The 491,598-nt window shown below is 40.0% G+C and overlaps 3 protein-coding genes and 1 long non-coding RNA gene across 13 annotated transcripts; 1 reads left to right on the top strand and 3 right to left on the bottom strand.

Moving 5' to 3' along the window:
• Positions 1-24,980: 24,980 nt before the first annotated feature.
• On the bottom strand, positions 24,981-25,920 carry LOC147313332 (uncharacterized). Its single transcript, XM_086262934.1, has 2 exons — positions 25,368-25,920; positions 24,981-25,132 (listed from the first exon to the last, which is right to left on the bottom strand). Exons 1-2 carry the CDS (start codon positions 25,918-25,920, stop codon positions 24,981-24,983), a joined length of 705 nt encoding a protein of 234 aa, XP_086119060.1.
• A 33,714-nt stretch (positions 25,921-59,634) lies between these two features.
• On the top strand, positions 59,635-303,410 carry tnfrsf21 (tumor necrosis factor receptor superfamily, member 21). 2 transcript variants are annotated; one of them, XM_086265431.1, is made up of 6 exons: positions 59,635-59,989; positions 104,198-104,888; positions 113,330-113,896; positions 156,249-156,514; positions 210,629-210,881; positions 301,183-303,410. In XM_086265431.1, the coding sequence occupies exons 1-6, from the start codon at positions 59,954-59,956 to the stop codon at positions 301,410-301,412; spliced, it is 2,043 nt and encodes a 680-aa protein (XP_086121557.1). In that variant the 5' UTR covers positions 59,635-59,953; the 3' UTR covers positions 301,413-303,410. The 2 variants fall into 2 exon arrangements, with proteins under 2 accessions (XP_086121557.1, XP_086121558.1); XM_086265432.1 differs by lacking the exon at positions 210,629-210,881.
• On the bottom strand, positions 189,810-202,511 carry LOC147313331 (uncharacterized). The gene is made up of 2 exons (XM_086264370.1): positions 202,302-202,511; positions 189,810-190,454 (listed from the first exon to the last, which is right to left on the bottom strand). The coding sequence occupies exons 1-2, from the start codon at positions 202,509-202,511 to the stop codon at positions 189,810-189,812; spliced, it is 855 nt and encodes a 284-aa protein (XP_086120496.1).
• A 147,326-nt stretch (positions 303,411-450,736) lies between the features above and the next one.
• On the bottom strand, positions 450,737-460,789 carry LOC147313329 (uncharacterized). 9 transcript variants are annotated; one of them, XR_015125207.1, is made up of 11 exons: positions 460,706-460,780; positions 460,435-460,500; positions 459,058-459,218; positions 458,357-458,518; positions 457,996-458,104; positions 457,771-457,890; positions 457,467-457,628; positions 453,473-453,586; positions 452,598-452,755; positions 452,113-452,170; positions 450,747-451,158 (listed from the first exon to the last, which is right to left on the bottom strand). It is a non-coding gene; the product is annotated as an uncharacterized LOC147313329 (long non-coding RNA). The 9 variants fall into 9 exon arrangements; XR_015125203.1 differs by having other exon boundaries at positions 450,737-451,158; positions 459,058-460,500; positions 460,706-460,789; XR_015125206.1 differs by having other exon boundaries at positions 450,751-451,158; positions 460,435-460,789.
• Positions 460,790-491,598: the final 30,809 nt, after the last annotated feature.

Here is a 491,598-nt window from a genome sequence, read left to right as displayed (position 1 = left end):
GCTGGTAGATTTACTTGTAGTGTAGCACTTTGTTAATGTCTGTTGTATTTAAATTTGCTGTGACTTGTCACAATGTAACAGCACTGTTGTTAGAGGGCAGGTCAAACAAACAGGCTGCCACTGTAATGTATAAAGAGCAAAAAGCTAGCACAGGAAGTAAGTAATGAGGGCAGCAATTAACACCAGCAATTAAAGACATGTGCAAAGCCGTAATGTAATGTAAGCACTGGGATAAAATGGAAAAATTAGAATGACATTAAAAACAGTATAATATACTATGTGTAGCCTATGTGTGAACACTACTTCACAAGCCTGTTAAAGGAAAAAACAGGTTATTATATTGTGTTGTGTAATGAAGTCTGAGACATAGGTCAGTATGAGCATCTGTGGTGGTCTGTAGGTCAGAGTGAAACTCAGAGTTGTTATTTTAGTAACCAGCACTAACCAGCTTGTGTTTGCTGAAACTTGGACATAACTGCTCCACACCTACTACAGTTGGGAAGGACTATTTACTTCCTTCCACTATTTCAACACATTGTTTCTTTACACATGCACGACAACGACTCATCAATGCTTCTGACGTTGATCCCATGTGTTGCAGGAGTTTTGTAAATATCACGGTTTGGCATTTGAGGATGCAATGTGAAAGATTCACACCACAACCCAAACCATGCAGTGAAGGAAATGAAGGAAACATTCTTGGCACAAAGTATCAGTGCGGAATCATTTTACCTTCAGTATGTGCGGGAAGGACAGGAATGTTTACCGCAGAGACTGGGAAATGGGAAACACTTTAGTTTCATATCTGCAGTTTCTGATCATATGATTTTGTTTTTACCTTTCTTTTTTAAACTCTGAAGACAAAACTGTTTGCCCTACTCTGCAGTCATTGCCTTTGCCATTCTGAGCCGAGCTGTTGCTCCGCAGCTGTGGCTGCAGTGGGACAGTGGCTTTTGCGGCTTACTGTGATCCCAGAGAATGAACTGTTAGGAGAGGAAGTATTTGAGGGTAAATTCATCCTGACTGGAGCCATTTAAGCAAAATGTCAACAAGTTTTCAAAAGGCAGCACAAAACACAAATGCTATGCAAATGTGTCTGACCGCAGAAGCACAACACACACACACACACACACACACACACACACACACACACACACACACACACACACACACACACAGAGCATATCTCACTGTTGGCTGCAGTTGAATGGGATTATGAGAGCCATAGCCGTCCTCTTTTGTGATCACTGATGTAAATAATTTATCATTTTGGTTTTATTTTCCACATTAATGGAAAACACTTTCTCAGAATAGGAAAACACTTTTATCAAGCTTAAGATATAAATGTATGCATGCTTCTCAACACATTTTAACGAGTACTTACTCACTGTGATTTTTACTTTCTACAATAACACAATAAGAGCACACTTTTCAGTTTTTCTGTGCAACTTGAGACTGTTGTTTTTTTGCAGAGCTGGAATGGAAATGTGCCTCTCTTTAAAGCACTTTGGATCCTCCTCTGTTTTTTAAATGGACTGTAGGAAAATATAGACATAACAGTCCACACACTAAGCTTCAGACACTTCTCATAGTGCATATTTGAAGGTATATTTTTCCATTTCCAAAACAACTAATTAACACAAATCATTGGGCTAAATACTGCACTTGGAAAAACAAAAAGTAACAATGTATCTAGCATCTAGTATTACTCTGAACTACTTATACTAGTGCTGGTATTGACACTTTAAAGATGGAGGGCAGAAATGTCAGGTGGCCTCCACCTGTAAAACCATTTCTGTTTTGGGGGTTGTCTCATTGTTGCCCCTCTACTGCACCTGTTCAGTTCAGTTTATTTAAAGTGAGGTTATTAATAAAAAAACACAAAAGCGGAGACTACTGCTCCAGGAAGGAAGGGAGTCCAAACATCCAGTTATTCACAACTAACACTCTCTTTCCAGCAACACACCAGGGAAGGGAATTCAGGAATCCTAACAGAAGAAGCACATGGTGAGTATCCAGGGAGCGCAGAAACAGTGTGGCTACATAGCAACAATGCAACCAGGGTTTCACTGACAGTAGCTCAACCTTCTAGAAAAGACTGGCTGCCAGCCATTGCCTGACGAAGTGGCCTTGATGAGATCATCGGAGACAGGTGTGTGATTACTGCAGGTCTATCGGGCCAGAGGTGGAAATCCAGGATGAATCCCGCCCACAAGCACAGACAATAACAACTGACATAGGAGAGAGAAAGAAAACCAAAGCAGAGAGACGGATGGAGGCGAAACCTGTTATTCATGTCAGTAACACTAAAGCAGTAGAAACTGACTAACAACGCCCTCTGATACTTAACTGACCACATCAATATACTTTTCATGTTTGAACAACATAAAATCACGTTATTACAATATACATAATTATCACATTCGTACAATATAATATTTAATATTTATTTACTTACTATGTAAGAACGTGAAAGGTTTTTTGTTATAACGTGATAATTATGTATATTGTAAAGTGATTTTATGTTGTTCAAATGTGAAAAGTATATCGTACCAACATGACTGTATATTGTTCAAATGTGAAAGTATATTGTTAGAACAATAAACTTTTAATGTTATAACATAATATATCTCTATTTTTCTTTTGCCTGGATAGCAGCTCTACGCTACTGTAGTTTCCTGTGTCAAATGTTAACAAGTTCTCATTCCTGAGAAAAGGCACCTTGTCCAAACTGTTGTAGTGAAGCTGATCAGTGCCCAGCATGAGTGCAGTGCAGCTAGCAGGTGCTAGGTGTCACGCTGTTGGCCACAAACAAAGCCAAATCAGCTTAAAAATGCATTCTCCTGTAACAATGAGGTTAAAAACCTGTTGCATGACATAGTTTGGCTACACTACTGGGAGATTAGAGCCACCGTGTGGTTAGAATGTATAATTCCACTATTCTTAGACCATAACGTTTTCCGTAGGGGGGATGCCTCTGTACACCACTGCAGCACATTTGAAATCAGCCTATCAAGCTGAGACTGAAGTGCAGACTTACAATTTTAAGAAAAGTACCACATTAACTATTCAGGAATTACAGACACATTTATACATATATATTTATCTCTGAGTGGCTGAACAGTTAATGCAGTACTTTTCTGTGGTAAAAAATGAACAGCTTGGTGGCTCACAGTTTGTGTTCAGGAGACAGACACCCTCTCTACTTTCAAGATTAGAGTTCAACTTTCCCTTTTGATAAAGCATATAGTTAGGGCTGGATCAGGTGACCCTGAACCAAGACCCATTGAATGGAAGAGTTACGTCATTTCTAGCCGCCTTTTAAGTTTGGCGTCAGTTCCCAAAATTCAAACAAATCCCTGAGAATTAAAACCATCTACATTCTTTCATAAATAAAAACAAAATGATCAGTGTGGCTGCTCTACCAGATGTAATAATAAAGTTTAACATTCAGGCATCTATGAAAAACAGGATTTATGAAGTTAGCTCTTTAGTTCTCTAGTTAGCTCTCTGAAGATGATACACCATGTTCTGACTGAGGGACTTCTGAAAACTTTAAATGTACAGCTCTGGTATCAGTTCTGACATAAAGAAAGGCAGACAAAATAAACAGCAGCAACATTTAGGGTTACTGAAGTTGAGCTAGCTGGTATATGATAGCGTACTGTGTAATGGCTAGCTAAAGAGCTATGATTAGGAAAAATATAAACACAGCAGATTCACTGAAATGGACAATCTTTTTTTTTTTTTTTACAGCAATGGCAGATACAGAGTCTGAATTCAGAAATAGAGAATAAAAGTTTTAGTTGTGTTTATGCAGAAAGTTGAAGTTAAAGCTCGATAATTCATTTTACTGAACGGCTCTGGGTAACAGTAACTGTTCAGACAAATCCTCTCATATTTTACTGTTAAAATGCATGTATATTTGTAACTGTATAAACAATTGTATGTGGTATGTAAATATTGAAAATGAATACATTTATAGATTAATAATTCCTATTTGCTGAAGGGCTCTGCCTGAACCGTCCCTCAGTTAGGCTGCCAAAGGCTCAGCCTGGTTCCACCTGACGTTTCTTCCTGTTAAAAGTGAGTTCTTTCTTCCCATCATCAGCAAGTCTTGCTCATAGTGGATCTTCTGATTCTTGGTTAAAGTTACCATCATAATCTGCTCTCATTGGACTTATTGCTCTTTGCACTTCTGATCAGATACAAACTACTCTGTATTTGGGAGCCTATCTCCCCCTACCACATTCCCTGATGGTAGCCTGGCACCTGTGGCTCGGTCTTTCTTTCTTTCTTTCTTTCTTTCTTTCTTTCTTTCTTTCTTTCTTTCTTTGTAGCTATGTGCGGATGCTCTTCGTGGATTACTGCTCAGCTTTTAACACCATCCTTCCACACAAACTGGTAGCCAAGCTACAAGACCTGGGGCTTCCATACAGCACCTGCATGTGGATCAATAGCTTCCTCTCGGGCCGTAGACAGAGAGTCAGAGTTGGCCATCACACATCCTCAGCCCTGAGTCTCAGCACTGGCTCACCCCAGGGCTGTGTGCTCAGTCCACTGCTCTACTCTCTCTACACACACGACTGCACTCCTCGCCACCACAGCAACATCTTTGTGAAATTTGCAGATGACACCACAGTGATGGGGCTCATTTCCAAGGGAGACGAGTCTACGTACAGAGACGAGGTGGAGCAGCTGACGTCATGGTGTAAGGCCAATAACCTCCTCCTCAACACTTCAAAAACCAAAGAACTCATAATAGACTTCAGAAGGAAAAAGGCAGAGATCCAACCACTATTCATAAATGGGGACTGTGTAGAAAGGGTGGCAAGCTTCCGCTTCCTGGGAGTCAATATAGAGGAGAACCTTTCCTGGAGTGTGAACACCTCCGAGCTGCTGAAAAAGGCCCAACAGAGACTGTACTTCCTGAGAATTCTCAGGAGGAATAACATCACACAGAGACTGCTGGTGTCCTTCTACAGAGCCACCATTGAGAGTGTTCTAACTTACTGCATATGCATCTGGTACACTAGCTGCACAGGGGCTCAGAGGAAAGCACTCCAAGGGATCATTAACACCGCCCAAAAGATCACTGGCTGCCCTCTCCCCACACTGGAAGTTCTACACAACGCCCACTGTTTTAAAAAGGCCCAAAACATCATAAAAGACACCTCACATCCTGGCCACTCCCTGTTCGAACTGTTGCCCTCAGGCAGACGGTACAGGGCAATCAGAGCAAGGACTAATAGACTCAAACACAGCTGTTATCCAACTGCAATAACACATCTGAATACTACAAAAAAATGTCCATCACGCCACTCTTGTGTTAATCTATGCACGGTCTGAAGCATGTGTGTGGGAATGTATGTGAATGTTTTACTGTTATATCTTATTAGTATTTTAAGTATTCTATCTATTTTATTTATTGAATTTTATTGTTTTATTTATATTTTGATATTGCTAGGGATGATGCAATGATCGGGGACCATTCTTAATTTCGTTGTTCTCATGACAATGACAATAAAGTTTCTGATTCTGATTCTGATTTCTCCTTTTCCTATCCCCCAGTCATGTCAGTAGTAAGTAGTAGTTAGGCATTTTTCTTGGCCTTCAGACCAAAATTCCGATTGCTAGAGAACCAAATGGGACAGATAATAATAATAATAATAATAATAATAATAATAATAATAATAATAATAATAATAATAATAATAATAATAATAAATTGTAAAATTGCACTTTTGAAAATGATAGTCGGGATATTTGAATTGCAATGACAATTTCTGTCCAGTAGATGTCAGGCAATTGTCAGGCTACTGGAATTTTCAAGGTTCAAGGTTCTTTATTTGTCACATGCATAGTTATACAAGTATAACACACAGTGAAATGTAGCCTGACACACTCCTCGACATGTGCAAAAATTGGGGGGGGGCTGTAGAGGAAGAACATTATATATATATATATATATATATATATATATATATATATATATATATATATATATATATATATATATATAGTATATACATTGGGTGAATGTGCAGTAGTAGCAGCAAGCAGGTGAATTCTGTACATTAATATGAATAGACATCTGACTATTTTACAGGATAGACAATATAAACATGTTTAAAATTAAAGGAATTTGAAATGTACATTGTTCCTTGGTTTAGTGTCTGGAAGAGAGTCCTGTCTCAGTTAATTATAGATGATGTGAGATAATGTGAGATGATGTGAGCGGGCGGGTGTGTGTGTTTAGGGCACGGATGGCTTGGGGATAGAAGCTCCTCTTGAGTCTCTCTGTCCTTGCCCGGAAGATGCGGAACCTTCTACCAGATTGCAGAAGTTGGAACAGTTTGTTGCCAGGATGGGACGGGTCCTTCAGTATCTCCTGCAATTTGCCATTGCAGGAGATCCTGAGCAGGAGAGCAGAGCAGGAGATGAAGGAAAGCTGCTGATGACAGTTAACAGGAAAACGGGAACACAGAATCTCAAGTGACAAGTTTGGTCTTGCAGTTACCCTGACACATTGTTTTGTACTAAATGCTAAACTCCTCGTTTAGTCTGCAGTGTGTTTATTACAGTGTAGGAAGACTGTCATGTTGTCGATTTAAGTCATCAAAGGAGTTTATTTTTTTATTTAAATGCTGTTTCTGTATCACTTCACACTAACAAATGACTTACTGTGCTCATTAAAAAATCCACTGCCACTTGCTGAAGGAACTAACATTTCAAATGCCACATTATATCACAGTATTGACCATAGGCAGCGTGTCTGGCCTTTTACTGGGTGCATCCTTTTTTTTTTTTTAACAATATTTTTATTGTTTTTGCAACAGCATACAAAGATTTGTTTTCACAGTAATATGCAGCAGTAGTAACAAAAAATGTCCCACAGGCTTCTCCACATTTAAAACATGTATCTGGAATTCTGATGTTTTAATTGTTCAATTTCACCAGTGTTACATAAGTTTGCAGGATCCAGTTGTATTGTAATAGCTTTAGGTTGCTATTAATCGATTGTTTTTGTAATTTTAAACAAACTGACTTCCATGTATCCTCAGAAATGTTGATATTTAAGTAATTTCACCAAGATTCTAACTTAGAAGCTGATGTTTCTGGAAAGGCAGTGACAATCCTGTTATAGAATGTTGAAATTAAGCCTTTGTTACAACATTTTTTCAACATGAACTCCTCTAGATGAGTTAACCGTTTTTTTTTCTTCTCCAATTCACCACATCTGTAAAGTTCAGTATGACGTTGTACATGATACAAAAGAATAAATACAGAAGAATAAAAACTTTATGTGAATATCTTTACTCTTCTTAAAAAAAACTCATAAAACAAGTAAAAGTACAAATGTGTACAAGTTACAGACTTCCTCAGTAAGTTTAAACTCTTTTGGAGAGATTTTAATTGTGTGTTAAAGGAGAAAGAGATACAGTAGAGGATGCAGAGTCCATCATCAATGAGGCTGTCTCTCCTGCATGACGTCCAGGTGCTGGTTTTCCAGTGTGTGCATCTGATGGCCCAAAGCTGACTCAGAGCTGTAACACCATCTATGGCTGCAGTATGGAATAGAGATGGACCAATCCGATATTACGTATCAGTCCGTTACTGACCTAAATTACTGGGTTGGATATCGGAGAGAAATAAGAAATGTAATCCGATCCATTAAATATCACGAAAGCACCTCACAAAACTTGCGACATGCCGTAACTCGCCTCATAACCTTAGCACGTTGGAGCAGTAGTGATGGTAAATTTGATTCTTTTTACTGAATCGAGTTTTAATGAGTCATTCACCAAAGTGAATCGGGTTTTTTGAGTCACTGTTTATTGTTGATTCACTGAGTCAGTGGCCCAGAGAGTGCAAAAAATTTACATTTTCACTCAAACTTAATTTGTTTCTCTTTTCATGTAAATCCTACTGCTAAGATGAATGATTCTATAAAAAAAACAACTATTTTATAGAGCAAAAAAAGAGCAAAAACATTTCTAAAATTAAGCAATTTCCTATCAAAATTGCTTAATAAACATTTATTTGGTTTATTTTTATTTTATTAGTATTTTCCTTAGATGTTAAATATATATTTTCTCATCTAAATGTCCACTGAAATGTGAGCCAGAGGGCGGTAATGCGCCTTAACATTGGTTGCCAACCAAAAAGAAGAAGAAGCTGTGAGCCAGGAGGGAGGGGGTGAGTGATTGAGTGATTGGCTTACGCTTACGATTCAGCACAGGAGGGAGGGGGTAAGGCTACGTTCACACTGCAGGTCTTAATGCTCAATTCCGATTTTTTGATCAAATCCGATTTTCTTGTCTGCTTGTTCACACTACAAATAAAATGTGACTGCAAACGCTCTCTAGTGTGAACGCTCAAAGCGGCCCGCATGCGCAAAAGAAGATGTCACACACAACGCGCTCTGTTTAGACTCAGAGCAAACAATATTGTTTGACTGATGGCCCTTAATATAAAGACTTCGGACTTTACGTTTCCCAATTTTTGCTTTAAGTTATTTTCTTATTTACATAATAATGTAGATAACCTAATAATTATCCTTATTGCTGTTTTAGAGGAGCGGTGCTTCAAAGGATAGTTGCAGATTTCTGTCAGAATCTGCAGATTATACAGTACAAATAAAATGTTCACGTTTCTCCAACGTTGTCTTCCCAACAGTTTCACTGACATCTACACTGGATGGCCAGGAAGCGTTCGCGATGTGTTATCGGGCGCTTTTCCGGTGCTGATAATTGGCGTCTGTCTTGTGTCAGTGACGTAAAAGATGGATTTAATGCGACTTGACCGTTCAAACAGCAGTCGCTTTCTAAAACATCGGATATGTATCGGATTCAGTACCACATACGAAAGTGACCCAGATCGGATTTGAAAATATTGGATTTGCACCATTCACACTGTCATACCATACGATTCAACACGGGAGGGGGTTAGTGAGTGATTCGTTCGCTCTATGATTCAGTACAGGCGGGAGGGGGTGAGCGAGTCCTGAGTGATTCGCTTATGCTTACGATTCAGCACAGGAAGGGAGGGGGTGAGTAGCTCAAATGTGCTGTTAGCATGTTAGCAGAGTGATGCTACAGTGAACCGAGGAGCTATTTTCTTGATGTGAGCTTCTACTCAGGGTTTTTTCTTCCAGTTCAGAGCAGAATTTTTTTTGTTAAGATACTGGATGTTGTGTTTTTCTCCACAATTTTAATTATAAGCTAGATACATTGCTGCTAACAGCAACAGGGATGAGTCAGTGAGTCAGTTGGGCTTGTGAATCATGATTCATGAGTCAGTAAACTCAGCGGTGCCCAACCCCCGGGCCTCGGCAGGGCTGGACTGGGACTGTCACTACCCGATCCGTACCGGAAACCCGATCGGTACCCCGCATGCGCAAATCTTACGTCACTTCCTCTCTTTGCGACATTCAATATATTTGAATGATGCGGTTAGCGCCCAGTTAGCTCCTAGCATTTCTCAACAGCTCTGCCTCCTTTTCGACTGCCCGGGACATTTAAACAATGGATAATCCGTATACAAAGAAATTCATGCTTTTCTCCTCAACAGAGAGCGTCCCCTGATTGAGCAACAGCGCCGTAAAATAAGAAGAATGGCGCCTAATTACAGAGTTAATAATGCAGACTTTGTAATATCTCACGTGTAGATTCATCAGCCAGATGAAGTGTTTACTGACAATTGACAGTGATAGCGCACATCATCATCACTATTCCAACAATCCTCTCCTCACAGACAAGCATAAAGACACTCGACTATCGCTAAATCAAATTTAACACACGTTTGTAATGACGCTAATTCAGTTTATAATAGGGTTTATTCGCTCGGTCAGCAGGTGGCGGTATCCTCGTACACTGGGGAGTACACTGCCATTAAACGAACAGAAGAAGAAGAAAACATCTGCACATGCGCAGTACGGATCGGGTAGACCCGATTTGTTATTCTTAACATCTTAACAGATACTCTGACCTGTAACTATCGTAAAACACTACGACTGGAAGTAGAAACCTTTCGCGCATGCGGGGTACCGATCGGGTTTCCGGTACGGATCGGGTAGTGACAGGGACAAAAAATCGGCCCGGGCATTTTGACTAAAGACCGGCCCACCAAAAATGTGACGTCATTCAGGGATAAAACCGCAAAGGATTCTGGGAACTTGTGGCAAGAGGTACTAGCGCATGCAGGCTTTCAATTGAACTCAGTTACACAGCGATAAAAAGAAACACAAAAAATGCCAAGAAGCTGTTGTATTATTAACTGCAAAAACTGTTGTGCCAAAAAGTGATTTCCGGTATATGCCAAAAAATGATTCCTCGTATTTAAATTGCTATAAGTAACTTGTTGGGCTATAATATGTGAAACATATGTCAAATGCATCCCTCATGGATGACATAAAGTCATCTCTCCATCTCTCTCTCCTGCTCTTTTATTTCTCTCTCTTGCTCCATCTCTCTCTGCTGCTCTTCTGTCTCCTCTGTCACAGACTTCTCCACTTTTGATGATAAATCAGCCTGGTGCAACATGTAAGGATTGGCACAATTTGTTAAGATTTTGAGGAGTTTGAGAAACTAACCTTAAGCATAAAATAAAATTTACTATCAGTAACTTCATAGCACCCGACCAGCAGTATATAAACTCCGTCATGCTAGCTAGTACGCAGTACCAGTTATTCTAAGTGACTGTAAAAAGTCAGCACAACGAAAATAAACTCCACCTAAACTTGGTTTATATCTGACACAGATAGACAGCAGGTCATAACTTCTTACCTGAAGTTCAGTTCCTCTGCCACTATGACCAGCGGCCGCCTCGGGTCTCTCCTCCTCTTGCCTCCCCTTTCCCTTATCCACCTGCTGGCCTCCACCACTTGCTGAGGTTGCTAAATCTGTGGAAGCTATGCCATAGCTACCGCCAAACAATTCAGTTATTTTTGCACATTTGGCAGCGTCTGCCTGAAGGGCTTGTTTCTTTTTGGCCCTAATTTTTTCTGCACCTCCTTTCCTTTTTTTGTTCTTCATTTTCTTTAGTTCATCTATAAGATTGCTAAACAAGGGGGAGGGTGCAACCGACCTCCTCGGCTGTAATTGGTCCAGCCCAGAGTCGATCATGACCAATTGGCCAATCCAACACCTTTCATTATTTATACCCTTCCAAAAAAAAAAAAAAAAAAAATCGATCAGCCCATAAAAACAAAAAATCGCCAGCGGCCCACCAGGCAAATGCCCGGCATGCCCGATGCCCAGTCCAGCTATGGGCCTCGGACCAGTACCTGTCCGTGAGTCGTTTGGTACCGGGCCGCAAGAGTTGAGGCTCAGGTGTGAAATGTATGGTTTTCAGGGTTGTTATTGTTTTTATCGTTAACTCGGTTTTCCTGGGTCTTTTCAAGTGTGTTATGAATAAATCTTCTTTTTTCGGTACCGGTACTAGTTTTATTTTGTTGTATTTATCCGTGACACCTTAAAGGCCGTTCCGTGAAAATATTGTTGGGCATAAACTGGTTCGTGGCGCAAAAAAGGTTGGGGACTGCTGAGTAAAGTGATTCTCGAGTATTGAACGATTCATTCATGATTCGCGCATCACTACAGAGCAGTATGCATCACGTGATAGAGCAGCTGTGGCGTGCGAGACCTGTCGGTGGTCTGGTTCAGCATTTGGAGCTTCGCTACCAACCCAGCATTTCATCTCCGAAAAAGTTATCCCCGAGAGAAGTAAAGCAAGTGTGTGTGTTTGTAAAGCATTCCCACGTTAAGCTTAACAACTGATTTATGGAGCGACTGCCTCTTCTCTCTCTCTCTCCCTCTCCTGCTGCTACTTCAATTATGAAACTGCTTAATGATCTTTTTTCTGTCGCGACTCCATCTCTCTTGTTTGTTTTTGGCCCACTTTGCACCAGAAAGAGAGAACCAGCAGATAAACAACAGCAGCACGTTTAAGCTTGATAAGCTGTTGTTAGAATTTATTTAATATTACTTTCTACACCAGGATCCTTTTCTATGTAGCTGACGGCTGGTAACTGTGCAGGGGCGGATCTAGCAAAGTTTAGCCAGGGGGGCAGGTAGGGCATTAACAGGGAAAAGGGGGGCACAAAGAAATACTTTCTTTCTTATTCTCATTTAAAATGTCTAGCTTTTATTAAATAATTATCTGACACCCAAAGTTTTAATTTGATATAAAATGAATAGAAGTCCATTACTGTATATAGTAACTATTAAGTCTAATATATATACCCTAGTAAGCTATAGTACATTTTCCTTTGGGAAGGCACCATCTGTGCAGTCTGCAATTCTGTTAAAGAAAGATGTTGAATCTATTTAATATTTCTTGAAAAATAATTGATTTCTGTGTATTTTCTTTTCACGCTGCATCAAATTAAGGTTGATTATGTCGATTAAGCATCTTGAGGTGGAGCATAAGGAGTTGTTCTCTATTTTTCTTTTTTGCTGGGAGTTAGGTTGCTTAATATTTACGCTAAGTACTCTTTAAAATACCAGAATAGGGAGGATGGTGTAGGTTTATGTTTATTAGATTGATCAGTATTGCTGAACTATGAAATATTTTTTTTGCATACAGGTATAACAGAATAGCTTTAGTGTTGTTGTTTTTTAAACTTGAGTATGAACTTATACAAAATGCAGCAAGACATTAAAGAAAACAGTTTTATTGATTAAAAAAAAACACTATATCGGATTCATATCGGTATCGGCAGATATCCAAATTTATGATATCGGTATCGGACATAAAAAAGTGGTATCGTGCCATCTCTAGTATGGAACAGATGTGGGTGTGTCCTCATCTCCCAGAGGAGTTCAAATCGTCATCAAACAGCCCTACAGACACAAAAACATGTGAAAATATAAACCACCAGACTAGCCGCAGTGATTTAAGCACTTTAAGACCTCTGTGAAAATCATTAACTGTATATATCACAGAATTTAAGGCCTTTATAATCACAGAGCATACAGAGAAAAGTAATAAACTGAATCAATTTCAGCTTTCATTTTTCATGATGTATATTGTATTAATAATTACATTTCACTATCTGTATCTTTACCACACATTTGCCACACAGGTGTAGATACTGTAGGTTCAGTGAATGCTTAAATTGCACTGATTAGAATATACTGGACATTCAAAGCTAAGATTCAGCGCACTGTGTTAGAGGCTGGGATTTGATGAATTCATCATATATACAACCTTTGATCATCATTTACGTCCAGTTGAGAATGAATCTGTGCACTCACATATTAAATGAACTAAAATCAGTAGTGTGATCTTCAGTCTTTATATAAGGAATGAGAGAACTAACAGCTGTTATTTTAATCAGCCTGTCTCAGTTGTTTTAACTCTAAGTATCACAAAGTAATGTGGTAACATCTGGACTGACGAGTTTACTGTCAGCATTTTAATCGCTAGTTTAAAGGCTGTAGGTTGCAGCCACTGCTCTAACTCTGTATAAACGAAACAGGGCCCAGTGCTGGTTCTAATAGTCTGAGCTGCTTCAAGCTTTATTTGTGAAGAGCACAGCGGTTTACAAAACACGTAGCTAGCTCGTACAGTTGCGATGTAAGATTTTCTCAATGCTAAGATGACCTTAAGAGATAGCAAAATGGCGACTGAGCGTGTCGGACAATCGGAGAGTGGGTTGTTGGGCTCCACCTTAACGCTCTTTATTCTGACATTCTCTTTATCGCTATTTTATGCTCTGATTTACATATTACAGCAAACTTTCAGCACTTCTCAGGATGATTTTAAAACCCCTGGAGGGTCTTAGGTCGATTTGTGGCTTTTTTCAAATTTTGATTACATGCCATTTGCACAGTGTTGAATGGACTATAGCCAAATTCTCCAAAAAAAGTTTGATATGATTTTATTTCAAAATTCAAGTCTGACTTCCTTCAATTAGCTTCAGTGGCTAAGCTACAAATAAACTTACACTATTGGGCTTAGTGGTCGATTTGTGCCCCATTGAAACCCATTATAAACTCTATTTTTCACTGCAAATTAATTACGGTCAAAGGGATCGTCGATGTTTAAGTTTCATTTTCATTTTGCAGTAGGGGCCTTAGAGTTGTAATTTTTTTATTTGTCCACCGGGTGGCGCCCTTGCTCCACATTTGACCCCGGGCTGGAAAACAGCGGGCTGCTTAGACAGACCTGCGGGAAATGAAGCCTCCTTTCCGGCGTGCAGCAGCAGCTTCGCCCGCTGATTGGGCGGGACCATTTTCGGTCCCTAGGGCTGTGAGAGGGTGCATTTTTTTTTTAGTCAACAGGAAATGACGTATTTGTTGTCACGTGGTATCGGACGTGTGTGCTGGAAAAAGGAGTCCGACGCAACATGCCCCGGTCATCGTCGCGACTTACCCCGGCAAGATGCACTTCTTTCGGCCTAGAGTAGCATTTGCCGCCTGGAGACCATTTTCTGGTCCTGAAAAAAAAAAAAAAGGCGATCGAAATGAATGTTGGTGCCAATCTTTAGTCCATCTAAAGGCCTAATTATAATAACAATTGAATATTACCTCAAATGTTTTTTTTGGAAAATATTCAAGTTTTTTGTTTTTTGGGGCAAAAAAAGCAGTGCGCTCATGTGACGAAACCGGGATATAAAGGGTTAAAATCCGCGAAATGTAATTAAAACTTGACATGAATATTTCAAGGAGAAGTAGGTCTAAAAGATTGGCTAATTTAAAGTGGAATAAAATATTAATATATAAATTTTTTATAGCACTTTTTTGGCGTGGTCGATTTGTGGCTCTAAGCCCAATAGTGTATGCATTTTTCTAGGACCCTCCAGGGGTGATTTTAAGCAAAGAAAACCAGTCCGCAAGAAGTCGCTAGTTCAACAAAAGGCCGGTATGTTTTTATTTTGCTGTCTGCTGTAATTTTTTCCCAGTGGATCATGGTTAAAATCAGCAGAGGACATGGCTACATCAACGTTTGAAGGTTCAATGGGCCCAACCACTGATAACCAGATAAAATGACATTTGTTTGGTCATGGATATTTGGCGTTGTATTCCATCTTTACTCCGATGAGAAGGAGTAAAAATGAAAAAGTGAAGAATACTTCGCAATCCTCAAAACACCATCACAAGGGGCGTGTGCTGCAAACTTTGTTGACTGTATATTATTACTATTAGCTGGGGATATACATTTAAATCCCGGACCATCAGTGTTTGAACAGAGAGGAGACCTTGCCTCGACACGGGTGTTTGGGGCTCGGCCAGGGTGTGTTCCGGAGACGCCAGTGGTTGGAACGCGGCCGGTGTGTGTTCCGGAGATGCAGGAGTCCGCAGCTGTGATCGGCGCATTTGGGAAGGAACTACAACACCCGTCCGAAGGGCAAGATCTGAGCCAGAAACAAGCAGCGTTTTCTACTGATTATCTGTTACGTTCCCCCCGAAGGGGTCTAGGCATGCGAGTGAGGGGACCAGTAACAAATGAGTCCAGAACAGAATGAAAGGAAAACAGGTGTTCTTAGTAAATAAAATGGTCTTTATTATAGACAATCTTAACCTAAAGAGCCGGCAACGCCGTTTTACCAATAACACTTGGAAACGGGAAAAAAAGGTTGCAACAACAAAGAACACAACAACCAAACAAAAACTCCACACCACGAGGAGGCACTTCCAGGGGCCCACAAGCTCACCCTGTCACTAACAGCAGCTGGCTTTACTGCTGCCAAGGCCCACAAGCCCACACTACTCACGTAAAGCAGCTATACTGTTTCCACAACTCCACCCTTCAGGCAGGCTAACTACACACCAAGAACACAAAGCAGAAGACACCAGAGAAACACCCCACCCTGCTCACAGCTCATCCCCAGCTTATATGACCTCAGAGAGGTGATTGCTGACTCGGCCCAGGTGGTAAATGAGTCCAACGAGCAGCAGCTGTGTCCTGGGGAGAGAGAAGAGCACGAGAGAGACAGGGGGTGGAGCAAGAGAGGAGGAGGCGGAGAAAAACACCACACCCACACAAGGGCAGTATCAGGAGGCCCAGCTAGGGCCGTAACACCCCCTCCCATAAATACAAACCAGTGGTTTGTCACAGAACGTCCTACCCAGCTTTTAAACATATCACCTACCATGCACCATAATAACGGTTAGGCTTCAGACAAAGTACAATCTCCCTACAAGTCATTTTTTTCGGTACTTACAAATTAGGAATTATGTCAAGCAAGCATTCTCAAATTTAGATACCATCCCCATACAGCATGTCTTTTACAATATGATGAACGAACCTCCCACCTCAAAACACTTAATTTCTCGGCTTGTCAATCTTTTTTCTTCGGCAGCCCCCTCTTGCCATATTAAAGAGGCTTCGACAAGGGACACTGGTTTGGTTATCTCTGACGATCTACAGTGGGGCAAAAAAGTATTTAGTCAGCCACCGATTGTGCAAGTTCCCCCACTTAAAATGATGACAGAGGTCAGTAATTTGCACCAGAGGTACACTTCAACTGTGAGAGACAGAATGTGAAAAAAAAAATCCATGAACTCACATGGTAGGATTTGTAAAGAATTTATTCGTAAATTAGGGTGGAAAATAAGTATTTGGTCACCTCAAAGAAGGAAAATCTCTGGCTCTCACAGACCTGTAACGTCTTCTGTAAGAAGCTTTTCTGTCCCCCACTCGTTACCTGTATGAATGGCACCTGTTTGAACTCATCATCTGTATAAAAGACACCTGTCCACAGCCGCAAACAGTCAGACTCCAAACTCCGCCATGGCCAAGACCAAAGAGCTTTCGAAGGACACCAGGAAAAGTATTGTAGACCTGCACCAGACTGGGAAGAGTGAATCTACAATAGGCAAGCAGCTTGGTGTGAAAAAATCAACTGTGGGAGCAATCATCAGAAAATGGAAGACATACAAGACCACTGATAATCTCCCTCGATCTGGGGCTCCACGCAAGATCTCATCCTGTAGGGTCAAAATGATCATGAGAACGGTGAGCAAAGATCCCAGAACCACACGGGGGGACCTGGTGAATGACCTGCAGAGAGCTGGGACCAAAGTAACAAAGGTCACCATCAGTAACACACTACAACGGCAGGGAATCAAATCCCGCAGTGCCAGACGTGTTCCGCTGCTGAAGCCAGTGCATGTCCAGGCCCGTCTGAAGTTTGCCAGAGAGCACATGGATGATACAGCAGAGGATTGGGAGAATGTCATGTGGTCAGATGAAACCAAAGTAGAACTTTTTGGTATAAACTCAACCCGTCGTGTTTGGAGGAAGAAGAATACTGAGTTGCATCCCAAGAACACCATACCTACTGTGAAGCATGGGGGTGGAAACATCATGCTATGGGGCTGTTTTTCTGCCAAGGGGACAGGACGACTGATCCGTGTTAAGGACAGAATGAATGGGGCCATGTATCGTGAGATTTTGAGCCAAAACCTCCTTCCATCAGTGAGAACTTTGAAGATGAAACGAGGCTGGGTCTTCCAACATGACAATGATCCAAAACACACCGCCCGGTGCCCCGGATGGGGGAGGGGGACGACCCCCAGGTTTTCTTGGAAACTTTCCGTGCCACGGCAGAGGCTTGCCAATGGCCGCAGGAGGAGTGGGCTCCGCGGCTGCTCCCCCTGCTGTCTGGGGAGGCCCAAACGGCGGCCCTGAGTCTGCCGCCGGCTTCGAGGAGCTGTTTCCGGGACGTGAGCCGAGCGGTGGTGGACCGGCTGGGGCTCACCGCCGAAGATCATCGCCGGCGGTTCCGAGCCTGCCGGCTGGCCGCGGCGGATCGTCCGTTCGCCTGGGCCCGACAGCTACGCGATGCAGCGGTGCGCTGGCTGCAGCCGGGATCGTCAGAGGGCGAGACGCTGCTGGTGGACAAGGTGGTGCTGGAGCAGTTCGTGGAGGGGCTGCTGGCGGAAACGGCGAGATGGGTCCGGTGCCACCGGCCCGCGAGTCTGGAGGTGGTGGTGACGTTGGCGGAGGACCACCTTGCCGTGAGAGCAGGGGAGCCCGGGGACGGCAGCCGGAGGCCAAGTAGACAGGCCCCAGTACCGGCCCCGAGGCGCCGGGTACCTGCGCCAGGGCAGGCAGAGCGGGCGCCGGCGCTGAGCCCCACGAATCCCTTTGCTACATTTGTGCCGTCCCGGGGAGCCGAGACGAGCGGTACCGCCCCTGAGCCACGGAGAGCCGCACAGACGTCGGGGCAGGAGTGCTGGAAGTGCGGGCAACTGGGACACCTGAGGAGGGACTGTCCACTTATGGAAGTGGGGCAGGTGTTCCGTGTTGCCGGTACCCCAGCGCCCTCTCCCGGCCCAGGAGGGACATACAGCATTCCGGTAAGGACTCGAGGGGGTATACGCCATGCGTTGGTGGACATGGGCTGCACGCAGACGCTCGTCCACCAAGGCTTGGTTCGCCCCGGGGCATTGTTGGAGGCGGAATGGGTGGAGGTGAGGTGTGTTCATGGTGATGTTCACAGGTATCCCGTAGTGCCGCTGCTGTTAAAATATAGGGGAAAAACGCATAGATTAACGGCGGCGGTTAGCCCGCGCCGGTCGCACCCCCTGATTCTGGGCACGAATTGGCCGGGGTTTCATCGCCTGTTAGATCAGTACGCGGGGGTGCGATCACGACCAGGGGCAGTGTGTAGTGTTTGCGCGACGTTCAGTGGTGACGCGGGGTCGTCTGACGCTGACTCCGGGGAGGGAGAGCCAGCGGGTCCTTCACGGGAGGCCCCGCCGGCTCTGGTGGTTCCCCCCATGGGTGATTTCCCACTGGAGCAGTCTTGTGATGACACCCTACGCTCAGCCTTCGACCAGGTCATGGCGATAGATGGTTACGTGGTGCGCCCTGAGGCCGCGCGGACCTACCCGCGCTTCATTCTATTGAATGACTGGTTGTATCGAGTGAGTCATGACACTCGGACGGAGGAGACACTCGCACAGTTGTTAGTGCCGCAGGGCCGTCGGGAAACGATTTTCCAGGCGGCTCATTATAACCCCATGGCAGGGCATATGGGCTACGAAAAAACTCTGGAGTGAATAACGGCCCGGTTCTATTGGCCGGGCATCCGAGCGGATGTGTGCCGCTGGTGCGCGTCCTGCCCGGAGTGCCAGCTCGTTAACCTGCCGGCCATACCGAAAGCGCCTTTGCGTCCGCTTCCACTCATAGAGGTCCCGTTTGAGCGCATTGGCATGGACCTCATCGGGCCGTTTCACCGGAGTGCACGCGGCAACCGCTTTGTGTTAGTCCTGGTGGATTATGCAACGCGGTACCCGGAAGCAGTCCCGCTGCGCACCATCTCTGCAAAGAGTGTGGTGCAGGCACTGTTTCAGGTCATCTCCCGAGTCGGAATCCCGAAAGAGATACTGACTGACCAGGGCACGTCGTTTATGTCTCGTACACTGCGGGAACTGTACGAATTACTGGGCATTAAATCTATTCGGACCAGCGTCTACCACCCTCAGACCGACGGGCTGGTGGAGCGGCTGAATAAGACTTTGAAGTCCATGATTCGTAAGTTCATTAACGAGGATGAACGCAATTGGGATCACTGGCTAGACCCTCTGTTATTCGCAGTGCGGGAGGTGCCCCAGGCCTCCACGGGATTTTCTCCTTTTGAACTGCTGTTCGGCAGGAGGCCACGTGGGGTGCTCGACCTGATTAAAGAAAGCTGGGAGGACGGTCCGAGCCCCGCCAAGAATGAGATTCAGTACGTGTTGGACCTGAGAGCAAAACTCCACACTTTGGGGAGGTTGTCACGGGAGAATTTGCTCCAGGCTCAGCAGCGTCAGCAACGCCTGTATGACAGAGGGGCTAGACTCAGGCAATTTTCACCGGGAGACAAAGTGCTTGTATTACTCCCTTCTTCCAGCTCGAAGTTGCTCGCCAAGTGGCAAGGACCCTTTGTGGTCACACGGCGAGTCGGGGACGTTGACTATGAGGTCGCTCGGTCGGACAGGGGAGGGGCCACGCAGATTTATCACCTCAATCTCCTTAAAGCGTGGAGAGAGGTTGAAACCGCTTCTCTGGTAAGCCTGGTTAAGGAGAGAGATGAGTTGGGGCCGGAGGTGCCAAAGTCCATCATCCCCGCCTCCCTCCCTTGTGATGACCATCTCACACAGGCCCAGAGAGCGGACGTTGTCGCGTTACAACAGCATTTTGCTTATGTGCTCTCCCCCCTGCCCGGCCGGGCGTCTCTCATTGAGCATCATTTTGTAACGCAGCCTGGCGTGACGGTGCGTTCACGGCCCTACAGGCTTCCTGAGCATAAACGGCAAATCGTGCAGAGGGAATTGGCTGAAATGCTGAGAATGGGAGTGATAGAAGAGTCGCACAGCGCCTGGTGTAGCCCCATCGTTCTGGTGGTGAAGAAGGATGGGTCTATACGGTTCTGTGTCGACTATCGCAAGGTGAATGAAGTGTCACGTTTTGATGCTTATCCCATGCCCCGGGTCGACGAGCTCCTGGATCGGCTGGGCACGGCCCGTTTTTTCACGACACTGGATTTAACCAGGGGCTACTGGCAGATTCCCTTGTCTGCCGAGTCCAAGGAGAAAACAGCCTTCTCCACTCCGTTCGGTTTGTACCAATTCGTTACGCTTCCGTTCGGCTTGTTCGGGGCCCCTGCCACCTTCCAGCGCCTCATGGACCGGGTGCTGCGCCCACACGCTGCGTATGCTGCTGCCTACTTGGATGACGTGATCATCCACAGCGACACCTGGGCAGAGCATGTGCAGCGGGTGGCTGTGGTCCTGGAGTCCCTGAGGGGGGCGGGGCTCACGGCCAACCCGAAGAAGTGCGCGGTTGGACGGAGGGAGGTGCAGTATCTGGGGTACCACCTGGGGGGCGGGCAGGTGCGTCAGGTGGAGAAGACGGCGGCCATCGCATCCTGCCCGCGCCCCGGGACAAAAAAGGAGGTGAGACGGTTCCTGGGGCTGGCGGGTTACTATCACCGCTTTGTGCCGGGGTTTGCGCAGCTGACCAGCCCCCTGACCGATCTCACTCGGAAGGGTGCCCCGGATCTGGTCCAGTGGACGGGGCCGTGCCAGGCGGCGTTTGTGCAGGTGAAAAAGGCTCTCTGTGGGGAGCCACTGCTTCACACGCCTAACTTCTCCCTCCCTTTTGTCCTGCAGACCGACGCCTCGGACAGGGGGCTGGGGGCCGTTTTGTCCCAGCAGGTGAGGGGGGCTGACCGTCCCGTCCTTTACATCAGCCGGAAGCTGGCGGAGCGCGAGAGACGGTACAGTACCGTGGAGAAGGAGTGCTTGGCTATCCGGTGGGCGGTCGACTTCCTTCGCTATTACCTCCTGGGGCGCTCTTTCACCCTCTGTTCAGACCACGCCCCGCTGCAGTGGCTCCACCGCATGAAGGATGCCAACGCCCGGATCACCCGGTGGTATCTGGCTCTGCAGCCGTTTAAGTTCAAGGTGGTCCATAGGCCGGGGGCGCAGATGGCGGTGGCCGATTTCCTCTCTCGCTCGCGGGGGGGGGGGAGTTGGCTTGGCCGGACGGCTCCCCGGCCTCAGTCGGGCGGTGGGGGTGTGTGGCGGAGGCGGGGCCCCAGGCGCGGGTGCAGGGGAGGAGTGGTGCAGTGGGCTCAACGGGGCGGTACGGGAGACGCCGGTAAGAACAGCTGATGGTGATTATGGACTGACGATGGTTTTCCCTCCCCTGTTTTATAGTGAGACGGAGAGCGGTGGCGGGATGAAAAAACGACACACGTCAGCTGGGAACGAGCTGTCAGTCTATGTGAAAAGCATAAACCTGTGAAACGTGTGAATAAATGTGGAACTTGGCAATAACAACCTGCGTGTGCGTGTACCTGTGCCTCGTATATTCCACAGTCTGATTCCATGGAGAAGTTCAGGAAGATATGGGGGCCCTTTATAGACCACATTAAGAAGGACAGTCCACGCCCTGGGTCCTGACCACGTTGTTTTAACTGCTTTCATTCTTAGCTGTTGCCCATAACTGTTTTTGCATGATTGTTATCAGCTCCTCCTAGCGATCTTTGGATTTGATCTTGTGGATTGGACTCACTAGATTGTGAGTTGTTTGACATGTATACCAGTTGCTTTGTTTGCTTCTCTGCTGTTTTTAATAAGTGCTGGCCGTGTACCCTGTTGTGTGGTTTGTTGCTCTGTTTTGTTTTGTTTTTGTTTTGTTTGGTTGTTTTTCTTGGTTGTTATTGTCTTTATTGTCTGTGTTCTTCTGTCCCGCTGTTTGTGAATGTCACGGCTGCCGGCGTGAGCCGTGTGGTGTAGGAGGAAAAGGACCCAAAATGCAGGCAGTTGACTGGTGATGAGAATGAAGTTTTATTTGCAGAAGTGGAGCGACTGAACAGGTAGTGAGACAAGACGAATGACTGAAAAAACCTAGACTGGGAAAACTAAATAACAAACCTAAGCATGAAACGGGGAGCGGAGAATGCAGAGAGACGTAGTTACACCAAGAAACACAGACGATCCGACGATGAACAGAAGCCAACACACACTATAAATACACACTAGGTAATGAGGAGATGACATGCAGGGGTGGACACAGCTGACACTAATGGACATGATGAGAGGCAGACCTACAAAGTAAAACCGGAAACACCCAGACTGTTTTGCAACAAAAACACAGGGACCTGAACGGAGCACAGAGGGGAGACACAGGTAGGGATAATAAACACGACAACCAACCCAAAGAATTAATACAGAATCAGAATAAACACCAAACACAAGATGAACCCAAAAAGAAACACAAAACGCTGGGTCAACGACCCAGGATCACAACAGTACCCCCCCCCCCCCCTCAAGGGCGGGCCCCAGACTGCCCAACAGAAGCACAAAAAACGGCCAAAAACAGAAAACAACCCAACCAGGGCGGGCGGCGGGGGACCAGGAAGGAGGGACAGAGCCCAGAAAGACCCAGAAGGTCAAGTTCAGGGGGCCGACCCGGAGGCCGACAGCGCAGGAGGCCAAAACAGTTTGGTTCTGGGGGCCGACCGTGTGGACGGCAACTGCGGCGACGGGCAAACAGTTCTGGGGGCCGGCCACGCGGAAGGCAGTGGCGGCGACAGAGCAGATCCGGGGGCCGGCCACTCGGAAGGCAGTGGCGGCGTTCAGGAGGGTGCTCAGGAGGGCGTCCACGGTGGCGGAGATGCCCAACAAGCGGCCTGGCAGATGACCGACGATGTGGAGGCGGTAGTAGGGGACCTGAAGGCTGCGTGGCCCCTGCAGCCCCAGGCAAAGCGGAGGCTGGACCAGACGAGGCGGAAGCGGAGGCTGGACCAGACGACGTTGATGAGGATGATGAGGATGCGGAAGTTGGACCAGGCGACGCTGATGAGGATGATGAGGATGCGGAGGCTGGACCAGGCGAGGCTGAAGCAGAAGCAGGACCAGGCGAGGCTGAAGCAGAAGCAGGACCAGGCGAGGCTGAAGCAGAAGCAGAAGCAGGACCAGGCGAGGCTGAAGCTGAAGCTGAGGCTGGACCAGGCGAGGCTGAAGCAGAAGCTGAGGCTGGACCAGGCGAGGCAGCAGCTGATGAGGAGGCTGAAGCTGGACCAGGTGAAGCAGCTGATGAGGATACTGAAGCAGAGGCCGGACCAGGCGAAGCTGAAGCAGAAGCCGGACCAGGCGATGCTGATGAGGGTGCTGGAGCCGGACCAGGCGATGCTGATGAGGATGCTGGAGCCGGACCAGGCGATGCTGAAGACATGGAGGCTGGACCAGACGAGGATGAAGCGGAGGCTGGACCAGACGAGGATGAAGCAGTGGCTGGACCAGACGAGGATGAAGCAGTGGCTGGACCAGGCGAAGCGGATGAAGCCAAAGCAGACGCTGGACCAGGCGAGGAGGATGCTGAAGCAGATGCCGGACCAGGCGAAGCTGATGACACTGATGAGGAGGCCGGACCAGGCGACGGCGAAGCTGATGAAGCTGAAGCTGGACCAGGCGACGGCGAAGCTGATGAAGCTGAAGCTGGACCAGGCGACGGTGTGGGTGAAGACAGGGAGGCTGGACCAGGCGACGGTGTGGGTGAAGACAGGGAGGCTGCAGCTGGCGAGGATGATGAGGCTGCAGCAGGCGACGGCGTGGAAGCCGGAGACTGTAGCGCTGCAGGCGTGGAAGAAGCTGCTGCTGCCCGCGGCGTGGATGAAGCTGCAGCTGGCGAGGATGATGAGGCTGCAGCTGGCGGCTGGACGGGCTCCTCGGGCCCTCCAGCTGACGAGGCAGGACGCTGGACGGGCCCCTCGGGCCCCCCAGCTGACGAGTCTTGGGGCTGGACGGGCTCCTCGGGCCCCCCAGCTGACGAGGCAGGACGCTGGACGGGCTCCTTGGGCCCCCCAGCTGACGAGGCAGGACGCTGGACGGGCTCCTCCGGCCCCCCAGAAAAAACAGTCTCAGAACCAGTGGGCACTGGAGCCCCTGGCACACACAGAACAGAACCAGCAGGTGCGGAGACCTCTGGCAGAGACGGAACAGAACCAGCAGGCCCACGGGACTCTGGCAGGAACGCAACAGAACTAGCAGGCACACGGGCCTCTGGCAGGGACGCAACAGAACCAGCAGGCGCACGGGCCTCTGGCAGGGACGCAACAGAACCAGCAGGCACACGGGCCTCTGGCAAACATAAAGCAGACTGCAGCTGCACTGAGCAGTGACTCAGCTCAGGCAGCGACAGTCCGGTGCAGTCCTCAGCTGGCTTCTTAACCTCCAGGGGTCCAGAGTCAGCTGGGGGTCGAAACCCAGCCTCTGGGGAGGCCCTGGAGTGTGTCTCAGTCTCAGAACTGGCCAGCTCTTGAGGAATGTTTCCATTGTTATTGGGTTTGTCTCTCTGCTTAGAGTAAGAAGTTGTTGAACTGTCCGTTATGGGTTGGCTTGCATGTACAGGAGGAGTAGGTGAAGGTGATGGCTGAACAGGTGGTGGAACTAATAGCTGACCTGCAACCTGAGCTGGTAACTGAGCTAAGGGCAAGTGAGCAGCTGATGCTGGAGACTGAGCTAACGGCTGTGCTAACAGTGGGAAAGGCGACTGCTCCTGAACGACCTGCCCTGGCTCCTTAACCTCCAGGGGTCCAGAATCAGCTGAGGAAGGTGGCTCAGCTTCTGGGGAGGCCCCGGAGGGGGTCGCAGTCCCTTGAAAAACAGGGCTAGCATCTCCAATCCTGGAGTCAGTATTAACCGTACCCTTTAAAGCATCCCTGGATTCAGAGGGTGCATGAAGAGAGCCCCTTAAATCCCTGGGACTGGAAAAAATGGTCTCTGAAACCACAGTCTTTAATTTTGCCGCTTCAGCATTAACTGAGACAGAGATATCTGATCCTGAGCCCATAGAAACTTTGGATTCAGTCTCTGGGGTAACACTTTGCAGTTCGGAGAAAGCAGAAAGACAGTCTTTACCACTCACCACAGCTGGCTGTGTCATAATCTCAGAGTCCAGCTGAGGAGAGGAGCGCTGGCGGCGCATACGCCGTTTCTTGCGGGAGGAGGAGGCGGAGAAGACGACAGAGGAGGCTAGTGGTGATGGGGAAAAGGAAGCTGGCTCCTCATCGTCTGACCACATAGCCGCGAGGAAAGAGGCAGGTGTGTAGTGATCAGAGCGGGACGCGGAGGCTGAAGAATTCCTTGGCACCGGCACGGAAACAGCTCTCCGCGGTAAAGTCTGCTGCTGCGTTGCAGAGATCTCCATCGGCTGCGACTGCAGCGAGGCCTTCCGGGAATCGACGCGCTCTGACTGCTCCCGAGCCCGCCACGCCTCCTGGCCTCGGCTTAATTCTCCCATAAAATCTCCATAGCAGGAAAGCTCACGAAGGAAAGGATTTCCTTCGACGATCGCCTTAATAGCGTTTAGTCCAACAGAAATTGTCCGTGGGTCCGTGGCACGGGTTATTCGGCTCATCAGACACTGTACGCGGAGAATATCTTCCTCACGGGCGGAGCCTGCGGGGTCCATAGTATGGTCGGATCGTGCTGTCACGGCTGCCGGCGTGAGCCGTGTGGTGTAGGAGGAAAAGGACCCAAAATGCAGGCAGTTGACTGGTGATGAGAATGAAGTTTTATTTGCAGAAGTGGAGCGACTGAACAGGTAGTGAGACAAGACGAATGACTGAAAAAACCTAGACTGGGAAAACTAAATAACAAACCTAAGCATGAAACGGGGAGCGGAGAATGCAGAGAGACGTAGTTACACCGAGAAACACAGACGATCCGACGATGAACAGAAGCCAACACACACTATAAATACACACTAGGTAATGAGGAGATGACATGCAGGGGTGGACACAGCTGACACTAATGGACATGATGAGAGGCAGACCTACAAAGTAAAACCGGAAACACCCAGACTGTTTTGCAACAAAAACACAGGGACCTGAACGGAGCACAGAGGGGAGACACAGGTAGGGATAATAAACACGACAACCAACCCAAAGAATTAATACAGAATCAGAATAAACACCAAACACAAGATGAACCCAAAAAGAAACACAAAACGCTGGGTCAACGACCCAGGATCACGACAGTGAATGTGTAAAAAAATTTGAAACTTGCATAAATAAATACATAAAAAAAAAAAAAGATAGCTGCTCTGCTCTATGCTGATACAGGGCATTGAAGATGATAACAGTGGGTGGATTATATTCTTAAACTTAGTTACAGCGCTTTCAGAAAGACATCTACTTTGATAAAGTCTACTCTCCACTGCTGTGTAATCAATTATTGTAAATGTAAATGTTATCAAGAAATGATCAGACAGGAGAGGGTTTTTAGGAAACATTGTTAAATGTTCAGTTTCTATATGTTAAAACAAGATCTAGAGCAGTGGTTCCCAAGCTTTTTTCGCTGGGCCCCCCTTTGTTTTACAGAAAAATGTTCGCGCCCCCCCCCCCCCCCCTTCGCGCGCGCGCACACACGCAAGCACTAACACATCCTCCAACAACACACACCCATATTTTGCTCAATTGAGGTTTATTTCACACGTCAAACATTTAGTAAACTATTGAGCAAATACAAGTAATCTGCAGGTAGTAAGAAAATAAACTACTAACTCTTTCACGCTACGTCTGCACCTACACGGGTATTTTTGAAAACGCAGGTGTTTCATCCACACGTAAACGGCGTTTCAAATCACAGAAAACTGAGATTTTTTAAAACTCTTTTTTTGCGTTTACGTGTGGACAAGGAATACAGAGTTCTCCATGCAACGTCAAACGTATGTGCCTTTTTTCACGTCACGTTGTGCGCCACATTATTGCTTACAGGAGATGAATTGCAGAATGGCAAATAGTCAGATTAACAGTATTTTGTCTCTATCTTCAGGTTTTACACGCTTACATATAAACATGCAGTTACTGTCCATCCATTTAGAAAGGCAGAGGCGTCACGGTGTAATTATTTTACATGTAGTTGTTTTTTCCCTGTGTAATAATATTCAACATTGCTATCAATAAATTTTTCAAAAAAATGCCTCTGTCCAAAATGGGTTTAAAAACATAAACAGCTGTGGGATACTATTTGTCCGTGATTTAGACAGGGGGAACAAATCGTGGCAGGATCAGCCTAATATTATTTGTATCCCACTGTAACTTTACTGTATAAAGAGCTAACATCTCCAAAATGTCAGGAGTAGTTAGTCATTACAACAAGTGTTTGTGAACTAAAAATCAAGAATGTGGGATACTGTTTGTCTGTTATTTGGAGAGCCCAGCGTGTGCTCCCGATGTAGGGAAAACCAATTCTGCAGGGGAGAGTTACCTCGACACTTGTGCAGGTGAAGCCAAAGGGCAGATATGCTTCACCATATTTTCTAGTCTTTGGCTTAGAATGAAGTTGGTTTGGAAACATATTCAGCAATGCTTCATCTCCTGCTTTGCGTTTGTGTGGGCGCCCCCGTGCTAGCAGTGTCCAAGTGTTGTTTTTTTTTGGTTTTTTTTGGTTCCCTTTTCATGCCGCGCCCCCCCTGCAATGGCTCCCCCTAGGGGGGGGGGGCGGGCCCCACACTGGGAAGGTCTGATCTAGAGTGTGATTAAAGTGGTTGGTGGGTTCTTTTACATTTTGAGAGAAGCCAATTGAGTCTAATAACAGATTAAATGCCATGTTGAGGCTGTCATTTTTAGCATCTACATGGATGTTAAAATCACCCACAATAATTATTTTATTTGAGCTGAGAACTAAATCAGATAAAAAGTCTGAGAAATCAGACAGAAACTCTGTGTAAGGCCCAGGTGGACGATAGATAATAACAAGTAAAACTGGTTTCTGAGTTTTACAGCTGGGGTGGACAAGGCTAAGCATCAGGCTTTCAAATGAATTAAAAGTCTGTCTTGGTCTTTCGTCAATTAATAGGCTGGTGTGAAAAATTGCTGCCACACCACCACCTCGGCCTGTGCTTCGAGATTTCTGGTAGTTAGAATGACTCGGGGGTGTTGATTCATTTAAACCAACATAATCATCCTGCTGCAACCAGGTTTCTGTAAGGCAGAGTAAATTGATTTGTTGATCAATTATTAAGTCATGTACTAACAGAGACTTGGAGGAGAGAGACCTAATATTTAATAATTCACATTTCACTGTTTTACTCTTTGGTTCAGATGTGGATATTGTATTGTTCTTTCTTTGTGATTGTTTATGTTTAAGTTGTTTATTGCTGGTTTTTAGTTTGTTTTTTGTCTTTTTGGGAGCTGACACAGTCTCTATGGAGATGGGTTTTTGGGGGGATAGCAGGAGGAGAGAAGCTGCAGAGAGGCGTGTAAGACTGCAATTCTGCTTCCTGGTCCCAACTCTGGATAGTCATATTTTGGGGGGTTTAATAAATTTGTCCATATTTCTAGAAATGAGAGTTGCTCCATCCAAAGTGGGGTGGATGCCGTCTTTCCTAACAAGTCCAGGTTTCCTCCAGAAGGTTTGCCAATTATCTATGAAGCCCACATCGTTTCTGGGACACCACTCAGACAGCCAGCAATTTAAGGAGAGCATGAGGCTAAACATGTCACTCCTGGTATGATTGGGGAGGGGACCAGAGAAAACTACAGAGTCCGACATTATTTTGGCAAAGTTGCACACCGCTTCAATATTGATTTTAGTGACCTCCGATTGGCGTAACCGGGTGTCATTACTGCCACGAATTATGATTTTACTGAATTTACGTTTACCCTTAGCCAGCAGTTTTAAATTTCCTTCAATGTCGCCTGCTCTGGCCCCTGGAAGACAATTGACTATGGTTGCCGGTGTCTCTAGCTTCACATGTCTGAGAACAGAATCACCAATTACCAGAGTTTGACCCCCAGCGGGTGTGTCGCTGAGTGGGGAAAAACGGTTAGACACATGAACAGGTTGGTAGTGTACCTGGGGCTTCTGTTTAGGACTATGCTTCCTCCTCACTGTCACCCAGCCGCCCTCTTTACCCAGCTGCAGGGGGTCTGCCGGGGAACAGCTAGCGGGGCCTAGGCTATCTTCGGCTGCACCAGCTACAGGGGCCTGGCTAGCTACAGGTGGATGAAGGGTGCGAAGCCGAGTCTCCAATTCAGTAATCCTGGCCTCCAGAGCTGCAAATATGCTACATTTGTTAGAGATATTACTGCTAAAGGAGGCCGAGGAGTAACTAAACATCTGACACAATGAGCAAGAAAGTGCAGGAGGGACAGGCGAAGTAGCCATGGTGCTAACGAGTCGGCTACGAGCTAAGCTAAGCTAGCGAAACAGTACAGCGACAGTGAGTGAATACTTTAGCTATAAATTAGGTAGTGAGTACACAGAAAGTGTGCTTCGGATGAAGCACGTGAAGATTATACTATGAAAAAAGAATGTATTTAAAAGTTTTTAATTAAATTGCTAAGCAGATAAGCTACTCAGAAACACCACTGTGTTTGAGCAGGAACAGGAAGTGATACTCTACCACAGAGCGAGCGAACACCAAGTGACAGCGCCACCAAGAGAGGTTACCCAGTCCAGCCAGGACTTCCAGGTTTAGGATGCAGTATTATCAAGGACTCCCTCAATATGGCAGTAAGATTACCAGTATTAAAGCATTCTATATACATATCTAAGAGGGGCTGTGCTAATCTATCTTTAAAGTATCGGTAAAGGTCAATTGGCTGTCCGTCTTGGCCAGCTGTTTTGCCAGCATTTGGAGAGTTTATAGCATCAATAATTTCTTGTATATTCATTTGCCTGTCAACATTTTCTTTGACTTCGACTAGAATTGCATTCAAGTTGCATTGTTGTATTCATAATTATATATTGTTTCATAAAACATTTTAAATGCACTGTTTATCTCTAATGGGTCTACTGTAATGTTTCCATTTGAAATTTCAAGGTTTGTAATTGCCTTTTCAGATTCCTGCTGTTTTATACACCAAGCCAGGAGCTTGCCGGGTGTTTCACCTTGATCATAGAATTGTTGCTTTAATCTCAATAAATTTGCAGTTGCTTTTTCGCTTGTCATTTCGTTATATTGTGTTCTCAGTATTTCGTTGAAGACTCTTTTTTCAGCCTCGTCAGTTCGCCCTCCACAATTATGTATATCAGCTTGAACAGCTCCAAATACTGACACAATGCCACCCATTTCAGTATGTGAGTTGCTTTTCTTGTTCGTGTCCGTGCATGGCGTCCGTCTGCCCGTCCTCCACGCCGCTTTCGTCTTGTGTCTCATTTGTAGTTTTTTTGTTTGTCCTTGCTCGGAAATTAGGCATTTTAACTTTCTCATATATTCACCAGACAAACTGTGTCAAAACTGAAGTTCTTTTGTGGATTTACAAAGAGTATCTAATGAAAAAACAACTGAGCATGCGAAGCACGCTTCTGCTCACGGTGCTGTCATTACCGGAAGTCCTCGGTACATCCTTTAGCTGAATTTGCCGTTTAAAAAAAACGTTATTGTTATTAAACATGTACAGGGAAACTGCTTTGCTATGGTGTTTGCCGAAGTGATGAGGAGGTCTATTCTCACCCTAAAAGCAACCAGACAGGAAACCCTTAATCCAAAGGCAAATGGGTCTATCAGGTCTGTCAGTTTGGTCATCAGTTGGTCAAACAGGAGCCAAGCAGAGACCCGCTGAATCACTTAAATTGAGCTTGCCTGACGAAGTGAAGTTGACTAAAGGATCTCCAAAAGCAGCGCCTTAAGCCACAATCTACTGAAGAACACATGCGAAACAGTCATATCAGTCTGGAATAGCTTACAAAGCATTTCTAAGGGTTTGGGATTCCAGTGCATCACGGTCAGAGAATTATCCACAAATGGAGAAAACCTAGAACAGCGGTGAACATTCTCAGGAGCAGCTGGGCTACCAAAATTACTCAGAGACCGCTTAGACTAATCCAGGAGGTCATAAAAGAAACCAGAACAACATTTCAAGAACTTTCAAGAATCACTTGTCTCAGACAAGAATCACTTGTCTCAGTTCAGGTCAGAGTTCATGATTCAACAACAGGAAAAAAAAAGTTGACAAAAATGGCATCCATGCGAGAGTTCCAGGGTGAAAGCCACTGCTGATCAAAAGGAACACAAATCTGGTGTATTTTGATGGTTCTCAAAACTTTTAGGAAAATTAGGTTTAACAAGACAAAAGTTAATAATAATGGATTGGATTTATATAGCGCTTTTCAAGGCACCCAAAGCACTTTACAATGCCATTATTCATTCACTCTCACATTCATACACTGGTGGAGGCAGCTACGGTTGTAGCCACAGCTGCCCTGGGGCAGACTGACAGAAGCAAGGCTGCCGGACCGTGGCGGCACCGGACCCTCCGACCACCACCAGTAGGCAACGGGTGAAGTGTCTTGCCCAAGGACACAACAACTGAGTCTGTCGGAGCCGGGGCTCAAACCGGCAACCTGATGAACTGCCAACTCTTGGGCCACGATCGACATCATACCAACAGTCAAACATGGTGGTGGTAGTTGGATGTCTATGGCTGCTTTAAGGGGGTGGCGTGTGTAATAATGTGAATTATTGTTTGCAAGACGATTTGTTCCACAATGGATTTTGTTGCTGCACGAACGTTTTAGAGTGTCACACAAGTAAGGAGTGTTGGGCCAGATTGTTAGGCTGTATGTTGTTGTACATGGCAGAGGACCAATCAGAGTCGCATGGCTTGTTAATAAACCTTACTATCCCGTTGGGTAGGAAATAGATATTCTGGAGTCTGTCGTGAATAAGACCAGGATATAACATGGTGGCAGCAGAGCGGACAGCGAGCAGGCAGCAGAGTAAGCTGCACGGACCTCCGGGAGACGCCTGTCGGAGCGGTGAGCAACTAGCGGCTAATCGAGTTAGCACCGCCGCGAGGCATGGAGGGCCTTAAAGCGCCGCCGACGCTGGTACTGGACTCCAGTAACCTATCACGGACATGGAAGACCTGGAGGGACGAGTTTATGCTCTATGTGGAGCTGACCATGGACTCAGAAGGCGAACAGAAAAAAGTAAGCCTGTTTAGTTATCTCGTTGGTGAGAGCGGCAGGGAGCTGCTAGACATGATAATGGGCGACACGGTGAGAGATCGGTGGACAATTAAGGACATTATTGAGAAGTTTGATAATCATTGCAATCCTGTAGTTAATGAAACTGTGGAGCGTTATCGGTTGTTCACGAGAAACCAAGGCGCCAGTGAGACAATCGATAGCTATGTGACGGAGTTAAGGCTGCTGACAAAAACGTGCAATTTTGGAGTAATAAGGGACTCACTGATTCGTGACAGGATTGTATGTGGACTTAACAACCCGAGTTTGAGGGAGAGACTGCTGCGTGAGAAAAACATGACACTGGATGCAAGCATACGGCACTGCAGAGCCGCAGAGCTGTCGCGGGAAAACAGCAAAACCATTTTGGGAGCTGCAGTGGAGGAGGTGCATGCTGCGCGTGGAGCTGTGCGCCAGAAACGGATCGGCGACGCAGTGCACTGTAAGTTTTGTGGCAGAACACATGAAAAAAAGAAAGAAAAATGTCCAGCATACAGGAAGAAATGTAAAAAGTGTGGCAGAGAAAACCACTTTGCAGTTAAATGCACGGCACATTCAGAGCAGAAAAGAAGGACGAATGTACACAACGTGACAGCATGTGAGAGTGATGAGTATGAGGACATTCTCTGTGTTACAGAGGCAGACACATATGATTCAACTACAAAGAACGCTGACAAAGTGAGAGGCACTCAACTCTTTGCAGGCATGCTGATGAGCAAAGAGATTTTTCAGATTGACTGTGGTGCCAGTTGGAATGTAATGCCAATCCACATGCTAAGCCCGAACACACAGTTGGAGGACACACAGACAGTCTTGATTATGTACAACAAAAGTAAGATAAAGCCGTTGGGAAAATGCAAAGTTAAGCTATGTAACCCGAGAAATCAGAAACGGTATCGGTTGGAGTTTCAAGTGGTTGACAAAGACTGTAAAGTACCACTGATGGGCAAGAGAGCCAGCGAAGCGATGAAACTCTTTTATAAGTGCACTATGAAAACTTTTATAACTCTTTTATAAGTGCACTATGAAAACCTCTTGAAACTGGACAGCATCGTTAGTCAAAGGAGCTTGCAAAGAAAAGCGTCTGGACTTCTTTAAGTTGCTTGAAGACGTTTCACCTCTCATCCGAGAAGCTTCTTCAGTTCTTAGGTCAAATGGTGGGGAGTCCCAGATATAAACCTAGTGGGAGTGTCCCCCCACAGAGGGACAAAAGGACCCCCTGATGATCCTCTAATCGCCTGAGCCAAGGACCTTCACAGACAGACAACATCGTTACTTCAGCGCACCCAACAGCCAATGAGTGGAACATGGATCAGATTAAAGCAGAGTATGCCGATGTCTTCACAGGAGATGGCTGTTTGGAGGGAGAGTTAAGGCTCGAGGTGGATGAAACTGTGAAACCAGTGCAGTTACGAAAACAGCGTGTCCCTATTGCAATGATAAAGCCGTTAAAAAAAGAGTTCAAGATCTTCAGCGCAGAGGGATCATTGCACCAGTAGAATGCAGCACAGACTGGATCAGTGGGATGGTTGTGGTCCAAAAGCAGAGTGAGGACTTAAGGGTGTGCATAGATCCAAAACCCTTAAACAAAGCCCTACAACGGAGCCACTTCCCATTGCCCACCATTGAGGACATTTTGCCAGATCTGTCAAAGGCTAAAGTGTTCTCTGTCTGCGACGCAAAGAGTGGATTCTGGTACGTGAAACTTGAAGAGGAGTCGAGCTACCTGACAACATTTTCGACTCTGTTTGGACGCTACAGATGGCTGAGGATGCCAATGGGGATAAGTCCAGCTCCGGAAGTGTTCCAGAGGAAAGCTCACACAAGCTTTGGATGTACTGGCAAGGATCTACAGTGGGGCAAAAAAGTATTTAGTCAGCCACCGATTGTGCAAGTTCCCCCACTTAAAAATGATGACAGAGGTCAGTAATTTGCACCAGAGGTACACTTCAACTGTGAGAGACAGAATGTGAAAAAAAAAATCCATGAATTCACATGGTAGGATTTGTAAAGAATTTATTCGTAAATTAGGGTGGAAAATAAATATATGGTCACCTCAAACAAGGAAAATCTCTGGCTCTCACAGACCTGTAACGTCTTCTGTAAGAAGCTTTTCTGTCCCCCACTCGTTACCTGTATGAATGGCACCTGTTTGAACTCATCATCTGTATAAAAGACACCTGTCCACAGCCGCAAACAGTCAGACTCCAAACTCCGCCATGGCCAAGACCAAAGAGCTTTCGAAGGACACCAGGAAAAGTATTGTAGACCTGCACCAGACTGGGAAGAGTGAATCTACAATAGGCAAGCAGCTTGGTGTGAAAAAATCAACTGTGGGAGCAATCATCAGAAAATGGAAGACATACAAGACCACTGATAATCTCCCTCGATCTGGGGCTCCACGCAAGATCTCATCCCGTGGGGTCAAAATGATCATGAGAACGGTGAGCAAAGATCCCAGAACCACACGGGGGGACCTGGTGAATGACCTGCAGAGAGCTGGGACCAAAGTAACAAAGGTCACCATCAGTAACACACTACAATGGCAGGGAATCAAATCCCGCAGTGCCAGACGGGTTCCGCTGCTGAAGCCAGTGCATGTCCAGGCCCGTCTGAAGTTTGCCAGAGAGCACATGGATGATACAGCAGAGGATTGGGAGAATGTCATGTGGTCAGATGAAACCAAAGTAGAACTTTTTGGTATAAACTCAACTCGTCGTGTTTGGAGGAAGAAGAATACGGAGTTGCATCCCAAGAACACTATACCTACTGTGAAGCATGGGGGTGGAAACATCATGCTATGGGACTGTTTTTCTGCCAAGGGGACAGGACGACTGATCCGTGTTAAGGACAGAATGAATGGGGCCATGTATCGTGAGATTTTGAGCCAAAACCTCCTTCCATCAGTGAGAACTTTGAAGATGAAACGAGGCTGGGTCTTCCAACATGACAATGATCCAAAACACACCGCCCGGGCAACAAAGGAGTGGCTCCGTAAGAAGCATTTGAAAGTCCTGGAGAGGCCTAGCCAGTCTCCAGACCTCAACCCCATAGAAAATCTGTGGCGGGAGTTGAAAGTCCGTGTTGCTCGGCGACAGCCCCAAAACATCACTGCTCTCGAGAAGATCTGCATGGAGGAATGGGCCAAAATACCAGCTACTGTGTGTGCAAACCTGGTAAAGACCTATAGTAAACGTTTGACCTCTGTTATTGCCAACAAAGGTTATGTTACAAAGTATTGAGTTGTATTTTTGTTATTGACCAAATACTTATTTTCCACCCTGATTTACGAATAAATTCTTTACAAATCCTACCATGAGGATTCATGGATTTTTTTTTCACATTCTGTTACTCACAGTTGAAGTGTACCTCTGGTGCAAATTACTGACCTCTGTCATCATTTTAGGTGGGGGAACTTGCACAATCGGTGGCTGACTAAATACTTTTTTGCCCCACTGTACATCATTGCAGATGATGTGCTGATCACGGGTCAGGGGGACACAGATGCAGTACGTGACCATGAGGAGAAGCTGAGACAGTTTTTGACTCGTTGCAGGCAGAAAAACATTAAGTTAAACACAGACAAGTTTAAACTTAAACAGAAGGAGACTACGTACATTGGACATCAGCTGACATGCAACGGTCTGAAAATAGACCCAGAGAAGGTTAGGGCTATAGAACAAATGCCCAGACCTACAGGCGTGAAGGCAATACAGAGACTGTTAGGTATGGTGAACTACTTAGCAAAGTTTTGCCCACATCTGTCTGACCACTGCTACATACTGAGACAACTGACACACAAAGACAGTGAGTAGAACAGGACGACTCGACATGAAGACGCATTCCAGAGACTGAAAGAGACTATAGCAGAGGCTCCAGTCCTGAAATACTACTGCCCAGCTGACAGTACAATGCGACACTTCTGACAAAGAGTTAGGTGCAGCACTCATGCAGAAGGGTAAGCCTATGGCCTTTGTGAGTAGAGCACTTACACATACAGAGCAAGGTTATGCCCAGATGGAAAAGGAGCTTTTGGCTGTAGTTTTCAGTATGGAGAAGTTTCATCAGTACATATATGGTCGTAAAGTGGTAGTACACAGTGAACAGTGATCACAAACCATTAGAGACCATTGTAAGAAAACCGCTGTTGAGTGCACCCAAACGGTTGCAAAGGATGCTTATGCGCATTCAGAAATATGACTTTGATGTGATGTATGTGCCAGGCAAAGACATGTTATTAGCAGACACGTTGAGTAGGGCATATCTTCCAGAGTGCTCACCACAAGGCTCCATAGAGGAGGAAATAGAGAGCATTAACATGGTCACTCATGCACCCATCTCACCTGACAGACTACACAGCATAAGGACTGCTACACAAGAGGACAAAGCACTACAGATTCTCATAGATACAATTCACAGAGGTTGGCCGACTGACAAAAGAGACATTGACGATGACATCAGACCATACTTCTCATTCCAGGATGAACTGAGTAGTCAGGATGGACTTGTGTTTAGAGGTGAACGTGTTGTTGTCCCGACTACCATGAGACAGGAGATCATAGCTAGACTATACTTGACACACCTAGGTGTAGAAGGTTGTCTAAGGAGAGCCAGAGAGTGTATGTATTGGCCAGGCATGAACAAACAAATTAAGACTTATGTGAGTAAGTGTGACATCTGCAGATCAGTTGACTACAGACAGCAGAAAGAGACTTTGGTCCCACATGAGATCATGGGCTAAGGTGGGCTCAGACCTGTTTATGTTTGACAACAAGGACTACCTTATCACAGTGGACTACTATTTAAACTTCTGGGAAATTGACTATCTCCCGGACACTAAGTCCACCACAGTGATTAGAAAGTTGAAGGCTCACTTTGCCAGACAGGGCATCCCGGACATTGTTGTTTCAGATAATGGACCACAGTACACTGTTAGATTTATATTGTTGATTGTCATTTATGCTTAGAAATATTTAATCATATATGCTTAGAGGTGTATAATCGATTGTGTAGTGATAGGATGTCTGATCCTTAGTAGTCTGCAAAGACTTTGTGTGCATTCCAAAGTGTTCTGGCAGACACACTCAGATCCTAGGGTCATGGCAAGAGGTTATATCTTGTCTTACTGATATATGGTATAGCAAACACATCTATATCTGTTTTAGTCTAAGTGCCTTTTGTTTAGATGAACTGCTGGACGGTACTCTTTGTTCACATATGTACCTATGTTAATGAACCTATGCATATTCATGTAACCTCAATAAAGGAGCAGTGTTACGAGGGAGTAGACGAGAGCAACCGGGGTCAAGCAATGGAATGGCGCTCGTCCAGTCCTCTCCCTCATGCATGAGTTACACAAAGAACTTTTCCTACCTGGTGTTCAATGCTTTTGCTGTGTAGTTAAATTGTTTCGTTCCAGCGGTGGGCCTGTGCTAGACAGACCCATCATATACGTCTGGCGAGTTTCTGAGATTTAGTCGACTGTGGGATTTCCAGCACAAAACATCTTCACCAGGTTACCCTCAGAGTAATGGGAAGGCTGAATCAGCAGTGAAGACCACAAAGAGGCTGCTGCTAAAGGCAAAAATGGTGGGGCAGGGCCTGTATCTTGAGATTCTGGACCATCGCAACACACCATCACAAGGCCTGGAGACCAGCCCAGCTCAGAGGCTGCTCAGCAGGAGGACACAGATGCTTTTGCCAACCAGGACGAGCCTGCTAAGGCCAAAAGTCATTCCAGCCCTGCGGGAGTTGGAAGCGCCAAAAAGTGTGCTATGACCGATCAGCATGAGACACGGACTCTTTGAAGCTGGGGGACAGCGTCAGAGTTCAGCCTTTTGACCGCCATTCCACTTGGAGCAGGGGAGTGGTGATTGGGACTGTTGACCCGAGGTCCTGTGAGGTTCAGTTGGACTCTGGAAGTGTCCTGAGGAGGAATTGGAGGCACCTGAGACATGCAGGCGTGATAGATCAAGAAAATGCCATGACAGACACTGGGGCACTGAGCAGCTCAGTGACAGCTCAGTCAGACACTCGTGAGCAAATCAAGACTGACGAGGTTTCAGGGGGTGTCAGGACAAGGTCAGGCCGCAATGTGGTTCCACCACTTCGGTACAAGGACTATGTTACATAATGAGGACTTGACAGCCTTTAGTGTTTGAAGGGAAGAGTTGTGTATTCTGTGGAAATTGATGTTCACTACAGCTTGCAGAAATGTACATGTTTGAATAGTGGAATGCTTTTGTACTCTTTGAGTGTTTCATATTGTTTTCTCCCTCAGTAAGAAGAAGGACAAATCAAAACAAAAAAGGACTTGTTTTTCCAAAAAAAAAAGAAAAAAGAAAAAGGGATGTAATAATGTGAATTATTGTTTGCAAGATGATTTGTTCCACAATGGATTGTGTTGCTGCACAGACGTTTTAGAGTATCACACATGTAAGGAGTGTTGGGCCAGATTGTTAGGCTGTATGTTGCTGTTGTACATGGCAGAGGACCAATAAGAGTCGCATGGCTTGTTAATAAACTTTACTACCCCGTTGGGTAGGAAATAGATATTCTGGAGTCTGTCGTGAATGAGATCAGAATATAACAGCGTGAATGAATTAGTTGTATAAAGTGCTTTAGAATAGAATAGAATGGAATAGAATAGAATAATCCTTTAATTGTCCCACAAGGGGAAATTTGGTTGTAACAGCAGCCAAAAAGACACATATACAAACAAACAGTACACAGGACACGGAACAGAAACATACACAATTTTTCTTACATATTTACATTAAGGACAGTGGTTACTATATACAGAGAGTACTGTACAGTTATTAAATTAAATAAAAATAACTACAGATAAGAGGCAAAGCAGGTTGTAGTGCGAATCGGTTAATTAACTTATTGCAGTTACAGCACAGATGTAAACATCTATGTTTGTTGGGAGCAGTTCTGATTGTACAGTCTGACAGCTGCAGGGAGGAAGGCCCTGCGGAAACGCTCCTTCATGCATCTAGGATGCAGCAGTCTGTCACTGAAGGAGCTTGTCAGGGTTCCTGGGTCGTTGACCCAGTGATTTCAGTTTGTTCATGTTCAGTTTGGTTCGCCACATTAATGTTCTCACTTCCTGTTTTTTCCCGTGTCAGCTTGTCTCCCGTGTCATTAGTCAGATTATGTTCAGCCCTGTACTCACCTGTTTCCAATCATTGTCATCATTCACCTGTGTATTTAAGTTCCTCGGTTTCACCAGTTCTCTGTCGTGTCATTGATGTTGATGTTCATGTGATGTTCTGTTGTCGTTTCCGCCTGCGTTCAGCCAGCCAGCCATTCAGCCTTCCAGTCAGTTGTCCAGCCAGCCAGCCATTTTCTCCCTTTGTTCTGTTCATCCACTCCTCATAATAAATCTGCACCTACCTGCGAGTCCTGCGTCTGGGTTCCTTCTTCCTCGCCTCCACACGACGCCTGACAGAATGACACGACCCGTGCCACGAAGACACGATTGGAACCCAGCAGACTCGGACCTCTACGAGCGGCAGGAGGCAGCGCTTTCCCATTGGGCAAAGGAGCTCAGGGGAAAACAGCGGCTCTTCGCGGAGCGAGAGCACGTCTTCGAGGGCACTCGCTTGGCTCTGGGCGGGCCTCGGAGACGCCGCGTTCCCCCACCTGCTGCCTCACCTGTACCGGAGCATTTGCCGTGGAGAGTGGACGTTCCACGCCGCGCTTCGGCCACTCCCTCTCTCGCCACTCCGCTCCTCGCTCCCACACCCGCCGCCTCATCTGCCGGACCTCCACCATCGCCGCGGCACAACGGCTACGCCTCCCACCTCAGCTCGACGGAGGCTACCGCGCCAGAGGCTCAGCTGTTTATCCCGGCCGCTTCCTCTTCCCGGAGAAAGCGGCGCACACGCCGCCATAAAATGGACTATTTTCAGCAATTCCCGGTGGTGAGTTCCAGCGACTGTTTTCCACCCTCGTTTGACTCTCCACTTCAACCCAATAATAAACCCGTCTTTGATTCATGGGACGTTTCCCTCCTAGAGGAGGAAGTGGACTGGGAAGAGTTTTTTTGCTCTGCTCCTCCAAAGACTGTAGATAGTGGTGGCAGGAAAACCCGAACATTCTCCCATACACCTGCCAGTAACACACACACCGTCACTATTTCCACACCCATTATTGAGCCATTGCCCACCAGCATGGGGGCCCAGTCTACGCCCACACCAGTGCCAGCTCCCAGGAGGAGGGCAGCTGCGACCCGGTCTAACTCCACACCCGCTTCTGTTTCTCAGGTGGGGGTGACTGGTGTCCAGCCGCCTTCCGTGCCCGTCCCAGCGCCCAGGCTGAGGGCAGCCAGAACCCAGCCTGACCTCCCTAGAGACTTGGAAGAGCTAACCGGTTCACCTGCTGCGTCACCACTTCATCCACCTCCTGACCCAGCCTTTCATGCCCTCGCACTATCCCTAGTTAGGTTAGCTGAACTGTCCCCTGCCCAGGCACCAGCCTTACTAGCCCAAGCCGTAATTTTATCTCCGTCACTAGCTCAATCTGTAGCTCAGCCAGCAGCCTCACCTACCCCTGTTCATCCCTTAGCATCTCCACTCCAGTCAGTTCTCTCACCTGCTGTTCAGCCTCCACTCCAGTCAGTTCCCTCACCTGCTGTTCAGCTTTCCCTCCAGTCAGTTCACTCTCCTGCTGTCCAGTCTCCTGCTGTCCTCCAGTCACCTCCTGTAGCTCAGTCTCCTCCTGTCCTCCAGTCACCTCCTGTAGCTCGGTCCCCTGTCCAGTCTGCTCCTGTTTCCCAGTCACCTGTCCACCATCCCGTCCAGTTCCCGGACCTGCAGCCACAGCACCCAGAGCCAGCTGTGAGCCGTCCTGCTTCTCAGCCAGGGGTCTCCGCACCCGCGGGCCCGGCCGCTCCTCAGCCAGGGGTTTCCGCACCCGCTGGCCCGGCCGCTCCTCAGCCAGGGGCCTCCGCGCCTATTGGCCCTGCCTGTCTCCGGCCAGAGGCCTCCGCGCCTGCATCGCCTGGTCAGGCCTCTGCCTCAGCTGCACCCACGCCCGGCCCGGCCTCTGCCTCAGCTGCACCCACGCCCGGCCCGGCCTCTGCCTCAGCTGCACCCACGCCCGGCCCGGCCTCAGCCTCAGAGCCTTCGTCTGCTGCAGCCTCAGAGCCTTCGTCTGCTGCAGCCTCAGAGCCTTCAGCCTCGCCTGGCCCAGCCTCAGTGCCTTCAGCCTCGCCTGGCCCAGCCTCCGTGCCTTCAGCCTCGCCTGGCCCAGCCTCGTTTGGGTCTGGAGCTAAACGGCCATTTTCTAGACCGCTGGCTAGGCCACTGGCCGGGCGCCATCGCCGTCATGGGCGGCCCACAGACCCCCTTCGCCTGAGTGGCCGCCGTCGCCTTCCGCACGGCCGGCCCCCGGACCGCCTTCGCCTGAGTGGCCGCCGTCGCCTTCCGCACGGCCGGCCCCCGGACCGCCTTCGCCTGAGTGGCCGCCGTCGCCTTCCGCACGGCCGGCCCCCCGAACTGTGTCCACGTCGCCGCCGTTGCCTTCCGCGCGGTCGGCCCCCGGACCAGTGCTGTCGCCGTTGCCGTCCGCACGGTCGGCCCCCTGAACTGTCTCGTCTCGGCCACGGGCCGCGTGGACGCCCACCTGAACTGTCTCGTCTCGGCCACGGGCCACGGGGGCGCCCACCTGAACTGTCTTGGTGTGGACTCCGTCCCTCCGTCCTGGGCCCCCTCCGCCCGCCCTGTTCTGGTTTTTTTTCTTTCTCTTTTGGCCGTCGGGTGCCGGCCTTTGGAGGGGGGGGTACTGTCAGGGTTCCTGGGTCGTTGACCCAGTGATTTCAGTTTGTTCATGTTCAGTTTGGTTCGCCACATTAATGTTCTCACTTCCTGTTTTTTCCCGTGTCAGCTTGTCTCCCGTGTCATTAGTCAGATTAGGTTCAGCCCTGTACTCACCTGTTTCCAATCATTGTCATCATTCACCTGTGTATTTAAGTTCCTCGGTTTCACCAGTTCTCTGTCGTGTCATTGATGTTGATGTTCATGTGATGTTCTGTTGTCGTTTCCGCCTGCGTTCAGCCAGCCAGCCATTCAGCCTTCCAGTCAGTTGTCCAGCCAGCCAGCCATTTTCTCCCTTTGTTCTGTTCAGCCACTCCTCATAATAAATCTGCACCTACCTGCGAGTCCTGCGTCTGGGTTCCGTCTTCCTCGCCTCCACACGACGCCTGACAGAGCTCTGCAGTTCAGCAACATTTACATGCATGGGGTGGGAGACTCTGTCCATCAGAGATGTTATTTTGGCCAGAGTCCTTCTGTCTCCCACCACCTGCACTGGGTCCAGGGTGCATCCCAGAACAGAGCTGGCCTTCCTGATGAGTTGATCCAACCTTTTCCCCTCAGCTGCCGATAAACCGCTGCTCCAACATACAACACTGTAAAAAATGACAGATGCCACCACAGAGTCATAGAAGGTCTTTAAAAGCGCTCCCTGGACTCCAAATGACCTCAGCCGCCTCAGCAGGTAGAGTCTGCTCTGAACCTTCCTGTAAAGTGCTTTGAGTGCTCAGATAGAGTAGAAAAGCGCTATATAAGAACAAGTCCATTTACCATTACTTTAGCCACTTGTGATAACTGATGGAAACATAAGCTCTGCACTCTACCAGAAAATCCTGAAGGAGAATGTCTGGCCATCAGTTCACTTCGATTGTGCAGCAGGACGATGATAAAAAGAAACAAACAAACACCAGTCCACCTATGAATGGCTAAAAAAATCCCCAAAATAAAATAAAGGTTCTGGAATAACCTAGTCAGAGTCTGGACTTGAATTTAATTGTGATGCTTTTGCATTCCAATTTGTCTGAATTCATGCAATTTAGCAAAGAAAAGTGTGCCAAAATTCCTCCACCGTCACGTTAAAGACTCATAGCCACAACCAGTTATTACGTTTTGGGGGCATTTACCTTTTCATACAGGCCGGGGTAGGTTTAGACAACTTTTTTACCTACCTCCATTACAAATCTTTCTCATGGTTTTTCTGAGTGTCAGGGTCAGACATCAATGGCAACAGAATCGACAGTGAGAGCTGCTTATTCTAATTGAACTTGTTGAACTGCAGCCAGACACTGGGGCTGCTATCTGTGAAATCCTATTAAATCACCAGGATCCCACTGAAAAAAATGTTAAACTCACCACTTGTGCGCTGTGATGGTGTAAAACATGTTACACAGGCAACAATTCACTCTTACATTTATTGTCTTTTTCTATTCAGTTTTCTTTCAAAGTCCAAAAGTTGGTAGGTCATTTCAGTAAACAGACCAGGATTTATCTCTGTCCAGGTGTGGGATTTGGATTAAAGAGGGTAACACACAGTGGATGATCCCTCCAAAGGAAAGCAGAAAGCAAAGCTCAAAGATCTGTCATCAGCAGAAGCGGTTTCCCTACTGTGACAAGCAGGAATATGCTGTAGAGGACTATTTATACTTCCAGAAAGTTGAACAAATATCTGCATATTGGAACCTCCTTGATGACGTGTTGCGTTTTTTCTGTTGCATGTTGTGTCATGGTCCTGGCAGGTTAGGTTATTTTTTTTGTGTCTTTCCTCTCTGTCTCTTTCCCTCTGAAGCTTATTTGGACAGAGCTCCTCCATTCTTGCACTTGCTCAAATGTAATTTATGGTCCTGCAAACACGTCCGTCTGTGTAAGGGTTTCCCTTCAGACAATGTATGGACAGCAGTACTGATGCACTGCAGATGTGCTCCAACGCCCTCCTTAAGAATCCCAACTGCAGATGACCTGTATCCTGGCTGAATGTTGATTGGCAGAGACGTGGGCAAACTCAATCACAAAAAACAATAATCCAAAACTGAAAACCAGATCCAGGGACCATAACACAACTACTGTGTCCCCAACAGCAAAGAACACAACATGAGGCTGAAAATATGGAGCTAATTATTCACTGTCATTGAGATTAAAATATTCCCTTATGTTTAACATCTTACAGAATCCTCACAAGTATTGTTTGCTGATAAGGACTTAGAAAAACCAGACATTTGAAGTAACCTCCTTTAATCAGGATGGAAAATCTGTCCTGCCCACTGACTAACACGCATGTTTCTGTCTACAGCTACTGACTGCTCTGCAGATGGAGGGGAAGTTGTCATTTGTTTAAGTTGTCATTTAGCAGTAAACTAGCTTGGTGAACACAGTGGTGCAGCAGTGTACTTCCTGTGGATGTTAAGTATATGCAGAGGACTCTCCATTTAGATGTATTATGCCTTCTGTGTAGTCTGTTACCAGGAGACTCAATTGTTCAGGACCTAAAACTCCAAAATATGGTCTCTGGCAGACACCACTTACACAATACAGTGAAAAAAACACCACAAACATGTAGTCTGAGAAGGAGTGGGGCATCAAAAACAAGTCACTGAAAACATTTAGTTTTCAGTCAGACCTTTAAATAAAAGTACAGGGACAGAAAGAACAAACAGTTGTCTGTAACACAGATGATGGACAGGCACCACACAATGATGTCCCACCAAGATACAAAAATGCAGCTGGTGATAGGTAAATTAAAGGTACAGCAAGTCATTTTTTAGGTTATATAAACCCCAAAAGAGAACGTTCAATTTTATTGAATGCACTTTGGCAACAGTAGGAAGGAAAAAGTCCCCTTTAACAGCAAGAAACCTCTGGCAGAACCAGTTTCAGGGAGAGGCGGCCATCTGCTACAACTGGTTGGGGGTGAGTAGATGAAAACAAAACAAAGATGTGCTTTGGAAAAGAGCTAGGGATTAATAATAATAATACATAATTAAATAGCTTTTTCATGCTACATATGACCATTTAACATTTGCATATTTTCATAATCTCTTTTCATGATGTCTTCGATAACATTCTCACATTGCATGAGAGTTTATTCACTAAGTGTTCAAGTCTAACAATTTTAAATCTGCTTCAAAAGTTTCACTAATCCTAGCTAACTAAGGCTAACAACAGCCAACAGGCAAAAAAAGACAAAACAGTGCTTAAAGTTGAAGCAACAAAGCACCCCAGCATCGCTGTCAATAGACAAAAGTGAGCTTCACTGACACATCACTTGTATCGGACAGCTGAGGTAAACAGTGGACTGACACCCTACACTCACTCTCAGAATTATTTGTCCTACAGCAGCCACTGGAGCTAGGGTTAGCACTTGAATTGGGAGGGGTAGGGAATGAGAATTCGGTTGACTGCAATCTACTGAAATCTAGTAGTGAGATTTTACATGCTGTAACTTTAAATATTAATATACATATTCAAAAAATATGTTTTTATGATCTAAGTAATGACTTGCGGAGTGAGCAAGACAAATTATATAACTCTATACCAGGGGTGCCCAATCCCGGTCCTCGAGAGCTACCGTCCTGCAGCTTTTAGATGCATCCTTGTTCCCACACACCCGAATCAAATGAATGGCTTGTTATCAGGCCTTTGCCAAACATGATGGCATGCTGAAGAGGTAATCAAACCATTTGATTCAGCTGTGTTGGAGTAGGGATGCATCTAAAAGCTGCAGGATAGTAGCTCTCGAGGACTGGGATTGGGCAGCCCTGCTCTATACTGTCTGCTTTGCTCCACTGTAACCCATCTGTAATGAATAAGCTGTGTGATTATAACAAACACAATACAGACGACTATTTCTGGCCTAAGTACAAAGTATTGCTCAGACATATCCTTAAACCCTCACTGACGAGTAGGATGAAAACAAAACTGTCATCACTGTCTAAAAATGAGCGTATTAAGGGGAAATTTAGGCATCCATATTAAAACCCTTCTGTCGTGGTCCCCGTGTCTCGCCGGCTGACTCCGTCAGGCAATATGCTTTTTTGTTTTGCTTTCTCTCTCTCTCTCTCTCTCTCTCTCTCCCTCTTTCCCTTTTCGCCGCAGCGGCACTCATTGTGGGCTCCCACTGCTGGCCCACAAACCTGCTCTCATCACCACACCTGTTGCTGATTCAGGCGGATTGCGGCACTACTTAAGATGGCGGACTTGCGCTAGTCTTCGTTGGATCGCTCAATGAACCTGCTTAATCTGAATTCATAAGTTTTGTGTGACTTTTGCCAACTGGACTCTCTGTGTGCTTAGATCATCCCCGAAGCTGTTTTGGCTTTATTTGGACAGATGAACAAGAGGAGTGGCTGTGGAGAGAAATTGGACTTTGTAACAAGAGAGTGAAACTTTTCTCTGAAACAAGTGTAGTAGTGCACACAGTATCAGTGAAAACAGGTGGGACAAGACTTTTAGGAAACAGGACAAGTCATTCTGGCACAACATGGAAATCTTTTGAATACTTTAGTTGAAACAGTGTCAAATTTGTAATTTTGGCGAAGATGACTTATTCACTGACAACAAAACTTCATTCAGTCACATGATTTAAAGGTGCTCAGTTTGTTACGGACTTCTGCATTTTCACTATAGTGTTTTGCCGGATGCATGAGGTCTTGTGAATAATAGACTTTTCTGCATGTGATTCCAATGAAATATTTTCATCAGTGTCCTGAAACATTTGCAATCGATAACATCTGACAAGAAATAATTTGCTTTCAAGGATTTTACGTCCAGTTTTGAAAACACAGTGTCTTTTGGGAAACCAGAAAAAACTAAAAGCGTGCTCAGCCATTCTCTCTGTCTCTCTGTGCATGTGTCCGTGCATGTGAATGTGAATGAACCACACCTTGTGTTTCAGGGGCGGGTCCTTCTTTTGCTTCCCGCCCTTCAGTCCTGCACACCTGGGTTGATGAACTCACCTGTTGGTATTGATGTGATTTTCTGCTCCCTGTTTAAGAAGAAGGAAGACCTTAATTCGATGCCTGTCTGAACTGGAGCCTCAGAATGACTAACTGGGAATCCTCTTGCTGTCACACCTTGCTTTTGTTTTGCCACTTTGTAAATAAATGTGTTAACCTTTATTCCTCTGAGTCAGATTTCTGCTCAAATCTGGCTTAAATGTCCCTGTCCCTCATAATCAGATGACTTTGTGACCCTTAAAGAGGAAAAATCTGGAAATGCATCAGTGTAAAACTGAAACATTCAGGTGAATAAACAAGGAACAAAACCCATGCTTTACAGCGCTATCTAATGGGGAACTCTAGCCACAGTGCATACTGTAAAAGCCAAGTTTGAAAGATAATTGGCAGCTCGGCCTTCATTTCTCTCATACTTTATAAAACTGTCTTTACGAAAGTTGTTGCTGGGTTCTAGAAACAAACCCACATCAAAGCCAGAAACAGAGATAGTCAGATGATCGAGTCAGCACCACCTTTGTTTGGGTGTGTGTGTGTTTAATTCCACAACTTTGCTTTATGCCTTTGTTTTCATTTAGGAATAAGCATGTCTAACCACAGGGTGTGTTTGCGACCTGTGTGGTCGTCTGACTGCTCGTGTTCCTCGCCCTGCCTCACTTCTTTTTACAGATGTTGCTCTAACTACCAAAATAATAGACCCAAGTTGTAATAAAGCGGAACTACCCTTTAAAAGGAATTACGACAGCCATGATTAAAATGTTTGCCAGGCTGTGTGTGCTTGCGGCTATAGTAGATGCTTGTGTGTGTCTGCTGTTGAAGCATATGTGATTTAACAAACAAACAAACAAACACGTGCATCTGGTAACGGCTTTGCACACCTATACACAGTCTCTCTCTCTCTCACACACACACACGCACACACGCGCGCACGCACACACACACACACACACACACACACACACACACACACACACACACACACATGAATCTCCTCACCACCGTAGTGGCCTGTTTATAACTTCACTTCTATATAAGGCAGCTTCACCTAGTAACTGCTGTTTGAGAATATGTGTGGCCCTGTGGCAACACAGGCTGTTTGGCCCACTGAATGTTAGCTCTGCATTGCAGCATGACTGAGCAGCTGCGTAGGTCAAGGCAAGCGCTATGTGTAACATGCTCTCCGGCTTTGCTCATTCGTGTCTTCGCATTAATCGCTTCCAGGCTGAGGTCCTATATAAGAAGGATTGAATCAAAATCTTGATTTTACATTGATTTTCCCTTCATTCCGAGTGAGTCACTGACCCGCTTACACTCTCTTCTTCCCCCACCAGCAAAAAGCAAAGCGGCATGTTTCATCCCTTTATCTCCCCCCCTTTCCTCCCTGTCCACTGTCTTCCTCTCCACGTGCAGGGCAGATGGAGCTCCGCTCTCATATCGGCTGCTATTTCCAGAAAAGTCTGTGGCTATAAGTGTGCCAGTTTGCGTGCGTATGCAGACTGCTCACTAACAGCTTGCCTGACAGGCCACAGAGCTGGGCGTATTGTGTCTGGGTAGCTCGACAGCAGGACGGTAAATGGGTGGGTGAGGGGTTGAGAACAGATGACTGAGTGGCTAGCTCAAGGAGCCATGTTTGCTCCACTGACACACATGGGACAGTTGCTGTCCCTCTCTTGGAGCCGGATACCACAATGAAAGATTAAACCAGTGGAACCCAGGACTAGGGATGGGTACCGGTATCCGGTGCCATGATGGTACCGGTATCCGGTGCCATCTGACATAAACGGTAGTAACCAGACCGAAAAGCAGCGCACATTATATACATAAGTCACTCATTAATAAATAGCTGGAAAAGAAACGTGTAGTTGTAGCAGTAACCAGTGTGTTAAGTGGATGCGTTGTACAGGGAGATGGCCACAGGCAGGAAAGATTTCCTGTGTCGTTCAGTGGTGCTTTTCGGTAATCTCAGTCTCTCACTGAACGTGCTCCTGTGACTGACCAGCATGCCATGGAGTGAGTGGGAGGTGTTATCCAATATTGTCTTTATCTTGGACAGCATCCGCCTCTCCGACACCACCTTGAGGGAGTCCAGCTCCATCCCCACAACATTACTGGCCTTATGGATTAGTTTATTAAGTCTGTTGGCATCTGCTACCCTCAGCCTGCTCCCCCAGCATGCAACAGCATAGACGATTGCACTGGCCACAACAGAATCATAGAAAATCCTGAGCATTTTCTGGCAGATGTTGAAGGACCTCAGTCGCCTCAAAAAATAGAGACGACTCTGGCCCTTGCGGTAAAGTGCTGTGGTGCTTTTAGCCCAGTCCAGTTTATTGTCAATGTGTACTCCAAGGTATTTATAGTCCTCAATGGAATACATGGAACACATAATAATGGAATACATGTACCGGTGTTATGTATTTAAAATACAAAATATGAGTAACTCTATTCCTCTACAGTTACTGTTTAAAAAGGTGGTATTCAGAATACAGTTACTTTGTTGAATATATATATATATATATATATATATATATATATATATATATATATATATATATATATATATATATATATAATTGGCAACATTGCAGACATAGAGGACAGTTACAAGTACCTGGGGATCCCGCAGGCGAATGGGAACCATGAAGGGGCCGCTAGAAAAGCTGCAACCACCAAGTACCTGCAGAGATTCAGGCAAGTCCTGAGGAGTCAGCTGAATGGTAAGAACAAGATCCGGGCCATCAACACGTGATCAGGTACCCTGCTGGGGTAATAGGCTGGCCAAAGGAGGAGATAGAAGCCACTGACATAAAGACAAGAAAGCTCCTTACCATGCATGGAGGGTTTCACCCCAAGTCCAGCACCCTGAGGCTGTACGCTAAGCGGAAGGAAGGGGGCCGGGGACTGGTGAGTGTCAGCACCACAGTCCAGGATGAGACAACGAACATCCAAGAATACATTGGGAAGATGGCCCCAACTGACCGAGTGCTCAGTGAGGCATACATGGAACACCATAACCAAGTGGCGTTCCATGCAATACGTACCAGTGGCCAGAAGAGCGCAGTCCTGGGAACAGCTAAGATACTGCGCAGGACCCTCAAGCTCCCAGACCTCTGGTAGAGGACCCGAGCTTGAAGGATAAACCGCCCGCAGGGGCGTGCTGGGTGTTGTGTATATATATATATATATATATATACACACACATGGATGCTAGCAGGCAAGGCATACATGGAACGCCATAACCAAGTGGCTGGCATAGTGTACAGGAACATCTGTGCCGAGTATAACCTGGAAGTCCCAAGGTCAAAATGGGAGATGCCCCCAAGGGTGGTGGAGAATGACCGAGCTAAGATCCTGTGGGACTTCCAGATACAGACGGACAAAATGGTGGTGGCTAACCAACCGGACATAGTGGTGGTAGACAAACAGAAGAAGACGGCCGTAGTGATCGATGTAGGGGTTCCGAATGACAGCAATATCAGGAAGAAGGAACATGAGAAGCTGGAGAAATACCAAGGGCTCAGAGAAGAGCTCGAGAGAATGTGGAGGGTGAAGGTAACAGTGGTCCCCATGGTAATCGGAGCACTAGGTGCGGTGACTCCCAAGCTAGGTGAGTGGCTCCAGCAGATCCCGGGAACAACATCGGAGATCTCTGTCCAGAAGAGCGCAGTCCTGGGAACAGCTAAGATACTGCGCAGCAGGCACGTGCAGAGGGGGGGGGCTAGAGGGGCTTGAGGGCGGGTGCTCATCCTTTCCTGATGGGTGCCCAAAGTGCCCTTTTGTTGAGGCAACTTTTAATTTTTTTTAATTTATTTATTTATTTTTTATGTGTGTGGGCGTGCGGAGTCCTGTCTGTGCCCCTCAACAATAATATTTAACTATTAATCACAGTTTTGCTTGTAGGAGAAACACAAGTTAACTCAGAGACACAGACTGATGCGACAAAACCAGTAAGTAGGTGTGCAGCGCACACTGTAGTGTGTAGCACCCAGGAGTATTAGCTTATTACGTACACGTTGGTAAGTTGTCTTGTGGCAACTGACGAACTGAAACAAACGAGCGTGCTGTGTGTGCAACAGCGCGACAAACATTACCTGTCCTTTTATTAACTGCACAAGTAGTGCTGGTCACAGCTGCTGGCTACCTGTGTAAGGCTGTCATGGGTCTGTAGCTCTGTCACCGTTTTAGGGAACATATTTAGTTTTAAAGTATGTTAAGGTTCAAAGTTGAGGAAGGAGAGTACACACCACCCATGGTCCAGTAGGTCTTTGGTCAAACAATGATTTTAATGAACACACGTGTGGGAAGACAACTCTGTACGCAGACAGGAAGTAGTCTTCGACTTAATCAAAGCATGAACAGATATTTTATAGCATCAGGGTTTATTTACTGACGCCCCTTCATGCGTCACCGGTACATTTTATACATAGATCAGATCAACATCATCATGACTTTTCACCCAGAAAATCATCTTCTATTTTCATGGCTTGGTACTTTCCGTTCTTATCTTAAAATGAATTGTTCCTCTTTCTTGCCGAGACAACAAGGACGGTTCCTCTAAATAAATTTAACTCTATGTGTGTGTGTCACGACCTCACATGCTCTTTGTGTCACCTCTTCACCTACTGTCTGTGTCTCGTCCTCAAATGCTCTTTCTCAATTCACCTGTTGCACTTCTGACCTTTTACCAGACCAGAAGCTCACTGAGACTATGTGTATGTCTTCTACTAAATAAATGTTTTAACCAAGAACCTCTACTAAAACCTTAATATAAAATGATCTGATATATAAGTGTTTTGTAAGCATGTATTGCAATTCCTTCTATGGCTCCAAGTCACTTGCACAATAGATTGTCCGAACATCGCGCCGAACAAAGCTTCCGACCCCCAATTAATTGACCGAGCTCCAACTCTTTAATAAGCACAGATATGCATTGTGTATAAAATAGTCATAACTGCTTAAGGCCTTCTTAAAGCTATCTGTTACATTGTTAAAGCCTCGTCTTAGCCTGCGGCTCAAAATAACTATCTGCTTTCACTTTTGCATACAACTTCCTGTCAGCCTGCAACTCAGTCTTTCTGAAAGAGACACTGTTTAACCCCTGAATACAATATAAACTCCAGATTTTATTATTAATGCAATGGTAATGATGACAATTATTTAACAATAGCAGTAAAATAATTTCCCTGCTCCACAAGTATTTAGAAACATTTAGTTTTAAAGTATTTAGAAACATATTTAGTTTTAAAGTAAGTTTCCGGGCTTTTCCTGCCTTTCTGGAGGGATTATATTTCACTAAAAAACGATCTAATATGCATGTCCACATAATTATGCATTATTATAATATTTTAAAAAACACACGCTGTATTTTAAAGAACATACATTAAGAAGCAGATTATATTAGATTTATATTTTAAATAAGACAAAATTTGGAATTTACAGCAGTAAAATTATTGTATCTCTACAGTTTAAAAATGTAATAAGCTTTGCCCCTGCACAGAGTGGATAGTGAAACAAATGGAATCATCATAATGACATTATTTCATATTTATTACTTCCCCCTCCTCATTGCTTTATTATTGTAACTCTAGTAATAAATAATAATGTAAGGATTCTGGATCAGCACCATGATGCCCATAGTATATACAGTATTCTGAAGAAGGTCTAAAATGTCCCTGTGTGTGCGTGCATGTGTTTGTTTTATTTAGATGGATTAAAAAAAAATATTACTCATGATATAACATTGTCCAGACATGGCTGGTAAGGACATGAGGAAGAAACAGTAGGAGCTGTGTGAGGCTACTAAAGGCAGTGCTATAACATTTTTCTGTCATCATTTTATTTTAGATTAAGTGCAAGAGTTGTTAGGTGTGGATAATTAGATTATAGTTTATTGCAATAGCAAGTTGTGCCTTGTTCTCAGATAGACAGCAAGTGGAGAGTGATATATGAAAAGATGGGATGGAAGGAAGAAGAGAAGCGAGCGATCAGAGTGATTCACAGGCAGAGCCTAAATTATTTCTCACAGTTTTTTGTGTCCTTATGGTTCCAAGCGCTGTCACCAATCTTTGCATTTTGTTATTATCTCATGACACTTGTTTAATCTGCTACCATCTCTCCTATGGACTTTTTAATGTCTACAGTCTCAGATCAACACAGCCCTGCCCTTCCCATATTAGATTCTTGATGAATGTATGTTGTTGTTATTCAGCCTGGTTCAATGTGCCCCTTTTTAACTTTGAGCACCCGCCCCTTTAAACCTCTCTGCACGGCCCTGCTGCGCAGGACCCTCAACCTCCCAGGCCTCTGGTAGAGGACCCGAGCTTGAAGGTTAAACCGCCCGCAGGGGCGTGCTGGGTGTGTGTATATACATATACAGTGGGGCAAAAAAGTATTTAGTCAGCCACCGATTGTGCAGGTTCCCCCACCTAAAATGATGACAGATGTCAGTAATTTGCACCAGAGGTACACTTCAACTGTGAGAGACAGAATGTGAAAAAAAAATCCATGAATCCACATGGTAGGATTTGTAAAGAATTTATTCATAAATCAGGGTGGAAAATAAGTATTTGGTCACCTCAAACAAGGAAAATCTCTGGCTCTCACAGACCTGTAACGTCTTCTGTAAGAAGCTTTTCTGTCCCCCACTCGTTACCTGTATGAATGGCACCTGTATGTGTATTAGGTTATGCCCTAGGTTCTAATGCTTGTGTCGCAGCCCATGTCATCTCTACTTGCGCCCGCATAATGACGTGAAGAAATTTTTTTTTTTATTATTATTCAAAAAAATGACCGACCTAAAACGGGAGATTTAAGTATGTAAATATAATAATAACCACTGCAGACAAAACGAGTGCCTGACGAGCCCAGTTGTAATTAAGCTATTAAGACTCGACTGTATACTGTGTTCATGTTTTCCTCCGAAACAATAAGTTCCGTTGGAGCAGCCTTTCAACACCTCTCTCTGTCTCTCGTTAGCAAAGTTGACCCAGACAACAAAGCAAAGCTACACTGAACAAAAATATAAACGCAACACTTTTGTTTTTGCTCCCATTCCCCATGGGATGGACGTAGAGACCTAAAATTCATTCCAGATACACAATATAACCATCCCTCCCAAACAGTGGTCACAAATCAGTCCAAATGTGTGGTAGTGGGCACATCTGCTATATTGAGATAATCCATCCCACCTCACAGGTGTGCCACATCAGGATGCTGATCTGACATCATGAGTAGTGCACAGGTGTACCTCAGACTGCCCACAACAAAAGGCCACCCTGGAATGTGCAGTTTTTTGCGCTATTGGGGGTCTGGGGACCCAGAACCGGTCAGTATCTGGTGTGACCACCATTTGCCTCATGCAGTGCAACACATCGTCGCATGGAGTCTATCAGATTGTCAATTGTGGCCTGTGGAATGTTGGTCCACTCCACTTCAATGGCTGTGCGAGGTTGTTGGATATTCGTGGGAACTGGTACACGCTGTCGTATACGCCGGTCAAGCACATCCCGAACATGCTCAATGGGTGACATGTCCGGTGAGTATGCTGGCCATGCAAGAACTGGGACATTCTCAGCTGCCATCTGCCCTGAACAATGTGAACCATGATTCATCCGTGAAGCGCACACCTCTCCAACGTGCCAGATGCCATCGAATGTGAGCATTTGCCCACACAAGTCTGTTACGGCGACGAGCTGGAGTCAGGTCAAGACCCCGATGAGGACGACGGGCATGCAGTTGAGCGTCCCTGAGACGGTTTCTGACAGTTTGTGCAGAAATTGTTTGGTTGTGCAAACCAATTGTTCCAGCAGCTGTCTGGGTGGCTGGTCTCAGACGATCTTGGAGGTGAACCTGCTGGATGTGGAGGTCCTGGGCTGGTGTGGTTACACGAGGTCTGCGGTTGTGAGGCCGGTTGGATGTGCTGCCATATTCTCTGAAATGCCTGTGGAGACGGCTTATGGTTGAGAAATGAACATTCAATGCACGGGCGACAGATCTGGTTGACATTCCTGCTGTCAGCATGCCAATTGCACGCTCCCTCATTGCTTGTGGCATCTGTGGTATTTTGCTGTGAGACAAAACTGCACATTCCAGGGTGGCCTTTTGTTGTGGGCAGTCTGAGGTACACCTGTGCACTACTCATGATGTCAGATCAGCATCCTGATGTGGCACACCTGTGAGGTGGGATGGATTATCTCAATATAGCAGATGTGCCCACTACCACACATTTGAACTGATTTGTGACCACTGTTTGGGAGGGATGGTTATATTGTGTATCTGGAATGAATTTTAGGTCTCTACGTCCATCCCATGGGGAATGGGAGCAAAAACAAAAGTGTTGCGTTTATATTTTTGTTCAGTGTACTTTTCGGCTACGAACCCGAAACAGAACCCGTCGTATTAACCAGAGGTCCCTTTACTATGGTTTGGAGTTGCGGACCTGTTTTATATATGGGCGGAAAACGAGAGAATGCAGAACTGAAAAGGCTGATAAATGATTCATATGCTGGGCTCCAAGACTAAGCAATTTCTAAAAATAGCAAAATACATTCAGAATACCCCAGTGCTGTTTTGGGAGAAATGGAGTAACCATCTAGTATAATGTAAACCAGAAAATAGAACAAAAATATCGCCTGGTCTGACAAGTCTTGGTTTCTATTGCAAGATTCAGATGGTAGAGTTACAATTAGGAACAAATGAGACAAATGACTAAGGCCTCTGGAGCTATGTGTAAAAAGCTGAATGTGTGGTGTGTATTAGAGATGGACCGATCCGATATTACGTATCGGTATCGGTCCGATACTGACCTAAATTACTGGATCGGATATAGGAGAAAAATAAAAAATGTAATCCGATCCATTAAATATCACGAAAGCACCTCACAAAACTTGCAACACGCCGTAACTCACCTCAGAACGTTAGCACGTCGGAGCAGTATGCATCACGTGCGGCTGTGGCATGCGGGACCTGTCGTGGTCTGGATAGCATGTGGAGCTTCGCTAGCAACCCGGCATTTCATCTCCGACAAAGTTATCCCCGAGAGAAGTAAAGCAAGTGTGTAAGTCCATCTCTGAATGTTTGTAAAGCATTCCTGCGTTAAGCTTAACAAACAATATATGGAGCGACTGCCTCTTCTTGCTGCTACTTCAATCATGAAACTGTTTAATGATCAGCTGATCGGCTTTTCTGTCGCGAGTCCGTCTCTCTTGTTTGTTTTTGGCCCACTTTGCACCAGAAAGAGGAAACCAGCAGCTGAACAACAGCAGCACGTTTAAGCTTGATATGCTGTTGTTAGAATTTATTTAATATTACTTTCTACACCAGGATCTTTTTCTACGTAGCTGACGGCTGGTAACTGTACAGGGGCGGATCTAGCAAAGTTTAGCCAGGGGGGCCGATAGGGCATTAACAGGGAAAAGGGGGCACAAAGACATACTTTTCTTTCTTATTCTCATTTAAAATGTCTAGCTTTTAATAAATAATTATCTGACACCCAAAGTTTTAATTTGATGTAAAATGAATAGAAGTCCATTACTGTATATAGTAACCATTAAGTCTAATATATATATACCTAACTAATATATAAGCTATAGTACTAATATGTAAGCTATAGTACTTTTTCCTTTGGGAAGGTACCATCTGTGCAGTGTGCAATTTTGTTGAAGAAGGATGTTGAATCTATTTAATATTTCTTGAAAAATAATTGATTTCTGTGCATTTTTTTTTCACACTGCATCAAATTAAGGTTGATTACGTCGATTAAGCATCATGAGGTGGAGGGTGGTTCCCTATTTTTTATTTATTTATTTTTGTTGTTGCTGGGAATTTGCAACCCTATTAGTTAGGTTGCTTAATATTTACGCTAAGTACTCTTTAAAATACCAGAATAGGGAGGATGGTGTAGGTTTAAGTTTATTAGATTGATCAGTATTGCTGAACTATGAAATATTTTTTTTTTGCATACAGGTATAACAGAATAGCTTTAGTGTAGTTGTTGTTTTAAACTTGAGTATGAACTTATACAAAATGCAGCAAGATATTTAAAAAAACAGTTTTGTTGATTAAAACACACTATATCGGATTCATATCGGTATCGGCAGATATCCAAATTGACTGACAGAGATTTCGGAAAAATGAAAAGGTAGAGCTCTGATATCACTTTGGACATAAATGAAGACAGAAAATCAAACTGCAGCAACATTTGAAGGATTACTGAAGTTGGGTGGGCTAGCTGGAATGTAATGGTGTGCTATGTGGTGGATAGCTACTAGAGATGGCACAATACCACTTTTTCATATTTTCAGTTCTTACCCTCTCCGACTAAATCGGTTTCAGTTATGTACTGAAATATAAGAATGGACATTAGACGGTTCTTTCAAAGAAAAAACTCAGGTAAATGTTATTTTATATATTATGCTTTGGATGTTGTTCAGTATATTTCTATGCAAAACAAGAGGGATTTCAGTACACAGCAGGATATTCACATTTGTAACCAGATATTTACATACACTTTAGGGAGAAAACATAAAACATTTTTACTGTACAACATCAATTTAGAGTAAACTTTTGTTTTAGATAAATATCGAAATATCTTTTGAATTAGTTAAATGTCAGAATAAAGAGAGACAGAGCTGTCTATTTTTTATCACTTTGATCAAATTTAGGAGTACATATACACTAAGTTTGTTAATGTCATGGTCCTGCGACCATGACTCAGTGACTTTATGTTTATGTACTTATTGTTATTACTTTCATTATTATTCATGGCTGTTTTGGGATGGTTTGTGTTTGGGATTTTAGACACTGGGTTCTGGGTTTGTGCTCCCTCTGTTGGTCCCTGGTGTTAGTGTTCCCCTGTCTCGTCAGGTTAATCAGGTCCAGCTGTTTCCCCCATCTGTGTGTGATTTCCCAGTGTCTCTTTGTGTATTTATAGCGTGTGATTTCCTCTGCTCCTCGTCGCGTCGTCTGTATTCCTACCTGTGTTCCTACCTGGTGTAATCCTCTGCGTGTTCTCCCTGCTGTTCTCCCTTGATGTTCAGGTTTGCCACTCCTCTGTGTAGTTTATCCCAGTTTAGTTTCGTCCTTAGTTCTGTTTGCCATCTCCACTTTGTGTTTGTTATTAACAATAAATCACCCTCACATCTGAATAAGTGCTGCATTTTGGGTCCTCCTTCCACTTTCCACACGGCCGCTGCCCCGGACCGTGACAGTTAATTAATAAGAAAACTCCAGACGATTCCATTCTGAGCTGAAGAAGCTTCTGATAGGTTAGTAGAGTCCATGTGAGTAAATTGGTGGCACACCTGTGGATGCATATAAGGCAAAACACAGAGCCTGTTTCTTTGACATGGGGAAATCAAGAGATTTCAACCAAAACACCAGGAAAAGAACTGTGGAGCTCCATAAGTGTGGCTCAATTTTGAATACAATTTGGTACTATTTGCAATTAAGAAATACAGATAGTTTCTCTCTTTACTCTTAAAGTTAACAAATGTTTTTTATATTTATCAATCTAAAAAAATAAACATTTAGTCTGATTTGATGTTACAATTAAAAAAGTGTTTGTGTTTTGATCTGAAGAGTACATAAATATGTGGTTTCAACTGTATATTTGATGATTGTCAGCACAAAGAGGGAGAGAGAGTAACAGAGAGGGAGATGGAGAATGAGGACAGAACAGAGCAGGTGAGACATACATGTTAGTCAAATGGTTCTTTACCAAAAGTATCACCGTATCATAGGTCCTCATGTATCTCGTACCTAGTGTTTCTTTTTAGGTTTGCTATTTTTCAAATTCTATATTTATTAAGTTATGCAGGCTTGTATGCACAACAAGGCTAAATAATTATACAAACTTTTCTCAATCTAAATAGTGTACTTTGGTAGAATTAAAAAAACAAGTGTAGTGCAGGTCTATGATGATTTTTAGTGCTACTATCATCTAGTTCTGATTCTGATTCTGTCTTGGTTAAATCCTAAGTAGTCCTGATTTTGAACTGTTGTAGTCCTGTTTTAATTCCGGATCAGTTTAGGGGTCTGGTTGAATTGGGGTTTAGTCCTCGTGTCTTGATACAGCCCCGATTTTGTTCTGCCTTGCTGCTTAATTAAAAAACTAGTTTAAGGTGTCCTGCACATGTGATATATATTTTTCCCTATAAGAAGTCATTCTTTTTTGAACCAAACTCAAAACAGAGCCTATTAATCTTTCAGTCATTTCTAAAAAAAAAAAAAAAAAAAAAAAATCCCACATGCATACTACCCTTTAGGGCTAAACCCCGGGTGTTTCAAATGTCTTCCACTGCAACCCCTGTTTTCCTAACCAGAAGCGGGGTTCAATACACGTGCACGACTCATTCGTGACTGGGATTGGCCGACAGCCCTTCGCTAAGTCCCGCCTCTCGCTTTACGTCAGCAGTGTCTGTGGAGGACTGCAAGAGCGGACGGAGAGCCGCACTGCACGCTGACAAGCCAGGACAGGGCGAGGCGGCGGTCCCGGTGTATGCCCCCATCCATCATCGCTATGGGAATTACCACAGCGTTGTCTGTGAAGCGGACCCTCACCTCGCATCTAAAACCGGTTCACCTGGAGACACAGACTATAAAACACTGCAGTGGAGACTGTCGCTGCTCAGAGCCGGGCTCAGCTTCTCTCCTCCGGTAAACTGAGGAGGACGATGATGATGATGATGACTAACATCTATAGATGAGAAGTCTTTCTCAGGCCGTCACCTTGGACCTCTGCTCGACCTTCATCTGTATACTCTAAATGAGGACCATGCCTGCCATGTGTGTATCCGCAGTGGTGAGTACATCCCATTTCAATTCACCTCCGTGCATGTTTTTCTTTCTTTCTAAGTACTGCTCTAGCAGGTTCTTCATTTAAAGGGCCAGTGCCTGTTTTTTTTGCCCCCTGCTCTGATTCAACTTAAAATGAATTATCCAAATTTCTTTAAGAGTTGACACGTGAAGAATTTATTTCGTTATTTTTTCACTCATTTATTATTTTTTCAGTTCAACGTTTGAAAACTGTGTCACGAGTCTCAGTCAGTGGAAAGATGGAGAAAGAAATGCCACTCAACAGTCTGTTGTTTAGCCCTGTTGCACTGCGAACAATTAAAACGTCAGTCAGCGGAGTTTAAACTGATAGGTTTTTGTCACAGCTGATAAAGAATATGGCTCTAGATATTTAAACACACAAACAAATAATTAAATAATTTAAAACTGTAAAAAAAAAGTAATGGTTGTTTTACAAATGTTTTACAATTCCACTTGATTTTCATTTTAAAAAGTCAAAGTATTATTATTATTATTATTATTATTATTATTATTATTATTATGGCCATCACTCAAGTTTTAGGGATGGGTGAGCTGATGTTTTCATGCATTTTAATATAGTTAGTGTCATCATTCCAGCCTTCGGGCAGATGAGACTGTGCCTTTGTCTCCTCCCAGTCATGTTGACATGTGCTAAAAAAGAGTGAAGTGTTTCCCTCAGTAGACATCATACTTATTTCATCAGGGCAATTTTATGGAGTTCATAGCTTCGTGCTTGGTGTATTTCTAGCGTTTAAAAAAATAATTTATTTGAAAAAAAAAGCTTTTGCCATGATTATATATTATATTTGATTTTTATTTTCAAACGATTTAAAGCTTTAAACCCCTGCTTTACTGCAGTGGTTAATGCATGTGACTAAGGGGTAATAACAATTTAACATCTCCACTAGGAGTTTCAAACAAGCAATTAAAAAGTACCATCTGCTATGATCTACTGCAATGCAATATAAAAGGTTTGGAGCATGCTGGCAGGACTAACACACAATTTATACTTAACACTACTGCATGGCTACACCTCTTTGCAAGGGTCTGTCTGTGTGATGTTAATGGTGTCATCTAATTATCTCCATAAGAACTGATTTGTGTGGACCTTACACGTGTTAGGCTACAAACACTGTCAGCTGCATTCTGTCTATTATATATCTATTTATGCATTTTTTTAAAAAAAGTGTCCCAACAAAAGTGAGATCAGGTTTAGTTCGAGTTGTTGCATGAAACTTTAGTTGTTGCTTTGAATTTGCCAGTTGCCTGTGTCATGTCATGTTGCCTGTTGGAAAACAGACAGACAACTGCTAGGGTAATGGCATGTTTTACAATGTATTGCATTAGACTAGTCTGCAATGGATGATGTAAAGTACAGATACAACTTCAAATCCTGGGTTTGGTCATTAATAAACATGCTCAGGTTTTGGGTTTCACTTTTAAGCTTTTATGCTTTTTTTTCTTCTTTACAACATATTTTAAAATAAGACCACAGCCAATGTAAAAGTAAAATCTCTAAAATGTATAAAAAGTAAAGCCAATGCAAAGTGCCTTAAACACGTTTTCTGTTTATTGGCCACCAAGGTTTGATGCTTAGCAAAAAACTTGCAATGGAATCTTATAGAAGTCTATAGGAAAATGGCTTTCTGCCTTTATCCATGGAAACACTTTCCTACTTAACTTATGGGCTCAGTAAATTGTGCATTTATGACACGCCCCTTTCTCATCACATCTAGTTTCAAAAGACCAGGATGTGAAAACTGTGAAAACACTCAGCCTGATGCTTCAAAACATGAGATTATAAATCATTGTCCAATAGTGAATGATATCACAAGAAATTCACCTTGTATGATACCAGAGACAGTTTAAGAGAGAGGCATGGCATGTGAAAAGTCAGACATTAGCAAAGATGGCAGTGACATACAAAAAAATAAATAAACACTTTTAATTATGTAATTTTCCATTTTGTTCTGCGGTGATGTTAAATGGAATCCAGCCATTAATAATATCATGACAACTAATTAACTTCCTTGAGCAGTTATTTTGAAGCATTTTCTAAATTAACTAGTGGCCATCCACCAGCTCCCAGAGAAGAGTTGTGTAAACAAGTCGTGTGTGAATATTATTCACACTCACCTTTTTTTAATGCAGTACAGACTGCGTGTTTTCACAGGATGAATTTGTGGAATTAATGTTTTTGGATCATACTTGATTTTTCAGATTGTTTGGACGCAAAAAACAGATCTGACCAATGAGAACATTTGGTGCGCTCGTAGTTCAAACGTACATTGGTACTGAACATACAACGATATATAAATAGTTAAATATTACTATTTTACATCAGACCCGAGATCAGATAGAATCAGTTAGAACCTGTTGTGGTCCCAACTCTGTCACGAAAAGCTTAAACTGACCCACTGACATCCTAAAATATGCACAAAAGTGTTATAGCTTTAACTCATGGATCAAACCATGAACTTCTCCCTGGTGCTGCCTTCTTGTGAGAATTGGATGAACCATGAATCTCTGTTTTTTTCTTTTTCAGGACCGGCTCATCATCACTTTACATTTTTTCACAGTGCATTTTTCGAGGACAAATTTTTCTAAACACTCAATGCTGCTGATGTTTCTATATGTTACCCAACAAATTTGCATCCAAAATTTCGGGATTCTGTGACATTTTTTCACTAGGTGGCCTTTAGGGTTCAGCTTTAGTAGGGTTAGGGATAGATTGAGAAACGAGAACAAATTCTGTTTGTGTATGCCAACTAAAAAATCCATACTTCAATTGGCATTAATAGCATCCCCAGGCTTCTACCTTTCTACCTATAAAACCCGGAGAGCAGTCAAATGGTGGAAGTGGAAGCTAAATTGGCTAGTCATTCATATGTATATTAGGTCGTTACCTAGGAATTCTGGAGGGAGGGGAGTGGGGGTGAGTGATTGAGGGGGTGGGGGAGTGGAGTGTTTCAGTTTGCCATCTTAGGGAGAAATCAACACATGTCCTTTGTATGTCCTTTGTTGCTGACATTTATTGATGAAAACTGTACAAAAAACCAACCATTTGTACACATATTTACAAATAATGATAAAAAGTGAGTGAGTACATTTCAACATTTTCAGCAATCACTCACAATCCTGGCACTGCCACGGTATCTGTCGTCTGCATTTACCACATGTGTACCTGTAGCAGTGAACACATCGCACAGTGGCCTGATTTTTTTTGCATCTGTGTACTTGGATTTTAGGTCGCAAGCCACCCAAAACTTGATCCCAAACTTGTCAGGTTTACTTGCAATATACTGCAGGAAACAGCACCGAGTCTTTGATGGGAAAAGCTGTTCATCAACGGTGATATGTAGACCAGGGTTGTAGCACGTGATGCAGTTGGTGACAAATGATCCCCACACACTGGAAATTCCAGCGAACTTATCAGTCTTTGCTCGATCACTGCGGGTGGACTTGTCATCAAAGCGTAGGTGTTGCATGATGTCTTGGAAGCGGTTTCGTGCCATAGTTCCAATTATCTGTGGGTTTCCCAGGTTTGCTGACCAGCAGTCATTTACCGATGGAACCCTGTAAACCCCCCGCAAGATGACAATTGCAATAAATGCCATTAGTTCAGGGAGGTCCATGAACCAATGAACATGCACTGCACTTAGCCTAATCCTTCATTGAAGAATCTTCATTGAAGAATCCTCTCCAAGGAAAGAAAATTCATCGCCCTGAAGAATCCTCTGGTGTACGGACCTCCTCTCCAAGGAAAGAAAATGCAGAGAAGACTCACTACTCAGCAGGCGTTGGAAATGATCCTGACGGAAGTCGACCCTTGTGACTCGGATGGAGAAGACCTAGCAGTTCAGCCGGATTCGGACTCAGAGCTGTCTGATCAGTCTTCCGGTTAGTTTCATTTCATGTTATTTCCTTTTTCATTTCAAACAAGTAAGTGGATGTAGTTAGTAAGTAAGATATTTCAGACATTATTCTGATACAGAGGAGGAGATACTGGAATTATAATTAGTATCTATGCATGCATTTGTGATTTTGTTTGACCTTCCCATTTTGCTCACAATTTGAATTTGTTCACACTGCAGATGAGGAGACTGCTTCTCCACCGAAAAAGAGAGCTTGTTTGGGGACTGAGACAGCGAAAGATGGCACAGTGTGGCGTGAAGAACATGTGGGGACCCGTCTCCCTTTCACCCCAATAGAACCGTACGCTGCAGATGGAGAGCCAACGGCTAAGGCCAGGAGAAGTATCTCGAGTCGCCTTCAGAGCTTCCTGTGTTTCGTCACTCTTGACATGCTTTGTAGCATTCAAGAATGGACTATTCAACATGCACAGCAAACGGAGCATGTTCATTGGTTCATGGACCTCCCTGAACTAATGGCATTTATTGCAATTGTGATCTTGCGGGGGGTTTGCAGGCTTCCATCTGTAAATGACTGCTGGTCAGCAAACCTGGGAAACCCACAGATAATTGGAATTATGGCACGAAACCGCTTCCAAAACATCATGCAACACCTACGCTTTGATGACAAGTCCACCCGCTGTGATCGAGCAAAGACTGACAAGTTTGCTGCAATTTCCAGTGTGTGGGGATCATTTGTCACCAACTGCATCACGTGCTACAACCCTGGTCTACATATCACCATTGATGAACAGCTTTTCCCATCAAAGACTCGGTGCTGTTTCCTGCAGTATATTGCAAGTAAACCTGACAAGTTTGGGATCAAGTTTTGGGTGGCTTGCGACCTAAAATCCAAGTACATTTGCAATGTCTTCCCATATCTTGGCAAGGACCCCAGTCGTCCCACTGGGGAGAGACTTTCTGAAAATGTAGTAATGAGGCTGATGGAACCATTCCTAGACAAGGGCAGAAATGTTACCACGGACAATTTCTTCACATCGCTTTCACTTGCGCAAAAACTTCTTGGACGGAAAACCACCATCCTCGGCACAGTCAACAAGATTCGCAGGGAAATTCCTCAATCCACTAGACAGACAGATCGCAATGAATTCACCACTCAGGTATGCCACTCCACACCGAGCCCTGGAAAAAGGGCCACGTGTCAGGTCAAACACAGATGCAAAAAAAATCAGGCCACTGTGCGATGTGTTCACTGCTACAGGTACACATGTGGTAAATGCAGACGACAGATACCGTGGCAGTGCCAGGATTGTGAGTGATTGCTGAAAATGTTGAAATGTACTCACTCACTTTTTATCATTATTTGTAAATATGTGTACAAATGGTTGGTTTTTTGTACTGTTTTCATCAATAAATGTCAGCAACAAAGGACATACAAAGGACGTGTTGATTTCTCCCTAAGATGGCAAACTGAAACACTCCACTCACAGTTGGTGACAAATGATCCCCACACACTGGAAATTGCAGCAAACTTGTCAGTCTTTGCTCGATCACAGCGGGTGGACTTGTCATCAAAGCGTAGGTGTTGCATGATGTTTTGGAAGCGGTTTCGTGCCATAATTCCAATTATCTGTGGGTTTCCCAGGTTTGCTGACCAGCAGTCATTTAGAGATGGAACCCTGGTAACCCCCCGCAAGATGACAATTGCAATAAATGCCATTAGTTCAGGGAGGTCCATGAACCAATGAACATGCTCCATGCACCACTCAGCAGGCCATTTGTAAATATGTGTACAAATGGTTGTTTTTTTGTACTGTTTTTATCAATAAATCTCAGCAACAAAGGACATACACCCATGTGTGTTGATTTCTCCCTAAGATGGCAAACTGAAACACTCCAAGTTGGTGACTTTTGGAGATTTGTTTCCCTGGATGATTGAGAATGCATCAAGATGAAACACAAAAGGAAGCTCACCGCTTTTAGCAGCTCCCCCACCCCCTCAATCACTCACCCCCACTCCCCTCCCTCCAGAATTCCTAGGTAACGACCTAATATACATATGAATGACTCCAGCATTTGACTGACTGCTCTCCGGCTTTTAAAGGTAGAAACGCAAAATGATGACTCCGCGGGGGTCTAAGGTAGAAAACCAAAATGACTGCTCTCCGGGGGTCTAAGTGTTAAAATATGAAATGACAGATGGCCATCTTTCCCTGAGCTTGCCTAGTTCTGTCGGCGGTTTCTTCCTGTTAAAAGGGAGTTTTTCTTTCCCACTGTTGAAAAGTGCTTGCTCATAGGGGATTGTATGATTGTTGGGAGTCTTTACCCTACAATATAAAACGCTTTGAGGCAAGTGTTGCTGTGATTTGGCACTATTTGAATGTCTAAAAGAGTAACCCATTTTATTAATTTAATAAGACAGACTACAGTCAATCAATAGCAACATAAAAAAACTACATCACTTAATTTATTGACTGCATCCATCAATTTTTTATTTAAATTATTAGATTAGTGCTTACTGATTAGTGCTAATGACATAAAATCATCGGTACTGCTGAATGGCGACCCCAGCTAATGGCATATTTCAGTACTGTTTAACCTCAAACACTCTAAAAAACCCCAAATATTCTTGCAACACTTGAAAACAAACACAATGAGCTCATCAGGCAGTCCTGCCATTATTCACTCATTAGCAATAAACTCAATAAGCATCTACAGGAATAATCATTGCTGCCTATTGTGAGTGATATGTTCAGCGCGACTGAATCCAAACAGAGTCTCTTTCTTCCAGTGAGCAGTGACACGAGGATATGCAGCAACAGGTGCTGGGTAAATGTGTGTGTGTGTTCGCTGGTTAATAAGACCATGTGCAGGTGCAAGCATGTGTGTTTGTGCTCACTGTTTGTTTGCTAGTGTGTGTCTATCCATGCATGTTTGCTTATGTGCATTACTTAAATTTGGATAGTAGTTACAGTCTAATGTTGTCTGCCACAAACATCCTACCCATGTAGTGTATGCACGCACCTTGTTACATAACAGTTTCAAGCACACACACACAAAACACGCACAACATCCTAAACAGTAACTGATTGTTTCTGTCATGACCGACTGTGTGCAGTTAATGAAGTCATTTATTAAAATGAGTCATGTATTTCTATTATGTAAAAAAAATGCGAGGTTGATGCATGGAAAACTTCTCACCGACAGTCTACTTCCTGTTCTGTGGTAATCCTTGTAAGCACTAATCATAAGTCTTGTCACAGGATGTGTTCACGTTGTGTAGCACAGCTGCAGTAGCTTCAGATCACAAGTCTCGAAGACAGTCACTATGCCTCTGACGGGGTGAAAGCGGTCACACGTTGCATATTTTACCTGCATGTTTTTGACCATTGGTGGGATGTGTAAAAGCATTTAAATGTGCTTCTGTCTGTCTGGGGTGGCTGTAGCTCAGGTGGTAGAGCAGGTCAGCTATTAACTGGAAGGTTGGGAGTTCAATTCTTGAGCAAGATACTAACCCCATGTTGCCCTCCGATGCATCCATTGGAGTACGAGTGTTAGATAGTGAGCACTTACAGCTTAGAAAAAGTGAATGAATTAGTTGTATTGAGTGCTCAGACAGAGTAGAAAAGCGCTATATAAGAACCAGTCCATTTTGAACATATTTCAGGTCAGTGGGTTCATTTGGAATTTGTGTAATTTGGAATTTGCCATATTTATTTCAGCATAAATATTTAAGCCTTAATTTAAAGTCTTGCATAGAGCATTGCAAAGTCCAGTACTGTATTGATTTTGGGAAATACATTAGAATGAATAGCTATGACTCAACAGTTTTGCCTCAGCATCCACAAAAGCATTTACTCACAAAGCACTTCTAGTATCCAGTAAATCTTTGAACTTGAACTAGTGCAGCACTCACGGTTAATGGAAACCTTATATGGGATTGTTTTTTCAATAAACCTAAGTTAGGAACCACTGGTTACTAAAAGTAACCAACTGTCAATTTCTAGGGATAAAAAATGTAACTATCGCAGGGACAAAAAATGCAGTTTCTCTACTGGCGAGGAAGTGAGTCAGTCCCTATAGACTCCTATGCTAAAATGCCTGGCTTTTTAGAACAGTGATTAACAGTGATTAGCCTGGTACAAACAATTGTCTTGAGGGCTTTACATATCAAGAACATCACCTTTCAGATGCAAACGTCTTGTGTAACAGATCAAACACCACACCAAAAGCCTTGTGTTTTTGGAAAAATTCATCTTTGTTGAGCATGTTAAGGCAAGGCAAGTTTATTTGTATAGCACAATTCAACAACAAGGTGATTCAAAGTGCTTTACAGAGACATTAGAAACAAAAACAAATAAAAAGCATGATTTAAAATTGATTAAAACAAGCAAACAAACAAACTAATTAACAAACAAACAAAACAGTATATAAAATCAAAACAGATAAAATCAGAACAATAGATAAAATCAGTAGTTAAATGTAAGTTTTGAAATTTAAGCTTAAAAGTGTGGATTTGGTGCTTTATTCAAATGCAGCTGAGAATAGGTGAGTCTTCAACCTGGATTTAAATAAACTGAGTGTTTCAGCTGATCTGAGGCTTTCTGGGAGTTTGTTCCAGATATAAGGAGCATAAAAGCTGAATGCAGCTTCTCCGTGTCTGGTTCTGACTCTGGGAACTGACAGATCCAGACGACCTGAGGGATCTGGAAGGTTCATACTGGGTCAGGAGGTCACTGATGTATTTTGGTCCTAAACCATTCAGAGCTTTATAGACCAGCATCAGAACTTTAAAGTCCATCCTCTGACGGACAGGCAGCCAGTGTAAAGACCTCAGAGCTGGACTGATGTGGTCCACTTTTTTGGTCTTAGTGAGGACGCGAGCAGCAGAGTTCTGAATGAGCTGTAGTTGTCTGACTGATTTTTTTTAGGTAGACCTGTAAAGATGCTGTTACAGTAGTCAAGCCTACTAAAGATGAATGCATGGACTAGTTTTTCCAGGTCCTGTTGGGACATCAGATCTTTTATCCTTGAAATATTCTTGAGGTGATAGTAAGCTGACTTTGTTATTGTCTTAATGTGTTTTTCTAAGTTTAGGTCTGCATCCATCACTACACCCAAATTTCTCGCCTGGTTTGTGGTTTTTAGGTGTATAGATTGAAGTTCTCTGGTGACCTGTAATCGTTTTTCTTTGGCGCCAAAGACTATTACCTCAGTTTTGTTTTTGTTTAGCTGGAGAAAATTGTGGCACAGCCAGTCATTAATTTCCTCAATGCATTTACCAAGAGCCTGTACAGGGCCTTGGTCTCCTGGTGACATTGTGATATATATTTGTGTGTCATCTGCATAGCTGTGGTAGTTTATTTTGTTGTTCTTTATAATCTGTGCCAGTGGGAGCATGTAAATGTTAAACAGAAGGGGTCCCAAGATGGAACCTTAGGGAACTCCACATGTGATACTTGTCTGCTCAGATGTGAAGTTACCTATTGATACAAAGTATTTCCTGTTTTCTAAGTATGTTTTGAACCAGTTTAGTACAGTTCCTGAAAGACCTGCCCAGTTCTCCAGTCGTTTGAGTAATATGTTGTGGTCAACTGTATCAAATACTGCACTGAGATCCAGTAAAACTAGGACTGACATTTTTCCACTGTCTGTATTCAGACATATGTCATTAAACACTTTGGTCAGAGCGGTTTCAGTGCTGTGATTCTGTCTAAAACCTGACTGGAAGGCATCATAGCAGTTATTCTGTTTTAAGAAGTAATTGAGCTGTTGAGAAACTGCTTTTTCAATGATCTTACTTAAAAATGGGAGATTTGAGATCGGCCTGTAGTTGTTCATTTGTGTCTTGTCAAGATTGTCCTTTTTCAGTATAGGTTTTATTACAGCAGTTTTTAGTGGTTCTGGAAACACGCCTGATATTAATTAAAGAAAAGTTGGCGATCTGTAACAGGTCTGACTCCAAAGTCTTTGAGACCTTTTTGAAAAAACTTGTTGGCAGGACATCTAAACAGCAGGAGGAGGAGTTCAGTTGACCTAAGATGTCCTCCAGGTCTTTGCTGTTAATAGGGTGAAACTGTTTCATGGTGTTTAAACAGTTTTTCGGTGGACACAGTACATATTCTGGATCTGCTGTTGATGTACCAATTGCTTGTCTAATTTTTTGGATTTTTTCTGTGAAGAATTTGGCAAAGTCATTGCAGGCCATGGTCAAATGAAGTTCAGCTGCCACTGACACAGGAGGGTTTGTTAGCCTGTCAACTGTAGAAAATAAGACCCGAGCATTATGGCTGTTTTTAGTGATGATGTCAGAGAAGTAGGACCTCCTTGCACTCCTCAGTTGTAAATTATAATTGTGAAGTTTCTCTTTATAGATGTCATAATGAACCTGGAGGTTTGTTTTTCTCCATCTGTGCTCAGCTTTCCTACACTCTCTTTTTTCATTTTTTACCAGTGTGGAGTTTCTCCATGGAGACTTTTTCCTTCCAGAGATAACCTTCACCTTAATGGGAGCAATAGTGTCCATTACATTTAACATTTTAGCATTGAAGCTATTGATGAGCTCATTGACTGACCCTCTGGACAGGTCAGGTGTTAATGGGAAGACCTGGTTAAAAATTGCACTACTGTGTTCAGTTATACACCGTTTTGTGATCACTGTTGTTGATATATTTATGTGGGCTGAGATTTTACTTTCAAAGAAAACACAGTAATGATCAGACACGCCCACATCAGACACAGTAACCTTTGAAATGCTCAGGTCCTTGGATATCAGTAGGTCAAGAGTGTGTCCTCTATTATGTGTGGCCTCTGTTACATGCTGAGTCAGCCCAAAGTTGCCCAGAGTGTTACTCAGGTCTTTAGTCCCTTTGTCCTGAGGGTTGTCCACATGGATGTTAAAATCCCCAACAATAATTACACAGTCGAAATCAACACAGATCACAGACAGCAGTTCACTGAGGTCATTAAAAAAGTCTGTGCAGTATTTGGGAGGCCTGTAAACATTAAGAAACACAACTTTGGATGGGGCCTTCAGCTGTAAAGCCACATATTCAAAAGACTGAAAACTTCCAGGAGATAGCTGCTTACATTGAAATGATTCATTAAATAAGACAGCGATCCCCCCTCCTCTCCTGCTCACCCTGGCCTCACTGATAAAACTGTAGTTAGGAGGGGTCGTCTCGATGAGAACAGCTCCACTGTTACTTTGGTCCAACCAAGTTTCAGTTAAAAACATAAAATCAAGGCTGTGCTCAGTGATTAAATCATTAATTAAAAATGTTTTCCCAGCTACAGATCTAACGTTTAATAAAGCCAACTTAAGTGTTTTAGAGGTATTACTTGTCCCTCGTGTTTGGGAACAGTCTGTGGCACACAAGGTATGTTTACTATGTTTAAAGATCTTTTAGAGTGCAGCTCTCTGTGTTTTGACCAGGCCACATGTCTCCTTCTGTCACCTAAAAGTACAGAGATTTTAAAACCTTCTAGTAAACAGGGTCCCAGCTTCTCCTGGGAAAAGTCACCACTGCCATAATCCTCGCAGCCCGGACCCTCCACACATCACACATCAGACTTCGGAGACAGAGCATGAAGGTGGTAAGGAGGAACTAAGGGGGGCGAGGCTGAGCAATGTGACTTCGATTGCTCTGTTGACGGTGGGGCTCGATGGCGAACCTTTGGCCGCTCTGGTGGGGGGTTTATAGGGGACAAAAAGGGATTGGGCCGGGGGGTAGATCTGAGCCCAGCATTGACCCACTCCATCATCTCCTCAGTGAATTTCAGGTGTGGGGAGGAGGGAGAAAGGGAGGGGGAGGAGGGTGATGGGGGTGATGGCCTGTCAGGGGTTTGGGGGACTGGGGAAGATCGTGGTCCCTGGTCCTGGTCCTGGTCGTTGGTGTTGTTGAGAGAGTTGGAGGCAAATAGGGACCCCTCTTCTTGCCTCAGATGTCTCTCCTTTCTGAGGCTCTTCCCGGGTGGGGGCAGATGGAGCTCCTCCTCAAGGTTTCTGCTGGGCTTTGTCTGTTCTTGGAGTACTGTTTGTTCCTCTTTATGAGATAACTCCTCGTTTATCTCAGCCTTGGCACCAAGCACAGATGGATGACGTATGGAATAAAACAAGTTGGAGGTGAACAGTTTCACCCCTGACTTGTTAAAATTAAATCCATTTGCTTTAAACAGATGCCTGCGTTCCCAAAAAATAAAGTTGTTGATGAGAGTGGTCAGTACATGCTGATATAAGCCATTTATTCAGTGTAAATAACCTGCTGAATCTCTCGTCTCCTCCTCTGATGGGTGGTACAGGTCCACTGATGAATACAGCTGCATTCAGAGAGTTTACAGTATTTAGTAATCCAGTAAAGTCCCGTTTCAGAACCTCCGACTGTTGTTTGGACACATCGTTTGACCCTGTATGCAGAACAATGTTTGTCACAGTTGGATATTCATCTGCAATTTGAAGAATTCTCTCCTTCAGGTTGTTGACCATATCGTTAGGAAAGCAGAGGACTTTAGTGTTCTTACCGCACATCCTTTGTACATCTTTACGGCAGAGTCACCCACAATCAGAGTTTCAGGCCTAGCCTTTAGCTTTCCCTGTGGTCTTTTACTTTTCAACAGATTTTCGGACCTTACTTTGCTGCTTTTAGATGGATGGTTGTCCGATATAGATCCAGGGTCCTTTGATAGTGGAGCAAATCTGTTCTGCAGTTTCACATTCAGTTGTTTTGGAGGTTTGTTGTTAACCTTCCTATTCACGGTTGTCCAGTCCTGTTTCCTCTCGTATACAGGGGTAGAAGAGCTTCTCTGTCTCGTAGGAAGTGAAGGCCCGTCGGTTTCAGAGATTTCAGCTCGCTGTGCTCTGCCCGTGATACGTCCTCCCCCTTCCAGGAGACATGATTTATGTCTTGGTTTTGCACCAAGACAGTCCAAGGGGGGATTATCACTTGAGGATTTATAATAATGCACAGAGTCTACTTTCTTGGTCATGTTATCTGTGCTCCTTAGCTGTGTACTAGCTTGCTCATCGCCATTGTTTTGAATCAAAGGCAAGGTTGTTTCATTTCCACACAGTCCATTTACCTCCACGTTTACTTCTAAGTGATGAATTTTTGTCTCCAGGGCCCTATTTCAGGAAGCCGGTTTAGTGCAAACTCTCAGTAAGTATACCCTGAGTTAACGAAAACTCTGGGTTTTCAGTTTCACAAAGCGAGTTTAGATTAATTCTGAGTGAGTTACTATGACGACACACTCCGTGAAGCTAACCTGCTCCCTAGCAGGTTTACTTCAACTAACCCTGACCTTCTCCGCCTCTTTGTCGGAAACCTGACTGTAGGAAGTGTCAGACATGGCGTGTCCCTTCCTTGAAGAGCCAGTAGATGGTGAAGCCCAAATTCTCCGCAGAGCTCTCCGCCGGGAGAGAGTGATTAGAGCGCGTTTGGACATTTTATCATTTCCTGATGATTTCCTGTGTGAACGTTACCGTTTTTCAGCACAATCTATAATTTATTTGAATAACATCCTCAGGCCTAATATTGCTCATGTGACACATCGCGGACATTCTCTCAGTTCTGTACATATTATTTGTATTGCACTTCGTTTGTGGTGTTCCCCGGTCATAGACCCACAAGATTTATCAAAGAGGGATGCCACAAAATTGCAGGTATCAGGATGAACGAAACTTAATTCATGATGTGGTGATACTTGAACTACTACTTAAATTTTACATTTATTTTCAGGGTTCCCAGGCGTGATTGGCTGTACAGATGGCACTCACATTCCAATCATTGCTCCTTCAGTAAATGAAGGAGACTATGTGAACAGGTAGTCTTTCCACAGCATTAATGTACAGGTACATAGTTCCCTGTAGCATTTCAAACTAACAAATTATTTCATTATAGTAATGGATGCTAATTTGTGTTCTCTGCACTGTGAAGAACATATGTGATGCTGCCAACATTATCACAAATGTGGAAGCCAACTGCTCAGCCTCTGTGAGTGGTGGTGGTGGAGGACCCCCACCTGTTTTTCGGGCCTCCGCTTTTTTTTCTGTTGGCTATAACGGGTCACATTTGAGCATACAGAGTAAGCAAATATGTACTTGTAATGTGCTCAGATAATTTCAGTAAGTGCTTACAGAGGGGAAATTAATGTAGCCTCTAACTGCAATTGATTTACATAGGACAAACATATGAGGTGCCGTAAGGGACATTATTACTGAAACGCTCTCACACACACAACTGAAACGCTCTCACACACACTACTGAAACGCTCTCACGCACACTACTGAAACGCTCTCACGCACACTACTGAAATGCTCTCACGCATACAACTGAAACGCTCTCACACACACAACTGAAACGCTCTCACACACACTACTGAAACGCTCTCACACACACTACTGAAATTTTAGCTCTCACACTACTGAAACGCTCTCACACACACTACTGAAACGCTCTCACACACACTACTGAAACGCTCTCACACACACTACTGAAATTTTAGCTCTCACACACACAACTGAAACGCTCTCACACACACTATTGAAACGCTCTCACACACACTACTGAAATTTTAGCTCTCACACACACTGCTGAAACGCTCTCACACACACAGCTGAAACGCTCTCACACACACTACTGAAACGCTCTCACACACACTACTGAAACGCTCTCACACACACTACTGAAATTTTAGCTCTCACACACACAACTGAAATTTTAGCTCTCACACACACAACTGAAACGCTCTCACACACACAACTGAAACGCTCTCACACACACAACTGAAACGCTCTCACACACACTACTGAAATTTTAGCTCTCACACACACAACTGAAACGCTCTCTCACACACAACTGAAATGCTCTCACACACACAACTGAAACGCTCTCACACACACTACTGAAACGCTCTCACACACACTACTGAAATTTTAGCTCTCACACACACAACTGAAACGCTCTCACACACACAACTGAAACGCTCTCACACACACTACTGAAACGCTCTCACACACACTACTGAAACGCTCTCACACACACTACTGAAATTTTAGCTCTCACACACACTACTGAAACGCTCTCACACACACTACTGAAACGCTCTCACACACACTACTGAAATTTTAGCTCTCACACACACTACTGAAACGCTCTCTCACACACACAACTGAAACGCTCTCACACACACAACTGAAACGCTCTCACACACACAACTGAAACGCTCTCACACACACTACTGAAACGCTCTCACACACACTACTGAAATTTTAGCTCTCTCACACACAACTGAAACGCTCTCACACACACTACTGAAACGCTCACACACACTACTGAAATTTTAGCTCTCTCACACACAACTGAAACGCTCTCACACACACAACTGAAACGCTCTCACACACACACTACTGAAACGCTCTCACACACACTACTGAAACGCTCTCACACACACTACTGAAATTTTAGCTCTCACACACACAACTGAAACGCTCTCACACACACTACTGAAATTTTAGCTCTCACACACACAACTGAAACGCTCTCACACACACTACTGAAACGCTCTCACACACACTACTGAAATTTTAGCTCTCACACACACTACTGAAACGCTCTCACACACACAACTGAAACGCTCTCACACACACAACTGAAACGCTCTCACACACACTACTGAAACGCTCTCACACACACTACTGAAACGCTCTCACACACACTACTGAAATTTTAGCTCTCACACACACAACTGAAACGCTCTCACACACACAACTGAAACGCTCTCACACACACTACTGAAACGCTCTCACACACACTACTGAAACGCTCTCACACACACTACTGAAATTTTAGCTCTCACACACACTACTGAAACGCTCTCACACACACTACTGACAAACCAAGTCATTTCAGTTGAACAGGAAGGCATTTCAGTTGAACAGGAAGGTGTTTCAGTTGAACAGGAAGGCATTTCAGTTGAACAGGAAGGCATTTCAGTTAAACAGGAAGGCGTTTCAGTTAAACAGGAAGGCGTTTCAGTTGAACAGGAAGGCATTTTAGTTAAACAGGAAGTTAATTCTTGACAAGGAAACTGAAGGAAAAAGTGTTAGATTTCAAACAAACCACTACACAGATGTCTACTCAGCAACCTGTTAGTTAGGGGTGGGTTTTTATAATCGATTTATTGATTAAAATCGATTCTGGCTTGGATAACGTGAAATCGATTCATTAAAATCCTGAATCGATTCTTTTTTTCTTTTTTTTTTTTTCCGCCTGTCCCATTTGGTTCTTTAGCCATCAGAATTGTTGTCTGAAGACCAACAAGGATACCCAATGGATTTACTTTGCCAAATGGATCATCGTGGCATTGCCGTATTGGTCCATTTGGTCGATCTTTGTTTTTATTATTTATTATATTTTATTTCCAGATGTTACAGACGGGACAGACATGAGTGAGAGATAGGAAAGGGAGAAAGAAAGAGGAAGGAAAGGAAAAACAGAAGGGGAGAGGGACAGTGAGAAAGGGGGGGAGAAAAAAAAATAAAAATCTCCTGGATCACCTGTTGAGAGAAGAATAGAAAACAAGCAAAAAAAGACAACAAAAAAAAAGAAACAAAGCAACATACTAAACACAACACCATCGCATTAATCTAGCTAAGTGTAAACAGCAGTAAATACTAAATATTCAATGTTGTTGTGCAGCACGCAGGACAGATGTGCTTCGAAGTAGCAGCCAAGAAAGGTGTAATTTGGGTCTACGAGCAGTGAACACCCGTGTGCATACCTGTGTGGATCAGCGCGCTTGTATTCCAAAGGTTTCTCCATGTAACGATCTGCTAGGGAGTGTGGGGGGGCCACAGCCCCGTCCTCCAGGGTGTGAAGCAGGTATGGAGGAGATCAAAACTCCAGACATCCAGAGGCCCCCAGAACACAAGAAACCATGGAAGACCAACAGAGGGGCAGCCGCGCCACTGTTCCAGTAAGAGCTGAGGAGAGTCCCAGATGAGGGTTCACTCAGCAGCCGCGGAGCAGAAGCCAGGGGGAGTTGCAGTGACGCGTCCGTGAGCTCCGCCGGCCGCCAGCTGTGCCTGAGTGACCGAGCCCCAGGCCGAGAGGCCGGGGGCACCCCACCCCCGAAGGGGCCCGAGCGAGCCCCAGGCTCCAGGCCCCGATAAGCGGCCGCCAAGGAGTGAGCCGGTGTGTACCTGGACGCCCACCCCCAGACACAAAGAACCACCAACGCACCGACACCTGAGGGAGTCCGCCACCGGCAGGGGAAGTGGTGGTAGGTGGAGATAGGCCTCCAAACCTTGGAGGGCCTGAGGTGTCCCCAGAGAGGTGGCGTCTGATACCCAACCTGACATATAGACACAGACATACAGGCACACACAGACACAAACATCCATTCCCCCCCTCATGCTCTCATATGCACTCACTCCACACTCAACCAACGTGGAGACAGACATAAAGAGACGCTGTACACACGATCACACTCCCCAAGCGTACTCTACAAACCGGGTCTAGGTACCCTTGCCCCTGGAGGGGGGAACTGCACCCAGACCCAGGTGGTGTTACCCTTTTCCCTGCGGTGGGGAGAGGCAGACCACCCCGACTCCGTAGCAGCAGGGAGGCCCCACACCCCAGACCGCAGTCGGACGGCCAACTCCACCTAGCCCTCCCGCTCCAGCAGGCCGCAGAGAATGGGGGTGGGAGAAGACTCCAAACCTCCCTCCACCCGCTCATTGTAGTGTTGATGCATGTGTGTTCTAAGGTGCAATTAAAACCCAGGAGGGCACGGAGCTACCTGCCAAGGAGCAGCAGGTAAGCGCATAGTCCCTCCTGATAGCCCTCAATGTCTAAGTGTATTTAAAATTGAGAGGTGGGCAACGACGCCAGGGGTGAGGTGTACACCCTGATGGTAATTTGGACTCCGTGATTGTGCCCACCCCCAAGATCCTATATGTATGTGTAATGAGAGTGTGAATAATGTGAATGTCTAAGTTGTGGGATAAAATTGAGGCAGAGGCAGCCAGCAGGGGACGGGGGGGGGTAGCCTCCTCTGCACCCTGGTGACATACCCCTACTCCAAGGCCCTGCATGTGTGGGTGGTTGTGGTGGAGCGGGAAGAGAGAGGCAGCTGGAGATGGGGAGGGAAGGAAGGGAGGGGCAGGTAACCCCTCCCTGGGGCCAGCTCCCCCGCTGACCCCAGTAGGCACTCCCACACTCCGCGACCCGCCAGGGAAAGAGGGCCCAGGCCCATCCAGACCGGGGCCCAGTGCAGCAGCGCCTCCCGGCCCCACACAGCCCGGGACAGTCCACCCAACCCCACCACAGAGAAAACTGCACCCACCCCACCATCCACTCATCTTCCAGACTACATAAGACAGTAAACGCCCAGGCTGAGATCTTCCTCCACCTCTCCTGTATCTCCCCCTCATGCAGAGAGAGTTCCTGAAGAGAGGAAAGCTCCTGCAAGATGTGACCATCTCCCCCACCAGTTGAAGAGCCCCCCAGGTGGTTCGACGCACCGGCGGCACCCTGCTCCAGGGCCGGGCCCCCATGCACCCACCCGCCCACAACCCCGGCAACACACCAACCAGGATCCAAGCCCCCGGGCCCGGCCCGGGCCCCAGCCCAGAGACGGAGCGCCCCCAGAACCTCACGCCCATCCCGGACCCACCCAGGGCCAGCCAGGCTACCAGGTCAGTAACCCACGTCCGTCAGCGCAGACCCTCCCCTAGCCCCACTGCACGCAGCTGCGAGGAAACAGTCACCTGAGAGCCAACAGAGCCCCCAACCGGACATGACCGCTACCCCGGGTTGAGCCCCCCAAGGAAGATGCCTCCGGGGAACCCCCCGACGCCCTAAGCCTGTCCCTACCCCCACACCAATCACAACAGTGAAAGTGGGACCAAATTATGACCCCCCACCCCCACTAGGTGATGGAGCTGATAAAAGGAGTCCAGAGCAGTTGATCTGATGTGGTGGCAGAGGCTGTATCAAGACTAATGTAATCTAATAGATAATTTCTATATTGGTTAGAATTAAGATTATTTTTATTTTTCCAGTTCATGAGGACTGTTTTCTTGGCTATGCATAGGGCAGTGAAAATCATATGGGCTATATTCTTTTCTGAAGTGACATTATCTAAGCTGCCCAGTAAACACACTAAGGGGGAGGTTGGAATGTTACATTTCAGACACTTTGATAAGTCTTCACATATCTCGCGCCAAAACTTTTGCACTGGTGGACAGAACCAAAGAGCGTGGATGTAATTGTCTGGTGTATTGCCTTGACAGTGTGAGCAGTTGTTGGAAGATGTAAAGCCCATCTTGAACATCCGATGACCTGTATAGTGCACTCTATGTAGTATTTTGTATTGTATTAATTGCAGACTGGGATTTTTAATTAATTTAAAGGTTTTTAAGCAAATCTGAGACCAGAAGTTTTGGTCTAAGCTGACTGATAAATCTGCTTCCCACTTTGCAATAGGAAGGGATATTGATTCATCTAATTTAGAAAGTGTTCTGTATATTTTAGATAATAATTTGGGGGATTTAAGAGTAAGAAAATGTGCCGCACTTAGTGGTGTTTGTAATTCAACTTGACTGAGGTTAAATTTCTTTTTTACTATGGATTTAATTTGTTGATATTCTAAAAATCTTGTCTTGTTGATCCCATATTGTGCAACTAGTCTGTCAAATGGAATAAATTCTGTTCCCTCTAATATATGTTCTAAGTATTTAATTCCTTTACAACTCCATTCTGGGAAATTAATCATATTATTGTTTTGTAATATGTCAGGGTTATTCCAGATAGGTGTACGTTTGCATGGGATTAATGAAGACTCCGTTATTTTTAGAAACTCCCACCATGCTGTCAGAGAAAAGCTGATGTTGATACTTTTAAAGCATTCATGTCTTTTGATGTTTGAGCTAATAAATGGTAGGTCTGAAATCTCTAGATCCTTGCATAGTGCCTGTTCAACATCTAGCCAGGGCTCAACTAAGAAGGTATGTTTTGACCATTCTGAGATGAACTGAAGCCTGTTGGCTAAGAAGTATTGGTGAAAATTAGGCAGATCTAATCCTCCTCTATCCTTGGTTCTTTGTAGCGTTTTTAAGCTGATACGCGGGGGTTTATCTTTCCAAAGGAATTTGCAAATATATGAATCCAGAGATCTGAACCAATCTTGTGATGGTTTGTTAGGGATCATCAAAAATAAGTAATTTATTTTTGGCAAGATCATCATTTTTATAGTGGCGACCCTTCCCATGAGTGATATGGGTAAAGATTTCCATCTAGTCAGATCGCCTTCTACTTTCTTTAGAAGTGGGATGTGGTTTAATTTAGTTAAGTCTGAAAGCTTAGGAGAGACATTAATACCTAAATATTTAATATTTCCGGATTGCAGTGGGGCAGAGGAAGAATTATGGAAGGAGCAGTTAATGGTGAGAACTGTAGATTTTGGCCAGTTAATTGAATAATCTGAAACTCTTGAAAACCAGTTTATTAAAGTAATTACCTCAGAGAGGTTGGTTTGTGTGTTTTGCAGAAAAAGCAACACATCATCCGCATAGAGACTGATTTTATGTTCTATGTTCTTACATTTTATGCCCTTAATTGTTGTAGCCTGTCTAAATGCTGCTGCTAGAGGTTCGATAAAAATTGCAAAAAGTGAAGGGGAGAGTGGGCATCCCTGTCTGGTGCCCCTCAGGAGATAGAAGCTGGAGGATGTCTGGTCATTTGTTCTGATACGAGCTTTTGGGGAATCGTATAGTATTCTTATCCAGTTTATGAAAGAGTTTCCAAAACCAAATTTGTGTAAAGTTGCGAATAAAAATTTCCAGTTAACTCTGTCAAATGCTTTTTCTGCATCTAGAGATAATATTATGGTTTCGATGTTTTTATCGTATGAGTAGTCTATTAAATTAAGTAATCTACGAGTGTTTGTTGAGGAGTGCCGACCTTTTATGAAACCAGTTTGGTCAGGATGAATTAAGAGGGGGGTCATTTTCTCTAATCTCTTTGAGAGAGCTTTGCAGATTATTTTAAGGTCTACATTTAAAAGAGAAATTGGACGATAGCTTGAGGGAAATAAAGGGTCTTTGCCTGGTTTTAGCAGGAGACTAATGTTGGCAGAATTCATATTTGGTGGTAGTCTGCCATTTTCCTCGATTTCCTGCAACATGCCGTGGAATACTGGTGCCAAAATTATCCAGAATTCTTTGTAGAATTCTGCAGGGAAGCCGTCTGGACCTGGAGCCTTATTATTGGGAATACTTATCAGGGCTTCCTGGAGTTCACTTGGCGTCAGTGGCGAATCCAGTTCCATTGCTTGACTATCTAGTAATTTTGGAAGAGTTACGTTGTCAAGAAACAGATCAATTTCATTTTTAGATGGGTTTATTTGTGGTGAGTATAAAGTTTCATAGAAATCCCTAAAAATGTTGTTTATTCTTCCAGGATCATATATTATGTTCCCCGATAAATCTTTAGCAGCACATATAGTTGTTTTTTCTTTATTTATTTTTAGCTGGTTAGCTAGAAATCGACCTGATTTGTTACTGTGTTCAAAATTCTGCAAGCGAAGTCTTTGTATAAGGAATTGTGTTTTTTTATTAATAATTTCATTTAATTCTAGTTTTGTTTTGCATATTTTGTTCAATGTTTCCTGATCTTGGTCGCACGCGTAGGCTTCTTCTAGTGATTTGATGTTTTTTTCTAATTCCTGTATATTTTTGTTTTCTTCTTTCTTTTTGTGTGATGAGAAAGAAATTATTTTACCTCTCATCACAGCTTTCCCTGCTTCCCATAGAACAGAAGCAGATATTCCGGGAGTGTCATTAAAGTCTAAATATGAAGTCCATTCCTTTTTAAAATATTTAATAAAGTCTTCATCTTTAAGTAGTGATATATTAAATCTCCAGTTTTTTCTTGGCGTAGTGTTATTCTTGTGCATTAGTGTTAAAGATACAGGAGCATGATCGCTGACAGCTATAGGATGAATCTCAGTGTCTGAAATGTCACACAGCAGTGAGCTGCTGACCAAAAAATAATCCAGACGAGAGTAAGAGTGATGAACATGCGAGAAAAAAGTATATTCCTTACTGGTGGGGTGAAGAGAGCGCCATGCATCGCAAAGACCAAAGTCGCTCATATACTGTTTGATTATATTTGTGGACTGCCAATTGCGCTGAGTTCCTGTTGTGTTGAGCCTATCCATGTCTTCATTTAGTCCAAGGTTGAGGTCACCGCCAAGAATGAGTGTGCAATCAAGGTGTTCAGAGAGTGCACTAAAAAATCCGTGGAAGAATGAGGGTTCATCAACATTTGGACCGTATATACTTACAATACATAGTTTTTTGTTCAATATTGATAGTTTAATAATTAGAAATCTACCCTCTGGATCTATAACTGTATCGAGTACTGTAAAATTAACATTTTTATGTATTAAAATTGCTACTCCCCGTTGTCTAGAATTATAACTGCAAACACGTTAGGAAACTCAGGTGTTTTAAGTTCGTTTAAACCTGTGACAGGTCTGTGAGTTTCTTGTAATAAAACAACATCTGCCTGTAGTTTTTTAAGCTGGTTAAATATCTTTAACCTCTTTCCTCTGGAGCCAGCTCCATTTACATTCCATGTGACAAACCTCAGCATGCCCATAATTGTGTGTGTATGTCTAATGAAGTATGCTGGGTGTTTCGTTTAGACAGGTGGAGAGAATGTGGAAACATCCCTTGTTTGTAAATAGAAAGAGAAAAAGAAGTGTGGTGAGAGGCTCCATAAGTCTGACTATGTGTGTGAATATTCACTAATATGAACAAGCGTGGCTTGCTTATGTGTCCTGCAAGTCTGTGCGTGCTGTGAGGCTGTTGTGAATGTGCTGCCGTTGAGCTGATGTGTTTGCGTGATCGTGGTGTGAAAATATGGAGAAATAGAGGGTGTTGTTTGTAGGTGAGTGGGGAAGTAGGTGATCACAGCAGTGAAAGACAAGAGAAAGAAAGAAACCACATGAACTGTGAGCAACAACAACAAAAAAGAAACGAAACGGAAACATTCCAATTAAAGCAATGACGGAGGGTGATGGTGTTATATCTGCTATGACATCATATTGATATTACTAGGTTAAACCCATGTTAAAAGAGAAAGTGTGAATGAATAAGAAAAGAGTGTAGCGGGTTCTTATCTGGAGTGCAGTCAATATAACCACGGTGTGGTGCCGGGGTCGCGGTAGAGCTGTCCGTCCACGTAGAGCCGGTCCACGGCGATGACAGCACGGGAGCCTTTCTGGATGAAGCTACGTCGAACTGGGAACAGGACCTTGCGTCGTTCCAGGATCTCTTTGGGGAACTGGTCGTTCACGCTGAAGTCTGTTCCTTTCAGCTCTCTGCCGCGACTCTTCACCTGTTCCTTCTGTTTGAATTGACCGAATTTGGCCACAATAGGCCGTGGTCTCCCGGTCCGCGACCGCACGCCCCCCAAGCGATGTACTCTATCGAAGTTGATGTTCTTTACGGTGTCCTCCGGCAGCTTCAGGTGGATTTTAATGAAGCTTTTCACCGTTGCCTCTGCGTCCTCTCCGGCAGTTTCTGGAATACCAGAAAACACAAGATTATCTCTCATGCTACGGGCTTGTAGATCGATAACGGACTCTTTTATTTTTTTATTTTCAATGTTTAGCTGGGTCACGTTATCGGTGAGAGATTTGACCGACTCCCGTAGCGTGGCATTTTCAGCGGCAAGCGTTTCCACCTGCTGCTGGCTGAATTCCAGGGATTCTCTCAGAGATTTAAATTCCCGGTGTAAAATCTCCACCAGGGACAGCCTCGCATCGAAACTGGACAATCGCTTGTTGATTGACTCCAGGATGTCTGCGATGTCTTTGCCGGCAGGCGATGTTGTACCGGGGGAGTCTGCCGGGCGACATCTCTTCGATGACGGCGTCTCAATTTTGGCCGGGGAAGATGCACTCTGGGCCTTATTCATTACTAAATCTTGAAAACAGCGGTCGATGTAATCTTGGAGAGCGTCTAAACTCTCCCTGTTGTCCTCCAGGGTGTTAGAGATGATAAAACAGATGTTGTTAGTTATATGACAGTTGATTAGTATATTTGGTAATACTGAAGCTTGAAAAACCTTTGTTAAACTCTATGCTACCATTTGCTTTTTCTCCGCCAAAATCTCCGGCGTCTGACGTCACCTACAACATGGGTCGCTTACCTTGTCCGTCACTTCCGTCACTTACCTTCTTCCGTCGAATCGATTTTTTAATATAAATTTATTTTACCCGAAATGCCAGAATCTCTGGTGAAACCTCACAAAATTTCAACAACCACCAAACAGCTAAGACAGTAAATGAGAGCAGGTACACGGCTTCTGCACAAAGACGTAAACACACAGCGCGGACCTGCGGATCAGAATCAGTGAGATGTCGCCTTTCTCACCCGACAGCACGGACACGGTCGGGGCTGAAAGCCGACAGCTCGCTGACTCTGATCTGTCGGCAGGTCCGCGCTTTGTTTTCACGCCGTTTTTGCGCCGATTCTAAAGCTGTTAGTTTTATCTCTCTCCAAACAATATTGACTGAACCAGCAGCAAAAGAAGATCCAAACTGCGCTTCACATAAACATCGTCATGAATTCACTCACTGTTTTGCTTCCACCACGATAAAATCGCACGTCATGCACAGCCCTCTCTTTCTCTCTCTCTGTACTTCAAGAACAGTTTCCCGTCTAAAAATCTGTTTTCTGTATTATTCGCTTGCTTGTTTATGCACAAGTCTACTGTTGTTTACAGCGCAGTCGGCCGCTGTTTTTTTTTTTTTTTCATTTTACATACTTCCGAAAAGAAAACCTAATTTCTGCCGTTCAATACTGAATAAATTTAAACTTTTTAAAATTATGCAAAATGCAAAACGTTAGCCGTGTCTCTAATAAAACCGCTGTAACGTCAGAGGTAATGTTCATATGTTGATTAATGGTTTTCTTTCGTTTTTGATGTACTGCAGAATATTTTTTATAAAATCCCAGGCCAGGAAAACCACCTTCATGTTTTTATGTGTTTTATCTTCAGCTACTTTGACACAAAGGCATCTGCTGTGATGCTCACACCTTTGATAAAGTCTTGCGTGTGTCAGCTTCCTTTTTTTAAATACAAAAATATGTAAATGTACTGATCTGAATTATAATATTTCTGACTGTCAAAATTCCCCATAATCAAATCGAATTGAATTGAATCGAATCGTGGAACAAATCGATTCTGGACCTTAGTGAGACAGCTGCATTACTTAACAATATATTAGCCTCAGCATAAGTCAAAATCTAGAATAGCGGGAGACGTACATTATCCTGGTTATTTTTTTGGCATATGTGCTTTTTGTCTTTTTTAGCAAAGAAAAATATCTTAAAATCATCAATAAAACCAGGGAGAGAAGGCTTAGCATTCCTCCATTTAGCACAATGGATATGATATTTCAACCCGTTCTCACTCCCAAAGCGTAACATTTTACGCTAGGTGACAAATCGTCACCATATTACGTTTTCGGCTACCCACCACGTTCCTAAATGACGACCTCGGAAAAAGAGGAAATATGAGAACCGTCTGGACTGAACCTACACATGTTCGCTCTTATTCTTCAAATCGCTTAGAAACACGCTATTTAACATCATTAAAGTCCTGGTTAAGGTCAGGAATAAGGTTATGGTCAGGGCTAGGGATAAGGTTAGGTTTAGGGCTGGAATACAGGGCTGGAACGTCTACTCCCGCGGGAGCGTCATTGCACTGGATTCCAGCCATAACCCGCCGCGTACCATAAGAACTCCGAAGGTGTCCTTTCGCGTTCCTCAGGAACGCCGCGGGACGTGACAAAACGTCGACATGTTACGCCTCGGGAGTGAGAACGCTCTGGATATTTACTCAAAAGTATGATGATGCACAGCAAATTCAAAAGTGTTAAATGTTTTGGTGTTAATAGTCTTCTTGCAAAAGTATAGTTAATTTTACTCTAAGCAGAGTCACATTCTTTTAATGTAACTCTGAGGTGTAAAATGATAGTAGTTAAAATCGAGTGTTAAAAATGAGTGTTTCTCTGTCAAATCTGGAGGTGTTACAATGGAAACATTAACTCTTGACCTCTTAACTCTGAACTCCTACAGGGGCTATGACACCAATAGTGTAAATTCACAGACTCCGCCCCCAGCACGGCTCCAATCGAAGCTGAAGTGAAGCCGTTTCAGAACATTTTGCTCTACATATTTGAGTTGTTTGCCATGCTTGGTAAGTCATTTTTTCAAAGATTGTTTCAATTATTATTATGAGCTTTTACTTCTGTGGCTCTTTGGAGTTGAGACAAAGCTGTGTGAAAGACATTAGCCATGTTGCTCGGTGATAGCATAATATTCTGTCTTAGCTAGCTGAAAGGTATTGTTTGCGGGCAAATACCACAGCCTTGAAAAAAAGCTTGCATGTGAATTTTCAGTCAAACTTTTGGTCAAATACACCTAAAACAATGTCTGGAATGTGAAATGTTGGTATAATGGTGCTACTTGAAGCCTGAAAACGATCGCCCATAAAAAAAAACAAAAAAAAAACACGAGCAAACAGCAGTAGCAGGCGTCCTGACTCGATTCTACGTTAGCATAGATCCCTCCAGAGTTTTGTGCACACGGTTTAGGTAAAAATGAAAAAGGTTGAGGTTTTACATTTAGTTCAGTATTACCTGTTGCCTGTGTCTTTGTCTTTTGGGAAAATACTTTACACAAGTAATGGCTCAAAGAGGATTCCTTTTTTTTTTTTTTTTTTTTTTTACTGTGCTGCAATTGTTTACTGGATTATTTGTGCCATTAATTAGTGTCAACTAATTTTTATTCAATCTCCGCACAGGATATGCTTGTGAAGATGGAATATGGGGGAGAGCAGAAGTGCGTTGAAGTTCCACAAAGGGATGAATGAAGGACATGCATATTGTATTGAAGAAATAAGTGATGAGAATGCTGTTATTTGCATTTACTATGTCAGACCTTTTGATAAACAAAATTCTAATGAAAGTGAGAACATGTATACTGTTACATCTTTCAGAAATGTTTTGAAATTGTGGTGCACAGTTCAGAATAAATGTTTTTCAAAAACCATTGCATCTTTTTAGTAAATGTTTATTTCCAAAAGAAATTTCTAGACGTTCAGAACAGTAAAATTCCCGCTTTTTAGAATGAATTAGAAGATAACTCTTACGTAGTTAAACTAAAATACTCTTTGAGAGTTAATATATAAACTCTTAACACCAAGTGTTAAATTATCAACTCCAGACAGATTTGGTGTTTAACACTAAATCAGAGTTAAATTAACACTCTCTGGTGTGGACCCATATAGACACTTTAATAGTGTTGAAATCAAATCCGACAGTGTTAATTTGGACATGCTGGATTTGCTGTGTGTTAATAATGTCTGAGACATCCAATGCTAGATGATCCATAGAAAAAAAATTATGATGTAATTCAAACAGTGGCACATCATTAATATTTAGGGAAATCCAATTTTTTAAGTTGCACCAAATACATTGTGTGATAGGGCATAGGAAAAAAAAAGATGTTCTAGGGTTTCATTTTCATCAGTACAAAAAGAACACTGATCCACCTCAAAGCCAAATCTCTTTTTTTAGAAATTCTGCCACAGTATTAGTTTTGTTTAAAGTGTGTTTCTTTAACTTTAGGTAGAATAGGCTATTTCATAAATTTTTAGTATGCTTTATCCAGTGTATATGAAATAACTAAATTAGAACCATGCCATGTAACCATTCTGTTGTAACTATGAAATATTTTGTCTTTGAAGAAACTACTAACAAATTTCTTATTGCATTTTTATCAAACAGCTGACATTGCCCTAGCAATAAATTTGGGAGCACTGATGAGAAATTATTGTATATCATAAAAATTTTAATCAAATGAAGCAGAGGCAGTGGGACCAGTTCACAAAATTTGTTATATTCTCTTTGAGAACAGTTTAGACAATATTTTTCTGAAAAGTCTGTGTAACTTAGAATGACACCGTTATCATCCAACAAATCTGTTATGAATATAATATTTTTGTTCAAACCAGTCACTCTTGAAAATTGATTTTTGATTAAGTGTTATTACCCTATTATTCCATAAGGTTGAATTATGGGGAGAAGTTGTGGGTAAATCTCATTTTCCCAAAAATGCAACGTCTGTTTTGGAAAGTTTGATATCTTTATGGGGATTTTATTTGCCGCAAAATCACATTTCAAAATAAAGTCTAATCCTGTATACTATTTTATTAAACAAGAATCATGGGATGTGGAGCTAAGTAGAGTCTGGCTGTGACAGACAAGATTTTAACCATTTAATTCTAAGGGTGCCAACCATAAATTCCAATTCTGGAGTTTTGATACCACCTTTATTGTATCCCTTCACAAGCTGAGATCTTTCTATGTAATGGGTTTTATTCCTCCACAAAAATTCGAACACATTTCTATTTATGGTTTTCATGGTATTTATCGTTTTTTCATTTTTATATCGTTTACGTGGCGCAAAAAAGGTTGGGGACTGCTGTACTAGCAGATTGCTGAGTAGAAATCCTTGTAGTGTTTTGAAATATACCACTTTTTCCATCAGTTTCCTTGTCAGGAAACAACTTCCTGTTCAGCAGAAATGCCTCTGGTTTCAGTGGTGTGTGTGAGAGCGTTTCAGTTGTGTGTGTGAGCGTTTCAGTAGTGTGCGTGAGAGCTAAAATTTCAGTAGTGTGCGTGAGAGCTAAAATTTCAGTAGTGTGTGTGAGAGCGTTTCAGTAGTGTGTGTGAGAGCGTTTCAGTAGTGTGTGTGAGAGCGTTTCAGTAGTGTGTGAGAGCTAAAATTTCAGTAGTGTGTGTGAGAGCTAAAATTTCAGTAGTGTGTGTGAGAGCGTTTCAGTTGTGTGTGTGAGAGCTAAAATTTCAGTAGTGTGTGTGAGAGCGTTTCAGTAGTGTGTGTGAGAGCGTTTCAGTAGTGTGTGTGAGAGCGTTTCAGTAGTGTGTGTGAGAGCGTTTCAGTAGTGTGTGTGAGAGCGTTTCAGTTGTGTGTGTGAGAGCGTTTCAGTAATAATGTCCCTTACGGCACCTCATACAAACAGACCAAGCACTATGGCTCATAATACAATTACACCTTACCTGTTTGGACTATATTTTTATATTTCATTTTTACTTGCTGCCAGGAACGTTTGGGGCCTGTTGGGTTGCACCTGCGCTCAAATCACATCACAAAATCAAATGTATAAAATAAAAAATAAAATAAAATATAATAAAATAACGTGTTAAATGGGTGGAAATCCCTAGATCAATGTTTAAATTAACACTCACGCATTGACTCTGTCGGCTTTGTTTTGCCATGCATGCTCCCTTTGTTTTGCAGCTGAGGCTGTGTTACTTTTTTTCCGCGGAATTTGCATGTTATCGGCATATGCTGCCATCAGAATTTCGGCCTCAAGCGCTGTAAGATACATTGACCGCGCCTTCTTTCCCTCCGTCTCCATGGTGACTCGCTTAATCTGTGCTCCACTAATCAGGGCTTTATGTATCCTCGTGCGCGCGCTTAACTTGGGGTTAAAGCAACTCCGCGTTGATTGAACTAATTGTTATCAGCCTTTCTGAAACCGAATATTCCGAGTTGGACAGTTCGGGGTTACTCAACCCTGAGTATCGTTTTTCACTCTGAGTTTTCTAAACCAGCTTCCTGAAATAGGGCCCAGTACTGCAATCTTCTGCAGGAGGCTGTGGTAGTCATCTGTGGAGAGGGAAGGCATCTTGTTGCTAGTTAGCCTAGCGGTTAGCACCTTTCCAGGCTATTGAGGCTGTTCGGTGCCCAGACGCTGTAATCAGGCTTCAGCTGTGTCTAGGCCACAGACACACGGAGCGCTGAGGATAAGGTAACTATAAAAATGTTGCTGTTTCTGTTAAGAACACTTTAGTCCTAATGATCTATAAGTGTCCAGAAGCTATCGCGGGTAAGCTCATACGGAAAAAAGGGAAAAAATCAGCATAAAAATCAATAAAAATCAATAAAAGAAGCAAAGCATTTAAGAGCAAAGAGATGAAGCGTCCACACTCACAAAAGGGGAGGAACAAAAAGCAGTGAAGTGTTCCTGATGTTTCTAAAGAAGAAAATTAAGGAAAGAGATTTGTGGTTCATTATATTCTCAGAAGAAGGCAGCAACAGAGAGAATATCATGGTTTGATCCGGGAAGCCGACGCTGTATCACAGCCGCTTTTATACATATTTGAAGATTTCATTGCAGAAGTCTTAGCAGAACTAGGACCACATCTGTGGAGACAGAGAAATAATTTCAGAGCCGACTGGCCAAGTTTTAAGCTACAAGCATGCTTGTTGTCAAATGAATCTGATCGGTCAGATCTGTTTATTTACATGTGGGAGATCATCAAAAAATCATGATTGATCTGAAAAAAAAAATAGTTGCTGCAAATTTGTGGTATGAATTTGCACTGAACAGCTGTAATAAGAAAATGTCAGCGTGAAAAACAATATTCCATCCATTCGCTTATCCTTTTCAGGGTCGCTGGAGCCTATCCCAGCTGTTATAGGGCGAGAGGCGGGGTACACCCTGGACAGGTCGCCAGTCTGTCGCAGGGCCAACACACAGGGACAAACAACCATTCGCACTCACATTCATTCGCACATTCACACCTATTGACAATTTGGATTATCTAATTAACCTATCCCCACAAGCTGCATGTCTTTGGACGGTGGGAGGAAGCCGGAGTACCCAGAGGGAACCCACGCAAACACGGGGAGAACATGCAAACTCCACACAGAAAGACCCCGGCCTGATGTTGGAATTGAACTCAGGACCTTCTTGCTGTGCGACAACAGTGCTAACCACCGTGCCACCGTGCTGCCTGTAAAACAATATTCTTACAGATTATTGCATCCTGAGTGTAAAAGCTTTTTGTCTCTAGAGCCAAATTTTTACACAGCTGTATAATAAAATTTCAGAGGTGACCAATTTGAGTGACAAGTGGCTGCTGCTTTTCAACTCAACAAGCTAGCTAGTCAGCACTAGTATACAATAAGAACTGCAAGCTCTAAAATCCTATCTGATGGTAGCCATAAAAATATTCAGAGAGGTGAAAAGCTTACTGAATAGCTTTGTTTTGAAAAAATGTTAGCCTTCACTGTTAAAGATGTGTGAGTACCCTCTATCTAATTAACTGCTAAGAAGCTAATACTAGCGATGTGTTATTATACTACTGTAATTAGCTGCACTTGGAAGCATAATACCATTACTCATGGATTTCTGAATCATCCACATTCCACTGGAACAGAAAGAGTTCACTATCAAAATGCTTTAGCTTAACTTAAAGAAATATGTTCTCTGCCTCACATTTTATTTATTGCTGCTTCCTACTCTTACTTTTTAAAAATGTTATTGCTTGAGTTGGAAGTTGCACTTAGTTGCCTTATTATTTCCCAAGATATAATGGGGTGTCAGAATCTTTTAAAAGTGAGATGTGTTGTTGGGACCTATGTGGCTGTGTGTGGATCTTCATAATACAGACTCTATGAAAAAGGGCAAAACTACCTTAAGGGGTAATTGCAGTGGTTCAGTATTGCACTGACATGTTGCTTGATGGCTGAAACCTAGAGCTTAAATAGGAAAAACATTTAAAATAGAGGCAATAGAATTGTTAGCATGACCTGTAATTGACATGCTCATGTGTTCCAAACCTCTAAACACATTTTTTCCCCATGATTTCTTTTTTTGTTTGAGAGCGTAAGTCAGTTAAAATGTTAAATTGACTTTATTGATAGGAAAATACTGTGGTTTAGCTACTCAAAAAATCAAATGTAGTGTCTATGTAATACTGCTAAGCTATGGAATCGGTAAGTATGTTGAAAATGGTCTGACCTATCGGCTCTACTTGGGAGCAGAGTTGGACCCAGGCGTCTATGCAGTAGCTGGAGTTGGAAGTAGAATTACAGGTTTTCTGCTTAGGGAGTCACAAAGTCGGTTGTGTTTTCTGGAAGTGACTGTGTGTGTGTGTGTGTGTGTGTGTGTGTGTGTGTGTGGCGGGTGGGAGTGCTCAGTGCGATCCTGCTCTGCAGTGGTAGTGCAGTGGTGTCACACTGATGCCTCTGTGATGTAAATACAAGCTTCCTGGCTAAAGACTCCACCCTCAGATCTTTCGCTCTATCCTCTGCTCTGTGCTTCACTCTGTGAGTCACAGAGACATCAGCCAAATATCCACTGGGATTCCCTCTACAGTTTCTACCAGCAAAACTTTAACCTTCAAGTTCAGCTAGCACCAGCTAAACATAAATAGATCCTGAATGTCTCAGAAAGTTGATTCTGTTCATTTGGAAGTAACGTTGTCAGTGAGAGAAACATTTCGTCACTCACCCAAGTGACTCCTTCAGGCTCAGCTGACTGCAGGTTTCCCCAACCTTATAAACAGTACCGCTGCATAATAGCGCTGCATAATAGTGCTGCATAATAACATGCACCATGTGCACTATTACCTAACAATGAGTCACAAGCCACAATTTCACGATTGTTAATATACAAATTGTCATGAGCATTAATCAAGTGGCCATGAGTTCTGTTCACGGAAACTTAGGGAGTGACTGTAACATGGTGAACAATGTATTCAGAGGAGGGGGCCAAACGTTTAAAATCTTTCAGCTCAACTTTGAGAACTTGTATCTCTATTTTTATTAATGTGTATTCTCAAAGTTGAGATCATCAGAGTCAAAGCTGTACAATGCTTCTATGGGGGCAGGGAGGACGTTATAAAAAAACATTTAGATGTTTTTTCACACAAGTGTGTGACTGAAGAGGGGAATCAGATCACACAGCATTTTAAGTTTTTTATGCTCTTCTCTGAAAAACAGTCAAAATGAATTTATTTCACCTGCTTTGGTACAAATGTAAATGGCCACAGGTGCATGGGAGGCGAAACAGCAAGACACACCCCCAACAGGTAGTTATTTAGCAAGTTCGAGACTATTGCAGTGAATTAGGTGAAATGGATTCACAGTTTGCTTACATTTTTTGGAGCAGTGCATATGCATCCAAGTTCCCCACTGTTCCAACTGGCTTCAAAGAAGCCCTGCGACTGCTCCTGGTTATGAGTAGTAAACTGGATTTCAGATTGTAAAGTTGGTTTACCTCTACTTTATGAATATGTGAAGTAGCTATAAATGAAGATTTAGGTCAACGGGTCAGGCTGGAAGCTGGTGAGGGTTTCCCTGTATGTTGTTAATGCCTATTAGGTTGAGTAACTTGTGGAGACTGCCAGACAACAGTAATGTTTGCAGAGGCAGGACTACAGAGATGGAACAGAACATACATATGATAGCCCAGGTCTTTTCCAATCCGTTTGTGTCTGACTCTGATTGAAGGTCTGTGCACCAGGCAAATGATGTAGTTGATCAACAGTGTGGACAGAGAGAGAGAGAAGGCTGTTGTAAAAGGAGGAGTGCTGGCAGAGGAAAGACAGAAATTGATTCACACACTAAATCTGCTGAGGTTTTATTGTGGATCTTCAGACAGCGTCTGTCTGTCCTGACAAAGTACCATTACTGCACTTTGCTTCCTCTTCTGCTCCTGTGTGTCTTTGTTGCCAGTTTGTCTTGTATCTAAAATGCAGAAAGAGGGAGGATTAAAAAAAGCAGAGGGCACACAGCCAAATGGGACCATGTGCGGCCATTAGCTTACTCACCACTTCCCCAACATGCTGACTAACAGCCGTTGCAGTAATTACCTTCATTGGCTTAAAAGCATAGATGCAGACAGAAAAGGGTCATGAGGTCAGTCTGCTCCCTGAACAGCTTTACCATGAGAGAAATAGAATACAATAAAATCCTTCCCTTTACCAGGAGATGTTCTGTTTTTTGTTTAAAGGTCCAAATGTTCTGTTAAGTGTGTGTTAAGCAGTGTTCTGCTTAACACACACTCCAGGGCCTGATCAACCCTGGCAGGGCCTCTTTGGATGAGGGTGTCTAGTGATAATGGCCGAAACACCCGATGAATCCAAGGTCCACTACTGACGATGTGTCCCAAACTGGTGAAGTGTCTGGGCTGCCTTTCCTCATAACAGTCATCCCTCAAGATTTTCTCCATTTAAAGCAATGCATTATCAGGGACTGTAACATCTGGTCCTTATTACTGAATCTCCACACCTTTAAGAATTGTTCAACGTTACCAAGCTCCCATAAATCACAAGGGCATATAATAGAATTAAATAGGTATGAATTCAGTTGATGGTTAAGCAAGAAAGTATTCAGAGCACCTCACTTGTTCCACATTTTGCAATGTTACAGCCTTATTCCAAATTGTATTAAATTCATTTTCACTTCAAAACTGCACATTCCAGGGTGGCCTTTTGTTGTGGGCAGTCTGAGGTACACCTGTGCACTACTCATGATGTCAGATCAGCATCCTGATGTGGCACACCTGTGAGGTGGGATGGATTATCTCAATATAGCAGATGTGCCCACTACCACACATTTGGACTGATTTGTGACCACTGTTTGGGAGGGATGGTTATATTGTGTATCTGGAATGAATTTTAGGTCTCTATGTCCATCCCATGGGGAATGGGAGCAAAAACAAAAGTGTTGCGTTTATATTTTTGTTCAGTGTATAATATCAAACAAAAGCCATTTTCGGATCTCTACAGAGATGTTCAGGTTCAATCAGGTTCTGGGAAGAGGGCCATCTTCCCTTACATTCCTATAGAACTGGACGATTTTTGCAATCACACTTGCTGCCCCCTTGTTGCCTTTAAAAAGACTACAAGTTTCAGGCACTTCTGTGTTGAATTTACTTTTAAGACCTGGAAGTCGCTACCATCTGCGGCTGTGTCAGGCTTACAGGGTCACAGACTACTTACCATATTCTATGAAATTAATGGGGAAACATGTATAAGGAGTATATGCTTTATAGTCCAGCATGACGAGAAAGTACAGTCATCTCTTTTACATATAACAAGGATAATCAGTGAACATAAGTGGAGATCTTCGTGTTAAAAAAAACTAAATTAAGTAATAATATTTTCCTATTTAGTTTCATGCTGTATGATTTTATTTGTGAAGAAAAGCTATCGAGAACAGTAGGCAAACAAAATATGTGAGCTAGCTTAATGTTGAACAGCTAGCTTAATGGGATGAAAAGCGGTCCAAGTCAGGTGGTGTTGCTCATGATCCCTTACTGTACCTTAAAGGTGCACAGGGATATATATCAAATGGTAAATTTTTTATTTTTTCTTCCAGCATAACAACATCAGCACCAATGGTAGGGGAATGGGATAGAAAATTTCAGAATCCTCTTGATTAATACCATCACTTGTGGTAATCTCCAAATGCTTACTGTGTCAGTAATCAAATTCTATAAACAAACAGTAGCCCCGTGGTGGGGAAATATCCATTGTGTTCTGTAACAAGCAGAATGTCTCCATTTACTGCTGCGTGTGTTTTCACTTTGAACACTGATGTGAGTGAATGCATTGACATGAGTGACGCAAGTGAGTTATGAGTAGCGCCTCGAGAACATGCTCTAATGTTTATGGATGAGGTTCTTGGAACGAACACAAAGAAGCAAAGGAGTGGTGTGGCAAAGGGCAACAGAGTCCTGAAAGAATGGAAAGCTTTATCCTTTTTAGCACTAATCATAGAAAGAGTTTGGCTTCCATTGACTGTTTAATTGCAAGTAGTCTGTGGTAAGTTCCTTCACATATTCATATAAGTAATTTCCAATGACCAAAACATACATGTGTGGTCCGTTTATACCCACCCATTCCTACCATATTGGTATCACTCTGACCCCCTGCTTCCAAAGCAAAGAATTAGAGTTATCTTTGCTCAGGAGGATCTTATGAGAAACGGTGTCAAATGCCGCACTAAGATCGAGAAGGATGAGAATGGTTAAAAGACCAGAATCAGCTGCCATCAGAAGGTCATTAGTAATCCTTAACAAAGCCGTTTCTGTACTATGATTGGGGCAGAAACTAGGATGAAATTGTTTTTAGAGATTATGGTCATTGAGGTATGAGTGAAGCTGGGAGGCAACAACTTTCTCAAGGATTTTTAAAATAAAGGGCAGGTTTAGAATAGAATAGAATAGAATAATCCTTTAATTGACCCACAAGGGGAAATTTGGTTGTAACAGCAGCCAAAAAGACACATATACAAACAAACAGTACACAGGACACGGAACAGAAACATACACAATTTTTCTTACATATTTACATTAAGGACAGTGGTCACTATAAACAGAATACTGTACAGTTATTAAATTAAATAAAAATAACTACAGATAAGAGGCAAACCAGGTTGTAGTGCAAATCGGTTAATTAACTTATTGCAGTTACAGCGCAGATGTAAACATCTATGTCAAATCAAAATCAAATCAAATCACTTTTTATTGTCACATCACATGTGCAGGTACATTGGTACAGTACATGTGAGTGAAATTCTTGTGTGCGAGCTTCACAAGCAACAGAGTTGTGCAAATACAATAATGTAAACAAGCAAAATACAAGAATGGCTACATCTGAAACTAATAAATATATGTACAATATATAATAGTATATGCATTTCTGGATGTGTATACTAAATATTTTTCTACGTGTGTGTGTGTGTGTGTGTACACATATTTTATAAATTAAATAGAGTAAACAATAAATAAAATATATAAATATATACAGAGTTGGTTGAGACATGTGCAAAACAGTGGCATTACTGTACAGTATGGAGTGCATAATGTTAAAGTTCCAGTAGTGAAGGTGAGGTGTCTATGACGTGTTCAGCAGTCTGATGGCCTGGTGGAAGAAGCTGTCTCTCAGTCTGCTGGTACGGGACCGGATGCTGCAGAACCTCCTTCCTGATGGAAGTAGTCTGAACAGTTTATGGCTGGGGTGACTGGAGTCCTTGATGATCCTCCCCGCTTTCCTCAGGCACCGCTTCCTGTAGATGTCTTGGAGGGAGGGAAGCTCACCTCCAATTATCCGTTCAGAGCACTGCACTACTCTCTGGAGAGCTTTGCAGTTGTAGGCGGTGCTGTTGCCATACCAGGTGGTGATGCATCCAGTGAGGATGCTCTCAATGGCACAGTGATAGAAGGTCCTGAGGATGCGGGGGTTCATGCCAAATCTTTTCAGTCTCCTGAGAAAGAAGAGGTGCTGCTGCGCCTTCTTCACTGTTTTGTTTGTGTGTACTGACCACGTAAGATCCTCAGCCAGATGTACACCAAGGAACCGGAAGCTGCTCACTCTCTCCACAGCAGCGCCGTTGATGGTGATGGGGGTGTGTACTCCTCTGCACCTCCGGAAGTCCACTATCAACTCCTTTGTCTTTGCGACGTTGAGGGTGAGATGGTTGTCTTGACACCAGTGGGTCAGGGCGCTGACCTCCTCCCTGTAAGTCGTCTCATCACCATTGGTGATAAGACCCACCACTGTAGTGTCGTCCGCAAACTTCACAATGATGTTGGAGTTGTTAGTGGCTGTGCAGTCGTAGGTGTAGAGTGAGTATAGGAGAGGGCTCAGTACACACCCCTGTGGAGCACCAGTGTTCAGTGTGATGGGGGATGAGGTGATGCTGCCCAGTCTGACCACTTGGCGTCTGTCAGACAGGTAGCTAAGGATCCAGCTGCAGAGGGAGCTGCTCAGTCCTGTTGTTTGTTGGGAGCAGTTCTGATTGTAAGAGCAGGTTTGATATAGGGCGAAGATTATCAAAATTATTGGGATCTGCACCAGGCTTTTTGAGAATTGGAATGACACAAGCAGGATGAAGGAACAATTCCAGTGTTAAGGGAAGAGTGGATAATACTAGTTATGAGAGGAGCCAATGAGGGAAGACAAGCTTCAGCTAACACAGTGGGAAGAGGGTCAAACTGACAAGTGGATGATTTAGATTTTTGAATAAGATTTGATACATCAACTATGGAGGGAAGAGTAAAACTTGAAAATGACTGACAGTAAGACAGTGAGGAAAACAGAAAGTCTACTTCACAGTTAGAAGCTCCCACAGAGTTAAGGTGTTGGTGGATATCAGTGATTTTATGAGTGAAAAAAAGATATAATAGAGTTGCAAAAGTCAGCAGAGTCCATATGAGAGGGGAATGAGCCAGGAGGTTTTGTAATTTTACGTAACAATGAAAAGAGAGACCTGGAGTTACCTTCACTAGAACTGAATAAACCAGAATAGTATTCGGATTTGGCTGAAGCAATGCAGTCCTTATAAAACAAAATATGATCGTTATACGTTTCTTTGTGTAGGGTAAGTCCGGTTTTCTTGAACAGACGTTCCAGTTGGTGTCCTTTAGCTTTGAGATGGCGCAGGTTAAGAGTAAACCATGGTGCTGAACGGGAAAATGAGCCAGTTCGGTGTTTAAGTGGAGCAAATATGTTAAGAAGGTTATGGAGGTTGACATTATATAGGGAGTGCAGAATTATTAGGCAAGTTGTATTTTTGAGGAATAATTTTATTATTGAACAACAACCATGTTCTCAATTAACCCAAAAAACTCATTAATATCAAAGCTGAATGTTTTTGGAAGTAGTTTTTAGTTTGTTTTTAGTTTTAGCTATTTTAGGGGGATATCTGTGTGTGCAGGTGACTATTACTGTGCATAATTATTAGGCAACTTAACAAAAAACATCACATCACATCACATCACTTTTTATTGTCACATCACATGTGCAGGCACACTGGCACAGCACATGCGAGTGAAATTCTTGTGTGCGAGCCCCACAAGCAACAGAGATGTGCAAACACAACAACACAAACGAGCAAAATACAAGAATGGCCAACCTGAAACTAATAAATATATGTACAATATATAATAGTGTATGCATTTCTGGATGTGTATACTAAATATTTTCCTACGTGTGTGTGTGTGTGTGTGTGTGTGTGTGTATACACATTTTTACAAATTAAATAGTAAAAAAATAAAATAATAATAATAATAATAATAATAATAAAATATATAAAATATACAGAGTTGAATATGTGCAAAACAAGTGGCATTTATATACAGTGTGGAGTGCATAATGTTGAAGTTCCAGTAGTGAAGCTGAGGTGTCTATGACGTGTTCAGCAGTCTGATGGCCTGATGGAAAAAGCTGTCTCTCAGTCTGCTGGTACGGGACCGGATGCTGCAGAACCTCCTTCCTGATGGAAGTAGTCTGAACAGTTTATGGCTGGGGTGACTGGAGTCCTTGATGATCCTCCCCGCTTTCCTCAGGCACCGCTTCCTGTAGATGTCTTGGAGGGAGGGAAGCTCACCTCCAATTATCCGTTCAGAGCACCGCACTACTCGCTGGAGAGCTTTGCAGTTGTAGGCGGTGCTGTTGCCATACCAGGTGGTGATGCATCCAGTGAGGATACTCTCAATGGCACAGCGATAGAAGGTCCTGAGGATGCGGGGGCTCATGCCGAATCTTTTCAGTCTCCTGAGAAAGAAGAGGCGCTGCTGCGCCTTCTTCACTGTTTTGTTTGTGTGTACTGACCACGTAAGATCCTCAGCCAGGTGTACGCCAAGGAACCGGAAGCTGCTCACTCTCTCCACAGCAGCGCCATTGATGGTGATCAGCAAATATATACTAGAGCTGGGCGATAGAACGATAATGATATGTATCGCGATATAACTTTTACTCGATAGAGAAATTAAGCTATCGCGATAGACCTCGCTGCTCTTGTCCTCAAAAAAAAAAAAAAAAAATCCAAATTAAGTAGCGCAGAGCCAAACCAATCACAGCCGCAGCGTCACGTCGCGTGACTTGTTACGTACAGCACAAGTGCCAAGCCGCACGTGTGTTTGTTTGGGAAGCAGCCAGCGGGTAATGGAGCCAGCGCGTAATGGAGGAAATGAGTGTGCCGACTAGAAAAATCAACCGAGCGTGACCGAAGAGAAAACAGATGATGGTTCCAATGCCGGAGAGATTGTCAAACGGAAGAGCCAAAGAAGTTCCGTAGTGTGAAGGTATTTCGGCTATTTCAAGTCTGACAAAAAATAGAGTAGCGTGCACTGTAAATTGTGCCGAAAGCAAGTCTGGAAATACAATAAACTGGTGCATGCGTCACACTGTGCGCCACGTTATTGTTTCGGTGAAATGAATTTCTACAATACTGTTACTGTTAATTCTACTCTCTGCAGTGTTTAAATGCTTACATATACACACAGTTACTGTCCCTCCACACATACGACTCGGTTCTGCTTCTATGCCCCAGCTTTGTTTATTTTTTCCCACCGAGGCTTCTAGACTTCTGATTGGCCAACATTTCGGTACGGTTAGAAATCTAGCGCCACCTGCTGCTTTGGGATGTTCATAGCAGCGTTTTCCTTCATTTCTGCCTTTATGTGTGTACGGGATTATTTTTTAAAACGTAAACGGAAAATCTCCGTTTTCAAAAATACCCGTGTACGTGTGGACGTAGCCTCAGTCTCTGACTGGAAGCGCTAATTCGTCATTCGGCTTTTGTCAGACTAAAGTAACTGTTAAAACTGTTTGAAAAGCTCAGCTATACAACAAGGAGAGATTGAGAATTTCCTTTTAGTTCTCAGTTTATTTGATATTGACAAAAGTTAGTCAGTTTTGTCTGTTCTTCTGTAAAACAATCTAAGATTTATTTTTAGAATTAATATTTTGTTTCTAAGTGGAATTGACAATTTAGTCTGTTTTGTTTGTTCTATTTTGAAACGTAAACGCTTTAGTGGCTGCCTTTTGTGTAGTTTGCAATATTTGCCTTTATTTATCTGAAAAAGTCTCATGTTCCTTAAGTACATCTACCCTGTTGAACTTATTATGGGAAATAAATATTTAAATAAAAACAAGCTGCTGATTATTTCACATTTTACTTGTGAGCAACGGCACATTTAAATCTTACAAATATAGTTATTTGGCTTATATCGTGATAGATATCGTTATCGCCTGAAATGAAAAAAACATATCGTGATATGAAAAAATCTCATATCGCCCAGCTCTAATATATACCCATTTCAATTATTTATTTTTACCAGTGAAACCAATATAACATCTCCACATTCACAAATATACATTTCTGACATTCAAAAACAAAACAAAAACAAATCAGCGACCAATATAGCCACCTTTCTTTGCAAGGACACTCAAAAGCCTGCCATCCATGGATTCTGTCAGTGTTTTGATCTGTTCACCATCAACATTGCGTGCAGCAGCAACCACAGCCTCCCAGACACTGTTCAGAGAGGTGTACTGTTTTCCCTCCTTGTAAATCTCACATTTGATGAAGGACCACAGGTTCTCAATGGGGTTCAGGTCAGGTGAACAAGGTGGCCATGTCATTAGTTTTTCTTCTTTTATACCCTTTCTTACTCACTGTGGAGTACTTGGACGCGTGTGATGGAGCATTGTCCTGCATGAAAATCATGTTTTTCTTGAAGGATGCAGACTTCTTCCTGTACCACTGCTTGAAGAAGGTGTCTTCCAGAGACTGGCAGTAGGACTGGGAGTTGAGCTTGACTCCATCCTCAACCCGAAAAGGCCCCACAAGCTCATCTTTGATGATACCAGCCCAAACCAGTACTCCACCTCCACCTTGCTGGCGTCTGAGTCGGACTGGAGCTCTCTGCCCTTTACCAATCCAGCCACGGGCCCATCCATCTGGCCCATCAAGACTCACTCTCATTTCATCAGTCCATAAAACCTTAGAAAAATCAGTCTTGAGATATTTCTTGGCCCAGTCTTGACGTTTCAGCTTGTGTGTCTTGTTCAGTGGTGGTCGTCTTTCAGCCTTTCTTACCTTGGCCATGTCTCTGAGTATTGCACACCTTGTGCTTTTGGGCACTCCAGTGATGTTGCAGCTCTGAAATATGGCCAAACTGGTGGCAAGTGGCATCTTGGCAGCTGCACGCTTGACTTTTCTCAGTTCATGGGCAGTTATTTTGCGCCTTGGTTTTTCCACACGCTTCATGGGACCCTGTTGACTATTTTGAATGAAACGCTTGATTGTTCGATGATCACGCTTCAGAAGCTTTGCAATTTTGAGACTGCTGCATCCCTCTGCAAGATATCTCACTATTTTTGACTTTTCTGAGCCTGTCAAGTCCTTCTTTTGACCCATTTTGCCAAAGGAAAGGACGTTGCCTAATAATTATGCACACCTGATATAGGGTGTTGATGTCATTAGACCACACCCCTTCTCATTACAGAGATGCACATCACCTAATATGCTTAATTGGTAGTAGGCTTTCGAGCCTATACAGCTTGGAGTAAGACAACATGCATGAAGAGGATGATGTGGACAAAATACTCATTTGCCTAATAATTCTGCACTCCCTGTAGTATGAAACAAGTTCACCAGGGGATAAGAAGCTGTGAATGAATGGAAGGTCATAAATAGCAGATGAACGATCTGCAGGGTTAATACTACTAATTTTCCTAAATGTGATTACACAGGGAGTATCGCTTTTGGAGGCTGTTGTATTTACAATAAAATAAATAAACATGATCAGATTGGGGAAACAAATTGCCTCTACAGTGGTATTACTTAGACTTCACATGAGTAAGAGGTTAATGTTATAGCGTCCCTAAAAATCTTATGATTGGTTGTTTTGAAGTAAATAAGTGTAAAAGACTGCAACTGGTTGTTTAAAAGTATAAAATGGTAAAGCCATGTATGGTCTGTAGCATTTTCTGATAACATCACTCTGACATGACTCAGCTTGGGCCTGTGTAAATGTGTAACCCTAGACATGTGTGGGTTATTCCCCTAAACCCGCTGAGCTGAGGTTCCCAGCAGCAGTGAGAGGGAAGCCTTTGGGAAGAAAAAAGAACAAAGTTCCCCATGATACATCAGTTAAATTCTTAACTGTGGAAATGAATGCACACCATTTGACACTAAAGTTGTGACGAGCATGATGAGTCAGTGTAGTGACTAAGTGATATTAGCGATACCAGATGGAGGTATGAGTGTATCCATGTGGTCATGTCTTTTCTGTCTGGTGAGGGATGTTGAGTACCAAAAAAGGCAATGATAAACCAGAGAATGTTCACAGACTTACTATAATGTATTAATAAATTAATGAATAAGTATAATATGATTTCTCTATTTAGTTCTAATTTGTGACTCTGTAAAAAACCTAATATTAAAGTACATGTAGTATTTTAGGCATAGGAGTTGTGTCATTGTTTGACTGAGAGGGCCTGGACCTTCTGTGCTTCTCCCAAGTCTTGTTATCACGGGACAAGTAATCATTTTAACTGACACACATAAAAATGTATGTTTCTTTCTTCTAAATTTTTTTTGCTTAATTCCAAAGCAGGTTTAAGTTTAGGTTTTAGGGCTAGGGTTGGGACCATCACTGATGACAATTTAGACCTCAGATGGTTAACCTCTTACCATCCACAACGTCACTGGCAACCTGTTGGTTTTGGTTTTGTTAGAGCCACATGCTCAAGAGGCAAATTTTCATAAACTACATGTTAGCTGTCATACATTTTTGCATTGAAGTTTTCATATTAAATTGGAATGCTTCAGTCAGGGCAAAAATTTATAAAAAAGCCATGGACAGCATAAAAAATAGTAGATGGTAAAGGTAAATAAGTACCATAACAGGATATTAGTTAAATGGACTGGTTCTTAAATAGCGCTTTTCTACTTTGTCTGTGCACTCAAAGTGCTTTATACAACTAATTCATTCACCCAATCACATCTTCTAAGCTCTTAAGTGCTAAATATCTTACATTTATACACATTCACACTCAGATGGATGCATCGGAGAGCAACATGGGGCGACCGTGGCTCAGGGGGTTGGGAAGCGCATCTGTAACCGGAAGGTTGCCGGCTCGATCCCCGGGCTCTCTGTCCTGGTCGTTGTGTCCTTGGGCATTGTAAAGCGCTTTGGGTGCCTTGAAAAGTGCTATATAAATCCAATCCATTATTATTAGTATCTTGCCCAAGAATTATTTGGCATTTTGCACAGACTAGAGCAGTCTGGGATCAAACCACCGACCTTCTGGGTAGTGGTTGACCTGCTCTGCCACCTGAGCTACAGCCTTAATGTGGGTGGTTCTTGTAAAATTAAGTTACTTCATACTCCATCTTTCAGTGGACAGTACTGACAAAACCGCCTAATGTGTGAAACTGACATTGTGGATCCCAGTCTTAAGAATTCAGATAGTGTTTGGTTTTTGCTTTAAACACTTACTGCAGTATAATGAATGCAGCATCATTCAGGGGTTGACAATCTGTCCTGTTGCATAAATTTCTACACCAGAACATTTTTCAAAACATTTTTAGTCTTTCGCCTAATAGCTGCCTTCTCTTTTCCCCTCAGCTCTTATGTACAGTTGTGGTTGATATCTCAGCTCGGGTTTTGACCACATCCAGCACAGATGACCAGCCCATTTTTTCTCAACGGCACTATCAGCACACCGACCAAGACACGGGCACCCAGCTGGTCTGTGATAAGTGCCCGGCTGGCACCTATGTCTCCATCCACTGCTCTCCAACTTCTGTGAGGGAATGCAGCCCCTGTCCCAAAGGCACCTTCACACGGGGAGAGAATGGAGTTCAGCAATGCCATCGCTGCAGGAGTCCTTGCCCAGCTGGCTTTATTGAGAAAACGCCTTGCACAGCCACCCAGGATCGAATCTGCACATGCCCACCCAATACATTCCTGTCAGGGGATGGTGCTGCTGTGTGTAAGCCCCACTCTTTGTGCCCCCCAGGCAAGAGGGTGAAAAAGCAGGGCAGTGAGAAAAAGGACGTGGTCTGTAAGCAGTGCTCTGAGGGAACTTTTTCAGATGTGAAATCAAGTGCAACACAGTGCAGAAATCACACAGGCTGCCAGGTTCAGGGGCTGGTGCTGCTCTCACCAGGGACTAGAGAGAAAGATAATATCTGTGGACCCCTTTCTACAGCTCCATCCTCTGCCTCCACCACCGCTTCAGGTGGCTCAGGACTTGTACAGGAACCCATTATTTCTTCAATCTTTCCAGCACCCCTGGCTGGACCTGCACAAAAAGGTGAGGGATGGGAATTCTGTTTAATAATCTTCTATTTGAATTTATATAGTTTTCAACTTTAACTGTTTTTTATTTTAATGTTTCTTTACATTTATAAAAGTTGACCTAATAAAAGTTGCATTTTTCAAACATTTTCCATGTGAATTTCCCTGCGAAATTTCAAAGGTGGCATTTATTGTCTCCTCCATTATTGCCTTGCCTAAAGGCCTCTTTTATGCTTGCTTACATTATCAACAGCAAACAATATTAGCTACCAATAGCTAAAAAAGTGCTAATCATAATAATACTGCCATTGACGTCTATAGCCGTCAATTGCAGTGAATGAGTCAATGGGTTTAACTCATTCACTGCCAATGGCTGGCAGTGAATGAGTTAATAAACAGCTGGAAAGTCAATAAAGCGCGTTTGTGCCACCTCATAGACATTCGGTTGTAATTAAAGTTATAAGCCACCACCTAGTTTTTTTTCACCAACACTTTACCATTACGTAGCTTTAGTTAGTGTACGACGCTCACGCCATGTTATAATGATGCAGTGTGTTAGTGCCAGCCAAAATATCACACTGATTTTGAGGATTTGTCTTGCATAAACAGAAGCCAGTTGCTTCTGTGAGCAGCAGGGTGGTACTGGCTGACACACTGATAATCAATAGTGGTAAATAATGCACTGATATTGATTGATCATTGGTTTGTTCCAGTGTCCACAAAGCACTGCTCCACTTTTATGTCAAACACATTGCTAATTGTTCTACCATTTCAACAGACTGAAAGCAGTTTTTAAGTTGTTCTGTCTGACTAGTTCCCTCTCTTTTTTTGATTTAGCACTGTTCCTCCACCCAGGCTGATTACAATGTCCCTCACTTCTTAATTAATGAACAGACTGTGGAATGAGCAATTTAGAGCTCATCTGCTCTACGATAACAAGATGGAGCACAGCTTTATTTGCAAAGCAGAAGGAGGAGAAGGATATTAGGGGAAAGTTTGTAGTTACATTTTGACGGATGATTTACCTCTTGAGGGATGCAAACATACTGTAGTCACCCAAGTCAGTTGTGTTCACACTAAGTACGACTGAAACAATATTCAGCACCTCATCATCACTTCTGTGCAGTCCCTTTGGAAAGCTGTGCCTTTTCAGGCTTCTGTCTTGGATATTATTATTTCATTTTCTTCACTTGAAACCCACTCCTGCACCTAATGTAAGAACAAAATTAAAAAATTTTCTGTTTGTGCACCAAGCTATGCTAATTGCAGATGCTCAGATTAAGCTCTCTGGTCATTTTTTGTGTGTGTTGTGTACAGCTTCTCCTTGTTCTCCCCAAATGTGGGCATATGTATTAGAGACGGACCGATCCGATATTACGTATCGGTATCGGTCCGATACTGACGTAAATTACTGGATCGGATATCGGAGAGAAATAAAAAATGTAATCCAATCCATTAAATATCAAAAAAGTACCTCACAAAACTTGCCACACGGCGTAACTCGGCTCATAACCGTAGCACGGAGCAGTGTGCTCAAGTGATAGAGCGGCTACGTGTATTTGTAGCCTCAAACCAGCATTTCATCTCTGATGAAGTCATCCCAGAGAGAAGAAAAGCAAGTGTGTAAGTTCATCTCTGAATGTTTGTAAAGCATTCCCACGTTAAGATTAACAACCGATATATGGAGCGACTGCCTCTTCTTGCTGCTACTTCAATCGTGAAACTGCTTAATGATCAGCTGATCGGCTTTTCTGTCGCCTGTCCGTCTCTTGCTTGTTTTTGGCCCACTTTGCACCAGAAAGAGGAAACCAGCGGCTGAACAACAGCAGCACGTTTAAGCTCGATTAACTGTTGTTAGAATTTATTTAATATTACTTTCTAGACCAGGATCCTTTTCTACGCAGCTGACGGCTGGTAACTGTGCAGGGGCGGATCTAGCAAAGTTTAGCCAGGGGGGCCGATAGGGCATGAACAGGGAAAAGGGGGCACAAAGACATACTTTTCTTTCTTATTCTCATTTAAAATGTCTAGCTTTTAATAAATAATTATCTGAATCTTACACCCAAAGTTTTAATCTTATGTAAAATATATAGAAGTCCATTACTGTATATAGTAACTGTTAAGTCTAATATACCCTAGTAAGCTATACTACTTTTTCCTTTGGGAAGGTACCATCTGTGCAGTCTGCAATTCTGTTGAAGAAAGATGTTGAATCTATTTAATTATTCTTGAAAAAGAATTGATTTCTGTGCATTTTTTTCCCACACTGCATCAAATTAAAGTTGATTACGTCGATTAAGCATCTTGAGGTGGAGGGTGGGGGTGGTTCCCTATTTTTTTTGCTGGGAGTTTGCAACCCTATTAGTTAGGTTGCTCAATGTTTCTGCTAAGTAGGCAAGGCAAGGCAAGGCAAGTTTATTTGTATAGCACAATTCAACAACAAGGTGATTCAAAGTGCTTTACAGAGACATTAGAAACAAGAACAAATAAAAAGCATGATTTAAAATTGATTAAAACAAGCAAATAAACTAACTAACTAATTAACAAACAAACAAACAAACAAACAAAACAGTATATAAAATCAAAACAGATAAAATCAGAACAGTAGATAAAATCAGTAGTTAAATGTAAGTTTTGAAATTTAAGCTTAAAGTGTGGATTTGGTGCTTTATTCAAATGCAGCTGAGAACAGGTGAGTCTTCAACCTGGATTTAAATAAACTGAGTGTTTCAGCTGATCTGAGGCTTTCTGGGAGTTTGTTCCAGATATAAGGAGCATAAAAGCTGAATGCAGCTTCTCCGTGTCTGGTTCTGACTCTGGGAACTGATAAAAGACCGGATCCAGATGACCTGAGGGATCTGGATGGTTCATACTGGGTCAGGAGGTCATTGATGTATTTTGGTCCTAAACCATTCAGAGCTTTATAGGCCAGCATCAGAACTTTAAAGTCTATCCTCTGACGGACAGGCAGCCAGTGTAAGGACCTCAGAGCTGGACTGATGTGGTCCACTTTTTTGGTCTTAGTGAGGACTCGAGCAGCAGAGTTCTGAATGAGCTGTAGTTGTCTGACTGATTTTTTAGGTAGACCTGTAAAGATGCTGTTACAGTAATCAAGCCTACTAAAGATGAATGCATGGACTAGTTTTTCCAGGTCCTGTTGAGACATCAGATCTTTTATCCTTGATATATTCTTGAGGTGATAGTAAGCTGACTTTGTTATTGTCTTAATGTGTTTTTCTAAGTTTAGGTCTGCATCCATCACTACACCCAAATTTCTCGCCTGGTTTGTGGTTTTTAGATGTATAGATTGAAGTTCTCTGGTGACCTGTAATCGTTTTTCTTTGGCGCCAAAGACTATTACCTCAGTTTTGTTTTTGTTTAGCTGGAGAAAATTGTGGCACAACCAGTCATTGATTTCCTCAATGCATTTACCAAGAGCCTGTACAGGGCCTCGGTCTCCTGGTGACATTGTGATATATATTTGTGTGTCATCTGCATAGCTGTGATAGTTTATTTTGTTGTTGTTTATAATCTGTGCCAGTGGGAGCATGTAGATGTTAAACAGAAGGGGTCCCAAGATGGAACCTTGGGGAACTCCACATGTGATACTTGTCTGCTCAGATGTGAAGTTACCTATTGATACAAAGTATTTCCTGTTTTCTACGTATGTTTTGAACCAGTTTAGTACAGTTCCTGAAAGACCTGTCCAGTTCTCCAGTCGTTTGAGTAATATGTTGTGGTCAACTGTATCAAATGCTGCACTGAGATCCAGTAAAACTAGGACTGACATTTTTCCACTGTCTGTATTCAGACATATGTCATTAAACACTTTGGTCAGAGCGGTTTCAGTGCTGTGGTTCTGTCTAAAACCTGACTGGAAGGCATCGTAGCAATTATTCTGTTTTAAGAAGTAACTGAGCTGTTGAGAAACTGCTTTTTCAATGATCTTACTTAAAAACGGGAGATTTGAGATTGGCCTGTAGTTGTTCATTTGTGTCTTGTCAAGATTGTCCTTTTTCAGTATAGGTTTGATTACAGCACTTTTTAGTGATTCTGGAAACACACCTGATAATAAAGAAAAGTTGACGATCTGTAACAGGTCTGACTCTAAAGTCTTTGAGACCTTTTTGAAAAAACTTGTTGGCAGGACATCTAAACAGCAGGAGGAGGAGTTCAGTTTACCTAAGATGTCCTCCAGGTCTTTGCTGTTAATAGGTTGAAACTGTTTCATGGTGTTTAAACAGTTTTTTGGTGGACACAGTACATATCCTGGATCTGCTGTTGATGTACCAATTGCTTGTCTAATTTTTTGGATTTTTTCTGTGAAGAATTTGGCAAAGTCATTGCAGGCCATGGTCGAATGAAGTTCAGCTGCCACTGACACAGGAGGGTTTGTTAGCCTGTCAACTGTAGAAAATAAGACCCGAGCATTATGGCTGTTTTTAGTGATGATGTCAGAGAAGTAGGACCTCCTTGCATTCCTCAGTTGTAAATTATAATTGTGAAGTTTCTCTTTATAAATGTCATAATGAACCTGGAGGTTTGTTTTTCTCCATCTGCGCTCAGCTTTCCTACACTCTCTTTTTTCTTTTTTCACCAGTGTGGAGTTTCTCCATGGAGACTTTTTCCTTCCAGAGATAACCTTCACCTTAATGGGAGCAATAGTGTCCATTACATTTAACATTTTAGCATTGAAGCTATTGACGAGCTCATTGACTGACCCTCTGGGCAGGTCAGGTGTTAATGGGAAGACCTGGTTAAAAATTGCACTACTGTGTTCAGTTATACACCGTTTTGTGATCACTGTTGTTGATATATTTGTGTGGGCTGAGATTTTACTTTCAAAGAAAACACAGTAATGATCAGACAGGCCCACATCAGACACAGTAACCTTTGAAATGCTCAGGCCTTTGGAGATCAGTAGGTCAAGAGTGTGTCCTCTATTATGTGTGGCCTCTGTTACATGCTGAGTCAGCCCAAAGTTGCCCAGAGTGTTACTCAGGTCTTTAGTCCCTTTGTCCTGAGGGTTGTCCACATGAATGTTAAAATCCCCAGCAATAATTACACAGTCGAAATCAACACAGATCACAGACAGCAGTTCACTGAGGTCATTAAAAAAGTCTGTGCAGTATTTGGGAGGCCTGTAAACATTAAGAAACACAACTTTGGATGGGGCCTTCAGCTGTAAAGCCACATATTCAAAAGACTGAAAACTTCCAGGAGATAGCTGCTTACATTGAAATGATTCATTAAATAAGACAGCAACCCCTCCTCCTCTCCTGCTCGCCCTGACCTCACTGATAAAACTGTAGTTAGGAGGGGTCGTCTCGATGAGAACAGCTCCACTGTTACTTTGGTCCAACCAAGTTTCAGTTAAAAACATAAAATCAAGGCTGTGCTCAGTGATTAAATCATTAATTAAAAATGTTTTCCCAGCTAGAGATCTAATGTTTAATAAAGCCAACTTAAGTGTTTTAGAGGTATTACTTGTCCCCTCGTGTTTGGGAGCAGTCTGTGGCACACAAGGTATGTTTACTATGTTTAAAGATCTTTTAGAGTGCAGCTCTCTGTGTTTTGACCAGGCCACATGTCTCCTGTCACCTAAAAGTACAGAAATTTTAAAACCTTCTAGTAAACAGGGTCCCAGCTTCTCCTGGGAAAAGTCATCACTGCCATAATCCTCACAGCCCGGACCCTTCACACATCACGCATCAGACTGCGGAGACAGGGCATGAAGAGGAACTAAGGGGGGCGAGGCTGGGCAATGTGACTTCGATTGCTCTGTTGAGGGTGGGGCTCGATGGCGAACCTTTGGCCGCTCTGGTGGGGGGTTTATGGAGGACAAAAAGGGATTGGGACGGGGGGTAGATCTGAGCCCAGCATTGACCCGCTCCATCATCTCCTCAGTGAATTTCAGGTGTGGGGAGGAGGGAGAAAGGGAGGGGGAGGAGGGTGATGGCCTGTCAGGGGTTTGGGGGACTGGGGAAGGTCGTGGTCCCTTGTCCTGGTCGTTGGTGTTGTTGAGAGAGTTGGAGGCAAATAGGGACCCCTCTTCTTGCCTTAGATGTCTCTCCTTTCTGAGGCTCTTCCTCAGATGCCATGGATGTCTCTCCTTTCTGAGGCTCTTCCCGGGTGGGGGCAAATGGAGCTCCTCCTCAAGGTTTCTGCTGGGCTTTGTCTGTTCTTGGAGTAATGTTTGTTCCTCTTTATGAGATAACTCCTCGTTTATCTCAGCCTTGGCACCAAGCACGGATGGATGACGTATGGAATAAAACAAGTTGGAGGTGAACAGTTTCACCCCTGACTTGTTAAAATTAAATCCATTTGCTTTGAACAGATGCCTGCGTTCCCAAAAAATATTAAAGTTGTCGATAAAGTGCACTGAGTGGTCAGCACATGCTGATATAAGCCATTTATTCAGTGTAAATAACCTGCTGAATCTCTCGTCTCCTCCTCTGACCGGCGGTACAGGTCCACTGATGAATACAGCTGCATTCAGAGAGTTTACAGTACTTAATAATCCAGTAAAGTCCCGTTTCAGAACCTCCGACTGTTGTTTGGACACATCGTTTGACCCTGTATGCAGAACAATGTTTGTCACAGTTGGATATTCATCTGCAATTTGAAGAATTCTCTCCTTCAGGTTGTTGACCATATCGTTAGGAAAGCAGAGGACTTTAGTGTTCTTACCGCACATCCTTTGTACATCCTTTACGGCAGAGTCACCCACAATCAGAGTTTCAGGCCTAGCCTTTAGCTTTCCCTGTGGCCTTTCACTTTTCAACAGATTTTCAGACCTTATTTCGCTGCTTTTAGATGGATGGTTGTCCGATATAGATCCAGGGTCCTTTGATAGTGGAGCAAATCTGTTCTGCAGTTTCACATTCAGTTGTTTTGGAGGTTTGTTGTTAACCTTCCTATTCACGGTTGTCCAGTCCTGTTTCCTCCCGTATATAGGGGTAGAAGAGCTTCTCTGTCTCGTAGGAAGTGAAGGCCAGTCGGTTTCAGAGATTTCAGCTCGCTGTGCCCTGCCTGTGATACGTCCTCCCCCTTCCAGGAGACATGATTTATGTCTTGGTTTTGCACCAAGACAGTCCAAGGGGGGATTATCACTTGAGGATTTATAATAATGCACAGAGTCTACTTTCTTGGTCATGTTATCTGTGCTCCTTAGCTGTGTACTAGCTTGCTCATCGCCATTGTTTTGAATCAAAGGCAAGGTTGTTTCATTTCCACACAGTCCATTTACCTCCACGTTTACTTCTAAGCGATGAATTTTTGTCTCCAGTACTGCAATCTTCTGCAGGAGGCTGTGGTAGTCATCTGTGGAGAGGGAAGGCATCTTGTTGCTAGTTAGCCTAGCGGTTAGCACCTTTCCAGGCTATTGAGGCTGCTCGGTGCCCAGACGCTGTAATCAGGCTTCAGCTGTGTCTAGGCCACAGACACACGGAGCGCTGAGGACAAGGTAACCATAAAATGTTGCTGTTTCTGTTAAGAACACTCAAGTCCTAATGATCTACAAGTGTCCAGAAGTAATCGCAGGTAAGCTCACACGGAAAAAAGGGAAAAAATCAGCATAAAAATCAATAAAAATCAATATAAGAAGCAAAGCATTCAAGAGCAAAGAGATGAAGTGTCCACACTCACAAAGGGGAGGAGCTAAAGAGTACTCTGTAAAATACCAGAATAGGAAGGATGGAGAAGGTTTAAGTTTATTAGATTGATCAGTATTGCTGAACTATGAAATATTTTGGGTGCAGTGTATTTTTTACATACAGGTATAACAGAATAGCTTTAGTGTTGTTGTTTATTGAAACTTGAGTATGAACTTATACAAAATGCAGCAATATATTTAAAAAAACAGTTTTATTGAATAAAAAAACACACTAATATTCATATCGGTATCGGCCGATATCCAAATTTATGATTTCGGTATCGGACATAAAAAAGTGGTATCGTGCCATCTCTAATATGTATATAGATTTTGACATCTGTCAGTCATACACTGGTCTGCAATTTCTGCAGAGTATTAGTATTAGTATGCTCAACAATGACTATAATGGCCACTGCCTGGAAAACAAAGTAGATTTTTACCCCTGTGAACATCATCTAAACACTCTTTTCGTTTTCATGAATACTCAGATTGTAATAACAATGTCAAAAAGGTGTACACAGCCCACTCAGTGATGAAGTAAGTCAACAAAGCGTGTCTGTGCCAGATTGCTTGGATGGATTAAGGTGTTAGGATCCTCCGCCCGTGATACCGTCTGTTTTTTTTTTTTTGTCTTAGTTAGACAGAACTCCCAAGTGACTGAGTTTAATTCCCTCTTTCTCTGTGTCACTGTTGTCTCTCATCTGCTACTTCTATACTATCTACTATCTTTGCTTTCCTTGTCTTTCTTATCTCTCTTCTTGCTTGTTCTGTGTCTCCATCAACCTCTCTGCCTCTCAACACAGGTACCCACAGCCAGTCAGCAGCCATTCAGCTGAAGGAACCCCAGGGTGGAAAAAGCCAGCGAGCAGAAGAGCCCCTCCGAAGCCATCCTGGCACTCTCACCCAACCAAATTGGACTCCAGTTCTCCCAGCTCATGAGGAACCAATGGACCATGAGTTGCAGAGGGGGCAACTGAATTCTGAACCAAACCCAGGGCCTAACAAGAGGGCAATGGAAGATCTGGGGACTGAAGAAATAGTCAAGGTTGAAACAAGCATAAGAAAGATTAATGGACAAGATAGCGCAGGTGGAGCCTCCAGCTCCTACAGGCCAACTCGCAGGGGATTCCCAAGACCAAGCGCCCATAATCACTTTGACATAAACGAGCACCTGCCCTGGATGATTGTACTGCTGCTGCTGCTGGTGCTGGTGGTGATCGTAGTGTGTAGTGTGAAGCAGAGCTCTCAGGTGTTGAAGAAGGGCCCAATGCAGGACCCGAGCAGCATCATGGAGAAGGCAATTCAAAAGAAACCCCCTGCACCACTAACTCAAGTCCGAGAGAAGTGGATCTACTATGCCAACGGACAAGGTAAACCTACTGGATCTTTTGGTGTTGGAAACTGCTTTTCAACTGAGGTAGAAACACAGTTAGATCTTCAGAAGAGTCTCTAAGACTTTAAAATTGCACACATTCAATTATTTTGATAACTTGGGGTTTGGTGCTGAAGTTGTGGAACATAAAAATCTATCTCTATCATTTTCTCTCAGTTCGAGGGGTTAGGGTTAGGAGTTAGGGTCATTCAGTTAAAATTCAGCGACATGGATGAATAAAGGGAGAATTAATCATTTGATGTCAAGGTCAAGGTCAAGGTAACTTTATTTATACCCAAAGGCAAGGTAAATTTGCTTTACAGAAAAATGACAGCATTTGGCATCCCTTTAAAAACACACATACCTAGTAAATATATAAAGCTCACTGTGGCACATATATAGTAGTTTTGATATTTCGAATCAAAAACAGTTCTTATTTAATTCAGTGACAGCAACGGGGACAAAGCTATTTTTATAACGCTTGTGAATTTGGGGCTTCAAAGTTAATCTACTCCTAACCTTTAATCAAGTGACTGAAGAAACTACTAACATGACAGGGTCTTACCATGGCCATTGTGTTTTTTGTAAACTCAGCATTGTTTCTACTAAATGCTCTACATCTGCAGCTCACAGGAGGCTGCAGACTCTTAGTTACTCAGTGCATATCTCAGGCTAACGTTATAGCGTGCGTGAGTTCTGCTTGTGAACTGCGTAGATCCCCGTACCGATTCCACCCTCCCCTCCACAGTTTCTTATTGCCACTCTCTGTAGCTACAGATTGAGATGTAGGGTTGAATGTTTTCTACAAGTAGAAAACATTCAACCCTACAGCACAGATCTTGATTTCACACTGACTTAGGACAAGAGACCCAGACTCAGGGAACATATCCTGACAGAGACACTCAAGTCTCAAGTAGAAATCTGTGTATGTGTGCATGTAACCTTGTCTGTGTGTGTGTTCTTTGATCAAGCTGAGACATCCGCTACCCTCTCTCTGCTCCCTCATTGACTGACCACAGAGAACTGGAATAATCTGGTTTCAGCTGCATCAGAGTTGTTGTTTGGTTGGCAAGGAACATTAGTAGGTCAATCTGGTCTCTTACAGAGTGACAAAGAGATATATGGAGAAAAGGAAATGAAGAGGGAACGTGAGATAGTGCTGGGAGTTGTGTGTGTGTGTTGTTTGGAGGGGCTAAGGTTTGACACAGGAAGTGTTATACTGTTGCTGGCTAACCACATTGGGCTTTCCCTGCTGTTGCCTAGCAGCCCTGATACTTAAGATGCCTGTTATAGAAAGGAAAGGTAGGCAGTTAGAGAAACACAAGTACATTTTATGAAGCTATCAATTATCATTCAACTTTACAACTCCCAGCTTTACCAACATGGTAAATGTGATGGTCTTGAGTTGAGTCAAAGCATTTTTGACTTATACAGTTACTTCTTTTTAATACTCTTGATTTTTTAAAATATAAAAATAGCTCTTTCTTTTAGAAGTTCATACATTGAACAAATGAGTAATAGCAACAGTAGACTTAACTTTACAATTGTAGCAAATCCTCTGTGCTTATTTATAGTGGGTGGACCTAAAATAACCATAACGGCAACCGCCTGGCGAAGTTGGAAACAAAATATTTAAATAATGGCCAAAGTTTCAAAGATTGATGTAATCTCACAGCAAATCAAGATTCAGTATACTTTAAAAACTGTTTTCTATAGTTCATTATGAGTGCAGGAAGCCCCACCCAGCTGCTAACCTTGCTTTTTGGGTTTAAGCGGGAGGAGTGAAAAGGCCACCTGAGTGGCTGGGAGTCCCAGTTTGATATAAATAAGGATTATTATGGGTACTATGGATCATGCAGGTCTACTTTAATGTAAAAGAAGTTAAATTATGAGCTCCTGTTTTGGAGCTTGTTTTGTCTCTGTTGAATGTGCAAATAAGCAGTTAATTGCTGAAGTTTGTCATGTTAACTTTATATGGTAATAATAGTTTTGTGTTTACAGCTTGTCCTGATTCTGCCAAGTGACAAAAGAAAATGAAGAAACAAAAAAACCCCCAGTTAATTGTGCCTCATGTTGTTTTGTTTTATTTCAAATGGGTCTAAGATCAGATTATGTTTAACAGGAAATGATCTGGACTGTGTTACCGCCATGTTTCTCATTCCTGGATCTTGTAACCAAAAACCCTACTGGTGCTTAAACCGGACAAAACAAACATTGCCTTGACATGGCAATGTGAGTACATGTTAGTGTTCTTAAAAGAATGCTGACAGATAAACAGCACCTGCTAGAATAGATTGATGTCATAATCTACAACAACAGGTGTCCCCCGAGGATACAGTTCCTAAATGCACGACTATGGGCAAATCATTTGGAAAAAAAAAACTACTTGATGAAACTCATTAAACACATTAAAGTGAATAAAGTCTGGGTTTCAAATGAATCTGTTTAAATGATTCTGTGTTTTTGTGCATTATGTTTGTGTTCTCCTGATTAGATGAGTAATCCACTGCCCATGTGTATGCATTTAGGTGAAGATATACAGTGGGGCAAAAAAGTATTTAGTCAGCCACCGATTGTGCAAGTTCCCCCACCTAAAATGATGACAGAGGTCAGTAATTTGCACCAGAGGTACACTTCAACTGTGAGAGACAGAATGTTAAAACAGACCGTTCAATGGTGACCAGAACACTAAAGTAAGGGAGTTTGGAGTGCACACAACAGGAGGGCTATTAGTCATTATATTTTAAGCTAACAGATGCTTACATATCTAGCAACATTGTAGCCTTTGGCTCAGTGACACACAGCAACTGATCAGTTGGCAACCCCCTGGCAACATCTGGCAACTAGAGAAAAAAATTTATCTTCTAACTAGTTAGTGAGTAGGACTAGGCGATATGGCCCAAAATTCATATCTTGATATTCTTTAGCTGGATGTATGTCTCGAAGAAGATAAATATTGAAGAAGGGATTTTTTGCCATAAAGTAAGAACAAAAAGAGTTCTTAGTCAAAGCTGTGTCTCAGATCTCAAACAGGCACTTTTATTAACATACAACGTAGATGTACATGAAATTACTCAGAAATAAATTATCAGCATTTATTAAATAATAATGCTCCATATATAAAATAAAAAATGTTGTTTTTGTGCATAACAAAAAGCTCACAATTGTGCATTCAAAATGTAAACTAAAAAGACGCTGAGCATAATAACAAAGACTGACAGATTTTGCAGCTGCTCTGTTCCCATGTTCTACTGCATGACTGACAGCCTTGAGTTTGAAATCCACTTCGTAACCATGTCTCTTAACAGGTGCCATTTGTAGTCCTTATACCCACACGATAATAATCCGCGCAATATTACGTTGAAGCACAGCACGTATTACTCCGCGAGGCTCCTGACTATGGCAGCCATATTGCTTTGACAATTAAGTAGTGCAGCTTCGTAGCTTGCCAAAGTCGTAATAAAACCTTTTTTGACAGATTTCTGAGCGCCGTGTACCACATAAAATCAGTTTTCGGTCAGTAAGCATAACCAGAATTCATACATAAGGCTCACTGTCCATTTTTGAGAAAATGAAAGGATTTTAGTGTAAGCTTACAGCCGAAAAATACGGTACACGAGTTTTGTAAGGTGGTTTGTTTCGGTGCAGGAGGCTGTGAGACTTCGCGGTCCAGGATACAGGACGCAGTTTCACACACTCTTCATTTTGCACTTCATGGTGCTGTTGTAAATAGTGAAAATACCAGTAGTGCTCCAACCTTTAGTCGGGACGCTTTCTCAACATTCTCTACAGAATACACTGCTGCTCATCTGACACTCCAAATAATACTAATAATAATTAGTGCTGCCAGCGTTAATCTTGTTAAAATGACATTAAGGCCATAACTGCATTAACACAGTTAATGAGTTATCGCGGATCACCCCTTGCGTGGGGCTGGACTTTGTCAACGCATTAACGACCTAACCGCGCTAATATGGATCTCTAAATTACTAATTTTCAAATGTTTTCTTTTTACCGACCAGCTCCTCTTGTATAGTTGCAGTGTCCATCTTGTTATTGCCTGCAGGTGAAGCGATGGGGGAGGGGTAGTTGTGTTCAGTGAAGGAGAGAGGCGAGGCAGAGTAGCGTTGCTTAGAGACAAAAGTGGACGAAAGAGAGGCAAACTTGCGGGTCCACGAGTATAATCATAATGCAACATAGACTATATCGATATAAACAATATTGTCACATCTCATATAAAAATATATCGATATATACAGTGGGGCAAAAAAGTATTTAGTCAGCCACCGATTGTGCAAGTTTCCCCACCTAAAATGATGGCAGAGGTCAGTAATTTGCACCAGAGGTACACTTCAACTGTGAGAGACAGAATGTGAAAAAAAATCCATGAATTCACATGGTAGGATTTGTAAAGAATTTATTCGTAAATTAGGGTGGAAAATAAATATTTGGTCACCTCAAACAAGGAAAATCTCTGGCTCTCACAGACCTGTAACGTCTTCTGTAAGAAGCTTTTCTGTCCCCCACTCGTTACCTGTATGAATGGCACCTGTTTGAACTCATCATCTGTATAAAAGACACTTGTCCACACCCTCAAACAGTCAGACTCCAAACGCCGCCATGGCCAAGACCAAAGAGCTTTCGAAGGACACCAGGAAAAGTATTGTAGACCTGCACCAGACTGGGAAGAGTGAATCTACAATAGGCAAGCAGCTTGGTGTGAAAAAATCAACTGTGGGAGCAATCATCAGAAAATGGAAGACATACAAGACCACTGATAATCTCCCTCGATCTGGGGCTCCACGTAAGATCTCATCCCGTGGGGTCAAAATGATCATGAGAACGGTGAGCAAAGATCCCAGAACCACACGGGGGGACCTGGTGAATGACCTGCAGAGAGCTGGGACCAAAGTAACAAAGGTCACCATCAGTAACACACTACAACGGCAGGGAATCAAATCCCGCAGTGCCAGACGTGTTCCGCTGCTGAAGCCAGTGCATGTCCAGGCCCATCTGAAGTTTGCCAGAGAGCACATGGATGATACAGCAGAGGATTGGGAGAATGTCATGTGGTCAGGTGAAACCAATGTAGAACTTTTTGGTATAAACTCAACTCGTCGTGTTTGGAGGAAGAAGAATACTGAGTTGCATCCCAAGAACACCATACCTACTGTGAAGCATGGGGGTGGAAACATCATGCTATGGGGCTTTTTTTCTGCCAAGGGGACAGGACGACTGATCCGTGTTAAGGACAGAATGAATGGGGCCATGTATCGTGAGATTTTGAGCCAAAACCTCCTTCCATCAGTGAGAACTTTGAAGATGAAACGAGGCTGGGTCTTCCAACATGACAATGATCCAAAACACACCGCCTGGGCAACAAAGGAGTGGCTCCGTAAGAAGCATTTGAAAGTCCTGGAGTGGCCTAGCCAGTCTCCAGACCTCAACCCCATAGAAAATCTTTGGCGGGAGTTGAAAGTCCGTGTTGCTCGGCGACAGCCCCAAAACATCACTGCTCTCGAGAAGATCTGCATGGAGGAATGGGCCAAAATACCAGCTACTGTGTGTGCAAACCTGGTAAACGTTTGACCTCTGTTATTGCCAACAAAGGTTAAGTATTGAGTTGTATTTTTGTTATTGGCCAAATACTTATTTTCCACCCTGATTTACGAATAAATTCTTTACAAATCCTACCATGTGGATTCATGGATTTTTTTTCACATTCTGTTACTCACAGTTGAAGTGTACCTCTGGTGCAAATTACTGACCTCTGTCATCATTTTAGGTGGGGGAACTTGCACAATCGGTGGCTGACTAAATACTTTTTTGCCCCACTGTATTTAAATGGCAAATGGCCTGTATTTGTATAGCGCTTTACTCGTCCCTAAGGACTCCAAAGCGCTTTACACATTCAGTCATCCACACATTCACACACTGGTGATGGCAAGCTACATTGTAGCCACAGCTGCGCTGGGGCGCACTGACAGAGGCCCACTGGCAACCTTCCGATTTCAAGACAAACTGCCAACTCTTGAGCCACAATCGCCCAATTTACAAACTCGATATATCCCCCAGCCCTATTGGCGAGTGTTGGCTGGAGGCGAGGCTGCCGGACACTGGCACCACCGGGCCCTCTGACCACCACCAATAGGAAACGGGTGAAGTGTCTAGCCCATGGACACAACGACCAAGACTGTCGGAGCCGGGGCTCAAACCGGCAACCTTCTGATTACAAGACGAACTGCCAACTCTTGAGCCATGATGGCCCCACATATTCTGAAATTATATATTCTGTTACACTATCCAATGGGACATAACTTCTTGTACAGGATCACCAGTCAAGTCTGGTAAAAATAACCTCAAAAGTCACAAAATAGCAGTTGTAAAGGTTTTATTCCCAGCACAACAACAGGTTAATATCCTTCCTAATTTTAATAGTTTAATAACTTTTTAGGGACAGGTGGGACAACCCTCATCTCAGCAAATCAGTTAGCAGTTCAGTATGTACGTGGCAATTATTGGGAAATGCATTGATGGAGGAAGAGGGCGTAGACTCTAGAAAGAGTAGGTTGTAGCAGTTTATTTAAGTTGCCTAATATGAGCTCATTCATTTTAACCTGCACAATGCTTGCTACATTGTAGCCTCAGCTGCCCTGGGGCGCACTGACAGAACGAGGCTGCCGGACACTGGCGCCACCGGGCCCTCTGATCACCACCAGTAGGAAACGGGTCAAGTGTCTTGCCCAACGACATAATGAACGAGATTGTCGGAGCCGGGGCTCGCACCGGCAACCTTCCGATTTCAAGACGAACTGCCAACTCTTGAGCCACGATCGTCCCATTTAAAAACTCGATATATCCCCCAGCCCTATTGGCGAGTGTTGGCTGGAGGCCGCTGGCTGTCGCCCAGTGAAATTTTCTACCAAGTGGTAGTGAAACAGCAAAGCTTTTACTTGGGAGGATAACATTTCTAGTTTTTTTCACATTTCTCACTCTTTCACTACAACTTGGCAAGTAGTTTGCAAGTATTTGCAGACAAATTTGTGTTTTCCATGCAAACTACTATTCACTGCAGCAACCTGCTTTTCATTGCAACTCTGAATGCCATGCTAGAGACTGCCAGCAACTACTCACCAACCAGTTGCAGAATCAGCATTTTTCCTAACCAGTTGTTACCAGATAGTTGCCAACTGATCTCTAGGCCTGCATGAACTGGGTTTTAGAAACTTCACAGCAACTAAGAGCAGCTATTGGAAGCTGGTAATCAGTGGTTCCCAGTGGATCACTGACTGATCTCTAGGACTCTGTGACTGAGCCAAAATGCCAAGTCTTTATGTACCTCTCTTTTCCAGATCATTTCAAATAGAGAGGAATCAAGCATAAAATCCATGGAACTGTTAATCAAAATGTATCTTCTTGGTTGGATCTTAGTTCCTTGATCTCAGTCTGTCATTTGTGTCTTAATGGAATAATTAACTCATTCACTGCCAGCCATTGGCAGTGAATGAGTTAAACCCATTGACTCATTCACTGCAATTGACGGCTATAGACGTCAATGGCAGTGAATGAGTTAATACAATGAATGAATGAATCTTTGGGCTATGCCTTACAGGCATTCATATTCTTAGGTGTTCACAAACACTGCCGCGTAGAATGTGTACTAGAAGTTAGACCATAAGCCTTCTTTTTGACTTCTGCACACTTAGCTAATCACTACTTAAATTCAAACCACAATCTGAAAGGTCATTTCAGACACTTCTAGGTGACTTGATGTTGGAATAACACAGCATATTCACTGACCTTAGTTTCATTTTAATTGCTGGCCTTTGTTTCAGAAAATAAATATATTTCTCAGATCCCAATAACACAAATCTAGGCTGCAGCCCTTGAGAGCCCCATTCAACCCCTGCTGTGGAGAAGTAGCACATTTCACTACTTCCTTGCCAGCCCTGACCAAATGCCAAACACTGTATGTGTGTGATCTGTGCTTTGACGTTTCCCTTTCTTGCACAAATGCTTTAACGGCCCCAGTAAAGGGGTGTTACAACCTTGAAGCAAAGCCAGCCACACACCTTGGAAGTATTAAGAAGCTGTTTTGTTGTAAGGTTCCAGAGAGTAAAAAGCAGAGAAAAGTGGCTATTTGGGGGTTGCACGTGTACACATACAGTGGGGCAAAAAACTGTTTAGTCAGCCACCGATTGTGCAAGTTCCCCCACCTAAAATGATGACAGAGGTCAGTAATTTATAGTAATAACAAAAATACAACTCAATACTTTGTAACATAACCTTTGTTGGCAATAACAGAGGTCAAACGTTTACTATAGGTCTTTACCAGGTTTGCACACACAGTAGCTGGTATTTTGGCCCATTCCTCCATGCAGATCTTCTCGAGAGCAGTGATGTTTTGGGGCTGTCGCCGAGCAACACGGACTTTCAACTCCCGCCACAGATTTTCTATGGGGTTGAGGTCTGGAGACTGGCTAGGCCACTCCAGGACTTTCAAATGCTTCTTACGGAGCCACTCCTTTGTTGCCCGGGCGGTGTGTTTTGGATCATTGTCATGTTGGAAGACCCAGCCTCGTTTCATCTTCAAAGTTCTCACTGATGGAAGGAGGTTTTGGCTCAAAATCTCACGATACATGGCCCCATTCATTCTGTCCTTAACACGGATCAGTCGTCCTGTCCCCTTGGCAGAAAAACAGCCCCATAGCATGATGTTTCCACCCCCATGCTTCACAGTAGGTATGGTGTTCTTGGGATGCAACTCAGTATTCTTCTTCCTCCAAACACGACGAGTTGAGTTTATACCAAAAAGTTCTAGATTGGTTTCACCTGACCACATGACATTCTCCCAATCCTCTGCTGTATCATCCATGTGCTCTCTGGCAAACTTCAGACGGGCCTGGACATGCACTGGCTTCAGCAGCGGAACACGTCTGGCACTGCGGGATTTGATTCCCTGCCGTTGTAGTGTGTTACTGATGGTGACCTTTGTTACTTTGGTCCCAGCTCTCTGCAGGTCATTCACCAGGTCCCCCCGTGTGGTTCTGGGATCTTTGCTCACCGTTCTCATGATCATTTTGACCCCACGGGATGAGATCTTACGTGGAGCCCCAGATCGAGGGAGATTATCAGTGGTCTTGTATGTCTTCCATTTTCTGATGATTGCTCCCACAGTTGATTTTTTCACACCAAGCTGCTTGCCTATTGTAGATTCACTCTTCCCAGTCTGGTGCAGGTCTACAATACTTTTCCTGGTGTCCTTCGAAAGCTCTTTGGTCTTGGCCATGGCGGCGTTTGGAGTCTGACTGTTTGAGGCTGTGGACAGGTGTCTTTTATACAGATGATGAGTTCAAACAGGTGCCATTCATACAGGTAACGAGTGGGGGACAGAAAAGCTTCTTACAGAAGACGTTACAGGTCTGTGAGAGCCAGAGATTTTCCTTGTTTGAGGTGACCAAATATTTATTTTCCACCCTAATTTACGAATAAATTCTTTACAAATCCTACCATGTGAATTCATGGATTTTTTTTTTCACATTCTGTCTCTCACAGTTGAAGTGTACCTCTGGTGCAAATTACTGACCTCTGTCATCATTTTAAGTGGGGGAACTTGCACAATCGGTGGCTGACTAAATACTTTTTTGCCCCACTGTATATATCGATATATTTTTATATGAGATGTGACAATATTGTTTATATCGATATAGTCTATGTTGCATTATGATTATACTCGTGGACCTGCAAGTTTGCCTCTCTTTCGTCCACTTTTGTCTCTAAGCAACGCTACTCTGCCTCGCCTCTCTCCTTCACTGAACACAACTACCCCTCCCCCATCGCTTCACCTGCAGGCAATAACAAGATGGACACTGCAACTATACAAGAGGAGCTGGTCGGTAAAAAGAAAACATTTGAAAATTAGTAATTTAGAGATCCACGTTAGCGCGGTTAGGTCGTTAATGCGTTGACAAAGTCCAGCCCCACGCAAGGGGTGATCCGCGATAACTCATTAACTGTGTTAATGCAGTTATGGCCTTAATGTCATTTTAACAAGATTAACGCTGGCAGCACTAATTATTATTAGTATTATTTGGAGTGTCAGATGAGCAGCAGTGTATTCTGTAGAGAATGTTGAGAAAGCGTCCCGACTAAAGGTTGGAGCACTACTGGTATTTTCACTATTTACAACAGCGCCATGAAGTGCAAAATGAAGAGTGTGTGAAACTGCGTCCTGTATCCTGGACCGCGAAGTCTCACAGCCTCCTGCACCGAAACAAACCACCTTACAAAACTCGTGTACCGTATTTTTCGGCTGGAAGCTTACACTAAAATCCTTTCATTTTCTCAAAAATGGACAGTGAGCCTTATGTATGAATTCTGGTTATGCTTACTGACCGAAAACTGATTTTATGTGGTACACGGCGCTCAGAAATCTGTCAAAAAAGGTTTTATTATGACTTTGGCAAGCTACGAAGCTGCACTACTTAATGCATTGTCAAAGCAATATGGCTACCATAGTCAGGAGCCTCGCGGAGTAATACGTGCTGTGCTTCAACGTAATATTGCGCGGATTATTATCGTGTGTGTATAAGGACTACAAATGGCACCTGTTAAGAGACATGGTTACGAAGTGGATTTCAAACTTGAGGCTGTCAGTCATGCAGTAGAACATGGGAACAGAGCAGCTGCAAAATCTGTCAGTCTTTGTTATTATGCTCAGCGTCTTTTTAGTTTACATTTTGAATGCACAATTGTGAGCTTTTTGTTATGCACAAAAACAACATTTTTTATTTTATATATGCAGCATTATTATTTAATAAATGCTGATAATTTATTTCTGAGTAATTTCATGTACATCTACGTTGTATGTTAATAAAAGTACCTGTTTGAGATCTGAGACACAGCTTTGACTAAGAACTCTTTTTGTTCTTACTTTATGGCAAAAAATCCCTTCTTCAATATATATCTTCTTCGAGATATACATCCAGATAAAGAATATCAAGATATGAATTTTGGGCCATATCGCCTAGTCCTACTCACTAACTAGTTAGAAGATAAATTTTTTTCTCTAGTTACCAGATGTTGCCAGGGGGTTGCCAACTGATCAATTGCTGTGTGTCACTGAGCCAAAGGCTACAATGTTGCTAGATATGTAAGCATCTGTTAGCTTTAAATATAATGACTAATAGCCCTCCTGTTGTGTGCACTCCAAACCCCCTTACTTTAGTGTTCTGGTCACCATTGAACGGTCTGTTTTAACAGTTCTCAAATTAAAAATTAAAAAATTCAGAGGCTGGGTCACTGGGTCGTTCAGTCGGTTGTTCAGTGGTCATTCAGTTGGCCATTCAGTGGGTGGTTCAGTAGATCGTAAAGTGGGTCTTTTATTTTGTCATTCAGGGGGTCAGAGGCCAAAGGGGTTGAGGGGTGGATTCCCATTCATTTTCTATGATGGTCGGGAACACCACAGATGTAACAAAGTTGATTAAAACACTCAAAATTCAACGAAAGAGGTGCTCATCACTTTTATATGTTCAAGTGCATAGTGTGGAGGATGTCATAAGGCCTCGAGCCAATGGGACATTTTTTAATTTGTAAATTGGTAAGATTTGACCTGAGCATGACAGGAAAGACAGTGAAGTTCCCACTTTATAAAAATTACAGTGTAATGTTGATGTTTCAAAGAGAAATCTTTGTGTTAGTTCTCAGTTTGGTCTGGAAAGAGCTGTTTCAATACAGCTTCACTGTTCCATCTGTGCCAGGTATAGCATCATAGCATTTCAGCAAGTGGATAGTGCTACAACGTAAAACTGCAATTCCGTTCTTACCACTTGGACAGGTTGCAGTTGCCTGGCTAACAGCTTTCATGGTTGAAACCCTGCCTTTGCAACTGCTTTTTCTCTATTGTCAACAGATTGTCAAGACATCCATCTATTTGTTGTGGTTGTAGATGTTGTTGTGCCAACCAGCAGTTGGCTAATACATGACTTTAGCGTTTCTGTTTGTGATGCAAATGCATACAGAAGATATAGTTCTTGGAAAATTCGACAGTGATCACGTAACCTAGGGGAGTCCCTAGAACTCTTTGGACCGAAAAGTGCTTTTTGACACTGCATAATGAAACTGATATGTGTTCCTTTAATCGCTTGTGTTTGAGTATGTAATAATGTGAAGTGATGTGATTATGTTTCTCATACAAGGTTTGTTGCATTATCAAAACTGCTCTTTCCAATCAGTCCAAAACAGCTGTGACATTTTGTGTATGCAGTTTTTAGTGATGGCTTACAAAGATGGAAAAACACATTGTGTTCCTGTAAGATGACATCAAATAAAGGCAGGCTGCACTTAGTGTGGTTACCAGCCATATTATTTACAACCTATATTTCCAAAGTAAGTTGCACACTGTTGAGGAAAACATGAAGGAAAACAACATTCTAACTACCCACCATCCTTCCTCATTAAACATCCACACCGTTAATAATGCCAGGTTCCACATCCAAGCCCAGTGGGGAGTCGTGTTAGAATATACTTTGTGCTGTAACAGGGTGGGCTGGGGTAGCCTGCTCTCTGTTCAGCCTGGGATTGATTGTGGAGTAGAGTTTGAGGGGTTTGTTGCCTGGTTAGAGGTACACAGTTCCTGTTGCACTCCCACACAGCCACATAAACAATTCACTCATTTATTGTTTTGTGTTCCTAAATTGGAATGAACGTGAGAGGACTATCTGATGTGATTAATTCAACAAAATGGTATTTGTAAAGACGTTGACGCGCAAAGCACCCTGCTTCCCATCATGCTACGGTACAGAGGTGAGACCACCTGTTGGATCTAGTGTTTGTTTTCCCCAATTTCCCAATTCTCAGTTGGGTTTTAAGGAGTTTCCTGGACGATGTTCTGTAGCAATATTATCAGTAATTGGGGCTTACTGCATGCCCATATTACTGAGAACTCTAATATTCTTGAATTCTAAAATTGTAAGTGTTAACTGCTTAGATTATGCGTTTATGCTAATAAGTCTCAGAAGTGGTGTCACTAGCATTGCAATCAGGTCAAGATATTCATTATGTCCAAAATCATGCACAAGTCAAGAATATACTTTTATGTTGTTTCTATGGCTCTCTTGTCGGAGGATTTATTGTGAATGCGACGTTCTGGGAACACCTAGAAGATATTACTCTAAACAAACATTCAGGTAAACTCAAGGATGAACTGATTTGATTTTCTTGGTCAAAAAGTCAGTGTCACGGTTATAAAATAGAATACAGGGTGGGCCATTTATATGGTTACACCGTAATAAAATGGGAATGGTTCGTGATATTAAAGTCCTGTTTGTGGCCATTTAGAAGTCGGCCATCTTGGATACAACTTTTGTTTTTTCAATAGGAAGAGGGCCATGTGACTAGGGCTGGGCGATATGACCCAAAATTCATATCTCGATATTTTTTAGCTGGGTGGCAATATAAGATATATATCTCGATATTTTTTAAAGCCATAAGTTAAGAACAAAAAGAAAGTTCTTAGTCACACTGTGTCCCAGATGTCACACACGCATTTTTATTTACATACAGCATAGATTTACATGAAGAAATTACTCAAAAATAAATTATCAGCATTTATTAAATAATCATGCTCCATAAATAAAAGAAAACAATGTTGTTTTTGTGCATAACAAAAAGCTTATAATTGTGCAGTCAAAATGTAAACTAACAGACGCTGAGCATAATAACAAAGACAGATTTCACAGCTGCTCTGTGTACCACCTAAAATTGGTTCGCAGTCAGTAAGCACAACCAGAATTCATACATAAGGCACGCTGTCAACTTTTGAGAAAATGAAAGGATTTTAGGCCGTGCAGCCATTGTGGGCAGCATGTCGTTAGCGTGGTTAGCTCGTTAGCGCGGTTAGCTCGCTAACACGTTGTCACTACTCGATCCGTACCGGAAACCCGATCCGTACCCCGCATGTGCAAATCTTACGTCACTTCCTCTCTTTGCCAACATTGCGACATTCAATATATTTGAATGATACGGTTAGCGCCCAGTTAGCACCTAGCATTTCTCAACAGCTCTGCCTCCTTTTCGACTACCGGGACATTGAAACAATGGATAATCCGTATCCGCAACAAATTTTTGCTTTTCTCCTCAACAGAGAGCGTTCCCCGATTGAACAACAGCGCCCTAAAATAAGAAGAATGGTGCCTAATGACAGAGTTAATAATTACAGACTTTTTATAATATGTCACGTGAAGATTCAGCAGCCAGATGAAGTGTTTACTGGCAATTGACAGTGATAGCGGACATTATCATCACTTTTCCAACAATCCTCTCCACACAGACAAGCATAAACACACTCGATTATCACTAAATCAAATTTAACACACGTTTGTAATGACGCTAATTCAGTTTACAATAGGGTTCATTCGCTCAGTCAGCAGGTGGCGGTATCCTCGTACACTGGGGAGTAAACTGCCATTAAACGAACAGAAGAAGAAGAAAACCCCTGCACATGCGCGGTATGGATCGGGTAGACCCGATTTGTACGGTCCGGCTATGTACATGCGCAGTAAGGATCCCGATCTGTCACTATCTTTTTATTTTTTTGTTTTTGTCTACATTATGTTAAATGTTTCATTATCGGAAACATTTTAAGAAAGATTGTTATTCTTAACATCTTAACAGATACTCTGACCTGTAACTATCGTAAAATGCTTCGACCGGAAGTAGACCCCTTTCGCGCATGCGGGGTACCGATCGGGTTTCCAGTACGGATCGGGTAGTGACACATGTTGATGCCGTCCAGCCCCACAACTCGCTAACGGAGATTTGCCGTGTCCATCTGGTCGCTGCCTGCAGGTGAAGCTATTGGGGAGGGGGAGTTGTATTCAGTGAAGGAGAGGCGAGGCCGAGTAACGTTGCGTAGAGACAAAAGTGGACGAAAGAGAGGCAAACTTGTGGCTCCACAAGTATAATTATAACGTAACATAGACTATATCGATATAAAGGATATTGTCACGTCTTATATCTCGTATAAAAATATATCGATATTTTTTAAAAACTCGATATATCGCCCAGCCCTACATGTGACACATCAAACCTATTGGTAATGTCACAAGAAAAACAATGGTGTGCTTGGTTTCAACGTACCGTATTTTCACAACCATAAGGCGCACTTAAAAGTCTTAGATTTTCTTCAAAAAGTACGGCGCGCCCTATAGCGCAGTGCGCCCTGTGTGTTGTAATGAGGACGTAGTAGAGAACACCATGAGAACGCTAAAGGGTGAAGTGTGGGCGTTGACTTTATCACACATACGGTACCTGTATAAAAGAACAGGTATGTGCGTTATGCAGGACATCGTTGTTTTAACAACCCTGAAAATGGCAAAGAGACACGCTTACGAAGCACAGTTTAAACTGAAGGCCATCAGCTACGCGGAGGAACATGGAAATCGAGCAGTGGCGAGAGAATTTAAGATTAACGAATCGATGGTTCGCAAATGGAGGAAGCTAGAAAACAAGCTCCGGCAGGTCAAGAAAACGCAGCTAAGTTTCCGTGGACATAAGGCGAGGTGGCCCGAGTTGGAGGAAAGACTCGAGCGGTGGATCATCGAGCAAAGAACGAGTGGGAGAAGCGTTTCGACGGTCACCATTCGGCTAAAAGCAGTTTCACTAGCTGAAGAGATGAACATTGAACATTTCCAAGGAGGCCCGTCTTGGTGCTTTCGTTTTATGAAACGTTGCCATTTTTCCATCCGGACCAGGACTACGGTAGCGCAGCAACTTCCAGCGGATTATAAGGAAAAGCTGGCCATCTTCCGCTCCTACTGCAGCAAACACATCCAGCCCAGCCACATCACAAACATGGACGAGGTCCCGCTCACTTTTGACATCCCGCTGAGTCACACTGTGGAGAAGAAGGGGACCAGCACGTTAGCGATACGCACAACGGGGTATGAAAAGTCTTCTTTTACTGTTGTGCTTGGCTGCCATGCTAATGGACAGAAACTGCCGCCTATGGTGATTTTTAAGCGAAAGACTTTGCCTAAAGAGAAGTTTCCAGCAGGAATCATCATTAAGGCAAATGAAAAGGGCTGGATGGATGAGGAAATGATGAAAGACTGGCTGAGGGAGGTGTATGTAAGGAGACCAGGTGGTTTTTTCCACGCATCACCATCGCTCTTAATCTGTGACTCTATGCGTGCCCATCTCACAGCCGATGTGAAAAAACTAGTGAAACAAATGAACTGTGAGCTTGCTGTCATTCCGGGAGGCCTGACAAAGGAACTCCAACCGCTGGACATCGGTGTGAACCGCCCATTCAAAGTAAGGCTGCGAGTGGCCTGGGAGCGATGGATGACCAATGGAGACCACAGTTTCACCAAGAGTGGAAGGCAGCGCCGGGCGAGTTACGCCACAATTTGCCAATGGATTGTAGATGCTTGGGCTAACATGTCTGCTGGCACTGTTGTTCGAGCTTTCGCAAAAGCCGGCATAATTTCCAAGGAGCCGCACAGCACGGAAAGTGACTCTGACAGGGAAGAAAGTGAACCTGGCATGTTTGATGGAGATTTAGCGCAGCTGTTCAATTCAGACACAGAGGATGAGGACTTCGATGGGTTTGATTGATGATAAAAATGTGAGTACCAAACTTTGTTTTGCTCCTGCTTTATTTTTTAAATACGCACACTTGTATGCTTGTGTGTTGTTGATGATGACGATTACCGGTAATAAAAATGTGAGTACCAAACTCAGTTTTGCTCCTGCTTTATTTTTAAATATGCACACTTGTATGCTTGTGTGTTGTTGATGATGACGATTACCGGTAATAGAAATGTGAGTAAGGTACCGAACTCAGGTTTGCTCCCGCTTTATTTTTAAATACGCATACGGTACTTGTATGCGCCCTATAATCCAGTGCGCCTTATGTGTGTGTTAAATACAGTAATGGCACACATAACTGAGACGGCGCCTTTTAGTACAGTGCGTCTTATGGTCGTGAAAATACGGTAACTTTATTCTTTAATGAGTTATTTACAAGTTTCTGACCACTTATAAAATGTGTTCAATGTGCTGTCCATTGTGTTGGATTGTCAATGCAACCCTCTTCTCCCACTCTTCACACACTGATAGCAACACCGCAGGAGAAATGCCAGCACAGGCATCCAGCATACGTAGTTTCAGGTGCTGCACAGCTCGTATCTTCACACCATAGATAATTGCCTTCAGATGAACCCAAAGATAAAAGTCTAAGGGGGTCAGATTTGGAGACCTTGGGGGCCATTTAACTGGCCCACAATGACCAATCCACTTTCCAGGAAACTATTCATCTAGGAATGCTCGGACCTGGCACCCATAATGTGGTGGTGCACCATCTTGCTGGAAAAACTCAGCGAACGTGCCAGTTTCAGTGCATAAAGAGGGAAACACATCATCATGTAGCAATTTCAAATATCCAGTGGCCTTGAGGTTTCCATTGATGAAGAATGGACCCACTATCGTTGTACCCCATATACCACACCAAACCATCACTTTTGTTATTCCAACAGTCTTGGAGGGATCCATCCAATGTGGGTTAGTGTCAGACCAATAGTGGTGGTTTTGTTTGTTAACTTCACCATTCACATAAAAGTTTGCCTCATCACTGAACAAAATCTTCTTGCGTGAACTGAGGGTCCTGTTCCAATTTTTGTTGTGCCCATTCTGCAAATTCTGTGCGCCGATCTGGGTCATCCTCGTTGAGATGCTGCAGTAGCTGGAGTTTGTAAGAGTGCCATTTGTGAGTAGCTAATATCCACCGAAGGGATGTTCGACTAATGCCACTCTCCAGTGACATGCCGTGAGTGCTACGCTGTGGGCTCTTGCTGAATGAAGCTAGGACAGCCACTGATGTTTCTTCATTAGTGACAGTTTTTCTTGCGCCCACATTTTGGCAAATCCAACACTGAACTTAGCAAGCAGTTTGCTAACTGTAGCATGGGAGATAGGTGGTCTTGTAGGGTGTCTTGCATTGAAATCTGCTGCAATGACCCGGTTACTGCGTTCACCAGATATCAACACAATTTCAATCCGCTCCTCACGTGTTAACCTCTTCGATATGTCAATGGCTGTGAACAAAGAGAAACTTATAAATAACTCATGAAAGAATAAGGTTACGTTGAAACCAAGCACACCGTTGTTTTTCTTGTGACATTACCAATAAGTTTGATGTCACATGGCCCTCTTCCTATTGAAAAAGCGAAAGTTGTATCCAAGATGGTCGACTTCTAAATGGCCACCATGGTCACCACCCATCTTGAGGAGTTTGCCCCCTCACATATGCTAATGTTCCACAAACAGGACTTTAATATCACCAACCATTCCCATTTTATCACGGTGTAGCCATATAAATGGTGCACCCTGTAGAATAGAATAAAATAGAACAGAACGCCTTTATTGTCACTATACAGATGTACAGTGAAATACGGAGCATCTCCTACGCAGTGCAAACGTGTGTGTGTGTGTGTGTGGGGGGGGGTGCACAATTCTGCAGTACTATGTATATATGAACAGTATTTAGACAAAGAAATATATCAACTGTGAACACCATGCTGCCAACTTCAGGACTTCCTCTCTGTAGACTGCCTTGTCCCCCATTTCAGATGAGTCCGACTACCGTAGTGTCATCAGCAAATTTGATGATGTTGTGGGTCGAACTGCATTTGCGGTATTGAGAGAATACAGGAGGGGGATCAGCACACAGGCCTTTGGGGAGCAGGTGCACAGTGAGCATGAGTCTTACAGTCTGGGCCAGTTTGTAAGAAAGTCCTTTATCCAGGCACGTGTGAGAGGGGGGAGGCCAAGAGTGACCAGTTTAGTGATGAGGATGTCCAGGATGATTGTAATGAAAGCTGAGCTGTAGTCCACAAAGAGCATTTGGACATAGCTTTGCCGCTGTTCTAGGTGGCCCAGCACAGAGTGGAGGTCTATGGTGATGGTGTTTTCTGTGGATCTGTTCACGCGGTATGCAAACTGGTAGGGGCCAAAATCTGGGAGGAGGTAGTCCTTGATGTGTTGAAGGACTAGTTTCTCGAAACATTTCATGATTGTGTGTACCCTGGGTGTGAGGGCCACAGGGCAGTAATCGTTCAGGCTAGTGATGGGAGACTTCATCGGCACTGGGATGATTGTGGCTGACTTTAGACAGGATGGGATGGTTGCCTGATCCAGTGAAAGGTTGAAGGGTCTGGTGGGTACATGCTCTTAGCACCTTGCCAGGTACTCCATCTGGACTGGCAGCCTTCCTGGGGTTCACTGCTAGGAACACATGTGTGACATCATGTTCTGTTACAGTGACTGGAGAGCGGTGCAGGAAATAGGTAAGGATGGGAGCAGAGCTGAAGTAGATGAGTGCTGCTGTTGTGGTGTTTCAAAGTGGGGAAAGAAGCCGTTTATTTCCTCTGCCAGCTGGACACTCATATTTTCTGTCTTCGCAGTGCAGCCTTGTGGTTTATGTCTTGTATACCCTGCTACACGTCACATGTGTGTTGTTGCTGGACATGTGGAACACCATGCTTTTTTTGTGGTCTGACTTGGCTTTTTTGATTCCCCTTTTCAGATCAGGTCAGGCAACCCTGTACAGAGCTCTGTACATGTTGTATATGTCTGTATATGTTTTTTATATTTTGTTAAACAGACATTACAGAATGCCTGGAGGGAGTTGAATTATAGTCAGCACAAACACCCATTCAGACTTTAGGATAAAATGACCAAGGTTTAGCTCATGATAAGAGCAGTGTCTTGAGTTAATTTCTTCTGAGTTGGCACTGAAGTTAACTTGGAACTCAAGGATAAATTGAATAGAATTTGTTGTTTAAAGGTCAGTTTCACTGTGACCTCTATGAATTATTCATTAAATTTTATACACATATCCAACAGGATAAAATGGAGAAACGATGATATTTTAATCTTGTTGTATTTCCTGTTCCAGGGTCCTTAAACACTACAGTTGTCATTCACTATAACATGGTTCATCTCATGCCATGTCTCCTGAACAGTACAGAATGCGTTCAGCTTGTCAAATTTACATAAATTTTCGATCGCTAGAAGTGTAACTCTGAAGTGCTGTGCTGTATGTTTGTAAGGTTTCTCCCTAACAAACATAACAATGTTGTGATGAAACTGTTTGCACTACCTTGCCTTTGGCTTGATTCTATAATATTGGACTTATTTTTCTACGAAGGTTTGAACTTTGAAAGTGTTTAAACAAGAGAGAAAAGTATGAAAATGTTCATGCCTATCTGAGAAAAGCGTATAGTGTGTAGTGAGGGGTTTTACAGCCTTAAAACATCTATAATAATTGTAAAAAATGAAGTTGGCTACTGAGGAGATTTCACCTATCCCGAGTTATTTTTGGAACGTAACTCTCGTGACAAATGAGAGACCACTGTACTTCTATTGTCAGTTATCAGTTATTATCAAGTTGGTTTTAACAGTAACTCATTTTTTTTTAAAAATCTGACTCAATAGCAAAGATTTATACATTAGTAAGATTTTGTAATTATGCATACAACAGTTTTGAACTTTCAGTGATTTAGAACACAACATTTAAAGCAAATCTCTCACAACTGTTAATCAGTGCTTTTGACCAATGGAGGAAGAGAAATAGGTAAAACAACCCCTTCCAACCTTCCATCCATTCATGCAAAAGTAAAATACTTACTTAACCCTGTGAAGTCATCAGTGATGACATTAAACTTTAACTCTGTGGTATCAGAATACAAATTCACAAATTTTTCCACCAAGGTCATGATAATTATGGGACAAAGAAAGCAATCATGCCTTTTGCAAAGTGCACTGGCTGTAGCTCAGGAGGTAGAGCAGGTCATCTGCTCATTGGAAAGTTGCTAGTTTGATCCCTGGCTCCTCCAGTCTGCATACCAAATATCTTTGGGCAAAATACTAACCCCAAATTTCTGTCTGATGAGTCCATTAGACTGTGAATGTGTGTGAATGCTAGATAGAAGAGCACCAAGGTCGAAAACGCATAGAAAAAAGTGTTTGTATAAATGGTTGTGAATGAAGAAAATTGCATAAAATCCTCTGAGGGCTCAGGTAGACAAGATAAAATCCTCTATCCAAAATATAGAGTACATGTAAACGCATCTGCCAACTGAAATAGTAAATCACGAGCCCTATGTAGGTCATTTAAATGTGTCCAGCTAGCTTTGGCAGTGAGGCGTGCAGAGCAGGGGGATTTCTTGTCTGTTGTTGTGTTTTATGGCCAGCGACAGTCCAGATGAGAGTCGACAGTCTCCCAGCCCAGAAGGCTGGCACACAAGGTCCTCTGGGTGACTCCAGCATTCGTGTGAGTGTATTAATCTAGAGTGTAATAGGGGATTGAGTGTGTGTATGTATTTATATATGTTTCCATGTGTGCACTCTTTCAGTCATGAGTTGTAAAGCCTTTTGGACTGGGGAAAGCTTGTAAAATGAGGTCAAATGAAACTGATCTGGTCACTTCTTTATTGGGTTAGTTTAGAGTTAGGGCTCCGATTTCAGCTTAGATTTAGCTTCATACGTTTGGGTAAGGAAAGGGTTCAAGATTTCAGATGGAAAATTAGAGTAAAATTTTTCTCTGCAAACGTGTATAGACTTCACATGTCTGTGTATACCTGCTTTTTGGCTTGAGTGTTCTTGCATCTTTACATAATAAAACAACAGATGGCATTTTAATAGCTAATCAACTGTAATTTTTAATCAAATGGATACAAAGGGACAACTATAACAACTTGTAGATAGATGTAGAACAAAATCAACTCAAAACATTTCATTTATAGACCTCCTCTTCCTACTGTCCTTAATTTAAATAAATAAATAAAATGCAGAAAACTACCTGAATGCAGTTATTGTTTCTCTGACAGCCTGGTGCAAAGCAAACAATATTATTAGTATTTACCTTGAGAAAATCAGAATGATTATGTTTGTTGAACTGACTGCAAATAGCAGACCTCATGGTTGCAGTGTGTCTGTAATCTATCTGTACTCATGTAAGACTGCAATTATTTGGAAACTTTTGAGAATCTGCCTGAGAGTGGTTGCGCTCTGTCTTTGGAGATCAATTGTCTCATACCAGGCGACTGGTGTACCTTGCGACCGAAAACAGTCATGCAGATGTTGAGGGTTTTGCATGTCATACCTCTGGGTGTCCAGTTGGTTTCTGCAATAATTTGCAATTAATGCAATTATATAAAGAAATGTTGTTTATTTTAACTGTAAGGTGTGACCATACATGCCAACCCTTTTTCATTGCCCCTCCCGAAAATCTCCCTGAGCCACCATTCTCCCGAATTTCTCCCGATTTTCCACCCGGACAACAAAATTGAAAAACCATATCCCAGAATTCATAGCACGGTCCAGCCAATTCAGGTTTCCAACAATGGCCGCAGCTACTTAGTTTTAATATTACTCTTATTACTCAACGCAAAATTTTTTTTTTTAACATAATTTCAGGTGATAATGTAGCTGTGTAAACTTCAAATTTCTGAACAGCGAACTCCCGGCACATCATTTTTAAACCTCTGCAGCATCAGCATGCCTTTACCATTTTAAGGCCCAGGGAAACGAGCCTGCAAGCGCTCTGTAGCGGTCACTGGTGATAAGGAAAGGCTACTCCTCATAGAGGACTTACGCTCGGGCACACATTTTTTGGTTGACTCCAGCTCCCTTGGGAACCCAGAGTGCCGGCAGGCTAGTTTCCCTGGGCCTTAAAACTGCAAAGACAGCACGGCGCTATCATGCGGCTGATAAAACACAGCCCTTTTCCGCGGTGCTGCCGTGCCGCCATCCCAGCCACCATTGATGAGTTGGAGACCCCAAGGAGGATCGGTGGGGGCGGGGGAGATGCTGTTGGTGGGTCGGGAACTATCGCCTGGACGCCAAAGCTCCTGGTAGCCAGGAGAATGTAATCTGCTTCTTCTGTGAGTGAGCAGTAATCCTTTGTGGCCAGTAGCGGGGGGTTGGCGAGGCCAGCTCGCACCAGCAACTGTTGGAGGAAGTCGGGTGAAGAGTGAAGAGGAATCCATTCCAAGCAAGGACATGAGCTCGAGAGCAGTACCATCACCCAGGCCTAAGAGAGAGGATTTTCTTGGCCCGTTCTGCATCGGAGAGGGAGTAGTGCAGAAGCAGCAGCGCCTTGCAAGTGCTGTATTTCCCTTGGGTGGGGGTATATCGGGGGAGGGTCATCACACGGTTGGTGGACAGCAGATCCAGCGAAGACACCACATGTATGGGCTCAAAATGTGGTCATAAATATTTTGTACTTGTAAAAAAGATTTGTATGTGTAAAAAAGATTTGTATGTGTAAAAAAGATTTGTGTGTGCGTAAAAAAGATTTGTATGTGTAAAAAGAATTTGTGTGTGCGTAAAAAAGATTTGTATGTGTAAAAAAGATTTGTGTGTGCGTAAAAAAAGATTTGTGTGTGCGTGAAAAAGATTTGTATGTGTAAAAGAGATTTGTGTGTGCGTAAAAAAGATTTGTGTGTGGACTTAGAAAAAAAAACCCTGCAAGTTACAAGTACGGATTTTGACCCTGTTTTTCTTCCTTTCATCTGATTGGTCAATGTCATGTCAATCACAAATGTAACAATCCAATCAGAGAACAGATGGGTTTGGCTGCCATGTGATTAAATTTGTTCATAACCTTCGGGAACTCTTGCATCAAATTTTATCGAGTGGAAAAAAGTTAGCATCCATCCTCCAACTTCACTGTGTTTATGTTATGCTACACAGCTATGTTAATAGCTGTGTAGCTAGCCACCATGCAGCACATCATTATATACCAGCTAGCCCAACTTCAGTAACCCTACATACACCACTGCTGTTTAGTTTTCTGTCTTCATTTATGTCTGAAGTGCTAGCAGAGCTGTAAATTTAAATTTTTGCTATGGTTGCTGTGCTGGTTAAGCTGCCAGATTTTTGGATTCACGACCCTCCTTCATGGTTCGTGCACATCGAAGTTCAGGTTGCTCTTTGTGGCATTTCAGCCGACGACATGAAATAGCATCATGTGTATGGGCTCAAAATGTGGTCATAAATATTTTGTACTTGTAAAAAAGATTTGTATGTGTAAAAAGAATTTGTGTGTGCGTAAAAAAGATTTGTATGTGTAAAAAGATTTGTGTGTGCGTAAAAAAGATTTGTGTGTGCGTAAAAAAGATTTGTATGTGTAAAAGAGATTTGTGTGTGCGTAAAAAAGATTTGTATGTGTAAAAAGATTTGTGTGTGCATAAAAAAGATTTGTATGTGTAAAAAGATTTGTGTGTGCATAAAAAAGATTTGTGTGTGCGTAAAAAAGATTTGTATGTGTAAAAGAGATTTGTGTGTGCGTAAAAAAGATTTGTATGTGTAAAAGAGATTTGTGTGTGCGTAAAAAAGATTTGTGTGTGGACTTAGAAAAAAAACCCCTGCAAGTTACAAGTACGGATTTTGACCCTATTTTTCTTCCTTTCATCTGATTGGTCAATGTCATGTCAATCACAAATGTAACAATCCAATCAGAGAACAGATGGGTTTGGCTGTCGGAGGGGCGCTTTTTTGAACTGCAGGTCCTTGAAGGGTGATACAGTTTGAAGCTGGAGGATCGCTATATAAATATCCGATAGCAGCTAGGTCCCCTAACTTTCAGTAGCTGTTGAAAGGAAAAAGTTGTGGTATATCAGTGGTTAGAAATACCATTATTACTTTAGGATTAGTTTAACACAAAGTCAGGGCTGACCCAGGACCATTGGTGTGAGTCACAGTGCGCAGCATAAAAGTCCTTTCACATCGGACGCAGGATGTGCTGCTAATGCTAACTGCTAACTAAAAGCAAAGGATCCAGAATTTGTTGCTGGCTGCTGAGCTCTGTGGGTTTTTGCAGCAGCTCTACCTGTACTAGATGCACCTGCTCCTTGTCTTTTCTATCTCTGACTTTATGTCCTCTACAAGAGTTTTTTTTGCTGGTTCTTCAAATGTTCAATAAAAACATGTATGCTAATTCATAACGAAGAAAGCTTTGTAATGAAGACTGTCATTTCCAAAACACTGCCCGCCCCCACCCCGCGGTCCGCAGCGCTGTTGAAAAGGCTGTGGAAGTCCCTGTATTAAACACGTACTCCTGTGACACAAAAATCACCAAACTCGGATGACCACAGACTGTTTTCCTTCGTGGTGATGAAGGAAAACGCTGGGTTGGCATGTAAAAGGGCATTTATTCCCTTCAAAGACCTGCAGTTCAAAAAAAGCGCCCCTCCGACAGCCAAACCCATCTGTTCTCTGATTGGATTGTTACATTTGTGATTGACATGACATTGACCAATCAGATGAAAGGAAGAAAAATAGGGTCAAAATCCGTACTTGTAACTTGCAGGGGTTTTTTTTCTAAGTCCACACACAAATCTTTTTTACGCACACACAAATCTTTTTTACACATACAAATCTTTTTTACGCACACACAAATCTCTTTTACACATACAAATCTTTTTTACGCACACACAAATCTTTTTTATGCACACACAAATCTTTTTTACACATACAAATCTTTTTTACGCACACACAAATCTTTTTACACATACAAATCTTTTTTACACATACAAATCTTTTTTACAAGTACAAATCTTTTTTACACATACAAATCTTTTTTACAAGTACAAAATATTTATGACCACATTTTGAGCCCATACACATGATGCTATTTCATGTCGTCGGCTGAAATGCCACAAAGAGCAACCTGAACTTCGATGTGCACGAACCATGAAGGAGGGTCGTGAATCCAAAAATCTGGCAGCTTAACCAGCACAGCAACCATAGCAAAAATTTATATTTACAGCTCTGCTATCACTTCAGACATAAATGAAGACAGAAAACTAAACAGCAGTGGTGTATGTAGGGTTACTGAAGTTGGGCTAGCTGGTATATAATGATGTGCTGCATGGTGGCTAGCTACACAGCTATGTTAGCATAACATAAACACAGTGAAGTTGGAGGATGGATGCTAACTTTTTTCCACTCGATAAAATTTGATGCAAGAGTTCCCGAAGGTTATGGACAAATTTAATCACATGGCAGAATGCTGTAAACGAATCAAACTTCAGTCAGGAGAACAACTGAGATAATCCATCCACAATACGAGGTTAGTCATTAATATACTGCTACATGGGCATGTAGTTACAGCATGTGGGTTAAAAAACTGAGCTTTAAAATGAACAGTGGTAATGAAAACCGAGATAGGCCGACAGTTATCACTGACTGTTTTTAGGGGCTTGTTCAGATTAAATAGAACAAAATACAAAGCATTAAAACGTAAAAAACACAACAGCCTTAACAAATGCAGAGTAGTTTGGACCTGGAAGCAGGGTTCATCAGGTCATCACTTAAAGACCGGATATCCCACCTGCTGTGAATGTTTTAATCCAATATACTTGTTATTGTTATCACTTGACACATCCTGTTTTTGACAGTAAAAATAAATAACATTCATATAAGAAATAAAATTGTCTGTGTAAACTATACAGTGGGGCAAAAAAGTATTTAGTCAGCCACCGATTGTGCAAGTTCCCCCACCTAAAATGATGACAGAGGTCAGTAATTTGCACCAGAGGTTCACTTCAACTGTGAGAGACAGAATGTGAAAAAAAAATCCATGAATCCACATGGTAGGATTTGTAAAGAATTTATTCGTAAATCAGGGTGGAAAATAAGTATTTGGTCAATAACAAAAATACAACTCAATACTTTGTAACATAACCTTTGTTGGCAATAACAGAGGTCAAACGTTTACTATAGGTCTTTACCAGGTTTGCACACACAGTAGCTGGTATTTTGGCCCATTCCTCCATGCAGATCTTCTCGAGAGCAGTGATGTTTTGGGGCTGTCGCTGAGCAACACGGACTTTCAACTCCCGCCACAGATTTTCTATGGGGTTGAGGTCTGGAGACTGGCTAGGCCACTCCAGGACTTTCTTACGGAGCCACTCCTTTGTTGCCCGGGCGGTGTGTTTTGGATCATTGTCATGTTGGAAGACCCAGCCTCGTTTCATCTTCAAAGTTCTCACTGATGGAAGGAGGTTTTGGCTCAAAATCTCACGATACATGGCCCCATTCATTCTGTCCTTAACACGGATCAGTCGTCCTGTCCCCTTGGCAGAAAAACAGCCCCATAGCATGATGTTTCCACCCCCATGCTTCACAGTAGGTATGGTGTTCTTGGGATGCAACTCAGTATTCTTCTTCCTCCAAACACGACGAGTTGAGTTTATACCAAAAAGTTCTACTTTGGTTTCATCTGACCACATGACATTCTCCCAATCCTCTGCTGTATCATCCATGTGCTCTCTGGCAAACTTCAGACGGGCCTGGACATGCACTGGCTTCAGCAGCGGAACACGTCTGGCACCGTGGGATTTGATTCCCTGCCGTTGTAGTGTGTTACTGATGGTGACCTTTGTTACTTTGGTCCCAGCTCTCTGCAGGTCATTCACCAGGTCCCCCCGTGTGGTTCTGGGATCTTTGCTCACCGCTCTCATGATCATTTTGACCCCACGGGATGAGATCTTGCGTGGAGCCCCAGATCGAGGGAGATTATCAGTGGTCTTGTATGTCTTCCATTTTCTGATGATTGCTCCCACAGTTGATTTTTTCACACCAAGCTGCTTGCCTATTGTAGATTCACTCTTCCCAGTCTGGTGCAGGTCTACAATACTTTTCCTGGTGTCCTTCGAAAGCTCTTTGGTCTTGGCCATGGCGGAGTTTGGAGTCTGACTGTTTGAGGCTGTGGACAGGTGTCTTTTATACAGATGATGAGTTCAAACAGGTGCCATTCATACAGGTAACGAGTGGGGGACAGAAAAGCTTCTTACAGAAGACGTTACAGGTCTGTGAGAGCCAGAGATTTTCCTTGTTTGAGGTGACCAAATACTTATTTTCCACCCTAATTTACGAATAAATTCTTTACAAATCCTACCATGTGAATTCATGGATTTTTTTTCACATTCTGTCTCTCACAGTTGAAGTGTACCTCTGGTGCAAATTACTGACCTCTGTCATCATTTTAAGTGGGGGAACTTGCACAATCGGTGGCTGACTAAACACTCTTTTGCCCCACTGTATAAACTGAGCAAAATAGCGCCACGGGTGGCAGCCTCTGTACTGCGCTCTCTCGCACTTTTCTTTTTTTTGTTTATTTTCTGCACTTTTGGTCACTCAGACAACATCACTTTCTCCAGAGATCAACTGCTAAACATCAGGCAGTCGTCTCAAAATAGTTCTTATCCATTTTTCATAAACCCATAAAGTTATTTGGAGATTTTAGTCAGAGGCGCAGTGGCTCCCTGTGGCTCCCAGAAGAGACACAGACGGGGGACTCATGCTGGTGAAACTACGTCGGCGAAGATTCCACACGGCACTCCCCAAATGCATCTTGCGAATCTCTGCTCTCTTCCAAACAAAGTCGATGAATTACTGCTTTTAGACCGGACTAACAAGGACTTTGCACGCTATGCTTCCCTCTGCTTCAATGAATCCTGGCTCATTGAGTGAATCCCAGACGCTGTCTTATATCTGCCAGGTTTCCAACTTCACCGGGCGTACCGCGGAATGGAGCTTTCAAGGGAAAAAAAGGGTGGCGGAGTCTGCTTCTGCATTAACAAAGGTTGGAGTACTGATGTCACAGTGTTACAGAAATACTGCAGCCCAAACCTGGAAACTTTTTTTCATCAACTGCAAACCTTTTTATTCACTGCGGGAGATTTCTTAATTCATGCTGGTCGGAGTTTACATCCCTCCTCAGGCTAACGCAAACAACGCACTGTGCGAGCTTGCTGACCAGATTACCACCCTGGAAAGGAAATTCCCGGATTCCTTTACAATTGTCTTAGAGGGTTTTAACAGAGCAAGCCTAAACCATGAACTTCCTAAATACAGACAGCATATAGACTGCCCCACCAGGGACAACATCACACTGAATCACTGTTACACCACTTTAAAAGATGCCTATTGCTCTGTCCTCCGGGCAGCTTTGGGAGATTCTGATCACTGCCTGGTCCATCTTATTCCAGTTTATAGGTAACAACTCAAACGTGCCAAGCCTGTAGTCAAAACTGTGAAGAAGTGGACTAACGCAGCAAAGCAGGAACTGCAGGACTGTTTTGACTGCACTGATTGGACTGCTTTTGAAGCTATGTGTGTGCCAACCAAGACCTTTTGCACGTACAACAACAATAAACCATGGTTCACTCCTAAACTCCTATGTTCCTTTCAACATGGCGGCGCGTGCACACGAAGTGGCTTCTCTCTCTCCCAAACAAACTACTTTTTCGTGTTTTTCGTCCTGTAAGTTGCAGTGTTTTTGTAAGTCTTTGTCGCGTCTATCTGTGTGCAAGCGAGGATATGCCCGAACACTTCTTCTCGACATCGGCAGAAACAAACTTTTTAAGTTAAACTCTGTGGACATCGAGAAGCTGAAAGATCTGGGTCTGCTCTGAAGGCCTACTCAATCACCGACCCCCACTCCTGCACTTCGCCCACAATGGATGCGCCTCAAGCGGTGTGAGAGGAAGCAGAAGAGGGGTAAGCGCGGTGGCATCCGAGCTAGGCTAGCGGCTAGCCCACACAAACCCGCCATCCCCTCTATCGTTTTGGCCAACGTACGCTCGCTAGAAAATAAACTGGACGACATCCGACTGCTACGTTCATCTCAAAGGAACGTAAAGGACTGCTGTGCTTTTGTGTTCACGGAAACATGGCTTAGCGACAGTGTCCCGGACCGCGCCATTCAGCTCGACCAGCTAACATGCTACCGTGCTGACAGAGTCATCGTCGCGGGAGGTAAGACCCGCGGGGGAGGACTTTGTGTTTACATCAATGATGCCTGGTGTCGCGATGCTGCTGCGGTCTGCAAACACTGCTCACCAGTGCTGGAGTTTATGGTTATTAAGTGCCGGCCATTCTATCTACCGAGGGAATATACAGCCATACTACTGTGCGCTGTGTACATCCCTCCCTCCTCCAATGTCAACAACAGGAGTGAGGCACTGAATGAACTGTACCAGCACATCAGTGAGCAACAGACAGCCCATCCTGATGCTTTTCTCATCCTGGCTGGGGATTTCAATCATGCAGACTTAAAGTGCGTGTTTCCAAAAATACAACAACACATATACTTTCCAACAAGGGGAAATAACACACTGGACTTTGTTTACACCACCCAGAGAGGAGCCTACAAAGCTTTTCCCCTCCCCCACCTCGGCGCCTCAGACCATATCACTGTCATGCTAATGCCTGCTTACAGACCGCTCGTTAAAACCACCAAACCAGTTCGTAAGCGGATACAAGTGTGGCCAGAAGGGTCTTCAGAGGCTTTACAGGACTGCTTTAACACCACAGACTGGGACATGTTTAAGCAGGCTGCCACCTATAACAACACCACTGACCTCCAGGAGTACGCAGAGACTGTTACTGCCTACATCAACAAGTGTATTGAGGATGTAACAGTCACGAAAACCATAACTGTCCGGGCAAATCAAAAACCATGGATGACAGGAGAGGTCTACAGGCTGCTGAAAGCTCGGAATGTTGCCTTCAGAGATGGAGACGAGGCGAGCCTGAGGACAGCTAGGGCCAACCTTTCCCGTGGCATCAGAGAGGCTAAGAGACAGTACTCCAGGAAAATATCTCATCACTTCAAAGACAGCAGAGACTCACGGAGCCTGTGGCGGGGCATTCAGACCATCACAGATTACAAGCCCCCACCACAGACCTGTGATAGCACTATCCCCCTGCTGAACGAGCTGAATACTTTCTTTGCTCGCTTTGAAGTCCAAAACAACACCACTGCACAGAAGACCCCACCCCCTCCTGGTGACCAGGTGATGACTCTGTCCCCGGACAGCGTGAGGAGATCCCTCAGCAGGATCAATGCACGAAAAGCTCCGGGTCCTGACAACATTCCTGGTCGTGTACTGAGAGACTGTGCAGTGGAACTCACTGATGTCTTCACAGACATCTTCAACATATCACTCATCCAGGCTGTCGTCCCCACATGTTTTAAAGCCACCACAATCATTCCGGTTCCAAAAAAGTCATCTCCCTCCTGCTTTAATGACTACCGTCCTGTTGCACTTACTCCCATCCTGATGAAGTGCTTCAAACGACTAGTCATGAAACACATCAAGACTGTCCTGCCCCCCTCCCTGGATCCCTTCCAGTTTGCGTATCGGCCCAACCGCTCAACCGATGATGCCATCTCCACTGCACTCCACTCAGCACTCACACACCTGGACAAAAAAGACTCATATGTTCGAATGCTGTTCATAGATTTCAGTTCAGCATTCAACACTATAATCCCCCAACAGCTCACTCAAAAACTGGTCCAGCTGGGGCTCAACACCTCACTGTGCAACTGGCTGTTGGATTTCCTCACCGGAAAACCTCAAGCAGTACGGGTCGGCAGTAATACATCCAGCACCATAATTTTAAACACGGGGGCCCCGCAGGGATGTGTGCTGAGCCCCCTCCTCTTCACTCTGCTGACCCATGACTGCACTCCATCATATAGCTCCAACCTCTTCATCAAGTTTGCGGACGACACAACGGTCGTGGGTCTCATTAGCAACAGGGATGAGACCGACTACAGAAGTGAGGTGAGACGCCTGGCCACGTGGTGTGTTGACAACAATCTCTCTCTGAATGTGGAGAAGACGAAGGAGATTGTTGTGGACTTCAGGAGAATGCACACCCAACATGCTCCTCTGACCATTGACGGAGCGTCTGTGGAGAGAGTGAGCAGCACCAAGTTCTTGGGTGTGCACATCACAGAGGATCTCTCCTGGACGTACAACACCACAGCACTGGCCAAGAAATCACAGCAGCGTCTCTTCTTTCTCCGCAAACTAAGAAGAGCAGGAGCACCAGCCCCCATCATGTACACTTTCTACAGAGGCACCATCGAGAGCATCCTGTCGAGCTGCATCACTGTGTGGTTTGGAGCCTGCAATGCGTCCTGTCATAGAACCCTCCAACGCATAGTGAGAGCTGCAGAGAGGATCATTGGTGTCTCTCTCCCCTCCCTCCAGGACATTTACAGCACCCGTCTCACTAAAAAAGCCCTTTGCATAGCGGCTGATCCCACGCACCCAATGCAAAGCTTCTTCAAGCTGCTGCCGTCAGGGAGGAGACTGCGGAGTCTCCAGGCCAGGACCAGCAGACTGAAGGACAGCTTCATCCATCAGGCTGTCAGGAAGCTTAACTCCCTCCCGATTCTGCCCCCTCTCCCCTCTTCTCCTCCATGGTCTCACTGAACTCTGTCACACACACACACACACACACACTCTGACTCACTCACTGGCCTGCACCAGTTACCAGTCACTTTGTGGAGCATTGGACTGCCACTACCTCATAAGACTTTGTTGTTATACTATCTCTTACTGTACATTACTAAATCTCCATTTGCACTATTTGCCTATTTGCACTACTCTGCCTGGTTTACACTCAATGTCATTTACCCTTACCTGAATACTGTATATTGTATATTGTATAGCTTTCTTGTTCATTTGTATTGTATTTATTTAAATTTTTACTTTTTAATTATTTTATTTGCATTTTTTAATCATTCTCTTATATTTAAATGTTCATTGCTATTTCATCTAGGGTTTGAGAGTAACAAAATTTCTATTCTCTGTATGTCCTGTACATGTGGCAGAATTGACAAATAAAGTTGACTTTGACTTTGACTTTTGACTAAACTCCAACATCTTCATAAGGCTAGGGAGGACGCCTACAGAAGTGGTAATGGGGCCCTGTACAAGCAGGCCAGGAACACACTGATCAAGGAGATTGTTATGGAAAATTTAACAATAACCTGCAACACACCCAGTGAGCTTGATTTGAAGTGGGTTTAATAAACACATTCCAATGTGGAGAGAGCATCCCAGTGAAACCCTAGGACCATCTCTGAATTTTGGCCACCGCCCTTACATCTTAAATACAGAGACACAGACAAAGAACATTCCACAAACTCTTATATGTTGGCCCCTCTTCATAGAGAGAATTATGACCTTGTTTTCTGCTTGGCCATTACCTAAGGATTTACATCCCTGATAAGGAGGAGTCCCACTATCTGTTCAACGTCTCCCATTACAATGGCCTCATTGTGTTAACATTTCACATGCATGCAAGCTGGTGACAGGAGTGCTCTTACTATAGTAAAGTGAGAAAGTGATATTACTATAACTAATGTGATATGATTAAATATGTGATTAATACATGAGAAAAGAAATCTGCCACCACAAAATCAAAGTAGCTAAAAGGATCTACTCCCAGAAGCTCAATGAACAGCTCTCAGCCACCGACCCTGCATCAGTGTGGTAGGGCCTGCGGGAAATCACCAGCTACAGACGCCCCCCACCCACTGTTGAAGCAAACAAAGACCTGGCCAATGGGTTAAATATATTCTACTGCAGAAGAATATATTGGCCACCTCTCCCCCCTCACCCTCCTCAATCCAGACTCAACAAGCTGCTTCAAACGCTCCACCATCATCCCGGTCCCCAAGAAACCCACCATTACAGGACTGAAAGATTACAGACCTGTTGTCTTGACGTCTGTGGTCATGAAATCCTTTGAACGACTGGTGTTAGCTCATTTGAAGGACACCAGTTGGACCCCCTGCAGTTTGCCTACCGGGAAAACAGTGAACATGGGGCTGCATTACATCCTGCACCAATGTGCCTGAACTTTTCTCCTCCAAACTCTCCCAGCTCAGCATGTCACCAGCTACCTGTCAGTGGATCACCAGCTTCCTGACAGACAGGAGGCTGTCAGGAGTGAGGCTGGGGGAGATCACCTCTAAAACTCAGTCCCTCAGTATTAGTGCCCCTCAAGGTTGTGTCCTCTCACCACTGTTGTTCTCCCTCTACACTAAAGACTGCACCTCCAAGAACTCGGCTGTTAAACTCCTAAAGTTTGCAGATGACACCACCATCATTGGCCTCATTCAGGATGGTGATGAGCCTGCATACCGGCAGGAAGTTGAGCGGCTGGTAATCTGGTGCAGTCAGCACAATGTGGAGCTGAACAAGCTTAAGACTGTACCCATATGGAAAAGATATATACAGTGGGGCAAAAAAGTATTTAGTCAGCCACCGATTGTGCAAGTTCCCCCACCTAAAATGATGACAGAGGTCAGTAATTTGCACCAGAGGTACACTTCAACTGTGAGTAACAGAATGTGAAAAAAAAATCCATGAATCCACATGGTAGGATTTGTAAAGAATTTATTCGTAAATCAGGGTGGAAAACAAGTATTTGGCCAATAACAAAAATACAACTCAATACTTTGTAACATAACCTTTGTTGGCAATAACAGAGGTCAAACGTTTACTATAGGTCTTTACCAGGTTTGCACACACAGTAGCTGGTATTTTGGCCCATTCCTCCATGCAGATCTTCTCGAGAGCAGTGATGTTTTGGGGCTGTCGCCGAGCAACACGGACTTTCAACTCCCGCCAAAGATTTTCTATGGGGTTGAGGTCTGGAGACTGGCTAGGCCACTCCAGGACTTTCAAATGCTTCTTACGGAGCCACTCCTTTGTTGCCCAGGCGGTGTGTTTTGGATCATTGTCATGTTGGAAGACCCAGCCTCGTTTCATCTTCAAAGTTCTCACTGATGGAAGGAGGTTTTGGCTCAAAATCTCACGATACATGGCCCCATTCATTCTGTCCTTAACACGGATCAGTCGTCCTGTCCCCTTGGCAGAAAAAAAGCCCCATAGCATGATGTTTCCACCCCCATGCTTCACAGTAGGTATGGTGTTCTTGGGATGCAACTCAGTATTCTTCTTCCTCCAAACACGACGAGTTGAGTTTATACCAAAAAGTTCTACATTGGTTTCACCTGACCACATGACATTCTCCCAATCCTCTGCTGTATCATCCATGTGCTCTCTGGCAAACTTCAGACGGGCCTGGACATGCACTGGCTTCAGCAGCGGAACACGTCTGGCACTGCGGGATTTGATTCCCTGCCGTTGTAGTGTGTTACTGATGGTGACCTTTGTTACTTTGGTCCCAGCTCTCTGCAGGTCATTCACCAGGTCCCCCCGTGTGGTTCTGGGATCTTTGCTCACCGTTCTCATGATCATTTTGACCCCACGGGATGAGATCTTACGTGGAGCCCCAGATCGAGGGAGATTATCAGTGGTCTTGTATGTCTTCCATTTTCTGATGATTGCTCTCACAGTTGATTTTTTCACACCAAGCTGCTTGCCTATTGTAGATTCACTCTTCCCAGTCTGGTGCAGGTCTACAATACTTTTCCTGGTGTCCTTCGAAAGCTCTTTGGTCTTGGCCATGGCGGAGTTTGGAGTCTGACTGTTTGAGGGTGTGGACAAGTGTCTTTTATACAGATGATGAGTTCAAACAGGTGCCATTCATACAGGTAACGAGTGGGGGACAGAAAAGCTTCTTACAGAAGACGTTACAGGTCTGTGAGAGCCAGAGATTTTCCTTGTTTGAGGTGACCAAATATTTATTTTCCACCCTAATTTACGAATAAATTCTTTACAAATCCTACCATGTGAATTCATGGATTTTTTTTCACATTCTGTCTCTCACAGTTGAAGTGTACCTCTGGTGCAAATTACTGACCTCTGCCATCATTTTAGGTGGGGAAACTTGCACAATCGGTGGCTGACTAAATACTTTTTTGCCCCACTGTATAAATCTTATAAAGTTTGTATCTATCTTGTGTGAAACTTGTATGAAAAGCATACAAGAGTGAAAACAGATATAAGATCCCTTGAAAAATTATATAATCAAACTTGTATGTTTTGGATACTTACTAAAACAATATATGAAAGTAATGAGAAAGTGGCCACTTTCATGAGTAAATCATATAAGTTTTTACTATATCTTTTCCATATGGGTAGAGATGACAGTAGACTACAGGAGACATCCCTCAACAATGCTCTCCCTCACTATATCAGACAGCCCGGTGTCGACTGTGGAGATCTTCAAGTTCCTGGGTACCACCATCTCCCAGGACCTGAAGTGGGAGACCAACATCAACTCCATCCTCAAAAAGACCCAGCAGAGGATGTACTTCCTGAGACAACTGGGGAAGTACAGTCTTCCACAGGAGCTGCTAGTCTTCTAGTTCTACACTACAGTCATTGAGTCTGTCCTGTCCTCCTCCATCGCAGTCTGGTATGGAGCAACCACTAAACAGGACAATCGCAGACTGCAGTGGATTGTACGGGCAGCAGAAATGTTCATCGGGGCCCCCTGCCCTCCATCCAGGACCCGTACCTCTCAAGAACCAGGAAATGCGCAGGGAAAATCTTCACAGACCCCTCACATCCTGGACACAGACTTTTTGACCTGCTGCCCTCTGGCAGACGGTATAGAAGCCTGCAGACCAGGACCACCCGACATGGGCACAGTTTCTTTCCTCTCGCCATTTCCCTCCTAAACAGTTGAACTGTCACACTGCTCCCACTGCCAGACTGCAACTGCACCTTATGGACATTCTGTGGTATTCATTTCACATTTAACTAGGTTGTAACTGGAAGGTGTGACATTAAAACTACATCTGGTAAAAACCTGTACAAGTGCACACACACAGACACAAAACAAACACACATGTCAAACAAAACAAGGGAGTTACTGTATATTTACCCTACAAACAGATGAAGCAGTGTTTAAGTTTCACTGAAAAGTCACATAAGAGTCAGTGAAAGTAGAGCAGAGAGAGTCTGAAGAGGCAGCAGTGTGTGTCTGAAGGAGATTGTGAAGTACAATGTGACGCCTAAGGCTATTTGAGAGAATTTACTGATACACACTTATGATTCATGGGAGATTGCTTCAGGAATGACAGCTGTCAGTGCAGCTGTGACTGGTTGATGTATTAGTTGGTATTCGTTGATGACTAAATCTGTCACAGCCATTTCTGTGTCTCTAAAAACTACAGCTGTTATAGGCTGACGAATCAGCACCCATAAATGCAGAGTTTAAACGATTCTATGAGATTTCTATAAAACTGAGCAAGGGGCTGACAGTACTGCTGCAAAGAGATTCGTCGCATTAAAACATCTAAAAAAACACAACAGCCTTACTAAATGCCGAGTAGCCCTTCCCAAATCACATAATGAGGACAAAGAACTGCTTGATGCAGATATATCTGAGATGGAGGTACTCTGCGTCAACTGTTTACAAAATAATAAGACCCCTGGACCAGACGGATTCTTAGTCGATTATTATAAGGTTTTCTCAAATAAATTACTGACCCCAGTCACGAATATGATTATAGAAGCTTTAGAAAATAATAAATTACCAGACTGATTGTGTCATGACCCTGTGCCTTCTCGGCTGACTCTGTATGGCTACAAGTGTTTTTGTTGTGCTGCGTCTCTCTCTCTCCCCTCCTGCGCACTGCGCTTTACCGGGGCGGAGTCATGACGGCTCCAGCCCCTAGCTCGGACACCTGCAAACAATCGTCTCATCTCATTCACTTCTTAAGGCGGCTGCTGAGAGTGCTTCTTCACTGGATTATTGTGTAACACTCATTTCTCGCCAGCCTGAGGACCACCGTTTGGTGAGCTAAAAGCCGGAGTCCGAGCTACCTGAGCTTCAGTGAAGGATTGTGTACATAGCCCGCCCCCTTGCCGTGCCTGTGTTCCCCGGAGACCCTCTTCCTGTGCCCCCTCACCTGTATATATCCGCACCTGGTGTCTGTGTGTAAATAAATTGTGAACTTAAGTGACAGTCTGCCTCCGAGTCTCTCCTGAGCCTGACAGATTGGAAATCACAACATTGGATTGGAAGACATGCCTAAGATAATACACACTGACCAAACAGGCTTCATGAAAAACAGGCATGGAGCAGATAATGTACGACGTTTGCGCCATATATTGAATACTGCTCAAAAAAATCAAAACCCCCTGCTAATAATTTCTATGGATGCAAATAAAGCATTTGACAGGATTGAGCCAAACTTTCTATTTCAAATGTTGGAGGCTATGGGCTTTGGAGAGAAGTTTACCCGGTATAATATCTGCCATGTTCCTGAGTCTGACGACTCAGTGTTTTGTGTTTCCTTATATTATTCTATGTTCTTGCTTATTCTGGTTATGTCTTTTGTTAAGGTTTGCCATTTGTTAGGTTTCTGTTCTGTGCCTGCCTGCTCCCACTGCTGTGTTCCCTCTGTCTGTGCATGGTGTCACAGTGTCTGCTTGTGAATCTGTCTGTTAAGTTCAGTGTCTTGTCTGGTTCTGTGTCTGTGAGTTTCCTGTTTTATTCTGAAGGTCTCTATCTCGTGTGAGTGTTCTCAGCCTTACGTCTGTGTCTCGTCAGCCTTGATTTCTCCCAGGTGTGTTCTCCTCCTGTCTCCCATCCCACGATTACGCCTGTGAGTATTTAAGCCCTGTGTGTTCTCCTGCCTGTTGCTGGTTTGTCTGCGTTATCTCCCTCCGTCACCTCCCTGCTTCATTCTGTGTTGCTTCCCCAAGTCTACCTCTGTTGTCTCTGTTCTGGTTTCAGGTTAGTTTTGTTAGTTTTCCCAGTTTAGGTTCTCTTAGGTTTTGTTTTGTGCCTGCTATATTCCAGTTTGTATGTCCATCCTTTTTAACAAAGCTCACTCGCATCTGAAGCTGCCTGCATCTTGGGTCATCTATTAAAACTCACACGGCTTGCCCTGCTAGCCGTGACAATATCATAACAAATAATGTGATGTCAGGCACTTTTTTTTTCTTTTTTTTTTGCCTGTCCCGTTTGGATCTTTAGCCATCAAAATTGTTGTCTGTAGGCCAAGAAAGATGCCAAGCGGATTTACTTTACCAATTGGATCATCATGGCCTTGCCATATTGGTCCATTTGATTGACCTTTATTATAATTATGTATTTATCTGATTGGATTTTCGGTTGTTACAGACGTCCCGTCAAACAGACATGACTGGAGGATAGGACAGGGAGAAAGAATGACAGAAAGAGAGGGAGAGAACGAAAAATAGAGGGGAGAAGAAATGGCGAGTAAAGGGGGAAGAAAAAGAAAAAAACAAACAAAACACCTGGATCACCTGTATTGAGATAAGAAAAAACAGAAGAGAAAACAAACAAAAAAGAGCAACATAATAAATACAACACCATCACAATCACAAAACTAGCTAACAGTAGATACTGAATATTACATGTTATTATACATGTGATCGACAGCGCACAATGTGCTTTGAGGTAGCAGCCAAGACGGGTGTAGTTTGTGTCTTTGAACACCCGTGTGTACACCTCGGGTGTGCACACAGGTGCACACCTGTGTGGATCAGCACGCTTGTATTCAAAAGGTTTCTCCATGTAACAATCTGCTAGGAAGTATGGGAAGCCATAGCCCCGTCCCCCAGGGCATGAAGCAGGTATGGAGGAGATCATTCCCAGACATCCAGAGGCCCCAGAATACGAGGACCCAAGGAGGATCAGCAGGGGGTCAACCGAACCACCCTCTTAGGAAGAGCTGAGGAGAGCCCTGAATGAGAGGTCACCCAGCAGCCACAGCGCAGAGGCCAGAGGGGGTTGCAGTGACGTGCCTGCGGGCTCTGCCGGCAGACAGCTGTCAGGGCTCTAGACTAACTTTTTGACATGGGCGCACCGGTATGCCTAACTTCAGAAATGTAGGCATACCGGCACAAAAGTTATGTGCACTCAAATTTTTCAACCGCATCGCTTAACACCGCAGTTTTACATGTGCACTTTCTTTGGGGGGGGAGTCCATACAGACAATATTCATTTCTAAATTATTAACTAACAAACTTGTGCTTAAAGTGCTTTGTCAATATTGTAGAAAATGTTAAACTTAATCATCATCTTGGCCTCCTCTGACGACCTGTTTGCTGCTGTCTGTTGCTGAAAGGCAGTGGGGAGAGGGGACACTTGGGCAGTGCATTTATTGCATCATATGTGTTTCCTGGATACACTGTGCTTTTTCAGCATTCAAAGATTGATGGCACCGTGTCAGAGCACTGGCTATGAATTTCAGGCAGATCAGGCCTTAACTTAACAAAAAAGTTATCAATAGTTCTTTTCATCTTTTCTTATTACCCGCAGCTACATCCACTTCTCTCAGGCCTAGGCTGCTCAGTAGGGCTGGGTATCATCGCTGATTTCTATAATCCATTCGATTCCGGTTCTCAAAGTCCTGATTTGATTCAATTTAGCCTCAGACAGTCAGAAATATTATAATTCTGATCATTTATCAGTACTGATACACATGAGATTTCATCAGAATTGTGAAAATCACAGCAGATGCCTTTGTGTGAAAGTAACTGAGAATAAAACACAGAAAAACATGAAGGAGATTTTCCTGGTCTGGCTTTTCATAGCAGATAACCTTGGCCTGGTAAATGGCCTGTATTTATATAGCGCTTTACTAGTCCCTAAGGACCCCAAAGCGCTTTACACATCCAGTCATCCACCCATTCACACATACATTCACACACTGGTGATGGCAAGCTACATTGTAGCCACAGCCACCCTGGGGCGCACTGACAGAGGCGAGGCTGCCGGACACTGGCGCCACCGGGCCCTCTGACCACCACCAGTAGGCAACGGGTGAAGTGTCTTGCCCAAGGACACAACGACCAAGACTGTCCAAGCCGGGGCTCGAACCAGCAACCTTCCGATTACAAGGCAAACTCCCAACTCTTGAGCCACGATCGCCCCGTTAAACCTTAAAAATATTCTGCAATATTCTGCAATTTTGCATAATTTTAAGAAGTTTAAATTTCTTCAGTATTGAACAGCGTTCAATAGTGTTGCTGACTTATAAAATAATGATACATTTATTGACTTTCAACAACTAAAAGAAAAATTTAAACTTCCAAGACAAAGTTTCTTCAAAGAGAAATCCAAAGGGGCATTCCCCGAGATACCAAAACAAACCTCTCTTGAAACCCATCTTTGCACCAAACCGTGCAAGTCAATAAAAGGAATAGCATCTTCTATATATGCTATTATCAGTGAAAAGTTACCTGATCACAACAAAGCATCCATAAAAAGAAAATGGGAAACAGACCTGGGCTATGTTTATGAAGAGGTAGAATGGCACCACTTATTGGAACAGGCACAGACCATGTTAATCTCTATAAGACACAGGCAAATGCAATTTAACATATTTCATAGGATATATTACACCCCTTACAGACTACATAAAATTGAGTAATTATTCCCTCCAGATATACATGCTGTGGAATTGCCCAGTGATAGAACAATTTTGGAGACGCGCCATTGTAATAATCTCAAGGGTAATGGGAATCCCAATTGAACTGTACCCAAAACTATGGATTCTAGGTGACACAGCTTCTATTAATGTGAATTACTAGAAGAAATATTTTATTTTACTTGCGAGTACAGCGTTGAAAAGATGTATTCTGCTATATTGGAAATCTGAAAATCCTCCAACACTGAGACACTGGATTAATGAGCTAGTGTCCTCCTTTGACTACGATGACCTGGATGACTGAGAACCTTCACAGACATAGTGTCCTACTGCACACCTGAGAAGATATCGTAGTGTAAAAGGGAAGTATGAAACCTTTGAAAAAATCTGGGGCCCCTTGTTGGCAGTACTACCGTCTCTGGACTTGACAGATTATAGTGGTGACTCAAAATTCTTAATTGCCCCTGGGTCTGTTTTAAATTGATCCCCGGTTCAGCTTTCCTGGCTTGACTTCCTGATTGATGTGGTTTTACCGTGAAGTGCGTTGATTCCTGAACACAAGAGTTTCTATAAATAAGTGTGAATATAAACTGTCTAGATATAGGAATGTAAGGAGATTGAGAGCCATACAAGGTTAGAGGGATGGGGGGAGGGTGGGAAAAGTTCGTATAATGTGTTCTATACTTTTTGTTTTGCTGATTTTATTTGTTCTCTTTTGTCTTGCATACTGTCTCCTAATTCTTTCTTGTAATTACCAATATTGTTATGTTATTATTATTATTATTATGTTATTACTTTTTGTGTTTGGTTTTCAGATTTTTGGAATTATCCTTGAATGGCATGAAAACAAGAATATACACTTAAGAGTGTTCCTGTAGTCACAATAACTTGCCATGTTGTAGTGAGTTGTAGATATTTGCTTTGTGTCATAATTGTGAGCTTTTTGTTTTTGGTTTTTTTTTTTGTTTGTTTTTCAAATTTAAAAATGAAAATAAATCTTACGAAAAAAAAAAAGATTGGTGATTAGTGCAATCAATTTACCTCTCCCCACTAACTAATAAGGTTTTTCTCTTTGAATAACCCATTAGTTCCTGAACAAATGATCACATGTGTTCTCTAACTGTTTTTTCTCCATCTTTTGGTGTTTTAGGAGTGGATATCCTGAAGCTCGTGGCAGCCCAGGTGGGGACGCAGTGGATCGACATCTATCAGTCGCTGGCTAATGTCACAGAGCGTGAGGTGGCTGCCTTCTCCAACGGCTACTCTTCTGATCATGAGAGGGCGTATGCTGCGCTGCAGCACTGGACGATCCGGGACAGCGATGCCAACCTGGCCAAGCTGATCAACGCCCTGCACCGGCAGCGCCGCATCGACGTGGTGGAAAAGATCCGCTGTGTAATGGAGGACAACCCACAGGTAGGCCTAATTAATGTCGAGGACAGACAGTCTACTGCCCCCCTGCCCTGTTTTCACTGAGGATATCTGTAATGTTGCTGTCTTCACATCTTCACATCCAGAGGTGGGTTGAGTATCCAAAAATTGTACTTAAGTAAAATAAAATAGTAAAATATTATTACTCAAGTAAAAGTGAAAAGTAGTTGTCAAAAAAATTGCCCAAATAAGAGTAAAAAAGTAATTGGTGAAAATGTATTTTTTAAATAAATGCTATCAGACAAACATAAATAAATAAATATACAAATGTTAGTATTTTCAAATAGAATATATGTATATGTACAATTCTAATTTCCAGATTTCAGTTTTTCACAACATAAAGCCTTTTTAACCAATATCTACAGTAAATAATATAAATATATAAACAGTGCAAACCATTTCCAGTGACGAGATATGCTGTGAACTTTATATTCATTTTTGCTCTAAATGGCACAGCAGCCTCAGAGAAAACATTAGAACATAACATGTAACATAAGACTGATATCAAACTAACCAAAGCTAAAAATATATTTAGAGTAAACTTACTGCGACACGTTTCCACAGGTTACATGAGTTGAGTTTTTTCACGCTGAAAAGTCTGTTTGCTTTGGCTCACACTGTAGAAACCAACACTGAAAATATAGCTGTTCTTTTGTACTGCTTTTAAGTGAAACAATCTTTGTATTGTTTTGATACAAAACAATCCAACTCTTCAGTTGGATGGTGTTCATCCAACTGAAGAGGATGAACACCCTTGGTGTTCATCCTCTTCAGTTCTAGCGGAGACAGTTGACTCTGCCATGTTTTCATGTGTTTCTTCTTTCCATGTATCTACACGCTACTTTAAAACACTTGGGTCGCTCTGTCCGCCACAGTTTCAAACTGGTCATGTGACTGCATCTGATTGGTAAAGGAGTTACAAGAAACTCCACTGGCAGAATGATCCATTATTAGCAGTATTATGTAATTGGGGCAGGGATAGCTCAGTAGGTAAAGTGGTCGCCCCATGATCGGAAGGTCGGCGGTTCGAATCCACTTAACGGCTACCCTGAGGTATCCCTGAGCAAGGTACCGTCCCTACACACTGCTCCCCGGGCGCCTGCTTAGTGGGCTGCCCACTGCTTCACTGAGTGAATGGGTCAAATACAGAGAAAAACAAGTAATTTCCCCATGGGGATCAATAAAGTATCCATTATTATTATTAATTATTAAACTGATTATTTAAAACAAAGTAATGAGTCAAATTTTGCCAAATATTGCCGAGTAAAAGTACCTCTCCAAAAGTTGAAATTGTTCATCTGGACGTAGCGTTTTGTGGGAGAAACATTTTGTGGGAGAAACGTTTCGTCACTCATCCAAGTGACTTCTTCAGTCTCAGCTGACTGCAGTTTTCCCCAATCTTATAAACAGTTGAGACGCATTTTTTCTAAACACCAGGTCTCTGTGGCTTTTAAAAACGCTGCGCCAAAAATTGGTCAACCCCAACGATGGGGTCCCCTGACACAAACAGAGTAACATAGTGTACGCTGTTAAGTGCCAAGAGGATTGCCAGGATTTATACATCGGGGAAACCAAACAACCTCTGGCTAAGAGGATGGCACAACACAGAAGAGCTACCTCGTCAGGCCAGGACTCTGCAGTCTATTTACACCTACAGGCCAGCGGACACTCTTTCAAGGATGAGGATGTACATATCTTGGACAGTGAGGAACGCTGGTTTGAGCGCGGAGTCAAGGAGGCCATTTACGTGAAAAGGGAAAGACCATTTTTGAATCGAGGAGGGGGCCTAAGGGTACATCTTTCGCCATCTTACAATGCTGTGATTGCAGCCATTCCTCAACTCTCTGTGAATGGTACTCATGGCCATTGATCAGTGGTCTTTGATCAGTGGGTTTTGGTCAGTGGTTGTTGATCAATGGTAGAGATGGACCAATCCGATATTACGTATCGGTATCGGTCCGATACTGACCTAAATTACTGGATCAGATATCGGAGAGAAATAAAAAATGTAATCCAATCCATTAAATATCACAAAAGCACCTCACAAAACTTGCGACACGCCGTAACTCGCCTCATAACCTTAGCACGTCGGAGCAGTATGCATCACGTGATAGAGCGGCTGTGGTGTGCGAGACCTGTCGGTGGTCTGGTTCAGCATTTGGAGCCGGCATTTCATCTCCGACAAAGTTATCCCCGAGAGAAGTAAAGCAAGTGTGTAAGTTCATTTCTGAATGTTTGTAAAGCATTCCCACGTTAAGCTTAACAACCGATTTATGGAGCGACTGCGTCTTCTCTGTCCCTCCCTCTCCTGCTGCTACTTCAATCATGAAACTGCTTAATGATCAGCTGATCGGCTTTTCTGTCGCGACTCCGTCTCTCTTGTTTGTTTTAAGCTGTTGTTAGAATTTATTTAATATTACTTTCTACACCAGGATCCTTTTCTACGTAGCTGACGGCTGGTAACTGTGCAGGGGCGGATCTAGCAAAGTTTAGCCAGGGGGGCAGGTAAGGCATTAACAGGGAAAAGGGGGGCACAAAGAAATACTTTTCTTTCTTATTCTCATTTAAAAAGTCTAGCTTTTATTAAATAATTATCTGACACCCAAAGTTTTAATTTGATCTAAAATGAATAGAAGTCCATTACTGTATATAGTAACTATTATGTCTAATATATACCCTAGTAAGCTATAGTACTTTTTCCTTTGGGAAGGTACCATCTGTGCAGTCTGCAGTTCTGTTAAAGAAAGATGTTGAATCTATTTAATATTTCTTGAAAAATAATTGATTTCTGTGTATTTTCTTTTCACACTGCATCAAATTAAGGTTGATTATGTCGATTAAGCATCATGAGGTGGCGCGTGAGGAGTGGTTCCCTATTTTTTATTTTTTATTTTTTTTGCTGGAAGTTAGGTTGCTTAATATTTACGCTAAGTACTCTTTAAAATACCAGAATAGGGAGGATGGTGTAGGTTTATGTTTATTAGATTGATCAGTATTGCTGAACTATGAAATATTTTTTTTTGCATACAGGTATAACAGAATAGCTTTAGTGTTGTTGTTTTTTAAACTTGAGTATGAACTTATACAAAATGCAGCAAGATATTTAAAAAACAGTTTTATTGATTAAAAAACACTATATCGGATTCATATCGGTATCGGCAGATACCCAAATTTATGATATCGGTATCGGACATAAAAAAGTGGTATCGTGCCATCTCTATGGTCATGAGAATTTGCATAATTAAGATTAAGGAACTGACCTCCCAGCTCATTGTTCCTTCTCTGGGCTTGTTTCAGTCATTATGCAAATGTACTGTTTATAAGATTGGGGAAAACTGCAGTCAGCTGAGACTGAAGAAGTTATTGGGATGAGTGAGAAAACGTTTCTCCCACAAAACGCTACGTCCAGATGAACAGAATCAACTTTTGGAGATATACTTTAAAAATAAATGTTTTTCAAAAACTTACTCAAGTAAATGTAACGGAGTAAATGTAACTCATTACTACCCACCTCTGTTCACATCACATCGTCAGCTCTGTTCTCTGAATGTCTCTTCTACTGACAGCTAATTTTGGAGAACATCTTTCCAATATGTCCCTCTGAAGCTGATCCCTCTGGGTTACTTCACTTGGACAGATAGAGTTGACATCTAAAAAGCTTTGGATGAGATTTTAGTCTCTTTGAGGGCAAGATGAACACTGTGTAAACTACAGAGTAGGCAGCAGTTCATTGGAGCTTTTCAGTTATTTATTCTTTTTTGGTGACATTTGTAGCCTGTGTCTAAAATACATGACAGTACTTAGTATTTAAAGTCGGATGCTGTATTATGTGATTCAAAACATGTTAGATGTTATTTATCAGAGTATTTACAAAGCTTTGAAAGAATAGCCTGCTAGCGTGCTGTAGCTTAGACATCATCTGGGGTACATTTGGCTTTGAGAAAAATGTTTCTTCAGTGATGTGTTGAACATCTTATGTTATCCAAGCACCTAGTGTTGCATCTTCCTTTGCACCGTTGCTGTTTGGAGAGGATAGTGAAAAGGTCTTGAGACATGCCTTTTTTATGTTTATTAAAGTTCTATAAGTATGTATTTCTTTATATTTTGTTAGGAAAATGGATAATAAATCATTAATCTTTCCAAGCCTTTGGTTTGCTACAAACACTCTCTGCGTTAATGATCTTTGGTTATATACCAGAATACTACTGCATTTGTATGTTAATAATATCTAAGCACGGTGGCACAGCAAGAAGGTCCTGAGCTGTGATACACTTCTAGCCAATCATTTTACGTTTCTGAGGATAGTAGGCGGGTCCAGGTACGTACGTTCTTTTAGAGCAGAGCTACAGATTAAAAATGCCCTAGGCGAAGCGGTCAAAAGTCTGGCTGTACTTCACAGCAAAATATGCAAACTCAGCAGCCTGCAACAAGTGCTTTAAGCTGATACTGTGATACTGTCAAAGGAGGTAACACCTCAAATCCGATGAAACACCTGGCGACGCATAGCGTTTTTTTTTTTTAAAGCCAAGAAATGCGCTGTATTTGATAGCTTGCTGCGAGACCTCACACAGAGTGCATCTACTGCGGGTGTGGTGCCTGTTATCAGACGCGGAGTTAGCAACATCCCCAAAAACACGAAGAGGAGAGTCCTGACCCCTAGCCTTGCTAGTGTAGCAGAAATGATGATGGATGATGATGGCAGCAGCAACCGTTCTTCTCTGCGTGAGTAACGTGAGGCTAACCACGTTATTACATTAATGCATGTAAGGTGAACTAGCAAACATCATCATCATAGCTACATGCGGCTGTCTTCTTGTTTGATGGCAGATGCTCCCTTCACCCTGGCCAAAAAGGCTAAAATGACCAAAGAAAAAGAGGGAAACAGTTAAACGAGAGGTTTTTGGATAAAGTTTGTGTTTTTTCCATTGTTTAAGCACTGCCTCCAGCCAAGAGTGATACCATATATGCCCCATAGCTGCAGAAAAGGCTAACATTGTTATCTTTTTACAAAAACCAGCTGAACATGAGGTTTTTGGACCAATTTTGTGTTCTCCATTCTTTAAGCACCGGTTTGAGCACCGGCACCGTTTCAAAAGTACTGATTTGGCACCGGTATCGGATAAAACCTAAACGATACCCATCCCTAATGATTACACAGATATTTAAATTTGGGCACCAACATATAATGACACAAACACATTTTTCCCATCTTCAGATGAGTATATTTTATTTTTGTGATCCTCACCTGCAGATTTTCTCTCAAAAGAAGGCAGAGTTCAAGAGACAAAACAACGTGGTTGTCAAAGTTGTGAAGCCCATCTGTCCACTCCTGGTATCTGTAGACCATCTGGCACTGAGGACACAATCTATGGTGTGTTGAAACATCTGTTAAAGACAAATCACATTAATGTCATGTAACAGGGCAGCCCTTAGCGGCTGGAAACACAGTGAGACAGACCAAGGCAAGTGTAGTGGAACAAAGTATTTATTTGCTATATGGCTCTCCTTAAAACAATTAACTTGTCGAGCTTCTTCACAGCACAAAAATCCATCCTCTAATGACAACTGGCAGCCTTAAATATGTTCAGCTGTCACAGACTTAACCATTATTCCACTCTCAGGTAAATTCTTAAATCCCAACCTTCCACCACAGTATACAATATATCAATAAGAATAAATAAATACATAAATACATTTTCACATTTACATATTAATAAATACTTCACACTTTAATGTTACACCAAACCCAATATTATAAAAACCCAGAAACCCAAGCACAAAAAGATTCACCACACTCTCTTTACCAATGGTCTCTCCCGGAACCTTTAAATGGTGTCTGGACCCCCGGGGAAACATTTGCCCAAACACCTTGAAGAGGACACAGGCAAGAAAGGTGAGTAATCATTAACTTACAAACACTTATTTGCACCACTTTTATCCCTAGATTTCACACACACATGCATTAGTTTTCCTTATTGGTAAACCTTAATCACAATCTCAATCACCATTCTTCTCTCCTGACAGACAACCACCACATTCCTTGATGAGGAGCAGCTGTGCAGGATCTGAAACAAGGCTACCAACTGATTTTAAAATTCCCAATAAATAGTCAATAAATATTTAAACTTCTTGTGTGCAAATCCATGCTTAAAGTGCAATGCTCATAAAGTACTTGATAAGGTGCTTTTAATAAAGTGAAAGGTGTGCTCTAAAGTGCTATACAGACAATACAATATAAATAAATGCAGTAAGGGAGTCCTCTTCCTTTTTTTTTTTTTTTTTTTTTTTTTTTAAATGACATCAGAAACAGCAGTATGCGACATTACGTGATGGCAGAGCTTCAGTTCATCCTTTGTCATTTTATTTTTTTTATTTTATTTTTTAATAAATAGGACAGGGGGAATGAATGAGAGAAAGAGGGGGAGAGAAAGAAAGAAAACCAAAGGGGAGAAGAGACGGTGAGAAGAGGGGGGAATAGAGAGAAAAAAAAAAAAGAACTCCTGGGTCACCTGTATGGAGAGAAAAAAACAAACAAACAAACAAAAACAAACAAACAGAGGAGACAGCAAACAACAAAGAGCAACATAATAATAGAGAAAACAAAGCACCATCACAATAAACTAGCTAGTCATAGATATCAATATTTACTAAATAATAAACGATATTGTGCAGCACGCAAGATAGACAGCGCACAGTGTGCTTTGAGGCAGCAGCCAAGAAAGCTTTAGTCCGCGTCTGTGAATACCCATGTGTGCATACCTGTGTGGATCAGCATGCTTGCATTCCAAAGGTTTCTCCATGTAATGATCTGCTAGGGAGTGTGGGGGGGCCACAGCCCCGTCCTCCAGGGTGTGAAGCGGGTATGGAGGAGATCAAAACTCTAGACATCCAGAGGCCCCCAGAACACAAGAGACCATGGAAGACCAACAGAGGGGCAGCCGCGCCACTGTTCCAGTAAGAGCTGAGGAGAGTCCCAGATGAGGGCTCGCCCAGCAGCTGCGGAGCAGAAGTCAGGGGGAGTTGCAGTGACGCGCCCGTGAGCTCCGCCGGCCCCCAGCTGTGCCTGAGTGACCGAGCCCCAGGCCGAGAGGCCGGGGGCACCCCACCTCCAAAGGGGCCCGAGCGAGCCCCAGGCCCCAGGCCCCGACAAGCGGCCGCCAAGGAGTGAGCCGGTGTGTACCCGGACGCCCACCCCCAGACACAAAGAACCACCAACACACCGACACCTGAGGGAGTCCGCCACCGGCAGGGGAAGTGGTGGTGGGTGGAGATAGGCCTCCAAACCTTGGAGGGCCTGAGGTGTCCCCAGAGAGGTGGCGTCTGATACCCAACCTGACATATAGACACAGACATACAGGCACACACAGACACAAACATCCATTCCCACCCTCATGCTCTCATATGCACTCACTCCACACTCAACCAACGTGGAGACAGACATAAAGAGACGCTGTACACACAATCACACTCCCCAAGCGTACTCTACAAACCGGGTCTAGGTACCCTTGCCCCTGGAGGGGGGAATTGCACCCAGACCCAGGTGGTGTTACCCTTTTCCCTGCGGTGGGGAGAGGCAGACCACCCCGACTCCGCAGCAGCAGGGAGGCCCCACACCCCAGACCGCAGTCGGACGGCCAACTCCTCCTACTAGCCCTCCCGCTCCAGCAGGCCGCAGAGAATGGGGGTGGGAGAAGACTCCAAACCTCCCTCCACCCGCTCATTGTAGTGTTGATGCATATGTGTTCTAAGGTGCAATTAAAACCCAGGAGGGCATGGAGCTACCTGCCAAGGAGCAGCAGGTAAGCGCATAGTCCCTCCTGCTAGCCCTCAATGACTAAGTGTATTTAAAATTGAGAGGTGGGCAACGACGTCAGGGGTGAGGTATACACCCTGATGGTAATTTGGACTCCGTGATTGTGCCCACCCCCAAGATCCTATATGTATGTGTAATGAGAGTGTGAATAATGTGAATGTCTAAGTTGTGGGATAAAATTGAGGCAGAGGCAGCCAGAAGGGGACAGGGGGGGGGGGGGGGGGGTAGCCTCCTCTGCACCCTGGTGACATACCCCCACTCCAAGGCCCTGCATGTGTGGGTGGTTGTGGAGGAGCGGGAAGAGGGAGGCAGCTGGAGATGGGGAGGGAAGGAAGGGAGGGGCAAGTGACCCCTCCCTGGGGCCAGCTCCCCCGCTGACCCCAGTAGGCACTCCCACCCTTCGCGACCCGCCAGGGAAGGGGGGCCCAGGCCCATCAGACCGGGGCCCAGTGCAGTAGCGCCCTCCGGCTCCACAGAGCCCTGGACAGTCCACCCACCCCACCATCCACACATCTTCCAGACTACATAAGACGGTAAACGCCCAGGCTGAGATCTTCCTCCACCTCTCCTGTATCTCCCCCTCCTGCAAAGAGTTCCTGAAGAGAAGAAAGCTCCTGCAAGATGTGACCATCCCCCCCACCAGTTGAAGAGCCCCCTAGGCGGCTCGACGCACCGGCGGCACCCTGCTCCAGGGCCGGGCCCCCATGCACCCACCCGCCCACAACCCCGCCAACACACCAACCAGGACCCAAGCCCCCGAGGCCCGGCCCGGGCCCCAGCCCAGAGACGGAGCGCCCCCAGAACCTCACGCCCATCCCGGACCCACCCAGGGGCAGCCAGGTTGCCAGGTCAGTAACCCACGTCCGTCAGCACAGACCCTCCCCTAGCCCCGCTGCACGCAGCCGCGAGGAAACAGTCACCTGAGAGCCAACAGAGCCCCCAACCGGACGTGACCGCTTCCTTGAGCCCCCCAAGGAAGATGCCTCCGGGGAACCCCCCGACGCCCTAAGCCTGTCCCTACCCCCTCACCAATCACAACAGTGAAGGCGGGACCAAACTATGACCCCCCACCCCCACTAGGTGATGGAGCTGATAAAAGGGGCCCAGAGCAATTGATCTAATGTGGTGGCAGAGGCTGTGTCAAGACTAATGTAATCTAATAGATAATTTCTGTATTGGTTAGAATTAAGATTATTTTTATTTTTCCAGTTCATGAGGACTGTTTTCTTGGCTATGCATAGGGCAGTGAAGATCATATGGGCTATATTCTTTTCTGAAGTGACATTATCTAAGCTGCCCAGTAGACACACTAAGGGGGAAGTTGGAATGTTACATTTCAGACACTTTGATAAGTATTCACATATCTCGCGCCAAAACTTTTGCACTGGTGGACAGAACCAAAGAGCGTGGATGTAATTGTCTGGTGTATTGCCTTGACAGTGTGAGCAGTTGTTGGAAGATGTAAAGCCCATCTTGAACATCCGATGACCTGTATAGTGCACTCTATGAAGTATTTTGTATTGTATTAATTGCAGACTGGGATTTTTAATTAATTTAAAAGTTTTTAAGCAAATCTGAGACCAGAAGTTTTGGTCTAGGTTGACTGATAAATCTGCTTCCCACTTTGCAGTAGGAAGGGATATTGATTCATCTAATTTAGAGAGTGTTCTGTATATTTTAGATAATAATTTGGGGGATTTAAGAGTAAGAAAATGTGCCGCACTTAGTGGTGTTTGTAATTCAACTTGACTGAGGTTAAATTTCTTTTTTACTATGGATTTAATTTGTTGATATTCTAAAAACCTTGTCTTGTTGATCCCATATTGTTCAACTAGTCTGTCAAATGGAATAAATTCTGTTCCCTCTAATATATGTTCTAAGTATTTAATTCCTTTACAACTCCATTCTGGGAAATTAATCATATTATTGTTTTGTAATATGTCAGGGTTATTCCAGATAGGTGTACGTTTGCATGGGATTAATGAAGACTCCGTTATTTTTAGAAACTCCCACCATGCTGTTAGAGAAAAGCTGATGTTGATACTTTTAAAGCATTCATGTCTTTTGATGTTTGAGCTAATAAATGGTAGGTCTGAAATCTCTAGATCCTTGCATAGTGCCTGTTCAACATCTAGCCAGGGCTCAACTAAGAAGGTATGTTTTAACCATTCTGAGATGAACTGAAGCCTGTTGGCTAAGAAGTATTGGTGAAAATTAGGCAGATCTAATCCTCCTCTATCCTTGGTTCTTTGTAGCGTTTTTAAGCTAATACGCGGGGGTTTATCTTTCCAAAGGAATTTGGAAATATATGAATCCAGAGATCTGAACCAATCTTGTGTGTTTGTTAGGGATCATCAAAAATAAGTAATTTATTTTTGGCAAGATCATCATTTTTATAGTGGCGACCCTTCCCATGAGTGATATGGGTAAAGATTTCCATCTAGTCAGATCGCCTTCTACTTTCTTTAGAAGTGGGATGTGGTTTAGTTTAGTTAAGTCTGAAAGCTTAGGAGAGACATTAATACCTAAATATTTAATATTTCCGGATTGCAGTGGGGCAGAGGAAGAATTATGGAAGGAGCAGTTAATGGGGAGAACTGTAGATTTTGGCCAGTTAATTGAATAATCTGAAACTCTTGAAAACCAGTTTATTAAAGTAATTACCTCAGAGAGGTTGGTTTGTGTGTTTTGCAGAAAAAGCAACACATCATCCGCATAGAGACTGATTTTATGTTCTATGTTCTTACATTTTATGCCCTTAATTGTTGTAGCCTGTCTAAATGCTGCTGCTAGAGGTTCGATAAAAATTGCAAAAAGTGAAGGGGAGAGTGGGCATCCCTGTCTGGTGCCCCTCAGGAGACAGAAGCTGGAGGATGTCTGGTCATTTGTTCTGATACGAGCCGTTGGGGAATTGTATAATATTCTTATCCAGTTTATGAAAGAGTTTCCAAAACCAAATTTGTGTAAAGTTGCGAATAAAAATTTCCAATTAACTCTGTCAAATGCTTTTTCTGCATCTAGAGATAATATTATGGTTTCGATGTTTTTATCGTATGAGTAGTCTATTAAATTAAGTAATCTACGAGTGTTTGTTGAGGAGTGCCGACCTTTTATGAAACCAGTTTGGTCAGGATGAATTAAGAGGGGGGTCATTTTCTCTAATCTCTTTGAGAGAGCTTTGCAGATTATTTTAAGGTCTACATTTAAAAGAGAAATTGGACGATAGCTTGAGGGAAATAAAGGGTCTTTGCCTGGTTTTAGCAGGAGACTAATGTTGGCAGAATTCATATTTGGTGGTAGTCTGCCCTTTTCCTCGATTTCCTGCAACATGCTGTGGAATACTGGTGCCAAAATTGTCCAGAATTCTTTGTAGAATTCTGCAGGGAAGCCGTCTGGACCTGGAGCCTTATTATTGGGCATACTTATCAGGGCTTCCTGGAGTTCACTTGGCGTCAGTGGCGAATCCAGTTCCATTGCTTGACTATCTAGTAATTTTGGAAGAGTTACGTTGTCAAGAAACAGATCAATTTCATTTTTAGATGGGTTTATTTGTGGTGAGTATAAAGTTTCATAGAAATCCCTAAAAATGTTGTTTATTCTTCCAGGATCATATATTGTGTTCCCCGATAAATCTTTAGCAGCACATATAGTTGTTTTTTCTTTATTTATTTTTAGCTGGTTAGCTAGAAATCGACCTGATTTGTTACTGTGTTCAAAATTCTGCAAGCGAAGTCTTTGTATAAGGAATTGTGTTTTTTTATTAATAGTTTCATTTAATTCTAGTTTTGTTTTGCATAGTTTGTTCAATGTTTCCTGATCTTGGTGGGACGCGTAGGCTTCTTCTAGTGATTTGATGTTTTTTTCTAATTCCTGAATATTTTTGTTTTCTTCTTTCTTTTTGTGTGATGAGAAAGAAATTATTTTACCTCTCATCACAGCTTTCCCTGCTTCCCATAGAACAGAAGCAGATATTCCGGGAGTGTCATTAAAGTCTAAATATGAAGTCCATTCCTTTTTAAAGTATTTAATAAAGTCTTCATCTTTAAGTAGTGATATATTAAATCTCCAGTTTTTACTTGGCGTAGTATTATTCTTGTGCATTAGTGTTAAAGATACAGGAGCATGATCGCTGACAGCTATAGGATGAATCTCAGTGTCTGAAATGTCACACAGCAGTGAGCTGCTGACCAAAAAATAATCCAGACGAGAGTAAGAGTGATGAACATGCGAGAAAAAAGTATATTCCTTACTGGTGGGGTGAAGAGAGCGCCATGCATCGCAAAGACCAAAGTCGTTCATATACTGTTTGATTATATTTGTGGACTGCCAATTACGCTGAGTTCCTGTTGTGTTGAGCCTATCCATTTCTTCATTTAGTCCAAGGTTGAGGTCACCGCCAAGAATGAGTGTGCAATCAAGGTGTTCAGAGAGTGCACTAAAAAAACCGTGGAAGAATGAGGGTTCATCAACATTTGGACCATATATACTAACAATACATAGTTTTTTGTTCAATATTGATAGTTTAATAATTAGAAATCTACCCTCTGGATCTATAACTGTATCGAGTACTGTAAAATTAACATTTTTATGTATTAAAATTGCTACTCCCCGTTGTCTAGAATTATAACCGGCTGCAAACACGTTAGGAAACTCAGGTGTTTTAAGTTCATTTAAACCTGTGACAGGTTTGTGAGTTTCTTGTAATAAAACAATATCTGCTTGTAGTTTTTTAAGCTGGTTAAATATTTTTAACCTCTTTCCTCTGGTGCCAGCTCCATTTACATTCCATGTGACAAACCTCAGCATGCCCTTAATTGTGCGTGTATGTCTAATGATGTATGCTGGGTGTTTCGTTTAGACAGGTGGAGAGAATATGGAAACATCCCTTGTTTGTAAATAGAAAGAGAAAAAGAAGTGTGGTGAGAGACTCCATAAGTCTGACTATGTGTGTGAATATACACTAATATGAACAAGCGTGGCTTGCTTATGTGTCCTGCAAGTCTGTGCGTGCTGTGAGGCTGTTGTGAATGTGCTGCCGTTGAGCTGATGTGTTTGCGTGATCGTGTTGTGAAAATATGGAGAAATTGAGGGTGTTGTTTGTAGGTGAGTGGGGAAGTAGGTGACCACAGCAGTGAAAGACAAGAGAAAGAAAGAAACCACATGAACTGTGAGCGACAACAAAAAAAAAAAGAAACGAAACGGAAACATTCCAATTAAAGCAATGACGGAGGGTGACGGTGTTATATCTGCTATGACATCATATTGATATTACTAGCTTAAACTCATGTTAAAGGAGAAAGTGTGAGTGAATAAGAAAAGAGTGTAGCGGGTTCTTATCTGGAGTGCAGTTAATATAACCACGGTGTGGTGCCGAGGTCGCGGTAAAGCTGTCCGTCCACGTAGAGCCGGTCCACGGCGATGACAGCACGGGAGCCTTTCTGGATGAAGCTACGTCGAACTGGGAACAGGACCTTGCGTCGTTCCAGGATCTCTTTGGGGAACTGGTCGTTCACGCTGAAGTCCGTTCCTTTCAGCTCTCTGCCGCGACTCTTCACCTATTCCTTCTGTTTGAATTGACTGAATTTGGCCACAATAGGCCGTGGTCTCCCGGTCCGCGACCGCGCGCCCCCCAAGCGATGTACTCTATCGAAGTCGATGTTCTTTACGGTGTCCTCCGGCAGCTTCAGGTGGATTTTAATGAAGTTTTTCACCGTTGCCTCTGCGTCCTCTCCGGCAGTTTCTGGAATACCAGAAAACACAAGATTATCTCTCATGCTACGGGCTTGTAGATCGATAACGGACTCTTTTATTTTTTTATTTTCAATGTTTAGCTGGGTCACGTTATCGGTGAGAGATTTAACCGACTCCCGTAGCGTGGCATTTTCAGCGGCAAGCGTTTCCACCTGCTGCTGGCTGAATTCCAGGGATTCTCTCAGAGATTTAAATTCCCGGTGTAAAATCTCCACCAGGGACAGCCTCGCATCGAAACTGGACAATCGCTTGTCGATTGACTCCAGGATTTCTGCGATGTCTTTGCCGGCAGGCGATGTTGTACCGGGGGAGTCTGCCGGGCGACTTCTCTTCGATGACGGCGTCTCGATTTTGGCCGGGGAAGATGCACTCTGGGCCTTATGCATTACTAAATCTTGAAAACAGCGGTCGATGTAATCTTGGAGAGCGTCTAAACTCTCCCCGTTGTCCTCCAGGGTGTTAGAGATGATAAAACAGATGTTGTTAGTTATATGACAATTGATTAGTATATTTGGTAATACTGAAGCTTGGAAAACCTTTGTTAAACTCTATGCTACCATTTGCTTTTTCTCCGCCAAAATCTCCGGCGTCTGACGTCACCTACAACATCACTTCCGTCACTTACCGTTCCCTCCGTCACTTACCGTCAACTTCAGCGGGGGAGTCCTCTTCCTTACATTTCCTCCTCCCTCTCTTAAGCGCGAAGTGCTTCAGTCCTCTGTCATCCTAGATAAACAATCAGCAACCACATTTGACTTCCCCAGCCTATACTGGACCGTAAAGTCATAAGGCTGCAGAGACAGGTACCATCCTGCAATGCGGGCATTCGCATCCCTCATGCGGTTCAACCACTGGAGGGCACGATGATCAGTCTCCAGAGTGAAGTGACGTCCCAGAAGATAATACCTCAAGGCCTCAATAGCCCATTTCATGGCCAAGCACTCTTTCTCCACCGTCGAGTACCTCGTCTCCCTGTCGAGTAGTTTCCGACTCAGAAACACCACAGGCCTTCTTTCACCATCCACCTCTTGCTGAAGGACAGCACCAAGGCCAACTCCCGAAGCATCAGTTTGCAAGATGAATGGCTTGTTGAAGTCTGGACTGTGTAGAACTGGATGTGTGGAAACTGCTTCCTTGAGGTCTCTGAATGCTTGCTCACAGTCTTCCGTCCAACGCACTTTGTTAGGGGCTGAGCCTTTTGTGAGGTTATTAAGTACAGTGGATCGCTCTGCAAAAGAAGGTATGAATTTCCAGTACCAGCCTACTAGACCCAGAAAACCTCTCACCTTCCTTTTAGTTGTCGAAACTGGGAAGGACTGAATTGCTTCAATCTTTCCAACCTGCGGCTTTATCTTCCCAGAGCCAACTACAAAGCCCAAGTACTCCACTTCTCTCTTGGCTATGGAGCACTTCTTGGGATTGATAGTCAGTCCAGCCATTCTGATGGAGTGTAGCACCTTCTGTAGGTGAATGACATGCTCTTCCCAGGACTGGCTGTACACCACCACGTCATCCAGATATGCTGCAGAGAATGCTGACACATCTCTCAGTACATGGTCCATTAATCGTTGGAATGTCGCTGGTGCACCTTGAAGACCAAATGGCATGACTTTAAATTGGTACATACCAAACGGAGTTTTGAAGGCTGTCAGCTCTCTTGCTTCTGGTGCCAAAGCCACTTGCCAGTATCCTTTACACAAATCAAGTGTTGTAATGTACGTTGCTGATCCAACTCTCTCCAGCAGGTCATCCACCCTGGGCATTGGGTAGGGATCAAACTTGGATACTGCATTCAAATATCTGAAATCAATACAGAATCTCAGGGTGTCATCTTTCTTTGGTACCAAAACAATCGGGCTGCACCACTCACTACTTGACACCTCAATGATTCCCAGGTCCAACATCAGTTTTATTTCTTTCTGCAGCACTGGCACCAACCGTTCTGGAATTCTGTAGCTCTTTTGTCGAACGGGTGCATCCTCCTTCACCCGTATCTTATGCTGAACCAGTGATGTGAAACCTGGTGTTTCTCGAAAGAGCTGTGGGTCCACGAGTGGTTTTATATCAGCCTGCTCAGTAGGAGACAAATGAGAAAGGTCAACTGAAGCACAAACTTGAATGTTAGTTGGAAAGAACTTCTCAGTCACCTCCTCATCCTTAACTGAACGCACCAGTAACTGATAGACCAGCTCTTGTCGGCTGTGGAATTCCTTCAACAAGTTCACGTGAAATGTCTGATATTTTTTAACTCTTTCTGGCATATTCAGCTCATAAGTGACTTTACTCACTTGTCTGACGATCTCGTATGGTCCATGCCATTTTGTCAGCAACTTGTTATCGCTGGTGGGAAGCAATAACAGTACTTTCTGACCTGGAAGGAAGACCCTATCCCTGGCCTTCTGATCATACCAAGTCTTTTGATGTTTTTGTGCAGCTTTCATGTTGTCTTGCATCAATGATGCCATTTTCTCCAACCTCTCTCTCATGGTGATGACGTAGGCTGCGATGTTTTCGCCCTCTGCTTTGGATTCCTCCCAGCAGTCCTTAAGCAGATCCAGGGGGCCTCTCACTTGGCGACCGTATAAAAGTTCAAAAGGCGAGAAGCCAGTGGAAACCTGCGGGACCTCCCGGTAGGCGAACAGAAGGTATGGCAGCCATTGATCCCAGTCAGCACCTGTGTCAGAGACAAACTTGCGCAGCATACTTTTGAGAGTCTGGTTGTATCTCTCCACTAGCCCGTCCGTTTGGGGGTGATACGGGGTGGTCTTAAGTCCCTTTATCCCTAACAGCTTATAAACCTGCTGCAAAAACTTTGATAGAAAGTTCGTTCCACAATCCGTCAGAATTTCTCTTGGTATGCCTACCCTAGAGAAAAGCTGCAGAAGACAATTAGCAATGTGACGAGCTTTAATTGATCTGAGTGGGAAGGCCTCAGGAAACCGTGTTGCATAGTCACATATGACTAATATGTAGCGATGACCTGTGGAGCTCCTCTCTAAAGGGCCCACGATATCCATGCCTAGCCTCTCAAACGGTGTTTCAATAATTGGCAGCGGTTGCAACTGGGCTCGTGCTACTCCTTTACCTGAGGTCAACTGACATTTTTCACAGGAACGGCAAAACTCAGAAACCTGGACATACATCCCTGGCCAAACAAAACGGCTGCTGATCCTATTCAGTGTTTTGTGAAAAGCCATATGACCTGCCCATGGAATTGAATGACCCAAATCCATAACTTTGTCTCTGAACTGTTGTGGGAGTGCCACAGCTTCGCACTTCCCCTTTCTCTGGTACAAGATGCCTCCTTTAATCAAGTAAACAGTGTCTGCAAGACAGCTTACCTGACCTTGACTAGCCCCCTCTACCTCGGTTACCTTCTCAAACCAGGGTTTTAGAGTAGGGTCGCTTCTTTGGAGTGCACCTAAATCTGAGGGAACATCAAACTCAAGTTGGTTATTTGGCTTAGGGAACAATGCTGTACCTTTTCCCCCTGAGCCTTTGAACTTTTCTTGTCTTTTCTGAGCCCTAGACTTCCTAATCTTCCCTGGCTCCGTTTCGAGAGACTCCTCAAAAAAGGGTAGTTCTTGCATCATTTCCTTTGCACTTTGTGCTCTTGTGACTACATGACAGGATTTAAATGGCTCAACTGTCATATCTAGAGGAAGTGAGCTTCCAGATTCATCACCTAAGCCTTGAATGTCTTTCTCAGCACTCACTTGAGGGTCATAATCCGACTGATGTATTAGATCAAAAAGAGTGGGGATGTCATTACCAAGTATCACTGAATATGGCAAACTGGGAACAACAGCTACCACTAACAAGTAGGTTTGACCTCCTACTGTCAGGTAAACCTCAGCAGTGGGGTACCTGTGTTCGTCTCCATGCACACAACTTATTGTAGCCCCAACCCCACTTAGCTTTTCTCCTGAAATTATGCTAGAGTGTACAAGAGTTTGGAAGCACCCAGAGTCAAGCAAAGCTTCCTCTTTACGCCCATTAATTAAAACAGGGACAGTACAAGCTTTCTTTCCTACTGGCTCTGTGGCTGGTCTTGGAACTGCACATAAAAGAGATGGTTTTGACTTAAGTGCAGGGCAAAATTGTTGTGTATGGCCAAAGTTATGACAGTGATAACATTTAATATCCTGAACTGAAGACTTAAAGGATTTCTTCACATTGTGAGGTCTATGGGAAGGGAGCTGCCTAGAACTAGAAAGATTTCTAGCCTGAACTTGACCAGAACCCTGTTCACCCCCAATGGACTTACTTGGTTGGGCGTAGTGGGTCTCCCGGCTGAAGTAGGTGCTCTTGCTTCCTTTTCTGGCTGAAGTGAAAACCTCTGCGAGGCTAGCTGCTTCCTTTGCAGTCTTCGGGTCATGCTCACGTATCCAAATCTCCAGCTCTGGATTAACCATTCTCAAAAACTGCTCCAGAATTATCTGCTCAGATATTTCTTCTACAGTTGATTTTTCAGGTTTAATCCATCTTGAAAACAGGTCTTTCAATCTTACATAAAGTTCACGTGGTGTCTCACCTGGTTCAACTTTCGAAGATCTGAAGCGGCATCTGTAGGTGTCAGCAGTGATCTCATATTTTACCAGAATTGCCTCTTTCACCTTATCATAATTCTCCGAGTCTGTTAAATCCATAGGAATGTAGGCTGTGCGGGCTCTACCTGTCAACAGGGGAACCAGACGAATAGCCCACTCATCTCTGGGCCATCGACACACGTTTGCCATTCTTTCAAACGTAGTCAGAAAATGTTCAATGTCATCTTCTGGTGACAGAGGAAAAAGTTTTGGTTCAATTAAAGACCTGGACCCACTGGCCACTGGAATGTCTTCACCATTGAATCCAAGTTCTTGTTCTTCAGATGTTGTAGGGGGCGCTGGCGCCTCTGGTGGGTCAGGCTTATCAGTTACAGCGTTAACTTGTAGCTGGATTTGCTGAAATTGATGCTGCATGCCTTTCCACCTTTGCTCCTGACGTGACAAATCCTTCTCCCACTTTTGGTCTCTGGCTGCTTGAGACCGCATAAGAGATTTCACCAACCCTGTCAACTCCTCCAATTTGTTCTCAGGGCTTGTTGCTGCCATGGCCTCTAGCTCAGATGAAGCTCCAACTCCTTCATCAGGCTGCTCCTCTTGGCCTGGCTTTCTTCCACCTCTTGTCATCATCTTCTCACTGTGGCATGAGTGACACACTCCTGACACCACTTGTAACAGGGCAGCCCTTAGCGGCTGGAAACACAGTGAGACAGACCAAGGAAAGTGTAGTGGAACAAAGTATTTATTTGCTATATGGCTCTCCTTAAAACAATTAACTTGTCGAGCTTCTTCACAGCACAAAAATCCATCCTCTAATGACAACTGGCAGCCTTAAATACACTGAACAAAAATATAAACGCAACACTTTTGTTTTTGCTCCCATTCCCCATGGGATGGACGTAGAGACCTAAAATTCATTCCAGATACACAATATAACCATCCCTCCCAAACAGTGGTCACAAATCAGTCCAAATGTGTGGTAGTGGGCACATCTGCTATATTGAGATAATCCATCCCACCTCACAGGTGTGCCACATCAGGATGCTGATCTGACATCATGAGTAGTGCACAGGTGTACCTCAGACTGCCCACAACAAAAGGCCAAACATTTGCCCAAACACCTTGAAGAGGACACAGGCAAGAAAGGTGAGTAATCATTAACTTACAAACACTTATTTGCACCACTTTTATCCCTAGATTTCACACACACATTTGCATTAGTTTTCCTTATTGGTAAACCTTAATCACAATCTCAATCACCATTCTTCTCTCCTGACAGACAACCACCACATTCCTTGATGAGGAGCAGCTGTGCAGGATCTGAAACAAGGCTACCAACTGATTTTAAAATTCCCAATAAATAGTCAATAAATATTTAAACTTCTTGTGTGCAAATCCATGCTTAAAGTGCAATGCTCATAAAGTGCTTGATAAGGTGCTTTTAATAAAGTGAAAGGTGTGCTCTAAAGTGCTATACAGACAATACAATATAAATAAATGCAGTAAGGGAGTCCTCTTCCTTACATGTCAAAACATTAGTATAGGAACAATTATAACTAATTATTTCACACTGATGTTTAATCTTATTCATTAAAACTTACTCTCAATCACTCCCATCATGCTGACAATCCTCGCTTTATTGGTAACTAGAACAGCCTCATCAAGTTTTGGGTGCTCTGGGCACACCTGGCACAACGTTTCACATGGAAAGAGCTGTTTCTGATGATCCATTTTCTGTGAGATGACATTTTCTGGAAGAGATCCAGGAATTTTTTTCTCTTTAAAAATATAGCGTATACTCCTTTCGACGGCAGCATTGTCCTCAAAGGAAGAACTCTCCTGAGTCGTCTGTGATGGGGTGCTTGATGATAGTGGTACAGTTGATTTGAAGATGTCTCTCTGTATCTGGAAGAGATGCCATTTAGCTATGTTTTTATGAGGACATGATATTCTTGGCTTTGTACAAACACAATGCCAGGTGTTCTTCAGAGCATTGTAAGTCACAAATATTCTGCCAAGACGGCAGAAACTGTGTATTTCCGGCTCAATTACAGACAAACAGATCTTTGTTGAGGATCCACCAAAATCCACCCTCACACAAAGTGGAGCATGTGCCATCTGGGCAGCTTTCTGTCTCTTTATGCATGTAGCAGCTTTGGCCTCTCCAAAAAATTGAAGGTCCACCATTTCCATCATGATGTGCTCTTGAAGAAAAACCTCCTTTACAGTTTCTCGGCAGTAATCTAGTGAGTGAAGGTGCTCACATAAACTGAAGCCTAGTCCGCTCCGCTGGGCTAGCAACTGGTATTGCTGACATTCCTCCAGCTTACATCTGATATTGTGAGACATCCCCCATGTTTTCCTCTGAACGTGAACTGGCACAGAAAACCCATGGCCAGTTCTCTGCACAGCAAATAACCCTGTAGTTTCATCTACACAAACACTGCAGATGACTGGCCAGGCAAACATCTATTGATTGGTTGGAGTGCTTCCTCATCATGTGAGCCTTGTAGTTTTTGGTACGAAGAATAAGGCCACAGTGAGGGCATGTCATTTTCATGGACTTTCCATCAGCTGCAATTTTATTGAGCACAGAGGGTAGAGCATATGAATGTTCTAACAAAGATTCAGAAAATGGTTCAGATACCGAAGACAAAACCTTGGGGGGGAGACGGGGCTCCTCGAAGCGTACTGCCGGAGGAATACGGGTCTCCTCGGAGAGTTCAGCAGGGAGCAGTCCTGATAATGATGGCTGACTTGGCATTGAAGAATGCTGACAAGACAATAAATGCCTTGCCATATCCCCACGTCGTATGATTGTAATCTTACAGACAGGGCAGTGAAAGTGTCCTGTTGTCCTACAAGGCAGCCTGCACTGGCATATCATTTTATCTGTAAGAGAAGAAAACAAACAAACAGATGTAATTTAAATGTAGTTGTATAGAATGCAATCAATTTATCTAATAATCAGATTGTACATGTTAACAAAAACATCCAAGCCAACCTCAATAATGAAAGCAAAATGGTATGGATCACAAAAGTTATGTCAAGAAAAGTGGTGAAAAGTAAATAAAAATATATTTTATAAAAACACTATTTTTGTTGCAGATGAATGCACTGAACTGTACAATATCAACAGCAACTTTTAAGTCAACAAAGATACTGCAGAAGTGCTTAAAAAAGTGCATATTTATAACTAGAAAGTATATTTAATACAAACATACCGTTGAAATGCAAAGCATTTTTTATATGCACACTTAGATGCTCCTCAATCTTTGCCCTGACAGTAGGGCTGAAAGTGGGGCACAGAGGGCAGTGAAAGAGTCCTCTGCAACACGTGTTGCATTCCTGCAATTCTGGCTTTAAGCCCGAATTCCACATTGATATGTGCATCTAAAATAGAGAGAAAAACAGATAAACACCATATACACATTTAAGTTAAGGTTTTAGCAGAAATAACAATTTACAGTTGGCATGTAATAGATTTGGGAAGAAAATTCTTGAAAAAACCCCCCAAATATTTTACAAGACACTTTAATTTGTGAGATATGTTTCTATTGACATGTAAAAGTCAATTGAACAGGGGCTAACTAAAATCTGGGCAATAAAAAAGCTGTACAGAATAGAATAACGAATAGAAGTATTGATAAATATATAAATCTGTTTGTGACGAAATTTACAGTGTTGACGCTAACCTAAGGTGTCACAAGTACACACGTTCCTTACTACAGTTTAGGTACCTCTGTTTAAAAATAATCAAATAAAAGTAGAAGCATTGACTCGACTTTTTAGTCAAGTGGAAGTAAGAAGTACAGGGTCTAAAATAATACATTTTGTACATAAGTAATAATTTATGTACAAAATTTTGAAGTAATCTTGCGTCCAAAGCACGCGTGCGGGGGCTGATTTACAAATGTACGGATTACAAAGTACAGATACGCGTGCTAAAATGTGAGAAGTAGAAGTATAAAGAAGTATACAGTAGGCACAAAAAAGTACAGCAATAAAGTAAAGATACCAGAAAATTCTACTTATGTACAGTATTGAAGTATTCGTTATTTTGCATCTCTGACGCCAACAATAAATCATATTCTAATGCAAAATATGTTTTTTTTTTCTTCTTCTCGCCCACAGAAGCCGTTAATCCAGCTCTCTTACTTAAACCAGGCCCAGGAAAAAGCATATCTATGCGTTTCTCTGCCATGGAGCACAATGAAAAAAAAATTAAATAAGAAGGAATGTTGTTGTAATGCAAAAAAAGTGGCAACATGGCTACTGTGGAGGTCACGTGTATCCGGTTACTGTGGAGGTCACGTGTATCCAGTTATTGTGGAGCTCCACAGTGGCTGCAGCCAGACCCTTCTCACTTCCTTACTACACCCCCACCATTTGTCTTACTGTATGGGTGTCAGACATGTTAAAATCCAGTGGCACCAAGGCATTATACAATAAAATAATATTATTAATACATAAGTAAAAGAATTTCCTATACAGTAGTTATCCACATTCAAAGCAAGGGTTGATGACTACAGCTCATAAGTAGTACCTGACCACAAATTGCTAACAATTTTTTATGCTCAGTACCGCATAGCAGCTGGAAAGAACTGAAAACTGCCTGTCCAATTAAATTTTTATGAACTGATTCTATAGGGAGCAACTTTTATGTCACCTTGTGGGTTTCTTTCTCATCTCTCGTTGGTATTCATGAAATAAGATGAATCTCAGTAAACAGCACATGTGTCCAGCCTCAGTGAACAGCCTGTACAGCTCCTGCTGTAGTCAAATGGGGACACATAGAGAACATGCCGGATCCTTCATCACCATTTACTTTTCTCTTCCTTTTCCTTCATCCTTCTCTTCTAAACTCCCAGTGATGTGTATCAAATTAGTGTTCTTTACCATGCTCACCAAGGTCAGCACTAAACACTCAGAGCCTTGTTCTTGTAAAAAAATAAAAATAAATAAATGCACCATCTAATTCTAAATTTGTCTTTCATCACTAAGTAATAATCAGAATATTATTTCCAGTGACAAGATATTAGGGGTAAGATAACAATCAGGGACTCCATACCTCTGACAAGGCTAAATTAACCCGATACCATTGGTAAAGAATGCTTAAAGCAGTTCTTGGATTCAAATTCAAATCTGGATTCAGCTCAAGAGTAACAGTTAATTACACCAACCATTCAATGTATTATTAACAAATCTGTGTCCAACAAACATGGGCCTGCAAATTAATTTTAACTGACATTTCATCAACTGCCTTTAGGCTGAATTGGAGCACTGAGCATGAGCCTGGTTTTACTCAGATTTTGTATTGTGAACTCATAGCCTTTTGACTGAAAGGGAACAAATCCTTTGGGCAAAATCTGAAAAATTTAACAGTTACATGGTTTAATAACTAATAATTTAGTCACCAGAAAAACTCCTAGTCATCAGATTGTGCTTGCAACATCAGACACTCTTTCCCAGGTGACCAATCAGGGCACAACTTGCCTTCCTAATCCAGAGCCATCTTGACCTATCTGCTGTCTGTTAGATGTAGGTTCCCTGCCCTCTTACTCCAGTGATGCCAGATCAGCTCAGAGCTTTGTTGACTCATGAATCCTCTTTACTCTTGATTACCATATTTTTCGGACTATAAAGTGCACTGGATTATAAGACACACTGTCGATGAGCGGGTCTGTTTTCATACATAATGCGCATTGGATTATGAGGCGCATTAAGCAAAAGAAAACAGTCAGATAAGTCAAACTTTACTCAACTCATTCTTCTTGCCTGCTCCACTTCCGGTACAGAAGGTGCATTGATTTAGTAATGTTGAATTCTCTCACAGCTGCTCTAATCCCATGTTGTTGCAGTATACAGTGGCTTGCAAAAGTATTCAGCCCCTTGAACTTTTCTACATTTTGTCACATTACAGCCACAAACATGAATCAATTTTATTGGAATTCCGTGTGAAAGACCAATACAAAGTGGTGAACACTTGAGAAGTGGAACGAAAATCATACATGATTCCAAACATTTTTTACAAAAAAATAACTGAAAAGTATTCAGCCCCCTTTAATCTGAGTGCAGTCAGTTGCCCATAGACATTGCTTGATGAGTGCTAATGACTAAATAGAGTGCACCTGTGTGTAATCTAATGTCAGTACAAATACAGCTGCTCTGTGACGGCCTCAGAGGTTGTCTAAGAGAATGTTGGGAGCAACAACACCATGAAGTCCAAAGAACACACCAGACAGGTCAGGGATAAAGTTATTGAGAAATCTAAAGCAGGCTACAAAAAGATTTCCCAAGCCTTGAACATCCCACCGAGCACTGTTTAAGCGATCATTCAGAAATGGAAGGAGTATGGCACAACTGTAAACCTACCAAGACAAGGCCGTCCACCTAAACTCACAGGCCGAACAAGAAGAGTGCTGATCAGAAATGCAGCCAAGAGGCCCATGGTGACTCTGGACGAGCTGCAGAGATCTACAGTTCAGGTGGGGGAATCTGTCCATAGGACAACTATTAGTTGTGCACTGCACAAAGTTGGCCTTTATGGAAGAGTGGCAAGAAGAAAGCCATTGTTAACAGAAAACCATAAGAAGTCCCGTTTGCAGTTTGCCACAAGCCATGTGGGGAACACAGCAAACATGTGGAAGAAGGTGCTCTGGTCAGATGAGACCAAAATGCAAAACGCTATGTGTGGCAGAAAACTAACACTGCAAATCACTCTGAACTAGAGATGGACCGATCCAATATTACGTATCGGTATCGGTCCGATACTGACCTAAATGACTGGATCGGATATTGGAGAAAAATAAAAAATGTAATCCGATCCATTAAATATCACGAAAGCACCTCACAAAACTTGCAACACGCCGTAACTCACCTCAGAACGTTAGCATGTCGGAGCAGTATGCATCACGTGATAGAGCGGCTGTGGCATGCGGGACCTGTGGTCTGGATAGCATTTGGAGCTTCGCTAGCAACCTGGCATTTCATCTCCGACAAAGTTATCCCCGAGAGAAGTAAAGCAAGTGTGTAAGTCCATCTCTGAATGTTTGTGAATGCGTTAAGCTTAACGAGCGACTGCCTCTCGCTCTCCGGCTGCTACTTCAATCGTGAAACTGCTTAAATGATCAGCTGATCGGCTTTTCTGTCGTGAGTCCGTCTTTGTTTTTGGCCCACTTTGCACCAGAAAGAGGAAACCAGCGGCTGAACAACAGCAGCACGTTTAAGCTTGATAAGCTGTTGTTAGAATTTATTTAATATTACTTTCTACACCAGGATCTTTTTCTACGTAGCTGACGCTGGTAACTGTGCAGGGGCGGATCTAGCAAAGTTTAGCCAGGGGGGCCGATAGGGCATTAACTGGGAAAAGGGGGCACAAAGACATACTTTTCTTTCTTATTCTCATTTAAAATGTCTAGCTTTTAATAAATAATTATCTGACACACAAAGTTTTAATTTGATGTAAAATGAATAGAAGTCAATTACTGTATATAGTGACTATTAAGTCTAATATATATACCCTAGTAAGCTATAGTACTTTTTCCTTTGGGAAGGTACCATCTGTGCAGTCTGCAATTTTGTTGAAGAAAGATGTTGAATCTATTTAATATTTCTTGAAAAATAATTGATTTCTGTGCATTTTTTTTCACACTGCATCAAATTAAGGTTGATTACGTCGATTAAGCATCATGAGGTGGCGCGTGAGGGGTGGTTCCCTTTTTTTTTTTTTTTTTTTTTTTTTTTTTTTGTTGTTGCTGGGAGTTGGAACCCTATTAGTTAGGTTGCTTAATATTTACGCTAAGTACTCTTTAAAATACCAGAATAGGGAGGATGGTGTAGGTTTAAGTTTATTAGATTGATCAGTATTGCTGAACTATGAAATATTTTTTTTGTATACAGGTATAACAGAATAGCTTTAGTGTAGTTGTTGTTTTAAACTTGAGTATGAACTTGCAGACTTGCAAAATGCAGCAAGATATTTAAAAAAACAGTTTTGTTGATTAAAAAACACTATATCGGATTCATATCGGTATCGGCAGATATCCAAATTTATGATATCGGTATCGGTATCGGACATAAAAAAGTGGTATCGTGCCATCTCTACTCTGAACACACCATCCCCACTTTCAAATATGGTGGTGGCAGCATCATGCTCTGGGGGGGCTTCTCTTCAGCAGGGACAGGGAAGCTGGTCAGAGTTGATGGGAAGATGGATGGAGCCAAATACAGGGCAGTCTTGAAAGAAAACCTCTTGGAGTCTGCAAAAGACTTGAGACTGGGGCGGAGGTTCACTTTCCGGCAGGACAACGACCCTAAACATAAAGCCAGGGCAACAATGGAATGGTTTAAAACAAAACATATCCATGTGTTAGAATGGCCCAGTCAAAGTCCAGATCTAAATCCAATCGAGAATCTGTGACTCAAGGGGGCCGAATACTTTTGCAAGCCACTGAATGTTATGCTAATATAGCTGTGTTGCTAGTGATCATGTAGCACTTCATAATATACCAGTTAGAACAATTTCAACCCTACAACTGTGGTGTATTCATAATTGCCCCTGGTATATTTGATGTATGGGCAGTATGTGTTTATTGTTCGACTGTGTCATTACGTGTTACGCATAGGGATGGGTACCGGTATCCGGTGCCATTATGGCACCAGTTCTGACATAAACAATAGTAACCAGACCAAAAAGCAGCGCACATTTCGGTGCTTTATTTCGGTGCTTTTTTTCCCCCTGAGATGTCATACACTTTGGATTCCAGCCAATCATTTTACCTTTGCGAGCGTAGTAGGCGGGCCCAGGTATGTACGTTCTTTTAGAGCAGAGCTACAGATTAAAATTGCCCAAAGCGAAGCGTTCAAAGTCTGGCTGTACTTCACAGCAAAAGATGCAAACTCAGCAGCCTGCAACAAGTGCTTTAAGGCGATACTGTGCAAAGGAGGTAACTCCTCGAATCTAATGAAACACCTGGCGACGTATAGCATTTTGTTAAAAGCCGAGAAATGCGCCATATTTGATAGCTTGCTGCGAGTCCTCACACCGTGCACATCTACTGCGCGTGGGTTGCCTGTTATCTGACCTGGAGTTAGCAACATCCCCCAAAAACCAGAAGAGTAGAGTCCTGGCCCCTAGCCCTGCTAGTGTAGCAGTGTCCACCACGAAAATGAGCTCGATGACGATCTCCCTTGCTGCCCTTTTTATTGAGACACAGTTCACACAAAACACGTCAGAACAAAGCCACGCCCAGACAAGGCATTGTATGTATATGTGTGAACTTCTGTATTTAAGTAATAATGTGTGTGTGTGTGTGTGTGTGTTGTTGATCAAAGGGTCCTATAACATAAAAGCAGAAGGAACATCCTTGGTCATAAAGAGGGTAGTCTCCCCCACACCCTAGATCAGCGGTCCCCAACCCCCGGGCCTCGGACCGGTACCGGTCCGTGAGTCGTTTGGTACCGGGCCGCGAGAGTTGAGGCTCAGGTGTGAAATGTATAGTTTTCAGGGTTTTTATCGGTTTTCAGCGTTATTTTGTTATCATTTTTATCGTTTACTTGGTTTTCCTTGGTCTTTTCACGTGTGTTATGAATAAATTTTCTTTTTTTCGGTACCGGTACTAGTTTTATTTTGTTGTATTTATCCGCGACACCTTAAAGGCCGGTCCATGAAAATATTGTCGGGCATAAACCGGTCCGTGGCACAAAAAAGGTTGGGGACCGCTGCCCTAGATGATTCACCCTAGGCAAGGCAATTTTATTTGTATAGCACACTTTCAGCACAAGGCAATTCAAGGTGCTTTACATGATTAAAATAAAACACAAAAAATAAAACATAAAACACTATAAAAGTAAAATACAAGAAAACATTTACAAAAAAGCATTTACAATAAAACAATAATCAAAACAAGAATTTATATGAAAAAATTAAAACAAACAAGTAGAGAGCCATAATAGGATCAGTTACTCATAAGCAAGTCTAAATAAGTGAGTTTTAATTTTAGACTTAAAAGAGTTCAGTGTCTCTGCAGCTTTGCATTCTCCCGATAATGTGTTCCATATGGGCAGAAATCTGTGCCATCAGAAACTGAATTTGAATAAGTTAAATTTGAATTTGAAATGCTCAGATTGAATCTGAATTGTAACTTGAATAAATGCTTTTGAAAACTGAATTTGAATTAGTCTAATTTGAAATTGAATTTATGGTTTGAAAATGATCATCACTAAATTGAAATTGCATTTTATATTTTGAAAATGAATTCATTTGCTTTGAAACTGCATTTTATCCTTTAAAAATTCAGCTCTCGAATAATTTCAGTTTCACTTCTCACCATTCAGTTTCAGTTCTACAATTCAATTTCAGTTCCAAAATTCAGTTTTTTGGAACTTACATCCGGTTCCGGTTCAAGCGCAGATTAATAGAACTACGTTTTACTAGCGGACCAAAAGTGTTACTGACGGGAATCTACAGCATCTTGAGCTGAATTAAGACTTCAGAAGTCATTCGTCATGTCGAATGACCAGCGGATAAACTCTCAGGTTGGTATTAAATGTATTACATGCATAAGAACAAGCGTCATGTTAACAAATGATAGCCGTAAGGTAACTGTTATGCTTATTGTAGCTGTTAGCTAAAAACGCTAATTTAGCGTAGTTTGCCCTGAATTCAGCTTTGACAAACAAATATGATCGACTGTTTCTAGTAGAATTCCAGAGTTGTCATCTTGGACCCTCTCAGAGCATCTATGCTTGCAGAGACCCCTACAGTAGGGAAACATGCAAAACAGTGCCCAAACTTTTGTATTTTAGCTTTATTTATGTCTTACACAGCATCCCAACTCTTTGGCTAACTTAATAACTTTAGCTAAAGTGAATAGTTAGTCTAATTCATTAGTGCAGCATTACTGGGTCACCTCTGTTTGAAGTGATATAATGTGATATACAACTATCACTGTGTTTAACTACCATAATAATTCCTGGGGTACTGAGTGCATGCTTAATTAGATTTTTTTTTTTTTAAACATACTACTCCACTTAAAGAAGTCCAGACGCTTTTCTTTGCAAGCTCCTTTGAATACTGCTCCATTACTATGTTTGACAGGCTGAAGTTGTCGGGTCACCTCCTAAATCGACCATCTTTTACAGGTGTTTTGTGCCAGAAATGGAGTGTCCACTGAAGACTGAAGATACTGAATCTCTACGCCTTGCCATTGATCCCTCTTGTGCCTTCATCGAGACAAGAGACAAACTTAACCACTCTCATATGCTCTGTACCTACATCACCTTCCCTGACAGTCGTAGCTTGGCTCATCTGAGGGTGAAATTATAAGAATGTGTTATTTTGCAAAGTGCTCTCTAGGGTTCCTAAATAAAATATGGCATTGAGGTCATTTCTTTTGAATTAATCCCTTCTTCTGAAATATAAGAACCTCTCCTGGTTTTAATGGCACTTTGGATTTCCTTACTTTCTGTTCCACTCCCAACCCCAAATAGATGCTGACAAGCTGCCACAGTAACATGGAAGAGGGAAAGACTTTGGAAAGAACTACTACAAATAAACCTAATGCCTAACAATGTATAATAATAATAATAATAATAATAATGATAAAAGATGAAGTAACAAGTTTTTAGTATTTTGTTTATTCCAAATGATCATCCAGATGTCTGTGACATGTGATGACAAACACCATAATGGAAGGCCTTAGTCATCACATGCTTAAACTCATATATTTTTGCATATGCTGAACAGGCAGTCAGACATGCTGTAACTGTGTGGTAGAAAACAGCATGAACACCATACGGCAGGGGTCTCAAACTCCAGTCCTCGAGGGCATGGAAAAGTTGCATGACACTGGCCCTTGAGGACTGGAGTTTGAGACCCCTGCCGTATGGAATATGACAGGTGTGGTTGAACTGCATGAAGACTGAAGTTTCTCTTCTCTTCTGGCAGGACAGGAATGTGGCCTTGTCCTGTGAGCCACTGTAAGGATGTACTTAGAGTAGAACTGGACTGTCACCGGCCTCAGGCTCTTCACCCTTTTCAATATTAGATATTGTTTACCTGTAAATGCACAAAGTAAATTTTGAAATGTAATTCTTGTCAAGAGTGAACAAGCACTGATAGTGTAATCTACAGCTGTGGCCAAACGTTTAAAGAATGAGAAGTGTTGTTTGCTTATTTACAAAGTTTGCTGTTTCAGTGATAGTTGTATATCACATTATATCACTTCAAACAGAGGTGATCCAGTAATGCTGCACTAATGAATTAGACTAACTATTCACTTTAGCTAAAGTTATTAAGTTAGCTAAAGAGTTGGGATGCTGTGTAAGACATAAATAAAGCTAAAATACAAAAGTTTGGGCACTGTTTTGCATGTTTCCCTACTGCAGGGGTCTCTGCAAGCATACAGAGGGGGTGCTCTGAGAGGGTCCAAGATGACAACTCTGGAATTCTACTAGAAACAGTCGATCATATTTGTTTGTCAAAGCTGAATTCAGGGCAAACTACGCTAAATTAGCGTTTTTAGCTAACAGCTACAATAAGCATAAAAGTTACCTTACGGCTATCATTTGTTAACATGACGCTTGTTCTTATACATGTAATACATTTATTACCAACCTGAGAGTTTATCCGCTGGTCATTCGACATGACGAATGACTTCTGAAGTCTTAATTCAGCTCAAGACGCTGTAGATTCCCGTCAGTAACACTTTTGGTCCGCTAGTAAAACGTAGTTCTATTAATCTGCGCTTGAACCGGAACCGGATGTAAGTTCCAAAAAACTGAATTTTGGAACTGAAATTGAATTGTAGAACTGAAACTGAATGGTGAGAAGTGAAACTGAAATTATTCGAGAGCTGAATTTTTAAAGGATAAAATGCAGTTTCAAAGCAAATGAATTCATTTTCAAAATATAAAATGCAATTTCAATTTAGTGATGATCATTTTCAAACCATAAATTCAATTTCAAATTAGACTAATTCAAATTCAGTTTTCAAAAGCATTTATTCAAGTTACAATTCAGATTCAATCTGAGCAATTCAAATTTAACTTATTCAAATTCAGTTTCTGATGGCACAGATTTCTGCCCATAGTTCCAGATGTGGGGAGCATAGAAACTAAAAGCTGCTTCTCCATGTTTAGTTCTGGTTCTAGGGACGGTCAATAAACGAGAGCTGGAGGACCTGACTGATCTACAGGGAGTGCAGAATTATTAGGCAAATGAGTATTTTGTCCACATCATTCTCTTCATGCATGTTGTCTTACTCCAACCTGTATAGGCTCGAAAGCCTACTACCAATTAAGCATATTAGGTGATGTGCATCTCTGTAATGAGAAGGGGTGTGGTCTAATGACATCAACACCCTATATCAGGTGTGCATAATTATTAGGCAACGTCCTTTCCTTTGGCAAAATGGGTCAAAAGAAGGACTTGACAGGCTCAGAAAAGTCAAAAATAGTGAGATATCTTGCAGAGGGATGCAGCAGTCTCAAAATTGCAAAGCTTCTGAAGCGTGATCATCAAACAATCAAGCGTTTCATTCAAAATAGTCAACAGGGTCGCAAGAAGCGTGTGGAAAAACCAAGGCGCAAAATAACTGCCCATGAACTGAGAAAAGTCAAGCGTGCAGCTGCCAAGATGCCACTTGCCACCAGCTTGGCCATATTTCAGAGCTGCAACATCACTGGAGTGCCCAAAAGCACAAGGTGTGCAATCCTCAGAGACATGGCCAAGGTAAGAAAGGCTGAAAGACGACCACCACTGAACAAGACACACAAGCTGAAACGTCAAGACTGGGCCAAGAAATATCTCAAGACTGATTTTTCTAAGGTTTTATGGACTGATGAAATGAGAGTGAGTCTTGATGGGCCAGATGGATGGGCCCGTGATGGGCCAGATGGATGGGCCCGTGGCTGGATTGGTAAAGGGCAGAGAGCTCCAGTCCGACTCAGACGCCAGCAAGGTGGAGGTGGAGTACTGGTTTGGGCTGGTATCATCAAAGATGAGCTTGTGGGGCCTTTTCGGGTTGAGGATGGAGTCAAGCTCAACTCCCAGTCCTACTGCCAGTCTCTGGAAGACACCTTCTTCAAGCAGTGGTACAGGAAGAAGTCTGCATCCTTAAAGAGAAAAATATGATTTTCATGCAGGACAATGCTCCATCACACGCGTCCAAGTACTCCACAGCGTGGCTGGCAAGAAAGGGTATAAAAGAAGAAAAACTAATGACATGGCCACCTTGTTCACCTGATCTGAACCCCATTGAGAACCTGTGGTCCATCATCAAATGTGAGATTTACAAGGAGAGAAAACAGTACACCTCTCTGAACAGTGTCTGGGAGGCTGTGGTTGCTGCTGCACGCAATGTTGATGGTAAAAAGATCAAAACACTGACAGAATCCATGGATGGCAGGCTTTTGAGTGTCCTTGCAAAGAAAGGTGGCTATATTGGTCGCCGATTTTTTTTTTTTTTTTTTTTTTTTTTTTTTTTTTTTGTTTTTGACTGTCAGAAATGTATATTTGTGAATGTGGAGATGTTATATTGGTGTCACTGGTAAAAATAAATAATTGAAATGGGTATATATTTGTTTTTTGTTAAGTTGCCTAATAATTATGCACAGTAATAGTCACCTGCACACACAGATATCCCCCTAAAATAGCTAAAAGTAAAAACAAACTAAAAACTACTTCCAAAAACATTCGGCTTTGATATTAATGAGTCTTTTGGGTTCATTGAGAACATGGTTGTTGTTCAATAATAAAATTATTCCTCAAAAATACAACTTGCCTAATAATTCTGCACTCCCTATAATGAGCTTTAATTTTCTGCTTCTAAGTTCAGATAGAACTGAGGTTATTGTAACGGGGTGTAAAAATCTTAGAAAGACTGTGGCTAACAAGATCCTTACTCTGGATGGCATCGTCTTGAGCCGCCTGTTGTAGTGATTTGGTACATTATAAGTAAAATTGAAACATACAATCCCATAGCACAACATCAACATTTATTTATAAAATAAAAATGCTTTTTCAGAAAAGAATTGTAACTTCACAATTCATCACCGATTACGTAGGTACATTTTTTTTTTAATGTACTAAATGTAGAATACATTGTTTGGTAAAATGCTGGTTACACGTTCTAAGAATGAAAAAATCAGTCTTTCAGAGAAAAAATTAGCAGCCACCTTTGTAACACTCTGCGACCAACCGTAGCTGTCTGATTTTCACCATGTCCAATCCTACCAGTTTGGTGTATGCCTCGGTGATGGCGTCAAAGACTTTCCTTTCCGATTTCAGTTCGTGCAAGAGCGTTTCTGCCACCATGCAGACTTTGACGTCGTCCATTTTGATGTGGCGAGCAATCAGCAGCCGTTGAATGGATGGAATGAAACGAGGGGTGAGGAGTCTTTTTCTGATGCTGTAATAATTTTCAGCGTAAAAGTCATCCTCCAACACTCGCGCACACTCATGCTGTTTCTGGCGGGGTTGATCGGACATACAACTGTTGCATTTGTCAGTGAGGTACTTGTTGATTACTAGGTTGACAAGATGATACACCGCGGTTTTCACGGTATCGATGAACAAAGAAGATGCCCAACCGTCAAGCTCGTCCGCTTGCTGCTGCTTTTCCAAGGGGCGATAGTAACCGGGCGTGTCAGGTAATATTGTGATTGTGCCCTCGTCCGCAGAACTTTCCTCCTCCTCCGCAGGGTGGCGCAGGGCTGTAGAGGCCATACTTCTCTCTGTTTTTGAGCTAAAAAAAAAAAAAGGTTTGAAGGAATGAGGCCCTGCGCCACCCTGCGGAGGAGGAGGAAAGTTCTGCGGACGAGGGCACAATACAGAAGCCTGTGGAGCTTCATAATTAACCTCAGTGTGTGAAGAGGACTCTCCATTTAATAATAGCTGTAATAAAATGTTATGGCCAACGGTGTTAAACGCTGCACTTGGGTTTAGCAGGGAAGATTTCAACTTTTCAATATGAATGAAGGCTGAAAACTGATTAGATTAATGTGTGATGATCTTTTCTGTGCTTCTTCAAGTTCGTAACACCAAACATATTAAAGGATGATATAAGGTTCACAGGAAGAGTTTAATTAGACACACATTTACTATTTTTCATTATACTCTTTCTTTCTTGACATGTTTAATATGCTTACTATCAGAGGAGAAAATGACCCTTGTGTAGTTTAAAAACTTTTTATTTAATCAAACTGTAATCTTGTTGAACTCTGACGGACATGTCTTTTAATCTTGTCAACAAATCCTTAATCACCTAAATCTGCCATTTATCATCTAGTAAAATGTTCCCTCTGCTTCTGTTGCACATCTCCCCGGACACTCTCTGCTTCATCTGTCCTGTGCAGGTGGTCCAACCCCTGCCTGCCTCCTTAAACTGGGGTGTTTAAATCTCTTTACCTCTGTTGTGAACTTCACACAAAGTTTGTGGTAACAAAATCAAACTGACGAGGATCTCGTTTGAAAAACAAACAAACACACAGTCACGAGACAAAATAAAAATGGTAAATGGCCTGTATTTATATAGCGCTTTTCTAGTCCCTAAGGACCCCAAAGCGCTTTACATATCCAGTCATCCACCCATTCACACACACATTCACACACTGGTGATGGCAAGCTACATTGTAGCCACAGCCACCCTGGGGCGCACTGACAGAGGCGAGGCTGCCGGACACTGGCGCCACCGGGCCCTCTGACCACCACCAGTAGGTAACGGGTGAAGTGTCTTGCCCAAGGACACAACGACCGAGACTGTCTGAGCCGGGGCTCGAACCGGCAACCTTCCGATTACAAGGCGAACTCCCAACTCTTGAGCCACGATCGCCCCCGATCAAAAAACAGACTGCTCAAAGCAAAAGCAGAGCCCTCACAGCTGGTAGTACAAAAACACAGTGACAACATGCGTATCAGATACCCTCAGTGCCAAAAGCATGAATATGAAAAAGGTGGGATCACCAAGAATATCCTAAAAATGGCATTGAGGTGGGTGTTACAGTGAAAAAAACAAAAAGCAGCCAAATTTTCATCTGGAAATGTTGAATTTTAGTAAAAACAATGCTCTGTAGTTTGATACTGTCGTTACAGACAAAGCAGATGTTTAAAGCCTTTGGACGCTCATTTGAAATGCACTCATTCTCCTTATCAGCTGGAAACATTAAAGCCGTAAAATGACTTTTTCGAATAGATAAAAACTATTGAACAGCAGCAATGTTGAGCCTGTTCCAAAATTTGAATGTACATGTGTTGAAGGTGCGGGTCTTGTTGAATTATTAAACATACTTTCTTTAATTTTTCGAGCCACAAAAACAACAACTTTTAATTTTCTTCTGCTTGAGTATCGGCCTCGGGTAGCTCTACTTATCATTGCTCAGTCTGTTGTCTGTTTGTGCTACTTTTTCAAGGAGCAGCGGATTATTGGTAAGGGTGACTTTATGTGTTTAGTTACTTAAGTGGTAGTACTGTGGATAGTTTTACCTTACATACATAGATCTACCAGTACAGCTTCTGAGGTAACCGTTTACAAAATGTTATATTCTATCCACAAGTTCTTTGCAATTTTACATTGATAAACATTATCCTTAACACTTTTGGCCCACATAAAGTACTATGGCCATCACACTGTCATTTAGAATTGTTTAAATAACTCGTGTCTTAAGTCATTCCATCAAACAGAAAATAAAAAAAGTCGCATGGTTCACTTTTATATCACAAAATGTTAGAAATATAAGTCGTTCATAACAAACTGAAAGGCTGGGAGTTTAAAATGCAAACCGATGGAAGTAGAAGACTATAATGTCACAGAGCACATGGTGTCTATTATTGTGTAGACATTTATAAATAAGAGCTTAATAAAGATGCTTAATTTCTTAAGAAATAAACAGGTGGAGTGATCTTTATCAAAAGTGGATGTTGCATCTGTGGCTAAACCCCTGTACCCAAAAACTTTAAAAATCAACTGTGTGTGAGGCTGTGTAAGTAAAGCTTGCCCTTCACACCCGCGTGTAACAAACCATTTGTTGGGGGTTGTGGATTTGACACCTCAGCATTGTGAAAGTGGGGAAACATGTTTCTGGCTGTGCATAAGATTTCTGCTTACAACTTAGAATCTCAGTTCTAAATGAAATTCAGATGTTTTTTTTAAGTATGGCTAATGTATTATTTGACTTCTAAGGCACACACACACACACACACACACACACACACACACACACACACACACACACACACACACACACACACACGAACAACACCAACACAGAGAAGAAGAAGAGGGGGTCGTTTTACATCATAAAAACGCAATCATTCATCTTTCAACTGTATCTTTCTGTTCTGGCTTTAGAATCATTGGTTGTTTACTGAGCCGTACTTTGGGAGTCATACTGTTGTGATACTGGGGAAAAAAGGGTAAGGTTTGATAGACTAAACCCTTACACACATAACTTGAAAAACCTAAAGAGTGTGTGAGTGTCATGGTCCTGGGTCGTTGACCCAGCGTTTTGTGTTTTGTGATTATTTCCCTCTGTTCTAGTTATTCTGTGTCTTCCCCCCTTGTGTCCGGTTCGGGTTCTAGATTTCCTGTTTTGTTCTGAAAGTCTGTGTCTGTTGTCATTGTGTTCAGCTTGTGTCCTCCAGTCATCATGTGTATTCAGATCAGCTGTTCTTCCCTCCTGTGTGCGATTACCCGATTACCGTGTGTGTGTGTGTGTGTGTGTGTGTGTGTGTGTGTGTATATAGTGGGTGTCGGTCTGTGTTCGTTGTCGGCTCGTCTGTGTTTCTTGGTATCCTGTTCCTTAGTCTGCGTCTCTCTGCTCCGCTCTCCGTTTTGTAGACTTCAGGTTTGCTCTTTAGTTTCTCCCAGTTTAGGTTTGTCATTACTCATGCTTCATTGCCTGCTTTTGCCACTGCCACCATGTAAATAAACTTCACTCGTATCATCAGTTTGCTGCATTTTGGGTCCTCCTTTTCCTCCACTCCACACGGCTCACTCCGCCAGCCGTGACAGTGAGACTGCTAGCTGTGTTGTTCAGCAATAAACTTATCTACAAATGTGTTAGTAAAGAGTGAATTGTACTTCTGTCCCATTAAGCAATGGTTTAACAAATTTCACTGCAAACTATAAAAGGAATCTGGATTTATATAGAACATAGTAGTGCAGGAAACACTAGTATAAGGTGTCTATGGAAGAAATCTCCTTCAGCGTTCAAATGACCAAGTGAGGACTACAGGCGTTGGTTGGTTGTGTTCAGGGAAAAAGCAGCTAAATACACTGTGACTGCTCCACATTGTTAGTGAGTTAACTCTGGATATCTGTAGGTTTTGTCAAACTTGGAGTGAACAAAAGCAGAAAAACAGTAAAAGATGCAGACAGTGAAAGTCTGGTTTATTTCATGAACACAATGAAACATTTTACAGTCCACAGAGCAAAGTAGCATACATGATAAATAGATACACATAACACGGACAGTGAGAAGTAAAACTCGTCGTCTTACCACATGTTATATTCTGTAAACTTAAAATAAACCACAGAAATTAGAGTTTAGTGTTTTAAAGTCATTATTAAAAACTAGAGATGGACCGATCCGATATTACGTATCGGTATCGGTCCGATACTGACCTAAATTACTGGATCGGATATCGGAGAAAAATAAAAAATGTAATCCGATCCATTAAATATCACGAAAGCACCTCGCAAAACTTGCAACACGCCGTAACTCACCTCAGAACGTTAGCACGTCGGAGCAGTATGCATCACGTGATAGAGTGGCTGTGGCATGCAGGACCTGTTGGTGGTCTGGATAGCATGTGGAGCTTCGCTAGCAACCTGGCATTTCATCTCCGACAAAGTTATCCCCGAGAGAAGTAAAGCAAGTGTGTAAGTCCATCTCTGAATGTAAAGCATTCCTACGTTAAGCTTAACAAGCGACTGCCTCTTCTTGCTGCTACTTCAATCATGAAACTGCTTAATGATCAGTTGATCGGCTTTTCTGTTGCGAGTCCGTCTCTTTTGTTTGTTTTTGGCCCACTTTGCACCAGAAAGAGGAACCCAGCGGCTGAACAACAGCAGCACGTTTAAGCTTGATAAGCTGTTGTTTGAATTTATTTAATATTACTTTCTACTCGAGGATCTTTTTCTACGTAGCTGACGCTGGTCACTGTGCAGGGGCGGATCTAGCAAAGTTTAGCCAGGGGGGCCGATAGGGCATTAACAGGGAAAAGGGGGCACAAAGACATACTTTTCTTTCTTATTCTCATTTAAAATGTCTAGCTTTTAATAAATAATTATCTGACACCCAAAGTTTTAATTTGATGTAAAATGAATAGAAGTCAATTACTGTATATAGTGACTATTAAGTCTAATATATATACCCTAGTAAGCTATAGTACTTTTTCCTTTGGGAAGGTACCATCTGTGCAGTCTGCAATTTTGTTGAAGAAAGATGTTGAATCTATTTAATATTTCTTGAAAAATAATTTATTTCTGTGCATTTTTTTTCACACTGCATCAAATTAAGGTTGATTACATCGATTAAGCATCATGAGGTGGAGCGTGAGGGGTGGTTCCCTATTTTTTATTTATTTATTTTTGTTGCTGGGAGTTGGAACCCTATTAGTTGGGTTGCTTAATATTTACGCTAAGTACTCTTTAAAATACCAGAATAGGGAGGATGGTGTAGGTTTAAATTTATTAGATTGATCAGTATTGCTGAACTATGAAAAAAAAATTTTCCATACAGGTATAACAGAATAGCTTTAGTGTAGTTGTTGTTTTAAACTTGAGTATGAACTTGAGACTAGCAGCAAGATATTTAAAAAAACAGTTTTGTTGATTAAAAAAGACTATATCGGATTCATATCGGTATCGGCAGATATCCAAATTTATGATATCGGTATCGTATCGGACATAAAAAAGTGGTATCGTGCCATCTCTATTAAAAACATGAGTCAACATTACTGAAGTGACACTTTAACGATGCTTCATATCACCGTGTTTATGATGATAAAACATGTTCTCTCATTAGTAGTTGTCTGCGCTGTCACTTGTCATGAAAATGTCCTGAGCCTGGGTTCCTCTTCAATTATCATTGATCATTAATAGGACGCACAAAAGATTTGTTGCATTATCCCCATAAACAACACGCTTTTATAGAAATCATTGTGACACAAATATTTAGATTCTTGCTTCACAATGTGCACGAACTCAAAATCTTTAGTTTCATATTTATAAAGTATCGCAAAGAATACATTTATACCATTGTATGAGCTACACTTCTTGTAAAAAACTGATTGGTAATGCGTTTGAGAAAAGCGCCTGCTGTGACCTTCCTTCTGTGAGGACACACACACACACACACACACACAGAGAGAGAGAGAGGGGGGAGATCATTAATACAAAGGATTGGAGCCGTTTTTGGATTTTCACTTGTTGTTGGCTTTAATATGAAGTCACATAAAATTCATTCCAGTTTTTTTTGCCTTTGCTTCAATTAAGATGTTTCTTTAAATCTACAACAGCTTCCTTTTCAAAAAAGTTTACTGACATAGTAAGGAAGTAGCTAGCGACCTCAGTAAGTATGAGCAACAATAGCTTAGGGACAGTTTCTACAATAAAGAGGATTTCATCATCTGCTGTTCGTCAAAAAGTGCCGTATTAAAAACAATTCAGCAGACCCTCAGAGTACGGATACAAACTGTTTTCAGCTGTAGAGGTAGAGGTACGCTTCATGTACTTATCAACATTCAGTTTAGCGGAGTGGATTAGAGTGCATTGGTGCTTGGGCCTCTTTTATTTAGCACGGTTATACCATTGTGAATTTAGCTATATAAATATGCTAAAGAGTCTATAATATGTTTGACATGCAACTAAAAGTTCGAAAATATATATTTTTTAAATCAGTAACTTTGCAAATTTAGAGGAAATATTTTCGGACAACATATGTGTCACATTTTAAAAAGGGTTTGAATAATCAGCACTGACATACAGACATTTATGCCCTGGGTATAACAGACATGCTTACCTTGTGAAAGGCCCTCAGATTTCTTGGAGCAGAGAAACACTCTGTATTGTTGCTTTTCTCTATTGTATAAGCAGCGCCCGGCTGTCAGAAACGCTCTGTGCGGGTAGCAAAGTCGGCTCCAACGCACATTCAGGTGAAAAAATAAAAAGTTAAAATGATATACCTTGTGGCAGTTGTGAAGTGCTGAGGAAAATACTGTGTGTCTGATGGGGTGTTTTTATATAGGTGGGGCTACTTTCAGTTGACCTCTGCGATGTAGAGATAAGAGTACGTTGTAAGGAAGAAAGGTGGAAAGCCTTTGGAGACTCTGTTGGACAAGGTTTCTGTTGGCCTCTGACATGATAAGATAAGATAATGGAATTAACCGTTTGTTTGTAATTAAAAAATGTGGAATGTATGGAACTACAGTTGAGATGGGTGCTGGGATACTCTTGATAAGGGAGCCTCTTTTGTTTGCTTCATGACTTCTTTTGCAGACTGTTGGGAGCCTAACTGCAACCCCCTCTGTCTAACTGTTACAGAGTGTGGGAATTAACTGTTTGTGAAGAAACACCTTTGGGCTGGGGTGCTCTTGATAAGGGAGCCTCTTTTGTTGCTTCATACCTTTTTACAGACTGTTGGGAGCCTAACTGCACCCCCTCTGTCTAACTGTTACAGAGTGTGACTAGGTGTGAATATGTGTTTTTTAGAAGTATCACAGTTTATTTCTAAAAGAATACATGTTGTTTGCGGTGCTCTATTTAAAACTATTGGCCTGTGAAACTTTTAGAAAAGTGAAATGCCCCTAAAGTAGTTAAATCATCTATGTGTAATCTAACTGTTGCAGACTAGTAGATAACTATAAGACTAGTTGCATTAAAGCCACATTGGGGTTGATATACAGCGCTAGTGTGAATATGTACTTTTAGAAGTATCACACTTTATTTCTAAAGGGATACATGTTGTTTGTGGTGGTCTATTTAAAAAATATTAGCCTGTGAAACTATTAGAAAAGTGAAATCTTCCTAAACTAGCTAAATTAAATGCTGTAAGCTATAGGTATATTACTACTGAGGGATGCGTTAACTATTTGGACCAGATCTTCCCTGATGGCTGGGAGGACCTTTTTAAGAAAACCTGTCGGTAATATATCCAAGCAGCAGGTGGCAGAGCTTAGATTCTCAATAATTTTATCGAGGCTTGATTGATTTATTGTTTGAAAGTGAGTCATTTTCTCTGCATAAGTGGTAATTGGGCTTAACGTCGGTATTGGGGTTGAAACTAATGTGTCAATCGATCTTCTGATTTTCAAGATCTTTTCAATAGAGAAGCTGGCAAATTCATTACAGGCCCTGGTGGAGCTTAATTCAGGGGCTATTTCCACTGGAGGAGTGGTTAATCTCTCGACTGTAGCAAATAATGTCCTAGCATTGTTGTTGTTTCTATGAATAATCTCAGAGAAAAATGACTCCCTTGCATCCTTCAGAGCTAGCTGATACTTATTCAGCCTCTCTTTATATATCTCGCAGTGAACCTGGAGTAGAGTTTTCTGCCATTTTCTCTCAGCATGCCAGCACTCTCTTTTTTCATTACATACCAGTGGATCACTTCTCCACAGAGACTTCTTTTTACTAGAGACAGTTTTAACCTTGAATGGTGCAATCTTATCCATCATGTCTAAGATTTTGGATAGAAAATCATCTGTCAGTTTGTTTACTGAATGTGTGTTGGTGGATGTTGGTGATTTAAACAAGGTGGAAGTGTACATCAGTTTAAAATATTCAGCTGAGTTTTCTCCAAAGAAGCGTTTTTAACAGTGATCTTACTCTGATTAGGTATATTGGCTAAGATGTTGCTATCAAATGAAATGCAGAAATGATCAGATAATGCAATATCAGTAACGGCAATGTTAGAGATATTTAGATCTTCGCTAATAAGTAGGTCCAGAGTGTGTCTTCGATTATGCGTTGGCTCACTAAAGTGCTGGATTAGATCAAAGTTATGGAGGACATAATTTAATGCTTTTGTTCCGCTATCTTGAAGCTTGTCAGTATGAATGTTAAAATCTCCCACAATTGCTATCTGGTCATAGTCTAGACATATTGCAGAGCAAAGGTCATTGAAATCATTAAAAAAGTTTGTATTAGATTTTGGTGGTCTATATATGTTTAAAAATAAAACTTTGTTTGGTTCATTTATTTCAGTAGCTAAATATTCAAAGGTGCTGAACTCACCTAGCGATACCTTTTTAAAGTTTAGTGATTGGTGAAAGATTACAGCAAGACCACCACCTCTTTTTTTTTTTTTTCTGGTCTCACTAATGAAGTGATAATCAGTTGGGCGAGTCTCTATTAATACAGCTTGTTCTGAATTTCCATCTAACCAAGTTTCTGAAAGAAAGAGAACATGTATATCATGTGAAATGATGTAATCATTAATTAGGAGAGACTTCCCTGATAGAGATCTAATATTTAGTGCAGCTGCTTTAATATTTCTTTTAGTGATTGAGAGATTATTGTTGCACAGTATTATATTCAGATTCTGTTCTGTTTGATTATAAGTACTTTTAATGTGTAAGGATCTGTTGCCTATAATAACTGGTATTTTGCTTTTAATATATGAATGAGAGTGACCGGACACATTTTGGTGGAAATGATGCAATCCGGTAACGGCATCCGGTCGGTATCAGATATCAGACTCAGTTAGGTGGAGTGGAGAGCCACATTGTTTATAATTAGTAGGTGGGTGTGGTCCCACTTTTGGTGTCAGATGAATCCCTCTGTTTATTTGGGTTTGAAGGGGTTCGGGAAACGACTTAAATGGTGATATGATCACTGATGAGGATGAGGATGATGAAGGTGTACAGGCATCAGCTGGTGAGTTTCTGCACGGAGTTGAAACTGCATATTTGGCTGGAGTTGCTGTAATCTCTGCTGGAAGTGAAGTTGTTGGGGGCTGGCATAGTAACTCAGCTGTTTGAGCTATGTCAACTGATGTGTTTCTGCACAGCGTTGCTGAAACTCTGTGTTTCTTTCGAGTCGTCAGGTGCCGTTGTTTTTGGGTTGGCTGATACGTCTCTGGCAGGCTTATCACTGAAAGGTGCAAGTACGTCATGGTCTCTGTGTGATACAGCTGGTTGGCGTCCACTGTGTGTCTCAGCTGATACTGACGTCTTTATCTCAATTTGAGAACAGGGCAATGAGTTCACGTGAGACAAGTTCAGAAGATAAAGCCTCTGACCTTTCTTATTAATGTTACGTTCATTTCTTGTAAACAGGTGCTTCCTTCCACAAAAAATCTTAAAATTATTTAGATATCGAATTGACCTTTCAGCACAGACAGTTTTAACAAACCTGCTGAACGATTTCATCTTGCTATATTCTTCACCGTAGGGCGTTGCTGGAATCGGTCCAGATACGTGGAGTTGCACCTTGTGGTTGTCAAAGTTCTGAAGTAAATCCAAAAAGTCTTTCTTTAAAATTTCGGATTTTTTCAAAAGGATGTCAGCAGCTCCAGCATGAACAACAACTTTTTCTAGCTCTGGGTTATTCTCAATAATTGATGGAATCCTCTCAGAAATTTCTTTTACTGTCATTTGTGGACAATTAAAGACACTAGTATTGATGCATAGCTGTTCAATTCCTTTGATTGATCCGTCATGAATAATAGCAAGTGCTCTCCCTCGCTTCCTGATCTCTGTTCTCTTTGCCCATTTCGTGCGGGTTGTTTTATCTTTATTTACATTCCGGTGACCTCGCTCTGCAGCTGACAGTCTTTGCGGGCTGGACGGTAATGAGCTGAGAGGCGCAAATCTATTTTTTAGAGGAATAATCGAAGTTGTTTCTTGTTGGAGTGTCTTTCGATGTTCCTTTATCTTCTTCCTGGGAGTCTCCCGTCTAAGAAGGTCTGATGAATGGGGAGTCCCTCCCGACAAACGTCCTCCACTCGGAGGGGTCCCACTCTGTGTTGATGGTATTGGTCCGCCCGGTTGTTGCTTGCCGTAAGCCACAGGCAGAGTTTTATTGCTTTCGCTTTTGGCGTTCTCCTCAAGGCGTCTGATTTTCATTTCCATGTCGTGGATTCTTTGTAATAGTTCCTGAAAAGTCTCGTCCGAGCAGAGGGCCATCCTCTGATCCTTGATTCCGTGCGCGGCCTCCTCGCTGTCTCCCACACGCACCCACGAACGCCACAGCTAATCGTCAGTAGCCCAGCAGCAGGGCCGGCCCCGCGGCCGAAAACCGCAGAAACAGCCTGATTTCTGTCTGTCAATGAGTAACGTGATTGTTGGTGTCTTCATCTGACTCGGCTGTCTTAGCTCGAGCTCGACCTGCTGAGTGTGACGGGCTCAACAGAGCGGTAAAAAGGCGAGCAAAGCACGTAGTGCGAGCATGTAGCATGAATGTACTAAAAGTACCTGGTTTTGTGGTTGATAACACAGTGAAGCCATACAAAGGGGAGGAAGTTTACCAACATCAAACAGACCTTCACAAGGATGTTCCTGTGATAAAAAAACACTACCGCCCCCCTCCCAGAATCTTAAGAATCTGGGGAGGGAAGGACAGAAAGAATTCCTTAAAACAATGTACAAATGGTAAACATAAAAATGACAAACATTTAACAATTCACTCTAACATTCCCTCCTGTTATGTTATTTTTATGCTTCAAATTATTCCTATGTAGTATATTCTAAGCCATGCACCTCATGCTTGACATTTTCAGCGCTGGCGTCATTTATACACACGCTTCTGTCATGTCAGTAATTTCAGTCATGTCATGTTGTTATAAAAGTACATAATTAACAAATGTATTGGAATCATTTTAGTTAGCATTGATCTTATACACGGTAAAATGCATCCTATACATAAGCAAATCAATATCAACAGTCCAAAAACAGGAATTAATATTTTCAAAAGAAGATGCCACCAAGGACCAGACATTAACCAAGCTATCCAGCCTTGTGGTGCATCTACTCCTGTCGTGCGATTCATTATGTATTTCTGCAAGTAAACAACTGAATGTCAAAAGTCAAAGAAGAAGAATCATCATTCTCAAAAATCATATGTCACTACAATCCAACTGTATACAGACATAGGCATTCAAACGCATCAGTTGACTTTATTGTTTGTCCATGTGGCTCTCAGCTAACTTCAAAGCTGTAGCCTGGTCAACACCCTTCTTTATTGACTCCTATCACCCCCCCCCCCCCCCAAAATCTTCTCACTGTAGGCATCCTGTGGGGGTTAGAGTCAACTGGTGAATTATCTGCATTTACAACTCTTCTCCTGTCCTGTTGTCACCACAGAAAACGATTTGTAAAGGAAATTGGATCAAGCTGTTTTGATCTTCTTGGCTCAAAACCTCAAGTGTTCATGATGTAAATGTAGACAAAAGGTTTCTCTGTTTACATCCTTCTTGCAGAAGACAAAAGAATAGGTGATGTTACCATGTTCCATGGTAAATCTCCAACTTGGACTAATCCATTGTCCTTCATACACATAGGCAATTGGCCTGTTTCCAGTTCGTTTAGCTGTTCAATGTCCTGCAGCAAGTCAGATACTTTGAGACAGACTAGCAGGTCTGTCTTACCACTCATCCCCCTCTGGGCCCACAGGCTCAAGAAGATGCACAGCACATTCCCAGCCATTCTGATGAGTACCTGTGGCTCAGTTGGTTTCATCACCAGATTGAGACGAAGGGCCGTGGAGGCTTTCCCCGCCCCTTTGTACCCGGTCTTCCTGCCACTTACTCCGAGCTGGCCTGGATGTGTGTCACCTTCTTGCAGTGTGCTTGATATATCCAAGTGTTTCTTCCAGCAATCTTCACTGCTGTAGTCGTCATCAGCAGCACCTAATAGGGACCTTTCCATCACAGACTGGATCAGCACTTCCTCTCCATGGCCTTATCAACATCCAATCTCCAGACTTCAGACTCTGCTCCTGCAGAGAAACAGAATCATCTGGCAGATCATTTGTTCTCATGACTTCTTTACTTTTAAACATTTCAAGCATCTAATCTGCTAATATGCTCTCTCTTCTGCTTTTCTATCATCACTACAGAAGACTAGAACTCTAAATGCTCTAACATATGTAATCTCAAAGAGTCAGACCGTTCTCTGTTGGAGTAATCCTCATGTACATCTTAACGAATTCTATACAGTCTAACCATGTCCTGCCCGTCTTCCTAAGTCTTAACTTTACTGTTCTATTAGTTCTCTCTACCTGCAATTTTTTTAAAAGTATTTAATAATCCTAGAGTGAGTATAAACTACTGCTCATCTCCCTCCTGTTGAGACATGGTATAGCCCATGGCTCAAAATAGCAGCAGTCTTATACAAATTCTAAGGCAGTATTGGTTTATCACACAGATAATAAACACCAACCTGCAAGCTCGCTCCTTCTGTAAATCACAACTGTTTTCCTGCTGTAGGTGAGTGGGCCTGCATGTCTGCCAATGTTGTACTGCTAAAATATTAACACCATGTTCTCCTAAAGCTGCAAAAACTTTCCCTAATGCAACTGGATCTTTCCCTCACATATGTGCTGCACATTTACAAACGGCAAGTCTACTGGACAATAACACTGCCTCCAGCAGATTTTGCAAGAGTTTGGCTTGGCTACAGGTTTCCCTGTAGAGGTTGTCACACCTCGTCTCACTCACTGCACTACAAAGAAATGTAATGTAGCAAATGCATACTGCCTATCAGGGTATATTGTCTCTCTGCAGCTTCACACGCTTCCGTTAAAGCTAGAATCTCTGCTGCTTAAGCAAATATGAAACATGTTAGTTGTCCTGCATAGATAACTCTCTCTCACTGTCTGCTACAGTAGAACATGTTTTAGTCTGTCCCTCTGCTGTCGTAAAACTCAAATCATCAACAAACCAAACCTTTCTCTCAACGAGTGGCACATCTGTTAAGTCATCCCTCAGCTTACACTTCTTCCCCACGTGCTACTCGTGAGAAGTGCCCTCTTCTATTTTTGGCAAAAAGGGTTGACAAATTCAGAATTGTACACCACTTTATGGTTATGTATGGTTGTGAGAGTAATAGTAACATTAAAGGCAAGTGTCTTGTAGGTGACAGAAATGTAAGTTTAGTCTGCAGTAGTAAACATCTACCTCGTGTGGAACTAACAATGTCAAAAGGTGAAATAAACTATTTCCTGAAATATTGTACAGCTTAAGCTGCTGCACATACTGATCTCACGCATGGAGGTAAAGCACATGCGTGCCTGTGGTCCCTGGTGTGCCACACCAAGCTACCATAGTTGAGGAGGGCCACAAGAATGGTAAATGGCCTGTATTTATATAGCGCTTTACTAGTCCTTAAGGACCCCAAAGCGCTTTACATATCCAGTCATCCACCCATTCACACACACAAGAATGGTTCTTGTGGGGATGGCGAGGGGAATGAGCGGGGGAAAACGCCACGCACACTTCCTCGCTATGATCCACTCTCCTCTGGGAGTTCAGAAGGCAGAGAAGGAGCTTGGCTGAAAGTGTGGCTGGCACGTCTCCAATTGGAGGCTGAGGAGAAGGCCCAGAACAGGCAGGCTCAGCTAGAGCTTGAAATACGAAGGCTGGAGATAGAGGCAGACAAAGATTGAGCTGGAGTCTCAGCCACAAGCCTCGTCTACCTCTGCTGACAATTCCGGTTCCACCTCCTCGTCTGCTTCTGCTTTTGATATCAGTAAGTGCATTTCTTTAGTGCCCACTTTTAGAGAAACTGAGGTTGACACATTGCAGCATTTGAGCATATCGCTGGTGCGTTGCAGTGGCCTAGTGATATTTGGCCTCTTTTGTTACAGTGCAAACTGTCTGGAAAAGCCCAAGAGGTGGTGGCTTCGCTTTCTTTAAAGGACAGTTTAGACTATGCGTGAGTTAAAACAGCTGTTTCGCAGGCATATGAGTTAGTCCCCGAAGCCAGAGGTTTCGCCAGCAGAAGAAATTGCTGACCCAAACTTATGTAGAGTTTGCTAGAGAAAAGGGTATTCTCTTTGATAAATGGTGCGTTGCTTCAAAAGTGAGTGACCATGATGCTCTGCGAGAGTTAGTTTTGTTAGAGGATTGTGTTTTACCTTTTTCTGCTGAAAGTGAATGTGGTTTTAATTCTGTTCTACTGGGGATAGAGATGGGTTACGCTCCCAAGACCAGTTCACAGAGTTTTTATAAAATCAAAACTTGTTACAGGATTTTTCCCTGTTGCTGTTTGCCCATCCTTGCCAATAGAGGGTGTGGCCATGTTGTTGGGCAATGATATTGCAGGAGGGTTAATGCTCCCTCGTCTTGAGGTTTTAGACAACCCCCTAAATCAGAAAACCTCTGATGTTTCCATGCACCCTGGGCTGTATCCAGCCTGTGCAATTACTCGAGCACAAGCTCGTAAAGATACTGATGTTGCTCTCTCTGATTCGTGTTGATGTCCTCATTTTCCGAGGAGAATGATGTACAAACTAAAAGAAACAATCTTCTGTCACCGCCAGACTCAGTGAAACCTGAGGAGCCCGATCCATTTCCAAAGATCTCTTCGCTGCCCTTGACCAAAGACCAGCTGTCAGCAGCTCAATTAGCTGATAAAACGCTGCAGAGCTGTTTCAAACATACGGTAAGTGCTGAGCAAGTCAATAAAGAGCAACAAGCCTATTTTGTAGAACATGATGTTCTAATGCGTCAGTGGTCTCCACCAGGTGCAGAAGGTGCAGAATGGAGTAATGTTAAGCAGGTTGTCGTGCCCGCTGTGTACCGGCAGAAAATCCAGGCTCTTGCCCATGAATGCCAGTGGTCAGGACACTTGGGCATCACAAAAACATACCAGCTACTATTAAAGCATTTCTTTTGGCCTGGTATGAAGCGTGATGTTTCTAAATTTTGCCGCAGTTGTCATATGTGTCAGATTGCATGTAAACCTAATCAAGTAATACCCCCAGCTCCGTTGTGTCCCATTCCTGTAGTGGATCAGCCATTTGACCATGTCATAGTCGATTGTGTGGGTCCACTACCTAGAACAAAATCAGGAAAGCAATACCTTCTCACGATCATGTGTGTAGCTACCTGTTTCCCAGAGGCTGTCCCGTTACATAAGGTTACAGCGAAATCAGTTGTTAAGGCGTTGACAACATTCTTTTCAGTGTTTGGCCTGCCAAAGGTCATACAGACTGACCAGGGCTCAAACTTTCAATCTAAGTTATTCAAACAAGTGGCTAGCACTCTAGGTGTCAAACATGTTGTGTCCTCTGCTTATCATCCTGAATCGCAAGGTGCATTAGAGCGGTGGCATCAGACCTTAAAGGCGATGCTGCGCAAATACTGCTTACGGTCTGAAAAGAGCTGAGATGAGGGAGTTCCATTTGTGTTATTTGCTGCCCGTGACTCTATTTAGGAGTCACTTGGTTTTAGTCCTTCTGAGCTGGTATTTGGCCATAGGCCACGCGGATCCCTCAAAGCTCTGAAAGAGTTATTTTTGAGCCCACACAGGGTTTCCAAGGTAAATGTAAGGAGGTATGTAAAACACTTCCGTGAGCGTTTGAACCAAGCCAATGCTCTGGCTAAACAGCACCTTGCTGTTTCACAGGGGAAAATGAAACGCCATTACGATAAGGCTTCTGTTAAAAGAACCTTTCAGGTGGGTGACCAGGTTCTTGTGCTGTTGCCTGTTCTGGGCTCAGCCTTGTCTGCTAGGTATAGCAGCCCCTTTGAAGTCTGTGAAAAGAGAGGGGAGACTGATTATGTAATTTGCACTCCCGACCACAGGTGCAAAACACGCGTCTGCCACATAAGCATGTTGAAATTATACCATCCTCGATCAACACCAGGGCCGGCTATCGCCTGTGCTTGTTGTAGCCTCAAGCCACCTAGAGGAAGGAGGGGTGGACGAGGTTGATGGTTTAAAACTAAGTTATCCCACCTGTTCTAGACCCCGTCTGTGTAACTCAGAAATGCTGAAAGCATTACCGAGCTTGCTCGAACATCTGTCTTCTGAGCAGCAAGATGACATAACTGTCTTGATTAGTGAATACACCTGTTTATTGTGTAGTGTGCCAACTCACACTACAGTGCTAGAGCATGATATCGATGTCCAGGGAGCTAAACCTATTAAGCAGCATCCTTGTCGAGCCAGCCCCCATAAGCTCATGAAACAGGACGCTGACTATCTGCTGCAACATGGCTTAGCGAAGCCATGTTGCAGTCAAAGCCCCTGGAGCTCACCTTGTATAGTGGAGTCTAAGCCAGATGGCTCGCCCCATTTCATTACAGACTTATGGAAGGTGAATTCTGTGACTGACTCACATCCTCTCCAAAGAATTGAGGATTGTGTGGACAGTATTGTGACTGCTCAGTATGGCACTAAATTAGATCTTCTTAAAGGTTACTGGCAGGTCCCTTTAACTGAGCATGCCTCTAACATCTCTGCCTTTGTAACACCTGATGATTTTCTACAGTACCTATGTACCTACAGTGGGGCAAAAAAGTATTTAGTCAGCCACCAATTGTGCAAGTTCCCCCACTTAAAATGATGACAGAGGTCAGTAATTTGCACCAGAGGTACACTTCAACTGTGAGAGACAGAATGTGGAAAAAAAAAAATCCATGAATCCACATGGTAGGATTTGTAAAGAATTTATTCGTAAATTAGGGTGGAAAATAAGTATTTGGTCACCTCAAACAAGGAAAATCTCTGGCTCTCACAGACCTCTAACATCTTCTGTAAGAAGCTTTTCTGTCCCCCACTCGTTACCTGTATGAATGGCACCTGTTTGAACTCATCATCTGTATAAAAGACACCTGTCCACAGCCTCAAACAGTCAGACTCCAAACTCCGCCATGGCCAAGACCAAAGAGCTTTCGAAGGACACCAGGAAAAGTATTGTAGACCTGCACCAGACTGGGAAGAGTGAATCTACAATAGGCAAGCAGCTTGGTGTGAAAAAAATCAACTGTGGGAGCAATCATCAGAAAATGGAAGACATACAAGACCACTGATAATCTCCCTCGATCTGGGGCTCCACGCAAGATCTCATCCCGTGGGGTCAAAATGATCATGAGAACGGTGAGCAAAGATCCCAGAACCACACGGGGGGACCTGGTGAATGACCTGCAGAGAGCTGGGACCAAAGTAACAAAGGTCACCATCAGTAACATACTACAACGGCAGGGAATCAAATCCCGCAGTGCCAGACGTATTCCGCTGCTGAAGCCAGTGCATGTCCAGGCCCGTCTGAAGTTTGCCAGAGAGCACATGGATGATACAGCAGAGGATTGGGAGAATGTCATGTGGTCAGATGAAACCAAAGTAGAACTTTTTGGTATAAACTCAACTCGTGGTGTTTGGAGGAAGAAGAATACTTCTTGCATCCCAAGAACACCATACCTACTGTGAAGCATGGGGGTGGAAACATCATGCTATGGGGCTGTTTTTCTGCCAAGGGGACAGGACGACTGATCCGTGTTAAGGACAGAATGAATGGGGCCATGTATTGTGAGATTTTGAGCCAAAACCTCCTTCCATCAGTGAGAACTTTGAAGATGAAACCAGGCTGGGTCTTCCAACATGACAATGATCCAAAACACACCACCCGGGCAACAAAGGAGTGGCTCCGTAAGAAGCATTTGAAAGTCCTGGAGTGGCCTAGCCAGTCTCCAGACCTCAACCCCATAGAAAATCTGTGGCGGGAGTTGAAAGTCCGTGTTGCTCGGCGACAGCCCCAAAACTTCACTGCTCTCGAGAAGATCTGCATGGAGGAATGGGCCAAAATACCAGCTACTGTGTGTGCAAACCTGGTAAAGACCTATAGTAAACGTTTGACCTCTGTTATTGCCAACAAAGGTTATGTTACAAAGTATTGAGTTGTATTTTTGTTATTGACCAAATACTTATTTTCCACCCTGATTTACGAATAAATTCTTTACAAATCCTACCATGTGGATTCATGGATTTTTTTTTTCACATTCTGTCTCTCACAGTTGAAGTGTACCTCTGGTGCAAATTACTGACCTCTGTCATCATTTTAGGTGAAGGAATTTGCACAATCGGTGGCTGACTAAATACTTTTTTGCCCCACTGTATGTACCTATGGCATTCGGCATGTGTAACGCTCCTGCCACCTTCCAGAGGCTGGTAAATAAAGTCCTCCGTGGCCTGTCCAACTGCAGTGCCTACCTAGATGATCTAGTAATTTATACTGAAACATGGAAAGATCATTTGGAAACTCTACGCCAGGTATTTCACCATTTGGCTCAAGCTACTCTAACTCTCAACTTAGCTAAGTGTGAGTTTACCAAAGCTACAGTGACGTACTTGGGCAGGGAGGTGGGACGTGGACAGGTCCGGCCCATTGATGCAAAAGTGGGGCGATCGTGGCTCAAGAGTTGGGAGGTCGCCTTGTTATCGGAAGGTTGCCGGTTCGAGCCCCGGCTTGGACAGTCTCGGTCGTTGTGTCCTTGGGCAAGACACTTCACCCATTGCCTACTGGTGGTGGTCAGAGGGCCCGGTGGCGCCACTGTCCGGCAGCCTCGCCTCTGTCAGTGCGCCCCAGGGTGGCTGTGGCTACAATGTAGCTTGCCATCACCAGTGTGTGAATGTGTGTGTGAATGGGTGGATGACTGGATATGTAAAGCGCTTTGGGGTCCTTAGGGACTAGTAAAGCGCTATATAAATACAGGCCATTTACCATTTACCAGGCCATTTACCAAAAGTGGCAGTGATTAAAGAGTTCCCCACACCTAGCACCAGCCGTGAGTTGTGTAGGTTTCTAGGGATGGTGGGCTACTACAGAAACTTTTGTAAAAATTTCTCCTCTGTAGTCAAGCCACTGACTGACCTACTCAGTCTAAAGGTTCAGTTTCTATGGTCAAGTGAGTGTCAAGATGCTTTTGAAAGTGCAAAAGCCCTCCTCTGCCACACTCCTGTGTGAGCTGCACCTGATTTGACGCGACCATTCAAACTTCAGGTTGATGCCAGTGCTGTCGGGGCTGGGGCAGTGCTGTTGCAAGAAGACTTGCAGGGTTTGGACCACTCCGTTTGTTACTTTTCCCGCAAGTTTAATAAAAATCAGTTAAACTACTCCACCATTGAAAAGGAGACCCTGACTTTGTTGTTGGCTCTTCAGCACTTTCACGTATACCTGGGGTCTAGCATGTTACCTCTTGTTATGTACACTGACCACAACCCACTTGTGTCCTTTGCTCGCATGTTTAATCATAAGCAGCGCCTTATGCGCTGGGCTCTGTTGCTGCAGGAATACAACTTAAGTATTCACCACAAAAAGGGGTCTGAAAATGTTTTGGCTGATGGTCTGTTTTGGTTGTAAACATGTTTTGTGGTGTTTGTTCTTTGTTTTTGTTACAGTTCCTAATATCTGCTTTTGCCCAACATAGTTGGTAATTTAAGGGGAGGGATGTTACGGCCCCCGGCCTCATGTGGCCCTGCCTTCCTCTGTCGAAATCAAAGCGTTCCAGGACTCACGGGTGATTGGCTGGCCAGGGACCTATGCAGTTGTGTTTTAATTTTTCAGAAAATTTAGTGAGAAACTTCAGGCCAGTATATATTCCTTTTACCTTGATGCTTCATTTGTTTCGTTAACATCATGTGTCATGGGGGGGGAGAGAGAGAGAGAGAGAGAGCTCACTAGTATTACCCAAATGTTCAGATCTTGTTAATGGGAGTCAGTCGTAGCCAGGAACTTTTTGGTGTTATCACATTGCATCTTACCGTGAGTTTCTCCGGCAAGTGCATTCAAAGTTTCTTTGTAAAAGCCTGCATGTCAAACTTAACATCTACTTTACATAAATATAATATGTCTCTGCACTTTCAGCGATTCAACTAAAGGTCATTATCTTCTGGACCTTTGTGCCATATATCATCAATCATATTGTCATTAAGAGCCATTTCCACCAATCTCCTAAAATGTTTTTTTCCTCTTGTCAATTCCCCTTCTCATCATCTTCCTCTTCTTTTCCTCACTTTCCACTCCTCCTTCATATTTGCAGTTTGACATCAACCAGCTGATGACCTCAGGGAATGTAAGCAATAGACACAGTCCAATCCAGAAGCCCACAGAGTCTCCTATTAGCATTGCCAGCAACAGTAGCATGGGCCGGGTCAGTGGCATGGGTTTGGAGCAGTCACCAGTGGACCGCACCAAAGGCTTCTTCCCTGATGAATCGGAGCCCCTGCTTCGCTGCGACTCTACCTCCAGCAAAGACTCCGCCCTGAGTAGGAATGGCTCCTTTATTACCAAAGGTGAGACATGACCACAAACAGATCTATTCCAATTAAGTCCCAAGGATGGTTCAATTCATTTGGTGCTTTTGCGGTTCTTGGTGGTCTAGGAACGCCTTTGCAGTTCCCAGCTTCCCTTGGTTAGTGGCACTTCTCGGTGCATTTGCTGGTGCATCCTCCAGAAGTATCCACTTGCACCTCATATTCAACTAAACTAGAAGGACAGATGGTCCCACATGACCTGCCGGCGCTTTGTAATGTGACAGTGTGTAATCACAAAAAGGAAAACCACCCACAGACCACAACAGTCTCACCAAAACAAATCTCGGGTTGTATTTTGCCTACTGAACCTGTCTGCTGTCACCTTGCATGGTCAAAAACTTCACTTGATCAGTTCAGCTTCGACCCCTCCATCAGTGAACAAGCAGATCCTCACTGAAAAAATGTAGTTTTGCCAATAAGTATCAAATTTTTGTCTAGTATGCCTTCCATCCGGTTTGAGCTGATATGGGATCCCAGAATGGAATTATGAGGTTTTATGAGAAATCTGATTGTGGGCAGAACTTGCTGGGATCGGCAAAAATGGGCAAACCATCACACTTCTAGAATCTATACCATTTGTAGACACCACGAGCTATCAGGGCCCGAGCACTGAGAGTGCGAAGGCCCTTTTGTATCTGCTCCGTTTTTAGGGCCCGCGCACCGAGAGTGCGAAGGCCCTATTGTATCTGCTCCGTTTCTTCTTCTTATTATTATTATTAGGGCCCGAGCACTGACAGTGCGAAGGCCCTATTGTAATTGCTCTGTTTATTATTATTATTATTATTATTAGGGCCCGAGCACCGAGAGTGCGAAGACCCTATTGTATCTGCTCCGTTTCTTATTAGGGCCCGAGCACTGAGAGTGCGAAGGCCCTATTGTATCTGCTCCGTTTCTTATTATTATTATTAGGGCCCGAGCACCGAGAGTGCGAAGGCCCTATTGTATCTGCTCCGTTTCTTATTATTATTAGGGCCCGAGCACCGAGAGTGCGAAGGCCCTATTGTATCTGCTCTGTTTCTTATTATTATTATTAGGGCCCGAGCACAGAGAGTGCGAAGGCCCTATTGTATCTGCTCCGTTTCTTATTATTATTAGGGCCCGAGCACCGAGAGTGCGAAGGCCCTATTGTATCTGCTCCGTTTCTTATTATTAGGGCCCGAGCACTGAGAGTGCGAAGGCCCTATTGTATCTGCTCCGTTTCTTATTATTAGGGCCCGAGCACTGAGAGTGCGAAGGCCCTATTGTATCTGCTCCGTTTCTTATTAGGGCCCGAGCACTGAGAGTGCGAAGGCCCTATTGTATCTGCTCCGTTTCTTATTATTATTATTAGGGCCCGAGCACTGAGAGTGCGAAGGCCCTATTGTAATAGCTCTGTTTATTATTATTATTATTATTATTATTATTATTATTATTATTATTATTATTATTATTATTATTATTATTATTATTAGGGGCCGAGCACTGACAGTGCGAAGGCCCTATTGTAATTGCTCTGTTTATTATTATTATTATTATTATTAGGGCCCGAGCACTGATAGTGCGAAGGCCCTATTGTAATTGCTCTGTTTATTATTATTATTATTATTATTATTATTATTAGGGCCCGAGCACTGACAGTGCGAAGGCCCTATTGTAATTGCTCTGTTTATTATTAGGGCCCGAGCACTGAGAGTGCGAAGGCCCTATTGTATCTGCTCCGTTTCTTATTAGGGCCCGAGCACTGATAGTGCGAAGGCCCTATTGTAATAGCTCTGTTTATTATTATTATTATTATTATTATTATTATTATTATTAGGGGCCGAGCACTGACAGTGCGAAGGCCCTATTGTAATTGCTCTGTTTATTATTAGGGCCCGAGCACTGAGAGTGCGAAGGCCCTATTGTATCTGCTCCGTTTCTTATTATTATTATTATTAGGGCCCGAGCACTGAGAGTGCGAAGGCCCTATTGTATCTGCTCCGTTTCTTATTATTATTATTAGGGCCCGAGCACCGAGAGTGCGAAGGCCCTATTGTATCTGCTCCGTTTCTTATTATTATTAGGGCCCGAGCACTGAGAGTGCGAAGGCCCTATTGTATCTGCTCCGTTTCTTATTATTATTATTATTATTATTATTATTATTATTATTATTAGGGCCCGAGCACTGAGAGTGCGAAGGCCCTATTGTATCTGCTCCGTTTCTTATTATTATTATTATTATTATTATTATTATTATTCAGGCGAAACAAGGGCCTTTTTGAGGGCCTAAACATGCTCAAAAACTCATGAAATTTTGCACACATGCCAGGTCTGGTGAAAAATTTTGTATTTTAATGGTTTTACATATGAGCACTGGGAAATGGCTCTAGAGCGCCACCTATGCCTTGTTAAATGCAGCCCTACGACCACATCGTTTGAGCTACATGTATGAAATTTGGCACACATATGTATCATGCCAAGACGAACAAAAAAGTCTGTGGGCCCATTGACGCAAACCCAACAGGAAGTCCGCCATTTGGAAGAGAAGGTGACATTTTGGCTCAAATTTTGCCATTTCCATGCCTCGAACTTTTGCGAACTCCTCCTTGGGGTTTCATTTCATAACCTTCAAATTTGGACAGTGTCAACTACACCCTTGTGCCATGTTAAATTGCGGAGCTTTTGAGTTTTCACAATACGGTGACGCCGTGGCGCCATGGCGAATTTCGATGACTCGCCATGAAAATCTTATTGCCTCTCATTTTGTCATACATTTTCTGACCTTGACCAAAGTGAACACATATGATAAGGCTCCACCCCTGAACATATTTCAACTGCCATATTTGACACCAGGTACAGCGCCACCTAGTGGGAACAGGAAATGTCATGTTTTACACTTTGGGGTACAGTATTGTGATGGGTGACATCTGCAGCCTCAAATTTCTCCAGGAAAGCCTTAAGGAGTTGGTCTTGGGTTACAGTGAAGACTGTGACTTTTCACGAAAGGGTGTGACCCCAGCAGCATGGCGAACTTTGATGTCACGCCATGAAGAAACAAATTAGTATAACTCAATGAAATCCAGTCTGATCAGTACCAGACTTTACAGGCATGATGTCAGACCCGCCCTGAACAGATTGATGTGCCCATTGTCGGAAATATGGACAGCGCCACCTAGTGGCAACAGGAAATGTCATGGCTTTAACTTTGTTGTACTGATTTTCACAGGTTGATCGTGGCCACCTCAAAAGCGGTGAATATCACCATCAGTCCCTCGTGATGCTTCAGTGCAAAAATTGTGACTTTAAAATGAACGGCGCACCCTGGTGGCAACGCGGTTCATCATGAAAGATGAAGTGGCTTTTGAGGGGCTTGGAAAGTTTATAGAGGCTTGAAATTTGGCACACACCTCCAAATGGATGAAGGCATTGTTGTTATGTAACCATTTTCCTTGAATAGCGCAAAATGGCTCCACAGCGCCCCCTACAATATTTCAAAACATCAGCCCCTGCTCTGTGTTTCATCTATGAGTCTGACACTTGGTAAGCTTGTGTAAGATATCAAGATGTACAAAAAAGTCTCTTGGAGCAATATCCCAAATCCAACAGGAAGTCAGCCATTTTAAAATTAATGTGCAATTTTGGCAACATTTTCCCCTCTTTTCAGGCCTCATACTTTGACGAACTCCTCCAAGGGATTTCATCATATTGAAGCATTCTTCAGTGTGTGGAATCCAAAGACCTTTGTGTTGTTAAATTGCGAAGCTTTTTACGTCCAGGGAAACGGGGTGGTTATGGCGGCACTTAGAGTTTGAATCACTCGCCAAAAAGCAGTAATCTGCTGTCACTCAAAAACACAATGTCCAATCTCTCCCAAACGTCTCCGGTGTGATGAGACTCGAGCTTGGAAGTGTTTGTTATGCCATTTGTACATAATGGTTAGAGCGCCACCTAGTGGAACGACTAACTAATCATGAATGAATGAGTTGAAATGTTAGCTGGTGGTTAAATGCATGAATTCCATCAATGTGACATCAGATCGGAGGTGCTGGTTTTAGGTGTTGGGCGTGGCTCGACGCGCCGGGGGTGCGAGGGCCCTCATAACGCTGCTTGCAGCTTTAATTATTATTATTATTATTATTATTATTATTATTCAGGCGAAACAAGGGCCTTTTTGAGGGCCTAAACATGCTCAAAAACTCATGAAATTTTGCACACATGCCAGGTCTGGTGAAAAATTTTGTATTTTAATGGTTTTACATATGAGCACTGGGAAATGGCTCTAGAGCGCCACCTATGCCTTGTTAAATGCAGCCCTACGACCACATCGTTTGAGCTACATGTATGAAATTTGGCACACATGTGTATCATGCCGAGTCGAACAAAAAAGTCTGTGGGCCCATTGATGCAAACCCAACAGGAAGTCCGCCATTTGGAAGAGAAGGTGACATTTTGGCTCTAATTTTGCCATTTCCATGCCTCGAACTTTTGCGAACTCCTCCTTGGGATTTGGTTGTATAAGCTTCATCTTTGGTCAGTGTCAACTACACCCTTGTGCCATGTTAAATTGCGGAGCTTTTGAGTTTTCACAATACTATGAGGCCGTGGCGCCATGGCGAATTTCGATGACTCGCCATGAAAATCTTATTGCCTCTCATTTTGTCATACATTTTCTGACCTTGACCAAAGTGAACACATATGATAAGGCTCCACCCCTGAACATATTTCAACTGCCATATTTGACACCAGTGACAGCGCCACCTAGTGGGAACAGGAAATGTCATGTTTTACACTTTGGGGTACAGTATAGTGATGGGTGACACCTGCAGCCTCAAATTTCTCCAGGAAAGCCTTAAGGAGTTGGTCTTGGGTTACAGTGAAAACTGTGACTTTTCGCAAAAGGGTGTGACCCCAGCAGCATGGCGAACTTTGATGTCACGCCATGAAGAAACAAATTAGTATAACTCAATGAAATCCAGTCTGATCAGTACCAGACTTTACAGGCATGATGTCAGACCCGCCCTGAACAGATTGATGTGCCCATTGTCGGAAATACGGACAGCGCCACCTAGTGGCCACAGGAAATGTCATGGCTTTAATTTTGTTGTACTGATTTTCACAGGTTCATCGTGGCCACCTCAAAAGCGGTGAATATCACCATCAGTCCCTCGTGATGCTTCAGTGCAAAAATTGTGACTTTACACTGAACGGCGCACCCTGGTGGCAACGCGGTTCAACATGAAAGATGAAGTGGCTTTTGAGGGGCTTGGAAAGTTTATAGAGGCTTGAAATTTGGCACACACCCCCAAATGGATGAAGGCTTTGTTGTCATGTGATCATTTTCATTGAATAGCGCGAAATTGCTCCACAGCGCCCCCTACAAAGTTTCAAAATATCAGCCCCTGCTCTGTGTTTTATCTATGAGTCTGAAACTTGGTAAGCTCATGGAAGATATTAAGATGTACAAAAAAGTCTCTTGGAGCAATATCCCAAATCCAACAGGAAGTCAGCCATTTTAAAATTCATGTGTAATTTTGGCGACATTTTCCCCTCTTTTCAGGCTTCATACTTTGACGAACTCCTCCAAGGGATTTCATCAGATTGGACCGATCTGAAGTTTGTGGAATCTAAAGACCTTTGTGATGTTAAATTGCGAAGCTTTTTACGTTCAGGTAAACGGGGTTGTCATGGTGGCACGTGGAGTTTCAATCACTCGCCAAAAAGCAGTAATCTGCTGTCACTCAAAATCTAAATGTCCAAATTCTCCCAAAGTTCGCAGGCGTGATGAGACTCGAGCTTGGAAATGTTTGTTATGCCATTTGTCAGTAATGGTTAGAGCGCCACCTAGTGGGACGACTATAATGATGATTGAATGAGATGAAATGATAGCTGGTGGTTAAATGCATGAATTCCATCAATGTGACATCAGATCGGAGGTGCTGGTTGTAGGTGTTGGGCGTGGCTCGACGCGATGGGGTGCGAGGGCCCTCATAACGCTGCTTGCAGCTTTAATTATTATTATTATTATTATTCACCCCAAACAAGGGCCTTTTTGAGGGCCTAAACATGCTCAAAAACTCATGAAATTTTGCACACATGCCAGGTCTGGTGAAAAATTTTGTATTTTAATGGTTTTACATATGAGCACTGGGAAATGGCTCTACAGCGCCACCTATGCCTTGTTAAATGCAGCCCTACGACCACATCGTTTCAGCTACATGTATGAAATTTGGCACACATGTGTATCATGCCAAGACGAACAAAAAAGTCTGTGGGCCCATTGACGCAAACCCAACAGGAAGTCCGCCATTTGGAAGAGAAGGTGACATTTTGGCTCTAATTTTGCCATTTCCATGCCTCGAACTTTTGCGAACTCCTCCTTGGGGTTTCATTTCTTAACCTTCAAATTTGGACAGTGTCAACTACACCCTTGTGCCATGTTAAATTGCGGAGCTTTTGAGTTTTCACAATACTATGAGGCCGTGGCGCCATGGCGAATTTCGATGACTCGCCATGAAAATCTTATTGCCTCTCATTTTGTCATACATTTTCTGACCTTGACCAAAGTGAACACATATGATAAGGCTCCACCCCTGAACATATTTTAACTGCCATATTTGACATCAAGGACAGCGCCACCTAGTGGGAACAGGAAATGTCATGTTTTACACTTTGGGGTACAGTATAGTGATGGGTGACATCTGCAGCCTCAAATTTCTCCAGGAAAGCCTTAAGGAGTTGGTCTTGGGTTACAGTGAAAACTGTGAGTTTTCGCGAAAGGGTGTGACCCCAGCAGCATGGCGAACTTTGATGTCACGCCATGAAGAAACAAATTAGTATAACTCAATGAAATCCAGTCTGATCAGTACCAGACTTTACAGGCATGATGTCAGACCCGCCCTGAACAGATTGATGTGCCCATTGTCGGAAATACGGACAGCGCCACCTAGTGGCAACAGGAAATGTCATGGCTTTAATTTTGTTGTACTGATTTTCACAGGTTCATCGTGGCAACCTCAAAAGCGGTGAATATCACCATCAGTCCCTCGTGATGCTTCAGTGCAAAAATTGTGACTTTAAACTGAACGGCGCACCCTGGTGGCAACACGGTTCAACATGAAAGATGAAGTGGCTTTTGAGGGGCTTGGAAAGTTTATAGAGGCTTGGAATTTGGCACACACCCCCAAATGGAGGAAAGCTTTGTTGTCATGTGATCATTTTCATTGAATAGCGCGAAATTGCTCCACAGCGCCCCCTACAAAATTTCAAAACCACAGCCCCTGCTCTGTGTTCTATGTATGATTCTGAAACCTGGTAAGCTTATAGGAGATATCAAGATGTACAAAAAAGTCTCTTGGTGCAATATCCAAAATCCAACAGGAAGTCAGCCATTTTAATATTAATGTGTAATTTTGGCAACATTTTCCCCTCTTTCCAGGCACCGTTCTTTGACGAACTCCTCCAAGGGATTTCATCATATTGAACCAATCTCCAGTGTGTGGAATCTAAAGACCTTTGTGATGTTAAATTGCGAAGCTTTTTACGTTCAGTGAAACGGGGTGGTTATGGTGGCACTTAGAGTTTGAATCACTCGCCAAAAAGCAGTAATCTGCTGTCACTCAAAAACACAATGTCCAATCTCTCCCAAACGTCTCAGGTGTGATGAGACTCGAGCTAGGAAATGTTTGTTATGCCATTTGTCAGTAATGGTTAGAGCTCCACCTAGTGGGACGACTATAATCATGATTGAATGAGATGAAATGTTAGCTGTTGGTTAAATGCATGAATTCCATCAATGTGACATCAGATCGGACGTGCTGGTTTTAGGTGTTGGGTGTGGCTCGACACGCCGGGGTGCGAGGGCCCTCATAACGCTGCTTGCAGCTTTAATTATTATTATTATTATTATTCACCCCAAACAAGGGCCTTTTTGAGGGCCTAAACATGCTCAAAAACTCATGAAATTTTGCACACATGCCAGGTCTGGTGAAAAATTTTGTATTTTAATGGTTTTACATATGAGCACTGGGAAATGGCTCTACAGCGCCACCTATGCCTTGTTAAATGCAGCCCTACGACCACATCGTTTCAGCTACATGTATGAAATTTGGCACACATGTGTATCATGCCAAGACGAACAAAAAAGTCTGTGGGCCCATTGACGCAAACCCAAGAGGAAGTCCGCCATTTGGAAGAGAAGGTGACATTTTGGCTCTAATTTTGCCATTTCCATGCCTCGAACTTTTGCGAACTCCTCCTTGGGGTTTCATTTCATAACCTTCAAATTTGGACAGTGTCAACTACACCCTTGTGCCATGTTAAATTGCGGAGCTTTTGAGTTTTCACAATACTATGAGGCCGTGGCGCCATGGCGAATTTCGATGACTCGCCATGAAAATCTTATTGCCTCTCATTTTGTCATACATTTTCTGACCTTGACCAAAGTGAACACATATGATAAGGCTCCACCCCTGAACATATTTCAACTGCCATATTTGACCTCAAGGACAGCGCCACCTAGTGGGAACAGGAAATGTCATGTTTTACACTTTGGGGTACAGTATAGTGATGGGTGACATCTGCAGCCTCAAATTTCTCAAGAAAAGCCTTAAGGAGTTGGTCTTGGGTTACAGTGAAAACTGTGAGTTTTCGCGAAAGGGTGTGACCCCAGCAGCATGGCGAACTTTGATGTCACGCCATGAAGAAACAAATTAGTATAACTCAATGAAATCCAGTCTGATCAGTACCAGACTTTACAGGCATGATGTCAGACCCGCCCTGAACAGATTGATGTGCCCATTGTCGGAAATACGGACAGCGCCACCTAGTGGCAACAGGAAATGTCATGGCTTTAATTTTGTTGTACTGATTTTCACAGGTTCATCGTGGCCACCTCAAAAGCGGTGAATATCCCCATCAGTCCCTCGTGATGCTTCAGTGCAAAAATTGTGACTTTAAACTGAACGGCGCACCCTGGTGGCAACGCGGTTCATCATGAAAGATGAAGTGACTTTTGAGGGGCTTGGAAAGTTTATAGAGGCTTGAAATTTGGCACACACCTCCAAATGGATGAAGGCATTGTTGTTATGTAACCATTTTCCTTGAATAGCGCAAAATGGCTCCACAGCGCCCCCTACAATATTTCAAAACATCAGCCCCTGCTCTGTGTTTCATCTATGAGTCTGACACTTGGTAAGCTTGTGTAAGATATCAAGATGTACAAAAAAGTCTCTTGGAGCAATATCCCAAATCCAACAGGAAGTCAGCCATTTTAAAATTAATGTGTAATTTTGATGACATTTTCCCCCCTTTTCAGGCCTCATACTTTGACGAACTCCTCCAAGGGATTTCATCATATTGAAGCATTCTTCAGTGTGTAGAATCTAAAGACCTTTGTGATGTTAAATTGCGAAGCTTTTTCCGTTCAGGGAAACGGGGTGGTCATGGCGGCACGTAGAGTTTCAATCACTCGCAAAAAGCAGTAATCTGCTGTCACTAAAAAACACAATGTCCAATCTCTCCCAAAGGTCGCAGGTGTGATGAGACTCGAGCTTGGAAATGTTTGTTATGCTATTTGTCAATAATGGTTAGAGCGCCACCTAGTGGCATGACTATAATCCTGGTTGAATAAGATGAAATGTTAGCTGGTGATTAAAAGCATGAAATCCATCAATGTGACATCACATCGGACGTGCCGGTTTGAGGTGTTGGCAGTGGCTCGACGTGCCGGGGGTGCGAGGGCCCTCATAACGCTGCTTGCAGCTTTAATTATTATTATTATTATTATTCAGGCAAAACAAGGGCCTTTTTGAGGGCCTAAACATGCTCAAAAACTCATGAAATTTTGGACACATGCCAGGTCTGGTGAAAAATTTTGTATTTTAATGCATTTACATGTGAGTACTGGAAAATGGCTCTACAGCGCCACCTATGCCTTGTTAAATGCAGCCCTACGACCACATCGTTTGAGCTACATGTATGAAATTTGGCACACATGTGTATCATGCAAAGACGAACAAAAAAGTCTGTGGGCCCATTGACGCAAACCCAACAGGAAGTCCGCCATTTTGGATTGAAGGTGACATTTTGGGTCTGATTTTACCATTTCCATGCCTTGTACTTTAACGAACTCCTCCTTGGGATTTGGTCCTATAAACTTCAAATTTGGACAGTGTCAACTACACCCTTGTGCCATGTTAAATTGCGGAGCTTTTGAGTTTTCACAATACTATGAGGCCGTGGCGCCATGGCGAATTTTGATGACTCGCCATGAAAATCTTATTGCCTCTCATTCTGTCATACATGTTCCGATCTGGACCAAAGAGCACACATATGATAAGGCTCCACCCCTGAACATATTTCAACTGCCATATTTGACATCAAGGACAGCGCCACCTAGTGGGAACAGGAAATGTCATGTTTTACACTTTGGGGTACAGTATAGTGATGGGTGACATCTGCAGCCTCAAATTTCTCCAGGAAAGCCTTAAGGAGTTGGTCTTGGGTTACAGTGAAAACTGTGACTTTTCGCAAAAGGGTGTGACCCCAGCAGCATGGCGAACTTTGATGTCACGCCATGAAGAAACAAATTAGTATAACTCAATGAAATCCAGTCTGATCAGTACCAGACTTTACAGGCATGATGTCAGACCCGCCCTGAACAGATTGATGTGCCCATTGTCGGGAATACGGACAGCGCCACCTAGTGGCAACAGGAAATGTCATGGCTTTAATTTTGTTGTACTGATTTTCACAGGTTCATCGTGGCCACCTCAAAAGCGGTGAATATCACCATCAGTCCCTCGTGATGCTTCAGTGCAAAAATTGTGACTTTAAACTGAACGGCGCACCCTGGTGGCAACGCTGTTCACCATGAAAGATGAAGTGGCTTTTGAGGGTCTTGGCAAGTTTATAGAGGCTTGAAATTTGGCACACACCTCCAAATGGATGAAGGCTTTGTTGGCATGTGATCATTTTCATTGAATAGTGCGAAATTGCTCCACAGCGCCCCCTACAAAATTTCAAAACCACAGCCCCTGCTCTGTGTTTCATCTATGAGTCTGACACTTGGTAAGCTTATGGAAAATATCAAGATGTACAAAAAAGTCTCTTGGAGCAATATCCCAAATCCAACAGGAAGTCAGCCATTTTAAAATGAATGTGTAATTTTGGCGACATTTTCCCCTCTTTTCAGGCTTCATACTTTGACGAACTCCTCCAAGGGATTTCATCATATTGAACCATTCTCCAGTGTGTGGAATCTAAAGACCTTTGTGATGTTAAATTGCGAAGCTTTTTACGTTCAAGGAAACGGGGTGGTCATGGCGGCACGTGGAGTTTCAATCACTGGCCAAAAAGCAGTAATATGCTGTCACTCAAAGACACAAAGTCCAATCTCTCCCAAAGGTCGCAGGCGTGATGAGACTCGAGCTCGGAAATGTTTGTTATGCCCTTTGTCTATAATGGTTAGAGCGCCACCTAGTGGGACGACTATACTCATGGTTGAACCAAATGAAATGTTAACTGGTGGTTAAATGCATGAATTCCATCAATGTGACATCAGATCGGACGTGCTGGTTTCAGGTGTTGGGCATGGCTCGACACGCCGGGGGTGCGAGGGCCCTCATAACGCTGCTTGCAGCTTTAATTATTATTATTATTATTATTATTATTATTTCGGCAAATGAATTGGCCGTTTGAGGGCCTAAACATGCTCGAAAACTCATGAAATTTTGCACACGCGTCAGGTCTGGTGAAAATTTACGTATTTTAATGTTTTCAGACATGGCCAGGGAAAATTAGCTCAGTAGCGCCACCTAGAAAAATGAAAAACGCGAGCCCCCGGTATGGGTATGACCTACATGTTTGAAAATCGGTACACCTATATAATGTTCAGAGTCGAACAAAAAAGTCTATTATGGCAATGTCCTAAACCCAACAGGAAGTCCGCCATTTTGGATTGAAGGTGACATTTTGGCTCTGATTTTACCATTTCCATGCCTCGAACTTTGACGAACTCCTCCTTGGGGTTTGATTTCATAACCTTCATATTTGGTCAGTGCCAACTACACCCTTATGCCATGTTAAATTGCGGAGCTTTTGAGTTTTCACAATACCATGAGGCCGTGGCTCCATGGCGAATTTCGATGACTCGCCATGAAAATCTTATTGCCTCTCATTCTGTCATAGATTTTCTGACCTTGACCAAAGTGAACACATATGATAAGGCTCCATCCCTGAACATATTTCAACTGCCATATTTTACATCAGGGACAGCGCCACCTAGTGGGAACAGGAAATGTCATGTTTTACACTTTGGGGTACAGTATTGTGATGGGTGACATCTGCAGCCTCAAATTTCTCCAGGAAAGCCTTAAGGAGTTGGTCTTGGGTTACAGTGAAAACTGTGACTTTTCGCAAAAGGGTGTGACACCAGCGGCATGGCGAACTTTGATGTCACGCCATGAAGAAACAAATTAGTATAACTCAATGAAATCCAGTCTGATTAGTACCAGACTTTACAGGCATGATGTCAGACCCGCCCTGAACAGATTGATGTGCCCATTGTCGGGAATACGTACAGCGCCACCTAGTGGCAACAGGAAATGTCATGGCTTTAATTTTGTTGTACTGATTTTCACAGGTTCATCGTGGCCACCTCAAAAGCGGTGAATATCACCATCAGTCCCTCATGATGCTTCAGTGCAAAAATTGTGACTTTAAACTGAACGGCGCACCCTGGTGGCAACGCTGTTCACCATGAAAGATGAAGTGGCTTTTGAGGGGCTTGGAAAGTTTATAGAGGCTTGAAATTTGGCACACACCTCCAATGTGACGAAGGCTTTGTTGTCATGTGATCATTTTCATTGAATATCCCAAAATGGCTCCACAGCGCCCCCTACAATATTTCAAAACCACAGCCCCAGCTCTGTGTTTTATGTATGAATCTGAAACCTGGTAGGCTTATAGGAGATATCAAGATGTACAAAAAAGTCTCTTGGTGCAATATCCCAAATCCAACAGGAAGTCAGCCATTTTAAAATTAATGTGTAATTTTGGCAACATTTTCCCCTCTTTCCAGGCACCGTTCTTTGACGAACTCCTCCAAGGGATTTCATCATATTGAACCAATCTCCATTGTGTGGAATCTAAAGACCTTTGTGATGTTAAATTGCGAAGCTTTTTACGTTCAGTGAAACGGGGTGGTTATGGCGGCACTTAGAGTTTGAATCACTCGCCAAAAAGCAGTAATCTGCTGTCACTCAAAAACACAATGTCCAATCTCTCCCAAACGTCTCAGGTGTGATGAGACTCGAGCTTGGAAGTGTTTGTTATGCCATTTGTACATAATGGTTAGAGCGCCACCTAGTGGAACGACTAACTAATCATGAATGAATGAGTTGAAATGTTAGCTGGTGGTTAAATGCATGAATTCCATCAATGTGACATCAGATCGGAGGTGCTGGTTTTAGGTGTTGGGCGTGGCTCGACGCGCCGGGGGTGCGAGGGCCCTCATAACGCTGCTTGCAGCTTTAATTATTATTATTATTATTATTCACCCCAAACAAGGGCCTTTTTGAGGGCCTAAACATGCTCAAAAACTCATGAAATTTTGCACACATGCCAGGTCTGGTGAAAAATTTTGTATTTTAATGGTTTTACTTATGAGCACTGGGAAATGGCTCTAGAGCGCCACCTATGCCTTGTTAAATGCAGCCCTACGACCACATGGTTTGAGCTACATGTATGAAATTTGGCACACATGTGTATCATTCCAAGACGAACAAAAAAGTCTGTGGGCCCATTGACGCAAACCCAACAGGAAGTCCGCCATTTGGAAGAGAAGGTGACATTTTGGCTCTAATTTTGCCATTTCCATGCCTCGAACTTTTGCGAACTCCTCCTTGGGATTTGGTTGTATAAGCTTCATCTTTGGTCAGTGTCAACTACACACCTGGGCCATGTTAAATTGCGGAGCTTTTGAGTTTTCACAATACTATGAGGCCGTGGCGCCATGGCGAATTTCGATGACTCGCCATGAAAATCTTATTGCCTCTCATTTTGTCATACATTTTCTGACCTTGACCAAAGTGAACACATTTGATAAGGCTCCACCCCTGAACATATTTCAACTGCCATATTTGACACCAGGGACAGCGCCACCTAGTGGGAACAGGAAATGTCATGTTTTACACTTTGGGGTACAGTATAGTGATGGGTGACACCTGCAGCCTCAAATTTCTCCAGGAAAGCCTTAAGGAGTTGGTCTTGGGTTACAGTGAAAACTGTGACTTTTCGCAAAAGGGTGTGACCCCAGCAGCATGGCGAACTTTGATGTCACGCCATGAAGAAACAAATTAGTATAACTCAATGAAATCCAGTCTGATCAGTACCAGACTTTACAGGCATGATGTCAGATCCGCCCTGAACAGATTGACGTGCCCATTGTCGGAAATACGGACAGCGCCACCTAGTGGCCACAGGAAATGTCATGGCTTTAATTTTGTTGTACTGATTTTCACAGGTTCATCGTGGCCACCTCAAAAGCGGTGAATATCACCATCAGTCCCTCGTGATGCTTCAGTGCAAAAATTGTGACTTTACACTGAACGGCGCACCCTGGTGGCAACGCGGTTCAACATGAAAGATGAAGTGGCTTTTGAGGGGCTTGGAAAGTTTATAGAGGCTTGAAATTTGGCACACACCCCCAAATGGATGAAGGCTTTGTTGTCATGTGATCATTTTCATTGAATAGCGCGAAATTGCTCCACAGCGCCCCCTACAAAGTTTCAAAATATCAGCCCCTGCTCTGTGTTTTATCTATGAGTCTGAAACTTGGTAAGCTCATGGAAGATATTAAGATGTACAAAAAAGTCTCTTGGAGCAATATCCCAAATCCAACAGGAAGTCAGCCATTTTAAAATTCATGTGTAATTTTGGCGACATTTTCCCCTCTTTTCAGGCTTCATACTTTGACGAACTCCTCCAAGGGATTTCATCAGATTGGACCGATCTGAAGTTTGTGGAATCTAAAGACCTTTGTGATGTTAAATTGCGAAGCTTTTTACGTTCAGGGAAACGGGGTGGTCATGGCGGCACTTAGAGTTTCAATCACTCGCCAAAAAGCAGTAATCTGCTGTCACTCAAAAACACAATATCCAATCTCTCCCAAACGTCGCAGGTGTGATGAGACTCGAGCTCGGAAATGTTTGTTATGCCATTTGTCAGTAATAGTTAGAGCGCCACCTAGTGGGACGACTATAATCATGGTTCAATGAGATGAAATGTTAGCTGGTGGTTAAATGCATGAATTCCATCAATGTGACATCACATTGGACGTGCTGGTTTTAGGTGTTGGGCGTGGCTCGACACGCCAGGGTGCGAGGGCCCTCATAACGCTGCTTGCAGCTTTAATTATTATTATTATTATTCAGGCAAAACAAGGGCCTTTTTGAGGGCCTAAACATGCTGAAAAACTCATGAAATTTTGCACACATGCCAGGTCTGGTGAAAAATTTTGTATTTTAATGGTTTTACATATGAGCACTGGGAAATGGCTCTACAGCGCCACCTATGCCTTGTTAAATGCAGCCCTACGACCACATCGTTTGAGCTACATGTATGAAATTTGGCACACATGTGTATCATGCCAAGACGAACAAAAAAGTCTGTGGGCCCATTGACGCAAACCCAACAGGAAGTCCGCCATTTGGAAGAGAAGGTGACATTTTGGCTCTAATTTTGCCATTTCCATGCCTCGAACTTTTGCGAACTCCTCCTTGGGGTTTGATTTCATAACCTTCATATTTGGTCAGTGTCAACTACACCCTTGTGCCATGTTAAATTGCGGAGCTTTTGAGTTTTCACAATACTATGAGGCCGTGGCGCCATGGCGAATTTCGATGACTCGCCATGAAAATCTTATTGCCTCTCATTTTGTCATACATTTTCTGACCTTGACCAAAGTGAACACATATGATAAGGCTCCACCCCTGAACATATTTCAACTGCCATATTTGACATCAAGGACAGCGCCACCTAGTGGGAACAGGAAATGTCATGTTTTACACTTTGGGGTACAGTATAGTGATGGGTGACACCTGCAGCCTCAAATTTCTCCAGGAAAGCCTTAAGGAGTTGGTCTTGGGTTACAGTGAAAACTGTGACTTTTCGCAAAAGGGTGTGACCCCAGCAGCATGGCGAACTTTGATGTCACGCCATGAAGAAACAAATTAGTATAACTCAATGAAATCCAGTCTGATCAGTACCAGACTTTACAGGCATGATGTCAGACCCGCCCTGAACAGATTGATGTGCCCATTGTCGGGAATACGTACAGCGCCACCTAGTGGCAACAGGAAATGTCATGGCTTTAATTTTGTTGTACTGATTTTCACAGGTTCATCGTGGCCACCTCAAAAGCGGTGAATATCACCATCAGTCCCTCGTGATGCTTCAGTGCAAAAATTGTGACTTTAAACTGAACGGCGCACCCTGGTGGCAACACGGTTCAACATGAAAGATGAAGTGGCTTTTGAGGGGCTTGCAAAGTTTATAGAGGCTTGGAATTTGGCACACACCTCCAAATGGATGAAGGCTTTGTTGTCATGTGATCATTTTCATTGAATATCCCAAAATGGCTCTTCAGCGCCCCCTACAAAATTTCAAAACCACAGCCCCAGCTCTGTGTTTTATGTATGAGTCTGAATCCTGGTAAGCTTATAGGAGATATCAAGATGTACAAAAAAGTCTCTTGGAGCAATATCCCAAATCCAACAGGAAGTCAGCCATTTTAAAATTAATGTGCAATTTTGGCAACATTTTCCCCTCTTTTCAGGCACCGTGCTTTGACGTACTCCTCCAAGGGATTTCATCAGATTGATGCGATCTCCTGTGTGTGGAATCTAAAGACCTTTGTGATGTTAAATTGCGAAGCTTTTTACATTCAGGGAAACGAGGTGCACATGGCGGCACGTAGAGTTTCAATCACTCGCCAAAAAGCAGTAATCTGCTGTCATTCAAAGACACAATGTCCAATCTCTCCCAAACGTCTCAGGTGTGATGAGACTCGAGCTCGGAAGTGTTTGTTATGCCATTTGTACATAATGGTTAGAGCGCCACCTAGTGGAACGACTAACTAATCATGAATGAATGAGTTGAAATGTTAGCTGGTGGTTAAATGCATGAATTCCATCAATGTGACATCAGATCGGACGTGCTGGTTTTAGGTGTTGGGCGTGGCTCGACGCGCCGGGGGTGCGAGGGCCCTCATAACGCTGCTTGCAGCTTTAATTATTATTATTATTGTGTGGATGCTTTAAGCATCCACACTATTGAGTTCCTGTTTCTCTTTATTCTTTATTGTGTGGATGCTTTAAGCATCCACACTATTGAGTTCCTGTTTCTCTTTATTCTTTATTGTGTGGATGCTTTAAGCATCCACACTATTGAGTTCCTGTTTCTCTTTATTCTTTATTATTATTATTCCGGGTGTTTCCGTACACTTTTCGCCGTTTAACTACTTCCACAATTTTTGTGCTATTTTCACCGTTCAAACTTTAAACTATTCAGCTATTTTTGCTAATTCCTGCTACGATTTTTGCTATTTTTAACTATTATACTTTTTAAAATATTAAGCTTTTTTCCTTTAATTTGTCCCATTGAAATGAATGGGAAACTTCTGCAATTCTGCTAAATTTTGCCTGTTTTTGAAACTTAACTACTTCCTCATATTTTCACCTAGAACAACCATTCAAATTTTAAAATGTTCACAAATTATTTGGCTATTCAGGTATGATTCAGCTTTTTCAAATCTTCTACTGTTTTACTTTTATGCCTCTTAAAGGTTTGAGTTGCAAAATTGTGATTTTTCACAAAATACATGTGTTGTTATGGTTGCTATGCTCTTGGCTTCCAGTGTGCCACTGAAGGTTTTGCAATTTTCACTTCATGTCCGAACAACTTCCTGCTACTTGCTCAATTTTCACTCAACTTCCACAAATTATACATCAAAACGTAGGTATTTTTGCTGGCTTTCAGAAAATGTCACCATCATTGTTGTGGGATTTATAGAATTTTTGCAAATCTCCTCAGACTAACACAAGGTCAGAAAACTCTCCATATAAAGTGAATGGAGAGCTTGTTCAAAATCACCGCTGGATTTCTGTAATGAGAGGCATATTCGAATCGTCATATCTCCTTAACGAAGCAAAGTTAAGACATGAGGCTTGTCCCCGAATATCTTCAGACACCCCTGACGCTCACAATTCAAGAATTTCTTTCTCACCTATTACCGTTCTGAAATGAGTTGGACTTGTTTGAGGGTAGGAAATTCGTCCTTCGCTCAGATTTCTTCAGATTTCAAACTGTGGAAATGAACCACTTTTTTCTCTCGTCATAACTTTTTGTTGGATTTCCACAGAGACCTGAAAATTTCCATGATTGTTCACCAAAGCCTGCTGTCTCTTACGGTGAAAGAATGATATCGATACTCCAAATAGATTTCAAGTTACAAAGCGTTGTTTGAGGGCAAGTCAAGGCAGTTTTTGCTTCGCTCTACTCAGTTATGGTGCATTAGAAGTCAAATATCTTTAATAATTCATATTTTAATGATAAATTGTAAACACTGGAAGATTCCCCCATCTCTTCTGAACAAAACGGTGTAAGAATGACCGCTCTAGCCCCTACGGTTTGGAAATTATGGTCATTTGTTTGAGGGTAGTCGTCACTATGAGAAATAGGCTGCAATAATCCTGTGCCTCTCTGTGCTGCGTGTGTAAAAAGAGGCACATGTTTTGGCGGGAAAAAGTACACAGGCTCTCTGATTGGTGGATTCAAATTCAGCAGCTCCCAGGCTGACCTAGAAACGTACTTCTCTCTCCCTGTGCATTTTTTTGCTGATTTTTTTCATTTAACAAGTATATTTGAGGGACCCTCAGCATGTTCAGCATTTTTTCAGCTGTCCATTTTGCTTTTCCAATTTTTCTGTTTAACTTATTACTATTGTGCTAAATAATACTATTTCTGCTATTTTATAAGATTTGTGCCTAATATAGTATTTCTGCTAAATTACAATATTTCTGCTTTTTATACTATTTGTGCTCAAACATAGTATTTCTGCTAAATGTAATGTTTATGCTTAATCATCCTATTTCTGCTTTTTATGGGATTTGTGCTTAATATAGTATTTCTGCTAAATTATAGTATTTCTGCTTTTTATAGTATTTGTGCTAAAACATAGTATTTCTACTAAATGTAGTATTTATGCTTAATCATACTATTTCTGCTTTTTATGGGATTTGTGCCTAATATAGTATTTCTGCTTTTTATAGGATTTTTGCTCAAACATAGTATTTCTACTAAATGTAGTGTTTATGCTTAATCATCCTATTTCTGCTTTTTATAGGATTTGTGCTTAATATAGTATTTCTGCTAAATTATAGTATTTCTGCTTTTTATAGTATTTGTGCTAAAACATAGTATTTCTACTAAATGTAGTATTTATGCTTAATCATAGTATTTCTATATATTTCTGCCAGGTCCCCAGGCAGCCAATCCTCTGTGAGGACTGAGAAATTCAAATTTTCAAATCAGGGCCTGCACGGCTTCCCAGCCAATCATATATGTGTCCTGAGGCATTCAAATTTGCATATTGGGGCCTTCATGGCTTCTAAGCCAGCCAATCATATCTGAGGGCTGAGGAATTCAAATCCACAAATCAGGGCCTGCACAGCTTCCCAGCCAGCCAATCATGTATGTGGGCTCCAGGTATTCAAATTTGCATATTGGGGAATTCGTGGCTTCTAAGTCAACAAGTCATCCATGTCATATATCTCTAAAAATTCATATTTTAATGATAAATTGTCAACACTTGAAGATTCCCCCATCTCTTCTGAACAAAACGGTGTAAGAATGACCGCTCTAGCCCCTATGGTTAGGAAATTATGGTCATTTGTTTGAGGGGAATCCTCACTATGTGAAATAAACTGAAAGAAGCAGGTCTATGTCTCTGTGCTGCGTGTGTAAAACAGATGCACCTGTTTTGGCGGGAAAACGTAAACAGCCTCTCTGATTGGTGGATTCAAATTCAGCAGCTCCCAGGCTGACCTAGAAACTTAGTCCTCTCTCCCTGTGTGTGTGTGTGTGTGTGTGTGTGTGTGTGTGTGTGTGTGTTTAGTGGGAGAGAGAGGACCCTGCCCTTATTTGACAGCATGTCATTGTAGGATTTAAATTGAACATAGTTAGACTGGTTGACTGGATTAGAGCCTGTGTTTGTGTGTCCCTCTGTGCATTTGTGTTTCAATAAGTTATTACTATTCTGCTAAATCATAGTGTTTCTGGTACTTTTCGGTACTTGTGCTAAATACAGTATTTCTGCTAAATCATAGTATTTCTGGTACTTTTCGGTACTTGTGCTAAATACAGTATTTCTGCTTTTCATAGGATTTATGCCTAATATAGTATTTCTGCTAAATTATAGTATTTCTGCTTTTTATAGGATTTGTGCCTAACATAGTATTTCTGCTAAATTATAGTATTTCTGCTTTTTATACTATTTGTTCTAAATTATTGTATTTCTGCTTTTTATAGGATTTGTGCTTAATATAGTATTTCTGCTAAATTATAGTTTTTCTTCTTTTTATAGTATTTGTGCTAAAACATAGTATTTCTACTAAATGTAGTATTTATGCTTAATAATAGTATTTCTATATATTTCTGCCAGGTCCCCAGGCAGCCAATCCTCTGTGAGGACTGAGACATTCAAATTTTCAAATCAGGGCCTGCACAGTTTCCCAGCCAATCAAATAAGTGTCCTGAGGCATTCAAATTTGCATATTGGGGCCTTCGTGGCTTCTAAGCCAGCCAATCATATCTGAGGGCTGAGGAATTCAAATCCACAAATCAGGGCCTGCACGGCTTCCCAGCCAGCCAATCACATATGTGGTCTCAGGCATTCAAATTTGCATATTGGGGAATTCGTGGCTTCTAAGTCAACAAGTCATCCATGTCATATATCTCTAAAAATTCATATTTTAATATTAAATTGTCAACACTTGAAGATTCCCCCATCTCTTCTGAACAAAACGGTGTAAGAATGACCGTTCTAGCCCCTACGGTTAGGAAATTACGGTCATTTGTTTGAGGGGAGTCGTCACTATGAGAAATAGACTGCAAAAATCCTGTGTCTCTCTGTGCTGCTGCGTGTGTAAACAGATGCACCTGTTTTGGTGGGGAAAAGTGCACAGCCTCTCTGATTGGTGGATTCAAATTCACCAGCTCCCAGGCTGACCTAGAAACTTACTTCTCTCTCCCTGTGTGTGTGTGTGTGTGTGTGTGTGTGTGTGTGTGTGTGTGTGTGTGTGTGTGTGTGTGACAGAGAGAGAGAGAGAGAGAGAGAGAGAGAAAGGCTTTTAATGGGATGATCTCATTCTAAGATTTAAATTCAATATATTTAGACTGGTTGACTGAATTGGATCTTGTGTGTGGGTCTCTCTGTGCATGTGTGTTTCCTCATGTGTACATATTTGTGATTGTGTGGCTGTAATAAATTTTTTTGCAGATTTTTGTCATTTAACAAGTATATTTGAGGGACCCTCAGCATGTTCAGCATTTTTTCAGCTGTCCATTTTGCTTTTCCAATTTTTCTGTTTAACTTATTACTATTGTGCTAAATCATACTGTTTCTGCTATTTTATAAGATTTGTGCTTAATATACTATTTCTGCTTTTATAGGATTTGTGCTTAATATAGTATTTCTGCTAAATGTAGTATTTATGCTTAATCATACTATTTCTGCTTTTCATAGTATTTGTGCTTAATATAGTATTTCTGCTAAATTTAGTATTTCTGATTAATTATAGTTTTTCTACTAAATCATAGTACAGTATTTCTGCTTTTTATGGGATTTGTGCTAAAACAAAGTATTTCTACTAAATGTAGTATTTGTGCTTAATCATACCATTTCTGCTTTTTATAGGATTTGTGCTTAATATAGTATTTCTGCTAAATTATAGTATTTCTGCCAAGTATTATGTTTCCTCTAAGATATTGCAGTTCTGCTAAGTTATTCCATTTTAGCAAACTTCTTTTGCTTCTGCAAAGTTTTTACAATTTCTGCAACTTTTCAGCTTTTTCAGCTACTTTTTGCATACAGCTTCAGCTTTAAGCATCCACACTGCATTTTCGCAGGAAATGCAAATTTTTCTAGTTATTATTATTATTCTAGTTGCTTCCGTACACTTTTCGCCGTTAAACTACTTCCACAATTTTCAGCCGATTTTCACCGTTCAAATTTTAAACTATTCAGCTATTTTTGCTAATTCCTGCTACGATTTTTGCTATTTTTAACTATTATACTTTTTAAAATATTAAGCTTTTTTCCTTTAATTTGTCCCATTGAAATGAATGGGAAACTTCAGCAATTCTGCTAAAATTTGCTTGTTTTTGAAACTTAACTACTTCCTCATATTTTCACCTAGAACAACCATTCAAACTTTAAAATGTTCACAAATTATTGGGCTATTCAGGTATGATTCAGCTTTTTCAAATCTTTTACTGTTTTACTTTTATGCCTCTTAAAGTTTTGAGTTGCAAAATTGTGATTTTTCACAAAATACATGTGTTGTTATGGTTGCTATGCTCTTGGCTTCCAGTGTGCCACTGAAGGTTTTGCAATTTTCACTTCATGTCCGAACAACTTCCTGCTACTTGCTCAATTTTCACTCAACTTCCACAAATTATACATCAAAACGTAGGTATTTTTGCTGGCTTTCAGAAAATGTCACCATCATTGTTGTGGGATTTATAGAATTTTTGCAAATCTCCTCAGACTAACACAAGGTCAGAAAACTCTCCATATAAAGTGAATGGAGAGCTTGTTCAAAATCACCGCTGGATTTCTGTAATGAGAGGCATATTCGAATCGTCATATCTCCTTAACGAAGCAAAGTTAAGACATGAGGCTTGTCCCCGAATATCTTCAGACACCCCTGACGCTCACAATTCAAGAATTTCTTTCTCACCTATTACCGTTCTGAAATGAGTTGGACTTGTTTGAGGGTAGGAAATTCGTCCTTCGCTCAGATTTCTTCAGATTTCAAACTGTGGAAATGAACCACTTTTTTCTCTCGTCATAACTTTTTGTTGGATTTCCACAGAGACCTGAAAATTTCCATGATTGTTCACCAAAGCCTGCTGTCTCTTACGGTGAAAGAATGATATCGATACTCCAAATAGATTTCGAGTTAGAAAGCGTTGTTTGAGGGCAAGTCAAGGCAGTTTTTGCTTCGCTCTACTCAGTTATGGTGCATTACAAGTCAAATATCTTTAATAATTCACATTTTAATGATAAATTGTAAACACTGGAAGATTCCCCCATCTCTTCTGAACAAAACGGTGTAAGAATGACCGTTCTAGCCCCTACGGTTTGGAAATTATGGTCATTTGTTTGAGGGGAGTCCTCACTATGAGAAATAGGCTGCAATAATCCTGTGCCTCTCTGTGCTGCGTGTGTAAAAAGAGGCACATGTTTTGGCGGGAAAAAGTACACAGGCTCTCTGATTGGTGGATTCAAATTCAGCAGCTCCCAGGCTGACCTAGAAACTTACTTCTCTCTCCCTGTGCATTTTTTTGCTGATTTTTTCATTTAACAAGTATATTTGAGGGACCCTCAGCATGTTCAGCATTTTTTCAGCTGTCCATTTTGCTTTTCCAATTTTTCTGTTTAACTTATTACTATTTCTGCTATTTTATAAGATTTGTGCCTAATATAGTATTTCTGCTTTTTATAGGATTTGTGCTTAATATAGTATTTCTACTAAATTATAGTATTTCTGCTTTTTATAGTATTTGTGCTAAAACATAGTATTTCTACTAAATGTAGTATTTCTGCTTTTTATACTATTTGTGCTAAATTATAATATTTCTGCTTTTTATACTATTTGTGCTAAATTATAATATTTCTGCTTTTTATACTATTTGTGCTAAAACATAGTATTTCTACTAAATGTAGTATTTATGCTTAATCATACTATTTCTGCTTTTTATAGGATTTGTGCTTAATATAGTATTTCTGCTAAATTATAGTATTTCTGCTTTTTATAGTATTTGTGCTAAAACATAGTATTTCTACTAAATGTAGTATTTATGCTTAATCATAGTATTTCTATATATTTCTGCCAGGTCCCCAGGCAGCCAATCCTCTGTGAGGACTTAGACATTCAAATTTTCAAATCAGGGCCTGCACGGTTTCCCAGCCAATCATATATGTGTCCTGAGGCATTCAAATTTGCATATTGGGGGAATTCGTGGCTTCTAAGTCAACAAGTCATCCATGTCGTATATCTCTAAAAATTCACATTTTAATGATAAATTGTTAACACTGGAAGATTCCCCCATCTCTTCTGAACAAAACGGTGTAAGAATGACCGCTCTAGCCCCTACGGTTAGGAAATTATGGTCATTTGTTTGAGGGGAGTCCTCACTATGAGAAATAGGCTGCAATAATCCTGTGCCTCTCTCTGCTGCGTGTGTAAAAAGATGCACCTGTTTTGGCGGGAAAAAGTACACAGGCTCTCTGATTGGTGGATTCAAATTCAGCAGCTCCCAGGCTGACCTAGAAACTTACTTCTCTCTCCCTGTGCATTTTTTTGCTGATTTTTTCATTTAACAAGTATATTTGAGGGACCCTCAGCATGTTCAGCATTTTTTCAGCTGTCCATTTTGCTTTTCCAATTTTTCTGTTTAACTTATTACTATTGTGCTAAATCATACTGTTTCTGCTATTTCATAAGATTTGTGGTTAATATAGTATTTCTGCTTTTTATAGGATTTGTGCTTAATATAGTATTTCTGCTTTTTATAGAATTTGTGCTTAATATAGTATTTCTGCTTTTTATATGATTTGTGCTTAATATAGTATTTCTGCTTTTTATAGAATTTGTGCCTAATATAGTATTTCTGCTAAATTACAATATTTCTGCTTTTTATAGTATTTGTGCTAAAACATAGTATTTCTACTAAATGTAGTATTTATGCTTAATAATAGTATTTCTATATATTTCTGCCAGGTCCCCAGGCAGCCAATCCTCTGTGAGGACTGAGACATTCAAATTTTCAAATCAGGGCCTGCACAGTTTCCCAGCCAATCAAATAAGTGTCCTGAGGCATTCAAATTTGCATATTGGGGCCTTCGTGGCTTCTAAGCCAGCCAATCATATCTGAGGGCTGAGGAATTCAAATCCACAAATCAGGGCCTGCACGGCTTCCCAGCCAGCCAATCACATATGTGGTCTCAGGCATTCAAATTTGCATATTGGGGAATTCGTGGCTTCTAAGTCAACAAGTCATCCATGTCATATATCTCTAAAAATTCATATTTTAATATTAAATTGTCAACACTTGAAGATTCCCCCATCTCTTCTGAACAAAACGGTGTAAGAATGACCGTTCTAGCCCCTACGGTTAGGAAATTACGGTCATTTGTTTGAGGGGAGTCGTCACTATGAGAAATAGACTGCAAAAATCCTGTGTCTCTCTGTGCTGCTGCGTGTGTAAACAGATGCACCTGTTTTGGTGGGGAAAAGTGCACAGCCTCTCTGATTGGTGGATTCGAATTCACCAGCTCCCAGGCTGACCTAGAAACTTACTTCTCTCTCCCTGTGTGTGTGTGTGTGTGTGTGTGTGTGTGTGTGTGTGTGTGACAGAGAGAGAGAGAGAGAGAGAGAGAGAAAGGCTTTTAATGGGATGATCTCATTCTAAGATTTAAATTCAATATATTTAGACTGGTTGACTGAATTGGATCTTGTGTGTGGGTCTCTCTGTGCATGTGTGTTTCCTCATGTGTACATATTTGTGATTGTGTGGCTGTAATAAATTTTTTTGCAGATTTTTGTCATTTAACAAGTATATTTGAGGGACCCTCAGCATGTTCAGCATTTTTTCAGCTGTCCATTTTGCTTTTCCAATTTTTCTGTTTAACTTATTACTATTGTGCTAAATCATACTATTTCTGCTATTTTATAAGATTTGTGCTTAATATACTATTTCTGCTTTTATAGGATTTGTGCTTAATATAGTATTTCTGCTAAATGTAGTATTTATGCTTTTTATAGTATTTGTGCTTAATATAGTATTTCTGCTAAATTTAGTATTTCTGATTAATTATAGTTTTTCTACTAAATCATAGTACAGTATTTCTGCTTTTTATGGGATTTGTGCTAAAACAAAGTATTTCTACTAAATGTAGTATTTGTGCTTAATCATACCATTTCTGCTTTTTATAGGATTTGTGCTTAATATAGTATTTCTGCTAAATTATAGTATTTCTGCCAAATTATAATATTTGTGCTAAAACATAGTCTCAATTTAAAATTACAATATTCATAGTTCATCACAGTGTCTCTGGTAAATCACAATATTTCTGCTCTGTTGTACTATTTTTCTAAATCATAGTGTTTCTGTAATGTTTAAGTATTTTTGGCTAAATATATTCTTTCTGTTATCTTATACTATTTCTCCTAAATTCTTGTATTTTTGAGAAGTTATCATGTTTCTGGTAAGTTACAATATTTCTGCTAAATTCTGCTATGCTATTGTATTTCTGCCAAGTATTATGTTTCCTCTAAGATATTGCAGTTCTGCTAAGTTATTCCATTTTAGCAAACTTCTTTTGCTTCTGCAAAGTTTTTACAATTTCTGCAACTTTTCAGCTTTTTCAGCTACTTTTTGCATACAGCTTCAGCTTTAAGCATCCACACTGCATTTTCGCAGGAAATGCAAATTTTTCTAGTTATTGTGTGGATGCTTTAAGCATCCACACTATTGAGTTCCTGTTTCTCTTTATTCTTTATTGTGTGGATGCTTTAAGCATCCACACTATTGAGTTCCTGTTTCTCTTTATTCTTTATTATTATTATTCCGGGTGTTTCCGTACACTTTTCGCCGTTTAACTACTTCCACAATTTTTGTGCTATTTTCACCGTTCAAACTTTAAACTATTCAGCTATTTTTGCTAATTCCTGCTACGATTTTTGCTATTTTTAACTATTATACTTTTTAAAATATTAAGCTTTTTTCCTTTAATTTGTCCCATTGAAATGAATGGGAAACTTCTGCAATTCTGCTAAATTTTGCCTGTTTTTGAAACTTAACTACTTCCTCATATTTTCACCTAGAACAACCATTCAAATTTTAAAATGTTCACAAATTATTTGGCTATTCAGGTATGATTCAGCTTTTTCAAATCTTCTACTGTTTTACTTTTATGCCTCTTAAAGTTTTGAGTTGCAAAATTGTGATTTTTCACAAAATACATGTGTTGTTATGGTTGCTATGCTCTTGGCTTCCAGTGTGCCACTGAAGGTTTTGCAATTTTCACTTCATGTCCGAACAACTTCCTGCTACTTGCTCAATTTTCACTCAACTTCCACAAATTATACATCAAAACGTAGGTATTTTTGCTGGCTTTCAGAAAATGTCACCATCATTGTTGTGGGATTTATAGAATTTTTGCAAATCTCCTCAGACTAACACAAGGTCAGAAAACTCTCCATATAAAGTGAATGGAGAGCTTGTTCAAAATCACCGCTGGATTTCTGTAATGAGAGGCATATTCGAATCGTCATATCTCCTTAACGAAGCAAAGTTAAGACATGAGGCTTGTCCCCGAATATCTTCAGACACCCCTGACGCTCACAATTCAAGAATTTCTTTCTCACCTATTACCGTTCTGAAATGAGTTGGACTTGTTTGAGGGTAGGAAATTCGTCCTTCGCTCAGATTTCTTCAGATTTCAAACTGTGGAAATGAACCACTTTTTTCTCTCGTCATAACTTTTTGTTGGATTTCCACAGAGACCTGAAAATTTCCATGATTGTTCACCAAAGCCTGCTGTCTCTTACGGTGAAAGAATGATATCGATACTCCAAATAGATTTCGAGTTAGAAAGCGTTGTTTGAGGGCAAGTCAAGGCAGTTTTTGCTTCGCTCTACTCAGTTATGGTGCATTACAAGTCAAATATCTTTAATAATTCATATTTTAATGATAAATTGTAAACACTGGAAGATTCCCCCATCTCTTCTGAACAAAACGGTGTAAGAATGACCGCTCTAGCCCCTACGGTTTGGAAATTATGGTCATTTGTTTGAGGGGAGTCCTCACTATGAGAAATAGGCTGCAATAATCCTGTGCCTCTCTGTGCTGCGTGTGTAAAAAGAGGCACATGTTTTGGCGGGAAAAAGTACACAGGCTCTCTGATTGGTGGATTCAAATTCAGCAGCTCCCAGGCTGACCTAGAAACTTACTTCTCTCTCCCTGTGCATTTTTTTGCTGATTTTTTCATTTAACAAGTATATTTGAGGGACCCTCAGCATGTTCAGCATTTTTTCAGCTGTCCATTTTGCTTTTCCAATTTTTCTGTTTAACTTATTACTATTGTGCTAAATAATAGTATTTCTGCTATTTTATAAGATTTGTGCCTAATATAGTATTTCTGCTAAATTACAATATTTCTGCTTTTTATACTATTTGTGCTAAAACATAGTATTTCTACTAAATGTAGTATTTATGCTTAATCATCCTATTTCTGCTTTTTATAGGATTTGTGCTTAATATAGTATTTCTGCTAAATTATAGTATTTCTGCTTTTTATAGTATTTGTGCTAAAACATAGTATTTCTACTAAATGTAGTATTTATGCTTAATCATAGTATTTCTATATATTTCTGCCAGGTCCCCAGGCAGCCAATCCTCTGTGAGGACTGAGAAATTCAAATTTTCAAATCAGGGCCTGCACGGCTTCCCAGCCAATCATATATGTGTCCTGAGGCATTCAAATTTGCATATTGGGGCCTTCATGGCTTCTAAGCCAGCCAATCATATCTGAGGGCTGAGGAATTCAAATCCACAAATCAGGGCCTGCACAGCTTCCCAGCCAGCCAATCATGTATGTGGGCTCCAGGTATTCAAATTTGCATATTGGGGAATTCGTGGCTTCTAAGTCAACAAGTCATCCATGTCATATATCTCTAAAAATTCATATTTTAATGATAAATTGTCAACACTTGAAGATTCCCCCATCTCTTCTGAACAAAACGGTGTAAGAATGACCGCTCTAGCCCCTATGGTTAGGAAATTATGGTCATTTGTTTGAGGGGAATCCTCACTATGTGAAATAAACTGAAAGAAGCAGGTCTATGTCTCTGTGCTGCGTGTGTAAAAAGATGCACCTGTTTTGGCGGGAAAACGTAAACAGCCTCTCTGATTGGTGGATTCAAATTCAGCAGCTCCCAGGCTGACCTAGAAACTTAGTCCTCTCTCCCTGTGTGTGTGTGTGTGTGTGTGTGTGTGTGTGTGTGTGTGTGTGTGTGTGTGTTTAGTGGGAGAGAGAGGACCCTGCCCTTATTTGACAGCATGTCATTGTAGGATTTAAATTGAACATAGTTAGACTGGTTGACTGGATTAGAGCCTGTGTTTGTGTGTCACTCTGTGCATTTGTGTTTCAATAAGTTATTACTATTCTGCTAAATCATAGTATTTCTGGTACTTTTCGGTACTTGTGCTAAATACAGTATTTCTGCTAAATTATAGTATTTCTGCTTTTTATAGGATTTGTGCCTAACATAGTATTTCTGCTAAATTATAGTATTTCTGCTTTTTATACTATTTGTTCTAAATTATAGTATTTCTGCTTTTTATAGGATTTGTGCTTAATATAGTATTTCTGCTAAATTATAGTATTTCTGCTTTTTATAGGATTTGTGCCTAACATAGTATTTCTGCTAAATTATAGTATTTCTGCTTTTTATAGGATTTGTGCCTAACATAGTATTTCTGCTAAATTATAGTATTTCTGCTTTTTATACTATTTGTTCTAAATTATAGTATTTCTGCTTTTTATAGGATTTGTGCTTAATATAGTATTTCTGCTAAATTATAGTTTTTCTTCTTTTTATAATATTTGTGCTAAAACATAGTATTTCTACTAAATGTAGTATTTATGCTTAATAATAGTATTTCTATATATTTCTGCCAGGTCCCCAGGCAGCCAATCCTCTGTGAGGACTGAGACATTCAAATTTTCAAATCAGGGCCTGCACAGTTTCCCAGCCAATCAAATAAGTGTCCTGAGGCATTCAAATTTGCATATTGGGGCCTTCGTGGCTTCTAAGCCAGCCAATCATATCTGAGGGCTGAGGAATTCAAATCCACAAATCAGGGCCTGCACGGCTTCCCAGCCAGCCAATCACATATGTGGTCTCAGGCATTCAAATTTGCATATTGGGGAATTCGTGGCTTCTAAGTCAACAAGTCATCCATGTCATATATCTCTAAAAATTCATATTTTAATATTAAATTGTCAACACTTGAAGATTCCCCCATCTCTTCTGAACAAAACGGTGTAAGAATGACCCTTCTAGCCCCTACGGTTAGGAAATTATGGTCATTTGTTTGAGGGGAGTCGTCACTATGAGAAATAGACTGCAAAAATCCTGTGTCTCTCTGTGCTGCTGCGTGTGTAAACAGATGCACCTGTTTTGGTGGGGAAAAGTGCACAGCCTCTCTGATTGGTGGATTCAAATTCACCAGCTCCCAGGCTGACCTAGAAACTTACTTCTCTCTCCCTGTGTGTGTGTGTGTGTGTGTGTGTGTGTGTGTGTGTGTGTGTGTGACAGAGAGATAGAGAGAGAGAGAGAGAGAGAGAGAGAGAGAGAGAGAGAGAGAGAGAGAGAGAGAGAAAGGCTTTTAATGGGATGATCTCATTCTAAGATTTAAATTCAATATATTTAGACTGGTTGACTGAATTGGATCTTGTGTGTGGGTCTCTCTGTGCATGTGTGTTTCCTCATGTGTACATATTTGTGATTGTGTGGCTGTAATAAATTTTTTTGCAGATTTTTGTCATTTAACAAGTATATTTGAGGGACCCTCAGCATGTTCAGCATTTTTTCAGCTGTCCATTTTGCTTTTCCAATTTTTCTGTTTAACTTATTACTATTGTGCTAAATCATACTATTTCTGCTTTTATAGGATTTGTGCTTAATATAGTATTTCTGCTAAATGTAGTATTTATGCTTAATCATACTATTTCTGCTTTTCATAGTATTTGTGCTTAATATAGTATTTCTGCTAAATTTAGTATTTCTGATTAATTATAGTTTTTCTACTAAATCATAGTACAGTATTTCTGCTTTTTATAGGATTTGTGCTTAATATAGTATTTCTGCTAAATTATAGTATTTCTGCCAAATTATAATATTTGTGCTAAAACATAGTCTCAATTTAAAATTACAATATTCATAGTTCATCACAGTGTCTCTGGTAAATCACAATATTTCTGCTCTGTTGTACTATTTTTCTAAATCATAGTGTTTCTGTAATGTTTAAGTATTTTTGGCTAAATATATTCTTTCTGTTATCTTATACTATTTCTCCTAAATTCTTGTATTTTTGAGAAGTTATCATGTTTCTGGTAAGTTACAATATTTCTGCTAAATTCTGCTATGCTATTGTATTTCTGCCAAGTATTATGTTTCCTCTAAGATATTGCAGTTCTGCTAAGTTATTCCATTTTAGCAAACTTCTTTTGCTTCTGCAAAGTTTTTACAATTTCTGCAACTTTTCAGCTTTTTCAGCTACTTTTTGCATACAGCTTCAGCTTTAAAGCATCCACACTGCATTTTCGCAGGAAATGCAAATTTTTCTAGTTATTATTATTATTCCGGGTGTTTCCGTACACTTTTCGCCGTTTAACTACTTCCACAATTTTTGTGCTATTTTCACCGTTCAAACTTTAAACTATTCAGCTATTTTTGCTAATTCCTGCTACGATTTTTGCTATTTTTAACTATTATACTTTTTAAAATATTAAGCTTTTTTCCTTTAATTTGTCCCATTGAAATGAATGGGAAACTTCTGCAATTCTGCTAAATTTTGCCTGTTTTTGAAACTTAACTACTTCCTCATATTTTCACCTAGAACAACCATTCAAATTTTAAAATGTTCACAAATTATTTGGCTATTCAGGTATGATTCAGCTTTTTCAAATCTTCTACTGTTTTACTTTTATGCCTCTTAAAGTTTTGAGTTGCAAAATTGTGATTTTTCACAAAATACATGTGTTGTTATGGTTGCTATGCTCTTGGCTTCCAGTGTGCCACTGAAGGTTTTGCAATTTTCACTTCATGTCCGAACAACTTCCTGCTACTTGCTCAATTTTCACTCAACTTCCACAAATTATACATCAAAACGTAGGTATTTTTGCTGGCTTTCAGAAAATGTCACCATCATTGTTGTGGGATTTATAGAATTTTTGCAAATCTCCTCAGACTAACACAAGGTCAGAAAACTCTCCATATAAAGTGAATGGAGAGCTTGTTCAAAATCACCGCTGGATTTCTGTAATGAGAGGCATATTCGAATCGTCATATCTCCTTAACGAAGCAAAGTTAAGACATGAGGCTTGTCCCCGAATATCTTCAGACACCCCTGACGCTCACAATTCAAGAATTTCTTTCTCACCTATTACCGTTCTGAAATGAGTTGGACTTGTTTGAGGGTAGGAAATTCGTCCTTCGCTCAGATTTCTTCAGATTTCAAACTGTGGAAATGAACCACTTTTTTCTCTCGTCATAACTTTTTGTTGGATTTCCACAGAGACCTGAAAATTTCCATGATTGTTCACCAAAGCCTGCTGTCTCTTACGGTGAAAGAATGATATCGATACTCCAAATAGATTTCGAGTTAGAAAGCGTTGTTTGAGGGCAAGTCAAGGCAGTTTTTGCTTCGCTCTACTCAGTTATGGTGCATTACAAGTCAAATATCTTTAATAATTCATATTTTAATGATAAATTGTAAACACTGGAAGATTCCCCCATCTCTTCTGAACAAAACGGTGTAAGAATGACCGCTCTAGCCCCTACGGTTTGGAAATTATGGTCATTTGTTTGAGGGGAGTCCTCACTATGAGAAATAGGCTGCAATAATCCTGTGCCTCTCTGTGCTGCGTGTGTAAAAAGAGGCACATGTTTTGGCGGGAAAAAGTACACAGGCTCTCTGATTGGTGGATTCAAATTCAGCAGCTCCCAGGCTGACCTAGAAACTTACTTCTCTCTCCCTGTGCATTTTTTTGCTGATTTTTTCATTTAACAAGTATATTTGAGGGACCCTCAGCATGTTCAGCATTTTTTCAGCTGTCCATTTTGCTTTTCCAATTTTTCTGTTTAACTTATTACTATTGTGCTAAATAATACTATTTCTGCTATTTTATAAGATTTGTGCCTAATATAGTATTTCTGCTAAATTACAATATTTCTGCTTTTTATACTATTTGTGCTAAAACATAGTATTTCTACTAAATGTAGTATTTATGCTTAATCATACTATTTCTGCTTTTTATGGGATTTGTGCCTAATATAGTATTTCTGCTTTTTATAGGATTTTTGCTCAAACATAGTATTTCTACTAAATGTAGTGTTTATGCTTAATCATCCTATTTCTGCTTTTTATAGGATTTGTGCTTAATATAGTATTTCTGCTAAATTATAGTATTTCTGCTTTTTATAGTATTTGTGCTAAAACATAGTATTTCTACTAAATGTAGTATTTATGCTTAATCATAGTATTTCTATATATTTCTGCCAGGTCCCCAGGCAGCCAATCCTCTGTGAGGACTGAGAAATTCAAATTTTCAAATCAGGGCCTGCACGGCTTCCCAGCCAATCATATATGTGTCCTGAGGCATTCAAATTTGCATATTGGGGCCTTCATGGCTTCTAAGCCAGCCAATCATATCTGAGGGCTGAGGAATTCAAATCCACAAATCAGGGCCTGCACGGCTTCCCAGCCAGCCAATCATATATGTGGTCTCAGGCATTCATATTTGCATATTGGGGAATTCGTGGCTTCTAAGTCAACAAGTCATCCATGTCATATATCTCTAAAAATTCACATTTTAATGATAAATTGTTAACACTGGAAGATTCCCCCATCTCTTCTGAACCAAACAGTGTAAGAATGACCGCTCTAGCCCCTACGGTTAGGAAATTATGGTCATTTGTTTGAGGGGAGTCCTCACTATGAGAAATAGGCTGCAATAATCCTGTGCCTCTCTGTGCTGCTGCGTGTGTAAAAAGATGCACCTGTTTTGGCGGGAAAACGTAAACAGCCACTCTGATTGGTGGATTTAAATTCGGCAGCTCTCTCCCTCTGTGTCTGTCTGTGTGTGTGTGTGTGTGTGTGTGTGTGTGTGTGTGTGTGTGTGTGTGTGTGTGTGTTTAGTGGGAGAGAGAGGACCCTGCCCTTATTTGGCAGCATGTCATTGTAGGATTTAAATTGAATATAGTTAGACTGATTGACTGGATTAGAGCCTGTGTTTGTGTGTCCCTCTCTGCATTTCTGTTTCAATATGCCTCCATATTTGTAATTTTGTAAGTTATTGCTATTCTGCTAAATCATAGTATTTCTGGTACTTTTTGGTACTTGTGCTAAATACAGTATTTCTGCTAAATTATAGTATTTCTGCTTTATTATACTATTTGTGCTAAAACATAGTATTTCTACTAAATGTAGTATTTCTGCTTTTTATACTATTTGTGCTAAATTATAATATTTCTGCTTTTTATACTATTTGTGCTAAATTATAATATTTCTGCTTTTTATACTATTTGTGCTAAAACATAGTATTTCTACTAAATGTAGTATTTCTGCTTTTTATACTATTTGTGCTAAATTATAATATTTCTGCTTTTTATACTATTTGTGCTAAATTATAATATTTCTGCTTTTTATACTATTTGTGCTAAATTATAATATTTCTGCTTTTTATACTATTTGTGCTAAATTATAATATTTCTGCTTTTTATACTATTTGTGCTAAATTATAATATTTCTGCTTTTTATACTATTTGTGCTAAAACATAGTATTTCTACTAAATGTAGTATTTCTGCTTTTTATACTATTTGTGCTAAATTATAATATTTCTGCTTTTTATACTATTTGTGCTAAATTATAATATTTCTGCTTTTTATACTATTTGTGCTAAAACATAGTATTTCTACTAAATGTAGTATTTCTGCTTTTTATACTATTTGTGCTAAATTATAATATTTCTGCTTTTTATACTATTTGTGCTAAATTATAATATTTCTGCTTTTTATACTATTTGTGCTAAATTATAATATTTCTGCTTTTTATAGTATTTGTGCTAAAACATAGTATTTCTACTAAATGTAGTATTTATGCTTAATCATAGTATTTCTATATATATCTGCCAGGTCCCCAGGCAGCCAATCCTCTGTGAGGACTGAGAAATTCAAATTTTCAAATCAGGGCCTGCACGGCTTCCCAGCCAATCATATATGTGTCCTGAGGCATTCAAATTTGCATATTGGGGCCTTCATGGCTTCTAAGCCAGCCAATCATATCTGAGGGCTGAGGAATTCAAATCCACAAATCAGGGCCTGCACAGCTTCCCAGCCAGCCAATCATGTATGTGGGCTCCAGGCATTTAAATTTGCATATTGGGGAATTCGTGGCTTCTAAGTCAACAAGTCATCCATGTCATATATCTCTAAAAATTCATATTTTAATGATAAATTGTCAACACTTGAAGATTCCCCCATCTCTTCTGAACAAAACGGTGTAAGAATGACCGCTCTAGCCCCTATGGTTAGGAAATTATGGTCATTTGTTTGAGGGGAATCCTCACTATGTGAAATAAACTGAAAGAAGCAGGTCTATGTCTCTGTGCTGCGTGTGTAAAAAGATGCACCTTTTTTGGCGGGAAAACGTAAACAGCCTCTCTGATTGGTGGATTCAAATTCAGCAGCTCCCAGGCTGACCTAGAAACTTAGTCCTCTCTCCCTGTGTGTGTGTGTGTGTGTGTGTGTGTGTGTGTGTGTGTGTGTGTGTGTGTGTGTTTGTGTGTGTGTTTAGTGGGCGAGAGAGGACCCTGCCCTTATTTGACAGCATGTCATTGTAGGATTTAAATTGAACATAGTTAGACTGGTTGACTGGATTAGAGCCTGTGTTTGTGTGTCCCTCTGTGCATTTGTGTTTCAATAAGTTATTACTATTCTGCTAAATCATAGTATTTCTGGTACTTTTCGGTACTTGTGCTAAATACAGTATTTCTGCTAAATCATACTATTTCTGCTTTTCATAGGATTTATGCCTAATATAGTATTTCTGCTAAATTATAGTATTTCTGCTTTTTATAGGATTTGTGCCTAACATAGTATTTCTGCTAAATTATAGTATTTCTGCTTTTTATAGGATTTGTGCTTAACATAGTATTTCTGCTAAATTATAGTATTTCTGCTTTTTATACTATTTGTTCTAAATTATAGTATTTCTGCTTTTTATAGGATTTGTGCTTAATATAGTATTTCTGCTAAATTATAGTTTTTCTTCTTTTTATAATATTTGTGCTAAAACATAGTATTTCTACTAAATGTAGTATTTATGCTTAATAATAGTATTTCTATATATTTCTGCCAGGTCCCCAGGCAGCCAATCCTCTGTGAGGACTGAGACATTCAAATTTTCAAATCAGGGCCTGCACAGTTTCCCAGCCAATCAAATAAGTGTCCTGAGGCATTCAAATTTGCATATTGGGGCCTTCGTGGCTTCTAAGCCAGCCAATCATATCTGAGGGCTGAGGAATTCAAACCCACAAATCAGGGCCTGCACGGCTTCCCAGCCAGCCAATCACATATGTGGTCTCAGGCATTCAAATTTGCATATTGGGGAATTCGTGGCTTCTAAGTCAACAAGTCATCCATGTCATATATCTCTAAAAATTCATATTTTAATATTAAATTGTCAACACTTGAAGATTCCCCCATCTCTTCTGAACAAAACGGTGTAAGAATGACCGTTCTAGCCCCTACGGTTTGGAAATTATGGTCATTTGTTTGAGGGGAGTCCTCACTATGAGAAATAGGCTGCAATAATCCTGTGCCTCTCTCTGCTGCGTGTGTAAAAAGATGCACCTGTTTTGGCGGGAAAAAGTACACAGGCTCTCTGATTGGTGGATTCAAATTCAGCAGCTCCCAGGCTGACCTAGAAACTTACTTCTCTCTCCCTGTGTGTGTGTGTGTGTGTGTGTGTGTGTGTGTGTGTGTGTGTGACAGAGAGAGAGAGAGAGAGAGAAAGGCTTTTAATGGGATGATCTCATTCTAAGATTTAAATTCAATATATTTAGACTGGTTGACTGAATTGGATCTTGTGTGTGGGTCTCTCTGTGCATGTGTGTTTCCTCATGTGTACATATTTGTGATTGTGTGGCTGTAATAAATTTTTTTGCAGATTTTTGTCATTTAACAAGTATATTTGAGGGACCCTCAGCATGTTCAGCATTTTTTCAGCTGTCCATTTTGCTTTTCCAATTTTTCTGTTTAACTTATTACTATTGTGCTAAATCATACTATTTCTGCTATTTTATAAGATTTGTGCTTAATATGCTATTTCTGCTTTTATAGGATTTGTGCTTAATATAGTATTTCTGCTAAATTATAGTATTTCTGCCAAATTATAATATTTGTGCTAAAACATAGTCTCAATTTAAAATTACAATATTCATAGTTCATCACAGTGTCTCTGGTAAATCACAATATTTCTGCTCTGTTGTACTATTTTTCTAAATCATAGTGTTTCTGTAATGTTTAAGTATTTTTGGCTAAATATATTCTTTCTGTTATCTTATACTATTTCTCCTAAATTCTTGTATTTTTGAGAAGTTATCATGTTTCTGGTAAGTTACAATATTTCTGCTAAATTCTGCTATGCTATTGTATTTCTGCCAAGTATTATGTTTCCTCTAAGATATTGCAGTTCTGCTAAGTTATTCCATTTTAGCAAACTTCTTTTGCTTCTGCAAAGTTTTTACAATTTCTGCAACTTTTCAGCTTTTTCAGCTACTTTTTGCATACAGCTTTAGCTTTAAGCATCCACACTGCATTTTCGCAGGAAATGCAAATTTTTCTAGTTGTGTGGATGCTTTAAGCATCCACACTATTGAGTTCCTGTTTCTCTTTATTCTTTATTATTATTATTATTATTGTGTGGATGCTTTAAGCATCCACACTATAGAGTTCCTGTTTCTCTTTATTCTTTATTATTATTATTATTCCGGGTGTTTCCGTACACTTTTCGCCGTTTAACTACTTCCACAATTTTTGTGCTATTTTCACCGTTCAAACTTTAAACTATTCAGCTATTTTTGCTAATTCCTGCTACGATTTTTGCTATTTTTAACTATTATACTTTTTAAAATATTAAGCTTTTTTCCTTTAATTTGTCCCATTGAAATGAATGGGAAACTTCTGCAATTCTGCTAAATTTTGCCTGTTTTTGAAACTTAACTACTTCCTCATATTTTCACCTAGAACAACCATTCAAATTTTAAAATGTTCACAAATTATTTGGCTATTCAGGTATGATTCAGCTTTTTCAAATCTTCTACTGTTTTACTTTTATGCCTCTTAAAGTTTTGAGTTGCAAAATTGTGATTTTTCACAAAATACATGTGTTGTTATGGTTGCTATGCTCTTGGCTTCCAGTGTGCCACTGAAGGTTTTGCAATTTTCACTTCACGTCCGAACAACTTCCTGCTACTTGCTCAATTTTCACTCAACTTCCACAAATTATACATCAAAACGTAGGTATTTTTGCTGGCTTTCAGAAAATGTCACCATCATTGTTGTGGGATTTATAGAATTTTTGCAAATCTCCTCAGACTAACACAAGGTCAGAAAACTCTCCATATAAAGTGAATGGAGAGCTTGTTCAAAATCACCGCTGGATTTCTGTAATGAGAGGCATATTCGAATCGTCATATCTCCTTAACGAAGCAAAGTTAAGACATGAGGCTTGTCCCCGAATATCTTCAGACACCCCTGACGCTCACAATTCAAGAATTTCTTTCTCACCTATTACCGTTCTGAAATGAGTTGGACTTGTTTGAGGGTAGGAAATTCGTCCTTCGCTCAGATTTCTTCAGATTTCAAACTGTGGAAATGAACCACTTTTTTCTCTCGTCATAACTTTTTGTTGGATTTCCACAGAGACCTGAAAATTTCCATGATTGTTCACCAAAGCCTGCTGTCTCTTACGGTGAAAGAATGATATCGATACTCCAAATAGATTTCGAGTTAGAAAGCGTTGTTTGAGGGCAAGTCAAGGCAGTTTTTGCTTCGCTCTACTCCGTTATGGTGCATTACAAGTCAAATATCTTTAATAATTCATATTTTAATGATAAATTGTAAACACTGGAAGATCCCCCCATCTCTTCTGAACAAAACGGTGTAAGAATGACCGCTCTAGCCCCTACGGTTTGGAAATTATGGTCATTTGTTTGAGGGGAGTCCTCACTATGAGAAATAGGCTGCAATAATCCTGTGCCTCTCTGTGCTGCGTGTGTAAAAAGAGGCACATGTTTTGGCGGGAAAAAGTACACAGGCTCTCTGATTGGTGGATTCAAATTCAGCAGCTCCCAGGCTGACCTAGAAACTTACTTCTCTCTCCCTGTGCATTTTTTTGCTGATTTTTTCATTTAACAAGTATATTTGAGGGACCCTCAGCATGTTCAGCATTTTTTCAGCTGTCCATTTTGCTTTTCCAATTTTTCTGTTTAACTTATTACTATTGTGCTAAATAATACTATTTCTGCTATTTTATAAGATTTGTGCCTAATATAGTATTTCTGCTAAATTACAATATTTCTGCTTTTTATACTATTTGTGCTAAAACATAGTATTTCTACTAAATGTAGTATTTATGCTTAATCATACTATTTCTGCTTTTTATGGGATTTGTGCCTAATATAGTATTTCTGCTTTTTATAGGATTTTTGCTCAAACATAGTATTTCTACTAAATGTAGTGTTTATGCTTAATCATCCTATTTCTGCTTTTTATAGGATTTGTGCTAAAACATAGTATTTCTACTAAATGTAGTATTTATGCTTAATCATAGTATTTCTATATATTTCTGCCAGGTCCCCAGGCAGCCAATCCTCTGTGAGGACTGAGAAATTCAAATTTTCAAATCAGGGCCTGCACGGCTTCCCAGCCAATCATATATGTGTCCTGAGGCATTCAAATTTGCATATTGGGGCCTTCATGGCTTCTAAGCCAGCCAATCATATCTGAGGGCTGAGGAATTCAAATCCACAAATCAGGAACTGCACAGCTTCCCAGCCAGCCAATCATGTATGTGGGCTCCAGGTATTCAAATTTGCATATTGGGGAATTCGTGGTTTCTAAGTCAACAAGTCATCCATGTCATATATCTCTAAAAATTCATATTTTAATGATAAATTGTCAACACTTGAAGATTCCCCCATCTCTTCTGAACAAAACGGTGTAAGAATGACCGCTCTAGCCCCTATGGTTAGGAAATTATGGTCATTTGTTTGAGGGGAATCCTCACTATGTGAAATAAACTGAAAGAAGCAGGTCTATGTCTCTGTGCTGCGTGTGTAAAAAGAGGCACCTGTTTTGGCGGGAAAACGTAAACAGCCTCTCTGATTGGTGGATTCAAATTCAGCAGCTCCCAGGCTGACCTAGAAACTTAGTCCTCTCTCCCTGTGTGTGTGTGTGTGTGTGTGTGTGTGTGTGTGTGTGTGTGTGTGTGTGTGTGTGTGTGTGTTTAGTGGGAGAGAGAGGATCCTGCCCTTATTTGACAGCATGTCATTGTAGGATTTAAATTGAACATAGTTAGACTGGTTGACTGGATTAGAGCCTGTGTTTGTGTGTCCCTCTGTGCATTTGTGTTTCAATAAGTTATTACTATTCTGCTAAATCATAGTATTTCTGGTACTTTTCGGTACTTGTGCTAAATACAGTATTTCTGCTAAATCATACTATTTCTGCTTTTCATAGGATTTATGCCTAATATAGTATTTCTGCTAAATTATAGTATTTCTGCTTTTTATAGGATTTGTGCCTAACATAGTATTTCTGCTAAATTATAGTATTTCTGCTTTTTATACTATTTGTTATAAATTATAGTATTTCTGCTTTTTATAGGATTTGTGCTTAATATAGTATTTCTGCTAAATTATAGTTTTTCTTCTTTTTATAATATTTGTGCTAAAACATAGTATTTCTACTAAATGTAGTATTTATGCTTAATAATAGTATTTCTATATATTTCTGCCAGGTCCCCAGGCAGCCAATCCTCTGTGAGGACTGAGACATTCAAATTTTCAAATCAGGGCCTGCACAGTTTCCCAGCCAATCAAATAAGTGTCCTGAGGCATTCAAATTTGCATATTGGGGCCTTCGTGGCTTCTAAGCCAGCCAATCATATCTGAGGGCTGAGGAATTCAAATCCACAAATCAGGGCCTGCACGGCTTCCCAGCCAGCCAATCACATATGTGGTCTCAGGCATTCAAATTTGCATATTGGGGAATTCGTGGCTTCTAAGTCAACAAGTCATCCATGTCATATATCTCTAAAAATTCATATTTTAATATTAAATTGTCAACACTTGAAGATTCCCCCATCTCTTCTGAACAAAACGGTGTAAGAATGACCGTTCTAGCCCCTACGGTTAGGAAATTACGGTCATTTGTTTGAGGGGAGTCGTCACTATGAGAAATAGACTGCAAAAATCCTGTGTCTCTCTGTGCTGCTGCACCTGTTTTGGTGGGGAAAAGTGCACAGCCTCTCTGATTGGTGGATTCAAATTCACCAGCTCCCAGGCTGACCTAGAAACTTACTTCTCTCTCCCTGTGTGTGTGTGTGTGTGTGTGTGTGTGTGTGTGTGTGTGTGTGTGTGTGTGTGTGTGTGACAGAGAGAGAGAGAGAGAGAGAGAGAAAGGCTTTTAATGGGATGATCTCATTCTAAGATTTAAATTCAATATATTTAGACTGGTTGACTGAATTGGATCTTGTGTGTGGGTCTCTCTGTGCATGTGTGTTTCCTCATGTGTACATATTTGTGATTGTGTGGCTGTAATAAATTTTTTTGCAGATTTTTGTCATTTAACAAGTATATTTGAGGGACCCTCAGCATGTTCAGCATTTTTTCAGCTGTCCATTTTGCTTTTCCAATTTTTCTGTTTAACTTATTACTATTGTGCTAAATCATACTATTTCTGCTATTTTATAAGATTTGTGCTTAATATACTATTTCTGCTTTTATAGGATTTGTGCTTAATATAGTATTTCTGCTAAATGTAGTATTTATGCTTAATCATACTATTTCTGCTTTTCATAGTATTTGTGCTTAATATAGTATTTCTGCTAAATTTAGTATTTCTGATTAATTATAGTTTTTCTACTAAATCATAGTACAGTATTTCTGCTTTTTATGGGATTTGTGCTTAATATAGTATTTCTGCTAAATTATAGTATTTCTGCCAAATTATAATATTTGTGCTAAAACATAGTCTCAATTTAAAATTACAATATTCATAGTTCATCACAGTGTCTCTGGTAAATCACAATATTTCTGCTCTGTTGTACTATTTTTCTAAATCATAGTGTTTCTGTAATGTTTAAGTATTTTTGGCTAAATATATTCTTTCTGTTATCTTATACTATTTCTCCTAAATTCTTGTATTTTTGAGAAGTTATCATGTTTCTGGTAAGTTACAATATTTCTGCTAAATTCTGCTATGCTATTGTATTTCTGCCAAGTATTATGTTTCCTCTAAGATATTGCAGTTCTGCTAAGTTATTCCATTTTAGCAAACTTCCTTTGCTTCTGCAAAGTTTTTACAATTTCTGCAACTTTTCAGCTTTTTCAGCTAGTTTTTGCATACAGCTTCAGCTTTAAGCATCCACACTGCATTTTCGCAGGAAATGCAAATTTTTCTAGTTATTATTATTATTCTAGTTGCTTCCGTACACTTTTCGCCGTTTAACTACTTCCACAATTTTCAGCCGATTTTCACCGTTCAAATTTTAAACTATTCAGCTATTTTTGCTCTTTCCTGCTACGATTTTTGCTATTTTTAACTATTATACTTTTTAAAATATTAAGCTTTTTTCCTTTAATTTGTCCCATTGAAATGAATGGGAAACTTCAGCAATTCTGCTAAAATTTGCTTGTTTTTGAAACTTAACTACTTCCTCATATTTTCACCTAGAACAACCATTCAAACTTTAAAATGTTCACAAATTATTGGGCTATTCAGGTATGATTCAGCTTTTTCAAATCTTTTACTGTTTTACTTTTATGCCTCTTAAAGTTTTGAGTTGCAAAATTGTGATTTTTCACAAAATACATGTGTTGTTATGGTTGCTATGCTCTTGGCTTCCAGTGTGCCACTGAAGGTTTTGCAATTTTCACTTCATGTCCGAACAACTTCCTGCTACTTGCTCAATTTTCACTCAACTTCCACAAATTATACATCAAAACGTAGGTATTTTTGCTGGCTTTCAGAAAATGTCACCATCATTGTTGTGGGATTTATAGAATTTTTGCAAATCTCCTCAGACTAACACAAGGTCAGAAAACTCTCCATATAAAGTGAATGGAGAGCTTGTTCAAAATCACCGCTGGATTTCTGTAATGAGAGGCATATTCGAATCGTCATATCTCCTTAACGAAGCAAAGTTAAGACATGAGGCTTGTCCCCGAATATCTTCAGACACCCCTGACGCTCACAATTCAAGAATTTCTTTCTCACCTATTACCGTTCTGAAATGAGTTGGACTTGTTTGAGGGTAGGAAATTCGTCCTTCGCTCAGATTTCTTCAGATTTCAAACTGTGGAAATGAACCACTTTTTTCTCTCGTCATAACTTTTTGTTGGATTTCCACAGAGACCTGAAAATTTCCATGATTGTTCACCAAAGCCTGCTGTCTCTTACGGTGAAAGAATGATATCAATACTCCAAATAGATTTCGAGTTACAAAGCGTTGTTTGAGGGCAAGTCAAGGCAGTTTTTGCTTCGCTCTACTCAGTTATGGTGCATTAGAAGTCAAATATCTTTAATAATTCATATTTTAATGATAAATTGTAAACACTGGAAGATTCCCCCATCTCTTCTGAACAAAACGGTGTAAGAATGACCGCTCTAGCCCCTACGGTTTGGAAATTATGGTCATTTATTTGAGGGGAGTCCTCACTATGTGAAATAGGCTGCAATAATCCTGTGCCTCTCTGTGCTGCGTGTGTAAAAAGAGGCACATGTTTTGGCGGGAAAAAGTACACAGGCTCTCTGATTGGTGGATTCAAATTCAGCAGCTCCCAGGCTGACCTAGAAACTTACTTCTCTCTCCCTGTGCATTTTTTTGCTGATTTTTTCATTTAACAAGTATATTTGAGGGACCCTCAGCATGTTCAGCATTTTTTCAGCTGTCCATTTTGCTTTTCCAATTTTTCTGTTTAACTTATTACTATTGTGCTAAATAATACTATTTCTGCTATTTTATAAGATTTGTGCCTAATATAGTATTTCTGCTAAATTACAATATTTCTGCTTTTTATACTATTTGTGCTAAAACATAGTATTTCTACTAAATGTAGTATTTATGCTTAATCATACCATTTCTGCTTTTTATGGGATTTGTGCCTAATATAGTATTTCTGCTTTTTATAGGATTTTTGCTCAAACATAGTATTTCTACTAAATGTAGTGTTTATGCTTAATCATCCTATTTCTGCTTTTTATAGGATTTGTGCTTAATATAGTATTTCTGCTAAATTATAGTATTTCTGCTTTTTATAGTATTTGTGCTAAAACATAGTATTTCTACTAAATGTAGTATTTATGCTTAATCATAGTATTTCTATATATATATCTGCCAGGTCCCCAGGCAGCCAATCCTCTGTGAGGACTGAGAAATTCAAATTTTCAAATCAGGGCCTGCACGGCTTCCCAGCCAATCATATATGTGTCCTGAGGCATTCAAATTTGCATATTGGGGCCTTCATGGCTTCTAAGCCAGCCAATCATATCTGAGGGCTGAGGAATTCAAATCCACAAATCAGGGCCTGCACAGCTTCCCAGCCAGCCAATCATGTATGTGGGCTCCAGGTATTCAAATTTGCATATTGGGGAATTCGTGGCTTCTAAGTCAACAAGTCATCCATGTCATATATCTCTAAAAATTCATATTTTAATGATAAATTGTCAACACTTGAAGATTCCCCCATCTCTTCTGAACAAAACGGTGTAAGAATGACCGCTCTAGCCCCTATGGTTAGGAAATTATGGTCATTTGTTTGAGGGGAATCCTCACTATGTGAAATAAACTGAAAGAAGCAGGTCTATGTCTCTGTGCTGCGTGTGTAAAAAGATGCACCTGTTTTGGCGGGAAAACGTAAACAGCCTCTCTGATTGGTGGATTCAAATTCAGCAGCTCCCAGGCTGACCTAGAAACTTAGTCCTCTCTCCCTGTGTGTGTGTGTGTGTGTGTGTGTGTGTGTGTGTGTGTGTGTGTGTGTGTGTGTGTGTGTGTGTGTGTTTAGTGGGAGAGAGAGGACCCTGCCCTTATTTGACAGCATAGCATTGTAGGATTTAAATTGAACATAGTTAGACTGGTTGACTGGATTAGAGCCTGTGTTTGTGTGTCCCTCTGTGCATTTGTGTTTCAATAAGTTATTACTATTCTGCTAAATCATAGTATTTCTGGTACTTTTCGGTACTTGTGCTAAATACAGTATTTCTGCTAAATCATACTATTTCTGCTTTTCATAGGATTTATGCCTAATATAGTATTTCTGCTAAATTATAGTATTTCTGCTTTTTATAGGATTTGTGCTTAACATAGTATTTCTGCTAAATTATAGTATTTCTGCTTTTTATACTATTTGTTCTAAATTATAGTATTTCTGCTTTTTATAGGATTTGTGCTTAATATAGTATTTCTGCTAAATTATAGTTTTTCTTCTTTTTATAATATTTGTGCTAAAACATAGTATTTCTACTAAATGTAGTATTTATGCTTAATAATAGTATTTCTATATATTTCTGCCAGGTCCCCAGGCAGCCAATCCTCTGTGAGGACTGAGACATTCAAATTTTCAAATCAGGGCCTGCACAGTTTCCCAGCCAATCATATATGTGTCCTGAGGCATTCAAATTTGCATATTGGGGCCTTCGTGGCTTCTAAGCCAGCCAATCATATCTGAGGGCTGAGGAATTCAAATCCACAAATCAGGGCCTGCACGGCTTCCCAGCCAGCCAATCACATATGTGGTCTCAGGCATTCAAATTTGCATATTGGGGAATTCGTGGCTTCTAAGTCAACAAGTCATCCATGTCATATATCTCTAAAAATTCATATTTTAATATTAAATTGTCAACACTTGAAGATTCCCCCATCTCTTCTGAACAAAACGGTGTAAGAATGACCGTTCTAGCCCCTACGGTTAGGAAATTACGGTCATTTGTTTGAGGGGAGTCGTCACTATGAGAAATAGACTGCAAAAATCCTGTGTCTCTCTGTGCTGCTGCGTGTGTAAACAGATGCACCTGTTTTGGTGGGGAAAAGTGCACAGCCTCTCTGATTGGTGGATTCAAATTCACCAGCTCCCAGGCTGACCTAGAAACTTACTTCTCTCTCCCTGTGTGTGTGTGTGTGTGTGTGTGTGTGTGTGTGTGTGACAGAGAGAGAGAGAGAGAGAGAGAGAGAGAGAGAGAGAGAGAAAGGCTTTTAATGGGATGATCTCATTCTAAGATTTAAATTCAATATATTTAGACTGGTTGACTGAATTGGATCTTGTGTGTGTGTGTCTCTGTGCATGTGTGTTTCCTCATGTGTACATATTTGTGATTGTGTGGCTGTAATAAAATTTTTTGCAGATTTTTGTCATTTAACAAGTATATTTGAGGGACCCTCAGCATGTTCAGCATTTTTTCAGCTGTCCATTTTGCTTTTCCAATTTTTCTGTTTAACTTATTACTATTGTGCTAAATCATACTATTTCTGCTATTTTATAAGATTTGTGCTTAATATACTATTTCTGCTTTTATAGGATTTGTGCTTAATATAGTATTTCTGCTAAATGTAGTATTTATGCTTAATCATACTATTTCTGCTTTTCATAGTATTTGTGCTTAATATAGTATTTCTGCTAAATTTAGTATTTCTGATTAATTATAGTTTTTCTACTAAATCATAGTACAGTATTTCTGCTTTTTATGGGATTTGTGCTAAAACAAAGTATTTCTACTAAATGTAGTATTTGTGCTTAATCATACCATTTCTGCTTTTTATAGGATTTGTGCTTAATATAGTATTTCTGCTAAATTATAGTATTTCTGCTTTTTATAGTATTTGTGCTAAAACATAGTATTTCTACTAAATGTAGTATTTATGCTTAATCATAGTATTTCTATATATTTCTGCCAGGTCCCCAGGCAGCCAATCCTCTGTGAGGACTGAGAAATTCAAATTTTCAAATCAGGGCCTGCACGGCTTCCCAGCCAATCATATATGTGTCCTGAGGCATTCAAATTTGCATATTGGGGCCTTCATGGCTTCTAAGCCAGCCAATCATATCTGAGGGCTGAGGAATTCTGAACAAAACGGTGTAAGAATGACCGTTCTAGCACCTACGGTTAGGAAATTACGGTCATTTGTTTGAGGGGAGTCGTCACTATGAGAAATAGACTGCAAAAATCCTGTGTCTCTCTGTGCTGCTGCGTGTGTAAACAGATGCACCTGTTTTGGTGGGGAAAAGTGCACAGCCTCTCTGATTGGTGGATTCAAATTCACCAGCTCCCAGGCTGACCTAGAAACTTACTTCTCTCTCCCTGTGTGTGTGTGTGTGTGTGTGTGTGTGTGTGTGTGTGTGTGTGTGACAGAGAGAGAGAGAGAGAGAGAGAGAGAGAGAGAGAGAGAGAGAAAGGCTTTTAATGGGATGATCTCATTCTAAGATTTAAATTCAATATATTTAGACTGGTTGACTGAATTGGATCTTGTGTGTGGGTCTCTCTGTGCATGTGTGTTTCCTCATGTGTACATATTTGTGATTGTGTGGCTGTAATAAATTTTTTTGCAGATTTTTGTCATTTAACAAGTATATTTGAGGGACCCTCAGCATGTTCAGCATTTTTTCAGCTGTCCATTTTGCTTTTCCAATTTTTCTGTTTAACTTATTACTATTGTGCTAAATCATACTATTTCTGCTATTTTATAAGATTTGTGCTTAATATACTATTTCTGCTTTTATAGGATTTGTGCTTAATATAGTATTTCTGCTAAATGTAGTATTTATGCTTAATCATACTATTTCTGCTATTTTATAAGATTTGTGCTTAATATACTATTTCTGCTTTTCATAGTATTTGTGCTTAATCATACCATTTCTGCTTTTTATAGGATTTGTGCTTAATATAGTATTTCTGCTAAATTATAGTATTTCTGCCAAATTATAATATTTGTGCTAAAACATAGTCTCAATTTAAAATTACAATATTCATAGTTCATCACAGTGTCTCTGGTAAATCACAATATTTCTGCTCTGTTGTACTATTTTTCTAAATCATAGTGTTTCTGTAATGTTTAAGTATTTTTGGCTAAATATATTCTTTCTGTTATCTTATACTATTTCTCCTAAATTCTTGTATTTTTGAGAAGTTATCATGTTTCTGGTAAGTTACAATATTTCTGCTAAATTCTGCTATGCTATTGTATTTCTGCCAAGTATTATGTTTCCTCTAAGATATTGCAGTTCTGCTAAGTTATTCCATTTTAGCAAACTTCTTTTGCTTCTCCAAAGTTTTTACAATTTCTGCAACTTTTCAGCTTTTTCAGCTAGTTTTTGCATACAGCTTCAGCTTTAAGCATCCACACTGCATTTTCGCAGGAAATGCAAATTTTTCTAGTTATTATTATTATTATTCTAGTTGCTTCCGTACACTTTTCGCCGTTTAACTACTTCCACAATTTTCAGCCGATTTTCACCGTTCAAATTTTAAACTATTCTGCTATTTTTGCTCTTTCCTGCTACGATTTTTGCTATTTTTAACTATTATACTTTTTAAAATATTAAGCTTTTTTCCTTTAATTTGTCCCATTGAAATGAATGGGAAACTTCTGCAATTCTGCTAAATTTTGCTTGTTTTTGAAACTTAACTACTTCCTCATATTTTCACCTAGAACAACCATTCAAATTTTAAAATGTTCACAAATTATTGGGCTATTCAGGTATGATTCAGCTTTTTCAAATCTTTTACTGTTTTACTTTTATGCCTCTTAAAGTTTTGAGTTGCAAAATTGTGATTTTTCACAAAATACATGCGTTGTTATGGTTGCTATGCTCTTGGCTTCCAGTGTGCCACTGAAGGTTTTGCAATTTTCACTTCATGTCCGAACAACTTCTTGCTACTTGCTCAATTTTCACTCAGCTTCCACAAATTATACATCAAAACGTAGGTATTTTTGCTGGCTTTCAGAAAATGTCACTATCATTGTTGTGGGATTTATAGAATTTTTGCAAATCTCCTCAGACCAACACAAGGTCTCAAAACTCTCCATATAAAGTCAATGGAGAGCTTGTTCAAAATCATCGCTGGATTTCTGTAATGAGAGGCATATTCGAATCGTCATATCTCCTTAACGAAGCGACTTTAAGACATGAGGCTTGTCCCCGAATATCTTCAGACACCCCTGACGCTCACAATTCAAGAATTTCTTTCTCACCTATTACCGTTCTGAAATGAGTTGGACTTGTTTGAGGGTAGGAAATTCGTCCTTCGCTCAGATTTCTTCAGATTTAAAACTCTGGAAATGAACCACTTGTTTCTCTCGTCATAACTTTTTTTTGGATTTCCACAGAGACCTGAAAATTTCCATGACTGTTCACCAAAGCCTGCTGTCTCTTACGGTGAAAGAATGATATCGATACTCCAAATAGATTTCGAGTTACAAAGCGTTGTTTGAGGGCAAGTCAAGGCAGTTTTTGCTTCGCTCTACTCAGTTATGGTGCATTAGAAGTCAAATATCTTTAATAATTCATATTTTAATGATAAATTGTAAACACTGGAAGATTCCCCCATCTCTTCTGAACAAAACGGTGTAAGAATGACCGCTCTAGCCCCTACGGTTTAGAAATTATGGTCATTTGTTTGAGGGGAGTCCTCACTATGAGAAATAGGCTGCAATAATCCTGTGCCTCTCTCTGCTGCGTGTGTAAAAAGATGCACCTGTTTTGGCGGGAAAAAGTACACAGGCTGTCTGATTGGTGGATTCAAATTCAGCAGCTCCCAGGCTGACCTAGAAACTTACTTCTCTCTCCCTGTGCATGTTTTTGCTGATTTTTTCATTTAACAAGTATATTTGAGGGACCCTCAGCATGTTCAGCATTTTTTCAGCTGTCCATTTTGCTTTTCCAATTTTTCTGTTTAACTTATTACTATTGTGCTAAATCATACTGTTTCTGCTATTTTACAAGATTTGTGCTTAATATAGTATTTCTGCTTTTAATAGGATTTGTGCTTAATATAGTATTTCTGCTTTTTATAGAATTTGTGCTTAGTATAGTATTTCTGCTTTTTATAGAATTTGTGCTTAATATAGTATTTCTGCTTTTTATAGGATTTGTGCTTAATATAGTATTTCTGCTAAATTATAGTATTTCTGCTTTTTATAGTATTTGTGCTAAAACATAGTATTTCTACTAAATGTAGTATTTATGCTTAATCATAGTATTTCTATATATTTCTGCCAGGTCCCCAGGCAGCCAATCCTCTGTGAGGACTTAGACATTCAAATTTTCAAATCAGGGCCTGCACGGTTTCCCAGCCAATCATATATGTGTCCTGAGGCATTCAAATTTGCATATTGGGGCCTTCATGGCTTCTAAGCCAGCCAATCATATCTGAGGGCTGAGGAATTCAAATCCACAAATCAGGGCCTGCACAGCTTCCCAGCCAGCCAATCATGTATGTGGGCTCCAGGTATTCAAATTTGCATATTGGGGAATTCGTGGCTTCTAAGTCAACAAGTCATCCATGTCATATATCTCTAAAAATTCATATTTTAATATTAAATTGTCAACACTTGAAGATTCCCCCATCTCTTCTGAACAAAACGGTGTAAGAATGACCGTTCTAGCCCCTACGGTTAGGAAATTACGGTCATTTGTTTGAGGGGAGTCGTCACTATGAGAAATAGACTGCAATAATCCTGTGCCTCTCTGTGCTGCTGCGTGTGTAAAAAGATGCACCTGTTTTGGCGGGAAAACGTAAACAGCCACTCTGATTGGTGGATTTAAATTCGGCAGCTCTCTCCCTCTGTGTGTGTGTGTGTGTGTGTGTGTGTGTGTGTGTGTGTGTGTGTGTTTAGTGGGAGAGAGAGGACCCTGCCCTTATTTGGCAGCATGTCATTGTAGGATTTAAATTGAATATAGTTAGACTGGTTGACTGGATTAGAGCCTGTGTTTGTGTGTCCCTCTGTGCATTTGTGTTTCAATAAGTTATTACTATTCTGCTAAATCATAGTATTTCTGGTACTTTTCGGTACTTGTGCTAAATACAGTATTTCTGCTAAATCATACTATTTCTGCTTTTTATAGGATTTGTGCCTAACATAGTATTTCTGCTAAATTATAGTATTTCTGCTTTTTATACTATTTGTTCTAAATTATAGTATTTCTGCTTTTTATAGGATTTGTGCTTAATATAGTATTTCTGCTAAATTATAGTTTTTCTTCTTTTTATAATATTTGTGCTAAAACATAGTATTTCTACTAAATGTAGTATTTATGCTTAATAATAGTATTTCTATATATTTCTGCCAGGTCCCCAGGCAGCCAATCCTCTGTGAGGACTGAGACATTCAAATTTTCAAATCAGGGCCTGCACAGTTTCCCAGCCAATCAAATAAGTGTCCTGAGGCATTCAAATTTGCATATTGGGGCCTTCGTGGCTTTTAAGCCAGCCAATCATATCTGAGGGCTGAGGAATTCAAATCCACAAATCAGGGCCTGCACGGCTTCCCAGCCAGCCAATCACATATGTGGTCTCAGGCATTCAAATTTGCATATTGGGGAATTCGTGGCTTCTAAGTCAACAAGTCATCCATGTCATATATCTCTAAAAATTCATATTTTAATATTAAATTGTCAACACTTGAAGATTCCCCCATCTCTTCTGAACAAAACGGTGTAAGAATGACCGTTCTAGCCCCTACGGTTAGGAAATTACGGTCATTTGTTTGAGGGGAGTCGTCACTATGAGAAATAGACTGCAAAAATCCTGTGTCTCTCTGTGCTGCTGCGTGTGTAAACAGATGCACCTGTTTTGGTGGGGAAAAGTGCACAGCCTCTCTGATTGGTGGATTCAAATTCACCAGCTCCCAGGCTGACCTAGAAACTTACTTCTCTCTCCCTGTGTGTGTGTGTGTGTGTGTGTGTGTGTGTGTGTGTGTGTGTGTGTGTGTGTGTGTGTGTGTGTGTGACAGAGAGAGAGAGAGAGAGAGAGAGAGAGAAAGGCTTTTAATGGGATGATCTCATTCTAAGATTTAAATTCAATATATTTAGACTGGTTGACTGAATTGGATCTTGTGTGTGGGTCTCTCTGTGCATGTGTGTTTCCTCATGTGTACATATTTGTGATTGTGTGGCTGTAATAAATTTTTTTGCAGATTTTTGTCATTTAACAAGTATATTTGAGGGACCCTCAGCATGTTCAGCATTTTTTCAGCTGTCCATTTTGCTTTTCCAATTTTTCTGTTTAACTTATTACTATTGTGCTAAATCATACTATTTCTGCTATTTTATAAGATTTGTGCTTAATATAGTATTTCTGCTTTTTATAAGATTTGTGCTTAATATAGTATTTCTGCTAAATGTAGTATTTATGCTTAATCATACTATTTCTGCTTTTCATAGTATTTGTGCTTAATATAGTATTTCTGCTAAATTTAGTATTTCTGATTAATTATAGTTTTTCTACTAAATCATAGTACAGTATTTCTGCTTTTTATGGGATTTGTGCTAAAACAAAGTATTTCTACTAAATGTAGTATTTGTGCTTAATCATACCATTTCTGCTTTTTATAGGATTTGTGCTTAATATAGTATTTCTGCTAAATTATAGTATTTCTGCCAAATTATAATATTTGTGCTAAAACAGTCTCAATTTAAAATTACAATATTCATAGTTCATCACAGTGTCTCTGGTAAATCACAATATTTCTGCTCTGTTGTACTATTTTTCTAAATCATAGTGTTTCTGTAATGTTTAAGTATTTTTGGCTAAATATATTCTTTCTGTTATCTTATACTATTTCTCCTAAATTCTTGTATTTTTGAGAAGTTATCATGTTTCTGGTAAGTTACAATATTTCTGCTAAATTCTGCTATGCTATTGTATTTCTGCCAAGTATTATGTTTCCTCTAAGATATTGCAGTTCTGCTAAGTTATTCCATTTTAGCAAACTTCTTTTGCTTCTGCAAAGTTTTTACAATTTCTGCAACTTTTCAGCTTTTTCAGCTACTTTTTGCATACAGCTTCAGCTTTAAGCATCCACACTGCATTTTCGCAGGAAATGCAAATTTTTCTAGTTATTATTATTATTCAGGCAAAACAAGGGCCTTTTTGAGGGCCTAAACATGCTCAAAAACTCATGAAATTTTGCACACATGCCAGGTCTGGTGAAAAATTTTGTATTTTAATGGTTTTACATATGAGCACTGGGAAATGGCTCTACAGCGCCACCTATGCCTTGTTAAATGCAGCCCTACGACCACATCATTTGAGCTACATGTATGAAATTTGGCACACATGTGTATCATGCCAAGACGAACAAAAAAGTCTGTGGGCCCATTGACGCAAACCCAACAGGAAGTCCGCCATTTGGAAGAGAAGGTGACATTTTGGCTCTAATTTTGCCATTTCCATGCCTCGAACTTTTGCGAACTCCTCCTTGGGGTTTCATTTCATAACCTTCAAATTTGGACAGTGTCAACTACACCCTTGTGCCATGTTAAATTGCGGAGCTTTTGAGTTTTCACAATACTATGAGGCCGTGGCGCCATGGCGAATTTCGATGACTCGCCATGAAAATCTTATTGCCTCTCATTTTGTCATAGAAGTTCTGACCTTGACCAAAGTGAACACATATGATAAGGCTCCACCCCTGAACATATTTCAACTGCCATATTTGACACCAGGGACAGCGCCACCTAGTGGGAACAGGAAATGTCATGTTTTACACTTTGGGGTACAGTATAGTGATGGGTGACATCTGCAGCCTCAAATTTCTCCAGGAAAGCCTTAAGGAGTTGGTCTTGGGTTACAGTGAAAACTGTGAGTTTTCGCGAAAGGGTGTGACCCCAGCAGCATGGCGAACTTTGATGTCACGCCATGAAGAAACAAATTAGTATAACTCAATGAAATCCAGTCTGATCAGTACCAGACTTTACAGGCATGATGTCAGACCCGCCCTGAACAGATTGATGTGCCCATTGTCGGAAATACGGACAGCGCCACCTAGTGGCAACAGGAAATGTCATGGCTTTAACTTTGTTGTACTGATTTTCACAGGTTGATCGTGGCCACCTCAAAAGTGGTGAATATCACCATCAGTCCCTCGTGATGCTTCAGTGCAAAAATTGTGACTTTAAACTGAACGGCGCACCCTGGTGGCAACGCGGTTCATCATGAAAGATGAAGTGGCTTTTGAGGGGCTTGGAAAGTTTATAGAGGCTTGAAATTTGGCACACACCTCTAAATGGATGAAGGCATTGTTGTTATGTAACCATTTTCCTTGAATAGCGCAAAATGGCTCCACAGCGCCCCCTACAATATTTCAAAACATCAGCCCCTGCTCTGTGTTTCATCTATGAGTCTGACACTTGGTAAGCTTGTGTAAGATATCAAGATGTACAAAAAAGTCTCTTGGAGCAATATCCCAAATCCAACAGGAAGTCAGCCATTTTAAAATTAATGTGCAATTTTGATGACATTTTCCCCTCTTTTCAGGCCTCATACTTTGACGAACTCCTCCAAGGGATTTCATCATATTGAAGCATTCTTCAGTGTGTGGAATCCAAAGACCTTTGTGTTGTTAAATTGCGAAGCTTTTTACGTCCAGGGAAACGGGGTGGTTATGGCGGCACTTAGAGTTTGAATCACTCGCCAAAAAGCAGTAATCTGCTGTCACTCAAAAACACAATGTCCAATCTCTCCCAAACGTCTCAGGTGTGATGAGACTCGAGCTTGGAAGTGTTTGTTATGCCATTTGTACATAATGGTTAGAGCGCCACCTAGTGGAACGACTAACTAATCATGAATGAATGAGTTGAAATGTTAGCTGGTGGTTAAATGCATGAATTCCATCAATGTGACATCAGATCGGACGTGCTGGTTTTAGGTGTTGGGTGTGGCTCGACGTGCCGGGGGTGCGAGGGCCCTCATAACGCTGCTTGCAGCTTTAATTATTATTATTATTCACCCCAAACAAGGGCCTTTTTGAGGGCCTAAACATGCTCAAAAACTCATGAAATTTTGCACACATGCCAGGTCTGGTGAAAAATTTTGTATTTTAATGGTTTTACTTATGAGCACTGGGAAATGGCTCTAGAGCGCCACCTATGCCTTGTTAAATGCAGCTCTACGACCACATGGTTTGAGCTACATGTATGAAATTTGGCACACATGTGTATCATTCCAAGACGAACAAAAAAGTCTGTGGGCCCATTGACGCAAACCCAACAGGAAGTCCGCCATTTGGAAGAGAAGGTGACATTTTGGCTCTAATTTTGCCATTTCCATGCCTCGAACTTTAACGAACTCCTCCTTGGGATTTGGTCCTATAAACTTCAAATTTGGACAGTGTCAACTACACCCTTGTGCCATGTTAAATTGCGGAGCTTTTGAGTTTTCACAATACTATGAGGCCGTGGCGCCATGGCGAATTTCGATGACTCGCCATGAAAATCTTATTGCCTCTCATTTTGTCATACATTTTCTGACCTTGACCAAAGTGAACACATATGATAAGGCTCCACCCCTGAACATATTTCAACTGCCATATTTGACCTCAAGGACAGCGCCACCTAGTGGGAACAGGAAATGTCATGTTTTACACTTTGGGGTACAGTATAGTGATGGGTGACACCTGCAGCCTCAAATTTCTCCAGGAAAGCCTTAAGGAGTTGGTCTTGGGTTACAGTGAAAACTGTGACTTTTCGCAAAAGGGTGTGACCCCAGCAGCATGGCGAACTTTGATGTCACGCCATGAAGAAACAAATTAGTATAACTCAATGAAATCCAGTCTGTTCAGTACCAGACTTTACAGGCATGATGTCAGACCCGCCCTGAACAGATTGATGTGCCCATTGTCGGGAATACGTACAGCGCCACCTAGTGGCAACAGGAAATGTCATGGCTTTAATTTTGTTGTACTGATTTTCACAGGTTCATCGTGGCCACCTCAAAAGCGGTGAATATCACCATCAGTCCCTCGTGATGCTTCAGTGCAAAAATTGTGACTTTAAACTGAACGGCGCACCCTGGTGGCAACGCGGTCCACCATGAAAGATGAAGTGGCTTTTGAGGGGCTTGGAAAGTATATAGAGGCTTTAAATTTAGCACACCCCTCCAAATGGATGAAGGCTTTGTTGTCATGTGATCATTTTTATTGAATAGCGCGAAATGGCTCCACAGCGCCCCCTACAAAATTTCAAAATATCAGCCCCTGCTCTGTGTTTTATGTATGATTCTGAAACCTGGTAAGCTTATAGGAGATATCAAGATGTACAAAAAAGTCTCTTGGAGCAATATCCCAAATCCAACAGGAAGTCAGCCATTTTAAAGTTAATGTGTAATTTTGGCGACATTTTCCCATCTTTTCAGGCACCGTACTTTGACGAACTCCTCCAAGGGATTTGATCAGATTGGACCGATCTGCAGTTTGTGGAATCTAAAGACCTTTGTGATGTTAAATTGCGAAGCTTTTTACGTCCAGGGAAACGGGGTGGTTATGGCGGCACTTAGAGTTTGAATCACTCGCCAAAAAGCAGTAATCTGCTGTCACTCAAAAACACAATGTCCAATCTCTCTCAAACGTCTCAGGTGTGATGAGACTCGAGCTTGGAAGTGCTTGTTATGCCATTTGTACATAATGGTTAGAGCGCCACCTAGTGGAACGACTAACTAATCATGAATGAATGAGTTGAAATGTTAGCTGGTGGTTAAATGCATGAATTCCATCAATGTGACATCAGATCGGACGTGCTGGTTTTAGGTGTTGGGCGTGGCTCGACGCGCCGGGGGGTGCGAGGGCCCTCATAACGCTGCTTGCAGCTTTAATTATTATTATTATTATTAGGGCCCGAGCACTGATAGTGCGAAGGCCCTATTGTAATTGCTCTGTTTATTATTATTATTATTAGGGCCCGAGCACTGACAGTGCGAAGGCCCTATTGTAATTGCTCTGTTTATTATTATTATTATTATTATTATTATTATTATTTCGGCAAATGAATTGGCCGTTTGAGGGCCTAAACATGCTCGAAAACTCATGAAATTTTGCATACGCGTCAGGTCTGGTGAAAATTTACGTATTTTAATGTTCCCAGGCATGGCCAGGGAAAATTAGCTCAGTAGCGCCACCTAGAAAAATGAAAAACGCGAGCCCCCGGTATAGGTATGACCTACACGTTTGAAAGTCGGTACACCTATATAACGTTCAGAGTCGAACAAAAAAGTCTATTATGGCAATGTCCTAAACCCAACAGGAAGTCCGCCATTTTGGATTGAAGGTGACATTTTGGGTCTGATTTTACCGTTTCCATGCCTTGTACTTTAACGAACTCCTCCTTGGGATTTGGTCCTATAAACTTCAAATTTGGACAGTGTCAACTACACCCTTGTGCCATGTTAAATTGCGGAGCTTTTGAGTTTTCACAATAGTATGAGGCCGTGGCGCCATGGCGAATTATGATGACTCGCCATGAAAATCTTATTGCCTCTCATTCTGTCATACATGTTCCGATCTGGACCAAAGAGCACACATATGATAAGGCTCCACCCCTGAACATATTTCAACTGCCATATTTGACATCAAGGACAGCGCCACCTAGTGGGAACAGGAAATGTCATGTTTTACACTTTGGGGTACAGTATAGTGATGGGTGACATCTGCAGCCTCAAATTTCTCCAGGAAAGCCTTAAGGAGTTGGTCTTGGGTTACAGTGAAAACTGTGACTTTTCGCAAAAGGGTGTGACCCCAGCGGCGTGGCGAACTTTGATGTCACGCCATGAAGAAACAAATTAGTATAACTCAATGAAATCCAGTCTGATCAGTACCAGACTTTACAGGCATGATGTCAGACCCGCCCTGAACAGATTGATGTGCCCATTGTCGGAAATACGGACAGCGCCACCTAGTGGCAACAGGAAATGTCATGGCTTTAATTTTGTTGTACTGATTTTCACAGGTTCATCTTGGCCACCTCAAAAGCGGTGAATATCACCATCAGTCCCTCGTGATGCTTCAGTGCAAAAATTGTGACTTTAAACTGAACGGCGCACCCTGGTGGCAACGCTGTTCAACATGAAAGATGAAGTGGCTTTTGAGGGTCTTGGCAAGTTTATAGAGGCTTGAAATTTGGCACACACCTCCAAATGGATGAAGGCTTTGTTGGCATGTGATCATTTTCATTGAATAGCTCGAAATTGCTCCACAGCGCCCCCTACAAAATTTCAAAACCACAGCCCCTGCTCTGTGTTCTATGTATGAGTCTGAAACCTGGTAAGCTTATAGGAGATATCAAGATGTACAAAAAAGTCTCTTGGTGCAATATCCCAAATCCAACAGGAAGTCAGCCATTTTAAAATTAACGTGTAATTTTGGCAACATTTTCCCCTCTTTCCAGGCACCGTTCTTTGACGAACTCCTCCAAGGGATTTCATCATATTGAACCAATCTCCAGTGTGTGGAATCTAAAGACCTTTGTGATGTTAAATTGCGAAGCTTTTTACGTTCAGTGAAACGGGGTGGTTATGGCGGCACTTAGAGTTTCAATCACTCGCCAAAAAGCAGTAATCTGCTGTCACTCAAAAACACAATGTCCAATCTCTCCCAAAGCTCATAGGCGTGATGAGACTCGAGCTCGGAAATGTTTGTTATGCCATTTGTACATAATGGTTAGAGCGCCACCTAGTGGAACGACTAACTAATCATGAATGAATGAGTTGAAATGTTAGCTGGTGGTTAAATGCATGAATTCCATCAATGTGACATCAGATCGGACGTGCTGGTTTCAGGTGTTGGGCATGGCTCGACACGCCGGGGGTGCGAGGGCCCTCATAACGCTGCTTGCAGCTTTAATTATTATTATTATTATTATTAGGGCCCGAGCACCGAGAGTGCGAAGGCCCTATTGTATCTGCTCCGTTTCTTATTATTAGTGCCCGAGCACTGATAGTGCGAAGGCCCTATTGTAATTGCTCTGTTTATTATTATTAGGGCCCGAGCACTGACAGTGCGAAGGCCCTATTGTAATTGCTCTGTTTATTATTATTATTATTATTATTATTATTATTATTATTATTATTATTATTATTAGGGCCCGAGCACTGACAGTGCGAAGGCCCTATTGTAATTGCTCTGTTTATTATTATTATTATTATTATTATTAGGGCCCGAGCACTGACAGTGCGAAGGCCCTATTGTAATTGCTCTGTTTATTATTATTATTATTATTATTCCGGCAAATGAATCGGCCTTTTGAGGGCCTAAACATGCTCGAAAACTCATGAAATTTTGCGCACGGGTCAGGTCTGGTGAAAATTTACGTATTTTAATCTTCTCAGACATGGCCAGGGAAAATTAGCTCAGTAGCGCCACCTAGAAAAATGAAAAACGCGAGCCCCCGGTATGGGTATGGCCTACAAGTTTGAAAGTCGGGAGACCTATATAACGTTCAGAGTCGAACAAAAAAGTCTATTATGGCAATGTCCTAAACCCAACAGGAAGTCCGCCATTTTGGATTGAAGGTGACATTTTGGCTATGATTTTACTGTTTCCATGCCTTGTACTTTAACGAACTCCTCCTTGGGATTTGGTCCTATAAACTTCAAATTTGGACAGTGTCAACTACACCCTTGTGCCATGTTAAATTGCGGAGCATTTGAGTTTTCACAATACTATGAGGCCGTGGCGCCATGGCGAATTTCGATGACTCGCCATGAAAATCTTATTGCCTCTCATTTTGTCATACATTTTCTGACCTTGACCAAAGTGAACACATATGATAAGGCTCCACCCCTGAACATATTTCAACTGCCATATTTGACATCAAGGACAGCGCCACCTAGTGGGAACAGGAAATGTCATGTTTTACACTTTGGGGTACAGTATAGTGATGGGTGACATCTGCAGCCTCAAATTTCTCCAGGAAAGCCTTAAGGAGTTGGTCTTGGGTTACAGTGAAAACTGTGACTTTTCACGAAAGGGTGTGACCTCAGCAGCATGGCGAACTTTGATGTCACGCCATGAAGAAACAAATTAGTATAACTCAATGAAATCCAGTCTGATCAGTACCAGACTTTACAGGCATGATGTCAGACCCGCCCTGAACAGATTGACGTGCCCATTGTCGGAAATACGGACAGCGCCACCTAGTGGCCACAGGAAATGTCATGGCTTTAATTTTGTTGTACTGATTTTCACAGGTTCATCGTGGCCACCTCAAAAGCGGTGAATATCACCATCAGTCCCTCGTGATGCTTCAGTGCAAAAATTGTGACTTTACACTGAACGGCGCACCCTGGTGGCAACGCGGTTCAACATGAAAGATGAAGTGGCTTTTGAGGGGCTTGGAAAGTTTATAGAGGCTTTAAATTTGGCACACACCCCCAAATGTATGAAGGCTTTGTTGTCATGTGATCATTTTCATTGAATAGCGCGAAATTGCTCCACAGCGCCCCCTACAAAGATTCAAAATATCAGCCCCTGCTCTGTGTTTTATCTATGAGTCTGAAACTTGGTAAGCTCATGGAAGATATTAAGATGTACAAAAAAGTCTCTTGGAGCAATATCCCAAATCCAACAGGAAGTCAGCCATTTTAAAATTAATGTGTAATTTTGGCGACATTTTCCCCTCTTTTCAGGCTTCATACTTTGACGAACTCCTCCAAGGGATTTCATCAGATTGGACCTATCTGAAGTTTGTGGAATCTAAAGACCTTTGTGATGTTAAATTGCGAAGCTTTTTACGTTCAAGGAAACGGGGTGGTCATGGCGGCACTTAGAGTTTCAATCACTCGCCAAAAAGCAGTAATCTGCTGTCACTCAAAAACACAATATCCAATCTCTCCCAAACGTCGCAGGTGTGATGAGACTCGAGCTCGGAAATGTTTGTTATGCCATTTGTCAGTAATAGTTAGAGCGCCACCTAGTGGGATGACTATAATCATGGTTCAATGAGATGAAATGTTAGCTGGTGGTTAAATGCATGAATTCCATCAATGTGACATCACATTGGACGTGCTGGTTTTAGGTGTTGGGCGTGGCTCGACACGCCAGGGTGCGAGGGCCCTCATAACGCTGCTTGCAGCTTTAATTAGGGCCCGAGCACTGAGAGTGCGAAGGCCCTATTGTATCTGCTCCGTTTCTTATTATTATTATTAGGGCCCGAGCACCGAGAGTGCGAAGGCCCTATTGTATCTGCTCCGTTTCTTATTATTATTATTATTATTATTATTCAGGCGAAACAAGGGCCTTTTTGAGGGCCTAAACATGCTCAAAAACTCATGAAATTTTGCACACACTCCAGGTCTGGTGAAAAATTTTGTATTTTAATGGTTTTACATATGAGCACTGGGAAATGGCTCTAGAGCGCCACCTATGCCTTGTTAAATGCATCCCTACGACCACATCGTTTGAGCTACATGTATGAAATTTGGCACACATGTGTATCATGCCAAGACGAACAAAAAAGTCTGTGGGCCCATTGACGCAAACCCAACAGGAAGTCCGCCATTTGGAAGAGAAGGTGACATTTTGGCTCTAATTTTGCCATTTCCATGCCTCGAACTTTTGCGAACTCCTCCTTGGGGTTTCATTTCATAACCTTCATATTTGGTCAGTGTCAACTACACCCTTGTGCCATGTTAAATTGCGGAGCTTTTGAGTTTTCACAATACTATGAGGCCGTGGCGCCATGGCGAATTTCGATGACTCGCCATGAAAATCTTATTGCCTCTCATTTTGTCATACATTTTCTGACCTTGACCAAAGTGAACACATATGATAAGGCTCCACCCCTGAACATATTTCAACTGCCATATTTGACACCAGGGACAGCGCCACCTAGTGGGAACAGGAAATGTCATGTTTTACACTTTGGGGTACAGTATAGTGATGGGTGACACCTGCAGCCTCAAATTTCTCCAGGAAAGCCTTAAGGAGTTGGTCTTGGGTTACAGTGAAAACTGTGACTTTTCGCAAAAGGGTGTGACCCCAGCAGCATGGCGAACTTTGATGTCACGCCATGAAGAAACAAATTAGTATAACTCAATGAAATCCAGTCTGTTCAGTACCAGACTTTACAGGCATGATGTCAGACCCGCCCTGAACAGATTGATGTGCCCATTGTCGGGAATACGTACAGCGCCACCTAGTGGCAACAGGAAATGTCATGGCTTTCATTTTGTTGTACTGATTTTCACAGGTTCATCGTGGCCACCTCAAAAGCGGTGAATATCAACATCAGTCCCTCGTGATGCTTCAGTGCAAAAATTGTGACTTTAAACTGAACGGCGCACCCTGGTGGCAACGCGGTCCACCATGAAAGATGAAGTGGCTTTTGAGGGGCTTGGATAGTATATAGAGGGTTTAAATTTAGCACACCCCTCCAAATGGATGAAGGCTTTGTTGTCATGTGATCATTTTTATTGAATAGCGCGAAATGGCTCCACAGCGCCCCCTACAAAATTTCAAAACCACAGCCCCAGCTCTGTGTTTTATGTATGAGTCTGAAACCTGGTAAGCTTATAGGAGATATCAAGATGTACAAAAAAGTCTCTTGGAGCAATATCCAAAATCCAACAGGAAGTCAGCCATTTTAAAATTAATGTGCAATTTTGGCAACATTTTCCCATCTTTTCAGGCACCGTACTTTGACGAACTCCTCCAAGGGATTTCATCAGATTGGACCGATCTGCAGTTTGTGGAATCTAAAGACCTTTGTGATGTTAAATTGCGAAGCTTTTTACGTCCAGGGAAACGGGGTGGTTATGGCGGCACTTAGAGTTTGAATCACTCGCCAAAAAGCAGTAATCTGCTGTCACTCAAAAACACAATGTCCAATCTCTCCCAAACGTCTCAGGTGTGATGAGACTCGAGCTTGGAAGTGTTTGTTATGCCATTTGTACATAATGGTTAGAGTGCCACCTAGTGGAACGACTAACTAATCATGAATGAATGAGTTGAAATGTTAGCTGGTGGTTAAATGCATGAATTCCATCAATGTGACATCAGATCGGAGGTGCTGGTTTTAGGTGTTGGGCGTGGCTCGACGCGCCGGGGGTGCGAGGGCCCTCATAACGCTGCTTGCAGCTTTAATTATTATTATTATTATTATTATTATTATTATTATTATTCACCCCAAACAAGGGCCTTTTTGAGGGCCTAAACATGCTCAAAAACTCATGAAATTTTGCACACATGCCAGGTCTGGTGAAAAATTTTGTATTTTAATGGTTTTACATATGAGCACTGGGAAATGGCTCTACAGCGCCACCTATGCCTTGTTAAATGCAGCCCTACGACCACATCGTTTGAGCTACATGTATGAAATTTGGCACACATGTGTATCATGCCAAGACGAACAAAAAAGTCTGTGGGCCCATTGACGCAAACCCAACAGGAAGTCCGCCATTTGGAAGTGAAGCTGACATTTTGGCTCTAATTTTGCCATTTCCATGCCTCGAACTTTAACGAACTCCTCCTTGGGATTTGGTCGTATAAGCTTCATATTTGGTCAGTGCCAACTACACCCTTGTGCCATGTTAAATTGCGGAGCTTTTGAGTTTTCACAATACTATGAGGCCGTGGCGCCATGGCGAATTTCGATGACTCGCCATGAAAATCTTATTGCCTCTCATTTTGTCATACATTTTCTGACCTTGACCAAAGTGAACACATATGATAAGGCTCCACCCCTGAACATATTTCAACTGCCATATTTGACATCAAGGACAGCGCCACCTAGTGGGAACAGGAAATGTCATGTTTTACACTTTGGGGTACAGTATAGTGATGGGTGACATCTGCAGCCTCAAATTTCTCCAGAAAAGCCTTAAGGAGTTGGTCTTGGGTTACAGTGACCCCAGCAGCATGGCGAACTTTGATGTCACGCCATGAAGAAACAAATTAGTATAACTCAATGAAATCCAGTCTGATCAGTACCAGACTTTACAGGCATGATGTCAGACCCGCCCTGAACAGATTGATGTGCCCATTGTCGGAAATACGGACAGCGCCACCTAGTGGCAACAGGAAATGTCATGGCTTTAATTTTGTTGTACTGATTTTCACAGGTTCATCGTGGCCACCTCAAAAGCGGTGAATATCACCATCAGTCCTTGATGATGCTTTAGTGCAAACATTGTGACTTTAAACTGAACGGCGCACCCTGGTGGCAACGCTGTTCACCGTGAAAAATGAAGTGGCTTTTGAGGGGCTTGGAAAGTTTATAGAGGCTTGAAATTTGGCGCACACCTCCATTGTTCTTAAGGCTTTGTTGTTATGTGATCATTTTCATTGAATAGCGCAAAATGGCTCCACAGCGCCCCCTACAATATTTCAAAACATCAGCCCCAGCTCTGTTTTTTATCTATGAGTCTGAAACCTGGTAAGCTTATAGGAGATATCAAGATGTACAAAAAAGTCTCTTGGAGCAATATCCCAAATCCAACAGGAAGTCAGCCATTTTAAAATTAATGTGTAATTTTGGCAAGATTTTCCCCTCTTTTCAGGCTTCATACTTTGACGAACTCCTCCAAGGGATTTCATCATATTGAACCATTCTCCAGTGTGTGGAATCTAAAGACCTTTGTGATGTTAAATTGCGAAGCTTTTTACGTTCAAGGAAACGGGGTGGTCATGGCGGCACGTGGAGTTTCAATCACTGGCCAAAAAGCAGTAATATGCTGTCACTCAAAGACACAAAGTCCAATCTCTCCCAAAGGTCGCAGGCGTGATGAGACTCAAGCTCGGAAATGTTTGTTATGCCCTTTGTCTATAATGGTTAGAGCGCCACCTAGTGGGACGACTATACTCATGGTTGAACCAAATGAAATGTTAACTGGTGGTTAAATGCATGAATTCCATCAATGTGACATCAGATCGGACGTGCTGGTTTCAGGTGTTGGGCATGGCTCGACACGCCGGGGGTGCGAGGGCCCTCATAACGCTGCTTGCAGCTTTAATTATTATTATTATTAGGGCCCGAGCACTGACTGTGCGAAGGCCCTATTGTATCTGCTCTGTTTCTTATTATTATTATTATTATTATTATTATTATTATTATTCACCCCAAACAAGGGCCTTTTTGAGGGCCTAAACATGCTCAAAAACTCATGAAATTTTGCACACATGCCAGGTCTGGTGAAAAATTTTGTATTTTAATGGTTTTACATATGAGCACTGGGAAATGGCTCTACAGCGCCACCTATGCCTTGTAAAATGCAGCCCTACGACCACATCGTTTGGGTTACATGTATGAAATTTGGCACACATGTGTATCATGCCAAGACGAACAAAAAAGTCAGTGGGCCCATTGACGCAAACCCAACAGGAAGTCCGCCATTTGGACGTGAAGGTGACATTTTGGCTCTAATTTTGCCGTTTCCATGCCTCGAACTTTTTCGAACTCCTCCTTGGGATTTGGTCGTATAAGCTTCATCTTTGGTCAGTGTCAACTACACACCTGGGCCATGTTAAATTGCGGAGCTTTTGAGTTTTCACAATACCATGAGGCCGTGGCGCCACGGCGAATTTCGATGACTCGCCATGAAAATCTTATTGCCTCTCATTTTGTCATACATTTTCTGACCTTGACCAAAGTGAACACATATGATAAGGCTCCACCCCTGAACATATTTCAACTGCCATATTTGACATCAAGGACAGCGCCACCTAGTGGGAACAGGAAATGTCATGTTTTACACTTTGGGGTACAGTATAGTGATGGGTGACATCTGCAGCCTCAAATTTCTCCAGGAAAGCCTTAAGGAGTTGGTCTTGGGTTACAGTGAAAACTGTGACTTTTCGCGAAAGGGTGTGACCCCAGCAGCATGGCGAACTTTGATGTCACGCCATGAAGAAACAAATTAGTATAACTCAATGAAATCCAGTCTGATCAGTACCAGACTTTACAGGCATGATGTCAGACCCGCCCTGAACAGATTGATGTGCCCATTGTCGGAAATACGGACAGCGCCACCTAGTGGCAACAGGAAATGTCATGGCTTTAATTTTGTTGTACTGATTTTCACAGGTTCATCGTGGCAACCTCAAAAGCGGTGAATATCACCATCAGTCCCTTGTGATGCTTCAGTGCAAAAATTGTGACTTTAAACTGAACGCCGCACCCTGGTGGCAACACGGTTCAACATGAAAGATGAAGTGGCTTTTGAGGGGCTTGGAAAGTTTATAGAGGCTTGGAATTTGGCACACACCCCCAAATGGAGGAAAGCTTTGTTGTCATGTGATCATTTTCATTGAATAGCGCGAAATTGCTCCACAGCGCCCCCTACAAAATTTCAAAACCACAGCCCCAGCTCTGTGTTTTATGTATGAGTCTGAAACCTGGTAAGCTTATAGGAGATATCAAGATGTACAAAAAAGTCTCTTGGAGCAATATCCCAAATCCAACAGGAAGTCAGCCATTTTAAAATTAATGTGCAATTTTGGCAACATTTTCCCCGCTTTTCAGGCACCGTTCTTTGACGAACTCCTCCAAGGGATTTCATCACATTGATGCGATCTCCTGTGTGTGGAATCTAAAGACCTTTGTGATGTTAAATTGCGAAGCTTTTTACATTCAGGGAAACGGGGTGGTCATGGCGGCACATAGAGTTTCAATCACTCGCCAAAAAGCAGTAATCTGCTGTCACTCAAAAACACAATGTCCAATCTCTCCCAAAGCTCATAGGCGTGATGAGACTCCAGCTCGGAAATGTTTGTTATGCCATTTGTGCATAATGGTTAGAGCGCCACCTAGTGGAACGACTAACTAATCATAAATGAATGAGTTGAAATGTTAGCTGGTGGTTAAATGCATGAATTCCATCAATGTGACATCAGATCGGAGGTGCTGGTTTTAGGTGTTGGGCGTGGCTCGACGCGCCGGGGGTGCGAGGGCCCTCATAACGCTGCTTGCAGCTTTAATTATTATTATTATTATTATTTCGGCAAATGAATTGGCCGTTTGAGGGCCTAAACATGCTCGAAAACTCATGATATTTTGCACACGCGTCAGGTCTGCTGAAAATTTACGTATTTTAATATTCTCAGACATGGCCTGGGAAAATTAGCTCAGTAGCGCCACCTAGAAAAATGAAAAACGCGAGCCCCCGGTATGGGTATGACCTACATGTTTGAAAGTCGGTACACCTATATAACGTTCAGAGTCGAACAAAAAAGTCTATTATGGCAATGTCCTAAACCCAACAGGAGGTCCGCCATTTTGGATTGAATGTGACATTTTGGCTCTGATTTTACCGTTTCGATGCCTCGAACTTTAACGAACTCCTCCTTGGCATTTGGTCCTATAAGCTTCAAATTTGGACAGTGTCAACTACACCCTTGTGCCATGTTAAATTGCGGAGCTTTTGAGTTTTCACAATACTATGAGGCCGTGGCGCCATGGCGAATTTCGATGACTCGCCATGAAAATCTTATTGCCTCTCATTTTGTCATACATTTTCTGACCTTGACCAAAGTGAACACATATGATAAGGCTCCACCCCTGAACATATTTCAACTGCCATATTTGACATCAAGGACAGCGCCACCTAGTGGGAACAGGAAATGTCATGTTTTACACTTTGGGGTACAGTATAGTGATGGGTGACATCTGCAGCCTCAAATTTCTCCAGGAAAGCCTTAAGGAGTTGGTCTTGGGTTACAGTGAAAACTGTGACTTTTCGCAAAAGGGTGTGACCCCAGCAGCATGGCGAACTTTGATGTCACGCCATGAAGAAACAAATTAGTATAACTCAATGAAATCCAGTCTGATCAGTACCAGACTTTACAGGCATGATGTCAGACCCGCCCTGAACAGATTGATGTGCCCATTGTCGGAAATACGGACAGCGCCACCTAGTGGCAACAGGAAATGTCATGGCTTTAATTTTGTTGTACTGATTTTCACAGGTTCATCGTGGCCACCTCAAAAGCGGTGAATATCACCATCAGTCCCTCGTGATGCTTCAGTGCAAAAATTGTGAGTTTAAACTGAACGGCGCACCCTGGTGGCAACGCTGTTCAACATGAAAGATGAAGTGGCTTTTGAGGGTCTTGGAAAGTTTATAGAGGCTTGAAATTTGGCACACACCTCCAAATGGATGAAGGCTTTGTTGTTATGTAACCATTTTCCTTGAATAGCGCGAAATTGCTCCACAGCGCCCCCTACAAAATTCCAAAACCACAGCCCCTGCTCTGTGTTCTATGTATGAGTCTGAAACCTGGTAAGCTTATGGAAGATCTTAAGATGTACAAAAAAGTCTCTTGGAGCAATATCCCAAATCCAACAGGAAATCAGCCATTTTAAAGTTAATGTGTAATTTTGGCGACATTTTCCGATCTTTTCAGGCACCGTACTTTGACGAACTCCTCCAAGGGATTTCATCAGATTGGACCGATCTGCAGTTTGTGGAATCTAAAGACCTTTGTGATGTTAAATTGCGAAGCTTTTTACGTCCAGGGAAACGGGGTGGTTATGGCGGCACGTGGAGTTTGAATCACTCGCCAAAAAGCAGTAATCTGTTGTCACTCAAAAACACCATGTCCAATCTCTCCCAAACGTCTCAGGTGTGATGAGACTCGAGCTTGGAAGTGTTTGTTATGCCATTTGTACATAATGGTTAGAGCGCCACCTAGTGGAACGACTAACTAATCATGAATGAATGAGTTGAAATGTTAGCTGGAGGTTAAATGCATGAATTCCATCAATGTGACATCAGATCGGAGGTGCTGGTTTTAGGTGTTGGGCTTGGCTCGACGCGCCGGGGGTGCGAGGGCCCTCGTAACGCTGCTTGCAGCTTTAATTAGGGCCCGAGCACTGACAGTGCGAAGGCCCTATTGTAATTGCTCTGTTTATTATTAGGGCCCGAGCACTGACAGTGCGAAGGCCCTATTGTAATTGCTCTGTTTATTATTATTATTATTATTATTATTAGGGCCCGAGCACCGAGAGTGCGAAGGCCCTATTGTATCTGCTCCGTTTCTTATTAGGGCCCGAGCACTGACAGTGCGAAGGCCCTATTGTAATTGCTCTGTTTATTATTATTATTATTAGGGCCCGAGCACCGAGAGTGCGAAGGCCCTATTGTATCTGCTCCGTTTCTTATTAGGGCCCGAGCACTGAGAGTGCGAAGGCCCTATTGTATCTGCTCCGTTTCTTATTATTATTATTATTATTATTATTATTATTATTATTATTATTATTATTCACCCCAAACAAGGGCCTTTTTGAGGGCCTAAACATGCTCAAAAACTCATGAATTTTTGCACACATGCCAGGTCTGGTGAAAAATTTTGTATTTTAATGGTTTTACTTATGAGCACTGGGAAATGGCTCTACAGCGCCACCTATGCCTTGTTAAATGCAGCCCTACGACCACATGGTTTGAGCTACATGTATGAAATTTGGCACACATGTGTATCATGCCAAGACGAACAAAAAAGTCTGTGGGCCCATTGACGCAAACCCAACAGGAAGTCCGCCATTTGGAAGAGAAGGTGACATTTTGGCTCTAATTTTGCCATTTCCATGCCTCGAACTTTTGCGAACTCCTCCTTGGGGTTTCATTTCATAACCTTCAAATTTGGACAGTGTCAACTACACCCTTGTGCCATGTTAAATTGCGGAGCTTTTGAGTTTTCACAATACTATGAGGCCGTGGCGCCATGGCGAATTTCGATGACTCGCCATGAAAATCTTATTGCCTCTCATTTTGTCATACATTTTCTGACCTTGACCAAAGTGAACACATATGATAAGGCTCCACCCCTGAACATATTTCAACTGCCATATTTGACGTCAGCGACAGCGCCACCTAGTGGGAACAGGAAATGTCATGTTTTACACTTTGGGGTACAGTATTGTGATGGGTGACATCTGCAGCCTCAAATTTCTCCAGGAAAGGCGTAAGGAGTTGGTCTTGGGGTACAGTGAAAACTGTGACTTTTCACGAAAGGGTGTGACCTCAGCAGCATGGCGAACTTTGATATCTCGCCATGAAGAAACAAATTAGTATAACTCAATGAAATCCAGTCTGATTAGTACCAGACTTTACAGGCATGATATCAGACCCGCCCTGAACAAATTGATGTGCCCATTGTCAGGAATATGAAGAGCGCCACCTAGTGGGAACAGGAAATGTCATGTCTTACACTTTGTTGTACTGATTTTCACAGGTTCATTGTGGATACCTCAAAAGCGGTGAATGTCACCATCAGTCCTTCATGATGCTGCAGTGCGAAAATTGTGACTTTATACTGAACGGTGCACCCTGGTGGCAACGCTGTTCACCATGAAAAATGAAGTGGTTTTTGAGGGGCTTGGAAAGTTTAAAAAGTCTTGAAATTTGGCCCACACCTCCAATGTGCTTAAGGCTTTGTTGTTATGTGATCATTTTCATTGAATATCCCAAAATGGCTCCACAGCGCCCCCTACAAAATTTCAAAACCACAGCCCCAGCTCTGTGTTTTATGTATGAGTCTGAAACCTGGTAAGCTCATAGGAGATATCAAGATGTACAAAAAAGTCTCTTGGAGCAATATCCCAAATACAACAGGAAGTCAGCCATTTTAAAATTAATGTGCAATTTTGGCAACATTTTCCCCTCTTTCCAGGCACCGTTCTTTGACGAACTCCTCCAAGGGATTTCATCATATTGAACCAATCTCCAGTGTGTGGAATCTAAAGACCTTTGTGATGTTAAATTGCGAAGCTTTTTCCGTTCAGGGAAACGGGGTTGTCATGGCGGCACGTGGAGTTTCAATCACTCGCCAAAAAGCAGTAATCTGCTGTCACTCAAAATCAAAATGTCCAAACTCTCCCAAAGGTCGCAGGCGTGATGAGACACGAGCTAGGAAATGTTTGTTATGCCATTTGTCAGTAATGGTTAGAGCGCCACCTAGTGGAACGACTATAATGATGATTGAATGAGATGAAATGTTAGCTGGTGGTTAAATGCATGAATTCCATCAATGTGACATCAGATCGGAGGTGCTGGTTGTAGGTGTTGGGCGTGGCTCGACGCGCCGGGGGTGCGAGGGCCCTCATAACGCTGCTTGCAGCTTTAATTATTATTATTATTATTATTCAGGCAAAACAAGGGCCTTTTTGAGGGCCTAAACATGCTCAAAAACTCATGAAATTTTGCACACATGCCAGGTCTGGTGAAAAATTTTGTATTTTAATGGTTTTACATATGAGCACTGGGAAATGGCTCTACAGCGCCACCTATGCCTTGTTAAATGCAGCCCTACGACCACATCGTTTCAGCTACATGTATGAAATTTGGCACACATGTGTATCATGCCGAGTCGAACAAAAAAGTCTGTGGGCCCATTGATGCAAACCCAACAGGAAGTCCGCCATTTGGAAGAGAAGGTGACATTTTGGCTCTAATTTTGCCATTTCCATGCCTCGAACTTTTGCGAACTCCTCCTTGGGATTTGGTTGTATAAGCTTCATCTTTGGTCAGTGTCAACTACACACCTGGGCCATGTTAAATTGCGGAGCTTTTGAGTTTTCACAATACTATGAGGCCGTGGCGCCATGGCGAATTTCGATGACTCGCCATGAAAATCTTATTGCCTCTCATTTTGTCATACATTTTCTGACCTTGACCAAAGTGAACACATATGATAAGGCTCCACCCCTGAACATATTTCAACTGCCATATTTGACACCAGGGACAGCGCCACCTAGTGGGAACAGGAAATGTCATGTTTTACACTTTGGGGTACAGTATAGTGATGGGTGACACCTGCAGCCTCAAATTTCTCCAGGAAAGCCTTAAGGAGTTGGTCTTGGGTTACAGTGAAAACTGTGACTTTTCGCAAAAGGGTGTGACCCCAGCAGCATGGCGAACTTTGATGTCACGCCATGAAGAAACAAATTAGTATAACTCAATGAAATCCAGTCTGTTCAGTACCAGACTTTACAGGCATGATGTCAGACCCGCCCTGAACAGATTGATGTGCCCATTGTCGGGAATACGTACAGCGCCACCTAGTGGCAACAGGAAATGTCATGGCTTTAATTTTGTTGTACTGATTTTCACAGGTTCATCGTGGCCACCTCAAAAGCGGTGAATATCAACATCAGTCCCTCGTGATGCTTCAGTGCAAAAATTGTGACTTTAAACTGAACGGCGCACCCTGGTGGCAACGCTGTTCAACATGAAAGATGAAGTGGCTTTTGAGGGGCTTGCAAGTTTATAGAGGCTTGAAATTTGGCCCACACCTCCAAATGGATGAAGGCTTTGTTGTCATGTGATCATTTTCATTGAATAGCGCGAAATTGCTCCACAGCGCCCCCTACAAAATTTCAAAACAACAGCCCCTGCTCTGTGTTTCATCTATTAGTCTGAAACCTGGTAAGCTTATGGAAAATATCAAGATGTACAAAAAAGTCTCTTGGAGCAATATCCCAAATCCAACAGGAAGTCAGCCATTTTAAAATTAATGTGCAATTTTGGCGACATTTTCCCCTCTTTTCAGGCTTCATACTTTGACGAACTCCTCCAAGGGATTTCATCATATTGAACCATTCTCCAGTGTGTGGAATCTAAAGACCTTTGTGATGTTAAATTGCGAAGCTTTTTACGTTCAAGGAAACGGGGTGGTCATGGCGGCACGTGGAGTTTCAATCACTGGCCAAAAAGCAGTAATATGCTGTCACTCAAAGACACAATGTCCAATCTCTCCCAAAGGTCGCAGGCGTGATGAGACTCGAGCTCGGAAATGTTTGTTATGCCTTTTGTCTATAATGGTTAGAGCGCCACCTAGTGGGACGACTATACTCATGGTTGAACCAAATGAAATGTTAGCTGGTGGTTAAATGCATGAATTCCATCAATGTGACATCACATCGGACGTGCTGGTTTTAGGTGTTGGGCGTGGCTCGACACGCCAGGGTGCGAGGGCCCTCATAACGCTGCTTGCAGCTTTAATTATTATTAGGGCCCGAGCACTGACAGTGCGAAGGCCCTATTGTAATTGCTCTGTTTATTATTATTATTATTATTATTATTATTATTATTATTAGGGCCCGAGCACTGAGAGTGCGAAGGCCCTATTGTATCTGCTCCGTTTCTTATTATTATTATTATTATTATTATTATTCACCCCAAACAAGGGCCTTTTTGAGGGCCTAAACATGCTCAAAAACTCATGAAATTTTGCACACATGCCAGGTTTGGTGAAAAATTTTGTATTTTAATGGTTTTACATATGAGCACTGGGAAATGGCTCTACAGCGCCACCTATGCCTTGTTAAATGCAGCCCTACGACCACATCGTTTGAGCTACATGTATGAAATTTGGCACACATGTGTATCATGCCAAGACGAACAAAAAAGTCAGTGGGCCCATTGACGCAAACCCAACAGGAAGTCCGCCATTTGGAAGAGAAGGTGACATTTTGGCTCTAATTTTGCCATTTCCATGCCTCGAACTTTAACGAACTCCTCCTTGGGATTTGGTCCTATAAGCTTCAAATTTGGACAGTGTCAACTACACCCTTGTGCCATGTTAAATTGCGGAGCTTTTGAGTTTTCACAATACTATGAGGCCGTGGCGCCATGGCGAATTTTGATGACTCGCCATGAAAATCTTATTGCCTCTCATTCTGTCATACATGTTCCGATCTGGACCAAAGAGCACACATATGATAAGGCTCCACCCCTGAACATATTTCAACTGCCATATTTGACATCAAGGACAGCGCCACCTAGTGGGAACAGGAAATGTCATGTTTTACACTTTGGGGTACAGTATTGTGATGGGTGACATCTGCAGCCTCAAATTTCTCCAGGAAAGCCTTAAGGAGTTGGTCTTGGGTTACAGTGAAAACTGTGACTTTTCACGAAAGGGTGTGACCCCAGCAGCATGGCGAACTTTGATGTCACGCCATGAAGAAACAAATTAGTATAACTCAATGAAATCCAGTCTGATCAGTACCAGACTTTACAGGCATGATGTCAGACCCGCCCTGAACAGATTGATATGCCCATTGTCGGAAATACGGACAGCGCCACCTAGTGGCAACAGGAAATGTCATGGCTTTAACTTTGTTGTACTGATTTTCACAGGTTGATCGTGGCCACCTCAAAAGCGGTGAATATCACCATCAGTCCCTCGTGATGCTTCAGTGCAAAAATTGTGACTTTAAACTGAACGGCGCACCCTGGTGGCAACGCGGTTCATCATGAAAGATGAAGTGGCTTTTGAGGGGCTTGGAAAGTTTATAGAGGCTTGAAATTTGGCACACACCTCCAAATGGATGAAGGCATTGTTGTTATGTAACCATTTTCCTTGAATAGCGCAAAATGGCTCCACAGCGCCCCCTACAATATTTCAAAACATCAGCCCCTGCTCTGTGTTTCATCTATGAGTCTGACACTTGGAAAGCTTGTGTAAGATATCAAGATGTACAAAAAAGTCTCTTGGAGCAATATCCCAAATCCAACAGGAAGTCAGCTATTTTAAAATTAATGTGTAATTTTGATGACATTTTCCCCCCTTTTCAGGCCTCATACTTTGACGAACTCCTCCAAGGGATTTCATCATATTGAAGCATTCTTCAGTGTGTAGAATCTAAAGACCTTTGTGATGTTAAATTGCGAAGCTTTTTCCGTTCAGGGAAACGGGGTGGTCATGGCAGCACGTAGAGTTTCAATCACTCGCAAAAAGCAGTAATCTGCTGTCACTAAAAAACACAATGTCCAATCTCTCCCAAAGGTCGCAGGTGTGATGAGACTCGAGCTTGGAAATGTTTGTTATGCTATTTGTCAATAATGGTTAGAGCGCCACCTAGTGGCATGACTATAATCCTGGTTGAATAAGATGAAATGTTAGCTGGTGATTAAAAGCATGAAATCCATCAATGTGACATCACATCGGACGTGCCGGTTTGAGGTGTTGGCAGTGGCTCGACGTGCCGGGGGTGCGAGGGCCCTCATAACGCTGCTTGCAGCTTTAATTAGGGCCCGAGCACCGAGAGTGCGAAGGCCCTATTGTATCTGCTCCGTTTCTTATTATTATTATTATTATTATTATTATTATTATTCAGGCGAAACAAGGGCCTTTTTGAGGGCCTAAACATGCTCAAAAACTCATGAAATTTTGAACACATGCCAGGTCTGGTGAAAAATTTTGTATTTTAATGGTTTTACATATGAGCACTGGGAAATGGCTCTAGAGCGCCACCTATGCCTTGTTAAATGCAGCCCTACGACCACATCGTTTGAGCTACATGTATGAAATTTGGCACACATGTGTATCATGCCAAGACGAACAAAAAAGTCAGTGGGCCCATTGACGCAAACCCAACAGGAAGTCCGCCATTTGGAAGAGAAGGTGACATTTTGGCTCTAATTTTGCCATTTCCATGCCTCGAACTTTTGCGAACTCCTCCTTGGGGTTTGATTTCATAACCTTCATATTTGGTCAGTGTCAACTACACCCTTGTGCCATGTTAAATTGCGGAGCTTTTGAGTTTTCACAATACGGTGAGGCCGTGGCGCCATGGCGAATTTCGATGACTCGCCATGAAAATCTTATTGCCTCTCATTTTGTCATACATTTTCTGACCTTGACCAAAGTGAACACATATGATAAGGCTCCACCCCTGAACATATTTCAACTGCCATATTTGACACCAGGGACAGCGCCACCTAGTGGGAACAGGAAATGTCATGTTTCACACTTTGGGGTACAGTATTGTGATGGGTGACATCTGCAGCCTCAAATTTCTCCAGGAAAGCCTTAAGGAGTTGGTCTTGGGTTACAGTGAAAACTGTGACTTTTCACGAAAGGGTGTGACCCCAGCAGCATGGCGAACTTTGATGTCACGCCATGAAGAAACAAATTAGTATAACTCAATGAAATCCAGTCTGATCAGTACCAGACTTTACAGGCATGATGTCAGACCCGCCCTGAACAGATTGATATGCCCATTGTCGGAAATACGGACAGCGCCACCTAGTGGCAACAGGAAATGTCATGGCTTTAACTTTGTTGTACTGATTTTCACAGGTTGATCGTGGCCACCTCAAAAGCGGTGAATATCACCATCAGTCCCTCGTGATGCTTCAGTGCAAAAATTGTGACTTTAAACTGAACGGCGCACCCTGGTGGCAATGCGGTTCATCATGAAAGATGAAGTGGCTTTTGAGGGGCTTGGAAAGTTTATAGAGGCTTGAAATTTGGCACACACCTCCAAATGGATGAAGGCATTGTTGTTATGTAACCATTTTCCTTGAATAGCGCAAAATGGCTCCACAGCGCCCCCTACAATATTTCAAAACATCAGCCCCTGCTCTGTGTTTCATCTATGAGTCTGACACTTGGTAAGCTTGTGTAAGATATCAAGATGTACAAAAAAGTCTCTTGGTGCAATATCCCAAATCCAACAGGAAGTCAGCCATTTTAAAATTAATGTGTAATTTTGGCAACATTTTCCCCTCTTTCCAGGCACCGTTCTTTGACAAACTCCTCCAAGGGATTTCATCATATTGAACCAATCTCCAGTGTGTGGAATCTAAAGACCTTTGTGATGTTAAATTGCGAAGGTTTTTACGTTCAGTGAAACGGGGTGGTTATGGTGGCACTTAGAGTTTGAATCACTCGCCAAAAAGCAGTAATCTGCTGTCACTCAAAAACACAATGTCCAATCTCTCCCAAACGTCTAAGGTGTGATGAGACTCGAGCTCGGAAGTGTTTGTTATGCCATTTGTACATAATGGTTAGAGCGCCACCTAGTGGAACGACTAACTAATCATGAATGAATGAGTTGAAATGTTAGCTGGTGGTTAAATGCATGAATTCCATCAATGTGACATCAGATCGGACGTGCTGGTTGTAGGTGTTGGGCGTGGCTCGACGCGCCGGGGGTGCGAGGGCCCTCATAACGCTGCTTGCAGCTTTAATTATTATTATTATTATTCACCCCAAACAAGGGCCTTTTTGAGGGCCTAAACATGCTCAAAAACTCATGAAATTTTGCACACATGCCAGGTCTGGTGAAAAATTTTGTATTTTAATGGTTTTACATATGAGCACTGGGAAATGGCTCTACAGCGCCACCTATGCCTTGTTAAATGCAGCCCTACGACCACATCGTTTCAGCTACATGTATGAAATTTGGCACACATGTGTATCATGCCAAGACGAACAAAAAAGTCAATGGGCCCATTGACGCAAACCCAACAGGAAATCCGCCATTTGGAAGAGAAGGTGACATTTTGGCTCTAATTTTGCCATTTCCATGCCTTGTACTTTAACGAACTCCTCCTTGGGATTTGGTCCTATAAACTTCAAATTTGGACAGTGTCAACTACACACCTGGGCCATGTTAAATTGCGGAGCTTTTGAGTTTTCACAATACGGTGACGCCGTGGCGCCATGGCGAATTTCGATGACTCGCCATGAAAATCGTATTGCCTCTCATTTTGTCATACATTTTCTGACCTTGACCAAAGTGAACACATATGATAAGGCTCCACCCCTGAACATATTTCAACTGCCATATTTGACATGGAGGACAGCGCCACCTAGTGGAAACAGGAAATGTCATGTTTTACACTTTGGGGTACAGTATAGTGATGGGTGACATCTGCAGCCTCAAATTTCTCCAGGAAAGCCTTAAGGAGTTGGTCTTGGGTTACAGTGAAAACTGTGACTTTTCACGAAAGGGTGTGACCCCAGCAGCATGGCGAACTTTGATGTCACGCCATGAAGAAACAAATTAGTATAACTCAATGAAATCCAGTCTGATCAGTACCAGACTTTACAGGCATGATGTCAGACCCGCCCTGAACAGATTGATGTGCCCATTGTCGGAAATACGGACAGCGCCACCTAGTGGCAACAGGAAATGTCATGGCTTTAATTTTGTTGTACTGATTTTCACAGGTTCATCGTGGCCACCTCAAAAGCGGTGAATATCACCATCAGTCCCTCGTGATGCTTCAGTGCAAAAATTGTGACTTTAAACTGAACGGCGCACCCTGGTGGCAACGCTGTTCAACATGAAAGATGAAGTGGCTTTTGAGGGTCTTGGCAAGTTTATAGAGGCTTGAAATTTGGCACACACCTCCAAATGGATGAAGGCTTTGTTGTCATGTGAGCATTTTCATTGAATATCCCAAAATGGCTCCACAGCGCCCCCTACAAAATTTCAGAACCACAGCCCCAGCTCTGTGTTTTATGTATGTGTCTGAAACCTGGTAAGCTTATAGGAGATATCAAGATGTACAAAAAAGTCTCTTGGAGCAATATCCCAAATCCAACAGGAAGTCAGCCATTTTAAAATGAATGTGCAATTTTGGCAACATTTTGCTCTCTTTCCAGGCACCATTCTTTGACGAACTCCTCCAAGGGATTTCATCAGATTGAACCAATCTCCAGTGTGTGGAATCTAAAGACCTTTGTGATGTTAAATTGTGAAGGTTTTTACGTTCAGGGAAACGGGGTTGTCATGGCGGCACGTGGAGTTTCAATCACTCGCCAAAAAGCAGTAATCTGCTGTCACTCAAAATCAAAATGTCCAAACTCTCCCAAAGGTCGCAGGCGTGATGAGACTCGAGCTCGGAAATGTTTGTTATGCCATTTGTCAGTAATGGTTAGAGCGCCACCTAGTGGGACGATTATAATGATGATTGAATGAGATGAAATGTTAGCTGGTGGTTAAATGCATGAATTCCATCAATGTGACATCAGATCGGAGGTGCTGGTTGTAGGTGTTGGGCGTGGCTCGACGCGATGGGGTGCGAGGGCCCTCATAACGCTGCTTGCAGCTTTAATTATTATTATTATTATTATTATTCCGGCAAATGAATTGGCCGTTTGAGGGCCTAAACATGCTCGAAAACTCATGAAATTTTGCACACGCGTCAGGTCTGGTGAAAATTTACGTATTTTAATGTTCCCAGACATGGCCAGGGAAAATTAGCTCAGTAGCGCCACCTAGAAAAATGAAAAACGCGAGCCCCCGGTATGGGTATGGCCTACAAGTTTGAAAGTCGGTACACCTATATAACGTTCAGAGTCGAACAAAAAAGTCTATTATGGCAATGTCCTAAACCCAACAGGAAGTCCGCCATTTTGGATTGAAGGTGACATTTTGGCTCTGATTTTACCGTTTCCATGCCTTGTACTTTAACGAACTCCTCCTTGGGATTTGGACCTATAAACTTCAAATTTGGACAGTGTCAACTACACCCTTGTGCCATGTTAAATTGCGGAGCTTTTGAGTTTTCACAATACTATGAGGCCGTGGCGCCATGGCGAATTTCGATGACTCGCCATGAAAATCTTATTGCCTCTCATTCTGTCATACATGTTCCGATCTGGACCAAAGAGCACACATATGATAAGGCTCCACCCCTGAACATATTTCAACTGCCATATTTGACATCAAGGACAGCGCCACCTAGTGGGAACAGGAAATGTCATGTTTTACACTTTGGGGTACAGTATAGTGATGGGTGACATCTGCAACCTCAAATTTCTCCAGGAAAGCCTTAAGGAGTTGGTCTTGGGTTACAGTGAAAACTGTGACTTTTCGCCAAAGGGTGTGACCCCAGCAGCATGGCGAACTTTGATGTCACGCCATGAAGAAACAAATTAGTATAACTCAATGAAATCCAGTCTGATCAGTACCAGACTTTACAGGCATGATGTCAGACCCGCCCTGAACAGATTGATGTGCCCATTGTCGGAAATACGGACAGCGCCACCTAGTGGCAACAGGAAATGTCATGGCTTTAATTTTGTTGTACTGATTTTCACAGGCTCATCGTGGCCACCTCAAAAGCGGTGAATATCATCATCAGTCCCTCGTGATGCTTCAGTGCAAACATTGTGACTTTAAACTGAACGGCGCACCCTGGTGGCAACGCTGTTCACCATGAAAAATGAAGTGGCTTTTGAGGGGCTTGGAAAGTTTATAGAGGCTTTAAACTTGGCCCACGCCTCCAATGTGATGAAGGCTTTGTTGTTATGTAACCATTTTCCTTGAATAGCGCAAAATGGCTCCACAGCGCCCCCTACTAAATTCCAAAATATCAGCCCCTGCTCTGTGTTTTATCTATGAGTCTGAAACTTGGTAAGCTTATGGAAGATCTTAAGATGTACAAAAAAGTCTCTTGGAGCAATATCCCAAATCCAACAGGAAGTCAGCCATTTTAAAGTTAATGTGTAATTTTGGCGACATTTTCCCATCTTTTCAGGCACCGTACTTTGACGAACTCCTCCAAGGGATTTCATCAGATTGGACCGATCTGCAGTTTGTGGAATCTAAAGACCTTTGTGATGTTAAATTGCGAAGCTTTTTACGTCCAGGGAAACGGGGTGGTTATGGCGGCACTTAGAGTTTCAATCACTCGCCAAAAAGCAGTAATCTGCTGTCACTCAAAAACACAATGTCCAATCTCTCCCAAACGTCTCAGGTGTGATTAGACTCGAGTTTGGAAGTGTTTGTTATGCCATTTGTACATAATGGTTAGAGCGCCACCTAGTGGAACGACTAACTAATCATGAATGAATGAGTTGAAATGTTAGCTGGTGGTTAAATGCATGAATTCCATCAATGTGACATCAGATCGGAGGTGCTGGTTTTAGGTGTTGGGCGTGGCTCGACGCGCCGGGGGTGCGAGGGCCCTCATAACGCTGCTTGCAGCTTTAATTAGGGCCCGAGCACTGACAGTGCGAAGGCCCTATTGTAATTGCTCTGTTTATTATTATTATTATTATTATTATTATTATTATTATTATTATTAGGGCCCGAGCACTGACAGTGCGAAGGCCCTATTGTAATTGCTCTGTTTATTATTATTATTATTATTATTATTATTATTATTATTATTATTATTATTTCGGCAAATGAATTGGCCGTTTGAGGGCCTAAACATGCTCGAAAACTCATGAAATTTTGCACACGCGTCAGGTCTGGTGAAAATTTACGTATTTTAATGTTCTCAGACATGGCCTGGGAAAATTAGCTCAGTAGCGCCACCTAGAAAAATGAAAAACGCGAGCCCCCGGTATGGGTATGACCTACATGTTTGAAAGTCGGTACACCTATATAACGTTCAGAGTCGAACAAAAAAGTCTATTATGGCAATGTCCTAAACCCAACAGGAAGTCCGCCATTTTGGATTGAAGGTGACATTTTGGCTCTGATTTTACCATTTCCATGCCTCGAACTTTAACGAACTCCTCCTTGGGATTTGGTCCTATAAGCTTCAAATTTGGACAGTGTCAACTACACCCTTGTGCCATGTTAAATTGCGGAGCTTTTGAGTTTTCACAATACTATGAGGCCGTGGCGCCATGGCGAATTTTGATGACTCGCCATGAAAATCTTATTGCCTCTCATTCTGTCATACATGTTCCGATCTGGACCAAAGAGCACACATATGATAAGGCTCCACCCCTGAACATATTTCAACTGCCATATTTGACATCAAGGACAGCGCCACCTAGTGGGAACAGGAAATGTCATGTTTTACACTTTGGGGTACAGTATTGTGATGGGTGACATCTGCAGCCTCAAATTTCTCCAGGAAAGCCTTAAGGAGTTGGTCTTGGGTTACAGTGAAAACTGTGACTTTTCACGAAAGGGTGTGACCCCAGCAGCATGGCGAACTTTGATGTCACGCCATGAAGAAACAAATTAGTATAACTCAATGAAATCCAGTCTGATCAGTACCAGACTTTACAGGCATGATGTCAGACCCGCCCTGAACAGATTGATATGCCCATTGTCGGAAATACGGACAGCGCCACCTAGTGGCAACAGGAAATGTCATGGCTTTAACTTTGTTGTACTGATTTTCACAGGTTGATCGTGGCCACCTCAAAAGCGGTGAATATCACAATCAGTCCCTCGTGATGCTTCAGTGCAAAAATTGTGACTTTAAACTGAACGGCGCACCCTGGTGGCAACGCGGTTCATCATGAAAGATGAAGTGGCTTTTGAGGGGCTTGGAAAGTTTATAGAGGCTTGAAATTTGGCACACACCTCCAAATGGATGAAGGCATTGTTGTTATGTAACCATTTTCCTTGAATAGCGCAAAATGGCTCCACAGCGCCCCCTACAATATTTCAAAACATCAGCCCCTGCTCTGTGTTTCATCTATGAGTCTGACACTTGGTAAGCTTGTGTAAGATATCAAGGTGTACAAAAAAGTCTCTTGGAGCAATATCCCAAATCCAACAGGAAGTCAGCCATTTTAAAATTAATGTGTAATTTTGATGACATTTTCCCCCCTTTTCAGGCCTCATACTTTGACGAACTCCTCCAAGGGATTTCATCATATTGAAGCATTCTTCAGTGTGTAGAATCTAAAGACCTTTGTGATGTTAAATTGCGAAGCTTTTTCCGTTCAGGGAAACGGGGTGGTCATGGCGGCACGTAGACTCTCAATCACTCGCAAAAAGCAGTAATCTGCTGTCACTAAAAAACACAATGTCCAATCTCTCCCAAAGGTCGCAGGTGTGATGAGACTCGAGCTTGGAAATGTTTGTTATGCTATTTGTCAATAATGGTTAGAGTGCCACCTAGTGGAACGACTGACTAATCATGAATGAATGAGTTGAAATGTTAGCTGGTGGTTAAATGCATGAATTCCATCAATGTGACATCAGATCGGATGTGCTGGTTTTAGGTGTTGGGCGTGGCTCGACGCGCCAGGGGTGCGAGGGCCCTCATAACGCTGCTTGCAGCTTTAATTATTATTATTATTATTCCGGCAAATGAATTGGCCTTTTGAGGGCCTAAACATGCTCGAAAACTCATGAAATTTTGCACACGCGTCAGGTCTGGTGAAAATTTACGTATTTTAATGTTCTCAGACATGGCCAGGGAAAATTAGCTCAGTAGCGCCACCTAGAAAAATGAAAAATGCGAGCCCCCGGTATGGGTATGACCTACATATTTGAAAGTCGGTACACCTATATAACGTTGAGAGTCGAACAAAAAAGTCTATTATGGCAATGTCCTAAACTCAACAGGAAGTCCGCCATTTTGGATTGAAGGTGACATTTTGGGTCTGATTTTACCGTTTCCATGCGTTGTACTTTAACGAACTCCTCCTTGGGATTTGGTCCTATAAGCTTCAAATTTGGACAGTGTCAACTACACCCTTGTGCCATGTTAAATTGCGGAGCTTTTGAGTTTTCACAATAGTATGAGGCCGTGGCGCCATGGCGAATTTTGATGACTCGCCATGAAAATCTTATTGCCTCTCATTCTGTCATACATGTTCCGATCTGGACCAAAGAGCACACATATGATAAGGCTCCACCCCTGAACATATTTCAACTGCCATATTTGACATCAAGGACAGCGCCACCTAGTGGGAACAGGAAATGTCATGTTTTACACTTTGGGGTACAGTATAGTGATGGGTGACATCTGCAGCCTCAAATTTCTCCAGGAAAGCCTTAAGGAGTTGGTCTTGGGTTACAGTGAAAACTGTGAGTTTTCGCAAAAGGGTGTGACCCCAGCGGCGTGGCGAACTTTGATGTCACGCCATGAAGAAACAAATTAGTATAACTCAATGAAATCCAGTCTGATCAGTACCAGAATTTACAGGCATGATGTCAGACCCGCCCTGAACAGATTGATGTGCCCATTGTCGGGAATACGGACAGCGCCACCTAGTGGCAACAGGAAATGTCATGGCTTTAATTTTGTTGTACTGATTTTCACAGGTTCATCGTGGCCACCTCAAAAGCGGAGAATATCACCATCAGTCCCTCATGATGCTTCAGTGCAAAAATTGTGACTTTAAACTGAACGGCGCACCCTGGTGGCAACGCGGTCCACCATGAAAGATGAAGTGGCTTTTGAGGGGCTTGGAAAGTTTATAGAGGCTTGAAATTTGGCACACACCTCCAATGTGATGAAGGCTTTGTTGTTATGTGATCATTTTCCTTGAATAGCGCGAAATGGCTCCACAGCGCCCCCTACAATATTTCAAAATATCAGCCCCTGCTCTGTGTTTTATGTATAATTCTGAAACCTGGTAAGCTTATAGGAGATATCAAGATGTACAAAAAAGTCTCTTGGAGCAATATCCCAAATCCAACAGGAAGTCAGCCATTTTAAAATTAATGTGCAATTTTGGCAACATTTTCCCCTCTTTTCAGGCACCATTCTTTGACGAACTCCTCCAAGGGATTTCATCAGATTGATGCGATCTCCTGTGTGTGGAATCTAAAGACCTTTGTGATGTTAAATTGCGAAGCTTTTTACATTCAGGGAAAAGGGGTGGTCATGGCGGCACGTGGAGTTTGAATCACTCGCCAAAAAGCAGTAATCTGCTGTCACTCAAAAACACAATGTCCAATCTCTCCCAAAGCTCATAGGCGTGATGAGACTCGAGCTCGGAAATGTTTGTTATGCCATTTGTGCATAAGGGTTAGAGCGCCACCTAGTGGAACGACTAACAAATCATGAATGAATGAGTTGAAATGTTATCTGGTGGTTAAATGCATGAATTCCATCAATGTGACATCAGATCGGACGTGCTGGTTTTAGGTGTTGGGCGTGGCTCGACGCGCCGGGGGTGCGAGGGCCCTCATAACGCTGCTTGCAGCTTTAATTAGGGCCCGAGCACCGAGAGTGCGAAGGCCCTATTGTATCTGCTCCGTTTCTTATTAGGGCCCGAGCACTGAGAGTGCGAAGGCCCTATTGTATCTGCTCCGTTTCTTATTATTATTATTATTATTATTATTATTATTCACCCCAAACAAGGGCCTTTTTGAGGGCCTAAACATGCTCAAAAACTCATGAAATTTTGCACACATGCCAGGTCTGGTGAAAAATTTTGTATTTTAATGGTTTTACATATGAGCACTGGGAAATGGCTCTACAGCGCCACCTATGCCTTGTTAAATGCAGCCCTACGACCACATCGTTTGAGCTACATGTATGAAATTTGGCACATATGTGTATCATGCCAAGACGAACAAAAAAGTCTGTGGGCCCATTGACGCAAACCCAACAGGAAGTCCGCCATTTGGAAGAGAAGGTGACATTTTGGCTCTAATTTTGCCATTTCCATGCCTCGAACTTTTGCGAACTCCTCCTTGGGGTTTCATTTCATAACCTTCAAATTTGGACAGTGTCAACTACACCCTTGTGCCATGTTAAATTGCGGAGCTTTTGAGTTTTCACAATACTATGAGGCCGTGGCGCCATGGCGAATTTCGATGACTCGCCATGAAAATCTTATTGCCTCTCATTTTGTCATACATTTTCTGACCTTGACCAAAGTGAACACATATGATAAGGCTCCACCCCTGAACATATTTCAACTGCCATATTTGACACCAGGGACAGCGCCACCTAGTGGGAACAGGAAATGTCATGTTTTACACTTTGGGGTACAGTATAGTGATGGGTGACACCTGCAGCCTCATATTTCTCCATGAAAGCCTTAAGGAGTTGGTCTTGGGTTACAGTGAAAACTGTGACTTTTCGCAAAAGGGTGTGACCCCAGCAGCATGGCGAACTTTGATGTCACGCCATGAAGAAACAAATTAGTATAACTCAATGAAATCCAGTCTGTTCAGTACCAGACTTTACAGGCATGATATCAGACCCGCCCTGAACAGATTGATGTGCCCATTGTCGGGAATACGTACAGCGCCACCTAGTGGCAACAGGAAATGTCATGGCTTTAATTTTGTTGTACTGATTTTCACAGGTTCATCGTGGCCACCTCAAAAGCGGTGAATATCAACATCAGTCCCTCGTGATGCTTCAGTGCAAAAATTGTGACTTTAAACTGAACGGCGCACCCTGGTGGCAACGCTGTTCAACATGAAAGATGAAGTGGCTTTTGAGGGGCTTGCAAGTTTATAGAGGCTTGAAATTTGGCCCACACCTCCAAATGGATGAAGGCTTTGTTGTCATGTGATCATTTTCATTGAATAGCGCGAAATTGCTCCACAGCGCCCCCTACAATATTTCAAAACCACAGCCCCTGCTCTGTGTTCTATGTATGATTCTGAAACCTGGTAAGCTTATAGGAGATATCAAGATGTACAAAAAAGTCTCTTGGAGCAATATCCCAAATCCAACAGGAAGTCAGCCATTTTAAAATTAATGTGTAATTTTGATGACATTTTCCCCCCTTTTCAGGCCTCATACTTTGACGAACTCCTCCAAGGGATTTCATCATATTGAAGCATTCTTCAGTGTGTAGAATCTAAAGACCTTTGTGATGTTAAATTGCGAAGCTTTTTCCGTTCAGGGAAACGGGGTGGTCATGGCGGCACGTAGAGTTTCAATCACTCGCAAAAAGCAGTAATCTGCTGTCACTAAAAAACACAATGTCCAATCTCTCCCAAAGGTCGCAGGTGTGATGAGACTCGAGCTTGGAAATGTTTGTTATGCTATTTGTCAATAATGGTTAGAGCGCCACCTAGTGGCATGACTATAATCCTGGTTGAATAAGATGAAATGTTAGCTGGTGATTAAAAGCATGAAATCCATCAATGTGACATCACATCGGACGTGCCGGTTTGAGGTGTTGGCAGTGGCTCGACGTGCCGGGGGTGCGAGGGCCCTCATAACGCTGCTTGCAGCTTTAATTATTATTATTATTATTATTATTATTATTCAGGCGAAACAAGGGCCTTTTTGAGGGCCTAAACATGCTCAAAAACTCATGAAATTTTGCACACATGCCAGGTCTGGTGAAAAATTTTGTATTTTAATGGTTTTACATATGAGCACTGGGAAATGGCTCTAGAGCGCCACCTATGCCTTGTTAAATGCAGCCCTACGACCACATCGTTTGAGCTACATGTATGAAATTTGGCACACATATGTATCATGCCAAGACGAACAAAAAAGTCTGTGGGCCCATTGACGCAAACCCAACAGGAAGTCCGCCATTTGGAAGAGAAGGTGACATTTTGGCTCAAATTTTGCCATTTCCATGCCTCGAACTTTTGCGAACTCCTCCTTGGGGTTTGATTTCATAACCTTCATATTTGGTCAGTGTCAACTACACCCTTGTGCCATGTTAAATTGCGGAGCTTTTGAGTTTTCACAATACTATGAGGCCGTGGCGCCATGGCGAATTTCGATGACTCGCCATCAAAATCTTATTGCCTCTCATTTTGTCATACATTTTCTGACCTTGACCAAAGTGAACACATATGATAAGGCTCCACCCCTGAACATATTTCAACTGCCATATTTGACACCAGGTACAGCGCCACCTAGTGGGAACAGGAAATGTCATGTTTTACACTTTGGGGTACAGTATTGTGATGGGTGACATCTGCAGCCTCAAATTTCTCCAGGAAAGCCTTAAGGAGTTGGTCTTGGGTTACAGTGAAAACTGTGACTTTTCACGAAAGGGTGTGACCCCAGCAGCATGGCGAACTTTGATGTCACGCCATGAAGAAACAAATTAGTATAACTCAATGAAATCCAGTCTGATCAGTACCAGACTTTACAGGCATGATGTCAGACCCGCCCTGAACAGATTGATGCGCCCATTGTCGGAAATACGGACAGCGCCACCTAGTGGCAACAGGAAATGTCATGGCTTTAATTTTGTTGTACTGATTTTCACAGGTTCATCGTGGCCACCTCAAAAGCGGTGAATATCAACATCAGTCCCTCGTGATGCTTCAGTGCAAAAATTGTGACTTTAAACTGAACGGCGCACCCTGGTGGTAACGCGGTTCACCATGAAAGATGAAGTGGCTTTTGAGGGGCTTGGAAAGTTTATAGAGGCTTGAAATTTGGCACACACCTCCAAATGGATGAACTCTTTGTTGGCATGTGATCATTTTCATTGAATAGCGCGAAATGGCTCCACAGCGCCCCCTACAATATTTCAAAACATCAGCCCCTGCTCTGTGTTTCATCTATGAGTCTGACACTTGGTAAGCTTGTGTAAGATATCAAGATGTACAAAAAAGTCTCTTGGAGCAATATCCCAAATCCAACAGGAAGTCAGCCATTTTAAAATTAATGTGTAATTTTGATGACATTTTCCCCCCTTTTCAGGCCTCATACTTTGACGAACTCCTCCAAGGGATTTCATCATATTGAAGCATTCTTCAGTGTGTAGAATCTAAAGACCTTTGTGATGTTAAATTGCGAAGCTTTTTCCGTTCAGGGAAACGGGGTGGTCATGGCGGCACGTAGAGTTTCAATCACTCGCAAAAAGCAGTAATCTGCTGTCACTGAAAAACACAATGTCCAATCTCTCCCAAAGGTCGCAGGTGTGATGAGACTCGAGCTTGGAAATGTTTGTTATGCTATTTGTCAATAATGGTTAGAGCGCCACCTAGTGGCATGACTATAATCCTGGTTGAATAAGATGAAATGTTAGCTGGTGATTAAAAGCATGAAATCCATCAATGTGACATCACATCGGACGTGCCGGTTTGAGGTGTTGGCAGTGGCTCGACGTGCCGGGGGTGCGAGGGCCCTCATAACGCTGCTTGCAGCTTTAATTATTATTATTATTCACCCCAAACAAGGGCCTTTTTGAGGGCCTAAACATGCTCAAAAACTCATGAAATTTTGCACACATGCCAGGTCTGGTGAAAAATTTTGTATTTTAATGGTTTTACATATGAGCACTGGGAAATGGCTCTACAGCGCCACCTATGCCTTGTTAAATGCAGCCCTACGACCACATCGTTTCAGCTACATGTATGAAATTTGGCACACATGTGTATCATGCCAAGACGAACAAAAAAGTCTGTGGGCCCATTGACGCAAACCCAACAGGAAGTCCGCCATTTGGAAGAGAATGTGACATTTTGGCTCTAATTTTGCCATTTCCATGCCTCGAACTTTTTCGAACTCCTCCTTGGGATTTGGTCATATAAGCTTCATCTTTGGTCAGTGTCAACTACACACCTGGGCCATGTTAAATTGCGGAGCTTTTGAGTTTTCACAATACGGTGAGGCCGTGGCGCCATGGCGAATTTCGATGACTCGCCATGAAAATCTTATTGCCTCTCATTTTGTCATAGATTTTCTGACCTTGACCAAAGTGAACACATATGATAAGGCTCCACCCCTGAACATATTTCAACTGCCATATTTGACATCAGGGACAGCGCCACGTAGTGGGAACAGGAAATGTCATGTTTTACACTTTGGGGTACAGTATAGTGAGCGTTTTGTTGTGTGTGTCAGAACAATGAGGCAACTGCTAAATGTTACAGGTGTTACAGGAGTGATACATCTCCTGTTGTCAGGCCTACAGGTATCAGGCTGTTGTTCTCCTTTATCTCATAGTGGACAGAAATTATTATTATTTGATGCAGAACACTTGATTGTTATGTAAATAGTTTGAAATGCTTATTTAAAAAAACATCTTGGCTGCATTATTCGGTAAATAATGGGCAATCGGCAAAAAACTTTTTTTTTTGTTTGCATAACTCAGTAACTTTTTTGAAGAAGTAACTATATAATTAATTGCCCAACATTGGTCATTATATACTGTATTTTACAGACAGAGACTTACAGGACTCTCTGCCAGACCACAGACTCATACTCATAATACAAGTCAGAGCTTTATTTAAAAAAGAAAAAAGAAAGGCAGTTGTTTCCAAAATTGGAGTTCAAGTTATTTTTACTTTCAATAGTGTTAACATACTAAATGGGTCATGAACAAGATTGTTTTTTAATTTTCATTTTAAGTGGGCTAAATCAGTTAATTAAAAGTAGTCTAACATGTAAAATGTAAATGCTGTAATTTGAGTATTTTAATAAACCATGTAACTTGGATGGATTTGATGCTGGCGTGACCACAGTGCACACGTCTGCTGTTGCTCACAGTGGTCCAAGGGATCGCTCAGGGAGTTTGTGTGTTCGCTCAGACACATGAAAAATTAGAGGGAACATTGCTTAGGGTAATCTTTGTCTCTTTTTTGTCTTTCAGAGAAGAAAGACACAGTGCTCCGACAGGTGCGTCTGGACCCATGTGACCTGCAGCCCATCTTTGACGACATGCTGCACATCCTCAACCCAGAGGAGTTGCATATCATCGAACAGATCCCAGCCGCTGAGGACAAACTGGACAGGCTCTTTGAGATTGCAGGAGTGAAGAGTCAGGAGGCCAGCCAGAAGCTGCTGGACTCTGTGTACAGCCATCTCCCTGACCTCTTGTAGCAGAGGAAAGATCAGGAAACAGCACAGACTGGAGTTGGCACAAGAATAAAAAGAAGTACGAGGGATGAATACAATGTTGTGTTCCAGTTAAGTCTTGGGTGGCATTTCATCTAAAAAGCTGTCATCATGCCACTTCATTTGAACATGGTCTGTGTCTGCTACCTCCAGTGACTCTTTAAAATCTTTACTTTATTCCTTTTCTTGTTCTTCTAATACACACAAGTACAAAAAATAATTTCCCCCAGGGATCAATAAAGGATTCTGATTCTGATTCCTTTAAAACAACCCAGCCTATACCACGATGAACTCAATCTAACAGAGAGAATGGCTCAACAGCCTAACAGCCTCCTAATTTAGAGGAATACTGGGTTGAAAAGTAGCGTAGACGTAAATGGACTCCATAGAAAATCACACGTAGCACTTTCTTTATCTGAAATGGCCTTCATGCCTTCATGTCTGGTGGTGGTGGTGGTGGGGGGGGTTGTAGTTTGTCCCTGTTGTTCAGGCTTCTCATGCCTTTAACATGGATCAAGTGTTACACGCTACATTTAGCAATGAACATGGTAAAGGTAAATAAGCTATAACTTCAAATGATGCTGGTATTATTCTTTAATTTTAGGGTTCTTGTAAAGAATATTTTTGCCCAGGTGTAGGTTTAACTGTAAGTCATGTGCCTGAACTTTCCAAAGCTTTGTTCCTCCCTCCCTCTTACTGTAACCACCAGCAGGGAGCAGCATTACTTAGATGGTTGTCCTGCTTTTCTGCAACCAAAACCATAGCTCAAAAAATGACCTTCTAAACTTTGTCTAATGTTCTGATATATGGTTCTGCAAAAACTCTTTTTGAGAAAAAAAAAAAAAAGCTGAACTAAACAGGAAGCTTAACTGCGTTGACCGGCCGCAGTCTGCTTCTCTGGAACTGAAACCATGTCTGCAAAGGTTCAGCCACCTTTGAATTCATGGGCAGGAAAAATACTTGGACTAGTACACTCATGCAGACCTCAACTAGCTACCCCTAGTTGCCTCAACAAATGTAGTGTTGATAAAGTGTTCTTGATACATTCTGGAGTTCATGTCAGTGTGGTTTTCAATCAGACAGAGTTGCCTGAGTGTTTCACTGCTAGAGTAAAAATGATAAAATACAACAGATTTTTTTTCTTTTTCATGCGGTAGTATTTTGCTACCTGTATCATTTAGTTGATGAGAAAATGTCATAATGATGCACTAATCCTATTTTCCATTAAGAGAGAGATGTTGTACTTTATTTGTCTTTAATGTTTTATAACTAACATTTGATTTTATTGGTTATTATATTTGTGTCACAATGTTTCCATTTTTCTTTCACCAGCATTCAGACAGATGTGCTCACCAGGATGTAGCGTATACATACTCCATAATCTACTTGAAGTCTGTCTAGTTGGCTCTTTTACATGATGTAACAGAAAAAAAATGCAATTTCTGTTCCCTCAACGTTCCACTCAACAAAACACATCAACATTTGGTGCACGCCTGGCTGGCATTACTAGGGCAGAGATATGCGAATCCAGGGTAAAGATGAAAAATACTGACTGAATGAAAAAGACTTAAGGTTGTGTTCTAGGACTCTGTGAGCTTTCTCAACATCTGAACATCCACCATATCACTGGTGATGCAAGGCCATGGCTTGGTTTTATTTTATTCACATGCTAAATTGACATATTTGCAGAAACTACTGGATTTTATTTTAGAAATTAATTTGAATACATTTTTTAAAGCTTTGCCATACATGTGCTGCAAGTAGGTACTGTAAAACATGGTAAGTGGTGCATGTTAATCAAACCCAAATCCTAGACGTGCCCATTGCCCTTATCCTAGATAACTGTACGATGTGAGCTTTTTATTTTCTGATGCACATGCAGATTGAGTGGCTGATCATCAAATTTCACACATGTAACCAGTAAGTTTATTACTATGTAACTGCTTAAAATCCACAAATTAAAGCTAAAAGATTTGTCATAAATTTACATGTAATTGTGTCCATTTAAATGACTAGGTGTTGTGTAAATTTCAGTGTTTACATTATATTGCAGGACTGCTGCTTAAAGTGGAACATTATCAGTATGAGACAAACACAACTTTACTTGTTGTGTTTGTCGGGGAGAAAACTTGAGAAACAGTACAGAACTTGAGAGTCACTCTGCTACCGATGAAAGATTTATATACATTTATCAAGCTGAGTGCATTTTTTACTGTACAGGAAACACAGCATGACATTGACTGACAATGGCCTACAGCAAATTAGAATGCAGAACACAATGCTCTGTAAGAAAAAAAATAATAAGAAGGCAAAATTCACCAAAAAAAAGGTCGCGAAACAGCGAGACCACCAAAGGTGAACAGCGTGGCGAGGGGCTACTGTAAACAGTTTCTGTACAACTTCATACAGATAGCTGTAACTATTGAAAGAAAACTCAGAAAATCACATTGATGTCTTAATCTTATAGTATTAAACATCCCCATGTTGTGCAAAAAGGTTTTGCAGCTGTTTGAGCTAAGATTATTGAGATATTCAGAAACTGAAAAACTATACTTTGTTCAGAACTCCATTCAAATGAATGCAACTGTCTTGGCGAAATAAAGCGTTTTTTTACAACTTCATGAAGCTAGCTATAACTTTTGATAGAAGACTAACATACACATATTTATGGCTTTATCTTATAGAATTCAATATCCCCGTGTTTAGCAAACAGGTTTTAAAGCTGTTTGAGCTAAGATTTTCAAGTTATTCAGAAGATGAAAACCTATACTTTGTTTCGGGCGAGTTCCCCATTCAAATGCATGTAACAGTGAGAAATACACTGTCTTTACGACATTAAGCGTTTTTGTACAACTTCAGCTGTAACTTTTGATAGAAGACTCAGACACACATATTTATGGCTTTATCTTATACAATTCAATATCCCCGTGTCTGGGAAATAGGTTTTGCAGCTGTTTGAGCTATAGTATAGGTTTTCATTATTCACATAAGTGTTAGAAAATCAGCAGTGCTGATTTTCTAACACTGGAATATTTCTAACATTTTGAGTTATTTTCCAGTGTTAGAAAATCAGCACTGCTCAGTGTTAGCCATTGTTAATCTTCAAAACTGACTAGGTTACTTTTAAACATATAACACTGTCAAAAGTGTTCATTTAACACTCAACAGTGTTGTATTTAACACTCAGAAGTGTGGACCCATATAGACACTCTCCAGTGTTAATTTAACACTGGAGATTTTGCTGTGTAGAAGTTTTAACATGGCACACATTTAGTAACATGAGAAGAAACTTATTATGTGCTAAGACAACAGGGTTATGCTGTATTTTGTGTGTGATTGGATGAATGTTTGAGATTAAAGTGGCTGTTGATTTGTCTTTTGTTACTAAGTTCAGTAAATGGGGAACTGACTGACTGATTTAACACCATTGTGTGAAGTTAACCCCCACCTGACAAAGGTGTGACTGTATCTCTGTGTGTGTCTCTGTTGCAGGAGCAGAAGGAGACCACAGGAGGAAACTTGGGTCACATGACTATGTGAACTCGGAAAATTTAACCTTTTTAGTTTAATTTTTTCTGTGTCTGTGAATTTACCAGGTACCATTCACTACCTTGTGTTGCTCACAGAGAATACTGTGAGAAAGAGTGTATACACCTGCGCAGCGCTAACATTTACATTTCTTTTTACAGCAGATGGTTAATCATGTGATTTACAGCAGGACACAACTTAATGATGTTTTTCTACCACAGGATCCTGTGGTTTTTCTACCACAGGATTACTGAGATTTCGTATGAAGAAAACTGTAGTTACAGCCTATATGTTGATGATGAAATTACACTGTGTTGTTGAGAGAATGTTAGAGAAAATGTGAATGTTACAGGGGAGAAATTAATGCAGTTTGAGACATACTGTGATGAGACCATTGTTACTTTTTCCACAGCGAGTGTTAACTTTATGACTTTTCACAGCTCCTCTGGAATCTGGATGGCCGACACCTGACAACCAGGATGAACCGTGTGTTTGGCTAATGTTTGTTTTTCTTTAAGAGTGCTTGTAAAGGATTCAGCACAGACAGACAAGTGACAATTGAACTATTGGGCTCATGGTGAGTGACAAACTTAAGGAAAGTCACTGATTACAATGTGGAATAACATTGAGATGTTAAATAATTTGGAACAAATTATGGGAAAAAGTAGGAGTTTAATGAGTTTAGAATAAACTTGCAATGATACTTGTCTCTGTGACGCTGAATACTTTATTACTCTTATGATCTACAGTTGGTTGCAAATGTGAAGTTGTTTTAACTTTAAGACTTTGTCTTCTAGGATACAGGAGCTGGGAGTTAAACAAGCTGAACATTTAAGTGCTGACTAATGTTTTTACACAGGGTTACAGCTTGGAGTGAAGCTGCTCCAAGGGAAAAACCCTGGAGATTGTTTTAGGGAGACTTTGCAACATTCTTGTACATGTCTCATTGGGGAGTTGACACATGGCGAAAGCCGTGTGGCGAGAGGAGTGTCATTTTTCAATTTGTAGCTGTCGTGAGGTGCCATGACGAGAAGGAGTGACTCAGAGGATTGTCCACAAGATGGAAGCTGAGGCCTGGAGAGAGTCTTCAGGAGGATCGGAGATCACCTTCAGCACAGAGAGCTGTGCTACTGGGCTTCCAAAGGATTGTCACGAGGAGACTTTGCACAGCAAATCTTAAATAAGATGAAAGAGTTTCGACGTTGACGTTAAGGAAGACAACTAAGGTGTATGACGTGCTCTGCCTTAAAATCTTCAGCAGCATTGGAAAATGGAACCTGAGGGAGTGTGCCAAGCTCCATAAGTGACAGCGCAGAGGAGGTCCAGCGATGGACTTGTGGTTCTGTGAACAGCACAAATGCCAGGTGACTGTAAAATAACTAACAGCATTTTTTCCACAAGTGAAGCCAGTAACTCACTATCCTAAAAGATTAGCTCTAGTTGCTCGTGCTTTACCTCCATGCGTGAGATCAGTATGTGCAGCAGTTTAAGCTGTACAATGTTTTAATAGTTTATTTCACCTTTTGACATTGTTAGTTCCACACGAGGTAGATGTTTACTACTGCAGACTAAACTTACATTTCTGTCACCTACAAGACACTTGTCTTTAATATTACTGTTACTCTCACAACCACACATATTACCATAAAGTGGTGCACAATTCTGAATCTGTCAAACCCTTTTTGCCAACGAAAGAAGAGGGCACTTCTCATGAGAGTAGAGAGCACGTGGAGAAGAAGTGTAAGCCGAGGGATGACTTAATAGCTGTGCCACTTGTTGAGGGAAAGGTTTGGTTTGTTGATAGTTTGAGTTGTACAATAGCAGAGGGACAGACTAAAACAGGTTTTACTGTAGCAGACAGTGAGAGTTATCTATGCAGGGCAACTAGCATGTTTCATATTTGCTTGAGCAGCAGAGATGCTAGCTTTAATGGAAGCGTGTAAAGCTGTAGAGAGACAATATACACTGATAGGCCGTATGCATTTGCTACATTACATTTTGTAGTGCAGTGAGTGAGACGAGGTGTGACAACCTCTACAGGGAAACCTGTAGAACACACCAAACTCTTGCAAAATCTGCTGGAGGCAGTGTTATTAACAAGTGGAATTGCCGTTTGTAAATGTGCAGCACACATGTGAGGGAAAGATCCAGTTGCATTAGGGAATGATTTTGCAGATAAGATCGCAAAAGAGGTAGCTTTAGGAGAACATGGTGTTAACATTTTAGCAGTACAACATCAGCAGACATATAGGGCCACTCACCTACTGCAGGAAAACAGTTGTGACTTACAGAAGGAGCGAGTTTGCAGGTTGGTGTTTTATTTTTTTATCTGTGTGATAACCCAATACTGCCTAATAATTTTTATAAGACTGCTGCTATTTTGAGCCATGGGCCATGCCATGTCTCAACAGGAGGGAGATGAGCAGTCGTTATACTCACTCTAGAAGTAGTTTATACTTTAGGATTATTAAATACTTAAAAAAAAACTTTTTGCAGGCAGAGAGAACTAATGGAACAGTAAAGTTAAGACTTAGGAAGACAGGCAGGACATGGTTAGACTATATAGAATTAGTTAAAATGTACATGAGGATTCCTCCAACAGAGAATGGTCTGACTCTTTGAGATTACATATGTTAGAGCATTTAGAGTTCTAGTCTTCTATAGTGATGATAGAAGAGCAAAAGAGAGAGCATATTAGCAGATTAGATGCTTGAAATGTTTAAAAGTAAAGAAGTCTTGAGAACAAATGATCTGCCAGATGATTCTGTTTCTCCGCAGGAGCAGAGTCTGAAGTCTGGAGATTGGATGTTGATAAGGCCATGGAGAGGAAGTGCTGATCCAGTCCACGATGGAAAGGTCCATATCAGGTGCGGCTGACAACGACCACAGCAGTGAAGATCACTTGGATACATCAAGCACACTGCAAGAAGGTGACACACATCCAGGCCAGCTCGGAGTAAGTGGCAGGAAGACCGGGTACAAAGGGGGGGGGGAAGCCTCCAGGGCTCTTCGTCTCAATCCGGTGAAGAAACCAACTGAGCCACAGGTACTCATCAGAATGGCTGGGAATGTGCTGTGCATCTTCTTGAGCCTGTGGACCCTGAGTGGGATGACAGGGAGCGCACTGGAACAGAGCAAACCACACCCAGTACCCGCATGGGTTTTCAACAACTACTGGTGGCAGTTTAAGAACACAACCGCTCACATAAAGAATGAGACCAATGGTTATGTTTGTGATGCCACTGGCTACACATTCTTCTGGACTGTGGCCATATAGCATCACTGAGAGCGAGACAGTTTGTTTGGTTGCTTTAGCAACACATCCAGGAACACTGCTAACTTTTCAACTGCTCTGAACCTGATTGGACGGTTGATTCACCAGTAGCCGGGAAGGTGAACTGCTCTGTTACGACAGACCTGCTCGTCTGACTCAAAGTATCTGACTTGCTGCAGGACATTGAACAGTTAAACGAACTGAAAACAGGCCAATTGCCTATGTGTATGAAGGACAATGGATTAGTCCAAGTTGGAGATTTATCATGGAATTTGTGCAACATCACCTATTCTTTTGTCTTCTGCAAGAAGGATGTAAACAGAGAAGCCTTTTGTCTACATTTACATCATGATCACTTGAGGTTTTGAGCCAAGAAGATCAAAACAGCTTGATCCAATTTCCTTTACAAAGCTTTTTCTGTGGTGACAACAGGACAGGAGAAGAGTTGTAAATGCAGATAATTCACCAGTTGACTCTAACCCCCACAGGATGCCTACAGTGAGAAGATTTGGGGGGGGGGGGGGGGGGGTGATAGGAGTCAATAAAGAAGGGTGTTGACCAGGCTGTAGTTTTGAAGTTAGCTGAGAGCCACATGGACAAACAATAAAGTCAACTGATGCGTTTGAATGCCTATGTCTGTATACAGTTGGATTGTAGTGACATATGATTTTTGAGAATGATGATTCTTCTTGTTCGACTGTTGACGCTCAGTTGTTTACTTGAAGAAATACATAATGAATTGCACGACAGGAGTAGATCCGCCACAAGGCTGGATAGCTTGGTTAATGTCTGGTCCTTGGTGGCATCTTCTTTAGAAAATATTAATTCCTCTTTTTGGACTGTTGACATTGATTTGCTTATGTATAGGATGTAGTTTACTGTGTATGAATGAAATCTACACGGACACTGTCCAAACAAAGGGTGCATAAGTTGAAATGTAAGTATACAATGACAAAAAGGAGGGAAATGTTAAGTCTAATTGTTGAATGTTGCCATTGTGTTTCTTAAATTTGTACAGTCTTAGTTCAAGCAGTAGGATCAAAGCCATTCCTTTGATCCTGACCACCTCTCCCAACCACTCTGTGCTGGGGGAGGTTTTATTGTAGATACATCCTATCTGAAAGATCTGTTTCTTTTGATGTAAGCTTCCTTTGGTCAGCAGGAGGTCTGACACACACACACACACACACACACACTCTTACAGAAGTTCACACATACACATAAAATGCTTTGCCTTAGAACCAAGGGGGCGTGGCTTTGTTCTGACGTGTTTTGTGTGAAGTGTCTCTCAATAAAAGGTAGCAGGAGGAGGTCAGATCTGGGGGTCATTTTCGTGGTGGACACAGACGAAGCCACCCTTGCGCAAATAATCGATCGATCGACTGTCTTGTTTTCTTCATGATGAATAAGTCTCTAGAATTAGCGGGGTTTGTGGAAACACAGACCCAACATTCCCCATTCAAATGCATGTAAAGGCACTGTGTTGACGAAATAAAGTGTTTTTGTACAACTTCATGAAGTTAGCTTTAACTTTTGATAGAAGACTCAGACCTACATATTTGCGGCTTTATCTTATAGAATTCCTCCTCTCCGTGCTAGGAAAACAGGTTTTGCAGCTGTTTGAGCTAAGATTTTCAAGTTATTCACATAATGAAAACCTATACTTTGTTCCGGGCCAGTTCCCCATTCAAATGCATGTAACAGTGAGAAACGCACTGTCTTGGCGAAAGAAAGTGTTTTTGTACAACTTCATATAAATAGGTGTAACTTTTGATGGACGACTCAGACACACATGTTTATGGCTTTATCTTATAGACTTCAATATCCCCGTGCTGGGCAAACAGGTTTTGCAGCTGTTTGAGCTAAGATTTTCAAGTTATTCACATAATGAAAACCTATACTTTGTTTCGGGCGAGTTCCCCATTCAAATGCATGTAATAGTCAGAAACGCACAGTCTTGACAAAAGAAAGCGTTTTTGTACAACTGTAGCTGTAACTTTTGATAGAAGGCTCAGACACACATATTTATGGCTTTATCTTACAGAATTCAATATCCCCGTGCTGGGCAAACAGGTGTTGCAGCTGTTCGAGCTAAGATTTTCAAGATATTCACATAATGAAAACCTATACTTTGTTTCGTGCGAGTTCCCCATTCAAATGCATGTAATCGTCAGAAACGCACTGTCTTGAAGAAATAAAGCGTTTTTGTACAACTTAATATAAATAGCTGTAACTTTTGATAGAAGACTAAGACACACATGTTTATGGCTTCATCTTATAGACTTCAATATCCCCGTGCTGGGCAAACAGGTTTTGCAGGTGTTTGAGCTAAGATTTTCAAGTTATTCACATAATGAAAACCTATACTTTGTTTCGGGCCAGTTCCCCATTCAAATGCATGTAACAATGAGAAACGCACTGTGTTGACGAAATAAAGCGTTTTTGTACAACTTCATATGAATAGCTGTAACTTTTGATAGAAGACTCAGACTCACATGTTTATGCCTTTATCTTTTAGACTTCAATATCCCCGTGCTGGGCAAACGGGTTTTGCAGCTGTGTGAGCTAAGATGTTAAAGTTATTCACATAATGAAATCCTATACTTTGTTTCGGGCGAGTTCCCCATTCAAATGCATGTAATAGTCAGAAACGCACTGTCTTGACGAAAGAAAGCGTTTTTGTACAACTTCATATAAATAGGTGTAACTTTTGATAGACGACTCAGACACACATGTTTATGGCTTCATCTTATAGAATTCAATATCCCCGTGCTGGGCAAACAGGTTTTGCAGCTGTGTGAGCTAAGATGTTAAAATTATTCACGTAATGAAAACCTATGCTTTTTTTCAGGCGAGTTTCCAATTCAAATGCATGTAACAGTGAGAAACGCATTGTCTTGGCGAAATAAAGCGTTTTTCTACAACTTCATTGCGTTTTATGGGTTTTCTATAAGATAAAGCCATAAAGCCATCTTTCGCCAAGTTGAAGTTGTTTCTTTCTCACTGTTACATGCATTTGAATGGGAAACTCGCCTGAAACAAAGTATAGGTTTTCATTATGTGAATAATTTTAAAATCTTAGCTCAAACGGCTGCAAAACCTGTTTGCCCAGCACGGGGATATTGAGTTCTATAAGATAAAGCCATAAACATGTGTTTCTGAGTCTTCTATCAAAAGTTACAGCGATTTATATGAAGTTGTTCAAAAACGCTTTATTTCGCCAAGACAATGCGTTTCTCACTGTTACATGCATTTGAATGGGAAACTCGCCTGAAACAAAGTATAGGTTTTCATTATGTGAATAATTTTAAAATCTTAGCTCAAACGGCTGCAAAACCTGTTTGCCCAGCACGGGGATATTGAGTTCTATAAGATAAAGCCATAAACATGTGTTTCTGAGTCTTCTATCAAAAGTTACAGCGATTTATATGAAGTTGTACAAAAATGCTTTCTTTCGCCAAGACAATGCGTTTCTCACTGTTACATGCATTTGAATGGGAAACTCGCCTGAAACAAAGTATAGGTTTTCATTATGTGAATAATTTTAAAATCTTAGCTCAAACGGCTGCAAAACCTGTTTGCCCAGCACGGGGATATTGAGTTCTATAAGATAAAGCCATAAACATGTTTGTCTGAGTCTTCTATCAAAAGTTACAGCGATTTATATGAAGTTGTTCAAAAACGCTTTATTTCGCCAAGACAATGCGTTTCTCACTGTTACATGCATTTGAATGGGAAACTCGCCTGAAACAAAGTATAGGTTTTCATTATGTGAATAATTTTAAAATCTTAGCTCAAACGGCTGCAAAACCTGTTTGCCCAGCACGGGGATATTGAGTTCTATAAGATAAAGCCATAAACATGTGTTTCTGAGTCTTCTATCAAAAGTTACAGCGATTTATATGAAGTTGTACAAAAATGCTTTCTTTCGCCAAGACAATGCGTTTCTCACTGTTACATGCATTTGAATGGGAAACTCGCCTGAAACAAAGTATAGGTTTTCATTATGTGAATAATTTTAAAATCTTAGCTCAAACGGCTGCAAAACCTGTTTGCCCAGCACGGGGATATTGAGTTCTATAAGATAAAGCCATAAACATGTGTTTCTGAGTCTTCTATCAAAAGTTACAGCGATTTATATGAAGTTGTACAAAAATGCTTTATTTCGCCAAGACAATGCGTTTCTCACTGTTACATGCATTTGAATGGGAAACTCGCCTGAAACAAAGTATAGGTTTTCATTATGTGAATAATTTTAAAATCTTAGCTCAAACGGCTGCAAAACCTGTTTGCCCAGCACGGGGATATTGAGTTCTATAAGATAAAGCCATAAACATGTGTTTCTGAGTCTTCTATCAAAAGTTACAGCGATTTATATGAAGTTGTACAAAAATGCTTTATTTCGCCAAGACAATGCGTTTCTCACTGTTACATGCATTTGAATGGGAAACTCGCCTGAAACAAAGTATAGGTTTTCATTATGTGAATAATTTTAAAATCTTAGCTCAAACGGCTGCAAAACCTGTTTGCCCAGCACGGGGATATTGAGTTCTATAAGATAAAGCCATAAACATGTGTTTCTGAGTCTTCTATCAAAAGTTACAGCGATTTATATGAAGTTGTACGAAAACGCTTTCTTTCGCCAAGACAATGCGTTTCTCACTGTTACATGCATTTGAATGGGAAACTCGCCTGAAACAAAGTATAGGTTTTCATTATGTGAATAATTTTAAAATCTTAGCTCAAACGGCTGCAAAACCTGTTTGCCCAGCACGGGGATATTGAGTTCTATAAGATAAAGCCATAAACATGTGTTTCTGAGTCTTCTATCAAAAGTTACAGCGATTTATATGAAGTTGTACGAAAACGCTTTCTTTCGCCAAGACAATGCGTTTCTCACTGTTACATGCATTTGAATGGGAAACTCGCCTGAAACAAAGTATAGGTTTTCATTATGTGAATAATTTTAAAATCTTAGCTCAAACGGCTGCAAAACCTGTTTGCCCAGCAAGGGGATATTGAGTTCTATAAGATAAAGCCATAAACATGTGTTTCTGAGTCTTCTATCAAAAGTTACAGCGATTTATATGAAGTTGTACAAAAATGCTTTATTTCGCCAAGACAATGCGTTTCTCACTGTTACATGCATTTGAATGGGAAACTCGCCTGAAACAAAGTATAGGTTTTCATTATGTGAATAATTTTAAAATCTTAGCTCAAACGGCTGCAAAACCTGTTTGCCCAGCACGGGGATATTGAGTTCTATAAGATAAAGCCATAAACATGTGTTTCTGAGTCTTCTATCAAAAGTTACAGCGATTTATATGAAGTTGTACGAAAACGCTTTCTTTCGCCAAGACAATGCGTTTCTCACTGTTACATGCATTTGAATGGGAAACTCGCCTGAAACAAAGTATAGGTTTTCATTATGTGAATAATTTTAAAACCTTAGCTCAAACGGCTGCAAAACCTGTTTGCCCAGCACGGGGATATTGAGTTCTATAAGATAAAGCCATAAACATGTTTGTCTGAGTCTTCTATCAAAAGTTACAGCGATTTATATGAAGTTGTTCAAAAACGCTTTATTTCGCCAAGACAGTGTGTTTCTCACTGTTACATGCATTTGAATGGGAAACTCGCCTGAAACAAAGTATAGGTTTTCATTATGTGAATAATTTTAAAATCTTAGCTCAAACGGCTGCAAAACCTGTTTGCCCAGCACGGGGATATTGAGTTCTATAAGATAAAGCCATAAACATGTGTTTCTGAGTCTTCTATTAAAAGTTACAGCGATTTATATGAAGTTGTACAAAAATGCTTTCTTTCGCCAAGACAATGCGTTTCTCACTGTTACATGCATTTGAATGGGAAACTCGCCTGAAACAAAGTATAGGTTTTCATTATGTGAATAATTTTAAAATCTTAGCTCAAACGGCTGCAAAACCTGTTTGCCCAGCACGGGGATATTGAGTTCTATAAGATAAAGCCATAAACATGTTTGTCTGAGTCTTCTATCAAAAGTTACAGCGATTTATATGAAGTTGTACAAAAATGCTTTCTTTCGCCAAGACAGTGTGTTTCTCACTGTTACATGCATTTGAATGGGAAACTCGCCTGAAACAAAGTATAGGTTTTCATTATGTGAATAATTTTAAAATCTTAGCTCAAACGGCTGCAAAACCTGTTTGCCCAGCACGGGGATATTGAGTTCTATAAGATAAAGCCATAAACATGTGTTTCTGAGTCTTCTATCAAAAGTTACAGCGATTTATATGAAGTTGTACGAAAACGCTTTCTTTCGCCAAGACAATGCGTTTCTCACTGTTACATGCATTTGAATGGGAAACTCGCCTGAAACAAAGTATAGGTTTTCATTATGTGAATAATTTTAAAATCTTAGCTCAAACGGCTGCAAAACCTGTTTGCCCAGCAAGGGGATATTGAGTTCTATAAGATAAAGCCATAAACATGTGTTTCTGAGTCTTCTATCAAAAGTTACAGCGATTTATATGAAGTTGTACAAAAATGCTTTATTTCGCCAAGACAATGCGTTTCTCACTGTTACATGCATTTGAATGGGAAACTCGCCTGAAACAAAGTATAGGTTTTCATTATGTGAATAATTTTAAAATCTTAGCTCAAACGGCTGCAAAACCTGTTTGCCCAGCACGGGGATATTGAGTTCTATAAGATAAAGCCATAAACATGTTTGTCTGAGTCTTCTATCAAAAGTTACAGCGATTTATATGAAGTTGTTCAAAAACGCTTTATTTCGCCAAGACAGTGTGTTTCTCACTGTTACATGCATTTGAATGGGAAACTCGCCTGAAACAAAGTATAGGTTTTCATTATGTGAATAATTTTAAAACCTTAGCTCAAACGGCTGCAAAACCTGTTTGCCCAGCACGGGGATATTGAGTTCTATAAGATAAAGCCATAAACATGTTTGTCTGAGTCTTCTATCAAAAGTTACAGCGATTTATATGAAGTTGTTCAAAAACGCTTTATTTCGCCAAGACAGTGTGTTTCTCACTGTTACATGCATTTGAATGGGAAACTCGCCTGAAACAAAGTATAGGTTTTCATTATGTGAATAATTTTAAAATCTTAGCTCAAACGGCTGCAAAACCTGTTTGCCCAGCACGGGGATATTGAGTTCTATAAGATAAAGCCATAAACATGTGTTTCTGAGTCTTCTATTAAAAGTTACAGCGATTTATATGAAGTTGTACAAAAATGCTTTCTTTCGCCAAGACAATGCGTTTCTCACTGTTACATGCATTTGAATGGGAAACTCGCCTGAAACAAAGTATAGGTTTTCATTATGTGAATAATTTTAAAATCTTAGCTCAAACGGCTGCAAAACCTGTTTGCCCAGCACGGGGATATTGAGTTCTATAAGATAAAGCCATAAACATGTGTTTCTGAGTCTTCTATTAAAAGTTACAGCGATTTATATGAAGTTGTTCAAAAACGCTTTATTTCGCCAAGACAGTGTGTTTCTCACTGTTACATGCATTTGAATGGGAAACTCGCCTGAAACAAAGTATAGGTTTTCATTATGTGAATAATTTTAAAATCTTAGCTCAAACGGCTGCAAAACCTGTTTGCCCAGCACGGGGATATTGAGTTCTATAAGATAAAGCCATAAACATGTGTTTCTGAGTCTTCTATTAAAAGTTACAGCGATTTATATGAAGTTGTACAAAAATGCTTTCTTTCGCCAAGACAATGCGTTTCTCACTGTTACATGCATTTGAATGGGAAACTCGCCTGAAACAAAGTATAGGTTTTCATTATGTGAATAATTTTAAAATCTTAGCTCAAACGGCTGCAAAACCTGTTTGCCCAGCACGGGGATATTGAGTTCTATAAGATAAAGCCATAAACATGTGTTTCTGAGTCTTCTATTAAAAGTTACAGCGATTTATATGAAGTTGTACAAAAATGCTTTCTTTCGCCAAGACAATGCGTTTCTCACTGTTACATGCATTTGAATGGGAAACTCGCCTGAAACAAAGTATAGGTTTTCATTATGTGAATAATTTTAAAATCTTAGCTCAAACGGCTGCAAAACCTGTTTGCCCAGCACGGGGATATTGAGTTCTATAAGATAAAGCCATAAACATGTGTTTCTGAGTCTTCTATTAAAAGTTACAGCGATTTATATGAAGTTGTACAAAAATGCTTTCTTTCGCCAAGACAATGCGTTTCTCACTGTTACATGCATTTGAATGGGAAACTCGCCTGAAACAAAGTATAGGTTTTCATTATGTGAATAATTTTAAAATCTTAGCTCAAACGGCTGCAAAACCTGTTTGCCCAGCACGGGGATATTGAGTTCTATAAGATAAAGCCATAAACATGTTTGTCTGAGTCTTCTATCAAAAGTTACAGCGATTTATATGAAGTTGTACAAAAATGCTTCCTTTCGCCAAGACAATGCGTTTCTCACTGTTACATGCATTTGAATGGGAAACTCGCCTGAAACAAAGTATAGGTTTTCATTATGTGAATAATTTTAAAACCTTAGCTCAAACGGCTGCAAAACCTGTTTGCCCAGCAAGGGGATATTGAGTTCTATAAGATAAAGCCATAAACATGTGTTTCTGAGTCTTCTATCAAAAGTTACAGCGATTTATATGAAGTTGTACAAAAATGCTTTATTTCGCCAAGACAATGCGTTTCTCACTGTTACATGCATTTGAATGGGAAACTCGCCTGAAACAAAGTATAGGTTTTCATTATGTGAATAATTTTAAAATCTTAGCTCAAACGGCTGCAAAACCTGTTTGCCCAGCACGGGGATATTGAGTTCTATAAGATAAAGCCATAAACATGTGTTTCTGAGTCTTCTATCAAAAGTTACAGCGATTTATATGAAGTTGTACGAAAACGCTTTCTTTCGCCAAGACAATGCGTTTCTCACTGTTACATGCATTTGAATGGGAAACTCGCCTGAAACAAAGTATAGGTTTTCATTATGTGAATAATTTTAAAACCTTAGCTCAAACGGCTGCAAAACCTGTTTGCCCAGCACGGGGATATTGAGTTCTATAAGATAAAGCCATAAACATGTTTGTCTGAGTCTTCTATCAAAAGTTACAGCGATTTATATGAAGTTGTTCAAAAACGCTTTATTTCGCCAAGACAGTGTGTTTCTCACTGTTACATGCATTTGAATGGGAAACTCGCCTGAAACAAAGTATAGGTTTTCATTATGTGAATAATTTTAAAATCTTAGCTCAAACGGCTGCAAAACCTGTTTGCCCAGCACGGGGATATTGAGTTCTATAAGATAAAGCCATAAACATGTGTTTCTGAGTCTTCTATTAAAAGTTACAGCGATTTATATGAAGTTGTACAAAAATGCTTTCTTTCGCCAAGACAATGCGTTTCTCACTGTTACATGCATTTGAATGGGAAACTCGCCTGAAACAAAGTATAGGTTTTCATTATGTGAATAATTTTAAAATCTTAGCTCAAACGGCTGCAAAACCTGTTTGCCCAGCACGGGGATATTGAGTTCTATAAGATAAAGCCATAAACATGTGTTTCTGAGTCTTCTATTAAAAGTTACAGCGATTTATATGAAGTTGTACAAAAATGCTTTCTTTCGCCAAGACAATGCGTTTCTCACTGTTACATGCATTTGAATGGGAAACTCGCCTGAAACAAAGTATAGGTTTTCATTATGTGAATAATTTTAAAATCTTAGCTCAAACGGCTGCAAAACCTGTTTGCCCAGCACGGGGATATTGAGTTCTATAAGATAAAGCCATAAACATGTGTTTCTGAGTCTTCTATCAAAAGTTACAGCGATTTATATGAAGTTGTACGAAAACGCTTTCTTTCGCCAAGACAATGCGTTTCTCACTGTTACATGCATTTGAATGGGAAACTCGCCTGAAACAAAGTATAGGTTTTCATTATGTGAATAATTTTAAAATCTTAGCTCAAACGGCTGCAAAACCTGTTTGCCCAGCACGGGGATATTGAGTTCTATAAGATAAAGCCATAAACATGTGTTTCTGAGTCTTCTATCAAAAGTTACAGCGATTTATATGAAGTTGTACAAAAATGCTTTCTTTCGCCAAGACAATGCGTTTCTCACTGTTACATGCATTTGAATGGGAAACTCGCCTGAAACAAAGTATAGGTTTTCATTATGTGAATAATTTTAAAATCTTAGCTCAAACGGCTGCAAAACCTGTTTGCCCAGCACGGGGATATTGAGTTCTATAAGATAAAGCCATAAACATGTTTGTCTGAGTCTTCTATCAAAAGTTACAGCGATTTATATGAAGTTGTTCAAAAACGCTTTATTTCGCCAAGACAGTGTGTTTCTCACTGTTACATGCATTTGAATGGGAAACTCGCCTGAAACAAAGTATAGGTTTTCATTATGTGAATAATTTTAAAATCTTAGCTCAAACGGCTGCAAAACCTGTTTGCCCAGCACGGGGATATTGAGTTCTATAAGATAAAGCCATAAACATGTGTTTCTGAGTCTTCTATTAAAAGTTACAGCGATTTATATGAAGTTGTACAAAAATGCTTTCTTTCGCCAAGACAATGCGTTTCTCACTGTTACATGCATTTGAATGGGAAACTCGCCTGAAACAAAGTATAGGTTTTCATTATGTGAATAATTTTAAAATCTTAGCTCAAACGGCTGCAAAACCTGTTTGCCCAGCACGGGGATATTGAGTTCTATAAGATAAAGCCATAAACATGTTTGTCTGAGTCTTCTATCAAAAGTTACAGCGATTTATATGAAGTTGTACAAAAATGCTTTCTTTCGCCAAGACAGTGTGTTTCTCACTGTTACATGCATTTGAATGGGAAACTCGCCTGAAACAAAGTATAGGTTTTCATTATGTGAATAATTTTAAAATCTTAGCTCAAACGGCTGCAAAACCTGTTTGCCCAGCACGGGGATATTGAGTTCTATAAGATAAAGCCATAAACATGTGTTTCTGAGTCTTCTATCAAAAGTTACAGCGATTTATATGAAGTTGTACGAAAACGCTTTCTTTCGCCAAGACAATGCGTTTCTCACTGTTACATGCATTTGAATGGGAAACTCGCCTGAAACAAAGTATAGGTTTTCATTATGTGAATAATTTTAAAATCTTAGCTCAAACGGCTGCAAAACCTGTTTGCCCAGCAAGGGGATATTGAGTTCTATAAGATAAAGCCATAAACATGTGTTTCTGAGTCTTCTATCAAAAGTTACAGCGATTTATATGAAGTTGTACAAAAATGCTTTATTTCGCCAAGACAATGCGTTTCTCACTGTTACATGCATTTGAATGGGAAACTCGCCTGAAACAAAGTATAGGTTTTCATTATGTGAATAATTTTAAAATCTTAGCTCAAACGGCTGCAAAACCTGTTTGCCCAGCACGGGGATATTGAGTTCTATAAGATAAAGCCATAAACATGTTTGTCTGAGTCTTCTATCAAAAGTTACAGCGATTTATATGAAGTTGTTGAAAAACGCTTTATTTCGCCAAGACAGTGTGTTTCTCACTGTTACATGCATTTGAATGGGAAACTCGCCTGAAACAAAGTATAGGTTTTCATTATGTGAATAATTTTAAAATCTTAGCTCAAACGGCTGCAAAACCTGTTTGCCCAGCACGGGGATATTGAGTTCTATAAGATAAAGCCATAAACATGTGTTTCTGAGTCTTCTATTAAAAGTTACAGCGATTTATATGAAGTTGTACAAAAATGCTTTCTTTCGCCAAGACAATGCGTTTCTCACTGTTACATGCATTTGAATGGGAAACTCGCCTGAAACAAAGTATAGGTTTTCATTATGTGAATAATTTTAAAATCTTAGCTCAAACGGCTGCAAAACCTGTTTGCCCAGCACGGGGATATTGAGTTCTATAAGATAAAGCCATAAACATGTTTGTCTGAGTCTTCTATCAAAAGTTACAGCGATTTATATGAAGTTGTACAAAAATGCTTTCTTTCGCCAAGACAGTGTGTTTCTCACTGTTACATGCATTTGAATGGGAAACTCGCCTGAAACAAAGTATAGGTTTTCATTATGTGAATAATTTTAAAATCTTAGCTCAAACGGCTGCAAAACCTGTTTGCCCAGCACGGGGATATTGAGTTCTATAAGATAAAGCCATAAACATGTGTTTCTGAGTCTTCTATCAAAAGTTACAGCGATTTATATGAAGTTGTACGAAAACGCTTTCTTTCGCCAAGACAATGCGTTTCTCACTGTTACATGCATTTGAATGGGAAACTCGCCTGAAACAAAGTATAGGTTTTCATTATGTGAATAATTTTAAAACCTTAGCTCAAACGGCTGCAAAACCTGTTTGCCCAGCACGGGGATATTGAGTTCTATAAGATAAAGCCATAAACATGTTTGTCTGAGTCTTCTATCAAAAGTTACAGCGATTTATATGAAGTTGTTCAAAAACGCTTTATTTCGCCAAGACAGTGTGTTTCTCACTGTTACATGCATTTGAATGGGAAACTCGCCTGAAACAAAGTATAGGTTTTCATTATGTGAATAATTTTAAAATCTTAGCTCAAACGGCTGCAAAACCTGTTTGCCCAGCACGGGGATATTGAGTTCTATAAGATAAAGCCATAAACATGTGTTTCTGAGTCTTCTATTAAAAGTTACAGCGATTTATATGAAGTTGTACAAAAATGCTTTCTTTCGCCAAGACAATGCGTTTCTCACTGTTACATGCATTTGAATGGGAAACTCGCCTGAAACAAAGTATAGGTTTTCATTATGTGAATAATTTTAAAATCTTAGCTCAAACGGCTGCAAAACCTGTTTGCCCAGCACGGGGATATTGAGTTCTATAAGATAAAGCCATAAACATGTGTTTCTGAGTCTTCTATTAAAAGTTACAGCGATTTATATGAAGTTGTACAAAAATGCTTTCTTTCGCCAAGACAATGCGTTTCTCACTGTTACATGCATTTGAATGGGAAACTCGCCTGAAACAAAGTATAGGTTTTCATTATGTGAATAATTTTAAAATCTTAGCTCAAACGGCTGCAAAACCTGTTTGCCCAGCACGGGGATATTGAGTTCTATAAGATAAAGCCATAAACATGTTTGTCTGAGTCTTCTATCAAAAGTTACAGCGATTTATATGAAGTTGTACAAAAATGCTTTCTTTCGCCAAGACAGTGTGTTTCTCACTGTTACATGCATTTGAATGGGAAACTCGCCTGAAACAAAGTATAGGTTTTCATTATGTGAATAATTTTAAAATCTTAGCTCAAACGGCTGCAAAACCTGTTTGCCCAGCACGGGGATATTGAGTTCTATAAGATAAAGCCATAAACATGTGTTTCTGAGTCTTCTATCAAAAGTTACAGCGATTTATATGAAGTTGTACGAAAACGCTTTCTTTCGCCAAGACAATGCGTTTCTCACTGTTACATGCATTTGAATGGGAAACTCGCCTGAAACAAAGTATAGGTTTTCATTATGTGAATAATTTTAAAATCTTAGCTCAAACGGCTGCAAAACCTGTTTGCCCAGCAAGGGGATATTGAGTTCTATAAGATAAAGCCATAAACATGTGTTTCTGAGTCTTCTATCAAAAGTTACAGCGATTTATATGAAGTTGTACAAAAATGCTTTATTTCGCCAAGACAATGCGTTTCTCACTGTTACATGCATTTGAATGGGAAACTCGCCTGAAACAAAGAATAGGTTTTCATTATGTGAATAATTTTAAAATCTTAGCTCAAACGGCTGCAAAACCTGTTTGCCCAGCACGGGGATATTGAGTTCTATAAGATAAAGCCATAAACATGTGTTTCTGAGTCTTCTATCAAAAGTTACAGCGATTTATATGAAGTTGTACAAAAATGCTTTCTTTCGCCAAGACAATGCGTTTCTCACTGTTACATGCATTTGAATGGGAAACTCGCCTGAAACAAAGTATAGGTTTTCATTATGTGAATAATTTTAAAATCTTAGCTCAAACGGCTGCAAAACCTGTTTGCCCAGCACGGGGATATTGAGTTCTATAAGATAAAGCCATAAACATGTTTGTCTGAGTCTTCTATCAAAAGTTACAGCGATTTATATGAAGTTGTTCAAAAACGCTTTATTTCGCCAAGACAGTGTGTTTCTCACTGTTACATGCATTTGAATGGGAAACTCGCCTGAAACAAAGTATAGGTTTTCATTATGTGAATAATTTTAAAATCTTAGCTCAAACGGCTGCAAAACCTGTTTGCCCAGCACGGGGATATTGAGTTCTATAAGATAAAGCCATAAACATGTGTTTCTGAGTCTTCTATTAAAAGTTACAGCGATTTATATGAAGTTGTACAAAAATGCTTTCTTTCGCCAAGACAATGCGTTTCTCACTGTTACATGCATTTGAATGGGAAACTCGCCTGAAACAAAGTATAGGTTTTCATTATGTGAATAATTTTAAAATCTTAGCTCAAACGGCTGCAAAACCTGTTTGCCCAGCACGGGGATATTGAGTTCTATAAGATAAAGCCATAAACATGTTTGTCTGAGTCTTCTATCAAAAGTTACAGCGATTTATATGAAGTTGTACAAAAATGCTTTCTTTCGCCAAGACAGTGTGTTTCTCACTGTTACATGCATTTGAATGGGAAACTCGCCTGAAACAAAGTATAGGTTTTCATTATGTGAATAATTTTAAAATCTTAGCTCAAACGGCTGCAAAACCTGTTTGCCCAGCACGGGGATATTGAGTTCTATAAGATAAAGCCATAAACATGTGTTTCTGAGTCTTCTATCAAAAGTTACAGCGATTTATATGAAGTTGTACGAAAACGCTTTCTTTCGCCAAGACAATGCGTTTCTCACTGTTACATGCATTTGAATGGGAAACTCGCCTGAAACAAAGTATAGGTTTTCATTATGTGAATAATTTTAAAATCTTAGCTCAAACGGCTGCAAAACCTGTTTGCCCAGCAAGGGGATATTGAGTTCTATAAGATAAAGCCATAAACATGTGTTTCTGAGTCTTCTATCAAAAGTTACAGCGATTTATATGAAGTTGTACAAAAATGCTTTATTTCGCCAAGACAATGCGTTTCTCACTGTTACATGCATTTGAATGGGAAACTCGCCTGAAACAAAGTATAGGTTTTCATTATGTGAATAATTTTAAAATCTTAGCTCAAACGGCTGCAAAACCTGTTTGCCCAGCACGGGGATATTGAGTTCTATAAGATAAAGCCATAAACATGTTTGTCTGAGTCTTCTATCAAAAGTTACAGCGATTTATATGAAGTTGTTGAAAAACGCTTTATTTCGCCAAGACAGTGTGTTTCTCACTGTTACATGCATTTGAATGGGAAACTCGCCTGAAACAAAGTATAGGTTTTCATTATGTGAATAATTTTAAAATCTTAGCTCAAACGGCTGCAAAACCTGTTTGCCCAGCACGGGGATATTGAGTTCTATAAGATAAAGCCATAAACATGTGTTTCTGAGTCTTCTATTAAAAGTTACAGCGATTTATATGAAGTTGTACAAAAATGCTTTCTTTCGCCAAGACAATGCGTTTCTCACTGTTACATGCATTTGAATGGGAAACTCGCCTGAAACAAAGTATAGGTTTTCATTATGTGAATAATTTTAAAATCTTAGCTCAAACGGCTGCAAAACCTGTTTGCCCAGCACGGGGATATTGAGTTCTATAAGATAAAGCCATAAACATGTTTGTCTGAGTCTTCTATCAAAAGTTACAGCGATTTATATGAAGTTGTACAAAAATGCTTTCTTTCGCCAAGACAGTGTGTTTCTCACTGTTACATGCATTTGAATGGGAAACTCGCCTGAAACAAAGTATAGGTTTTCATTATGTGAATAATTTTAAAATCTTAGCTCAAACGGCTGCAAAACCTGTTTGCCCAGCACGGGGATATTGAGTTCTATAAGATAAAGCCATAAACATGTGTTTCTGAGTCTTCTATTAAAAGTTACAGCGATTTATATGAAGTTGTACAAAAATGCTTTCTTTCGCCAAGACAATGCGTTTCTCACTGTTACATGCATTTGAATGGGAAACTCGCCTGAAACAAAGTATAGGTTTTCATTATGTGAATAATTTTAAAATCTTAGCTCAAACGGCTGCAAAACCTGTTTGCCCAGCAAGGGGATATTGAGTTCTATAAGATAAAGCCATAAACATGTGTTTCTGAGTCTTCTATCAAAAGTTACAGCGATTTATATGAAGTTGTACAAAAATGCTTTATTTCGCCAAGACAATGCGTTTCTCACTGTTACATGCATTTGAATGGGAAACTCGCCTGAAACAAAGTATAGGTTTTCATTATGTGAATAATTTTAAAATCTTAGCTCAAACGGCTGCAAAACCTGTTTGCCCAGCAAGGGGATATTGAGTTCTATAAGATAAAGCCATAAACATGTGTTTCTGAGTCTTCTATCAAAAGTTACAGCGATTTATATGAAGTTGTACAAAAATGCTTTATTTCGCCAAGACAATGCGTTTCTCACTGTTACATGCATTTGAATGGGAAACTCGCCTGAAACAAAGTATAGGTTTTCATTATGTGAATAATTTTAAAATCTTAGCTCAAACGGCTGCAAAACCTGTTTGCCCAGCACGGGGATATTGAGTTCTATAAGATAAAGCCATAAACATGTGTTTCTGAGTCTTCTATCAAAAGTTACAGCGATTTATATGAAGTTGTTCAAAAACGCTTTATTTCGCCAAGACAGTGTGTTTCTCACTGTTACATGCATTTGAATGGGAAACTCGCCTGAAACAAAGTATAGGTTTTCATTATGTGAATAATTTTAAAATCTTAGCTCAAACGGCTGCAAAACCTGTTTGCCCAGCACGGGGATATTGAGTTCTATAAGATAAAGCCATAAACATGTGTTTCTGAGTCTTCTATCAAAAGTTACAGCGATTTATATGAAGTTGTACGAAAACGCTTTCTTTCGCCAAGACAATGCGTTTCTCACTGTTACATGCATTTGAATGGGAAACTCGCCTGAAACAAAGTATAGGTTTTCATTATGTGAATAATTTTAAAACCTTAGCTCAAACGGCTGCAAAACCTGTTTGCCCAGCACGGGGATATTGAGTTCTATAAGATAAAGCCATAAACATGTTTGTCTGAGTCTTCTATCAAAAGTTACAGCGATTTATATGAAGTTGTTCAAAAACGCTTTATTTCGCCAAGACAGTGTGTTTCTCACTGTTACATGCATTTGAATGGGAAACTCGCCTGAAACAAAGTATAGGTTTTCATTATGTGAATAATTTTAAAATCTTAGCTCAAACGGCTGCAAAACCTGTTTGCCCAGCACGGGGATATTGAGTTCTATAAGATAAAGCCATAAACATGTGTTTCTGAGTCTTCTATTAAAAGTTACAGCGATTTATATGAAGTTGTACAAAAATGCTTTCTTTCGCCAAGACAATGCGTTTCTCACTGTTACATGCATTTGAATGGGAAACTCGCCTGAAACAAAGTATAGGTTTTCATTATGTGAATAATTTTAAAATCTTAGCTCAAACGGCTGCAAAACCTGTTTGCCCAGCACGGGGATATTGAGTTCTATAAGATAAAGCCATAAACATGTTTGTCTGAGTCTTCTATCAAAAGTTACAGCGATTTATATGAAGTTGTACAAAAATGCTTTCTTTCGCCAAGACAATGCGTTTCTCACTGTTACATGCATTTGAATGGGAAACTCGCCTGAAACAAAGTATAGGTTTTCATTATGTGAATAATTTTAAAACCTTAGCTCAAACGGCTGCAAAACCTGTTTGCCCAGCAAGGGGATATTGAGTTCTATAAGATAAAGCCATAAACATGTGTTTCTGAGTCTTCTATCAAAAGTTACAGCGATTTATATGAAGTTGTACAAAAATGCTTTATTTCGCCAAGACAATGCGTTTCTCACTGTTACATGCATTTGAATGGGAAACTCGCCTGAAACAAAGTATAGGTTTTCATTATGTGAATAATTTTAAAATCTTAGCTCAAACGGCTGCAAAACCTGTTTGCCCAGCACGGGGATATTGAGTTCTATAAGATAAAGCCATAAACATGTGTTTCTGAGTCTTCTATCAAAAGTTACAGCGATTTATATGAAGTTGTACGAAAACGCTTTCTTTCGCCAAGACAATGCGTTTCTCACTGTTACATGCATTTGAATGGGAAACTCGCCTGAAACAAAGTATAGGTTTTCATTATGTGAATAATTTTAAAACCTTAGCTCAAACGGCTGCAAAACCTGTTTGCCCAGCACGGGGATATTGAGTTCTATAAGATAAAGCCATAAACATGTTTGTCTGAGTCTTCTATCAAAAGTTACAGCGATTTATATGAAGTTGTACAAAAATGCTTTCTTTCGCCAAGACAGTGTGTTTCTCACTGTTACATGCATTTGAATGGGAAACTCGCCTGAAACAAAGTATAGGTTTTCATTATGTGAATAATTTTAAAATCTTAGCTCAAACGGCTGCAAAACCTGTTTGCCCAGCACGGGGATATTGAGTTCTATAAGATAAAGCCATAAACATGTGTTTCTGAGTCTTCTATCAAAAGTTACAGCGATTTATATGAAGTTGTACGAAAACGCTTTCTTTCGCCAAGACAATGCGTTTCTCACTGTTACATGCATTTGAATGGGAAACTCGCCTGAAACAAAGTATAGGTTTTCATTATGTGAATAATTTTAAAACCTTAGCTCAAACGGCTGCAAAACCCGTTTGCCCAGCACGGGGATATTGAGTTCTATAAGATAAAGCCATAAACATGTGTTTCTGAGTCTTCTATTAAAAGTTACAGCGATTTATATGAAGTTGTACAAAAATGCTTTCTTTCGCCAAGACAATGCGTTTCTCACTGTTACATGCATTTGAATGGGAAACTCGCCTGAAACAAAGTATAGGTTTTCATTATGTGAATAATTTTAAAATCTTAGCTCAAACGGCTGCAAAACCTGTTTGCCCAGCACGGGGATATTGAGTTCTATAAGATAAAGCCATAAACATGTTTGTCTGAGTCTTCTATCAAAAGTTACAGCGATTTATATGAAGTTGTACGAAAACGCTTTCTTTCGCCAAGACAATGCGTTTCTCACTGTTACATGCATTTGAATGGGAAACTCGCCTGAAACAAAGTATAGGTTTTCATTATGTGAATAATTTTAAAATCTTAGCTCAAACGGCTGCAAAACCTGTTTGCCCAGCACGGGGATATTGAGTTCTATAAGATAAAGCCATAAACATGTGTTTCTGAGTCTTCTATCAAAAGTTACAGCGATTTATATGAAGTTGTACAAAAATGCTTTCTTTCGCCAAGACAATGCGTTTCTCACTGTTACATGCATTTGAATGGGAAACTCGCCTGAAACAAAGTATAGGTTTTCATTATGTGAATAATTTTAAAATCTTAGCTCAAACGGCTGCAAAACCTGTTTGCCCAGCACGGGGATATTGAGTTCTATAAGATAAAGCCATAAACATGTGTTTCTGAGTCTTCTATCAAAAGTTACAGCGATTTATATGAAGTTGTACAAAAATGCTTTCTTTCGCCAAGACAATGCGTTTCTCACTGTTACATGCATTTGAATGGGAAACTCGCCTGAAACAAAGTATAGGTTTTCATTATGTGAATAATTTTAAAATCTTAGCTCAAACGGCTGCAAAACCTGTTTGCCTAGCACGGGGATATTGAGTTCTATAAGATAAAGCCATAAACATGTGTTTCTGAGTCTTCTATCAAAAGTTACAGCGATTTATATGAAGTTGTTCAAAAATGCTTTCTTTCGCCAAGACAATGCGTTTCTCACTGTTACATGCATTTGAATGGGAAACTCGCCTGAAACAAAGAATAGGTTTTCATTATGTGAATAATTTTAAAATCTTAGCTCAAACGGCTGCAAAACCTGTTTGCCCAGCAAGGGGATATTGAGTTCTATAAGATAAAGCCATAAACATGTGTTTCTGAGTCTTCTATCAAAAGTTACAGCGATTTATATGAAGTTGTACAAAAATGCTTTATTTCGCCAAGACAATGCGTTTCTCACTGTTACATGCATTTGAATGGGAAACTCGCCTGAAACAAAGTATAGGTTTTCATTATGTGAATAATTTTAAAATCTTAGCTCAAACGGCTGCAAAACCTGTTTGCCCAGCACGGGGATATTGAGTTCTATAAGATAAAGCCATAAACATGTTTGTCTGAGTCTTCTATCAAAAGTTACAGCGATTTATATGAAGTTGTACAAAAATGCTTTCTTTCGCCAAGACAGTGTGTTTCTCACTGTTACATGCATTTGAATGGGAAACTCGCCTGAAACAAAGTATAGGTTTTCATTATGTGAATAATTTTAAAATCTTAGCTCAAACGGCTGCAAAACCTGTTTGCCCAGCACGGGGATATTGAGTTCTATAAGATAAAGCCATAAACATGTGTTTCTGAGTCTTCTATCAAAAGTTACAGCGATTTATATGAAGTTGTTCAAAAACGCTTTATTTCGCCAAGACAATGCGTTTCTCACTGTTACATGCATTTGAATGGGAAACTCGCCTGAAACAAAGTATAGGTTTTCATTATGTGAATAATTTTAAAATCTTAGCTCAAACGGCTGCAAAACCTGTTTGCCCAGCAAGGGGATATTGAGTTCTATAAGATAAAGCCATAAACATGTGTTTCTGAGTCTTCTATCAAAAGTTACAGCGATTTATATGAAGTTGTACAAAAATGCTTTATTTCGCCAAGACAATGCGTTTCTCACTGTTACATGCATTTGAATGGGAAACTCGCCTGAAACAAAGTATAGGTTTTCATTATGTGAATAATTTTAAAATCTTAGCTCAAACGGCTGCAAAACCTGTTTGCCCAGCACGGGGATATTGAGTTCTATAAGATAAAGCCATAAACATGTTTGTCTGAGTCTTCTATCAAAAGTTACAGCGATTTATATGAAGTTGTACAAAAATGCTTTCTTTCGCCAAGACAGTGTGTTTCTCACTGTTACATGCATTCGAATGGGAAACTCGCCTGAAACAAAGTATAGGTTTTCATTATGTGAATAATTTTAAAATCTTAGCTCAAACGGCTGCAAAACCTGTTTGCCCAGCACGGGGATATTGAGTTCTATAAGATAAAGCCATAAACATGTGTTTCTGAGTCTTCTATCAAAAGTTACAGCGATTTATATGAAGTTGTTCAAAAACGCTTTATTTCGCCAAGACAATGCGTTTCTCACTGTTACATGCATTTGAATGGGAAACTCGCCTGAAACAAAGTATAGGTTTTCATTATGTGAATAATTTTAAAATCTTAGCTCAAACGGCTGCAAAACCTGTTTGCCCAGCACGGGGATATTGAGTTCTATAAGATAAAGCCATAAACATGTTTGTCTGAGTCTTCTATCAAAAGTTACAGCGATTTATATGAAGTTGTACGAAAACGCTTTCTTTCGCCAAGACAGTGTGTTTCTCACTGTTACATGCATTTGAATGGGAAACTCGCCTGAAACAAAGTATAGGTTTTCATTATGTGAATAATTTTAAAATCTTAGCTCAAACGGCTGCAAAACCTGTTTGCCCAGCACGGGGATATTGAGTTCTATAAGATAAAGCCATAAACATGTGTTTCTGAGTCTTCTATCAAAAGTTACAGCGATTTATATGAAGTTGTACGAAAACGCTTTCTTTCGCCAAGACAATGCGTTTCTCACTGTTACATGCATTTGAATGGGAAACTCGCCTGAAACAAAGTATAGGTTTTCATTATGTGAATAATTTTAAAATCTTAGCTCAAACGGCTGCAAAACCTGTTTGCCCAGCACGGGGATATTGAGTTCTATAAGATAAAGCCATAAACATGTGTTTCTGAGTCTTCTATCAAAAGTTACAGCGATTTATATGAAGTTGTTCAAAAACGCTTTATTTCGCCAAGACAATGCGTTTCTCACTGTTACATGCATTTGAATGGGAAACTCGCCTGAAACAAAGTATAGGTTTTCATTATGTGAATAATTTTAAAATCTTAGCTCAAACGGCTGCAAAACCTGTTTGCCCAGCACGGGGATATTGAGTTCTATAAGATAAAGCCATAAACATGTGTTTCTGAGTCTTCTATCAAAAGTTACAGCGATTTATATGAAGTTGTACAAAAATGCTTTCTTTCGCCAAGACAATGCGTTTCTCACTGTTACATGCATTTGAATGGGAAACTCGCCTGAAACAAAGTATAGGTTTTCATTATGTGAATAATTTTAAAATCTTAGCTCAAACGGCTGCAAAACCTGTTTGCCCAGCACGGGGATATTGAGTTCTATAAGATAAAGCCATAAACATGTTTGTCTGAGTCTTCTATCAAAAGTTACAGCGATTTATATGAAGTTGTACAAAAATGCTTTCTTTCGCCAAGACAGTGTGTTTCTCACTGTTACATGCATTTGAATGGGAAACTCGCCTGAAACAAAGTATAGGTTTTCATTATGTGAATAATTTTAAAATCTTAGCTCAAACGGCTGCAAAACCTGTTTGCCCAGCACGGGGATATTGAGTTCTATAAGATAAAGCCATAAACATGTGTTTCTGAGTCTTCTATCAAAAGTTACAGCGATTTATATGAAGTTGTACGAAAACGCTTTCTTTCGCCAAGACAGTGTGTTTCTCACTGTTACATGCATTTGAATGGGAAACTCGCCTGAAACAAAGTATAGGTTTTCATTATGTGAATAATTTTAAAATCTTAGCTCAAACGGATGCAAAACCTGTTTGCCCAGCACGGGGATATTGAGTTCTATAAGATAAAGCCATAAACATGTGTTTCTGAGTCTTCTATCAAAAGTTACAGCGATTTATATGAAGTTGTACGAAAACGCTTTCTTTCGCCAAGACAATGCGTTTCTCACTGTTACATGCATTTGAATGGGAAACTCGCCTGAAACAAAGTATAGGTTTTCATTATGTGAATAATTTTAAAATCTTAGCTCAAACGGCTGCAAAACCTGTTTGCCCAGCACGGGGATATTGAGTTCTATAAGATAAAGCCATAAACATGTTTGTCTGAGTCTTCTATCAAAAGTTACAGCGATTTATATGAAGTTGTACGAAAACGCTTTCTTTCGCCAAGACAGTGTGTTTCTCACTGTTACATGCATTTGAATGGGAAACTCGCCTGAAACAAAGTATAGGTTTTCATTATGTGAATAATTTTAAAATCTTAGCTCAAACGGCTGCAAAACCTGTTTGCCCAGCACGGGGATATTGAGTTCTATAAGATAAAGCCATAAACATGTGTTTCTGAGTCTTCTATCAAAAGTTACAGCGATTTATATGAAGTTGTACGAAAACGCTTTCTTTCGCCAAGACAATGCGTTTCTCACTGTTACATGCATTTGAATGGGAAACTCGCCTGAAACAAAGTATAGGTTTTCATTATGTGAATAATTTTAAAATCTTAGCTCAAACGGCTGCAAAACCTGTTTGCCCAGCACGGGGATATTGAGTTCTATAAGATAAAGCCATAAACATGTGTTTCTGAGTCTTCTATCAAAAGTTACAGCGATTTATATGAAGTTGTTCAAAAACGCTTTATTTCGCCAAGACAATGCGTTTCTCACTGTTACATGCATTTGAATGGGAAACTCGCCTGAAACAAAGTATAGGTTTTCATTATGTGAATAATTTTAAAATCTTAGCTCAAACGGCTGCAAAACCTGTTTGCCCAGCACGGGGATATTGAGTTCTATAAGATAAAGCCATAAACATGTGTTTCTGAGTCTTCTATCAAAAGTTACAGCGATTTATATGAAGTTGTACAAAAATGCTTTCTTTCGCCAAGACAATGCGTTTCTCACTGTTACATGCATTTGAATGGGAAACTCGCCTGAAACAAAGTATAGGTTTTCATTATGTGAATAATTTTAAAATCTTAGCTCAAACGGCTGCAAAACCTGTTTGCCTAGCACGGGGATATTGAGTTCTATAAGATAAAGCCATAAACATGTGTTTCTGAGTCTTCTATCAAAAGTTACAGCGATTTATATGAAGTTGTTCAAAAATGCTTTCTTTCGCCAAGACAATGCGTTTCTCACTGTTACATGCATTTGAATGGGAAACTCGCCTGAAACAAAGAATAGGTTTTCATTATGTGAATAATTTTAAAATCTTAGCTCAAACGGCTGCAAAACCTGTTTGCCCAGCACGGGGATATTGAGTTCTATAAGATAAAGCCATAAACATGTGTTTCTGAGTCTTCTATCAAAAGTTACAGCGATTTATATGAAGTTGTACAAAAATGCTTTCTTTCGCCAAGACAATGCGTTTCTCACTGTTACATGCATTTGAATGGGAAACTCGCCTGAAACAAAGTATAGGTTTTCATTATGTGAATAATTTTAAAATCTTAGCTCAAACGGCTGCAAAACCTGTTTGCCCAGCACGGGGATATTGAGTTCTATAAGATAAAGCCATAAACATGTTTGTCTGAGTCTTCTATCAAAAGTTACAGCGATTTATATGAAGTTGTACAAAAATGCTTTCTTTCGCCAAGACAGTGTGTTTCTCACTGTTACATGCATTTGAATGGGAAACTCGCCTGAAACAAAGTATAGGTTTTCATTATGTGAATAATTTTAAAATCTTAGCTCAAACGGCTGCAAAACCTGTTTGCCCAGCACGGGGATATTGAGTTCTATAAGATAAAGCCATAAACATGTGTTTCTGAGTCTTCTATCAAAAGTTACAGCGATTTATATGAAGTTGTACGAAAACGCTTTCTTTCGCCAAGACAGTGTGTTTCTCACTGTTACATGCATTTGAATGGGAAACTCGCCTGAAACAAAGTATAGGTTTTCATTATGTGAATAATTTTAAAATCTTAGCTCAAACGGCTGCAAAACCTGTTTGCCCAGCACGGGGATATTGAGTTCTATAAGATAAAGCCATAAACATGTGTTTCTGAGTCTTCTATCAAAAGTTACAGCGATTTATATGAAGTTGTACGAAAACGCTTTCTTTCGCCAAGACAATGCGTTTCTCACTGTTACATGCATTTGAATGGGAAACTCGCCTGAAACAAAGTATAGGTTTTCATTATGTGAATAATTTTAAAATCTTAGCTCAAACGGCTGCAAAACCTGTTTGCCCAGCACGGGGATATTGAGTTCTATAAGATAAAGCCATAAACATGTGTTTCTGAGTCTTCTATCAAAAGTTACAGCGATTTATATGAAGTTGTACGAAAACGCTTTCTTTCGCCAAGACAATGCGTTTCTCACTGTTACATGCATTTGAATGGGAAACTCGCCTGAAACAAAGTATAGGTTTTCATTATGTGAATAATTTTAAAATCTTAGCTCAAACGGCTGCAAAACCTGTTTGCCCAGCACGGGGATATTGAGTTCTATAAGATAAAGCCATAAACATGTTTGTCTGAGTCTTCTATCAAAAGTTACAGCGATTTATATGAAGTTGTACAAAAATGCTTTCTTTCGCCAAGACAGTGTGTTTCTCACTGTTACATGCATTTGAATGGGAAACTCGCCTGAAACAAAGTATAGGTTTTCATTATGTGAATAATTTTAAAATCTTAGCTCAAACGGCTGCAAAACCTGTTTGCCCAGCACGGGGATATTGAGTTCTATAAGATAAAGCCATAAACATGTGTTTCTGAGTCTTCTATCAAAAGTTACAGCGATTTATATGAAGTTGTACAAAAATGCTTTCTTTCGCCAAGACAATGCGTTTCTCACTGTTACATGCATTTGAATGGGAAACTCGCCTGAAACAAAGTATAGGTTTTCATTATGTGAATAATTTTAAAATCTTAGCTCAAACGGCTGCAAAACCTGTTTGCCCAGCACGGGGATATTGAGTTCTATAAGATAAAGCCATAAACATGTTTGTCTGAGTCTTCTATCAAAAGTTACAGCGATTTATATGAAGTTGTACAAAAATGCTTTCTTTCGCCAAGACAGTGTGTTTCTCACTGTTACATGCATTTGAATGGGAAACTCGCCTGAAACAAAGTATAGGTTTTCATTATGTGAATAATTTTAAAATCTTAGCTCAAACGGCTGCAAAACCTGTTTGCCCAGCACGGGGATATTGAGTTCTATAAGATAAAGCCATAAACATGTGTTTCTGAGTCTTCTATCAAAAGTTACAGCGATTTATATGAAGTTGTTCAAAAATGCTTTCTTTCGCCAAGACAATGCGTTTCTCACTGTTACATGCATTTGAATGGGAAACTCGCCTGAAACAAAGAATAGGTTTTCATTATGTGAATAATTTTAAAATCTTAGCTCAAACGGCTGCAAAACCTGTTTGCCCAGCACGGGGATATTGAGTTCTATAAGATAAAGCCATAAACATGTGTTTCTGAGTCTTCTATCAAAAGTTACAGCGATTTATATGAAGTTGTACAAAAATGCTTTCTTTCGCCAAGACAATGCGTTTCTCACTGTTACATGCATTTGAATGGGAAACTCGCCTGAAACAAAGTATAGGTTTTCATTATGTGAATAATTTTAAAATCTTAGCTCAAACGGCTGCAAAACCTGTTTGCCCAGCACGGGGATATTGAGTTCTATAAGATAAAGCCATAAACATGTGTTTCTGAGTCTTCTATCAAAAGTTACAGCGATTTATATGAAGTTGTACAAAAATGCTTTCTTTCGCCAAGACAATGCGTTTCTCACTGTTACATGCATTTGAATGGGAAACTCGCCTGAAACAAAGAATAGGTTTTCATTATGTGAATAATTTTAAAATCTTAGCTCAAACGGCTGCAAAACCTGTTTGCCCAGCACGGGGATATTGAGTTCTATAAGATAAAGCCATAAACATGTGTTTCTGAGTCTTCTATCAAAAGTTACAGCGATTTATATGAAGTTGTACAAAAATGCTTTCTTTCGCCAAGACAATGCGTTTCTCACTGTTACATGCATTTGAATGGGAAACTCGCCTGAAACAAAGTATAGGTTTTCATTATGTGAATAATTTTAAAATCTTAGCTCAAACGGCTGCAAAACCTGTTTGCCCAGCACGGGGATATTGAGTTCTATAAGATAAAGCCATAAACATGTTTGTCTGAGTCTTCTATCAAAAGTTACAGCGATTTATATGAAGTTGTACAAAAATGCTTTCTTTCGCCAAGACAGTGTGTTTCTCACTGTTACATGCATTTGAATGGGAAACTCGCCTGAAACAAAGTATAGGTTTTCATTATGTGAATAATTTTAAAATCTTAGCTCAAACGGCTGCAAAACCTGTTTGCCCAGCACGGGGATATTGAGTTCTATAAGATAAAGCCATAAACATGTGTTTCTGAGTCTTCTATCAAAAGTTACAGCGATTTATATGAAGTTGTACGAAAACGCTTTCTTTCGCCAAGACAGTGTGTTTCTCACTGTTACATGCATTTGAATGGGAAACTCGCCTGAAACAAAGTATAGGTTTTCATTATGTGAATAATTTTAAAATCTTAGCTCAAACGGCTGCAAAACCTGTTTGCCCAGCACGGGGATATTGAGTTCTATAAGATAAAGCCATAAACATGTGTTTCTGAGTCTTCTATCAAAAGTTACAGCGATTTATATGAAGTTGTACGAAAACGCTTTCTTTCGCCAAGACAATGCGTTTCTCACTGTTACATGCATTTGAATGGGAAACTCGCCTGAAACAAAGTATAGGTTTTCATTATGTGAATAATTTTAAAATCTTAGCTCAAACGGCTGCAAAACCTGTTTGCCCAGCACGGGGATATTGAGTTCTATAAGATAAAGCCATAAACATGTGTTTCTGAGTCTTCTATCAAAAGTTACAGCGATTTATATGAAGTTGTACGAAAACGCTTTCTTTCGCCAAGACAGTGTGTTTCTCACTGTTACATGCATTTGAATGGGAAACTCGCCTGAAACAAAGTATAGGTTTTCATTATGTGAATAATTTTAAAATCTTAGCTCAAACGGCTGCAAAACCTGTTTGCCCAGCACGGGGATATTGAGTTCTATAAGATAAAGCCATAAACATGTGTTTCTGAGTCTTCTATCAAAAGTTACAGCGATTTATATGAAGTTGTACAAAAATGCTTTCTTTCGCCAAGACAATGCGTTTCTCACTGTTACATGCATTTGAATGGGAAACTCGCCTGAAACAAAGTATAGGTTTTCATTATGTGAATAATTTTAAAATCTTAGCTCAAACGGCTGCAAAACCTGTTTGCCCAGCACGGGGATATTGAGTTCTATAAGATAAAGCCATAAACATGTTTGTCTGAGTCTTCTATCAAAAGTTACAGCGATTTATATGAAGTTGTACAAAAATGCTTTCTTTCGCCAAGACAGTGTGTTTCTCACTGTTACATGCATTTGAATGGGAAACTCGCCTGAAACAAAGTATAGGTTTTCATTATGTGAATAATTTTAAAATCTTAGCTCAAACGGCTGCAAAACCTGTTTGCCCAGCAAGGGGATATTGAGTTCTATAAGATAAAGCCATAAACATGTGTTTCTGAGTCTTCTATCAAAAGTTACAGCGATTTATATGAAGTTGTTCAAAAACGCTTTATTTCGCCAAGACAATGCGTTTCTCACTGTTACATGCATTTGAATGGGAAACTCGCCTGAAACAAAGTATAGGTTTTCATTATGTGAATAATTTTAAAATCTTAGCTCAAACGGCTGCAAAACCTGTTTGCCCAGCAAGGGGATATTGAGTTCTATAAGATAAAGCCATAAACATGTGTTTCTGAGTCTTCTATCAAAAGTTACAGCGATTTATATGAAGTTGTACAAAAATGCTTTATTTCGCCAAGACAATGCGTTTCTCACTGTTACATGCATTTGAATGGGAAACTCGCCTGAAACAAAGTATAGGTTTTCATTATGTGAATAATTTTAAAATCTTAGCTCAAACGGCTGCAAAACCTGTTTGCCCAGCACGGGGATATTGAGTTCTATAAGATAAAGCCATAAACATGTTTGTCTGAGTCTTCTATCAAAAGTTACAGCGATTTATATGAAGTTGTACAAAAATGCTTTCTTTCGCCAAGACAGTGTGTTTCTCACTGTTACATGCATTTGAATGGGAAACTCGCCTGAAACAAAGTATAGGTTTTCATTATGTGAATAATTTTAAAATCTTAGCTCAAACGGCTGCAAAACCTGTTTGCCCAGCAAGGGGATATTGAGTTCTATAAGATAAAGCCATAAACATGTGTTTCTGAGTCTTCTATCAAAAGTTACAGCGATTTATATGAAGTTGTACAAAAATGCTTTCTTTCGCCAAGACAGTGTGTTTCTCACTGTTACATGCATTTGAATGGGAAACTCGCCTGAAACAAAGTATAGGTTTTCATTATGTGAATAATTTTAAAATCTTAGCTCAAACGGCTGCAAAACCTGTTTGCCCAGCAAGGGGATATTGAGTTCTATAAGATAAAGCCATAAACATGTGTTTCTGAGTCTTCTATCAAAAGTTACAGCGATTTATATGAAGTTGTACAAAAATGCTTTATTTCGCCAAGACAATGCGTTTCTCACTGTTACATGCATTTGAATGGGAAACTCGCCTGAAACAAAGTATAGGTTTTCATTATGTGAATAATTTTAAAATCTTAGCTCAAACGGCTGCAAAACCTGTTTGCCCAGCACGGGGATATTGAGTTCTATAAGATAAAGCCATAAACATGTTTGTCTGAGTCTTCTATCAAAAGTTACAGCGATTTATATGAAGTTGTACAAAAATGCTTTCTTTCGCCAAGACAGTGTGTTTCTCACTGTTACATGCATTCGAATGGGAAACTCGCCTGAAACAAAGTATAGGTTTTCATTATGTGAATAATTTTAAAATCTTAGCTCAAACGGCTGCAAAACCTGTTTGCCCAGCACGGGGATATTGAGTTCTATAAGATAAAGCCATAAACATGTGTTTCTGAGTCTTCTATCAAAAGTTACAGCGATTTATATGAAGTTGTTCAAAAACGCTTTATTTCGCCAAGACAATGCGTTTCTCACTGTTACATGCATTTGAATGGGAAACTCGCCTGAAACAAAGTATAGGTTTTCATTATGTGAATAATTTTAAAATCTTAGCTCAAACGGCTGCAAAACCTGTTTGCCCAGCAAGGGGATATTGAGTTCTATAAGATAAAGCCATAAACATGTGTTTCTGAGTCTTCTATCAAAAGTTACAGCGATTTATATGAAGTTGTACAAAAATGCTTTCTTTCGCCAAGACAGTGTGTTTCTCACTGTTACATGCATTTGAATGGGAAACTCGCCTGAAACAAAGTATAGGTTTTCATTATGTGAATAATTTTAAAATCTTAGCTCAAACGGCTGCAAAACCTGTTTGCCCAGCACGGGGATATTGAGTTCTATAAGATAAAGCCATAAACATGTGTTTCTGAGTCTTCTATCAAAAGTTACAGCGATTTATATGAAGTTGTACGAAAACGCTTTCTTTCGCCAAGACAATGCGTTTCTCACTGTTACATGCATTTGAATGGGAAACTCGCCTGAAACAAAGTATAGGTTTTCATTATGTGAATAATTTTAAAATCTTAGCTCAAACGGCTGCAAAACCTGTTTGCCCAGCACGGGGATATTGAGTTCTATAAGATAAAGCCATAAACATGTGTTTCTGAGTCTTCTATCAAAAGTTACAGCGATTTATATGAAGTTGTTCAAAAACGCTTTATTTCGCCAAGACAATGCGTTTCTCACTGTTACATGCATTTGAATGGGAAACTCGCCTGAAACAAAGTATAGGTTTTCATTATGTGAATAATTTTAAAATCTTAGCTCAAACGGCTGCAAAACCTGTTTGCCCAGCACGGGGATATTGAGTTCTATAAGATAAAGCCATAAACATGTGTTTCTGAGTCTTCTATCAAAAGTTACAGCGATTTATATGAAGTTGTTCAAAAACGCTTTATTTCGCCAAGACAATGCGTTTCTCACTGTTACATGCATTTGAATGGGAAACTCGCCTGAAACAAAGTATAGGTTTTCATTATGTGAATAATTTTAAAATCTTAGCTCAAACGGCTGCAAAACCTGTTTGCCCAGCAAGGGGATATTGAGTTCTATAAGATAAAGCCATAAACATGTGTTTCTGAGTCTTCTATCAAAAGTTACAGCGATTTATATGAAGTTGTACAAAAATGCTTTATTTCGCCAAGACAATGCGTTTCTCACTGTTACATGCATTTGAATGGGAAACTCGCCTGAAACAAAGTATAGGTTTTCATTATGTGAATAATTTTAAAATCTTAGCTCAAACGGCTGCAAAACCTGTTTGCCCAGCACGGGGATATTGAGTTCTATAAGATAAAGCCATAAACATGTTTGTCTGAGTCTTCTATCAAAAGTTACAGCGATTTATATGAAGTTGTACAAAAATGCTTTCTTTCGCCAAGACAGTGTGTTTCTCACTGTTACATGCATTTGAATGGGAAACTCGCCTGAAACAAAGTATAGGTTTTCATTATGTGAATAATTTTAAAATCTTAGCTCAAACGGCTGCAAAACCTGTTTGCCCAGCAAGGGGATATTGAGTTCTATAAGATAAAGCCATAAACATGTGTTTCTGAGTCTTCTATCAAAAGTTACAGCGATTTATATGAAGTTGTACAAAAATGCTTTATTTCGCCAAGACAATGCGTTTCTCACTGTTACATGCATTTGAATGGGAAACTCGCCTGAAACAAAGTATAGGTTTTCATTATGTGAATAATTTTAAAATCTTAGCTCAAACGGCTGCAAAACCTGTTTGCCCAGCACGGGGATATTGAGTTCTATAAGATAAAGCCATAAACATGTTTGTCTGAGTCTTCTATCAAAAGTTACAGCGATTTATATGAAGTTGTACAAAAATGCTTTCTTTCGCCAAGACAGTGTGTTTCTCACTGTTACATGCATTCGAATGGGAAACTCGCCTGAAACAAAGTATAGGTTTTCATTATGTGAATAATTTTAAAATCTTAGCTCAAACGGCTGCAAAACCTGTTTGCCCAGCACGGGGATATTGAGTTCTATAAGATAAAGCCATAAACATGTGTTTCTGAGTCTTCTATCAAAAGTTACAGCGATTTATATGAAGTTGTTCAAAAACGCTTTATTTCGCCAAGACAATGCGTTTCTCACTGTTACATGCATTTGAATGGGAAACTCGCCTGAAACAAAGTATAGGTTTTCATTATGTGAATAATTTTAAAATCTTAGCTCAAACGGCTGCAAAACCTGTTTGCCCAGCAAGGGGATATTGAGTTCTATAAGATAAAGCCATAAACATGTGTTTCTGAGTCTTCTATCAAAAGTTACAGCGATTTATATGAAGTTGTACAAAAATGCTTTCTTTCGCCAAGACAGTGTGTTTCTCACTGTTACATGCATTTGAATGGGAAACTCGCCTGAAACAAAGTATAGGTTTTCATTATGTGAATAATTTTAAAATCTTAGCTCAAACGGCTGCAAAACCTGTTTGCCCAGCACGGGGATATTGAGTTCTATAAGATAAAGCCATAAACATGTGTTTCTGAGTCTTCTATCAAAAGTTACAGCGATTTATATGAAGTTGTACGAAAACGCTTTCTTTCGCCAAGACAATGCGTTTCTCACTGTTACATGCATTTGAATGGGAAACTCGCCTGAAACAAAGTATAGGTTTTCATTATGTGAATAATTTTAAAATCTTAGCTCAAACGGCTGCAAAACCTGTTTGCCCAGCACGGGGATATTGAGTTCTATAAGATAAAGCCATAAACATGTGTTTCTGAGTCTTCTATCAAAAGTTACAGCGATTTATATGAAGTTGTTCAAAAACGCTTTATTTCGCCAAGACAATGCGTTTCTCACTGTTACATGCATTTGAATGGGAAACTCGCCTGAAACAAAGTATAGGTTTTCATTATGTGAATAATTTTAAAATCTTAGCTCAAACGGCTGCAAAACCTGTTTGCCCAGCACGGGGATATTGAGTTCTATAAGATAAAGCCATAAACATGTGTTTCTGAGTCTTCTATCAAAAGTTACAGCGATTTATATGAAGTTGTTCAAAAACGCTTTATTTCGCCAAGACAATGCGTTTCTCACTGTTACATGCATTTGAATGGGAAACTCGCCTGAAACAAAGTATAGGTTTTCATTATGTGAATAATTTTAAAATCTTAGCTCAAACGGCTGCAAAACCTGTTTGCCCAGCAAGGGGATATTGAGTTCTATAAGATAAAGCCATAAACATGTGTTTCTGAGTCTTCTATCAAAAGTTACAGCGATTTATATGAAGTTGTACAAAAATGCTTTATTTCGCCAAGACAATGCGTTTCTCACTGTTACATGCATTTGAATGGGAAACTCGCCTGAAACAAAGTATAGGTTTTCATTATGTGAATAATTTTAAAATCTTAGCTCAAACGGCTGCAAAACCTGTTTGCCCAGCACGGGGATATTGAGTTCTATAAGATAAAGCCATAAACATGTTTGTCTGAGTCTTCTATCAAAAGTTACAGCGATTTATATGAAGTTGTACAAAAATGCTTTCTTTCGCCAAGACAGTGTGTTTCTCACTGTTACATGCATTTGAATGGGAAACTCGCCTGAAACAAAGTATAGGTTTTCATTATGTGAATAATTTTAAAATCTTAGCTCAAACGGCTGCAAAACCTGTTTGCCCAGCACGGGGATATTGAGTTCTATAAGATAAAGCCATAAACATGTGTTTCTGAGTCTTCTATCAAAAGTTACAGCGATTTATATGAAGTTGTTCAAAAACGCTTTATTTCGCCAAGACAATGCGTTTCTCACTGTTACATGCATTTGAATGGGAAACTCGCCTGAAACAAAGTATAGGTTTTCATTATGTGAATAATTTTAAAATCTTAGCTCAAACGGCTGCAAAACCTGTTTGCCCAGCAAGGGGATATTGAGTTCTATAAGATAAAGCCATAAACATGTGTTTCTGAGTCTTCTATCAAAAGTTACAGCGATTTATATGAAGTTGTACAAAAATGCTTTATTTCGCCAAGACAATGCGTTTCTCACTGTTACATGCATTTGAATGGGAAACTCGCCTGAAACAAAGTATAGGTTTTCATTATGTGAATAATTTTAAAATCTTAGCTCAAACGGCTGCAAAACCTGTTTGCCCAGCACGGGGATATTGAGTTCTATAAGATAAAGCCATAAACATGTTTGTCTGAGTCTTCTATCAAAAGTTACAGCGATTTATATGAAGTTGTACAAAAATGCTTTCTTTCGCCAAGACAGTGTGTTTCTCACTGTTACATGCATTCGAATGGGAAACTCGCCTGAAACAAAGTATAGGTTTTCATTATGTGAATAATTTTAAAATCTTAGCTCAAACGGCTGCAAAACCTGTTTGCCCAGCACGGGGATATTGAGTTCTATAAGATAAAGCCATAAACATGTGTTTCTGAGTCTTCTATCAAAAGTTACAGCGATTTATATGAAGTTGTTCAAAAACGCTTTATTTCGCCAAGACAATGCGTTTCTCACTGTTACATGCATTTGAATGGGAAACTCGCCTGAAACAAAGTATAGGTTTTCATTATGTGAATAATTTTAAAATCTTAGCTCAAACGGCTGCAAAACCTGTTTGCCCAGCAAGGGGATATTGAGTTCTATAAGATAAAGCCATAAACATGTGTTTCTGAGTCTTCTATCAAAAGTTACAGCGATTTATATGAAGTTGTACAAAAATGCTTTCTTTCGCCAAGACAGTGTGTTTCTCACTGTTACATGCATTTGAATGGGAAACTCGCCTGAAACAAAGTATAGGTTTTCATTATGTGAATAATTTTAAAATCTTAGCTCAAACGGCTGCAAAACCTGTTTGCCCAGCACGGGGATATTGAGTTCTATAAGATAAAGCCATAAACATGTGTTTCTGAGTCTTCTATCAAAAGTTACAGCGATTTATATGAAGTTGTACGAAAACGCTTTCTTTCGCCAAGACAATGCGTTTCTCACTGTTACATGCATTTGAATGGGAAACTCGCCTGAAACAAAGTATAGGTTTTCATTATGTGAATAATTTTAAAATCTTAGCTCAAACGGCTGCAAAACCTGTTTGCCCAGCACGGGGATATTGAGTTCTATAAGATAAAGCCATAAACATGTGTTTCTGAGTCTTCTATCAAAAGTTACAGCGATTTATATGAAGTTGTTCAAAAACGCTTTATTTCGCCAAGACAATGCGTTTCTCACTGTTACATGCATTTGAATGGGAAACTCGCCTGAAACAAAGTATAGGTTTTCATTATGTGAATAATTTTAAAATCTTAGCTCAAACGGCTGCAAAACCTGTTTGCCCAGCACGGGGATATTGAGTTCTATAAGATAAAGCCATAAACATGTGTTTCTGAGTCTTCTATCAAAAGTTACAGCGATTTATATGAAGTTGTACAAAAATGCTTTCTTTCGCCAAGACAATGCGTTTCTCACTGTTACATGCATTTGAATGGGAAACTCGCCTGAAACAAAGTATAGGTTTTCATTATGTGAATAATTTTAAAATCTTAGCTCAAACGGCTGCAAAACCTGTTTGCCCAGCACGGGGATATTGAGTTCTATAAGATAAAGCCATAAACATGTGTTTCTGAGTCTTCTATCAAAAGTTACAGCGATTTATATGAAGTTGTACAAAAATGCTTTCTTTCGCCAAGACAATGCGTTTCTCACTGTTACATGCATTTGAATGGGAAACTCGCCTGAAACAAAGTATAGGTTTTCATTATGTGAATAATTTTAAAATCTTAGCTCAAACGGCTGCAAAACCTGTTTGCCTAGCACGGGGATATTGAGTTCTATAAGATAAAGCCATAAACATGTGTTTCTGAGTCTTCTATCAAAAGTTACAGCGATTTATATGAAGTTGTTCAAAAATGCTTTCTTTCGCCAAGACAATGCGTTTCTCACTGTTACATGCATTTGAATGGGAAACTCGCCTGAAACAAAGAATAGGTTTTCATTATGTGAATAATTTTAAAATCTTAGCTCAAACGGCTGCAAAACCTGTTTGCCCAGCAAGGGGATATTGAGTTCTATAAGATAAAGCCATAAACATGTGTTTCTGAGTCTTCTATCAAAAGTTACAGCGATTTATATGAAGTTGTACAAAAATGCTTTATTTCGCCAAGACAATGCGTTTCTCACTGTTACATGCATTTGAATGGGAAACTCGCCTGAAACAAAGTATAGGTTTTCATTATGTGAATAATTTTAAAATCTTAGCTCAAACGGCTGCAAAACCTGTTTGCCCAGCACGGGGATATTGAGTTCTATAAGATAAAGCCATAAACATGTTTGTCTGAGTCTTCTATCAAAAGTTACAGCGATTTATATGAAGTTGTACAAAAATGCTTTCTTTCGCCAAGACAGTGTGTTTCTCACTGTTACATGCATTTGAATGGGAAACTCGCCTGAAACAAAGTATAGGTTTTCATTATGTGAATAATTTTAAAATCTTAGCTCAAACGGCTGCAAAACCTGTTTGCCCAGCACGGGGATATTGAGTTCTATAAGATAAAGCCATAAACATGTGTTTCTGAGTCTTCTATCAAAAGTTACAGCGATTTATATGAAGTTGTTCAAAAACGCTTTATTTCGCCAAGACAATGCGTTTCTCACTGTTACATGCATTTGAATGGGAAACTCGCCTGAAACAAAGTATAGGTTTTCATTATGTGAATAATTTTAAAATCTTAGCTCAAACGGCTGCAAAACCTGTTTGCCCAGCAAGGGGATATTGAGTTCTATAAGATAAAGCCATAAACATGTGTTTCTGAGTCTTCTATCAAAAGTTACAGCGATTTATATGAAGTTGTACAAAAATGCTTTATTTCGCCAAGACAATGCGTTTCTCACTGTTACATGCATTTGAATGGGAAACTCGCCTGAAACAAAGTATAGGTTTTCATTATGTGAATAATTTTAAAATCTTAGCTCAAACGGCTGCAAAACCTGTTTGCCCAGCACGGGGATATTGAGTTCTATAAGATAAAGCCATAAACATGTTTGTCTGAGTCTTCTATCAAAAGTTACAGCGATTTATATGAAGTTGTACAAAAATGCTTTCTTTCGCCAAGACAGTGTGTTTCTCACTGTTACATGCATTCGAATGGGAAACTCGCCTGAAACAAAGTATAGGTTTTCATTATGTGAATAATTTTAAAATCTTAGCTCAAACGGCTGCAAAACCTGTTTGCCCAGCACGGGGATATTGAGTTCTATAAGATAAAGCCATAAACATGTGTTTCTGAGTCTTCTATCAAAAGTTACAGCGATTTATATGAAGTTGTTCAAAAACGCTTTATTTCGCCAAGACAATGCGTTTCTCACTGTTACATGCATTTGAATGGGAAACTCGCCTGAAACAAAGTATAGGTTTTCATTATGTGAATAATTTTAAAATCTTAGCTCAAACGGCTGCAAAACCTGTTTGCCCAGCAAGGGGATATTGAGTTCTATAAGATAAAGCCATAAACATGTGTTTCTGAGTCTTCTATCAAAAGTTACAGCGATTTATATGAAGTTGTACAAAAATGCTTTCTTTCGCCAAGACAGTGTGTTTCTCACTGTTACATGCATTTGAATGGGAAACTCGCCTGAAACAAAGTATAGGTTTTCATTATGTGAATAATTTTAAAATCTTAGCTCAAACGGCTGCAAAACCTGTTTGCCCAGCACGGGGATATTGAGTTCTATAAGATAAAGCCATAAACATGTGTTTCTGAGTCTTCTATCAAAAGTTACAGCGATTTATATGAAGTTGTACGAAAACGCTTTCTTTCGCCAAGACAATGCGTTTCTCACTGTTACATGCATTTGAATGGGAAACTCGCCTGAAACAAAGTATAGGTTTTCATTATGTGAATAATTTTAAAATCTTAGCTCAAACGGCTGCAAAACCTGTTTGCCCAGCACGGGGATATTGAGTTCTATAAGATAAAGCCATAAACATGTGTTTCTGAGTCTTCTATCAAAAGTTACAGCGATTTATATGAAGTTGTTCAAAAACGCTTTATTTCGCCAAGACAATGCGTTTCTCACTGTTACATGCATTTGAATGGGAAACTCGCCTGAAACAAAGTATAGGTTTTCATTATGTGAATAATTTTAAAATCTTAGCTCAAACGGCTGCAAAACCTGTTTGCCCAGCACGGGGATATTGAGTTCTATAAGATAAAGCCATAAACATGTGTTTCTGAGTCTTCTATCAAAAGTTACAGCGATTTATATGAAGTTGTACAAAAATGCTTTCTTTCGCCAAGACAATGCGTTTCTCACTGTTACATGCATTTGAATGGGAAACTCGCCTGAAACAAAGTATAGGTTTTCATTATGTGAATAATTTTAAAATCTTAGCTCAAACGGCTGCAAAACCTGTTTGCCCAGCACGGGGATATTGAGTTCTATAAGATAAAGCCATAAACATGTGTTTCTGAGTCTTCTATCAAAAGTTACAGCGATTTATATGAAGTTGTACAAAAATGCTTTCTTTCGCCAAGACAATGCGTTTCTCACTGTTACATGCATTTGAATGGGAAACTCGCCTGAAACAAAGTATAGGTTTTCATTATGTGAATAATTTTAAAATCTTAGCTCAAACGGCTGCAAAACCTGTTTGCCTAGCACGGGGATATTGAGTTCTATAAGATAAAGCCATAAACATGTGTTTCTGAGTCTTCTATCAAAAGTTACAGCGATTTATATGAAGTTGTTCAAAAATGCTTTCTTTCGCCAAGACAATGCGTTTCTCACTGTTACATGCATTTGAATGGGAAACTCGCCTGAAACAAAGAATAGGTTTTCATTATGTGAATAATTTTAAAATCTTAGCTCAAACGGCTGCAAAACCTGTTTGCCCAGCACGGGGATATTGAGTTCTATAAGATAAAGCCATAAACATGTGTTTCTGAGTCTTCTATCAAAAGTTACAGCGATTTATATGAAGTTGTACAAAAATGCTTTCTTTCGCCAAGACAATGCGTTTCTCACTGTTACATGCATTTGAATGGGAAACTCGCCTGAAACAAAGTATAGGTTTTCATTATGTGAATAATTTTAAAATCTTAGCTCAAACGGCTGCAAAACCTGTTTGCCCAGCACGGGGATATTGAGTTCTATAAGATAAAGCCATAAACATGTGTTTCTGAGTCTTCTATCAAAAGTTACAGCGATTTATATGAAGTTGTACGAAAACGCTTTCTTTCGCCAAGACAGTGTGTTTCTCACTGTTACATGCATTTGAATGGGAAACTCGCCTGAAACAAAGTATAGGTTTTCATTATGTGAATAATTTTAAAATCTTAGCTCAAACGGCTGCAAAACCTGTTTGCCCAGCACGGGGATATTGAGTTCTATAAGATAAAGCCATAAACATGTGTTTCTGAGTCTTCTATCAAAAGTTACAGCGATTTATATGAAGTTGTACGAAAACGCTTTCTTTCGCCAAGACAATGCGTTTCTCACTGTTACATGCATTTGAATGGGAAACTCGCCTGAAACAAAGTATAGGTTTTCATTATGTGAATAATTTTAAAATCTTAGCTCAAACGGCTGCAAAACCTGTTTGCCCAGCACGGGGATATTGAGTTCTATAAGATAAAGCCATAAACATGTGTTTCTGAGTCTTCTATCAAAAGTTACAGCGATTTATATGAAGTTGTACGAAAACGCTTTCTTTCGCCAAGACAATGCGTTTCTCACTGTTACATGCATTTGAATGGGAAACTCGCCTGAAACAAAGTATAGGTTTTCATTATGTGAATAATTTTAAAATCTTAGCTCAAACGGCTGCAAAACCTGTTTGCCCAGCACGGGGATATTGAGTTCTATAAGATAAAGCCATAAACATGTTTGTCTGAGTCTTCTATCAAAAGTTACAGCGATTTATATGAAGTTGTACAAAAATGCTTTCTTTCGCCAAGACAGTGTGTTTCTCACTGTTACATGCATTTGAATGGGAAACTCGCCTGAAACAAAGTATAGGTTTTCATTATGTGAATAATTTTAAAATCTTAGCTCAAACGGCTGCAAAACCTGTTTGCCCAGCACGGGGATATTGAGTTCTATAAGATAAAGCCATAAACATGTGTTTCTGAGTCTTCTATCAAAAGTTACAGCGATTTATATGAAGTTGTACAAAAATGCTTTCTTTCGCCAAGACAATGCGTTTCTCACTGTTACATGCATTTGAATGGGAAACTCGCCTGAAACAAAGTATAGGTTTTCATTATGTGAATAATTTTAAAATCTTAGCTCAAACGGCTGCAAAACCTGTTTGCCCAGCACGGGGATATTGAGTTCTATAAGATAAAGCCATAAACATGTGTTTCTGAGTCTTCTATCAAAAGTTACAGCGATTTATATGAAGTTGTTCAAAAATGCTTTCTTTCGCCAAGACAATGCGTTTCTCACTGTTACATGCATTTGAATGGGAAACTCGCCTGAAACAAAGAATAGGTTTTCATTATGTGAATAATTTTAAAATCTTAGCTCAAACGGCTGCAAAACCTGTTTGCCCAGCACGGGGATATTGAGTTCTATAAGATAAAGCCATAAACATGTGTTTCTGAGTCTTCTATCAAAAGTTACAGCGATTTATATGAAGTTGTACAAAAATGCTTTCTTTCGCCAAGACAATGCGTTTCTCACTGTTACATGCATTTGAATGGGAAACTCGCCTGAAACAAAGTATAGGTTTTCATTATGTGAATAATTTTAAAATCTTAGCTCAAACGGCTGCAAAACCTGTTTGCCCAGCACGGGGATATTGAGTTCTATAAGATAAAGCCATAAACATGTTTGTCTGAGTCTTCTATCAAAAGTTACAGCGATTTATATGAAGTTGTACAAAAATGCTTTCTTTCGCCAAGACAGTGTGTTTCTCACTGTTACATGCATTTGAATGGGAAACTCGCCTGAAACAAAGTATAGGTTTTCATTATGTGAATAATTTTAAAATCTTAGCTCAAACGGCTGCAAAACCTGTTTGCCCAGCACGGGGATATTGAGTTCTATAAGATAAAGCCATAAACATGTGTTTCTGAGTCTTCTATCAAAAGTTACAGCGATTTATATGAAGTTGTACGAAAACGCTTTCTTTCGCCAAGACAGTGTGTTTCTCACTGTTACATGCATTTGAATGGGAAACTCGCCTGAAACAAAGTATAGGTTTTCATTATGTGAATAATTTTAAAATCTTAGCTCAAACGGCTGCAAAACCTGTTTGCCCAGCACGGGGATATTGAGTTCTATAAGATAAAGCCATAAACATGTGTTTCTGAGTCTTCTATCAAAAGTTACAGCGATTTATATGAAGTTGTACGAAAACGCTTTCTTTCGCCAAGACAATGCGTTTCTCACTGTTACATGCATTTGAATGGGAAACTCGCCTGAAACAAAGTATAGGTTTTCATTATGTGAATAATTTTAAAATCTTAGCTCAAACGGCTGCAAAACCTGTTTGCCCAGCACGGGGATATTGAGTTCTATAAGATAAAGCCATAAACATGTGTTTCTGAGTCTTCTATCAAAAGTTACAGCGATTTATATGAAGTTGTACGAAAACGCTTTCTTTCGCCAAGACAGTGTGTTTCTCACTGTTACATGCATTTGAATGGGAAACTCGCCTGAAACAAAGTATAGGTTTTCATTATGTGAATAATTTTAAAATCTTAGCTCAAACGGCTGCAAAACCTGTTTGCCCAGCACGGGGATATTGAGTTCTATAAGATAAAGCCATAAACATGTGTTTCTGAGTCTTCTATCAAAAGTTACAGCGATTTATATGAAGTTGTACAAAAATGCTTTCTTTCGCCAAGACAATGCGTTTCTCACTGTTACATGCATTTGAATGGGAAACTCGCCTGAAACAAAGTATAGGTTTTCATTATGTGAATAATTTTAAAATCTTAGCTCAAACGGCTGCAAAACCTGTTTGCCCAGCACGGGGATATTGAGTTCTATAAGATAAAGCCATAAACATGTTTGTCTGAGTCTTCTATCAAAAGTTACAGCGATTTATATGAAGTTGTACAAAAATGCTTTCTTTCGCCAAGACAGTGTGTTTCTCACTGTTACATGCATTTGAATGGGAAACTCGCCTGAAACAAAGTATAGGTTTTCATTATGTGAATAATTTTAAAATCTTAGCTCAAACGGCTGCAAAACCTGTTTGCCCAGCACGGGGATATTGAGTTCTATAAGATAAAGCCATAAACATGTTTGTCTGAGTCTTCTATCAAAAGTTACAGCGATTTATATGAAGTTGTACAAAAATGCTTTCTTTCGCCAAGACAGTGTGTTTCTCACTGTTACATGCATTTGAATGGGAAACTCGCCTGAAACAAAGTATAGGTTTTCATTATGTGAATAATTTTAAAATCTTAGCTCAAACGGCTGCAAAACCTGTTTGCCCAGCACGGGGATATTGAGTTCTATAAGATAAAGCCATAAACATGTGTTTCTGAGTCTTCTATCAAAAGTTACAGCGATTTATATGAAGTTGTTCAAAAACGCTTTATTTCGCCAAGACAATGCGTTTCTCACTGTTACATGCATTTGAATGGGAAACTCGCCTGAAACAAAGTATAGGTTTTCATTATGTGAATAATTTTAAAATCTTAGCTCAAACGGCTGCAAAACCTGTTTGCCCAGCAAGGGGATATTGAGTTCTATAAGATAAAGCCATAAACATGTGTTTCTGAGTCTTCTATCAAAAGTTACAGCGATTTATATGAAGTTGTACAAAAATGCTTTCTTTCGCCAAGACAGTGTGTTTCTCACTGTTACATGCATTTGAATGGGAAACTCGCCTGAAACAAAGTATAGGTTTTCATTATGTGAATAATTTTAAAATCTTAGCTCAAACGGCTGCAAAACCTGTTTGCCCAGCACGGGGATATTGAGTTCTATAAGATAAAGCCATAAACATGTGTTTCTGAGTCTTCTATCAAAAGTTACAGCGATTTATATGAAGTTGTTCAAAAACGCTTTATTTCGCCAAGACAATGCGTTTCTCACTGTTACATGCATTTGAATGGGAAACTCGCCTGAAACAAAGTATAGGTTTTCATTATGTGAATAATTTTAAAATCTTAGCTCAAACGGCTGCAAAACCTGTTTGCCCAGCAAGGGGATATTGAGTTCTATAAGATAAAGCCATAAACATGTGTTTCTGAGTCTTCTATCAAAAGTTACAGCGATTTATATGAAGTTGTACAAAAATGCTTTATTTCGCCAAGACAATGCGTTTCTCACTGTTACATGCATTTGAATGGGAAACTCGCCTGAAACAAAGTATAGGTTTTCATTATGTGAATAATTTTAAAATCTTAGCTCAAACGGCTGCAAAACCTGTTTGCCCAGCACGGGGATATTGAGTTCTATAAGATAAAGCCATAAACATGTTTGTCTGAGTCTTCTATCAAAAGTTACAGCGATTTATATGAAGTTGTACAAAAATGCTTTCTTTCGCCAAGACAGTGTGTTTCTCACTGTTACATGCATTTGAATGGGAAACTCGCCTGAAACAAAGTATAGGTTTTCATTATGTGAATAATTTTAAAATCTTAGCTCAAACGGCTGCAAAACCTGTTTGCCCAGCACGGGGATATTGAGTTCTATAAGATAAAGCCATAAACATGTGTTTCTGAGTCTTCTATCAAAAGTTACAGCGATTTATATGAAGTTGTTCAAAAACGCTTTATTTCGCCAAGACAATGCGTTTCTCACTGTTACATGCATTTGAATGGGAAACTCGCCTGAAACAAAGTATAGGTTTTCATTATGTGAATAATTTTAAAATCTTAGCTCAAACGGCTGCAAAACCTGTTTGCCCAGCAAGGGGATATTGAGTTCTATAAGATAAAGCCATAAACATGTGTTTCTGAGTCTTCTATCAAAAGTTACAGCGATTTATATGAAGTTGTACAAAAATGCTTTATTTCGCCAAGACAATGCGTTTCTCACTGTTACATGCATTTGAATGGGAAACTCGCCTGAAACAAAGTATAGGTTTTCATTATGTGAATAATTTTAAAATCTTAGCTCAAACGGCTGCAAAACCTGTTTGCCCAGCACGGGGATATTGAGTTCTATAAGATAAAGCCATAAACATGTGTTTCTGAGTCTTCTATCAAAAGTTACAGCGATTTATATGAAGTTGTTCAAAAACGCTTTATTTCGCCAAGACAATGCGTTTCTCACTGTTACATGCATTTGAATGGGAAACTCGCCTGAAACAAAGTATAGGTTTTCATTATGTGAATAATTTTAAAATCTTAGCTCAAACGGCTGCAAAACCTGTTTGCCCAGCAAGGGGATATTGAGTTCTATAAGATAAAGCCATAAACATGTGTTTCTGAGTCTTCTATCAAAAGTTACAGCGATTTATATGAAGTTGTACAAAAATGCTTTCTTTCGCCAAGACAGTGTGTTTCTCACTGTTACATGCATTTGAATGGGAAACTCGCCTGAAACAAAGTATAGGTTTTCATTATGTGAATAATTTTAAAATCTTAGCTCAAACGGCTGCAAAACCTGTTTGCCCAGCACGGGGATATTGAGTTCTATAAGATAAAGCCATAAACATGTGTTTCTGAGTCTTCTATCAAAAGTTACAGCGATTTATATGAAGTTGTTCAAAAACGATTTATTTCGCCAAGACAATGCGTTTCTCACTGTTACATGCATTTGAATGGGGAACTCGCCTGAAACAAAGTATAGGTTTTCATTATGTGAATAATTTTAAAATCTTAGCTCAAACGGCTGCAAAACCTGTTTGCCCAGCAAGGGGATATTGAGTTCTATAAGATAAAGCCATAAACATGTGTTTCTGAGTCTTCTATCAAAAGTTACAGCGATTTATATGAAGTTGTACAAAAATGCTTTATTTCGCCAAGACAATGTGTTTCTCACTGTTACATGCATTTGAATGGGAAACTCGCCTGAAACAAAGTATAGGTTTTCATTATGTGAATAATTTTAAAATCTTAGCTCAAACGGCTGCAAAACCTGTTTGCCCAGCACGGGGATATTGAGTTCTATAAGATAAAGCCATAAACATGTGTTTCTGAGTCTTCTATCAAAAGTTACAGCGATTTATATGAAGTTGTTCAAAAACGCTTTATTTCGCCAAGACAATGCGTTTCTCACTGTTACATGCATTTGAATGGGAAACTCGCCTGAAACAAAGTATAGGTTTTCATTATGTGAATAATTTTAAAATCTTAGCTCAAACGGCTGCAAAACCTGTTTGCCCAGCAAGGGGATATTGAGTTCTATAAGATAAAGCCATAAACATGTGTTTCTGAGTCTTCTATCAAAAGTTACAGCGATTTATATGAAGTTGTACAAAAATGCTTTATTTCGCCAAGACAATGCGTTTCTCACTGTTACATGCATTTGAATGGGAAACTCGCCTGAAACAAAGTATAGGTTTTCATTATGTGAATAATTTTAAAATCTTAGCTCAAACGGCTGCAAAACCTGTTTGCCCAGCACGGGGATATTGAGTTCTATAAGATAAAGCCATAAACATGTGTTTCTGAGTCTTCTATCAAAAGTTACAGCGATTTATATGAAGTTGTACGAAAATGCTTTCTTTCGCCAAGACAATGCGTTTCTCACTGTTACATGCATTTGAATGGGAAACTCGCCTGAAACAAAGTATAGGTTTTCATTATGTGAATAATTTTAAAATCTTAGCTCAAACGGCTGCAAAACCTGTTTGCCCAGCACGGGGATATTGAGTTCTATAAGATAAAGCCATAAACATGTGTTTCTGAGTCTTCTATCAAAAGTTACAGCGATTTATATGAAGTTGTTCAAAAACGCTTTATTTCGCCAAGACAATGCGTTTCTCACTGTTACATGCATTTGAATGGGAAACTCGCCTGAAACAAAGTATAGGTTTTCATTATGTGAATAATTTTAAAATCTTAGCTCAAACGGCTGCAAAACCTGTTTGCCCAGCACGGGGATATTGAGTTCTATAAGATAAAGCCATAAACATGTGTTTCTGAGTCTTCTATCAAAAGTTACAGCGATTTATATGAAGTTGTACGAAAACGCTTTCTTTCGCCAAGACAATGCGTTTCTCACTGTTACATGCATTTGAATGGGAAACTCGCCTGAAACAAAGTATAGGTTTTCATTATGTGAATAATTTTAAAATCTTAGCTCAAACGGCTGCAAAACCTGTTTGCCCAGCACGGGGATATTGAGTTCTATAAGATAAAGCCATAAACATGTGTTTCTGAGTCTTCTATCAAAAGTTACAGCGATTTATATGAAGTTGTTCAAAAATGCTTTCTTTCGCCAAGACAATGCGTTTCTCACTGTTACATGCATTTGAATGGGAAACTCGCCTGAAACAAAGTATAGGTTTTCATTATGTGAATAATTTTAAAATCTTAGCTCAAACGGCTGCAAAACCTGTTTGCCCAGCACGGGGATATTGAGTTCTATAAGATAAAGCCATAAACATGTGTTTCTGAGTCTTCTATCAAAAGTTACAGCGATTTATATGAAGTTGTACAAAAATGCTTTATTTCGCCAAGACAATGCGTTTCTCACTGTTACATGCATTTGAATGGGAAACTCGCCTGAAACAAAGTATAGGTTTTCATTATGTGAATAATTTTAAAATCTTAGCTCAAACGGCTGCAAAACCTGTTTGCCCAGCACGGGGATATTGAGTTCTATAAGATAAAGCCATAAACATGTGTTTCTGAGTCTTCTATCAAAAGTTACAGCGATTTATATGAAGTTGTACAAAAATGCTTTCTTTCGCCAAGACAATGCGTTTCTCACTGTTACATGCATTTGAATGGGAAACTCGCCTGAAACAAAGTATAGGTTTTCATTATGTGAATAATTTTAAAATCTTAGCTCAAACGGCTGCAAAACCTGTTTGCCCAGCACGGGGATATTGAGTTCTATAAGATAAAGCCATAAACATGTTTGTCTGAGTCTTCTATCAAAAGTTACAGCGATTTATATGAAGTTGTACAAAAATGCTTTCTTTCGCCAAGACAGTGTGTTTCTCACTGTTACATGCATTTGAATGGGAAACTCGCCTGAAACAAAGTATAGGTTTTCATTATGTGAATAATTTTAAAATCTTAGCTCAAACGGCTGCAAAACCTGTTTGCCCAGCACGGGGATATTGAGTTCTATAAGATAAAGCCATAAACATGTTTGTCTGAGTCTTCTATCAAAAGTTACAGCGATTTATATGAAGTTGTACAAAAATGCTTTCTTTCGCCAAGACAGTGTGTTTCTCACTGTTACATGCATTTGAATGGGAAACTCGCCTGAAACAAAGTATAGGTTTTCATTATGTGAATAATTTTAAAATCTTAGCTCAAACGGCTGCAAAACCTGTTTGCCCAGCACGGGGATATTGAGTTCTATAAGATAAAGCCATAAACATGTTTGTCTGAGTCTTCTATCAAAAGTTACAGCGATTTATATGAAGTTGTACAAAAATGCTTTCTTTCGCCAAGACAGTGTGTTTCTCACTGTTACATGCATTTGAATGGGAAACTCGCCTGAAACAAAGTATAGGTTTTCATTATGTGAATAATTTTAAAATCTTAGCTCAAATGGCTGCAAAACCTGTTTGCCCAGCACGGGGATATTGAGTTCTATAAGATAAAGCCATAAACATGTGTTTCTGAGTCTTCTATCAAAAGTTACAGCGATTTATATGAAGTTGTACGAAAACGCTTTCTTTCGCCAAGACAATGCGTTTCTCACTGTTACATGCATTTGAATGGGAAACTCGCCTGAAACAAAGTATAGGTTTTCATTATGTGAATAATTTTAAAATCTTAGCTCAAACGGCTGCAAAACCTGTTTGCCCAGCACGGGGATATTGAGTTCTATAAGATAAAGCCATAAACATGTGTTTCTGAGTCTTCTATCAAAAGTTACAGCGATTTATATGAAGTTGTACGAAAACGCTTTCTTTCGCCAAGACAATGCGTTTCTCACTGTTACATGCATTTGAATGGGAAACTCGCCTGAAACAAAGTATAGGTTTTCATTATGTGAATAATTTTAAAATCTTAGCTCAAACGGCTGCAAAACCTGTTTGCCCAGCACGGGGATATTGAGTTCTATAAGATAAAGCCATAAACATGTTTGTCTGAGTCTTCTATCAAAAGTTACAGCGATTTATATGAAGTTGTACGAAAATGCTTTCTTTCGCCAAGACAGTGTGTTTCTCACTGTTACATGCATTTGAATGGGAAACTCGCCTGAAACAAAGTATAGGTTTTCATTATGTGAATAATTTTAAAATCTTAGCTCAAACGGCTGCAAAACCTGTTTGCCCAGCACGGGGATATTGAGTTCTATAAGATAAAGCCATAAACATGTTTGTCTGAGTCTTCTATCAAAAGTTACAGCGATTTATATGAAGTTGTACGAAAATGCTTTCTTTCGCCAAGACAGTGTGTTTCTCACTGTTACATGCATTTGAATGGGAAACTCGCCTGAAACAAAGTATAGGTTTTCATTATGTGAATAATTTTAAAATCTTAGCTCAAACGGCTGCAAAACCTGTTTGCCCAGCACGGGGATATTGAGTTCTATAAGATAAAGCCATAAACATGTGTTTCTGAGTCTTCTATCAAAAGTTACAGCGATTTATATGAAGTTGTACGAAAACGCTTTATTTCGCCAAGACAATGCGTTTCTCACTGTTACATGCATTTGAATGGGAAACTCGCCTGAAACAAAGTATAGGTTTTCATTATGTGAATAATTTTAAAATCTTAGCTCAAACGGCTGCAAAACCTGTTTGCCCAGCACGGGGATATTGAGTTCTATAAGATAAAGCCATAAACATGTGTTTCTGAGTCTTCTATCAAAAGTTACAGCGATTTATATGAAGTTGTTCAAAAACGCTTTATTTCGCCAAGACAATGCGTTTCTCACTGTTACATGCATTTGAATGGGAAACTCGCCTGAAACAAAGTATAGGTTTTCATTATGTGAATAATTTTAAAATCTTAGCTCAAACGGCTGCAAAGCCTGTTTGCCCAGCACGGGGATATTGAGTTCTGTAAGATAAAGCCATAAACATGTTTGTCTGAGTCTTCTATCAAAAGTTACAGCGATTTATATGAAGTTGTACGAAAATGCTTTCTTTCGCCAAGACAGTGTGTTTCTCACTGTTACATGCATTTGAATGGGAAACTCGCCTGAAACAAAGTATAGGTTTTCATTATGTGAATAATTTTAAAATCTTAGCTCAAACGGCTGCAAAACCTGTTTGCCCAGCACGGGGATATTGAGTTCTATAAGATAAAGCCATAAACATGTTTGTCTGAGTCTTCTATCAAAAGTTACAGCGATTTATATGAAGTTGTACGAAAACGCTTTATTTCGCCAAGACAATGCGTTTCTCACTGTTACATGCATTTGAATGGGAAACTCGCCTGAAACAAAGTATAGGTTTTCATTATGTGAATAATTTTAAAATCTTAGCTCAAACGGCTGCAAAACCTGTTTGCCCAGCACGGGGATATTGAGTTCTATAAGATAAAGCCATAAACATGTTTGTCTGAGTCTTCTATCAAAAGTTACAGCGATTTATATGAAGTTGTACGAAAATGCTTTCTTTCGCCAAGACAGTGTGTTTCTCACTGTTACATGCATTTGAATGGGAAACTCGCCTGAAACAAAGTATAGGTTTTCATTATGTGAATAATTTTAAAATCTTAGCTCAAACGGCTGCAAAACCTGTTTGCCCAGCACGGGGATATTGAGTTCTATAAGATAAAGCCATAAACATGTTTGTCTGAGTCTTCTATCAAAAGTTACAGCGATTTATATGAAGTTGTACGAAAACGCTTTATTTCGCCAAGACAATGCGTTTCTCACTGTTACATGCATTTGAATGGGAAACTCGCCTGAAACAAAGTATAGGTTTTCATTATGTGAATAATTTTAAAATCTTAGCTCAAACGGCTGCAAAACCTGTTTGCCCAGCACGGGGATATTGAGTTCTATAAGATAAAGCCATAAACATGTTTGTCTGAGTCTTCTATCAAAAGTTACAGCGATTTATATGAAGTTGTACGAAAATGCTTTCTTTCGCCAAGACAGTGTGTTTCTCACTGTTACATGCATTTGAATGGGAAACTCGCCTGAAACAAAGTATAGGTTTTCATTATGTGAATAATTTTAAAATCTTAGCTCAAACGGCTGCAAAACCTGTTTGCCCAGCACGGGGATATTGAGTTCTATAAGATAAAGCCATAAACATGTGTTTCTGAGTCTTCTATCAAAAGTTACAGCGATTTATATGAAGTTGTACGAAAACGCTTTATTTCGCCAAGACAATGCGTTTCTCACTGTTACATGCATTTGAATGGGAAACTCGCCTGAAACAAAGTATAGGTTTTCATTATGTGAATAATTTTAAAATCTTAGCTCAAACGGCTGCAAAACCTGTTTGCCCAGCACGGGGATATTGAGTTCTATAAGATAAAGCCATAAACATGTTTGTCTGAGTCTTCTATCAAAAGTTACAGCGATTTATATGAAGTTGTTCAAAAGCGCTTTATTTCGCCAAGACAATGCGTTTCTCACTGTTACATGCATTTGAATGGGAAACTCGCCTGAAACAAAGTATAGGTTTTCATTATGTGAATAATTTTAAAATCTTAGCTCAAACGGCTGCAAAACCTGTTTGCCCAGCACGGGGATATTGAGTTCTATAAGATAAAGCCATAAACATGTTTGTCTGAGTCTTCTATCAAAAGTTACAGCGATTTATATGAAGTTGTACGAAAATGCTTTCTTTCGCCAAGACAGTGTGTTTCTCACTGTTACATGCATTTGAATGGGAAACTCGCCTGAAACAAAGTATAGGTTTTCATTATGTGAATAATTTTAAAATCTTAGCTCAAACGGCTGCAAAACCTGTTTGCCCAGCACGGGGATATTGAGTTCTATAAGATAAAGCCATAAACATGTGTTTCTGAGTCTTCTATCAAAAGTTACAGCGATTTATATGAAGTTGTACGAAAATGCTTTATTTCGCCAAGACAATGCGTTTCTCACTGTTACATGCATTTGAATGGGAAACTCGCCTGAAACAAAGTATAGGTTTTCATTATGTGAATAATTTTAAAATCTTAGCTCAAACGGCTGCAAAACCTGTTTGCCCAGCACGGGGATATTGAGTTCTATAAGATAAAGCCATAAACATGTGTTTCTGAGTCTTCTATCAAAAGTTACAGCGATTTATATGAAGTTGTACGAAAACGCTTTATTTCGCCAAGACAATGCGTTTCTCACTGTTACATGCATTTGAATGGGAAACTCGCCTGAAACAAAGTATAGGTTTTCATTATGTGAATAATTTTAAAATCTTAGCTCAAACGGCTGCAAAACCTGTTTGCCCAGCACGGGGATATTGAGTTCTATAAGATAAAGCCATAAACATGTTTGTCTGAGTCTTCTATCAAAAGTTACAGCGATTTATATGAAGTTGTACGAAAATGCTTTATTTCGCCAAGACAATGCGTTTCTCACTGTTACATGCATTTGAATGGGAAACTCGCCTGAAACAAAGTATAGGTTTTCATTATGTGAATAATTTTAAAATCTTAGCTCAAACGGCTGCAAAACCTGTTTGCCCAGCACGGGGATATTGAGTTCTATAAGATAAAGCCATAAACATGTGTTTCTGAGTCTTCTATCAAAAGTTACAGCGATTTATATGAAGTTGTACGAAAATGCTTTCTTTCGCCAAGACAATGCGTTTCTCACTGTTACATGCATTTGAATGGGAAACTCGCCTGAAACAAAGTATAGGTTTTCATTATGTGAATAATTTTAAAATCTTAGCTCAAACGGCTGCAAAACCTGTTTGCCCAGCACGGGGATATTGAGTTCTATAAGATAAAGCCATAAACATGTGTTTCTGAGTCTTCTATCAAAAGTTACAGCGATTTATATGAAGTTGTACGAAAACGCTTTATTTCGCCAAGACAATGCGTTTCTCACTGTTACATGCATTTGAATGGGAAACTCGCCTGAAACAAAGTATAGGTTTTCATTATGTGAATAATTTTAAAATCTTAGCTCAAACGGCTGCAAAACCTGTTTGCCCAGCACGGGGATATTGAGTTCTATAAGATAAAGCCATAAACATGTGTTTCTGAGTCTTCTATCAAAAGTTACAGCGATTTATATGAAGTTGTACGAAAATGCTTTATTTCGCCAAGACAATGCGTTTCTCACTGTTACATGCATTTGAATGGGAAACTCGCCTGAAACAAAGTATAGGTTTTCATTATGTGAATAATTTTAAAATCTTAGCTCAAACGGCTGCAAAACCTGTTTGCCCAGCACGGGGATATTGAGTTCTATAAGATAAAGCCATAAACATGTGTTTCTGAGTCTTCTATCAAAAGTTACAGCGATTTATATGAAGTTGTACGAAAACGCTTTATTTCGCCAAGACAATGCGTTTCTCACTGTTACATGCATTTGAATGGGAAACTCGCCTGAAACAAAGTATAGGTTTTCATTATGTGAATAATTTTAAAATCTTAGCTCAAACGGCTGCAAAACCTGTTTGCCCAGCACGGGGATATTGAGTTCTATAAGATAAAGCCATAAACATGTTTGTCTGAGTCTTCTATCAAAAGTTACAGCGATTTATATGAAGTTGTACGAAAATGCTTTCTTTCGCCAAGACAGTGTGTTTCTCACTGTTACATGCATTTGAATGGGAAACTCGCCTGAAACAAAGTATAGGTTTTCATTATGTGAATAATTTTAAAATCTTAGCTCAAACGGCTGCAAAACCTGTTTGCCCAGCACGGGGATATTGAGTTCTATAAGATAAAGCCATAAACATGTGTTTCTGAGTCTTCTATCAAAAGTTACAGCGATTTATATGAAGTTGTTCAAAAACGCTTTATTTCGCCAAGACAATGCGTTTCTCACTGTTACATGCATTTGAATGGGAAACTCGCCTGAAACAAAGTATAGGTTTTCATTATGTGAATAATTTTAAAATCTTAGCTCAAACGGCTGCAAAACCTGTTTGCCTAGCACGGGGATATTGAGTTCTATAAGATAAAGCCATAAACATGTGTTTCTGAGTCTTCTATCAAAAGTTACAGCGATTTATATGAAGTTGTTCAAAAACGCTTTATTTCGCCAAGACAATGCGTTTCTCACTGTTACATGCATTTGAATGGGAAACTCGCCTGAAACAAAGTATAGGTTTTCATTATGTGAATAATTTTAAAATCTTAGCTCAAACGGCTGCAAAACCTGTTTGCCCAGCACGGGGATATTGAGTTCTATAAGATAAAGCCATAAACATGTGTTTCTGAGTCTTCTATCAAAAGTTACAGCGATTTATATGAAGTTGTACGAAAATGCTTTCTTTCGCCAAGACAATGCGTTTCTCACTGTTACATGCATTTGAATGGGAAACTCGCCTGAAACAAAGTATAGGTTTTCATTATGTGAATAATTTTAAAATCTTAGCTCAAACGGCTGCAAAGCCTGTTTGCCCAGCACGGGGATATTGAGTTCTATAAGATAAAGCCATAAACATGTTTGTCTGAGTCTTCTATCAAAAGTTACAGCGATTTATATGAAGTTGTACGAAAATGCTTTCTTTCGCCAAGACAGTGTGTTTCTCACTGTTACATGCATTTGAATGGGAAACTCGCCTGAAACAAAGTATAGGTTTTCATTATGTGAATAATTTTAAAATCTTAGCTCAAACGGCTGCAAAACCTGTTTGCCCAGCACGGGGATATTGAGTTCTATAAGATAAAGCCATAAACATGTGTTTCTGAGTCTTCTATCAAAAGTTACAGCGATTTATATGAAGTTGTACGAAAATGCTTTCTTTCGCCAAGACAATGCGTTTCTCACTGTTACATGCATTTGAATGGGAAACTCGCCTGAAACAAAGTATAGGTTTTCATTATGTGAATAATTTTAAAATCTTAGCTCAAACGGCTGCAAAGCCTGTTTGCCCAGCACGGGGATATTGAGTTCTATAAGATAAAGCCATAAACATGTTTGTCTGAGTCTTCTATCAAAAGTTACAGCGATTTATATGAAGTTGTACGAAAATGCTTTCTTTCGCCAAGACAGTGTGTTTCTCACTGTTACATGCATTTGAATGGGAAACTCGCCTGAAACAAAGTATAGGTTTTCATTATGTGAATAATTTTAAAATCTTAGCTCAAACGGCTGCAAAACCTGTTTGCCCAGCACGGGGATATTGAGTTCTATAAGATAAAGCCATAAACATGTTTGTCTGAGTCTTCTATCAAAAGTTACAGCGATTTATATGAAGTTGTACGAAAATGCTTTCTTTCGCCAAGACAGTGTGTTTCTCACTGTTACATGCATTTGAATGGGAAACTCGCCTGAAACAAAGTATAGGTTTTCATTATGTGAATAATTTTAAAATCTTAGCTCAAACGGCTGCAAAACCTGTTTGCCCAGCACGGGGATATTGAGTTCTATAAGATAAAGCCATAAACATGTGTTTCTGAGTCTTCTATCAAAAGTTACAGCGATTTATATGAAGTTGTACGAAAACGCTTTATTTCGCCAAGACAATGCGTTTCTCACTGTTACATGCATTTGAATGGGAAACTCGCCTGAAACAAAGTATAGGTTTTCATTATGTGAATAATTTTAAAATCTTAGCTCAAACGGCTGCAAAACCTGTTTGCCCAGCACGGGGATATTGAGTTCTATAAGATAAAGCCATAAACATGTGTTTCTGAGTCTTCTATCAAAAGTTACAGCGATTTATATGAAGTTGTACGAAAACGCTTTATTTCGCCAAGACAATGCGTTTCTCACTGTTACATGCATTTGAATGGGAAACTCGCCTGAAACAAAGTATAGGTTTTCATTATGTGAATAATTTTAAAATCTTAGCTCAAACGGCTGCAAAACCTGTTTGCCCAGCACGGGGATATTGAGTTCTATAAGATAAAGCCATAAACATGTGTTTCTGAGTCTTCTATCAAAAGTTACAGCGATTTATATGAAGTTGTACGAAAATGCTTTCTTTCGCCAAGACAATGCGTTTCTCACTGTTACATGCATTTGAATGGGAAACTCGCCTGAAACAAAGTATAGGTTTTCATTATGTGAATAATTTTAAAATCTTAGCTCAAACGGCTGCAAAACCTGTTTGCCCAGCACGGGGATATTGAGTTCTATAAGATAAAGCCATAAACATGTTTGTCTGAGTCTTCTATCAAAAGTTACAGCGATTTATATGAAGTTGTTCAAAAGCGCTTTATTTCGCCAAGACAATGCGTTTCTCACTGTTACATGCATTTGAATGGGAAACTCGCCTGAAACAAAGTATAGGTTTTCATTATGTGAATAATTTTAAAATCTTAGCTCAAACGGCTGCAAAACCTGTTTGCCCAGCACGGGGATATTGAGTTCTATAAGATAAAGCCATAAACATGTTTGTCTGAGTCTTCTATCAAAAGTTACAGCGATTTATATGAAGTTGTTCAAAAGCGCTTTATTTCGCCAAGACAATGCGTTTCTCACTGTTACATGCATTTGAATGGGAAACTCGCCTGAAACAAAGTATAGGTTTTCATTATGTGAATAATTTTAAAATCTTAGCTCAAACGGCTGCAAAGCCTGTTTGCCCAGCACGGGGATATTGAGTTCTATAAGATAAAGCCATAAACATGTTTGTCTGAGTCTTCTATCAAAAGTTACAGCGATTTATATGAAGTTGTACGAAAATGCTTTCTTTCGCCAAGACAGTGTGTTTCTCACTGTTACATGCATTTGAATGGGAAACTCGCCTGAAACAAAGTATAGGTTTTCATTATGTGAATAATTTTAAAATCTTAGCTCAAACGGCTGCAAAACCTGTTTGCCCAGCACGGGGATATTGAGTTCTATAAGATAAAGCCATAAACATGTTTGTCTGAGTCTTCTATCAAAAGTTACAGCGATTTATATGAAGTTGTACGAAAATGCTTTCTTTCGCCAAGACAGTGTGTTTCTCACTGTTACATGCATTTGAATGGGAAACTCGCCTGAAACAAAGTATAGGTTTTCATTATGTGAATAATTTTAAAATCTTAGCTCAAACGGCTGCAAAACCTGTTTGCCCAGCACGGGGATATTGAGTTCTATAAGATAAAGCCATAAACATGTGTTTCTGAGTCTTCTATCAAAAGTTACAGCGATTTATATGAAGTTGTACGAAAACGCTTTATTTCGCCAAGACAATGCGTTTCTCACTGTTACATGCATTTGAATGGGAAACTCGCCTGAAACAAAGTATAGGTTTTCATTATGTGAATAATTTTAAAATCTTAGCTCAAACGGCTGCAAAACCTGTTTGCCCAGCACGGGGATATTGAGTTCTATAAGATAAAGCCATAAACATGTTTGTCTGAGTCTTCTATCAAAAGTTACAGCGATTTATATGAAGTTGTACGAAAATGCTTTCTTTCGCCAAGACAGTGTGTTTCTCACTGTTACATGCATTTGAATGGGAAACTCGCCTGAAACAAAGTATAGATTTTCATTATGTGAATAATTTTAAAATCTTAGCTCAAACGGCTGCAAAACCTGTTTGCCCAGCACGGGGATATTGAGTTCTATAAGATAAAGCCATAAACATGTGTTTCTGAGTCTTCTATCAAAAGTTACAGCGATTTATATGAAGTTGTACGAAAACGCTTTATTTCGCCAAGACAATGCGTTTCTCACTGTTACATGCATTTGAATGGGAAACTCGCCTGAAACAAAGTATAGGTTTTCATTATGTGAATAATTTTAAAATCTTAGCTCAAACGGCTGCAAAACCTGTTTGCCCAGCACGGGGATATTGAGTTCTATAAGATAAAGCCATAAACATGTGTTTCTGAGTCTTCTATCAAAAGTTACAGCGATTTATATGAAGTTGTACGAAAATGCTTTCTTTCGCCAAGACAATGCGTTTCTCACTGTTACATGCATTTGAATGGGAAACTCGCCTGAAACAAAGTATAGGTTTTCATTATGTGAATAATTTTAAAATCTTAGCTCAAACGGCTGCAAAACCTGTTTGCCCAGCACGGGGATATTGAGTTCTATAAGATAAAGCCATAAACATGTTTGTCTGAGTCTTCTATCAAAAGTTACAGCGATTTATATGAAGTTGTACGAAAACGCTTTATTTCGCCAAGACAATGCGTTTCTCACTGTTACATGCATTTGAATGGGAAACTCGCCTGAAACAAAGTATAGGTTTTCATTATGTGAATAATTTTAAAATCTTAGCTCAAACGGCTGCAAAACCTGTTTGCCCAGCACGGGGATATTGAGTTCTATAAGATAAAGCCATAAACATGTTTGTCTGAGTCTTCTATCAAAAGTTACAGCGATTTATATGAAGTTGTACGAAAATGCTTTCTTTCGCCAAGACAGTGTGTTTCTCACTGTTACATGCATTTGAATGGGAAACTCGCCTGAAACAAAGTATAGATTTTCATTATGTGAATAATTTTAAAATCTTAGCTCAAACGGCTGCAAAACCTGTTTGCCCAGCACGGGGATATTGAGTTCTATAAGATAAAGCCATAAACATGTGTTTCTGAGTCTTCTATCAAAAGTTACAGCGATTTATATGAAGTTGTACGAAAACGCTTTATTTCGCCAAGACAATGCGTTTCTCACTGTTACATGCATTTGAATGGGAAACTCGCCTGAAACAAAGTATAGGTTTTCATTATGTGAATAATTTTAAAATCTTAGCTCAAACGGCTGCAAAGCCTGTTTGCCCAGCACGGGGATATTGAGTTCTATAAGATAAAGCCATAAACATGTTTGTCTGAGTCTTCTATCAAAAGTTACAGCGATTTATATGAAGTTGTACGAAAATGCTTTCTTTCGCCAAGACAGTGTGTTTCTCACTGTTACATGCATTTGAATGGGAAACTCGCCTGAAACAAAGTATAGGTTTTCATTATGTGAATAATTTTAAAATCTTAGCTCAAACGGCTGCAAAACCTGTTTGCCCAGCACGGGGATATTGAGTTCTATAAGATAAAGCCATAAACATGTTTGTCTGAGTCTTCTATCAAAAGTTACAGCGATTTATATGAAGTTGTACGAAAATGCTTTCTTTCGCCAAGACAGTGTGTTTCTCACTGTTACATGCATTTGAATGGGAAACTCGCCTGAAACAAAGTATAGGTTTTCATTATGTGAATAATTTTAAAATCTTAGCTCAAACGGCTGCAAAACCTGTTTGCCCAGCACGGGGATATTGAGTTCTATAAGATAAAGCCATAAACATGTGTTTCTGAGTCTTCTATCAAAAGTTACAGCGATTTATATGAAGTTGTACGAAAACGCTTTATTTCGCCAAGACAATGCGTTTCTCACTGTTACATGCATTTGAATGGGAAACTCGCCTGAAACAAAGTATAGGTTTTCATTATGTGAATAATTTTAAAATCTTAGCTCAAACGGCTGCAAAACCTGTTTGCCCAGCACGGGGATATTGAGTTCTATAAGATAAAGCCATAAACATGTTTGTCTGAGTCTTCTATCAAAAGTTACAGCGATTTATATGAAGTTGTACGAAAATGCTTTCTTTCGCCAAGACAGTGTGTTTCTCACTGTTACATGCATTTGAATGGGAAACTCGCCTGAAACAAAGTATAGATTTTCATTATGTGAATAATTTTAAAATCTTAGCTCAAACGGCTGCAAAACCTGTTTGCCCAGCACGGGGATATTGAGTTCTATAAGATAAAGCCATAAACATGTGTTTCTGAGTCTTCTATCAAAAGTTACAGCGATTTATATGAAGTTGTACGAAAACGCTTTATTTCGCCAAGACAATGCGTTTCTCACTGTTACATGCATTTGAATGGGAAACTCGCCTGAAACAAAGTATAGGTTTTCATTATGTGAATAATTTTAAAATCTTAGCTCAAACGGCTGCAAAACCTGTTTGCCCAGCACGGGGATATTGAGTTCTATAAGATAAAGCCATAAACATGTGTTTCTGAGTCTTCTATCAAAAGTTACAGCGATTTATATGAAGTTGTACGAAAATGCTTTCTTTCGCCAAGACAATGCGTTTCTCACTGTTACATGCATTTGAATGGGAAACTCGCCTGAAACAAAGTATAGGTTTTCATTATGTGAATAATTTTAAAATCTTAGCTCAAACGGCTGCAAAACCTGTTTGCCCAGCACGGGGATATTGAGTTCTATAAGATAAAGCCATAAACATGTTTGTCTGAGTCTTCTATCAAAAGTTACAGCGATTTATATGAAGTTGTACGAAAACGCTTTATTTCGCCAAGACAATGCGTTTCTCACTGTTACATGCATTTGAATGGGAAACTCGCCTGAAACAAAGTATAGGTTTTCATTATGTGAATAATTTTAAAATCTTAGCTCAAACGGCTGCAAAACCTGTTTGCCCAGCACGGGGATATTGAGTTCTATAAGATAAAGCCATAAACATGTTTGTCTGAGTCTTCTATCAAAAGTTACAGCGATTTATATGAAGTTGTACGAAAATGCTTTCTTTCGCCAAGACAGTGTGTTTCTCACTGTTACATGCATTTGAATGGGAAACTCGCCTGAAACAAAGTATAGATTTTCATTATGTGAATAATTTTAAAATCTTAGCTCAAACGGCTGCAAAACCTGTTTGCCCAGCACGGGGATATTGAGTTCTATAAGATAAAGCCATAAACATGTGTTTCTGAGTCTTCTATCAAAAGTTACAGCGATTTATATGAAGTTGTACGAAAACGCTTTATTTCGCCAAGACAATGCGTTTCTCACTGTTACATGCATTTGAATGGGAAACTCGCCTGAAACAAAGTATAGGTTTTCATTATGTGAATAATTTTAAAATCTTAGCTCAAACGGCTGCAAAACCTGTTTGCCCAGCACGGGGATATTGAGTTCTATAAGATAAAGCCATAAACATGTGTTTCTGAGTCTTCTATCAAAAGTTACAGCGATTTATATGAAGTTGTACGAAAATGCTTTCTTTCGCCAAGACAATGCGTTTCTCACTGTTACATGCATTTGAATGGGAAACTCGCCTGAAACAAAGTATAGGTTTTCATTATGTGAATAATTTTAAAATCTTAGCTCAAACGGCTGCAAAACCTGTTTGCCCAGCACGGGGATATTGAGTTCTATAAGATAAAGCCATAAACATGTTTGTCTGAGTCTTCTATCAAAAGTTACAGCGATTTATATGAAGTTGTACGAAAACGCTTTATTTCGCCAAGACAATGCGTTTCTCACTGTTACATGCATTTGAATGGGAAACTCGCCTGAAACAAAGTATAGGTTTTCATTATGTGAATAATTTTAAAATCTTAGCTCAAACGGCTGCAAAACCTGTTTGCCCAGCACGGGGATATTGAGTTCTATAAGATAAAGCCATAAACATGTGTTTCTGAGTCTTCTATCAAAAGTTACAGCGATTTATATGAAGTTGTACGAAAACGCTTTATTTCGCCAAGACAATGCGTTTCTCACTGTTACATGCATTTGAATGGGAAACTCGCCTGAAACAAAGTATAGGTTTTCATTATGTGAATAATTTTAAAATCTTAGCTCAAACGGCTGCAAAACCTGTTTGCCCAGCACGGGGATATTGAGTTCTATAAGATAAAGCCATAAACATGTTTGTCTGAGTCTTCTATCAAAAGTTACAGCGATTTATATGAAGTTGTTCAAAAGCGCTTTATTTCGCCAAGACAATGCGTTTCTCACTGTTACATGCATTTGAATGGGAAACTCGCCTGAAACAAAGTATAGGTTTTCATTATGTGAATAATTTTAAAATCTTAGCTCAAACGGCTGCAAAACCTGTTTGCCCAGCACGGGGATATTGAGTTCTATAAGATAAAGCCATAAACATGTTTGTCTGAGTCTTCTATCAAAAGTTACAGCGATTTATATGAAGTTGTACGAAAATGCTTTCTTTCGCCAAGACAGTGTGTTTCTCACTGTTACATGCATTTGAATGGGAAACTCGCCTGAAACAAAGTATAGGTTTTCATTATGTGAATAATTTTAAAATCTTAGCTCAAACGGCTGCAAAACCTGTTTGCCCAGCACGGGGATATTGAGTTCTATAAGATAAAGCCATAAACATGTGTTTCTGAGTCTTCTATCAAAAGTTACAGCGATTTATATGAAGTTGTACGAAAATGCTTTCTTTCGCCAAGACAATGCGTTTCTCACTGTTACATGCATTTGAATGGGAAACTCGCCTGAAACAAAGTATAGGTTTTCATTATGTGAATAATTTTAAAATCTTAGCTCAAACGGCTGCAAAACCTGTTTGCCCAGCACGGGGATATTGAGTTCTATAAGATAAAGCCATAAACATGTGTTTCTGAGTCTTCTATCAAAAGTTACAGCGATTTATATGAAGTTGTACGAAAACGCTTTATTTCGCCAAGACAATGCGTTTCTCACTGTTACATGCATTTGAATGGGAAACTCGCCTGAAACAAAGTATAGGTTTTCATTATGTGAATAATTTTAAAATCTTAGCTCAAACGGCTGCAAAACCTGTTTGCCCAGCACGGGGATATTGAGTTCTATAAGATAAAGCCATAAACATGTTTGTCTGAGTCTTCTATCAAAAGTTACAGCGATTTATATGAAGTTGTTCAAAAGCGCTTTATTTCGCCAAGACAATGCGTTTCTCACTGTTACATGCATTTGAATGGGAAACTCGCCTGAAACAAAGTATAGGTTTTCATTATGTGAATAATTTTAAAATCTTAGCTCAAACGGCTGCAAAGCCTGTTTGCCCAGCACGGGGATATTGAGTTCTATAAGATAAAGCCATAAACATGTTTGTCTGAGTCTTCTATCAAAAGTTACAGCGATTTATATGAAGTTGTACGAAAATGCTTTCTTTCGCCAAGACAGTGTGTTTCTCACTGTTACATGCATTTGAATGGGAAACTCGCCTGAAACAAAGTATAGGTTTTCATTATGTGAATAATTTTAAAATCTTAGCTCAAACGGCTGCAAAACCTGTTTGCCCAGCACGGGGATATTGAGTTCTATAAGATAAAGCCATAAACATGTTTGTCTGAGTCTTCTATCAAAAGTTACAGCGATTTATATGAAGTTGTACGAAAACGCTTTATTTCGCCAAGACAATGCGTTTCTCACTGTTACATGCATTTGAATGGGAAACTCGCCTGAAACAAAGTATAGGTTTTCATTATGTGAATAATTTTAAAATCTTAGCTCAAACGGCTGCAAAACCTGTTTGCCCAGCACGGGGATATTGAGTTCTATAAGATAAAGCCATAAACATGTGTTTCTGAGTCTTCTATCAAAAGTTACAGCGATTTATATGAAGTTGTACGAAAACGCTTTATTTCGCCAAGACAATGCGTTTCTCACTGTTACATGCATTTGAATGGGAAACTCGCCTGAAACAAAGTATAGGTTTTCATTATGTGAATAATTTTAAAATCTTAGCTCAAACGGCTGCAAAACCTGTTTGCCCAGCACGGGGATATTGAGTTCTATAAGATAAAGCCATAAACATGTTTGTCTGAGTCTTCTATCAAAAGTTACAGCGATTTATATGAAGTTGTACGAAAATGCTTTCTTTCGCCAAGACAGTGTGTTTCTCACTGTTACATGCATTTGAATGGGAAACTCGCCTGAAACAAAGTATAGGTTTTCATTATGTGAATAATTTTAAAATCTTAGCTCAAACGGCTGCAAAACCTGTTTGCCCAGCACGGGGATATTGAGTTCTATAAGATAAAGCCATAAACATGTGTTTCTGAGTCTTCTATCAAAAGTTACAGCGATTTATATGAAGTTGTACGAAAATGCTTTATTTCGCCAAGACAATGCGTTTCTCACTGTTACATGCATTTGAATGGGAAACTCGCCTGAAACAAAGTATAGGTTTTCATTATGTGAATAATTTTAAAATCTTAGCTCAAACGGCTGCAAAACCTGTTTGCCCAGCACGGGGATATTGAGTTCTATAAGATAAAGCCATAAACATGTGTTTCTGAGTCTTCTATCAAAAGTTACAGCGATTTATATGAAGTTGTACGAAAACGCTTTATTTCGCCAAGACAATGCGTTTCTCACTGTTACATGCATTTGAATGGGAAACTCGCCTGAAACAAAGTATAGGTTTTCATTATGTGAATAATTTTAAAATCTTAGCTCAAACGGCTGCAAAACCTGTTTGCCCAGCACGGGGATATTGAGTTCTATAAGATAAAGCCATAAACATGTTTGTCTGAGTCTTCTATCAAAAGTTACAGCGATTTATATGAAGTTGTACGAAAATGCTTTCTTTCGCCAAGACAGTGTGTTTCTCACTGTTACATGCATTTGAATGGGAAACTCGCCTGAAACAAAGTATAGGTTTTCATTATGTGAATAATTTTAAAATCTTAGCTCAAACGGCTGCAAAACCTGTTTGCCCAGCACGGGGATATTGAGTTCTATAAGATAAAGCCATAAACATGTGTTTCTGAGTCTTCTATCAAAAGTTACAGCGATTTATATGAAGTTGTACGAAAATGCTTTATTTCGCCAAGACAATGCGTTTCTCACTGTTACATGCATTTGAATGGGAAACTCGCCTGAAACAAAGTATAGGTTTTCATTATGTGAATAATTTTAAAATCTTAGCTCAAACGGCTGCAAAACCTGTTTGCCCAGCACGGGGATATTGAGTTCTATAAGATAAAGCCATAAACATGTTTGTCTGAGTCTTCTATCAAAAGTTACAGCGATTTATATGAAGTTGTACGAAAATGCTTTCTTTCGCCAAGACAGTGTGTTTCTCACTGTTACATGCATTTGAATGGGAAACTCGCCTGAAACAAAGTATAGGTTTTCATTATGTGAATAATTTTAAAATCTTAGCTCAAACGGCTGCAAAACCTGTTTGCCCAGCACGGGGATATTGAGTTCTATAAGATAAAGCCATAAACATGTGTTTCTGAGTCTTCTATCAAAAGTTACAGCGATTTATATGAAGTTGTACGAAAACGCTTTATTTCGCCAAGACAATGCGTTTCTCACTGTTACATGCATTTGAATGGGAAACTCGCCTGAAACAAAGTATAGGTTTTCATTATGTGAATAATTTTAAAATCTTAGCTCAAACGGCTGCAAAACCTGTTTGCCCAGCACGGGGATATTGAGTTCTATAAGATAAAGCCATAAACATGTGTTTCTGAGTCTTCTATCAAAAGTTACAGCGATTTATATGAAGTTGTACGAAAATGCTTTCTTTCGCCAAGACAGTGTGTTTCTCACTGTTACATGCATTTGAATGGGAAACTCGCCTGAAACAAAGTATAGGTTTTCATTATGTGAATAATTTTAAAATCTTAGCTCAAACGGCTGCAAAACCTGTTTGCCCAGCACGGGGATATTGAGTTCTATAAGATAAAGCCATAAACATGTGTTTCTGAGTCTTCTATCAAAAGTTACAGCGATTTATATGAAGTTGTACGAAAACGCTTTATTTCGCCAAGACAATGCGTTTCTCACTGTTACATGCATTTGAATGGGAAACTCGCCTGAAACAAAGTATAGGTTTTCATTATGTGAATAATTTTAAAATCTTAGCTCAAACGGCTGCAAAACCTGTTTGCCCAGCACGGGGATATTGAGTTCTATAAGATAAAGCCATAAACATGTTTGTCTGAGTCTTCTATCAAAAGTTACAGCGATTTATATGAAGTTGTTCAAAAGCGCTTTATTTCGCCAAGACAATGCGTTTCTCACTGTTACATGCATTTGAATGGGAAACTCGCCTGAAACAAAGTATAGGTTTTCATTATGTGAATAATTTTAAAATCTTAGCTCAAACGGCTGCAAAACCTGTTTGCCCAGCACGGGGATATTGAGTTCTATAAGATAAAGCCATAAACATGTTTGTCTGAGTCTTCTATCAAAAGTTACAGCGATTTATATGAAGTTGTACGAAAATGCTTTCTTTCGCCAAGACAGTGTGTTTCTCACTGTTACATGCATTTGAATGGGAAACTCGCCTGAAACAAAGTATAGGTTTTCATTATGTGAATAATTTTAAAATCTTAGCTCAAACGGCTGCAAAACCTGTTTGCCCAGCACGGGGATATTGAGTTCTATAAGATAAAGCCATAAACATGTTTGTCTGAGTCTTCTATCAAAAGTTACAGCGATTTATATGAAGTTGTACGAAAATGCTTTCTTTCGCCAAGACAGTGTGTTTCTCACTGTTACATGCATTTGAATGGGAAACTCGCCTGAAACAAAGTATAGGTTTTCATTATGTGAATAATTTTAAAATCTTAGCTCAAACGGCTGCAAAACCTGTTTGCCCAGCACGGGGATATTGAGTTCTATAAGATAAAGCCATAAACATGTGTTTCTGAGTCTTCTATCAAAAGTTACAGCGATTTATATGAAGTTGTACGAAAATGCTTTCTTTCGCCAAGACAATGCGTTTCTCACTGTTACATGCATTTGAATGGGAAACTCGCCTGAAACAAAGTATAGGTTTTCATTATGTGAATAATTTTAAAATCTTAGCTCAAACGGCTGCAAAACCTGTTTGCCCAGCACGGGGATATTGAGTTCTATAAGATAAAGCCATAAACATGTGTTTCTGAGTCTTCTATCAAAAGTTACAGCGATTTATATGAAGTTGTACGAAAACGCTTTATTTCGCCAAGACAATGCGTTTCTCACTGTTACATGCATTTGAATGGGAAACTCGCCTGAAACAAAGTATAGGTTTTCATTATGTGAATAATTTTAAAATCTTAGCTCAAACGGCTGCAAAACCTGTTTGCCCAGCACGGGGATATTGAGTTCTATAAGATAAAGCCATAAACATGTTTGTCTGAGTCTTCTATCAAAAGTTACAGCGATTTATATGAAGTTGTACGAAAACGCTTTCTTTCGCCAAGACAGTGTGTTTCTCACTGTTACATGCATTTGAATGGGAAACTCGCCTGAAACAAAGTATAGGTTTTCATTATGTGAATAATTTTAAAATCTTAGCTCAAACGGCTGCAAAACCTGTTTGCCCAGCACGGGGATATTGAGTTCTATAAGATAAAGCCATAAACATGTGTTTCTGAGTCTTCTATCAAAAGTTACAGCGATTTATATGAAGTTGTACGAAAATGCTTTCTTTCGCCAAGACAATGCGTTTCTCACTGTTACATGCATTTGAATGGGAAACTCGCCTGAAACAAAGTATAGGTTTTCATTATGTGAATAATTTTAAAATCTTAGCTCAAACGGCTGCAAAACCTGTTTGCCCAGCACGGGGATATTGAGTTCTATAAGATAAAGCCATAAACATGTGTTTCTGAGTCTTCTATCAAAAGTTACAGCGATTTATATGAAGTTGTACGAAAATGCTTTCTTTCGCCAAGACAGTGTGTTTCTCACTGTTACATGCATTTGAATGGGAAACTCGCCTGAAACAAAGTATAGGTTTTCATTATGTGAATAATTTTAAAATCTTAGCTCAAACGGCTGCAAAACCTGTTTGCCCAGCACGGGGATATTGAGTTCTATAAGATAAAGCCATAAACATGTTTGTCTGAGTCTTCTATCAAAAGTTACAGCGATTTACATGAAGTTGTACGAAAATGCTTTCTTTCGCCAAGACAGTGTGTTTCTCACTGTTACATGCATTTGAATGGGAAACTCGCCTGAAACAAAGTATAGGTTTTCATTATGTGAATAATTTTAAAATCTTAGCTCAAACGGCTGCAAAACCTGTTTGCCCAGCACGGGGATATTGAGTTCTATAAGATAAAGCCATAAACATGTGTTTCTGAGTCTTCTATCAAAAGTTACAGCGATTTATATGAAGTTGTACGAAAATGCTTTCTTTCGCCAAGACAATGCGTTTCTCACTGTTACATGCATTTGAATGGGAAACTCGCCTGAAACAAAGTATAGGTTTTCATTATGTGAATAATTTTAAAATCTTAGCTCAAACGGCTGCAAAACCTGTTTGCCCAGCACGGGGATATTGAGTTCTATAAGATAAAGCCATAAACATGTGTTTCTGAGTCTTCTATCAAAAGTTACAGCGATTTATATGAAGTTGTACGAAAACGCTTTATTTCGCCAAGACAATGCGTTTCTCACTGTTACATGCATTTGAATGGGAAACTCGCCTGAAACAAAGTATAGGTTTTCATTATGTGAATAATTTTAAAATCTTAGCTCAAACGGCTGCAAAACCTGTTTGCCCAGCACGGGGATATTGAGTTCTATAAGATAAAGCCATAAACATGTTTGTCTGAGTCTTCTATCAAAAGTTACAGCGATTTATATGAAGTTGTACGAAAACGCTTTATTTCGCCAAGACAATGCGTTTCTCACTGTTACATGCATTTGAATGGGAAACTCGCCTGAAACAAAGTATAGGTTTTCATTATGTGAATAATTTTAAAATCTTAGCTCAAACGGCTGCAAAACCTGTTTGCCCAGCACGGGGATATTGAGTTCTATAAGATAAAGCCATAAACATGTTTGTCTGAGTCTTCTATCAAAAGTTACAGCGATTTATATGAAGTTGTACGAAAATGCTTTCTTTCGCCAAGACAGTGTGTTTCTCACTGTTACATGCATTTGAATGGGAAACTCGCCTGAAACAAAGTATAGGTTTTCATTATGTGAATAATTTTAAAATCTTAGCTCAAACGGCTGCAAAACCTGTTTGCCCAGCACGGGGATATTGAGTTCTATAAGATAAAGCCATAAACATGTGTTTCTGAGTCTTCTATCAAAAGTTACAGCGATTTATATGAAGTTGTACGAAAATGCTTTCTTTCGCCAAGACAGTGTGTTTCTCACTGTTACATGCATTTGAATGGGAAACTCGCCTGAAACAAAGTATAGGTTTTCATTATGTGAATAATTTTAAAATCTTAGCTCAAACGGCTGCAAAACCTGTTTGCCCAGCACGGGGATATTGAGTTCTATAAGATAAAGCCATAAACATGTGTTTCTGAGTCTTCTATCAAAAGTTACAGCGATTTATATGAAGTTGTACGAAAACGCTTTATTTCGCCAAGACAATGCGTTTCTCACTGTTACATGCATTTGAATGGGAAACTCGCCTGAAACAAAGTATAGGTTTTCATTATGTGAATAATTTTAAAATCTTAGCTCAAACGGCTGCAAAACCTGTTTGCCCAGCACGGGGATATTGAGTTCTATAAGATAAAGCCATAAACATGTGTTTCTGAGTCTTCTATCAAAAGTTACAGCGATTTATATGAAGTTGTACGAAAACGCTTTATTTCGCCAAGACAATGCGTTTCTCACTGTTACATGCATTTGAATGGGAAACTCGCCTGAAACAAAGTATAGGTTTTCATTATGTGAATAATTTTAAAATCTTAGCTCAAACGGCTGCAAAACCTGTTTGCCCAGCACGGGGATATTGAGTTCTATAAGATAAAGCCATAAACATGTGTTTCTGAGTCTTCTATCAAAAGTTACAGCGATTTATATGAAGTTGTACGAAAATGCTTTCTTTCGCCAAGACAATGCGTTTCTCACTGTTACATGCATTTGAATGGGAAACTCGCCTGAAACAAAGTATAGGTTTTCATTATGTGAATAATTTTAAAATCTTAGCTCAAACGGCTGCAAAACCTGTTTGCCCAGCACGGGGATATTGAGTTCTATAAGATAAAGCCATAAACATGTGTTTCTGAGTCTTCTATCAAAAGTTACAGCGATTTATATGAAGTTGTACGAAAACGCTTTATTTCGCCAAGACAATGCGTTTCTCACTGTTACATGCATTTGAATGGGAAACTCGCCTGAAACAAAGTATAGGTTTTCATTATGTGAATAATTTTAAAATCTTAGCTCAAACGGCTGCAAAACCTGTTTGCCCAGCACGGGGATATTGAGTTCTATAAGATAAAGCCATAAACATGTTTGTCTGAGTCTTCTATCAAAAGTTACAGCGATTTATATGAAGTTGTACGAAAACGCTTTATTTCGCCAAGACAATGCGTTTCTCACTGTTACATGCATTTGAATGGGAAACTCGCCTGAAACAAAGTATAGGTTTTCATTATGTGAATAATTTTAAAATCTTAGCTCAAACGGCTGCAAAACCTGTTTGCCCAGCACGGGGATATTGAGTTCTATAAGATAAAGCCATAAACATGTTTGTCTGAGTCTTCTATCAAAAGTTACAGCGATTTATATGAAGTTGTACGAAAATGCTTTCTTTCGCCAAGACAGTGTGTTTCTCACTGTTACATGCATTTGAATGGGAAACTCGCCTGAAACAAAGTATAGGTTTTCATTATGTGAATAATTTTAAAATCTTAGCTCAAACGGCTGCAAAACCTGTTTGCCCAGCACGGGGATATTGAGTTCTATAAGATAAAGCCATAAACATGTGTTTCTGAGTCTTCTATCAAAAGTTACAGCGATTTATATGAAGTTGTACGAAAATGCTTTCTTTCGCCAAGACAGTGTGTTTCTCACTGTTACATGCATTTGAATGGGAAACTCGCCTGAAACAAAGTATAGGTTTTCATTATGTGAATAATTTTAAAATCTTAGCTCAAACGGCTGCAAAACCTGTTTGCCCAGCACGGGGATATTGAGTTCTATAAGATAAAGCCATAAACATGTGTTTCTGAGTCTTCTATCAAAAGTTACAGCGATTTATATGAAGTTGTACGAAAACGCTTTATTTCGCCAAGACAATGCGTTTCTCACTGTTACATGCATTTGAATGGGAAACTCGCCTGAAACAAAGTATAGGTTTTCATTATGTGAATAATTTTAAAATCTTAGCTCAAACGGCTGCAAAACCTGTTTGCCCAGCACGGGGATATTGAGTTCTATAAGATAAAGCCATAAACATGTGTTTCTGAGTCTTCTATCAAAAGTTACAGCGATTTATATGAAGTTGTACGAAAACGCTTTATTTCGCCAAGACAATGCGTTTCTCACTGTTACATGCATTTGAATGGGAAACTCGCCTGAAACAAAGTATAGGTTTTCATTATGTGAATAATTTTAAAATCTTAGCTCAAACGGCTGCAAAACCTGTTTGCCCAGCACGGGGATATTGAGTTCTATAAGATAAAGCCATAAACATGTGTTTCTGAGTCTTCTATCAAAAGTTACAGCGATTTATATGAAGTTGTACGAAAATGCTTTCTTTCGCCAAGACAATGCGTTTCTCACTGTTACATGCATTTGAATGGGAAACTCGCCTGAAACAAAGTATAGGTTTTCATTATGTGAATAATTTTAAAATCTTAGCTCAAACGGCTGCAAAACCTGTTTGCCCAGCACGGGGATATTGAGTTCTATAAGATAAAGCCATAAACATGTTTGTCTGAGTCTTCTATCAAAAGTTACAGCGATTTATATGAAGTTGTACGAAAATGCTTTCTTTCGCCAAGACAGTGTGTTTCTCACTGTTACATGCATTTGAATGGGAAACTCGCCTGAAACAAAGTATAGGTTTTCATTATGTGAATAATTTTAAAATCTTAGCTCAAACGGCTGCAAAACCTGTTTGCCCAGCACGGGGATATTGAGTTCTATAAGATAAAGCCATAAACATGTGTTTCTGAGTCTTCTATCAAAAGTTACAGCGATTTATATGAAGTTGTACGAAAATGCTTTCTTTCGCCAAGACAATGCGTTTCTCACTGTTACATGCATTTGAATGGGAAACTCGCCTGAAACAAAGTATAGGTTTTCATTATGTGAATAATTTTAAAATCTTAGCTCAAACGGCTGCAAAACCTGTTTGCCCAGCACGGGGATATTGAGTTCTATAAGATAAAGCCATAAACATGTGTTTCTGAGTCTTCTATCAAAAGTTACAGCGATTTATATGAAGTTGTACGAAAACGCTTTATTTCGCCAAGACAATGCGTTTCTCACTGTTACATGCATTTGAATGGGAAACTCGCCTGAAACAAAGTATAGGTTTTCATTATGTGAATAATTTTAAAATCTTAGCTCAAACGGCTGCAAAACCTGTTTGCCCAGCACGGGGATATTGAGTTCTATAAGATAAAGCCATAAACATGTTTGTCTGAGTCTTCTATCAAAAGTTACAGCGATTTATATGAAGTTGTACGAAAACGCTTTATTTCGCCAAGACAATGCGTTTCTCACTGTTACATGCATTTGAATGGGAAACTCGCCTGAAACAAAGTATAGGTTTTCATTATGTGAATAATTTTAAAATCTTAGCTCAAACGGCTGCAAAACCTGTTTGCCCAGCACGGGGATATTGAGTTCTATAAGATAAAGCCATAAACATGTTTGTCTGAGTCTTCTATCAAAAGTTACAGCGATTTATATGAAGTTGTACGAAAATGCTTTCTTTCGCCAAGACAGTGTGTTTCTCACTGTTACATGCATTTGAATGGGAAACTCGCCTGAAACAAAGTATAGGTTTTCATTATGTGAATAATTTTAAAATCTTAGCTCAAACGGCTGCAAAACCTGTTTGCCCAGCACGGGGATATTGAGTTCTATAAGATAAAGCCATAAACATGTGTTTCTGAGTCTTCTATCAAAAGTTACAGCGATTTATATGAAGTTGTACGAAAATGCTTTCTTTCGCCAAGACAGTGTGTTTCTCACTGTTACATGCATTTGAATGGGAAACTCGCCTGAAACAAAGTATAGGTTTTCATTATGTGAATAATTTTAAAATCTTAGCTCAAACGGCTGCAAAACCTGTTTGCCTAGCACGGGGATATTGAGTTCTATAAGATAAAGCCATAAACATGTGTTTCTGAGTCTTCTATCAAAAGTTACAGCGATTTATATGAAGTTGTACGAAAATGCTTTCTTTCGCCAAGACAATGCGTTTCTCACTGTTACATGCATTTGAATGGGAAACTCGCCTGAAACAAAGTATAGGTTTTCATTATGTGAATAATTTTAAAATCTTAGCTCAAACGGCTGCAAAACCTGTTTGCCCAGCACGGGGATATTGAGTTCTATAAGATAAAGCCATAAACATGTTTGTCTGAGTCTTCTATCAAAAGTTACAGCGATTTATATGAAGTTGTACGAAAATGCTTTCTTTCGCCAAGACAGTGTGTTTCTCACTGTTACATGCATTTGAATGGGAAACTCGCCTGAAACAAAGTATAGGTTTTCATTATGTGAATAATTTTAAAATCTTAGCTCAAACGGCTGCAAAACCTGTTTGCCCAGCACGGGGATATTGAGTTCTATAAGATAAAGCCATAAACATGTGTTTCTGAGTCTTCTATCAAAAGTTACAGCGATTTATATGAAGTTGTACGAAAATGCTTTATTTCGCCAAGACAATGCGTTTCTCACTGTTACATGCATTTGAATGGGAAACTCGCCTGAAACAAAGTATAGGTTTTCATTATGTGAATAATTTTAAAATCTTAGCTCAAACGGCTGCAAAACCTGTTTGCCCAGCACGGGGATATTGAGTTCTATAAGATAAAGCCATAAACATGTGTTTCTGAGTCTTCTATCAAAAGTTACAGCGATTTATATGAAGTTGTACGAAAACGCTTTATTTCGCCAAGACAATGCGTTTCTCACTGTTACATGCATTTGAATGGGAAACTCGCCTGAAACAAAGTATAGGTTTTCATTATGTGAATAATTTTAAAATCTTAGCTCAAACGGCTGCAAAACCTGTTTGCCCAGCACGGGGATATTGAGTTCTATAAGATAAAGCCATAAACATGTTTGTCTGAGTCTTCTATCAAAAGTTACAGCGATTTATATGAAGTTGTACGAAAATGCTTTCTTTCGCCAAGACAGTGTGTTTCTCACTGTTACATGCATTTGAATGGGAAACTCGCCTGAAACAAAGTATAGGTTTTCATTATGTGAATAATTTTAAAATCTTAGCTCAAACGGCTGCAAAACCTGTTTGCCCAGCACGGGGATATTGAGTTCTATAAGATAAAGCCATAAACATGTGTTTCTGAGTCTTCTATCAAAAGTTACAGCGATTTATATGAAGTTGTACGAAAATGCTTTCTTTCGCCAAGACAGTGTGTTTCTCACTGTTACATGCATTTGAATGGGAAACTCGCCTGAAACAAAGTATAGGTTTTCATTATGTGAATAATTTTAAAATCTTAGCTCAAACGGCTGCAAAACCTGTTTGCCCAGCACGGGGATATTGAGTTCTATAAGATAAAGCCATAAACATGTGTTTCTGAGTCTTCTATCAAAAGTTACAGCGATTTATATGAAGTTGTACGAAAACGCTTTATTTCGCCAAGACAATGCGTTTCTCACTGTTACATGCATTTGAATGGGAAACTCGCCTGAAACAAAGTATAGGTTTTCATTATGTGAATAATTTTAAAATCTTAGCTCAAACGGCTGCAAAACCTGTTTGCCCAGCACGGGGATATTGAGTTCTATAAGATAAAGCCATAAACATGTGTTTCTGAGTCTTCTATCAAAAGTTACAGCGATTTATATGAAGTTGTTCAAAAACGCTTTATTTCGCCAAGACAATGCGTTTCTCACTGTTACATGCATTTGAATGGGAAACTCGCCTGAAACAAAGTATAGGTTTTCATTATGTGAATAATTTTAAAATCTTAGCTCAAACGGCTGCAAAACCTGTTTGCCCAGCACGGGGATATTGAGTTCTATAAGATAAAGCCATAAACATGTGTTTCTGAGTCTTCTATCAAAAGTTACAGCGATTTATATGAAGTTGTACGAAAACGCTTTATTTCGCCAAGACAATGCGTTTCTCACTGTTACATGCATTTGAATGGGAAACTCGCCTGAAACAAAGTATAGGTTTTCATTATGTGAATAATTTTAAAATCTTAGCTCAAACGGCTGCAAAACCTGTTTGCCCAGCACGGGGATATTGAGTTCTATAAGATAAAGCCATAAACATGTGTTTCTGAGTCTTCTATCAAAAGTTACAGCGATTTATATGAAGTTGTTCAAAAACGCTTTATTTCGCCAAGACAATGCGTTTCTCACTGTTACATGCATTTGAATGGGAAACTCGCCTGAAACAAAGTATAGGTTTTCATTATGTGAATAATTTTAAAATCTTAGCTCAAACGGCTGCAAAACCTGTTTGCCTAGCACGGGGATATTGAGTTCTATAAGATAAAGCCATAAACATGTGTTTCTGAGTCTTCTATCAAAAGTTACAGCGATTTATATGAAGTTGTTCAAAAACGCTTTATTTCGCCAAGACAATGCGTTTCTCACTGTTACATGCATTTGAATGGGAAACTCGCCTGAAACAAAGTATAGGTTTTCATTATGTGAATAATTTTAAAATCTTAGCTCAAACGGCTGCAAAACCTGTTTGCCCAGCACGGGGATATTGAGTTCTATAAGATAAAGCCATAAACATGTGTTTCTGAGTCTTCTATCAAAAGTTACAGCGATTTATATGAAGTTGTTCAAAAACGCTTTATTTCGCCAAGACAATGCGTTTCTCACTGTTACATGCATTTGAATGGGAAACTCGCCTGAAACAAAGTATAGGTTTTCATTATGTGAATAATTTTAAAATCTTAGCTCAAACGGCTGCAAAACCTGTTTGCCCAGCACGGGGATATTGAGTTCTATAAGATAAAGCCATAAACATGTGTTTCTGAGTCTTCTATCAAAAGTTACAGCGATTTATATGAAGTTGTACGAAAACGCTTTATTTCGCCAAGACAATGCATTTCTCACTGTTACATGCATTTGAATGGGAAACTCGCCTGAAACAAAGTATAGGTTTTCATTATGTGAATAATTTTAAAATCTTAGCTCAAACGGCTGCAAAACCTGTTTGCCCAGCACGGGGATATTGAGTTCTATAAGATAAAGCCATAAACATGTTTGTCTGAGTCTTCTATCAAAAGTTACAGCGATTTATATGAAGTTGTTCAAAAACGCTTTATTTCGCCAAGACAATGCGTTTCTCACTGTTACATGCATTTGAATGGGAAACTCGCCTGAAACAAAGTATAGGTTTTCATTATGTGAATAATTTTAAAATCTTAGCTCAAACGGCTGCAAAACCTGTTTGCCTAGCACGGGGATATTGAGTTCTATAAGATAAAGCCATAAACATGTGTTTCTGAGTCTTCTATCAAAAGTTACAGCGATTTATATGAAGTTGTTCAAAAACGCTTTATTTCGCCAAGACAATGCGTTTCTCACTGTTACATGCATTTGAATGGGAAACTCGCCTGAAACAAAGTATAGGTTTTCATTATGTGAATAATTTTAAAATCTTAGCTCAAACGGCTGCAAAACCTGTTTGCCCAGCACGGGGATATTGAGTTCTATAAGATAAAGCCATAAACATGTGTTTCTGAGTCTTCTATCAAAAGTTACAGCGATTTATATGAAGTTGTTCAAAAACGCTTTATTTCGCCAAGACAATGCGTTTCTCACTGTTACATGCATTTGAATGGGAAACTCGCCTGAAACAAAGTATAGGTTTTCATTATGTGAATAATTTTAAAATCTTAGCTCAAACGGCTGCAAAACCTGTTTGCCCAGCACGGGGATATTGAGTTCTATAAGATAAAGCCATAAACATGTGTTTCTGAGTCTTCTATCAAAAGTTACAGCGATTTATATGAAGTTGTACGAAAACGCTTTATTTCGCCAAGACAATGCGTTTCTCACTGTTACATGCATTTGAATGGGAAACTCGCCTGAAACAAAGTATAGGTTTTCATTATGTGAATAATTTTAAAATCTTAGCTCAAACGGCTGCAAAACCTGTTTGCCTAGCACGGGGATATTGAGTTCTATAAGATAAAGCCATAAACATGTGTTTCTGAGTCTTCTATCAAAAGTTACAGCGATTTATATGAAGTTGTTCAAAAACGCTTTATTTCGCCAAGACAATGCGTTTCTCACTGTTACATGCATTTGAATGGGAAACTCGCCTGAAACAAAGTATAGGTTTTCATTATGTGAATAATTTTAAAATCTTAGCTCAAACGGCTGCAAAACCTGTTTGCCCAGCACGGGGATATTGAGTTCTATAAGATAAAGCCATAAACATGTGTTTCTGAGTCTTCTATCAAAAGTTACAGCGATTTATATGAAGTTGTTCAAAAACGCTTTATTTCGCCAAGACAATGCGTTTCTCACTGTTACATGCATTTGAATGGGAAACTCGCCTGAAACAAAGTATAGGTTTTCATTATGTGAATAATTTTAAAATCTTAGCTCAAACGGCTGCAAAACCTGTTTGCCCAGCACGGGGATATTGAGTTCTATAAGATAAAGCCATAAACATGTGTTTCTGAGTCTTCTATCAAAAGTTACAGCGATTTATATGAAGTTGTACGAAAACGCTTTATTTCGCCAAGACAATGCGTTTCTCACTGTTACATGCATTTGAATGGGAAACTCGCCTGAAACAAAGTATAGGTTTTCATTATGTGAATAATTTTAAAATCTTAGCTCAAACGGCTGCAAAACCTGTTTGCCCAGCACGGGGATATTGAGTTCTATAAGATAAAGCCATAAACATGTGTTTCTGAGTCTTCTATCAAAAGTTACAGCGATTTATATGAAGTTGTTCAAAAACGCTTTATTTCGCCAAGACAATGCGTTTCTCACTGTTACATGCATTTGAATGGGAAACTCGCCTGAAACAAAGTATAGGTTTTCATTATGTGAATAATTTTAAAATCTTAGCTCAAACGGCTGCAAAACCTGTTTGCCCAGCACGGGGATATTGAGTTCTATAAGATAAAGCCATAAACATGTGTTTCTGAGTCTTCTATCAAAAGTTACAGCGATTTATATGAAGTTGTTCAAAAACGCTTTATTTCGCCAAGACAATGCGTTTCTCACTGTTACATGCATTTGAATGGGAAACTCGCCTGAAACAAAGTATAGGTTTTCATTATGTGAATAATTTTAAAATCTTAGCTCAAACGGCTGCAAAACCTGTTTGCCCAGCACGGGGATATTGAGTTCTATAAGATAAAGCCATAAACATGTGTTTCTGAGTCTTCTATCAAAAGTTACAGCGATTTATATGAAGTTGTACGAAAATGCTTTCTTTCGCCAAGACAGTGTGTTTCTCACTGTTACATGCATTTGAATGGGAAACTCGCCTGAAACAAAGTATAGGTTTTCATTATGTGAATAATTTTAAAATCTTAGCTCAAACGGCTGCAAAACCTGTTTGCCCAGCACGGGGATATTGAGTTCTATAAGATAAAGCCATAAACATGTTTGTCTGAGTCTTCTATCAAAAGTTACAGCGATTTATATGAAGTTGTTCAAAAGCGCTTTATTTCGCCAAGACAATGCGTTTCTCACTGTTACATGCATTTGAATGGGAAACTCGCCTGAAACAAAGTATAGGTTTTCATTATGTGAATAATTTTAAAATCTTAGCTCAAACGGCTGCAAAACCTGTTTGCCCAGCACGGGGATATTGAGTTCTATAAGATAAAGCCATAAACATGTTTGTCTGAGTCTTCTATCAAAAGTTACAGCGATTTATATGAAGTTGTACGAAAATGCTTTCTTTCGCCAAGACAGTGTGTTTCTCACTGTTACATGCATTTGAATGGGAAACTCGCCTGAAACAAAGTATAGGTTTTCATTATGTGAATAATTTTAAAATCTTAGCTCAAACGGCTGCAAAACCTGTTTGCCCAGCACGGGGATATTGAGTTCTATAAGATAAAGCCATAAACATGTTTGTCTGAGTCTTCTATCAAAAGTTACAGCGATTTATATGAAGTTGTACGAAAACGCTTTATTTCGCCAAGACAATGCGTTTCTCACTGTTACATGCATTTGAATGGGAAACTCGCCTGAAACAAAGTATAGGTTTTCATTATGTGAATAATTTTAAAATCTTAGCTCAAACGGCTGCAAAACCTGTTTGCCCAGCACGGGGATATTGAGTTCTATAAGATAAAGCCATAAACATGTTTGTCTGAGTCTTCTATCAAAAGTTACAGCGATTTATATGAAGTTGTTCAAAAACGCTTTATTTCGCCAAGACAATGCGTTTCTCACTGTTACATGCATTTGAATGGGAAACTCGCCTGAAACAAAGTATAGGTTTTCATTATGTGAATAATTTTAAAATCTTAGCTCAAACGGCTGCAAAACCTGTTTGCCCAGCACGGGGATATTGAGTTCTATAAGATAAAGCCATAAACATGTTTTTCTGAGTCTTCTATCAAAAGTTACAGCGATTTATATGAAGTTGTTCAAAAACGCTTTATTTCGCCAAGACAATGCGTTTCTCACTGTTACATGCATTTGAATGGGAAACTCGCCTGAAACAAAGTATAGGTTTTCATTATGTGAATAATTTTAAAACCTTAGCTCAAACGGCTGCAAAACCTGTTTGCCCAGCACGGGGATATTGAGTTCTATAAGATAAAGCCATAAACATGTGTTTCTGAGTCTTCTATCAAAAGTTACAGCGATTTATATGAAGTTGTACGAAAATGCTTTCTTTCGCCAAGACAGTGTGTTTCTCACTGTTACATGCATTTGAATGGGAAACTCGCCTGAAACAAAGTATAGGTTTTCATTATGTGAATAATTTTAAAATCTTAGCTCAAACGGCTGCAAAACCTGTTTGCCCAGCACGGGGATATTGAGTTCTATAAGATAAAGCCATAAACATGTGTTTCTGAGTCTTCTATCAAAAGTTACAGCGATTTATATGAAGTTGTACGAAAACGCTTTATTTCGCCAAGACAATGCGTTTCTCACTGTTACATGCATTTGAATGGGAAACTCGCCTGAAACAAAGTATAGGTTTTCATTATGTGAATAATTTTAAAATCTTAGCTCAAACGGCTGCAAAACCTGTTTGCCCAGCACGGGGATATTGAGTTCTATAAGATAAAGCCATAAACATGTTTGTCTGAGTCTTCTATCAAAAGTTACAGCGATTTATATGAAGTTGTACGAAAATGCTTTCTTTCGCCAAGACAGTGTGTTTCTCACTGTTACATGCATTTGAATGGGAAACTCGCCTGAAACAAAGTATAGGTTTTCATTATGTGAATAATTTTAAAATCTTAGCTCAAACGGCTGCAAAACCTGTTTGCCTAGCACGGGGATATTGAGTTCTATAAGATAAAGCCATAAACATGTGTTTCTGAGTCTTCTATCAAAAGTTACAGCGATTTATATGAAGTTGTTCAAAAACGCTTTATTTCGCCAAGACAATGCGTTTCTCACTGTTACATGCATTTGAATGGGAAACTCGCCTGAAACAAAGTATAGGTTTTCATTATGTGAATAATTTTAAAATCTTAGCTCAAACGGCTGCAAAACCTGTTTGCCCAGCACGGGGATATTGAGTTCTATAAGATAAAGCCATAAACATGTGTTTCTGAGTCTTCTATCAAAAGTTACAGCGATTTATATGAAGTTGTTCAAAAACGCTTTATTTCGCCAAGACAATGCGTTTCTCACTGTTACATGCATTTGAATGGGAAACTCGCCTGAAACAAAGTATAGGTTTTCATTATGTGAATAATTTTAAAATCTTAGCTCAAACGGCTGCAAAACCTGTTTGCCCAGCACGGGGATATTGAGTTCTATAAGATAAAGCCATAAACATGTGTTTCTGAGTCTTCTATCAAAAGTTACAGCGATTTATATGAAGTTGTACGAAAACGCTTTATTTCGCCAAGACAATGCGTTTCTCACTGTTACATGCATTTGAATGGGAAACTCGCCTGAAACAAAGTATAGGTTTTCATTATGTGAATAATTTTAAAATCTTAGCTCAAACGGCTGCAAAACCTGTTTGCCCAGCACGGGGATATTGAGTTCTATAAGATAAAGCCATAAACATGTTTGTCTGAGTCTTCTATCAAAAGTTACAGCGATTTATATGAAGTTGTTCAAAAACGCTTTATTTCGCCAAGACAATGCGTTTCTCACTGTTACATGCATTTGAATGGGAAACTCGCCTGAAACAAAGTATAGGTTTTCATTATGTGAATAATTTTAAAATCTTAGCTCAAACGGCTGCAAAACCTGTTTGCCTAGCACGGGGATATTGAGTTCTATAAGATAAAGCCATAAACATGTGTTTCTGAGTCTTCTATCAAAAGTTACAGCGATTTATATGAAGTTGTTCAAAAACGCTTTATTTCGCCAAGACAATGCGTTTCTCACTGTTACATGCATTTGAATGGGAAACTCGCCTGAAACAAAGTATAGGTTTTCATTATGTGAATAATTTTAAAATCTTAGCTCAAACGGCTGCAAAACCTGTTTGCCCAGCACGGGGATATTGAGTTCTATAAGATAAAGCCATAAACATGTGTTTCTGAGTCTTCTATCAAAAGTTACAGCGATTTATATGAAGTTGTTCAAAAACGCTTTATTTCGCCAAGACAATGCGTTTCTCACTGTTACATGCATTTGAATGGGAAACTCGCCTGAAACAAAGTATAGGTTTTCATTATGTGAATAATTTTAAAATCTTAGCTCAAACGGCTGCAAAACCTGTTTGCCCAGCACGGGGATATTGAGTTCTATAAGATAAAGCCATAAACATGTGTTTCTGAGTCTTCTATCAAAAGTTACAGCGATTTATATGAAGTTGTACGAAAACGCTTTATTTCGCCAAGACAATGCGTTTCTCACTGTTACATGCATTTGAATGGGAAACTCGCCTGAAACAAAGTATAGGTTTTCATTATGTGAATAATTTTAAAATCTTAGCTCAAACGGCTGCAAAACCTGTTTGCCCAGCACGGGGATATTGAGTTCTATAAGATAAAGCCATAAACATGTGTTTCTGAGTCTTCTATCAAAAGTTACAGCGATTTATATGAAGTTGTACGAAAACGCTTTATTTCGCCAAGACAATGCGTTTCTCACTGTTACATGCATTTGAATGGGAAACTCGCCTGAAACAAAGTATAGGTTTTCATTATGTGAATAATTTTAAAATCTTAGCTCAAACGGCTGCAAAACCTGTTTGCCCAGCACGGGGATATTGAGTTCTATAAGATAAAGCCATAAACATGTTTGTCTGAGTCTTCTATCAAAAGTTACAGCGATTTATATGAAGTTGTACGAAAATGCTTTCTTTCGCCAAGACAGTGTGTTTCTCACTGTTACATGCATTTGAATGGGAAACTCGCCTGAAACAAAGTATAGGTTTTCATTATGTGAATAATTTTAAAATCTTAGCTCAAACGGCTGCAAAACCTGTTTGCCCAGCACGGGGATATTGAGTTCTATAAGATAAAGCCATAAACATGTTTGTCTGAGTCTTCTATCAAAAGTTACAGCGATTTATATGAAGTTGTACGAAAACGCTTTATTTCGCCAAGACAATGCGTTTCTCACTGTTACATGCATTTGAATGGGAAACTCGCCTGAAACAAAGTATAGGTTTTCATTATGTGAATAATTTTAAAATCTTAGCTCAAACGGCTGCAAAACCTGTTTGCCCAGCACGGGGATATTGAGTTCTATAAGATAAAGCCATAAACATGTTTGTCTGAGTCTTCTATCAAAAGTTACAGCGATTTATATGAAGTTGTTCAAAAACGCTTTATTTCGCCAAGACAATGCGTTTCTCACTGTTACATGCATTTGAATGGGAAACTCGCCTGAAACAAAGTATAGGTTTTCATTATGTGAATAATTTTAAAATCTTAGCTCAAACGGCTGCAAAACCTGTTTGCCCAGCACGGGGATATTGAGTTCTATAAGATAAAGCCATAAACATGTTTTTCTGAGTCTTCTATCAAAAGTTACAGCGATTTATATGAAGTTGTTCAAAAACGCTTTATTTCGCCAAGACAATGCGTTTCTCACTGTTACATGCATTTGAATGGGAAACTCGCCTGAAACAAAGTATAGGTTTTCATTATGTGAATAATTTTAAAACCTTAGCTCAAACGGCTGCAAAACCTGTTTGCCCAGCACGGGGATATTGAGTTCTATAAGATAAAGCCATAAACATGTGTTTCTGAGTCTTCTATCAAAAGTTACAGCGATTTATATGAAGTTGTACGAAAATGCTTTCTTTCGCCAAGACAGTGTGTTTCTCACTGTTACATGCATTTGAATGGGAAACTCGCCTGAAACAAAGTATAGGTTTTCATTATGTGAATAATTTTAAAATCTTAGCTCAAACGGCTGCAAAACCTGTTTGCCCAGCACGGGGATATTGAGTTCTATAAGATAAAGCCATAAACATGTGTTTCTGAGTCTTCTATCAAAAGTTACAGCGATTTATATGAAGTTGTACGAAAACGCTTTATTTCGCCAAGACAATGCGTTTCTCACTGTTACATGCATTTGAATGGGAAACTCGCCTGAAACAAAGTATAGGTTTTCATTATGTGAATAATTTTAAAATCTTAGCTCAAACGGCTGCAAAACCTGTTTGCCCAGCACGGGGATATTGAGTTCTATAAGATAAAGCCATAAACATGTTTGTCTGAGTCTTCTATCAAAAGTTACAGCGATTTATATGAAGTTGTACGAAAATGCTTTCTTTCGCCAAGACAGTGTGTTTCTCACTGTTACATGCATTTGAATGGGAAACTCGCCTGAAACAAAGTATAGGTTTTCATTATGTGAATAATTTTAAAATCTTAGCTCAAACGGCTGCAAAACCTGTTTGCCTAGCACGGGGATATTGAGTTCTATAAGATAAAGCCATAAACATGTGTTTCTGAGTCTTCTATCAAAAGTTACAGCGATTTATATGAAGTTGTTCAAAAACGCTTTATTTCGCCAAGACAATGCGTTTCTCACTGTTACATGCATTTGAATGGGAAACTCGCCTGAAACAAAGTATAGGTTTTCATTATGTGAATAATTTTAAAATCTTAGCTCAAACGGCTGCAAAACCTGTTTGCCCAGCACGGGGATATTGAGTTCTATAAGATAAAGCCATAAACATGTGTTTCTGAGTCTTCTATCAAAAGTTACAGCGATTTATATGAAGTTGTTCAAAAACGCTTTATTTCGCCAAGACAATGCGTTTCTCACTGTTACATGCATTTGAATGGGAAACTCGCCTGAAACAAAGTATAGGTTTTCATTATGTGAATAATTTTAAAATCTTAGCTCAAACGGCTGCAAAACCTGTTTGCCCAGCACGGGGATATTGAGTTCTATAAGATAAAGCCATAAACATGTGTTTCTGAGTCTTCTATCAAAAGTTACAGCGATTTATATGAAGTTGTACGAAAACGCTTTATTTCGCCAAGACAATGCGTTTCTCACTGTTACATGCATTTGAATGGGAAACTCGCCTGAAACAAAGTATAGGTTTTCATTATGTGAATAATTTTAAAATCTTAGCTCAAACGGCTGCAAAACCTGTTTGCCCAGCACGGGGATATTGAGTTCTATAAGATAAAGCCATAAACATGTTTGTCTGAGTCTTCTATCAAAAGTTACAGCGATTTATATGAAGTTGTTCAAAAACGCTTTATTTCGCCAAGACAATGCGTTTCTCACTGTTACATGCATTTGAATGGGAAACTCGCCTGAAACAAAGTATAGGTTTTCATTATGTGAATAATTTTAAAATCTTAGCTCAAACGGCTGCAAAACCTGTTTGCCTAGCACGGGGATATTGAGTTCTATAAGATAAAGCCATAAACATGTGTTTCTGAGTCTTCTATCAAAAGTTACAGCGATTTATATGAAGTTGTTCAAAAACGCTTTATTTCGCCAAGACAATGCGTTTCTCACTGTTACATGCATTTGAATGGGAAACTCGCCTGAAACAAAGTATAGGTTTTCATTATGTGAATAATTTTAAAATCTTAGCTCAAACGGCTGCAAAACCTGTTTGCCCAGCACGGGGATATTGAGTTCTATAAGATAAAGCCATAAACATGTGTTTCTGAGTCTTCTATCAAAAGTTACAGCGATTTATATGAAGTTGTTCAAAAACGCTTTATTTCGCCAAGACAATGCGTTTCTCACTGTTACATGCATTTGAATGGGAAACTCGCCTGAAACAAAGTATAGGTTTTCATTATGTGAATAATTTTAAAATCTTAGCTCAAACGGCTGCAAAACCTGTTTGCCCAGCACGGGGATATTGAGTTCTATAAGATAAAGCCATAAACATGTGTTTCTGAGTCTTCTATCAAAAGTTACAGCGATTTATATGAAGTTGTACGAAAACGCTTTATTTCGCCAAGACAATGCGTTTCTCACTGTTACATGCATTTGAATGGGAAACTCGCCTGAAACAAAGTATAGGTTTTCATTATGTGAATAATTTTAAAATCTTAGCTCAAACGGCTGCAAAACCTGTTTGCCCAGCACGGGGATATTGAGTTCTATAAGATAAAGCCATAAACATGTGTTTCTGAGTCTTCTATCAAAAGTTACAGCGATTTATATGAAGTTGTACGAAAACGCTTTATTTCGCCAAGACAATGCGTTTCTCACTGTTACATGCATTTGAATGGGAAACTCGCCTGAAACAAAGTATAGGTTTTCATTATGTGAATAATTTTAAAATCTTAGCTCAAACGGCTGCAAAACCTGTTTGCCCAGCACGGGGATATTGAGTTCTATAAGATAAAGCCATAAACATGTGTTTCTGAGTCTTCTATCAAAAGTTACAGCGATTTATATGAAGTTGTTCAAAAACGCTTTATTTCGCCAAGACAATGCGTTTCTCACTGTTACATGCATTTGAATGGGAAACTCGCCTGAAACAAAGTATAGGTTTTCATTATGTGAATAATTTTAAAATCTTAGCTCAAACGGCTGCAAAACCTGTTTGCCCAGCACGGGGATATTGAGTTCTATAAGATAAAGCCATAAACATGTGTTTCTGAGTCTTCTATCAAAAGTTACAGCGATTTATATGAAGTTGTACGAAAACGCTTTATTTCGCCAAGACAATGCGTTTCTCACTGTTACATGCATTTGAATGGGAAACTCGCCTGAAACAAAGTATAGGTTTTCATTATGTGAATAATTTTAAAATCTTAGCTCAAACGGCTGCAAAACCTGTTTGCCCAGCACGGGGATATTGAGTTCTATAAGATAAAGCCATAAACATGTGTTTCTGAGTCTTCTATCAAAAGTTACAGCGATTTATATGAAGTTGTTCAAAAACGCTTTATTTCGCCAAGACAATGCGTTTCTCACTGTTACATGCATTTGAATGGGAAACTCGCCTGAAACAAAGTATAGGTTTTCATTATGTGAATAATTTTAAAATCTTAGCTCAAACGGCTGCAAAACCTGTTTGCCCAGCACGGGGATATTGAGTTCTATAAGATAAAGCCATAAACATGTGTTTCTGAGTCTTCTATCAAAAGTTACAGCGATTTATATGAAGTTGTACAAAAACGCTTTATTTCGCCAAGACAATGCGTTTCTCACTGTTACATGCATTTGAATGGGAAACTCGCCTGAAACAAAGTATAGGTTTTCATTATGTGAATAATTTTAAAATCTTAGCTCAAACGGCTGCAAAACCTGTTTGCCCAGCACGGGGATATTGAGTTCTATAAGATAAAGCCATAAACATGTGTTTCTGAGTCTTCTATCAAAAGTTACAGCGATTTATATGAAGTTGTTCAAAAGCGCTTTATTTCGCCAAGACAATGCGTTTCTCACTGTTACATGCTTTTGAATGGGAAACTCGCCTGAAACAAAGTATAGGTTTTCATTATGTGAATAATTTTAAAATCTTAGCTCAAACGGCTGCAAAACCTGTTTGCCCAGCACGGGGATATTGAGTTCTATAAGATAAAGCCATAAACATGTTTGTCTGAGTCTTCTATCAAAAGTTACAGCGATTTATATGAAGTTGTACGAAAACGCTTTATTTCGCCAAGACAATGCGTTTCTCACTGTTACATGCATTTGAATGGGAAACTCGCCTGAAACAAAGTATAGGTTTTCATTATGTGAATAATTTTAAAATCTTAGCTCAAACGGCTGCAAAACCTGTTTGCCCAGCACGGGGATATTGAGTTCTATAAGATAAAGCCATAAACATGTTTGTCTGAGTCTTCTATCAAAAGTTACAGCGATTTATATGAAGTTGTACGAAAACGCTTTATTTCGCCAAGACAATGCGTTTCTCACTGTTACATGCATTTGAATGGGAAACTCGCCTGAAACAAAGTATAGGTTTTCATTATGTGAATAATTTTAAAATCTTAGCTCAAACGGCTGCAAAACCTGTTTGCCCAGCACGGGGATATTGAGTTCTATAAGATAAAGCCATAAACATGTTTGTCTGAGTCTTCTATCAAAAGTTACAGCGATTTATATGAAGTTGTTCAAAAACGCTTTATTTCGCCAAGACAATGCGTTTCTCACTGTTACATGCATTTGAATGGGAAACTCGCCTGAAACAAAGTATAGGTTTTCATTATGTGAATAATTTTAAAATCTTAGCTCAAACGGCTGCAAAACCTGTTTGCCCAGCACGGGGATATTGAGTTCTATAAGATAAAGCCATAAACATGTGTTTCTGAGTCTTCTATCAAAAGTTACAGCGATTTATATGAAGTTGTTCAAAAACGCTTTATTTCGCCAAGACAATGCGTTTCTCACTGTTACATGCATTTGAATGGGAAACTCGCCTGAAACAAAGTATAGGTTTTCATTATGTGAATAATTTTAAAATCTTAGCTCAAACGGCTGCAAAACCTGTTTGCCCAGCACGGGGATATTGAGTTCTATAAGATAAAGCCATAAACATGTGTTTCTGAGTCTTCTATCAAAAGTTACAGCGATTTATATGAAGTTGTACGAAAATGCTTTCTTTCGCCAAGACAGTGTGTTTCTCACTGTTACATGCATTTGAATGGGAAACTCGCCTGAAACAAAGTATAGGTTTTCATTATGTGAATAATTTTAAAATCTTAGCTCAAACGGCTGCAAAACCTGTTTGCCCAGCACGGGGATATTGAGTTCTATAAGATAAAGCCATAAACATGTTTGTCTGAGTCTTCTATCAAAAGTTACAGCGATTTATATGAAGTTGTTCAAAAGCGCTTTATTTCGCCAAGACAATGCGTTTCTCACTGTTACATGCATTTGAATGGGAAACTCGCCTGAAACAAAGTATAGGTTTTCATTATGTGAATAATTTTAAAATCTTAGCTCAAACGGCTGCAAAACCTGTTTGCCCAGCACGGGGATATTGAGTTCTATAAGATAAAGCCATAAACATGTTTGTCTGAGTCTTCTATCAAAAGTTACAGCGATTTATATGAAGTTGTACGAAAATGCTTTCTTTCGCCAAGACAGTGTGTTTCTCACTGTTACATGCATTTGAATGGGAAACTCGCCTGAAACAAAGTATAGGTTTTCATTATGTGAATAATTTTAAAATCTTAGCTCAAACGGCTGCAAAACCTGTTTGCCCAGCACGGGGATATTGAGTTCTATAAGATAAAGCCATAAACATGTTTGTCTGAGTCTTCTATCAAAAGTTACAGCGATTTATATGAAGTTGTACGAAAACGCTTTATTTCGCCAAGACAATGCGTTTCTCACTGTTACATGCATTTGAATGGGAAACTCGCCTGAAACAAAGTATAGGTTTTCATTATGTGAATAATTTTAAAATCTTAGCTCAAACGGCTGCAAAACCTGTTTGCCCAGCACGGGGATATTGAGTTCTATAAGATAAAGCCATAAACATGTTTGTCTGAGTCTTCTATCAAAAGTTACAGCGATTTATATGAAGTTGTTCAAAAACGCTTTATTTCGCCAAGACAATGCGTTTCTCACTGTTACATGCATTTGAATGGGAAACTCGCCTGAAACAAAGTATAGGTTTTCATTATGTGAATAATTTTAAAATCTTAGCTCAAACGGCTGCAAAACCTGTTTGCCCAGCACGGGGATATTGAGTTCTATAAGATAAAGCCATAAACATGTGTTTCTGAGTCTTCTATCAAAAGTTACAGCGATTTATATGAAGTTGTTCAAAAACGCTTTATTTCGCCAAGACAATGCGTTTCTCACTGTTACATGCATTTGAATGGGAAACTCGCCTGAAACAAAGTATAGGTTTTCATTATGTGAATAATTTTAAAACCTTAGCTCAAACGGCTGCAAAACCTGTTTGCCCAGCACGGGGATATTGAGTTCTATAAGATAAAGCCATAAACATGTGTTTCTGAGTCTTCTATCAAAAGTTACAGCGATTTATATGAAGTTGTACGAAAATGCTTTCTTTCGCCAAGACAGTGTGTTTCTCACTGTTACATGCATTTGAATGGGAAACTCGCCTGAAACAAAGTATAGGTTTTCATTATGTGAATAATTTTAAAATCTTAGCTCAAACGGCTGCAAAACCTGTTTGCCCAGCACGGGGATATTGAGTTCTATAAGATAAAGCCATAAACATGTGTTTCTGAGTCTTCTATCAAAAGTTACAGCGATTTATATGAAGTTGTACGAAAACGCTTTATTTCGCCAAGACAATGCGTTTCTCACTGTTACATGCATTTGAATGGGAAACTCGCCTGAAACAAAGTATAGGTTTTCATTATGTGAATAATTTTAAAATCTTAGCTCAAACGGCTGCAAAACCTGTTTGCCCAGCACGGGGATATTGAGTTCTATAAGATAAAGCCATAAACATGTTTGTCTGAGTCTTCTATCAAAAGTTACAGCGATTTATATGAAGTTGTACGAAAATGCTTTCTTTCGCCAAGACAGTGTGTTTCTCACTGTTACATGCATTTGAATGGGAAACTCGCCTGAAACAAAGTATAGGTTTTCATTATGTGAATAATTTTAAAATCTTAGCTCAAACGGCTGCAAAACCTGTTTGCCCAGCACGGGGATATTGAGTTCTATAAGATAAAGCCATAAACATGTGTTTCTGAGTCTTCTATCAAAAGTTACAGCGATTTATATGAAGTTGTACGAAAATGCTTTCTTTCGCCAAGACAGTGTGTTTCTCACTGTTACATGCATTTGAATGGGAAACTCGCCTGAAACAAAGTATAGGTTTTCATTATGTGAATAATTTTAAAATCTTAGCTCAAACGGCTGCAAAACCTGTTTGCCTAGCACGGGGATATTGAGTTCTATAAGATAAAGCCATAAACATGTGTTTCTGAGTCTTCTATCAAAAGTTACAGCGATTTATATGAAGTTGTTCAAAAACGCTTTATTTCGCCAAGACAATGCGTTTCTCACTGTTACATGCATTTGAATGGGAAACTCGCCTGAAACAAAGTATAGGTTTTCATTATGTGAATAATTTTAAAATCTTAGCTCAAACGGCTGCAAAACCTGTTTGCCCAGCACGGGGATATTGAGTTCTATAAGATAAAGCCATAAACATGTGTTTCTGAGTCTTCTATCAAAAGTTACAGCGATTTATATGAAGTTGTACGAAAACGCTTTATTTCGCCAAGACAATGCGTTTCTCACTGTTACATGCATTTGAATGGGAAACTCGCCTGAAACAAAGTATAGGTTTTCATTATGTGAATAATTTTAAAATCTTAGCTCAAACGGCTGCAAAACCTGTTTGCCCAGCACGGGGATATTGAGTTCTATAAGATAAAGCCATAAACATGTGTTTCTGAGTCTTCTATCAAAAGTTACAGCGATTTATATGAAGTTGTTCAAAAGCGCTTTATTTCGCCAAGACAATGCGTTTCTCACTGTTACATGCATTTGAATGGGAAACTCGCCTGAAACAAAGTATAGGTTTTCATTATGTGAATAATTTTAAAATCTTAGCTCAAACGGCTGCAAAACCTGTTTGCCCAGCACGGGGATATTGAGTTCTATAAGATAAAGCCATAAACATGTTTGTCTGAGTCTTCTATCAAAAGTTACAGCGATTTATATGAAGTTGTTCAAAAACGCTTTATTTCGCCAAGACAATGCGTTTCTCACTGTTACATGCATTTGAATGGGAAACTCGCCTGAAACAAAGTATAGGTTTTCATTATGTGAATAATTTTAAAATCTTAGCTCAAACGGCTGCAAAACCTTTTTACCTAGCACGGGGATATTGAGTTCTATAAGATAAAGCCATAAACATGTGTTTCTGAGTCTTCTATCAAAAGTTACAGCGATTTATATGAAGTTGTTCAAAAACGCTTTATTTCGCCAAGACAATGCGTTTCTCACTGTTACATGCATTTGAATGGGAAACTCGCCTGAAACAAAGTATAGGTTTTCATTATGTGAATAATTTTAAAATCTTAGCTCAAACGGCTGCAAAACCTGTTTGCCCAGCACGGGGATATTGAGTTCTATAAGATAAAGCCATAAACATGTGTTTCTGAGTCTTCTATCAAAAGTTACAGCGATTTATATGAAGTTGTACGAAAACGCTTTATTTCGCCAAGACAATGCGTTTCTCACTGTTACATGCATTTGAATGGGAAACTCGCCTGAAACAAAGTATAGGTTTTCATTATGTGAATAATTTTAAAATCTTAGCTCAAACGGCTGCAAAACCTGTTTGCCCAGCACGGGGATATTGAGTTCTATAAGATAAAGCCATAAACATGTGTTTCTGAGTCTTCTATCAAAAGTTACAGCGATTTATATGAAGTTGTTCAAAAGCGCTTTATTTCGCCAAGACAATGCGTTTCTCACTGTTACATGCTTTTGAATGGGAAACTCGCCTGAAACAAAGTATAGGTTTTCATTATGTGAATAATTTTAAAATCTTAGCTCAAACGGCTGCAAAACCTGTTTGCCCAGCACGGGGATATTGAGTTCTATAAGATAAAGCCATAAACATGTTTGTCTGAGTCTTCTATCAAAAGTTACAGCGATTTATATGAAGTTGTACGAAAACGCTTTATTTCGCCAAGACAATGCGTTTCTCACTGTTACATGCATTTGAATGGGAAACTCGCCTGAAACAAAGTATAGGTTTTCATTATGTGAATAATTTTAAAATCTTAGCTCAAACGGCTGCAAAACCTGTTTGCCCAGCACGGGGATATTGAGTTCTATAAGATAAAGCCATAAACATGTGTTTCTGAGTCTTCTATCAAAAGTTACAGCGATTTATATGAAGTTGTACGAAAACGCTTTATTTCGCCAAGACAATGCGTTTCTCACTGTTACATGCATTTGAATGGGAAACTCGCCTGAAACAAAGTATAGGTTTTCATTATGTGAATAATTTTAAAATCTTAGCTCAAACGGCTGCAAAACCTGTTTGCCCAGCACGGGGATATTGAGTTCTATAAGATAAAGCCATAAACATGTGTTTCTGAGTCTTCTATCAAAAGTTACAGCGATTTATATGAAGTTGTTCAAAAACGCTTTATTTCGCCAAGACAATGCGTTTCTCACTGTTACATGCATTTGAATGGGAAACTCGCCTGAAACAAAGTATAGGTTTTCATTATGTGAATAATTTTAAAATCTTAGCTCAAACGGCTGCAAAACCTGTTTGCCCAGCACGGGGATATTGAGTTCTATAAGATAAAGCCATAAACATGTGTTTCTGAGTCTTCTATCAAAAGTTACAGCGATTTATATGAAGTTGTACGAAAACGCTTTATTTCGCCAAGACAATGCGTTTCTCACTGTTACATGCATTTGAATGGGAAACTCGCCTGAAACAAAGTATAGGTTTTCATTATGTGAATAATTTTAAAATCTTAGCTCAAACGGCTGCAAAACCTGTTTGCCTAGCACGGGGATATTGAGTTCTATAAGATAAAGCCATAAACATGTGTTTCTGAGTCTTCTATCAAAAGTTACAGCGATTTATATGAAGTTGTTCAAAAACGCTTTATTTCGCCAAGACAATGCGTTTCTCACTGTTACATGCATTTGAATGGGAAACTCGCCTGAAACAAAGTATAGGTTTTCATTATGTGAATAATTTTAAAATCTTAGCTCAAACGGCTGCAAAACCTGTTTGCCCAGCACGGGGATATTGAGTTCTATAAGATAAAGCCATAAACATGTGTTTCTGAGTCTTCTATCAAAAGTTACAGCGATTTATATGAAGTTGTTCAAAAACGCTTTATTTCGCCAAGACAATGCGTTTCTCACTGTTACATGCATTTGAATGGGAAACTCGCCTGAAACAAAGTATAGGTTTTCATTATGTGAATAATTTTAAAATCTTAGCTCAAACGGCTGCAAAACCTGTTTGCCTAGCACGGGGATATTGAGTTCTATAAGATAAAGCCATAAACATGTGTTTCTGAGTCTTCTATCAAAAGTTACAGCGATTTATATGAAGTTGTTCAAAAACGCTTTATTTCGCCAAGACAATGCGTTTCTCACTGTTACATGCATTTGAATGGGAAACTCGCCTGAAACAAAGTATAGGTTTTCATTATGTGAATAATTTTAAAATCTTAGCTCAAACGGCTGCAAAACCTGTTTGCCTAGCACGGGGATATTGAGTTCTATAAGATAAAGCCATAAACATGTGTTTCTGAGTCTTCTATCAAAAGTTACAGCGATTTATATGAAGTTGTTCAAAAACGCTTTATTTCGCCAAGACAATGCGTTTCTCACTGTTACATGCATTTGAATGGGAAACTCGCCTGAAACAAAGTATAGGTTTTCATTATGTGAATAATTTTAAAATCTTAGCTCAAACGGCTGCAAAACCTGTTTGCCCAGCACGGGGATATTGAGTTCTATAAGATAAAGCCATAAACATGTGTTTCTGAGTCTTCTATCAAAAGTTACAGCGATTTATATGAAGTTGTTCAAAAACGCTTTATTTCGCCAAGACAATGCGTTTCTCACTGTTACATGCATTTGAATGGGAAACTCGCCTGAAACAAAGTATAGGTTTTCATTATGTGAATAATTTTAAAATCTTAGCTCAAACGGCTGCAAAACCTGTTTGCCCAGCACGGGGATATTGAGTTCTATAAGATAAAGCCATAAACATGTTTGTCTGAGTCTTCTATCAAAAGTTACAGCGATTTATATGAAGTTGTACGAAAATGCTTTCTTTCGCCAAGACAGTGTGTTTCTCACTGTTACATGCATTTGAATGGGAAACTCGCCTGAAACAAAGTATAGGTTTTCATTATGTGAATAATTTTAAAATCTTAGCTCAAACGGCTGCAAAACCTGTTTGCCTAGCACGGGGATATTGAGTTCTATAAGATAAAGCCATAAACATGTGTTTCTGAGTCTTCTATCAAAAGTTACAGCGATTTATATGAAGTTGTACAAAAACGCTTTATTTCGCCAAGACAATGCGTTTCTCACTGTTACATGCATTTGAATGGGAAACTCGCCTGAAACAAAGTATAGGTTTTCATTATGTGAATAATTTTAAAATCTTAGCTCAAACGGCTGCAAAACCTGTTTGCCTAGCACGGGGATATTGAGTTCTATAAGATAAAGCCATAAACATGTGTTTCTGAGTCTTCTATCAAAAGTTACAGCGATTTATATGAAGTTGTACGAAAACGCTTTATTTCGCCAAGACAATGCGTTTCTCACTGTTACATGCATTTGAATGGGAAACTCGCCTGAAACAAAGTATAGGTTTTCATTATGTGAATAATTTTAAAATCTTAGCTCAAACGGCTGCAAAACCTGTTTGCCCAGCACGGGGATATTGAGTTCTATAAGATAAAGCCATAAACATGTGTTTCTGAGTCTTCTATCAAAAGTTACAGCGATTTATATGAAGTTGTACAAAAATGCTTTATTTCGCCAAGACAATGCGTTTCTCACTGTTACATGCATTTGAATGGGAAACTCGCCTGAAACAAAGTATAGGTTTTCATTATGTGAATAATTTTAAAATCTTAGCTCAAACGGCTGCAAAACCTGTTTGCCCAGCACGGGGATATTGAGTTCTATAAGATAAAGCCATAAACATGTGTTTCTGAGTCTTCTATCAAAAGTTACAGCGATTTATATGAAGTTGTTCAAAAACGCTTTATTTCGCCAAGACAATGCGTTTCTCACTGTTACATGCATTTGAATGGGAAACTCGCCTGAAACAAAGTATAGGTTTTCATTATGTGAATAATTTTAAAATCTTAGCTCAAACGGCTGCAAAACCTGTTTGCCCAGCACGGGGATATTGAGTTCTATAAGATAAAGCCATAAACATGTTTGTCTGAGTCTTCTATCAAAAGTTACAGCGATTTATATGAAGTTGTTCAAAAACGCTTTATTTCGCCAAGACAATGCGTTTCTCACTGTTACATGCATTTGAATGGGAAACTCGCCTGAAACAAAGTATAGGTTTTCATTATGTGAATAATTTTAAAATCTTAGCTCAAACGGCTGCAAAACCTGTTTGCCTAGCACGGGGATATTGAGTTCTATAAGATAAAGCCATAAACATGTTTGTCTGAGTCTTCTATCAAAAGTTACAGCGATTTATATGAAGTTGTTCAAAAACGCTTTATTTCGCCAAGACAATGCGTTTCTCACTGTTACATGCATTTGAATGGGAAACTCGCCTGAAACAAAGTATAGGTTTTCATTATGTGAATAATTTTAAAATCTTAGCTCAAACGGCTGCAAAACCTGTTTGCCCAGCACGGGGATATTGAGTTCTATAAGATAAAGCCATAAACATGTGTTTCTGAGTCTTCTATCAAAAGTTACAGCGATTTATATGAAGTTGTACGAAAACGCTTTATTTCGCCAAGACAATGCGTTTCTCACTGTTACATGCATTTGAATGGGAAACTCGCCTGAAACAAAGTATAGGTTTTCATTATGTGAATAATTTTAAAATCTTAGCTCAAACGGCTGCAAAACCTGTTTGCCCAGCACGGGGATATTGAGTTCTATAAGATAAAGCCATAAACATGTGTTTCTGAGTCTTCTATCAAAAGTTACAGCGATTTATATGAAGTTGTTCAAAAACGCTTTATTTCGCCAAGACAATGCGTTTCTCACTGTTACATGCATTTGAATGGGAAACTCGCCTGAAACAAAGTATAGGTTTTCATTATGTGAATAATTTTAAAATCTTAGCTCAAACGGCTGCAAAACCTGTTTGCCCAGCACGGGGATATTGAGTTCTATAAGATAAAGCCATAAACATGTGTTTCTGAGTCTTCTATCAAAAGTTACAGCGATTTATATGAAGTTGTACGAAAACGCTTTATTTCGCCAAGACAATGCGTTTCTCACTGTTACATGCATTTGAATGGGAAACTCGCCTGAAACAAAGTATAGGTTTTCATTATGTGAATAATTTTAAAATCTTAGCTCAAACGGCTGCAAAACCTGTTTGCCCAGCACGGGGATATTGAGTTCTATAAGATAAAGCCATAAACATGTGTTTCTGAGTCTTCTATCAAAAGTTACAGCGATTTATATGAAGTTGTTCAAAAGCGCTTTATTTCGCCAAGACAATGCGTTTCTCACTGTTACATGCTTTTGAATGGGAAACTCGCCTGAAACAAAGTATAGGTTTTCATTATGTGAATAATTTTAAAATCTTAGCTCAAACGGCTGCAAAACCTGTTTGCCCAGCACGGGGATATTGAGTTCTATAAGATAAAGCCATAAACATGTTTGTCTGAGTCTTCTATCAAAAGTTACAGCGATTTATATGAAGTTGTACGAAAACGCTTTATTTCGCCAAGACAATGCGTTTCTCACTGTTACATGCATTTGAATGGGAAACTCGCCTGAAACAAAGTATAGGTTTTCATTATGTGAATAATTTTAAAATCTTAGCTCAAACGGCTGCAAAACCTGTTTGCCCAGCACGGGGATATTGAGTTCTATAAGATAAAGCCATAAACATGTTTGTCTGAGTCTTCTATCAAAAGTTACAGCGATTTATATGAAGTTGTACGAAAACGCTTTATTTCGCCAAGACAATGCGTTTCTCACTGTTACATGCATTTGAATGGGAAACTCGCCTGAAACAAAGTATAGGTTTTCATTATGTGAATAATTTTAAAATCTTAGCTCAAACGGCTGCAAAACCTGTTTGCCCAGCACGGGGATATTGAGTTCTATAAGATAAAGCCATAAACATGTTTGTCTGAGTCTTCTATCAAAAGTTACAGCGATTTATATGAAGTTGTTCAAAAACGCTTTATTTCGCCAAGACAATGCGTTTCTCACTGTTACATGCATTTGAATGGGAAACTCGCCTGAAACAAAGTATAGGTTTTCATTATGTGAATAATTTTAAAATCTTAGCTCAAACGGCTGCAAAACCTGTTTGCCCAGCACGGGGATATTGAGTTCTATAAGATAAAGCCATAAACATGTGTTTCTGAGTCTTCTATCAAAAGTTACAGCGATTTATATGAAGTTGTTCAAAAACGCTTTATTTCGCCAAGACAATGCGTTTCTCACTGTTACATGCATTTGAATGGGAAACTCGCCTGAAACAAAGTATAGGTTTTCATTATGTGAATAATTTTAAAATCTTAGCTCAAACGGCTGCAAAACCTGTTTGCCCAGCACGGGGATATTGAGTTCTATAAGATAAAGCCATAAACATGTGTTTCTGAGTCTTCTATCAAAAGTTACAGCGATTTATATGAAGTTGTACGAAAATGCTTTCTTTCGCCAAGACAGTGTGTTTCTCACTGTTACATGCATTTGAATGGGAAACTCGCCTGAAACAAAGTATAGGTTTTCATTATGTGAATAATTTTAAAATCTTAGCTCAAACGGCTGCAAAACCTGTTTGCCCAGCACGGGGATATTGAGTTCTATAAGATAAAGCCATAAACATGTTTGTCTGAGTCTTCTATCAAAAGTTACAGCGATTTATATGAAGTTGTTCAAAAGCGCTTTATTTCGCCAAGACAATGCGTTTCTCACTGTTACATGCATTTGAATGGGAAACTCGCCTGAAACAAAGTATAGGTTTTCATTATGTGAATAATTTTAAAATCTTAGCTCAAACGGCTGCAAAACCTGTTTGCCCAGCACGGGGATATTGAGTTCTATAAGATAAAGCCATAAACATGTTTGTCTGAGTCTTCTATCAAAAGTTACAGCGATTTATATGAAGTTGTACGAAAATGCTTTCTTTCGCCAAGACAGTGTGTTTCTCACTGTTACATGCATTTGAATGGGAAACTCGCCTGAAACAAAGTATAGGTTTTCATTATGTGAATAATTTTAAAATCTTAGCTCAAACGGCTGCAAAACCTGTTTGCCCAGCACGGGGATATTGAGTTCTATAAGATAAAGCCATAAACATGTGTTTCTGAGTCTTCTATCAAAAGTTACAGCGATTTATATGAAGTTGTTCAAAAACGCTTTATTTCGCCAAGACAATGCGTTTCTCACTGTTACATGCATTTGAATGGGAAACTCGCCTGAAACAAAGTATAGGTTTTCATTATGTGAATAATTTTAAAATCTTAGCTCAAACGGCTGCAAAACCTGTTTGCCCAGCACGGGGATATTGAGTTCTATAAGATAAAGCCATAAACATGTGTTTCTGAGTCTTCTATCAAAAGTTACAGCGATTTATATGAAGTTGTACGAAAATGCTTTCTTTCGCCAAGACAGTGTGTTTCTCACTGTTACATGCATTTGAATGGGAAACTCGCCTGAAACAAAGTATAGGTTTTCATTATGTGAATAATTTTAAAATCTTAGCTCAAACGGCTGCAAAACCTGTTTGCCCAGCACGGGGATATTGAGTTCTATAAGATAAAGCCATAAACATGTTTGTCTGAGTCTTCTATCAAAAGTTACAGCGATTTATATGAAGTTGTTCAAAAGCGCTTTATTTCGCCAAGACAATGCGTTTCTCACTGTTACATGCATTTGAATGGGAAACTCGCCTGAAACAAAGTATAGGTTTTCATTATGTGAATAATTTTAAAATCTTAGCTCAAACGGCTGCAAAACCTGTTTGCCCAGCACGGGGATATTGAGTTCTATAAGATAAAGCCATAAACATGTTTGTCTGAGTCTTCTATCAAAAGTTACAGCGATTTATATGAAGTTGTACGAAAATGCTTTCTTTCGCCAAGACAGTGTGTTTCTCACTGTTACATGCATTTGAATGGGAAACTCGCCTGAAACAAAGTATAGGTTTTCATTATGTGAATAATTTTAAAATCTTAGCTCAAACGGCTGCAAAACCTGTTTGCCCAGCACGGGGATATTGAGTTCTATAAGATAAAGCCATAAACATGTGTTTCTGAGTCTTCTATCAAAAGTTACAGCGATTTATATGAAGTTGTACGAAAATGCTTTCTTTCGCCAAGACAATGCGTTTCTCACTGTTACATGCATTTGAATGGGAAACTCGCCTGAAACAAAGTATAGGTTTTCATTATGTGAATAATTTTAAAATCTTAGCTCAAACGGCTGCAAAACCTGTTTGCCCAGCACGGGGATATTGAGTTCTATAAGATAAAGCCATAAACATGTGTTTCTGAGTCTTCTATCAAAAGTTACAGCGATTTATATGAAGTTGTACGAAAACGCTTTATTTCGCCAAGACAATGCGTTTCTCACTGTTACATGCATTTGAATGGGAAACTCGCCTGAAACAAAGTATAGGTTTTCATTATGTGAATAATTTTAAAATCTTAGCTCAAACGGCTGCAAAACCTGTTTGCCCAGCACGGGGATGTTGAGTTCTATAAGATAAAGCCATAAACATGTTTGTCTGAGTCTTCTATCAAAAGTTACAGCGATTTATATGAAGTTGTTCAAAAGCGCTTTATTTCGCCAAGACAGTGCGTTTCTCACTGTTACATGCATTTGAATGGGAAACTCGCCTGAAACAAAGTATAGGTTTTCATTATGTGAATAATTTTAAAATCTTAGCTCAAACGGCTGCAAAACCTGTTTGCCCAGCACGGGGATATTGAGTTCTATAAGATAAAGCCATAAACATGTTTGTCTGAGTCTTCTATCAAAAGTTACAGCGATTTATATGAAGTTGTACGAAAATGCTTTCTTTCGCCAAGACAGTGTGTTTCTCACTGTTACATGCATTTGAATGGGAAACTCGCCTGAAACAAAGTATAGGTTTTCATTATGTGAATAATTTTAAAATCTTAGCTCAAACGGCTGCAAAACCTGTTTGCCCAGCACGGGGATATTGAGTTCTATAAGATAAAGCCATAAACATGTGTTTCTGAGTCTTCTATCAAAAGTTACAGCGATTTATATGAAGTTGTACGAAAACGCTTTATTTCGCCAAGACAATGCGTTTCTCACTGTTACATGCATTTGAATGGGAAACTCGCCTGAAACAAAGTATAGGTTTTCATTATGTGAATAATTTTAAAATCTTAGCTCAAACGGCTGCAAAACCTGTTTGCCCAGCATGGGGATATTGAGTTCTATAAGATAAAGCCATAAACATGTTTGTCTGAGTCTTCTATCAAAAGTTACAGCGATTTATATGAAGTTGTTCAAAAGCGCTTTATTTCGCCAAGACAATGCGTTTCTCACTGTTACATGCATTTGAATGGGAAACTCGCCTGAAACAAAGTATAGGTTTTCATTATGTGAATAATTTTAAAATCTTAGCTCAAACGGCTGCAAAACCTGTTTGCCCAGCACGGGGATATTGAGTTCTATAAGATAAAGCCATAAACATGTGTTTCTGAGTCTTCTATCAAAAGTTACAGCGATTTATATGAAGTTGTACGAAAATGCTTTCTTTCGCCAAGACAATGCGTTTCTCACTGTTACATGCATTTGAATGGGAAACTCGCCTGAAACAAAGTATAGGTTTTCATTATGTGAATAATTTTAAAATCTTAGCTCAAACGGCTGCAAAACCTGTTTGCCCAGCACGGGGATATTGAGTTCTATAAGATAAAGCCATAAACATGTGTTTCTGAGTCTTCTATCAAAAGTTACAGCGATTTATATGAAGTTGTACGAAAACGCTTTATTTCGCCAAGACAATGCGTTTCTCACTGTTACATGCATTTGAATGGGAAACTCGCCTGAAACAAAGTATAGGTTTTCATTATGTGAATAATTTTAAAATCTTAGCTCAAACGGCTGCAAAACCTGTTTGCCCAGCACGGGGATGTTGAGTTCTATAAGATAAAGCCATAAACATGTTTGTCTGAGTCTTCTATCAAAAGTTACAGCGATTTATATGAAGTTGTTCAAAAGCGCTTTATTTCGCCAAGACAGTGCGTTTCTCACTGTTACATGCATTTGAATGGGAAACTCGCCTGAAACAAAGTATAGGTTTTCATTATGTGAATAATTTTAAAATCTTAGCTCAAACGGCTGCAAAACCTGTTTGCCCAGCACGGGGATATTGAGTTCTATAAGATAAAGCCATAAACATGTTTGTCTGAGTCTTCTATCAAAAGTTACAGCGATTTATATGAAGTTGTACGAAAATGCTTTCTTTCGCCAAGACAGTGTGTTTCTCACTGTTACATGCATTTGAATGGGAAACTCGCCTGAAACAAAGTATAGGTTTTCATTATGTGAATAATTTTAAAATCTTAGCTCAAACGGCTGCAAAACCTGTTTGCCCAGCACGGGGATATTGAGTTCTATAAGATAAAGCCATAAACATGTGTTTCTGAGTCTTCTATCAAAAGTTACAGCGATTTATATGAAGTTGTACGAAAACGCTTTATTTCGCCAAGACAATGCGTTTCTCACTGTTACATGCATTTGAATGGGAAACTCGCCTGAAACAAAGTATAGGTTTTCATTATGTGAATAATTTTAAAATCTTAGCTCAAACGGCTGCAAAACCTGTTTGCCCAGCACGGGGATATTGAGTTCTATAAGATAAAGCCATAAACATGTGTTTCTGAGTCTTCTATCAAAAGTTACAGCGATTTATATGAAGTTGTTCAAAAACGCTTTATTTCGCCAAGACAATGCGTTTCTCACTGTTACATGCATTTGAATGGGAAACTCGCCTGAAACAAAGTATAGGTTTTCATTATGTGAATAATTTTAAAATCTTAGCTCAAACGGCTGCAAAACCTGTTTGCCCAGCACGGGGATATTGAGTTCTATAAGATAAAGCCATAAACATGTGTTTCTGAGTCTTCTATCAAAAGTTACAGCGATTTATATGAAGTTGTACGAAAACGCTTTATTTCGCCAAGACAATGCGTTTCTCACTGTTACATGCATTTGAATGGGAAACTCGCCTGAAACAAAGTATAGGTTTTCATTATGTGAATAATTTTAAAATCTTAGCTCAAACGGCTGCAAAACCTGTTTGCCTAGCACGGGGATATTGAGTTCTATAAGATAAAGCCATAAACATGTGTTTCTGAGTCTTCTATCAAAAGTTACAGCGATTTATATGAAGTTGTTCAAAAACGCTTTATTTCGCCAAGACAATGCGTTTCTCACTGTTACATGCATTTGAATGGGAAACTCGCCTGAAACAAAGTATAGGTTTTCATTATGTGAATAATTTTAAAATCTTAGCTCAAACGGCTGCAAAACCTGTTTGCCCAGCACGGGGATATTGAGTTCTATAAGATAAAGCCATAAACATGTGTTTCTGAGTCTTCTATCAAAAGTTACAGCGATTTATATGAAGTTGTTCAAAAACGCTTTATTTCGCCAAGACAATGCGTTTCTCACTGTTACATGCATTTGAATGGGAAACTCGCCTGAAACAAAGTATAGGTTTTCATTATGTGAATAATTTTAAAATCTTAGCTCAAACGGCTGCAAAACCTGTTTGCCTAGCACGGGGATATTGAGTTCTATAAGATAAAGCCATAAACATGTGTTTCTGAGTCTTCTATCAAAAGTTACAGCGATTTATATGAAGTTGTTCAAAAACGCTTTATTTCGCCAAGACAATGCGTTTCTCACTGTTACATGCATTTGAATGGGAAACTCGCCTGAAACAAAGTATAGGTTTTCATTATGTGAATAATTTTAAAATCTTAGCTCAAACGGCTGCAAAACCTGTTTGCCTAGCACGGGGATATTGAGTTCTATAAGATAAAGCCATAAACATGTGTTTCTGAGTCTTCTATCAAAAGTTACAGCGATTTATATGAAGTTGTTCAAAAACGCTTTATTTCGCCAAGACAATGCGTTTCTCACTGTTACATGCATTTGAATGGGAAACTCGCCTGAAACAAAGTATAGGTTTTCATTATGTGAATAATTTTAAAATCTTAGCTCAAACGGCTGCAAAACCTGTTTGCCCAGCACGGGGATATTGAGTTCTATAAGATAAAGCCATAAACATGTGTTTCTGAGTCTTCTATCAAAAGTTACAGCGATTTATATGAAGTTGTTCAAAAACGCTTTATTTCGCCAAGACAATGCGTTTCTCACTGTTACATGCATTTGAATGGGAAACTCGCCTGAAACAAAGTATAGGTTTTCATTATGTGAATAATTTTAAAATCTTAGCTCAAACGGCTGCAAAACCTGTTTGCCCAGCACGGGGATATTGAGTTCTATAAGATAAAGCCATAAACATGTTTGTCTGAGTCTTCTATCAAAAGTTACAGCGATTTATATGAAGTTGTACGAAAATGCTTTCTTTCGCCAAGACAGTGTGTTTCTCACTGTTACATGCATTTGAATGGGAAACTCGCCTGAAACAAAGTATAGGTTTTCATTATGTGAATAATTTTAAAATCTTAGCTCAAACGGCTGCAAAACCTGTTTGCCTAGCACGGGGATATTGAGTTCTATAAGATAAAGCCATAAACATGTGTTTCTGAGTCTTCTATCAAAAGTTACAGCGATTTATATGAAGTTGTACAAAAACGCTTTATTTCGCCAAGACAATGCGTTTCTCACTGTTACATGCATTTGAATGGGAAACTCGCCTGAAACAAAGTATAGGTTTTCATTATGTGAATAATTTTAAAATCTTAGCTCAAACGGCTGCAAAACCTGTTTGCCTAGCACGGGGATATTGAGTTCTATAAGATAAAGCCATAAACATGTGTTTCTGAGTCTTCTATCAAAAGTTACAGCGATTTATATGAAGTTGTACGAAAACGCTTTATTTCGCCAAGACAATGCGTTTCTCACTGTTACATGCATTTGAATGGGAAACTCGCCTGAAACAAAGTATAGGTTTTCATTATGTGAATAATTTTAAAATCTTAGCTCAAACGGCTGCAAAACCTGTTTGCCCAGCACGGGGATATTGAGTTCTATAAGATAAAGCCATAAACATGTGTTTCTGAGTCTTCTATCAAAAGTTACAGCGATTTATATGAAGTTGTACAAAAATGCTTTATTTCGCCAAGACAATGCGTTTCTCACTGTTACATGCATTTGAATGGGAAACTCGCCTGAAACAAAGTATAGGTTTTCATTATGTGAATAATTTTAAAATCTTAGCTCAAACGGCTGCAAAACCTGTTTGCCCAGCACGGGGATATTGAGTTCTATAAGATAAAGCCATAAACATGTGTTTCTGAGTCTTCTATCAAAAGTTACAGCGATTTATATGAAGTTGTTCAAAAACGCTTTATTTCGCCAAGACAATGCGTTTCTCACTGTTACATGCATTTGAATGGGAAACTCGCCTGAAACAAAGTATAGGTTTTCATTATGTGAATAATTTTAAAATCTTAGCTCAAACGGCTGCAAAACCTGTTTGCCCAGCACGGGGATATTGAGTTCTATAAGATAAAGCCATAAACATGTTTGTCTGAGTCTTCTATCAAAAGTTACAGCGATTTATATGAAGTTGTTCAAAAACGCTTTATTTCGCCAAGACAATGCGTTTCTCACTGTTACATGCATTTGAATGGGAAACTCGCCTGAAACAAAGTATAGGTTTTCATTATGTGAATAATTTTAAAATCTTAGCTCAAACGGCTGCAAAACCTGTTTGCCTAGCACGGGGATATTGAGTTCTATAAGATAAAGCCATAAACATGTTTGTCTGAGTCTTCTATCAAAAGTTACAGCGATTTATATGAAGTTGTTCAAAAACGCTTTATTTCGCCAAGACAATGCGTTTCTCACTGTTACATGCATTTGAATGGGAAACTCGCCTGAAACAAAGTATAGGTTTTCATTATGTGAATAATTTTAAAATCTTAGCTCAAACGGCTGCAAAACCTGTTTGCCCAGCACGGGGATATTGAGTTCTATAAGATAAAGCCATAAACATGTGTTTCTGAGTCTTCTATCAAAAGTTACAGCGATTTATATGAAGTTGTACGAAAACGCTTTATTTCGCCAAGACAATGCGTTTCTCACTGTTACATGCATTTGAATGGGAAACTCGCCTGAAACAAAGTATAGGTTTTCATTATGTGAATAATTTTAAAATCTTAGCTCAAACGGCTGCAAAACCTGTTTGCCCAGCACGGGGATATTGAGTTCTATAAGATAAAGCCATAAACATGTGTTTCTGAGTCTTCTATCAAAAGTTACAGCGATTTATATGAAGTTGTTCAAAAACGCTTTATTTCGCCAAGACAATGCGTTTCTCACTGTTACATGCATTTGAATGGGAAACTCGCCTGAAACAAAGTATAGGTTTTCATTATGTGAATAATTTTAAAATCTTAGCTCAAACGGCTGCAAAACCTGTTTGCCCAGCACGGGGATATTGAGTTCTATAAGATAAAGCCATAAACATGTGTTTCTGAGTCTTCTATCAAAAGTTACAGCGATTTATATGAAGTTGTACGAAAACGCTTTATTTCGCCAAGACAATGCGTTTCTCACTGTTACATGCATTTGAATGGGAAACTCGCCTGAAACAAAGTATAGGTTTTCATTATGTGAATAATTTTAAAATCTTAGCTCAAACGGCTGCAAAACCTGTTTGCCCAGCACGGGGATATTGAGTTCTATAAGATAAAGCCATAAACATGTGTTTCTGAGTCTTCTATCAAAAGTTACAGCGATTTATATGAAGTTGTTCAAAAGCGCTTTATTTCGCCAAGACAATGCGTTTCTCACTGTTACATGCTTTTGAATGGGAAACTCGCCTGAAACAAAGTATAGGTTTTCATTATGTGAATAATTTTAAAATCTTAGCTCAAACGGCTGCAAAACCTGTTTGCCCAGCACGGGGATATTGAGTTCTATAAGATAAAGCCATAAACATGTTTGTCTGAGTCTTCTATCAAAAGTTACAGCGATTTATATGAAGTTGTACGAAAACGCTTTATTTCGCCAAGACAATGCGTTTCTCACTGTTACATGCATTTGAATGGGAAACTCGCCTGAAACAAAGTATAGGTTTTCATTATGTGAATAATTTTAAAATCTTAGCTCAAACGGCTGCAAAACCTGTTTGCCCAGCACGGGGATATTGAGTTCTATAAGATAAAGCCATAAACATGTGTTTCTGAGTCTTCTATCAAAAGTTACAGCGATTTATATGAAGTTGTACGAAAATGCTTTCTTTCGCCAAGACAGTGTGTTTCTCACTGTTACATGCATTTGAATGGGAAACTCGCCTGAAACAAAGTATAGGTTTTCATTATGTGAATAATTTTAAAATCTTAGCTCAAACGGCTGCAAAACCTGTTTGCCCAGCACGGGGATATTGAGTTCTATAAGATAAAGCCATAAACATGTTTGTCTGAGTCTTCTATCAAAAGTTACAGCGATTTATATGAAGTTGTTCAAAAGCGCTTTATTTCGCCAAGACAATGCGTTTCTCACTGTTACATGCATTTGAATGGGAAACTCGCCTGAAACAAAGTATAGGTTTTCATTATGTGAATAATTTTAAAATCTTAGCTCAAACGGCTGCAAAACCTGTTTGCCCAGCACGGGGATATTGAGTTCTATAAGATAAAGCCATAAACATGTTTGTCTGAGTCTTCTATCAAAAGTTACAGCGATTTATATGAAGTTGTACGAAAATGCTTTCTTTCGCCAAGACAGTGTGTTTCTCACTGTTACATGCATTTGAATGGGAAACTCGCCTGAAACAAAGTATAGGTTTTCATTATGTGAATAATTTTAAAATCTTAGCTCAAACGGCTGCAAAACCTGTTTGCCCAGCACGGGGATATTGAGTTCTATAAGATAAAGCCATAAACATGTGTTTCTGAGTCTTCTATCAAAAGTTACAGCGATTTATATGAAGTTGTACGAAAACGCTTTATTTCGCCAAGACAATGCGTTTCTCACTGTTACATGCATTTGAATGGGAAACTCGCCTGAAACAAAGTATAGGTTTTCATTATGTGAATAATTTTAAAATCTTAGCTCAAACGGCTGCAAAACCTGTTTGCCCAGCACGGGGATGTTGAGTTCTATAAGATAAAGCCATAAACATGTTTGTCTGAGTCTTCTATCAAAAGTTACAGCGATTTATATGAAGTTGTTCAAAAGCGCTTTATTTCGCCAAGACAGTGCGTTTCTCACTGTTACATGCATTTGAATGGGAAACTCGCCTGAAACAAAGTATAGGTTTTCATTATGTGAATAATTTTAAAATCTTAGCTCAAACGGCTGCAAAACCTGTTTGCCCAGCACGGGGATATTGAGTTCTATAAGATAAAGCCATAAACATGTTTGTCTGAGTCTTCTATCAAAAGTTACAGCGATTTATATGAAGTTGTACGAAAATGCTTTCTTTCGCCAAGACAGTGTGTTTCTCACTGTTACATGCATTTGAATGGGAAACTCGCCTGAAACAAAGTATAGGTTTTCATTATGTGAATAATTTTAAAATCTTAGCTCAAACGGCTGCAAAACCTGTTTGCCCAGCACGGGGATATTGAGTTCTATAAGATAAAGCCATAAACATGTGTTTCTGAGTCTTCTATCAAAAGTTACAGCGATTTATATGAAGTTGTACGAAAACGCTTTATTTCGCCAAGACAATGCGTTTCTCACTGTTACATGCATTTGAATGGGAAACTCGCCTGAAACAAAGTATAGGTTTTCATTATGTGAATAATTTTAAAATCTTAGCTCAAACGGCTGCAAAACCTGTTTGCCCAGCACGGGGATATTGAGTTCTATAAGATAAAGCCATAAACATGTTTGTCTGAGTCTTCTATCAAAAGTTACAGCGATTTATATGAAGTTGTACGAAAACGCTTTATTTCGCCAAGACAATGCGTTTCTCACTGTTACATGCATTTGAATGGGAAACTCGCCTGAAACAAAGTATAGGTTTTCATTATGTGAATAATTTTAAAATCTTAGCTCAAACGGCTGCAAAACCTGTTTGCCCAGCACGGGGATATTGAGTTCTATAAGATAAAGCCATAAACATGTTTGTCTGAGTCTTCTATCAAAAGTTACAGCGATTTATATGAAGTTGTTCAAAAACGCTTTATTTCGCCAAGACAATGCGTTTCTCACTGTTACATGCATTTGAATGGGAAACTCGCCTGAAACAAAGTATAGGTTTTCATTATGTGAATAATTTTAAAATCTTAGCTCAAACGGCTGCAAAACCTGTTTGCCCAGCACGGGGATATTGAGTTCTATAAGATAAAGCCATAAACATGTGTTTCTGAGTCTTCTATCAAAAGTTACAGCGATTTATATGAAGTTGTTCAAAAACGCTTTATTTCGCCAAGACAATGCGTTTCTCACTGTTACATGCATTTGAATGGGAAACTCGCCTGAAACAAAGTATAGGTTTTCATTATGTGAATAATTTTAAAACCTTAGCTCAAACGGCTGCAAAACCTGTTTGCCCAGCACGGGGATATTGAGTTCTATAAGATAAAGCCATAAACATGTGTTTCTGAGTCTTCTATCAAAAGTTACAGCGATTTATATGAAGTTGTACGAAAATGCTTTCTTTCGCCAAGACAGTGTGTTTCTCACTGTTACATGCATTTGAATGGGAAACTCGCCTGAAACAAAGTATAGGTTTTCATTATGTGAATAATTTTAAAATCTTAGCTCAAACGGCTGCAAAACCTGTTTGCCCAGCACGGGGATATTGAGTTCTATAAGATAAAGCCATAAACATGTGTTTCTGAGTCTTCTATCAAAAGTTACAGCGATTTATATGAAGTTGTACGAAAACGCTTTATTTCGCCAAGACAATGCGTTTCTCACTGTTACATGCATTTGAATGGGAAACTCGCCTGAAACAAAGTATAGGTTTTCATTATGTGAATAATTTTAAAATCTTAGCTCAAACGGCTGCAAAACCTGTTTGCCCAGCACGGGGATATTGAGTTCTATAAGATAAAGCCATAAACATGTTTGTCTGAGTCTTCTATCAAAAGTTACAGCGATTTATATGAAGTTGTACGAAAATGCTTTCTTTCGCCAAGACAGTGTGTTTCTCACTGTTACATGCATTTGAATGGGAAACTCGCCTGAAACAAAGTATAGGTTTTCATTATGTGAATAATTTTAAAATCTTAGCTCAAACGGCTGCAAAACCTGTTTGCCCAGCACGGGGATATTGAGTTCTATAAGATAAAGCCATAAACATGTGTTTCTGAGTCTTCTATCAAAAGTTACAGCGATTTATATGAAGTTGTACGAAAATGCTTTCTTTCGCCAAGACAGTGTGTTTCTCACTGTTACATGCATTTGAATGGGAAACTCGCCTGAAACAAAGTATAGGTTTTCATTATGTGAATAATTTTAAAATCTTAGCTCAAACGGCTGCAAAACCTGTTTGCCTAGCACGGGGATATTGAGTTCTATAAGATAAAGCCATAAACATGTGTTTCTGAGTCTTCTATCAAAAGTTACAGCGATTTATATGAAGTTGTTCAAAAACGCTTTATTTCGCCAAGACAATGCGTTTCTCACTGTTACATGCATTTGAATGGGAAACTCGCCTGAAACAAAGTATAGGTTTTCATTATGTGAATAATTTTAAAATCTTAGCTCAAACGGCTGCAAAACCTGTTTGCCCAGCACGGGGATATTGAGTTCTATAAGATAAAGCCATAAACATGTGTTTCTGAGTCTTCTATCAAAAGTTACAGCGATTTATATGAAGTTGTACGAAAACGCTTTATTTCGCCAAGACAATGCGTTTCTCACTGTTACATGCATTTGAATGGGAAACTCGCCTGAAACAAAGTATAGGTTTTCATTATGTGAATAATTTTAAAATCTTAGCTCAAACGGCTGCAAAACCTGTTTGCCCAGCACGGGGATATTGAGTTCTATAAGATAAAGCCATAAACATGTGTTTCTGAGTCTTCTATCAAAAGTTACAGCGATTTATATGAAGTTGTTCAAAAGCGCTTTATTTCGCCAAGACAATGCGTTTCTCACTGTTACATGCTTTTGAATGGGAAACTCGCCTGAAACAAAGTATAGGTTTTCATTATGTGAATAATTTTAAAATCTTAGCTCAAACGGCTGCAAAACCTGTTTGCCCAGCACGGGGATATTGAGTTCTATAAGATAAAGCCATAAACATGTTTGTCTGAGTCTTCTATCAAAAGTTACAGCGATTTATATGAAGTTGTACGAAAACGCTTTATTTCGCCAAGACAATGCGTTTCTCACTGTTACATGCATTTGAATGGGAAACTCGCCTGAAACAAAGTATAGGTTTTCATTATGTGAATAATTTTAAAATCTTAGCTCAAACGGCTGCAAAACCTGTTTGCCCAGCACGGGGATATTGAGTTCTATAAGATAAAGCCATAAACATGTTTGTCTGAGTCTTCTATCAAAAGTTACAGCGATTTATATGAAGTTGTACGAAAACGCTTTATTTCGCCAAGACAATGCGTTTCTCACTGTTACATGCATTTGAATGGGAAACTCGCCTGAAACAAAGTATAGGTTTTCATTATGTGAATAATTTTAAAATCTTAGCTCAAACGGCTGCAAAACCTGTTTGCCCAGCACGGGGATATTGAGTTCTATAAGATAAAGCCATAAACATGTTTGTCTGAGTCTTCTATCAAAAGTTACAGCGATTTATATGAAGTTGTTCAAAAACGCTTTATTTCGCCAAGACAATGCGTTTCTCACTGTTACATGCATTTGAATGGGAAACTCGCCTGAAACAAAGTATAGGTTTTCATTATGTGAATAATTTTAAAATCTTAGCTCAAACGGCTGCAAAACCTTTTTACCTAGCACGGGGATATTGAGTTCTATAAGATAAAGCCATAAACATGTGTTTCTGAGTCTTCTATCAAAAGTTACAGCGATTTATATGAAGTTGTTCAAAAACGCTTTATTTCGCCAAGACAATGCGTTTCTCACTGTTACATGCATTTGAATGGGAAACTCGCCTGAAACAAAGTATAGGTTTTCATTATGTGAATAATTTTAAAATCTTAGCTCAAACGGCTGCAAAACCTGTTTGCCCAGCACGGGGATATTGAGTTCTATAAGATAAAGCCATAAACATGTGTTTCTGAGTCTTCTATCAAAAGTTACAGCGATTTATATGAAGTTGTACGAAAACGCTTTATTTCGCCAAGACAATGCGTTTCTCACTGTTACATGCATTTGAATGGGAAACTCGCCTGAAACAAAGTATAGGTTTTCATTATGTGAATAATTTTAAAATCTTAGCTCAAACGGCTGCAAAACCTGTTTGCCCAGCACGGGGATATTGAGTTCTATAAGATAAAGCCATAAACATGTGTTTCTGAGTCTTCTATCAAAAGTTACAGCGATTTATATGAAGTTGTTCAAAAGCGCTTTATTTCGCCAAGACAATGCGTTTCTCACTGTTACATGCTTTTGAATGGGAAACTCGCCTGAAACAAAGTATAGGTTTTCATTATGTGAATAATTTTAAAATCTTAGCTCAAACGGCTGCAAAACCTGTTTGCCCAGCACGGGGATATTGAGTTCTATAAGATAAAGCCATAAACATGTTTGTCTGAGTCTTCTATCAAAAGTTACAGCGATTTATATGAAGTTGTACGAAAACGCTTTATTTCGCCAAGACAATGCGTTTCTCACTGTTACATGCATTTGAATGGGAAACTCGCCTGAAACAAAGTATAGGTTTTCATTATGTGAATAATTTTAAAATCTTAGCTCAAACGGCTGCAAAACCTGTTTGCCCAGCACGGGGATATTGAGTTCTATAAGATAAAGCCATAAACATGTGTTTCTGAGTCTTCTATCAAAAGTTACAGCGATTTATATGAAGTTGTACGAAAACGCTTTATTTCGCCAAGACAATGCGTTTCTCACTGTTACATGCATTTGAATGGGAAACTCGCCTGAAACAAAGTATAGGTTTTCATTATGTGAATAATTTTAAAATCTTAGCTCAAACGGCTGCAAAACCTGTTTGCCCAGCACGGGGATATTGAGTTCTATAAGATAAAGCCATAAACATGTTTGTCTGAGTCTTCTATCAAAAGTTACAGCGATTTATATGAAGTTGTACGAAAACGCTTTATTTCGCCAAGACAATGCGTTTCTCACTGTTACATGCATTTGAATGGGAAACTCGCCTGAAACAAAGTATAGGTTTTCATTATGTGAATAATTTTAAAATCTTAGCTCAAACGGCTGCAAAACCTGTTTGCCCAGCACGGGGATATTGAGTTCTATAAGATAAAGCCATAAACATGTTTGTCTGAGTCTTCTATCAAAAGTTACAGCGATTTATATGAAGTTGTTCAAAAACGCTTTATTTCGCCAAGACAATGCGTTTCTCACTGTTACATGCATTTGAATGGGAAACTCGCCTGAAACAAAGTATAGGTTTTCATTATGTGAATAATTTTAAAATCTTAGCTCAAACGGCTGCAAAACCTGTTTGCCCAGCACGGGGATATTGAGTTCTATAAGATAAAGCCATAAACATGTGTTTCTGAGTCTTCTATCAAAAGTTACAGCGATTTATATGAAGTTGTACGAAAATGCTTTCTTTCGCCAAGACAGTGTGTTTCTCACTGTTACATGCATTTGAATGGGAAACTCGCCTGAAACAAAGTATAGGTTTTCATTATGTGAATAATTTTAAAATCTTAGCTCAAACGGCTGCAAAACCTGTTTGCCCAGCACGGGGATATTGAGTTCTATAAGATAAAGCCATAAACATGTGTTTCTGAGTCTTCTATCAAAAGTTACAGCGATTTATATGAAGTTGTACGAAAACGCTTTATTTCGCCAAGACAATGCGTTTCTCACTGTTACATGCATTTGAATGGGAAACTCGCCTGAAACAAAGTATAGGTTTTCATTATGTGAATAATTTTAAAATCTTAGCTCAAACGGCTGCAAAACCTGTTTGCCCAGCACGGGGATATTGAGTTCTATAAGATAAAGCCATAAACATGTGTTTCTGAGTCTTCTATCAAAAGTTACAGCGATTTATATGAAGTTGTTCAAAAGCGCTTTATTTCGCCAAGACAATGCGTTTCTCACTGTTACATGCTTTTGAATGGGAAACTCGCCTGAAACAAAGTATAGGTTTTCATTATGTGAATAATTTTAAAATCTTAGCTCAAACGGCTGCAAAACCTGTTTGCCCAGCACGGGGATATTGAGTTCTATAAGATAAAGCCATAAACATGTTTGTCTGAGTCTTCTATCAAAAGTTACAGCGATTTATATGAAGTTGTACGAAAACGCTTTATTTCGCCAAGACAATGCGTTTCTCACTGTTACATGCATTTGAATGGGAAACTCGCCTGAAACAAAGTATAGGTTTTCATTATGTGAATAATTTTAAAATCTTAGCTCAAACGGCTGCAAAACCTGTTTGCCCAGCACGGGGATATTGAGTTCTATAAGATAAAGCCATAAACATGTTTGTCTGAGTCTTCTATCAAAAGTTACAGCGATTTATATGAAGTTGTACGAAAACGCTTTATTTCGCCAAGACAATGCGTTTCTCACTGTTACATGCATTTGAATGGGAAACTCGCCTGAAACAAAGTATAGGTTTTCATTATGTGAATAATTTTAAAATCTTAGCTCAAACGGCTGCAAAACCTGTTTGCCCAGCACGGGGATATTGAGTTCTATAAGATAAAGCCATAAACATGTTTGTCTGAGTCTTCTATCAAAAGTTACAGCGATTTATATGAAGTTGTTCAAAAACGCTTTATTTCGCCAAGACAATGCGTTTCTCACTGTTACATGCATTTGAATGGGAAACTCGCCTGAAACAAAGTATAGGTTTTCATTATGTGAATAATTTTAAAATCTTAGCTCAAACGGCTGCAAAACCTTTTTACCTAGCACGGGGATATTGAGTTCTATAAGATAAAGCCATAAACATGTGTTTCTGAGTCTTCTATCAAAAGTTACAGCGATTTATATGAAGTTGTTCAAAAACGCTTTATTTCGCCAAGACAATGCGTTTCTCACTGTTACATGCATTTGAATGGGAAACTCGCCTGAAACAAAGTATAGGTTTTCATTATGTGAATAATTTTAAAATCTTAGCTCAAACGGCTGCAAAACCTGTTTGCCCAGCACGGGGATATTGAGTTCTATAAGATAAAGCCATAAACATGTGTTTCTGAGTCTTCTATCAAAAGTTACAGCGATTTATATGAAGTTGTACGAAAACGCTTTATTTCGCCAAGACAATGCGTTTCTCACTGTTACATGCATTTGAATGGGAAACTCGCCTGAAACAAAGTATAGGTTTTCATTATGTGAATAATTTTAAAATCTTAGCTCAAACGGCTGCAAAACCTGTTTGCCCAGCACGGGGATATTGAGTTCTATAAGATAAAGCCATAAACATGTGTTTCTGAGTCTTCTATCAAAAGTTACAGCGATTTATATGAAGTTGTTCAAAAGCGCTTTATTTCGCCAAGACAATGCGTTTCTCACTGTTACATGCTTTTGAATGGGAAACTCGCCTGAAACAAAGTATAGGTTTTCATTATGTGAATAATTTTAAAATCTTAGCTCAAACGGCTGCAAAACCTGTTTGCCCAGCACGGGGATATTGAGTTCTATAAGATAAAGCCATAAACATGTTTGTCTGAGTCTTCTATCAAAAGTTACAGCGATTTATATGAAGTTGTACGAAAACGCTTTATTTCGCCAAGACAATGCGTTTCTCACTGTTACATGCATTTGAATGGGAAACTCGCCTGAAACAAAGTATAGGTTTTCATTATGTGAATAATTTTAAAATCTTAGCTCAAACGGCTGCAAAACCTGTTTGCCCAGCACGGGGATATTGAGTTCTATAAGATAAAGCCATAAACATGTTTGTCTGAGTCTTCTATCAAAAGTTACAGCGATTTATATGAAGTTGTACGAAAACGCTTTATTTCGCCAAGACAATGCGTTTCTCACTGTTACATGCATTTGAATGGGAAACTCGCCTGAAACAAAGTATAGGTTTTCATTATGTGAATAATTTTAAAATCTTAGCTCAAACGGCTGCAAAACCTGTTTGCCCAGCACGGGGATATTGAGTTCTATAAGATAAAGCCATAAACATGTTTGTCTGAGTCTTCTATCAAAAGTTACAGCGATTTATATGAAGTTGTACGAAAACGCTTTATTTCGCCAAGACAATGCGTTTCTCACTGTTACATGCATTTGAATGGGAAACTCGCCTGAAACAAAGTATAGGTTTTCATTATGTGAATAATTTTAAAATCTTAGCTCAAACGGCTGCAAAACCTGTTTGCCCAGCACGGGGATATTGAGTTCTATAAGATAAAGCCATAAACATGTTTGTCTGAGTCTTCTATCAAAAGTTACAGCGATTTATATGAAGTTGTTCAAAAACGCTTTATTTCGCCAAGACAATGCGTTTCTCACTGTTACATGCATTTGAATGGGAAACTCGCCTGAAACAAAGTATAGGTTTTCATTATGTGAATAATTTTAAAATCTTAGCTCAAACGGCTGCAAAACCTTTTTACCTAGCACGGGGATATTGAGTTCTATAAGATAAAGCCATAAACATGTGTTTCTGAGTCTTCTATCAAAAGTTACAGCGATTTATATGAAGTTGTTCAAAAACGCTTTATTTCGCCAAGACAATGCGTTTCTCACTGTTACATGCATTTGAATGGGAAACTCGCCTGAAACAAAGTATAGGTTTTCATTATGTGAATAATTTTAAAATCTTAGCTCAAACGGCTGCAAAACCTGTTTGCCCAGCACGGGGATATTGAGTTCTATAAGATAAAGCCATAAACATGTGTTTCTGAGTCTTCTATCAAAAGTTACAGCGATTTATATGAAGTTGTACGAAAACGCTTTATTTCGCCAAGACAATGCGTTTCTCACTGTTACATGCATTTGAATGGGAAACTCGCCTGAAACAAAGTATAGGTTTTCATTATGTGAATAATTTTAAAATCTTAGCTCAAACGGCTGCAAAACCTGTTTGCCCAGCACGGGGATATTGAGTTCTATAAGATAAAGCCATAAACATGTGTTTCTGAGTCTTCTATCAAAAGTTACAGCGATTTATATGAAGTTGTTCAAAAGCGCTTTATTTCGCCAAGACAATGCGTTTCTCACTGTTACATGCTTTTGAATGGGAAACTCGCCTGAAACAAAGTATAGGTTTTCATTATGTGAATAATTTTAAAATCTTAGCTCAAACGGCTGCAAAACCTGTTTGCCCAGCACGGGGATATTGAGTTCTATAAGATAAAGCCATAAACATGTTTGTCTGAGTCTTCTATCAAAAGTTACAGCGATTTATATGAAGTTGTACGAAAACGCTTTATTTCGCCAAGACAATGCGTTTCTCACTGTTACATGCATTTGAATGGGAAACTCGCCTGAAACAAAGTATAGGTTTTCATTATGTGAATAATTTTAAAATCTTAGCTCAAACGGCTGCAAAACCTGTTTGCCCAGCACGGGGATATTGAGTTCTATAAGATAAAGCCATAAACATGTGTTTCTGAGTCTTCTATCAAAAGTTACAGCGATTTATATGAAGTTGTACGAAAACGCTTTATTTCGCCAAGACAATGCGTTTCTCACTGTTACATGCATTTGAATGGGAAACTCGCCTGAAACAAAGTATAGGTTTTCATTATGTGAATAATTTTAAAATCTTAGCTCAAACGGCTGCAAAACCTGTTTGCCCAGCACGGGGATATTGAGTTCTATAAGATAAAGCCATAAACATGTTTGTCTGAGTCTTCTATCAAAAGTTACAGCGATTTATATGAAGTTGTACGAAAACGCTTTATTTCGCCAAGACAATGCGTTTCTCACTGTTACATGCATTTGAATGGGAAACTCGCCTGAAACAAAGTATAGGTTTTCATTATGTGAATAATTTTAAAATCTTAGCTCAAACGGCTGCAAAACCTGTTTGCCCAGCACGGGGATATTGAGTTCTATAAGATAAAGCCATAAACATGTTTGTCTGAGTCTTCTATCAAAAGTTACAGCGATTTATATGAAGTTGTTCAAAAACGCTTTATTTCGCCAAGACAATGCGTTTCTCACTGTTACATGCATTTGAATGGGAAACTCGCCTGAAACAAAGTATAGGTTTTCATTATGTGAATAATTTTAAAATCTTAGCTCAAACGGCTGCAAAACCTGTTTGCCCAGCACGGGGATATTGAGTTCTATAAGATAAAGCCATAAACATGTGTTTCTGAGTCTTCTATCAAAAGTTACAGCGATTTATATGAAGTTGTACGAAAACGCTTTATTTCGCCAAGACAATGCGTTTCTCACTGTTACATGCATTTGAATGGGAAACTCGCCTGAAACAAAGTATAGGTTTTCATTATGTGAATAATTTTAAAATCTTAGCTCAAACGGCTGCAAAACCTGTTTGCCCAGCACGGGGATATTGAGTTCTATAAGATAAAGCCATAAACATGTTTGTCTGAGTCTTCTATCAAAAGTTACAGCGATTTATATGAAGTTGTACGAAAACGCTTTATTTCGCCAAGACAATGCGTTTCTCACTGTTACATGCATTTGAATGGGAAACTCGCCTGAAACAAAGTATAGGTTTTCATTATGTGAATAATTTTAAAATCTTAGCTCAAACGGCTGCAAAACCTGTTTGCCCAGCACGGGGATATTGAGTTCTATAAGATAAAGCCATAAACATGTGTTTCTGAGTCTTCTATCAAAAGTTACAGCGATTTATATGAAGTTGTTCAAAAACGCTTTATTTCGCCAAGACAATGCGTTTCTCACTGTTACATGCATTTGAATGGGAAACTCGCCTGAAACAAAGTATAGGTTTTCATTATGTGAATAATTTTAAAATCTTAGCTCAAACGGCTGCAAAACCTGTTTGCCCAGCACGGGGATATTGAGTTCTATAAGATAAAGCCATAAACATGTGTTTCTGAGTCTTCTATCAAAAGTTACAGCGATTTATATGAAGTTGTACGAAAACGCTTTATTTCGCCAAGACAATGCGTTTCTCACTGTTACATGCATTTGAATGGGAAACTCGCCTGAAACAAAGTATAGGTTTTCATTATGTGAATAATTTTAAAATCTTAGCTCAAACGGCTGCAAAACCTGTTTGCCTAGCACGGGGATATTGAGTTCTATAAGATAAAGCCATAAACATGTGTTTCTGAGTCTTCTATCAAAAGTTACAGCGATTTATATGAAGTTGTTCAAAAACGCTTTATTTCGCCAAGACAATGCGTTTCTCACTGTTACATGCATTTGAATGGGAAACTCGCCTGAAACAAAGTATAGGTTTTCATTATGTGAATAATTTTAAAATCTTAGCTCAAACGGCTGCAAAACCTGTTTGCCCAGCACGGGGATATTGAGTTCTATAAGATAAAGCCATAAACATGTGTTTCTGAGTCTTCTATCAAAAGTTACAGCGATTTATATGAAGTTGTTCAAAAACGCTTTATTTCGCCAAGACAATGCGTTTCTCACTGTTACATGCATTTGAATGGGAAACTCGCCTGAAACAAAGTATAGGTTTTCATTATGTGAATAATTTTAAAATCTTAGCTCAAACGGCTGCAAAACCTGTTTGCCTAGCACGGGGATATTGAGTTCTATAAGATAAAGCCATAAACATGTGTTTCTGAGTCTTCTATCAAAAGTTACAGCGATTTATATGAAGTTGTTCAAAAACGCTTTATTTCGCCAAGACAATGCGTTTCTCACTGTTACATGCATTTGAATGGGAAACTCGCCTGAAACAAAGTATAGGTTTTCATTATGTGAATAATTTTAAAATCTTAGCTCAAACGGCTGCAAAACCTGTTTGCCCAGCACGGGGATATTGAGTTCTATAAGATAAAGCCATAAACATGTGTTTCTGAGTCTTCTATCAAAAGTTACAGCGATTTATATGAAGTTGTTCAAAAACGCTTTATTTCGCCAAGACAATGCGTTTCTCACTGTTACATGCATTTGAATGGGAAACTCGCCTGAAACAAAGTATAGGTTTTCATTATGTGAATAATTTTAAAATCTTAGCTCAAACGGCTGCAAAACCTGTTTGCCCAGCACGGGGATATTGAGTTCTATAAGATAAAGCCATAAACATGTTTGTCTGAGTCTTCTATCAAAAGTTACAGCGATTTATATGAAGTTGTACGAAAATGCTTTCTTTCGCCAAGACAGTGTGTTTCTCACTGTTACATGCATTTGAATGGGAAACTCGCCTGAAACAAAGTATAGGTTTTCATTATGTGAATAATTTTAAAATCTTAGCTCAAACGGCTGCAAAACCTGTTTGCCTAGCACGGGGATATTGAGTTCTATAAGATAAAGCCATAAACATGTGTTTCTGAGTCTTCTATCAAAAGTTACAGCGATTTATATGAAGTTGTACGAAAACGCTTTATTTCGCCAAGACAATGCGTTTCTCACTGTTACATGCATTTGAATGGGAAACTCGCCTGAAACAAAGTATAGGTTTTCATTATGTGAATAATTTTAAAATCTTAGCTCAAACGGCTGCAAAACCTGTTTGCCTAGCACGGGGATATTGAGTTCTATAAGATAAAGCCATAAACATGTGTTTCTGAGTCTTCTATCAAAAGTTACAGCGATTTATATGAAGTTGTACGAAAACGCTTTATTTCGCCAAGACAATGCGTTTCTCACTGTTACATGCATTTGAATGGGAAACTCGCCTGAAACAAAGTATAGGTTTTCATTATGTGAATAATTTTAAAATCTTAGCTCAAACGGCTGCAAAACCTGTTTGCCCAGCACGGGGATATTGAGTTCTATAAGATAAAGCCATAAACATGTGTTTCTGAGTCTTCTATCAAAAGTTACAGCGATTTATATGAAGTTGTACAAAAATGCTTTATTTCGCCAAGACAATGCGTTTCTCACTGTTACATGCATTTGAATGGGAAACTCGCCTGAAACAAAGTATAGGTTTTCATTATGTGAATAATTTTAAAATCTTAGCTCAAACGGCTGCAAAACCTGTTTGCCCAGCACGGGGATATTGAGTTCTATAAGATAAAGCCATAAACATGTGTTTCTGAGTCTTCTATCAAAAGTTACAGCGATTTATATGAAGTTGTTCAAAAACGCTTTCTTTCGCCAAGACAATGCGTTTCTCACTGTTACATGCATTTGAATGGGAAACTCGCCTGAAACAAAGTATAGGTTTTCATTATGTGAATAATTTTAAAATCTTAGCTCAAACGGCTGCAAAACCTGTTTGCCCAGCACGGGGATATTGAGTTCTATAAGATAAAGCCATAAACATGTGTTTCTGAGTCTTCTATCAAAAGTTACAGCGATTTATATGAAGTTGTACGAAAACGCTTTATTTCGCCAAGACAATGCGTTTCTCACTGTTACATGCATTTGAATGGGAAACTCGCCTGAAACAAAGTATAGGTTTTCATTATGTGAATAATTTTAAAATCTTAGCTCAAACGGCTGCAAAACCTGTTTGCCCAGCACGGGGATATTGAGTTCTATAAGATAAAGCCATAAACATGTTTGTCTGAGTCTTCTATCAAAAGTTACAGCGATTTATATGAAGTTGTTCAAAAACGCTTTATTTCGCCAAGACAATGCGTTTCTCACTGTTACATGCATTTGAATGGGAAACTCGCCTGAAACAAAGTATAGGTTTTCATTATGTGAATAATTTTAAAATCTTAGCTCAAACGGCTGCAAAACCTGTTTGCCTAGCACGGGGATATTGAGTTCTATAAGATAAAGCCATAAACATGTGTTTCTGAGTCTTCTATCAAAAGTTACAGCGATTTATATGAAGTTGTTCAAAAACGCTTTATTTCGCCAAGACAATGCGTTTCTCACTGTTACATGCATTTGAATGGGAAACTCGCCTGAAACAAAGTATAGGTTTTCATTATGTGAATAATTTTAAAATCTTAGCTCAAACGGCTGCAAAACCTGTTTGCCCAGCACGGGGATATTGAGTTCTATAAGATAAAGCCATAAACATGTGTTTCTGAGTCTTCTATCAAAAGTTACAGCGATTTATATGAAGTTGTTCAAAAACGCTTTATTTCGCCAAGACAATGCGTTTCTCACTGTTACATGCATTTGAATGGGAAACTCGCCTGAAACAAAGTATAGGTTTTCATTATGTGAATAATTTTAAAATCTTAGCTCAAACGGCTGCAAAACCTGTTTGCCCAGCACGGGGATATTGAGTTCTATAAGATAAAGCCATAAACATGTGTTTCTGAGTCTTCTATCAAAAGTTACAGCGATTTATATGAAGTTGTACGAAAACGCTTTATTTCGCCAAGACAATGCGTTTCTCACTGTTACATGCATTTGAATGGGAAACTCGCCTGAAACAAAGTATAGGTTTTCATTATGTGAATAATTTTAAAATCTTAGCTCAAACGGCTGCAAAACCTGTTTGCCCAGCACGGGGATATTGAGTTCTATAAGATAAAGCCATAAACATGTGTTTCTGAGTCTTCTATCAAAAGTTACAGCGATTTATATGAAGTTGTACGAAAACGCTTTATTTCGCCAAGACAATGCGTTTCTCACTGTTACATGCATTTGAATGGGAAACTCGCCTGAAACAAAGTATAGGTTTTCATTATGTGAATAATTTTAAAATCTTAGCTCAAACGGCTGCAAAACCTGTTTGCCCAGCACGGGGATATTGAGTTCTATAAGATAAAGCCATAAACATGTGTTTCTGAGTCTTCTATCAAAAGTTACAGCGATTTATATGAAGTTGTACAAAAATGCTTTATTTCGCCAAGACAATGCGTTTCTCACTGTTACATGCATTTGAATGGGAAACTCGCCTGAAACAAAGTATAGGTTTTCATTATGTGAATAATTTTAAAATCTTAGCTCAAACGGCTGCAAAACCTGTTTGCCCAGCACGGGGATATTGAGTTCTATAAGATAAAGCCATAAACATGTGTTTCTGAGTCTTCTATCAAAAGTTACAGCGATTTATATGAAGTTGTATGAAAACGCTTTCTTTCGCCAAGACAATGCGTTTCTCACTGTTACATGCATTTGAATGGGAAACTCGCCTGAAACAAAGTATAGGTTTTCATTATGTGAATAATTTTAAAATCTTAGCTCAAACGGCTGCAAAACCTGTTTGCCCAGCACGGGGATATTGAGTTCTATAAGATAAAGCCATAAACATGTGTTTCTGAGTCTTCTATCAAAAGTTACAGCGATTTATATGAAGTTGTTCAAAAACGCTTTATTTCGCCAAGACAATGCGTTTCTCACTGTTACATGCATTTGAATGGGAAACTCGCCTGAAACAAAGTATAGGTTTTCATTATGTGAATAATTTTAAAATCTTAGCTCAAACGGCTGCAAAACCTGTTTGCCCAGCACGGGGATATTGAGTTCTATAAGATAAAGCCATAAACATGTGTTTCTGAGTCTTCTATCAAAAGTTACAGCGATTTATATGAAGTTGTTCAAAAACGCTTTATTTCGCCAAGACAATGCGTTTCTCACTGTTACATGCATTTGAATGGGAAACTCGCCTGAAACAAAGTATAGGTTTTCATTATGTGAATAATTTTAAAATCTTAGCTCAAACGGCTGCAAAACCTGTTTGCCCAGCATGGGGATATTGAGTTCTTTAAGATAAAGCCATAAACATGTGTTTCTGAGTCTTCTATCAAAAGTTACAGCGATTTATATGAAGTTGTACGAAAACGCTTTATTTCGCCAAGACAATGCGTTTCTCACTGTTACATGCATTTGAATGGGAAACTCGCCTGAAACAAAGTATAGGTTTTCATTATGTGAATAATTTTAAAATCTTAGCTCAAACGGCTGCAAAACCTGTTTGCCCAGCACGGGGATATTGAGTTCTATAAGATAAAGCCATAAACATGTGTTTCTGAGTATTCTATCAAAAGTTACAGCGATTTATATGAAGTTGTTCAAAAACGCTTTATTTCGCCAAGACAATGCGTTTCTCACTGTTACATGCATTTGAATGGGAAACTCGCCTGAAACAAAGTATAGGTTTTCATTATGTGAATAATTTTAAAATCTTAGCTCAAACGGCTGCAAAACCTGTTTGCCCAGCACGGGGATATTGAGTTCTATAAGATAAAGCCATAAACATGTGTTTCTGAGTCTTCTATCAAAAGTTACAGCGATTTATATGAAGTTGTACGAAAACGCTTTATTTCGCCAAGACAATGCGTTTCTCACTGTTACATGCATTTGAATGGGAAACTCGCCTGAAACAAAGTATAGGTTTTCATTATGTGAATAATTTTAAAATCTTAGCTCAAACGGCTGCAAAACCTGTTTGCCCAGCACGGGGATATTGAGTTCTATAAGATAAAGCCATAAACATGTGTTTCTGAGTCTTCTATCAAAAGTTACAGCGATTTATATGAAGTTGTTCAAAAACGCTTTATTTCGCCAAGACAATGCGTTTCTCACTGTTACATGCATTTGAATGGGAAACTCGCCTGAAACAAAGTATAGGTTTTCATTATGTGAATAATTTTAAAATCTTAGCTCAAACGGCTGCAAAACCTGTTTGCCCAGCACGGGGATATTGAGTTCTATAAGATAAAGCCATAAACATGTTTGTCTGAGTCTTCTATCAAAAGTTACAGCGATTTATATGAAGTTGTACGAAAACGCTTTATTTCGCCAAGACAATGCGTTTCTCACTGTTACATGCATTTGAATGGGAAACTCGCCTGAAACAAAGTATAGGTTTTCATTATGTGAATAATTTTAAAATCTTAGCTCAAACGGCTGCAAAACCTGTTTGCCCAGCACGGGGATATTGAGTTCTTTAAGATAAAGCCATAAACATGTGTTTCTGAGTCTTCTATCAAAAGTTACAGCGATTTATATGAAGTTGTACGAAAACGCTTTATTTCGCCAAGACAATGCGTTTCTCACTGTTACATGCATTTGAATGGGAAACTCGCCTGAAACAAAGTATAGGTTTTCATTATGTGAATAATTTTAAAATCTTAGCTCAAACGGCTGCAAAACCTGTTTGCCCAGCACGGGGATATTGAGTTCTATAAGATAAAGCCATAAACATGTGTTTCTGAGTCTTCTATCAAAAGTTACAGCGATTTATATGAAGTTGTACGAAAACGCTTTATTTCGCCAAGACAATGCGTTTCTCACTGTTACATGCATTTGAATGGGAAACTCGCCTGAAACAAAGTATAGGTTTTCATTATGTGAATAATTTTAAAATCTTAGCTCAAACGGCTGCAAAACCTGTTTGCCCAGCATGGGGATATTGAGTTCTTTAAGATAAAGCCATAAACATGTGTTTCTGAGTCTTCTATCAAAAGTTACAGCGATTTATATGAAGTTGTACGAAAACGCTTTATTTCGCCAAGACAATGCGTTTCTCACTGTTACATGCATTTGAATGGGAAACTCGCCTGAAACAAAGTATAGGTTTTCATTATGTGAATAATTTTAAAATCTTAGCTCAAACGGCTGCAAAACCTGTTTGCCCAGCACGGGGATATTGAGTTCTATAAGATAAAGCCATAAACATGTGTTTCTGAGTATTCTATCAAAAGTTACAGCGATTTATATGAAGTTGTTCAAAAACGCTTTATTTCGCCAAGACAATGCGTTTCTCACTGTTACATGCATTTGAATGGGAAACTCGCCTGAAACAAAGTATAGGTTTTCATTATGTGAATAATTTTAAAATCTTAGCTCAAACGGCTGCAAAACCTGTTTGCCCAGCACGGGGATATTGAGTTCTATAAGATAAAGCCATAAACATGTGTTTCTGAGTCTTCTATCAAAAGTTACAGCGATTTATATGAAGTTGTACGAAAACGCTTTATTTCGCCAAGACAATGCGTTTCTCACTGTTACATGCATTTGAATGGGAAACTCGCCTGAAACAAAGTATAGGTTTTCATTATGTGAATAATTTTAAAATCTTAGCTCAAACGGCTGCAAAACCTGTTTGCCCAGCATGGGGATATTGAGTTCTTTAAGATAAAGCCATAAACATGTGTTTCTGAGTCTTCTATCAAAAGTTACAGCGATTTATATGAAGTTGTACGAAAACGCTTTATTTCGCCAAGACAATGCGTTTCTCACTGTTACATGCATTTGAATGGGAAACTCGCCTGAAACAAAGTATAGGTTTTCATTATGTGAATAATTTTAAAATCTTAGCTCAAACGGCTGCAAAACCTGTTTGCCCAGCACGGGGATATTGAGTTCTATAAGATAAAGCCATAAACATGTGTTTCTGAGTCTTCTATCAAAAGTTACAGCGATTTATATGAAGTTGTACGAAAATGCTTTCTTTCGCCAAGACAGTGTGTTTCTCACTGTTACATGCATTTGAATGGGAAACTCGCCTGAAACAAAGTATAGGTTTTCATTATGTGAATAATTTTAAAATCTTAGCTCAAACGGCTGCAAAACCTGTTTGCCCAGCACGGGGATATTGAGTTCTATAAGATAAAGCCATAAACATGTGTTTCTGAGTCTTCTATCAAAAGTTACAGCGATTTATATGAAGTTGTACGAAAACGCTTTATTTCGCCAAGACAATGCGTTTCTCACTGTTACATGCATTTGAATGGGAAACTCGCCTGAAACAAAGTATAGGTTTTCATTATGTGAATAATTTTAAAATCTTAGCTCAAACGGCTGCAAAACCTGTTTGCCCAGCACGGGGATATTGAGTTCTATAAGATAAAGCCATAAACATGTTTGTCTGAGTCTTCTATCAAAAGTTACAGCGATTTATATGAAGTTGTACGAAAATGCTTTCTTTCGCCAAGACAGTGTGTTTCTCACTGTTACATGCATTTGAATGGGAAACTCGCCTGAAACAAAGTATAGGTTTTCATTATGTGAATAATTTTAAAATCTTAGCTCAAACGGCTGCAAAACCTGTTTGCCCAGCACGGGGATATTGAGTTCTATAAGATAAAGCCATAAACATGTGTTTCTGAGTCTTCTATCAAAAGTTACAGCGATTTATATGAAGTTGTACGAAAATGCTTTCTTTCGCCAAGACAGTGTGTTTCTCACTGTTACATGCATTTGAATGGGAAACTCGCCTGAAACAAAGTATAGGTTTTCATTATGTGAATAATTTTAAAATCTTAGCTCAAACGGCTGCAAAACCTGTTTGCCTAGCACGGGGATATTGAGTTCTATAAGATAAAGCCATAAACATGTGTTTCTGAGTCTTCTATCAAAAGTTACAGCGATTTATATGAAGTTGTTCAAAAACGCTTTATTTCGCCAAGACAATGCGTTTCTCACTGTTACATGCATTTGAATGGGAAACTCGCCTGAAACAAAGTATAGGTTTTCATTATGTGAATAATTTTAAAATCTTAGCTCAAACGGCTGCAAAACCTGTTTGCCCAGCACGGGGATATTGAGTTCTATAAGATAAAGCCATAAACATGTGTTTCTGAGTCTTCTATCAAAAGTTACAGCGATTTATATGAAGTTGTACGAAAACGCTTTATTTCGCCAAGACAATGCGTTTCTCACTGTTACATGCATTTGAATGGGAAACTCGCCTGAAACAAAGTATAGGTTTTCATTATGTGAATAATTTTAAAATCTTAGCTCAAACGGCTGCAAAACCTGTTTGCCCAGCACGGGGATATTGAGTTCTATAAGATAAAGCCATAAACATGTGTTTCTGAGTCTTCTATCAAAAGTTACAGCGATTTATATGAAGTTGTTCAAAAGCGCTTTATTTCGCCAAGACAATGCGTTTCTCACTGTTACATGCTTTTGAATGGGAAACTCGCCTGAAACAAAGTATAGGTTTTCATTATGTGAATAATTTTAAAATCTTAGCTCAAACGGCTGCAAAACCTGTTTGCCCAGCACGGGGATATTGAGTTCTATAAGATAAAGCCATAAACATGTTTGTCTGAGTCTTCTATCAAAAGTTACAGCGATTTATATGAAGTTGTACGAAAACGCTTTATTTCGCCAAGACAATGCGTTTCTCACTGTTACATGCATTTGAATGGGAAACTCGCCTGAAACAAAGTATAGGTTTTCATTATGTGAATAATTTTAAAATCTTAGCTCAAACGGCTGCAAAACCTGTTTGCCCAGCACGGGGATATTGAGTTCTATAAGATAAAGCCATAAACATGTTTGTCTGAGTCTTCTATCAAAAGTTACAGCGATTTATATGAAGTTGTACGAAAACGCTTTATTTCGCCAAGACAATGCGTTTCTCACTGTTACATGCATTTGAATGGGAAACTCGCCTGAAACAAAGTATAGGTTTTCATTATGTGAATAATTTTAAAATCTTAGCTCAAACGGCTGCAAAACCTGTTTGCCCAGCACGGGGATATTGAGTTCTATAAGATAAAGCCATAAACATGTTTGTCTGAGTCTTCTATCAAAAGTTACAGCGATTTATATGAAGTTGTTCAAAAACGCTTTATTTCGCCAAGACAATGCGTTTCTCACTGTTACATGCATTTGAATGGGAAACTCGCCTGAAACAAAGTATAGGTTTTCATTATGTGAATAATTTTAAAATCTTAGCTCAAACGGCTGCAAAACCTTTTTACCTAGCACGGGGATATTGAGTTCTATAAGATAAAGCCATAAACATGTGTTTCTGAGTCTTCTATCAAAAGTTACAGCGATTTATATGAAGTTGTTCAAAAACGCTTTATTTCGCCAAGACAATGCGTTTCTCACTGTTACATGCATTTGAATGGGAAACTCGCCTGAAACAAAGTATAGGTTTTCATTATGTGAATAATTTTAAAATCTTAGCTCAAACGGCTGCAAAACCTGTTTGCCCAGCACGGGGATATTGAGTTCTATAAGATAAAGCCATAAACATGTGTTTCTGAGTCTTCTATCAAAAGTTACAGCGATTTATATGAAGTTGTACGAAAACGCTTTATTTCGCCAAGACAATGCGTTTCTCACTGTTACATGCATTTGAATGGGAAACTCGCCTGAAACAAAGTATAGGTTTTCATTATGTGAATAATTTTAAAATCTTAGCTCAAACGGCTGCAAAACCTGTTTGCCCAGCACGGGGATATTGAGTTCTATAAGATAAAGCCATAAACATGTGTTTCTGAGTCTTCTATCAAAAGTTACAGCGATTTATATGAAGTTGTTCAAAAGCGCTTTATTTCGCCAAGACAATGCGTTTCTCACTGTTACATGCTTTTGAATGGGAAACTCGCCTGAAACAAAGTATAGGTTTTCATTATGTGAATAATTTTAAAATCTTAGCTCAAACGGCTGCAAAACCTGTTTGCCCAGCACGGGGATATTGAGTTCTATAAGATAAAGCCATAAACATGTTTGTCTGAGTCTTCTATCAAAAGTTACAGCGATTTATATGAAGTTGTACGAAAACGCTTTATTTCGCCAAGACAATGCGTTTCTCACTGTTACATGCATTTGAATGGGAAACTCGCCTGAAACAAAGTATAGGTTTTCATTATGTGAATAATTTTAAAATCTTAGCTCAAACGGCTGCAAAACCTGTTTGCCCAGCACGGGGATATTGAGTTCTATAAGATAAAGCCATAAACATGTGTTTCTGAGTCTTCTATCAAAAGTTACAGCGATTTATATGAAGTTGTACGAAAACGCTTTATTTCGCCAAGACAATGCGTTTCTCACTGTTACATGCATTTGAATGGGAAACTCGCCTGAAACAAAGTATAGGTTTTCATTATGTGAATAATTTTAAAATCTTAGCTCAAACGGCTGCAAAACCTGTTTGCCCAGCACGGGGATATTGAGTTCTATAAGATAAAGCCATAAACATGTTTGTCTGAGTCTTCTATCAAAAGTTACAGCGATTTATATGAAGTTGTACGAAAACGCTTTATTTCGCCAAGACAATGCGTTTCTCACTGTTACATGCATTTGAATGGGAAACTCGCCTGAAACAAAGTATAGGTTTTCATTATGTGAATAATTTTAAAATCTTAGCTCAAACGGCTGCAAAACCTGTTTGCCCAGCACGGGGATATTGAGTTCTATAAGATAAAGCCATAAACATGTTTGTCTGAGTCTTCTATCAAAAGTTACAGCGATTTATATGAAGTTGTTCAAAAACGCTTTATTTCGCCAAGACAATGCGTTTCTCACTGTTACATGCATTTGAATGGGAAACTCGCCTGAAACAAAGTATAGGTTTTCATTATGTGAATAATTTTAAAATCTTAGCTCAAACGGCTGCAAAACCTGTTTGCCCAGCACGGGGATATTGAGTTCTATAAGATAAAGCCATAAACATGTGTTTCTGAGTCTTCTATCAAAAGTTACAGCGATTTATATGAAGTTGGTCAAAAACGCTTTATTTCGCCAAGACAATGCGTTTCTCACTGTTACATGCATTTGAATGGGAAACTCGCCTGAAACAAAGTATAGGTTTTCATTATGTGAATAATTTTAAAATCTTAGCTCAAACGGCTGCAAAACCTGTTTGCCCAGCACGGGGATATTGAGTTCTATAAGATAAAGCCATAAACATGTGTTTCTGAGTCTTCTATCAAAAGTTACAGCGATTTATATGAAGTTGTACGAAAACGCTTTATTTCGCCAAGACAATGCGTTTCTCACTGTTACATGCATTTGAATGGGAAACTCGCCTGAAACAAAGTATAGGTTTTCATTATGTGAATAATTTTAAAATCTTAGCTCAAACGGCTGCAAAACCTGTTTGCCCAGCACGGGGATATTGAGTTCTATAAGATAAAGCCATAAACATGTGTTTCTGAGTCTTCTGTCAAAAGTTACAGCGATTTATATGAAGTTGTACAAAAATGCTTTATTTCGCCAAGACAATGCGTTTCTCACTGTTACATGCATTTGAATGGGAAACTCGCCTGAAACAAAGTATAGGTTTTCATTATGTGAATAATTTTAAAATCTTAGCTCAAACGGCTGCAAAACCTGTTTGCCCAGCACGGGGATATTGAGTTCTATAAGATAAAGCCATAAACATGTGTTTCTGAGTCTTCTATCAAAAGTTACAGCGATTTATATGAAGTTGGTCAAAAACGCTTTATTTCGCCAAGACAATGCGTTTCTCACTGTTACATGCATTTGAATGGGAAACTCGCCTGAAACAAAGTATAGGTTTTCATTATGTGAATAATTTTAAAATCTTAGCTCAAACGGCTGCAAAACCTGTTTGCCCAGCACGGGGATATTGAGTTCTATAAGATAAAGCCATAAACATGTGTTTCTGAGTCTTCTATCAAAAGTTACAGCGATTTATATGAAGTTGTACGAAAACGCTTTATTTCGCCAAGACAATGCGTTTCTCACTGTTACATGCATTTGAATGGGAAACTCGCCTGAAACAAAGTATAGGTTTTCATTATGTGAATAATTTTAAAATCTTAGCTCAAACGGCTGCAAAACCTGTTTGCCCAGCACGGGGATATTGAGTTCTATAAGATAAAGCCATAAACATGTGTTTCTGAGTCTTCTATCAAAAGTTACAGCGATTTATATGAAGTTGTACGAAAACGCTTTATTTCGCCAAGACAATGCGTTTCTCACTGTTACATGCATTTGAATGGGAAACTCGCCTGAAACAAAGTATAGGTTTTCATTATGTGAATAATTTTAAAATCTTAGCTCAAACGGCTGCAAAACCTGTTTGCCCAGCACGGGGATATTGAGTTCTATAAGATAAAGCCATAAACATGTGTTTCTGAGTCTTCTATCAAAAGTTACAGCGATTTATATGAAGTTGTACGAAAACGCTTTATTTCGCCAAGACAATGCGTTTCTCACTGTTACATGCATTTGAATGGGAAACTCGCCTGAAACAAAGTATAGGTTTTCATTATGTGAATAATTTTAAAATCTTAGCTCAAACGGCTGCAAAACCTGTTTGCCCAGCACGGGGATATTGAGTTCTATAAGATAAAGCCATAAACATGTGTTTCTGAGTCTTCTATCAAAAGTTACAGCGATTTATATGAAGTTGTACAAAAATGCTTTATTTCGCCAAGACAATGCGTTTCTCACTGTTACATGCATTTGAATGGGAAACTCGCCTGAAACAAAGTATAGGTTTTCATTATGTGAATAATTTTAAAATCTTAGCTCAAACGGCTGCAAAACCTGTTTGCCCAGCACGGGGATATTGAGTTCTATAAGATAAAGCCATAAACATGTGTTTCTGAGTCTTCTATCAAAAGTTACAGCGATTTATATGAAGTTGTTCAAAAACGCTTTATTTCGCCAAGACAATGCGTTTCTCACTGTTACATGCATTTGAATGGGAAACTCGCCTGAAACAAAGTATAGGTTTTCATTATGTGAATAATTTTAAAATCTTAGCTCAAACGGCTGCAAAACCTGTTTGCCCAGCACGGGGATATTGAGTTCTATAAGATAAAGCCATAAACATGTGTTTCTGAGTCTTCTATCAAAAGTTACAGCGATTTATATGAAGTTGGTCAAAAACGCTTTATTTCGCCAAGACAATGCGTTTCTCACTGTTACATGCATTTGAATGGGAAACTCGCCTGAAACAAAGTATAGGTTTTCATTATGTGAATAATTTTAAAATCTTAGCTCAAACGGCTGCAAAACCTGTTTGCCCAGCACGGGGATATTGAGTTCTATAAGATAAAGCCATAAACATGTGTTTCTGAGTCTTCTATCAAAAGTTACAGCGATTTATATGAAGTTGTACAAAAATGCTTTATTTCGCCAAGACAATGCGTTTCTCACTGTTACATGCATTTGAATGGGAAACTCGCCTGAAACAAAGTATAGGTTTTCATTATGTGAATAATTTTAAAATCTTAGCTCAAACGGCTGCAAAACCTGTTTGCCCAGCACGGGGATATTGAGTTCTATAAGATAAAGCCATAAACATGTGTTTCTGAGTCTTCTATCAAAAGTTACAGCGATTTATATGAAGTTGTTCAAAAACGCTTTATTTCGCCAAGACAATGCGTTTCTCACTGTTACATGCATTTGAATGGGAAACTCGCCTGAAACAAAGTATAGGTTTTCATTATGTGAATAATTTTAAAATCTTAGCTCAAACGGCTGCAAAACCTGTTTGCCCAGCACGGGGATATTGAGTTCTATAAGATAAAGCCATAAACATGTGTTTCTGAGTCTTCTATCAAAAGTTACAGCGATTTATATGAAGTTGGTCAAAAACGCTTTATTTCGCCAAGACAATGCGTTTCTCACTGTTACATGCATTTGAATGGGAAACTCGCCTGAAACAAAGTATAGGTTTTCATTATGTGAATAATTTTAAAATCTTAGCTCAAACGGCTGCAAAACCTGTTTGCCCAGCACGGGGATATTGAGTTCTATAAGATAAAGCCATAAACATGTGTTTCTGAGTCTTCTATCAAAAGTTACAGCGATTTATATGAAGTTGTACGAAAACGCTTTATTTCGCCAAGACAATGCGTTTCTCACTGTTACATGCATTTGAATGGGAAACTCGCCTGAAACAAAGTATAGGTTTTCATTATGTGAATAATTTTAAAATCTTAGCTCAAACGGCTGCAAAACCTGTTTGCCCAGCACGGGGATATTGAGTTCTATAAGATAAAGCCATAAACATGTGTTTCTGAGTCTTCTGTCAAAAGTTACAGCGATTTATATGAAGTTGTACAAAAATGCTTTATTTCGCCAAGACAATGCGTTTCTCACTGTTACATGCATTTGAATGGGAAACTCGCCTGAAACAAAGTATAGGTTTTCATTATGTGAATAATTTTAAAATCTTAGCTCAAACGGCTGCAAAACCTGTTTGCCCAGCACGGGGATATTGAGTTCTATAAGATAAAGCCATAAACATGTGTTTCTGAGTCTTCTATCAAAAGTTACAGCGATTTATATGAAGTTGGTCAAAAACGCTTTATTTCGCCAAGACAATGCGTTTCTCACTGTTACATGCATTTGAATGGGAAACTCGCCTGAAACAAAGTATAGGTTTTCATTATGTGAATAATTTTAAAATCTTAGCTCAAACGGCTGCAAAACCTGTTTGCCCAGCACGGGGATATTGAGTTCTATAAGATAAAGCCATAAACATGTGTTTCTGAGTCTTCTATCAAAAGTTACAGCGATTTATATGAAGTTGTACGAAAACGCTTTATTTCGCCAAGACAATGCGTTTCTCACTGTTACATGCATTTGAATGGGAAACTCGCCTGAAACAAAGTATAGGTTTTCATTATGTGAATAATTTTAAAATCTTAGCTCAAACGGCTGCAAAACCTGTTTGCCCAGCACGGGGATATTGAGTTCTATAAGATAAAGCCATAAACATGTGTTTCTGAGTCTTCTATCAAAAGTTACAGCGATTTATATGAAGTTGTACGAAAACGCTTTATTTCGCCAAGACAATGCGTTTCTCACTGTTACATGCATTTGAATGGGAAACTCGCCTGAAACAAAGTATAGGTTTTCATTATGTGAATAATTTTAAAATCTTAGCTCAAACGGCTGCAAAACCTGTTTGCCCAGCACGGGGATATTGATTTCTATAAGATAAAGCCATAAACATGTGTTTCTGAGTCTTCTATCAAAAGTTACAGCGATTTATATGAAGTTGTTCAAAAGCGCTTTATTTCGCCAAGACAATGCGTTTCTCACTGTTACATGCATTTGAATGGGAAACTCGCCTGAAACAAAGTATAGGTTTTCATTATGTGAATAATTTTAAAATCTTAGCTCAAACGGCTGCAAAACCTGTTTGCCCAGCACGGGGATATTGAGTTCTATAAGATAAAGCCATAAACATGTGTTTCTGAGTCTTCTATCAAAAGTTACAGCGATTTATATGAAGTTGTACGAAAACGCTTTATTTCGCCAAGACAATGCGTTTCTCACTGTTACATGCATTTGAATGGGAAACTCGCCTGAAACAAAGTATAGGTTTTCATTATGTGAATAATTTTAAAATCTTAGCTCAAACGGCTGCAAAACCTGTTTGCCCAGCACGGGGATATTGAGTTCTATAAGATAAAGCCATAAACATGTGTTTCTGAGTCTTCTATCAAAAGTTACAGCGATTTATATGAAGTTGTACAAAAATGCTTTATTTCGCCAAGACAATGCGTTTCTCACTGTTACATGCATTTGAATGGGAAACTCGCCTGAAACAAAGTATAGGTTTTCATTATGTGAATAATTTTAAAATCTTAGCTCAAACGGCTGCAAAACCTGTTTGCCCAGCACGGGGATATTGAGTTCTATAAGATAAAGCCATAAACATGTGTTTCTGAGTCTTCTATCAAAAGTTACAGCGATTTATATGAAGTTGTTCAAAAACGCTTTATTTCGCCAAGACAATGCGTTTCTCACTGTTACATGCATTTGAATGGGAAACTCGCCTGAAACAAAGTATAGGTTTTCATTATGTGAATAATTTTAAAATCTTAGCTCAAACGGCTGCAAAACCTGTTTGCCCAGCACGGGGATATTGAGTTCTATAAGATAAAGCCATAAACATGTGTTTCTGAGTCTTCTATCAAAAGTTACAGCGATTTATATGAAGTTGTACAAAAATGCTTTATTTCGCCAAGACAATGCGTTTCTCACTGTTACATGCATTTGAATGGGAAACTCGCCTGAAACAAAGTATAGGTTTTCATTATGTGAATAATTTTAAAATCTTAGCTCAAACGGCTGCAAAACCTGTTTGCCCAGCACGGGGATATTGAGTTCTATAAGATAAAGCCATAAACATGTGTTTCTGAGTCTTCTATCAAAAGTTACAGCGATTTATATGAAGTTGGTCAAAAACGCTTTATTTCGCCAAGACAATGCGTTTCTCACTGTTACATGCATTTGAATGGGAAACTCGCCTGAAACAAAGTATAGGTTTTCATTATGTGAATAATTTTAAAATCTTAGCTCAAACGGCTGCAAAACCTGTTTGCCCAGCACGGGGATATTGAGTTCTATAAGATAAAGCCATAAACATGTGTTTCTGAGTCTTCTATCAAAAGTTACAGCGATTTATATGAAGTTGTACGAAAACGCTTTATTTCGCCAAGACAATGCGTTTCTCACTGTTACATGCATTTGAATGGGAAACTCGCCTGAAACAAAGTATAGGTTTTCATTATGTGAATAATTTTAAAATCTTAGCTCAAACGGCTGCAAAACCTGTTTGCCCAGCACGGGGATATTGAGTTCTATAAGATAAAGCCATAAACATGTGTTTCTGAGTCTTCTATCAAAAGTTACAGCGATTTATATGAAGTTGTACAAAAATGCTTTATTTCGCCAAGACAATGCGTTTCTCACTGTTACATGCATTTGAATGGGAAACTCGCCTGAAACAAAGTATAGGTTTTCATTATGTGAATAATTTTAAAATCTTAGCTCAAACGGCTGCAAAACCTGTTTGCCCAGCACGGGGATATTGAGTTCTATAAGATAAAGCCATAAACATGTGTTTCTGAGTCTTCTATCAAAAGTTACAGCGATTTATATGAAGTTGGTCAAAAACGCTTTATTTCGCCAAGACAATGCGTTTCTCACTGTTACATGCATTTGAATGGGAAACTCGCCTGAAACAAAGTATAGGTTTTCATTATGTGAATAATTTTAAAATCTTAGCTCAAACGGCTGCAAAACCTGTTTGCCCAGCACGGGGATATTGAGTTCTATAAGATAAAGCCATAAACATGTGTTTCTGAGTCTTCTATCAAAAGTTACAGCGATTTATATGAAGTTGGTCAAAAACGCTTTATTTCGCCAAGACAATGCGTTTCTCACTGTTACATGCATTTGAATGGGAAACTCGCCTGAAACAAAGTATAGGTTTTCATTATGTGAATAATTTTAAAATCTTAGCTCAAACGGCTGCAAAACCTGTTTGCCCAGCACGGGGATATTGAGTTCTATAAGATAAAGCCATAAACATGTGTTTCTGAGTCTTCTATCAAAAGTTACAGCGATTTATATGAAGTTGTACGAAAACGCTTTATTTCGCCAAGACAATGCGTTTCTCACTGTTACATGCATTTGAATGGGAAACTCGCCTGAAACAAAGTATAGGTTTTCATTATGTGAATAATTTTAAAATCTTAGCTCAAACGGCTGCAAAACCTGTTTGCCCAGCACGGGGATATTGAGTTCTATAAGATAAAGCCATAAACATGTGTTTCTGAGTCTTCTATCAAAAGTTACAGCGATTTATATGAAGTTGGTCAAAAACGCTTTATTTCGCCAAGACAATGCGTTTCTCACTGTTACATGCATTTGAATGGGAAACTCGCCTGAAACAAAGTATAGGTTTTCATTATGTGAATAATTTTAAAATCTTAGCTCAAACGGCTGCAAAACCTGTTTGCCCAGCACGGGGATATTGAGTTCTATAAGATAAAGCCATAAACATGTGTTTCTGAGTCTTCTATCAAAAGTTACAGCGATTTATATGAAGTTGTACGAAAACGCTTTATTTCGCCAAGACAATGCGTTTCTCACTGTTACATGCATTTGAATGGGAAACTCGCCTGAAACAAAGTATAGGTTTTCATTATGTGAATAATTTTAAAATCTTAGCTCAAACGGCTGCAAAACCTGTTTGCCCAGCACGGGGATATTGAGTTCTATAAGATAAAGCCATAAACATGTGTTTCTGAGTCTTCTATCAAAAGTTACAGCGATTTATATGAAGTTGTACAAAAATGCTTTATTTCGCCAAGACAATGCGTTTCTCACTGTTACATGCATTTGAATGGGAAACTCGCCTGAAACAAAGTATAGGTTTTCATTATGTGAATAATTTTAAAATCTTAGCTCAAACGGCTGCAAAACCTGTTTGCCCAGCACGGGGATATTGAGTTCTATAAGATAAAGCCATAAACATGTGTTTCTGAGTCTTCTATCAAAAGTTACAGCGATTTATATGAAGTTGTTCAAAAACGCTTTATTTCGCCAAGACAATGCGTTTCTCACTGTTACATGCATTTGAATGGGAAACTCGCCTGAAACAAAGTATAGGTTTTCATTATGTGAATAATTTTAAAATCTTAGCTCAAACGGCTGCAAAACCTGTTTGCCCAGCACGGGGATATTGAGTTCTATAAGATAAAGCCATAAACATGTGTTTCTGAGTCTTCTATCAAAAGTTACAGCGATTTATATGAAGTTGTACAAAAATGCTTTATTTCGCCAAGACAATGCGTTTCTCACTGTTACATGCATTTGAATGGGAAACTCGCCTGAAACAAAGTATAGGTTTTCATTATGTGAATAATTTTAAAATCTTAGCTCAAACGGCTGCAAAACCTGTTTGCCCAGCACGGGGATATTGAGTTCTATAAGATAAAGCCATAAACATGTGTTTCTGAGTCTTCTATCAAAAGTTACAGCGATTTATATGAAGTTGGTCAAAAACGCTTTATTTCGCCAAGACAATGCGTTTCTCACTGTTACATGCATTTGAATGGGAAACTCGCCTGAAACAAAGTATAGGTTTTCATTATGTGAATAATTTTAAAATCTTAGCTCAAACGGCTGCAAAACCTGTTTGCCCAGCACGGGGATATTGAGTTCTATAAGATAAAGCCATAAACATGTGTTTCTGAGTCTTCTATCAAAAGTTACAGCGATTTATATGAAGTTGGTCAAAAACGCTTTATTTCGCCAAGACAATGCGTTTCTCACTGTTACATGCATTTGAATGGGAAACTCGCCTGAAACAAAGTATAGGTTTTCATTATGTGAATAATTTTAAAATCTTAGCTCAAACGGCTGCAAAACCTGTTTGCCCAGCACGGGGATATTGAGTTCTATAAGATAAAGCCATAAACATGTGTTTCTGAGTCTTCTATCAAAAGTTACAGCGATTTATATGAAGTTGTACGAAAACGCTTTATTTCGCCAAGACAATGCGTTTCTCACTGTTACATGCATTTGAATGGGAAACTCGCCTGAAACAAAGTATAGGTTTTCATTATGTGAATAATTTTAAAATCTTAGCTCAAACGGCTGCAAAACCTGTTTGCCCAGCACGGGGATATTGAGTTCTATAAGATAAAGCCATAAACATGTGTTTCTGAGTCTTCTATCAAAAGTTACAGCGATTTATATGAAGTTGGTCAAAAACGCTTTATTTCGCCAAGACAATGCGTTTCTCACTGTTACATGCATTTGAATGGGAAACTCGCCTGAAACAAAGTATAGGTTTTCATTATGTGAATAATTTTAAAATCTTAGCTCAAACGGCTGCAAAACCTGTTTGCCCAGCACGGGGATATTGAGTTCTATAAGATAAAGCCATAAACATGTGTTTCTGAGTCTTCTATCAAAAGTTACAGCGATTTATATGAAGTTGTACGAAAACGCTTTATTTCGCCAAGACAATGCGTTTCTCACTGTTACATGCATTTGAATGGGAAACTCGCCTGAAACAAAGTATAGGTTTTCATTATGTGAATAATTTTAAAATCTTAGCTCAAACGGCTGCAAAACCTGTTTGCCCAGCACGGGGATATTGAGTTCTATAAGATAAAGCCATAAACATGTGTTTCTGAGTCTTCTATCAAAAGTTACAGCGATTTATATGAAGTTGTACGAAAACGCTTTATTTCGCCAAGACAATGCGTTTCTCACTGTTACATGCATTTGAATGGGAAACTCGCCTGAAACAAAGTATAGGTTTTCATTATGTGAATAATTTTAAAATCTTAGCTCAAACGGCTGCAAAACCTGTTTGCCCAGCACGGGGATATTGAGTTCTATAAGATAAAGCCATAAACATGTGTTTCTGAGTCTTCTATCAAAAGTTACAGCGATTTATATGAAGTTGTACGAAAACGCTTTATTTCGCCAAGACAATGCGTTTCTCACTGTTACATGCATTTGAATGGGAAACTCGCCTGAAACAAAGTATAGGTTTTCATTATGTGAATAATTTTAAAATCTTAGCTCAAACGGCTGCAAAACCTGTTTGCCCAGCACGGGGATATTGAGTTCTATAAGATAAAGCCATAAACATGTGTTTCTGAGTCTTCTATCAAAAGTTACAGCGATTTATATGAAGTTGTACGAAAACGCTTTATTTCGCCAAGACAATGCGTTTCTCACTGTTACATGCATTTGAATGGGAAACTCGCCTGAAACAAAGTATAGGTTTTCATTATGTGAATAATTTTAAAATCTTAGCTCAAACGGCTGCAAAACCTGTTTGCCCAGCACGGGGATATTGAGTTCTATAAGATAAAGCCATAAACATGTGTTTCTGAGTCTTCTATCAAAAGTTACAGCGATTTATATGAAGTTGTACGAAAACGCTTTATTTCGCCAAGACAATGCGTTTCTCACTGTTACATGCATTTGAATGGGAAACTCGCCTGAAACAAAGTATAGGTTTTCATTATGTGAATAATTTTAAAATCTTAGCTCAAACGGCTGCAAAACCTGTTTGCCCAGCACGGGGATATTGAGTTCTATAAGATAAAGCCATAAACATGTGTTTCTGAGTCTTCTATCAAAAGTTACAGCGATTTATATGAAGTTGTACGAAAACGCTTTATTTCGCCAAGACAATGCGTTTCTCACTGTTACATGCATTTGAATGGGAAACTCGCCTGAAACAAAGTATAGGTTTTCATTATGTGAATAATTTTAAAATCTTAGCTCAAACGGCTGCAAAACCTGTTTGCCCAGCACGGGGATATTGAGTTCTATAAGATAAAGCCATAAACATGTGTTTCTGAGTCTTCTATCAAAAGTTACAGCGATTTATATGAAGTTGTACGAAAACGCTTTATTTCGCCAAGACAATGCGTTTCTCACTGTTACATGCATTTGAATGGGAAACTCGCCTGAAACAAAGTATAGGTTTTCATTATGTGAATAATTTTAAAATCTTAGCTCAAACGGCTGCAAAACCTGTTTGCCCAGCACGGGGATATTGAGTTCTATAAGATAAAGCCATAAACATGTGTTTCTGAGTCTTCTATCAAAAGTTACAGCGATTTATATGAAGTTGTACGAAAACGCTTTATTTCGCCAAGACAATGCGTTTCTCACTGTTACATGCATTTGAATGGGAAACTCGCCTGAAACAAAGTATAGGTTTTCATTATGTGAATAATTTTAAAATCTTAGCTCAAACGGCTGCAAAACCTGTTTGCCCAGCACGGGGATATTGAGTTCTATAAGATAAAGCCATAAACATGTGTTTCTGAGTCTTCTATCAAAAGTTACAGCGATTTATATGAAGTTGTACGAAAACGCTTTATTTCGCCAAGACAATGCGTTTCTCACTGTTACATGCATTTGAATGGGAAACTCGCCTGAAACAAAGTATAGGTTTTCATTATGTGAATAATTTTAAAATCTTAGCTCAAACGGCTGCAAAACCTGTTTGCCCAGCACGGGGATATTGAGTTCTATAAGATAAAGCCATAAACATGTGTTTCTGAGTCTTCTATCAAAAGTTACAGCGATTTATATGAAGTTGTACGAAAACGCTTTATTTCGCCAAGACAATGCGTTTCTCACTGTTACATGCATTTGAATGGGAAACTCGCCTGAAACAAAGTATAGGTTTTCATTATGTGAATAATTTTAAAATCTTAGCTCAAACGGCTGCAAAACCTGTTTGCCCAGCACGGGGATATTGAGTTCTATAAGATAAAGCCATAAACATGTGTTTCTGAGTCTTCTATCAAAAGTTACAGCGATTTATATGAAGTTGTACGAAAACGCTTTATTTCGCCAAGACAATGCGTTTCTCACTGTTACATGCATTTGAATGGGAAACTCGCCTGAAACAAAGTATAGGTTTTCATTATGTGAATAATTTTAAAATCTTAGCTCAAACGGCTGCAAAACCTGTTTGCCCAGCACGGGGATATTGAGTTCTATAAGATAAAGCCATAAACATGTGTTTCTGAGTCTTCTATCAAAAGTTACAGCGATTTATATGAAGTTGTACGAAAACGCTTTATTTCGCCAAGACAATGCGTTTCTCACTGTTACATGCATTTGAATGGGAAACTCGCCTGAAACAAAGTATAGGTTTTCATTATGTGAATAATTTTAAAATCTTAGCTCAAACGGCTGCAAAACCTGTTTGCCCAGCACGGGGATATTGAGTTCTATAAGATAAAGCCATAAACATGTTTGTCTGAGTCTTCTATCAAAAGTTACAGCGATTTATATGAAGTTGTTCAAAAACGCTTTATTTCGCCAAGACAATGCGTTTCTCACTGTTACATGCATTTGAATGGGAAACTCGCCTGAAACAAAGTATAGGTTTTCATTATGTGAATAATTTTAAAATCTTAGCTCAAACGGCTGCAAAACCTGTTTGCCCAGCACGGGGATATTGAGTTCTATAAGATAAAGCCATAAACATGTGTTTCTGAGTCTTCTATCAAAAGTTACAGCGATTTATATGAAGTTGGTCAAAAACGCTTTATTTCGCCAAGACAATGCGTTTCTCACTGTTACATGCATTTGAATGGGAAACTCGCCTGAAACAAAGTATAGGTTTTCATTATGTGAATAATTTTAAAATCTTAGCTCAAACGGCTGCAAAACCTGTTTGCCCAGCACGGGGATATTGAGTTCTATAAGATAAAGCCATAAACATGTGTTTCTGAGTCTTCTATCAAAAGTTACAGCGATTTATATGAAGTTGTACGAAAACGCTTTATTTCGCCAAGACAATGCGTTTCTCACTGTTACATACATTTGAATGGGAAACTCGCCTGAAACAAAGTATAGGTTTTCATTATGTGAATAATTTTAAAATCTTAGCTCAAACGGCTGCAAAACCTGTTTGCCCAGCACGGGGATATTGAGTTCTATAAGATAAAGCCATAAACATGTGTTTCTGAGTCTTCTATCAAAAGTTACAGCGATTTATATGAAGTTGTACGAAAACGCTTTATTTCGCCAAGACAATGCGTTTCTCACTGTTACATGCATTTGAATGGGAAACTCGCCTGAAACAAAGTATAGGTTTTCATTATGTGAATAATTTTAAAATCTTAGCTCAAACGGCTGCAAAACCTGTTTGCCCAGCACGGGGATATTGAGTTCTATAAGATAAAGCCATAAACATGTGTTTCTGAGTCTTCTATCAAAAGTTACAGCGATTTATATGAAGTTGTTCAAAAACGCTTTATTTCGCCAAGACAATGCGTTTCTCACTGTTACATGCATTTGAATGGGAAACTCGCCTGAAACAAAGTATAGGTTTTCATTATGTGAATAATTTTAAAATCTTAGCTCAAACGGCTGCAAAACCTGTTTGCCCAGCACGGGGATATTGAGTTCTATAAGATAAAGCCATAAACATGTTTGTCTGAGTCTTCTATCAAAAGTTACAGCGATTTATATGAAGTTGTTCAAAAACGCTTTATTTCGCCAAGACAATGCGTTTCTCACTGTTACATGCATTTGAATGGGAAACTCGACCGAAACAAAGTATAGGTTTTCATTATGTGAATAATTTTAAAAGTTACAGCTATTTATATAAAGTTGTACAAAAACGCTTTATTTTGTCAAGACCGTGGGTTTTAGAGTCTTCATCATTAAATCTCTGGTTGCTTCATTTTTCTATCCTATATCAGATATTTTAAAGGTTAGCTTAGGTAAAGTTCCATTCTCATGGTGAGGCAAAGTGCTTTATGTGTGTGTGTGCGCGTGTCATGAACGGCTATAAAAGGCCTATAATTAAAGAACAAAGCGGGGTTTGAGTTCGAGTTGCGGCAGACTGTCACTACTTGTAAATGGAACGCAGCCTTCCTACGGCGGACAGCTAATAACAGGAATCGGATGCGGTCCAGCCAAGTCCACAGCAACCACCATAGCAACCGCCTAGCATGACCTTAAAAACATATTCTGTCTTCATAACTATCAAAATCGTGAAATGATTTGCAAAGTGTGAAAGTGTTACAGCTGCAGAGAGCTATGGCGGTATCTATGGAAGCTGTTTACATAGCTAATAATATACGATGTAACCATGGAGACAGTCAGTCACGTTTTCTACAGTGAATAAGGTGATTGAGTGCACAGCGTCCACACTCTGCAGGGGGTAAAGACATTACTTCAATATTGTTTTATATTGATATATATTTGCCTTCTGTTGACCATCACCTCAGGTTCACCATTATAGTTTCAGCATACAAATGCACACTGTCTAAACACATTCAAAAACTCATGTCTCAGAGATAAGCACAGCTGTTCATGTTTGTCATTAGAGTTTTATTTGTAAGAAAATTATGAACTTCATATTGTGCATTAAATAAAAGAACATTTCACAACTCTGAGTCAACAGAAACAGGTAACAGAAATGTCTCTAATGTGTACAGTGTAGTGTAAGCATTAAAAGATCATAAAGGAAAAACTAACATTTATGTGAAACTAATTGTAATAAAAAATGAGCAGGTGCTTTATAGATTTAAAAGAAAGAATCTGAAAACAACACTTTTTTGGTCTAAGTGATCAAAGTAGAAAACAGAACTGATGTTCAAGAACAAACCGTAGCTGCACTAATATTACACATCTCGATCGTTGTACTGAACAGACATGTTGCTTTTAAAACCACATGCAGTGTGTGACCATGACTGTTCACTGAGACCATGAACGCCACTTCGCTGAAGCATTCTTCTTCTTCTTCTTGCCATTAAATTGGAAGCAGAAGCAGCACGAGCTGATTTGATCTACTGAAAGGAAAAAGCAGAACATCTGAGTTGAAACCAGTCAGCTGAAATCATTAAGACAGGAACAAATTCAATGCAGTGTCTCAAGTGGCTTAGCCTGTTACAACTGTTGATACAAGCTAAATACGGTTAACACACAGTGTCAGGGAGCTCCAGTGTGGGAACTAGTGGCTTTAGGTTTGTAGTCATTTAACTTTCATCCATTCATTCATTTAATTCAGGAGGAAGAAATGCCAGGTTGGTGCAGGCTGGTTACATGCATTTGGTCCCATGCTGTCTTTAATTAAATGACTTGGTTCATTTTATGGCTGGGCTGTATGTGGGGTTATATCATGTTATTTGGGCAGGAGTACCTGTCCCCTGTTAGACTTAGAAAGTTTCTCCATAAGTAGAGTTTCTAACTCTTCTAGCACATCTGTGGCTGACAGCTTTTTGGTGGCTCTTTTTACCCCACACTGGTTGTGAGTGTGTAAATAGCCCCACTAGTTATTTTGGGTTGCAGTTAACTAGGGGAGGAAGGGGTGGGTATGCCATGATTAGGTGAATAACAATTATATGTGATACATAAATTTCACAATGCATGCATATATCTCTATCAATTAAACCTGGCCTGAGGGCTGCCATTTTTTACATTCAGTTATTTCTCTTAGAAATGTTGGAACTAAATAATGAATGTGTTACAGTTAAAGTGAAACACTGGTCAGTGTAAATGGCTCATTGGGACACAGAAACCTTTAAATTAAACCTGATATCTAGTGTCAAACAATATCAAAGCTGTAAAAGATGTTTACATTCAGAATTTATAAAACTATGATTGTAAATAAATTCAAACAAGTGAGCTTTTCTCTTTGTGCTGAATATCAACACTGTGGTTTCTTAGACTGTAAGCTTTACTTTAGTGCAACCAGTTGCAGAAGCTGCCACTCCAAATGTCTTTTGATAACAAGAAAAAAATACCTTTTCAGTACACGGCCTGAAGTTCTTCTCCGAAATCTTCTGCAATCGGCTTTGTCTGCTGGTTTGAAGACAATAAACCATAAAAAAGATGATTTAGTCACTTTGTCTGTGTCATGCAGCTCGAATGTGTCGTGTAACGATGTTGAATAGCCGTCGTTATCCCTCTGCTGCGTCAGTAGGATTGTACTGTACAGCATCTCATTGATATGTGAGGAATGCTAATGTAACACGATAACAGACTTACATCATTAAAATATAAAGTGCAGGAGATATTTAGATATTTTTTATATCTATATTACATTTTATAGCTGACGGATATTACTAAATAGATAGAATTTACTAAATAGCTGGATGAACATGAAAAATATGTCTATAATAGCAAATGACCATGAGAGCCAGTAGAATTAATTCAGCTGGACACTCGAAAGACGTCCTTAAATGCTCTTTAAGTGGCAGAACAGATGAACAAACAGTTAATCGCTTACTTGAGATGAAATCTGCTCAGCTACTTTGAAAACAGCTTCTAACTGGTTCCTCCTTTAACAGGATGACTGCTCAGGGGTAAGGCCATCATGCAATCCAGCAACCTTTATGGTTCTGCTTTGATTCACCAGGAACTATTAGGGAAACCTTCCAGCGCCTCCTGTGAAAGACACAGGCATAAACACACAAACATTTATTAACATGTTCCACAGTGTTCCAGTTTGATTTTCTTATCCTGTGGACAACAACGTACATGGATGCAGGTTTATTGTTAACTTTTGTAAGGTTTATTTAATGAACATATCCAGCTGCAGCTCCACTGTGATCCTGAACTGGATAAGCACTTAAGAAAATGTGTCAATAAATGGACAAACATCAACTTACTATATTTATCCAAACAGACGGGACCAATAATGCTTCGCTGAGTTAGAGACTTTAACAGACTCTTCTATGTAAGAATGTCTCGTGCTGATATACCTGCAAACTTGACAACAAAGGTTTTTCAGACTACATGTAGCTGTCCTCTATGTCAGCTAACACATTTACATTTATGTCACACTTATTTCTGCTTTCCCATTTTATAATTATTACTTACATTTTGATTAGATACCTTGAGTTTGTAAATGATCAGATTACATACAATGTATCCAATTCAGGGTTGCGGGAGGATGAAGCCTATCCCAGCTGATACAGGACAAAGACAGGCTGCCAGTTTATTGCAGGGATAATACAATATGTGTAACAGAAAATCCACTTAAATGTTTGATATTTCTTATAATAATCATAATTATGACTATTATTTAAAGGTTTCTTCATAAATACATTTTGATTTTTTATAACCCCTAAAATATAAACCTGAGCTGTTTCAGATTCTGACCTCTGACCTCAGTGACCTGGCTGTGTCCTCACTGCAGCTCCCTCTTGGAAGTACGTCTGCTTCTTGTCTTCCCCCAGTGTTGACCGCCTGATATCAAGATATCACGTACTGTAACTGAGGAACAAAAAAGGACAAACACTTGCCTTCATTTAAAAGTACATTCATACAGAGATAATCTATGGAAACACACTAGTTCACAGTTTGGGAGGAACCAGTTCCTGTGAAACATTTCTGTATATGAACATCATGTGGAGAATGAATGAAATGAGTTCTTCAGGTGACTCAGCAGTCCCACACTGACAAATGAAATCTAGTTAAACTATTAAGCATATTTGCTCTTCTGAAATCTGTGTTAAACAACAACAAACATAAATTAGTAACAAAAACTACAGCTGAGTATAGGCTTTACAAACCACCAGCAGCCATAATGCTAAATTTTAATCTTCAAATGTTTCTGAGCTGTCTTCAACCTGCTTTTAGCACATTAAAATCTCAATAAATAAAGTCAATGCAGACTCAGTCCTAAATGTTCAGCACACAGAGACACAGAGGTACCGTTTAAAGTTTAGTGTTAACTTGAGTCACTGATCATTCACAGTATTACAGAGTCTGGCAGTCTTTGCATGATGTCCACGTCACTGTAAGTTTCTAGCTGACTCTCAGGTGTGCCAGCAGGAAAGAGTAATAATAACCTGCATCCTGAGGTTTGTCATGCAGGATTAAAGGAGCCAAGCTTTGTTCACACAGCTAGGATTGTATTTTACACTGACCCTGGGTCAGTATCAACTTCAAGAAGACAGCTGTAACTGTTGATAGAAGAATCACACACACATATTTATGGCTTTGCCTTATAGAATTCAGCATCTCAGTGCTCAGGAAATAGGTTTTGCAGCTGTTTGAGCTAAGATTTTCAAGTTATTCACAAATTAAAACCTATACTTTGTGTCGGGCAAGAACTAAATTCAAATGCATGTAACAGTGAGAAACGCACTGTCTTGGCGAAGTAAAGCGTTTCTCATCAACTTCATAGAGCTTGCTGTAACTTTTGATAGAAGACTCAGACAAACATATTCATGGCTTTATCTTATAGACTTCAATATCCCCCCAATGTGTGTGTGAGTCTTCTCTCAAAATTTACAGCTGTCTTTATGAAGTTTATGGAAAAACGCTTTATTTCACCACGTTAGTGCGTTTCTCGCTATTACATGCATTTGAATGGAGTTCTCGCCCGACACAAAGTATAGGTTTTCAATTTGTGAATAACTTGAAAATCTTAGCTCAAACAGCTGCAAAACCTATTTCCTCAGCACGGAGATGCTGAATTCTATAAGGCAAAGCCATAAATATGTTTGTGTGTGAGTCCTCTATCAAAAGTTACAGCTGTCTTCATGAAGTTGATACTGACCCAGGGTCAGTGTAAAATACAAGTTATTCACATAATGAAAACTTATACTTTGTTTCGTGCAAGAACTCCATTCAAATGCATGTAATAGTCAGAAACGCACTGTCTCGGCGAAATGAAGCCTTTTTGTACAACTTCATGAAGTTAGCTGTAACTTTTGATAAAAGGCTCAAAGCAGAGGGATAACGACGGCTATTCAACATCGTTACACGACACATTCGAGCTGCATGACGCAGACAAAGTGACTAAATCATCTTTTTTGTGGTTTATTGTCTTCAAACCAGCAGACAAAGCCGATTGCAGAAGATGTCGGAGAAGAACTTCAGGCCGTGTACTGAAAAGGTATTTTTTTCTTGTTATCAAAAGACATTTGGAGTGGCAGCTTCTGCAACTGGTTGCACTAAAGTAAAGCTTACAGTCTAAGAAACCACAGTGTTGATATTCAGCACAAAGAGAAAAGCTCACTTGTTTGAATTTATTTACAATCATAGTTTTATAAATTCTGAATGTAAACATCTTTTACAGCTTTGATATTGTTTGACACTAGATATCAGGTTTAATTTAAAGGTTTCTGTGTCCCAATGAGCCATTTACACTGACCAGTGTTTCACTTTAACTGTAACACATTCATTATTTAGTTCCAACATTTCTAAGATAAATAACTGAATGTAAAAAATGGCAGCCCTCAGGCCAGGTTTAATTGATAGAGATATATGCATGCATTGTGAAATTTATGTATCACATATAATTGTTATTCACCTAATCATGGCATACCCACCCCTTCCTCCCTAGTTAACTGCAACCCAAAATAACTAGTGGGGCTATTTACACACTCACAACCAGTGTGGGGTAAAAAGAGCCACCAAAAAGCTGTCAGCCACAGATGTGCTAGAAGAGTTAGAAACTCTACTTATGGAGAAACTTTCTAAGTCTAACAGGGGACAGGTACTCCTGCCCAAATAACATGATATAACCCCACATACAGCCCAGCCATAAAATGAACCAAGTCATTTAATTAAAGACAGCATGGGACCAAATGCATGTAACCAGCCTGCACCAACCTGGCATTTCTTCCTCCTGAATTAAATGAATGAATGGATGAAAGTTAAATGACTACAAACCTAAAGCCACTAGTTCCCACACTGGAGCTCCCTGACACTGTGTGTTAACCGTATTTAGCTTGTATCAACAGTTGTAACAGGCTAAGCCACTTGAGACACTGCATTGAATTTGTTCCTGTCTTAATGATTTCAGCTGACTGGTTTCAACTCAGATGTTCTGCTTTTTCCTTTCAGTAGATCAAATCAGCTCGTGCTGCTTCTGCTTTCAATTTAATGGCAAGAAGAAGAAGAAGAATGCTTCAGCGAAGTGGCGTTCATGGTCTCAGTGAACAGTCATGGTCACACACTGCATGTGGTTTTAAAAGCAACATGTCTGTTCAGTACAACGATCGAGATGTGTAATATTAGTGCAGCTACGGTTTGTTCTTGAACATCAGTTCTGTTTTCTACTTTGATCACTTAGACCAAAAAAGTGTTGTTTTCAGATTCTTTCTTTTAAATCTATAAAGCACCTGCTCATTTTTTATTACAATTAGTTTCACATAAATGTTAGTTTTTCCTTTATGATCTTTTAATGCTTACACTACACTGTACACATTAGAGACATTTCTGTTACCTGTTTCTGTTGACTCAGAGTTGTGAAATGTTCTTTTATTTAATGCACAATATGAAGTTCATAATTTTCTTACAAATAAAACTCTAATGACAAACATGAACAGCTGTGCTTATCTCTGAGACATGAGTTTTTGAATGTGTTTAGACAGTGTGCATTTGTATGCTGAAACTATAATGGTGAACCTGAGGTGATGGTCAACAGAAGGCTAATAGATATCAATATAAAATAATATTGAAGTAATGTCTTTATCCCCTGCAGAGTGTGGACGCTGTGCACTCAATCACCTTATTCACTGTAGTAAACATGCACCGCTAGCTCAAGTGACTGACTGTCTCCATGGTTACATCGTATATTATTAGCTATGTAAACAGCTTCCATAGATACCGCCATAGCTCTCTGCAGCTGTAACACTTTCACACTTTGCAAATCATTTCACGATTTTGATAGTTATGAAGACAGAATATGTTTTTAAGGTCATGCTAGGCGGTTGCTATGGTGGTTGCTGTGGACTTGGCTGGACCGCGTCCGATTCCTGTTATTAGCTGTCCGCCGTAGGAAGGCTGCGTTCCATTTACAAGTAGTGACAGTCTGCCGCAACTCGAACTCAAACCCCACTTTGTTCTTTAATTATAGGCCTTTTATAGCCGTTCATGACACACGCACACACACACATAAAGCACTTTGCCTCACCATGAGAATGGAACTTTACCTAAGCTAACCTTTAAAATATCTGATATAGGATAGAAAAAATGAAGCAACCAGAGATTTAATGATGAAGACTCTGGGTTCTGTAGTGACCTGAATGACTCTTTGCATACAATTTATTGAAGAGGACTTTAGAATGCACTTTACATTTAGACTGTTGCTGTTTAATTTTTTACATTGTTGCGGTGTTATGTCATGAATAAAGTTCACCTGCTGGGGGTTTGATGGATCAGATCATCATAATCAATGGGTCCTGAGGTGGGCGGGACTGTCTCTGGTGATGTCACCATGAAGGAACAGCATCTGGCACGTGTTGCTGAAACATCCCAGTACACTGGTGTAGTTTCCTCTCCAGCTGTTTGACATTTGACACTTCAACATTAAGGGGAAGAAGAAGAAACAGTGTTAGGTCAGGTGACCACATGGTTTCTAAAGTAACTGACAGGAAGTAACCAGGCCGTTAGAAATGGATGGCATGTGTTTAGAGTTACTGGAGTTGGGTAACTCTACTTACCAAAAGCAGAAGCACACAGATGAAGGATCAGATGCTGAATGTTGCAGGAACATGCTCGTGCGGTGGTCATTCAGTGCTGCTCCGGCAGGTTAGACAGTCCAAGACTGATATACTGCCCATCTGAGAGTTTGAAAACACACATGCAAAGATTTATTTTGTATTACAGTCAAAGTTGGATGTTCATTTTTGTCCTTTAAAAATGTTTGTGTATTTGAAAGCACTAACATTTAAGGATGACTTGGATCGTCTCCTTTAAAGGGGAGACAAGTGTATCCACTGATCCACGTCACTTTACCTGGATGATGACTCCTCTCCCCCTCACTCAGAAACGCTCCTAATATAACCAAGCAAATAAATAATATTGAAGATTTACTTACATCATTACAAAAACAGGAAAAACATCTCCCTTTGATTCTATTTCTCCATTCCTGCTGAACATCAGGCAACAAATATCTCAATAAATCACAGTAAAATGTAAAGCACATGTTTTCTCTGCTTTGTCTAACCTCTGCAGAGCCTCTGTCAAGAAAAACATATCTGTAAGCATAAAACAAATATACATTTCATAACATGTCACTGGACAAACCTCGGTCAGTTGATTTCCTCTGTGCAGTGCAGACGAACATCAGTCAGCAAGTCAAGGTGGTGAGATGGACTGGTGTCCTTTGTGACTCTGCTGGTTCTTCTGAGGAAATACCACCGTCTCTCCACACTGTCACCATCTGTGAGCACAAACTGCTGCTCTGCTCTGCCAGCATGTAGGAAATCACATATCACACACACAGGGGTGAAGAAACATTAGAACTCAACTTTGGATACTTTAGATCTAAACAGATCAAAGTAGCTCTTAGCTTCAACAATCAGTGAACAGACAAACAATGATACCATACTGATTCTGTATGAATACAATATGGTATTTTCAATACAGGTGTCAAATTAATTTACTAAAACTAATACAGATATATGTATTTTTTTTTTTTGATAAATTCGTTTGCTAAATTATAAGAATATATATTTTTTCATTTAACAATTGCAACTGAAAGAAATTAAATATTGAACAAAAATATATTGTCACATTCTGAGCATGCTCAGCATGCTGACAGACTTGAAGTTGCTACAGATTTTAAGAAGTGATAATTATAGGGAAAAAACTTCTCTTTTTCATCCATTTAATCAAACATTTGATGCCTTAGATGTCTCAGTCCTATAGCATTCTGCAACTACAACTAAGCTGAAGCTTGGATTTGGCTGCAGGTGCCCTGTACATCCTTCTCAACATGTGGGTACCATTTAATCACACTTCTTCCTGAGCTTTGCTTCGTCACAAGACCAAAGGTGGCATCCCGTGTCACGGTCATATCATCATCCAGAAGAAACATTTGAAGAAACATCATGGAGAAGAAACATTTACGCGCCTCCCGGTTTTGTTTTCTGATCCTGCAAAAAGACTGAGGACAACAAAGCCCAGAGAACACGAGATACACAACATCCAACATTCAGACTCAACAGCCTCCATAAATGAAGAGCACCAGGTTGGTTCAGTTATAGTAGATGTCATGGAATTTTTTAAATAAAGTCTGCAACACAGAAAGAGCTGTGATCATGCTATTTATTACTGTGCACAGGAGAGCAAACACACATCAAACATCACAGTTCAGTCATGTCAGCTCTGCCACTTCACGTGTCTCGCTATGAAACCTAACGGATCAATGGTTATGCTGTTTTGTGCCCTTGACGTTATCAGCACCTGTAAAGGGAGTTGTTTTCTCAAACTGCTGAAGTAAGTTCATCTAGTTTTAGAAACTTTCATTGAACAGTCTATAACAGTGTCACAACTAAGCATATGCATAAGCACTTAAATGCTTTAAATGAGAATAACATAAAATTTCTATTACAGGAGCTAGAGCCTGTCCCAGTAGTCATAGGTAGAGCACACCTGGACAGGTCACCAGTCTGTCAGAGGACTAACACAGATGCAGCCTGACTCAATCCTAAATGTTCAGCACACAGAGACACAGAGGTACCGTTTAAAGTTTAGTGTTAACTTGAGTCACTGATCATTTGCAGTATTACAGAGTCTGGCAGTCTTTGCATGATGTCCACGTCACTGTAAGTTTCTAGCTGACTCTCAGGTGCGACAGGTGTGCCAGCAGGAAAGAGTAATAATAGCCTGCATCCTGAGGTTTTTCATGCAGGATTAAAGGAGCCAGGCTTTGTTCACACAGCTAGGATTGTATTTTACACTGACCCTGGGTCAGTATAAGTATCATACAGTTTAAACGAAGCACTGAAACTTGCACATATTTATTACAGATCACTGAAGCTAATCGAGATATTTGCTGTCAGTCTGTGGCTGCGATTAAACACTTTACTGGAAACTTTATTAACTAGTAACTTCGTCAGTCATGACAGAAGCTAATATTTCTGTGCTAACATCGTTTAAACAGTAACAGCTTTACTCCAATATAAGCTAACGTTTACACCGTAACTTTAAGCTAGCACCATAAAGACGGTAAAACACGTAATAACATCTACAAATGCATCTTAAAGCTGTTATATTAGCACTCGGTGTATTACTAACATAACCACATTAACATTATTGACACTCGCTGGTCTGACTTTTAATAGTCATTCTATAAATGCTGTCCGTTTAAACGGTCTTACCTGTACACACATTGCAGCCAGAGTGGATTCTGGAGTCTTCCCACGCTCCTGTTAGTGATCCTCCATCTGGATGGATGATAACAACCTTCTGAACAATCTAGCAGGAGATGGTCCATATCTAGGGGATATGGACTGATAACAGCCGAAGCGGGTGAATAAAGTCACCCAGTCGCTAGCTGTGCGATTACCCAGCATACACCAGCACAATATTAGGCACAGCACCACCATAGACATTTTCAGTGGTTTTGAATGCAGGACATGGTTATCTTACCTTGTAAAATGCATGACAATAAAACAGCTAACCACCATAAAATGGTATTGTGTATGTATGTATGTGCATGTGTGTGTGTGTGTGTGTGTGTGTGAGAGAGAGAGAGAGAGAGAGAGAGAGAGAGAGAGAGAGAGAGAGAGAGAGAGAGAGAAAGAGAGGGGGGGGGGAAGAGATCAAAGGCCTGCGCTTATGTTTTTTCTTGATCAAGAGTGTGCCTCCTCTCTCTTATTGGATGTATGGTATAGCATGTTTATTCAGGTGCACCTTTGAAGTCTATGAGAATACTTTGCAGCCTGGTCTGAGTGGTCATTTCTGCACAGACACAATGAAGCGTGCACTCAGTTTAGAGGAGGCTGTTGCTGCAGTTTTGCACTCTCCACAAGCAGTGGAGATACTTCTGACAGCGAAGAAGAATTTTTGCCAGGCACCAAGGAGCTTTGCAGCTCATGTGTGGAGGAGGAGAAGGAGAAGGAGGAAGAAGAGCAGGAGGAAGAGACAAGACTGGAGGATGGCCAGTGGAGATCTAAAAATGGAGAAATCATGTGGCAACCCACACACGAAGAGGTCCTGCCATTTTTTCCTCCCCCCATTTTAACCCCAGGACCAACCCATTATGCAAATCGTATAGGATCAGCAGCCCTGTGAGCACTTTCCATCTTTTTTTTTGCAGAGGACATTATGCAGCTAATCCTGCATTTCACCAACCTGCAGGGGCAACAGGTCAGTAAAAGACTGGAAGGACATAGATGAGGAGTTGCAGGCTTACATGGGGCTTGTGATGCTGGCTGGCCTGTACAGGTCTCAACATGAAACGACAACAAGCCTGTGAAATGGGGAGACAGGGCTCTTCTGTTTCATGCTACCATGTCAAAAACAAAAAAAAAAGATTTGAGCAAATTAATCGGGCAGTAAGATTCGATGATCGTCTCTCCCGTCCAGGTCGCTACAGGGGGGGGGGGGGCAAGGCTGTGGTTTCCTACATCCCCAAGCAAAGAAAAAAGGTTGTCTTATTGAGCACCAGGCACCGTGAGCTACAAGTCCAGGACTCTGGGAAGAGAAAGCCCCACATCATCCTGGATTATAACAAATGCAAAGGGACTGTGGATCATTTGGACCAGGTAAGCACAATTATAAGTATTTATTTTCATTTTATTATTATTTTTCATTATTATTTATTATTATTTTATTTATTTTTAAATTATAAGTATTATTTGCCAAATTGTTTACCGTTTCTCATTGTTATAACTGATAAAGTCATAATGTGATTATAATAGTTTTGATATGAGATGATAGTTTTAGACTATGATAGTTTTGATAGTTACAGTAAGGAGGGGGGGGGGGGGGGGGGGTCCAGTTTGACGCCCACAGGCAGGAAGAATCTCTTGCTTATGGCTGTATAAATCTGTTCATGTCACCTGATCATTTCTTTTTGTTTTGCAGGTTTGTGGCAACTACTCCTGCCATAGAAGGACACGTAGGTGGCCCATGTGTCTGTTCTACCACATGATCGAGGTAAGCTGCTATAATGCTTTCATTCAAGACAGCTGTAACTTTTGATAGAAGACGCATATAAACATATTTATGGCTTTGTCTTATAAAGTTCGATATCCCCGTGTTGAGCAAACAGGTTTTGCAGCTGTTTGATCTAAGATTTTCAAGTTATTCACAAAATGAATACCTATGCTTTGTTTCGTGCGACAACTCCATTCAAATGCATGTAATAGTCAGAAACGCACTGTCTTGGCGAAATAAAGCGTTTACAACTTCATGAAGACAGCTCTAACTTTTGATAGGAGACTCAGATATGCGTATTTATGGCTTTATCTTATCGAATTCAATATCCCCGTGTTGAGCAAACAGTTTTAAAGCTATGTGAGCTAAGATTTTCAAGTTATTCACAAGATGAAAACCTATACTTTGTTTCGTGCGAGAACTCCATTCAAATGCATGTAATAGTCAGAAACGCACGGTCTCGGCGAAATAAAGTTTTTTTGTACAGCTTCATGAAGTTACCTGTAACTTTTGATAGAAGGCTCAGACACACATCAATATGGCTTTGCCTTATACAATTCAGCATCTCCGTGCTGGGGAAACAGGTTTTGCAGCTGTTTGAGCCAAGAGCTTCCAGTTATTGAAAAAATGAAAGCCTATACTTTGTTTCGTGCGAGAACTCCATTCAAATGCATGTAAAAGTCAGAAACGCACTGTCTCGGCGAAATAAAGGGTTTACAACTTCATGAAGACAGCTGTAACTTTTGATAGGAAACTCAGATATACGTATTTATGGCTTTATCTTATAGAATTCAATATCCCCGTTGAGCAAACAGTTTTAAAGCTATGTGAGCTAAGATTTTTAAGTTATTCACAAAATAAAAAGCTATACTTTGTTTCGTGTTTGAACTCCATTTATGTTACGCCCCTAATCTAGGCGTGTAGGGACGCACATAAGGTTGGAGGAGAGAGAGACAAATCCCCGCCCTGGTTCCCAAGCCAAACATCCAAACCAGTTGTGAGTAAAAAAAGGTGATTTTATTTAAGGACAAGAAGCATAGCTCCAGGGTGAGCCCAGGCCAAAATAATAAACAAAACCAACTAAGACCGACCAGAAAAGACTAACTATCCCTCGCTCCCTGACCAAGAAAACAGGAGAAAACGATTCCAAAAGAAAAGGCAGCTCACCCCTTCCGCTTCAGCCCACGAGTGCCTAAGCTCTCAGCTAATGCACTAGGAGCGGCTTTTACAATTCACCCTCACACAAATACACAAGATAAGCACAGGCTGGGAAAACCATGGTAAGAACCGCGAAGGCTGTCAGGCTACTCGCTTGTTGCACACACTCTCTCTCTCTCTCCCCTCTGGAGCTGTCAGAGCGGCTTTTGGAACGTGGTCACCTGTTCCATGGTCCAATCAGCTGCTCACTACTCTTCATTAGGGGAGGGACCTGTAAAGTGTCTTAAACACAGTAAAGAGACACATGTCTCGCATGTAATAGTCAGAAACGCACTATCTTTGCAAAATAAAGCCTTTTTGTACAACTTCATGAAGTTAGCTGTAACTTTTGATAGAAGATTCAGATTTACGTAGTTATGGCTTTATCTTATAATATTCAGTATCCCCGTGTTGAGCAAACAGGTTTGAGCTAAGATTTTCGGGTTATTCACATAATGAAAACCTATATTTTGTTTCGTGCGAGAACTGCATTCAAATGCATGTAATAGTCAGAAACGCACTGTCTCGGCGAAATAAAGTGTTTTTGTACAGCTTCATGAAGACAGCTGTAACTTTTGATAGAAGGCTCAGATTTACGTATTTATGGTTTTATCTTATATAATTCAATATCCCCGTGCTGGGCAAACAGATTTTGCAGCTGTTTGAGCTAAGATTTCCAAGTTATACACATAATGAAAACCTATACTTTGTTTCAGGCGAGTTCCCCATTCAAATGCATGTAACAGTGAGAAACGCACTGTCTTGGCAAAAGAAAGCGTTTTTGTACAACTTCATATAAATAGCTGTAACTTTTGATAGAAGACTCAGACAAACATGTTTATGGCTTTCTCTTATAGAACTCAAGGTCCCTGTGCTGAGAAAACAGGTTTTGCAGCCGTTTGAGCTAAGATTTCCAAGTTATACACATAATGAAAACCTATACTTTGTTTCAGGCGAGTTCCCCATTCAAATGCATGTAACAGTGAGAAACGCACTGTCTTGGCGAAAGAAAGCGTTTTTGTACAACTTCATATAAATAGCTGTAACTTTAGATAGAAGACTCAGACAAACATGTTTATGGCTTTATCTTATAGAACTCAAGGTCCCTGTGCTGAGAAAACAGGTTTTGCAGCCATTTGAGCTAAGATTTCCAAGTTATACACATAATGAAAACCTATACTTTGTTTCGGTCGAGTTCCCCATTCAAATGCATGTAACAGTGAGAAACGCACTGTCTTGGCGAAAGAAAGCGTTTTTGTACAACTTCATATAAATAGCTGTAACTTTTGATAGAAGACTCAGACAAACATGTTTATGGCTTTATCTTATAGAACTCAAGGTCCCCGTGCTGGGAAATCAGGTTTTGCAGCTGTTTGAGCTAAGATTTTCAAGTTATACACATAATGAAAACCTATACTTTGTTTCGGTCGAGTTCCCCATTCAAATGCATGTAACAGTGAGAAACGCACTGTCTTAGCAAAAGAAAGCGTTTTTGTACAACTTCATATAAATAGCTGTAACTTTTGATATACGACTCAGACAAACATGTTTATGGCTTTATCTTATAGAACTCAAGGTCCCCGTGCTGGGAAATCAGGTTTTGCAGCTGTTTGAGCTACGATTTTCAAGTTATACACATAATGAAAACCTATACTTTGTTTCGGTCAAGTTCCCCATTCAAATGCATGTAACAGTGAGAAACGCACTGTCTTGGCAAAAGAAAGCGTTTTTGTACAACTTCATATAAATAGCTGTAACTTTTGATAGAAGACTCAGACAAACATGTTTATGGCTTTATCTTATAGAACTCAAGGTCCCTGTGCTGAGAAAACAGGTTTTGCAGCCGTTTGAGCTAAGATTTCCAAGTCATACACATAATGAAAACCTATACTTTGTTTCGGGCGAGTTCCCCATTCAAATGCATGTAACAGTGAGAAACGCACTGTCTTGGCGAAAGAAAGCGTTTTTGTACAACTTCATATAAATAGCTGTAACTTTTGATATAAGACTCAGACAAACATGTTTATGGCTTTATCTTATAGAACTCAAGGTCCCCGTGCTGGGAAATCAGGTTTTGCAGCTGTTTGAGCTAAGATTTCCAAGTTATACACATAATGAAAACCTATACTTTGTTTCGGGCGAGTTCCCCATTCAAATGCATGTATCTGTGAGAAACGCACTGTCTTGGCGAAAGAAAGCGTTTTTGTACAACTTCATATAAATAGCTGTAACTTTTGATAGAAGACTCAGACAAACATGTTTATGGCTTTATCTTATAGAACTCAAGGTCCCCGTGCTGGGAAAACAGGATTTGCAGCTGTTTGAGCTAAGATTTCCAAGTTATACACATAATGAAAACCTATACTTTGTTTCGGGCGAGTTCCCCATTCAAATGCATGTAACAGTGAGAAACGCACTTTCTTGGCAAAAGAAAGCGTTTTTGTACAACTTCATATAAATAGCTGTAACTTTTGATATAAGACTCAGACAAACATGTTTATGGCTTTATCTTATAGAACTCAATATCCCCGTGCTGGGAAAACAGGATTTGCAGCCGTTTGAGCTAAGATTTTAAAATTATTCACATAATGAAAACCTATACTTTGTTTCGGTCGAGTTCCCCATTCAAATGCATGTAACAGTGAGAAACGCACTTTCTTGGCAAAAGAAAGCGTTTTTGTACAACTTCATATAAATAGCTGTAACTTTTGATATAAGACTCAGACAAACATGTTTATGGCTTTATCTTATAGAACTCAATATCCCCGTGCTGGGAAAACAGGATTTGCAGCCGTTTGAGCTAAGATTTTAAAATTATTCACATAATGAAAACCTATACTTTGTTTCGGTCGAGTTCCCCATTCAAATGCATGTAACAGTGAGAAACGCACTGTCTTGGCGAAATAAAGCGTTTTTGTACAACTTCATATAAATAACTGTAACTTTTGATAAAAGACTCAGACAAACATGTTTATGGCTTTATCTTATATAACTCAAGGTCCCTGTGTTGAGAAAAAAGGTTTTGCAGCTGTTTGAGCTAAGATTTCCAAGTTATACACATAATGAAAACCTATACTTTGTTTCAGGCGAGTTCCCCATTCAAATGCATGTAACAGTGAGAAACGCACTGTCTTGGCGAAAGAAAGCGTTTTTGTACAACTTCATATAAATAGCTGTAACTTTTGATAGAAGACTCAGACAAACATGTTTATGGCTTTATCTTATAGAACTCAAGGTCCCCGTGCTGGGAAAACAGGTTTTGCAGCCATTTGAGCTAAGATTTCCAAGTTATACACATAATGAAAACCTATACTTTGTTTCGGGCGAGTTCCCCATTCAAATGCATGTAACAGTGAGAAACGCACTGTCTTGGCGAAAGAAAGCGTTTTTGTACAACTTCATATAAATAGCTGTAACTTTAGATAGAAGACTCAGACAAACATGTTTATGGCTTTATCTTATAGAACTCAAGGTCCCTGTGCTGAGAAAACAGGTTTTGCAGCCATTTGAGCTAAGATTTCCAAGTTATACACATAATGAAAACCTATACTTTGTTTCGGGCGAGTTCCCCATTCAAATGCATGTAACAGTGAGAAACGCACTGTCTTGGCGAAAGAAAGCGTTTTTGTACAACTTCATATAAATAGCTGTAACTTTTGATAGAAGACTCAGACAAACATGTTTATGGCTTTATCTTATAGAACCCAAGGTCCCCGTGCTGGGAAATCAGGTTTTGCAGCTGTTTGAGCTAAGATTTCCAAGTTATACACATAATGAAAACCTATACTTTGTTTCGGGCGAGTTCCCCATTCAAATGCATGTATCTGTGAGAAACGCACTGTCTTGGCGAAAGAAAGCGTTTTTGTACAACTTCATATAAATAGCTGTAACTTTTGATAGAAGACTCAGACAAACATGTTTATGGCTTTATCTTATAGAACTCAAGGTCCCCGTGCTGGGAAAACAGGATTTGCAGCTGTTTGAGCTAAGATTTCCAAGTTATACACATAATGAAAACCTATACTTTGTTTCGGGCGAGTTCCCCATTCAAATGCATGTAACAGTGAGAAACGCACTTTCTTGGCAAAAGAAAGCGTTTTTGTACAACTTCATATAAATAGCTGTAACTTTTGATATAAGACTCAGACAAACATGTTTATGGCTTTATCTTATAGAACTCAATATCCCCGTGCTGGGAAAACAGGATTTGCAGCCGTTTGAGCTAAGATTTTAAAATTATTCACATAATGAAAACCTATACTTTGTTTCGGTCGAGTTCCCCATTCAAATGCATGTAACAGTGAGAAACGCACTTTCTTGGCAAAAGAAAGCGTTTTTGTACAACTTCATATAAATAGCTGTAACTTTTGATAGAAGACTCAGACAAACATGTTTATGGCTTTATCTTATAGAACTCAAGGTCCCCGTGCTGGGAAAACAGGATTTGCAGCTGTTTGAGCTAAGATTTCCAAGTTATACACATAATGAAAACCTATACTTTGTTTCGGGCGAGTTCCCCATTCAAATGCATGTAACAGTGAGAAACGCACTTTCTTGGCAAAAGAAAGCGTTTTTGTACAACTTCATATAAATAGCTGTAACTTTTGATATAAGACTCAGACAAACATGTTTATGGCTTTATCTTATAGAACTCAATATCCCCGTGCTGGGAAAACAGGATTTGCAGCCGTTTGAGCTAAGATTTTAAAATTATTCACATAATGAAAACCTATACTTTGTTTCGGTCGAGTTCCCCATTCAAATGCATGTAACAGTGAGAAACGCACTGTCTTGGCGAAATAAAGCGTTTTTGTACAACTTCATATAAATAACTGTAACTTTTGATAAAAGACTCAGACAAACATGTTTATGGCTTTATCTTATATAACTCAAGGTCCCTGTGTTGAGAAAAAAGGTTTTGCAGCTGTCTGAGCTAAGATTTCCAAGTTATACACATAATGAAAACCTATACTTTGTTTCAGGCGAGTTCCCCATTCAAATGCATGTAACAGTGAGAAACGCACTGTCTTGGCGAAAGAAAGCGTTTTTGTACAACTTCATATAAATAGCTGTAACTTTTGATATAAGACTCAGACAAACATGTTTATGGCTTTATCTTACAGAACTCAAGGTCCCCGTGCTGGGAAAACAGGTTTTGCAGCTGTTTGAGCTAAGATTTTCAAGTTATACACATAATGAAAACCTATACTTTGTTTCGGTCGAGTTCCCCATTCAAATGCATGTAACAGTGAGAAACGCACTGTCTTGGCGAAAGAAAGCGTTTTTGTACAACTTCATATAAATAGCTGTAACTTTTGATAGAAGACTCAGACAAACATGTTTATGGCTTTATCTTATAGAACCCAAGGTCCCCGTGCTGGGAAATCAGGTTTTGCAGCTGTTTGAGCTAAGATTTCCAAGTTATACACATAATGAAAACCTATACTTTGTTTCGGGCGAGTTCCCCATTCAAATGCATGTATCTGTGAGAAACGCACTGTCTTGGCGAAAGAAAGCGTTTTTGTACAACTTCATATAAATAGCTGTAACTTTTGATAGAAGACTCAGACAAACATGTTTATGGCTTTATCTTATAGAACTCAAGGTCCCCGTGCTGGGAAAACAGGATTTGCAGCTGTTTGAGCTAAGATTTCCAAGTTATACACATAATGAAAACCTATACTTTGTTTCGGGCGAGTTCCCCATTCAAATGCATGTAACAGTGAGAAACGCACTTTCTTGGCAAAAGAAAGCGTTTTTGTACAACTTCATATAAATAGCTGTAACTTTTGATATAAGACTCAGACAAACATGTTTATGGCTTTATCTTATAGAACTCAATATCCCCGTGCTGGGAAAACAGGATTTGCAGCCGTTTGAGCTAAGATTTTAAAATTATTCACATAATGAAAACCTATACTTTGTTTCGGTCGAGTTCCCCATTCAAATGCATGTAACAGTGAGAAACGCACTTTCTTGGCAAAAGAAAGCGTTTTTGTACAACTTCATATAAATAGCTGTAACTTTTGATATAAGACTCAGACAAACATGTTTATGGCTTTATCTTATAGAACTCAATATCCCCGTGCTGGGAAAACAGGATTTGCAGCCGTTTGAGCTAAGATTTTAAAATTATTCACATAATGAAAACCTATACTTTGTTTCGGTCGAGTTCCCCATTCAAATGCATGTAACAGTGAGAAACGCACTGTCTTGGCGAAATAAAGCGTTTTTGTACAACTTCATATAAATAACTGTAACTTTTGATAAAAGACTCAGACAAACATGTTTATGGCTTTATCTTATATAACTCAAGGTCCCTGTGTTGAGAAAAAAGGTTTTGCAGCTGTTTGAGCTAAGATTTCCAAGTTATACACATAATGAAAACCTATACTTTGTTTCAGGCGAGTTCCCCATTCAAATGCATGTAACAGTGAGAAACGCACTGTCTTGGCGAAAGAAAGCGTTTTTGTACAACTTCATATAAATAGCTGTAACTTTTGATAGAAGACTCAGACAAACATGTTTATGGCTTTATCTTATAGAACTCAAGGTCCCCGTGCTGGGAAAACAGGTTTTGCAGCCATTTGAGCTAAGATTTCCAAGTTATACACATAATGAAAACCTATACTTTGTTTCGGGCGAGTTCCCCATTCAAATGCATGTAACAGTGAGAAACGCACTGTCTTGGCGAAAGAAAGCGTTTTTGTACAACTTCATATAAATAGCTGTAACTTTAGATAGAAGACTCAGACAAACATGTTTATGGCTTTATCTTATAGAACTCAAGGTCCCTGTGCTGAGAAAACAGGTTTTGCAGCCATTTGAGCTAAGATTTCCAAGTTATACACATAATGAAAACCTATACTTTGTTTCGGGCGAGTTCCCCATTCAAATGCATGTAACAGTGAGAAACGCACTGTCTTGGCGAAAGAAAGCGTTTTTGTACAACTTCATATAAATAGCTGTAACTTTTGATAGAAGACTCAGACAAACATGTTTATGGCTTTATCTTATAGAACTCAAGGTCCCCGTGCTGGGAAAACAGGTTTTGCAGCTGTTTGAGCTAAGATTTTCAAGTTATACACATAATGAAAACCTATACTTTGTTTCGGTCGAGTTCCCCATTCAAATGCATGTAACAGTGAGAAACGCACTGTCTTGGCGAAAGAAAGCGTTTTTGTACAACTTCATATAAATAGCTGTAACTTTTGATAGAAGACTCAGACAAACATGTTTATGGCTTTATCTTATAGAACTCAAGGTCCCCGTGCTGGGAAATCAGGTTTTGCAGCTGTTTGAGCTAAGATTTTCAAGTTATACACATAATGAAAACCTATACTTTGTTTCAGGCGAGTTCCCCATTCAAATGCATGTAACAGTGAGAAACGCACTGTCTTAGCAAAAGAAAGCGTTTTTGTACAACTTCATATAAATAGCTGTAACTTTTGATATACGACTCAGACAAACATGTTTATGGCTTTATCTTATAGAACTCAAGGTCCCCGTGCTGGGAAATCAGATTTTGCAGCTGTTTGAGCTACGATTTTCAAGTTATACACATAATGAAAACCTATACTTTGTTTCGGTCAAGTTCCCCATTCAAATGCATGTAACAGTGAGAAACGCACTGTCTTGGCAAAAGAAAGCGTTTTTGTACAACTTCATATAAATAGCTGTAACTTTTGATAGAAGACTCAGACAAACATGTTTATGGCTTTATCTTATAGAACTCAAGGTCCCTGTGCTGAGAAAACAGGTTTTGGAGCCGTTTGAGCTAAGATTTCCAAGTCATACACATAATGAAAACCTATACTTTGTTTCAGGCGAGTTCCCCATTCAAATGCATGTAACAGTGAGAAACGCACTGTCTTGGCGAAAGAAAGCGTTTTTGTACAACTTCATATAAATAGCTGTAACTTTAGATAGAAGACTCAGACAAACATGTTTATGGCTTTATCTTATAGAACTCAAGGTCCCTGTGCTGAGAAAACAGGTTTTGCAGCCATTTGAGCTAAGATTTCCAAGTTATACACATAATGAAAACCTATACTTTGTTTCGGGCGAGTTCCCCATTCAAATGCATGTAACAGTGAGAAACGCACTGTCTTGGCGAAAGAAAGCGTTTTTGTACAACTTCATATAAATAGCTGTAACTTTTGATAGAAGACTCAGACAAACATGTTTATGGCTTTATCTTATAGAACTCAAGGTCCCCGTGCTGGGAAAACAGGATTTGCAGCTGTTTGAGCTAAGATTTCCAAGTTATACACATAATGAAAACCTATACTTTGTTTCGGGCGAGTTCCCCATTCAAATGCATGTAACAGTGAGAAACGCACTTTCTTGGCAAAAGAAAGCGTTTTTGTACAACTTCATATAAATAGCTGTAACTTTTGATAGAAGACTCAGACAAACATGTTTATGGCTTTATCTTATAGAACTCAATATCCCCGTGCTGGGAAAACAGGATTTGCAGCCGTTTGAGCTAAGATTTTAAAATTATTCACATAATGAAAACCTATACTTTGTTTCGGTCGAGTTCCCCATTCAAATGCATGTAACAGTGAGAAACGCACTTTCTTGGCAAAAGAAAGCGTTTTTGTACAACTTCATATAAATAGCTGTAACTTTTGATATAAGACTCAGACAAACATGTTTATGGCTTTATCTTATAGAACTCAATATCCCCGTGCTGGGAAAACAGGATTTGCAGCCGTTTGAGCTAAGATTTTAAAATTATTCACATAATGAAAACCTATACTTTGTTTCGGTCGAGTTCCCCATTCAAATGCATGTAACAGTGAGAAACGCACTGTCTTGGCGAAATAAAGCGTTTTTGTACAACTTCATATAAATAACTGTAACTTTTGATAAAAGACTCAGACAAACATGTTTATGGCTTTATCTTATATAACTCAAGGTCCCTGTGTTGAGAAAAAAGGTTTTGCAGCTGTTTGAGCTAAGATTTCCAAGTTATACACATAATGAAAACCTATACTTTGTTTCAGGCGAGTTCCCCATTCAAATGCATGTAACAGTGAGAAACGCACTGTCTTGGCGAAAGAAAGCGTTTTTGTACAACTTCATATAAATAGCTGTAACTTTTGATAGAAGACTCAGACAAACATGTTTATGGCTTTATCTTATAGAACTCAAGGTCCCTGTGCTGAGAAAACAGGTTTTGCAGCCATTTGAGCTAAGATTTCCAAGTTATACACATAATGAAAACCTATACTTTGTTTCGGGCGAGTTCCCCATTCAAATGCATGTAACAGTGAGAAACGCACTGTCTTGGCGAAAGAAAGCGTTTTTGTACAACTTCATATAAATAGCTGTAACTTTTGATAGAAGACTCAGACAAACATGTTTATGGCTTTATCTTATAGAACTCAAGGTCCCCGTGCTGGGAAATCAGGTTTTGCAGCTGTTTGAGCTAAGATTTTCAAGTTATACACATAATGAAAACCTATACTTTGTTTCAGGCGAGTTCCCCATTCAAATGCATGTAACAGTGAGAAACGCACTGTCTTAGCAAAAGAAAGCGTTTTTGTACAACTTCATATAAATAGCTGTAACTTTTGATATACGACTCAGACAAACATGTTTATGGCTTTATCTTATAGAACTCAAGGTCCCCGTGCTGGGAAATCAGATTTTGCAGCTGTTTGAGCTACGATTTTCAAGTTATACACATAATGAAAACCTATACTTTGTTTCGGTCAAGTTCCCCATTCAAATGCATGTAACAGTGAGAAACGCACTGTCTTGGCAAAAGAAAGCGTTTTTGTACAACTTCATATAAATAGCTGTAACTTTTGATAGAAGACTCAGACAAACATGTTTATGGCTTTATCTTATAGAACTCAAGGTCCCTGTGCTGAGAAAACAGGTTTTGGAGCCGTTTGAGCTAAGATTTCCAAGTCATACACATAATGAAAACCTATACTTTGTTTCAGGCGAGTTCCCCATTCAAATGCATGTAACAGTGAGAAACGCACTGTCTTGGCGAAAGAAAGCGTTTTTGTACAACTTCATATAAATAGCTGTAACTTTAGATAGAAGACTCAGACAAACATGTTTATGGCTTTATCTTATAGAACTCAAGGTCCCTGTGCTGAGAAAACAGGTTTTGCAGCCATTTGAGCTAAGATTTCCAAGTTATACACATAATGAAAACCTATACTTTGTTTCGGGCGAGTTCCCCATTCAAATGCATGTAACAGTGAGAAACGCACTGTCTTGGCGAAAGAAAGCGTTTTTGTACAACTTCATATAAATAGCTGTAACTTTTGATAGAAGACTCAGACAAACATGTTTATGGCTTTATCTTATAGAACCCAAGGTACCCGTGCTGGGAAATCAGGTTTTGCAGCTGTTTGAGCTAAGATTTCCAAGTTATACACATAATGAAAACCTATACTTTGTTTCGGGCGAGTTCCCCATTCAAATGCATGTATCTGTGAGAAACGCACTGTCTTGGCGAAAGAAAGCGTTTTTGTACAACTTCATATAAATAGCTGTAACTTTTGATAGAAGACTCAGACAAACATGTTTATGGCTTTATCTTATAGAACTCAATATCCCCGTGCTGGGAAAACAGGATTTGCAGCCGTTTGAGCTAAGATTTTAAAATTATTCACATAATGAAAACCTATACTTTGTTTCGGTCGAGTTCCCCATTCAAATGCATGTAACAGTGAGAAACGCACTGTCTTGGCGAAATAAAGCGTTTTTGTACAACTTCATATAAATAACTGTAACTTTTGATAAAAGACTCAGACAAACATGTTTATGGCTTTATCTTATATAACTCAAGGTCCCTGTGTTGAGAAAAAAGGTTTTGCAGCTGTTTGAGCTAAGATTTCCAAGTTATACACATAATGAAAACCTATACTTTGTTTCAGGCGAGTTCCCCATTCAAATGCATGTAACAGTGAGAAACGCACTGTCTTGGCGAAAGAAAGCGTTTTTGTACAACTTCATATAAATAGCTGTAACTTTTGATAGAAGACTCAGACAAACATGTTTATGGCTTTATCTTATAGAACTCAAGGTCCCCGTGCTGGGAAATCAGGTTTTGCAGCTGTTTGAGCTAAGATTTTCAAGTTATACACATAATGAAAACCTATACTTTGTTTCGGTCGAGTTCCCCATTCAAATGCATGTAACAGTGAGAAACGCACTGTCTTAGCAAAAGAAAGCGTTTTTGTACAACTTCATATAAATAGCTGTAACTTTTGATATACGACTCAGACAAACATGTTTATGGCTTTATCTTATAGAACTCAAGGTCCCCGTGCTGGGAAATCAGGTTTTGCAGCTGTTTGAGCTACGATTTTCAAGTTATACACATAATGAAAACCTATACTTTGTTTCGGTCAAGTTCCCCATTCAAATGCATGTAACAGTGAGAAACGCACTGTCTTGGCAAAAGAAAGCGTTTTTGTACAACTTCATATAAATAGCTGTAACTTTTGATAGAAGACTCAGACAAACATGTTTATGGCTTTATCTTATAGAACTCAAGGTCCCTGTGCTGAGAAAACAGGTTTTGCAGCCGTTTGAGCTAAGATTTCCAAGTCATACACATAATGAAAACCTATACTTTGTTTCAGGCGAGTTCCCCATTCAAATGCATGTAACAGTGAGAAACGCACTTTCTTGGCAAAAGAAAGCGTTTTTGTACAACTTCATATAAATAGCTGTAACTTTTGATATAAGACTCAGACAAACATGTTTATGGCTTTATCTTATAGAACTCAATATCCCCGTGCTGGGAAAACAGGATTTGCAGCCGTTTGAGCTAAGATTTTAAAATTATTCACATAATGAAAACCTATACTTTGTTTCGGTCGAGTTCCCCATTCAAATGCATGTAACAGTGAGAAACGCACTTTCTTGGCAAAAGAAAGCGTTTTTGTACAACTTCATATAAATAGCTGTAACTTTTGATATAAGACTCAGACAAACATGTTTATGGCTTTATCTTATAGAACTCAATATCCCCGTGCTGGGAAAACAGGATTTGCAGCCGTTTGAGCTAAGATTTTAAAATTATTCACATAATGAAAACCTATACTTTGTTTCGGTCGAGTTCCCCATTCAAATGCATGTAACAGTGAGAAACGCATTGTCTTGGCGAAATAAAGCGTTTTTGTACAACTTCATATAAATAACTGTAACTTTTGATAAAAGACTCAGACAAACATGTTTATGGCTTTATCTTATATAACTCAAGGTCCCTGTGTTGAGAAAAAAGGTTTTGCAGCTGTTTGAGCTAAGATTTCCAAGTTATACACATAATGAAAACCTATACTTTGTTTCAGGCGAGTTCCCCATTCAAATGCATGTAACAGTGAGAAACGCACTGTCTTGGCGAAAGAAAGCGTTTTTGTACAACTTCATATAAATAGCTGTAACTTTTGATAGAAGACTCAGACAAACATGTTTATGGCTTTATCTTATAGAACTCAAGGTCCCCGTGCTGGGAAAACAGGTTTTGCAGCCATTTGAGCTAAGATTTCCAAGTTATACACATAATGAAAACCTATACTTTGTTTCGGGCGAGTTCCCCATTCAAATGCATGTAACAGTGAGAAACGCACTGTCTTGGCGAAAGAAAGCGTTTTTGTACAACTTCATATAAATAGCTGTAACTTTAGATAGAAGACTCAGACAAACATGTTTATGGCTTTATCTTATAGAACTCAAGGTCCCTGTGCTGAGAAAACAGGTTTTGCAGCCATTTGAGCTAAGATTTCCAAGTTATACACATAATGAAAACCTATACTTTGTTTCGGGCGAGTTCCCCATTCAAATGCATGTAACAGTGAGAAACGCACTGTCTTGGCGAAAGAAAGCGTTTTTGTACAACTTCATATAAATAGCTGTAACTTTTGATAGAAGACTCAGACAAACATGTTTATGGCTTTATCTTATAGAACTCAAGGTCCCCGTGCTGGGAAATCAGGTTTTGCAGCTGTTTGAGCTAAGATTTTCAAGTTATACACATAATGAAAACCTATACTTTGTTTCGGTCAAGTTCCCCATTCAAATGCATGTAACAGTGAGAAACGCACTGTCTTGGCAAAAGAAAGCGTTTTTGTACAACTTCATATAAATAGCTGTAACTTTTGATAGAAGACTCAGACAAACATGTTTATGGCTTTATCTTATAGAACTCAAGGTCCCTGTGCTGAGAAAACAGGTTTTGGAGCCGTTTGAGCTAAGATTTCCAAGTCATACACATAATGAAAACCTATACTTTGTTTCAGGCGAGTTCCCCATTCAAATGCATGTAACAGTGAGAAACGCACTGTCTTGGCGAAAGAAAGCGTTTTTGTACAACTTCATATAAATAGCTGTAACTTTAGATAGAAGACTCAGACAAACATGTTTATGGCTTTATCTTATAGAACTCAAGGTCCCTGTGCTGAGAAAACAGGTTTTGCAGCCATTTGAGCTAAGATTTCCAAGTTATACACATAATGAAAACCTATACTTTGTTTCGGGCGAGTTCCCCATTCAAATGCATGTAACAGTGAGAAACGCACTGTCTTGGCGAAAGAAAGCGTTTTTGTACAACTTCATATAAATAGCTGTAACTTTTGATAGAAGACTCAGACAAACATGTTTATGGCTTTATCTTATAGAACCCAAGGTCCCCGTGCTGGGAAATCAGGTTTTGCAGCTGTTTGAGCTAAGATTTCCAAGTTATACACATAATGAAAACCTATACTTTGTTTCGGGCGAGTTCCCCATTCAAATGCATGTATCTGTGAGAAACGCACTGTCTTGGCGAAAGAAAGCGTTTTTGTACAACTTCATATAAATAGCTGTAACTTTTGATAGAAGACTCAGACAAACATGTTTATGGCTTTATCTTATAGAACTCAATATCCCCGTGCTGGGAAAACAGGATTTGCAGCCGTTTGAGCTAAGATTTTAAAATTATTCACATAATGAAAACCTATACTTTGTTTCGGTCGAGTTCCCCATTCAAATGCATGTAACAGTGAGAAACGCACTGTCTTGGCGAAATAAAGCGTTTTTGTACAACTTCATATAAATAACTGTAACTTTTGATAAAAGACTCAGACAAACATGTTTATGGCTTTATCTTATATAACTCAAGGTCCCTGTGTTGAGAAAAAAGGTTTTGCAGCTGTTTGAGCTAAGATTTCCAAGTTATACACATAATGAAAACCTATACTTTGTTTCAGGCGAGTTCCCCATTCAAATGCATGTAACAGTGAGAAACGCACTGTCTTGGCGAAAGAAAGCGTTTTTGTACAACTTCATATAAATAGCTGTAACTTTTGATAGAAGACTCAGACAAACATGTTTATGGCTTTATCTTATAGAACTCAAGGTCCCCGTGCTGGGAAATCAGGTTTTGCAGCTGTTTGAGCTAAGATTTTCAAGTTATACACATAATGAAAACCTATACTTTGTTTCGGTCGAGTTCCCCATTCAAATGCATGTAACAGTGAGAAACGCACTGTCTTAGCAAAAGAAAGCGTTTTTGTACAACTTCATATAAATAGCTGTAACTTTTGATATACGACTCAGACAAACATGTTTATGGCTTTATCTTATAGAACTCAAGGTCCCCGTGCTGGGAAATCAGGTTTTGCAGCTGTTTGAGCTACGATTTTCAAGTTATACACATAATGAAAACCTATACTTTGTTTCGGTCAAGTTCCCCATTCAAATGCATGTAACAGTGAGAAACGCACTGTCTTGGCAAAAGAAAGCGTTTTTGTACAACTTCATATAAATAGCTGTAACTTTTGATAGAAGACTCAGACAAACATGTTTATGGCTTTATCTTATAGAACTCAAGGTCCCTGTGCTGAGAAAACAGGTTTTGCAGCCGTTTGAGCTAAGATTTCCAAGTCATACACATAATGAAAACCTATACTTTGTTTCAGGCGAGTTCCCCATTCAAATGCATGTAACAGTGAGAAACGCACTTTCTTGGCAAAAGAAAGCGTTTTTGTACAACTTCATATAAATAGCTGTAACTTTTGATATAAGACTCAGACAAACATGTTTATGGCTTTATCTTATAGAACTCAATATCCCCGTGCTGGGAAAACAGGATTTGCAGCCGTTTGAGCTAAGATTTTAAAATTATTCACATAATGAAAACCTATACTTTGTTTCGGTCGAGTTCCCCATTCAAATGCATGTAACAGTGAGAAACGCACTGTCTTGGCGAAATAAAGCGTTTTTGTACAACTTCATATAAATAACTGTAACTTTTGATAAAAGACTCAGACAAACATGTTTATGGCTTTATCTTATATAACTCAAGGTCCCTGTGTTGAGAAAAAAGGTTTTGCAGCTGTTTGAGCTAAGATTTCCAAGTTATACACATAATGAAAACCTATACTTTGTTTCAGGCGAGTTCCCCATTCAAATGCATGTAACAGTGAGAAACGCACTGTCTTGGCGAAAGAAAGCGTTTTTGTACAACTTCATATAAATAGCTGTAACTTTTGATAGAAGACTCAGACAAACATGTTTATGGCTTTATCTTATAGAACTCAAGGTCCCCGTGCTGGGAAAACAGGTTTTGCAGCCATTTGAGCTAAGATTTCCAAGTTATACACATAATGAAAACCTATACTTTGTTTCGGGCGAGTTCCCCATTCAAATGCATGTAACAGTGAGAAACGCACTGTCTTGGCGAAAGAAAGCGTTTTTGTACAACTTCATATAAATAGCTGTAACTTTAGATAGAAGACTCAGACAAACATGTTTATGGCTTTATCTTATAGAACTCAAGGTCCCTGTGCTGAGAAAACAGGTTTTGCAGCCATTTGAGCTAAGATTTCCAAGTCATACACATAATGAAAACCTATACTTTGTTTCGGGCGAGTTCCCCATTCAAATGCATGTAACAGTGAGAAACGCACTGTCTTGGCGAAAGAAAGCGTTTTTGTACAACTTCATATAAATAGCTGTAACTTTTGATAGAAGACTCAGACAAACATGTTTATGGCTTTATCTTATAGAACTCAAGGTCCCCGTGCTGGGAAAACAGGTTTTGCAGCTGTTTGAGCTAAGATTTTCAAGTTATACACATAATGAAAACCTATACTTTGTTTCGGTCGAGTTCCCCATTCAAATGCATGTAACAGTGAGAAACGCACTGTCTTGGCGAAAGAAAGCGTTTTTGTACAACTTCATATAAATAGCTGTAACTTTTGATAGAAGACTCAGACAAACATGTTTATGGCTTTATCTTATAGAACTCAAGGTCCCCGTGCTGGGAAATCAGGTTTTGCAGCTGTTTGAGCTAAGATTTTCAAGTTATACACATAATGAAAACCTATACTTTGTTTCAGGCGAGTTCCCCATTCAAATGCATGTAACAGTGAGAAACGCACTGTCTTAGCAAAAGAAAGCGTTTTTGTACAACTTCATATAAATAGCTGTAACTTTTGATATACGACTCAGACAAACATGTTTATGGCTTTATCTTATAGAACTCAAGGTCCCCGTGCTGGGAAATCAGGTTTTGCAGCCATTTGAGCTAAGATTTCCAAGTTATACACATAATGAAAACCTATACTTTGTTTCGGGCAAGTTCCCCATTCAAATGCATGTAACAGTGAGAAACGCACTGTCTTGGCGAAAGAAAGCGTTTTTGTACAACTTCATATAAATAGCTGTAACTTTTGATAGAAGACTCAGACAAACATGTTTATGGCTTTATCTTATAGAACTCAAGGTCCCCGTGCTGGGAAAACAGGTTTTGCAGCTGTTTGAACTAAGATTTTCAAGTTATACACATAATGAAAACCTATACTTTGTTTCGGGCGAGTTCCCCATTCAAATGCATGTAACAGTGAGAAACGCACTGTCTTGGCGAAAGAAAGCGTTTTTGTACAACTTCATATAAATCGCTGTAACTTTTGATAGAAGACTCAGACAAACATGTTTATGGCTTTATCTTATAGAACTCAAGGTTCCCGTGCTGGGAAAACAGGTTTTGCAGCTGTTTGAGCTAAGATTTTCAAGTTATACACATAATGAAAACCTATACTTTGTTTCGGTCGAGTTCCCCATTCAAATGCATGTAACAGTGAGAAACGCACTGTCTTGGCGAAAGAAAGCGTTTTTGTACAACTTCATATAAATAGCTGTAACTTTTGATAGAAGACTCAGACAAACATGTTTATGGCTTTATCTTATAGAACTCAAGGTTCCCGTGCTGGGAAAACAGGTTTTGCAGCTGTTTGAGCTAAGATTTTCAAGTTATACACATAATGAAAACCTATACTTTGTTTCGGTCGAGTTCCCCATTCAAATGCATGTAACAGTGAGAAACGCACTGTCTTGGCGAAAGAAAGCGTTTTTGTACAACTTCATATAAATAGCTGTAACTTTTGATAGAAGACTCAGACAAACATGTTTATGGCTTTATCTTATAGAACTCAAGGTCCCTGTGCTGAGAAAACAGGTTTTGCAGCCGTTTGAGCTAAGATTTCCAAGTTATACACATAATGAAAACCTATACTTTGTTTCGGGCGAGTTCCCCATTCAAATGCATGTAACAGTGAGAAACGCACTGTCTTGGCGAAAGAAAGCGTTTTTGTACAACTTCATATAAATAGCTGTAACTTTTGATAGAAGACTCAGACAAACATGTTTATGGCTTTATCTTATAGAACTCAAGGTCCCCGTGCTGGGAAATCAGGTTTTGCAGCTGTTTGAGCTAAGATTTTCAAGTTATACACATAATGAAAACCTATACTTTGTTTCGGTCGAGTTCCCCATTCAAATGCATGTAACAGTGAGAAACGCACTGTCTTGGCGAAAGAAAGCGTTTTTGTACAACTTCATATAAATAGCTGTAACTTTTGATAGAAGACTCAGACAAACATGTTTATGGCTTTATCTTATAGAACTCAAGGTCCCTGTGCTGAGAAAACAGGTTTTGCAGCCGTTTGAGCTAAGATTTCCAAGTTATACACATAATGAAAACCTATACTTTGTTTCGGGCGAGTTCCCCATTCAAATGCATGTAACAGTGAGAAACGCACTGTCTTGGCGAAAGAAAGCGTTTTTGTACAACTTCATATAAATAGCTGTAACTTTTGATAGAAGACTCAGACAAACATGTTTATGGCTTTATCTTATAGAACTCAAGGTCCCCGTGCTGGGAAATCAGGTTTTGCAGCAGTTTGAGCTAAGATTTCCAAGTTATACACATAATGAAAACCTATACTTTGTTTCGGGCGAGTTCCCCATTCAAATGCATGCAACAGTGAGAAACGCACTGTCTCGGCGAAAGAAAGCGTTTTTGTACAACTTCATATAAATAGCTGTAACTTTTGATAGAAGACTCAGACAAACATGTTTATGGCTTTATCTTATAGAACTCAAAGTCCCCGTGCTGGGAAAACAGGTTTTGCAGCTGTTTGAGCTAAGATTTTCAAGTTATACACATAATGAAAACCTATACTTTGTTTCGGTCGAGTTCCCCATTGAAATGCATGTAACAGTGAGAAACGCACTGTCTTGGCGAAAGAAAGCGTTTTTGTACAACTTCATATAAATAGCTGTAACTTTTGATAGAAGACTCAGACAAACATGTTTATGGCTTTATCTTATAGAACTCAAGGTCCCCGTGCTGGGAAAACAGGTTTTGCAGCTGTTTGAGCTAAGATTTTCAAGTTATACACATAATGAAAACCTATACTTTGTTTCGGTCGAGTTCCCCATTGAAATGCATGTAACAGTGAGAAACGCACTGTCTTGGCGAAAGAAAGCGTTTTTGTACAACTTCATATAAATAGCTGTAACTTTTGATAGAAGACTCAGACAAACATGTTTATGGCTTTATCTTATAGAACTCAAGGTCCCTGTGCTGAGAAAACAGGTTTTGCAGCCGTTTGAGCTAAGATTTCCAAGTTATACACATAATGAAAACCTATACTTTGTTTCAGGCGAGTTCCCCATTCAAATGCATGTAACAGTGAGAAACGCACTGTCTTGGCGAAAGAAAGCGTTTTTGTACAACTTCATATAAATAGCTGTAACTTTTGATAGAAGACTCAGACAAACATGTTTATGGCTTTATCTTATAGAACTCAAGGTCCCCGTGCTGGGAAATCAGGTTTTGCAGCTGTTTGAGCTAAGATTTTCAAGTTATACACATAATGAAAACCTATACTTTGTTTCGGTCGAGTTCCCCATTCAAATGCATGTAACAGTGAGAAACGCACTGTCTTAGCAAAAGAAAGCGTTTTTGTACAACTTCATATAAATAGCTGTAACTTTTGATATACGACTCAGACAAACATGTTTATGGCTTTATCTTATAGAACTCAAGGTCCCCGTGCTGGGAAATCAGGTTTTGCAGCTGTTTGAGCTACGATTTTCAAGTTATACACATAATGAAAACCTATACTTTGTTTCGGTCAAGTTCCCCATTCAAATGCATGTAACAGTGAGAAACGCACTGTCTTGGCAAAAGAAAGCGTTTTTGTACAACTTCATATAAATAGCTGTAACTTTTGATAGAAGACTCAGACAAACATGTTTATGGCTTTATCTTATAGAACTCAAGGTCCCTGTGCTGAGAAAACAGGTTTTGCAGCCGTTTGAGCTAAGATTTTAAAATTATTCACATAATGAAAACCTATACTTTGTTTCGGTCGAGTTCCCCATTCAAATGCATGTAACAGTGAGAAACGCACTGTCTTGGCGAAATAAAGCGTTTTTGTACAACTTCATATAAATAACTGTAACTTTTGATAAAAGACTCAGACAAACATGTTTATGGCTTTATCTTATATAACTCAAGGTCCCTGTGTTGAGAAAAAAGGTTTTGCAGCTGTTTGAGCTAAGATTTCCAAGTTATACACATAATGAAAACCTATACTTTGTTTCAGGCGAGTTCCCCATTCAAATGCATGTAACAGTGAGAAACGCACTGTCTTGGCGAAAGAAAGCGTTTTTGTACAACTTCATATAAATAGCTGTAACTTTTGATAGAAGACTCAGACAAACATGTTTATGGCTTTATCTTATAGAACTCAAGGTCCCCGTGCTGGGAAAACAGGTTTTGCAGCCATTTCAGCTAAGATTTCCAAGTTATACACATAATGAAAACCTATACTTTGTTTCGGGCGAGTTCCCCATTCAAATGCATGTAACAGTGAGAAACGCACTGTCTTGGCGAAAGAAAGCGTTTTTGTACAACTTCATATAAATAGCTGTAACTTTTGATAGAAGACTCAGACAAACATGTTTATGGCTTTATCTTATAGAACTCAAGGTCCCCGTGCTGGGAAATCAGGTTTTGCAGCTGTTTGAGCTAAGATTTCCAAGTTATACACATAATGAAAACCTATACTTTGTTTCGGGCGAGTTCCCCATTCAAATGCATGTATCTGTGAGAAACGCACTGTCTTGGCGAAAGAAAGCGTTTTTGTACAACTTCATATAAATAGCTGTAACTTTTGATAGAAGACTCAGACAAACATGTTTATGGCTTTATCTTATAGAACTCAAGGTCCCCGTGCTGGGAAAACAGGTTTTGCAGCTGTTTGAGCTAAGATTTCCAAGTTATACACATAATGAAAACCTATACTTTGTTTCGGGCGAGTTCCCCATTCAAATGCATGTAACAGTGAGAAACGCACTGTCTTGGCGAAAGAAAGCGTTTTTGTACAACTTCATATAAATAGCTGTAACTTTTGATAGAAGACTCAGACAAACATGTTTATGGCTTTATCTTATAGAACTCAAGGTCCCCGTGCTGGGAAATCAGGTTTTGCAGCTGTTTGAGCTAAGATTTTCAAGTTATACACATAATGAAAACCTATACTTTGTTTCGGTCGAGTTCCCCATTCAAATGCATGTAACAGTGAGAAACGCACTGTCTTGGCGAAAGAAAGCGTTTTTGTACAACTTCATATAAATAGCTGTAACTTTTGATAGAAGACTCAGACAAACATGTTTATGGCTTTATCTTATAGAACTCAAGGTCCCTGTGCTGAGAAAACAGGTTTTGCAGCCGTTTGAGCTAAGATTTCCAAGTTATACACATAATGAAAACCTATACTTTGTTTCGGGCGAGTTCCCCATTCAAATGCATGTAACAGTGAGAAACGCACTGTCTTGGCGAAAGAAAGCGTTTTTGTACAACTTCATATAAATAGCTGTAACTTTTGATAGAAGACTCAGACAAACATGTTTATGGCTTTATCTTATAGAACTCAAGGTCCCCGTGCTGGGAAATCAGGTTTTGCAGCTGTTTGAGCTAAGATTTCCAAGTTATACACATAATGAAAACCTATACTTTGTTTCGGGCGAGTTCCCCATTCAAATGCATGTATCTGTGAGAAACGCACTGTCTTGGCGAAAGAAAGCGTTTTTGTACAACTTCATATAAATAGCTGTAACTTTTGATAGAAGACTCAGACAAACATGTTTATGGCTTTATCTTATAGAACTCAAGGTCCCCGTGCTGGGAAAACAGGTTTTGCAGCTGTTTGAGCTAAGATTTCCAAGTTATACACATAATGAAAACCTATACTTTGTTTCGGGCGAGTTCCCCATTCAAATGCATGTAACAGTGAGAAACGCACTGTCTTGGCGAAAGAAAGCGTTTTTGTACAACTTCATATAAATAGCTGTAACTTTTGATAGAAGACTCAGACAAACATGTTTATGGCTTTATCTTATAGAACTCAAGGTCCCCGTGCTGGGAAATCAGGTTTTGCAGCTGTTTGAGCTAAGATTTTCAAGTTATACACATAATGAAAACCTATACTTTGTTTCGGTCGAGTTCCCCATTCAAATGCATGTAACAGTGAGAAACGCACTGTCTTGGCGAAAGAAAGCGTTTTTGTACAACTTCATATAAATAGCTGTAACTTTTGATAGAAGACTCAGACAAACATGTTTATGGCTTTATCTTATAGAACTCAAGGTCCCTGTGCTGAGAAAACAGGTTTTGCAGCCGTTTGAGCTAAGATTTCCAAGTTATACACATAATGAAAACCTATACTTTGTTTCGGGCGAGTTCCCCATTCAAATGCATGTAACAGTGAGAAACGCACTGTCTTGGCGAAAGAAAGCGTTTTTGTACAACTTCATATAAATAGCTGTAACTTTTGATAGAAGACTCAGACAAACATGTTTATGGCTTTATCTTATAGAACTCAAGGTCCCCGTGCTGGGAAATCAGGTTTTGCAGCAGTTTGAGCTAAGATTTCCAAGTTATACACATAATGAAAACCTATACTTTGTTTCGGGCGAGTTCCCCATTCAAATGCATGCAACAGTGAGAAACGCACTGTCTTGGCGAAAGAAAGCGTTTTTGTACAACTTCATATAAATAGCTGTAACTTTTGATAGAAGACTCAGACAAACATGTTTATGGCTTTATCTTATAGAACTCAACGTCCCCGTGCTGGGAAAACAGGTTTTGCAGCTGTTTGAGCTAAGATTTTCAAGTTATACACATAATGAAAACCTATACTTTGTTTCGGTCGAGTTCCCCATTGAAATGCATGTAACAGTGAGAAACGCACTGTCTTGGCGAAAGAAAGCGTTTTTGTACAACTTCATATAAATAGCTGTAACTTTTGATAGAAGACTCAGACAAACATGTTTATGGCTTTATCTTATAGAACTCAAGGTCCCCGTGCTGGGAAAACAGGTTTTGCAGCTGTTTGAGCTAAGATTTTCAAGTTATACACATAATGAAAACCTATACTTTGTTTCGGTCGAGTTCCCCATTGAAATGCATGTAACAGTGAGAAACGCACTGTCTTGGCGAAAGAAAGCGTTTTTGTACAACTTCATATAAATAGCTGTAACTTTTGATAGAAGACTCAGACAAACATGTTTATGGCTTTATCTTATAGAACTCAAGGTCCCTGTGCTGAGAAAACAGGTTTTGCAGCCGTTTGAGCTAAGATTTCCAAGTTATACACATAATGAAAACCTATACTTTGTTTCAGGCGAGTTCCCCATTCAAATGCATGTAACAGTGAGAAACGCACTGTCTTGGCGAAAGAAAGCGTTTTTGTACAACTTCATATAAATAGCTGTAACTTTTGATAGAAGACTCAGACAAACATGTTTATGGCTTTATCTTATAGAACTCAAGGTCCCCGTGCTGGGAAATCAGGTTTTGCAGCTGTTTGAGCTAAGATTTTCAAGTTATACACATAATGAAAACCTATACTTTGTTTCGGTCGAGTTCCCCATTCAAATGCATGTAACAGTGAGAAACGCACTGTCTTAGCAAAAGAAAGCGTTTTTGTACAACTTCATATAAATAGCTGTAACTTTTGATATACGACTCAGACAAACATGTTTATGGCTTTATCTTATAGAACTCAATATCCCCGTGCTGGGAAAACAGGATTTGCAGCCGTTTGAGCTAAGATTTTAAAATTATTCACATAATGAAAACCTATACTTTGTTTCGGTCGAGTTCCCCATTCAAATGCATGTAACAGTGAGAAACGCACTGTCTTGGCGAAATAAAGCGTTTTTGTACAACTTCATATAAATAACTGTAACTTTTGATAAAAGACTCAGACAAACATGTTTATGGCTTTATCTTATATAACTCAAGGTCCCTGTGTTGAGAAAAAAGGTTTTGCAGCTGTTTGAGCTAAGATTTCCAAGTTATACACATAATGAAAACCTATACTTTGTTTCAGGCGAGTTCCCCATTCAAATGCATGTAACAGTGAGAAACGCACTGTCTTGGCGAAAGAAAGCGTTTTTGTACAACTTCATATAAATAGCTGTAACTTTTGATAGAAGACTCAGACAAACATGTTTATGGCTTTATCTTATAGAACTCAAGGTCCCCGTGCTGGGAAAACAGGTTTTGCAGCCATTTCAGCTAAGATTTCCAAGTTATACACATAATGAAAACCTATACTTTGTTTCGGGCGAGTTCCCCATTCAAATGCATGTAACAGTGAGAAACGCACTGTCTTGGCGAAAGAAAGCGTTTTTGTACAACTTCATATAAATAGCTGTAACTTTTGATAGAAGACTCAGACAAACATGTTTATGGCTTTATCTTATAGAACTCAAGGTCCCCGTGCTGGGAAATCAGGTTTTGCAGCTGTTTGAGCTAAGATTTCCAAGTTATACACATAATGAAAACCTATACTTTGTTTCGGGCGAGTTCCCCATTCAAATGCATGTATCTGTGAGAAACGCACTGTCTTGGCGAAAGAAAGCGTTTTTGTACAACTTCATATAAATAGCTGTAACTTTTGATAGAAGACTCAGACAAACATGTTTATGGCTTTATCTTATAGAACTCAAGGTCCCCGTGCTGGGAAAACAGGTTTTGCAGCTGTTTGAGCTAAGATTTTCAAGTTATACACATAATGAAAACCTATACTTTGTTTCGGTCGAGTTCCCCATTCAAATGCATGTAACAGTGAGAAACGCACTGTCTTGGCGAAAGAAAGCGTTTTTGTACAACTTCATATAAATAGCTGTAACTCTAGATAGAAGACTCAGACAAACATGTTTATGGCTTTATCTTATAGAACTCAAGGTCCCTGTGCTGAGAAAACAGGTTTTGCAGCCATTTGAGCTAAGATTTCCAAGTTATACACATAATGAAAACCTATACTTTGTTTCGGGCGAGTTCCCCATTCAAATGCATGTATCTGTGAGAAACGCACTGTCTTGGCAAAAGAAAGCGTTTTTGTACAACTTCATATAAATAGCTGTAACTTTTGATAGAAGACTCAGACAAACATGTTTATGGCTTTATCTTATAGAACTCAAGGTCCCTGTGCTGAGAAAACAGGTTTTGCAGCTGTTTGAGCTAAGATTTCCAAGTTATACACATAATGAAAACCTATACTTTGTTTCGGGCGAGTTCCCCATTCAAATGCATGTATCTGTGAGAAACGCACTGTCTTGGCAAAAGAAAGCGTTTTTGTACAACTTCATATAAATAGCTGTAACTTTTGATAGAAGACTCAGACAAACATGTTTATGGCTTTATCTTATAGAACTCAAGGTCCCCGTGCTGGGAAAACAGGTTTTGCAGCTGTTTGAGCTAAGATTTCCAAGTTATACACATAATGAAAACCTATACTTTGTTTCGGGCGAGTTCCCCATTCAAATGCATGTAACAGTGAGAAACGCACTGTCTTGGCGAAAGAAAGCGTTTTTGTACAACTTCATATAAATAGCTGTAACTTTTGATAGAAGACTCAGACAAACATGTTTATGGCTTTATCTTATAGAACTCAAGGTCCCCGTGCTGGGAAATCAGGTTTTGCAGCTGTTTGAGCTAAGATTTTCAAGTTATACACATAATGAAAACCTATACTTTGTTTCGGTCGAGTTCCCCATTCAAATGCATGTAACAGTGAGAAACGCACTGTCTTGGCGAAAGAAAGCGTTTTTGTACAACTTCATATAAATAGCTGTAACTTTTGATAGAAGACTCAGACAAACATGTTTATGGCTTTATCTTATAGAACTCAAGGTCCCTGTGCTGAGAAAACAGGTTTTGCAGCCGTTTGAGCTAAGATTTCCAAGTTATACACATAATGAAAACCTATACTTTGTTTCGGGCGAGTTCCCCATTCAAATGCATGTAACAGTGAGAAACGCACTGTCTTGGCGAAAGAAAGCGTTTTTGTACAACTTCATATAAATAGCTGTAACTTTTGATAGAAGACTCAGACAAACATGTTTATGGCTTTATCTTATAGAACTCAAGGTCCCCGTGCTGGGAAATCAGGTTTTGCAGCAGTTTGAGCTAAGATTTCCAAGTTATACACATAATGAAAACCTATACTTTGTTTCGGGCGAGTTCCCCATTCAAATGCATGCAACAGTGAGAAACGCACTGTCTTGGCGAAAGAAAGCGTTTTTGTACAACTTCATATAAATAGCTGTAACTTTTGATAGAAGACTCAGACAAACATGTTTATGGCTTTATCTTATAGAACTCAAAGTCCCCGTGCTGGGAAAACAGGTTTTGCAGCTGTTTGAGCTAAGATTTTCAAGTTATACACATAATGAAAACCTATACTTTGTTTCGGTCGAGTTCCCCATTGAAATGCATGTAACAGTGAGAAACGCACTGTCTTGGCGAAAGAAAGCGTTTTTGTACAACTTCATATAAATAGCTGTAACTTTTGATAGAAGACTCAGACAAACATGTTTATGGCTTTATCTTATAGAACTCAAGGTCCCCGTGCTGGGAAAACAGGTTTTGCAGCTGTTTGAGCTAAGATTTTCAAGTTATACACATAATGAAAACCTATACTTTGTTTCGGTCGAGTTCCCCATTGAAATGCATGTAACAGTGAGAAACGCACTGTCTTGGCGAAAGAAAGCGTTTTTGTACAACTTCATATAAATAGCTGTAACTTTTGATAGAAGACTCAGACAAACATGTTTATGGCTTTATCTTATAGAACTCAAGGTCCCTGTGCTGAGAAAACAGGTTTTGCAGCCGTTTGAGCTAAGATTTCCAAGTTATACACATAATGAAAACCTATACTTTGTTTCAGGCGAGTTCCCCATTCAAATGCATGTAACAGTGAGAAACGCACTGTCTTGGCGAAAGAAAGCGTTTTTGTACAACTTCATATAAATAGCTGTAACTTTTGATAGAAGACTCAGACAAACATGTTTATGGCTTTATCTTATAGAACTCAAGGTCCCCGTGCTGGGAAATCAGGTTTTGCAGCTGTTTGAGCTAAGATTTTCAAGTTATACACATAATGAAAACCTATACTTTGTTTCGGTCGAGTTCCCCATTCAAATGCATGTAACAGTGAGAAACGCACTGTCTTAGCAAAAGAAAGCGTTTTTGTACAACTTCATATAAATAGCTGTAACTTTTGATATACGACTCAGACAAACATGTTTATGGCTTTATCTTATAGAACTCAATATCCCCGTGCTGGGAAAACAGGATTTGCAGCCGTTTGAGCTAAGATTTTAAAATTATTCACATAATGAAAACCTATACTTTGTTTCGGTCGAGTTCCCCATTCAAATGCATGTAACAGTGAGAAACGCACTGTCTTGGCGAAATAAAGCGTTTTTGTACAACTTCATATAAATAACTGTAACTTTTGATAAAAGACTCAGACAAACATGTTTATGGCTTTATCTTATATAACTCAAGGTCCCTGTGTTGAGAAAAAAGGTTTTGCAGCTGTTTGAGCTAAGATTTCCAAGTTATACACATAATGAAAACCTATACTTTGTTTCAGGCGAGTTCCCCATTCAAATGCATGTAACAGTGAGAAACGCACTGTCTTGGCGAAAGAAAGCGTTTTTGTACAACTTCATATAAATAGCTGTAACTTTTGATAGAAGACTCAGACAAACATGTTTATGGCTTTATCTTATAGAACTCAAGGTCCCCGTGCTGGGAAAACAGGTTTTGCAGCCATTTCAGCTAAGATTTCCAAGTTATACACATAATGAAAACCTATACTTTGTTTCGGGCGAGTTCCCCATTCAAATGCATGTAACAGTGAGAAACGCACTGTCTTGGCGAAAGAAAGCGTTTTTGTACAACTTCATATAAATAGCTGTAACTTTTGATAGAAGACTCAGACAAACATGTTTATGGCTTTATCTTATAGAACTCAAGGTCCCCGTGCTGGGAAATCAGGTTTTGCAGCTGTTTGAGCTAAGATTTCCAAGTTATACACATAATGAAAACCTATACTTTGTTTCGGGCGAGTTCCCCATTCAAATGCATGTATCTGTGAGAAACGCACTGTCTTGGCGAAAGAAAGCGTTTTTGTACAACTTCATATAAATAGCTGTAACTTTTGATAGAAGACTCAGACAAACATGTTTATGGCTTTATCTTATAGAACTCAAAGTCCCCGTGCTGGGAAAACAGGTTTTGCAGCTGTTTGAGCTAAGATTTTCAAGTTATACACATAATGAAAACCTATACTTTGTTTCGGTCGAGTTCCCCATTGAAATGCATGTAACAGTGAGAAACGCACTGTCTTGGCGAAAGAAAGCGTTTTTGTACAACTTCATATAAATAGCTGTAACTTTTGATAGAAGACTCAGACAAACATGTTTATGGCTTTATCTTATAGAACTCAAGGTCCCCGTGCTGGGAAAACAGGTTTTGCAGCTGTTTGAGCTAAGATTTTCAAGTTATACACATA

Source organism: Aulonocara sp. 'chitande type north' Nkhata Bay, linkage group LG15 (genome assembly GCF_057382095.1).
Source record: "Aulonocara sp. 'chitande type north' Nkhata Bay isolate Kocher_YH1m ecotype deep benthic linkage group LG15, A_spYH_male_GT1.1, whole genome shotgun sequence".
Classification (NCBI taxonomy): Eukaryota; Metazoa; Chordata; class Actinopteri; order Cichliformes; family Cichlidae; genus Aulonocara; species Aulonocara sp. 'chitande type north' Nkhata Bay.
This window is presented reverse-complemented; position numbering and strand designations above follow the sequence as displayed.

Bases quoted from the DNA above. Each gene is read 5' to 3' on its own strand.
- LOC147313332 (XM_086262934.1), bottom strand. From the start codon at position 25,920: ATGGACCCCGCAGGCTCCGCCCGTGAGGAAGATATTCTCCGCGTACAG. The intron at 25,133-25,367 runs GTAAAGACTGTC...TACTGACTCCAG, and splicing joins ACAGCCAGCTGTGGTGAGTG to GATTGGAGATGCTAGCCCTG.
- LOC147313331 (XM_086264370.1), bottom strand. From the start codon at position 202,511: ATGGAAAGGTCCCTATTAGGTGCTGCTGATGACGACTACAGCAGTGAA. The intron at 190,455-202,301 runs GTACTCATCAGA...CCTCGTCCGCAG, and splicing joins TGAAACCAACTGAGCCACAG to AACTTTCCTCCTCCTCCGCA.
- tnfrsf21 (XM_086265431.1), top strand. From the start codon at position 59,954: ATGAGGACCATGCCTGCCATGTGTGTATCCGCAGTG. The intron at 113,897-156,248 runs GTAAACCTACTG...TTGGTGTTTTAG, and splicing joins CTACTATGCCAACGGACAAG to GAGTGGATATCCTGAAGCTC. The intron at 156,515-210,628 runs GTAGGCCTAATT...TCATATTTGCAG, and splicing joins TAATGGAGGACAACCCACAG to TTTGACATCAACCAGCTGAT.